This window comes from Cervus canadensis, chromosome 33 (genome assembly GCF_019320065.1).
Source record: "Cervus canadensis isolate Bull #8, Minnesota chromosome 33, ASM1932006v1, whole genome shotgun sequence".
Lineage (NCBI taxonomy): Eukaryota > Metazoa > Chordata > Mammalia > Artiodactyla > Cervidae > Cervus > Cervus canadensis.
The window spans coordinates 20,779,812-21,349,622 of NC_057418.1; the positions used below are offsets into that span (position 1 = coordinate 20,779,812).

Sequence of the window (569,811 nt, forward strand, 5' to 3'; positions counted from 1 at the left end):
CCATTTTGGAAGAAGTGGTGACTTCCTTGCCTGGAGGGATGGAAGAGCCCAACGGGCTGTGAGTTGAGCCAATGCAGAAATAGAAGTCGGCATCAGCAAACAGGCCAGAGCCTCTCTCCTCCCCATTCCATCTTCCCTTGTGGTGAGCCGGACAGAAGGGCACCTCCTGTCTGAGGTTCTCCAGCTGCACCGCCTACTGGCTGCCAGGGCAAGCCAGGTTCAGCTCGCCCTTCTGACTCTGCTGCACCCTGGGTCCTCTCAACTACTGCCTCTGTGTGTGTGTCAAATTGGTTAGAACCCAGAAGGAAGAAGGAGCACGGTGAGTCAGCATCCCAGTCCCAGTAATGGCCTCTGTAGAATACACTCTATAGTTTACAATGTGTAAAGTATACGTGTAAGTATGTGTTATTTCTCAGAATTTGAATTGTAAGTAGATGTTTGTCAGTTGCAGAGAGAGGTTTTGATTTCCTTTAGGGCTCCATAATTATACTTCCTAGAATAGCTCAGAAAACAATTTTGCAATTATGCCAAAGCTAACCTATAACTTTAATATAAAATTAAGCCAGATATAAGTTTAGTAAAGTGCCATTCATATATACTCTGAAACCGCCAACCCATGCTCACTTAGTTGAGAACCACAGAGCAAATTTAATACACTTATAGTTGAGTCAAATTTAATACACTTATAATTGAGTTGTTCTTTTAGCTTAGGGGCTGTCTATGGTACCTTTATTCCATCCCTTCCTCACGTTTCAGGGTCTCTGAACCCCATGAGGTACTTCCTGTGCGGAACTGACCAGAAGCATGTCATTGCATTTTGTGATGGAAATTTTATGTGTCAACTTGACTGGATCATGGCATGTGCAGATATATGGCTAAATGTTATTTCTGGGTATGACTGTGTGTCACCAGATGAAATTAGCATTTATATCAGTGGACTTAGTAAGGCATTTGCCTTCCTCAATGTGGGTGGGTATCACCCAGTCTATGAGGGCTTGAGTAGAACAAAGAGGTGGAAGAAGGAGGAATTTGGCCCTTCCTGCCTGGCTGTGTGAGCTGGGACATCCATCCTGTCTTGTCCGTGTTGCTCCTACTCAGGTCTTCAGACCCAGCTGAAATCTATACCATCAGCTTTCCTGGTTCTCAGGCCTTTGGATTCAGATTGAATTACTTCACTGACTTTCCTGGGTCTCCAGCTAGAGACGGCAGATTGTGGGGGCTTTTCAACCTCCATAGTTCCGTGAGCTAATTCCTTATTTTAAGTCTCTTCATATATGTACCTATATATCTCCTACTGGTTCTGTTTCTCTGGAGTACCCTGACCAACACACATTCCAAGTCCCAAATGGAGTCTGTTCTTTTCAAAGAAAGGTGTCTGAGACAGAGCCATGGCCAAACTGCCAGAGATTCAGACAGGAAAGAGGGATAAGAAGAGAAAGGGGAAATACTCAGAATTAAAGAAACAAAATAGGGATACCAGGCTTCTCCTATGACCCAGGCATCAGTGTGGATAGATGGGAGATGCTCTGAAAGCTGACCACATATGATTCTAAGCACATGTGAAACTCGTGGGGAATCTCCAAGTAAAGCTTTGCATAGCTGGGGACCCACATTAGCATGTAGACATTTGTTCTGTAAAGCAAAATTATACCAGAAGCTGTACAACCTGAAAATAAGAACATAAGTCCTAGTAGAAAAAGTAGAGATGAGAGAGAGACGGGGTGGGGGTTTGTGGGTGGGAAGAGTGAGAAATCATCAAGGGGTAATTGACACTTGCAATCTCAAAACACACTTTATTGCAGAGCCTGGCAGGATATTTGCCCATTCATGTAATTTAGAGTGTTCTATTCAACTCTGATTTTCTAGGTTGGGCAGAGGTAAGGTAGGACATTGATATTCATTGCTGCACAAGATCTTCTGAAATGGTGGGAATTAATTTCTGTTCATCCCCTCTGAAGAGATCCTATTTTCCTAGAAGATCCCTAAATTCATCCCAGGCTTGCATCTTAGATAAGACTGAGGTGTATGTGCTTGGAATAGACTAAGAATGGGAGCTACAGCATTAAAAGGAATTGTTGTTTGGTCTTACTTTTTTTCCTGCCGAAAATAAAGTGATATAAAAACTCCAATTACCCTTAGCACTAGTTTCATTCATCTTAAGCATTACTCAGTTGTGTATAAATAAATCATATTACTTTTACAGAAAGTGATTTAAGGCCCTTAACTATCATTATGATACGTGCATGTTCAGTCGTGTCTGACTCTTTGTGACCCCAAGGACTATAGCCCTCCAGACTCCTCTATCCATGGAATTTTCCAGGCAAGAACACTGAAGTGAATTGCCATTTCCTTCTCCAGGGGATCTTCCTGACCCAGGAATCAAATCTGCGTCTTCTGCATTGGCAGGTGAATTTCTTACCAGCTGAGCCGCTGAGAACAGATTTGGTCGTATTTACCTATGATTCTTGCTATAGTGAAGACCCCTTCCTGTACTGAGTCACTTCAGTGGTGTCTGACTTTTTCCGACCCCATGAACTGTAGTCCACCAGGCTCGTCTGTCCATGGGATTCTGTAGGCAAGAATACTGGAGTGAGTTGCCATTTCCTTCTCCAGGGGATCTTCCCGACCCAGAGATGGAACCCCCATCTCTTAACTTCTCCTGCATTAGCAGGCAGGTTCTTTACCACTAGCGCCACCTGGGAAGCCCATTGTGAAGACCCCCTGTAGTGCTTGCATTGGAGGGAACCTGGAGATCTTTTGATTAAAAAGGATTGTCCTAAAAATGAATAATGTATTCTATAGCTAGCATATATTATGAAAAATACATTTTCTTAATTTTTTTCTGAAATTTTACTTAGAGATTGAGGGCGCAGAATTTAACTTCATGCTATCAGCCTAATATTTTTATCTTGGGGTTTCTTAGAGTAAATGTCTTTCCTTCTTAATTATTAGAGAAAGCTAGATCCCAGGTGGATATTGTGGAATCCGGTTGTTGAAAGCTAGTCAAAATGCTGAGGATAATTTCTCATTTTCATTTATTTATTTATTTATTTTTTAACTCCCTCTTCTTCCAATATCATCCCCTTTCCCTTTTAACTTTGGCTCTTATTCTCCTTTCTTTACTTCTTTTCCCATTCTTCCACCTTATTTTTGGCTGATCTAAATAGGCCAGCTTAAAATGTAGTGAAATCACAAGCTTTAAAAAAGGTCTGACCAAACTTTCAGGAAAGCTATTTCATAATACTGTCAAAAGCTTCATGAAAACTCAGTCTTCGAACTAGCAGTTCTGCCTCTATAGATTTACCTTAAGGAAATAATCAGATATTATCAAAATAATAGTATTCATTCATTCATTTAATCTTTACAACAGCCTATGATATTTCATCTCTATTTTGTACATGAGGAAACTGAAGAACAGAGAGATTGTGGTTGCCAGGACCTAGGGGATTGGAGGAAATAGGGAGATTTTGAGGAAAGGGCACAAACTCCCAGGTGCAAGATGAATACGTTTTGGGGATCTCATGGACAGCATGGTGACTAAACTAAAAATGCTTTATTATTTACTTGAAAGTTGCTAAGAGAATAGATCTTAAATGTTCTCTATACACACATGGTAATTATGTGAGGTATTAAATGACCGTCTGTGGTAATCACTTTGCAATGCATATCTGTATCAAATCATCACAGTGTACACCTTAAACTTTCTTACAATGTTATATGTTGATTATTGTTGTTTAGTCACTGAGGCATGTCAGACTCTTGTGACCCCATGGACTGTAGCCTACTAGGCTCCTCTATCCATGGGATTTCCCAGACAAGAATACTGGAGTGAAAAAAAAAAAAAGAATACTGGAGTGGGTTGCCATTTCCCCCTCCAGGATATGTCAATTATACCTCAGTAAGGCTGGGAGATTTTTTTTTTTTTAATTGAAAAGGCCCATCAAGAGCCTACCCACATGGTTGGAAATGGATTCACATCATCGTGACATTTCAAAACACTGAAGACAGAGAGAGGATCCTAAAGTTTCCAGATGGATCATGTCATACATAAATCATCTGAAATCAGAAAGACTTTGTAATCTTTAAAATAGCATCACTGGAAACTAGAAAGTAGTGGATCAATGCCTTCAAAATTCTGAAAAAAAAAAAAGAGAGATAATTTCAGAACTAGACCTCTGCACTCAGTTGTTATTAGCTGAATTGTGCCCCCTCGATTCCAATATGACTTGTCTTTGTAAGACTTACCTTTATAAGACTTGTCTTTATAAGAACGGGAGCTGAGGAAACACTCAGAGATGGAAAACAGTGTGAAGATGGAGAGAGAAGTTGGCTATCTACAGCCAAGGAGAGTGGTCTTAAAGGAAACCAACCCACCTGAAACCTTGATCTAGGACTTCCAGCTTCACCATGAGAAATTTCTGTTAAGAACCAGAAGTGCGGCACAGTGAAGTCTAGTTACTTGCCCAAGATCACACAACTGGTAAAAGGCAGATCTGAGACTCAGACAGTGACTCCAGCATCCATTCACTTAACCTCTGCACTAGTGTGTCAACAGATATAAACAACGAGTCCTTCCAAAATGAACTCCCAAAGACGTTACCAAACCAGGAGCCATCTTTTTCTCTCTAAAAGCACATGTCAAAGAGAACGGTTGACCTCCAGCAATCCTTTGTAGTTTCACATTTATACATTTTTAATTGTGTGTAACTATTATGTATACTTGATGCTGAAGCTGAAACTCCAATACTTTGGCCACCTCATGCGAAGAGCTGACTCATTGGAAAAGACCCTGATGCTGGGAGGGATTGGGGGCAGGAGGAGAAGGGGACTACAGAGGATGAGATGACTGGATGGCATCACCGACTCGATGGGCATGAGTTTGAGTAAACTCTGGGAGTTTGTGATGGACAGGGAGGCCTGGCGTGCTGCGGTTCATGGGGTCGCAAAGAGAAGGACACGACTGAGTGACTGAACTGAACTGAACTGATTATGTATGTTAATTGTTATGTATAACTAAGTATTTTAAGTATTTCTTTCAGTGTCCTTAAAATTTATGAGGTAATGCTACTTCAAGTAAAATAGCTGCAACCAGGAATGTCAGCAGAGTATGCTATAACAAAATAAAACTGGCAATGTCATTCAAAGAATATTCAAATGTGTTTTGTCGTTGCACAGATGGTCTCTTTCCCTGGCAACACAGAAAAGAGTTTCCTTTCCATCCTGTTGATGAACTCCTTCAATAAGAAAGTGAGAATAGAAAGAAAAGATCAAGGTTTTTCCATTTCTTTTTAAGAGAGGGGTTAAATGTTATGTTTTGTTGATTTTTTTTTTTTTTTTTGAAACTGTTAACAATTGGCTCTGGGTCCTTTCCCATCCAGCCACAGTGCTCTCAGCTTCTGGTTGTATAGGGGTATCTAAACATTCATTACTGAATCCCTAATGTTTTGAAGTTCAAAAAATGACACAACCTGGACATTTTTAACAAAAAAATTGACCACATTTATAAGAGAATTCCTACCCAAACAGTTTCAAAGCATGTTTCACAGCCTCTGGTTAATCTGAATATTGATGATGATTTGATTTTACGAGCATGTGCTGTGGTCAATTGCTTCAGCTGTAGCTGACTCTTTGCAATCCCATGGTTCAAAACCCCATGGAGCCTGCCAGGCTCCTCTGTCCATGGAATTTTCCAAGCAAGAGTACTGGAGTGGGTTGCCATTTCCTCCTCCAGGGGATCTTCCCAACCCAGGGATCAAACCTGTCTCCTGCCCTTCTGCATTGCCAGCAGAATCTTTACTGCTGAGTCACCTGGGAAGTCCACAAAGCAAATTCACTCAAAAGGAAAATGGTGATTCTTGCCATTTAGAGAATTTCATAAAGTCACTGAAATGAACGCTAAAGAATGGCTCTTCTCACTCACAAAGTCACTGGCAAAGAGGTTTCTGCAGAGTTAGAAGACTTGACAACTGAAGAGGAGACGTTTGACGAGGGATGATGATTCTTTGAAAAGGAATGACTTGCATATCAAAGGAGTAAGAAAAGATCTTGTAAAATACAGGAAATTCTTGAATGTATTTGCCTCAAAAATAATGACTGCCTTTCTAGTTTGCAGTGAAAGTCAAATGTGAAGAACATCAAACTGTGCTGTTAGACAACCCTTCAGGGAAAAAAAAGTACCCCCTAACAAAGCAAGCCATACTTAATTCTTCCTTTATCCTAAGAATTATCACATACATGCAATGATAGCCTAACGTTTGGGCTTCCCTAGTGGCTCAGATGGTAAAGAATCCGCCTGCAATGCAGGAGACCCAAGTTTGATACCTGGGTTGGGAAGATGCCCTGGAGGAAGGCATGGCAACCCACTCCAGTATTCTTGCCTGGAGAAACCCCATGAACAGAGGAGCCTGGCGGGCTATACAGTCCATGGGGTCGCAAAGAGTCGGATACGAATGAGCAACTAAGCACAAAAATTTTTAAGGTAATATAAAACTAATTTCAATCATTTTAGCTTCATTTTCAGGATAAGAGCCTAATTAAGGTTTCTTTTCTATTTTCTGTTTACTATTAAGTGTTGGTTCCCATTTTGTGCAGATTTACTGTTAAATGGCTCTTTTCTGGTGCCAATTATTCTCAGATAATGAGGACTTTCTGTACTTTATGCTGACAGAGCAGAGGCTAAATGGGGTTAGTGAGACTAGATGGCCTGCTCATCTTCAACTTCACTTCAATAAAAAAATTTTTCTAAGGACCCACAGTGTCTGCAATGCAATGAATGGAATCACTTTTTTTCTTTCACCTTTCTTCACAAACAAGGTTTATCTCCTCATGGCTAGGTTGGATGAAGTCTTTGTAGCCCTGCAGAAACAGGTCCATGCTGACAGTCCCAGGTTTAGCAGAGACTCAGTTAAGACCCAGGTTTCCTTGGCAGCTCAGACAGTAAAGAATCTGCCTGCAATGCCAGAGACCTGGGTTTGATCCCTGGGTCAGAATGATCCCCTGAAGAAGGGAACGGCTACCCACTCCAGTATTCTTGCCTGGAGAATTCCACGGACAAAGGAGTCTGGCGGGCTACAGTCCATGGGACTTGCAAAGAGTTACACAGCTGAGTGACTAACACTTTAGTGAAGACCTAGCTGTCCAGAGTAAACCTGGCTGCCCAAAGTCAGGGGTCCTCGGTTAGAAAGACCTTTACCTCAGAAAATGCTGACTAGAGTTCACTTGGCCATGAACAGAGAAGTATTCATTAAGCTAGCGCTTGCAAAAACCTCTTTTTATTTGCCCCAGCAATTCACCTTTAAGTTCTTACATATTGTGGATATTGCTGAAAGGGTAGATGAAGTGATTTTTTGACATGAATCAATTTATTCACTTATGGATTCATCATGGTGTTAGTTTTGCAAATAATTGAATAACAATTATTTTTTAAAAAATCTCTCTCAGAAATGATTACAAACACATTCAGCACTAAGAACTCTTGTCTCTCTCTCAAAAACTAAATCTTCCTCTAAATTCTGTAACCATTTTTCTCCTGTACAGTAATCTCAAGATGATGAGTAAGTATAGGGAAAGCGACCGTTGCTAAAGATTAATCTTCAATTGAATAAAACTTGGGGAGATGCCTCCAATGAGCAAATGTCTCCAATAAAGAATAAAAAGTATATTTAGATATTTAGCATACTAACATGAAAGTGGCAGTCTTTCGTATGGGCATGGCAGCTTGCTTCTGTTTTTAAATTTCTATTTATTTATTTAACTTTGGCTGTGCTGGGTCTCCTTTGCTGTGCCAGGGCTTTCTCTAGTTGCAGCGAGTAGGGTTACTGTCTAGTTGCAGCATGCTGGCCTCTCGGTGTCCTGGCATCTCTGGTTGCAGAGTACCAGCTCTGGAACCCAGGCTCAGTAGTTGCAGCACGTGAGTTTAGTTGCCCTGCAGGCATGTGGCCTGTTCCTGGACCAGGGATTGAACCCGTGCCCCTTGCACCGCAGGCAGATTCTTTACCACTGGACCACCAGGGAAGTCTTGCGGCTTGCTTCCTAGTTTGTTTCCCCTCTTGGCTGCTAAAGTGAAATGTGACTAGTATATCCGTAGCACCTTTCCTAAGGGTTAAAACAAAAATATAGTCTTTGTTTTTGTTAAGCAGGAACTGTTTCAGTTTGTTGATGACAAGCCATGCTATGTTTACCTCTATTCAAAAGAGCCCAATTGCCATTCTTCTTTATTCCATGTTAAAGAAAAGTTATATTAGAGGGCTTTGTGCCAATAGTACTTAAAATAACAACAACTTTAACAGATCTTTAATTCAGAAAAAATATTTAAAAAGAAAACTATTTGGAGATTGACCTATGGCTAAATTCTCACTAGTCCCTATTGGAATACAAATAATTCTAGCATTAATATCTTAATGTTAACTTTCTGTTAGTAATTTAGATGTTGGTTTGCTAATGGGTCGATTGTCTGTTGCTAGTCTGTTTCACTCTTGACTTCCCTCCTTTCTAAACACGTAGTTCTAGAAGGAAGATAGAGTAAGAGCTAAAACTTGCATTCATTAATTTCAAGTGTTGTTTGGAACCCTAATTCAAAGAGCTGATTTTAAGAAGTTAATAGATTGGGGACTGTGTTTTATGCACTTCAATTATTTGTTCCATTCCTGATGGATTTTCTTCTTGCATGACAGATGTCTACCTTCCTGTGCCAAGTGTTAAGACGTGAAATATATCATTCATTTTATTTTTTCAAAAATCAAATGAAATCTAAGTCTCAGAGGAAGGTTAATAGCAATTGTTATTCAGGCTTGATTCTCAGTTTCCCACCTTAACCCTCTTCCAGCCAGGACTTTGTGAGGCCTTCTGAGATCTTACAGCAAAGCAGAACGTTTGGGAAACTCCACTGCTCGGTGGCCTATAAGTTCTTGATGTTACAGTTGTCTGTGACTTCATAGACCTTGGAAATTGCTCCCGTTTGAGTGCCACCCTTGGAAAGGGGACTCAGTGCCGAGGAACCAGCTGCCAGAGGTAAATCCTCACTCATGGTCCTCTGAGGTTCTTTACCTTCCTCAATCCTAAAAGTTAAAGTCTAGTTGCTCTTCCTTTCTTATATTAATCTTTCTCTTGTGCTTTATCTCCTCCCTCAGTCCCAAAGTGGATACCTGTCTCTCTTTCCTCTATCAAAATCTCTTAATTTTTTAATTTTCAAAAACAAAAGCCAGAAAGATTGCCTTCAGGAAACTTTCACCTGACTTTGAAACATGAACTTCTCTGGGAAGGAAAATCCCAAAGTTCATCTCATTTCTTGGGAAAAGATTTAGAAAAATAGTAAACAGGAAGAGCCAAACAGATCTCAATAATTATCATTTATGATGTGGTTTATAATTAGATTTAAAAAATAAGAAACATAAAAATGCAAAGTAAATGCAGGAAGATGATGAATGAAGGGTATAAAATAGACGTGGAAAAGAGTTGTTGGCAATCATTAAAAACTAAATTGTTTCAGTTTAACTTGACCTTGCTAACAAAGGTTGCCTATGTCAACATGACTCCTGGATTTCCCCCCCATTCAAAGAACAATCTCCAGCTTTGATATGTAACTTTTGACTTCAAAACACAATTCCAGCAACATGCAGTGTTCCTCCACGGGTGGGCATGTGAAGCAAACGTCTGTCAGAATCACCAAGTGGGACTCTTGGACCCTCTCCAAGACCACTGCTTCTGCAACTGTTGTTGTTGTTTAGACACTGAGTTGTGTCCAACTCTTTGTGACCCCATGGACCTCAGCCCGCCAGGCTCCTGGAATACTGATGACTTTTCGTGATTAGAGCAGTCCACATGTTCTGGAGCAACACATAAACTAGTCGAAGATGAATACTCTTCCGGTCACTGGCCAGTTAAAAATTTCCACCCCAGGACTTTCATCTGTGACTCAAGACTATCACATGTCCTTCTTTCTGTCTCTCCTAATTTCGAAGCACTTGCTTGGGTCCATCCTTAGGCAGAAGTGGCAAGGGCCATACAAATCTCTTCCCTGGTTAGTCCTGGCTCACTGCAGGTTGCCTTATGTCAGCTCTGGTTATTGCCACAAGCATCTCTCCATCATACTCTTCTCATGGGTAAGTTTTTGTATCTTGGAACACAGTCAAAACAAAAGAGTTGTGAACTTCTTATCTTTAAATATGTAGTCTATTTTTTAAATTGGAGTATAGTTGTCTTACAATGTAGTGTTAGGTTCTCCTGTACAACAAAGTGAAACAGCTATATGTATACATATATCTGCTCCCTCTTGGATACCCTCCCCATCCTCCCCATCTTGGTCACCACAGATTATGCGGTGAGCTCCCTCTGCTATAGTCCCTGTTTGCTTTTTGAATTCACCTTGGGCTTGGTGCTAGGTGACCCTCTTCTCCAGCACCTCACCAGGAGATACCACAGCTCTTCATTTTCAACACTTCTCTTGCTCCTGAGAGATCACCTCTAATCTGCACCCCATTTCTCAATGACTCAGCTCCACATTGATATTTAGGGTTATTTGTTATTCCATGGTGTAAACCTGTATAGCAACTCTTGAGTGGGTTATGACTAGGGTACCCTTGCAAATCCAAACTGGAACCCTGTTGAGAGTGAAAAGGATGCTATCATAGCTCTGGGACCAGAGTCCAGTCCAACCACACAATGATCATCTAAGTGACAGTGGGCACTCTGAGAAGTGCCACAGTGCCAGTTTTTTTTTCCTCTTCCTTTTCTTAATGATTGATTTCAATTTTCTCTTAAGCCTCTAATTCTGCTGACAGTTGAAAACACTTGACTTTGGCATTTAAGAAGAACTTAAGTCCAATTTAAAACTTAACCCAGTCTCTCTAGAGGCAACTGTTCAGGCTCTCAGGGGCTTGCCCATCTCTCCTCCTTTCCTTCTCCTGGGAACATCTGGGTGTTGGGGAAGTTTCCTAAAGACTGTGCATTTAGGCAAGGGGCTATTCTGCAGTCCTTCAGTCCTGGTGGGCTTTGGGTTGAAGAGCAGCTCAACTTTCTAGGTCATTAGGCGTGAGACTCTCTCCTCATTGCATTTGCTACCCAAATGGATGCATGGAGTGCCTCCCAGTTTGTTTTCAACATTCTCAAGGCCTGGAGTCACCTTCCCTGCGATCTTGGTCCCATCATCCTGGCTCCCACATTGCTACAGTCCCTCTGAATTCCGCCTCTATTTAGAATCAGGCCAGCACAAGTGGGTTCACCTCCCAACATTGCTTTCAGGGTCTCTTGATTTCTTCTGGAGCACTTCCAGGCAGATCTACCCTCCCCTCCCAGTTAAGTCTGCATACTTGGCCAGGGCATGGAGGGTGTATGGACCCCTGAGACACCATCTATAGACTCAGGCTAGAAGGGGGCGGGTAGAAGGCGAGTTGCTTCTTCAGTTGTTAAATCCATGATACACTACCTAGTTCACTATTTTAAGGCATTTACCTATTTTTAATTCTTTTCATCTCCTCAGCAAACATCTAGTGTAGGTAGCATTAATACCCTTGGGTTACAGATGAAGAAGCAGGAACAGAGAATAAGTAATTTGCCTGAGGTCACCCAGCAAATAAGGGACAGAGCCAGGATTTGGGTCCAGGCAGCCTGGTACCAGGATCTGTAATCTGAACCATTATGCTGGGAGAAGTTTAGGGATTAGGCTGATAAAATGTGATTATTCAACAAGAAGTTTCCCCTAAATAAATCAGGTGTGTGTGTTAGTCACTCAGTTGTGTCTGACTCTTTGCTACCCCATGGACTGTAGCCAGCCAAGCTTCTCCATCCATGGGATTCTCCAGGCAAGAGCACTTGAGTGGGCCACCATTCCCCTCTCCAAAATAAATTATTTAGGTGTTAAAAATTCTTCTGACATGAACAGGTACTCTGACTCCATATTTTGGAGAAATATTTTGGAGGTCAACTCTTTCACTTCGTTAATTTAGCTCTTCATTAAAAAGCAGCATCTCCTACCATTGGAACTCATAATTAAAATAACTTTATTGACTTGCTCCTTATAAACCCCACAGATATGATAGTTTCATAAATCAATGTTATTTCTTCAGAACTAGGTGTGCTGATCTCATAAGTCTCCTCTTGTATGTGTGGGTGTTAGTTGCTTAGTCGTGTCTGACTCTTTGTGACCCCATGAACTGTAGCCTGCCAGGCTCCTCAGACTGTGGAATTCTCCAGACAAGAATACTGTAGTGGATAGCCATTTCCTTCTCCAGGGGATCTTCCCAACTGAGGGACTGAGTCTCCTCTATTTGCAGGCAGATTCTTTACCATCTGAGCCATCAGGGAAGACCCTCTTAGGACTTTAATTAATTGGATGCCAGTAAATACTGGAATAGTTTTTAGTGCTTTAAGTATTTTTTAAAATGAAACATTTTTTTGAATATTGAGGCTTTTTCTTTTCTTTCCTTAACAAAGCAAATAGTTATTTCAGACACAGAGAAATTACTCTGTCCGAGATGTTCCCTTATCATTACATCTCTAATTTAGTCTTGTACCAATTCCAAAGAACAATTGTGTAATTTCTGGTTCTTCTAAAATATGTCCCATTCATTTCCTGAAGCCTTGGAAACTTTCTGCATAATGTTTTCCTCCCCAAGGCTTTATTCATTTTTAAATTCTTTTTGACCAAAAGTTTACACTTCTCCCAAACCTCTCTATTTTTTAAAAATCTTTGTCCTGTTTTTCAGTTACTGAGTAAATTTCTACTATTTTTCTCTGGCTTATTTTGTTTTGGTGATTCAATTTTTGGGCTTCAGCTGTATAATTGCTACATTTTTACTGCTATCGACCATAAAATTCTGCCCAGTCACTGGGCTGTGAAAAAGTAGAGGCAAAATTGCTCCTATTGCCTGATGCCTGGCTATGCGGTACTGGCTCCAGAGTCCAAGAAAGCATCCTTTTACTCCCTCTAGCTTTTAGATTCCTGGCTTACCTGGTGGCTCAGATGGTAAAGAATCTACCTACAATGCAGCAGACCTGGGCTCAATCTCTGGGTCAGAAAGATCCCATGGAGAAGGGAGTGACGACCCACTCCAGTGTTCTTGTCTGGAGAATCCCATGGACAGAGGAACCTGGCAGGCTTCAGTCCATGGTGTCGCAGAGTCAGACACGACTGAACAACTATCGCTTAACTACCTGTTAGAATCAGGAGCCGGTTCAGTATGCATTATCAATGGGACCAGCCAACTAACTGACTATTGATAACCACCTAGAACCTCTTAGTTGTTTAAATAAAGTTAGTTTCACTTTCATTTTACTTCAGCTTCCACGTAGAGAATGTTATTTATCTTTTGCCATTGGTATTTAAATAATTATTATCCTAATTATTATCCCTACAGGTTCAGTGAAGCAATATTGGCATTGATATTTCAGGTCCATGGAAGTGCTCTCCTTTTGACAAGAAGCAGTGTTGGCTTGCCGAAACTTGGCTGGAATTTGAAGACCTAGAACCTGGGCTGAGGACAGACGCAGCAGTCCATGAAAAATGAAGAGATAAGAGGCAGCATCCTACAGAGGAAAACAAAACAAAAGTCATCCATCTTGTCCAATCGGGTTAACGATCCAAACGAGCTGAGCAGAGAGTCGATTGGGTCAGCATTGGAGTAAAAAGCAGAAAACATTAACAACTAATACATTAATTCATGTTCTCATTTGATTATCAAAGTCTCGCAGCCAGAAGGGGCAGAGCTGGAATCTGACCCATGTGGTGGACCAGAGAGCCTGCACACATCATGTATCAGACATAGGCTTGTCTGCCTTCGGGTTTCCAGTCTTCGAGAGGTCATCGCCTGCCCTAGGTCAACCACTGATACTGGGGATCCAGACTTGTCCCATTCTCTGGCTGACTCCAGAGCCCTCGAATACTCTACTATGATCAGGACAGGGACCCAGAGAACATCCCCTGACCTGGAAAGGAGCTGCTGCAGTTGACTTTTATAGGACATCTGTAGACTGGTTTGTTGGCCCAACTTGTACACATAACCTCAGTGAGGATGATTTGAGGGCATTACTGGTCTTTTGATATATTACCACCCTTTGGTTGGCTTAGTTGCTAAGTCGTGTCCGACTCTTGCAACCCCCCTGCGAGGCTTCTCTGCCCGTGGGATTCTCCAGGCAAGAATACTGGATTGGGTTGCCATTTCCTTCTCCAATTACCATCCTTTAGAACGCTCCTTTTGTTGCCTTGTGGTTATGTTTTTTTCTATTTTGAGTAGATACATTATGTTCTTTATGGCTGCTTATTTTCCTACCATTTTTTGTTTTTGATCCAGTTTACCACAAAATATAGATGTTCCCAGTAACTTTTTTTGTGTATCTTTTTGTGGTTTGGTAGTTTATTTCTTTTTATTGCTAAGTAATTTTGCATTGTATGGATGCACTTCATTTTGTTCACCTATTGAAGGCTATCTTGGTTACTTGAAAGGTTTGGCTATTAAGAATAAAGCTGCTGTAAGCATTCACATACTGATTTTTCATGTGGACATAGGTTTTCAATTCATTCGGGCAAATATCAAGGAGCACAATTGTGAGATCATATGGTAAGAGTACGTTTAGTCTTGTAAGAAGCTATAAACTATCTTCCAAAGTGGATGTACCAGTTTGCACGTACCAACAATGTACCAACATGGACGTACCAACAATGAGTGAGAGTTCATTTCCTGATGTTGCACATTCTCACCAGTATTTGGTGGTGTCCATTTTGTGGATTTTAAACATTGTAATAAGTGTGTAGAAATAGCCCACTCTTGTTTTCATTTGCAGTTCTCTAATGACATATGATGTTGTGCATCTTTTCATATGCTTATTTGCCATCTGTTTGTCTTCTTTGGTAAGGTGTCTGCTCAGATCTTTTGCCCATTTTTTAAATTGAATTTTTTTTTTCTACTGTTAAATTTTAAGAATTCTTTGTTTTGAATGCCAGTGCCTTTTCAGGCACTGTGTTTTATAAATGTTTTCTCCCAGTGTGTGGCTTGTCTTTTCATTCTTTTAACAATGCTTTTCACAGAGTAGAAGTTTTAAACTTTAATGAAATCCAACTTATCAGTTCTTTCTTTCATGGATCATGCTTTTGTTGTTGTATCTAAAAAGACTTTGTCAAACGCAAGATCATCTATGTGTTTTCTCCTATGTTACTTTCTAGAAGTCTTACAGTTTTGCATTTTACATTTATATCTGTGATCTGTTTTGAGTTTATTTTGTGAAAGGAGTAAGGTCTGTGTCTAGATTAATTTTTTGCATGTGGATGTCCAGTTGTTCCAACATCAATTGTTGAAAAGACCATTTTGTTTCCATTGAATTGCCTTTGGTCCTTTGTTAAAGTTCAGTTTACTTTCCTTGTGTGGGTCTATTTCTGGGCACTCTGTTCTGTTTAATTGTTCTACTCATTTATTCTTTTGCCAATACCAACTGTCTTAATTACTATAGCTTTAGAGTAGGTCTTGACGTTGGGTAGTGTAAGTCCTGTGACTATGTTCTTTTCCTTCAATTTTGTGTTGGCTATTCTGGATCTTTTGTCTTTCCATACAAAGTTTAGAACCAGTTTGTCCATATTAAAAAATTAATAATTACTTGCTGAGATTTTAACTGGGAGTGCATTGATAGAGATAAAGTTGGAAGAACTGACATCTTGACAGTATTGAGCCTCATATATTCAAGTAAATGGAATATCTCTCCATTTATCTTCTTTGATTTCTTTTATCAGAGGATTTTCATTGCCTCTTGTAGATCTTATACCTATTTCATGATTTATACCTGAGGATTTGATTTTGGGGTGCTAATGTAAATGACATTGTGTTTTTAATATCATATTCAAATTGTTCGTTGCGGGTAGATGAGCAAGCAATTAACTCTTGTATATTAACCTTGTATCCTGTGATCTTGCTGCAATTTCTTATTAGTTCCAGGAGGTTTTTGCTGTCGTCATTGATTTTTTGGGATTTTCTACATAGACAACCGTGTTATTTGTGAACAAAGACAGTTTTATTTCTTCCTTCCCAATTTGGATACCTTTTATTTCCTTTCCTTGTCTTATTGCATTCATTTGGGACTTTTGGTGTGACGTTGAATGCAAGTGGTGAGAGTGGCTATGCTTGCTTTGTTCCTGATATTGGAAGGAAAGCATCTGCTTTCTCACCATTAAGTGATGTTAGTTGTAGGGTTTTGGTACATGTTCTTTATCAATTTAAGGAAATTCCCCCTCTGTTCCTAACTTGATGAGTTTTTTTAATCGTAAATGGATATTGGATTTTGTCAATAGTGCTTGTTCTACTTATATTGATAAGATCATATGATTTTTCTTCTTGTTGTTATGATAGATTGCATTAATTGATTTTTCAGATGTTGAGCCAGCCTTCCATACTGGAATAAATTCCAGTTGGTCATGGTTTATAAATCATTTTATGTGTGTGCATGTGTTCAGTCGCTCAGTCGTGTCCGACTCTTTGTGACCCCATGGACTGTAGCCCACTTGGCTCCTCTGTCCATGGGATTTTTATACATTGTTGGATTTAATTTGCTAACATTTTGTACAGGATTTGTGCACCTGTGTTCATAAGAAATATTGGTCTGGTTTTCTTTCTTATAATGTAGTTTTCTTTCTTATAGTGTCTTAGTCTGGTTTTGGTGTTAGGGTTATGTTGACCTCATAGAATTACTTAGGAGGTATCTCCTGTTTCTATTTCCTCTTTATCCATGTTTACTTCTAGACTTATTCATAAGCCCCAAAAGAGTCAATAATCCTAAACTCTTATGATCAACATAGGCCTGTCTCATTTCATGTGTTGCATCATATGTAAGAGAACAGGGACAGCTATTAGCTTTTAATCACTATGTTGCCTTAGGCTTCAACATTTAGTAAAACTCCCATTCAAGCCAGAAATATCTTATTATCAACATTAGCATAAAGAAAAAATTTTCTGCAAGTCATCCTTGCCCTGGCAATAGTACCAAGATTAACTGTCAATAAATGCCTGTCTCTTTGTTTGGCCTCATAGTAAATTAAGCAGAATAGCTTTCAGAAAATTTCCCTCCAAAGGGACAATGCTAGACTGAGAGATGTATGCTCAGAAAATAAGCAGCCTTTTGTAAGGAAAATTCCTCTGAATAAAACTGCCTTCAAAATACTTTGCAGCAACAATGAAAAAAGAGCTTCTGCAGGAAAAATAAAAAAGAAAACCCTGACTCTAATTCCAGGGCCAATGACACTACACTGTATATAATATAGTTTTTTTTGTGCAAAAGTAAGAGCGTGAGTACAAAGGGAACATTTATGAGAGCCAGCATGATCAATTTGAAGAAAATAGTGGCCAGAAACTGCAATCCAATTTTTTTTTCCTGTCTAGAAAATCAATGAACCACAAGCATCTAATAAATCGGTCAATTAGACTCAGATGCTAGGCTCTACAAAAGATGTGATATTGGGTTTTGCAAATCATTACTGTCTTACAGAGATTTTATGACAGTAAGTTCCACTGATTAAAATGCCAGTATAAAACATAGCCTTTCATTCCAATAGCTGGTACAGACTCATCCTCTGTAATGATGGAATGCAATAATTAGATAGTGGGCAAAACCCACATGTTAGCAAACAACAACAACAAAACAATCAGACTGTACCAAGAAAATGAAAGAGCTGTTGAGACACAACTGAGGTGGCTTCAGGCTTAGAGCCCCAGTGAAAGCACCCAGAGAAACACCCCCATCTCTCAGATGGCAGCTGCTGGGCATGTTTCCATAACAACTCCAAGGGCTTGGCTGAGGACTTATCACTGGGGGTGCAGAGTTAGATTTCTCTGAAAGGGAAATTTTAAATTATTTTAATTAAAAAAAATTTTTTTTAATTATTCCTAATTTTAAAAATGGAGATCATTTCTAAAGCCTTTGAGTTCTTTCTCAAACCCACTGCCTAGGGTACCATTGCCTGGCATCACAAATTCCGCTTTGTATTCTGTAGCAGACCTTTTAGGATAAACTAGGCCAGAGGCTTCCTGACTTCACAGCAGGGCTGGTTTAGTTGCCATCACCAGCCATAAGGCCCTAAGAAGGACTCTGGGCCTGAGTGAAAATTCTCTTTTGGGTGGAAGGATGCTCCTAGCAATGATGGAACAGGTAAAAATCATTACTTAGGCCTTGCCCTGGCTCTTCCTTTTGTATTCTCTGCTCCTATTTTCCTCAGCCCTGACTACCCAGGAAATGAAAGGGAACTCTGTCTCCGATTTCTTTCGTCTAAGGGAAAGCTCTGCTGAAAATGTACAACATTATTCAATCATGAGAGATGCTGTGTTAAATGCTTGACTCCAGATTGTGAGTGACCCTCTGTCTCAGGTTAGTCTGGACAATGGCTGCTAGGGACTGAATGTTTGCATCCCCCTCAAAGTTCATGTATTGAAGCCCTAATTCCCAGTGTGTCTGTTCCTGGAGATGTGGTCTCTGAGGGAGTAATCACAACCAAATGAGGTCGTAAGGGTGTGGGGCCCTGATTTGATAGGATTACTTTCCTTTGTGGCTCAGCAGTAAAGAATCCACTTGCAGTACAGGAGACAAGTTCTATCCATTGGTAGGGAAGATCCCTGGGAGAAGGAAATGGCAACCCGCTGCAGTATTCTTGCTGGGATAATCCTGAGGACAGAAGAGCCTGGTGAACTACAGTCCATGAGGTCACAAAGAGTCGGACTGGAAGACAGGGACTTTGCTGGTGGCCCAGTGGTTCGGACTTCACCTTCCAATGCAGGAGTGTGGGTTCAATCCCTGGTCAGATCTCTAAGATCCATGTGCCTCCTGGCCAGAAAACCAAAACAGAAGACAGAAACAATATTGTAACAAATACAATAAAGACTTTAAAAACTGTCCAGATCAAAAAAGAAGAAGAAGAAGAAGAAGAAGAGATACAGGGAAACTCTTTCTCTCTCTTCCTCTCACCCTCCCCAACCCACATCTCTTCACACTCATGAGAACAAAGCCAGAAGGCAGATGTCTGAGTGCCAGGAAGAGAACTCTCTCACCAGAAACCAAATCAACTGGAACACTGAACTTCTCATTTCCAGAGCGGTCGGAAAAATGCATTTCTATGGTTTAAGCCACCCAGTCTACGGGGTTTTGTTATGGCAGCCCCAGCAGACTAATATTCCTTGAGAGAGGGAGACAGTCATTACTTGAGATTCTCTCCATCAGACACAGATGGTATCAGCCTTGGCAGTCCTGGAAGCCTGCAATAAAAAACACCATGTCATTGACCTTCACGTTTGGCGTCTTCTCCCATACATGCAAATGTGTCTGGCAATCTTAAGGCAAGACAGCATTTTTCGTGTGACTTCTAGGTAATGACTTCCCTGGTGTCTGCTTAGTTTATGGTATGGAGGCTGCTGAAACCTCACGACCCAACTATCGAACACATTGAGCATTGTCATAATTTCTTACAGATGGACACAGACAGTCCAGAACTTTCACTAAGACTGAGCAACCTGTGAGTGATCAGGAAAGAAACCACGAGGGACTGGAAATTGGACTCAGCCTCTCTGCTTGATCCTTGGGTACCACTCTTGGCAGCACAGTGGAGAATTTGTTTTGACATCTTTATCCCACCGAAGTCTTTGTTTCTCCCTGACACGCCTTGCCACCTCATCTGTTCACTTGCAGCCTGTGCTGAGGTTGTGACTGAATGGCACCTTCTCATTAAGAACAACGCAGGGGGAGAGTGTAGCAGGTTATATGTGGGGAGAGAGGCTTGCTTGCATGGAGCTGGTTGTGATTTGTTCCTTTCTTAATCACTGACATCTTGGTTGATTCATTCTTATGTTCATCGTTACTGTTTACTGCGAATATTCTTTTCTTCCAGTTTTGTCTCCTAACTGTTTTTGTATCCTCCAAATGAACATTCTCAAAGAAATCTTTGACCCTGAATTGATTAATATTTTAGCTTTATCGTTTATGAACTACCGCACATTGAAATCTAATTACTTCTACTGTTTCTAGTTACTCATTTTAAAATAAATTTCCGAGGAGCTTTAGACTCCTCCTCCTCTATGACTTTTCAAATATTAAGTGAATAAATGCAATAGAGATTCTGGTTCAGAATCCAGTAATAGGTTCTGCTTGATGGAAACACTGTGTGCGAAGCCCCTCCGCCAGTTCTGTGGGTGATACCTCTACCTAAAGGGTCAGTGTTTAACAGTTGGTGCTCTGGAGGTCTTTGTGAATACCCGTGAATATAAACACTCCCGAATCACATATTCAGGCTGCCAACATCGTGTCACTAATGTGACGTTCGGAAGAGATCCATACAGTAGTCTTTCAGGCTCCTGCTTGGTATGGGTAGCAGGTCTAATTATGTCATCGAAAGGGAAATTTAAACCTCTGTACCAGCTCTTTGACTAGAGCCCTGCTCTTAGGGGTTCCTTGTGCCTTGAAACCATCCTTTGTTACCTCACCCTGCATCTCCGCTGCACGCACTAGCTCCCCAAACACGATGGAGAAAATATAACAAGGCTTTAAAAATGTAGCAGAATCTGACCATCTTCCTGTACCCTTCCTCCCCAAGGCCACATCCCTCACCTCTCTAGTTCAAAAGCAATATTTCGCCATAAAGAACCACTTCCACTCCATCTATGTGCTGTGTGGTGCTCAGTCGCATCCGACTCTTTGTGATCCCACGGATTGTATCCCACCAGGCTCCTCTGTCCATGGGGATTCTCCAGGCAAGAATGCTGGAGTGGATTGCCATGCCCTCCTCCAGGGGATCTTCCCAACCCAGGGATCGAACCTAGGTCTCCTGCAATGCAGGCAGATTCTTTATAGTCCAAGCCACCAAGGAAGCCCGTGAATACTGGAGTGCACAGTCTATCCCTTCTCCAGAGGATCTTCCTGACTCAGGAATTGAACAGGGGTCTCCTGCATTGCAGGCAGATTCTTTACCAGCTGAGCTACCAGGGAAGTCCCCATTACGTCTACATGATCCTGTTTATTCAATAAGCATTGATAAGTACAGTTTTCTGCTTCCATAAAAGTTACAACGACATTGGTGAGATCATGATACATAGTTAATTTGATTTATACAAAATAAAAATGAGAGCAAGTGAGACTTCTAGTCATCTGCTCATGTCAAAAATAACAAAAATGTTTATTGCACCTGTCCTATGGCGCATCCAGTGGTCAGTGGTGGTGGTGGAGACAGTTGTTTACTCACCAGGGCAGCTCTGTCTTGTGGTTTCAAAAATTATTCCTGGCTCTGCAGCCTCAAACCTACTTCTTCAGCATTCCCCAAAGTTTTGTGGGCTGCCCACTGTCCTTTGAATAAACTGCTTCTCTGCTAAGTTGAACCGAACTGGTTTTGCTTACAACTAAGAAGAGTTTACGCTCTGAAGCTAGAGAGTTTTGGGTCAATTCCCAGATGCCAAACCTACTCGCTTGGGTCCTTAGCATAGTTCTCTATATGACTCAGGTTCCTCAACTGTAAAAGTGGGGTAATACTTCTTCTAGAGTTATTATGAGGCTTGAATGAGTCAATACATATAAAGTTAACCCTTATAGCAGTGCCTGGCACATTGTAAGCCCTCAATAAGTGTTAGTTATTATCATCATGCTGAGTACAGTTTAGCAAAAATTGGTTGACGTCAACCAACTCCAAATACAAAGGAGAAACAAACAGCCATTAAACCATTGCTTTTTATGGCATGTACTTTACATTTTCTCAAACATAAAAGACCGCTTCATAGTATAATAGCTTCGAACTTGATACAGAACAGAGAATATGTATTTAGTTTTTCCGTGGAAATCAGCAGTTTAGAAGTTAATCACTCTTTAAATCCAGCATCTGTTAATGTTTAAAGCAATTCACAGTTTTCCTCAGAGCACATGAGTTTAGACAAAGACAACAACAAACAAAAGTGCCAAAATGGACTCACTAGCTGGTTTGCATAAAATGAAATGATTTGAATAAAATCTCTATATGAACTGTGTACGTGCTTATTCATTTCCGTATGAACAAAGCCTTTTATTATCCTCAAAAATTCCTCTGATACTTGCCTTTTCAAATTCTGGAATGGCTATGCAAATTTTAATGTCACATTCTTGTTTCCTTCTTGGCAAAATTCATTGTTTTGCTTTAGTGTTCTAATTTTTGTTAAATGTTTCCAGTATTTCTAACACATGGGCAACTTTTAAAACTCGGGCCTTTTACTTTTTTTTCCTGTTTGATTCAGAAAAATAGGAAGAAGGGGAACCCCTTGCATTTTCCAAAGTATACTTTACAATGATCAAGTTGGCTACTGGCTTTGCTAGAGACGATTCATTTATTCATTCAACAAATAGACACAGAGTTCCTATCTGGACAGGACTGGGATAGAAGCCAGGGATGTCTTGATGAACAAGGCATAACCCCATTCTCAAAAAGTTTACAGTTTACTAGGAAGAGAGACGGTGAAACTGGCAATTCTAATGATCTTCCCAACCCAGGGATCCAATCCAGGTCTCCTGCACTGCAGGCAGATTCTTTTTTTTTTGTTGTTGTTATTGTGAAAATAGTTTTTTTTTTCATTTATTTTTATTAGTTGGAGGCTAATTACTTTACAATATTGTAGTGGTTTCTGTCATACATTGACATGAATCAGCCATGGATTTACATGTATTCCCCATCCTGATCCCCCCTCCCACCTCCCTCTCTACCTGATCCCTCTGGGTCTTCCAGTGCACCAGCCTTGAGCACTTGTCTCATGCATCCAACCTGGGCTGGTGATCTGTTTCACCATAGATAATATACATGTTTCGATGTTGTTCTCTCGAAACATCCCACCCTCGCCTTCTCCCACAGAGTTCAGAAGTCTGTTCTGTACATCTGTGTCTCTTTTTCTGTTTTGCATATAGGGTTATCATTACCATCTTTCTAAATTCCATATGTATGTGTTAGTATGCTGTAATGGTCTTTATCTTTCTGGCTTACTTCACTCTGTATAATGGGCTCCAGTTTCATCCATCTCATTAGAACTGATTCAAATGTATTCTTTTTAACGGCTGAGTAATATTCCATGGTGCATATGTACCACAGCTTCCTTATCCATTCATCTGCTGATGGGCATCTAGGTTGCTTCCATGTCCTGGCTATTACAAACAGTGCTGCAATGAACATTGGGGTGCACGTGTCTCTTTCAGATCTGATTTCCTCGGTATGTATGCCCAGGAGTGGGATTGCTGGGTCATATGGCAGTTCTAGTTCCAGTTTTTAAAGAAATCTCCACACTGTTCTCCATAGCGGCTGTACTAGTTTGCATTCCCACCAACAGTGTAAGAGGGTTCCCTTTTCTCCACAGCATTTATTGCTTGTAGACTTTTGGATAACAGCCATTCTGACTGGCATGTAATGGTACCTCACTGAGGTTTTGATTTGCATTTCTCTGATAATGAGTGATGTTGAGCATCTTTTCATGTGTTTGTTAGCCATCTTTATGTCTTCTTTGGAGAAATGTCTGTTTAGTTCTTTGGCCCATTTTTTGATTGGGTCATTTATTTTTCTGGAATTGAGCTGCAAGAGCTGCTTGTATATTTTTGAGATTAATCCTTTGTCTGTTGCTTCGTTTGCTATTATTTTCTCCCAATCTGAGGGCTGTCTTTTCACCTTGCTTATAGATTCCTTTGTTGTGCAAAAGCTTTTAAGTTTCATTAGGTCCCATTTGTTTATTTTTGCTTTTATTTCCAATATTCTGGGAGGTGGGTCATAGAGGATCCTGCAGGCAGATTCTTTACCATCTGAGCCACCAAGGAAGCCCAACACCTCTCCACCACAGGTAAATTCATTGCACGATGGGAACACAACAGAGGGGCTACACAGCCGGAACTCAGGGTGTCATTTCCCATAGGAAATGATATTTAGCTGAGACTGGTACAATAAATAAGAATTAGCCTAGTGAAGAATAGTGTTTTTCTTTAATATGCTCATGTAAGGATATATAATTAAATTGTATAATGCTATGAATATCTTCTATGAATCTTTTCTTTTAAAAAAGATGATCACAATTTTTAATGTCCTGTAAACATTTGATTTCTTTTGAAAAGCAAGGTGGAAATATAGCAGTTTCCCAAACTGAGAATTTTACCCCTATTTGCAGCTTAAGTTGGACTCCTGATTTTTCAAATACTTTAGAAACTTGTCTTAGTCAACTTGGGTTGCTGTGGCAAATACCATAGACTGAGTGGCTTAAACCACAAATGTATATTTCTCATATTTGTTCCAGAGGATGAAGGTTCGCGATCAGCATCGTTAGTCCTTGGTGAGGACCCTCTTCCTGGCTTGAAGGGAGCTCCTTCTAGCTGTATCCTCACATGGCAGAGAGGGTGAGCTCTGGCTTCTTCATCCCCTTTCAAAGGCATCAATCTCATCTTTGATTTGATTGCTCATGACTTTGTCTAACCCTAATTCCCTGGTGACTCAGTAGTAAAGAATCTGCCTGCAATGCAGGAGACCCAGGTTCAACCCCTGAATCAGGAAGATCCCTAGGAGAAGGAAATGGCAACCCTCTCCAGTATTACTGGCTAGAGAATTCCATGGACAGAGGAGCCTGGCAGGCTACAGTCCATGGGGTCACAAAGAGTCAGACACAGCCTAGCAACTAAACAACAAGAACAAACCTAGTTACCTCCCAAAGGCCCTATCTCCAAACACCATTACATCAGGGACTAGGGCTTCAGCCTGTCGATTTTTGGAGGACACAAACATTCAATCCATTGCAATACTTTACTTTGTAGTTATTCTTAAATTTTATTTTCCCTGTGCAAGAAAGTTCATTTTCATCACATGTTTCCCTAGGAATAAATCACATTCATTAAGAATCAAACAGTGAATGATTAAGCCCAATAAACATAATAAATTGCAAAACGGTTTCTTTAATTCACATTGAAAATTCATACAAAATTGAAGTAGATAGTTTTATAATGACAAATTAGAAGGAACAAAAATATTTTGGTCAAGACATCAATACTTCTACAATATAGCAGTGGTTATTTTGAAAGAACAACATCCACGGGGACGTATTGCACCCATATCTTGTGTTTGTTTTGAAATGTTATGTTGTCTTTTTCAATTCTAGCATACTAAAATATGCCATATCAAATTGTCAGCTCTCATCAGCCTTGCCTCTCTCTCCTTCCTCTTATTTACAGTATTTCACTGGCTAAGCCCCAACCTTGGTCAATCCACTCACCTGCATATTCTTGAAAGTATCCTTTCCACCAGGTTGATTATCAACACTTTATTCGTAACCACAAACCTCAAGAGGCACTCAGTGCTGCTCCATAACCCCAAGTTTCACCAGCAGGCTTATTATTCCCCTCATGTGAGTTAAGATGTTAGCACATGAATAGTCCTAAGAATATAGGAAATAGAGGCAAGCTGGTTCAAACAACTTTGTATTAATAGAATATTGTTAAATTATAGTGTGACTATACCTTCATAAAGAAGAAGATTTCTTCAAAATCTTTTTATTTTACTCTATTTTTTAATCTTTGCTCCTGTTGCAAACAGGTGTCACCTTCACTTAAAGGGAATGAGGACAGCTACGTAGGATATCAGTCTTTGTCTCTCTGTCTCTCTGAGTCTCACTCTTTAATTCCTTGAAAACCGCTGTGAAGAGAAATTGCAATATTGAGAAAATCAGATTTGGTAGTAATTTGTCAAAATGCAGCCAGGCTTCCCAGGTGGCTCAGTGGTAAAGAATCCCCCTGCCACTGCAGGAGACACAGAGATGAAATTCAATCTCTGGGTCAGGAAGATGCCCTGGAGGAGGGCATGGCAACCCACTCCAGTATTCCTGCCAGGAAAATCCCATGGACAGAGGAGCCTGGTGGGCTACAGTCCATGGAGTCACAAAGAGTTGGATACAACTGAGTCCCTAAGCGTACACACACACATATCAAAATACAACTTATAAGCCCTTTAAATAGGTTTGTGCCTAGAAAACAATGAGAAAAGACATAGGGAAACTTGAAAATATTTTGTACCAACCAAAGTACTCAACACCCTAGCAATCGCTTTTAATTTTCAACCCCCTGCTTATTTCAGTGGGAATTAAATTAGTCTGCTTTTAAATAATTGAAACATCTTTCATCAGAGTGCCAATTTGTAGGATTTAGTTCATACCCAAAGAGAAATTCATTTTATAAGTGATTTGCTTTAAATACTGGATGTGTAATCTGCATTTTGGGGAGCCTAAATCTGGAAAACTTTTTTTGGATCAAGTTTCAAATTTGAAATCACAAAATTAAATTATGTCAAAAACTTCAGAAAACATCTTCTATTTCTTTTAATAGCGTTCTAAATATTTATTTGAAAACAGACTCTCCCAGTATATTCAAACCAGTCACATAATACTATTTAGAGTCATGAGTCTTGGACACATTTGCAACTAGAGTCCAAACTGTGGGCCTGGAAGGTGTAGATTCACATGTTTTCATGAATTCCCAGGCATGTGTAAAGGGCTGTGAGGAGTGGTGCTTTTAGAGAGGTATTGGGATGAAGAACCAAGGCACACAGTGTGTGAAGGGAAAAGAGATCAATGCTAAGTAGAGCAAGTCTTCTGAGACTCCTGGGATTCCTGGGAAGCCAAAGACATCCTTTTATCTTGTATGTAAAATCCTGGGAGGCAGGGCCGGGGCAGGGAAGGCCTCATCCAGAAGAAAGAAATCGTATGGGGGCAGTGTTCAGGGTTGCTGAGGAGGAGGGCATGTTGAGTATGTTTTGATGTGATATCACTGACAGTTCTATTCCTTTGCAGACCAAGCCAGAGTCCTAGATGGACTGTGGGGCGGGGACCTTAACAAAAGCAGCCCACTTTCTCAGTGAAACGGAAGGACAGGGGACGTAAGTGCTTACAGCTTAACAACCATACAACCACGAAGGAAAAAGGGAGCAGGAACATCTGTCTGTTCACGGCTATGGTGAAGACAACAATCAAAGGCAGAAGCAGGTTCCTGACTCGTTTGGAGCATCAGGCACTGCCAGCCATAGCCACCTTGGGAAGTCACGAAGGCAGGTGGGAAGCTGGTGGAAGATAGCAATTTATGAGATACCGATGAGAAGGAATTTGAAAGAACTGGATCCCAGTGAGGCCACCGATGTTCTGGGAAAGATGTAGTAAAATGGAGACAGGTCAGACTGCTTGATCATGAACAATTCTCCACTGATCTTATCATTTTTTAAGCATTTTTATTGGAGTATAGTTGATTTGTGATGTTGTTAGTTTCAGGTATATGGCAAAGTGAATCAGTTTTATATATATATACACACACACACATATCTATTCTTTTTTTTTAGATTATTTTCCCATATAGGCCATTACATAGTGTTGAGTAGACTTTCCTATGCTATACAGTAGGTCTTTATTTGTTGTTTATTTTATATATAGTAGTGGGTATATGTCAATCACAATTTCCCAATTTATCCCTCCCTGCTTATTCCTGGGAACCATAAATTTGTTTTCTATATTTGTGGCTCTACTTCTGTTTTGTAAATAAGTTCATTGGTGCCCTTTTTTAGATTCCACATATGAACAATATCACATATTTGTCTTTCTGAGTCTGACTGACTTCATTCTGTATGACAATCTCTAGGTCTGTCCATGTTGCTGAAAATGGCTGTTTTTGTTCTTTTTTCTGGCAGAGTAATATTCCACTATATATAAATACATATGCACCATCTTTTTTATCCATTTCTCTGTTGAGGGACATGTAGGTTGCTTCCATGCCCTGGCTATTGTAAATAGCTCATTGGTCTTGTCTTGATGTCTAATCTATAACGTTTCTCAGCATGGCCTCTGGACCACCTGTGTTAGAATAACCAAGGACATCTGTTTAAATTGCAAATTCCCAAGTTCTACTCTTTTTTTTTAAAATTTCTCTCTTATTGTGGTAAAATATATAAAACATTTTATTGGTTGGATGGCATCACTGACTCAGTGGACATGAGTTTGAGCAATCTCCGGGAGTTGGTGATGGCCAGGGGAGCCTGGCATGCTGCAGTCCGACTTGCAAAGAGTCGGACATAACTGAGTGACTGAACTGAACTGAACCATATATAACATAAAAGTTATCATTGTAATTATTTTTAAATGTTCAATTCAGTGATATTAAGTACAGTCACAGTGTTGTAAAACCATCACCCTTATTCAATCCAGAACTTTCTCATCATCCCAAAGTGAAATTCTATACCCGTTAAACAACTCCTCAATCCCTTCTCCCTCATACCCCGGTAACTTCTAATCTACTTTCTGTCTCAGTATTTGCTTAGGCCCACTCTTGAGTGGAGAGTGGCAGAACTGATGAGGGAATCTGCATTTAAAAAATATATTTCCCAGGATATTCAGGTGTATTAGACACTTAAAAAAACACCATGTAAACGATCACCTTACAAATTCATTACTCTAGGTTCTGATGATTTTTTTAAAAGTTTGCACCTAAACATTTTTGAGATGAAGACACCATTATTATCAGATAGTGAAATGAGACCTAAGGAAAAGCCAGTTGTGTAGAAGGAAGATTGACTCTATGAATACTGACTGCGCATCCAGCCAGTGGGGTTGTCACACTAGGAGAAAATGCCCACATAGCCAATTCTTCATGATAAAGAATAATAAAGAGAGCAGCTGAGGAGCAGAGGGAAGCTGAACAACACAGACCAACAGGGCTCAGATGAATCATTAAAGCAGATTCAAGCTTGCTCCAGTATTTTCTGAGATCAAAGCTCCCACAACTGTGGCCTCAGAGACTTATTCTGAGCAATCCAGGAAGTCTTCTGACTTCACTCTTTCTCCAGTGCTTCTCCTCTCCAGCTCCAACTTTCCTGGAAAGCTAGACAGCTTTTTCCTTACAGAACACATGTAATACGTATATATGTGTATATATATGTATTAATATATAGGGAAGCAGGCCAAAAAATTTAACCCCAAAATAACTCATGTAGTGAAGAAATAAGATATCTCTATTTGATAGTCTTCCACAGCTCCCAATCACTGGTCGGCAGTAAGAAATGAATAGAATGCCCAATACAGTTTGAAGTTTATTCCTATCCAATATTTTATATTTGTGCCCTATTAAATCTTATAGTTCTGTCTCTCATGGACCTCCCTCCCCTACGATATCATCGGTGTACAAGCAGAGAAGGGGGATTCCGGGTCCTTGAGTAAGCTGTCCTCTGGTCCCTTGAGCAGTGTCCTGTCCCCTTGATTGCTGGGCACCCTGCTGGTCTGCGAGGCTGAGGGCTGCAGTTGTTGAACTCATGATCCATCCTTTTGGAGCAGTCTCTGCTCCCAGCAGCATCGCCCACGCTGACTCAGCTTCACCTTGGCTCCTGCTGACTGCATACTATGAAGCCTTTGCCAGGGTCTCCAGCCAGCCAGCTCTATTGGCTGTTCACTCCCAATCTTTACAGAGGAGTCACCTTGCTCGTGAGTGGCCTGTCAGCTCTCAGCATCTGCCTTGCTCAATCATGCCACAATGTTCCATAATTATTCAAAAGTATACATTCTACAATTTGCAGTTACCCACAAAATTAGCAATTATTTAAATGTATACTTTTATATCAATATCTAGGGCTAGTAATATAGCACTTCCTTATCCTCAAACTCTTAGAGTGCTTTCCCCTTTGTCCCTCTTTTGGTTGACCATCCGCAGCAAGATATCTGGAGAAGACTCTTGAGAGTCCCTTGGACAGCAAGGAGATCAAATCAGTCAATTCTAAAGGAAGTCAACCCTGAATATTCACTGTTAGGAGTGATGCTGAAGCTCCAGTACTTTGGCCACCTGATGCAAAGAGCCAGCTCCTTGGAAAAGACCCTGATACTGGGAAAGATTGAAGATAGAAGGAGAGGGGGCGACAGAGGTTAGATGGCATCATCAACTCAATGGACATGAATTGGAGCAAACTCCAGGAGATAGTGAAGGACAGGGAAGCCTGGCGTGCTGCAGTCAGTGGGGTCGCAAAGAGTCGGACACGATGTAGTGACTGAACAAGAACAACAAGATATCAGGCCTGCTCTGATTTGGGTTACACCAGATCCGAAAGCACCGCACTCTAGCATCCTCAAGCGTTCACCAACCGGAAGCTCTCAGAACCCTGTTGTTTGGGGTTTTTATGGAGGTTTCACTACACGTGACTGAGTCATTGGCCATTGACAATCTGTACATCCTCTAGCCCCTCTCCACTCAGGGGAGGGGAGAAAGGGAGGGGTAGAGAAGAAACTGAAAGTTCCAACCCACCAGTCACAAAACTGGGTCACTTGATAGCCAGCCCCCCCAACCTTAAATGACCTAGGTGCTTCCCCTCCTCAAATCACCTCATTAACATAACAGAAGACACTTGCTTGTTTCCCTCACTTAGGAAATTCCAAAGACTTTAGAACTCAGTGCTCAAACTAGGAGGAATAAACTATGTGTTTCTTATTATAAATTGCAATATCACAACCACAATAAAACTGTTAAAATGGCAAATTTTATGTTATATGTGTAATTTACCACAATAAAAAAATTAAGTACAAAACCAAGATGAACAAAATATTACTATGTGCAACAACACAGGTGATCCTCAAACACCTTCTGACTGAAAGGAACAAGAGAAAAGAGTGCATTCTGTGATTTCATTTGTATGTTTACAAAAGCACAACAGGGCTGGGGTGGGAGCAGCCGTAGTCACATCTGAGGACCACGGAATTGGTCCAAGTCATGATTGTAATGATGGGTTGCAGGACAGTATAAGTTTATTAAATCTGATCAAAACGTCCAACTAAAATAGGTGAATTTTATGCTGTGTGAATTATACTTCAATTACACTGAGAAAAATTCCTCCATTTCCCACCTATTTTATTAACACTGCGAACAGGCATTAAGTCAGTTTTTAAATTCTATGACTTCCTCAAAACAGTTTTTGATTCTAAGCAACATCATTCCCAGAGGATCCCATATTATGAGGAGTTTTGTAAGAATGGAATATATCCATTTTCTGACGGATAATTTCTAGTTAGTATAAGGATGCTTTCTCTTGTATTTGGGCATAAGCTTCAGTTTCTACTATCTAGTGCTTCTACTGGTGCTAATTTGTCTTTTTTTCCAAATAATAGAAGAAATACATGACTTAAATAATGCTTCATCTTACAAGATTGGTTCACATTTTCAGACTGAAAAATTTTCCCTGAAATTCCCAATATAAAAAGTAATTTCACTTCCCAATTAACTAATAGGAGGATATTATAAGGTAAAGGTTTACATTTAGACCTAGCTTAAATGGAAACGTGACTTATTTTCTGCTGTCTTTGATACCCTCTTTCTCCCTCATTGCTCTTGGCTTTTCAGACTGTGCATTAGCATGAAATCCTAACAGCTTGTTTTCTCTCGTACCTTGTTTGCACCCAGACTAGCCTGTGATAAACTGACTTGAGAAACTAAACCAGGTTAATGTGCCTGTTTCAGGTAAAATAGCTATATTTTCCAGATATATGCCTAGGAGTTGGATTCCTGGTGTTTTTAAGGAACCTGCTCTCCATAGTGACTGCACCAATTTGTATTCCCAACAACAGTGTAGGAAGGTTCCCTTTTCTCCACACCCTCTCCAGCATTTATTTTTTGTAGATTTCCTAATGATTCCAGGAAAGATGAAAGCTCTTAATTTGAAAAGTTAAGTGCACCTCAGTGTTCATAGCAGCACTATTTACAACAGCCAGGACATGGAAGCAACCTAAATGTCCATCAGCCTATGAATGGATGTGGTATATATACCCAATGGAAAATTACTCAGCCATAAAAAGGAATGAAATAGTACCATCTGCATCAACATGAGTGGACCTAGAGGTTATCATATTAAGGGAAGTCAGTCAGAAAAAGACAAATATCATATAGTATCATTTATATGTGGAGTTTTAAAAAATGATACAAATGAACTTATTTACAAAACAGAAACAGACTCATAGACTTAGAAAACAAATTTATGTTTACCAAAGGGGAAAGGTGGGGAGGGATAAACTAGGAGTTTGGGATCAAGAAATGAATGCTATTATGTATAAAACAGATAAACAGCAAGGACCTCCTGTGTAGCACATGGAACTATATTCAGTATCTTCTAATAACTTATAATGGAAAAGAATCTGAAAAGGAATATATATATGTATGAATGAATATATATATGAATATATATATGTGAATATATATATGTATGTGTGTGTGTATATATATGTGTGTTTGTGTGTGTGTGTATGTATATATATATATATATATATATACGTAAACATGGGTGCTAAGTCACTTCAGTTGTGTCTGACTCTTTGCAACCCCATGGACTGTAGCCCCCAGACTCCTCTGTCCATGGGATTCTCCAGGCAACAATACTAGAGTGGGTTGCCATTTCCTCCTCCAGGGGATCTTCCCAACCCAGGGACTGAACCCATGTCTCTTATGTCCCATGCATTGGCAGGCAGATTCTTTACATGAGCACTACTTGGGAAGCCCACATAAACATATATGCAAATATATACACACATATATATGTCTGTATGCATGTTTGTACAGCTGAATTGCTTTGCTATATACCTGAATCTACACAACATTGTAAATCAACTATACTTCACTAAAACAAAACAGCCTCCTGGAAGAACTTAAGGGAATAGTCTAGTGAGGAGAGTTTCAAGTAGATCTGTGATGCAGACATTTCTGAAGAGGCTGGTTTTCAGTGGCAGAATGTAAGATGAAGTGGATGTTGGGGACCTTCCAGTAAGGCAGGCCCTGCAAAGGGATTGAGTTATAGCTTTGACATCACCAGCAATAACCACTATATGGGGCTGTTCATCTTTTGAGAAATCTGATTCATCCATGTATTGGATTCTGGCAGGGTTGCAGAGTGTTAGCACAATTTTCTTTTCCCAGGAATTTCTCTTCTCATTTGTGTCCTCCCTGCAGAGGGACCTGCAAGCCCACAGTGAAGCTGAAGCCACGCCTCAAAGGAACTGTTGGCTCAAGTGTGAGCCCCAAACATTCGGATTTAAGCTTTCCCAGTCCATCCTGACCACCCCACTCTCCTCCACTCTTCACCACAACTCCAGGGCAGAAGGGACAGAAGAGTAAGGGACAACTCAGATAGGAGAAGAAGCTGTGGGAGACTGGATTTCTCAGGAAGGAAACTAGTCTTTTAAAATGTCATCATTACCTCTGAGCTCTTCAGTTACGAAGACTGTTTTAAGGCTTTCCCTAGAACTGTGTCTTGCAAGGCCTGGAAGAGACTCTAGCAGCGTTTTCACGTGGTCAGATTATTTTTGTGGTGAAAATAGTCTTGGAGTGACTTTTGGACCATTCTACATATCTTAAAATATAACAAGCAAAATTTCTTTTTTAAAAATTCATTTATTATTATTTTTTTTTAATTCAAGTATTTTTAATTAGAGGATAATTGCTTTACCATATTTGTTGGTTTCTGCCATACATCAACATGAGTCAGCCATGGGTAGACATATGTCCCCTCTTTCTTGAACCTCCTACCTCCCACCCAAAGCAAAAGTTTTAATATTAATAATGCTTAAAAATCAAATGGGAAAATGATGGTCACTTTAAGAGGAAAATAGGCAAAGGACATTAGCTGAGACCTTTGGATAGAATCTGTTAGATATTTAACACAACCAGTTAAGAATGCTGTTTCTTTTACACTTTCTTCCATTCTATCACACTTCCTTGAAGTAAGACAGTGTCAAAGTGGTGGTGGGCAGTTTTAAGACAATTAATGGAAAGTTTCATTAGGACAATCTAAATGGTTTTGTTGGGATAGAAGGTTCATAGTCACCTGTGAGGATAGGCTTGTAGTCACGCTCTGTTATTGTAGCAACAGCTTCAAGATTCCCCCTACTGCCTGCTACACTGTCTCCCCTTGTGTCAAGACATGAAAGTGCAGGGCAAGGCATCAGATTGCTACCTGAACTTTCACTGTGAAAGTGAAAGTTGCTCAGTCTTGTCTGACTCTTTGCAACCCCATGGACTGTACAGTCCAAGGAATTCTCCAGGCCAAGAATGCTGGAGTGGGTAGCTTTTCCCTTCTCCAGGGGATCTTCCCAACCCAGAGATTGAACCCAGATCTCCCACATTGCAGGCAGATTCTTTACCAGCTGAGCCACATGGGAAGCCCAAGAATACTGGAGTGGGTAGTCTATCCCTTCTCCAGCAGATCTTCCAGACCCAGGAATCAAACCGGGGTCTCCTGCATTGCAGGCGGATTCTTTACCAACTGACCTTTTGCTGTAGGTAATGGAAAAGAGTTAAAAACAGTAGGGTGTGGACTTCTCCCTGGTGGTCCAGTGGCTAAGACTCCACAGTCCCAATGCAGGGGGCCTGGGTTCGACCCTGGTCAGAGAACTAGCTCCCACAGACCGCAACTGAGAGTTTGCCTGTTGCAACTAAAGATCCTGCATGCTGCAACTAAGACCCAGCACAGCCAAATAAATAAAAATAAAATTTTTAAAAATGTAGGGGGTGTATGTCAGCCCCGGTCTCCCAGTTTATCCCTTCCCCCTTTAGCCCCCTGGTAATCATTAAGTTTATTTGCTATATCTGTGACTGTATTTCTGTTTTGTGAAAAGTTCATTCATATCATTTTTTCGAATTCCACAAATAAGTGCTGTCATATGATATTTATCTTTGTCTTACTTTAAGGACCTACCGTACAGCACAGGGAATGGTAATGTCTGTAAGGTCTGTAATGACCTATATGGGGAAAGAATCTAAAAAGACAGCGGATGTATGTGTATGTAGGCTTCCCAGGTGGTTCCAATGGTAAAGAATCTGCCTGCCAATGCAGGAGATGCAGAAGATGGAGATTCGATCCCTGGGTCAGGAAGATCCCCTGGAGGAGGAAATGGCAACTCACTACAAGATTCTTGCCTGGGAATTGGGAAATCCCATGGACAGAGGAGCCTGGAGGGCTACAGTCCATGGAGTTGCAAAGAGTTGAACTTGACTGAGCACACATATGTTATGTATATTTGATTCACTTTGCTCTACACTTAAAACCAATACAACACTGTAAATTAACTATACTCCAGTAAAAATTAAACAAGCACATGAGAAGTGTAGTCTTGTAAAACTGTGTAAGTGATGCGTTTAGTTTTCACCAATGCCCAGTGAAAACAGAAGCTCTCCTGTTATGAATATTCTTGATAATGCACATATAAAAATTGTCCTGCAAATTGTTTTCTCTTATGACAGGAACTATGTAAAATAGAATTTATCAAAATTCCTACAGCAGTAGGGCAGAAACCTGTAGCTATACTACATAGAGCAAGTGTATCTGTGTGTGATGTTATATGTTTATATCCTAGATATCAGTAAATAGTTTTCAGTCAACCATGCTAGAGACAGAACTAAATTATCTCTCTGTTTTCTGTATTAAAAAATTATAGCAAAATGGTTCTCACACGAGGAGGTGATCAAAGTTTATATAACTAAAATATGTAAGGATAATAATATGATAGTTATATAATAACTTTCAAGCAGTTAATAAATAAAAATATCCTGTAAATGCTCTGGATTTTGTTATGTTAATGTCATATATCAGTGTGTTAGTCAGGGTTCTCCAGAGGAGCAGCACCAGGAGAATATATGTAGGTATATATATAAGAAGAGATGTATTATAGAAATTGACTCTTGAAGTTATGGAAGCTAATTAAGTCTCATGATCTGTGAAGGCAGGCTATGGGTCCAGGAAAGCTGGTGGTATAATTCAGCCTGAGTCCAAAGATCTAAGAACTGGGAGGGACTGGTGCATATGTCCATACCAGCATCCAGAAGCATGAGAACCAGGATTGCCAGCCTCCACGGCAGGAGACCCATGTCTCAGCTCAGGCGGAGAGAGCATGCGTTCACCCTTCCTCCACGCTTTTGTTCTGTTCAGACTCTCGGTGGGTGGAATGATGCCCACCCACATCGGGAGGGCTGTCTGCTTTACACAGTTCAACAATTCAAATGCTAATCTCTTCTGGAAAGAACCTCCAAGTCACACCCAGAAATAATATTTTACCAGCTATCTGAGATTCCCTTAGCAAGTCAAGTTGGTGAATAAAATTAACCATCACCATCAACTTTATATCTTCATAACTTCTTGTAATTATTCTTGTCATCCTAAACAAATAACTCCTATGCTTAATTCTGTATTTATAATTTTGTATTCTTGTCTTCAAGCAGGCCTTCCAAGCTGTATTAATTTGGGACCACCCCCTCCAAAATCTGCATCATTGGTTTCTTTGATTATTTTTCTTCTCAGTTTAGAACCAGCGTCCAGCCTCCTACTTCTCCTTTGCAAATACTGAAAACCCCTGCTTCCTCTCCATTTGCCTAGTAAAACCCAGCCTAGGTTAAGCACAGCTGAACACCTACTCATCACCTGTACACAAATAATTGAAGTGGGCAACAGGAAAACACAGCACTGGTGCTGACTAGGCTCACTTTAAATTCGGGACCTCCCATTTAAGATGCGCTCAGTACCACTCATCAGTCCTCCTGGACTTCTTCATGTGTTTCTGTGTTTCTCACTCTGAAACAGTCATGCCACAGCACATTCTCTTTCCTCAAACCTGCTACACTCTCTTACTCAAGCGCATTCTCTTGCCCACGTCTTCACACTCAGTTACCTCATATTCTACTGATAAAACAGATGCCACCACCCAAGAATTTCTCTATTTCCATGCCAGTAAATTTCTAACACACATCCTTTGTTTTCAATGGATAAAGTATCTGCTCCTGTTAAAGACCAAACGTTTCACTTAATTCTGGATCCATCCTTCTCCTGCAGATATCACCTGTCTTTCCTAGGTTGTCAGTTCTCTCCTTTCTACCAGATCATCGCTATCACCACACTAGCTCTGATATTTCCTGCCTTTGAAAAAGAGAAAGGGAAAAGAGACAGTGACAGAAAGAGTCAGAGACAGAATGAGACCCCAGAGAGACAGAGGGACTTCTAATCCCCTGTAAACTTTTCAGCTGTTGTTCCAGTTTCCTACTCGCCTTCACAGCAAGCAGATCATCTCAAAGATGCTTCCATACACACTTGATAGCCAATCCCAGCACTCACACATGCTCAAAATCAGACCATTTCTCACCACCTCCAGCGCTGTTATTCAAGTCTAAGCCACCATCATCTCTAGCCTGGATTACTTCAATTAACTCCTACATCCATTTCCTCAAAGAGCAGCAAGATCAGTATTCTAAAACGCCAGAGCTGGTTAAAACCTCTATGATTACTCCAATAACTTCCTATCCTATCTACAATGAAATAAGCTGCTTCCCTGGTAGCTCAGCTGGTAAAGAATCTGCCTGCAATGTGGGAGACCTGGGTTCAGTCCCTGGGTTGGTAAGATGCCCTGGAGAAGGGCATGACAACCCATTCTAGTATTCTTGTCCGGAAAATCCCTGTGGTCAGAGGAGCCTGGCAGGCCACAGTCCATGGGGTTGCAAAGAGTCGGACATGACTGAGCGACTAAGCATATACACACATACCTGAAACTAACACAACACTGTAAATCAGCTATAGTCCAATAAAATTTTTTTTAAAATGCAAACCCTTTGTCCTGGTTTACAAGCACATCCACAATCTGACACTTTTCTTTTTCTCTAGTTTCATCTGTTGCTACTTTCTATCTCATTTACTATGCTCGATAGCACATCAGATTGCTTGCTATTCCTGGAACACGTGAATTCCTGACTAGGCGACTCAGTAGTTTCTGTTTCCTCTGTTTGGTGTACTATTCTTTAAGATTTTCATATAGCTTGTCCCTTAATTCCCATTTGCTTGTTGTTGTTGTTCAGTTGCTAAACGTGTCCGACTCTTTGAAGCCCCATGATGGACTGCAGCACTCCAGGCTTCCCTGTCCTTCAACGTCTCCCAGAATTTGCTCAAACTCATGTTCATAGAGTCAGTGATATTCACCACCTGGTCTTCATATCTATTTATGTTATCTGTTTTTATATTTACCCTTTGTCTCCTCCACTAGAATACAAGTTCCATGAAGGCAAGAGCATTATTTCTTTTGTTTTCTGCTATGTCTCAGGGCCTAGGACAGTGCATCACAGATAGTAAAAACTCAATAAATATTCTGAATGAATGTAAGAGTGAATGAATAGATTAACTCTTTAATTTATCCTATCAGGTTTTAGTCCCAATGATACCTCTGAAATCGTCAAAGTCACCGTGTTGTTCCATGTTGCATTTTCTTGACATGTGGATAGGTTATAGTACAGGCTACAAGTAAGTGCAAATGTTGGTCACTTTTTCATGTCTCACTCTTTGCGACCCCATGGACTGTAGCCCACCAGGCTCCTCTGTCCATGGAATTCTCCAGGCAAGAATACTGGAGTGGGAAGCCATTGCTTTCTCCAGGGGATCTTCCTGACCCAGGGATCAAACCCGGGGCTCCCTCTTTGCTGGCGGACTCCTTATCATCTGAGCCACTAGGGAAGCCGCATGGTATAGGCTACGTTGGTAAAATAGAGACCTCAAAGTAGAGTGATTCTAGAGAAGAGTTAATTTCTTTTAAACGGTGTCCAGAAGGAAGTGGGCAATCTGCAGCAGATGGATAGCTCTTCTCCACAAGAGCATTCAGGGATCCAGGTGCCCTTCCTCAGTTTCCCTGATATTCCAGAGTATTGTCCTCATGTGCGTGATTGAAGCTGGGTCATTTCCATATCTACATTCCAGCTTATGAGAACCAGGAAATGAGGGTCTCTGCTATAACCTCTAAGGAGCATTTGCCACAGTTCTTCATTCTCTTTTTCTGGAAATACTTTTGTTTTTTGGCTTTGGTGACACAGCACTCTTCATTTCCTTCTACCTCTCCGTTGACTCTTTGTCAGTTTATTTTGCTGGCTCTAGTTCTTCTGGTCGACCACGAAGTATTGAACTTCTCCAAAGCAATGTCTTGTGCCATCTTCTAATCTTTCTATTGGTCAAAAAGTTCATATGGGTATGATATTACAGAAAATCCCAAAGGGACTTTTTGGCCAACCCAATATTTGCATGCTTCTCTAGTTAATCTTTGGAGAAGGAAATGCCACCCACTCCAGTATTCTTGCCTAGAGAATCCCATGGACAAAGGAGCCTGGTGGGCTACAGTCCATGGGGTCGCAAAGAGTCAGACATTACTTAGCAACTAAACAACAAGTTAATCTTATGCAATTGTACGGTTTTATATGCATTGAGATAGGAACGACTCTGAGTTTGTGTCTTTTACCTGGACCTCCCACTGGAGCTCTAACATCATATCTCTACCTGCAGACTTAGCAGAGCAGATCTTAACTCCAGATTGCTTGTCTTACCTCCACTCCCCGCTCAAGCCTGCTCCTTCTCCAGCTCTGGTCTGCGGCCCCTCAAGAAATACTGTCAGCGTGAACCAGTTGCTCTGGCCAAACCCTAGGTATGGTCCTTAGGTTTAATTTTTTTTTACCTCCTCACATCCAGTCTGTTGACCAGGCCTATACTCTCAACCTCCAGAAAGCATTCCAGATTTGTTCCCTTTTCTCTGTCTTCATCATTACCATTCCTTTCCTGGACTACTCATATTCTTTTTTTTAAACTCCTGCCCCTCGAAACTCGTTCCCACCCGGCAGCCCGAGTGATCTTTTATAACGTGAATCAGATGTCACTGACCTCGCCTCTCCAGTGTTTCCCGTCTCCTGTGGAATAGAAGCCGCACTCTTCACGCTGCTCTACAAGGCCCTGCAGGGACTGGCATCACCCACCCCTCCAGGCTCGTCTCCTGCCACTTGCCCTCTGGGTGAGCCCGCTGCCGCCACAGCGGCACATACCCAGTTCATTCCCATTTGGAGGTTTTGTAGGAGGTGTTTCCTGTGCATGAAATATTTGGGTCTGAGATCTTCCCCAGTTACTTTTCATCCTCTCTGTTACATCTCAGATACCAACTCCTCAGAGGAATCTTCCTTGTCCATGCGGTGCTTAGGAGACCCTCCTTCCCAACCCATCATTCTTTGTCACATCACCCTGTCTTATACCCAATGTGACATGATTTTGTTTACTGTCCATCTCCCCTAGTGGGGAATATAAATTCCATGAGAGTAGGCTCTGTCTTGGGCCCCATTGTTACTCCGGGGTCCTTGGGAAGGATTTGCTGAATAAATGTCTGAATGTGGCTCAGATTTTGGAATATCCTCAGCATCTAAGGAGTGCTTTAAAATCATGAGAGTCTGAAGAAAGCTTTTTTAAAATTTCCTGTGTCAGTTAAAGACTTTCTATACCACTTTAGTACCATAAAAATCTATCCTTCTCTTCTGACATAAGGACAAAAATGATGTTCTCATTTGGCAAATACACCCAGAAGTATTTAGGGAAGCCCACAGTCTGGAGTACAGGGATTCTTAATCTGGGTCTATGGCCCCCTGGGAGGTCCATGGATATCTGAAATTATATGCAAAAATTATATGCCTTTTTCTGAGAGGTGGATTTAATAGATTTGGCAGATTCTCAGAGGGGTTTGTGGCTCAAATGAAGTTCACTTTATTATAGAAAAAGTGGTCGAGATGGAGTCACAAGATCTGTACTTGTGTTCTGGTGCTGTGGTTACAAATACTGTAACTTTAAGCAGATTATGTAATCCATTTGGATTCTACTTTCCTCATCTCTAAAAATAACCTTTTGTCTTCTCACCTACATGTAACTGGTACTGCAAAAATGTATTTAATTCCATCACTGAATGCTTGATGTTTTACTGCATCTCATGGATAATGACATTGAGGCTCAGAGCACACTTGGGTTACTTGCTCAAGACCATTTTCATCCCCAGGGAGGGTCTAGAGCAAGACTCATGCTTTTTCACCCTCTGAATTGCCTGCTCTTTAGAAAGAATATGTGGGACTTCCCTGGTGGTACAGTAGCTAAGACTCCACACTCCTGATGTAGGGGGCCCGGCTTTGATTTCTGCTCAGGGAGCTAGATCTTACATGTTGCAACTAAGACAAATTTATTACAGCCAAATAAATAAAATAAGCAAATGTTTTTTTAAAAAAATTAAAAGTTTGCACTATCATGCATTCTGCTGTCCAATTTCCCTGGGTAGGATAATTTCTTGGACACTTCACTGCAGGTACCTTAGGAAAGCAGCTCGCTAGTGATGTGCTTCTTCTACAGATAAGTCTCATCCTGAACTAGACAAGAGCTGTGAGCTCAGGAGTATAGACTTTATTATCACTTCCTTACAGAAGTGAAAACTGAGGTGCAAAGAGGTTAAGTAATTGATCTTAGGTCAGAAAACTAGTAATTTGCAAAGCTGGGAGACTATACTTCAATCTCTAATATGTTCTTAAATTTTCTATTAAGATGACCTTGGGCATCTTTATTCAACTAATATTTTTGACTTAAAGAGCTGACTCCTCATCTTCATAGCTCATTTTTTTTTTTTTTTTGGCTGTTCTTCAAAAAGTTATTTGAAGGTACTTTGCAAAGCTTGAGCAATATTTTTCTCTAAGAGAACAGAAAGGTATGTGACGTGCCCACTGAACAAGGACTAATGACATTGTTAAGAAGGGAGAGAAAATAATATCACTTCTATATCGATCTCGGCTCTTACACATTAACATCAGACAACGACCTCTAAAATGAGGAAAGCACCAGCTTAACTTTGCGAGGATCTTGGAAATGAGGAATTAAGGTGGGCTAGAGATGCAACTCTACAGTTACATGACTGGGTAAGAGGCAGCTTCAAATAGCACAAAAGCAACTAATAAGTATTTGGCTTAAACTTTTCCCCATTCACACTGTCTATACCAGTGTCAATGATACTTTGTAAGAAGTAGGGAACAGACTAGGTCAATATTCAACATACCCTTTTGGTGGCCAATGACAGCACATTGGTCAGTCCCAAGAAACAGCTGTGCAGTATGATGTTTGATCTTAAATACATTTGTCCTAAACTGTAAGTTAAAAGCTTAGTCTTTAAAAGTTTGTGTCATTGTATAGGAGCTTAAATGTAAGCAATAGTTTGTTGGTAACTGAGTGTTTGGCTTTTACTGTCCTCTCATCCAATGTACCTCTAAACCAGTAGACTTTCTAGAGAATGTTCAGGAACAGGGCAAGAGCTACAAGCCCCTGACTGTTTTCAGTGCATTTCTGCCCCATATACCTGAGCATCTCTATGATTTTTTTCCTTTTGCTTCCCTTTCCTCTTTTTTTTTTTTTTAATTTTAATGCCTTAGCCTATTGTCCAAATAGTTCACCCATTTTAATCAAAAGATTTGCCTTGAAATAATTTTGACCATCTCTAAAAATCAAACAAGTCTTCAAAGGATGAAAGTAACTTCCCTTCAAGGAACTGCTGATACCAAAGGAAATTTAAAAATAAAAGACTCAAAGGTGCATAATGAAGACGGTATGGTTTGAATTATCTCTCTGAATCATTTTCTTTGTCTTGTAGTTTCTTTCCCTGTAGCTCTCTCATTAATATTGACAAGGAAAGTGTTGTAGCCACGCATTCTGGGAAACAAACTCAGAAGGACAATGAAGATAGTGGAGTGCAGTTTATTACACCAGCGGGCCCAAGGCAGAGTCTCCTCTTAGCCAAGAACCCTGACCAGTTTTTCTGAAAACCTTATATACTCTAAGTGTATGTGCCCAAACCCACCTCCCCAAATTCCCTGAAACTAGTCTGGACAAAGGAAAAGAAAGATACAATCAAAGTTAACCCATGATTCATATGCCTTAAGCCTAGGTAGTTAACAGTGGACAATTATCAATAGGCCTGTGGTCATACCCCAATAAGCATAGTAGAATTTATGATTCTATTCGGTTACACAGATAATTAGGGTATTCTTTTAGATGACAGAGAGTCTAGGTACAAGCCCTGGGGCTCTTCCATCCAGGCATGATTTTCCAGTTGGTATGTCGTTTCCATAGATACTGGGCATATTAGCTCAAAGTCCACAGTCCAGCCCAAGATGGAGTCCTGCTTTCGAGATGGAGCCTGTTCTGTCTGCTTCCTCCTTCATTTCCCCCTCTTAATGTTCTTAACTCATAGTATGAGCATCATTCATAGGGATATATTGCACCCTGACTCTCTGACCTCCAATTTGGGAGAATGACACCAACCTTTGGGTTACAAAGTTCATAATACATTGTAAAATAAAGGGTCCACAAAGCAAAACTATCAAGGCAACTATAATGGTAAATATAGTTTTCCACCAATCACCCTTCACCCAAGATAAGACCGAAGTCCAAAAAGGAAGATTATCATCAGACATAACTTTTACCTGACCTTTCATGTCATCTGGGGTGGCTGATATATAGCCAGATAAATCAGGAATATATACGCAACATTCAACTTTAGAGCACAGGTCCCTCTTTGTGCTGAAACTATGGTTAGTCTCAAGATGATGCCAGCAAGTCCTTGTGGATCATAGAGTGGATCATAGAGTGGACCATAGCAGTGGATCATAGAGCTTCATCTCTTTTCCTTCTTTAAGATGATCTTGGTTTCATGGGGATCAGTGGGGTCATTTTGTGTGGTCCACTCGGCATCTCCCAGGTCTGCATGGTATGCTCTCTTCAACCCATGTGGTGGATCCAGGGGGTGACACCTGCAACTTTAACTACAGTAGGTCTGGTTAGAACAACAGTATATGGACCCTTCCACTGTGGGGCCAAGGAGTTGTGTTTCCAGTCCTTGACCATACCTGATCTCCGGGCACAAATTTGTGAATCTGTTCCCCAAGGGGGAATGCCACCCTTTCTTGTACAAACTTAGTTACCTGATTTATTACCTTACCAAGCTGTTCTGTCTGCTGTGAAATCTCATCTCCCCTTACCTGAGGCAAATTTATTGACACCTGTTTTATTATGAGAGGGGGCCTCCCATACACAATTTCCTACGGCGAATAGCCTTGGGACTGTGGGGTCATCCTGAGTCTGAGCAGAGCCATCGGAAGCAAGTCCACCCAGGAACAGTCAGTCTCTAAGATCCACTTGGAGAGTCTCTTTAAGTGTCTGGTTGGTTCCTTCCACCATCCCAGAACTCTGGGGCCTATATGCTGTATGTAATTTCCACTTGATGTTTCAAGCTTTGCTTACTTGTCATACTAAATCAGCTATGAAAGCCGGGCCATTGTCCGATCCAATGGTGGTGGGAAATCCAAATCTGGGAACTATCTCCCTAAGCTAATTCTGATGCTCTTTCAGTCCGGGTAGGAAAAGCTTCTACCCATCCCGAGAATGTACATACCATGACCAGCAGGTAACAGTAGTGTCGGTGAGGTTTCATTTCAGTGAAGTCCACTTCCAGGTGTTCAAAGGGCAGCGTGCCTTTTACCTGAATCCCCGGACGTTTCTGTCTGTGCCAAAAGGCAGCATTGACCTGTGAGCAGGCAGTGCAGTTCTGAGATTTTGTCCTGCATAGGGAAGAGAGGAGGAGAACCAAGAAATATTTTTGAATTAGCTCTTCCCGTTTATCATGGCCCAGATGGGTCGCTTGGTGTGTTTGGCTTACCAGAGTGGGTGCCAGCTCCTCTGGTACCAATAATTTGCCACCTGGCAATTCCCACCTTCCCTTTAAAAGTCTTGATGGCCCCTTCTGCTTTAGCTAGTTGGTTTTGGGCTTCAGTGTACTTTGGAGAGTCTAACACTAGCTCAGGTAGCTCCACCAATAAGAGAGCTTTAATAGGGGCTTCACTTGTCACCCCCAAGCCCTCGGCATCTTGTTTAGCGGTCTTATCTGCCGGTCTGTTCCCTGAGCCCAGGGGGTATCCTCTTTTTGATGTCCTCAGCAGTGTATGACTGCAGCCCTTTCTGGTTCCCAGGCAGCATCTAATAGGGTCTTAATTTCTTCCTTATTTTTAGTATCTTTTCCACCAGCTGTCAAAGGCCTCTCTCCTTATACAGAGCCCTGTAGTGTGGCAAAAGCATACCTGGAGTCTGTGTGTTTGTCTTCTTACCTTTTGACAGCTGGAGGGCCTGGATTAGAGCATATAGTTCAGCCGGTTGAGCAGACCAGTGTGATGGCAGAGAGCTAGTCTCAGCGATGGTTTCTTCCATGACCACTGCACATCCCGACAGTCATTGTCCTCGTTTCACCAGGCTGGTGCCATTGGTGTACAGGACCAAATCTGGGTTGGCCGGTCTCTCAAGTCAGGTCTGCTGGCATATTTCCGTGCAATCATGTGAGGGCCTGCCTTCTCCCACAAGAGAGTGGCCAGATCCAGGGCCTGACAAGGCTCAGTAGCAACATGGGGGTTCTCACATAACAGTCCCTGGTATTGAGTAATCCGGGATGTTGACAGCCATTTATGGGGGTCCCATCACAGGGGAGTGTTGACCTCATGCGGGATTTTTACGAACAAATCTTGGCCCAAAGTCAGCTTGGTTGCCTCCCGGGCCAGTAAGGCCACTGCAGCAACTGCCCGTAAGCATCCCAGCCACCCATCCCAGCAACATTGTCCAGCTGATTAGAGATAAGTCACTGGTCTGTCCCATGTCCCCATAATCTGGGACAACACTCCTGTAGCCACTTTGTCCTTTTCAGTCACGTAAAGAGTGAATGGCTTAGCAAGGTCTGGCAGGCCCAAGGTGGGTGCTTATGTAATTGTGCTGGGTTTGAGTTCTATTACCAGTGGGATTTGTTTTGCAAGCCTGGGGTTGGGGTAGGGGGTTCTATTCTGCCCAGACCTCAGGGAATTGTTGAGTTAACTCTCTCTCTCTCTCTCTTTTTTTTTTTTTTTTGATGTCTGATCTTATTTATTTGTTACTCTTACAACATCTCATTTTTGACTGGACTCAGACTTAGAAGTAGAAGCTCTCAGAGCGGACAGCCTCCGTCTCTTGGCAATCTGTTCCTGCCATTTTTCTTTGGCCTCCTTCATCTCTTGGCCAAAAGTTTAGCATATTCTGCAGCCTCTTCTTTGTTTTTCTTAGTATGCTGTTTCTTCAGAGCAATACACCGGCGTTTGTGTTGCAGAACTCGTGGAGTCACGAGACGCTGAATCTTGGGTGCTTTAGTCCTAGGTTTCTTACTTTCTTTGTTTAGGGGCTTTCGCACAACATACTGGCGGACATCATCTTCCTTAGAGAGACTGAAAAGTTTGCAGATTCTGCTAGCTCTTTTGGGACCCAGGCGATGAGGCACTGTAGTATCAGTGAGTCCAGGAATATCCTTCTCCCCTTTTTTCACGATGACCAAGTTGAGAAAACTCAGATTGGCATCCACAATGCAACCCCGTACAGATTTGTGCTTTGTCTCTCCAGTCTTCCTTGGTCTGTAACAGGAATGCCCCTTACTCAGTAGCAGGCGAACTCGGCCATGGGTCAAGACACCCTGCTTCATGGGGAAACCCTGCTTATCGTTTCCGCCACTGATTCGGCCCACATAACTCTTCCATTCTTCACCCAGAGCGTCAGCAGCAACTTCTGTGGCCATACGCTTCTTGTAGAAGGTACGAAGTTTTCGTTCATTGACCATTTCAATGAGCTTCTGGCAGCCAGTGGCTGGGAAAGAGATGTTCAGCTTCATTCTGAAGTGGCTGACAGCCTCCGAGGCGCCACGAAAAAGAGCGAGTTAACTCTCTCCTGACTGTTTAGCTCATCCAGTTTCCCTGCCGGGAGACTGTGCAACCTCCATTCATCTTGAGAGGTTACTGAGAGGAAGAGTAAATAGGTGGTTGAGCCCACTTGAACAGAAGGGTCTTTCGTGGGGGGAAAGGTCACTTGTGCCCCCAATTTAGACAGCAAGTCTCTTCCTAACAAAGGTACTGGGCATTCAGGGATGTATAAAAATTCATGAGTCACTTGGTGTCCCCCCATCTGCCATTTCCAGGGTAGGCTAGAGACACAAAGGCTGCATTTATCACCATCTGAGACCCAGCAGCCTCTGGCTGGGTCTATTGGCGTATAAAGTCTATAGGCCTCGCACAGTCTTTCGCAGAACTCAGAGGGTGATTCGCTTTCCCTTTGAATCACTTTGGAGGGTTTTGTGATACTCATAGCTTTTCGGGCCCCCCTCTTGAGACCCTGTAAAATAGTCACCCGATATAACCTTGTCCAAGTAGGAGGGTCTTGAGTTAACCCTAGCCATGAGTCCAGTTTATGGATATTGATCCACGTGTCCTGGCTCTCCTGTGACTACTGTATAGACTGCTTCCACTATTTTTAAGTTCATGGTGTTCTCTGGTGGCCATCCTACTCCCATAGGGGGCCATTCGACCTCACAGAGTATGTGGAGGCAGTTAGGCTTCATCTTCACCCCGTAGTCTCCTCCAAATCCCTTCTTTAAATTTTAAATCATGCACTTCAATACAGTTGCCTTAGCTTCACTTCTCCCCATCTTGCTTACCTTCTCAGACCTTCTTCTACTTTTCCTTTTCTTTCTGTCTACAAAGTTCTTGGTACCCTATGTACTTCTGATATTTCCACTCAATTACGCTTAAATTGCCATTCTGCCTCCTTCCTAATTGCAGTGAGAAGAGCCTTACCTGCCAGATCCCAGAGGGAGAAGGGTGATTGGTGTGTCTTCACCTGCTGGTCAGCACAGCTGAAGCAGAACACCATGTGATCCAAGACTGTTTCTCCCTTAACTTTTAAAGTCCCTTCTGCCTTGGTGGGCTTGATCAGGTGTGGAGGAAAATACAGATGGGTTAAATATCCCACATCAGAGGCTGTCTCTGGAAAAGCCAATTTGTACTCACTTATGTATCCCCCTCCTTCTAGCCTGACATTTCCGAGGGGGTTGAGAATTTCACAGCATATGGGACACCTCCTCGGGGTGGGCAGAATATGAGCACACAAAGACCAGGTTTCTTCTCCTAACAATCCCCTGGCGATCGCTTGGTAATAATTTCCCCCAAGAAGGCGTGGACACCACCTCCTAAATGACCTTCACAAATTTCCTTCCTAAGTCCTAACATGCTTGTCAAGCTGTGTACCAAGCAATCACTGCTGCCTGTCTATCCCAGGCTCCTGTGGGTCCGTGTCCCTTCTAATCCCTCCCAGGGGGGTGATCAGGCCCCCTCTTCCACCCTGCCAGGTGGGCTCCCCCTCACCTCAGCACTCAGTTCCCCTGCTGCCATCCACTACCTGCTAAAGTGAAAGGTCCGGGCATTGAGAAGCAGAATCCTTCCAGAAGGGTGAGGCGCCTTCCCCCCTCTAGAAGTTTTGAGCCGCAAGGCCCTGGAGTAGTCCCAAATGGGACTTGTCTCCTCAAAGTGAGGAGTTTCCCGGCCCATGCACCAAATGTAGCCACGCGTTCCGGGACACAAAGTCACTCAGAAGGACAATGCAGATAGTGCAGTGCAGTTTATTACACTGGCGGGCCCAAGGCAGAGACTTCTCTTAGCCAAGGATCCTGACCAGTTTTTCTGAAAACCTTATATACCCTAAGTGTACGTGCCAAAACCCAGCTCCCTAAATTCCCTGAAACTAGTCTGGACAAAGGAAAAGAAAGATACAATCAAAGTTAACCCATGATTCATATGCCTTAAGCCTAGGTAGTTAACAGTGGACAATTATCAATAGGCCTGTGGTCATACCCCAATAAGCATAATAGAATTTATGATTCTATTTGGTTACACAGACAATTAGGGTATCTTTTTAGACAACAGAGAGTCTAGGTACAAGCCCTGGGGCTCTTCCATCCAGGGGGCCTGGTTTTCCAGTTGGTATGTCGTTTCCATAGATACTGGGCATAGAGCTCAGAGTCCACAGTCCAGCCCAAGACGGAGTCCTGCTTTCGAGATGGAGCCTGTTCTGTCTGCTTCCTCCTTCAAAAGCACTTCAGATTTGTGGGGGCTGGGCAGGAGGATAGAGAACAGAAAGAGAGAGCAAGAAAAGCAAGTCATGAGAAACCTTGGTCTAGCTGTCCCAGTCCAGGGCTAGATCTTGCTCAGGGAAGGGAAAGATGGAAAAATAGATAGTTTAGGGTTGCTACAGACTGAATGTTTCTGTTCTGGAAGCCCTAATCCCCAGTTGATGGCATTTGGTGGCGGAGCCTTTGGAAGATCATTAGGTCAATCCCATGAAGGAGATCAGTGCCCTTATAAGGAGACTAAGGCACTCCCCACCCGCTGCCATGTAAAGACATAATCTAGGTGTTAAAACACCTAGATTTTGGACTTTCCAGCCTCCAGAATGGAGAAATAAATACCTGTGGTGTAAGTCATCGAGTGTAAGGTATTTTGTTAGAGCAACCTGCACTGACTAAGATAGGTGCATTCGCAGAAGGGTAGGGTTTCTTTGTACTTCCTTGGAACAGCTGTGGGATATATAAAGCCTCTTGGAGGATCACTAGGTTAACATAATGCCAACTAGGGGCCTTCCTGGTAGCTCAGCTGTAAAAATCCACCTGCAATGCAGGAGACCCCAGTTCGATCCCTGGGTTGGGAAGATCCCCTGGAGAAGGGATAAGCTATCCATTCCAGTATTCTTGGGCTTCCCTCGTGGCTCAGGCAGTAAAGAATCCGCCTGCATTGTGGGAGACCTGGGTTCAATCCCTGGGTTGGAAAGATCCCCTGGAGGAGGGTATGGCAACCCACTCTAGTATTCTTGCCTGGAGAATCCCCATGGACAGAGGAACCTAGCGGGCTGCAGTCCATGAGGTCTCAAAGAGTCGGACATGACTGAGTGACTAAACACAGCACAGCACAGTGCCAACAGAGGCCAGAAGTTGTTGAGGAAGGATTCTAAGCAGAGGTGACTTGATGGCCCCTCAAGTCTGCCTTGGGCAAGCAGGATGCCCTGGGATCCAAAAAATTTCCTGGGGTGCCTCAAGGTGGGGAAGTGGGTAGAGAAGGGTCAGAGCTGGTGGTCACTTCATGTGGGGTGAGACTCTGCGGCACAGGCTGTTGAGCAGATGACCCTAAACTAGGAGCCACGCTGGTGAGAAGCACTAGGAGTGAGGAGCAGAGGTGTAAACAGCGCGCTGCTGTGGCCATGAGCCCAGCCCCAGGCTGCTCTGTGAAGCACTACTGCAGGAAGCCATCTTGGCCAGGAACAGCAGGAGCCTGTGAGGGAGTTTGCACCTTGAGTTTGACTGAATATTAACCCCAAATGACCATGTATAGTGAGTGTACCCTGAAAGAGGTTGTTTCCAACCAGAAAAGCCTGAGCTAGATCAACTCCTGCCATCCCCAACCCCTAGCCCTTGAGGAAACAGGACCTGAGTAAGATGTGAAATGGCAACCCACTCCAGTGTTCGTGTCTGGGGAATCCCATGAACCGAGGAGTCTGGTGGGCTACAGTCCATTAGGTCGCAATAAAGTCGGACACAACTGAGAGACTAAACAACAACAAGATGTGATCAGTTACAGGAAATTTGTTGTTGCTCTTTGGTCACCAAGTCAAGTCCAACTCTTTGCGACCCCTTGGACTGCAGCACGCCAGGCTTCCCTGTCCTTCACTATCTCCCAGAGTTTGCTCAGAGCCATGTTCATTGAGTTGGTGATGCCATCCAGCTCTCTCGTCCTCGGTCGTCCCCTTCTCCTGCCCTCAGTCTTTCCCAGTGTCAGGGTATTTTCCAATGAGTCAGCACTTCACATCAGGTGGCCAAAGTATTGGAGCTTCAGCTTCATCATCAGTCCTTCCAATGAATATTCAGGGTTGATTTCCTTTGGGATTGACTGGTTTGATTCTCTTTGCAGTCCAAGGGACTGTAAAGAGTTTTCTTTAGCACTGCAATTTGAAAGCATCTATTCTTCAGCACTCAGCCTTCTTTATGGTCCAACTCGAAAGTGTCATATTTTTATATTTAAGCAATTGCACTGAGACTTAAACACATTTCCACACTTTATTTGTGACAACACTCATTTGGATTAATAAATTTTAAAAAATCCCATTACTTTATTTTCATGCCTTTTAAACAACACAGATGAGTCAATCAAATCACTGATCTAACTAATTAAAGGCAAAAATATCTTGTGATAAATGAATATTTTGGAATTCATATCGGTACTCACCTAGCTGCAGGGAAAGCACCAGGCATATTTCATAATAAACTAATAACCTTACTTTACTTAAAGTTCATCTGAAAAAGTCATCCACCTAGCTATTGGAAAGAATGTCTTTGGAGGCCATATGTAATTTCCCACTTTCCCAGGCTTTTCTTGCCCCCTGCAGACTCCTTGATCTTTCTGGCCTGACATCTGACTTCCCCCCCACTGATAATGTGCATCAGATACAGTCAATGTAAAAGTTGCACAAAGAATCAAAACCATGAGTTCAGAGTCACAGCAGTCTTGGACCAAAAATAATCACCAGTTCCATCATCTACTTTATACTTCTTATTTGCTTATAAATAACTCTCAAACCTAAAAATCACTTCTACGCCCAAAGGATCGAGGTTTGTAAGACAATTTTAAAAATCAATGAAAAATTATTCCTTTTGGAAATAAATTGAATATTGGGCTTCTCTAAAAATTTGAATGACTTTGCTATTTACAATGTGTAACAAGCAATTTATCACTTAATTACATGCTGCCTTGCATTATTGTCAAATTTCTTCACTTAACATAATCCTATCTTCCTGGAAAGACTGCAAATTCTTTCAAGGCTGAACAACTGGTCTTACAGTTTTCTGTTTTGCCGTGTGACAATCAGAAGAGTGGTAGGCACAAAATAGTGCCAAATGTATATTTATTGGATGATGAAAACTAATATATTGATTTTACACTATGTTAATATGGTTATACCTGGTCAAGAACTTCTATTAAAAAAATAAGCAAAAAAAAAAAAAAAGAATGAATGTACTTTAGAACCTCTTTTGAACACTGTGAAAAATAAATAGCCAGGCAATCCACTGTAAAGTTAGTGTAATAATTTGAACTGCCAAAATTTAAAAATTTGGTCCAAACAGCAATCTGCACTGATACAGTGATAGAACTTTCACTTTAAGGTAAGACAATCAATACTTGGACCTATTAAGAAGGTTCTGCTTTTTTCATTAATTGTAAACAAATTTAATTTTTTAAGCTTGTTATGTAAACTAAACAAAGATGCAAAGAAAATTCACCATAGAAAGAAAATAGCCTTTGTGGGCCCACCCTTTTCTCAGATTGGGAGCTATCACCAAATTACAACATTTAGGCTTGCACTGTGCTAGGACTAGGAAACAGTGTCTGCACTTAACAGTACATTTTTGGATAAGCGGTTTCTTTCTGCAGACATCTAACCCATGTCTGTTTTTATATACTCAATATACTAATATTGTTTTCTCTGCAGGATCCATTTAATTAAAATAGAATCAAACATTTCTGCTGAACACTTGCCTAAGAGGTAAGAGGTTCCTTTAAAGCACTGTTCCAAAAATGCTATGGGACAGCAAGTTTTGTTGGTCTGATGAACAACAATGAGGGAAACGAATAGGGAAAAGTGACAAGAGGTGAGGTCAGAGAGACAATGGGACCAAAGTGAACAGGGCCTTGAAGGGCACTAGAAGAACTCTGACTTTGACTCTTGAGTGTGTTGAAAGCCACTGGCAAGTTTTGTGCAGAGGAGTTACCTTCTGGCTGCTGTGAAGGGGGTTAAAATAGAGTGAAAGGCTGGGATCAAGAGGAAGAATGGCAGGGACCGCTGTTGCCACTTAGTATTCATCTGTCCTTTCATTCTTTAGTAATAAGACCTGATATTTTGGGGGCAGCAGTGTGCCCAGCTGAAATCTTTATTTTCTAGTCCCTTCTTACAACTGGACATAGTCCTGGGATTATGTTCTGGCCAAAAAACTAAGAGGATGATTCATTGCACTTTTTGAACACTGCTTTAAAAGAACCCACTCCATTTGGAGGAAGAGTTTTTTTTCTTTTTCTTTTTTCTGCTTCCTCCTGTTGCCAGCCTGGAATATAAACATAACGGCTGGTGCTCCAATGGCCATCTTGAATCATAAATTTACCTTTAAAATGAAGCCACATGCTGAGGATGGTGAAAGCTCTGATGGGTCCCTGATGAGGGCGTGGAGATGCCTCACCAACTCTACACTGCCTGTTTCTGGATTTGTTTCACATGAGAGGGAAATACACTTCAATTTTTGTTTAAGCCATTCAGTTCAGTTCAGGTGCTCAGCCGTGTCTGACTCCTTATGACCCCAGGGACTGCAGCATGTTAGGCTTCCCTGTCCATCACCAACTCCTGAAGCTTGCTCAAACTCATGTTCAATGAGTCGGTGACGCCATCCAACCATCTCATCCTCTGTCATCCCCTTCTCCTCCTGCCTTCAATCTTTCCCACATCAGGGTCTTTTCCAATGAGTGAGCTCTTCGAATCAAGTGGCCAAAGCTTCAGCATCAGTCCTTCCAGTGAATATTCAGGACTGATTTCCTTGAGGATTGACTGGTTTGATCTCCTTGCAGCCCAAGGGACTCTCAAGAGTCTTCTCCAACACCATAGTTCGAAAGCATTAATTCTTTGGCATTCAACTTTCTTTACAGTCCAACTCTCACATCCATACATGACTACTGGAAAAACCATAGCCTTGACTAAATGGACCTTTGTCGATAAAGTAATGTCTCTGCTATTATGCCATTGCTATTTGGGGTTTTTAGTTACATAAAGCTCAACTTAAATATAAGGCTTCCCAGGTGGCTCAGTGGTAAAGAACCCGCCTGCCGATAAAGGAGACATGGGTTCAATCTCTGGGTCGAGAAGATCCCCCAAAGAAGGAAATGGCAACCCACTCCAGTATTCTTGCCTGAGAAATACATAGAGAGAGGAGCCTGCTGGGTTACAGTCCATGAGGTCGCAAAAGAGTCAGACATGACTTAGCGACTAAACAACAACAACTAACTTAAACATAACTGATATAGGAGGCCATTGCATTAAACCAGGTGAGAGAAGATGATGACTTGGACCAGAGTGGTGGCAAGGAAGTTGGATGCTGGATATTTTTTTGAAAGTAGGGCCTATAGGAATTGCAGATAGGTTAGATTCAGGGGTGAGAGGAGAAAGACTAAGAAAGACCTCTGGGTTTTGCCCCTGAGTGATTTGATAGTGCTATCATTTACAGACAAAATTAAAAGATGCTTGCTCCCTGGAAGAATAGCTATGACAAACCTAGACAGTGGATTAAAAAGCAGAGACACCACTTTGCTGACAAAGGTCCATATAGTCAAAGCTATGGTTTTTTCCAGTAATCATGTATGAATGTGAGAATGGGACCATAAGGAAGGCTGAGCGCCAAAGAATTGATACTTTCAAACTGTGTGCTAGAGAAGACTCTTGAGAATCCTTTGGACAGCAAGGGGATCAAACCAGTCAATCCTAAGGGAAATCAATCTTGAATATTCATGGGAAAGACTGGTATTGAAGCTGAAGCTCTAATACTTTGGCCACCTCATGTGAAAAGTCGACTTGTTGGAAAAGATCCTGATTCTGGGAAGGACTGATGGCAAGAGAAGGGAGTGACAGAGGATGAGATGGTTGGATGGCATCACAGACTCAATGGATATGAGTTTGAGCAAACTCTGGGAGATAGTGAAGGACAGGGAAGCCTGGAGTGCTGCAGTCCAAGGGGTCGCAAAGAGTTGGACATAACTGAGCGACTGAACAACAACAAATAATTTGCAGAGATGCAGAAGCCTGGGGAGACAGCATGCTTGGGTGTGGGGTTGGGATTGGGTGGATTCAAGAATCTAGGGCAGTGACAGGCTGGCCTTGCTAGAAGCAGAGAGGGGCACAGTAAAACAGAAGGAAGGGTATGGACTTAGATTGGTGGGTCGAGGATCAAACCCAGGTCTCCCCCACTGAAGGCAGATTCTTTACCATCTGAGCCATTAGGGAAGCCCCATCATTAACTGAACAGTTATTACCTGGGAACCTATTCTGGGCTGTTCAGTGTGCTGATTGAAGTAATTCACATTAATGGGCAATGACTGATTGGCTTAATTCGCTCAGGGGCATTCACATTTCTAGAATGTGCATATTAATCCCAATAAATCTCTGATTCATGGAATAAATGTGCAACAAACCATTAACACTCTTTTATGATATTCTGTGACAGAACACAGAGACGTCTCCTTTCCTCCTATCCATGAGAAACTGGGCCAGGAAGACATAAAACTGGGAAGTAGACTCTGTGTGAAACCACTCCCCTCATCCACCATTGTCTCCTGTTTATGATCCATGTGTCTTCTTCACCACTCAAATCGGGAACCATGATACTCATGTCTGGAGGATGGTTATACCATATTATTCTTAAATTGTAAACTCTTGATCTCAGGATCCTATTCCCTTGTTTTCCATAGAAATTTCCTCAGATATCCAACTTATAAAAGTTTTCAAGAAAACAGCCTTAGAATCATAGAGGTCCCTGCCCCGCCCCCCCATTTTTTCTTTAATCGGTGGTCAGTCACCGAAATGTACAGAGAGTATGGGACCAGAGAGGAGAAGCATAAGAAGCCGGAAGTTTTCTTTTCCATTTTCCAAGGTGGTCTGGGCTAAATGTGTTATATCCTATCCCCCAGTCACTGGGCAAATTATTAGGAAAAGCACCCTGGCATGGAGATAGTAAATCGCAGTGGTTATTACCCTGGGCTTGAGTGTCAGACAGATTTGAGTGCCACTCCCAGTCTGACTCCTGGTAGCTCCGTGACCTAGGGCCAGTCACTGAAGCCTCAGGTGGCCCGGCTTCTACGTCTAGCAGTCAATCTTTTTTACCTAACGTGTGGCTGATGAAAGCAGTTCTTTCCGAGCATCACACCCCTGCGCTCCCCACCCCCCATCCCCAGCGGATGTGTATTTGTTGCAGCTTTTCAGCGGGGAAGATGCTCTTTCATGTCCTGAAACCTCCCTTGGAAAACATGGGAAACTGTGAGTCGCTCAGTCGTGTCCGATTCTTTGTGACTGCCATGGACTGTGGCCCGCCAGGCTCCTCTGTCCTTGGGATTCTCCAGGCAAGAGTACTGGAGTGGGTTGCCATGACCTGCTCCAGGGGATCTTCCTGACCCTGGGATCGAACTTGGGCTTCCCGCATTGAAGGCAGATTTTTTTCTTACTGTCTGAGCCACCAGAGAAGCCCATGGGAAGACCTGGGAGGCAGCGATGAAATAGAACAGGGCTCTTTGCCTGAACATCTGCCAGAGGAACCGCTTGAGTCCGCTCTGGAACACTCCCCACCCGCCTTGCCTCTCTGGTCCCTCGGTCGTAGAGGAGCAGCTGCAGCGTGAAGGCGAGACTGCGTCTTCTATTTCCCTTCCTGGAGCTGGGGCGACGAGCCTGGCCCTGTGGGCAGGTTTAATGATAATATCCACCACTTGTTCTTTAACCATCTCAGCAGAGTCTTGAACCCATCTCCGAGTACCTTTTATCCGGCTTTAGTAAACAGATTGGGATACAGAGGGAGAGTCAAGTTTCTTAAATAAGAAAAAAGACGAGGACCAAAAAAAACCACACACACACAAACATATCGTACTAAGAGAAGTCGTGCCTCTTCCAGCCAGAGGGAAGTCAGCGGGGGCCCCCAAGAGGTCGCTGGTGGCGCAAGAACCGAGGCCAGATTGGAGAGAAAGGAGGAAGGGGGAAAAAAAAACACACACACACCCAGAAACTTTCTTCCATGTTGCGAATAATCGCCGCCCCCCCTCCAGGGAGAGGCAGTAACGTGACACCCGAGAGAAACCCGGAGACCCGAGCAGAGGGAGGAAGGGAGGGAGGGAAAGAGGGAGGAGAGAGCGCGGCGGAGAGCCGGAGGGAGAAAGGGGAGGAGAAGGAGGAAAACCCCTGTCAAGGAGGTGGAGCGAGGGGATGGTGTCCGCCTCCGGTTCCTCCCCGCAGTTTTTGTAGAGGAGCCTGAGCCGGGACAAAACACGCCGAGACCGACAGCCACAAAGCCGGGGGCGGGGGGGTCCACGCTGGCGCTGGAGGCGAGCCCCGGCGGCCGCGAGCGAGCCCGAGGCGCTGCGGGGCGCGGGACGCGGGGGCGCTAGCGGGCCGGGCGCGGGCAGCGCCGCCGAGCCGGGGACGGGCACCTCGGCCACTCGGGCCGCGGCGGCGGGGACCATGCCGAGGAAAGTCTCCTGAGCCCGGCAACTTCGGCCCCCTCCCCGCCCCCCACCCGGGCTGCCCTCGGCGCGGCCCTGCCCATGTGCAGCCGGCCGGCCGGGCTTTCCTCCTCGGATGGGCAGGCGGATGGGTGACCTCTTCCTGGCACGGGCAGGCTGTGCGCGGCGGCGGAGCCGGCGATGAAGAAGAAGCAGCAGCAGCCGCAGCATCCCGGCGGCGGCGCGGATCCCTGGCCCCATGGGGCCCCTCTGGGGGGCGCCCCTCCGGGCCTGGGCAGCTGGAAGCGCCGGGTCTCCCTGCTGCCCTTCGTGCGCTTCTCCCTCCGGGACTACGGTTTCTGCATGGCCACCCTGCTGGTCTTCTGCCTGGGCTCTCTCTTCTATCAGCTCGGCGGGGGACCCCCGCGCTTCCTGCTCGACCTGCGGCAGTATTTGGGTAAGGAAGGAAGGCGGGAGCGAGGGCGGCGCGAAGTTGTGCCGGGGCGGGGTGGAGGGGGGAGCCGGGCGCGCCGCGCACTTTGGCGCTGCCCCCGCCGCCGCCTGTCGAGGCTCCCCAGGTGGGACTCCCGCGAGCTTCCGTGCGGCGGCCCTGAGCGCCTGCTGCCTCCAGCGCGTCAGTCTGTCTGTCTGCGCAGAGGCGGGGGGCGGGGGTCGCGCGGCGGGGTTGACTTGCCCGGCAGGTACCCCGGGGCGGGGCGCCGCATATCTTCCCCCCGCGCCCCCCGCCCCCGCCTCGGCCACCCCGTCTGGGGTGGAGAGCTGGCGTGTGAGTTAGTGAGTGTGTACGAGTGTGTATGTGTGTGTAATCAGGCCTGGCAGAGCGGGGAGAGGCGAGGGGCAGCGACGGCCCGTGCATGGCATTGTTAGTGACCACAGTCCCGTCCCGTCCAGCGCTCCGCGTCGCGGGGGTGGGATTAGTTCCTCCCCGGGGACCGTTCTGCGAATTCTGTCCCGCAAGATTTCCTCCTGTCCCCTGGCCTGGGTGACCCAGGGGCAGTTTGCGGGCTCCCACGCTGTCCGTGAGCTGGTTTGTGCTTGGGGCATCCCCTGCCCACCTAGCTGTCCGTAGCAGGGATCGACCTGCTTCGACTGAACGATGCATAGCGCTGCGTGTCTCAAGTCTGAACTTTTGGGGGAGGTTGTGCCTGGTTTAATAGGAGCAAGGCTGCCTATGTTTTTGAAGAGGTGAGGGGAAGGAGCTTGCGAAAAGAGCGGCTCCAGAGAGAGGATGTGACCTGCGGATCGGTGATCAGTGCGCGTGGAGAGGGGGTGTCTGGGCCCAGCGAGCGTACCCCAGGTCCCCGGTGCGCGCCTGGCTAAGGGAGGATGCTCCTCTCTCACAAGTGTGGCTAGAGCAGGTCTCGACGGTGGTGGGTGGGGGTGGAAGAGGAGAGGCTGAGCGGGCCCAGATCATCGCAAACGTCTGAGTGGATAAACTAAAGCCCCCGGGGAACTTCCGGCATCTGCGTGACCCGAGCCAGCGCGCAAAGAGAAGACCCCGGAGCGCTGGAACCATGAGCCAAACGACTCCGGCGGCTGGAGGCTGCCAGCCTCACCCACAAAAATCCCTTCGTCGCCGAAGCCACAGGTTTAGATAGCAGATGGTTTTCGAAGGAAGAAAACCACTTCAGCAAAGTGACAGATGTGTTAGAGCGTTTTGAAATGTACATGCAGATAAAACAATGTTTTGTTTTCCCGCGTAGAGAAGCTCAGGTTTTAAGTTACACTTCTCTTTGGGTAGAAACTTTGGGGAACTACGGTTTTTTTTTAAGATGCTTTAGAGAAAGTTAGAGGAAAACATTGCCCAAGTGGATTTCCAAAGAATAATCCTCAGCATATGGTTTCCTAGGGGATTTGGGGTAATATGTAATTTTGCTAAAGAGTCAACTCTTTTCTCTGGGAGTTCTGTGTTTGGAAGTCTCACAGCCCCATTGGCTCTCAGATTCCTGCTACTACCACACAGGTTGCTATTATTACCAACAGTCGCTGCTATAATAACTGGCATAGGGAGGGAAGTGATTGAGAAGCTTAGGGGTCTTTCTGCATGAACTCTGATAAGGAATTCTTTGTTGAGGTTCTTTTCAAGCAAAATACAGAGGCCAGTGATGTAGGGAAAGCACAGTGGAGAGTGAAGGAAGACACCTGTGATGTCCTTTGGAGCACTTGGCTTTGGGCAGGGCATTTTCCATAGGTAAAATTCCGGCCTGGACCAGACTGCCTGTAACACATCCACCCAGCTCTTAAAATGTCCTCTGATAACCTTCTTGGGGCAGGGAAATCTGGGAGGAGGAAGGATCAAAGGCATGTAGTGAGGCTAAAATCAACCGCAGTATTTAGCCTGTTAACTGCTTGAAAATTCAGTCAGATACCTGCGGTACCCAGAATTTTATGCACTTTCATTATATACTCCAGGAAATGAAGCCTGATAAGTTTGGGGGCTCTGTTGGTGAAAGGGTGAATTCACAAGCATTCACTCAGGGAACGAGAAAGAACTGAAAGATGGAATATTGCTCCTATTACTAACTCATCGTTGAATTTCTGACTGATGTAATGGGTTGAAAATGACGTCCTTGTGAGCTGAAAATAAGATAACCCTTGGCCAAATTTGTTCCCTGTTGTTTTGTTATGTAAACATAATGATTTTCAGGAAAAGTGGGCTTGTGGTCTTTAAGAGGGTCTAAAATATACCCTTAATAATATAAGGCCAAGGTATCTGCAGAATTATGCTCCCCTTGCTTCCTCCATTCTACTATTTTAGTGTCTGTGAAAACAAAATTGTGGTTAGTAAACACATCCTCTCAATTTTCCTAGGTAGCCAATTTTGGAGGCAAGTATTTCTCTTAAATATAAGTTCATATAAAGTCAAAATTTCCCAGATAAAAATATTATTTTTAGCAATATTTTTCATGACAGATTATTATTTTTAATAAACTTCTATAATATATTACATCTGACACATAGTAGCTACTAAATAAACATCTGTGGAAGTGACACTTGTACCTATTGTATCAAATAGGTAGTGTGATATGTAACATACTGAACACTGAATATTCTCACAGGGAAGAAATAGGACCATTTATGACAAAAGCCATTTACTGTGTATGTGCCAGTCAATGCACATATAGGAAGAAATTGTATTAGCACAGAAATATCATAGATTAGGTACAGGTGTTATCCCTAATTTTGATATGGGAGAAGGGAGGGCAAAGAAGTTCACTGACTTGTTGAAGGACACAGAGTAAGTCAGGCAAGACCTGAACCCACGTCTGGTTGAATCAAGTGCCCACTGCATTAACACTACTAGCAGTTTAAGAGAAAAAGGAAATAGAGCCAAGATGTGAGTGGGGTACTAAAGAACCGACTGGTCAAAAAATGATCATTTTTATTTCTGTAATTTCATTTTCCTTTTCTTGATACTTTGAGTATCTTGAGGGGCCAGCAGAGAAGGGAAACCATGCAAGCAGCAGGCCTGCTCTTAACTCCATCTTCCTGTTATTCATCTCCAAGATGCCACCTCCATGAACTAGGCTACTGAACTCTCCCAGAGTCCCACAGTTGGAGGTGAGGTGAATTGGAATCTTAAATTTTTAATTTTTCTCTTTCTTTAGCATTCATTCTCTGTTTAAGCTATGTGTGCATGCTCAGTTGCTAGCTGTGTCCAGCTCTTTGAGGCGCCATGGACTGTTACCCACCAGGCTCCTCTGTCCATGGAATTTTCCATGCAGGAATACTGCAGTGGGCTGCCATTTCCAACTTCAGCGGATCTTCCCGACCAAGGGATTGAATGCATCTCCTGCATTGGCAGGCGGATTCTTTACCACTGTGCCAGCTGAGAAGGCCCTGTCTAGGACAGTAGTTCTCTGTGTGTGGTCCCTGCATCGGCATCACCTGGTCACTTGTTACAAGTACAGATTCTCAGGTCTCATCTCAGACCTACTGAATGAAGCAGTCTGGGCGTGGGACCCCAGAGTCTGTTTTAGTAAGTCTTCCAGGTAATTCCGATGCCAGTCTCAGTTCGTGAACATTGTTCTAGAGTCAAACATTGCTTTTTGGACGTTCCCTATGTATTTGAGAGAAGGAGAAGTGATGAGAGTGAGAGAAGTGATTTATAAAATATTTTAAAAGCGATGGACATGGTTTCATTTTTAAGCTTCAACTTTTAAAAATGCCTCTACTTTGCTGCATGTGCCCCATTGTTTCAAGAGGAAGAGCAGCCAACAGTTGTAGCCCCAGCTGGCTTTTGACTGTCTGAGGTTAGGAGATGCATGGAATGAGGTGAAGGGGAGCAAGCAGAAAGCATAGTGTGGAGGAAAAAAGGGGAGTCGGTAAAGATACTTCTTCTTCTCAAAGGAACTGGGGTCAAACAGCTTCTTTTTTCCTAGGCAGTTTGGGGAAGGGCAAAGTCTGTTCTTTTTAAAGATGCTTTTACTGCAGCAGATTTATAAATAAAAAGGAAAGTGTGTGAGGGGGAGGAAATTTATGCAGAGAGAACTCTTGTCTTGCTTCTTTACCTCCTTGAAATGGATGGAGGAAGGAGAGTATAAACACAGTGGGGGCAGTAGACATGAATAGAGCAAATTGCTGTACTTGGAGACCATGGTCTGTGCAGTTCATTGAAATTATTTCATTTATTTTGAAGTGGCATTCAGACTTTGACTTGCTGTAGAAAACTAACCAAAATCAAATGAAATCTCCCATAGAAATTAGATTATGATGCAGCCTCTGCCAGTTGACTCATTACTTATGAGCTGTGGAAATATCAAAAACTTGGAATAACACTCGTTACATAGATGTAAACTGAATAAGCCAGATGGCTTACTACTGATCCCGTACAACCGGCAAACTCTTGATGATTTATTGTCAAGACTTGGATATGTGATTTAGTCTTTATGGGAACTAAATCTATGGGAACTAAATCTGTTGGATTGATCTCAAGTTGATAGGCTTTCCTTTCCTTTTTTAACTTACACTATTTTAAATGGAGATATACTACTCTAGTTTTCAGAATTGCCAGTCTTGATATGTAGATTACATATGAGCGTGGCAATTTTGAGTCAAAAATGAAAGAAAAAGATGTAACTTTATTGACTTGAAAGTATCTAAGTTTAAATGAATTTAAAGGAAAATGTGAAAATTGAGGTCCAGACTTGTTGCAAACTAGTTTCTCTAAACCTTAAAAGTCAAATTAAGTTTCCTTCTGCACATCATATACAGTTTAAATATAATACCCCAGCCCCCAGACGGTAATCTAGGAAGTGAATGCATAAAATATGATGTTATCAATAGAAACCTTTGACATAAAAAGAAAATAACATTCTTGTTCATAGCTGCAAGTTTATCTTATAGGGTTGGTTGGGGACACAGTAGCACTGTTTTAGAGTAAGATAGAAAATGGAATTCAGCTATGGCAGACTGTTCTGTAAACACACAGCATGAATAGTGAAAAGCATTCTGTCTTGTAAACTATTTTTAATGTAGACTCATCTCAGTATGAGTTGTTTTAAACTACAGATAAATATGTATTATCTGGATACTGTCTTTCTTCAAATTCCCTGTCATTGATCCAAGTTTAAAACACTAGTTGCTTTTGTATTTGAGAAACTAGAATGAAAGTGCTCAAGCTTTTTGAGTCCCCAAAGAAATAGTATCTTTTGCTTCCCTAGAGGGAAACAGCAGGAGCAGAATCTGTAGCTTCCCCTGCAGCTGCACTGAACAGGTCAGGGATGGACAGTGAAAAGGCATCTTATCTGACAAACTGTAGCTACTAGAATGATTAGAAATTGTCACTTGCTGTTTTGTTATTTTTTAGAAAGAAGTTAAGTCTTGACCACAAATAAGTTTTGTCCTACCTATATTTATTTTTATTACAGAAACAACTTTAAGCAAACAGTGATATATATAAACCCTTTATCAGAAAACACTGGAATTTCACCAAATTCTTGTTGCAGAAATCAAAACAATGTAACAACTATTGTGCAAGGAATTTCCAAATGAAGCACACTTCAGTATATGCTGTTGATTTTTAATTCACTCACTTAAAATGTAATAGCTTTCAATTGTTTTTAGAATATTCCTAGATAAGTGAAACCATTGCTAGAGTCACTTCTAGAACATTTGCATCACCAAAAAGAAAATCCTCATTCGCTTTAATTATCACCTCACTATTCCTCCATTTTCCCAAGCCCTTAGGAACTAATCTATTTTTAGTCTTTATAGATTTGCCTCTTCTGGACATTTCATAGAAATGAAATCATTTAATGTGTGGTCTTTTGTGTGTGGCTTCTTTTACTTAGAACATTGCTGTCAAGGTTCATTCATATTGTAGCCTGTATCAGTACTTATTCATTTTTATGACTGAATAATATTCCATTGTATGGACATACCACATTTTGTCTATCCACTCATCTATTTCTCAACATTTCAGTTGTTTCTTTTGGCTATTGTGCTAAGGCTGCTGTGAACTTTTGTATGTAAGTTTTTGTATGAACATCTATTTTCTGTTCTTTTAAGTATATCAGTTCAGTTCATTGCTCAGTTGTGTCCGACTCTCTGTGACCCCATGGACTGTAGCACACCATGCTTCCCTGTCCATCATCAACTCCCAGAGCTTACTCAAATTCATGTCCATTGAGTTGATGATGCCACCCAACCATCTCATCCTCTATCATCCCCTTCTCCTCCCACCTTCAATCTTCCCCAGCATCAGGATCTTTTCTAGTTCTTTGCATCAGATGGCCAAAGTATTAGAGTTTCAGCTTTAGCATCAATCCTTCCAATGAATATTCAGGACTGATTTCCTTTATGATTGACTGGTTTGATCTCTTTGCAGTCCAAGGGACTCTCAAGAGTCTTCTCCAACACCACACTTCAAAAGCATCAGTTCTTCGGCACTCAGCTTTCTTTATAGTCCAACTCTCACATCCATATATGGCTACTAGAAAAACCATAGCTTTGACTAGATGGACCTTTGTTGGCAAAGTCATGTCTCTGCTTTTAAATACGCTGTCTAGGTTGGTCATAGCTTTTCTTCCAAGGAGCAAGCATCTTTTAGTTTCATGGCTGCAGTCACCATCTACAGTGAGTTTGGAGCCCCCCAAAATAAAGTCTCTCACTGTTTCCGTTGTTTCCCCATCTATTTGTTATGAAGTGATGGAATCGGATGCCATGATCTTAGTTTTCTGAATGCTGAGTTTTAAGCCAACTTTTTCACTCTCCTCTTTCATTTTCATCAAGAGGCTCTTTAGTTCTTCACTTTCTGCCATAAGTATACACATCGGAGTGAATTGCTAGGTCATATGATAATTTTATGTTTAATTTATTGAGGAACTGCCAAGTTGTTTTCCACAGTGGCTGCACCATTGTATATCCCCACCCACAGTTTATGAGTTCCAGTTTCTCTACAGCCTCACCAACATTTGTTATTTTCCATTATTTTGATTGTAGACATCCTAATGGGTATGAAGTGGTATCTTATTGTGGCTTTTTTTTTTTTTGGTATCTTCTTAATGATTAGTGATGTTGGACATCTTTTCCTGTGCTTTTTGGCCATATGTATATCTTCCTTGGAAAAATGCCTATTCACACTCTTTGCCCATTTTTTACTTGAGTTGGCTTTTTTGTTTTGAGTTTTAAGTACAGTGTCTGGGTATAGAGTAAAATCTAAATATATTTCTAGTGATGAACACAAAGGCCGCTTTAAAAGAATCTTGGGGGTCTTGTTTTACAGTTATGGATGACTTTGAATAGTAAACACTTTACATTTAGTTCTACTGTATGAAAATTCATAAATAGGTAACAAAACTATTTTACAGGAGTCACAAAGATTATTGTGACTTATATTTGGAGTATGAGTATTATCAATCTTGAAGAGCAGATTATAGTACAGTGGTGTGAGAATTCTTTCTTTGTGCTTTTTCACTAGAATGGAGCCAATGAGTTCAGCAGGGGAAAACATTTGTGTACATTATGTTCCTTATACTATGTACTATGAGGCCACCAAGGAAATCTAGAGCATTCTTACAAAATTAGGATTCATATGCAATTCCTTTTTATTCACATTGTGATATAATATACAGGACAAACATATAGTCCTTTAAATAGTAAAATAAATTAGAAATTTAACTTTTGTAAAATAGGATTTTAGGAAGAAATATTTCCTTCAAAGTGTTAGACATTTTTAGTAGGTTTTAAAATTATATATTATCAAAATAAGAAGCTTTAAAATAAGTACAGTCAATTCCATGCTGCCTGATAAGAGATTCAATTTGAATAGTTTGTAACACTCTTATATCAGGGAGCCAGATAGCAGTGAAGTGCCCAGGGTGTGCTGCACTTCTCAGCCTATCTCAGATTTTATAGCAGTTGTCTGTAATTTCCCAAGGACAGCCACTGGCTCATCTTTCCTGTCTCACCACCCACCTGCTTTGGCTTCTGCTATTGCCCCTTTGCTGATAGCTAAGGAAGCTCAAATTCCAAGGGTGATCTCTGAACTCCTTAGTACTTATTTCATAATCACTTTTGAAGTTTTGACACTCTACTGTGAATTGTCATAATTTGTAGGCAAGCTCCTTGGAAGGAGGAAGCTTGCTCAATACTTTCCATCTCTGCTGTGACACCTCTCCTGGGTGCTCCACATGAACCCATAGGAAGTATCTGTTGATTCAAAATATTTGCTAAGCAGACTGTTCTTTACTTGGGCTTCAATTCTGCTTTGTTTTGTCCCTATTTTCAGTAGAGAATGTGGGGAGGGGTTCCAGGAAAGACTCTAGCCAATGGTTGGTTCTCCAACCCATCTCTTTCTGGCTATTTGAAGCATATGCTCCAAAGATGTTAAAACCACTACCACATACAGTTCTATAAACGTTTTCTTCTGTAATGTTGTCTACCTCTTACCTGTTGGGATTTAGGATTGCATTCATAGAGCTTTCCTTGTAATTAAGAATGCCTGAGGTCAATCTAGAGATTTGAGTGCATACTAGAATGCAGACTTCTTGTTTCTTGTCATTTTCCTGAACCCTAAACCAGTTGTTTTGGGAATTTGCAGAATAGCAGTTTGTCTCTTGCTCTAGGTCAATGTCTTCCTTAAGTAGCAATTTGTATTAAATTAGCTGGTACATTTCAAGCATGGCTGTAAGGAGATGAGACCATAAGATGATGTGGGTTTTGAAATAGTGACTGAATGGATTTTAACTTAGAATGGCAGAATAATAGATTATAAAATTAAAGCTCAGTGCATAAACAGATTGACCTTGTTTACTGAAAGACACAGAAATAACCTTAAGTTATGGCCTTGATTAAGTAATTCTGATTTCATTCATTGATAGATGATTTAAATAACCACTTGCCTTAAACCATAATGCATTTCTGGAAACATCATTGATTTTTTTTTCTAGTTCAGTGAGTGTGACTTTCACAGCCTTATGAAAATAAAATGAAAGTATTCTGAAACATATAAACTTTTTGTTCAGTCATTCAGCAGATAGTCACTGAAAGCTTTCTGTGGGTCAGAAGCATCAGATACTAGAAAAAGTACAAGCTTTAGAGCAGGGATCTGGGTATGAACAACTGTGTTTCCACTTCTTAGCTGGAACGCAGGCAATGCTCTTATCTTCTCAAAACCTGAGGTGTTTTAATCCATGTTGTTTGTTGTTTAGTCACTAAGTTCTATCCAACTCTTTTGTGGCCCCAAGGACTATATAGCCTGCTGGCTTCTCTATCCATGGGATCTTCCAGGCAAGAATATTGGAGCGGATTGTCATTTCCTTCTCCAGGGGATCTTCCCGACCCAGGGATCGAACTTGCATCTCCTGCATTGGAAGGCAAATTCTTTACCACTGCACCACCAGGGAAGCCCCACATGATGGGATTACTCTGGTAACTCAGATGGTAAAGAATCCACCTGCAATGAGGGAGACCTGGGTTGGGAAGATCCCCTGGAGGAGGACATGGCAACCCACTCCAGAATTCTTGTCTGGAGAATCCCCATGGGCAGAGGAGCCTGGCGGGCTACAGTCCATGGGATTGCAGAGTCGGATGTGACTGAATGACTAAGCACAACATTTTATAAAGTACTTGTCTAACTCAAGGCCTTGCATTTGATTTCAACAAATGCCAATTTTCTCGCCTTATTCTTTGCTTCTCTCAGATCCCCTTTTCTTTTGGCACACACACACATACCAGTGAAATATGCAGATTCATTCATGGCTTGCTTCTATTTGAATGAACTATTCTACCCAAGACGTGTGAAATTACTGAAGCAGTATTTTTGTGGCTTATCTTGTCACCCTCACCTTCAAACTGATGAGGACTGGTCAGCAGCTGACATTCTCCAGTCATTTGTCCTGTTAACTATATACACACAAATCTTTCTGCTTCTTAGCCTCTCTTCTGCTTCCTGGAAACCATCTGAAAAAGGCATTCTTTGCCCAGCCTGCTTTTCTCTGTTTTGAATTTATCCACGTTCCTCCCCACCCCAGACACACACACCTTGCATTCACAAAATTAACATAATTGTAAGAGAAGGAGTATGGCACAGCTCCCTCTCTGGGATCGCCAGCTGGTCTAGGACTGGACTGTGATCCACATCAGTCTACCCTTTCAAACGATCACAGAGCCCGGCATACACTGGGGCTGCTGCTAGAGCCTTTCCCCCTCGTGATGGGACTACGGCGCCCAGTAGTCTGGCCACGGATTTGTCTCTGGGTCTCACTTCCCTTCCATTGGAGGTCAGAGCAGGAACAGTGAACCAAAGTAGCGGGTCATATCTTTGTCAAAAGGCTGGTGAACTTGCTTCTGTTTTCCATTCTCTGCTTCTTCAGGTTGCCTTGACCTGTCCAGCCTCTGATGGGTGCTGGGGCAAGCCAGAGCCAACAGGGCCATTAGTCTCTAGGGTGGCTGGTCACCCAGTCCCTTGAGAAGCTGAAAGCAAGTGGGATTTTACATTACTTAATGGTAAGTTAAATTTTGTCAAGGGAAACCATGACCTTGCAACTCTGGCACAGAGCTTCCTTTGACATGTAGACTGTTTGACACAAATGCCTTCTCACTGGGTAAGTGGAACAGTCAGGCAGAGCCCTGTGGGCTGCTGGAAGGGACAGGGGACCTGGGTCTGGAGGGAGTCTCCAAAAAGCTCAGTGGTCAGTACTGTTGAGTCACGTGAATCTCCTGAGCTTACATTTCTTTGCCTCCAAAATGAAGATGTTTAATTAGGTCTGTGATCCTCAGTTGTTTTTCTTTCCTAGGACCCTCGTTAGCAGCAGGGTTTCCATGTGGTCTGGATGGTCTGTCTGGGAATATGTACCAGTGGCCAGGAAAGAAAGAACAGGGATAGTTCTGGAGCTTTCCAGATGTTCTTTTCTCTTTAGAATGACTGAATGAGGTACTCTGTAAGGTCCCACCTGGAGCTTCCCAGTGGCTCAGTGGTCAAGGACTGGCCTGCCATGCAGGGACCGCAGGTAGATGCAGGTTTGATCCCTGGGTCAGGAAGATTCCCCTGGAAAAGGGAATGGCAACTCACTCCAGTATTCTTGCCTGGGAAATGCCATGGACAGAGGAGCCTGGCGGGCTATAGTCTATGAGGTCACATAGAGTTGGACATGACTGAGTGGCTAACATTTTCGCTTTGTGGAGAGGAGTTACTATCAGAAGGGACTCTCTTCTCAACGGTTTTTTTTTGAAATGACTGTGCTACACCCTCCCCTGCCCGTAGTTACAGGCAGGTGAGTGGAGCTGGCGGGAGGGGAGGGGAGGTGCACCCCTCTGGAGCTCTGTCTCAGGTCCCAAATACAAATCTTGCCAAGTTCTTGGTGCCACATTTGTGCTGGACGGTCTGCCCGCTGAGACATCCTTCTCCACACTAAGAAAGAAGCACAGCCAGCAAGCCACTCCCAGGTCACAGCAAATAGCACGTGCCCTACTTCCCTCCACCCCTGAGACTTTGCTGAGTCTGTAAGAAGCGGAGGACAGAAGGAACTAATGCGGTGCTTAGAATGCCTCATCTTCCCTGAAAGTATTTTTGCAATATTCCTGAAAGCAAGGGAACTCACTCATCTGGTTGGAGTTTTCACAGAAACGTGATTGCAGATTTTTTTTTTTTTTGCAACTTCATTCTGCTTTAGTGTCAAAATGCAGCCAGTGATGTGCCAAAAAATGTGTGCTAAATCACACGCAGATTTAGACACTTCAAGAGGAAGTTATTTTTACCACACTGGGGAAGAAAACAGAAAGTGACAATTAGCCGGGAAGCCAAGGCGGGGCTGAGTCGGGAGGGGAAGGCACGCCGGCCTCTCCTGTCTTGCCAGGCTGGCCTGGGGATTGTGGTGTGGTCGCCTCTTAGCAGGTAGGGCAAGGAGTTCCGGTGCGGAAGACCTGCCCAGAGGAGGATGTTGACATAACCTCCACGTGTGATGCCCGTTTGAACTGTGTGGAGTTCACATTGGTCCCTGCTGAAAACGTAGCCCCCTCCATAGAAGCTGCTCTCCGACCAAGAGCTGTGTAGGACCTGGAGGTGGAAATGGAGGACAGCATTCTGGAAAGCTCCATAAATACGAAAACCAAATGGCGCGGTGTCTTTAGCAGATGACAGGATTGAGGTCATATTATTTTCTTTGCTCATGCTTTTCTCAGCTCAGAAGGCTGCTCTTGTTTGCTTGCCCAGCGGAGACCCAGGGCCTTACGGAGTCTGAAATGTTTGTGGTTATGTTCTTCTAGCCCTGCTGTGAGAGGAAGAGGTTCCCAGAAACGAAAGGGAGGGAGGAAGAAATGTTTGTCAGCGTCCACAGCCTCGGTCTTTTTATGGCGCTTTACACCCGGCTGAAGGAGATCTACAGCTACCGTGTAGTGATAAGATTTCAAGTCCCTTGAGTTTGAAGCTTGACGGTGAACTTTTCAAAATGCATTTGGATGAGGCTTTATTCAGGCCTCCTTGTGTCTTGCTCTCCTGTTCCTTTCTGGGAGAGATGTGCAGGTCCCGTGCCAGTGTGTGCTGAAACAGCTACGATGGGGCCACTCTGCTGTGACCTGAGCTCTGGCATTGATGGTGTGGGTGTGGGCACACTGTTAGGTGTGTTCCCTCGCTGGGATGGGGAGGACCTACTGGAGAATATGTTGGCTATTCGGTGGGCTCCTGCTTTTGTGTTTCGCTTCTTTCATGACATTATGAATTTGCTGTTTCCAAAGATAGTTGCCTTTCACCAGATTTTCCCTGGCCACCTGGTCGGAATGATAGGTGAGTTTTGTCAGTTTCAGAGTAAGCCTTCCCCACAGGCTTACGTTTCATGGGAGCTTCATATCCATGAGACTTAAGGGATCAGAAAACATGTGTTTTCCTATTGCTTTCAGATGCCCGCCCTCCTTCCCATGTGGCTTGGCAGCCGTCCTCTGTCATCTCTTCCATCTATTCAAGTTCATTCCTTCAACAAATGTTCATCAAGCCCCAGTCATGCACTGGGTGCTGGAGGTAGTGTGACTCATGACACTCTCCCTGCCCTGGGTGCGGGGAGGGGACTGGATTCTACTGGGAGGGGCAGAGAGGGACTTAGAATAAATGTAAAGTGATAAACAGGGGTCTCCGGGAAGCTAAAGGAGGAGGGTAGAAGCAGGGATTAGATATGCCTGGCTGTGATTCGGTTAATGATCTCCTTGGTTAAGATCCTGTTTATGCCAGGAGCTCAGGGCTTCTCAAATCTGGCTGCATAATAGAATAACCTGGAGAACTTTGGGAAATACTGATTTTCACTCATTTGGTCAGGGGTAGGGCCTCGGCATCTGTATTTGTTTAAAGCTCCCCATGCAATTCTGATGTGCAACCAAACTGGAGAGCCTCTGTAGTTCATAGATGGCCAGGGAGCTTTGGGTGTGCGCGAAGTCCTTTTGTGGTATTATTTGGAGATGTTTCACTTAGCCTAGAGTCTTTATTTTATTTTTTTTTAATTAATTAATTTATTTTTTCAGTGGGTTTTGTCATACATTGACATGAATCAGCAATAGATTTACACGTATTCCCCATCCCGATCCCCCCTCCCACCTCCCTCTCCACCCGATTCCTCTGGGTCTTCCCAGTGCACCAGGCCCGAGCACTTGTCTCATGCATCCCACCTGGGCTGGTGACCTGTTTCACCATAGATAATATACATGCTGTTCTTTTGCAACATCCCACCCTCATCTTCTCCCACAGAGTTCAAAAGTCTGTTCTGTACTTCTGTGTCTCTTTTTCTGTTTTGCATATAGGGTTGTCGTTACCATCTTTCTAAATTCCATATATATGTGTTAGTATGCTGTAATGTTCTTTATCTTTCTGGCTTACTTCACTCTGTATAATGGGCTCCAGTTTCATCCATCTCATTAGAACTGGTTCAAATGAATTCTTTTTAACGGCTGAGTAATATTCCATGGTGTATATGTACCACAGCTTCCTTATCCATTCATCTGCTGATGGGCATCTAGGTTGCTTCCATGTCCTGGCTATTATAAACAGTGCTGCGATGAACATTGGGGTGCACGTGTCTCTTTCAGATCTGGTTTCCTCAGTGTGTATGCCCAGGAGTGGTATTGCTGGGTCATATGGCAGTTCTATTTCCAGTTTTTTAAGAAAGCCTAGCCTAGAGTCTTTTATTTGGCTGTGACTTTTAACATTTTAGCTTTCAACTTCTCTATACAAGCTCTTCTCAACTTAAATGTGCATTCAAATCCCCTAGGAATTTGTTTAACTGTTAGATTCAGGGGTAGTAGGTGGGGGGTGGAGTCTGAGATTCAGCATTCCCCAAAAGCTCACAGTGTCACCAGTGCCCCAGTCAGCGGACCACATTTTGAGTAGTAAGTTTCTATCCTGTAGCATTTTTGGAATGTGATTAATTCTTGTAAACAGACAAATGAGCGAGGGTTCATCCTAGCCAGCAAAGATCTGTACTATTAAATGTCTCATTAATTTCTTTTAATTGAATTCTCATTCACCAGTTTGATTGTTCGAATTTAAGAACATTCTATGGTCTCCACGTGCATGCCTGCGTGCTCAGTCATGTCTCTTTGCCACCTCATGGACTGTAGCCCACCTGGCTTCTCTGTTCATGGAATTTTCCAGGCAAGAATACTAGAGTGGGTTACTGTTTCCTACTTCAAGGGATCTTCCTGACCCAGGGATCAAACTCTAGAGTCTCCTGCATTGGCTGGGGGATTCTTTACATGTGCCACCTGGGAAGCCCCTTAATAACATTAGCTTTTTCTTAAGAATCATACACTTGCCTGACTAAAGTTTGAAAATGTCTGCTTTTATTAATTTCTGTAATCCATAGTATTGAAATACAGGCTGTTTGGAGATTTGTGAACATACAGATGCGACCTGTTGCCAAGTTTATTAATAAGCATAGGAGGTTAAATAATTAGTCTTGGATATAAAATTTCTTCAAATAGCTACTGCAGAGTCTTGCACTGTTTTTAATTGTAATAACGTTGGAATTCATGGCCAAGAGTCCTATTTTCCAAATATTCCAGGTAAAGTTTTCTTTTTTTTTTTTTAATGGTCAGAGCAAATAATGGGATATGAATAAAGCAAATAATTGGAATGACTCAGTGTAATGCTTTGAAAACACAACTTTAATAAATAATCAAAACCCTTACATGCTTATTGTAGAAAACTGGGAAATAGGAAAGCATAAAGAAGAAAGTAAAATGTGTGTTAATTCCTGCATTGAGAAGTACTTTGGTTTGGTTGCATGCTTCCAAGCAGTATCACAAATGTCATTTTGTGTCTTTACATGGTGTTCAATAACATTGGTTTTCATGGTGGCAGAGTTTCTTATGAATGTATAATAATTCCTCTAGCAAGAACTTTTGATATATAGCCTATTTCCAGCTTTTCATGATTCTACATAAAGTTGTGATGAACAGTATTAAATTTTTGCACACTCCTCTACTACCCTGGGAGAAATTCCTAGACTTGAAATTGCTGGGTTAAAGCGTGTACCCATTAAAAAAAAATCACTTTTAGTACAATTGCCATATGCTTTGGTGTCTTTCACCAGCAGTCTGTTTTGGTCATATTTTGCAAGCACTGGATAAAATCTTATAAAACTCCTCACCCATTCAATTGGTGAAAAATGATATTTTAAGCTGTAATTCACATTTGTTTGAATATTAATTAAACTGAATAATTTGACTATCTTTTGGGAATTATGATTTTTTCCCTGCTTTTCCTCTATAGGTGTGTTCCTTCTTTTGCTAATTTTAAGAATTTTTAAGAGATGAGGGGTATTAGCCCTTCACCATACATTCAAATATGTTTTTAAATTGCCCTTTAGTTTTTTTTTCCCATTTATTTTTATTAGTTGGAGGCTAATTACTTTACAATATTGTAGTGGTTTTTGTCATACATTGACATGAATCAGCCATGGATTTACATGTATTCCCCATCCCGATCCCCCCTCCCACCTCCCTCTCCACCTGATTCCTCTGGGTCTTTCCAGTGCACCAGGCCCAAGCACTTGTCTCATGCAACCAGCCCTTTAGTTTTAAAAATCAGTTTCTTTTATTTTTTCTTTATTCTAATGAACTTTTTTCCATTTATTATTTTTCCTTTACTTTAATGCTTAGGAAGGTCTTATATCCTGTATTTTCCCTATATTTTCTTCTAGTTCATTTGTTGTTTCACTTTTTCATTTACTTTTTACACTCTTTTAGCATTTATTTTGGTATGAATTGATCAAATGGTTTTGCAAGTCTAGTTGGAGACAGAGTCATACTTGAGTGATGTCATTCTTTAACATTAAATTAAAATTTCAAACATTGAAATTAATTTCAAGCCTAATTCTCTTTAGAAGATTTGAACCCCGCATTTGCCATTTAATTTCTAAACTTTTGGGGACAAGGTCCCCCAGCTTCCAGCCCATGGCCCTTGTTTCTGGAGAGAACTTTTGTGTGTTAGTAGATTGTAGAGTCTCTGGCAAGTCTAGGCAGATACAACCACTCTCCTTGCCCACTCGGCCTGAGTTGCCTGAGTAAGTGCAGGACTAGGCAAGTTTTTAAGTCTTAGCCTCTTGGATTCCTTTTGAGTCTCTGGAGCAAAAAATAAGCACCCCATCCCCAGACACATGCTTCCTTTTCAGCTGAGCTAGAATCCTTAGAGGGCAGTGATAGATGAGCTCCTCATGGACAGCCTGTCTCAGCCAGCCCTCCGCCCTTTGTAGTTCCTTGTAATGAGGACAGCCCTCTTTTAAACACTGTTTTCTAAGCAGCTAGATGACAATAAGTTGTTTGGCTCCTGTGTGCTGTTATTCTTTTGAATGTTTATAAAATTCAAGGGAGCACAATTTGATGACAGAGACATCTGAAGGCCAACCATATGGTCTAATAGAACTACATCTTCTTTTTTTGGAAATCACATTTCTTCTGTGACTTTGCCCCGAAGAGGATGCTTCCTATCACAGGAGGCAGTGTTGTGTAAAAGAGCAGTGGCTTCAAATCAGAAGTCCTCTGTGTGAGTCCTGGCATTGCTAGCGTGCAGCTGGGTGACCTTGGGCAGTTCACTTAACCTCTCTGAGTTTCCATTGGAACTTTAGAGGGACTCTTTCTGCTCCAGAATAACAACCACTAGATTATGAAGAGAATGCTGTCTGCTACTCTGCTGACTGGAATACTGTGAAAATTTGCATTTTTAATATCTGCTAATGCACACCTTCGTTTTAATTATCCAGGCAGAAGCCTAGCCAGAGCAGGTGGCACTCCAGAGTTTAGGAGCCAGAGAGATGTTACTTACTGTGCGATGTGTGTGTCTTGTGTCAACAAACACACACATCCATCAAAATTCTGTCTCTAGGCATTCACAAGCAGTGCTTCTTGTGTGTATTCCTGCCCTTTCTGAACTCTAGGGTTTTCGTGCAGGAAGAAGACCTCCAGGGACTGTGTAAGTTACATTTTTGTCCAGTAAATGTTTTTATTTGTTGAAAGAATATTCTTGCAAAGAATAGTTTGATGATTGAAAGTTCTAAAACGTTTATCCCTGTGATCACTTGATACGATTTTAATTTTTCAGATTTTTTTTTTTTCAAAATCGAATGTGCCAGAGACGCAAAGATTTTTCTAAAGAGCTGCTAGCCTGGTCATCTCTGATACAGATGTATATATTCATAACTTTCATATATGTATTTATGGTAGTAGAGATTCATTCACGTGCCTTAGGGAGCATGGGGGATGGGGAATAGGGAGAAGGAGAGGGCTTCATGGAAGAAGTGACAAGAGCTGGGTGTTGAAGCATAAATAGGAGTTTGCCCGACAGAGATGTGGCAAAGGACATTCCAGAAAGAAAGAGAAGCCCTGGCAGAGACTAAGGGAGAGAAAGTGAAAGTGTCAGTCGCTCAGTTGTGTCTGACTCTTTTCGACCCCATGGACTGTAGCCCTCTAGGCTCCTCTGTCCATGGATTTCCCAGACAAGAATACTGGAGAGGGTTGCCATTCCCTTTTCTAGGGGATCGTTCCGACCCAGGGATTGAACGTGGGCCTCCTGCATTGCACTCAGATTCTTTATGATCTGAGCCACCAGGGAAGAAAATTGTGGCCCCTTTGAGCCGTCTGAGCAATATGCGTGGCTCCTGGGAGACTGGGACAGGGAGAGAGGAAGTGGGGGTTGCTACAGGGAGGCTTCTAGGGAAAGGGGTAGATTTTAAAGGAGCTTGTACATTACACTAATTGGCACACAGTGGGGAAGCCTCTGAACATTTTCAGACCACCCTGTGATAGCAGATTTGTTATTCCTGAAGTTAGCTCTGGAAACAGAAAGTCACAGCAGAGCCAAAGCAGGTATCTGAAACGGTTCTCAGATTGAAAGTGAAGTCGCTCAGTCGTGTCCGACTCTTTGCGGCCCCATGGACTGTAACCCGCCAGACTTCTCCATCCATGGGATTCTCCAGGCAAGAATACTGGAGTGGGTTGCCATTTCCTTCTCCAGGGGATCTTCCCGACCCAGGGATCAAGCTCGGGACTCCCCCATTGCAGGCAGATTCTTTACTGTCTGGGCCACCAGGGAATCCCTCAGATCGAATGGTGCTTTAAAGATCAAAAAGTTCTTGCACACAGGTTATCAAACGTGCTTCTTTACTGTTTCGAATAGTGGGTGTTAAGCTTGTTGTGCATATGAGGAACCTGAGTCCAGAGATGTTTGAGGTGGGGAGGAATTTTGCATCCAGTTTGAGTCTGCTTGGGCCCCAGGGATCTCTTCCGTTTCACCCTGTGGCATGTGGAGGCATATTTCAACAAAAGTCCTCAGGTACTTTCTGACTCTTTCAGTTTGAACTTTCAAAACAGTTTTAATCTTGATAAAGAAAGCTTGACAGGAAAACCAACTTAACTCTTCTCCTGCAGGTGTTTATTTAGTGTAATATAGTCATGTAGAGTTGCCTCTTTGCTGATGTTTTCCTGTTATGTTAGCGTGCTACAAGCTGATGGTTTATTTTCTCTGATTAGCTGAAATGGGAAGAAAAATCCTCACTGTGTTTTTATTAGGATAGGTTATAACGTATCTTGATTTTACATTTCATTTATTTAGGTTACTGAGATCATGCCATTTTGTCATATACTAAGTTGACATTTAGGCTATAATTTCTTGCTGTTTTAGAAATGACTTTTTGCTGTGTATAGGAGGTTTATTCTCTCTGCTGCTTTATTGGAGACTCTTTATAAGTGACTCCATTTGTGTCTTAACTGAAGTTCCGTATTCTGGGGCTGTCTATCCCGCATTCTGACTGTAGCTTTTTGTAAAACATTTCAGCTCTTCAAACTGCTGTTGGAAGACATCCGCCTTACCTGTGCTGCCACCTGCTCTATGACATTTAAAGCAAAATGGTCTAATTGTTTTGTCTTTGTCTTTAAAAAAAAAAAAAACCAAAAAGCCAGAAACAGGTTTCTAAATCTCTGATTTTGCTAAAACACAATTGGAGGAGAGGCGTTCAGATCACAAACACATTGAATTATGCTAAGATTGTGATGGGTGGGTAGATAGTCCTTGAAATGACTTTTTGATCTCTTGGATTTCAGAACATCTTTTTAGAGAAGAGGTGAAGGGAAAATTGCCCAAAGGGATGCTCCATGCCCTGAGTGACCCTATGTGAACTTGCGCTGGGTCTGGCGCTTACTGAGTGATAATGTTTATTATGGTAACTAGAACATGAACCTGGAATGAGAGTTAAAATGTTAAATTTTGTTATTGTTGTTTAGTCACTCAGTCGTGGCCGACTCTTTTGTGACCCCATGGACTGTAGCTTGCCAGGCTCCTCTGTCCTCTGTCCATGAGATTTCCCAGGCAAGAATACTAGAGTGGGTTGCCATTTCCTTCCCCAGGGGACCTTTCAAACCCAAGGATTGAATCTATATCTCCTGCATTGCAGGGCAATTCTTTACCACTGACTCACCTAAGAAGCCCAGCATTGACTGGATAAACATGAAAAAAAAAAAAAGTAATCTAAATGCTTATCTATAGGGGAAAAATGATATGGACGATTGAGTAACCCATACAGGGAGATACTGTACAGTCAGTTCAGTCACTCAATCACGTCCGACTCTTTGTGAACCCATGGACTGCAGCACGCCAGGCTTCCCTGTCCATCAGCAACTCCTGGAGCTTGCTCGAACTCATGTCCTTCGAGTCGGTGATGTTATCCAACCATCTCATCCTCTGTTGTCCCCTTTTCCTGCCTTTAATCTTTCCGAGCATCAGGGTCTTTTCCAATGAGTCAGTTCTTTGCATCAGGTGGCCAGAGTATTGGACTTTCAGCTTCAGCATCAGTCCTTTCAATGAATATTCAGGACTGATTTCCTTTAGGATGGACTGGTTTGATCTCCTTGCAGGCCAAGGGACTCTCAATAGTCTTTTCAAATACCACAGTTCAAAAGCATCAATTCTTCGGCACTCAGCTCTTTCTTTATAGTCCAACTCTCATATCCATACATGACTACTGGAAAAACCATAGCTTTGATTAGATGAACCTTTGTTGGCAAAGTCATGTCTCTGCTTTTTAATATGCTATCTAGGTTGGTCATAGCTTTTCTTCCAAAGAGAAAGCATCTTTTAATTTCATGGCTGCAGTCACCATCTGCAGTGATTTTGGAGCCCCCCAAAATAAAGTCTCTCACTGTTTCCATTATTTCCCCATCTATTTGTCATGAAGTGATGGGACCAGATGCCATGATCTTAGTTTTCTGAATGTTGAACTTTAAGCCAACTTTTTTACTCTCCTCTTTCATTTTCATCAAGAGGCTCTTTAGTTCTTCTTCACTTTCTGCCATAAAGGTGGTATCATCTGCATATCTGAGGTTATTGATATTTCTCCTGGCAATCTTGATTCCAGCTTGTGCTCCATCCAGCCCAGCATTTCGCATGATGTACTCTGCATAGAAGTTAAATAAGCAGGTGACAATATACAGCCTTGATGTTCTCCTTTCCTGATTTGGAACTAGTCTGTTGTTTCCTGTCCAGTTCTAACTGTTGCTTCTTGACCTACATACAGATTTCTCAGTAGGCAGGTAAAGTGGTCTAGTATTCCCATCTCTTTAAGAATTTTCCACAATTTGTTGTGATCCACATAGTCAAAGGCTTTGGCATAGTCAATTAAAGCAGAAATAGATGTTTTTCTGGAACTGCTGCTTTTTCGATGATCTAGCGGATGTTGGCAATTTGATCTCTGGCTCCTCTGCCTTTTTTAAATCCAACTTGAACATCTGTAAGTTCATGGTTTATGTACTGTTGAAGCCTGGCTTGAAGAATTTTGAGCATTACTTTGCTAGCATGTGAGATGAGTGCAATTGTGCGGTAGTTTGAACATTCTTTGGCATTGCGTTTCTTTGGGACTGGAATGAAAACTGACCTTTTCCAGTCCTGTGGCCACTGCTGAGTTTTCCAAATTTGCTGGCATATTGAGTGCAGCACTTTCACAGCATCATCTTTTAGGGATTTGAATTAGCCCAACTGGAATTCCATCACCTCCACTAGCTTTGTTCGTAGTGATGCTTCCTAAGGCCCACTTAATTTTTCATTCCAGGATGTCTGGCTCTAGGTGAGTGATCACACCATTGTGATTATCTGGGTCTTGAAGATCTTTTTTGTACAGTTCTTCTGTGTATTCTTGCCACCTCTTCTTAATATCTTCTGCTTCTGTTAGGTCCCTACCATTTCTGTCCTTTATTGAGCCCATCTTTGCATGAAATGTTCCCTTGGTATCTCTAATTTTCTTGAAGAGAGCTCTAGTCTTTCCCATTTTATTGTTTTCCTCTATTTCTTTGCACTGATCAGTGAGGAAGGCTTTCTTATCTCTCCTTGCTATTCTTTGGAACTCTGCACTCAAATGGGTATATCTTTCCTTTCCTCCTTTGCCTTTAGCTTTAGTATAGCATTATGGTAGCAAAGTGAAAATGTTAGTCGCTCAGTCCTGTCCAACTCTTTGTGACCCCATGGACAGTAGCCTGCCAGGCTCCTTTCTCCACGGGATTTCCCAGGGAAGAATACTGGAGTGGGCTGCCATTTTCTTCTCCAGGGGATCTTCCCAACCCAAGGATTAAACTTGCATCTCCTGCATTGGCAGGCAGATTCTTTATTGCTGGAAACATTAGATACATGTATCTGAATTTTCTGGACGCCAACACAAAGAGGAATGAAGTGTGTCATGCCGTCATGATCTAATGTAAGAAACATAGGGTGTTCATTGGGAAATGGTGGTCTGTCTTTTCCTACCTTGAACTTATAGGAGAAACTGATTTGATCTTAGAGTATTAGAATAGACAATATCTTCTACAATGTTTTTTATTTTTTTTTCCAGAAAGTAACATGTTCTCCTTGTGACTGTGCCAGACACTAGCCCTTTATAAAGAGTGAAAAGTGAGCTATAAAATCTCTCATCAGCAATGGCTTTGCCCTGGGGAGTGAGCTGTCACAGTTTAGTTGTCTTGCTTTTCAGTGGGTTTAGGTGTTTAGAAAATGGGTATTGAACCTGGCCCTGATTGTTTCTCTCAAGTATCAGTATCTCTGGGCTTCTATTTGGCAGGAAGGGGAGAGCAGTCTGTTGAGTGATGTGCTGAGGCATAGGACTTCAGTGTGGCTATATGAGTCTGCCTGTCTAGATGGTGGGGATTAGACAGCAGGGGCAGTTTTCTGGTTAACTCTCCCTCTCTTGGACTGAGCAGGCTACTGGGGATCTGCTGGGCCCAGTGGAGGCCTGCCGCCTGCCGCCTGCCGCCTGCTGGGAGCCAAGTCTCGAATGGGGACCACCCCCCCACCCCGGATTCCCAGAGTAATTCCTGATTCGCACGAACCAAGCCCTGGCACTGAGATCTGGGCCAGGATCTTTCTCAGCAGGAGAAGTTCTGAATAAACATATTTTGAATGCCTTAATGCCTGATCTCTCAAAGGCCTTAAAAAAAAATACTAGCATACTTCCAATTGTCAATGAGAGAATGGAACTCATTTTACTAGTTTTTCTTCTATAATTTTAATAATAATACTAACTTTTATTGTTATTGAGAATCCCCCTTTTTCCAATTGAGCAAACGTTTATTAGTCTTGCTGTAGTTTAGACCCTCCTGGGTACATAATCTCACAAAGAGGTCTGTGGAATTTTGAAAAAAAAAATCACAGAAAATAAAGGGTATTGGGAAACCAACTATACCGTAGGTTAGAATTTGGGACTTAGATTTCTTTCAATATCTTTTAATTTCATCCAAATTTATATGAATTAGAAAATGGTCATTTTTTTCATGTTGAGGATAAGATGATGTACATATTAGAAGTCTAATTTATTTTTGAAATGTACATGAGGTAAATGCAAACACCAGAAGACTGGCTTACACATACACAGGCACACATTTGTTTGTATACTGGAGAAGCTAAATATTCAAGTCTTTTCCAGCAGGTGATGTTTTGTTTAAACATTTTTTTTTCACTTATTTTTATTAGTTGGAGGCTAATTACTTTACAATATTGTAGTGGTTTTTGCAGGACATTCCCATTTTCTATTTTTGCCTTTTGAAAGGGACAGTATAAAGGACAGCTGTAAGAGGTGATTTGTGAATTTGCAGCAAAGGCCAGGTGTAAGCATCTATGACATCTCAAAATAAGGTTTCCTATGCCTTTGGGCGCCCTGCAGACGAAGACTTTGCAGGAGGTACTGAGCAGGGATTGTCTGAGAGAATCAAATTCTCAGCCGTCAGCTGCCCAATCGTTCTTTTCTAAAACTGATCTCCCTGAGAACCTGACGCCGCCTGTCCCACAAGCTTCCCCTTGATGCCCTCCCCCGCTTTGCGTGAGTGTTGCTGCGCTGGGCGCCAAACTCCACCAAGTGCTAAAGGAAGAGGTCAGAGGCTGGTGTTAAGGAAACGAATGACTAGTGAAATTAAACCATTATCCGAGTCAGAGGGTTTCAGTTCTTTGTTTTCAACCAAAGTGAATGAGTTCAAGTCATCCAGGAATCAAGTTATTCAAGGAATCAGGTCATCTCTTCAAGTAGATGGTCCACAGATCATGATGTGCTTTTGTTGTTTAGATGCTAAGTCACAACCGTCTGTTTTGGGTTTTAGAAAGACGTTAAAGAAGTGAGTGACGTGGCAATAATATTACTCCTCCCTTTCCTATCTACTAATCTATGTGAGCAAGATTTCTCAGTGTTCATTTTTATTACAGTGAAAAATAGAAACAAAAATGAAATAAGTAAAATTCAGTGATGGATATGTCAGGCGAGTGTATGCTCCTCGGTTCTCTGTCTCGTCACAACAAAGATTTGGAGTGACGGACACTGAAGCCCCCTCGGCGGGTCACAGCTCTCGGGTCTTGGACAGACCGTGTTATAGCTCTCATGTCTCGAACAGACGTTGTTATAGCTCTCAAATAAATCAGTGTTATGGCTCCGTGTTGCAGCTCTATTTTATTTAGATAATAGCAGGAAAATCCATTTTTGAGGCGTGAGGGCACATCGATCCAAAGACGCGAAGAGAAGAGCGCCCCATCGCGAGGAGAGAGAGAGAGAAGAGAGCTTTGGCTCCTCTTTTTATATGTTTCTCTGTCCCTGGGTCTGTCCTATGTAAATTGGGCCAGCCAGGAGTGTTGTTTGTTTTACCTGAGGTTCTCACTCCGGTCCTTGGACCTTCCTTTGTTCTATTTTCACGGGCTTTTCCCTCCCAGGTATTTTAGCCACCGCCGTTCTGGACTCCTTTTCCCTATTCTAACTACCTAACAGATATATTAACTAGGTAAACACCATAGCCCTGTTCATCTCAGTAGATGCATTTTCAGTCAAACTTTATTTCTGCTTTTTAGTCATTATTTGTGAAGTTTGTAAGATCTTTGTGTAGTTTTGATCAATTGTGAAACAATGGTAATTTTAACAATTACTCAACTCAGAAGATACTTTTGAAACTCTTAGACATTATGGCCACAGGAAAAATTTTAAAATAGATTCTAGTTTACATATGTACATTTTCATTGTACGAGATAGAATAGAGTGATCAAGAAATATTGTCAAACATAAAAATATATTCTATTAGAACAAAAACTTGTGGGAGAATTGAAATGAAAATACTATGTGTTACCATATACAAAAATAAATTCCAGATGGATTAAAGACTTAAATGTAAAGCTGGACACTGTGAAACTCTAGAGGAAAATGTAGACAGAACACTCTTTGACATAAATCACAGCAAGGTTTTTTTTCATCCATCTCCTAGAGTAATGAAAATAAAAACAAAAATAAACAAATGGGATCTAATTAAACTTAAAAGCTTTTGTACAGCAAAGGAAGTCATAAACAAAAAGACAATCCTCAGAATGAGAGAAAATATTTGCAAATGAAGCAGCGAACAAGGGATTAATCTCCAAAATATACAAACAATTCATGCAGCTCAATATGAAAAAAACAAACCACCCAATCAAAAAATGGGCAGAAGATCTAAGTAAACATTTCTCCAAGGAAGACATACAGATGGTCAAAAAAGCATATGAAAAGATGCTCAACATCACTAGTTATTAGAGAAATGCAAATCGAAACTATAATGAGGTATCACCTGACATCAGTGAGAATGTCCATCATCAAAAAGTCTACAAGCAGTAAATGCCATAGAGGGCGTGGAGAAAAGGGAACCCTCCTACAGTGTTGGTGGGAATGCAAAGTGGTACAGCCACTATGGAGAACAGTATGGAGGTTCCTCAAAAACCTAAAAATAGGGCTACTGGATGACCATGCAGTCCCACTCCTGGGCATGTATCCAGAGAAGAACATGATCTGAAAGGATACATGCGCCCCAGTGCATGGATACATGCATTTCCACTACATGGAAGCAACCTAAATGTCCATCGACAGAGGAATAGATAAAGAAGATGTGGTACATCTGTACAATGGAATATTACTCAGCCATGAAAAAGAATGAAATAATGCCATTTGCAGTAACGTGGGTACTAGAGAGTGTCATACTGAATGAAGTAAGTCGGACAGAGAAGGAGAAATATAGTACGACATCCTTTATATGTAGAATCTGAAAAGAAATGATACAAATGAACTTATAAACCAGAAAAAGACTCACAGACTTAGAAAATGAACATGTGGTTGCCAGGGGGAAGGGATAATCAGGGAATATGGGATGGTCATGTACACACTGCTATATTTAAACTAGATAACCAACAAGAACCTACTATATAGCACATGAAACCTACTCAGTGTTATGTGCCAGCCTGGATGGGAGGGACATTTAGGGGAGAATGGTTACATGTGTGGCTGAGTCTCTTCACCCATGTTCACTTGAAACTATCACAACATTGTTAACTGGCTATACCCAACACAAAATAAAAAGTTTAAAGTTTTTTTTTTAAAGAACAAAATAATACAATTTGCAGCAACATGGCTGGACCTAGAGACTGTCATACTGAGTGAAGTAAGTCGGACACGGAAAGACAAATATGATATCGCTTATATGTGGAATCTAAAAGGGGTACGAATGAACTTATTTACAAAACCGAAGTAGAGTCACAGGTGTAGAAAAGAAACTTATGGTTACCAGGAGATGGGAGTGAGAGGGATGAATGGGGAGATCGCGATAGACACATTTACACACTACTGCATGTAGAACAGATCACCAAGAAGAACCTGGGCTTCCCCCGTGGCTCAGCGGTGAGGAGTCCGCCTGCAATGCAGGAGATGCAGGTTTGATCCCTGGGTCAGGAAGATCCCCTGGAGGAGGGCATGGCAACCCACTCCAGTATTCTTGCCTGGAGAATCCCATGGGCAGAGGAGCCTGGCGGCCTACAGTCCATAAGGTCACGAAGAGTCAGACATAACTGAATCTACGTAGGACACTTGCAGGCGGTGAGAACCTACTGTATAGCACAAGGAACTCTACTCAATGCTCTGGAATGGCCTATATGAGAAAAGAACCCTAAAAAAGAGTGGATACGAGGACATGTACACACTGCTATATTTGGGATGGATAACCAACAGGGACCTACTGTATAGCGTATGGAACTCTGTTCGATGTTGTGTGATGGCCTGAATGTGAGGGAAGTTTGGGGGAGAATGGGGACATGTATGCATATGGCTGGGTTCCTTTGCTCTTCCCCTGAAATTATCACAGCATTGTATGTTAGTCAGTTATACCCCAGTCCAAAATAAAAAGTTTAAAAAAAAGAGTGGATATATATCTATGCTGGTGAACAGCCGACTCATTTGAAAAGACCCTGAGGCTGGGAAAGATTGAAGGCAGAAGGGGAAGAGGGCGACAGAGGATGAAATGGTTGGATGGCATCACTGATGCAATGGATGTGAACTTGGGCAAACTCTGGGAGGTGGTGGGGGACAGAGGGCCCTGGCGTGCTGCAGTCCGTGGGGTCTTGAAGAGTCGGACATGACTTGGTGACTGAACAGCAACAGCTATATATATATACACATACAGCCGTATATACATGTATATATGTATAACTGATTCACTTTGCTCTGCACCTAAAATGAACACAACATTGTAAGTCAACTATACTCCAATAAAAATTGTTTAAAAAAGGAAATACAGCGTGTTAGTGGAGAAAAAGAAATGAATACAGGAAAAGCCTATAAATTCCTCCCTTCTCCCTGTCCTTCCTTCATAATGGACTTACCTCTAACAAGATTTCCCAATACTGAGGATAACTTAACTTTACCTGCATTATCCTCTCATATTCTCTCCTGGTCTCCCAGGAGTCTTGAGCTAACTAGTATTCTCAGCCATCTATTTACTGTTCTCTGCTAGGCTTTGTGGTACTTGAATTACCAAATTTAAGAGCTTTTCTTTAAGAAAAAGAATTAAAAATATGAGTTAAAAATGCCCAACCAGCACAATGTCACCCAATCCAAGATGTATAAGGAACTGGAATTTGGAGAAGAGAGAGTGGTCTTAACCCATTGCAGTTACATAGCTTACTATTGCAGAGTTTATAAATTCACATGACCTAGTGAGTTTATTGCTAATAAGTTTACTTATGCTGGTAAGATAAAGAATCTACCTGCAGTACAGGAGACCTGGATTCGATCCCTGGATTGGGCAGATCCTCTGGAAAAGGGAAAGGCTACCCACACCAGCATTCTGGCCTAGAGAATTCCGTGGACTGTATAGTCCATGGGGTTGCAAAGAGTTGGACACAACTGAGTGACTTTCACTCACTCACTCAAGGGCTTCTGAGGCTTAAGCTTCAGAAATCTCACTGTGAATCTACTTCTGTGTATGAGTGTGCATTCTGTTGGATATACGTACAAAATGATGTAATTGTTGTATTTTAAAATGTTGATATATATCATGCTGGCAGCGCACATCTCTTGCAGCTTTTTCAACATATGATGAAAAATTCTTAATGTTAACTTAAAATGTGCTAAGGCATGTGAGTTTTTCAAAAATTCTTTTGGGGTTATGTGAGCGCAGAAGTTTGAAGACCATCAGGGTAGAGGGTAATCCATGCTGCTCTAATTCTGTCGAGACAGCGCATACCTCCCCACCATGGGTGGAAATGAATCCCATAGTGTATTCGAAGGTTTCTGAATGGAGGAAACACGCCTGGACACCATAAGCTGTTGCAGTCTTGGTACTTGAGAGCTTGGCTGTCCTGTCCTCACATCTGCTTGCCAGGGAGGCACAGAAAACCCCTTTCCTTCATCCATCTTCCCCTTCCTCCCCTCACTGCTTCTCTACTCATCTCTACCTCCCCAAGCCTGTCATTGATGTGAGTTACACCCTGGATTAAGAGCAAAGAAACATTTCTATCTGCAAGGTTGTTAGATCTCATTTGGAGCACTTATCCCCGAGTCTCCCACACTTCATATTTAAAGCTATTATAAAATATTAGTCAGATTCCCTGTGCTGTACAATATATCCTTGTAGTTTATTTTATATCTGGTAGTTTGTACCTTTCTTAATCTCCTACCCCTACCTTGCCCCTCCTCCTTCCTTCCCCCCTCCACTAATTTGTGGTCTGTATCTGTGAGTCTGTTTCTGTTTTGCTATATTCATTCATTCATTTTTTTTTTTTTTTTTAGAGTCCACATATAGATGATAACATACAGTGTTTGTCTTTCTCTGAACAGATCTTATGTTTAAATCCCAGCGTGATGCTCTTCTGGGCCAGGGCAATTGTGACGTTGACTTCAGATCTCCAGTCCTGCTTTCCAGCAGAGATGTGCTCTCTGGTCTTTCAGGCATTTAGTGAATCTTCTTCCAAATTAAAAAAAAAAAAAAAAATCACCATTAGCTTACATTTTCCAATGTGTTCAACCCTTTTCTCAGCAAAAGTGTTTGTGGTGGATTTTTGAGGGTGGGAGTGTGGTCAGTGACTTAATTTCTGGAACTTGGAATTGGAGCTGTTTTGTTGTGATGACCAGTTTTAGCAGAGTCATCTCATTCTTCTCTGCACGTGGTTAGTTGTAAAGTGAAACAAAGTTTAACGAGCCTGAGGAGTTGGAATTGAGCATTTTGCAAAGACATACTTGAAATCAAACGTAGGGCAAAACCTTCCTTATCTGGAATGCCAGGATAGAAGAGGGAACAGTGTTTTCTGAAATGTGATGGTTGGCATCTTGAACCATCACACCACTTCTATTCTTTAACTGTGTTGATGGAAATCTCTCTAAGATATATTACACATTCTTTTCTTCTCACATGGAACTGTTATTCATTGTTTGATTTTTTTTTAATGTCTCACAGTCATTGCTAAGGCCTTGAGTATGGAAAGCAGCTGGGATTCAGCTGTGCTGTCTGGATCTGTCAAGGCGGGTGGGACTGGCTGTCCTTGCCACATCTACCCTTGGTCTGCTTAGCTTTGTGAACTCTTGTAGTTTTCTTGTCTCCTGCCTTGTCAGGCCTTGATGTTTGGCCTTGCTTGCAGGTGGCTGCCAGTAGCAGCTCTTTGCCCACTGTTAACTTGCTGCATCTAATAGGCAGCGGCTTTATACAACAACAGAACTAAGTGGAGTTGTTTGTAAAACAAAGGGGGGCTAGCTCTCAATAGAACTCTAAATACATGCTTGATGTCTTTTTCCCTGCAAGCAGGAACCATGTCTGGTTTTGTCATTTTATCTGCACACAGTGCCCTGGCTCAATTACCAGCACTTATTGAAGACTGTATTTAATGAACAAATGAGGATTATTCATGATCTTTAATCCCCAAGACTTTAGGCCATTAGCTCATCAGAAGCCAACTTTTTGTTTATTTATTTAGCTCCTGCTTTCAGCTGTGTTTTAGATGCCTGAGCCTGACAGATAACTCTGATTAAATAAATAAAATTTGATTGAATTATGTGATTTTGATAGGTTTGGGCTTCCCCAGGTGGCTCAGATGGTAAAAAATCTGCCTGCAATGCAGGAGACCAGGGTTCAGTCCCTGGGTCAGGAAGATCTGCTGGAGAAGAGAATGGCTTTTGTAGCACCCTACTTTTCTTCTTAAATGAAAGTGTAAGTCGCTCAGTCGTGTCTGACTCTTTGCAACTCCATGGACTGTAGCCCACCAGGCTCTTCAGTCCATGGAATTGTCCAGGAAAGAATACTGGAGTGCATAACCGTTCCTTTCTCCAGGGAATCTTCCTGACCTAGGAATGGAACCCATGTCTCCTGAATTGCAGGTGGATGGATTGACTGTGCTTTCATGAAGAAGGATCCACTTGGGACCAATTCTAAAAGGGTGCCAGTCCTCAAGGAGGAAGCAGGTACCATGGCTTGGTGAATGGAACGTGGGCTTTCTTTCAGCCCTGGCCCCTCCTCCCAGACCTCTTTGTCCAGAGTGTGGACTGTGGTCCTGCAAGAATCCCAATTCCATGGTGGGAGTGTTAGGTAGTTAGAATAGGGAAAAAGAGTCCAAAATGGCGGTGGCTAAAAGACCTGGAAGGGAAAGCCTGTGAAAATAGAACAAAGGAAGGTCCGAGGACCAGAGTGAGAACCTCAGGTAAAACAAACAACACTCCTGGCTGGCCCAATTTACATAAGACAGGCCCAGGGACAGAGAAACATATAAAAAGAAGAGCCAAAGCTCTCCTCTCTCTCTCTCTCCCGTGTGATGGGGCGATCTTCTCTTCGCGTTTTTGGATTGACGTGCCCTCATGCCTCGAAGATGGATTTTCCTGCTATTATCTAAATAAATAGAGCTGTAACACTGAGCTGTAACACTGATTTATTTAAGAGCTATAACATGATCTGTCCTCCGAGAGCTGTGACCCGCTGAGGAGGCTTCAATGTCCGTCACTCCAAATTTTTGTTGTGATGAGACAGAGAACCGAGGAGCATATACTCGCGTGACAGGAGCCTAGCAGGAGGATCGTCCTCGGGTCACAGGTCACAGGTCTGAGTCCTGACCAGTCCTTTCCAGGTCCATCCAGCACACCTGTGGTCCACAGGCACACGCGATATCATCACTGATATTGTGTTGTCTGAAGGACCAAAGCCCAGAGGCTTGGGGCAACTTAGGAGGATTAGAAAGCTGATCATGCTGGGGTGTGGCCTCGAGCCAGAGCTCTGGTCCTCTCTGGCTTTGCCCACGGCTTGTCTGCTCCATCCTGTCCAGAATGCACTGGCCGCAGCTTGTCTTCCACTTTGTTCTCTCTGTTCTCTACGTGGTGGGCACAGAAACCCAGCCCCCTCCCCTGTTCTGTGAGGCCTGGCCCCAGCCCCGAGGTCCAGAGTGTGGCCATCCTCACCAGTGCCCACGTGAACCTCCCTCTTTTTCTGCTGAGTGACTCAGCTTTGACTTCACCAAAGAATATTTTTCGTGGAACATTTTTTTTTCCCCTTCAACCAGAAAGTACTACCTAAAACCTCTTGGAAAATTCCTCATTATTTCAGAAACATCATGCTGAAACTTGGACTTCCATTGACTCAGCGTTTCTGTCCTAATTTTCGAGTGTGGGTTTCACACACTCACCATTTCATCGAGGGAATGAAATAGACATGAGGAGAAATATTATGTAATATTCAATTATCATTCCAACTCTTTCAGGCTATACTTTTAGACTTTTCAGGTGTTTTCAAGAAAATCTCCTTAACATTAGTTTCCCCTGTAAGTTCCTCACTGGGTGTTTTGAAGGAAATCTCCAACACTGTAGAGGAGATGATTGAATGACAGGAGAGTAGGTGTAATCCTCACTGGAAATGTAAATATGGCTTTGAGATAAAAGAGGATCTTTGGTTAAATAAGTTTAGGAAACAGTGAATTATTCTCTTTGGAGATTCACAGCGAATTTTAATACATTAAAGGCCTCCCTAAGCCCTACAGGAAAGAGGCCCTATTTCATTCTATTTACCTTTAGTCTTTCTCCAATATTTTTTCCTCCTGTTCTGTCCTTTTAGATTCTGTCACTAGGGCCAGTGGATTAACCTGGCAACAGATTAACAGGCATACAAATCTTAACGTTTTTATGTGCACAGGGGCTTCATCGAAGAGAAGTCAAAACCCCAAAGAGGTGATTAGACTTGGGACTTCTATGCTATTTTAACAAAGAGTGATATATTGAAGAGAAGTGAGCAGACAAAGGAAATGGGGATTTGGGCTTCCAAGGGGGTAAATTGTGGAAAGGTGATTAGAAAATGTAGGGATGATAATAGTTGTTCAGTAAGGTTTGTTATGTAGATTCAGTCATCTCTGGTAGTAAGAGTTGTCTTCAGAGACATTCTCCTCTTCCTGGTACAAGAGATGAGTATACCCTTTAAAGTAAAACTTTGTGTCACCTTTACAAAGGAACATTTGTGCCCTTCTTTTAGACAGAGAGCTGGAGGGCAGAGAGCTCCTCTGATACCTGCTGTTTTTCAGCTGCCTTCAGCTCAAAAAGAATTCTTTTTGCAAAGTGGCATGTTTTGTTATATTCTGATCCCCTTCACTCCCATTTTGTTAGTTACCTCTTTCAACCACTGTTGCATGGAGTTCTTGGAGGGGATATGAACTCTAGCAGGACGACTTTATGATATTTATTTTGGCAACTATATTACTGATTCTCTGGTTTATTTCAGATATGAGAAGTCTCCAGACACTGAGTTATGGATCAGTGAGTTACTGTTATGTTTATGATACACTGTACATATGCAAATACATGTATAGATACACACATGTCTCTTAAGTAGGAGTGTTTTGTTGATATTTTAGCAGTAACATATGTACAATTAGAGCTTCCTAGAGTTCTAGAGCTGACTGTCAGTTCAGTTCAGTTGCTCAGTCATGTCCAACTCTTTGTGACCCCATGGACTGCAACATGCCAGGCCTCCCTGTCCATCATCAACTTCTGGAGTTTACTCAAACTCATGTCCATCGAGTTGGTGATGCCATCCAATCATCTCATCCCCTGTCATCCCCTTCTCCTCCTGCCTTCAATCTTTCCTAGCATCAGTGTCTTTTCCGATGAGTCAGTTCTTCACATCAGGTGGCCAAAGGATTGGAGTTTCAGCTTCAGCATCAGTCCTTCCAATGAATATTCAGGACTGATTTCCTTTAGGATGGACTGGTTGCGTCTCCCTGCTGTCCAAGGGACTCTCAAGAGTCTTCTCCAACACCACAGTTCAAAAGCATCAATTCTTCGGTGCTCAGCTTTCTTTATAGTCCAACTCTCATATCCATACATGACAACTGGAAAAACCATAGCTTTGACTAGATGGACCTTTGTTGGTAAAGTCGTGTCTCTGCTTTTTATTATGCTGTCTAGGTTGGTCATGGGCTTCCCTTGTGGCTCAGCTGGTTTTTTTGTTTTTTTTTTTTTAAAGCTATAGCTTTGACTAGATGGAAAGACCATAGCTTTGACTAGACAGACCTTTGCTGGCAAAGTAATGTCTCTGCTTTTTAATATGCTGTCTAGTTTGGTCATGGGCTTCCCTTGTGGCTCAGTTGGTTTAAAAAAAGAAAAAAAGAAAAGCTATGGTTTTTCCAGTTTTCATGTATGTATGTGAGAGGTGAACTGTAAAGAAAGCTGAGCGCCGAAGACTTTGGCTACCTGGTGCAAAGAACTGACTCATTTGAAAAGACCTTGATGCTGAGAAAGATTGAAGGCAGGAGGAGAAGGGGACAATAGAGAATGAGATGGTTGGATGGTATCACCGACTCAATGGACATGAGTGTGAGTAAACTCCAGGAGTTGGTGATGGACGGGGAGGCCTGGCGCTGCAGTCCACGGGGTCACAGAGTCAGACATGACTGAGCGACTGAACTGAACTGAACTGAACTGAGGTTGGTCATAGCTTTTCTTCCAAGGAGCAAATGTCTTTTACTTTCATGGCTACAGTGCACACTCCTACTATCTACAGTGATTTTGAACCCCCCAAAATAAAGTCTGTCACTGTTTCCACTGAGGCCTTAGTGATTGTCTTGTCCTGTGACTCTCAACTCCCAAGCATGTTCTATCATGACAAAGAGCATGTTCTTGGGAGTGGAAGCTTGGAGAACTTTGAAAAAGCCCACATTTCTTTTTAACCTTCCAGTTACTACTCTGCCATCACTGTAGCAATGAAGACTCACCCTGCCCAACGGGAGCCTATTATACGCGTCGGGGACTGGGGACAGAAACATTGCATTACAGATCCATTTCAACCTCACATTTATCGATGAAGGTGATGAGGCTGCCAGGTTCAATAACTAGTTCAGAGGCACACAACTTGGCCTAGAACTTGACTATTGTTGATCAACCCTCTGCTTCCCCCAACCCCACCTCCCACCATGAGTTTTTCCCAAATGTCAGCAAATTTTGAGCTACTTTTATAATTCATGGGACATCAAGTACCCCCACCCACCATCAAAGACTGACTTCTATATGTAAATAATTTGTAAAAGAAACTTTATCTCACATTCTATGTGGAAATATAACAACCAGTTCCACTTGCTGTGAAAAAAAAAAGTAACACTAAAAATAATGCAATGAAAAGATTCTAATTTTAACTAGATACACTTAGTTACCTGTTCAAGGTTCTGAGCCTGAACCTGTCTTTCTGCTAAAAAGGAGACTACCTGGTAGAGATGTTACTTATTCTAGCCTCAACAATGCCTTTCTTGTGCAATCAGAAAAGTTGAAAGAGAATTGTGAAAAAATAACACCCTCCCTATTTAAAGTCTAGGTAATGTTTGCCCACTCATATATCATATTTATATACCATATAAAATCCTCTCAGATTCCACCAGTAAGTGATCTGTGTCCCATATTAGGTGCTGACTTCCAAAATGCAGAGCCATGTCTAGCAAATCCTAGCTTAGTTTGTATCCAGACTAGTCAGAAGATCATAGACTTAGTTGCAATCAGAATATGCCTTTGGAAAGAAGAGCAAGTGAGAGATTGTATAAATATTGGCTGTTTGTGTTGTGTGTATAGCCACTGAACCACTGGAAAAACTCAAAACACAGTGCTTGCTATAGAGTAGAAGCCCAGTAAATATATGTTGAATGAATGAATGGAAAGTGATAGTGCATCAAGTCAGGTAGAATCAACAGACTGTGGTACTAGCAAGTTGTGTTTTATCCAAAGTCACCTTAAAATATCTTGGCAGTGGACATGCAGTACATGGCCTTGCACTATTTAACTGTGAAGAGTATGCATACATTCAGGCATTAAGGAGACTTGGGCTTCCCAGGTGGCTCAGTGGTAAAGAATCTGCCTGCCAATGCAGGAGATACAGGTTTGATCCCTGGGTTGATAAGATCCCCTAGAGGAGGAAATGGCAACCCATTCCAGTATTCTTGCCTGAAAAATCCCTTGGACAGAGGAACCAGGCAGGCTACAGTCTGACCATGGGGTTATTCTGAGTCAGATGTGACTTAGCAACTAAACGACAACATTTAGAAGACTTAGACCTTTATCTTTTATAATCTATGTCACACTTCCCTTTATGTTATCTCAGAGAGGAAGTTCATCTTGAGAAGAGCAGTGAAGATCTAGGTTTGAATCTGATTTTACTACCCACTAGCTAGGTGATTTGAGAACTACATGATCTCTTTATGGGACCCCTTGGATCTAAAAGTGAGGTTATTATAATGCTCACCTGAAGGTTTATTTTGGGGATTTAGTAAAGCAGTGTATATGAAAGTAATTTTTCAAAGATTTAAGTACTATATTCGTTTGTCTTTATTGAAATTATATATCTTTAAAATGACCAATAAGCTTCAATTTATTCAGAAAGGTCAGAGAACATGGAATTCTTATTATTTGAATATTCTGGATAATAGAGGTATTGTAAATATATTTGTAGTTAAAAGAATTACAATAAAATATCCTTAATGTCAAAGTGGTATTGAACATAATCCTTTGGATGAGAATTCAGATATTGCTGTATATCTCATGACCAGCACATAAACACTGGAAAAGGTTGTAGAAAAATACAGTAAGATAACCGACTCTAACTGATGTCCCAAACCATACACTTTTTTAGCAGTAGTTTATAAAACCCTTGTTACTTATTCTCTATCACTGAGTATAAAAAAAATATATGAATTGAGGAACTGATGTGGGATGTAGGAAAGTAGAATTATAGAATTCTCTTTTCATGAGAATTTTTGGGGAATAGAATTCAATAAGAATTATTTTATTTTGCACTATTCAGACAAAAAAAATGCACCAATTTTTTTCCATAATATGTCTAGAACCCAATCTTATGATTTTTTTTTTTTGCTTAGACAAGTTCTGCCATCACAAATCTTGGTAATTTAAGTAGTGATAGTGCTATTAAGAATTATAATCAAAATCGCTAACATTACACAGTAAATCTTTTTGAGTAATTTCTTCTCATTAGGTCATATTTTAATAATTTAACCTTCCTGAGTTTTAGTTAAGTTTTAATAATAGATGTTTAAACTAAAATATACATATATATGTATTTAGTTTTATTAATTAATCAAGACAAATGTCAATGACTATCTAAATAATAGAGATATGAGTCACTTTGAAAAAGAGTTATTATATGAAAAGATAAATACATTGGTGGTGCTGGTTTAGTCGCTAAGTCGTGTCTGTCTCTTGCAACCCCATGGACTGTAGCCTGCCAGGCTCCTCTGTTCATGGGATTCTCCAGGCAAGAATACTGGAGTTGGTTGCCATTTCCTTTTCCAGTGGATCTTCCCGACCCAGTAATTGAACCTAGATCTCCTGCATTGCAGGCAGATTCTTTACTAAATGAGCTACAAGGGAAGCCCAACTAAAATACATTAGGATTTTCTTTTTAAAATGCTGCTATTATGCTATTTTTATTTTCACAAAGTTCTGCTCATGTCCATAAAATTGGACCATTCCCAAAGATCACTCATCATCCTCGTATAATAATTGTCTGATGCATCCAATCTGGAGGACTGTGATAAAAAATGTGATCCAAGATGTTGATTTATAACATGTCTTACGAGCTCTTTAAAAAATGATAAGATTCTTGAATGATGCCAGGCCTTAGAATAAAACCGTCAAGAGAAGCTCAACTCCTTTTGGCCTTAACAGCCTTTGTTTAATTTTAGGACCAACTCTTACTCCTTTTTAAAAAATGTTTCATAACTATCTCATCGACATGAGGTCTGTAAGAAAATGATTTTCGTGCTCGCTTCGGCAGCACATATACTAGAAAATGATTTTCACTTTAAGGGCTAAGCTGTGACATTTGAAGGCAAGAGTTGTGAACGCCAGTTCAGTTCAGGGAGGTGCTATGGTTAAGGGCTAGCCCATTTTCACATGGAGTAAAATTATTCCAGTCTTGTTTTGTGGTATTTATATTGTAAATAATATATTCAAAGTCAGTGTAACTACCTGAGCCCACCAGCAAATGGTGTCAGCCTGCATTGTCTTAGATCCAGTGTTTAAACGTGAGAGGGAATATCTCTGGTTTGCTGAAAGTTTTCATTACAGTTCACTTTGCTGCTAACACAGCAGAATTTAAGCTACTAGATTCTTGGCGCAGTATTGTTTCCACATTCCTTTTTCTTTCTAGGATGCTCAGTTATTTCTTCACCTGAACTTTAATAGTCATTTGAGCTGAATGATCTAGAAACTTGCTCCTCAACATGTAGTCTGCAAATCAGCAGCATGAGCTCACCTATGAGCTTATTAGAAATTCATACTCTCAAGCCCACGCCAAATGCATTGAATTAGAATCTGCATTTAAAAGAATGTACTATTGGACCATACTTTTTTTTTTTTGACAGCACAATATTAACTTTATTGTATTGCATGTTTTCACAGTTTCCCCCTTCTAATGATAACGTGTAGAAAAATATTTTTTTTGGCTCAGTTTGAATATGCATTTTTTTCCCCTTTAGAGTTAGCAGCTTGAAAATTTTAACAAATAATATCCAGGGTGACTATCAATGAAGTGTTATTGAATCTAACAGCTGTGTGTGTGTGTTTTTCCAAAGTGATGTTTCCTAGGAGCATAAACACTACAGTTTTACACTCTTTGGTTATTCCTTTATCAACATTACTACCCAAAATAGCTTATCAGTTTCTGAATAAGAAAGAGATTATATGTTTCCTTTATTGATGGGAGGCACTTAGCATGAGAGACTAGTACGTGGAAATTTTCAGTTGCGTTGGAGTTTCAGTTAGAGCCTCACAGCAAAATTTGGTGATGCACGCACACATATTAGAAAAAATGTCAGCATATTTATGCAGAATTTTAGAGCTCAACCCTGCACCCTGGTGGTTCAGATGGTAAAGAATCTGCCTGCAATGCAAGAGATCCAAGTTCGATCCCTGTGTCAGGAAGATCCCCTAGAGAAGGAAAGGGCAATCCACTCCAGTATTCTTGCCTGGGAAATCCCATGGACAGAGGGACCTGGTGACTATAGTCTATGGGGTCAGACTCTAAAGAGTCAGACACAACTGAGCAACTCACTGTTTTCAGAGCCCAGTACCTTCCCTTCCCTTTTGGACCATACATTTGAGTAGCAAGGATCTAGATCTCTTTTACAGATCATGCACACATGTGTGCTGTTTGAAAAAAAAAATTATGAATTTTTTGATCATTGAATTAATAGAAGATAATGTAACACTGAAAATATTTCAATATGAAAATTCATAGGATAAAGATCACACATGAGAGCTAAATGCCAAACGTTATTTTTTCTTAGTCATCACGATTTCAGGATATTTTTCAATTTTCAGCTCCCATTGTTTTTCTCTGGAGAAGCTGATTCTTTTAGCACGTTTCTTTCTCTGGAAACAATAAGTGCACGTTATTGTCACATTTTTCCTTAAAGTGGTTTCAGACATTAGCTGCTTATAGTGATTTGTTCACTGTTCCTTTGGCTGTAGCCTCTCCGGGCAGATTTGGCAATTGTTTTAGGTCACTTTATCGGTGCTAATCTCACTCGTTGTCCTTCTATACCTTTCTGCTAGAATGACAGTTCCTGGTGAGTAGAGATTATTTTGTTTCCTACTGGGGTTCCCAGGTGGCACAGTGGTAAAGAAACCACCTGCCAATGTAGGAGGTGCAAGAGACGCAGCGGGGATCCCTGGGTTGGGAAGACCTCCTGGAATAGGAAATGGCAACCTGCTCCAGTATTCTTGCCTGGAAAATTCCTTGGACAATGGAGCCTAGCAGGCTACCATCCATGGGGTCACAAAGACTCGAACATGAACGCGATTGAGCGACGAAGCACGCATATACACAGTGTATCTCCAGTACCTAACAATGAGTGGTACAGAGTTATCCGTCACTATCTGACCGACTGCAGTGGTGGAGACCATAGGGTTTGAAAAAGAGCCCAGTGATTTAGATGCACATAGGTCAGCATGCCCATGGGGAACTGGGGTCTCTGGCTCTCTAATCTGATTCTGGGGTCCCTGCTCTTATTCCCCTCCACCTATGTGTTCATACCTGGTGAATCTCCCCCGTGTTTTGGACACTGTAGTGGAGCTGGGGTGTGCCTCCCAGTGTTGCCGCCCCTCAGCGCTGGGGGCTGCTGATGGCTAACAGTCGGGTCCCTCCTTCAGCCTGGCCTTGTGCTAAAGGTAGCCTCCTCGCCCAGGGTTCTGCCTGTCTTCCTGGGGGGCAGCACACATCCAATGCCTTGCTGGCATGGGGGTGTAAAGGCCTGATCCCCGGGCCTCAATTTGGCACAGCTCTGAAAAGCCATCCCAGTTCCGAAGCCCTCCGTGGGGCTGACTCGCTGAGGTCTCTGTTGCAGCTGCATTGGAGTTGATCTTCCTCTGCCCAGTCGTGCTCCCCTTATGTCTCATAGGTTGTGCCTGCAAGCACGTAGATCTCTGCCTCAGAGTCAGCAAAAACAAATGCTTTCACTGAGCCTCTATAACCAGGCTCTACAGTCAGCGAACTGCTGAATCTAGACTGAAGCCTGCCTCAGTCGAATGCTCTTTCAGTTCCAGCGTTCTGACTCACTCCGAGGCAGTGGTTCTCAATGGCAGTGATTTTATTCCCTAGGAGACATTTGGCAATGGCTGGACATGGCGATCCCATGGACTGCAGCATGCCAGGCCTCCCTGTCCATCACCATCTCCCGGAGCTTACCCAAACTCATGTCCATCGAGTCAGTGATGCCATCCAACCATCTCATCCTCTGTCATCCCCTTCTCCTCCCGCCTTCAATCTTTCCCAGCATCAGGGTCTTTTCCAATGAGTCAGTTCTTTGCATCAGGTGACCAAAGGATTGGAGATTCAGCTTCAGCATCAGTCCTTCCAATGAATATTCAGTACTGGTTTCCTTTAGCACTGACTGGTTGGATCTCCTCACAGTCCAAGAGACTCTCAAGAGTCTTCTCCAACACCACAGTTCAAAAGCACCAGTTCTGTGGAGGGTTATAGAAATGCCACTCGAAGTCAATATTTCCGCACCTTTGCTCCCTGCATTTGTGTGTTGGGGGGGGGGGTCAGGGCCTGCTCTGTACCCCCAAGGCTGGCAGCAGTTCTGATCATCAAGCCTGAGGAGAAACACGTTTAAATACAACGCTCCTGTTGTCCTGGGTCTTATGACTACTTGTCCTAGATTTTCTGTTTTTCTTGGGATGGAAATAGTGTATCCTTCCTCTTGCTTGTGTCTTAAGTGATACTAAAAGGAAATATGAACCCAGGAATTCCATATCAAGACCCTGGAGTCTAGGTTTCCTTTTTTTTTTTTCTTGACAGTCTTATGTGTTAGATGGGCACTTGTATTCATTAGCACAAAGCTTGAGAAGATTATTAAGCAAATGAAAAAGTCAACACAAAAGATTCATGTGACAGGATGTATGATGCAGTGGCTAAGCTTATAGGGTACTTCGGATTTTCAAATGGGAACACTTTTGGATTTCCCTTGTGATCCAGTGGTTAAGGCTCCGTACTCACAATTCAGGAGTTTCAAGTTTGATTGATCCCTGGTCAAAGAACTAAGATGCTACATGTGGAGTGGCAAAAAAAAAACAAAACAAATGAGAACACCGTCCTCTAATAGTTAATTTAATGAACTCTGGTGCTGGAAAGCCGCATGCAAGAGGACATAGTTTGCACAGTCCTTCAAGGAAGTGGGTAGATGATGACTGGGAAGAAGGGCAATGGGTGGAAGGGTCACCGGGTGGCTCAAAAGGGAAAATGCAGGCTCTTCTCCTCACCATTCAAATATTGTAAAATTTCAGGACATTGGGATTAATTGCAGAAGATGAACTGGAGAATAATCTGTTTCCTATTAGTGGGATTTAAAAAGTATTTTCTCTGCTTCAGTTACTGCACCTGGGCACTATGCAGACCAAAATAGATTCAAGTTGTATTGAGTTTCTTAAACTGAAAAAAGCCAGAGACTGTCACTCTGTCCAGAGCTGATCCCGTGCTGGCGGTGAGGGTTTGCAGGCCTTCCTGCTAACTCCAGGACCTGGGCTTCTGTGTCCAACAAGACTCAGGAGTCCCCTGGGCCTCGAGTGTGGAAACTGCTTGGTCTCCCAACCGGTTCTGATTGAAGGATCAAGACAGCTTTGGAAAATCCTCCAAAAAAGACCGTGTGAGGCCATCTGGATGTCAACTGCCTGCCGTCTGTCCCTTTTCTGCTGTCAGCCTGTGACTCGGTTACTGTCCGAAACAGGCTGCGCTCATGCTTGAGACTAAGACCCATTCAAATCATGTGTAGCTTGTGTCTTCAATTTTGTGGGAAATTTTATGGCTTAATTTCTTTCTACATTTTTTGAGATCTATTGTTAAAATAGGTGAGGGGGGAAAATCTAGTATTTGAAGCAGCATTGCTTTAACTATCTTTTGCTTTAACTAGCTCTTAATTCAAAAATTAATGTCATCCAAGTAGGAACACTTAAACACAGCTGTTGGGAAAGTAAATTCACAAAACTCCTTCCTGGGGGTAAATTTTTGTATACCCTTTGATCCATATATCCTTTTAGGGAATTTATCTTAAGGAAATAATTGTAGATGTGGTTAAAGATCTAGCTACAGATATGTTTATTATAGTATCAACTGTAATAATGATTAATTACAAACAACCATCAAATGGGTTGTTTGATGCTGTCTTAATGGAAATAATTTCACGTCTATTATGATTGCAACTATACTTTGAATATCAAATAAATGCTCTTCTAGAAAACTCTGAGTCATTGTCTACATCTTTTAGAATCTTCTCTTGACTCTGAATAGCTTTAAGTTTCTTATACATCTTGTGCTTGAAGAACAGGTGACAAAGTTTTTCTTCTAGTAGCTGTATTATTTGAATTGCAAGAGTATCATACTCTTCCATCCCCTTTGACAAAATTTTACTTATAAGGAAGTTGCTTTTTTTTTCTTTTTTAAAATTTATTTGTTTTTAATCAAAGGATAATTGCTTTACAGGATTGTGTTGGTTTCTACCAAACGTCAACTTGAATCAGCCATAGGTTTACCCATGTTCCTTCCCTCTTGAACATCCTTCCCACCTCCCTCCCCATTCCACCCCTCTCGGTTGTTACTGAGCCCCAGGTTGAGTTCACTGAGTCCTACAGCCAAGGAAGTTGCTTTTTTTTCCCTCTTTTTTTGAGTTAAAAAATTCTGGAGTGGTATGGCCAGAGGTACAGAATCCTCTTACAAGTTATTGTCAGTCTTGTATTAGGAGCCAAAGATTTGATGCTTGTATAGATGACACTTTTTCAAAGCCAGTGTTTCCCCACTTCTAAGCAGAAATACTGGTAAACTGCTGGGAGGCCAGCAAGACCCAGTGGCTGAAGATTCAATTCACATAATGCTTGCTCTGGATGCAGAGCCAAAACATTACCCTGCTCTGGCTGGGCTCAGACAGAACTGGCTGCTGCTGTTGTGTTCAGAGCATCTGATGAATTCACAAAAACTTTGTGTGGAAAGGCTTTCTTTTGAGGCCCATGAGTACCTGGAAGAATTAATAAAGCGTGGCAACCACGGGCCCTTATTCTGTCTGTTTTTACCATGTTTTCCACATTGCCATGGGCATCCTTGGTCCTTCATAAACTTCCTTCTGGGCTTGTCCCTGAGTGCTCACATTCACAGTTCTCTTTGCAGGCTGCTTGGTCTTTTCTACACTTTAGGAAAAGCTGTCAGTCTTTCTAAATACTGACTCTTGTATTACAGGGCACTGGTTGTTGATGCAGAGCGTAGTGAATCTGGAGTTTTTTGACATGTTTCTGGTCAAATTGCAGTGAATCATTTCTCTAATATTTTGTAATGCAGAGTATAATACTTTTTTGTAATGGAAAAAAGAAATCTCAAAGTGTTACGAAGGTGTCATAGGTAATATTTGAGTGTCAGGGCTGGCTGGAGGTGTGAGCCAAGTGGGGGAGTGCTAATGATAAAGAGGATGTCGCTGGCTCCTGATATAAATGGTGTACCTTCATTGTGAGCTCACGGACAAGGCAGTGAGACTTCCTTGCTGGTTAACTTTGAAGGGTGACTTTCTTAGGAGAGCACATGGCATGGATGTCCTTCTGATTTGTGACACAAAGTGCCTCTTCATTGGACTTCTTGGTCTCATATGAACATGTTTTCTTAAAGGTTAGGTTTTAGGCTTCAAAACTCTATGGAGAAGGAAATGGTAACCTTGCCTAGAAAATCCCATGGACAGAGGAGCCTGGTGGGCTACAATCCACAGCGTCAAAAAAGCGTAGAACATGACTTAGCAACTAAATATTAACAACAACAACAAAACTCTGTAGTTTGGTTTAAGAAGTTCTTTGCTTTACCATATATGAAAAAGATTCATCACAACACTGCTATATTTTACCCAGATATTAAAAAAATAATTTATCCGTAAGTGGAATAGTTTCTTCAGGTGGGGTTGGGGAATAGTGGGAAGGATCTCAGCAGGTCTGTAGTCTGTACTTGGCTTTGCTCTAAAATATTCCATCTTTGCTCAGATTATGTATTTTTGCATTCTAATGGAGCTATAAAACCATGCCATGGGCTTGATCTGTATAACTGTTATGTCAGGTGGGATAAATGTTTATATAATAATATTGATTCACTCATTCTGCCCATTCATTGTGGGCTGGTTAACGTGATCTGCAGCCATTCACTTTGCTTTACTTTCAGATGTAGTTTATTGTAAGCAAAACAAAAGGCTGGCTCTTAACTACACCTGCATATAGTATCACCAGGAAAATATTTATGGTTCAAATAATCTTGTTTAGGCCTAAAGGAACTGTGGTTTAATCAACAAGCAAGATAGAGCAGCATAGGAAACGATCTCATTAGCCCTAACCCAACCCTAGCCCTAACCCACAGGATATGTGGGCCAGGTGCCCCCCTTGTAACTTTCATGGCCCCAGAAAGGGAAAGGTGATTTTGAATCCTTATTCAGGATGAGGTTTGAGGTAAGGATCCACATGGACTTTGCTGTTTTCTTCAGCACATGCAAAACCACACGTGGAAAAGGGAGGTAGGGTTTTTGCTTTAAAAACACACATTTCTTTTTTTTTTTTTTCCTGAAAATTTTATTGCTTTGGCTCCTTGCCACTTTTATTTATCCTTGTGATTTGACCTGTTATTTTTGTTGTTGTTGAAGTACAGTTGATTTACAATATTATATTAGTTTCAGGTGTACAACATAATGATTCAGTATTTTTATAGATTATACTCCATTTAAAGTTGTTATAAAATATTGGCTGTATATTCTTGTAGTTCATTTATTTTATCCATGGTAGTTTGTATCTCTTAATCCCATACTCTTATCTTACCTCTCTGCCCTCCTCTCTTCCCACTTGTAACCACTAGTCTGTTCCCTGTATGTGAAAATCTATTTTTATTTTGTTATATTAATTCATTTATTTTTTTTGAAAACACAAACATTTCTTGATAATTGTCTATAAGTTGAAGCTTTGTAAATCAAATCAAAATAGTTTAAGAGCAGAAAAGACAGAGTGAGGCATACTTAGGTTAAATCATGTGCTCCTAGGCCTCAAAGTAAAACCCAGGGACACTTCCTTCCAAGGTACATGTTCCTTTAACCACACAGTATTGCTTCTATTATCTGTGATAATTTAAGAGAGGTTAAAACCCGTGAACTTCCAGATGTTCAAGCTGGATTTAGAAAAGGCAGAGGAACCAGAGATCAAATTGCCGATATCCGTTGGATCATCAAAAAAGCAAGAGAGTTCCAGAAAAACATCTACTTCTGTTTTATTGACTATGCCAAAGCCTTTGACTGTGTGGATCACAACAAACTGGAAAATTCTGAAAGAGATGGGAATACCAGACCACCTGACCTGTCTCTTGGGAGATCTGTATGCAGGTCAAGAAGCAACAGTTAGAACTGGACATGGAATAACAGACTGGTTTCAAACTGGGAAAGGAGTATGTGAAGGCTGTATATTGTCACGCTGCTTATTTAACTTATATACAGAGTACATCATTCAAAATGCCAGGCTGGATGAAGCCCGAGCTGGAATCAAAATTGCCAGGAGAAATATCAATAACCTCAGATACGCAGATGTTACCACCCTTATGGCAGAAAGCGAAGAACTAAAGAGCCTCTTGATGAAAGTGAAAGAGGAGAGTGAAAAAGCTGGCATAAAACTCATCATTCAGAAAACTAAGATCATGGCATCTGATTCCATCACTTCATGGCAAAAGATGGAGAAACGATGGAAACAGTGAGAGACTATTTTTGGGGGCTTCAAAATCACTGCAAATGGTGATTGCAGCCATGAAATTAATAGATGCTTGCTCCTTGAAAGAAAAGCTATGACCAACCTAGACAGCATATTAAAAAGAGACATTACTTTGCTGACAAAGGTCCATCTAGTCAAAGCTATGGTTTTTCTAGTACTCGTGTATGGGTGAGAATTGGAATGTAAAGAAAGCTGAGCACCAAAGAATTGATGCTTTTGAACTGTGGTGTTGGAGAAGACTCTTGAGAATCCCTTGGACTGCAAGGAGATCAAACCAGTCAGTCCTAAAAGTAATCAGTCCTGAATATTCATTGGAAGGACTGATGCTGAAGCTGAAACTCCAGTACTTTGGCCACCTGATGTGAAGAACTGACTCATTGGAAAATAACCTGATGCTGGAAAAGACTGAAGATGGGAGGAGAAGGGGATGACAGAGGATGAGATGGTCAAATGGCATCACTGACTCGATGGACATGAGTCTGAGCAAGCTCTGGGAATTGGTGATGGACAGGGAAGCCTGGCTTGCTGGAGTCCATGGGTTTGCAAAGAGTCGGACACAACTGAGTGACTGAACTGAACTGAAAAAGCACTGTCTTATAAATTGCTTTATTTTAGTTCTCACAGATGAATCCAAAAGTTAGTATGTTGAAAAAATAAAGAATCATGTTAAGAAACCTTCCTAATATTTTATTTCATTTATTCAAGAAACTTATATTGAACACCTAGTATGTGCTGGGCCTTTTGACATGCATTGGGAATACAATATCTAAAAAGAATCAACCCCTGCCTCAAAGGGAAGGCAGGGATATAAGTGAGTGCTCAGAGTGCAGGGTGATAAAATATAGGTTGGAAATTGTGCTCGTAGGATGCTGTGGGAACACTGAAGAGCAGTGGGGATTTGTGAAAGGTTAAGCAGTGAGGCCTTCCCAGAAGAGTTGGTACTTACATCGAGTTTTGAAGGATGAGGAGGGGTTGCTCAGATGAAGGAGGGGAGGAAGCCTAGGAAACAGAAGGAATATGCATGTGAAGGCCAATGTGATGATCTTTGAGGATTGTCCATCACTCAGTATGTCCCGAGCTTAGTGGGTAAGGAGATGTGTTAGTGGGGGCAGGAATGGTGGCAAGTGATGAAACTAGGTAGATGAGAAGTACGCAGTTCATAATGGAGCACACCAGTGTACTCCTTTGAGAACTTAGGAGTTTGCCATCATCCTGAAAGGTGGCAAATTATATTATGTAGATGGGCAACAAGGTCAGATTTGAGTTTGGGAGTGTTCACCATGAGCCCAAGGTGGGGAATGGTGTGAAAGAGACTAGGAGCAGATATAGGAGTGATCCAGATGAGAGAAGGAAACAGCCTGAACCCAGGCAGGCTGGCGAAGAATGGAACGGGATATTAGAGAAGTAGAATCTGCAGGCATGGTAGATTGAATGCGGACTGGGGTTATGTCTCTGCTGCACAACCTAGCTTTGAGCTTGTCTCAGAGCCAAGGAGAGAGAGCAGTGGCTATTTTTAGAATGAATGGATTTTGTTTGTTTCTCTATCTTAGCAAGTCAGAAAAACAAGTAGAATCCATTCCTTCTAAAAACTCAAAACCCCGAGAGGAATACCAGAACTTTCTGAACCCCAAAGAAGAAGATCCTTTATAAACTTTTGATTTGGAGGTGGACTTTATGAGTAGAGGTTAATGAAAATTCTGGACTTGGAGGCAGGAAGTCCCAGCAGAGACTCTGCCACTAGTGGCCCTGTGGCCCTGGGCAATTACTGACCCTCACTGAGCCCAGGATCTCTCACCTGTAAATCAGTTCAGAAGCTGGCCTCATAAGGATTTTGTGAGTACTCAGTGACATAATATCTGTAACTTACTGAACACAGTTTCCTGTCTTTCCTGAATCTACTTTTTCACTTCGGCTTTCATCCTCTTCCATCCTTTGCCCTTAATTAGAACAAAACATTGAACATCAGTCAAATAATAATTTTATGCAGAGAAAGAACTCCTTTTCCTCGATTTATTTAAGGATCTGGCTTTGAATGTGATTTGGAAAGAGTCCTTGCCTCATGGTATGAGGCTTGGGCTATTGTCTGTGGCCTGCATTAACAGTAATGAGGAATGATTATGTATTTGTTTTCAACAGATCACTTTGGATTTCTTCAAGGGATATTTGTATCATCTCTGATTCACAATGAGTGATGTTGCCAAATGCAAAAGAGTTGGGTTTTTTTCCTAGTGTAGTTACTGTTTTGGTTGGTAAACAGTGCAACCTCCTTACCCACCCTCTTTTTTGATCATAGCCAATGATTGCATAACATTTGTAGATTAAATCTTCCTTTGGACAGCTGATTAAGATGCATGGCTCTAGAGGAGTCCTCCCAGAAGCCTAAGACTCTAAGGGAATTCAAGAAGACTGTTCTTCCTGCTTTGCTCCAGTGAGGCCTATATTTAAATTAAAGAGATCCGTAAGTCCTTCTATTTTTAAGAAGTAGAAGGCTATGTCCACTTTTTCCTTAACACTCAATTCAAAGAGAAATTGTTTTGAATAACTGAACAGATCTTTTGAATTAATAAAAATAGTAGTGCATGGCTTGCATTTCCATGAATAGCGTGTTTCTAGAGTGAAGCTGTCTTAACAACTCGGTCTTTGGGAAGTCAAATGATAGGAAAAACATTTGGATTTGAAAGCATGAGGATCTAGTTTTGCTGTTTATTGTGTCTACTGATGGGAGTAGTAATGTGTGTCTAGTCATGGGAGATTGCTCCCTGCTTGGATATTTTGTAGTTTTGATTTGTGGGGTCATTTTCAGAGCACTGTATCTGTGGGATTGTGTGGGGTCTGGCTAAGGCTTTTTCTATGTAGAGAAGTATTATGTTTACTAAGGGCGTCTGAGGTGGTGCAGTGGTAAAGAATCCACCTGCCAATGCAGGAGATGTGGGTTTGATCCCTGGGTCAAGAAGAGCCCCTGGAGGAGGAAATGTGCAACTCACTCCAGTATTCTTGCCTGGGAAAGCCCATGGGCAGAGGAGCCTGGCGGGCTACAGTCCATGGGGTCTCAAAGAGTCGGACACAACTGTGTGACTGAGTGTGCAAGCATGTTATATTTACTGCTGACTGGTGCTCCAGGCTATTTCTGACCTGAGACCAATCTCTTATTCCAGGGATTCCTAGACTCACGCTAGTGTGGATTTGGTTTAAAAACCCAAATGAAAATCAGTTCCCAATAATTCTCGGGGAGACGTTTCCTTTTTTCATTCCCCACCTGGAACTCACACTGAAACAACCATCCTTACTTTCTCACTGTGGGTAGACTTTGTTTCTGGTTCATCCTTTCATTGTAGTCTTGTGAAGTTCTCAGCTTCACATGGTGTTCTGTCCTTCTTCCACCTCACTCTGGGCTCCAAGATCAAACTCTGACCCTCTGTGGTCATTAAAATCCAAACTCCTGGGTACGTCCTCATCCCTGTGGGCTGCCTCAGCAGCAGTACATGCTTCCTACTCAGTGTCCTCTTTCCTCCCGGCCTCTGGACAGATCCTGTTCTCTCCCTGAGCTCAACCAAGCTTGTAAAATGTTTATTATGTTTTATCCAACATTTCTAGGTTTTTTATGCTGGGAAAGTTTTCCGGTTGTCAGCTTGAATAAATGGAGGTTGAAGTTTGAAGATTTGGCTTAAATTTCCAGTCCTGCTAATTGATTCTCTAGCTTTGTAGGACTGATTCCACTTCTCTGAATTTCACTTTCCTCCTTGTAAAGGGCGAGGAGCATGATAACCTCACGGGCACTCCACATACAGAGAAACTTCAGAAGAAAGCAAGCTCACATTGGGAAAATGGCCTGTAGTGCATGCCGTGGGTTCCCTGCCCAGGTCCCTCTCGGGGCTGATGTCCCTGGTCCCCAGCTTCTGTGAGTGTAGGCTGCTAAGGGTTGCAGCTGCTGCTTCTCTGGAGGATTGCATTTGAATTCCTATCTCAGACTCTGCTTCTAGGGAACTTAACCTGTCATTGTCATAGTGTGCGTTCTTTTTTAAAAAAGCAATTAAAATTTTTTAGTGTTGAGATAGGGTTTAATCAACTTGTGAATCAAGAATGAGCCACTGTCATATTTTTGAAATTATCTATTTTTTTACCATCTTAATTTTTTCACTTATGAGCATACAGTGTACATATGACTTTATTTGAGGTTTTGGTGGGTCTGGGCATAAAAATATGGGTGCCTGTGTGCGTGCTCCATTGTGTCCGACTCTCTGCGACCCCACGGACTGTAGCCCGCCAGGCTCCTCTGTCCATGGGATTCTCCAGGCAAGAATACTGGAATGGCTTGCCATGCCCTCTTCCAGGGGATCTCCCTGACACAAAGATCAAACCCTTGTCTCCTGCGTCTCCTGCATTGCAGGCAGATTCTTTACCACTGAGCCACCTGGGAAACCCAAAAGTATGGATGTGAAAGATCATCTGGACCAACCCAATTCTAAATTGAGGACTAAGGGCTTTAGAGATCATGTTAATTTCACATTTTAAGACACATATTAATTTCTTTTCTCTCTCTTTCTAACTCTATCTCTGTTATTTACATATTAATGAGAATTTTATAGACACTCTTTTGACTCTGAGCTATGATCAAATTTGAAAGTGTATTGAAGGTCAGGGTGGGAGAGAGTGCTGACGTGTTGTCCCAGATTCATTGCTTGGAAAGTAGCCAGAAATTCCAAGAGATCAAAATCTATTCAGGAGTGAATGGATTTCTCTACTCAAATAAGCAAGAAGAATATTAGAGCTGAAATTGTGAAAGGAAACATCAAGTTCTGAGCAACTTAGTGGACTTGGAAGGAGGTTGTTTCAAACCTTTGCCAGGACAGATTGTGATTCAATATCTCCGCTTCATTCATCTCATCTATTTCTTGCTAATCTTTTTGTAAGGATTAAACACTCCTGTTCCACTGCCTGCTACACGGCTCTCAATAAATGGTAATTCCTTTTTATTATTGATGATCCTGATAGTGTGAAAAGTTTCATTACCATTGTCATTTCTATCATTAGAGCCTGTCTTCACAATAATTTGTACTGTATCATCTGGAGCTCTGATTTTTGAAATCTGCAGAATAAGGGGATGTTGTTGCAATTGCTGGCTTTTCTGATAATAGGATTTTAAGCCAAGGAAGTCTGGTACTTTATAGATTCATGGGCAAGAATAATTCTCCCTTCCATCCCATCCTCTCCCTTCTTAATCCATTTTCCTCCTAGAAAGGGAAGAATGACATCAAATTGAATGCAGAATCCTGGCTCCTAATTCTTATCATTACAGTGATGTTGAGGTACTGTAGTTATTCTTCTCCATATATTGGCCAGAGTTCAGTTCATGTTTGAAAATCATCTCTAACAAAATTTATACACATTCTTGTGGATTTTACATCCTAAATACTTCTGAGAGTGTTATGACTTCTGCCCAACTCTATTACTGACATCATCATATAAACCACAATATTCTTTCCCCCAGGCTGCTGTCTAGTCTTCTAACTATTTTACTATATCCATTCAGATTCCACGCCAAATGTTCTCCACTCTGCTGCCAGAGTTAATTTTTCACAATGTAAATCAGTTAAAGCCTCCCATCCCCCATGGCTTCCCCAGCCTGCCAGTACCCCTCTGTGGCTTCCTAGGACTCTTCGAGGTCCTTCAACACAGAAGGAGGGGCCCTGGCAAGACCAGCTCTGCCTGCCTCTCCTGCTTCTACATCACTCCTTACTTTGATGTCCTGACTCTGGCCAACTGGTCTTCTTGATTTTGCCCTGCTCATCCTCCCACAGAGCTTTTGCAGTTGTGGTACCTAGGGCAGGAAGTTCCCATTACACTACTTAACCCTGCCTTATCCTTCAGATCCCAGGAGAGCCTTCCCTAAATCCTTGTCTGGATCAAGTTACCCTATAAACTGCTTTCCTTGCTCCTCCTCATCTCCCCTACTTTATTAGATGCTCCATAAGGCCAGAGAAGATGTCTGGCTTTGGTCTTCAGTGTATCTTTGGGGCCTACAATGGCTTGGCACATAAGATTTAATAAATATTTGTTGAATGAATAAACTAAAGGAAATGAGGGAAACTCAGAGAATAAGTACCAGGGGAACTGGCCCGCTCTTGGGCACTCCTCCTGCAGCTCTAGAGATGACTTCTGTGAATCTCTGAATCACCCTCACATCAGGAGGGGCAGATGGAGTGCTCATACGGAGTTTTGCAAGTAATCATGCAGAGATGGAGGGACTGGAAGTTCTCCTTCTTCTCATGTGGAGGAAATACAATTTGATTGTGCTTATAAATCCTTCCCTGAAAGATCATCCCTTCTCAGTGTTCCCTCTTGACCACTTAGCTCTGTGTTCAGTACAGTTGAAATGGTATGTGAGTTCATATTATTTTGAAACCTGCGCTCAGGCTCATAAAACAGATATTTGGTAGGAAATATGTGAAACTGAGTTCTTATGTGTTTTTCAGTGTGCTACTTATACATATCCGTGATTCATAAAATGAAACATTTTTTTGAATATCTGTAGAATGAGAATATACTTGCAAATATATGAAATTCTAATTTTTAAATATAGAATTTTTCCAGTGTTGTCTCTGTGTGTGTGTGTCTGTATTCATTTTGGGGAATTCTACATGACTAGAATTCTCCATTAGAGACTAGGTGTAAACATGTGCACAAAATGGCCATCTTATGTAGCCAAGGGCTTCAAATTGTTCTCCTAAATATTTATTTCCTATTTCACTTTTGAAGGACTTTCTTCAATATCCCAAAGTAGTCATGTAATTCGACTGTTTATGTAAATGTCTTCAAGGGATTCTGCAGAAGAGTTATCTCACTGTTATGTTGTTGAGAAATGTTCATAAATCATGTAAATTGGAAAAGAATAGGAAATGAATAATCTGCCTGCAGATTTGATTCCATGATTAGCCATCCAAGGTCAACTGGAAAAAGCCCGAGATACTGGAAAATTAGTGAAGGTTTTTTGTTTTGTTTTTCTTCTAAAAGGTAGGTAGAAAAGACATGAGAAAAGTGGGAGAAATGAGTCTCTTAAAAACCCAGTGTCCTCAAAGTCATTTGTAAGTGAAAGTAACAATAAAACAGTAGGGATTTCTAGAATAAGTTTTCCAGAAAAGGGAGTACATCTCTTTTTCAGGGCTATTCACATTTAGAGAGGACATTGAAAGTTGATGTAATTTTCCAACACCATTCCAGAATTCAGGCTTTATAGTTTCATTTTGTTAAATGTTTCATTTTCTTAAAATCAGTTGACACTTCAGAAATTTTAATTTTACCCTGGTTGTATCCTGAGAAGTAGTGGCTATCCAGAAGACTCCAATTATGAAGGTTGTTAGTACACATGTTTTATATCTTCAAATCATTTTTACATTCTTATCTCTACAAGAAGACTTTATGGAACCAATGAATGGAGATGCAACTGGAGGATTCTCTGTTAGGTCCTCTGAGCAACTATTGTTTTGTTTCTTCTTCTTCTCTTTACAGATGCACTAGAGTTTGTTCAAGTCTATAGGAGCCAGGAACTGTTTTCTAGCTGGCCTACAAACACATTTTGAGAAATCAAAGGGCCAGGGTTTTTCTCTCATCACTGTTGACAGTGCAATTGCTGCTTTGTTTGAAAGCAGTGATACTTCACTGCTTATAATCTGAACCAAGTTTATCCAGATTGAATTTTGAGAAGAATCTTGAATTTGGTTAACCTTTTTGGTATTGTAGGCTCATCCTTCATCAGGCTAATTTTTAAAAATTGAGATATGATTGGCGTGTAACATTAAAATAGTTGTAGGAGTACAACATAATGATTCAATGTTTGTATATATTATGAAAGTCTAGTCAACACCCCTACCATGCATAGTTACAAATATTTTTTTCTTCTGATTTTTTAGTTTTTTTAAGGTCTCCTCTCTTAACAAGGGGACTTCCCAGGTGGCTCAGTAGAAAAGAATCAACCTGCAATGCAGGAGATGGGAGTTCGATCTCTGGTTGGGAAGAGCCCCCAAAGAAGGAAATGACAACCCACTCCAGTATTCTTGCTGGAGAGTCCCATGGACAGAGGAGCCTGGCAGACTGCAGTCCATGGGGTCACGAAGAGTGAGACCAGACTTAGTGACTAAACAACAACAATAACAATAACAACAACTCTTCACTAGGCTCATCTTTAGGCATTTACCCAGTGATTATATAATTTTAAAAGCTATTTCTGTCCAAGCTTGTTCTTAAAATTACAAAGGAAAAGAACTTAATTTCTCAATATCTCTAATTCATTTCTTTTTTCCTTTGTTGATCTCCACATATTGAAAATTGAGCAGTATTAGAGTTTTGAGGGTGGGAAGGAGAGGAGCAATTGGAAGTCTTCCAAAACGAGAAAGAGTTACTTTGGCTAAGTCTGGAAAACTCCTCTCTTGTGGGTCTGGTCAGGACCTTCACCAGCTGCTGAGAGTGGGTGATGGCTAATGTGTGGGTGCCCGTGACTCTGCAGGTGGCTGGAAGAAATGTCGAATGGACGTTTACCTGCGCAGGAAATACTAGCTTCCTTCTCTTTTCTAGAGGTAAGCAGGTCAGGAGTGGGATGACAGGGCTGGACCAGAGAGATGGATCCGTGCCCAGGGGAACTCAGGGTAAGATATTATATGAGATGTTTACAGATGTAGCTGTAGATTTCTTTAGCTTGAGTGTTTGGGTGGGTTGGGCACAAAGAAGCCATATTTTCATATTGAGAAATAGTGATAGGGTGGCCTGAAACCACAATGTGACCTGTGTTGTATGTCTATAAGAGATCACGGGGCACTCTGGATGCTTGTTGTAACAGGAGAAACGCCGGGTGTGGATGTCAATGTCACACTTTTAAAGATGGGAGGCAGGAATGTGATTAGGCCCTCTGAACTCACTTTTCTGGCTGAGAAGAAACCAGCCAGCAAAGAGGAGCAAGATGCTGCTTGAATTCAGAGCACCATGCTACGGGGCCTGGGAGATGAATACTTCCTCGTGAGCAGCAGGAGTTGGTGGGGAAGCCTGGATGGCAGGCTGAGCTGGGCTGGCACGAGGTCCAAGCCATCAAGGCCAGGACGGGGAATTCCAAAGATCAGGCACCTTGTTCTGGAGGGGGCTGGAGTTCCCGCGGATGTTCTAGGGAGATTAGTATAAGTAGCATTCGTGCTTGAATCCCAAGTGCCAGCTCACAGGGTGTTGTGGGCAGGCCTTGAGGGAACCAAGGCTCTGCGAGTGGGCAGGTCTCCTTGGGGACCCTAAGCCTTCTTACCCTTTCACTCACGTGCTTTGGGGAAGTGTGAGCAACAGGGACTCTCCTCTTCCACCCTCGTGGGCCAATGTCGTGCTGTCTTTTCTTTGTTGTCTGTTCTGTTCCCACGCAGGATCCCCAAGGGGAGATGGCTTTTGCTCAGTTCCAGTGAGAGGAGAGACTTTCCACCCCTCCCCTTCCTCCAGGCAGCTCTCCTTACCTGGGATGGTGATGGGAAGGGCAGGAGGGTTTCCTGCCCCTTTCCTGCTGGCAGCCTGCTTTCACCTCCCCTCACAGGAGGGTTGGGTCTGCAGTGTGGGCAGGTTCTTGCCCCTCCACAGCAGCAGATGACTTTTGCTTGTTCCTAGTCAAGGGAAGAACTGACTCATTTGAAAAGACCCTGATACTGGAAAGATTGAGGGCGGGAGGAGAAGGGATCGACAGAGGATGAGATGGTTGGATGGCATCACCAACTCGATGGACATGAGTTTGAGTAAACTCCGGGAGTTGGTGATGGACAGGGAGGCCTGGAGTGCTGCGGTTCATGGGGTCGCAATGAGTCATACACGACTGAGCAACTGAACTGAACTGAACTGAGACAAGGGTTGGGACGCCAACAGATTTTGTGCTTGTGTTATGGATGGAATGTTTGTATCCCTGCATGCCCTCCCCCCCACAGATTCATATGTTGAAGCCCCAACCCCACTAGGATGACACTGAGGTGGGCCCTTTAGGAATTAATCAGGTTTAGATGAGATCATGAGGGTAGAGCCTCCATGATGAGACTAGTGTCCTTTTAAGAAGAAGGGGGACTTCCCTGGGGGCTCAGTGGTAAAGAATCCACCTACCATTGCAGGAGATGTGGGTTCAATCCTTGGGTCATGAAGAGCCCTTGGAGAAGGAAATGACAACCCACTCAAGTATTCTTGCCTGGAGAATTCCATGGACAGAGGAGCTTGGTGGGCTATACAGTCCATGGGGTCGCAAAGAGTCGGACACGACTTAGTGACTGAACCACAACAAAAGACATCAGAGTGCTTTCTTTCTAACCTGTGAGAACACAGCAAGATGGAGACCCGGAAGCAGACCCTCACCAAGAACTGGACCTGCTGGCTCCTTGCTTTTGGACTTTCCAGACTCTGAAAGTGTGAGAAGATTATGTCGGTTGTCTATGCCGCCCCATCTCTGGTATTCTTGAAAGCAGCGCAAGCTGACTGAGATGCAGCCCCTCATGGACAACTGCTCACCACCTTGTATTCATGTCAGGCCCATGGCATTCATGAGCTCCTCCACCTCCCCACTCCCCTTCTCAAAACTCAGCAACTCTGAGCACTAAGGGGGGGCTTCTCAGGTCATGGCTATCTCCCCAGAGTTGCTCATGGGCATTCAGTAGAGGCCTGTGGAAAAAGAGTTAGCAACTGGGGGCCAGACTCCACTTATACCTCTATAAGTCCAGGGGCCCCAAAATATCACCTCACGTACACAGAATTTGTTAAATCTTCGTTGTTTGCCTCTCACCTGCTTTTCTGGCTGCTGCCTCTTTCTCCCAGGTTTTCATCAAACGTGAGGCAGTTGATGTATCCCTTCTCCCCACAGAGGCATTGGCTACCCTTTGGGGCTTAATTCACCTAGTTGCCTTTGACCTCAACATTCTAATGGGCCCCAAGAATGATGCTTTCATGGGCTGTCTTTCTTTTTTCTTATTGTTAGGATGGGAGTGATAGACTCTTTCTTGCCACTGTCTATATCTCAGGTGGACATGGAACTGGGAAACAGTGTTTAGAAAGCAAAAGCTAAGACCTAGGCATGTTGAGGTCTACTGCAATAGCATTATTTCTAGAATGCCTTCCTTTCCTTGACTATCTTAGTCCAATAGAAGTTTCTTTTGCTCCCAAACTGTTTTCCCATTCATGTGGATATTCATTAGTGAGTCTCAGGATTGGGAGAGCCTATAAATGTCACTTTGTCCATCTTGCATTTTATGCTCAAACTCACATTCTGCCTGGAGAAGGAAATGGCACCCTACTCCAGTATTCTGGCCTGGAGAATCCCATGGACAGAGGAGCCTGGTGGGCTACAGTCTAGGGGGTCGCTAAGAGTCGGATACGACTGAGCGACTTCACTTTCACTTTCACTTTCATGCATTGGAGAAGGAAATGGCAACCCACTCCAGTATTCTTACCTGGAGAATCCCAGGGACGGAGGAGCCTGGTGGACTGCCGTCTATGGGGTTGCACAGAGTCGGACACGACTGAAGTGACTTAGCGGGAGCAGCAGCACATTCTGCCCTGTGGCATCTTTTCAATGGTTGTCTTGACCTTTTTTTTTTTTTTTTTTTTTAAATTTTATATTGTTCAGCCCAGTATGTATATATGTCTCCCCGGGTGGCTCAGTGGTAAAGAATCTGCCTGCCAAGGCAGGACACGTGGCTTTGATCCCTGGGTCGGGAAGATCCCCTGGAGGAGAAAATAGCTACCTACTCCAGTATTCTTGCCTGGGAAATGTCACGACAGAGGAACTTGACGAGCTACAGTCTATGGGGCCACAGAGAGCTGGGCATGAATTAGCAACTGGGCAAACACACCCCACACATTGTTCAGTGCAGTGTGTATCTATGTCTAACTTGAGCCCAGCTCTGTTATTATATGTCAGTTAGTGTCCACGACAATACCATGAACAGAAAATGTGCTATCAATTTGATTGGGAAGGAATGTTCTCTGCTGGAGGACAAGGGAGCAGACAGCAGAATGTATGTTTTTACCACACTTTTTAATGCATTGCCAGAGTCAATTTTAGGATGCAATTGAGTTAAATTAGTAGCTTGAAGAGAAAAGTCAGTAGCCAGAAGTAAACTGAACATTAAAACTTTTGAACTTTGACCATAATACTGAACTGACCATATTATTGAACTGACCATCTTGAGGTTAAAAGGTTAGAAAGAAAGCACACCAAATAGCAATGTATTTTTAGTCTGCTTAGAACTATAGCTGCTTTTGGAAATTTTTGGTAAGGTGTCATGTATCAGGATTAGAATAGAGGCCATAAATATGGTTCAAAAAATATCCTCGACATTTCATTATATGGTTTGCCGTTGGCTTTCGTGGAAGTGCATTATCTGAATTGATATAAATAGTGTTTAAGTTTGTCTTTTCATATGAGTAATAAGTATCATATGTAGAAATTTCCGTTTCTATTGCTTAAATAGATTGCCACAGTAGTTTGGTACATAGTTGCCATGCACATAATTACGGCATGGCTATTATTAGGAAAATTGTGTGGGTAAAATCAACCCTGCTATTTGGTTATGTCTGGACCTTACTGCCTATCTACTAAGCAATATGGGGTCAAAATAAATACCAGGCTAGTTCTGATGTTAGCCTTTCTGGCTAACTGGTTCAGCTGGTTCAAAGGTCTAGCCTTTCTGGTTCAACTGTTCTCTCTGCAGTCTTACAATACTACAAAACTACCATATGAGGTGTCCATGGGTTTGCAAAAGCATTGGATACAACTTAGCAACTGAAAAAAGAACAGTATAAGCATTACTGAGCTTTTTCAAGTTGTGTAAATGTACATTAGTTTATCAAAGACATTGCATTGATACAATTGCTGTATCAGTTATCTATTGCCACAATAATACTGTGAAACAAACAACCAGAAAAAGCTCACTGACATATAAAAAGATACATTATGAGTGCTATTGATCAGCTGGGCAGTTTTTCTGGTCTTGTGTTAAAAGACAGGGTGGTGGGTCAGCTGGAAGCTGGTTGGTCTGGGAGCACCTGGGACCACTGGGTTCACTTCTACAAGGACTTTCATCTTCCAGTTGTTCTTTTAGCAGTAGCAGGGTTGAGAATATAGAAGGGCAGAAGGCCATTTGAGGCTTAAGCTTAGAACCGGAGCACTGTTACTTCTGCCGTATTCTGTTGGCCAAAGCAAGCCACAAGTCAAGCCCAGGTTCAAAGCTCGGGAAAGGGACTCCACCTCTTTGTGTCACATAGAAAATACTATGCATGAGGGGATTGGTGAGAATTGGCACCAAACTGACAATTTGTCCTGGTCACTACTGCTGCTGCACATTTTCTAAAACTTTATGATATAAAACGTTATCTGATTCTGCTCACGATTTTGTGGTTCAGGCATTCAGGAAGGGCTTAGCTTGGGAGCTGTTATTTGGGAGTCATTATGGCTGGCTCTGAAGTCATCTAAAGAGATGCATCCTGGATGGCTCCCTCACATGGTGAGTGGTTGATGCTTATACATGGCTTTTCCAACAGGAAAGTAGTCAGAGTTCTCAGGTGACAGTGGCTTCCCTTAGAGTGGTGCTCCAAGTGAACAAGTTGGAAGCTGAATGGCCTTGTGTGATGTAGCCTGGGGAGCCACATGTTTTCACTTTCAGCACTTTCTATCAATAACAACAAGCCACTGATATCAGCCCATTTTCAAGGGGAGATGAAACAGAACCTACCTCTCGATGGAAAAAGTATTGGGGAATTTACAGAGATGTTTAAAAATCTCCACAAATCTATTGCAGTTATTCATGGAGAGAAATCATTTCCTTCATTCTGTGATGTTAAATCATGGTACTATGACCTTTACACCTTTAGCACTCACCATTCCCATTAAATAGTGCACTCATCATTTCTGTATTCCGATTTCTTATTTTGTGTAGTTCTGTATATTATGAAGTAACCCAAGAAATGATTAAGGGTAGTCATTTATTATTCAGGATCACTGTGGATGGTGACTGCAGCCATGAAGTTAGGAGACACTTATTCCTTGGAAGAAAAGTTATCACCAACCTAGACAGCATATTAAAAAGCAGAGACGTGACTTTGCCAATAAAGGTCCATCTAGTCAAGGCTATGGTTTTTCCAGTAGTCATGTATGGATGTGGGAGTTGGACTATGAAGAAGGCTGAGCACCAAAGAATTGGTGCTTTTGAACTGTGGTGTTGGAGAAGACTCTTGAGAGTCCCTTGTACTGCAAGGAGATCCAACCAGTCCATCCTAAAGGAGATCAGTCCTGGGTGTTCATTGGAAGGACTGATGTTGAAGCTGAAACTTCAATACTTTGCCCACCTCATGCGAAGAGCTGACTCATTTGAAAAGACCTTGATGCTAGGAAAGATTGAAGGTGGGAGGAGAAGGGGACGACAGAGGATGAGATGATTGGATGGCATCACTGACTCAATGGGCATGAGTTTGAGTAAACTTCGGGAGTTGGTGATGGACAGGGAGGCCTGGCGTGCTGTAGTCCATGGGATCACAAAGAGTTGGACACAACTGAGCAACTGAACTGAACTGGACTGAGTCATTTATTTCATTCTGAATCCTCAATGATCTTTGAGAAAATGCATACATATGTACTTTCTACATAGTTTTATTTCATAGACAAAAAATGCTTGTAATTTTTATTTTAATTGTCTAGGAATTCATTAAGCTAATACTATCATAATTGGCTTAGCAGTTTCCCAGTTTAGGTAGCTCAGTTATTTACAATTACTCTAAATTGATGGCACTCCACATTTGGACATCTATTGCAATGTAACAAATTGCCCACCCCCCCAAACTCAGCAGCTTGAAACAATAACCATTATTACCTCCTGCAGTTTCTGTGGGTCCAGAACCCAGGAGTGGCTTGGCCCCTCATGAAATCTCTGATGAGGTTGCAGTCAAGCTGTTGTCTAGGGTTGCAGTCTCATCTGAGGACTTCACTGGGGCTGAGATTCTGCTTCCCCCTTCACTTATGTGGTGGCTGTCAGGAGGCTTCCATTTCTGGCCACTTGGCTCTCTTCACAGGTTTGCCCTGGACACAGCAGCTAATTCCCCAAGTGGGTGATGAGAGGGAAAAGGAGAGAGAAAGGGAGCGAGAGGTTCTGACCAAATGAAAGCTGAGGTTTTTTCCTTTATAACCTGATCTAGAACATTATACACCTTCACTTCCATCATACTCTGTTGATCACAAGACCGGTCATGGTTATGTGTGGGAGGGGGACTGCACATAGGTATGAATGTCAGGTGATGGGGACCATTGATGGGGTCATCTTGGAGCCTGTTTACTACACATTGCTATAAACATCTTTGCTCAAGTTGCTGTTTATTGATGGTTGGAAAGGAGACATTTACTTGTCTGGTGTTGAATTATGAGATCATATTGTTGTTCAGTCTCTATGTCGTGTCCAACTCTCTGTGACCCCACGGACTGCAGCAAGCCAGACTCCTCTGTCCACTCTCTCCCGGGATTTGCTCAAACTCCTGTCCATTGAGTCAGTGATGCTATCTAACTGTCTCATCCTCTGCTGACCCCTTCTCCTTTTGCCTTCAATCTTTCCCAGGACCAGGGTCTTTTCCAATGAGTCGGCTCTTCACATCAGGTGGCCAAAATATTGGAACTTCAACTTCAGCAACAGACCTTCCAATGAATATTCAGGGTTTATTTCCTTTAGGGTTGACTGGTTTGAGCTCTTTGCAGTCCAATACCAGATCATAGGGATCAACAATTCAATGGCATCTTTTAAAAAGGTTGTTAACTATTCTTACAAATATTTTTGTGCCATAAGATAATCTTATATTTAATTATATTGCAATGATTCTTATATTTTAAATATCTACACAAAATACTTAAGAGCATTTTACAAAGCATGTAGCTGCTGGTGCCCTCAGTCAGTTTTGGTTTGAGAAAAAGAGAAGCAAGAGAGAAACAGGGAACTGCTGGATCTCCAGAACCTTAAAAAAAAAAAAATTTTAATTCCTGGTTTCCATAAACTAGTCTGTAGTCCTATGGCTGAGACGGTAAAGAATCTGCCTGAAATGCAGGAGCCCTGGGTTCGATCCTTGGGTTGGGAAGATTTCTGGGAAGGGGCTGGCAACCCACTTCAGTATTCTTGCCTGCAGAATCCCATGGATAGAGGAGCCTGGTGGGCTATGGTCCAAGGGGTCATAAAGAGTTGGACACAACTGAGCGACCAACTTTCTTTCACTTTCCATAAACTAGGCCACACTGCCCCCGACCTAATATAAGCCACTGCCATTAATAGTTCCTTTAATGGAAGAAATCTTAATTGGCAAGAAATGTGACCATTACAAAACAGAACACGTTCTTCACCATTTATGCTACGTTACCCTCATGCTCTCTTGACCAGTTTTGAGGCAACATGAAGGAAATGTGCTCCAGACCAGGGTACTGAAAGGGCTGTTCTATGTCAGGTGAGTTTTAAAGCTTTTATTACAATCTGTGAACTAATTTAATATGTTATAAATGAATACTCCTACGTTTTGTGAGTTCACACCCCTCCCTTCACCATTTATAGGAGATAAAATATAACTGATTCATTTTCATGTCTGTAAAAATCTTTCCAGCTTTTGCAGAAATACATCTGGATTCATTTACATGATGCACTTTCAATCATTTCAAAATTTAATAAATTTTACAGCACCTTCCATGTTGTGGGCTCTCAATAAATTGCCACGACCATGTTAAATGATGGGGTAATAAGGACAGGACTCTGGTTGTTTATACTAATGACAAAGTTTGCATTTATAATGAAGTCCGGGCCACCGAGGGGCCAGGCAGAGCACCTGTAAGAGGTGTAGGTGAGGAAGGGCTGCCTTTTAAAGTTTGCCGTGAGGATTATGCTCCGCGAATAAACCGGGCTGTGTGTGGGTGGTCCTCTCTCTGCCCCCTTCTGCTTTTAAAGACTTAGAAGAGCTGCCAAAGTACCTATAGAAGGTGTTTGATTTAAAAGGTTTCAAAGGAAACACTCCAGTTTGCCTTCTTGTAGGGGCTTGTGAGCCAGCAGAGTTTGCAGCTGCATGGAGGGATAAAGAGAAACTCTGAGCATTTAACAGAATTAAAAAAAATCATGCCAGGAGGGCCTTTGACCAAGAAACTCTGATAGATTTATGACACCGGTGCCTGAACTCCATCTGTGACACCGGGGTTATAGTTCTGCAAGCCCTTAACACCGCAGCTGATCTGGTCAGCTTCTGGCTGCACTGGGCCCTGATACAGTTAGCTGCAGTTGTTTGTAGACATCAGGAAAACGAGATGATCATTTGCAGATTTCCAGGATCTCTACTAGATTTTTCATTCTTCCTTTCTCACAAGGAAACCTTCCAGGATACATAGCACACCAGTTTCTGAATGGCAGGGCATTCTGGCATATCTGTTCAGGGATGTTAGGGGCTTCCCCAGAGTGGAGAGGTCAAGGTCAGCCCATGCTATTGCTGCTTTTATGGGTTGGAGACTGCCTGCATATGGAAAGACTAAACTAAACTAAGTTACCCAAATAAGGATGGCTTTATGTATCAGAATGAGCATGTGTGTATATGAATGATAAAATACATGTCAATATTTTATAGTAAAAAAAGATGGAAAACAACATAACCATCCATGAGAAGCACTTATTCTATAAGTTATGGTGGCTCTGCACAGTGGAATACTATGCAACTATAAATAAGATAGACCCATATGGGATGAACTCTAAGATTCATCAAGTATAAATGAAAAGTGAAATTTAGTTGCACAGTTGTGTCTGACTCTTCGAGATTCTGTGGATTGCAGCCTGTCCTGCTTCTCTGTCCATGGAATTCTCCAGGCAAGAGTACTGGAGTGGGTTGCCAGTCCCTTCTCCAGGGCATCTTCCTGACCCCGTGATCAAACCCAGTTCTCCTGCATTGCAGGCAGATTCTTTACCAACTGAGCCACTAGGGAAGCCCTGGCAAGGTGCAATACACAGCATATAAATGATGTATTTATGATATTTAAAGAAAAGGAAAGTGAAAGTGAGGTCACTCAGTCATATCCGACTCTGCCACCCCATGGACTGTAGCCTACTTCTCCGCCCATGGGATTTTCCAGGCAAGTGTACTGGAGTGGGTTGCTATTTCCTTCTCCAGGGGATCTTCCCGACCCGGGGATCAAACCCAGGTCTCCTGCATTGCAGGCAGACGCTTTACTCTCTGAGCCACCAGGGAAGTAGAAAGAAAAGGAAAGGATGAGTATATGCTTGTTTGCTTGAGAAGTATAATGTTCTCTAGAAGGCTATCTATGAAATATTGGTTGCAATATTGGTTGCCTCTTGGGAGGAAACTGAGTAGTTTGAAAACAGAAGTGGGAGGGGTACGTTCATTGTATAGCCTTTTGTGCCTTTTGAATCTTACCTGGTAAATAAGATGAAAAAAATTATTGAAAGAAAACAGTGTTGGAACTTCCCTCCTTTCTCCCTCTCTCCATGTCTGACACTTCGCTGCTCGTGAGTGGTGGGCCTGATGGGCCTCCCAGCTAGAGGTAGACTCTTTAAGGGGACCTGACTATAACCTCTTGAGAGGGCTTGACTGTGACCTACTAGGCGCCATGATTCTGTCGTGCAGGGCACTTTTGGGTGCCTTGGGATAGGCTAACCTGGTTGTAAATGGAGAGGTCGAAATTGCATGTTGTGTTGTTTTCACCCAGAGTCACACACTTGAGTTAAAATTCTTAGAAGATGCCAAGAAAAGTAAGCTAATGACTTGTCATGTTCCACAGTCCCCGATTGGTACCAAACAGTGAATCCCGGTTATGTGATCACTGTGTGGGAAGGATGAATACGACCTGATACCAGCATAACATTTCAGGTGAAATGTGAGTGACATCCAGAGACAATCAGATGGTGCATAAAGGGGGCCCTTGTGCTCACATGAGAGAAGTTTCTTCGTCTGGAAGAAGATAATTAAATTCCAAACTGAGCATGTGCTACTGAAGGAAGAGATAGGGTAAAAAGGAAATATCCTTTGTGACCCCTGCTAGGGGCTTTTGTACAAACTCGAATGTGTAAACGGAATTAATAGAGTTCTATGCAACTGTGCATGTTATATAGCCAATTCCAGTTGAAGGAAAAGTTTTCTTGAGATACCAAAACCAAACCAAAACAAAACAGCAATGCTATCAAGAACATAAACAGGGATGCATGGAAAATGGGTTGTAAAATATTAAGCAGTTAAGATTTATATCAAGTTATTTACATAGAAGAAAACATATGATATTAAATGGCTTTTATATAGGAGAAACAGAGCATGGGATAATGGATCATTTATTTCATTTTTGTTGCATTTTATTTTTTTCATAAACAAACCACAAAATATTACCCATGTGTGGGGTAATAAATGGTCCTTGAGATGAGAGTGAATCTCTTTTGGGTTTAAGGTTTAGGTAATAGAGTTTTCTCTATTATTCTCAAACCATCACCCCCCCAGTAGAAGCAGAATTTTTTAGGCTATCTTACTTTGAAGTAAGAACTTTAAGATGTTACATCTGGTGCTCTAAGAGTTAACCGGGAAGCTTATAAACATGTAGGTTCCTGGGCTGACTCCTGGGGATTCTGATTCAGTAAATTGGGATCGGAGCCCAAGAATATGAATGTTCTTCAAATATGCTAGTAAATTTGGATGCAAGTGGTGTATGGACTATTCTTTTAGAAACCCTGTCCCTGTGTTTCTGTTGTTTTCCTGTTGTTTTTCTTTATAAAGGCTGAGTTTTACTAGACTAAAGCCGTGAGATAGTAAAGCTGGGGTTGGCAACCTACAGCACATGGACCAACTCTAACCTTCTTCCTATTTGTGTAAATATAGTCTTATTGGCACACTGCCATGCCCATTTGTTTATGTATTGTCTGTGACTGCTTTTGAACTACAAGGTCAGAGATGAGTGGTTGCGACAGAGACCAAATGGCTTGCAAAACCTAAGATATTTGCCATCTGGCCCCTTACAGAAAAGTTTGCCAACCACCATGTTAGAGGAAGAATCTGTACCTGATATATTACATACATTTCCTTAAAAACAAATAGACCTTCACCAGGAGACTGTGGTACTTAGTGAGTACATCGGGAGTCTGTTTCCATTAGTCAGGAAACTCAAAAGGACTCAGAACGGAGTCAATTCAAAATAGAAGATGAAAGTGACGAAGAACTTAAAGGAGAAGATATGCCTCAGGCCTCTGAAATAAATGACTTATTTCATCTACCAAAGCGTGGCTTGGGCTGAGGGACATTCCTGGCCCTCTGCTGGGTGTGTGTTTACATGAAACTGTGTTCTAAACTCACTTTTCACTGGAAGTAGACAGGTGCCTCACCTAACCTAGAGAAGGAGGTAGCACAGAGGTCTTCGTTTTTCCATTGACAGAGAACGTTGTCATTAATTCAGTTAGTGGGAAATGGATTTCTTGGCTTTGATAATTAAGCTGGCAAAGCAGATTTGGTTCCAACATTTTAATGAGCGTGTGTGGGTGGCCAACAAATTGCAGGTTCAGACATAAATGTTTCAAACGTGGGTGGCTGGCTTTTAACCCCAGGGCAAATTCTGTGATTGTAAGGACGTTTTAGGCTGGTAGCCAAGTTCAAAGAGTATTTGCCAAATATTAAGAAAAATGTGAACTACTCTAAGGAATATTATATTATTTGAGGACAGGGTTATGTTGTTCGTTGAGCGTGGTTAGGATGCTAAGTTAACATCATTTGCGTCCACGCAAGTTGTATATTTGTGAACATTCATATGTGTGTATTTGTGCCTGCATTTCATACACAGGAGATAATCTCACAGAACAGAGAAATGAGAAAGGAAAGAAGTAGATTCATTACTCCTTTCTTGTCTTCTAGTGCCTTAGTTCAGTTCAGTTCAGTCGCTCAGTTGTGTCCAACTCTTTGCAACCCCATGGACCCCAGCACACCAGGCTTCCCTGTCCATCACCAACTCCCGGAGCTTGCTCAAACTCATGTCCATTGGGTTGGTAATGCCATCCACCCATCTCATCCTCTGTCGTCCCCTTCTCCTTCTGCCTTTAATCTTTCCCAGCATCAGGGTCTTTTCCAGTGAGTCAGCTCTTCGCATCAGGTGGCCAAAGTACTGCAGCTTCAGCCTCAGCTTCAGCATTAGTGTCTACTGCTAGGTATTCAGACCTGTACAGTACTTTATGTCCAATCTTGGTTTTCTATTTGGGGGTGATAAAAATCTGGGCTCTTATGTAATGTAAGATCACTTGGATCATTAAACTCATTACAAAATGAGTTTGGACCCAAGAAAAGAAGGGTTAATACTTTCATTGAATTTTCACTTCCTTAGGGAGGCTGCAGTTGAGGCAAAGTCCAGCTGGGTTCTGTGAAGAAAGAGAGGGCAGATTTGCAAAAGTAAGTAATAGATTTCAATTTAGGTTGCTTTTCAGTCTGAAAAAGAGTCTGCATTCAATCACTGATCCTGTTAGTAGAGATAGTAACGAAATGCAAAGCAAATACAGCTTAAATTTAAAGGATATTGGAAAATATCACTTGGCTTCTTGATTTACTCTCTCCCATTACTCAGTAAAACAAAATATGATTTGACATATTGTTCATTGTGTAGTTACCCTGGGCTCAGAAAACTAAGCTCTCTTACCTCATACTTCTTACATTTGCAAAAGTAATCAAGACTGTGACTTGAATTGGATTGGAAAACCTGATGACTTAGAGATAGAAAGATATTGGAATCTTTTACATGCCTTTCTCATATTTACCTACTGACAGCTTATACAGGCTTTGTACATTTTCTGATCAAAGGATATCCAGATGGATAGTACTGTATTTTATGCTCTTAAAGACATCAAGAATTGGACTTGTGGATTTTGCCTGTTGTTTTTAAAAGTCAGTGTGTTGCGGTTGTTAAAAAGCATTATTTTGTATTTCTGTTGTTATCAAGCTATAGTCCCAGAATCATACCCCTGCCCCATTACTCTTATCTAAGTTTCAGGTGGAAGCTGCAAAGGAAAAAAAAAAAAAGAAAGAAAGAACTGGTTAGAACCAGCTGTGTCCAAGATGGTGCACAATTTGACTTCCAGTAGAGCTTGCACCTCATTATACACTCATGGCAATTCATTAGCATGCTAAATGACACACCCACCAGTGCCTTGACCTTGACAATTGCTATGACAACAACTGGAAAAGCCCAAACAAGGGCTAAAAAGGAGTGTTGCGTCACTCCTGAGTCCAAGAAGCATACTCCTGTTCTCAGATGGTGGTGGTGGTTTAGATAACTCATGAGTATTTCTCCCACGCTTTCCAGTTTCCTCACATTTCCCTCGACTCTCTTAAGTATTTGATGTCTCTGCCCAAAGTGGGTTGAGAAATTGATTTGCAAACTAGGTTCCAGTTCTTCATTCTCTGGCCATTGAATCAAGCTTGTGCTGTTTCAATCTAAGCATTGGTTTTATCATTGACTGTGTGAATACGATTGGGAAAAAATTCTCTGGCTGAGAAAAGGAGTCTCAGCCCAGGCTAGGACGCCGATGTGGGTCCAGTCAACCAATTCAATAATAGTATTGGTAGTAACTTGGGTTTTCCCTGGTGGCTCAGTGGTAAAGAAGCTGCCTGCCAATGCAGGAGATGAGGATTTGATCCCTAGGTCAGGAAGATTCCCTGGAGAAAGAAATGGCAACCCACTCCAGTATTTTTGCCTAGGAAGTCCCATGGACAGAGGAACCTGGAAGGCTGCAGTCCATTGGATTGCAAAGAGTCAGACACGACTTAGTGAATAAACAACAACAAAAATGGCATCTGCCAGATTTCTACATAAAAGTTTAAGAGACAAAAAAAAAAAAAGTTTAAGAGACAAGTCATGTATTTGTGAACTGCTGCTGCTGCTAAGTCACTTCAGTCGTGTCCGACTCTGTGCAACCCCATAGACGGCAGCCCACTAGGCTCCTCTGTTCCTGGGATTCTCCAGGCAAGAACACTGGAGTGGGTTGCCATTTCCTTCTCCAATGCATGAAAGTGAAAGTGAAAGTGAAGTCGCTCACTCGTGCCCGACTCTTAGCGACCCCATGGACTGCAGCCAACCAGGCTCCTCCATCCATGGGATTTTCCAGGCAAGAGTACTGGAGTGGGGTGCCATTGCCTTCTCCGATATTTGTTAACTAATAAGTACTTAATGAATATTTTATGAGGAGACATTGAAAGCTGTGTAAATATTCTGTTTCTCATCAGTTTCTTATGCATTTATTTTTAACATCCATTGATGATTCTCAACAGAATCAGTTATTACTAAATGTATTGAGTTATTACCAGGTTGTTGCCAATGGTAATTTTCTACATTCTCATTTTTTCTACCTTTATTGCTTGACACTCCACTATAAGATAGAATTTTCTCTTCTTATTTATTTATTTAAACATAGATTCATGAAGTCTTACTTGATGCAATGGATTATAACCCTTTTGGGCTTTTTTTTTTTGAAGTTCAAAATTTCCCAGACTTGGCCAACAAGGGCTCCACCAAGTTGTCACCTATATCCTTTGACATATTCCAGTCTTTCGTTAAACACTTCCTTTTTTATGGTCTAATAAGATTTTACAGACTTACCTTGTACTTTCCCTGCCCTGGAATCAGCAATTTCTTCAATATCTGGTTCTTTTTAGTGGAGAATAGTGTTTAGAAACCCTGATCTGGGTGCTAGATACGTACTTTGCTACTGGAAGGTCATTGCTTCTAGGTAGGGCCTGTCAGTGAACAAAGCTAGAAAATGTGTGACTACATGCACACACATTCACATGCCATACCTGTTTCTTTATCTGCCTATTTATTAAAGCCTTGTGCTTACATTGATACTTCAATTCCAGTGTAACACCCTGGGTTTATTCTAGTAGGAAGAATAATGCCTTGTCCATATTTATAACCCTCCCTGTGACTGAGAAGAAACTGACCCCAATTATCTTCAGTATATTCCTTATTTGCTCAAGTCCTGTGAACAACCATGCCTGACTCCTGTGGGCTGCCTCTTCGTTTCTAGCTCCAATGGCCTTGACCCCACATTATAAAAAAATTCCCTTAAGTAGCAAGATCTATGAAACAAGTGATAGAGAAAGAGATTGAGAGACAGAAAGAGAGAATATAGTAATGCGCACAGTCTGTAAAATCAAGCCTGATAGATAGTCTAAAGTCAGACTTTTGATACACAAAGGCTAAGTAGCCATGACCCATGGAACACCTCTGTGGGGGAATGTAAGTAATTTGCTATTAAATGATATGAGCAAAACTGATTTTCCTTCCTTGGGGAGAGGATCTGTAATCTCAGAGGTGAGAAAAAGTATATAAGCCTAAAACATTATGTTTGTATCGAAAGTCAAAATCTTACTGGAAGAACTTTTAAAGTTTTAAGGCAAACTATACTGCGGTTAGTGGAAAACTGTTTTTTTTTTGAAAGCGCAAATAAGATTTTGTTTTCATTAATAAGCTAATTAAATAAGTTCACCGTTAAAAAGAGCTGATGTAATGTATTCGTGGCTCTTATAAGACTCATGGGTATTTGTATTTGTGCATGTGGGGGTGGGGGAGGGAACCTGCACGTGTGTGTACACGCGCAGAGAATGGTGAGTTTCCTCTTATCTTCTCACATCACAAGAGGTGTAGCTAATTTCCTTCAGTTTTAGAAGAGATGGCTGCCAGAAACCATCCTTTTAGTTGAAAAATGTGAAATATGACATGAAATGCTGATTTTTGGAAACTTTTTCTTACATAATTGAATGCTTTTCTGGACTGTGTAAAATATTATGACAAAAACCATAGCATGATTTAGAAAACTTTTTCAAAAAAAAATGCCTAGATATAGCAAACTGAAAAAAGGAAGTTTATCACTGACAGTATAAAATTTACCCTTGGGGAAAAAAGGGTAACCTATAAATTAATCTGCAGTCCTTTGCTCTAAGAATGCCTTTAATATCTCCAGCTAACATCAGGTATTTTTGAAATCAATAGCAATCTAATTGCCCACAGAGAACAGTTGCCCTCCTGTGCTGTAAGCCAAAGAGGAATTGTGTACTTTTGTGATAAACATAATTTAGAGGATTATATATTCTTCCTTAATTTATTAGCTACTGGTGCTGCCTTATCCTGTTACCCATGTTTCCTTTTCATTATTTAATTGATAGTGCAGAAAAAGAAATGTGATATTAAAATTGGCAGCAGTACAACTTAATGTGGAAGGGTGGGAAATGAAGACTTTCTTAACAATTGCCTTCTTAATTAGAAAGATTAACTTGTGTGTTTAGAGTTTAAGTTAACACTGCTCTCTGATAGGTTCTACCTTGTGTACTGTAGACTAGGATGAGACGTATTTTTACAGAATTTTAGATTGAGAAGGGGGTCTTGTAACCAAGATGGTCTCTCCTGCCCCAGCTCTGTCCCACTGCAAAATTCAACAATGAGATGAGTATCCACAAATAAAACCAGCTCTGGGAGAGCTCTGTAGCTCACTTAAGAAACTTTAGCAACACAGTGGAATGAAACACTTGAGAATAGCTGCAGAAAAGGGAAGGAAGAATGGATTCATGTTGCCTGCATCGTTTCATCCCCTAAGCTGGCATTGCTTAGTCTGAAGAGTGAACTCCCTAGTTAGGAGGAGTTTGCTTTGCTGGGAAAGGGTGAGCAACCAGCTCCCTTCATTTTTGGGGGCACCATATGGAGGCCCTGCTTTGGTTACACCCCAATAACCTTTGCAATCTCTGTGGATCACTCTTAATGCACACCAGTGACCACACAGTTATAGATGTTGTGACCACTAGTGGCCTGACGTGATAAGCCACCACGTACCCTTGGGCTTGGAGCCGCCACGCTCCCCCACACTCCATGCCCTGCACCACCATATTCAGGGTCACAGCCTACTCTGGCATATCCCCACCCACAGGTGAAGGTCTTTCCTTACCAAAGTCAGTCCATAAAGTCTGGAAGAGGTGGCCACTTCTTCAGTTGTTCAAACATCTGCATAAGGCTCCAGGGATCATGAAGAATGAGGCAAAACATGACTCCACCCAAGAAGCACAGCAAACCTCCAGTAGCTGACCTAAAGAAATGGACGTATAGAAATTACATGACAAAAAAATTCAAAATAATTATTGGAAAGATGCTCAGAGAACAGGAGTGCTCTGGTGGTCCAGTGGTTAGGACCCTGCACTGCTGTTGCTGTGGCCTGGGGTTCAATCCCTGGATGGAGAACCAAGATCCCACAAGCCATGTGGCACAGCCAAAACTAATTAAATGAATGTAAAATAAATAAAGGTGCTCAGAGAGCTACAATGTGACACAGATAATAAACAGTGCAATGCAATTAGGAAAACAATACAAGTACAAAATAAGAAGCTCAACAAAAAGATTAAGAAAATTAATAAAAGAACCAAACAAATTTTGGAACTGAAAAAATATAGTGACTGAGCAGAACTCAGTAGAGAGCTTCAGCATTAGATTGGACCAAGCACAAGAATGAATCAATGAGCTTGAAGACAAATCATTTGAAACTATTCTGTCAGAGGAACAAAAAGAAAGAAGATTGAAAAGGAAGAAGGGAGAAAGAAACAATCTACAAGAGAAAAGAAACAATCTGTGCATCACTGGAGTCATAGAGGAGAGGAGGGCAGAAAGGGTTAAAAACTTATTTAAAGAAATAATGACTGAGAACGTCCCAAACCCGGGGAGAGATTTGGACATCCAAGTTCAGGAAGCTATTAAGTCACACCAAAATTTTCAGTCCAAAACTATCTTCTCCAAGACACATTGCAATAAAACTGTCTAAAATCAAAGAGAGAAATTTAAAAGCAGTGAGAGAAAACAAAATTTTCCCATACAAAGGCTATAATTAGATTTCTTAGCAGAAACCTTGCAGGCCAGAGCCGGATGATGCATTCAAAATGCTGCAAGGAAAGAACTGCTAATGAGAATATAGTTGACCCTTGAAACAGCACAGGTTTGAACTGCATGGGTCCAGTTATCCACAGCTTTTATTTCTTTATTTATAGCTGTGCTGGGTCCTTGATGCTGCATGGGCTTTTCTCTAGTTGTGGCAAGCGGGGGGACTGCTCCCTAGTTGTGGTGTGTGGACCTCTCATTGCAGTTCTTCTCTTGTTGCAAAGCACGAGGTCTAGGGCATGCAGGCTTCAGCAGTTGCAGCTCCTAAGCCCTAGAAAACAGGCTCAATAGTTGTGGCACATGGGCATTGTTGCTCTGAGGCATGTGGGATTTTCCCGGATCAGGGCCCAGTTCCACGTCTCCTGCGTTGGCAGGCAGATTCTTCACCACTGAGCCACCAGGGAAGTCCCCACAGTTTGTTTCTTTGTTTGCAATAGTAAATACTACAGTGCTCCGTGATTGCAGTTGGTTGGATCTGAGGATGTAAAACCATGAATACGGAGGGCCAGTGGATACAGAGGGTCTATATATACAGAGGGCCAGCTGTAATTTGTACGTGGCTTATTGATGGTGAGTATTGGTACCCCCAGCCCCCGAGTTGTTCAACGGTGACCTTCATTTTATCCAGAAATGATGGTTTTCCCTAAGTAGTAAGAGCTGAGGGAGTTCATTATCATGAAACCCACCTTACAGGAAATGCTGAAAGGAATTCTCCAAACTGAAGTGAAAGAATGATAACTAGTAACGTGGAAACATATAGCACACTGGTAAAGATAAGTATATAGCCAGATTCAGAATCCTCTAATGCTATAATATGGTGGTGTGTTAACCACTTAACTCTAGTATAAACCTTAAAGGACAAAAGTATGAAAAACACCTATAGTTAAAATAATTTGTTAGTGGATGCACAATATAAAAAGATATAAATTGTGGCATCAGAAACAAAATGTGGGGAGAGTAGTAAAAGAGGAGAATTTTTGTATGAAATGGGAGTTTTGTTATTAGCTTAAAATAGACTGTTATATCTATAAGCTATTTCAAGTAAGCCTCAGTAACCGCAAAACAAAAGTACACACAAGATAAACAGAAGGGACTCAAAAATAGAACCTTTCGGGATCATAATCATCAATTTACAAAGGAAGCTAGCAAAGAAGAACAGAGGAACTATAGGACAGCCAGAAAACAATGAACAAGATGACAATAGTAAGAGCTACCTAACAATAATTACTTTAAATGTAAATAGATTAAATTATCCAATCAAACGGCACAGAGTGACTGAATGGATAAAAAAATAAGACCCAGCTATATGCTGCCTATGAGAGGTTCCTTCAGCTTCAAAGGCACACATAGGTTCAAAGTGAAGGTATGGAAAAAGGTATTCCACACAATTGGAAACCAGAAGGAAGCAGGGGGAGCTATATTTATATCAGACAAAATATATGGATGAAAGAAGAAAAACCTGACAAATCGGTGATGATTAGCTTACGTCTGATGTTGTTACTCATCAAGATAGATTTCTAGTCTTTCACCACTTGTCTGTAGCAGTTTTCCTATCACTTATAAATGATCCCCAAAAAGAATTCATATCAGGTTTAAAGAAAGGATTTAGAAGTCTGAGGAATGGTTTTACTGATACAAGGAGATAACAGAAACAAGTTAAAATTCAAGGAGGAAATGAGAATGAAGGACCAATAACATCAGGAAAATCTAAAAATATACTTATTGTTCTGAGTAGTTTTCCACTACAGCTTAAATCCTTGGCCTGTTGGGAGCATCTGAGCTCATTTAGCTTCACGAACTTCAGATCATATTTCTGCAGCCCTAAGTTCAAGTCATGTTGATGAAGTGTGCTCAGATGGTCCAAAGAAGTTAGGTTTTGGGGGCTGAATCACAAGAATGTGTTGCATACATCTGGCTGTTCTCTAGCTCTGGAAAGAAGATGAATTGGGCCGAGGTCTCTGCTTACAGCTACTGGGTGATTGTGCAATCACAGCTATAGTACAAGGCTATTCTTGGCCTCCTGCTTGACAACCCAGGGCCAGCATACTCTACTTGACACAAAACACAAGCCTTCTTTGAAGACTTGTGTTGCGCAATATAATGCTAATAGCTTTAAACTGCTGCTGAGTGGGTGTGGTGGGTACTGTTTGAAAACATACGATCACCATCACAGTATAGAACACTGATACTATGAAGGGGTCGTGGACCACTGAGAGATGGTGTTTTGCGAGAAGGTACTCTTCTCATTTATTTTCACTATCTCTGGGTCAAACCTGATGGGGATTGATAATATTTTCTTAGCACCAGAATCTGGTCAATACGTTGCCTGGGTTACTTGAATCATTGCAGAATGCCATGGGGGATGGGGTGACATGCAATGTCCCCCTTTCTAGACTTAACAGGCAGCTGGGAGACTGAAAGTGGGAGAGACGTGGGTTGGCAGGTTGGTCTGACTAATATGTCTCCCCTAATGGTAGGCCACTATATCCTGCTATCCTAGTTGGAGGCTGAAGTCATCTTATTGGCCAGGCGGTCTTGAAATCACTTGTTTGGCTTCAGTCATGGCACATGACATGGGGCCACATATCTAATGTGCATCCCTTTTAGATGAACACATTGTTAATTAAGCAGCGGGTGCTTACTTATCCCCAGTAGAGCTGAAATTAAATCCAAAACATTTTTCTCTAACCTAGGACTTGAGCCATTCAGGCACTTAAGGCAGAAGATTATAGCCCTGACATGACTGGTAAAATCTTTATCATTTATTCTCTTCACTTTCCTGAGTCTCACGCACCTCTTGGAGCTCAGAAGCCATCTTAAATTGTCCCGAAACGGGTTTCAGTCATGTATTATGGGACCATCCATCTTTCCACTGACCTGCTAGTATCCAAATTCACTGATATGCAAGAGGGCAAGGCTTTGGCATAACACTGCCCTGAGCTTAGCAGAAGCTGACTCAGTCAACCTTTATGCCCCAGAGAGGAGTCCTCCACCTAAGAGATGCTGAGGAGAGTAACCAACTTTTTCCTGTTTCTCCTTGAAAAGAGGAGGGTTCTATAGAGTAAACCAACATCTGGGAAGAGAGAAAAAGCAGGGAAACACAGGCTCAGGATTACCATAAGGGGAAAATATCGCTTTAATTTGAGTTGTGAGAAGCAGAGTTGTAGGTAGGATGTTATAGGAATCAGATTGGGACGAGGGCAAATAAAGCTCTTAAGAGGTGTCACCAAGACGCTGGGAATTGCTCGGATGTCCTGAGAGACACCATTCATGGAACAAATCAAGACTGAACCTGGGAATGAGACACAGGAGTACTGGCTGTGGGGAAATAAGTTGAGTTCTATCCTAGAGCACTTATTATGAATTAATCCAGTTTTTAAATGAATTACCTACAGAGACTGTAGCAGTGTTTGCTTCACTGTGGATAGTAAAAAGGATGAAAAAAAAGGCTTTTTTATTGGATTTACTACAATTTCACTCTTTTTTGAACTGTATGAAATTGTTGGCCACGGACTTAATTTTCAACTTTAGGTACCTGTGTTCATTTTCTATGTCCGTGTAACAAATTATATCATAAGTTTTATAACACAAGTTTCTGGTCTTAGCAATCCTGGAGCTCAGAAGTTCAGTGAGGGTCTTGTGTTCATGCTCAGTCACTAAGACATGACCCCATGGACTGCAGCCAGCCAGGCTCCTCTGTTCATGGAATTTCCCAGGCAAGAGTACTGGAGTGGGTTGCCATTTCCTCCTTCAGAGGATCTTCCCCACCCAGGGATCAAACCCATATCTTCTGCATTGGTAGGCAGATTCTTTACCCCTGAGCTACCAGGGAAGCCCCAGTGAAGGTCTCACTGGAGTGAAATTGCAGAATCAGCCATCTTGGATGCCTCTCTGAAAGCTCTGGGGAGAATCCTACTTCCTTGGTTTTTCCAGCTTCCAGGGACCACCTGTGCTCTTGGGCTTTTGCTTGCATCCCCCTTCCTCCAGCTTCCAGCCAGCAATGTCAGGTTGTGTTCTTCTCATATTGTATCCCTCTGACCTTGCTGTGGAAGCCACAGCTCCTTCTTTGACCTTCTCTTCTACTTCTGTGATTACATCAGGATGGCCTAGATAGTCCAGTATAATCTCTCCGCCTCGAGGTCTTCAACTTAATCACATCTGCAAAGTCCCTTTTGCCATGTGAGGTAACACGTTCATGGGTTCTGGGGATTAGGACATGGATAGCATTGAGAGTGTTAGTCCAACTACCAGAAAATACCAGAAAATAAGGGTATTGCTGATGGCTAAATGCAGATAAGTACGGTTTTTCTACAGTGTGAGCAATTTATAGGACATATGCACAAGCCAGAATCAAGATTGTGGAAAGAAATATCAATAACCTCAGATATGCAGATGACACCACCCTTATGGGAGAAAGTGAAGAGCCTTGATCAAAAGAGCCTCTTGATGAAGGTGAAAGAGGAGAGTGAAAAAGCTGGCTTAAAACTCAACATTCAAAAAACTAAGATCATGGGATCTGGTGCCATCACTTCATGGCAAAAATGGGGGAACAATGGAAACAGTGACAGATTTTATTTCCTTGGGCTCAAAAATCACTGTAGATGGTGACTGCAGCCATGAAATTAAAAGATGCTTGTTCCTTGTAAGAAAAGCTGTGACAAACCTACACAGCATATTAAAAAGCAGACATTACTTTGCCAGCAAAGGTCTGTCTAGTCAAAGCTACGGTTTTTCCAGTGGTCATGTATGGATGTGAGAGTTGAACCATAAAGAAGGCTGAGCGCCAAAGAATTGATGCTTTTGAACTGTGATGTTGGAGACGACTCTTGAGAGTTCCTTGGACTGCAAGAGGATCAAACGAGTCAATCTTAAAGGAAATCAATCCTGAATATTCACTGGAAATACTGATGCTGAAACTGAAGCTCCAATACTTTGGTCACCCAATGCCAAGAACTGACTCATTAGAGAAGACCCTGATGCTGGAAAAGATTGAAGTCAGGAGAAGGGGGCAACAGAGGACTAGTTTTTTGGGTGGTATCACCGACTTGATGGACATGAGTTTGAGTAAGCTCTGGGAGTTGCTGAAGGACAGGGAAGCTTGGTGTGCTGCAGTCCACGGGGTCACAAAAAATTGGACACAGCTGAGCAACTGAACAACAATAAGAACTGGCAAATGGTTTATTGGCAAATGGATTTTTGGACATTCCAATTGTCATCAAAATAGACCCAACTTATATTCTACATATACAGTGGAACAAGATTCTGAATAAGAATAATTACAGTAAGATTTGTTCTTCAATTCTGAGAGAGTAATTCTTGGACTCCTATTGGGGAAAAAAAATGTCTATACTTCAAATGAGATAATCTCAGGATTATTCATCATGATTCTAGTCATCTTGCCATGTTCTCAATTTTTAAATTATTCTAGTTTGTCAAAACAAATGTCATTGTTAATTAAAGAGCTTGCTCTCTACACATTGAAATAGTAATATTTCAGTGATATTTAGAAGAACATATTGTGGTTTTCTAAAACATACAATAGGAAAATTTTACCCTCAAGTATATATTTTTTAAAGTGTTTAAAATCTTTTTTGAAAAGATTGGATTAAGGAGAGTGGGAAAGTCTATAACAGTCCATTTTCATTTGTTATTTTGAAAGACAAAATTTTTTTTTCATAGAGGCTGTCAGTTATTTCCATGCATTTACAAATGAGTTTGAGCTATTCACTTTCTGGATTTGGGGTAACCCTACAGGGGTTTGAATTCTGTTAAATTATCTGTTTAACTTGGGTGTGACAGGTTGATGTTCTCAAATACTTTGTTAATCTATATATATTTTTTAAACTAAGTAAACTGCATTTGTTTAGAACTCTGATTCATATTTTGCTACTAGATTTGAAGTCAAGAATTATACTAAAAAAGAGCTCAGAAAGAGCAATATCATATGCTAATAATGCCATTATATTGTTGGAGAAACTAATTTTCCAGAGTTATTGGAATATAATATTTGATAATACATCTAAATGATCATATACTCCTTAAAATAAAAAAAGATCATTTCCTTAAGAGGGGCAGGATAATGTGATATTAAAAGCACAGACTCTAGAACCAGTCCATCTGGATTGGAATCCTTGGCTTTGCCACTTGCTAGATATGTATCCTTGGGCAGGTCACTTTACATCACTTGGCTTCATTTTGCTCATCTGTAAAATGGAGGAGAAAACTAAACAAATTTATGTACATAAAGCACTTGGAGAAATGCCTGATTCACAGTTGGTAAATCCAAGTATTTGCTATGAGATGATGATGGTAGTGATAATGATGATTATTATACATAAATTTTACAGCCAAAATATGCATTAAGTAATCATTATTAAGCACTTTTCAAGGCTTAAAAAACTCCTTAAACTAATCAGATCGACAGTAGAAACAATTTAATGTTACAATGACATTTCATAACCAGTAGTACATTTGCGGTTAATTTTTTATTAGTACTCCATTTGAATAGGCCAACTAAAACCAGATTTTCCTCTTTCTTAAGAATTAAAAAGCAGATGCTATTTATTTGCAAGGGAATAAGCAGAAATTACTGAAAATATATATTATCTACTGTAAACGTGATGCCACCAATTCTTTGAAATAAGAAGTGGAAAATTCATTTAAGACGTATGTCCCTGATCTATTGGAGGGTGCCCAGGGACAAAGTGACTATTTCAAGTTAGACTCCAGGATTTTTTTTTTTTTAGTTATTAAATTTAAGACCACACATGTTTAAGAGTGGTAGGGAAAATAGATGCCTACTTAGGCTTTTATATGGGCTTCCTACCTGGTGCTAGTGGTAAAGAACCTGCTGCAGGAGACATAAGAGATGTGGGTTCGATCCCTGGGTTAGGAAGATCCCCTAGAGGAGTGCATGGCAATTCACTTCATGATTGTTGCCTTGAGAATCCCGTGGACAGAGGAGCCTGGTGGGCTACAGTCCATAGTCCATAGGCCTTTATATGTATATGTAGCCTCTGCTCCCAAATTCCTTTTAACCCATGAATGCAGGTTGCCTGGTTCTGCCCCTTCCACCCAACTGTCGGAAAAGGGCACTGTGCTCTAATGATCATCTCCATTCCCAGTTCCCAACCTGGAAAATGTGGAAATCGTCAGCCCCATCCTGGCATCATAGTGAAGCTGGTTGGACACATGGAATAACAGTGAACTATGTGAAAGGCTGGGGCTTCCCGGGTGGCACTGATGTTAAAGAACCCGCCTGCCAATGCAGGAGATGCAGCGGACATGGGCTCAATCCCTGCATTGGGCAGATCCTCTGGAGGAGGAAGTGGCAACCTACTCCTGCGTACTTGCCTGGAGGATTACAGAGGAGCCTGGCGGGCTATATCCATGGGGTCGCATAGGGTCAAACACAACTGAATGTGCACGCAGTGAACATATGAAAGAAAAATGCAAGTATTATTAAATATACTCTGTTCAGTTCACTTCTAGGATTCATCTTGAGTCTTTCCTTTTCTCTCCATCTCCACCTGCCCTGGTTCTGTCCATCATTTCTTCTCTGGGCTCTGCACCAGCCTTTCCCTCACAGTCTCTTGTGTTCTCTCTTGTCTTCACTAGTTATTTTCACCCCATTCCCCAATAATTTTAAATTTGAGGGGACTGATTTTTTATAAATTCAAAAAAACATGTTTTAAGACATTTTCTTCTTCTTCTCTGTATTCCTCTTCTTTCTAATAGTTACTAGGAACTTCAGTTCCAAAAACGAAGTGATTTTACCACACCCATCATTATGTATGTCTCTACTTACTTTAGTATGACCTAAAGAATATTATTTTGGAAGCATTATTTTAGAAGGTGTTATTTTAATTTTTAGTCATTTTTCAGCTTGTGACTAAAAGTGCAAGGACATCCTAGAGTTAGTAGCATGGGTCAAGACTTGCCTATCATCTCCAAAACATTAAAAAACCACTGGGTACTACACTTAGAATATGTGTGATTAACCACTGTATACAGGTCTGCAAGTTTCTAAAGCACCCTGTCTGTGAGTCTGGGTAGTGACTCAAGAAGTGTGAGTGTAAAACAAGAAGACTTGAGATCTATAATTATAAATCTACAACTTGATAATTTATAAAATCTATAATTTTAATAATTATTAAAATATCTATAATATTTTAGGAAGGAACAAATGTCTCCTTAAAATACTTCCCTTAATAAAGTGACTTGCTGAATTGTTGAGGGTCAGACATGGGGAGGTGCCTTGTAGAATTAGTTGGAAGCTGGACCAAACCATCAATCTCTTCCCAGCTTGTGGCAAATAGGCCAGGTTTTGTTGGCAACATGAGGTATATGTTTAAAAATAGTATTTTCCATCACCCCTCATTTTTATATTTATAACATAACTAGTTTGGAGCATGAAAGAAAGACGGCAATTAATAAGGGAAGTGATGTACCCAATGTAAGTTCAGTCCAATTCTGCCCCCTGCAGAGGCCACTGAGCAACAGTCGCAGGGTCCTGGCGCATTATTTCAGGCTTATCGAGCATTCATCGTAACGTGCAAGGTACTGAAAATGTGACTACTACCACTGATTGTAGAACTGTGGAATATTTGTGCAAGATGAGAAGTTGAAGATTTTTTAGTCCTGTGGTCCCCAGGCTTTTGGATGAGGACCTGGTAAGAACGTTACTTGGAGACTGCCAAGTAAGAACATTTAAAAAAATGTCTGACCTTGAAGATGTTATGTTAGTGAAATAACCCAAACACAAAAGGACAAATATTACATGATATCACTTAGTTGAGGTATCTAGAGCCGTCAAATTCATCGAGACAGAAAGTTTGGGATGGTGAAAAAGGTCTAGATATAGATGGTAGATGGTTACACAACACCATGAATGTACTTAATGCCACTGAACTGCACAAGTCAAATGGATGATTTTTATGTTATAGATACATAAAATTAAATGTTATTACAATTAAAATAATTTGCCACCTGTTTTCATCATTCTTGAATAAGAGAAAGGATTGTTGCTGTTTAGTCAGTAAGTCGTGACTGACTCTTTGCAACCCGGTGGACTGTAGCCTACCAGGCTCCTCTGTCCATGGGATTTCCCAGGCAAGAATACTGGAGTGGACTGCCATATCTTACTCCAGGGGACCTTCCTGACCTAGGAATGGAACCTGTATTTCCTGCACTGGTGGGTAGATTCTTTACCACTGAGCCACCCGGGAAGTCCAAAAGAAAGAATGTTTTCATATACACAAGAAAGGAAGAAAGAAAAAGAGAAGAATTAAAGAATGAAAGGGAGGGAGGAAGGGAAGGGGAGGAATGATCTTAGATTAAAGAATATTCTTTTAAAATGATTAAGTGTAACTTTATGGAAAAAATTGATTCATTGTCCTTTGGTTTCTCCTTTTGTTACAGATGGTCAGCACTGATTGATTCACAGCACATACACATACAACATTTAGAAATTAACACTGTATAATTCTCTCATTTGCAGATTAAAACTTCAGATTCAGAGAGAGGAAGTGTCTTATCCAAATATGACAGGGACAGTCATTTTAGTCCCTTAATTTTCATTTTCAGTCTCTTAATGTGTTTTAAAGAGATCATTTAAACATAGGCATTTAAATTATTTTTAAAAATGACTCATGAAGAGTGTTCTTTCTATTATGCAATGCCTGTTACTATAGGAAATTGGCTTTATAGTTTTAGTGTTGTTTTATTAAGGCTGTCCTGCTATTAGTTTCAGATTTGGTTCATTTATTGAATTCCTTCTAGTGCTAGGCATTGTAAGTGAATATTTCTATTTTTATTTAGCAGACATTTATATAGTGTTTATTAAGAGCAAGGCATTGTTCTAACTGCCTTACAAATAATAACTCTTATAACTCTTACAATAATGCTGAGATAGGTATAATTATTGTCCTCATTTAAAAAATAAGGACACTAAGGCCCAGACTGCTTAAGTACTTGCTGTAAGTCATAGAGCTAGTAAGTGGTGGACTGTAGTTCCACCTTGATTCATTACAATTAAACTCAATTAGGGCTTCCCTGGTGCCTTAGATGGTAAAGAATCTGCCTGCCATGTGGGAGACCTGGGTTCAATCTTTGGGTCAGGAAGATCCCCTGGAGGAGGGCATGGCAACCCACTCCAGTGTTCCTACCTGGAGAATCCCATGGACAGAGGAGCCTGGCAGGCTACAGACCATCAGGTTGCAAAGAGTCAGATGCAACCGAGCAACTGAGCACACACATGCACACAGACATCATAAAATGCATTGTTTTTTTAAAACTCAAGAATGTGTCTGTGTAAGGATGCTGCTAGATCTCTATTGAACTCAGCTATAATTAGATGCCATTATTTGGTGTGTCTTTTACTTAGCTTGGCCTACATAACAAAATACCATGGATGGGGTAGCTTCAACAACAGATGTTTATTTCTCATAGTTCTGGAGGCTGGGAAGTCCAAGGTCCAGATGCCGGCAGATTCAGTGCCTGTGAGGACCTACTTCCTGGCTTGTAACAGCTGTTTTCTTGCTGTGTGCTTATATGGCCATTTCTCAGTGTGTGTTCCTGAAGAGAATGAGATTTCTCTGCCTCCTCTTCTTAAAGGGGAACTCCTCCTATCGAAGGGGGCAACAGAGGATGAGATGGTTGGATGGCATCACTGACTCAATGGACATGAACTTGAGCAAACTCTGGGAGATGGTGAAGGATAGGGAAGCCTGGCGTGCTGCTGTCCATGGGGTCGAAAAGAGTTGGACACAACTGAGTGACTGAACAAAACAACAAAATCCTATGGCAAAGGTTCCACCATGACCCAATCTAACCTAAGCATCTCCTAAAGACCCCACTTCCATATACCATTACTTTGGAGGTTAGGGCTTCAACTTATTTGGAGGAATATAAGCATTCAGCTCACAACAACAGTGTGCTTATTAATTTTCTTTAGTCTGTAAGAAATGTATTAACTGAGCACATTGCTATGGATGTAATTTGCATATCTTAGGATAAGGTCCTTAGGATTCTCAGTTCAGTTCAATTCCTCTGTCGTGTCCAGCTCTTTGCGACCCCATGGATTGCAGAACACCAGGCTTCCCTGTCCATCATCAACTCAAACTCATGTCCATCGAGTCGGTGATGTCATCCAACCGTCTCATCCTCTGTCATCCCTTTCTCTTCCTGCCCTCAATCTTTCCCAGCATCAGTGTCTTTAATGAATTAACTCTTTGCATCAGGTGGCCAAAGTTTAGCATCAGTCCTTCCAATGAACATTCAGGACTGATTTCCTTTTGGATTGACTGGTTGATCTCCTTGCAGGCCAAGGGACTCTCAAGAGTCATCTCCAACATCACAGTACAAAAGCATCAATTCTTTGGTGCTCAGCCTTCTTTATGGTCCAGCTCTCACAACTACACATGACTACTAGAAAAACCATAGCTTTGACTATACAGACCTTTGTTGGCAAAGTAATGTCTCTGCTTTTTACTACGCTGTCTGGGTTTGTCATAGCTTTCCTTCCAAGGAGCAAGCATCTTTTAATTTCATGACTGCAGTCACCATCTGCAATGATTTTGGAGCCCAAGAAAATAGTACAGTGCAAATTAATTTAAAGTTATAGCTGAGAGAGGCCTAACAACTAATCAGCATCTCACAGAGGGAAGGACAACATATAGCATCTCCTCAGGTCTGCATTGCCCTGTTACAGTAATGTGGTGAAAGGGAGAGGAAGGTGAGACTATTGCATGTTGAATTAGTGATAATCTTTATGGTGATTTAGTGGTTTTGAGGAGCATTTTCAGGAAGAAAGTCAAGGTAATCTTCTACAGGAAAGCGAATCAGAAAACCCAAATCCAATTACATCAGCAGAACTCTATATAAGTACCTTCTTAGAGTTGAGATACCTAGTGGAGAAGTGTAGTCAGTTTACATTGGGACCCTTGGCAGATAAATTTTATTTGATGTGTAAGCAAGAATTCAAAACTTCTGAACCATTTATATTCCTTGATTTTTAAAAACTTGCTTCTCTATAACTAGCAAGCAGTGTCAAGTCAATATTGTATTTCTGCCTTTTCGTTGTCATAACTGTCAGAACAAATAGTCGGTAGAAAAGGATGAGAAAAAACTTTCATCTTGACATGTTAATAAGAAAAAAAGAAGGTTTCAGAACTCCCTTCTCCAGCATCATTTGATGGAATCATTCTTGACCCTTTTGTCCTCCAAAAGCACCAGCCTATTGGAGATCTTCTCACACTGCTACATTTAGTTCTGGGAAGACATTATTGGTAGGGGAATACAAAACAATGATTTACAATGAAAAGAAAACATCACCGATATGTTTTTTAAAATTGTGGAGCCTAGGGGCTTCTCTGATGACTCAGTGGTAAAGATTCTGCCTGTCAATGCAGGGGACGTGGGTTCGATCCCTGGTCTGGGAATTTCCCATGTGCTGCTGAGCAACTAAGCCTGTGAGCCACAATTATTGAGCCTGTGCTCTAGAGAGCTGGAGCCAGGACTGCTGAAGCCCATGCTCCGCAACAAGGGAAACCACCGCAATGAGAAGCCCGCAAAACTAGAGAGCAGCCCCCGCTCGGCAACCGGAGAAAGAAACCCTCAAAGCAATGACGACCCAGCACAGCCAAAAATAAATAAATAAATAAGGTTTTAAAATTATCTTTAAAAAATTTTTGGAGCATATGGAAAGGGGAAAAAACAACAACAACACTGGTCTTGTGAAATAAGAACCAGAAAGTTCCCAGTGGAAAGAGTGTGTGTCCAAGATGAAAAGGATACCTTGTGGTCCAGGAAATTTAAGGGAAAGACAAATAGGTTATAGATGCTCTAACATTGCTGGAAATATTGTCACCTTTCCAGCGAGCCACCCACCTATAAACTCATAGAGTCTACTGTATAGACCTCCAGCTCTTGAGAAGTGGAGTGATTGAAATTCAACATGCACACACCTGAATATTAATTTTTAAAAACATACCTTTGAAACCAGCAATTTCATCAAAAAGGTTAAAGAAAAAAACATTTTTCCAGATTTAAGTACAGTCTTAAGGGTCTGCATAAATCTTGATGGTTAAAGAGCAAAGCCTTTTTCTTATCAATGTAAGTGTTCTGTGAAATGACTGATTTTGAGAGAGGCACTAGCCATCCTAGGCTTTTCCTCATTTTATTTTTTTGATCAGAAATTGGTGCTGTTATTGAAACAATATGGGTGAGCATGTCTCTCAAATGTAATTTTTTCCACCTATTGTCTCCATGGTTTTACATTGTTTCACAGGTTTTAAAGGGACTTCAAAAGAATAGCACTGTTATGCACAAGAGAAAAAATATCACATAGAGTTATAAGATTCATTTCATTTTAATCTTGCATACATTTAAGCAAAAGAAGAAATGTCCAATATCAAAATAAAATACTTCTTTGACTAACTTTAAAAAAGCTTATTATCATTTAGTTACTTCTTGCAGGAAAACCTTTTTAGTAGGGAGCCTTTAGATTTTCTAAGTGAAAGTAAACCATTTTTGGAAAGCATTATTTTTGCTGAAGCAGCATTATTTCCAATAAATAAGCCATTCATTCATTTAGTTCTTATTTATTAAACAGCTACTGAGGGAGTACTCTGAGCTAGGGGCTGTGCTCTGTATGGGGATAAATAAAACACAGATCCTGCTATCATGGAATTCACACTGTTTAAAGGTAAATTTCATCTGAAGATTGCCAGTAGAAAATAGCTGTTTAACAAGACATTGTTGTTTAATTGCTCAGTCGTGTCCGGCTCTTTTGTAACTCCGCAAACTGTAGCCTGACAGGCACCTCTGACTATGCAATTTCCCAGGCAAGAATATCGGAGTGGGTTGCCATTTCCTTCTCCAGGGGATCTTCCCAACCCAGGGATCGAACTTTTGTCTCCTGCGTTGGCAAGTGGATTCTTTACCACTGAGCCACCAGGAAAGCCCAAGACCTATCAATAAATGTAATAAATAATGTAAATAAATGTAATAAATACCCAAAGTAAACAGAATAATAGTCAATCTTTAAGATAGTATGTTGCTATAATTCTGAGTTCCATTCCAGGAAACTCAAAAGATTTTTATTGACTTGAAAACAAAACATTTTAAGATCCCTGTGTAATATAAAGGAAAGTGGTTAGTGGTCTGTTTTTCAGCTGGAAGAATGGTAATAAGGTTTCTCGAAGAGATTCTGTCTTAATCAAGCCTGACGCTGGTCCCTGGTTAGCTATCCTCAGGACTTAACCGATTTATTGACGAAGGGTCCTTTCATGAAGGGCTCAAGGACCATCATTTTCTGAGTCTCTAGTCTATTTTTTGACTTGTTGTGAAACAGGTCCCGCATGCCCTGAGTGTGACCGCTCACTGGTCACAGAGCGCTAGTTTAGTCGGGAGCCTTTAGGGTTTTCCAAGATGACGCCTAGTTGATTCATTTCTGAATCTTGAGCATTGACATTTGTGTAAAAATATGGGAGTGAGTAGGGCAGGAAGTTCAGTGCAATCAGCTTTTCTTGGAAAATATTTTTCCTTTTCAATTTCATGGCTATTTTTAAAAAGGGATGTTAGGAACTTGAGTTAAAGATGAGTATGTGTTTTCCTTTCATGATGACACATAATTATTTTCAGTAAAGACTAAAAGAAACCATCTTTTTCTGTTGTCTAGCCAATAACTGACTTAAATGGGCAGAGCTGATTTACAGGTCTGGGTTGTGGTGGCTGAGAGCAGAGCTTTGGGGAGTTTCATTTTTTTTCTTTGATTTGAGCTATCCGAGTTCACGGTCTGTGGAGAAGGAGAAGCAGTCCCAGGCACACACAGGCACTCATCAGCCTGATAGCCTTCTACATCCCAGCAGTTCCATGTGCTCAAATACGTTCTTGCCAAAAGCCAATGCTAATTTAATGTGTATGGAAATTATGTATTCTGAGTCATGAGTTACTTTTCTTAACTATAGTTGTTACTGGTGCTGTAATAACTTGGCAACATTTCATCATTTTTTTTTCTTTATGTCTGGCTCATGTTAGCTTGTGTTAACTCCATCTCACAAAAACCCAAACAAACATAAATTTCATAGGACCCACTTGGCATCTGGCAGTGTTTCACGTAACTACCTAATTTATTTATTGAAATTCATAGTAAAGATGGCTCATCATGAATTGACAGAGTGTTCAGTCCTTACCACCCTCTGGCTGAGTCACCTTGGGTGAACCACTTAACTTCTCTGAGCACTGGAGTCTTGATACTGGGATAGGATTAGAAAATCTCTTAATTCTATCTAGTTCTGAAGGAATTTAGAGATTTGGGATTTGTGTGTATAATTGCTCCTAGGGTGAACTTGCAGCTCTCGGAGACCCGTCACCATTTTTGGATATCATTGGAAACATTGAGAGGCCCTGCGAAAAGATGGACACTGGATCTACCAACTATCCAGGATGAGAGGTTAGGCAGTCTGGAGGGTGAACAACTGGCCCCCCTGGGGAGCAAGAAGTTTCCCCCAAGGTGGATGAGAAAGTAGGACACTTCCCAGGAGAAACAGCTTAGCTCTACAGACCTAAACTTTCCCTAGACACTTGGATCTTGGAGACTGGATTACTATGCCGTGAAGAAGAGATTAACAGTTCTCTTCAGAAGTAATAGGAAACCACTTGAGTCAGAGTCATTTTTTCAGCTGATGACTCATGAATACATAAGTTGGAGGAGAAAACAGAATTGTAGGTGGTTTCATGGGTATTTGAGTAAAATATTTAGTTCTCGAAAATTACCCATTTACATTGATAGGAATTATCAGTGTACCTGGCATGAGTTGTAATATGTGTTAGGATTTAAGGTGGGTGAGGAAATAACACTGCTTTATTCCTCTTCTGAATTTTGGACCAATTCTCAACCATTGGAAACTGGCAATTCAAGATCAAAATGGCTTTAGATTTGCATCCCATGGGCTTGCTAGAGCTCCTCTAAATTGAAGATATCCTCCTGTCCATGTGCTACATTTGTTCCCTCGCTGGGACAAAGCCCACGCCATTAAGAGAATGGAGTGGCAGAGGCAATCATAATTTGGGAGACAGGCTGGTTCCAAAAGCCAGAAATATTCAGTTACTTTCTCCAAAATTCATCCATCAAACAAGTCACAAAAAATGGTGGGAGCGGTCAGACCAGGAATGTTCTCTGGCTGAAGCGCCTGCACTTGGATCCCAAAACATGGAGAAAGACACTCTTAAGAGTTAGCATCAAGCTCATTATTGTACTGGGAACTGTGTTTGAAAGATATGAGAGAAGTATATATTCAACAGGTATTTACTAACAAGTAGCAAGCACTTTTCTAGGCTCTGAGATATAGCAGAGAACATGACATCCAAGGCGCTTCTTCTTTAGGGAAATTAGATTCTTGGGGGAGAATAATAATAAACATATAAGTGATTTCAAATATTCATAAGAAATTAAAACAGGATAATATGACGCAGCACTATTAAGAATAGGGTAAAGGAAAGGGGACTTATGACAGAGTGGACAAGCAAGGCCACTCTCAGGAGGTGACAGATGACCTGAGGGCCTGGGGATGAGGGTTCAAGGGAACAACCTGTTCTAAGACACTGAGGCAGCATTGGGCTTGACAAGTTCAAGGAGCAGAAGGAAGGCCAAGGAGAAGAAGGAAGTGTATATGAGCACAGTGAGCTCAGCTGACAGTGCTGGGATGCCAAGCTAGAAAGGAAGACGGGCCAGATGGTCTGGGAGTCTGAGATTCTGCCAAGTGTAACAGAGAGCCACTGGAGTGTTCTAGAAGATGCATATGAATCACCTGGGGAGCTGGTTAAACTGAAGACTTTGGATCATTAGGCCTGGGATGGAACCTGAGAGTCTGCATGTCTAACAGCGTCCAGGGGATGCTGTTGCTGGTGGTCCATGGCCCAAGTTTGAGTACTAAGATTCTCATTCATATTTGAAGTGATCACTTGGCCCTGTGGAGGGCTAAGAGTAGAAGCAGGGAAATCAGTGTGAAGCTATTGCAGTCCATACAAGAGCACAGACTCTCAGGATTGTGTGACTGAGGTCTGATATTTAAGAATAGAGGTTCCCATAGGTTCCACTCAAGGGTGCTGCACAGGGATGTAACACAATATACAGCAGGCCAATATTCAATTTCAATAAGTATGAATCACTTTTCAATAAGGCTAATAATATTCACCTCCTGTTGTTGTTCAGTTGCTAAGTTATGAACGACTCTTTGCGACCCCATGGACTGCAGCACACCAGGCTTCCCTGTCCTCCACTATCTGCCAGAGTTTGCTCAAGTTCACATCCACTGAGTCAATGACACCATCTAACCATCTCATCCTCTGCCACCCACTTCTCCTTTAGCTTTCAGTCTTCCCCAGCATAAAGGTCTTTTTCAATGAGTCAATTCTTCACTTCAGGTGGCCAAAGTATTGGAGCTTCAGCTTCAGCATCACTTCTTCCAATGAATATTCAGGATTGATTTCCTTTAGGATTGATTGGTTTGATCTCCTTGCAGTCCAGGGGACTCTCAAGAGTCTTCTCCAGCACCACAATTTGAAAGCATCAATTCTTCCGTGCTATCACTGTTCATTGAGTACCTGCTGCATTACAGATCAGTGTTCCTCAAGCTGTAACATACATAGGAATCATTTGGGGATCTTGTAAATTATGGATTCTGGTTTAATAGGTCTGAGGTGAGGCCCAATAGTCTGCTTTTTTCTTAATTTATTTATTTTTAATTGAAGGATAATTTTTTTTACAATATTATATTGGTTTCTGCCATACATTAACAAGAATCAGCCATAGGTATACACATAGGAGTCTGCTTTTTTAACAGGTAGCATTGATAATGCTAGTCTGCAGAGCATACTCAGCTCTATCCCAGTGCTATGACAGTCAGTCACCTGGGAAATTTTAAAACTACCCGTGTTTAGATCACACTTGAGATGAATTTTCAAACTCTCTGGGGAAGGAGCCCAGATGTATTTTTTTTAAAAGATGTCTCTCAGGGGAGGCTATTGTGTTGTTAGGGCTGAGACCCTCAGAGCTAGAGGTGTTCACCCAATTTCCCTGGAGAGGTGGCTAATACTCTAGTTCCCATGGTACAGAGGAGGTAAATAGGGGCTAATGAACTTGCCCAAGGTCACATTAATTGCCCAAGGTCTGGTTAAATGCTAGAACGGAGATTTTGATTTAGTTCTTCTAACTCCAAATGTCATGCTTTTTCCATAATACCATACTAATTCCCTACTTCCTATTTTAGGCAAAACTCCCTGTGCCAGGTATTGAGGGGAACATGGTAGAAGGCAGCGTCCAATGAGGAAACAGAAATTCAGGTATTTCAGAAAGGGAATCTAATACAGGAGATTGGTTACAATGGCACTGAGAGGGCTAGAGGGGAAGAAGGAAGGGACAGTTGCAGAAGGAACAGATTGGAAGAAATAATTGTTGCAGAAGGCAAAAAGGAATTGTAGAGGAGACCAAAGGAAGTGCTGTGTGCTAAGTCTCTTCGATCATGTCTGACTCTGTGCAACCCTATGGACCATAGCCCGTCAGGCTCCTCTGTCCATGGGATTCTCCAAGCAAGAATACTGGAGTGGGTTGCCGTGTCCTCCTCCAGAGGATCTTCCCCACCCAGGGATCGCACCCACATATCCTACGTTTCCTGAATTGTCAGTGATGTTCTTTACCACCAGCGCCACCTCGGAAGCCCCTGACATAAGGAAGGGATGTTCACAAAGATCAGGAAACTGCTGTGGTCTTGGGCTGGAAACCATGAACTGGCATCTGGCACTCTGTTTTCAGAGATGCTGCTGTCGGTGGTCACGCTGCAGTCACGGGATCCATGCTTCCCCCAAACCCTAACCCTGCCTGAATCTAAGCCCTGTTTACTGTCTATGGGAAAATGGGCCTTGACTTATGCATTCTGCTTGCAGGCTGTGTTTGCTAGAATCCTCCTCTTCTATATGCAAAAGACTATGATAGAAGCGCTGAACACTGAAACTTTTAGCTACTGGTCATGTCTTAGTGGTCACCATCAAGAGGAAGCAGATGCCATTGTTTAGTATTTGGAGCTTGACTCTCTTCTGTTTTGAGCCCTCCCCCCTGTGAAGCATTCCTACTTGCTGAGTCCTGGTGAGTCCTGAGTCCCTGCTCACCTGTGCTCACCATCTCATCCCCTTGGTTGGTCTTATTCTCTCTATGCTATGCAGCTAAGACAACAAAAAAGTTGTCCTTGCTGGTGTTCATTAGTGAAAACTCACCCTTGTGCTTGACTTCTGAAGCTTGACTGAGCTTCTTCAATGACCAAGAAACTTTTGCAAAGAAAAAAAAAAACAAACAAGTAAAATTATAGTGGGTTTTCTGGATATTTTGATAGATTTTTAAAAATAAAAACAAGTTAAGGTTTAAAAATAGAATAAAATATCTTTCTCATAACTTACAAAAAATGTTTTTAAAAAGCAGAGAAAGATCACCTCTTATTAAGTGGTACATTAAAGAGTAAAGTTAGAATATTTCTTACGGTATCAGCAGTTAATTTGTATCCATAAAACAAATGCCCATATCTGCATTTATTTACATAATTTCCTCCCTTATAATTAATGTAATACTTACAAAGAGAAAAAATTATTAAAAATTTTTTTTTCAGCCAGAATTGCACCCTGTCCCAATTTCCATCTGTAAGAAAGAGTTTTGTATCTTTGGAACTAGGAAGAGAGAAAATTTTGATAAATTAATAGATTTTTTTGTTGTTGTTATTTTCTATTCCACTTTGACTGAGTTTGTCATCGTTATTTAGTTTCTAAGTTGAGTCCAACTCTTCTGTGACACCATGGAATGTAGCCCCCCAGTCTCCTCTGTCCATGGGATTTCCCAGGCCAGAAAACTGGAGTGGGTTGCCATTCCCTTCTCCAGGGGACCTTCCAAATCCAGGGATCAAACCTGAGTCTCCTGCATTGGCAGGTGGATTCTTTACCACTGAGCCACCAGGGAAGCCTCTTGACTGAACCACTATTTGGTAATTGAAAGTGAAAGTCGGTCAGTTGTGTCTGACTGTTTGCAACCCCACAGACTATACAGTCCATGGAATTCTCCAGGCCAGAATACTGCAGTGGGTTGCCTTTTCCTTCTCCAGGGGATCTTCCCAACCCAGGGATCGAACCCAGGTCTCCCGCATTGTAAGCGGATTCTTTACCAGCTGAGCCAGCAGGGAAGCCACTAGGGAAGTAATTTGGTAATTACTGTGTGGTCATTTCAAATGAGAAGACCCAGAAAGAGGTATACATTCTGATCACTAGGGCTTGTGGAGGCCATTGGCTTAATTTGTTAAGGAGAGTGTTGTGCAGCCTTTCAGGAGGGGAGTAAGAGGTGTCTCGTTCCCCCAAAGGTCTAAGTGGCCTGAAAAAAGTTATGGGGATTTGCTTCGCATATGCACATCCATCCCTTCTTCTGTGGTTATCCTAACAAAGTGAGAATATTATTTAAACCAGGTACTTTATTTTGCTGGATTATCTGATATGTTTAAAAAGTGTAAGACCATTTCCTTAGTAGGCATATGCTTGCACTTAGCCTTAATTCATACCCTCCGAGGCAGCAAATACAGCGGGGCCCTATTCTGTGTATTTTAAGAGGTTTCTTATAACAGGCCTGGTCTGTTGGCGATACTGCTGAGTAGCACTTAGAGGGTTTACAAACCACTCACTGGTGGTGATGACATACCCAGTGTGGTTCTGGAAGCTAAATAAAACACAGGAAAGAGATATTCAATAAAATAAAGAACACATCTATGTAATTATCGCCAGAAATGAAATGTTGAAACCCTAAATTTGAATGTGGTTTAGGCACCTGAAGATTCTGTAGATAAACATAATTTCCCAGATTAAAATTTCAGGAAAGAATGTCTCTCTCAAGTGTCTTATTTAGATCAAATATTTTGAAAACGTTTTGACTGATCCTAGGAGAAACAGGGAGCAGATTGTTGAGTGTGACAGGTGCCCGCAAAAGAAACATTCCCTCCTTAGGCACTGCATTTACTGTTAAGTCAGCCAGCAGAGCACCCCATCCAGGCCAAGATCACTTATTTTCCACTAGGAGATTTTTGGCTAGCTCATAAGCTATAGGCCATTACTGTGGAATTGTTTTGTGATTAAAAATGCAGAGCTAAAACCAGGTTTTTCTTTTAGTAGGAATTCTTTTAGTAATTTTTTAATGACAGTGGTCCAATTAATACTATCACCATTTGAGGTTAAGAGACTCCCTTCTAAAAAAAAAAAAAAAGAGACTCCCTTTTCCTGTGGATAAATTCTAGTCCAAGTCTTTGGATTTCTTGGTAGCCTTTCTCATGGGGAGTCAGACAATGTCTTTCAAACCTCAGCTATACTAAATACTCCATTGTCCTAGACGTTTTCACTCAGGCTCTCTCATTTACTCTCCAAGATAACTTCTTGGGTATTTGTGCAAGTTAAAAAAAAAAAAAAACAGAAAACAAAAAACTGAGACTCTAAGAGGTGAGATCATTTGCCAAAGGGCCGCAGAGTAGGTAGATGTCCAATTCCAGATTCCAACCCCAGCTCATCTGCCTCAAACCTTATTCATGATTTTCATGAATATTTCATGTCATATTCATGACAGTCATGATTCAAAGCAACACAGACTTGACAGGGTCAAATACATTGGTAATGTGTCTGAGTTTTCCTTTTAACTGAAGTTAATCATACTTCCAGTATAATCCAGGTATTTATGGTTTATTTCTGTTTTATTATTTCTCCCATTTATAGTACCTAGCATGATGTGCTCTATATAGCACATAATTAGTGAATACTTGCTGAACCAAGTATTTCTTGCTTAATCCATTTTCTTGGATCTTGAGCCCCATGAAAAAGCTGCTTCACTTACAGAGGTCAGAGCAATCTTGGTTAGAAAACGTATTAGAAATGGATTATCTCCATCCTTTTATCCACCTGGTAAAATCCTATATCAAAGGCTAGTTCATATTATCATCTCATTTATATAGCTTTCTCTGACCCATTTTGTTGCTGAGGCAGAATTACTTCCTCTTCCATGTGTGACGTAGGACTTCGTGTATAATTTCATGTAGTTTTTGTTTTTTTCTTTAAGAAAAAGAATGATCATGGTAATTTCTGTTTATTGTGCACGATGGGCTTCGCATGTGGTTCTAGTGGTAAAGAACCCTCCTGCCAATGCAAGAGACATAGGAGACGTAAGTATGGAGGGTCCCCTGGGAGAGGGCATGGCAACCCACTCCAATATTCTTGCCTGGTAAGTTTCATGGACAAAGGAGTCTGGTGGGCTACAGTCCATGGGGTCACAAAGAGTTGGATATGACTGAAGGGACTTAGCACTCACATTGTGTGCAATGCCAGGCATTAAGCTAAATACTCCACAAATGTCTCTTTTTAATCTTCAGAGCAATCCTGGGCGATGACAAACCTTAGGCATCATTATTCTATACTTGTTGTTGTGTAATCACTAAGTCATGTCCAACTCTGCGATCCCACAGACTACAGCCTGCCAGGCTTCTCTGTCCATGGGATTTCCCAAGAATACTAGAGTGGGTTACCATTTCCTTCTCCAAGGGATCTTCCCAACCCAGGGATTGAACCTAGGTCTCCTGCGTTGGCAGGTGGATTCTTTACCACTGAGCCACCAGGAAAGCCCATATCCTATATTACAGGTGAGGAAACTGAATCTCAGAGGGCTTGAATCACGTACCCCCCAGGCACAGCCAGTGCATTTCAGAGATGCAGTAGGAATCCAGATCTAACCAATTCCTAAAGCCTGTGCTTTCAATCTATTCTTTTATTTTTAATTGAGGCAAAATTTACAGACAGTGAAGTACACATAACTGAAGTGTACAGTGTGGTGATTTTGATAAGTGTACACATCTGTGTAACTGTCTACCCATCGAAATACAAGACATTTTCACTGCCAGGAAAATTCTTTCATTCCCCTTCTCTGTCAGTTTCTGCCACTCAGGATTAAGGCTGCTTGAATGTCACAGAAATTAAGAGAGTGAGTGTGTATTTTTTTTGGCCTGTCACTGTTTTCACCCAATATAATATTTTTGAGAGTCATCCATGTTGTAACAGGTAATTATATCCACCATATCAATGATTCCCTCCTTTTAATTGCTGAATAGTAGTCCATATTATGAATATACCACAATCTGTTGATCCATTCTCCTATTGTCGGCATTGAATCTTTCCAGGTTTTGGCTATTGTGAATAAAAGCTACTGTAAACACTCTCGTAAATGAAAACATATGTTTTCACGCCTCTTGGGTTAACACCTAAGTGTGGAATTGCTGAGTCATAAAGTGGAAGCATGGTTAACTTGATGAGGAATTACCAGTTTTCCATAGTGGCTGTACTGTTTTATTTTACACTCCCATCAGCAATGTCTAAGAGTTCTAGTTCTCCATTTCTTCTCCAACATTTGGTGCTGTTGATCTTTTTACATTTTTCACTGCCTTTAAAAATGCCCTCTTTCCTCCTTAACTGCAGGCCTTTCAAGGTCAGAAAATAGGTGCCATTTATTTCTGCATCCAAGTTTAACTCAGTGTCTGGCACAGATCTGATGCATGTGAAACTAATTTTGAGGATCACAAAAATGGTTGTCAAGGTCCTTTCTACCAAGGAAAATCTGTAATTCTAACCTGATGCCATGTGGTTGGCAGATAGGCTTAAATTGAAAGGGCTTTGGACAGTTCTCTTCAGGGTGGCACCGTTTTCAAAGGGAGGTAGAGACTGGTGATCCCTACTGAGAAAGTGAGTAACCAGCCAGACGTCTGTTGTCCTGAGTGAGGTGGCCTATAAGTCTGTGCTTCTGCCCTAGGCACGTGTGACATGGGAAGTCCCTTGGACGTCACTGAAAGCATGAGTGTTGACTTCTGATCTGCAGTCTTTTAGGACTACAGTTGCATAATAATATGAGAACAAACTTAAAATAGCTTAAAACAGGATTCTGTGGATCAGGCGTCTGCTCATGGCTTACCTGCATCTGCTGCTTCGAGGCTGCAATCAAGGTATGGGCTGGGGCTTTGCTTCCAGGCTCACTTGGTCTCTGACGGGATTCAGGTCCATATGGGTTGATGGACTGAGGGCTTCTTGCTAGTTTTTGACTGCTAGCCACCCATAATTCCTTGCTACGTGGGCTTCGCCAACATGGCCACTGGCTTCATCAAAGCTAGCAAGGGAGCAACTCCTAGGAAGATGGAAGTTTGCATTTTATGCAATATAATTATGAAAATGACATTCTGTCCCCTTGGCAACATTCTGTTGGTAAAAAGCAAGTCACGGATCCTGCCCACATACAAGGAAAGAGGATCACACAAGGACATGAATATTGAGAGGTGAGGCTCATGGGAGGCCATCTTAGTGTCTGCCTACCACAGAAGGTCAATTAAATTCTTTTTAAAAAGTGAATAATAGAGATTGTGTGAAGAATATAGCTGTTTTGACCCAAAGAGGAGATTAATTTTTTTTTTTTTTTTTTTTACTGTTCTAATGAATAGTTTCAAAGGCTCCAACATTGCCCCAACACAGAGACCCTGTTCTGGATAAATTATCTGCAGTTAATGTCCACTGATACATTGATTGATAGGAAAGCATGAAGTGCTTTATGGATAAATATTTCTGAGTGCGTTCATTCAGGGTAGATGAATTGAGTCTTTTCTATGACCTGCTACTGGACAGAGCTTCTGCACTGAAATTTGTCATGGATTAAAGAAATAGAGAGATTGGCAGAGAGACGCCTGTAACCCGCATGTGGGAAGCCAAACTTTTTGCCAGTGAGTTTGCAATGACTGACCAAGACCAAACACAGAAAACAACTAAATTGTCCATACTCTGAGGTAGAGTATTTTTAATTAAAAATGTAAGTCACACATATAAAGAGCAGTGAAAACAAAATACTTTACTTGTTAGAAGATACCTGGCAGGTGTTCAGGCTTTCACCCTTAGCTTTGGAGAGTGTAGACAGTCAAGGAAGACAGGAGAGCCTTGTCCAGCCTTGACCATGTGGTATTTATTCTGTCTATCCTTGATCGCTAAGGATTTTGAATGCCCTAAATGTTTTTTCTAAATTTAAATCAAGCACAAAGGTTCATTTCCAGACTTTCGGGAAACATTATTCTAGTCCTTCCATTTTTCAGAAAACTTTGGAGAACGAAGGGCCACATAGCTGGACTTGAAAAAAAAAAGTGTGTTTCAAAGTTCATCTCCTCCATAAACTGCATAAACTCCTTCCTCAAGTATAGCAATTAATCATTTCAACAAAATGAAAAGCAGTGTATTTATCTGTGCTAGTTTAAAAAGAGAGACAATGTTAGTAGACATTTAGAAACTCCTTTTGGCACATTCTAGACATTTTACATTGAAAGCCAAAAAAAAAAAAAGTCTCTTTCGATGGATACATATTGAAAGAGCAATTTTATTTTAGTTAAAAAATAATAATAATGGTGACAGATATATAGAGCTTATTATGTGCTAGGTACAGTTCTACTCAGGATAGATTATATAGTATATACACACATATACACTATATATCTATGTTAAAAAATATATATATATGTATATTTACTGATTTAATTCTTCATAGCCACCTGTTAAAAAAAAATCTAAAATATATGTGTACTGCCCCTACCAGTATCGCTGTGGTTTTCTCAGTGGTCATGTGTGGATGTGAGAGTTGGACAGTGAAGAAAGCTGAGCGCTGAAAAATTGATGCTTTTGAACTGTGGTGTTGGAGAAGACTCTTGAGCATCCCTTGGACTGCAAGGAGATCCAACCAGTCCATCCTAAAGGAGATCAGTCCTGGGTGTTCATTGGAAGGACTGATGCTGACGCTGAAACTCCAATACTTTGGCCACCTCATGCGAAGAGTTGACTCATTGGAAAAACCCTGATGCTGGGAGGGATTGGGGGCAGGAGGAGAAGGGGACAACAGAGGATGAGATGGCTGGATGGCATCACCGACTCGATGGACATGAGTTTGAGTAAACTCTGGGAGTTAGTGATGGACAGGGAGGCCTGGCGTGCTGCGATTCATGGGGTCACAAAGAGTCAGACACGACTGAGCGACTGAGCTGACTGACTGACCCTACCTATTCTCTTTTACATCTGTGCTCTTATCCTGCTGGTTCCCTTGGTAATGAGTGAAATAAAAATTTGATTCATGCCCACTTTATATTTACTTGAGAATGGTATTTTAACTTTTTCAAAATTGTTGTTGTTTAGTCGCTAGGCCATGTCTGACTACGCTTTGGTAAATCCTATAATGTGAGTACTATTATTGTTCCCATTGGAGGAAGCACAGGCTGAAATCAAGATTGCCAGGAGAAATATCAATAACCTCAGATATGCAGATGACACCACCCTTATGGCAGAAAGTGAAGAAAAACTAAAGAGCCTCTTGATGAAGGTGAAAGAGGAGAGTGAAAAAGTTGGCTTAAAGCTCAGCATTCAGAAACCTAAGATCATGGCATCCGGTCCCATCACTTCATGGCAAATAGATGGGGAAACAGTGGAAGCAGTGTCAGACTTTATTTTTCTGGGCTCCAAAATCACTGCAGATGGTGATTGCAGCCATGAAATGAAAAGACACTTACTCCTTGGAAGGAAAGTTATGACCAACCTGGACAGCATATTGAAAAGCAGAGACATTACTTTGTCAACAAAGCTCCATCTAGTCAAGGCTATGGTTTTTCCAGTGGTCGTGTATGGATGTGAGAGTGGACTATAAAGAAAGCTGAGCGCCGAAGAATTGATGCTTTTGAACTGTGGTATTGGAGAAAACTCTTGAGAGTCCCTTGGACTGCAAGGAGATCCAACCAGTTCATCCTAAAGGAGATCAGTCCTGAATATTCTTTGGAAGGACTGATGCTGAAGCTGAAACTCCAATCCTTTGGCCACCTGATGTGAAGAGCTGACTCATTTGAAAAGACCCTGATGCTGGGAAAGATTGAGAGCAGGAGGAGAAGGGGACGACAGAGGATGAGATGGTTGGATGGCATCACCGACTCAATGGACATGAGTTTGGGTGGACTTCTGGGAGTTGGTGATGTACAGGGAGGCCTGGCGTGCTGCGGTTCATGGGGTCGTAAAGAGTCGGACACGACTGAGCGACTGAACTGAACTGAACTGTACAAGTAAGGCAAAAGAGGCACAAGGAAGTTGGGCAGCTGGCCTTGGGCTTCACCGCCCATCCACGGTGGAACCAGCCCTCAGACCCCAGCAGCCTGAACTAGACAGAGTCTCTGCTCTTAACGGCCTCTCTGTCCCCAGGGTTGAGGAATTTGTTTTCACACCTAGGTCATGACCACCCTTACCAACAGTGAAGAAGGAGAATCAAAAAAAGAGTTCAAGACAAACTTGTGCATTCCAGCTTAAGAAAAACAAACCAAAAAGGCACACTCCCTCCGAGCTTCTGGTTTAGGACAAGCAGTCCGAGAAAAAAACCCACACTTCACTATTTAAAAAAATAAACACCTGACGAGAATGGTCTAATTGTGATTTTGAAGGGCAACATAAAATGCTTCCCAAAAGGATTAAAAAACCAACTCCCAAAGTTGCGGGAATAGTTGGAACTCTCTGAAAAGTCTCAGTGGGCATCTGGAAGCGTGGTCTCCAGGTGAACATAAGGATTACAGAACAGCCAAAGTGAGCGAACTCCAGGAGATAGTGAAGGACAGGGAAACCTGGTGTGCTGCAGTTCATGAGGTCACAAAGAGTCAGACATGACTTAGCAACTGAACAACAACAGTAAATAAATGTGTTATTATACATATAAATAAATATATAAACATGGGTATACTTATGTACATATTTATGGTTTTATAAATATATAATATATGTGCAAAACCATATAGTTTTTGTATGTACATATTTATAGGTTTTACTGACAGTAAACTACATAAACAATTCAAACATCACAGAAGTTTGAGACGAAAATAGGCCAAAACCTCCTTAAGTCCAGTCATTCACAGGAATTGCTTTATTTACTAGAACATGAACACCAACATTTTAAATACCCTTTCATGCAACTCTCTATGCATATCTAGCTATGTAATACTCATACAGTTGGATGAAAATTTATCCATCCTAAGAAGGCCGTGGTTAAGTGTTTCTACTGAGAAGGTCTGTGGAGGTCTTTCATGGTCAATATATGGTGGAGTTTTTTGTTTGCTTGTTTTTTTGTTTTGTTTTTTTTTCCTGTGGCCACGTCATGCTCCTGATCTTAGTTCCCCGACCAGGGATCGAACCCGGGCCCACAGCAGTGGAAGTACTAAGTCCTAACCACTGCAGAAAATTCCCATGGTCAATATATGGTTTGCTGATCCAAACCATCAATATAGTCAATAGAAATTAGAGGAATGTTGTAAGTAGGTTTTCTTAAGGTGAAGAGACAACTGGGAATAGAATCATCAGAATTGGTCATGTGCAGATTTTCTTAAGTCTTTGAAAACTTCATGGAGACATGGGATGAGAAAGTATGAGGAAGGGCCTGAGTGAACATGGAGGAGCCCTCCAACTCGCTGGCTGTTCGCTTGGGGCCCATCAGGGAAGAGACAGAGGGGTTGATGTTCGCGAGCATTCCATTCCCTGTGCTGTTGACCCTGGAGCTGACTCTGACAAGGTCACAAGAGTGAGGCACAAGCTGTGTGGGGCTGGGAAACATTTCAAATGATGACTTTTTAACTCTTGTTGCTACAAGATGCAAGGAATCCTAGGTCGATGGCTGGTGCCGCTTTAAATAGCAGCAAAAAAAAATCAAGCACACCAACTAGTAGATTCTTTCATCTCTCTCCAGAAAGGATGTTTTTACCTGTATTCATGTTTTGAAACTGTGCTAAATGCCAGGGCTATAATTAAGAAAAGACCTAAGGCAGAGCAGAGGAAGGGCCATTGTGTTCAAAATGTTTAGAAACAAATGGGGACAAAGACCACTGATTTTTCCTTTGGGAAAAAGTGACAGTCCGCGTACATAGATAAATTACACTGAATCTACTAAAAACACATGTTATGTTTGGTTAAATGCTAATCTCTTGTTTACCCTCCTGCTCTCAAGGCCTGTGGTGCTCGTCCTGGATCTGAATGTATGTTTGAGCTATTGCAGCACAGGAAAAGAGTCACCGTGTTTATGTTCCACTGGGGCTCCTAGACTCAAATTTATTGATTTTCAACCCGGGGAGTCTACTGCAATAGACATTACTGTGTGTCCCTATGTAAACCAAATCCATTTTTTTCTTCATCCATTTGTATGAAGAAATATCATATTCAAGGACTTTGGAAGCATAAGAAATTGCTTCCAGGGCGTGTAAGGTGGGGGTTGCCCACAGAACTCTGTTCTCTCTGTCGGAGGGCTCCTCCATGTTCACTCATGCCCTTCCTCATACTTCCTCATCCCATGTCTCCATGAAGTTTTCAAAGATTTAAGAAAATCTGCACATGACCAATTCTGATGATTCTATTCCCAGCTGTCTCTTCACCTTAAGAAAACCTAGTTACAACATTCCTCTAATTTCTATTGACTATATTGATGGTTTGGATCAGCAAACCATATATTGACCATGGGAATTTTCTGCAGTGGTTAGGACTTGGTACTTTCACTGCTGTGGGCCCTTGCTTCTCTCTCACCAACCAGTCTTGATATCTTACCTTTTATTTACCTTTCTCATTGGATTACAGATAGCATTTTCCCAGAAAGCTTTCACTGAGCCCTCCAAACCTGAGTTGGTTATTTCTCCTCTGTATTCCTCCATTCTTCCACCTCTCACACCTGGTTATGGCTGCCTGCAACCTCTTCTCCGCTCCTCACCTTTGAATGGTCAGGTCGGAAACACATCACCTGAGATGGTACCTGCCCAAAGATTTTAGTAAGGCTCTATTTCATGAATGAGGATGCCTGTCTTCTCAAAGGCTTTTGTCCTTTAGTGAGGGGACTGCTGTATACCACTAATCCTTCCTACGCCCAGGGCCACCTCATCATCCCCTGCATTTCTGAAACCTTGGTGTGCAACTTTCATATCAAATAACAAACTCCTTTCTTTATTCCCTAACAATATCATACATGATTGAATCTGATAAGTCCTGGCAGGTAACTGACCAAAAAAGAATAAAAAAATTCTTAGACAAAAGTGAACCTCAGGATCCTGTGGTCCTTGAGACCAGATAGCTTTGACTAAATTACAGAACTAGGACTTGGAAACATTGCAGTGAGCATTCTAAGCACAGTCCCTCTACCACCTTTGGGTCTGGAGCCTGGTCCCAGCTCCAAGTGATTGTAAATGTGTGACTGGGGAGGAACACACCCAGTCTATTTTGAGACCATTCTATTTCCTTCAAAAGCTCTTGCCCACGCTTTCTCATCTCCTCTTGCAGAACTGAGAATTAAAATTTGTCTAAATGTGCTTTTCTTCATAGTCACACTCTCAGCACCATGCTATATCATCTAACATGTTAGTAAGGAGACTGGTTTTGTCCCGGGATTTCATTTCAGGAAAAGATTATTCACTGACGACCCAATCTTTGTATATCACCATGCTTGAAGAGCCTTTTCCTACTGTTCATGGGATTCAACCCTGAAAATTCATTGGAAGGGCATGCTGAAGCTGAAGCTCCAATCCTTTGTCCACCTGATGTGAAGAACCAACTCATTGGAAAAGACCCTGATGCTGTGAAAGATTGAGGGCAGGAGGAGAAGGGGGCAACAGAGGATGGGATGGTTGGATGGCATCACCGAATCAATGGACATGAGTTTGAGCAAGCTCCAGGAGATAGTGAATGACAGGGAAGCCTGGTGTGCTGCAGTTCATGGGGTCGAAAAGAGTCAGACACAACTTAGCAACTGAACAACAACAAATGCTTGGGGAGTAGTCAGTGTAATACAGTTTTAGGCAGATACCGCATAGAATAGCAATATTAGGAAGGACAAGGAGTGAGGGTGGGATAGAAAGGTTCTATCTCCTGATTAATGAGGTTAATATTATGGGTGGTATAGATCACAGTGTAATGGGCAACACTCGGGTGGAGAGCGTAAACTTTAAAAGTAGAAAAATATTTCAGCGGCCTCTGCTGTTGAAACATTTGATGTTGTGGTTGACATCAGTTATTCAGTGATGAACTTCCAGTTTTTTCCATTGTGCTGAGAGGAGTCTGTCCCTTACAGCCTACACCATGAAGTTGATTCCCATCTTCTCTCACTGCTCCAACAATTCTCTTGGGGTCCCAGACTCAAAAATTCATGCCCAGAAAGCAGCAAAACACCATCCTAACCAGAAAGGTACCACTGCTTGTGAAGGCTCCCTGGGGAAAGCCTCTGGGGACAGGCAGGAGAGAAGGAACGTGTCACCTTCTGAGAGTGTCTCTGCTCACATGCAGGGACTCTGTCTGGAGTCTGAGAGCCAGGTAACTAAGGGAAATTGGCAGTTCCATCCAGAGGGAAGAGGAATCTGAGGCAGGTAGGAACGTGTTTCTGGAAACAGTTTTGGCAGAGGACAGTTTCCTCTTTTAGTGCACATGCACGTAGGTAGGAATCGGTATTTTTTTTTCCCACCTCAGTTTTGCTCACTAGGGAGCCTATTACTACAGGAGAAAAGATGAGTTGTCGGGACAGTGAGATTCGCTGGAAAGCTGAGCGGGGTGTGTGCTCCTGGGGAGTATCCATAGGCACACAGCAGATGTTGGGCAATCCAAGTTGTGTGGTGTGAATTGTGCGAGCTTGAACTGGCAGCAGCCAGGGCAGCACTTGGACTTGACAAAAATCAATTGACAGATGAGACACTTCTTCTTTTGTATTTAGGGAGAAAACTCCAAAATTCCTTTGTATTTAGGGAAAAAATATACCCCCGAATATTGTTTGATTAATATCCTTTAAGGTAGTATGGTAAACATTCACAGAAGTGATTCATGCTAAGAAAATAAACAAAACCAAAATCAGACCCCTTAGCATAACATTGTGCAATCAAGTTATGTATAAACTAAGTGCTATTCATAGGAAGCAGATAACAGCTGAGATGTACATGCAGGGGTGCCATCTATAGAAAGGTCCTTCACAGTTGTTTTTTTCCTTTAATCATATAAACACCAGAGACTAAGGCACAGATAGCTACCTCCTTAAGAGATGGGATGAGAGTCGGGGTGTGGGCTTCCCTGGTTAATCTCTTGTATAATGTCAGAGATGATCTGGTCCAGTATACTGCGTAAATCAAGTGTTTATGCACAAGCTGCTTGACTTGGTCAGGAGTGCTGCCCCGGAGCTGATTGAAGGAATGACGTGTGTAAACTTGCGCTAAGTTACATGTCAGGTTGGTCTTCATGCCAGACTGACTGAGGACTGGGATCTAAACTGTGTTATTGCGGTCAGATCCCTGACTTTCTCTTTTTCCTCCTTTCTTGACCTCCAGAGATAACATTTTATAATGAATAATTTTTTTACAATTGGATTATTAGAGAAACACTGGCAATGAGAACTTTGTGCTGCATACATAAGTATGTGTATATATAAGCTTTTTTATATTTGAAGGTGGGGATGGAGGTGCAGTGGTATGTCGTGTTAAGTTTAGGGGGTTCTTGGATCATTTTGGGGTCTTCCCTGGTGGCTCAGATGGTGAAGAATCTGCCTGCACTGCAGGAGACCCGGGTTTAGTCCCTGGGTTGGGAAGGGAATGGCAACCCACTCCAGTATTCTTGTCTGGAGGATTCCATGGACAGAGGAGCCTGGTATCTACAATTCATGGGGTCGCAAAGAGTCAGACATGACTGAGCGACTGACAAAGGTCTTTTAAAGATCCTGGATCATTTTTATGAGGAGCTCAGTTAAGAGCATCTTGAAAGTGGCGAACACATTCAGTGAACAGAACTTGGCTTCAAGTGTAAATTTTCACCTACAATGTCCATGACAAATTGTAAAAATGATCAAAGAAGAGCTGCAAGAATTATCATGTTCATCTTTCTTTTACAGTTTTATCTCCCTCCGTGTTCTCATTGTCCCCTCAGCACACACACGAGCCAAGCTGACCTGCCCATCCTTATGATCCCTTCTGCTGTTCCCCTGGGGTACATACCCTTGCTTTCATCACACCTGAGTTGAATCATGTCCACAGTTTCAGGCACAGCTCAAGTATTACTTCCACTTTAAGGTCTGCCAACATAGACCTCTAGTCCTTCCTCTCAACTTGCAGTCGGTCACTCCATTATCACAGCTTGATAAGCATAATTAGAGGGCTGTGGGCAGGTGCTGAAGTCCAAAGCTTATAGCACAGAATATTCACATCATGACTTTAGATGCTCATATATATTCACCTTAACCCCAGTTTTACCTGAGGCAAGTGAGACTCAGTGAAGTCAAGCAACCTGACTGATATTATGAAAATGAAATGAAATGAAAGTTGCTCAGTCGTGTCCAATTCTTTGCAAACCCCATGGACTGTCACCTGCCAGGCTCCTCCATCCATGGGATTCTCCAGGCAAGAGTACTAGAGTGGGTTGCCATTCCCTTCTCCAGGGGATCTTCCTGACCTAGGGATTGAACCTGGGTCTCCTGCATTGCAGGCATATTCTTTACCGTTTGAGCTACTGAAGAACCCGACTGATATTTTACACGCTGTTAACAGTGAAGCCAGGATCCAGATTCCAGGTGTACTTGAAGAGGCCCTTGCTGCTGCTGCTGCTGCTGCTAAGTTGCTTCAGTCGTGTCTGACTCTGTGCGACCCCATAGACGGCAGCCCACCAGGCTCCCCCGTCCTTGGAATTCTCCAGGCAAGAATACTGGAGTGGGTTGCCATTTCCTCCTCCAATGCATGAAAGTGAAAAGGGAAAGTGAAGTCGCTCAGTCTTATCCGACTCATAGCAACCCCATGAACTGCAGGCCATGAGGCTCCTCCGCCCATGGGATTTTCCAGGCAAGAGTACTGGAGTGGGTTGCCATTGCCTTCTCTGAAGATGCCCTTACCTCTTGTAAAATCTCCCAGATGTTTTAAGAGGAAGAAGCATCACAAACCTTCTCCACTTTTGTTTGTTTTTTCTGTCTGATCCAGGCCTGGCTGGCGAGTGGTTGAGAAACCACAGCTAGTTTCTTCTGTCAGTGGACAAGGATGCTCAGCAGACAAGAATCCTGAACCTAGATAAAGACAGGAAAATCTGAGTGTATTTTGATTGCAAAGAGCAGTGTTTATTTACTTGTGGCAGAATTATGGAAGGATCCTTGTGTAAAACAGACTCACTCTCTGATTTCTAAGACCATAAAAACACTATAAGAATTGGACGGGAGTGTTATGTATTGATGTAAGAATTAGGCCTTATCCTTATCTGTTTCTAAAAATGTTATGATCAGTAGTCATATTGAAGGAAAGAACTGTCACTTGAGAAAACAGGATACCCTAGAGCCCAGTTTACTGGACAGTGAAATAGATCAGGAGTCTTCCCTCAAGTTCCTCCTGCTTTTCCTTCAGCACACAGTGCTTCTCCATGCAAAGCCAAGAGGTTCCAAAAGGCTGATGGTATTTCGTCATTAAGTGTTAATAAAAACTTATAAATTTGGTTTGTGTTATGTATGTAGTTTTATTCATAAAAGATTTGAAATCTAGGTAAGCTAAATCAAAAATGCTACTTTGCATTCTGCAGTATTTAGGCCTAGAAGTTGTCATGACTGTGAATATTATATTGGCTTTCAAACCTTTAAAAATTAATGTGACGTCCACTGCAAACATCATTTGGATGTCTTGATAAAGTATAGGTGGTACACATATAAAGTACTTCAATGATTCTGTGTGGTGTGACTCATACAAGGATGATTGCTGTTAAAGGAATTTGGCTGCAAATACAGGGCTCTCTGCTGGTACTTAGGTGATTTTTCTAACCCAAGTGATTGATCCCTGGAGTGGAACAAAAGGGACCCACTTGTGAAATTGCCTTTTAAGTGCCCTTAAGGGCATGGGGTCATGGTATTTAAAGCTTTGGAATGATTCCCCGTCAATATGAATCAAGCATTGAATTTTCAGTGTGGTGTTTAATTCTCTGATTAGAGGTACAGCAGGGAAATGTTGGTTATGTTTTAAAATTCCTTGGCTTTTTAGGGAAAGTCACTTACTTTTTATTTATTTTTAGTATGGAAATGTAAAAAGAAAAAACACTTGGTTTTGGGACCAGCTGATTCCATGCCAAAGTGAAGTGAAACATGCAGCAGTCAAATTTGATTACTCACCAGTCCTTGTAAAGACCCTTCTCTCCTTGCTGGAGGGAGAAGGTGTGTGTGTGTGTGTGTGTGTGTGTGTGTGTGTGTGTGTGTGTGTGTGTGTGTGTGTGTGTGTGTGTGTGTGTGTGTGTGTGTGTGTGTGTGTGTGTGTATCCCTACCCCCACCCCAGTAATGAAAATTCAGAGAAGAGACAAATGAGTGTAGCTGAAGTCTATTTTAAAAAAATAGACAATGAAAAAAGTTACGTGGGGCTTGAGTGGCTAAAATTTGGATGGATAATAAGTGGTGATAAAACAATTTCCACTATTGGGGTGGGAGTAGGAGGACAAAGGATGAGCTGGTTGGATGGCACCACCCACTCCATGGATGTGAGGTGGAGCAAGCTCTGGGAGTTGGTGATGGACCAGGAAGACTGGTGCTGCAGTCCACGGGGCCACAAAGAGCAGGGCGGGATTTAGCGACTAAACTACTGCCACCACCTCCATGCAGGCAGAAGAGCCAGGAGTGTGTGCTGGGTCTGAGTGGAAAGAGAAGTCTTCAGAGGGCTGTAGAAGTGGATGGGTCTAGCTCCACGCTGGCCCCACGTTGTTTAACTGCCCCCTCTCCGGAAGGTTTTTTGACCTCTCTGAGGGTTTGTTTCCTCATCTACAAGATGAGAAAACAGTATCTACCTGCAGATGGAAGGACAGAGCTATATGTAATGATTTTCCTGATGCACAATCCTTGATTGGCACGTAATAAATATTCATACCTTTCCCTACCTTTCTGTACCTCAGGAAAGGATCAATTCTCTGCTACCTAAAAATCCATTTTCCAATGCTTTATATTTCTATTAAGCTAGTATCATCTAACTCTCTATTTCTAACCTTTATCGTCAGGCTTTCATTAACATATTCAATTTTTCCTGTTATTTATAACCCTACCTTATTATTCTTATAATCCTCACAAAGTTATTTTTGCTCTGGTGCCTCTTTGCACTGTCAAGAAATATATTTTCTCCATTGCTGAGTGATTTCTTCAATTATTCTCAGTTATGTGTAAAGCATTCACATACCTTCTTATGATTTATCTTTTTATGGCCCCCACAGAGCATTAATTGTTTTTTAGGTTTGTAATGGCTTTGCTCACTGAGTCTGAAGTGTTCAAGGCCTCTAGACCAACCACAGCCTGGTTCTTATTGTTGCCTGGACTAGGGCTTCACTTGTAAAACCTTAGCTCCAAAATCCCAACAGGAACCCTTCAGTTCTCCTGTGTGCTGTGCTTAGTCACTCGGTCGTGTCTGACTCTTTGCAACCCCATGGACTGTAGCCCGCCAGGCTTCTCTGTCCATGGGATTCTCCAGGTAAGAATACTGGAGTGGGTTGCCATGCCCTCCTCTAGGGGATCTTCCAACGAGGGATTGAACCCAGGTCTTCTACATTGCAGGTGGATTCTTTACCATCTGAGCCACCAGGGAAGCCCAAGAATACTGGAGTTCATAGCCTATCCCTTCTCCAGGGGACCTTCTCAACTCAGGAATTGAACCAGGGTCTCCTACATTGCAGGTGGATTCTTTACCAGCTGAGCTACCAGAGAAACTCTTAATTCTCCTATACAGAACTCTAATTTCAATCTTTTGTCTTGAAACTAAACTATCTCATCCTTTTATAGCCCAGTTCCTACCATCTCAGTGGGCTTGAATCAGGACATGTGTGCCTAGCATTCACAACAGAGAAAAATCCATGATGCTTATGTCATTCGCTTGGCATAAAGTGACTCTGAAAAGAAAAACACATTTTGCATTAAACAGCTTTCCCCATTCCTACCTTTCTTTCAGGCAGGGTTGAAGTTATACATGCATTTAAAAAAAAAAAAACCATTTCATGTATCGAATTCTGTGCTTTCTGGAAAGAGTTGTGTCCATGTTAAAATGTCGTCCTGATGTCATCAATATATCTGTTCTTAATATTATTCACACTTACTCAAATGATTGAAATCTACATGATAAAGAAAATGATTTTTGAACCATGAGCAGTTTCATTTGCTCATTGTGTGAGGGGTCTTCAAGGGCTTACGAGGGGGTTCAGTGGTAAAGAATCCTCCAGCCAATGCTGGAGATATCAGAGATGCATATTTGATGCCTGGGTCCAAAAGATACCCTGGAGGAGGGCATGGCAACCCACTCAAGTATTCTTGCCTAGAGAATCCCATGAACAGAGGAGCCTGGCGGGCTACAGTCCATGGGGTCACAAAGAGTTGGACCCGACTGTGACTGAGCAGGCATCCACATAAGTGATCTTCAGGGAATCTGAGAGTTGGAAGGAGATTGAGAGGTCACCATGCATCTCCCTCCACCCAGCAAAGGCATCTTGCCCAGCAGGGCTTCAGCCCTGCCTCTGGGAAGATGCTACCCTGAGGCCCCATTCCACTTCCGACAACCCCTTAGACTAGAAGTTCTGTCTTGATCAGCTGAGTCTCCCTTTGCACCATGACAATTAAGTTACTTTGGGTGGGCTTGGATTCATTTGATTGATGTTTTGTGCTGTTGGGGAAAACTTTTTTATTAAGAAGTGTTCTCCAATAAGCAAACTGATATTAAGAAGGCTTGTGTATATTTTGAATTCATGAGCATGAAAACCAGGAAACTAGGTGTTTATTTTGCTATAAAGATGAGCTCCAATTTTCATCCAGCAGAACTCATGCTGGTCTTTGCTCCCAAGTTCTGCATCAGCCTCAACCTTCAGACTCAATCCTTCAGTGGTTCAGAAAAGCAAGTGACTCACTGTAATTTTGAAAGACTATTCATATTTCCAGATTTATGATGAATTCAAGGCAAACAGGCTTTTTAAGAAAGACTCCTCTTTCTGGGTATAAGAAAGTACTCTTCCCCAACTCATTTTGTTGAAAGACAGGATTAACTTTATTAGAAAAGAAACCGATCTACTATGTGCTAGAGAGTATTTATGACCTCCAAAACACTCTATCTTTCAGAATAATAATACAAGCATACGAATAGCCAAATTCTGCCAGGGTTTTAAAAATTACATTTTGTTCATGCCCAGGTATAACCTCCCATCATAAATCCTGGGAATTGTGGAGGAAGACAGCGACAGGCCATCCCAGTGCATAATGAGAGATGTGTATTTCAGTGCTGGACTGATGTCTATGTATGTGATTACCTGCATACGTAACGGTTTTGTTTAATGCATCACATCTTGAAATTGGCTCTGTTTTAAATATAATCATGGTGCTACTCTTTGTTGTGTGCATGCCAGGCAGTTTATACATGTAACTCTGATCCCCCTAGTCCTATGAGATGAGGTTTATTCTTTCTGCTTTTCCTGTGGGGAAAGTAAAACCCAGAAACTTCAAGTCCTAGTTCAAGGTCACATTCAGGAAGTAGATTGCCACCTTGGATTGATGTGCTTCAAAAACCCACATTCTTTCTCCTGTATTTTGTACTTTGGCTCATCTTTGGCAAAGAATATCTGATTTTTAGGCACTTATTTGTTTTTGTGGGGAGGGGTGTTTATCTGGGCCTACAGAGTAACATATAGAGGTATGCGAATCCTTTTTTATCTTCCAACATTATGGTCCCATGAACCACAAAATCTTGTCTAAATCCTATTAAATCTGATACAAAATAGAACTAGAGAGATGATAGAAAAGGGAGCGATGCTGAATTTATTGAAACTCACCCTTTTTAAATAGAGACCGCCAGGCCCATGCGTTTGATTGCTAGGTAATTTTGTGAGGATTACTGCTCTGAATGACTTCAGTGGTTCCTGCTGCTCTATTAAAAATCCTCTTTTACATTTGAAGACCTAATAAACAGGAAACTATGATCTCTTCCTTGTGTTACTCGAAAGTTGATATGAAAGTATAATCCCAGATGGGATAGTTCAGTCTGCACTACAGCATCTGTGTAAGACCGACGTCCCCATGAAAACCATTTCATCCACATGCTTTCTAAATCAGCATCAGCATTTACGAGCACTCTTCGACTCTCTCATTTGTGTGCATATCATTGAGGTGCAGTTTATTTGAAACACCCTGTCGAGTGCTCTTTCATACTCTTTTCCCTACAGCATGAAAAGAATTGGCAAGTGACGAGTAATTCTCTGTCAAACATATGACTGTTTCATTTAGAATATAGAGGACACAGATGCTCATTTACCAGTGGCCTCAGGCTATGGCCCAGGAGCCCATCAAGCAGAAGACAGAACTAGCAATGAATTTTTTTTATCCATTTAAAATATGTATGTGTTGATACCAACCTCTAACAAAGTAGTGGTTCATCACTCAGCAAAAGTTATCTGTAGGACATCACCAAGGCCCACTGATGACTTTCCCATGGTGGTTCCCTACCTCATCTTCACAGAGTTCTTCCATCTCGATTCTGGGTTCCACCTTCCTCCAGGCTCACAGCGGTGTTATTTTTGCACACACAGCAGTCGCAGAAAACTCTTCCATCTGTCCACTGTCCCACTGCATGGAGCCCTAAGGTAGTATGGACTGGAATTCCTTCAAGCTTGAACCCAAGTTCAAGTCCAGCTCTGCCACCTCTACACACATGACCTTGGGCTCAGGTCTTCTCTGTGGAAAGGGACCCTCACTGTCCTGCTGATCTCTCAGGGTTGATGGAGGTGGGAGCTGCTGAAAAAGCAGGTCTTTTCAGGTGTGCCCCAAAGCCCTTGGAATCTTTGCACAAAGTTCCTTTTGCTTCTTAAATGAGACTTTATCTTTCTGATCTTTATTTCAAGGTCATAGAATATCCTTAACTTGGACTCATCGCCCTCTTTGACTGCACTCCTCTTCCTTGAGTTAAGGAAACTCTGTTATTCCTTCTCATTCTGCCCTGTACTTCACTCCTTACAAGAGTCATCACAAACAACTGAAGATTTCTTTTGTAATCATTTGTTTAATGTCTGTCATTCATTTTTATTGCAGACTTCAGAGAGCCAGTGCCATGGATTGTTTATATCCTCCTATACATATTGAAACCCTATACATTTATATACTCCTATACATATTGTATACGAATTGAAGCCCTGTGCCTAATTTGATGGCATTTGGAGATGGGGATTTCATGTGGTAATCAGGTTTAGATGAGGTCATGAAGATGGGACCCCCATGATGGGAGTAGTGCCCTAATTTGAAGAGGAAAAGACCAGAACCCTGTCTCTCCACCACGTGAGGCCACAGCAGGAAACACAGCCATCTGCAAGTCAGGAGGAACCCTAGACCACGATGGACCCTGATCTTAAACTTCTAGCCTCCAGAACTGTCAGAGATAAATGTTTGTTGTTTAAGCCATCCAGTCTGTAGTAATTTACTATAGCAGGCCTGAACTAAGACAGGCAGGGTTCATATCTTTTTACTCAGGCCTGCACCACTATGCATAGTGCCTGGCATGAAGCAAGCACTTGATAAATGTTTGATGGATGAATCTGTGAGTGTCCTGGTGCATGTTGCTCAGAAACATGAGCAACTCCGTCATCTCCAGTCCACGCCATCCCTGAGAAGCCCAAGACTGATCAGCCTGAGATCCCCTGAGAGCTAACAGGCCAGTATTTCACAGTACCTGTGTCTCCCAGACTGGAATCTCTGAGCCAGGTAGGGAGGGTGTGGTGAGCAAAAGAGCTTCAGAATCAGACAGCTGGACTCAGACCCAGGACCTCCTGCTGATGAGCTGTTCGAGGTGATGCAGGTCACTTCACCTCCTCCATCTGCGTTCTCTGCTGTAAAATGGGGATGACAGTAGTTCTTGCCTCAGAGGTTGTCATAGGAACAAAGTGGGATGAGGTCTTTCGAGTGTTTAGCACAGACCCCAGGTCAGCATTGATGTGAACCATCAATGATGATATGAAAGGTACAGATTGTTTTGGCCTTATTCTGTTTCTCCCAGGGTAGTTGTCTTTGTCCTGCTCATCTTCCACTACATTCTTTAGGGGCTCTTTATGCAGTAAGTGAATGATGGAAAGTGTCCATCCTCATGGTGGCTAGGTCCTGGAAGAAGATTATCTGACTCTCATTAGAACCTTGGAGTGTGCAGGGCTGGGCTGCTTTCCCAGTGGGTGTGTTATAGTCACAGAGGTGGGAGCAGCTGACTGTAGTCATTACTTTGGGAGGAAAATCTAATGGAATGAAACAGAAACCTAAATGATTCCATCTCTCTTTTATACTTTATTACTGCCTGCATAATACAATTATGATGAATCCCTGAGCTAATTCAGCAATAATTCATATTTATATTTAGGTAGTTATCATCACAATACTACACTGATCATTTGATTCCAAAAGTAATTTCCTTCTACAAAGGTACCTTTGACATCCTATAATGTATATTAAGATTTAATGGGGGGATAAACAAGGCAGTAGACTTGATGTATTAAAAAACAAGGCAGTGATTTTGAGCCTGAAATACACAGAGAAAAGCATTCATTTGCTTTTAAAATTAATTAGAAATGAAAGCCACTTTCTAAATCATAACTGATAACAATTTGTATTTTTTTTCAGGGTCTGGAATGCTCATTTTTATCATTTAAGCTTAAGGTATTTGTAGGGTTTTTTTTTTTTTTTTTTGCTTAACTGGTTGGGGTGAACATTCAGGATTTTTTTAAAGGTATTTAATATTTTTGTAAATGTATTTAAGTATTTTTAGTTCATAAAGCCATTTGTTTTAATTTAGTGGAAAATAATTTTATTAGAGCTTAAATAAAGTTGTGCAAGCAACGCTCCTCCATTACAGGGTCTTTGGGACTGTGTTAATTATAAGAAATGGAGCTATTGGAGACTATTACCGAGCACACAAACTCCTCATTGTTAAGCACGGCTGGTGCGTGCTGACAGCTGCCTCTTAGGGAAATGTAACCCATGGTTAACGGTGGAAAGTGTGGCATTAGCATAATTTTTTGGCAAGGAATGAGCTGGGGCTGCAGCACTGCCTTCCACCCCGACTCTTTCATTACTGTATCTTATCAGAGGCCCAGACTCTAGGGGGGAGATGAAGCCATGTGATTGTGCTGTAGGTAACCAAAATCCTGTGTGAAATGCCCATGTTTAAATAAAAAAAGAAAGGATTTCAATTGCTTAGGATAATGATTTTAAAAGGGTCCCTGGAAGAAAGACTCTGAAAAGAATTGCTGGTGTTTGAACAAAATTGACACCATGTAGAGGCGGCTTTTTTTTTTGACATTGACATGAATGCATGTTATGGTTTCTATAAGAGGAATTAGAATTTAAACAGTTTTATTCTGCAGGGACCAATTCAGACAAAAATAGATCTGCTAATGCAAGACTTAGAGTCAAGAATAAATTACATCCCCTGAAGGTTCTCTAAGTTCATTTGCACATTACTAAAGGTACTTCAAACAGTTGGGAATGGATTTTTGTATATTTCAGAGAACATATCAAGCCAGTGTTGAAAAGGAATAGGAAATATCAAATAGTAACTAGTGGGAAAAAAGCTGCTTGCCAATTCGGGAGGTGCAAGAGACACAGGTTCGATCCCTGGGTTGGGAAGATCACCTGGAGGAGGAAAACGGCAACCCGCTCCAGTATTCTTGCCTGAAAAATTCTATGGACAAGAGGAGCCTGGCGGGCTATAGTTGGAGTCAAAAGAGCCAGACACAACTGAGCACACGTTTTATAATAATGTTCGTTCTTGATAGGAATAAACTACTCCCTTGGCCGAGGATTCTTTTTGCTTTTGTCAATAATAAGTAATATTATAAGCTTGAATATGAATGATACAATTGGTTGATATAAGATAAGGAAGTGGCTTCCATTCACTGAGCACTTACTATGTGCCAGGCAGGTGCTATGCTTAATGCTTTATACACATCTTGTTTCTCTATCATAAAAACCCTATTACTTAGGTGCTATTCTGTCCTTAGTTGCAAATAGGGACATTAATCCTCAGGGGAATTGAGTGTTATTTCCAAGGTAACTCTGTCAGTAAGGGGTAAGACTTGCCATTTGAACCCAGGTCTCTTTGTTCTGGCGCCTGCAGGACTTCCTCGGCCATCCCTGGGCTTCCGTTCCTGTTACCAGTGACAGTCGCTTCTATGAGCAGTGTCTTCCTGAATGTATTAAACAATTCCCCTGGGGCTCCTTTCCATTCTCCCTCTTACATAGGAGCGACTGTTGCTATTTAAAGCAGAGGGCACAGTGACAATTCTGTTCAATAGTCCTTCAGTGTTGGTGCTTCTGGCAGTTTCTCTGTCTGGCTGTGTTGGTCTCTTTTGGGTTCACGTGGATGTGGCAGGGAGCTCTTCTGTGTCAGCCAGGTCCCCTCACCTCCGCTCCAACTCCAGGACCCCAGCCTGGAAAGACAGGTAGCCTCAATGGGATGAGTGTCTTTGCTTCAGATTTTCCAGAGGCATTTTCCTTCCAGATCTTTGTGGGCCCTTAAAGCCTGTGTACGGATCAAGCATCAGTATCTCTAGGACTGATGGAACGGCCCCTGTTGGTTTAAGTCAAGTGCAGTCTGGGGTTGCTCTGGGCAGAAGGAGGATTATGCCTTTATCTCCCTTTCTACTGTGAAATAGGAGGGTCAGCAGAATGATACAGGTGAATAGGAACATATCTGTGCAGGAACAAATATGTTCTGAAAGTATAAGCTCAGAAGATTATTCTTCAGAAGATTTGTGGAGTCCCAGAAAGGTCTGGGGGCAACCCATGTGGTTTAAAGGGTAATCTCTGTGCCCAGAGGTGCCATGTGCCAGCCGACTTCCAGGCAGCCCATGAGCCCACCTGGCCCCTTGGAGCTGGTGCTAACTGGAACTCCCTGGTCAGCCCTCCTGTGATCATCTGCCTTCCCTCTGGGTTCTCCTTTGGCATGAAATTCATGTTGTGTGGGGCTTCCCAGGTGGTTCAGTGGTAAAGAATCCACCTGCCAATGCAGGAGACTCAGGTTCAATCCCTGGGTCAGAAAGATCCCCTGAAGAAGGAAATGCCAAGCCACTCCACTGTTCTTACTGGGAGAATTCCATGGATAGTGAAGCCTGGTGGGCTACAGTCCATGGGGTCGCAAAGAGTCGGACACAACTGAGCGACTGAGCATGCGTGCATGTTGTAGAATCTCTCCCCAGAAATGATAGAGGGGACTCATGATTAAGATCTCCCTGAATAAGATCATCGATCTTTTATTTCTGAAAATGAGATTCAGCCTGAATGAGGAACTCTCATCTCTGTTTTGTAGCTCAGTGATTCTCAATCCTAGCCCAGATATTAGAATTATCTGGAGAACTTGAAAATACCAATTGCCAAATGACTTGTCCCCAAATAATTAAATTGGAATAGTTGAGGATGGTGCCTGGCATCAATATTCCTTAAAAATTATTGCAGTGGAATGTGCGCTGGGGGTTGAAGACTACTAAGTGGGAGGATGGAGAGGCAGCGAGGTGTCTTGCACTGGTGCTGGTACTCAGTACAGCTTGTATTGCTGCAGCTTACTAGGTGCTTAGTATGTACAAGTTTTGTTCTAGGCATTTTCATAGAATGAGACTACCCTCATGTACTCCTTACAGTGAACTGTAAGCTTGTTTTGTTTCTATAGATGCGTATATGGAAAACTTTGAGGAGGTAAAGCAGTTTATTCAGAGTGGAATGGCACTTTTTGGAGATATTCTCTATTATGAAAGTGTGACTTAACCTGCTCATCTAGGTGCACTCTATCTGGTTTTTCATAGCATTGTTCTAGTAAGTGCACAATCAGTAACTCCTTGGTATTTGGAGTTAACACCTTTGCACATAACACACATGGTCTTTCATTTATATTAACAATATCAACAATCTTGCTGGGACGTCTCCACCAGGAAAAGCTAGGTACTCGGGGTGAGGTGTAGAATGTGTTCTCACTTGACTGGTCCAAAAGTCTGAGATCACTTGTTCTAGTGAGGGCATTTCTAAAACCGTGAAACCACCAGTAGTTTGTTGTCAGTGGTTTTGATATATAGCTCAATCAGTTTTAAGAGCCACAAACCCACTACCAACATCAAGATTGTTGTTGTTCAGTTGCTAAGTCGCGTCCGACTCTTTGCGACCCCATGGACTGCAGCATGCCAGGCTTCCCTGTCCTTCACTGAATATCTCCTGAATTTGCTCAAATTCATGTCCATTGGGTCAGCGATGCTATCTAACCATCTCATCCTCTGCCACCTCCTTCTCCTTTTACCTTTAGTCTTTCCCAGCAACAGGGTCTTTTCCAACGAGTCGGCTCTTCACATCAAGCAGCCAGAGTATTGGAGTTTCAGCTTCAACATCAGTCCTTCCAACGAATATTCAGGGTTGACTTCCTTTAGGATTGACTGGTTTGACCTCCTTACTATCCAAGGGATTCTCAAGAGTCTTCTCCAACACCACAGTTCAAAAGCATCAATTCTTCAGCACTCAGCCATTTTTATGGACCTAGACCAGCAAATAGAGTTCAGAGGGCTGAAGTGTTGCTTCTTCTCAGTAGCCACCTGCTTCCTCCACCGACCTGAGCAGACTCCACAATCTTGACTTTCTGTAAGAAGTTTATCCATATGCCAGCCCGAGCATGTGACTTCTTGGCAGTTAGGAGATAGGTCCTTCTGAAAGTTTGACTGATGGTAGGAGTGGAAACATGTGGGGTATATACCTTTCTTTCTTTCCCTAACTTGACCACATACTGTAATCTTTGATCCCCAAAGGAAGGCCTTGAAACCCAAAAAGGAGGCTGAAATCAGAGCTCTGAAAGTGTGGGTTAAGTTCTGGAAAGAAATGAAATGATACACCCCTACAGGACTCCAAAGATTACTTGGATTGGAGACTGGGATATTGACAGTGGGCGTTTACAGGGCAGTGGAGGTGGGTGACAGGTAAGCATTTGTCCTCTGTCCTGGCCCCAGACCCTCATCTGCCTTCCTCACCATTTCTTTTCTATTTGTGTTGTGAGCTCTAAGCTCAGAGGCCCCAGGGCTGGCGTCTGCCCTACCTCTTCCACCACTTGACACCCTCCATAGAACCCTCTCTAAGACAGAGCAGCAAGAAGCCTCTTTGATGCCAGGGAGCCTGTTTAGGGAAGCGCGTTTTGGTAACAGCACTCATCCTTTGATCTCCACAGCCTACAAGTTACCAACTTCAGGTTTGAAAATTCTGACAATCTTGTTTATTTTGCACTCTGAAAGCATAAGATCCTAGGATGAAAAGCTCTACCTTAAACACAAAAAAATAATAATACTTATACCCTAGGAGGATAAAAACTTGCTGTCTCCAGCTAAAGAGATATTTTTTATTCATGTAGCTTTTCATTTCCTTTTCCATACCTCTGTTACAAGTACATGGCCCTTGGAACCTCTGTGTTCTAATAAAGCACAGGAACGTAGGTGTAGATGGAAGCTCGGGGGGCCGCTGGCAGTGGGAACAATGAGGTCCATGGATCAGTGCCAGCCCTGGTCAGCCTTGGTCCTTTCTTTATGCAGAAGAAGTGATGTCTTATGATGAGGGAGGGAGGGAGGGAAGGATGGAGGAAGAGAGAGAGGGAAAAAAGATGAGCTGACAAAACAGGGACATTTGACCTGAGCCTGAGCAAAGGGGGTGGACAAGAGCTTTTTCTGGTAGAGGAAGGAGACAGTTCAAAAGGTCCCTAGCTGTCAACAGATTCCTGCATCCTGGAGCAGGGAAAAGGCTTTGTGCTGGTGGCAAGTGTGGCAGGAGACAGGGCCTGAGTCATGTAGGGTTAGAGACCATAGTACGGAATTGATTATTTTGTTCTTAGAGAAATAGATTTTAAGCAGAGGGCTAACATGGCCAGATTAATAAGGTTAGAAGATCCCTCTGGTTGCTGAGTGGTAGGGGAGAAAATTGACATTCAGTGAAGAGAAGGCCCGTCCCTCTCTGGTGGCCCAGAGGGGTTGGTGAGAAGTGGTCTGACTTTAATAACATTTTGAAAGCGGAGCCAACAGGGCTTGAAAATGGGTTGGTATGGATGGGAGAAGGGAAAGAGATGGATCAAAGCTGACAAAGGCTTTGAAGCCTGTTTTGGAAGGAATGTGTTGTGTAGCCAGGTATAGAAGACAGGAGAAATAGCGATTTGGGGGACATAATAGAAGCAAGTAAAGAGTTCTGTTGGGACTTGCCTGGTGATTCAGTGGTTAAGAATCCACCTTGCAATGCAGGGACTTGGGTTTTAACCCTGATCAGGGTTCTCACATGCAGGCGAGTGTCTAAGCCCAAGCGCTGCAACTACTGAGCCCCTGTGCCGCTGCTAGAGAGCCTGTGCCCCGCAACAAAAGATCCCACACGATGCAAGGGAGTCTGCGAACCACAACTGAGACCTGACCCAGCCAAATAAACAAATGATTAATTAACTTAATTAATTAGTAAAAAGTTTTGTTTGGACGGTGAGGTGTGAAATGCCTATAGACATCCAGGCTGAGGTGCTAAAGAGTCGGTGGAGAATGTATGGCAAAAACCACTACAATATTGTAAAATAATTAGCCTCCAACTAATAAAAATAAATAAAAAAAAATAAAAACTGGAAAAAAAAGAAAAAATAAATAAAATAAAAAAAAAGAGTCTGTGGATATGCATGTCTGGAATCCAAGGTAGCAGTCAGGCATTGAGATCATTCATTTCAGGCGTTCCTGGGCACTTTGGTTTTTATGGAGACTTTCCATATTTTAGAAGCGTTTGGCAGTTGGGCTCCCTTTGATTCCTGGGATGAACACCTGGAGAAGATGCTGGAACGTGTTGGGATTCCTCACATTCCCCCTGGGGAAAACACGTTTACATGATGAGCAGGCAAGACCCTCTGTGACTGTCCTGACCACTTATGGTGGAGTCCCTCTGAGTATGTTGCTAGACTGAGGCAACCATTTTTCTGTATTCTTTTCTGCACGTCTTCTTTCCTAAGTCAGGTGTGTATATATAGATCAACTTCCTATTCAAGTATGTTCCCCATGGAGTGTTGCACAATAATTAAGATCTAGCAAATTATGAATCCTGTTCACATTTCAAAGTTTCCTGAAAGTAACCCAGTCACAAGCATTCCAGGTGTTTGTGTGTGAGTATCATATACATGAAAATTTGACCCCACTGTCCTTCTGCCTTATACAAACAGCCAGTTAGATTACAGTCATTGTACACATCACATAGATGGTAAATCAGAAGACTGAGAAGAAACAGGAGTTGGATAATGCCTCAGAAAGGGGGCGGAAAATCTATAAGCCAAACACCACTTATTTATTACGTTTAGATAAATTTCCCCACTTGAACTGTCCCTAGCTTAAACTCTGCTTCCCCTTATTATTCCTACTTTTTAAGTTCCTTTTGCCATCTCCTGAAAAAAAGCACCTTTTATTGACCTTATTCCGTAATCTACTGTCGTCTTTAAGTCTTCTGGAATTTTGAATGTTTCCTATGTTTTGCTCTGTTAGAAAGTCTGGTCAACTTCACTTTGCTTCTAAACTCACCACATCACCAGCTCCCTACACAATCAAGCAAGGTGCCAGCTGGTAACACTGGTGGTGCCCAGGCTGTGCAAAAGCAGGGGACAGCAACACTCCAGGTGGGCTTTTCAGATGAGCAGATGCCGAGCACCTTCTGGAAAAACCAGTCTCCCTTCCTCTCTGCAGCTTAACAGCTGTGGGACTGTGAGCAAGTTATTGGATTTCTCCAGGCCTCTGTTCTCTTCTCAATAAATGGGGATCATTCTAACCCTCCTGTGATATTTGAATGAAGTGAATGAGTACCTATAAAACACTTAGTGGAGTACCTGCTACCCAGAAGGAACTCATTAAGCTTTAGTTCTTATCAGAACCCCCCTGAGTCTTTATCTCTCAGGAAACAATAACCACACACTCTGAAAACACACACATACCACTAAGTGACTATTAGTGAAGACAAATCAAGCTTCAGAAGCAAGCTAGACTGAAAAGATGAAGGGAAGTTGATAATCAAGACAAAGTAGAGAAACAATGCAGTGGTTCTCCAAGTGTGGTTTCCGGACCCGCAGCATCACTTGGGAGCTTGGTAGAAATGTAGATTCTCAGAGCTACTGCAGCGCTAGTGGTAAAGAACCCACCTGCTAATGCAGGAGACAAGAGAGACGTGGGTTTGATCCCTCGGTTGGGAAGATTGCCTGGAGGAGGGCATGGCAACCCGCTCCTGGAGAAATCCCGTGGACAGAGGAGCCTGGCAGGCTACAACCCATAGGGTCACAAAGAGTTGGACACGACTAAAGCGAGTTAGCATAGGCACTGAATCAGAACTCTGAGGGTGGGGTCGGGCAGTCTCAGTGTTAGCAGCCTCTGCAGGTAATTCTGATGCGTGTTGAAGCTGGAGAACCACTGGTCTAAAGTAAACCTAGCAGATATTGGGTGGGGAATAATGGTCCATGTCTGTGTACATACACACCATGGTTGGTAGAATGTTTGTAGCTGCTGAAGCTATTAACCAAGCCTGGTAGTATCAGCAAAATCTCACCAAATTGGAGATTAATTACCCATTTTCCTTTGGTACTGTTGTCTGAATAGAAATGTAACTAAAGTACTTATTTTCCATGACTTTGCACTCAATTCATTTGGGATTGAAAACTACTAAGTCATCAACTTTTTGTTCTTTTTTTTTTCTAGGAAATTCCACTTACTTGGATGACCATGGACCACCTCCTAGTAAGGTAAGATCTTTGCTTATGCTATAAATCACCTTTTCCTTCTCTCAGTACCTACAGCCTCCAACAACCCCAACCACATCCCTCCTGGCCCAGAATTGTTCGATAGTAGGTATGGGCGTCAAGTTCATCTTTGATTAACAATGAGTAGAAAAAGGAAGCATGCAAAGAATATAAAAATGGGTAAAAATAATGTTGGTATGTTAACATCTTTTCACCCATGTTTCTTACTTCTAGCAGGATGGAAATGAATCCCAGAATTGATGAGGCCAGGGTTCCAGATAAAGGTCCCTTGAGTGTCCCCTGAGGGAGCAGGTGGCAATGTTTATTTCGTCAGTAGCTGTAGCTATCCCAGGCAGGGGAACCTCAGGACCGAGTTCAGACTTCTGGCTGCTTCTCCTGGTTGCTGCCTCCTTTGCCTCTGTATTCTTGCTGGCCCATGATGTGGTGTCCACAACCCAGCCCCCTCGTGCCTTTAGGCCTTGGACCAGACTCATGTCTGCCCCATCCTCCATGGCCTGCCTTTCCCGGGCTACTCCGCTCAGGGTTCAGTCCCCTGGAACCAGCCTTCTCCGCCAGTGTCCTTTCAAGGCTGGCCTGGCCTGGCTGGCACAACCACGTCTGCTCTTAGAAGCAATATTGGTATGATGTCTAAGGGTCAGGACTATCCAGTGACGTGTAGTTCCCCACAACTATCTACTTTCTTAACCTCAATGAAAACCAAATATCAATCTACCGAAAAAGGAGAAAAATATAGATTCTCTTTGACCACTTAAGGTGATGTCACCAAAGTGCAGTTGTAAGTACATAGTGAGAAAATAATCAAGCACTCACCTTAGAGGAGGGAAATGCACCATAAAACTGGTCTTTGAATTTATGGGATCTGAAGAAGAACTCTACCATGTTTAAGACCACGAGCTTTGGAATAAGGTATTTCTGGGTTCATCTTGAGTTTTACTGCTATCAGCATATGACATTGAACAGATAACTTGATATGTCAAGCCTCAATTTTTTTGATGTGCAAAGTGGGTTAAAAATATGACCCACAGTAAGGGCATCTAAAAGGATTGAACAAGTTGATATACGACAAGCCCTCAGCACCTAGCATGTGATAAGCGTTAAATAAACGGTAGCTAATGTTAATTAGACTGGAATAGCATTAAGATTGTTGATGAATGGTACAGTGATGTTTATCACAGTGGTGAATGGCTTATCACTTGGTCCACTGCATATATACTGAATGCCTGTGATGCTGCAGGCACTAGAAATACAGATATGAAACAAAACAAGAACAACGACAAGGCAGTTCCTACCCTAGAGAAACAAAGGAATGTAGAGGATTAGACACCATTTGAGAAAAAGGACTGCATCTAGCTCATCTCAGTATCCTCACATCCTTGCGTTTAGCCTCGATGCACAGAGAGGCGCATCCTGACTATTCATTAATTTTCACTGAACTGGACCACGGGATCCAGAGCTGGAATCTGAATTAGGTCTCCTGGCTCCCATCCTAGGTTCTTTCCACTCGGCCAGGATTCTCAAACTTTAGCTTGCATCAGGATTTCCTGGAGGCTTGTTAAAACACGGATTGCCAGGCCCAGACCCCTAAGTGTCTGATGCAGTAGGTTGAGGGTGGGACGTGAGAATTTGCATCTTTAACTAGCTCCTGAGCGATGGTGAATACTGCACGTCTGGGGACAAAATTTGAGATCCATTGCTCTAAAACCATGAATATCAAGAAAGTCGGTTCCCTGGACACTTTCTATTTTGTTTTTACTGCCAATAGCCTAGAGAGAGTGGCATGGCTTCTTGCATAAAGGCTATTAATTAATAATGATGACTCACCATTGTAACCTTTCTTGTGGTGAAAACATATTTTCTTTGGTCCATAACCTGCCCCAGAGGGAAAAGAAGTGGGAGTGGGGAAGGACGGTGTGGACAGCCTGCTAGGTTTCTTTACCCCTTAACTGTGTTTCTCTCCTAAGTTGGGCCAAGTGAGCCCTCCCCACCCTCAACTCCCTCCGCTCTGCAGGAAAGGGGGCTAGGTGACTCAGCATGTGGGGTCTATTAGCTGTGAGTGGCATGTCAGGCCATTACTTTGGGCTCCAGGTCTGATAAACAGGATTTTACTTGGTCAGAAGACTCAGGCCCACTTCCCATAAGCTTGCCTTCTGGAGCCCAGTCCTTGGTGACTCACCTGGAACTACTCCTTGAGCCTGTCTGGGGGCCTTGCTCTTGCCAAGCTGGCCATCTTGCCTACTTCTTTGCTAGTCTGGTGGTGCCTGGATTCTGTATTTGCTGGGCTCTCGCCCCTTGATCCCATAGGGCTTTCTCTGGCTCTGCATTCTCCGCTTCCTACAACCTAATCTTCACCCCTCTCTCTTCTGCCACTCCCAACCAAGACTTAACCAAGATGTGCAGGTCATATAAGGCCATTTTAGGTCATTTTCAGAATAAATCCAGTTTTATAAACTCCACTCAAGTTTTAAAATTGTGAGTATGATCTCTTTCAGCTAGCAGAGATTATAGGTAATACAGCAGAGATTATATAATACAGATTCTTTCACTATAAGTTTATTTTCATTATCTAGGAATGGAGTAGCAAAAACCCTCTTCACTTTCTAACCAGTAGCTGAAATAAGAAAAATGAGTAAAAATAATATTGGTACATTAACATCTTTTCATCCGTGCTTATTACTTCTGGCAGGGTGGAAGTGAACCCCGGAAGTGATGAGGTCAGAGTTCAGATAAGGGTCCCTTGATTGTCCCCCGAGGTGAGGCCTCGATTATTTAAGTCTGCAGACCACTGGTGTATTCAGGGACATGGTGGTATCAGGGAATAAGGACTCACACATGTGTGGCCTCTGGAGTGAACCCCCCAGCCTGGCAGTAGGAAGCACGACTGAGTCCAGATCCACAGTTTTCATATTTGTTTAGCACTCAGAAATAACTTTTTGATGCCAAGACTGAAAGAGCTGTGATCTAGATAAAATAGGATTTTGAAACCCTGAAAATGGACTGAGGTTTACAGGCGAGTTCTCATTTTATTGCAAGTTCAGTTCCACAAGTTTCGCATTCCACAAGTAATTACCATTTAGGAATTGGGGTGTGTGCCACACAGATCATCCAGGGCCCAAAGCTTCATTCTCTCCAGTTTTTTCATAAAAAAGAACCAAATGCCTCTGACTTTTACTTGTTTTTCAAGTCCACTTTAACCTCCCAGTTTTTGATCTGTGTCATTATTCAAAGGCAGATGTTAATGTTTTCTTTTGTCGACTGCTTTTTACGACCGCTTTGTGTGTACACAGAATTTAGTGGTTTAAGGTTAGAGCCCTACTGAGACTGAACATGGAGGTTTCTGTTGAATGAACTAGGAAGATACTTTTGAGTACAAAAACAGGTGTGACACAACAGTGTAGTGTGATCCCACATCTTAAAACATGTATGCATACGTCTGTGTGTACACAGAGAGAAGCCTGGGAGGATAAAGATGTTTAGTCCGGATGGTGAGATTTTTAGGAGGTTTTTAAACTCATTTCCTTATTTTTTGTATAAATTTGAGTTCATTGAAGTGATGCTTGCTCAGTCTAAAAATTGCTTGGGGCTGGGGGAATGCCACCACCTCCACCCCACCAACCCCACCAAAGGTGGTGTGAGCTGCTGGCACTGGCAATGATAAATTCTGGAGGAGGCATATAGGATACAGATATTATTTCACATATGTTGGGTTCCCAAATCGGATAGATAAGGAGAGCTGATCTAAGCAACTCAAGAAAAATAAAATCTCTATCCATCACTGATGTCTATCATTTCTTATGTGCCAAGCACTCTGCTAGGCACTTTGCATGGAAGTTTAGTCTCTGTAAAATTTATAGGCTTCTCTGGTGGCTCCGTGGTAAAGACTCCACCTGCCAATGCAGGAGATGCAGGTTTGATCTCTGGGTTGGGAAGATCCCACATGCTGTGGAGCAACTAAAGCTGTGTGCTACAACTATTGAGTCTGTGCTCTGGAGCCCGGAACCACAACTCCTGAGCCCACGTGCCACAACTACCATAGCCTGTGTGTCCTAGAGTCCATGCTCTGCAACAAGCGAAACCATGGCAATGAGAAGCCCTCATACTGCACCTAGAGAGTAGCGTCCACTTGCCACAACTAGAAAACGCCCTTACAGCAACAGAGACTCAGCACAACCAAGAATAAATAAATAAATAAAATATTAAAAATTAGAAAGAAATCTATAGAAGGGACTTCCCTGGTGGTCCAGTGGTTAAGACTTCGCCTTCCAATGCAGGGGTTGCGGGTTTGATCCCTGATTGGGAGCTAAGATTCCACAAGCCTTGTGGCCACAAAACCAAAGCATAAAACAGAACCAATATTGTAACAAATTCAAGAAAAAACTTAAATAGTCCACATTAGAAAAAAAATCTTTAAAAAGCTCTGAAGAAGAGTAGTTCTTTAATCCTTATTTTGCAGATGAGGGAACTGGATCTTAGGGAGGCTGAAAAACTTGCCAGAGGGAAGCACTAAGGATTGAACTTGTGATTCCGGCCCAGAACTGTGTCTGTAGCTCCAGGGTTCACACTTTTAACCATTCCAAGATGAGTAATTTAATATAAAGACTAATTTTTTTACCTTATTTCTGGAGGTTTACCCTTTTATTATATATAAGTTCTCTGGCTTTTTAACTAATATGATAAACAAGCTTTAACTCTCAGTATAACAGAAAAATAAATAGTCATCACCATTTACTATCGAGTCCAATGGAACTTTTAAAAATATCAATCCACTGAATATTTCTCTTCTTTTTCCTTCCAGTCACCTTTGTATACATGCTCACCATCAGCATTTGTTCATTTACATACTGTATATAGAGTAAATTTTGGTATACAGACATTATAAAAGGTGAAAAAAGACTGTCCCATTTTCATTTAGCAAAATGGGATGGTCTAGGTTTTTTTAAGCCTTTTCTTTTGTATTGGGGTATAGTTGATTAACAATGTTGTGGTAATTTCAGGTGAATAGCAAGGGGACTCCGCCGTACATATACTTGTATCCATTCTCCCCCAAGCTCCCCTCAGGATGGTCCAGGTTCTTATTGCAAAATATCGCTTATGTGTGTTAGTTGCTCAGTCATGTCTGACTCTTTGCAACCCCATGGGCTGTAGCCGCCAGGCTCTTCTGTCCATGGAATTCTCCAGGCAAGAGTAGTAGAGTGGGTTGCTATTCCCTTCTCCAAGGGATCTTCCCGACCCAGGCATCAAACCTGGGCCTCCAGCATTGCAGGCAGATTCTTTACCATCTGAGCCACCAGGAAAGCCCAAATACTGTTTGATGAAGTCCTTACCCTTGATGACCAAGTGCGTGGGAATACCATATTTTCTTTTTGTCCTTAGAAATATGTTGTTCCCGCATAGACATTTTGCCTTGAAAGAATTAATGTAGGATATCATCATCTGAAGACTCATGGTCTGAGGGTTCACTTTCATGATCAGGTGAATTTCATCAGCATCTTCAGGGTCTTGTGTGCTGAGCTCTGACTCTGAGCATTCTTTTCTGATTTTTCTAATGCCTGGGAAACCTCTCCAACCATCGATTTTCTTCTCTTTGTCATCAGAGGCGAGAATGAAGCATTCCGAATTCTCCACTCTATTCAATGAATATTAAAAACAAACCACAAAGATGGTGTTTCCAGTCTTCTGCTAGACCTTTTGTAAAGATGATGCAACACTTTGGGCTGCACAATAAAATAAGAAGAGTGGTGCAGTAGTGACAAGTTATTTTCTTTAATGAATCGTTCTAAGCCTGCACTGTTCAGTACAGGAGCCCCTAGGTTCATATAGCAATTTAAATTAATTAAAATTCAAAATAAACATTCATTTCTTCAGTTGCCTTAGTCACATATCACATTCTTTGTAGCTATGTGCAGTTAGTGCTACTGTAGTGAACAACACAGAATAAAACATTTCAATCATCACTGAACAGTTCTAAGCTAAGTGCATTTCTAAGCTATTCCATCATCTTCCATTTTTTTCTATTACTTTAGTCTTTTTAAAGCATACTTGGGAATAATTGATGCATAATTGGTCGGTAATTGTTTTAGGATGATGAACTAGCAAAATGTTTCAAGATATAGGGAGAGAAATCATTTGAGACCCCATAATGGGTCTTAAATTTTTAAAAGAGGCCAGCAGATCCTATTATATGGTAATTACATTATATTACATACTATATATTATTATTATCTAATTATAATTACATTATATGGACCTATTATATGATAATTGCAAGGTAGAGTGAGTTTTATTCTCTTTATTTTTTTAAGAACAAGTATATTTTCTTTGGAACATCTCTAAGAAAGAATTACAGTCAAGAAATATTAATCCATACAAGTAGTTAGAACTGCTCAAAAAAAAAAAAAAATCCCCAAACCTAAAACACTAAAATGGATTCCAGGGAATCCTGATGGTTTATTGAGACTTAAGATATATTACTGACACCTGCATTTGTATACAAAAGTATTCTGACATATAATGCATATATGTTTTTTTTGTATGTAAAGTAATACGCTAGCTAGTTTAGTATTTGAGATTCTATTTTTAAATGGCTTTGTTAGAAAAGTGTTTATAATTTGTTATGCTGTAAAATCTCCAAATGAATGAAAAGTGGTAGTATTAATTGAGGTGACATTTATATGCACTTAGCAGTATCTGGCGATGAACAATTGCTCAATGAAGGTTAGTTCTTCTTACCCACCCCCCCAGAAGCGAATTTCCCTTCGTGTGCCCAGTCACTCAGTCATGTCCAACTCTTTGTGACCCTATGGACTGTACCTCACCAGGCTCCTCTGTCCATGGAATCTTCCAGGCAAGAGTACTGGAGTGGGTTGCCACTTCCTACTCTGGGGGATCTTCCTGACCCAGGGATCAAACCCACATCTCTTGCATCTCCTGCATTGGCAGGCAGATTCTTTACCACTCATGCCACCTGGGAAGCCCTAATTTCCCCTTTATTGTTGTTGTTCAGTTGTGCAGTCATGTCTGACTCTTTGTGACCTCATGGACTGCAACACACCAGGCTTCCTTGTCCTTCACGATCTTCTGGAGTTTGTGCAAACCCATGTCCATTGAGTCAGTGATGCCATCCAACCATCTCATCCTCTGTCACCCCCTTCACCTCCTGCCTTCAATCTTTCCCAGCATCAGGGTTTCCCTTTAGTATCAATTAATTAATGAGTGACTACTTTGTGCTGGGAATCAGGAAGATGTGATAAAAACGGAAGATAATCCCCTGCTATATTATATGTTATTAACATAATCTAGTTGTGTCTTAAGATTTCAAGGAACTGAAGATGATGAGAGAACATGCTTCTGTGGGATGTATCCGTCAGTCTAAATGATCCTGTGCAGACAACCATTCATTCATTCAGGCGTGTACTGTGCACCAGATTTGTGCTGGACTCTGTGCTAGGTACTGAGGCCATCAGGCATAGTCCCTGACCTCAAGGAGTTTAGACTCAAGTGGGAAAGACAGGCTAGCACACAGACCCAATCTAATACATTAAGTAGGTGGCTAGGTGCTATGATAAGGATGAATCCAGGAGGTTCTGCCTGACCTGCCCTCCAAGTGGGAGCCCTGAAAATGGAGTAGGAAGAACAAACCAAGTCAAAGAGTCTGGTACGGACAGGGTGAGGGGGAACGGGCCTCGCAACTGGGATTTGAGGAGTGGTGTGTGGAAAATTGAGTTATGAATTGCTTTGAGGAGCTTGGCTTTGACAAGAAGGAGTAAAAGAATGACAACCAAGGAGATGGAGACCACATTGGCACAACTGTATTGTAGAAAAAAGTTATCTAGTAGGAAAAGAGGGAAGAATGACAGATTCAGTTCTGAATGGTATTACGAATTGACCTGTGTCCCTCAAAAGACATGGTGTAGTCCAAACCACAGGAATCTGGGAATTCAGTCTTTTTTGGAAATAGTCTCTTTGCAGATGCCATAACATTAAGATGAGATCATACTGGGCCTAAAAGCTATGACAAACCTAGACAGTGTATTTAAAAGCTGAGACATCACTTTGTTGACAAAGGCCATATAGCTAAGGTTATAGTTTTTCCAGTAATCATGTATGGATATGAGAGTTGGACCATAAAGAAAGCTGAGAGTCAAAGAACTGATGCTGTGGTGCTGTGAACTGTGAACTGTGGTGCTGGAGAAGACTCTTGAACAGCAAGGAGATCAAACCAGTCAATCCTAAAGGAAATCAACCCTGAATATTCATTGGAGGAACTGATGCTGAAGCTGAAACTCCAATCTTTTGGCCACCTGATGTGAAGAGCCAACTCATTGGAAAAGACCCTGATGCTGGGAAAGATTGAGGGCAGGAGGAGAAGGGGGTGACAGAAGATGAGATGGTTGGGGATGACATCCTTGACCCAATGGACATGAGTTTGAGCAAAGTCCAGGAGACAGTGAAGGATAGGAAGCCTGGTGGGCTGCTGTCCATGGGGTTGCATAGAGTTGGACATGACTGAGTGAATGAACAACAAATCCCATGTGCCTGATGTCCTTATGAGAAGAAGGAAATTGTACACAGAGACAGAGACCAACAGGAAGAAGGCCATGTGATGATGGAGGCAAAGATTGGAGTCAAGTAGCACCAAAGATTGCTGGCAACCACCAGAATCCAGGAGAGAGACACGGAACACATTCCCCTCTGAGCCCTCAAAAAGAAGTTAGCCCTGCTGACACCTTGATTTCCAACTTCTGGCCTCTGAACTGTGAGAGAATAAATTTCTTTTGCATTAAGCTACCCAATTTGTGATACTCTGTTATGGCAGTCCTAGAAAGTAATTCAAATGGACTGAGTTTTATACCTTCAATTACCAGGATAGCATTGTGTTATATACCCTGTTAGCCATTATTTGGTTTGGGTTAATAAGCATTGAAACTATCCTTAGAAATCTATCATTGGGATAATTTAAGTGCACTTTCCAATTTTTTTCAACATTCACTTTTTCCCTAACTATCTGGCTTCACTTTTCTTGGTAATTTCTTTTTCTTTATAATTCTTCTGTCTTTTGCTATTTTATTATCCCCAATATTCTTCACAGTTTCTTTCATTTGAAATTTATATCTATTGTTCAAATTGTGTTTTTTAATACTCAAAAATCATTTTATACTTTTTATACATTTTATATTTTTCTCTGAAAAGGACATCAGCAACAATCCAATTAGGAAGATAGACTGCATATTTGTTTCGGTTTGGTTTTTCCTTTTCAATATCTCCTTTAAAATTAGAGATGTATATGCTGAAAGAAGGTGTTTTAATGTTCTCTAGTGAAGACCATGTTTTCCATTCCTTGCTTGGAGCCTCTGAAGGAAAGTCCATATCTAGTAATCATAGTAGATGAGTGATTTCCGGAAGATACTGAGAATACAGTTACTTGCAGGTGTCTTGGCCACGCATCCATCAACGTAGAGAGGGTTTCTGCATCCAAAACTCCCCTTTTCCCTGAGGGCAGGATTGCTGACCTTGATGTTCATGTACATTTGGTCACAGTCAATTTTTACTTGAAAGAGTAGAGCTAAGATTCAAGAGGAAAAGCAACTTCTTGTTTCTTTCTCTAAAACCTCAAAACTGTTTTTTTCAGGATATAGGCAGGGCCATCCACCTTGTTTTCCTCTGTCTGTGAAGTCTGCAGGAAGCACACACCTCTGGCACAAACCGGGCTGTGTGCGGGGCCTGCCTCGTACGCCTGCTTCCATGTCCGTGGTTCCTGAAGCTACGACTATTGAGAAGAGACCCCCATTTTATCCTGCTGTGGTGTCAGATGTGGTCAAAGACCCACATTATCTGGATTTCTTTCAGGGAAAAGTTGGCATCCTCTCAGAAGCTTATATCTTTTTATTATTATCTAAGGCAGAAACAATGAAGTATCTAGAGAGTCATTCTTATATGATAAAATATTCCAAACAAACACAAAAAATTAGACAAATAATACATCCGTGCCCAATATACCCAATGTACCCACCCCATATGTTCAAAACACATTACTATTTCAACTTGCCAGTTCTCATTCTGACTTTCATATTCACTCTTGGTGACTAGGAGGAGGAACATGGATTTTGCCATCGGACCTCGGTTCAAATTCTGGCTGTGTAACTAGTTATCCTACAAGAAGTACTTTACCTCTTTAAACTTCCGTTTTCTATTTCTAAAAGAAAATAGTCGTAATATATAGCCACCTCTTTGAACTGTGAGGCTTAAATGTGACAAATGGAAAGCAGTCAGCATGATGCCAGACACAGGAAAGCTGCCAGGATTGGTCTTTCCTTCATACAGCCTTTCACAAATTCTGGTAGCTCACTTTGATGTAATGTAGAGTAAGCCTCACTCCCAACCCCCAACCCTATTTTCTTTGGATTTTTGAAAGCAGTTAATTAAATGTCAGTTGGCATACCAAATGCCATCTCCTAACTTAAAAAAATTTCAGGTCCTGTCATCCCTTCTTTTATTCCCTGGGCTAGTTCAGCACTCTAAGCAAGGCCTTCCACCATCCCCTAGCCATTTAGCTTTTCTTACAGCCCATATCGTTCTCTGTGTTCACACCTGACTTTACCCAATGTCCTTTTAAAAAAAACGACAAAAGTGAAGCTGCTTTTCATTTTATGGAAGAACCAATTGCACTGGGTAATAGGTTTGTGTTTAATGATTCATGATAAATATATTAGGTTTAGCGAAAGAGAGAACTAGCAGGACAGAATGAGGCAGGGAGTTAGGAATCAGTTTCACTCTGATGAGCATGACCTTGAAGGTGTCCCTTCTATCCTCTCATTTCGTTGATTGCTGCAAACGATAGGAAAATTAATGACTTGAATATTTTTGAATAAGTCTGGGTGTCTGAGCTCAGTGTGAGCTATAAAGAACTTTATGCTTTGGTATTTGGTTTGAGATGAGTAATCAATAGCTTAGAAGGTTAAGAAAATCAGCCTTACATAATCTTAGCCTGAAGTCACCTGTATTCTGGCTTCACTCTTCCTTTGGACTCATCCCAGCTCTCAACCATCAACGCATCGACGTGGAAGTTTTGGCACAGCTAGTGGCCTCTTGGGATTTCTACCTTCCACAGAGATCTGTATACAAGTTCAGAGATAGTATTTCTAAATTTATCAATTTTATGAGCATGTAATGTATACTGTCTTTCCCAAGAAGAACATAATGAATCCATTTCTTCTTCAACAAATGTTTAGCACTATTAAACACATCTTCCACTTTTTTTTTAGTTAAAATTTTTTTTGTAAAACCACGGGTTTAAAAATATGTGATTTATGTAATTGTTCTTTTAGCATCTGCCCCACCCCACTCTCCAAGCCCCAAGGGCTAGTTATCACTGATAAGATGTTCTCCAAACTTTATCCAAAGCAGCACCAGTTATGATCATAGACTTAACACACTGTTGGGTTTGGGCTGCCTTTAACAAAAAACATGAAGCATGAAATTTTAAAATTGCATTGTTGTTGGAAATCATATTTAATCTAGAAATTGCTTTAGTAAATTAAGAAAACCCATGCCACCATTCTTTGGCAGGGTTAACAACTGGCCTGGAGGTTTTCAAAGTTGTAGTAACTTAATCATCTTAACAGTTCCCAATATAGGTTACCTATTTCTTTCTGCTTGTTTATTTCCTCCTTGACCATCTGATCAGTTTATTTTGTTGTTGTTTTAAAAATTATACGTGCTTCTATTTTGTTTTGATTTGGGAAGTACAGAAAATTATAGAGTAGCAGGAAAACATAATCACCCATAGTGACACCACTCAGAGGCAAACCGTAATGAAGAGTTTTTCACAGTTCTGTCCAGTTTTTATATTATATTAAGAATATTAAAGTCTTATGTACCTTTTGTTGCCAATAGTTTGCCAGTCCTTGTGACTTTATGCACATACATAATGCAGAGTTTGAAGCACCAAATACCTCGTTAGCTTGTTGTGAAAAAGTGAACCCTGACTACACCCTTCCCCATTATTTTCTGCTCTTGAGAACAAGTACTTTAGACTCCTTTGAATCTTTAGTGCTAGTTTTCATATTTCTGAATAATTTGCTTGTGTCACTTCTTGCTTTTCCCTGGCTTTAGGCATTGCCATTGACATCCTTCTGTGAACTGAAGGATTTAGCTCTATTCACCAAAGCCCACCTGCCACCACCACACAACACCCTTCTCATCCCCTGTCCTCTGAACTGGGTGTATTTTATTTGGGCTAAAGCAGTACCCATTGCTTTTATTGCTGACACTAGGAAATAATAAAACGGCCACTAAGACATGACGATAAGGTTTCCATTACTGTTCATCTTTGTGTTTTCTTTATAACAAGTAATTGTCTTGTTTTGTACATTCATTTTCATGCTTTCCTATGATCCCCAATTTATCCTCAAACTCTTCTCTAGTTGTATAAATATCATCTCAGTGCGTCCAGACACATTAGATTTTTGTCACTGTCGAGTTGCGGAAGTCTCTCCTGGGCCTACTCACCTGTTCCCACTGGGCTGGTTACACTCAGCCTCCTGCTTGGATATGCCTCGGGAGTCCCTTCACTCTCCTGTTTGCTCCCATTTTCTGCATCCTGTGTTGTTTTAGTTTCCCTTTGCTGCAATGACAACTTGACTACAATCTTAGTGGCTTAAATGTATTACCTTAGAGTTCTGGAGGTCGGAAGTCTGAAATGAGTCTCACTGAGCTAAAACCAAGGAGCTGCCATGGCTCTTCTGAAATCCATTTCCTTGCCTTTCCAGCTTTTAGAGATCACCTGCATTCTTTGGCTTGTGGCTTCTTTCTCTATCTTGAGAGCCAGCATTATAACATCTTCAGATCATCTGTCTCTCCTCCCTTCCTCTTCCACTCATGAGGACCCTCGTGATTAAACTGGGTCCATTTGATTAACCCAGGATAATCTTCCCATCACAAGTTCTCCTTTGTGTGTGTGTGTGATATAACAAACCATATTCATAGATTCTGGAGGTTGGGACTTGGACATCCTCAGCAGAGGTGGGGGACATTATTCTGCTCTCCATGTGTATCTTTCTCTTTCCTCAGCCTACTGAGAAAAGGTGCATGGGATGGAAATTTTCTGAAATACTGCGTTTCTGAAAATGTCTTTATTCTATCCTTGATTAATTGTTTGATGGAGTAAAATTCCTGATTGGGAATCTGCATTAACCAGGACAGGCTAGGGTGATGCAAAATCTCAGTTGGTACACACATAAGTTTATAAGACCCTTTGTGAGTCCAGTGGGCCCACTGGTTCTCAGGGAAGCTCATTTCAAGGGCTCACTCCATCTTATGGCCATCCAGCCAGCTCATACCATCTCAACCTGGACCTTCATGTCACTCTGGCAGAGGAGAGAGGAGCTGGGAATATGTGAAGACTTCTCAGGCCTTCATCCTGGAAATGACTCGTGTTACTTCTGTGAGTCGTCAGCTGGCCAGAACTGCTCAGCTGCAAGGGGACTGGGAGCATCAAAATCATTTCCACTCTGAATGCTAATGGTCCTTTCCCACCTTGTTCTAGCTTCTGGTATTACTGTTGAGAAGACTTACTCTTCACCTGTCATATGAAAATCTCATCTGTCTGTACAGAAACTTCTCATTCCTAGGATTCTAAAATTTTCTGATTTTGTGCCCAGTATGTGTCAGTTTTCAGGTACTATTGTCAATACTCAGTGGACCTTTTGATCAGGAAACTGATTCCTTTCTGGGATCTTTGCTTGACTTTTTTTCACTGATGATTTTTCCTCTGCATTCTCTCTTTTTGTCTTTCTGGATCTCCTCTTATTTGGATGTTGAACCTCCAGGACTAACTGGTTATATTTCTTATCTTTGTTCTTTCTATTTTTATTTTCTTTGTGTTTTTGTTCTATGATCTCGAAGAGTTTCTCAACTGGGACTTCCAACTTTTCAACTTCCTCCTCATTGTTCTCATATTTTTTCTGGGCAAGAACTTTGTTGGTGCTGTTATTCTTTTCTGAATGTTCTTAATTATAACATTCCTCAGTTTCATAAAAAGCTTTTGCATTTCTTACAAAAGATTATTCCAAGAAATTTTACCTTTTTATTGGTTGTTATTTTGAATGGAATATTTTTTTTACTGTATTTTAAATTAACTATGTAATACTGAAAAATTATTGATTTTGTGCATTATATATACTCACATATCTGAACTTTTTATTTTAATAGTTTTTCCATTCTTTTTCTTAATAAAGATTCACCTAACAGAGGAACAATATTCATTTTGTCTCTTCCTTTCTAATTCTGTTTCGGGTTTTATAACATTATCCAGAATAATATTAAATAATAGAGTCCATGGTGGGACACTGGGTATTAATTATCATCATGTCACCCACATTTATAACATCTACCTGGCATATTTTGTTGTTGTTGTTGTTCAGTCGCTCAGTTATGTCTGACTCTTTGTGACCCATGGACTGCAGCACACCAGGCTTCCCTGTCCTTCACTATCTCCTCAAACTCATGCCCATCGAGTCATTGATGCCATCCAACCATCTCATCTTCTGTCGTCCCCTCCTCCTCCTGCCCTCAATCTTTCCCAGCATCAGAGTCTTTTCCAGTGAGTTGGCTCTTTGCATTAGGTGGCCAAACTATAGAGGCTTCAGCTTCAGGAACAGTCCTTCCAAAGAATACTCAGGATTGATTTCGTTTAGGGTTGACTGGTTTGATCTCCTTGCAGTTCAAGTGACTCAAGAGTCTTCTCCAGCACCGCAGTTTGAAAGCATCAGTTCTTCCATGCTCAGCCTTCTTTATCATCCAACTCTCATATCTGTACATGCCTGCTGGAAAAACCATAGCTTTGACTAGACAGACCTTTGTCGGCAAATTCCTGGCACATAGTAGCACTCAATATTTGTCAAATCAATGAATAGTGGTTATAAAAGCATCTTTTGTATTGTTTGAAATTTTAATGATAATGCTACAAATGTCTTATTAGTAAGTATAATTTTAGTTGACATTTCATTGAAGATAGATATTCTTTATCATGTTAATGAAATATTTTTAATTTCCTGGTTATTTATGACAATCATGTTCCCTTAGTGACTTGGTATTTTGCACTTAGAAACATGTGTTGGACTGAATTAATTCACTTTTACTTTAACGGAGGAGGGAGAGAGAGAGAGATTTGCATGTATAAACAGGCACTTTTTATCAATATTTGATTTGTCTTATCTTTACTGGTAACCTGGAAGAAGAAATGCTAAGAAAAGTCTCTGCGTTTGCAGGTAACTCTAGTCTTTTGGGAGGGTGAGTGTAGAGGGCTAGCACTAAACCACAGGAGTACCTACGAGGCCCCGTGTCCTGTCAGCTGCCACCTAGCATAGTACTGCATCCCGAAGAGGCTATCAAAATGTTGGCAATCCTCCAACAGAGATCGTAGCTATGCCATGTGCAAGCTATGATTTATCTATACCTGGAAGATTATATGCAGTTTTAGTCAGCAAAGAGCGAAAGAAGCATAATTGAGCTGGAGAACATCCAGAGAGTAACAACTAGAATGATCTTGGAAGATGGAAGAAAAGACTAAACAGATTACAATTCTTTTCTGCAAAGACATCAGCACAGGAAAATGATCAAAATCTATCAAACAAGAGGGAATATGTTTGAGGTGAACACATAACTGTTCACCAAGGCCTCAAACACATCTCTGATCTGAAATAAATAGACACAGTGTCCTGCAAATCTTACATAAAAGTACAAAAACTGAAGGAAAATTCTGCTTCTTATGGAAGATAATGAACCCCCTGGATTTCATTTGCCCAATTGACAGTGCAGGCCAAAAGTATAAATCAGTCCTCATAAAAGTTTATATAATTCATGGATGGCAAATCCATAATGGATTAGGACAAGAGCAAGGTTGCTTAAAGGGACAGCCTAATGTTTCAGAGTCCACGTTCTTGAATCCAGGAAGAGCAGTCTTATTTTATATATAATAGAAAATGAACATTCTTCTTTCCCCAATCAGAACATGATTTAGTAATTGTTGACTCTCATTGAGAGTTGAGTCATTATTGGTGCTTATCTTTAAATCATTCTCTGGATTGCTGCTGTTTAGACTACCCGTATTGCAGGGCTCTACTTAAATCCTGCACCTTCAGTGGCTGCCCTAGCTGGAGACTCTATTGTGTGACTACTTTAGAACAAGGAGTTTGAAGGTCCCAATAGAAGCCCAGGCCCCAGTTCTTACTAGTTCTTAGAACTGACAAAAGCCAACTATTCTTTCCGAGTTTTATTTTTCTCACTTATTAGATGGGAGTAATGATTTCCCTGTATTCTTAACCTTCACATTTTTGTGAAAGGAAATACTGTTTGTGAAAGTGCTTTGGAAGCTGTAAGGCGCTGGCTGTGTCACTGATCGGTAGAGATGGGGATGGCCTGTTTCTCGAAGCTGTAAGTCCTCAGGGAACTGCCACTGTCTTCCCAGATTCCTGAGAGGATCCCCCTCAACAAGTGAACCCCAGTGTGGCCTGCTGCTCTGGTGAGCTGGCTGGACCCTGTGGAGCTGCAGGGTTTTGTTTTTGCTCCTGAAGCCTAAAGCCTAGTGAAGGGCAGAATGAGGGCCTGACAGCTCTCTTCTGGGTTCACACTCTCATCCTGACCTTGAGCTTTTACCACCTGAAGGTGACCTTTTAGCATGTCCCTTATCTGACGGTGATAAGACATAGAAAGGGAATGATAGCCATTTTCTCAAGACCGGGAGTAGAGCAGAACCAGCTGGATTCTTCCCCATAGCCTTTCCCTGAAGCCATAGACAGGCTCCCTCTTGGCCTTTTTTTCCCCTCAATAAGGGAAATTGGGAACCATTTACTTATTGCATTAGCTATATGGAACGTTGGAGAAAAAGAGCAACGTGAAGCAGGCCAACAACAGGAAGAGGCCAAGATAGACAGCCAAGTGGAAAATGGCTTTAAAAACCTTTATACAGTACCTTGAGAGGTTTATTCCTTGCCACCATGCCTTAATTTTGTCCTTGAGAAGTGCGTGACCTTAAGGATTCCTCCTCCTCCATGATGGTAGCCTTGAGCTCCTGTTAGAGACCAGAGTGTACAAAACTATAAACCACCACAATGTTAATTATGGTCTTATAATACTGTCCTATTACAGTGGATAGGATATACCATGATAACCATTATTATGCACTGTAACTCTCACCTGTGTGTATATGTTTTTATCTCCCCAACTATATAGCAATTCCTTATGGGCATGGAACATGTTTTATACATCCTCTTTGGCTTAAAGGATATGTACTGATTATGCATAGCTAGAGGAATCCTTTCATCTGGCCATTTTAGAGGTATGCAGCAGGCCTGCCAGTGATGTAAGCTGAATCCAGCTTGATTCCATGAAGCAGTGCTGGCTTAGTATGGTGCTATAGAGCATTCATAATCAGAGGTGGGCTGGAAAGGGGGACCCTTCTTGTGTGGACTCATTTCTTTCTCCAACTTTTATTCTCATGCCTTTCCCATTTTTTTCTTTCTTCTTCAAAACCAGATGTTCCCCTTGCCTTGGGCAAAAAGAATATACCGTTGGAAATATATGTCTGGGCATTAAGGGAAATAGGCAGAATGTAGTTGTATGAGGATTTCAGGTTCCTGGATTTATAATTTAATTCTGTGCTAAAATTTAACTGCATCCTGGGTAAAAATATCAGAAGAGGAAAAAAAATAAATAAACTGATCTGGGTTTGTCATTTGTCTACTTAGCAGACAAGTTATAAGGATTTCCAGTGCATGCAGGCTAAGTTGCTTCAGCCATATCCAACTCTTTGTGTCCATATGGACTATAGCCTTCCAGGCTTCTCTGTCCATGTGCTTCTCCAGGCAAGGATACTGGAATGGGGTTCCATGCCCTCCTCAGAGGATCTCTCTGACCTCGGGATCAAACTCCCATGTCTTACATCTCCTGCATTTGCAGGCCGGGTTTTACCACTAGCGCCATCTGGGAAGCCCTGGATTATCCAGTAGATGTTTCTAAACTTTCAAAATTTTTTGAGATAACAGATAATCACTGAGGAATGATATTGCTAGTGTGATTGCCATTGTAACACAGTGAATGAGAGATCAACTTGTAGAGCTTAGTAAGCCTGCCTGCAAATTCAGACTCTGCCTCTTACTGTGTCATTTGGGTCAGATTTCTGAATGTCTATTATTCTCAGTTTCCTCATCTATATAATAGAGACAGAAGTCTCTATTTGATAGAGTTGTTAAAAGGATTGATTGAAAGAAATCATATAAAATGCTTAGCACAGTCCTAGTACAAATTGCATTATCTAAGTTATATTCCCTAATGCCACTAATTGATGAATTGTGCTTTATCGGATCCTGATCTGAATTGCTAAATATTTATAAATAATTATAAATAAGAACTGTCCATTTGTAATACCTGTTGAAACCTTCCAGGATAAATGTTTTAAATGAACTTGATTATATATGTTTTGTGGCATTTGATTCAAGCAAGAGCAATTTGTTTTAGCCAGGTATTTTTTTTTTCCCCTAATAAAAGTGCTTTTTGTTACTGAGCATTTTTAATAGGTTTACATACTGTGTTCTTAATCAATGATATAGTGGGATACTTTTTTTTTTTTTTTTTTAGTGGGATACTTTTATAGATTATGATTTTATCCAAACAGAAAGGTAAAGGGCTATTTAATTATTGGTGTTTACTGACATACAATTAGTACTTTCGTGAAATGTCTCAGAGAAGAATAATTTCATTTCAATATCCTGGACTTTTGAGGGTGTATTTTTTATCTTGGTATGTTTGAAAGTCACCCATTGTTATCCAAAATAATAAAAGCTACTATTTTGCTTATTGAATTTGATTGTTTTACTTGTCTTTCAATATTTTGAGTGTATATTCACAGATTTCTAATTTTATATTTTAATTATAAATTTCAAGTTTCCATTGACTATATGAACAGTAATTTGAATGAGTTATACAGACAATAGATTTTCAGTCACATTTGATTAAAAATACAAATGAAAGATGAATTTTCTCTTATTTTAATTACAAAATCATTTTGTAATAATTTGTAAAATAATATTTGAAAAGAAAATTTTTTTATAGCATCACAAAAAGGCTACTGATGGAAATGCTGAATCATCCCTTTATACAGTGTCTAAGAACTTAGATTATTTCATCGGTTCACATGAATTTCATTCATTAACTTTAGCAAAACTATTTTCAATAGCTTACTCTTAATCTAATTATTTACAACTGATGTTATGGTAGTATGATCACTGAATACTTGAGTTATGGCTCAAAGCCACAATTCCTTCAAAGTTAAGGATTCTAAGGATGTTTATTCATACATTTTTTGACATATTCTATATTTCACTATTTTAAAAGTAGAATTATCTTTTTGTCATATGCTCTTTAAATGTTATGTAAATATAGTGTTTCTAATATTATTTTATTGGAAATTATCTTATAATGTTCTTTTTGAGAGTAAATATATTTTAGTGAAACTTGTTCTCAATTTATTTTGTCAGAAACTCAGATGTCATGGGAAGTAATTCAACTTTTCCATATTTAAGAAGCTCTGATTATAATGAATGCTAATATATGTAAACGAATAGTGTCCTGTCCTTTTGGCCTTCAGTAGTCTCAACAACAGTGTTCCAAACAATCCTCCAACAGCATAGATTAAAACGCTCTTCCTGCTTCTCAGAAGTCACCCTGTAAAGCATAGAGAACGAAATGATTTCCTGCTAATTGTGCTAGTGGCACTAAAAATAGATGGTCGGTTTTTAAATGTATGATTTAACATTCTTCCATATATATGTATATATAAAAAGACTGAAAAATTCCATCTCACTCTAAGAAAGATTCTACTGGTATTTCATTCCGGGTGTCTTAAGGAGCTTTGGGCAAGCGGTTTCTGTCGTTTTGTTTTTGTCTTTGTGGTGGGGCCTGTGGGTAGGTACCTAGAACTGAGACGATCTCAGAGCCTGCATTATTGACGCAGTGCTGTTCAGCACGGCCACCCTCGGGACGCACATCAGCAGAGGGGACAGGGACGCATGCTGGCAGCCCTCCATTCTCACTTAGGAAATTGCCAGCCTCTGCTCCTGCCTTCTAAAGTGATTACTTTGCTATGGTCCAAGTACCTGGCAAGAAGATAAATTTTTCGCTAGACAGAAATTCCTCAAGTACTTTTCCCCCATCAAACATGATGGCAGATGTGTTGGTTTGGGATGTCCAAACAGGCAAGTTCCATTTTCACAGAATCAATAGTGCATCCCATTTTAAGAATTATTGTCTTCATTATGCAAATGTAGAAAGGACTAACAAACCTTCGTGGGGAAAAGCAACAGGCAGCTGTTCTGCTTTATTTAGGGGGAGGGATGTTATCTTCTATTTATTTAATGATTTAGAAGTTTGTTTTCTGTAAATGGAGCTTAGAGCTAATTTGATTTTGTTAGAGAAATACAGATGAGTTTCATAATCAAAATATTGGTTGGCCAAAAAAGTTCATTCGGGTTTTTCTCTAAGATGTGATGGAAAAATGTGAATGAACTTTTTGGCCAGTCCAAAAGATTCTTTAAATATCTTAGGCAATTGAGGACAAGTGTGCGTGCATGCTCAGTCACTCAGTCGTGTGTTACTCTTTGCAACCCCCATGGACTGAGCCTGCCAGGCTCCTCTGTCCATGGGATTATTTTTTTTTCATTTCTTTTAATTTATTTTTTCATTTATTTATATTAGTTGGAGGCTAATTACTTTGCAATATTGTAGTGGTTTTTGCCATACATTGATATGAATCAGCCATGGATTTACATGTGTTCCCCATCCTGAACCCCCCTCCCACCTCCTTCCCCATCTCATCCCTCTGGGACATCCCAGTGCATCCTGAGCACTTGTCTCATGCATCAAACCTGGGCTGGCGATCTGTTTCACACTTGATAATGTACATATTTCGATGCTGTTCTCTCAGATCATCCCACCCTCACCTTCTCCCACAGAGTCCAAAAGTCTGTTGTATACATGTGTGACTCTTTTTCTGTCTTGCATACAGGGTTATCGTTACTATCTTTCTAAATTCCATATATATGCGTTAGTATACTGTATTGGTGTTTTTCTTTCTTGCTTAGTTCACTCTGTATAATGGGCTCCAGTTTCATCCACCTCATTAGAACTGATTCAAATGTCTTCTTTTTAATGGCTGAGTAACATTCCATTCCATTGTGTATATGTACCACTGCTTTCTTATCCATTCGTCTGCTGATGGACATCTAGGTTGCTTCCATGTCCTGGCTATTGTAAACAGTGCTGCAATGAACATTGGGGTGCACGTGTCTCTTTCGGTTCTGGTTTCCTCGGTGTGTATGCCCAGGAGTGGGATTGCTGGGTCATATGGCAGTTCTATTTCCAGTTTTTTAAGGAATCTCCACACTGTTCTCCATAGTGGTTGTACTAGTTTGCATTCCCACCAACAGTGTAAGAGGGTTCCCTTTTCTCCACACCCTCTCCAGCATTTATTGCTTGTAGACTTTTGGATAGCAGCCATTCTGACTGGCATGAGACGGTACCTCATTGTGGTTTTGATTTGCATTTCTCTGATAATGAGTGATGTTGAGCATCTTTTCATGTGTTTGTTAGTCATCTGTATGTCTTCTTTGGAGAAATGTCTGTTGAGTTCTTTGGCCCATTTTTTGATTGGGTCGTTTATTTTTCTGGAATTGAGCTGCAGGAGTTGCTTGTGCATGTCCATGGGATTAAATCTTCTAAGGTAACCCTGAATGCTTTTTGGATTCTCCTTCTTCCCTAGTCGCCTTCTCCTTCCAGAACTCTATTCCAGGTGTGAAGGAAAATCCATTTCCCTCCTCAGTCTAACTCTGTTGTTGTTTAGTCGCTAAGTCATGTCTGACTCTTTTGTGACCCCAAGGACTGTAGCCTGCCAAACTCCTCTGTCCATGGGATTTTCCAGGCAAGGATACTGAAGTGGGTTGCCATCCATTCTCCAGGGGATCTTCCCAGCCCAGGGATTGAACCCACATCTCCTGCTTTGGCAGGCAAGTTCTTTATCATTGAGCCATTAGGAAAGCCTCTTCAGTCTTACTACAGCCCATCTATTCTTTAAGCCACAACCACAGGCTCATAACCGTAAAGAAAGTTAATGAAATTAACTCAGAACTCTTAGATGGGCCCCTTTCTCCCACTCCCTCCATCATCAGAGTTAGTTCAGCTTTCTAGTAAATGTAGGTATGTATATCTGTATACTATACATACTTGTAAAAGGCATGAGGCAGGGTGTGCACAAACGTAACATTTCCTCTTCTCTTTCCTTTCCTCCCTTCTCCTTGTGGCCGGTCAGGTTCCCTGAGGTTTTCTGTGGCCTCAGGGCAGTAGCACCTTGCCCTGATGGTGTTTTCTCTTTGGGGTCATCCCAAGTCATCTTTGTTGCTTCTCCATCTGAGTCAGATGACCCTGGCTCACCAGAGCCTCTGATCAACAAGCCCATGCGTGCTACATCCTCCTTGTCCTGACCCCAGGCCCCTCTGGCCCTGTTTCATGGCTTCAGAAAAGCCCCAGAAGACTTCTCATAGTGACCCGCCCTCAGGACCATGTATCTGAGTAGCTCCCTCAGTCATTACCCCCCTTAAATATCAAGTTTTGGTCAGGAGTGAGGCCTGTTGATACAGCCTAGAGCCTCCAAAGACACATCTGTGAGGCCAGTCCCTTGCCCTCTGGGACTCCCGCAAATGATCTGTGATTTCTATCAACTTGACTCTCCCCAAACCACTTGGTCAGGGCCCAGAGCTTTTCCTAGGGACCCAGACAGCCTCTAAGAACCTAGTCCTGACCCTCTTCATCCTTATCTCAGTGGACAACTAAACCTTTATTGCCTTTTGGGAGGTAACTAGCTCTTGCTGTGTTCTTTCACCAGTCTTTGATTTTGTTGATAAACTTGATGTCTTCTACCTTCAGCCTTTGCCTTTTAGATCTCTGAATCACTCTTGTCTCAATCACTTAGGGTTGAAAAAATTTGGCTTTCAAAGCAAATAGCTTTCTTAGTAAGTCACAACTGAAACCTTAGAAGTTCAAAAGAGAAACGTAAAATAAAAAGAAATTCTCAGGAAAAATAATCAGGTCTGACACTGAAATTGACTTCTTTTTCTATATTGTCTCCTTTCCTTTTTAAGAAAAAAATGTGTTGTTTTTTGTTCTTGTGTTAGTTGCTTTATTGATTCTGTGCTATGGGTGGGGGGCGGTTAAGAAGATAGAGGTCAACAGTCTCAAAAAATTTTTAGCAGCAAAGAGATGATAATTTAAAACTAGACTTCAAATGCCCCATCTATGGGTCTTTTTTGTAGCAACTTGTGTGCGTTTCTTGGTTTCATTTAATTCACTGGAAAATATATCAGTGAAAATTTCAGTTCATGAGTTGTTTCTTTTTATTTCAAGATTGCTTATCAGATGACATATAACAACATGTAATCATAACAGAAGAAAAGGACAGAGAGAGAGCAGGCTGATATCACTGCATCGGTCCTGAGCCGTTTTATTAAATTCTGTACTTCGGCGAATTTCAGGCCTTGCTGTTGTTCGTCAGTAACTCTAACCCTGTGGTGTATAATTTAAGAGAAAACAGGATCAAGGAGAAGCAACTCTTATCTCCCTTGCCTGTGCTTGTAATGGCTGCCATCATTTATCCACAGGGAGAAACGAGCAATTGGAAACATTCCTCTTTGGCCGGTCAGAACCTGTTCATAGTTTGTTTGGCAAGAAATGAAGATAAAGAGTTATCAGGTGTGGTAGATTATCCCTGAGAGCCTGTGTTTTATTTTTATCTCTCCATGAATCACCCTCCAATAAGCACAGGGGACGGCACTTAGAAAAGAAAATCTCTTTGGAGAAACAGGAATTTAATTCTGCTGCAGAATGCCAACGAGATGCTCATTTCACAATGAACTGTTCACTGCACATTATGACAGAGCAGATGGGAGCATCTAGGTAGTTTTCTGAAAGATCGGTTATCAACTGATACTTTAATCTAGGGGAATTTTGTTAAAGTGCAGAAGATCCAGAGTAGGACCCAAGACTTTGCATTTTCTGACAAGTTCCTGGGTTACATTACTGTTACTGGTGCCTGGGTCTCACTTTACACAGCAAAGTCTTAACTTAGGTGTTTCAAATAGTCTCGTGCAGAAATTTCATATTGAATTGGTGGAGCTAGTAAGGACTTGCAATGCCACTGTTTTTTACGGGTCCCTTAGCTTGCCATCATTAAAGAAATTGTCCAACAGGAAACCAAGAGTTTAAGCAAGGATCATCTGTCAGTGCTCCACTCTGGCCAGATCAGCACCTCTGCAAATGTCCGTCTTGAATTTGCTCTGAGGTTCTGACCCACCTGTTGGAAGGGTTGCTTGAAGAATGCCTTTATTCTAGACTCCCTCCACCTGCAGGACTCACTACCAGAACTCCCTACCAGAACTATAATACATAAAACCCAGTGTTTACATGAGCAAGCATTTCTGCAGCTGTGCAATCTTACAGGGATCAAAAAACTTCTGTGAGTATTGAGGTGACCCAAGAAGCCAACTAGAAAAGATTTGATGTAATTATGCTAATTCATCAAAAGATAATTTCATTTTCAGTGATGAATGGCCCTAAAGTTTTGGACCTTGATAAGATTTTCAGAGGAAAACAATGAGCAGTGAGTAGTTGATTCTTCTCCTGGGATTTTGATTTCTTAACATGAAATCCTTGTTCCAATGCTTTGACTTTCTTACACAGTTCAAATAAGCTTCTGATTCTATTAACTCTTGTTTCTATGGAGAAGAATCTGCCATATTGGAAGAAAGTTGTTTCAGTCCTCATATCCCAGCCACACCAATTACCAGCACACAGGAGCCTGTGGACTGAATGTTTGTGTCCCCTCAAAATTCATACATGAAACCCTAATCCCCAGTGTGGTGGTATTTGGAGGTGGGGCCTTTACGAGGTAATTAGGTAATAAGGGTGGAATGCTCAGAAATGAGATTAGTGCCCCATAGAAAGAAGAGACATGAGAGAAAGGACATCTCTCTCTGCTGTGTGAGGATATAGCAAGGAGGCAGCCATCTGCTAAGCAGGAAGAGCATTCTCACAAGGAACCCAGTCAGACTGTGCCTTGGTCTTGGACTTCTCAGCTTCCATAACTATGAGAAATAAATTTCTGTTATTTAAGCCACCCCGTCTATGGTATGTTTGTTATGCAGCCCAAACTGACTAAGACACATGGTCTAGTCATGTCCAACTCTTTGCAACCTAATGGACTATAGCCTGCCAGGCTTCTCTGTCCATGGGATTCTCCAGGCAAGAATACTGGAATGGATAGCCATTCCCTTCTCCAGGGGATCTTTCTGACCCAGGGATCAAATCTGCACCTCTTACATCTCATGCATTGACTGTAGGTTCTTTACTACCAGCGCCACCCGGGAAGCCCCATTTTATTTCATATATATGCTCAAATCCTATACCTCATCCTTGGACTGTTGTGTATCAATCTCACATATCATGTCCTTTCATCTGTAAATATATCAGTATGTATTCCTACAAATATGTATACAAGAACTTTAAAAATATAATTGCAATGCTATTATTTCAGCTTTTAAAATTAACAGTAATACTTTAAGATCATCAGAAATCTGTATGGAATTTGTGTTTCCCTGATAGCCTCAAAATGTTTTCAGTTGGGTTTGTTCAAGTCAGTTTCCAAGGATGTTTCTACATACATTGTATTTGTTGATATGTCTCAAATCTCTTTTAATGTGTCCATTCTTTTTCTTCTCCCCTACCACACTCCCAAGCACACTTTGAAATTTATTTTGAAGAAACTGAGCCATTTGTCTGGCCAGAGTTTCCTACATTACAGATTTTGATGACTGCATTCCTGTGGTATTGTAGAACATATTACTCTGCTTTCTGTATTTCCTGTAAATTGGTGATTAGATGCAGAGGCTTACTCAGATTCCGCAGTGTTTTGGTAAGAATACATCATAGGTGATGCTGAATGCTTCTTGTTGCATCTCATTAGGAGATACACTGGTTTTCTCTCTTTTTTTGCAGTATTGTTAAACATGGTCTTATCTTTCATATAAGAGTTCAGAAATCTGGATCAAAGCTGATGGCATCTTTTATAAATGAAATATAGTATATAGGACTAAATATATAATTATATGTATAATATGCATAATATAAAATATTTGAGGTTAAGTTTGGCTACATATAATAAAGAAGACAAAGAGTGCCTTATTCAAAATAGAAGTTGATTTTTCTTGTTTATAAAATAAGCCCAAAGATAGACAATACTAGACTGGCATCACATCATAGTCATCATAGAGTCATATTTTTGTTCATGATTTCTATACTTAAAATGGCCTCATGGTCCAAAATGACCACTGAAGCTCCAGACATCATATGTGTCCCTCAGGCTGGTAGCAGGGATAGAGGTGAGGGGGTTGAAAAAAAGTCTAATCTCCCAGCTAAGTCAACCTACTTTAAGAAGCTGTCCCAGAACCCTAACCAAGGTATTCTGGATATTTCTAAATAGTCTCCCGTAACTTCAAAGGAAGCAAGAAAATCTTTTATACTGTGGAAATCTGTCATAATATTGATTAAGTGTTCAAAAGATTTCAGGTGGCCACATATAATAAATGCCCATGACATGAAAGCCTGGCTGAAGTGGGAACTGAAGTAAAATTTGTCCGAGGAAAGAAAAGATACTTCCAGTTTGAAGGGTGAAGTGAAGGATGGTTTCCTGGAATGAGTACAAGAGGGTAGGTGTGGAGGGAATGGGTACTTAAGCCAGGTGTGGGGATGTAGGTGTTATTTGGAGATGCCCATTGATGCAGTGCAACGCAACTAGCTTCTCCAGGAACCATATCTGACAGATTGTCACTCCTCTAAACAGGATGCACCTTTAAAAATGTGCCTCTTATAGAAATAAAAGCAAAAGGAAACAAATGGAATCTAATCAATCTTACAAGCTTTTGCACAGCAAAGAAAATCTAACAAAACAAAAAGATAATCTATGGAGACTAGGAGTCTGGGAGAAAATATTTGTAAACTATATGGCTGACAAGGGCTCAATTTCCAAAATATACAGACAGCACATACAACTCAATATTAAAAATCTAATAACCCAATCGAAAATAGCCAGAATACCTAAACAGACATTTCTCCAAAGAACACATACAGATGGCCAATAGTCACATGAAAAGATGTTCAACATAGCTAATTATTAGAGATGCAAAACAAAACTACAGTATGGTATCACCTCACACCAGTTAGAATGGCCATCATGAAAAAAATCTATAAACAATAAATGGTGGAGAAGGTGTGGAGAAAAGGGAACCAACCGTCTTACACTGTTGGTGGGAATGTAAATTGGTGCAGTCACTATGGAGAATGGTAGGGAGGTTCCTTATAAAACTAAAAATGGAGTTACCATGCAATAACAATCCCACTCCCGGGCTTGTTCTCTTTTCTCCCACTCTGGAGAAAATTCTAATTTGAAATGATATACACACCTTGATGTTCATAGCAGCACTATTTACAATAGCTAAGATATGGGAGCAACCTCATGTCCATTGACTTACGACAGACAAGTGGACCAAGGAGATGTGGTACATACATACAACGGAATGAAAGTGAAAGTGTTAGTCGCTCAATTGTGTCTTTGCGATCCCATGGACTGTAGCCCGCCAGGCTCCTCTGTCCATGGAATTCTCCAGGCACAAATACTGGAGTGGGTTGCCATTTCCTACCCCAGGGGATCTTCCCGACTCAGGGATCGAACTCGGGTCTCCTACACTGTGGGCAGTTTCTTTACCATCTGAGCCAGCATGGAAGCCTATGTGATGGAATACTACTCAGATATTTAAAAAAAAAAAAAAAGAAAAGAAATAATACCATTGGCAACAACATGGATGGACCTAAAGATTATCATACCAAGTAAAGTAAGTCAGACAGAGAAACACAAATGTCATATGATTTCACTTATATGTGGAATCTAAAATATGATACAGAGGGAATTTCCTGGCAGTCCAATGGTTAGGACTTGAAGCTTTCACTACTAGGGCCTGAGTTTGATCCCTGGTAAAAGAACTAAGATCCCTCAAGCCAAGCAGCATGACCAATAAATAAATAAAATATGATACAAATGAATTTATTCACAAAACTGACTCAGAGACATAGAAAACAAACTTATGGTTACCAAAAAGGAAGGCAGGGGAAGGATAAATTAGGAGTTGAGATTAGCAAATACAAATTACTATATAAAAAGTAAACAGTAAGGTCCACTTTACAGCACAAGGAACTATGTTCAATATCTTATAATAAACTATAATGAAAAGATAAAATAATAAAAAGGATGTGCCCAGAATGCTCCGTGATGTCCTGTGATTTTGTGTTCAGTCCTATCCAACTCTTTGTGACCCTTTGGACTGTAGCCCCCTAGGTTCCTCTGTTCATGGGATTTCCCACTCAAGACTACTGGAGTAGGTTGCCATTTACTCCTCCAGGGGATCTTCTCAACCCAGGGATCAAACCCATGTCTCCTCCATCACAGGCAGATGCTTTACCGCTGAGCCACCAGGGAAACCTCACCCAGAAAGTTCATGCACTTATATTTTCCAAGTAAATGATCTATCCAGCTATTTTGTTTTCTTAGGAACTTTTGAAATGGAAAGAATAATAGCTAAGGTGTTTTGGGTGTTTACCGTGTGCTCACTGTTTGGGGGTAGTTGATGTTTAAACCTCATAGCCGATGAAATTGGTTCTATTATCGACCCATTTTACAAATGGAGGAAGTGAGACACAAAAAGGTTAAGTGCTTTGCCTAATGTCACATTGCTGGTAAGAGATAGGCTGGGATTTGAACCCTGGCACCATGGAAATCAGTCCTGAATATTCATTGGAAGGACTGATGCTGAAGCTGAAACTCCAATACTTTGGCCACCCAATGCAAAGAACTGACTCATTGGAAAAGACCCCGATGCTGGGAAAGATTGAAGGCAGGAGGAGAAGGGGACGACGGAGGATGAGATGGTTGCATGGCATTACCAACTCTATGGACATGAGTTTGAGCAAGCTCCAGGAGTTGGTGATGGACAGGGAAGCCTGGCATGCTGCAGTTATGGGGTTGTAGAATCAGACAGGACTGAGCGACTGAACTGAACTGACTGTGCTATATGGGCTTCCCTGGTGGCTCAGATGGTAAAGAATCTGCCTGTGATGCGGGAGACGTAGGTTTGATCCCCTGGAGAAAGGAATGGTTGCCTACTTCAGTATTCTTGCCTGGAGAATCCCATGGACAGAGGAGCCTGGTGGGCTACAGTCCATGGGGTTGCAAAGAGTCAGACATGACTGAGCAACTAACACTTTCACCATGTTGTCTTGTAATAGGTCAGTGAGGGACAAGGAAGCCTGGCATGCTGCCTTCCATGGGGTTGCAAAGAATCGGACACGACTGGGCCACTGAACAACAACAATAACAATACATGTTTGCCTTGAGTATTTTTTAGTGAATTGCTAGAGGAAGCAAAATGAGGGATATGGAGGTTGGTATTAACTGTTTCTTCATAAGCAGTGACACGGATGAAAGATGGTCTGCGTTTTACAGTTGAGTACCAACATGGTTCTGGGTCTGGGATATCCCATCTCCCACGCTGGGAGGAGGGCATGCACTGGCAGCTCTCAGGCAGGACATTAATAGGAGCTCTTGGACCCCAGAACTTGGGTCATCCCCCTGAGCCACCTCCCTCCCTTCTTCCTTTCCTCCACCTCTGGGGAGGGTTTTGAAAGGGGTGCTGTGGCCCTTCCCTGAGGCTGACCTCACACACATCCCAAGCACCTTGTACCAGAGTGCAGCACTTGTTAGATTTTGCAGGCCTCAGATGTTCAGTACAATGTTATTATTTGTATTTGGCCTATGGTTTGCCATAGGCCATTTGCCATAAAACTTCCAGATAAATAATCCTAATTTAGCTATTTAGCAGCACACAATCTTGGCAGAAGATACAGACTGGAGCAGAGGAAATGGTTTCCTGCCTTGCTCATCATGAACAGTTGGGGTCAGTCCCTCAAGTCCTCCCTCCTCTCCTCCCTCCCCAACTCCCCCAACATCCTGGTTCCTTTGCTCCTCTGATCTGTCCCAGGAACCTGGTCCAGCCTCACATATAGCATGTGGAGGACAGAGGGGATGGGGGGTGCTGGCGAGGAGCAGAGGGGTCCTGGGGGGGCTCTCAGCCAGCATGTGTCACCCTGTGGGCTGCAGATTGGAGAACTGGCTTTTGGAGGAAGGCTGGCTTATGACTCGAGGCCAGCAGCCCGCCATGGGCTCTGCTGTCCCAGCCTTTGGCTCAGTTTTCTGGCAAATCTGCTTCTCTCTCCTCTGCCAACCTGTGTGCCCTCCTGTGAGAGTTGCGACTGTCTTATTCACCTCAATACCTGCATTCACCCCAATGCTAGGCCACGAGGGGGCTTCACTGGTGGCTCCGTGGTAAAGAATCCACCTGCAATGCAGGAGACACAGGTTCGATCCCTGAGTCGGAAGATCCCTGCAGGAGAAAACAGCAACCCACTCCAGTGGGTTAGGAGCCTAGTGGGCTACAGTCCATGGGGTAGCAAAAGAGTCTGATGTGACTTAGCAACTGAACAACAACAAGTCCGCAGAGGCCTACACACGTCAGACACTCAGTAAATATTTAATGAATAAAATCCACTATTTATTATCATAGCCCTTGAACTTGTAAAGCTGAAGTCACGTAGTGTCTGGATATAAACACACTGAATGATATAAAAACCCATGCTTTGCTTAGGATGTCCCACAGCAGCAGTGCTGAGATATCAGTGGATTTAACAGGTATCTGGGAGTTTGTAAAAAATAGAGGTTCTCAGGCTCCATCTGAGAGAGCCTGGCTCAGGGACAGGCAGAGTGGAGCTTGGGGGTCTGAATTTGTAACGTGATTCTAAAGCAGGGAGACCGTGGAACTTGCCTTGAGATACAGCCTCAACAGCATTTCTCTCTCTTTCTGATAACTGGTGCCCACTCTATACATCGATAACTGTGACTTCCTGGTGGCCACAAGTCACACAGTGCATATACTAGAGGGGACCCCTTTGTGTCTGAGGCCCCACATCCTTAGGAGTGGAATCTGAGTCCTTATGCGGCAGAAAGAGAAGAAGAACTAAAGAGCCTCTTGATGAAAGTGAAAGAGGAGAGTGAAAAATTTGCCTTAAAACTCAACATTCAGAAAACTAAGATCATGGCATCCGGTCCCATCACTTCATGGCAAATAGATGGGGAAACAATGAAAACAGTGACAGACTTCATTTTCTTGGGCTCCGAAATCACTGCAGATGGTAACTGCAGCCATGAAATTAAATGACGCTTGCTCCTTGGAAGAAAAGCTATGACAAACCTAGATAGCGTATTAAAAAGCAGAGAAATGACTTTGCCAACAAAGGTCCATCTAGTCAAGGCTATGGTTTTTCCAGTAGTCATGTATAGATGTGAGAGTTGGACTATAAAGAAAGCTGAGCACCAAAAAATTGATGCTTTTGAACTGTGGTGTTGGAGAAGACTCTTGAGAGTCTCTTGGACTGCAAGGAGATCCAACCAGTCCATCCTAAGGGAAATCAGCCCTGAATATTCATTGGAAAGACTGATGCTGAAGCTGAAACTCCAATACTTTGGCCACCTGATGCAAAGAACTGACTCGTTGGAAAAGACCCTGATGCTAGGAAAGATTGAAGGTGGGAGGAGAAGGGGATGACAGAGTATGAGATGTTTGGATGGCATCACTGACTCGATGGACATGAGTTTGAGTAAGCTCTGGGAGTTGGTGATGGACAGGGAAGGCTGGTGTGCTGCATAGGGTCGCAGAGTCGGACACGACTGAGTGACTGAACTGAACTGAACTAATGCGGTTAAAATTCCCGAAGAGCTTATTGCATGCTTTCTAAGTTGCTTCAGTTGTGTCCAAGTCTTGTGACCCCCTGGACCGTAGCCCACCAGACTCCTCTGTCCATGGGATTCTCCAGGCAAGAATACTGGAGTGGGTTGCTGTGCCCTCCTCCAGGGGATCTTCCCAGCCCAGGGACGGAACCGTCATCTTCTTCATTGGCAGGTGGGTTCTTTACCAAGAGTGCCACCTGGGAAGCCCTAGAAAAGCTTAGAGTTTGCTCAGAATAACCTGAAGGAGGAAAAAAAAAAAAAGCTCTGTTATTGAATAATAACCTGGAACTACTCCAAAATCAATGTAACTTTGATTTCCTATTCGGAATCTCCACTGAATGCCCTTAAGTGAGTTTTAAGATACCATTTCCATGTAAGAAGTATATAAAGACTTGTTTTTTTAAGAGTGTGCTTGGAAGAGAAGCATTTTTATATGTATTACATATGTTATCGGAACTAATAGGTTTTTTCCTACCTTTCTCTGCTACTTTCAGCTATTGAATAGCCATTTGATTTAATATAGCGTCTCATGACACCCCATTCTTCAGTGGTTCTTAATCAACCAGCACCTGAATTTGTCTGCTGAATGCTTTTTAAAAATTGGCCTATACAGTGCTTTTGATATAAATTTTATAGGGCCATCTTCTTCAGATTTTTCTTTGTCAAACAAATTACTTTCTTTTTTTTTTATTATTCTTACTTGCTTTCTTATGATGATTAAAGTATCACAGGAAATGTGTGACTGAGTTCATATTTCCTAACTGTATTTTATGATTAGGCTCAGACAGATGGTTCCTGTCACATCTAATAGAATACTAGAAATCAATCAATAGACTCTTTATGGTGCACATTTTAGATGTAATTCCTAGTACCACATTAGATCCTAAGCCTTGCACTCTTTTTCTTTAATTTGTTTTCCCTGCTGCTGCTGCTAAGTCGCTTCAGTCATGTCCGACTCTGTGCGACCCCATAGATGGCAGCCCATCAGGCTCCTCTGTCCACAGGATTCTCTAGGCAGGAATACTGGAGTGGGCTGCCATTTCCTTCTCCATTGTTTTCCCTATTAATTTAAAAATATTTAGTCCTATTTTTAACCTGTGCTTCATCACTGTGTGGAAGATATCTTTATGAGCTACCTACCCCGTATCCTTTCTGGAATAAACTAAGATGTGTGTAAGTGAATATCCTTAATAAGTAAGAATGGAATCTTAGTCACCCAACCTTTGGTTCATTTTGATTCACAGCATTATTTTTGCATGGACATTGCTATAGATCTGTGGGCCCTCCAAAGCGCTCTAATATCGCCTAGAAAAATTAACTCGAGCCCCCTTACAAACATCACAGATATCCCCTGCATACAAACAAATGCTTCCCTCCACCCAGTCGGCATGTGTCTTTCTTCTCCCAGCACCACAGGGCGCCCCGTCTCCCTGTCTGGGATCCACCGCCTCCTGACAGCAGCTGGGTATCTTCCAATATGACTGCCCCTGCCAGCGATCTTGCCAGCTCATCACTGCACTGGTTCTTGCTGCCCTAGACCTGCTCCAGCCCAGCTAGGGAGAGCCTCTCTTTCTCTCCACAGTGTTCTCTGTGTAGGAGTGGAGTGTGTGTGTGTGTGTGTGTTTAAGGACACTTCTGGTGGTAGAGGCTGCAGATAGATGACAATGAATACCTGCTTCTGTTACCATGGTGAGCTCGCAATCTAATAGGGAAGAAGGTTTATATAAGGTCTTGCTGTATATGAAAGAATATTATCCCACAAGTATTGTGGTGGTATGGCAACATACAGGACCAATACATTTTCAAAATAGTTTGTTTTCTGAGGACAGTTACTCAGTGCCAATTTTTTCTTGGGGTTTTTCTTTTAAACATTCCATCATCATTGATAGAAGCAAGTAATCATCATAATGGCCATTATTTTTTACACGTATCTCAGTTTTTATGACTTTGATGTCAGTTAAGCCTTTCAGACTTTCTAGAGTGTCCCTAGGTGGTATCTGACTAGCGCTGTCCATGGAAATGGTTTAGATTGAGTCTAAGGTCTAGAGTCAGGCAGACAGGAGTTTACAGACCAGCAATGTGAATCTGGTAACTTACTGACCTCTCCAGGGCTTCCTCACCCGTAAATTGAGGGTGACAGTAGCCCCGTCTCATAGGGCTGGTGTGAGGAGTAAGTGAGGTCAGGCCCATGGGCACAGAGTGCAGCCTGGCCATGTGCCCAGCGAAAGGCCATCGAGGCCTTGTACCCATCCTGAGAGACCCTGCAGAGACTACTCCCCGAAGAGCTTCTGACCACCTCACACATCATCTTGGGGGAAGCTTTCTTTTTTTTTTAATTGGAGCATAATTGCTTTGGGCTTCCCTGGTGGCTCAGTGGTAAAGAATTTGCCTTCCAATGCAGGAGACACTGGTTTGATCCCTGGGTGGGGAAGATCCTCTGGAGAAGGAAATGGCTACCCGCTCCTGTATTCTTACCTGGGAAAATCCCATAGACAGAGAAGCCTGGCAGGCTACAATCCAAGGGGTTGCAAAGGGTTGGACATGACTGAGCGGCTGAATAACAGCAGCATTGTTGCTTTACAACGCTGTGTTAGTTTCTGCCGTACCACAAATTGAATCAGCTATATACGTACATATATCTCCTCTCTCTTTAGCTGCCCTCCCCCAACACCCCCATCCCATTCATCTAGGTCATCACAGAGCAGGAAGTTTTATCTCACACACTGAAGAGAAAGCAATGCCAGGTGCTTAAAGAGAAGTGCTTAAATATAGGTAGACTTTGTTTCATTTTTAGGGTTTTCATGCTCTACCTTGATTTTAGAGGACATGTTAGTACTATTTTGAGAGAGAGCTCACACCCCTTGGCTGAAGCTCTCCTCCCCTCCAGTCTTTTCCTCCATCCTCTGGGCAGTGTGGTCCCTCTGGGCCCAGCTGTGTGGCCCTCTGCCACAGCCTCTTCTGACCACCCCCTGGACAAACCTGAAGACTGGAGTGGGGATATGTAGGGCCTGGGCCTCCCTCTCCCTTTCCTCTCTCTCCACTCTGGGGAGGTTTTGGGTCTGTTTGCTTTTATTTTTAATAGTACACTCTGATTTCCTGCCTGCTCTTTTTTTAAAAAGTGGGACTGCGAATATTTAAGAGACGGTGATTGGAGACTTGTCTGGGTTATTTTTATCAAGTCTCCGTTTGTACCTTGGCCGTGTTCCTATCAGGTGTGTCAAATGGACAAATGGCAGCCGCCGCGTGATCCCATGCCGGGGAGGGATGGGGGGCTACATACCAGTTGGGAAGCTTTCCTCATTAGGCATTTCTGGCACCTAAAATAGATGACTTGAGAGTTAATAAATAGAGCTAATTAGATGCAGTTCCTTGCAGAAATCTCAGATGCATTTTCTTGATCGTACACAAGACAAGTCTATTAATTATTTCTAATGAGGAAGGTTTAAATAACATCAGGTAATGGCCAATTGCTGGTGGCAACCAGCAGGCAGAGTGAGGTGCCCCAGGGTGAGCATCACTCTCTTCCCTGAGAGGGGAAAAGATCTATGAAGACAGAGCTACTGACTCTGGGAGCCTGCAACCTGCTGGGGAAGACTAAATACAAGTAGATGAGGGATGGAACAACTCAGTGCCTGCCTCTGTCTTGTGATTGTCAGGACAGTGGGTGAACAGGAAGTCCCCAAGAGCTGCAGAAGATGTGAGTGTTGGGTCCAGCACAAATCTTTGGTTGCTTTTCCTAGTGATTTCACGGTGTGTAGTACAGACAGTGTTTCATACTTACAGTGTTTCATACAGGCAGTGTTTTATGGGTCTCTTGTGAAAAAGCACTCACCTTGATGGTGTATCTAGGCTGGGATCCCACTCGAAAAGTTTCTCCCTCTCCAGGGGCCTTTGGTACCTGGTGCTTGTCCGTGAACAAGGTATTATGCTAGAGTGAAGCACTGTTCTCTTTCGGGTCCTCTTTGGGAACTGCACACCTCTGGGAGGAGGGGCCTTGCCAAGCCTTCAGCACTCTGGGCTAGACTCTTAGATCAGAAGTTTCTTGGGCAGGATGGACTGAAGCAGCTTGTAGCTGATGGAAACTCGGAAGGGAAAGAAGACCTCCAGCATCGAGGCCAGTCACAGAGCCCCTTCTTCCCACACTGTGGTCTGGAGCCCCGATTCCCTCTACCTTTCTGTCCCTACCATCCCCACCCAAGCCCCACTCTCTACTCTCCAGACATGTGGGGTTAATTATGCTTCTTAGGGCTGCTGCGACCCCTGCCCAGAGCATGGCCCCAGTGCTATGCCTTCTCCTCCTACGCGTAGGTGATCAGAGCCCAGGCCAGTAGCTTGAAACCTGACAACCTCAGATTACTGAAGGCATGAACGGGAGAGGGAAGAGTGGGCTGGAAGGCCTCGTGGTATAGGGGTGGTAGAGAGAAAATAGACAATATTTTTTTAAATTGAGATATTATTATTTACCATAAAATTCTCCATTTTAGAGTGTATAGTTTGACTCAGTGGTAAAGAATTTGCTTGCCAATGCAGGAGCCACAGGAGATGTGGGTACGATCCCTGGGTGGTGAAGATCCCCTGGAGAAGGAAATGGCAACCCACTCCAGTATTCTTGCCTGGAGAATCCCATGGAGAAAGGAGCCTGGTAGGCTACGGTCCATCGCATCACAAAGCGTCGGACACGACTGAACGACTGAGCACAGCCACACAAAGTTATGCAACCATTACTACTATCCAATTTCAGAACATTTCCATCGCCCCCCAAAAGAAGCTCTTTACCTTCTCCAAGGAAGACCTGCAGATGCTCGGAAAGCCCATGAAAAGGTGCTTGACATCACTAATTATCAGAGAAATGCAAATCAAAACTACACTGAGGTATCATGTCAGACAAGTCAGAATGACCATCATCCAGAAAGACAAACAATAGATTCTGGAGAGGATGTGGAGTAGAGGGGTCTCTCCCACACTGTTGATGGGAATGTACGTTGGTACAACCACCATGGAAAACAGTATGCCTGCTGTGTGCTCGGGCACTTCAGTTGTGTCCGACTGTTTTGACCTATGGACTGTAGCCTGCCAGCCCCTCTGTCCATGGGATTCTCCAGGCAAGAATACTGGAGTGGGTTGCCATGCCTTCCTCCAGGGGATCCTCCCAACCCAGGAGTCAAACCCATATCTCCAGCAACTCCTGCATTGCAGGCAGGTTCTTTATCCACTGAGCCCCCTGGGGAGCCCTGGAAAACAGTATGGAATAGCCTTAAAAAACTAAGAACTTACCATATGATCCAGCAATTCCATTCCTGGGCTTATATGCAGAGAAAATCATATTTTGAAAACATGCACCCCAATGTTCATAGCAGCACTAGTTATAATAACCAGGACATGGAAGGAACCTAAATGTCCATCAACAGATGATTGGATAAGAAAGATGTGGTACGATATTACTCAGCTATAAAAAGAATGAAATAATGCCATTTGCAGCAACATGGATGGACCTAGTGATTATCATACTAAGTGAAGTCAGAGAAAGACAAATATCATATGTTACCATTCATATGTGGAATCTAATTGTTTTTAAATGAGATATATATATATATATATATATATATATATATATATATATATATATAAATGAACTTATTTACAAAACAGAAACAGGCTCACAGACTTTGAAAACAAACATGGTTAACCAAAGGGGAAATGTGGGGAGGAGGGATAAATTAGGAGCTTGCAATTAACATATACACACTTCTATATATAAAATAGATAACCAACAAGGGTCTACTGTCAAGTTCAGGGAATTCTACTCAATATTCTCTAATAATTCCTATGGGAAAAGAATCTGAAGAAAAATAGATTTATGGATATGTATAACTGAATCACTTTGCTCTATACCCGAAGCTAACACAACATTATGAATCAACTATATGCCAATAAAATTTTTAGGGAAAAAAAGCTCTTTTTCCAGCATCAGTTACTTCCCAATTTTCCCCCATCCCCAGCCTCTGGCAGCTGCTAGTCTGCTTTTTGTTTCTATGGCTTTTCCTATTCTGGACATTTCATATAATAGAATTGTACCATATGCAGGCTCTTATATCTGACTTCACCTACTTAGTATATATTTTCCAGGTATCTTTATCCATGTATCAGTACTTCAGTCCTTTACAGAGCAGAGTACTATTGACTGTGTTGTGTACCATGTTTGGTTTACATGATCATCATTTCATGGACATTCGTGTTGTTTCCACTTTTCCGGTGTTTTGAACAGGGTGGCTATACACAGTCATGTACCACATTTTATGGGACATACCTTGGATATATACCTAGGAGTGGATTTTGGGGGCCACTGAGCAACTCAGCTTAACTTTTTTTGAGGAAAGGCCAAACTGCTCTCCAAAGCGGCCATACCATTTTACAATCCACCAGCAATGTAGGAGTGTTCCAGTTTCTTCATACCCGTGCCAATATTTGTGATTGTCCATCTTTTTGATTGTAGCCATCTTCAGTTCAGGCGCTCAGTTGTTTCCAACTCTTTGTGGCCCCATGGACTGCAGCACGCCAGGCTTCCCTGTCCATCACCAGCTCCCCGAGCTAGTTCAAACTCAAGTCCATTGAGTCAGTGATGCCATCCAACCATCTCATCCTGTCGTCCCCTTCTCCTCCTGCCGTCAATCTTTCCCAGCATCAGGGGCTTTTCCAGTGAGTCAGTTCTTTGCATCAGGTGGCCAAAGTACTGGAGCTTCAGCTTTAGCATCAGTCCTTCCAATGAATATTCAGGACTGATTTCCTTTAAGATTGACTGGTTTGATCTCCTTGCCATCCAAGGGCCTCTCAAGAGTCTTCTCCAACACCATCAATTCTTTGGCACTCAGCTTTCTTTATAGTCCAACTCTCACATCTATATATGACTACTGGAAAAACCTTAGCTTTGACTAGATGGACCTTTGTTGGAAAAGGTAGCCATCCTAGTGGATGTATAGTGGTATCTCATGCTTACACAATATTTTTAAATCCTTATTTAAAGTATTAGCATGTTGTATAGTGCAGGGATCTAGGAAAAGCCTTAGGCTTCCTTCTTAATTTTTCCTAGTTATGGTTCTAAAAATGATAGTTTTTGGACCATTTAGAAACAGGTACACCCGCACTCCTCAGTCCCAGTAGCACAACCTTATATATGCACAATTTAGTGAGTAAGTGACACCTCTGTGTAAAGACATGGTCTTCTTCCCCTTCCTCAGGCTGGACACAGCTCCTCATCCAGACTAAAGGTTTGGCTAGTAGGGAGTGGGCTGCATTTCAGCCCCTCGTCCCTGCTATGTGGGTGCCTTTATCCAGGGCATGACCGACTAAGTATATATACATGGCCTACACTTGGCTGCTTTGAAGCCAGGTAGACCTGGGTTCCAATCTCAGATGAACCCCAGGGGTGTGACTTTGGGCAAATGATTTAAGGTCCCAGGGGCCTGTTTCCTCATCGGTGAACAATAACAATAGTATTACCCTCTTATAGTATCATGATGCTTAAATGGAAGGAACTTCATAAAGCAACTGGTCCAGAACCTGACAAATCAAACTGCTTTGTCATCAGTTAATTTTGTGTCTCGTCGCTGCCGTTTGCAGCATTTTAGGTTTTGTCCTTCGGGATTCAGTGCAGCATCGCTTCTTCTGGAAAACTAGAAATCACCACGGCCCAGGGGCCAAGTCAGCCTTACATTATACTTCCCACTGGCCAAGAGCGGTTATTATATTTTTAAGACAAAGAAGAAAATGCAGCATAGGAAATACATCCTCTATGGCCTGAAATATTTCCTCCAATCATTGCTATCTGGCCCCTTACAGTAGAAGTTTGCCAGCCGCTGCTCTGGACCTTTTCCGGACAGCCCCTTCCCCCGAGCCCACCCCCCCCCGCCCACTCCGGGGCCAGATGTTCAGGCTCACGGCCCCGGTCACCTTGGACCTGACTCCATCATAGTCTCTCACACAGAATGCCCGGTGAGACCGCCAGCGCCTTCTTCATCCCTGCATCTCTGGGCACGGACTAGGAAGTTGATAGACATTAGTTCAGGGAAAGAAAGTGGAGGGGCAGGGCAGACACCAAAGAGCAGTTTTGCCAGCTTCGTAAGTTTGCGAAGTCCTGATGTCAAGACACTGGCCCTTTAAGCTGGCTGTCCTCCTAGGCATTGCATTGTAGCTGAGCAACACCTTTGGCCCAAGTATGAGGGAAACCATCCAGTAGTTTAGTTGGAAAGACATCCTGAATTCCCCCCGCGGCTAATGTGCATGGGGTGGACTTCCCAGGAACACATTTCTCTGTGATTCACAGCTCCCCTCCTGAAAAGAAGGTTGGCCTATATGGAATGGGCCTTGGTCCAACAGTCCTGTGGCCACTCCCAGGGAGAAGGGACCGTGGCTTTCTTTCAGCGAGGCTGCATGAATACAGGATTTGCACCCTCTTGGACAAGCCTGGACTGAAAGAAGGTGTGAGAGTGTTTTTGAGAGTCTAAATGAGAGAAGCAGGCATGACTCTGCCTGCTTGACTCTATTACTCTGGGGCATTTTTAAAACAATTCTTTAAGCTTCTACTTATTTTTCTAATATTCACACTTATGCTGAACTCCTCTTGCAGAAAAAGATGCTTCACGTTTGCCCTAGAGCTTTCACTACAGTTTTATGGAATCAGCCATTCTAACTATGTTGACATGACATGCCTGCATTGTTTGGTATCTTACATTCTAAACATGATTTTTTTGGAGATTTATTTTTAAGAACTTGAGCTTTGTGTGTATAAGAGAGAGAGAAAGGGAAAGAGATTGATTTGTGCCCTGACCACTTGTCCCCTGAAGAAAGTCCAGAGGGTCTGAGATGAAAAGACCTCAGATATGAGCAGGATAGCACATGTTCAAGGAGCAGATATTCAAGGTGCTTTCAGGAATCTGAGTTGAACAGTTTATAACTTCTGGCAAAAATGAGCGTTGACATTTACGATGGATATGGAAAAAAATTTTTAAAGGGAAGTGACAAACTCACGTGAAGGATTTACAACTTATAATGATTTATTAATTTTCTACCTAAAAAGAAAAGATAATAACAGCAAATAAAAGAAATCATTAGAGTTGATAGCAGATTTTCTCCTACTATTTCCAACATATAGGTTGTTTGCAAACGTATTGACCAGTGGATGGTGTAGGGAAAGATTTTCAAGCCATAATTCTAAATAGTTTATGTCTAAGCTTACCAAATATTGATATTATTCCCCTGAAACTTCAAAGGAAGTGTTTATAAATTCTTGAAAAATAAAACTGCATTTTTGTCCTTGGAGGCAAGTGATCCTCTGGGTGAGAACATTCTCTGTGACGGATTTGAGAACATGGTTTGGCCTTGAGAACAACTCACAGAAGTAGGTCAAAAGTTGTTTATTGGCCACAGAAGTTTCCAGGTGCAGAGTGTATACTGAATGCTCTTACACTGAAGTTGCAGAGAGGAGATGTTAGTTAGGGCTGAAGGACTCTAGCTATGTTTCTGAGCAAATACAGAGAGAGAGAGAGAGTGTGTGTGTGGTAAGTAAACCTTATACATCTTCAGGAGGGAGTCTTTACCATAATGGATTAAAAACACTCCAGTGAGTTACATTTGACAGGCTCCTGGTGCAGATGCATGCTGGGAACAAACAGGCCTCCTCATTCAGCTACCTTTGCCTTCCAACCATAAATATTTTATAAACTACCAAGGAAAGAGAGCACCCTGGTATGTGAAGGGCTTATAAAGTTAAAACGCTTGAAGAAAGAAAGCAGGCATTCTTTGTGAGAACCTTTCAGGGGACATATTTTGATCATAGATGTAAAATCTTTAAGTTGATCGTTCTGCTACTGCAGTATCAGTGCATTGCAGGCTCAGAAGCTGTGGCTAAACCTGGAGATCTTTTCACCATGATTACTCTTGATTGTCTCAGAAGATAGCCAGACCTGGGGTTTTTTATTATAAAATTCATAAAATCATCCAAAAATTAAAAAGGGAAAGGTCTGTATCAGTTAGAAATGCATTTGGCCAAAAAACCTAACTACAGTGGCCTAAACAAGCAAAGCTTATTTATTTTATGCAATAAGCCATCTAGGGCTGGTACAATAGCGCAGTGATGTCACTGGGGACCTATCTTTTCTTCTTCCACTGTCCTTACTAGTCTACAGATCTTAGCTTTGGGGTTATCCTTATGCTTGTTTCCTCGTTATCACAAGATGGCTGCTGCCCGTCAGGAGGCATTGTGTCTATGTTTCAGGAAGGAAGAAGGAATTGAAAGTCAAGGCAAAGGACTGAAGAAGGATGCTAGATAAGTCTGCCCATTATTAAAAGATTTCTCAAAATGCCAATTGTTGATAAACATTTGTATCTCATTCATTTGTTGAATGAATGACCAGAATTCAATAACTCAGTCACTCTCCAGGTTCAAATGAATCTAAGAAGGTGAATATTTTTAGCTGGCTATATCGTTACCTATAACGAAGCCATGATTCTATTAAAATGAGAGGAAGAATAGATATTAGGCAGGCAACAGGCAGAATCTGTCATAGGGCTGGGAGTCATTTCAAAGTATTTTATGTAGTTGATAATAGGTTTGAAAAAGCTAATTGTCCATATTAAAGGTGAGCAGACTGTGAGGATAAGAGAAATCAACTAACAACACAAAAATAGTGTAACATTTTTACAGAAAATATTCACTGACAGCATTAATGCTGGAGCACATTGATAATTGACCAATCAGTAGTTATTGTATTCCTGTTTTGTACTGGGCTAAGTGTTATGGGAAAAGAAGGAGAGAGAGAGAAGAAAAGAGAAGGGAAGGGAAGGGAACGAGGGAAGGGGAAGAAAAATCATAGCAATATCTTGAGGTCTCAGCCTTCCCAAAACCTTACAGGCTACTGAGTAGATGAGGCTGGCATTATTGACTGATCACAAGACTGATTAGAGAGTTATATAAATCTTCATGTGCTTAACTAAAGGATGAGTAATTCTGTCTAGACTCAATGTAAATCTTAGTTCAGAGTTGAGGAGGAGATCAGTGTGGCCCAGAAGAGTTAGAGAGGGCTTCATGGAAGAAGTTGACTTTCTTACAAACTTGTTCACCAGTATCTCAGAATACTACTCAGATCTCCAGGTTCTAACTTATAAAAACCCAACTGAAGCTGTATAAACAAACACAATACTGTCAGTGTGTGTATGTATATGTATATATGCCCATATGTGGGGCTATCTTTCAGAAGAGAAGTAATATATTTACTCATATAACTAAAGTATCTCAATCAGGTATGGCTTGATCCAGAGACTCAATCTGTACCATTGGCTCTGGTCTATTCTTACCTCCCAGGCTTCCCTGGTGGCTCAGATGATAAAGCATCTGCCTGCAATGTGGGAGACCCGGGTTCAATCCCTGGGTCAGGAAGATCCCCCGGAGAAGGAAATGGCAACCCATTCCAGTACTCTTGCCTGTAAAATCCCATGGATGGAGGAGCCTGGTAGGCTATAGTCCATGGGGTCTCAAAGAGTCGGACATGACTGAGCAACTTCACTTTCATTCTTACCTCCCAGTTGAGCAGCCTAACTCTTGGATATATTCTCTGTTTTGGTAGTAAAGCAGATGCAAGCAGACCCAGGCCTGCACCTAACTCACAAATTACAGAAGGAAAAAGAGCTTGACTTTCAACAGACCTACAAAATCCTGAGCTCGAGTCTCACTGAACACATGTGGATCAGGTGCCCATCTCTTAACTGGTTTCTTTGTTCAGTGGATGGATGTGCTGGTTGAACATGCTTGATTCAAACACCCTCCCCCGAAGCAGGAGTTGGCAGCCCTCCAAAATCCCATGGACTGCAAGGGAGGGAGTGATGCTCCAGATGAAAATGGAGATATTGTTGCTACAGGATGGAGGAGCAACTAAAATGGTTAATTTTAATAAACTACGGTGAACTGACTCAGGTTTGCAGTTAGTCTATCATGAGATTATGGATATGACTGTAGGCAAAGAAAGATAAATCATAAACTGATGTTTTAACAGTCAACAAAATAATGCAAATGCATTTTGTTTGTTTACTGGTGGATTTATTTAATTCTTTGTTCATCCTTCAAATAATTTGAGATATATAGAAAATGTAAAACAATGATAAAATATAAGCAAAAACATATCAAGGACGTGGTAAATATAATTTGAAATTAAAACTGTCTGGAGACTATAAATTCCAAAAAATTGCTGTAATTGAACAACCGTTACTCTGAATTTCCTAGTAGCTACAGGAAAAATGAGGCTGTAAGTAGTAACATAGTTCTTAATATCTGTGCAGCAGAAATATACTAATTTTTCAGATAACGTAGTAGAGTAGAGAGCATGAATTTGGGGTTGAATACCAAAGCTCTGTATTTGACCTTGGGCAAATGTTAATCCTTCTAATTATTGTTTCTCTCATCTTTTATATGGGAGTATTTGTATTCATAGTTTTGGGTTGTTTCATAAGAAGATAATTACATACACAGTCAGTTCAGTCGTTCAGTCATGTCTGACACTTTGCAACCCCATGGACTGCAGCACACCAGGCCTCCCTGTCCATCACCAACTCCCGGAGCTTGCTCAAACTCATGTCCATATGAGGTACCAACAAACAAGACCCTTGAGATGAGAAAAAAATGTGAAAATTAAGAGACACTGTGGTTGATTACATCCCAGTCACTAACACAGAAGTGAATTGTGTGGTGCTGTATCTTATGGTGTCCCTCAATGACCACAAAGGACATGATGACAAAATAGTATTTGATTGAAGAAGCTCATAATAAGAAATTATGTTCCAAAAGATAGCCTTGTGATGTCCTAACTTGGTCCAAGACTAAAAATCCAGAGTGTCCAGAGAAATTAGGATTCTGCCCTTCAAACAATATCCTAATGTATTGTGTCCATCAGCCAACCTTTTGATAGACAAACAGAAAGCCACTCAAATACAGAGTCCCTGAAGGGGGCCTGGAGTGGAGGTATTAGTGAATGATGGACCCCTGTGTGTCACTGATGTAGGTTGGACATCAGGCCTCGCTAAGACTCTGGTCCAGGATAAAGCTCCTTCTGTTGGCAAGCACTGGATTTTACCCCACTGCTCCAGGGAAACGCCAGTCAGAGACCCAGCAATGGACCCTTAAAACCCATGTCTTTTCCCTTCTGTTCATTCTTCAGCTTCCTTTATTTTACCACATTTGTCTGTCTTCACATAAACTCCCCTAACAAGGATTTTCTTATTGCTTATTCAGATCAACTCCTTGACAGTTACAGGGAAAACCAGGAATTTTATACCTGATGGGGACTCTCTAGCTGTTAAGACAGTTGTTGCTCTGTAAATTGTCTTCCTTTTTTTTCTTCCTGTCAGACAGTAAAGGCTTGAGGGATGGCAAATAAAAAATATTTTGGAGAATAATGATTCTTTTACTTAACAGTGTTTGATAGTCTGAATGTAATAATAGCTCCCTTCCTCTGTGACTCAAGAGTAAAGAATCCACCTGTAATGCAGGAGATGCAGGTTTGATCCCTGGGTTGGAAAGATCCCCTGGAGGAGGACATGGCAACCACTCCAGTATTCTTGCCTGGAGAGTCGCATGTATGAGAGGAGCCTGGTGGGCTACAGTCCACAGGGTCGCAAAGAGTCAGACACGACTGAAGGGACTGAGCACGCATGCATGCATAGTAAATGGGATGCTTCATCTATCTTGGTGGAAATTTCTGAAAAAATCTGTTTACGCAGCACCAAGTAACAAATGAAGAAAAGAACCAACCTACAGATACTATGGAAATGCACTCTCCATGGTCAGATCCGTGCTGATGGATTGGGTCTATATTACATCCCACTCTTGTTCAAAATTAATTCATTTATGAAAAAGTCATACTTGTAAAAAGCCTCCAACATGTAGGCAGCATGACATTTGTTCATCTGAGAGCAATTTTTTTTTATCTTATTACCATCTCTAGCTAAAAATACCTTATGAATCCTAGATTCTTATGTGGAGTTAATCTTCCAGCTCAAGTTCACCTTGTTGCTAATTCTCCATCTCATTTCAGTGCGTGGGGGTTGATGTCATTTCATGTAGAAGGGGAATGTATTTCATCTGTCCGCTTCTCCAGCTGTCAACAAACGTGTGCCTGGGAGAAAGCTGCAGGGGTATATTTGGGCCACAACCAGCAAATAGAGCCTTGTCATTGTTTAGAAATGGTCTCTGTGTCTGCCACTCTAACTCCCTCTTCTGCAGCTGAGGAATGGGGTTTCATGAATGGGTGTTTGAAGAATCAAGAACAATGGGGCCTTTGAGTACTTGGGTATAGTAAGCCTTATTTGTTGCTTACCCCGCTCTCATCTCCCCAAAATCTCCTCTTCTTTAGCAGAAATCTGATTTTACTCAAATTTTACTCTGTGGGGAAGGTAATCCCATCCCTACATCAAAGATGAATCATGAGTAATTTAAGCCTATAGTGGTTGTCTCATTTAGTTTGCTAATTGTTAGTTGAGATGTGGGCTGGTGGCTTAGATCTGACTAAGGAAACATGAGGCAAAATTTTCTTAAGACCTTCTAAGTAACACTTTCATATCTCATAGGAAGCACTTGAGAAAGATAATTTCTTCTTCCTCTGGAGTTTGATGTTCTTCATGTGATGGCTGGAATTGCAGCAGCCATCATGCAATATGAGGAGAGCTAATATCAGGACAATACTGACATACTAGGAGAGCAGAGAAAAATGGAACAAAAATATGGAATGAATTCTACAGTCTCCATGCCCAAGGGCATCTGTTTTGAAAGAGAATATGTTTTCATTTTATTTATATATTTCTAAGAGAATACAGGGATATTGCAGGTTTCGTTTCAGACCACTGCAATAAAGTGAGCGAAGTAATAAAGTGAATCACATTAACTTTTTGGTTTCCCAGTGAGTATCAAAGTTATGTTTACCATATGGAGTATAGTACATGCTCAATAGCTGTGCCTTTAAAAACAAAATCCAGTTCAGTTCAGTTCAGTCACTCAGTCATGTCCAACTCTTTGCGACCCCATGGACTGCAGCACACCAGGCCTCCCTGTCCGTCGCCAACTCCCAGAGCTTACTCAAACTCATGTCCATTGAGTCAGTGATGCCATCTAATCATCTCATCCTTTGTTGTCCCCTTCTTCTCCTGCCTTCAATCTTTCCCAGCATCAGAGTCTTTTCCAATGAGAGTCAGTTCTTCGAATCAGGTGGCCAAAGTATTGGAGTTTCAGCTTCAGCATCAGTCCTTCCAATGAATATTAGGACTGATTTCTTTTAGGATGGACTATTTGGGTCTCCTTATAGTCCAAGGGACTCTCAAGAGTCTTCTCCACCACCACAGTTCAAAAGCATCAATTAATTCTTCAGTGTTCAGCTTTCTTTGTAGTCCAGTTCTCACATCCATACATGACTACTGGAAAAATGGTAGCTTTGACTAGACAGATCTTTGTTGGCAAAGTAATGTCTCTGCTTTTTAATATGCTATCAGGTTGCTCATAACTTCTCTTCCAAGGAGCAAGCGTCTTTTAATTTCATGGCTGCAGTCACCATCTGCAGTGATTTCGGATACTTTATTGTTTAAAAATGCTATCATCTGTCTGAGTGTTCAGCGAGTTGTAGTAGTAACATCAAAGATCGCAGATCACCATAAAAATAGAATAATAATGAAAAAGTTTGAAATATTGCGAGAATTACCAAACTTTGACACAGAGACACAAAGTGAACAAATGCTGTGGGAAAATGGCACCAATAGACTTGCTGGGTACAGAGTTGCCACAAACCTCCAATTTGTGAAGAAAAAAGGCAGTGTCTATGAAGCACAATAAAGTAAAACACAACAAAATGAGGTGTGCCTCTTTATTTTTCTTACTGTTTGAATTGGGTTGGGTTTTCTGTTACCTGCCAGCGAAAGTGTCCTTATTGATATATGGAGATGTGACATAAAGCAATCCTGAAAATTCTTTAGTCATGTTCAACCCAGTTGTTGTTAAAGGCTGCAGCTCCTCAGTTTTCCTGCTTTGTCTTTTTAAGCCCAGTGGGCATGAGGGGGCAACATTAACAGTTGATGAATTTTGCATGATGCGTTCTCCTTACGTATCACCCGGGCAATGCACATGTACTCATGAAGGTGAAAAATGCCCAAGAAGCCAACTCTGTGTAGACAAATCAAGCTGAGAGAGCTAGAAAGTTCTTTATTGGTAGCTACCAACAAGAATTTGGTAGGATATTTTGACAAAGGGAAAATGACTGAATCAAGACTATACAGTTTCTAGAGATATCAAAGCATAGATTCCCAGCTGGCTCAGCATTAAAGAATATGCCTGCAGTGCTGGAGACACAGGAGATGCAGGTTCTATCCTTGTGTCGGAAAGAGCCCCTGGAGAAGGAAATGGCAACCCACTCCAGTATTCCTGCCTGGAGAATCCTGTGGACAGAGGAGCCTATAGTCCACAGGGTCATGAAGAGTCAAACGTGACTCAAGTGGCTGAACATGCACGCACCAAGGCATAGCTTAAATGTCATGCTCTCTGTGAAACCTTCCCTGAGTCCCCAAGGCCAAGTCCATCACTCCTTCTGCCTGTACCATATCCTTAACAGGGTTCTTGCCACACGTTATCAAAGCATGTGGTGCCCATGGTTGGTTTGCTTGGCTAGACTGTGAGTTCATACAGGGCAGGGGACTTGTAACCTTTGTTGTATTCGCCCATTTGACAGCGATTTACTCTTTATCTACTATGTGTCAGACATTGAGTTGTACTGAAGATACAGTAGTAAGGAAAAGCAGAGGTGCTCCTACAGCCATGGAATTTAGACTCTAGTCCAAGACAGACCAGCAGATCATCACAATAATCAATTAACTTCTTGCCAATAAGCAAATGATTGGCACTCAGGAATTATCTGTTGAATTCAGTCACAAAATTTTCAATATTCCACAGGGTCTCTTATCTTCCTGGAGGCTTTCCTAGGGTCATATTATGAGGGAAAGTCTCCCAACGACTAGCAAGATTCAGCCACAGTGTGCAAGCTCTTTTCAAGCCTCTACTTGCATATGCTTGCTAATGTCTCATTGACAGAAGCAAGCTGCATGGCCAGGCCCAAGGTCTCTGTGGGAGGATGTTATACTCTTCATGGATATAGGCTGGTGGGATTGGTTAGGGGCAGTTACTGTCCAAATCTGCCACACTATTTTTCAAGTGTTGGTTTTGTTATGAAAACCTTAAACAATGATCATTTGAATCTAAGGATAAGGTTCTTGCTATAAATTCATACTCCCAAATTTCATTCAGACATTTTAAACAGAAAAAGTAATGGTGTGATTCACAATGAACAGTGGATCTAAGGCTTTGATCTTAAAGTTTTTACATGGTGCTTTGATGAGAGAGGAGTATTGGCAACCAAGTGTGTCTGGTCACCTAGTCTTTGTACTATTTACAATGAGGGTAGTCTTCCCTTATGAAGACTGTAATGAAGATATTTGACTCTTCTCCCCACCAGTAATCAGAGAAAACCATTCTAAACTGAATGGTTGGCCCATACCATCAATACCTGCTATAAATTACGAAATGTATAGTGTGCCAATACTTCTCCTCTATTGCATTATAACAAATGAATTTTTAAATTAGGTTCAGAATCTAAATTCCTAACTAAAAATAACATAGGACAGAAATAAAGCTTAACTTGAAGGAGACTTTCAAATCTTAAAAGTCGATATAAAGTGTCTGCATATTTTATCTGAAGAAGCCTGTGATTAAGAGGAAATGTGTTATAGATCTGAAAAGAAAGTGAAAGTCACTTAGTCATGTCCAACTCTTTGTGACTCCATGGACGAACGGTGAGTTAAACTCTGTATGTGGGTCTAGTGGAAAAATTATCTACCCCAAGGCATCTATGAAATTACATATTCTGGTTCAAAAGTTAATGTATAAAGTCACCTGAATTGATTAATAATTGCAATGGAACAACTCCAGATCTAGAACTAATTTGAGGACCCTGAGTTCCTCTCTGCTCTTAACTGGAAAATCCACAACTCTGATATCCAGGGTTTTGTTTAATAAAGACTTTTGGATCACTGAATACGTAGCATAGAAGGATGTGCCAGAAATGGCTAGAATTGGTCCAAATTTACTACTGCAGTACCACTTACAGTGCGTTTGAGTGCAACAAAACATACGAGGCATATCCACACGCATGTACACACACACAGGAAGATGAGAGTCAAATAAGATTGACATAACCATATTGGGTTTCTCTATTTCATTTTGATAATAAAAGCCATGGACAAGGTTTAAGGGACTCTTAGAAGAGTGGTCAGAGGTTTCAAACACAAGTGCAGTAGGCCTACCATATATATGTGGAAGCAAACGATTTGAAATAATCCTTCAGGATGGTTTATCTTCTAAAACTTTTTTATCCTCCCCATGGCATGTAAACTTCATCTCATTTCTGCCAAACATATGAGTATTCCATACTCATGAGCTAGACTGAGGGTTGAAGTTTAAAATTTGTAAATTACATGCATTACATACCATATAGTGAGATACCCAGATTATGGACATGTATTCTGTGATTTGCATACTGACCAGAGAAAGAAACATAAAGAAAGTCACAGAATTAGAACTGAATGTGCCTTTTCCTAATATGTATATTTTCTTCAGTTCAGCTCAGTTGCTCAGTCATGTCTGACTCTTGTGACTGCATGGACTGCAGCACACCAGGCCTCCCTGCCCATCACCAACTCCTGGAGTTTACTCAAACTCGTGTCCATTGAGTTGGTGATGCCATCCAACCATCTCATCCTCTGTCGTCCCCTTCTCCTCCTGCCCTCAATCTTTCCCAGCATCAGGGTCTTTTCCAATGAGTCAGTTCTTCGAATCAGGTGGCCAAAGTATTGGAGTTTTAGCTTCAGCATTAGTCCTTCCAATGAATATTAGGACTGATTTCCTTTAGGGTAGACTGGTTGGATCTCCTTGCTGTCCAAGGAACTCTCAAGAGTCTTCTTCAACACCATAGTTCAAAAGCATCAATTCTTCGGCACTTAGCTTTCTTTGTAGTCCATCTCCCACATCCATACATGACTACTGGAAAAACCATAGCTTTGACTAGACGGACCTTTGTTGGCAAAGTCATGTCTCTGCTTTTTAATATGCTGTCTAAGTTGGTCATAACTTTTCTTCCAAGGAGCAAGCATCTTTTAATTTCATGGCTGCAGTCACCATCTGCAGTGATTTTGGAGCCCAAAAAAATAAAGTATATTTTCTTAGCATTTGTCAGTTTGAAATTTGAAAATGTTCATAGGTTCATGGTATTGATAACATTCGCCCAAGGTCACCTGAAATTTGAATTTTTAGTCAAACTGGAAGTAATTTTTTTCTGAAGCATACTTCAAAGTTCAGCTATGATGGTTTAATCATCACTTCCAAAAATTAATTCTGGCTCCTTGGGGGAAATTGCTTCTTTGTATGGTATGTCATTACAGTGTGCAGGGTATTACATTCCTAGAAATAGTGTAATGATGTTATACATGATGGAGATGAGGACACTAGATAGACCAGAGTGGAATATTTGGGGCACAGGATGCCATTTAAATAACCTTCTGAGCATCTGTAGGTACTGTATATCCCTGCCTTAACATCATGGGAAGTGAACAGAAGGGACCTTGAAATTACTGGTTTCAGTACCTCCAGTTTATCCATGAGGAGAATTTGGCCTAGAGATGTTGATCAAGGTCCCATGTTCAGAGTCACTCAACTAGTTTGGCCAACAGGAAAATCAGTTTCCTGACTTTCAGTCAGGTGGCCAAAGTTCTGGAGTTTCAGCTTCAGCATCAGTCCTTCCAATGAATATCCAGGGTTAGGGCTGGATTTTAACCCAGTAAATGATACTCTCTTCTGAAGTTACTAAATTATTCATTTCAATCCATATTATTATCAAGATATCACTTGGAAATGCCTTAGAAATTAACACAAGATTTTAATATTTTTCCTTGTCAAATATGTGGTTTCCCAGGTGATGCCAGTGGTGATAAAGAACCTGCCTGCCAATGCAGGAGGTGAAAAAGACATGGGTTCGATCCTTGGATCAGGAAGATCTCCTAGAGGAGGACATAGCAACTCACTTCAGTATTCTTGCCTGGAGAATCCCCTGGACAGAGGAGCCTGGAGGGCTACAGTCCATAGGGTTGCAAAGAGTTGGACATGACTGAGTGACTGAGCATAGCACAGCAGCAGTTTATCATATATATTCATCAAAGAAATAGGAAAAAAAGTTCCAGTAATTTGTGCTGCCCATGGATTCCAGCTCTATGGGCACTCACAGTTGTCTTTTGGAACCTCTGGCATTTCTGTATATGTCCCATTCTTATTTGGGCTTGTCATGTAATAAATCTTCCTTTATGCTCTTCTTATGTTTTTTTCTCCCTTCTACAGTTTTAACCATTTCAAGTTCTCTGTTGTTTTTTGTTTTTTAAGACCATCACCAAACACCAAAGTCTGTACGGGGCTCAGCCTTCCAGTAGTGCTGTCCGGGACTCAGCAGTGATTCTCACTGGCTTTTGCCCATCAAGTCATTCTAGGTCTTTTAACAGATGCATCTGTTTCCTAATCACCATCGACTCTCCGATCCCTGGACCCTCCATTCTAGAGGAGGAAACATACAGGACCCGTCAAAGAACTCTCTTTTCCCTCACTCTACCTTTTGCATGGAAAACTCTTTCTACCCCTAATTCTCAAATCACATCTTTGTATCATCTAATTATTTATAACCCATCTTCATCCAGAAACCTTGCCAGATCGGAACCTTATGCTTTCTCCTTTCCCCCTGCTCCTACTTGAGATAGTTCCATGTCTAATGCTATCTACAGAAAGACAAATATAGCTGTACAAATCCACCTGTTTTATTCCTCTAATAGGCTGGATCTACCTGGTTTGTGCATGTGGATAACATGTTTGTGCATGTGGATTAAATACACAAACTGTTGGGATGAAAACACTGTAAAATGTTGTTTTAGAACCAATATTGTCATTTTTAAAAAGAGGGAGACAGAGGGTGAGATGGTGGGATGGCATCACTGACTCAATGGACCTGAGTTTGAACAAGCTCCAGGAAATAGTGAAGGACAGGGAAGCCTGGCGTGCTGCTGTCCGTGGGGTTGCAAAGAGGCAGACACGATTGAGCGACTGAACAACAAGGACAGCACCCCCTCTTACAGATGAGGACACTGAGGCTCCAAGATGCAAGGGGACCAGTTCCTGGCACTGCGGTGTCCTAGGGAATTTCCAGGTGGAGATTCACAGAATGGATTTAAACTGCTCAAATCCTGTGGACAGTGAGCACCTCACCTGTCCTGAGTTCTAGCCTCAGGAAACCATGGCTGTGGCCTCATCGGTGTGAGGACCATGGAGTGGAGGTGCTGAAAAATCACAAAATGACTTTTATTCCTCAAAGAACATCACTTCATCTTTAGGGTAATATGGATACTAAGGGTCTAATGCTTTGATGGTGTATAGTATGAATTTCAGTCAACCTACACATTCAGTTGGGCTTCCCTGGTAGCTTAGTGGTAAAGAATCTACCTGCAATGCAGGAGACCCAGGTTCGATCCCTGGGTCAGCATGATCCCCTGGAGAAAGAAATGGCAACCCACTCCAGTATTCTTGCCTGGGAAATGCTGTGGACAGAGGAACCTGGCGGGCTACTGCCCATGGTGTCACAAGGAGTCAGACATGACTTAACGACTGAGCACCTATGCACGCACATTTAGTTAACCAGCATGTGCATGCTTGCATTAAGTCACTAAAATCATATCTGACTCTGCAACACTATGGACTATAGCCTGCCAGGCTCCTCTGCCCATGGGATTCTCCAAACAAGAATACTGGAGTGGGTTGCTATTTCCTTCTCCTGGGGATCTTCCCAATCCAGGGATCGAACATCTCTTAAGTCTCCTCCATTGGCAGGCAAACTCTTTATCTCCAGGACCACTTGGGAAGCCTGTTAACCAGCATATTTGTTCTCTAATCATTCTAGGGGATGGGACCTTACTCTAGTGTGAGCATATCTGTCAGGTTAATCATGACTTTGAACTGTGGGTAAGAGGCCAGCAGCACTCTGGAGAGTCCATGACAGTGCCTTTCACCCAGACTCTTCTCCAGTATCATGCAGGCAACCTTCTCCCCCACCATAATCCCTCATAATGCTGTTTGGAAGCAGCCAACAGCTTAACATGGAAGGCTAGGAGTCTACTACAATAGTGATTCTTCTAAACGGACCTAGCGGTAGCAGGGTCCCAGAGAACCCTTCAGAGCCAGCCTCCTGACCCTCATTATCCTAGACTTTCTGTTTCAGTTAGTCTCTGAGTGGGGTCCAGAAATCCGGAGTTTTAGGAGTTTCATAGGTAATTCAAATATATAGCCATTCAGGAACTACAGCTTGTAACATACTATATTAAATATCGTTTTGCAAAGACTTGAAAGCAGGATTGATGTTCATTCTTCCGACAAGACCAGTCCCCAGAGAGACCTATAATCATGGACTATGAAAAATCTAGGTCCAGACCAAGTTTGCTTTTTACCTAGAAAGGCTTCCTTCTCCGCCCCATTTCAAACTTGGGGGAAGCTATTGAATTGTGGATGTCATCTGGTGGTAGTTACTGTTGTGCTCAGGATTTTGGAAAGACTTCTGTTTATTTGGCACGCTCCACACAAGCCTGTCAGGCTCTGGGGATTTGTGGCATTTGCAGAACTTACAAGGCAGGCAACATAAAAATATATAATTCACTGAGTGAAATATTTGGGAGCTCCCTTCACTTTTACAAATTGGCCATAAAATAGAAACCACAGACATAACATTCATATAACCATAGTTGCCAAGAATGAAGAATCACTTGGGGTGCGGGTGGGAGGGGGAGGGTTTTTGTTGTGTGCGTCTTTGTAGGATACACAAAGAAAGAGTAAGTATTGAAAATTTGTGTGCAAATGATAATAGGGACATTAAAGTTGAAATGCCTAACAATTGGCAAATATCTGTTGAAGAAAAAATCGGGATTTTGATGTAAAGAGGGCTTTAGACATCTTTTCACAGTCATTAAGTTTACCATTGGAGGGTATTTGCTTGTCTTGATAGACATTTTAAGTGCATTAGGATTTTATATACATTTTTACTATGACGTATTGCTTCCTGTTTTTTTCCTTTCTTAGTGAAGTGGGTCACAATATCTGAGGCAGCTGGGACTGCTTACAATAGGTTAGGGGAAGGAATAAAGGGAATACTATATCCTTCTCCTCTTCCCATCCCGTTATCTGCTCTGGCACTCCAGACTTACATTAGCTTATAAAATGCATCCTGAGGAAGGACCAAGAGAGGCCAGTCGGCTCCTGTCAGTCCCAGCTGAGCATCTGGGGACATAGTAATGGATGAGTAATGCCCGATGATTCTGGTTGTGAGAGCAGACTGTTGAACAATAGCATTTAATGAGATTGGACACATTCAAGACATGACAAAAAGAAAGAGCATCTCTGTTGCAGAAGCCAAACTAAAGGTCATTTTCACCTTTTGATGTTTTATTATATTAAATAGAGTGTCATTTGGGGGTCAGGTTAGCTGTGAGCTGGGTTTTAGTTGTTACATCGTACTTTTTTTAGCTTTGTGACCTTGAACATACCAAATGATCTCTCTGGCCTTGGTCACTCATCTAAAAATAGTCTTAATATCCATCTCACAGGGTACTTGAGGAGATGAAAAGACAACATAAAGCTCTAGTCAAGTCAAACACAGATTGGGCTGTGGGTGGGGATGAAAGAGACTAGTGGTACAGGGTGGGAAGGGAGTTGGAAGGGGATGGATTAATCCACATTGTCTCTAGACCTCAAACTCTGTCATTCTGTGAATCTGTGATCTGTGGGAAAGAGGAGGGCACACAGGAGAGTCACTTAGGTACTATTAATGATGCTTCCATTATTTGAAAATTTAAATTCCTAGAGAAATGTACACTAGCGTGAAGACAGTTATGCTATTTGATTCACTATTGTTAACAAAGATTTAAAAAATTTACATGGCACAGAGCCTGCACAGGGAGGTCAGGGTCAGCCCTCCATAAAAATCTGTCCTGTTTTTTACCATCATTTCAGAAAGTATGCATTACAGAAAAGATGACAAAGTTGGTAAAACAGACTTCAGGAGCAGATTTATAGTTCTACTAAAAACAAGGATGAGCAGCAACTCATTGCCATTGTTAATTTTAACACCTATCCCAAACCCCCAAATCAACTCATTGATCTGGCCTGACTAAATGTGCCAATTTCCAGTGAATTCCATAGGTTTTTAGAAAGGATTTAAAAGCCCCACCCTAAATTTGAGAAAGGTTATTATTTGTGATGGTGTATTGTATGCTGTGGCTCAGACGGTAAATGATCTGCCTGTAATGCAGGATACCCAGGTTTGTTCAATCCCTAGGAGGGGAAGATCCTCTGGAGGAGGGCATGCCATTCCACTCCAATATTCATGCCTGGAGAATTCCGTGGACAGAGGAGCCTGGCAGGCTATGGTTCATAGGGTTGCAAAGATTCGGACACAACTGAAGTGACTTAGCACACACTTCCTGTGTTGATTAACCACGAAATTCAGGAGAAATTATTTCCACCTCAGGTTTCTAAGTGCCTCTGTTCTTCATCTAAATCTTCTAAGATACATTTTGCACTCTTAGAATAAAGTACTTTATATGTTGTAACACACCTTCTAGGTCACCAATTTAGTTATAACAAATTTTGACTAAATTGCTGTTTTATGCTATGCTAGGAGACAAGGAAAAATGTATTCATCCAATTCTTGAACAGTTTCATTCCTCAAAGAAATTACAAGTTGTGTTTATTTTGGCAGCTTTGTCACAACCACAGTCTATCTCCCAGCCTGGTTATTACAGAAAATCCAACTCACAAACACTAGTAATGCAATTCCACTAAATGTGAAGCCCAGTTCAACCTCCCTGGGTCATAACCTCATGAATAAGAACTAAATGATTCATCCGAATATCTGAACTTCTACAACTGTTTCCAGAGAACAGACTTTTGAGGTACTCACTGATTGAACTGTAAATGAAAGGACCTATTATATTGATGGTCTTTTTTACCCTGGTGACTTTTATTAGCATTTGGTCAGAAAGATCAGCTGTATTGGAGGATTATCCTGGTCTCACAGTTTAGTGGAATCATTGTGTTAGTGTTAAACAGTACATTAAGCCCCTCAGAGCTGCCAAGAACTAATCGATGTCTATTGAGACCCTATGTATCCAAGGCATTTTCTAGGCACCATGAGGACACATAGTAGAAGATATTATGACTGACCCTAAGGAAACAAAGTATTGCTCATTTAAAAAATATGTATGTGAAGAATTATATCAAAATGGTATATGACTGGTTGCTAAGTAAGTGATATTAGTACTATATTTTACTCCAGTGACAATTAGCCTTGAAGCTCCAAATTTACAAAATGCTGCTCTGCCTATAAAACATTTTAAGAAAATTAAACCTATAATTACAAAGGCAAAAATTCAAATTGCATACCATAGCCAAGTTTGGGATATATCTAGATATGTTGTACTATACTCTTTAACTTTGGGCCTTTTATGGCCTTCAGTTATGGATATGTGCTGAATGATGGAATCTTTTGATTATTTTATTTGTCAATTACTGTTGAATGCCAAGCATTCAATATGGAAATAATGTCTTTATTGGGGATTTAAATATTTAATCAGATACTTTTTATAATTGCTTCTTAGTCTATCAAAATTATTATAACTTGGCAATTAGAAGAGAAAAAGAAATAAAAGGCATCCATACTGCAAGGGAAGAAGTAAAACTATCTCTGTTTGCAGATGACATGATCAAATATATTGAAAATCCTAAAGAATCCACACAAAGAAACTATTAAAGCTAATAAAATGAGTTCAGCAGGGTTGGAGGATACAAGATCAATATACAAAAATCAGTTGGATTTCTACCAGTGAGCAGCCAATCCAAAAATTAAATTAAAAAACAGTTCCATTTATAATGGTGGTTTAGTCACTAAGTTGTGTCCAACTCTTATGATCCCATGGATTATGGCCTGCCAGGCTCCTCTGTCCATGGGATTCTTCAGGAAAGAATACTGGAGTGGCCTTGCTAAAAACTAACAAGGGGGCACTCTTTCTGTCCCCTTCTGATGTCGTTGTCAGAAGCTTTCTCTATTTCTTTTATAAAACTTTATTACACACACACACACACACACACACACACACACACACACACACACAAAGAATACTGGAGTGGGTTGCCATTTCCTTCTCCAGGGAATCTTTCTGACCCAGGGATCAGATTTAGATCTCCTGCACTTCAGGCAGATTATTTACCACTAAGCTATCAGGGAAGACCATTTAAAATAGCATCAAAAAATAAATAAAAGAATTATAGGGCTTATACACTGAAAATTGAAAAACATCAATGAAACAAATTAAAGGAAAATCCAGTACGTGGAAAGACTTCTATGTTCATGGGTTGGAAGACTTAATATTATTAAAGTGGCAGTAGTCCCTATATTAATCTATTAGTTAAACACAGTCCCTGTCAAATCTCGACGGCCTTTTTTGCAGAAATTGACAAGCTGATCCTAAAATTCATAAGGAAATGCAAGGGGCCCAGAATAGCCAAAACAATCTTGGTAAAGAAGAACACAGTTGCACGGATTCACCCTTCCTGATTTCAAAATTTAGAACAAAGAAATAGTAAGCTAGATTCTGTGGTACTGGCATAAGATAAACATACAGATCAATGGAATAGGACTGACAGTCCAGAAATAAAACTGTAGTTTTATGGTTAGTGGGTTTTCAGTAAGGGTGTCAAACAATTAAATAGAAGGGGGGGGGGGTCTTTTAAAAAAAAATGCTGCTGAGGCAGATGGATATTCACATGCAATGGAATGAAGTTAGATCACTAGCTCACACCATACACACAATTAACTCAAAATGAATCAAAGACCTGAATATTAGTACTAAAACTATGAAACTTCTAAGAGAAAATACAGCTGTATATCTTTGTGACTTTGGATTAGGCAATGGTTTCTTAGATACGATACCGAAAGCGCAAGCAACCAAAGAAAAACTAGATAAATTGGATTCCATGAAGACTACAATCTTATGCTTTGACATTTCAAGAAAGTGAAAAGACAATCCATAGAATGGGAGAATATATTTGCAAATTCAGAAAAAATATAGAACTCTAAAAACTCAATGGATAGTGAACAGGATCCTACTTACTGCACAGGGAACTCTTGCTCAGTGTTACGTGGCAGCCTGGATAGGAAAAGGAGTTTGGGGGAGAATGGATACATGCATAGGTATGGCTGAGTCCCTGTGATGTCCGCCTGAAACTACCACAACATTGTTAACAGGTTATACTCCAATGTAAAATAAAACATTAAAAAAAAATGAAATCTGAAAAAAAAACAACAGTGAAAAGACAAGTAACCAATTTTAAAATGGGCAGTGTTTGAATAGACATTTGTCCAAAGAAAATATACAAATGGCCAGTAAATACATGAAATATGCTCAACATCATTAGTCATCAGGGAAATACAAATCAAAACCACAGTGAGATACCACTTCACACCCATTAGGATGGCTATAATAATAATAATAATAAAAACAGGCAATAACAAGTGTTGGCAAGGATGTGGAGAAATTGAAACTCTCATGCATTGCTGGTGGGAATATAAAATGGTGCAGCTGTATTAAAAACAGTTTGGCAGTTCTTCAAAAAATTAAACATAGAGTTACTGTATGATCCAGCATTTCTACTCTAAGGATTTACCGAAGGGGAATCAAAAACATATGTATACACAAAGACATATAGACAAATGTTCACAGCATCATTACTCATAGTAGGCAAAAGGTGGAAACAATCCAGTGTCCATCAACTGATAAATATATAAACAAAATATGGTCAATCCATACAAGGTAATATTATTTGGCCATATAAAGAGATGAAATACCAGTTCATACTACAACACTGATGAACCTTAAAAACATTATGCTCAGTGAAAGAAGCCAGACACAAAAGGCCACATGTCCTATCATTCCATTTATATGAGATTTTCGGAAAGCTATAGGGAAAACCATAGAGACAGAGAGTAGATAGTTTCAGTGAATCAAGATAATGAGGTAAATGGAAGTGATTGCTAATGGGTATGGAGTTTCTTTGGGGAGTTTCTTTTCCAGTGCTCTGGAATGAAGTAGTGGTACTGGTTCATAACTCTGTGAATATACTGAAATTCATTGAATTGTACATGTTAAAGGGTGAATTTTATTGCTTTTAAATTATGTCTCGATTTTTGAAATTACTATTATTTCTCCCAAGCACTCTACATATTGTTCTAATAAAATATAACTTGCAAAAGAATATTTTCATTAAAGCACATATTTACATATTTTGTTCTGAAGAAAAAGACAACAGTGACTTCACAATCAATATTCTAGAGGGCATGAAATTTTACCAGCTTTAAGTATCAGCGTAGATGGAGGAGTCCAACGTTTCTCTCACGTTATACTGTGAAGAAGAATCCCAGTTCATCGTTTCCATTCTCGTTAGCTTCGTATGGGCCCTTCTCCTTTGTTGTTTTTCTTCAGTTGCTAAGCCGTGTCTGACTCTTTGCGAGTTTGATCAAATGTTTATTATTCTGAAATTGAGGGAAGAACCCTAAGTATTTTAATCCCAAAGCCTCTCATCTGCTCTCTCGTTCTTTCCCAGGTGCTACCTTTCCCGAGCCAGGTGGTATACAACAGAGTGGGCAAGTGTGGGAGTCGGACCGTCGTCTTGCTTCTGAGAATCTTGTCAGAGAAGCATGGATTCAATTTGGTCACGTCAGACATTCACAACAAAACCAGGCTTACTAAGAACGAGCAAGTAAGTTGTCTTTGCTTCATTTGCACAATTAATGGGTGCCTTCCGGAGCACCCTTTTACCCCTAACTAATGAATACCAGAGTTACAATATCATACTGTATTTTTGCCAGAGTGTGGAAGGAAATTTAAGTTGAGGGTTCTGACAGAAGTCTGTAAAACAGGAAGTTTCCCTGAAGGGATACTTTTATTAAGACCAATGAACGACAGAGTACATGGTCATTGTCTGTTTAGCTAAAACTAGCAATGCTTAAATCTCACATAGTTACACCACTGAGCTATAGGTAACGCTGACATCTTGGGAGCAAAAATAAGAAAACTTGATTTTAATATTCCTTTGCATTTTCTCACAAATGTCCTAAGTTTTTATGGTTATAATAAAGAGAAAACCCTCGGTGGGCCAGGAATCTGGTTGATGGGGGCACGAGCTTTCTATTATGGTAATTTCAGGGGATCTTGAGGCACCAAAACAGCTCTTGGCCTATTCAGTGACAGCACAAGAATTACCCCCACTCCTGGGAACAAATCTGCCCTAAGACGGCTGACAGGGACATGCTGGTGGCAGAGCAGGAGTGCTGGGTTCTGCCAGGAGGCTGGGAAGACAGATTCCACTTGGTAAGCTGACACAAGAATAGGGTTGAGAGTCTCCGTTGATGCTTTGCCAGTGTAGACAAGTTAGGCCTAGTGCTCTCATGGTCATTTTACAGGGTCAGGTTTGTTAGCCTGGTCTTGAAAAGTTGCTTTGGTCCTCTTAGGTATTTAGAATGAGTGAATAGCCACCAGTATAAGTCAGGGCAGGCTTTCCTGGTGGCTCAATGGTAAAGAATCTGCCTGCAATGCAGGAGACCTGGGTTCGATCCCTGGAGAATCTCCCTGGACAGAGGTGCCTGGTGGGCTGCAGTCCATTGGGTCCCACAGAGTCGGACACGACTGAAGTGACTAAACAGCAGCAGCGATAAATCAGGGCTCTTCAGAGAACAGTACCAGTGGGATGGAGATGTATCTATCGAAAGATAGACAGATATCCATGGATAGAGGGACAGACAGACCGGAAAGATGTACTATGAGGAACTGGCATATGCAATTACTGAGGCTGAGAAGTCCCACGCTCTGCCGTCTGCAAGCTGAAGGCCCAGCAGAGCCATTGGTAAGACTGAGCTCGAGCCCGAGTGTGAAGGCCTGAGAAGCAGGTGAGCCCATGATGTAAATCCCATGATGTAAGGGCAGGAGAATATAATGTGAGATGTCTCAGCTTAGTCAATGAAGCAGGGGAAAAAAATCACTTCCTCCTTCTTCTCATTTTGTTCTACTCAGGCCTTCAAGGGATTGGATGAGGCCCACCCACACTGGGGAGGGAAATCTACTGAGTCCACTGATTCAAATGCTTATCTCATCCAGAAATACCCTCACAGACACACCAGGAAATGTTGCTTAATCTGGGCATCCATTGGCCAGTCAAATTGACACATGAAATTTAACCATCACACCACTCAGTGACTAGGTAAATTTGAGGAATAAACAAGGTGCATGGTTTACAAGGGTGAGACCCTAATACCATGTCTACTTTCTTACACGATCTTCACCTTCCAGGCATTCAAAACCTCACACACACACAGGGAATATGCAATAGGCTTCCTGTCTCTCGTCACAGGGGATGGTAGGACTGTTTTGAGAGTGTAATGCTGCCAGCAGTATTTTCTATAATGTCTGTATGTTTACTGTCTTCCACAGTATAGAGATCAAAATGCCCATTTCTTTGAAAACTTCCATCAAAGGGTCTCTGAGTAACAAGTCTAAATAATAAGCAATAAACAAAAAAAAGTGTTGAGATTAGATAGCTCAGTTGGTAAAGAATCTGCCTGCAATGCAGGAGACCCCAGTTTGATTCCTGGGTCGGGAAGATCTGCTGGAGAAGGGATAAGCTAGCCACTCCAGTATTCTTGGGCTTCCCTTGTGACTCAGCTGGTAAAGAATCCGCCTGCAATGTGGGCAACCTGGGTTCGATCCCTAGGTTGGGAAGATCTCCTGGAGGAAGGAACGGCTACCCACTCCAGTATCCTAGCCTGGAGAATCCCATGTGCTATACATTTCATGGGGTCACAAAGAGTCAGACATGACTGAGTAACTTTCACTTTCACTTTTTCACTTACAAGTTCTGTAGTAGGTGCTCAATAGAAAAATTATATTTAGTGACGTTTTAAGATATCACATTTTATCAGTAATTTTCATGGGTGTAGGTTCTCTGATTTCCTTATCTGATTGAAGAACAAATATAATTAGGGCTGGTTATGCCCTTTTTACTCCCTGAAAGAGAGCAACTATAATAAATAGCCTATTCTATTGCAATGTTATTATAAATATAAAATTTGGTTTTCTTTTGAGTCTTTCAGTCAGCTATCAGATTAGACTTAAACGTTCCTATGTATGGAAATTATGCTCAGTTCTTAAAGCCTAACAAAGTATAGTATCTGGACTTTAGTTTCCACTGCAGAAAAGTGTAAAAACCCAGAGGGAGCAAAGTAATGAGAATATTAGACACTAAGATGTTCAGGAAGGCCCTAGAAAAACAAGCACAAAATAAGATATTTGAATACACTCTGGAATTTAAAAAAAAAAAAAATCAGCCTATTTTGTTTTCTATGATGAACTGTAAAGGGAAGGACTTAGATGAAAAATGAAGATTACTTTACTAATGGTACACAAATTGTTAAGTCTTTTAGAAAGGGTTAAAGCCAAAGTCATCCTTTCTTCTAAAACAGAGGTTAGTTCTCATCTGTTTGGAATGATTGGCTTGTCTGGAAGCCAGAGAATAGACAATCTTTTAAGGTTCTTTCCAGCCCTGTGATTCTGTGATATATTTATACAACTTCTGCCATGATCTGTGTATGATTAGTTGAAACATTTCTGATTCCTGTGGTCAGTGTGACCTAGAATATACTTCATTACTTAGTTATTGCAGATTCCTATTAAATTATAAGGCAAGTTTAAAAAAAAAACAGAAGGGAAAGGTATAGATACGGTAGAAAAAGCAAACAAACAATTTTGATGTAAAAACAAGCATAAGGATAGTGACAGCTGCTTCTCTGTAGCTAGCTGACTGGGCTGTGGCATACAAGGAGAGCCAGGAAACGCCAGGACAAGAAACCAAGTTTGAAGTAGTTCAAAGAAGACTTGAAATCAAGTCTCAAGAATGTTTAAAGAAACTCTTTTTCTTTGTTACATACATCCTTTTTCTAAAGATTCAAAGTGCATGAAACAAGTAGAGAAAAAAATTTTATTTTAACCTAATATATTCAAGAAATAATCCGTGGTGTGAATAGCTAATAGCTCCCTTTTCTTGGTAATTTATTAAAGGAAAGGGGGGTATGTGATTTAGGAGATGAGTTAAAATTTTATAGTCAGTGGTTCTTAACATGAAAGAGTAGAACTCTGAAAATGTAGTTCCCATGGCAACATTGTTCTCTGGAGTTAATGACAAGTCTGCTTTGGTACAGTACGAGTTAAATGGACTCTTGTGGGCTGGCCCGGGACTCTCTCCACCATGTCGAACATTTCTTTTATGAGAAAATGTGTTCCAAGTTCCAAACTACTGACTTACAAATGAACTTTGGAAAAGTAATCACTTATGAGACTGGAGACTGGAATCATCTGTATCATTGCATCCATACACAATGGCATCTCTCTGGGCTAGAGTCAAATTCACGCATACATTTCTCCCTGGAGGGTAGCTGTCATCTCACACACGCACACATGCACACACATGTACATACACAAACCCACTGAGTACTAGATTTTAAAAAATCTATTTCATGGAATAAGACACTGAAGGGATTATTAAAAAGGAAAGAGAACATGGAAACAGCAAATGTTACAACATCAATAAAAATCCCATTACATCTGCCCTTATAAGAAATAGAAATGCCTTTGAAGTTAATATTTTAGAAAACTCTGCCTCCACAGAAGAACATGGACAGCTGGTGCTGGCCAAATGTTGGACCTTTTGCAGGGCATATAATGGGAACTCAGGATGACATCATTTGATTTATGCTCTAAAACCAGATTTAAATCGCTTGGGCTAGTTTAGATACTTTTTTGGAAAATGGAGATCATGTACAACCTAAAAGATAAAGAACCATTTTCCAGAAGGCAGGAGGTGTGATTTTCAAAAGGCTCATACCCATCTTTGTTAATGGTCTAACCCTATCTTTCAGAATGCTGCTCTGAGGATAATAAAAGCAAATATGTCAGAGGCATATCACAGACATAAGAATTCAAAATGATTTCATTCCTGTTGGGGAAGGGCAAAAACTGTTGGCATATGAACCTAAAAGATGGAGAAAGCAAATACATTTCCTATTTTTATTTATACTGAAGCTGTGTGTATGTTCAATCACTTTAGTCATGTCTGACTCTTTGCCACCCCATGGACTGTAGCCCCCAGTCTCCTCTGTCCATGGGATTCTCCAGGTAAGAATACTGGAGAGGGTGGCCATTTCCTCCTCCAGGGGATCTTCCTGACCCAGGGAATGAACCTATGTCTCCCACGTCTCCTGCTTTGCAGGTGGATTCTTTACCACTGAGCCACTAGGGAAGTCCGTGCTGAAGCTATGGAGGATTCCAAACTGAAATAGCGGCACCTGCTCTGTGCTAATTGTTTTACTTTATTATTTCATTTAACTCATTTGGACCTAAAACTAGACCAGTGAGTGGGTACGATTTCCTATTTTATGGATGAGAAAACTAAGACAACCAGATAAAGTCACTTCCCAAATATAATAGTGACTGTCCGTGGCACTTGGGCTTGGACTTGGACCCTCCTGAACTCAGGAGCCACCCTCCTAATGCAGTGGCTATCTGCTCTGGCTGCACAGAAGGATCTTTTTAAAACAAACAAACAAAAATGTTTATTTTTTGTATATATTTTTGTCTGTGCTGGGTCTTCCTTGCTGAGGACTTTTCTTTAGTTTTGGCGAGCAAGGGCTGCTCTCTAGCTGTGGTGTGTGAGTTTCTCTTTGTGGCAGCTTCTCTTGTTGCGGCTCCCAGGCTCTAGAATACAGACTCAGTAGTTGTGATGCATGGGTTTAGTTGCTCCGCGGCTTGTGGGATCTTCCTGGGTCAGGGATCGAACCCGTGTCTCCTGCATGGGCAGGCAGATTCTTTACCACTGAGTCACCAGGGAATCCCCAGCACAGCCTTTTGAGTATGTAGTTGCTGTGGCCCTTCTCCTGGAGATTCTGGGGTAGAGTCCAGAAAAGTTTTTATTTTTATTTTTGATCAAGCGCCACAGGAGTTTCAGAGTTAAGGTGGTTGTTTAGTTGCTAAGCCATGTCTGACTGTTTTGTGACCCCGTGGATTGTAGCTGCCAGACTCCTTTGTCCGTGGAATTCTCCAGGCAAGAATACTGGAGTGGGTTGCCGTTTCCTCCTCCAGGGGGTCTTCCCGATCCAGGGATTGAACTTGTGTTTCCTGAATTGGCAAGTAGATTCTTTACCACTGAGCTATCAGGGTTAAGGATCCTTGTCGAAACCATCATATCAGCATTTCCTTAAATGCGTTCCTGAGAAATTAAGTCTCCTAAGACATTGGGAAAAAAATGAAAATATCATGATTTTTAAAATTTGGGAAATGCTGTCTCCTTGTCCCCCTCTAGGAAAGTCACAACAATATTCACATTTTAAAGACTGCTGCTGCTGCTGCTAAATCACTTCAGTCGTGTCCGACTCTGTGCGACCCCATAGATGGCAGCCCATCAGGCTCCTCCATCCCTGGGATTCTCCAGGCAAGAACACTGGAGTGGGTTGCCATTTCCCTCTCCAATGCGTGAAAGTGAAAAGTGAAAGTGAAGTCACAGTCGTGTCCGACTCTTAGCGACCCCGTGGACTGCAGCCTACCAGGCTTCTCCGTCCACGGGATTTTCCAGGCAAGAGTACTGAGAATTCTTTTAATTAAAAACAAGACAAAAATGCCTGTTTAATCGGCTTTCACCTAGAGTGTCCCAGTCTGAGTTGGCCAGGGGACTCTTTATGAGCATTTGAGGCTCTCAATTGCATCCCACAGACTCTGAGTCACAGTTTAGAGCTGGCGGACCAGCCTACACACTCCCATCCGTCATACTAGTAAAGGCTACTCTTTCACTATAAACTCCACATCTGCAGTGACTCTATTCACTAGCCATTCAAATGACTAAAATCTTGAAAAGTATTCAAAGAACAGTAGATACAGCCCCTATGTCAGTGTGTTCTAGAGTGCTGTACCCTCTTTGTCAGAAACGGAATTTCTTTATGGTGTTTTAACTTCCCTTCCCCACTGTTCTCACCCACTGCACAGTTCATGTCTGACTGTGACTACAAAGCATTGCAACTCTAGAGGAGAAAACCCACCTAAAGAAATCACATTAGACTTGGAAACTGTCTCCGGGCCACTGGGATTCCTCCCAGACTTCCCTAAGGCAGAGTCAACTGGCCTCTGTTAAAAGGCAAAGGTTGACTCATTCATTTTTGAGGCCGGTCCCACCACTGTTTATTTGTTGTGATGAATATTCATTGAGGACCTACGGTTATTGCTGTATACTGAGCATCAGACAGCATGCTAGATGTTTGTGCATCTTATTTTTATCCTTTAAGCAACATTATTAGGAAAGTATTATCACCCCCTTAAAAAGGAAAAAAACCAAATGCTCAAGAAGATGTGGGAGAATAAGAATTGAAAATGAACTGGGGTCAAATCCCAAAGAACCTTGAATGCTAGGCTAAGGAGATAGAATATTATTCATGGGCAATGGGAGGTCAGTAAAAAATGGTTCTTAACCATCATGGGCATCAGAATATTCTCAGGAGCTTTTCACACACATGTTTCTAGGTCCTACTATGAAATACTGAGTTATACTCTTAATGGTGGTGCCCAGGTATTTGTATCTTGTAGGGGAGCAGGAAACTCCCTAGGAGATGCTCAGGCACAATTCTAGTGAAGAATCATTGCGTGAAAGGCTCTAATTATTAGAAAATTTTCCTTTAATTAAAGGGAATACTCCACTAAACAAGAAAAATTCCTCTTTCACCTGCTGCTGCTGCTAAGTCGTTTCAGTCGTGTCCGACTCTGTGCGACCCCATAGACGGCAGCCCACCAGGCTTCCCTGTCCCTGGGATTCTCCAGGCAAGAATACTGGAGTGGGTTGCCATTTCCTTCTCCAGTGCGTGAAAGTGAAAAGTGAAAGTGAAGTCACAGTCATGTCCAACTCCTAGCGACCCCATGGACTGCAGCCTACCAGGCTCCTCCGTCCATGGGATTTTCCAGGCAAGAGTACTGGAGTGGGGTGCCATTGCTTTCTCCACTCTTTCACCTGAGAATCCCTCAAATCTCTGAAGACATAGTGTCAGAAGCCTGCACATTTATCCCAGAAGCCTAACTGTTGCTTGAGATGTTTTAGAAAAGTCTCCTTAGAATGACCCTCAGAGTTCCCTGGCCTTAGAGTAGGAGGGATGTGTCCACAGGCATCAGAGCTGCTCCAACCAGACTTTGGAGTCAAACCAAAAAGATTAGCTGAGTCCATCTCCATGTCACAGGGCTAAGTTCACCCAGTTCTGCAATAAGGTCTTATCTTGGAGTCCTACAGACAAAAATCTGAGTCTGCTAATGAAAACTCAGTGCAGAGAAAAGAGGGGGAAAGGAAGAAGCCACGAACTCTGAAAATTTAAAATGTTTTCTCCTCTGGTTCTAGTTGTAGCCACAAGATTGATTTTCTCCGTTCAGATGCAGCCTCCTTGCCTTGTTCACATCCTTGTTCCCCCTGGTGGTCGTCTTCTTTATTGCAGACGTGTGTTGTACCGACTCCTTAGCAAGGAGCTGAAGGTGGGAGGACCATCCTACCTCCTTCAAGAGGGGCTTTCTTCATGCAGGAGGAAGAGGGAAAGGTAACCAGGTCCCACAGTCATCCTTCTGCCCTCTGAGGTTAAAGGACCAAGGAATTCTCCTCTGAGCTACTCCTTATTTGGCTTTGATGTGTAAAAGCATATGTCTTTTCTTTCATTTAAGATGTTGTGCAAAATTATGGGACATCTAGTTGTTTACAAGTGACACAAGAACTCAGATCAGAGTAGGGTCAATGCTCTGTTAGTTACTGCTGACAAGCATCTCCCAAGGAAGTCTTGTACGAACTAGCTGTGTTTATAGAATTGCAGGTAAGGGTTTTCTGCTCTGTCATCTCAGCCAGTTAGGTTGAAAGCAAAAGATTAAAAGCTACTGCCTGGCACATCCTCTGCATTATAAATTCTGTTTGATTCTTGCCTCTTTTTCTAAACTTCAGTTCTATCTCATTCTCAGATGTGCTGTGATTCAATTTCTTCTTTTAGATCCATTCCATTACGGAGTTATTTTTCATTCTTTTTATTTGTAGTATTTTAAATTCATTCTTGGCTTGTTACACTATTTCCCCACTGAGAACTTTAAAAAATATTCTCTCTGATATTTTGATGCTTTTATTTTTATTACTTTTAATGCTTTTCCATCTGTTAGAACTTTCTTTTGATTTTTCAACCCATCACATAAAAGACAGAAAATTCGTATCTTCATAAACCTTCTTTAGTCTCCAGAGTTATTTTGCTAACCGACCCCTTCCTCCCATTTTAACAGGTTATATACATATCAAAAAGCAGTGGGAATGGTGAGGAGATGGCAGCATAGTGATAAGCAGCAGGATTTTTGGTGTCAGGTAGACTTGGGTTTAAATCCTGGCTCCACCTTCTTGTAGTGGTGAGATCATAAGCAATCTCTGCAGCTTTTCTGTGCCTCAGTTTCTTAACCCGTAAACCCCGAATGATATTTAACTCATGGAGTCATTTGAAGATGAAATGACAGTATGTACATAAAGAACATCTTGATTCAGTGATAGCCTGGAAAACACTCAGAAAACGATAGTTTGTTTTTTGTGTTACATCCTAGATGGTGAAATAGTAAAACGGTTAGCTCCACGTGACATCACGGTAATGAATGCACAAATTGTCCCAGAAAGGCTAAATTCACTGCCTCAATGATAATTCTGTCTTCAGTGAACTGTATATATCTTAACTCCAAAAATGTTTTTCTAACGGGGGTCTGTGCATGCATGCTAAGTCACTTCTGTTGTGTCCCACTCTTTGCAACCCTGTGGACTGTAGCCCACCAGGCTCCTCTGTCCATGGGATTCTCTAGACAAGAATCCTGGAATAAGGTGCCATGCCCTCCTCCGAGGGATCTTCCCCACCCAGAGACTGAACCCACATCTCTTGCATCTCCTGCATTGGAAGGTGGGTTCTTTACCACTAACGCCACTCGGGAAGCCCCCAAAGGGAGTACTTTGTTGAGTAAACAGTTACGGGTATGTGTTCTATGTAGGCACCTGGGCTTGGCTTTCTGGGGGATAAATAAAACCTGACCACCACTCTCAAGGAGCTTTCAATCTGGTTCAAAGCCAGGACACAAACCCAGCTATAATGTAATGTAAATGGAGCATGTCCTGGGAAATTCTCGGAGTGCTGCAGGAAGATAAAGGCAATGTCATCTCTAGCCAATGATGTTCAAAACCAAACCCATTTCCCCTCCCTTCTGGAGGCAGATTGCTTCCTCCTGCAGTGGTTCCCATCTCCATGAATGGGTACCACCACATGTTCAGGCCCCAGCCAGGGCTAAGACGGAAGCCCCATTGACCACGCCCTCTCCTTTCTTTCTGTTGCCAGCTGCTGCAAGGCTCAGCACATTCTCCCTCTTTAATGTACCCAAATCTCCATCTGTTTTCACTTCCATGAACTTCATTCCTTGGTTCTGAAACTGTTGAGCTTTAGACTCTCCTGGCATGCTTGTTAAAAACGCAGATTGATGGGCCCTGCCTTCAGAGTTTCTTCTAATTCCATAGGTGTGAAATGAGGCCCGAGGATTTGCATTCTTATCAAACACATGTCCTGGGCTTGCATGGTGTCTCGGTGGTAAGAATCTCCTTACCAATGCAGAAGACACGAGTTCAATCCCTGGGTCAGGAAGATTCTCTGGGGAATGCATGACAACCCACTCCAGTATTCTTGCCTGGGAAAGCACATGGACAGAGGAGCCTGGCGTACTATAGTCCATGCGGTAGCAAAGGAGTCAGACGTGACTTAGTAGGGACTAAACAACATAAACAGGCGTCCAGGTGATGCTGACGTGGCTGGTGTGGGAACCACGCTGAGAAGTGATGAGTCCATGACCTCATCATTTCTTGTTGAGATTGCTGTCTTCCTCACTAAACTTTCTGCTTCTAATCCTTACTCTCTTCTTCACATCCTCTACCTGACCTTAGATCTGAGAGAAGAAAAAAAAATCCTTTCTGGCTGTGGATTGCCCAGAGGATAAATGTCGAAATCCTTCATGAGACCTGCAAGACCCTCAGTTACCCAGTTCCTACCTTCTTCTATAGTCTTGTCTACTGCCTTGCTGATTCCGTGCCTGACTGCTTGGCAGTTTTAATAGCCAAGTCATTTTTGTGTTTTGTCCTTTGCATCTGCTGTTCACTCTTTCTGCCATGCTGTGAGTCCCTTTCTTCTCTTATTGACTCCTGTGTATCCTTGGAAACCACTGAGAAGCACCTCCTTACAGAAGCATTACCTGTCCATCTGCAGGTTGGGACAGGCATCTCACCTCCATGCTTTCTACCCCATGATCATTATCACATGATGATATACCCACCTGCTCATCCACTTCTTCCACAAGTCTCTGAGCTTCCTGAAGAGCAAGAACCAAATATTTTATCTTTAAAGCCACAATCCAGAGTGGCACACAGCCTGACATAGTTGAAAATCAAAGATTGTTGAACGAAAGGAGAACTTCAGAAAGGCTACCTGGAGGCGGCAAGCATTTTAGCTAGTTGTAAAGAGTGATTAGAATGTGGACATGCAGAGAGAAGAGGAAGAACATTCTAGAAGAAGAATCTTGAGCCTGAGTTTGGACATGGTCAGTCTTGGACATGGTGTATGGAAGGAATATGGAGGAGTCTAGTTTGACTGGCTATAGGATATGGGATCTTGAGAGTTAATTGAGGGAGATAGTAAAGATAAAATTAACTTGACTCAGCAAGGGATTGAATATGGGAGTCCAGGAAAGACCCAAATCAAATGTGAGGATATGGAGAGAACCATTAACTGGAAAGGAGTAAAGATGGACGAGGATCAAGAGTGTGGTTTTGGCCAGCGTAGATTTAGGGACACCATTAGGACATATTCCACTGTCTTGTCTTTCTGTGTCCTCCCATTGATTTCATTCAGGTTTTGATCTCCAGGGCTTGGTAAGCACCCAATAAATGCTGAATGAATGAATGAATTCAGTGGAATCAAAATAAAGGCTAGCAGTGGTCCCGCACAAGCCAAGGCAAAGGAAAGTTAGTGTCTGTGATCATTTTAAGTAGTGTCTTTGCCACTCATGCAGATAAGACCCAGGTGAGAGAAAGGTAGGCTGCTGGCAGCAATGGGGGAACTCAGGTGATGGGCAGCAGGGGCTCAGAAGACAGTTCCTTGTCACTCGAAATGGGGAAGGTTAGCATTTATGAGGGCTTCCCAGGTGGCACTAGTGGTAAAGAACCCGCCGGTCAGTGCAGGAGATCTAAGAGACGTGAGTTTGATCCCTGGGTCGGGAGGATCTCCTGGAGGAGGGCGTGGCAACCCACCACAGTATTTTTGCCTGGAGAATCCCGTGGACAGAGGAGCCTAGTGAGCTACAGTCCATAGGGTCGCAAAGAGTCAGACACGACTGAAGCAATTTAGCACACACAGCGTTTGTGAAGATGGTCAAATGACACTGTCTTCACAAACCGTGAACATGATGCCGTGGACCGAAGATTGTGGTACTTCATGTGGGTTTTTCTATTTCATGTGCAGGACAAAATTCATGAAAGCTGAGATGTACAGTCTGACTACCCTGTACTAATGCGATAAAGGCAAGCATTAGTAACTTTTATTCTCTATCTAAAGAGATGTCTAGAAAGAGTTATGCATTGTCATCACTAATCCATTTTTCCTCATGAAATAGACAGCTTTATGACTATTATGACACTGCTCTCAAAATCTAACCTCTACTGTTCTTCCCTTAAATTTAACACACTGACATGTGTTTAGAGAATGTAATATAATGTTGAATATGTGAAGGAAACAGGTTTTCTTCTGACCCATTTTTCCAGTCTTGTGTAATCCTAGGGGGCTTTCTCATATTACTCTTATGTGTACAGAGAAATAGCTGAAGAAAAATAATCTAAAGATTAAGGCATTGAATGGTCACTATTTTAAACATACACACAGTTATGCTTCTAAGCAGACAACCTCAGCGATCAGTTACCTTCAGCTGTGCTCCCAATCAGTAATTCCGCTGGTAGATCTATCAAAAATCAAAATTCATAATGTGAAGGTAGCTGGAAGTTTTATTAACCAAAAACAAGCACTGGGGCATGCAGGGGGCTTGTAAAGAATAAACAGAAGATAAAGAAGCAGGATTCAATTTCCTTTTACACGCAAGCTTGGGGACAGGCAGACCATTATTCACCCATACCTGCCACTGACGAACAGAAGCCCTGGGTTATGAACTGCAAGTCATTTGCTTTTAAAATTCAACTTCATTTCTTCAGACAGTCGTTGTGAGCACGAATATCTAATGAAAGGGTTTAGGCCACGACGTCCTAGTGTAACCATCTGTAAGTCGTGGACTCGTTGGAATTAATTCATTTAACAAATATTTATGGAGCATTTCCGTGTGTCAGCTCCAAGCTAGACAGGAGGGAACAAGGCAGGCCAGGTTTCCGTCACGCTTGAGACAAACCTAGAGTTCCAGACTCCGATTTTATTGTTGTTGCTACTATAGTTAACACATGAATGACCGTTTTTGTTTCCAGTTTTCAACTTGAGCTAGTTCATAAAATATGAAGTGCTGCCCTTCTGATGTCTGTCCAAAGCAGCAATTTTCAATGTGCTTCTTAAAAATTCCAGAGTGTCAGCTTTGATGGGGCAAATAAGAAAATCTAAGGAAAGTGGAATTCAGGAAGTCAGGGAGTCGTAAGAATGCTTGGAATTTCTAACAGATTTTACTAAACATTTTCTGTATCATGACATGTTCCAGAAGACTGTAAATGTTAGTTTATACAAATTAAAACTACTTTTTGCCTTGCTGATAACTGCAAATAAATAATTCAGATGACCACCCACCAAAACCTGAGAACATTTTTGGGGGGAGTGGGGGGGGATGTTATGTATTCCCTCTGAAATACTTGCTTTGTAAATTTTATAATCAAAGGGAAAAATAATGAGATAGTGCCTCATTTTATTTCTACTTTTCGATTCTGCAGAACTAGTTTCAAATGCCTCTGTTTTTCCCAGTAAGAGCATTATAGAAATGTAAACTAATAATTAACCTTTGTCTTTATTTGACTTTAAAGGAGAGGATTAAAGGCATTTTCTTACTTGCATTTCAGGACAGCAACACACTGACTTCTCCAGTTAAAATTACTTAAACTGTCACTTTGTTTTCATGATGGCAGTTAGCTAAATTCAGGACTACACATTGTGAGAGCTTCTTTATTTTATTTAGTAAGGAGCCTTATGTAAAGTTCATAAATGTTGCACAAAACACAGCTGTTTAGCCCTGGTTCAAGACGTAGTAAGTAAGGAAAAAAAGAGTTGGGGAGATAACCTTTAGCTTAATATAGCTTGGTAAATTAAATCCTATATATGCTAATTGTGTACTTTTTTTTTAATAGATGGAACTGATTAAAAATATTAGTACTGCCGAACAGCCCTATTTATTCACCCGACATGTTCATTTCCTCAACTTCTCAAGGTAAGATATTTTCCAGTTTAATGGTTCTTTCATTTCTTTTGGGTACTTAGTCTCCTTCTAACAAACAATTACTTTAAAATCTACCTTCTTTTCCAAGGTAGTGTAATTGCCCTTCAAAAGACATTTTTAATCCATTTATTTTTGCAGTAGAGGGATCAAAATTTGAAATATTTGGTCAAAAGCTTCATTTCTTTCTAAAAATACTACTCTTAAGTCTTGTGAAGACTTGAAATTATTTTTAATGAGAAGTCACTTGACCTTATAATTCTCTAAAAAAAATGTTTTGTATTGGAACAAAACAGACAAGAGATGGATATTTAGCAGATATATTTCACTGCACATTTTTATACAACCTGCACACACACAGGACTCTGAATAATTTAAAGGTGGAATTATGTGTATTTTGTGTGTGCCGCACGTATGTTTAGTCGCTGTCAGGCGAGTGTATTCTCCTTGGTTCTGTCTCGTCACAACAAAGATTTAGAGTGACGGACATTAAAGCCCTCGGCGTGTCACAGCTCTCGGGTCTTGGGCAGACTATGTTATAGCTCTCAGGTCTCGAACAGACTGTGTTACAGCTCTTAGACAAATCAGTGTTACAGCTCCATGTTATAGCTCTATTTTATTTAGATAATAGCAGGAAAATCCATCCTCAAGGCGTGAGGGCATGTCGACCCAAAGACGCGAAGAGGAGAGCACCCCATCGTGCAGGAGAGAGAGAGCGTGCACTTTGGCTCCTCTTTTAAATGTTTTTCCTCCCCCTGGGCCTGCCCATATAAATTGGGCTAGCCAGGAGTGCTGTTTGTTCTACCTGAGGTCCTCACTCCGGCCCTCGGACCTTCCTCTGACCTTCCTTTGTTCTATTTTCGCGGGCTTTTCCCTTCCTTGTCTTTTAGCCACCGCCATTCTGGACTCCTGTTTCCTATTCTAGCTACCTAACAGTCGCTAAGTCCTGTCTGACTCTTTACGACCCCAGGGACTGTAGCCTGCCAGGCTCCTCTGTCCATGGGATTTTTCAGGCAAGCATACTAGGTTGCCATTTCCTCCTCCAAGGGATCTTCCTGACTTCAGGATTGAGCCCATGTCTCCTGCATCTCCTGCATTGCAGGCAAATTCTTTACCCAATGAGCCATCACGAAGCTAGGACCAGCCTCTTTCTCTACCTTTTTAACACTCCATTTCATTTCCTAAACCTTGCATGGTTGATGTTCGTGGGTATTTTAGAAATCTGTGCTTTTTTCCCTTTCACCTACAAAGACCTTTTGATAATAATGCAAACCTCAAATTTATGTGTTTAGATCCTCTGTTCAATTGCTAACTGCACATTCTGGGCATTCTCTTCCCCAGGGATCCCTTAGCACAGGTCATCTTGTCACTGTACTTTACTGTAGCTCTCAGATTCCTCCTCTAAGGCGGGCCCGTCTGAGCTCACAGTTGGGGTTGACAGAGCTCTAAGTCCCGGGGCCAATCTGCTGACTAGCCCCAGACCCTGGGCCTCCCCCATCAGCCATCTGACCAGCTCTTTGCTCACTGCTTTTCCCATGGGGATAACAGGACCTCACAGGCTCACAGGAGAATGCTGTCTGTGCTGACCTCGTGGCCCCGAGGGCCAGCAACCAGGGAGGCCTGGGTTTGCATCCTAGGAAGCCTAACAGTCTGCAGGGCTGGGAGAGGAGTGTAGCCTTCAAAGCACTTTCCTGCTGTGCAGTGGGCCTCTTGCAAATGAAGTGTAAAGAGACTGATATTCAGCGAAGCAAGTTACTAAGCAGCAAAGAGGAATTGCTGCCTTATCTTTGAAAGCAAGTCTCCCCTGAAGTTCCCTAGCCTCTCTGCTAGCCAGAGTTCTCTGGGCTGGTGAACAGGTGAGGAGGAGGACACCTGCGGATTATCCTGGATTATCCTCAGTGGCTGGAATGGGGGGTGGCGGGGTGTGTACCGCGTCTACAAGAGCTGTGTCTCCAACCACATTTCTAAAGTGGCTTGTCACTGCACTGTCCGGGATATGTGCCTATCTCCCACTTCCCCGGGGCCAAGAACATATAATTAGACATAATTAGATAAGGAGGACTGGGTAGCTATTTTGGGCCATGTGTTTTACGACTTGTAGACAGCAGAGCCTGGCCCCTCTGACCCCTCCATTCTCTCATGCACTTCCTTCCTTCCTTCTCTCTGCTTCTCACCCCTGACGTCCTCAAACCTCATTCATTATTCTTTCTTCCTCTTTTTAAAATTTTTAGTGGACTATAGTTGATTTACAGTGCTGTGTTAATTTCTGCTGGACGGCAAAGTGCATCAGTTTATACGTATACCCACTCTTTTTAGATTCTTTTCCCATGTAGGCCATGACAGAGTATTGAGTAGAATTTCCTGTGCTCTGAGTCCTTATTAGTTAGGTCCTTATTAGTTATCTATTTTATATATAGTAGTGTGAATACGTCAATCCCAGTCACACAGTTTATCCCCCCCCATACTCTGTTAACCATAGGTTTGTCAAACCTCATTCATTTACTCCTCTTGCTTCTAGGGAAAATTTTTACAACCAAAACAAACTGCAATGCAACAGATTTTCATAGTTAACTCAGGATATTATAGCACTCTAATTAATATGCAAACGCCAATACCTTAATTGGATCAGCAGAGCTGGGCACAGTATGGTTCACCATATTTTATCTTGGCCTCCACTATGAAGTATAAGCCCAAGAGCTTATTCTTGATTGATTGAGTTCTGAAAGAAAAAAGAAAAATAATAAACATCTTTCAGAGGACACCACATTCCAGGGAAAGTGTCAGCCTGGATTTCAGGATCTCTGGGTGTCAGACCTTCCCGCTGACCTTAATCTCTCTGGTGGGAAGGGGGAATCTCCATGTTCCCATCTACAGGGTAGGGACAGTTCCCACCCACCCCTGGTTTGTTGGGATGTTCAAAACCCGTGACGGAAAGCCCTTCAAGTTCTTGGAGAGAAGGGTATCATGTGTATTCAAAGTGACATTTAAAAACATTTCTGTAGAAGCCTCAGTCTGAACCCCCAGTTTGGCTCCTATCCAGATGCAGCCTCTTGCTCAGTTGTGTCCAACTCTTTGCGACACCATAGACTGTAGCCCACCAGACTCCTCTGTCCATGGGATTCTCTAGGCAAGAATAGAATGGGATGCCATTTCCTGCTCCAGGGGATCTTCCTGACCCAGAGATCGAACCCATATCTCTTGTGTCTTCTTGCACTGGCAGGTGGAGTCTTTATCACTGCACCACCTGGAGGCAGCCTCACCGTGTCTCTAATGTAACACTTTCAGGTCAGGGCCCTGCTCTGGCTGATTTCTCCTCCCTCTATCCCACTGTGTTCAATTAAATACATACATATTGAGGACCTGCACTAAGACAGGGGCTTCTACAGGGAACAAGAAATGCTCTTGGGACTTCCCTGACAGTCCAGTGGCTGAGACGCCACGCTCCCAATGCGGGAAGCCAGGGTTCGATCCCTGGTCAGGGAACACAATCCCAAATGCTGCAACTAAGAGTTCCCCTGGTGGTGGTTTAGTCGTAGGCCATGTCCAACTCTGCAACCCCATGGATTATAGCTAGCCAGGCTCCTCTGTCCATGGAATTCTCCAGGCAAGAATACTGGAGTGGGTTGCCATTTCCTTCTCCAGGGGATCTTCCTGACCCAGGGATTGAACTTGTGTCTCCTGCATTGGCAGGTGAATTCCTTACTGCTGAGTGACTAGGGAAGCCCCAAGAGTTCGCATGCAGCAACTAAGACCCAGCACAACCAAACAGATAAATAAATATTAAAAACATAGAAAAGAAAAGAAATGTTGTCCTTGCATTCAGGGAACTGAAAGTTTCTTCCATTAAGGAAGGAGAGGCATGCAGTATGATGAGTTTTAGGAGAAAGAGTCACTGGATGTTCCCAGGGGAAGTGGGAGGCAAGACCCTCCCTCCTGGAGCAGGAGCCACTACCAATGGGCCAGCTATAGACAAACAAAGGGAAGGGGCGTTGGCAGCCCAGGGACCAGCAAAAGCTAAAACTGGACAAAGAGAAGGATGGAAAGCAACCCCGTAAATTGGGGTCTCAAGTGTGGGCATAGCAGAAATGGAACGGCAGTGATGAGGTATAAGCAGGAAAAATCAGAGACCAGTCTGATCAGCTGGTATAAACTCATGCTGACTGTGGGCTCAATCTCACCGTCTCTTCCCACCCCACATGCACGAGGCCCATGGCCTCAGCTACAAGACCTCCATAAATATACAGGGAAGGACAAATTGAACTTGAATACATTACAGGACTGTTCAGTTCAGTTCAGTTCAGTTCAGTCACTCAGTCGTGTCCAACTCTTTGCGACCCCATGAACCGCAGCACGCCAGGCCTCCCTGTCCATCACCAACCCGCGGAGTCCACCCAAACCCACATCCATCGAGTTGGTGATACCATCCAACCATCTCATCCTCTGTTGTCCCCTTCTCCTCCTGCCCTCAATCTTTCCCAGCATCAGGGTCTTTTCCAATGAGTCAGCTCTTCGCATCAGGTGGCCAAAGTATTGGAGTTTCAGCTTCACATCAGTCCTTCCAATGAACACCCAGGACTGATCTCTTTTAGGATGGACTAGTTGGATCTCCTTGCAGTCCAAGGGACTCTCAAGTACAGGACTGTTACTTTCACTAAACATAGGAATTTAAAGCATCAGCCTTTCTTTTTCAAGGGAACAGTTTTATTTCAGGAAAATTTCTTGGGTATAAACAGTGAACCGTGGGCATGTAAGGAAAGTCCCCAATTACACAATTAACAGAGAAAACATCTGTGTTGGGACTCATTAAGAAAGCTTTCATATGCTTTTAAAACTGAGTTCTATATTTTGAATTATAAGGCATAGAGACAATTAAGCTGCTCTTAAGACATCTACCTTGATTGCTGCTGACAGGCATTGTTTCAAGAGAAACATTGTTTTAAGAGGTTATTAAGAGAAGAATTGATGCTGCAACCTAATATTCTTACTTGATGTTTTATTTCTAATCTTCCTTACAGTGTTGACATGCAGCAAAACACTTGTGGGGGAGCAGAATGTAAGAATGAAAGTCTAACCTTGTTCCCAACACTTTCTTTTGTACACTTATGGTCTGAACTCATGAAGTGTATGGCATTATACTGAAATGAATCTCTCCTTATTTCTTCTTTTCCAGTAAATGTGGTATTCTTATCTTGGAATTTAGATACTCCGAGTAATGTAAAATGCTATCCTGTGAGTTTCTGGCAATTCAATAAATTTCATTTATTCATCATCTAGGCATCTTGTCCTGTTTGTTCCATCTTTTCCTCCCTTTTTCAGACCTAAAATAAAGGTAAAGGTGCATGCTCTGTCGTGTCCAACTCTTTGCGACACCTTGGACTGTAGCCTACCAGGCTCCTCTGTCCATGGGATTTCCCAAGCAAGAATACTGGAGTGGGTTGCCATTTCCTTCCCCAGGGGATCTTCCCAGCTCAGGGACTGAATTTGAGTCTCTGGTGTCTCCTGCATTGGCAGGTGGATTCTGTACCGCTGAGCCTCCTGGGACCTAGATGGAACAGTTTCACCATATCCATTTTTATCAATTCAAGCGTGGAAAACAATACTATCAGACCAAACTGGTATTTTTGTAGTTGCCTCAGGGAAGACTTCCTGCCAGAGGAGATAAACACTACAATGTCAGCAGAAACCTCAAATCAGTTTGTATTCCCTGAAGATGTGCACCACTCTTTCAGTTTTTGAGCCACCTGAAAGTTCAGGCCAGACAAATGTTTTTCACCCGGCCTACCTAGAGAACCGAATCAAAATTACTTTGACCAAAAGATGCTATTTTGTTGTGATGTTTTAAGTACATCACTTAATATTTGTGTACTCTGGTTTCATGAACCTGTTTGCAGTTGTCAAAGTCAACTAAAGAATTAAAATTTTTGAAAAAGTTCAACTTCCCAAGACCATCTCTTCAAGTATGTCTTAGATCATCAAGACTGTGACAGACAATTCATCTTCCCTGCTCCCGCCCCCACATTTCCTTTGTTTTCTAAGTTTTTTTTTTTTTTTGGTGGGGGAAGTAATTCTTTTTCCAATCTACAGTTTCCCTTGACCCTCAACTTGGGTCTTACAGGGAAAACACTGTGAAGGCTTGTGTCAGAGTGCAGTGCTATGAAAATAGTCCAAGTGAATGGTGAGATTATCTGACCTCAAACTACCATTTCTCTTAACTTTGTTTTTTGTCTCTTCCTTTCTCACCCATGACCCCCTCACCCATCTTTGCATCCGTTTCTCTTTCCTCGTTTGTCTTTGAAGGTGGCTCCAATGCCAGCACTAACCTGAGAAAGCAAAACATTTAAAAATCAATCGATCGCTAGAGAAGCAGGCAGGTTGCGTCCAAGGACACCATGTGAGTTTTGGACATGGTTCTTCCCTTGAAGGGAGGTCCTGGTTACCAGTGTGAACAAGGTCTGTTTCCTGATGGCATCATTTAACAAAACAAATCTGATCTTGCTAATTCCATAATTCAAATGGGTTTCCACGTTTTATTTCTAAATGCTGACTTTGTTTTCACTCTCATTAGCAAAGTCATCCATTTTAATTGTGTCCTGCAACTCTTTTGTAATGGTGACAGATGCCTCCATCTTTGAAGAGGGCATCAAACAGAACCCATGTTAGCACTTACTGAATGCGGTCTTTACCCACTTAAACATAGCCTGAAAGTTCAATTTTCAAAATGAGAGTGTCCTGTGAGTTTATCCTGTGTAGACAAGGCCAGGCTCATCTTCTGAAAATGGCACTGTCTCCCTTTTCTCTTTTCCCTCCACAGTGAGTGGACTTTCTGTGGGCCCCATGAGCCCACACACCTGGCCGGCCCATTATACCTGGGATCCGTATAATCTGGACTTGCCCTGAACCCACCTCACTGCCCTCCTCGAAGGACCTCCCCCCTCGTCATCTCCTTGCTTCCTGTCTCCTCAGGTCGTCTTTCCTTTCCCAGCAGGAAGCTGACCTCAGGTGCCCCACCCTCACCCACTTGTCTCCACCCCCCGACGGCTTGCCGGAAGTTCCCGCCTCTCTTACCGCAGGGATCGCTGAGGGGCTCAGCCTCTGCTTGCATTGTATGATGGCAGGTTATGTCATGGGCGCCAAGGACCACAGTGTCCACTGAATGAAGTTGTGAGGATGGAGGGAGACCCTTCCACTTGTTCTGGCAAAGGGCCATTAACTAACCACCTCCCCCTCCTCCTCCCGCAGGCGGCCCCTCACCCTGCCCCCCAAACAATCACAACCTTTTCCATGATGGCCTTTCTCTCATTTCAAAGCGTCTCCTTCCTCACTCACCGACAGGGATCAAAGCCTGGCCCATTAGCCTCGGATACTCTTCATTTTTTGATGAAGTTAGCAGAGCAGGAATAACCTCTACTTTTTTTTTTTGGCTGTGCTGGGTCTTCAGCACATGGGCTTTCGCTAGTTGCAGAGTTTAGGTTCAGTTACCCTGTGGCGTGTGGGATCTTAGTTCCCTGAGCAGGGATTGAACTCACATCCCCTGCATTGGAAGGTGATTCTTAACCATTGGACAACTAGGGAAGCCCCACGGACTAACCTCTGCTTTTAGGTCAGGGATGAAAAAGAAGATATACCTTCAGTGGAATGGAACTTGCCAGGAGTGAGGAGGAAGCAGGCAGGGCACAGAATTTCAGTTTGGGCAGATGAGAAAGCTCTGGAGATGGGAGATGGCTTCTGGGGATGGTTGCTCTACAGTGTAAATGTACTTAATGCCACTGTAATGCACCCTTACAAGTAGTGGAAAAGGTAAATTTTGCCTGTGTATTTTACCACAACTAAAATATATATATATATATATGTATGTATACTTCCAAAAGCTGTTTGCAATCATAAAACTACTGTAGTAGGAGGACCTGCATGGGTGCTAAGCCACTTCAGTCTGTCTGACTCTTTGTGACCCTACTGACCGTTGGTGGATGGCCCTGCATGGATTTGTAGGACCCTGCTTTTATGCTATTAAGCATAAATAGTCATTCTTTACAAGACCAAAGAAGCACAGTTGAGGTTTTTAAAAGCACGTTGCAGTTTGAGGGTTGAGTTGCATTCACCATCTGTGTGCTTTGTCCTTCTAATCCCTAACCCTACTTACTTTGGTTGCTGTTTGTCATGGATATGAAACCCAGTTTAATTAAAAAGAGGCAGATACATCCAGGGTGCTTGTGGTTATCCGTGGTTGGCACAGCTGACTTCTGGAACTAGTTAGTTGTTCACTCAGCTGTGTGAATGTCACCTTGTGTACGTCTGGAAGCTGACAAGAGTCGTGTTGGCCTGGCTAACCCTGCTCTTGAACAGTGTGTTTTCCAGTGTGATGTATTCAAGGGTCTGGAATGGCATTCACACGCCTGGTGCCTGAAATCACACCATCAGAGTCATAGCTTCGTCTGACTTTGGATTCTTCTCTCGGAAGATTTTCTTTAAAAATGCAAACACACACACACACAAAATTAATAAATTAATACACAAAATAAATAGGATCTGTGACTCATTATGTCTACTTTCCTTTACATACATGTGCGTGTGTGTGCATGTGCTAAGTCTCTTTAGTCATGTCCAACTTTGCAACCCCGTGGACAGTAGCCCACCAGGCTGTTCTGTCCATGGGATTCTCTAGGCAAGAATACTGGAGTGGGTTGCCATGCCCTCCTCTGGGGGATCTTCCTGACCCAGGGATTGAACCAGCATCTCTTATGTCTCCTGCATTGGTAGACGAGTTCTTTACCACCAACACCACTTGGATGCTGTAATAGTGGCTGAAATTTATGAACTGAGATGCACCCCCCCTGGCTTTCATGTCTTAATTGGTTGAGCACCTACTGCGTACCACGCTGTGTCTAAGAACATTGTTCTGGCTTCTGGAGTCACAAGTCTGATGGGAGAGGCAGACCCGGACACACAGTGCTGGAAAGAACTCTTGGAGCCAGAGGAGGAAGGGACCGACACGAGGACGGGAGTTCACTGGGGAAGGATGTGGTGGTGATTCTGGGCTGTGTTTTGAAAGGTGAAGAGTCTGCCGGCTGGAAAGGTGGGAGCAGGGTCACGTCAGTTTGTTTTCTCTGAGCTCTTTCTGACCCCTGACAGAATGTCTGGGTGTCCTCATCAGAAGGTCATGGGGTGAGAGAAGCCTGTGGGCCCTCAGGAGGTTCCCAGAGCAAGACCTCTGCTCGGAGCTCCCCGAGTGTTCTCCCAGGCTCTTCAGGGTCATTGCTTCCAGACAGTTCAAAGAGAAGGGGGAGGAATCTTTAAGACAAATTTAGCCAACTTGATCCTTATGCCTGGGGAAGGCCTCGCTCTTAGACCAGCTTTCAGCGCATTTGTCTAATCCCTTTGTGGAAGGAATTAAAATGCAACAGCTAGACATTGGCTCTATTTTTATCTGAAACCCCTTCACCATCATTTGAGGACAATTATATTGTTTTCTGTTGTGTTCACGTTATTGTTTACATTGTAACTTGCCTCAGCTCTGGAATCTTCTTTCCATGGTTCAGAGCACAGATTCTGGAGCCAGACTGCCTGGGTTCATATCCTGGCTCAGCCACAAGTTAAGCGCTCCTTGCCTCTGTTTCCCCAGTATAAATGGGGATACTTACAATTTCTACTCCACTGAGGTTTTATGAGGGCTTCCCAGGTGTCGCTAGTGGTAAAAAACCAGCCTACCAATGCAGGAGACTTAAGAGACGCGATCCCTGGGTCAGGTCAGGAAGATCCCCTTGGAGGAGGGCACAGCAACCCACTCCAGTATTCTTGCCTGGAGAACCGCATGGACAGAAGAGCCTGGTGGGCTACAGTCCATAAGGTCATAAAGAGCTGGACACAACTGAAGTGACTTAGCACGCACACACAAGGGGTCATGAGGCTTCAGTGAGTTGTTTACAAAATATTTACAGCAAGGTGAACAGGGAGCATTTAATACATCTTGGCTGTTATTCTCCACTTCCTGCAGAGCCCCTAACCTGAGACTGTTCTAATTAGAATGTAGAATAAGTACCATATCCTCCAGTGAGGCATTCAGAATTTACCAGGCAGTCAAAACATTCCATGAGGGTCAGTGGGTCTGTTCCAGACCCTGGTAATGGATACAAAACCCAGTTCAGTGTGGCCCCTCCCTGGAGACCTCCAGCCTTGTGAGAAAACGAGACCGTATCTATACGTTCACGGTGACGATTCCTGCATTTTGCGCAGTGCTGACTCCCAGTCTTCACAGCCTCTCAGTAGGTTCCTGAAATATCCTGCAGGATAGTAAGTGTTACCACCAGGAAACACTGCCTGCTGGTTTGATTGTTCACTGGTACCTGTGCAGTGGCTTCCCTGGTAAAGAATCCGCCTGCCAGTGCAGGAGATGCTGGTTCGATCCCTGGGTCAGGAAGATCCCCTGGAGGAGGAAATGGCAATCCACTCCAGTATTCTTGGACAGAGGAGCCTGGTGGGCTGCAGTTCATGGGGTTGCAAAGAGCTGGACACGACTTAGTGACTGAGCAGACAGGGTCCTCTGGTGATGATGTGCTTACCTAGAGGGGAACCAGTGTGTACGTGGGCTTGATTTTCCTCCAGAAAGGATGGTTTGTGACCAGCTTCATGTTTGTGTGCATCTTAGGTTTGGAGGAGACCAGCCTGTCTACATCAACATCATCAGAGATCCTGTCAACCGGTTTTTATCCAATTATTTTTTCCGTCGCTTTGGAGACTGGCGAGGAGAACAGAATCACATGATTCGCACCCCCAGCATGAGGCAGGAGGAGCGCTACCTGGTGAGTCCTGTTGCCTCAAATATGTGGTCCCCCCCGCCTCGGGGTCATCTGGTCCTTGAGCTCCATGTGATGAGGGCACTGCTTCAGGAAGCAGGTTTTTGCCAGTGAAAAATTAATTTTCCAGTTCATTCAGATCCAAACATTTTCTCAAATGACTTTCTAATCATGTTTTCCTCAGTTTTTCTTTAGTGTTGATTTCAGGTCCTGGAGAAGAAACAGTCTTTCCCAGGGAATCCTGACCAGCACTATTGTTTTGGTGCATTTGGGAATTTCTTTTAAAAGGTCACAGAGTACTTACTCACACCTGATCCCATGACAACTCCATGAGGGAGGGGTACTTTGAGATGAGGACCCTAAGATTCCAAAAGAATGTGAACACAACCATGACTGACTATTTCCAGGTCCTCTTACTCCAAGTCCAAGGTTCTTTCCACCACAGTGCAAGAGAATCAGGCATCTCAGTGAAATTTGTTGGCTTTTCTGGACCTTATTTTGGGACCCTTGATGTCACAGGGATGTTGATTTTGATCGCAAGAGTTGCTTCCACAGCTTGGAGTTGGTAACAGATGAAAGTAGTGCATCTTATCGTCAGCTCCAGAATAAAAGATGTGTTTCCCACTACTTTGTACCTAGATTGACAAATGCTTGCTGAGGGCTTAGAGCCTATTGTTAAAGAGGCTGAAACCCTGGCCTCTGTGTCTGCAGGAGCCTGTTGGGTTCACCCGGACCATCCTGGGCTCTCAGGCCCAGAAAAGAGAGAAGAATGTGTGGATGGCTCAGTGCAAATCTGCCTCCACTGCTGGCCTGCAACACAGAGGCCATGCCCACCACTGGTGTGTACACAGAAGCATCCTCGAGCTAAAGAAGAGTAGTGTTAGTTACAGTTCCAGCACAAGTTCTCTTTCCTCATTTGATTTTAAAAAGCATAAGGACAGTATGTGTTTGGAGGATGGAGCATTTTTCAACAATATCACTTTCAAGTCTTAAAATCCGCAGTTAGAATTGAGAAAACTGAGATGCACAGAAGTATCTTATCGAATGCTACACAGCTAGTTAGAGATGGGCGGAGACTAGAAACAAGGGCTTTTTACTGGCCATTCAGCATTTTTTCAACTACCTAATGCTTCAGGAAAGTATTCTGATGATATATTTTTAAAGTGGCTTTTACTTTTTTTCTCTTTCCATTATGATGGCAAAAACTCTTCTTATCTTTTCCTTTATATGTTATGAATATGGCTCTATATTTTTTATTATGACAAGCACATATTTTTTATAATGATGAGTACATATTCAGAATATAGAACCACTTAACTAGAGGAATAATGTCTTTATTGTTTGTATTGGACCCGATTAGCCTGTTATGTTTTTTGAAAACATAGAGCATATTCCATGTAATCCAAATATCTTGCAAAGTTTCTGGTTCAAGCCAATACTAGTGAGAACCAAGTTACAGCAGAGGATGCCAAAAAACCAAAGATTTGAAAACAAGTTTTATGAATCCTACTCTTCAAATATTAACGTAGGTAATAAGTAAATTCATAGTCTACCAGAAGGTGAAAAGTGATCAGGGAAAGTGAAGGGGCAGTCCCAGGGATCCGTCATGTGGGCAGTGGGTGGTGGCAGGCAGGGAACCGGCTGCGATGTTAATAAGCAGATCAGGGGAGGCATTGGATCTGACATATCAGCGATGATTAGGATGAGAGATAGAGTTGACCCTGCAGTTGGCTGGGAGAACACCACCCCAAGTAGAGAGGGGAACTGGAGCGAAGGCCTGGAGTGGGCACTTGTGTGTGTCATTCAGAAACCAGCAGGAAAAAGGGGGGCGGCTAGTATAGAGTGAGGGGTGGGGGCAGGGAGGTGGCAGGAGGTGAATTTGGAGAGGTAAGTCTTAGAGACCACGCACCATATAAGGCCCTGTGAGTCGCTGTTATAACTTTGAATTGAGAAGTAAAATGAATAGCTCCAAATCATGCCCACCTTTTTTTTTTTTTGAAGTATAGTTGATTTACAATGTTGTGTTAATTTCTGCTGTATAGCAAAGTGATTCATTACACACACATATATATACATTCTTTTTTTGATATTCTTTTCCCCTGTGGTTTATCATTGGATACTGAATATAGTTCTCTGTACTATACAGTAGGACCTTGTTGTTTATCCTCTCTATATATAATAGCTTACATCCGCTAACCTCCCATTCCATTCCTCCCCCACCTCCTTCCCTTTTGGCAACTACAAATTTGTTCTCTATGTCTGTGAGTCTGTTTCTCTTTCACAGATAGGTTCATTTGTGTCAAATTTTAAATAACACATAAGTGGTTATCATATGATATTTGTCTTTCTCTTTCTGACTTACTTCACTTAGTTTGATAATCTCTAGTTCTGGCCATGTTGCAGCAAATGGCATTATTTCATTCTTCTCATGGCTGAGTAGTATTCTATTGTATACATATATCACATCTTCTTTATCTATTTCTCTGTCGATGGACATTCAGGTTGTATCCATGTTTTGGCTATTGTGAATAGTGCTGCTATGAACATAGGCGTGCATGTATCTTTTTGGATTAGAGTTTTGTCTGGATATATGCTCAGGAGTGGGATTGCTGAATCATATGATAATGCTATTTTTAGTTTTCTGAGGAACCCCATGGTGTTTTCCATTGTAGATGCACCAACTTACCAACCAACATTCCCACCAACTCTAGAACGGTTCCCTTTTCTCCACACCCTCTCCAGCATCTGTTATTTGAAGACTTTTTAATGATGGCCATTCTGACTGATGACAATGACTACCTCATTATAGTTTTGATTTGCAATTCTCTAATAATTAGCAATTCCCTGGTGGCTCAGTCAGTAAAGAATCCACCTGCAATGCAGGAGACCTGGGTCTGATCCCTGGGTTGGGAAGATCTCTTGGAGAAGGAAATGACAACCCACTCCAGTGTTCTTTCCTGGGAAATCCCATGGACAGAGGAGCCTTGTGGGCTATAGTCCATGGGATCACAAAGAATTGGACTCAACTTAGCAACTAAACCACCACCCCCAATAATTATTAATATTGTGCATCTTTTCATGTGCCTATTGGCCTTTTGTATTTCTTCTGTGGAGAAATGTCTGTTTAGGTCTTCTGCTCATTTTTCTATTTGGTTGTTTGTTTTTCTGTTGTTGAGTTGTATGAAATGTTTGTATATTTTGGAGATTAAGCCCTGTCACAAACTATACACATCTTAATCAGTGATTCTTTCTCCTGAATCTCCTCTAGAAAGCTGAACCTGCCTCCCAGCAGGGGTTGCATCATCTCACAAGCCCACAAACACCCTCAGCAATTCTCTCCCTTTTTTCTGGGAGTCAGGACTCCTCCCTTCTAGTTGAACTCTAGACTTATATCTGTCTGAAGCCTCAGTTCTTGTTCTGAAGTCTCACAAGCATCCTCACACTCAAAGTTTCCAGGGGATTTGATTGAAAATAGGGTCTGTGGGAGAGAGACCTTACAGTTGTGCAGTGCACAACCTACACAACTGTACATGGATGTTCTAATATTCTTCAGTGCTCCCACCAACTGCTGGTTATGTCATTTCTCTGGGTGATATAATATCTTCACATTTGTCCTCTGCTCCCAACAGCCAGTAAGATCTTTGAGAATAAGATAAGATCAGAGTTCCATCTCTGTCCCTGGTATTCAGAAGAGTGGCTGAATTAGTTGTTGTTCAGTGGCTAAGTTGAGTCTGACTCTTTGTGACCCCATGGACTGCAGCACACCAGGCTTCCCCGACCTTCACTATCTCCCGGAGTTTGCTCGAACTTATGTCCATTGAGTCAATGATGCCATCCAACCGTGTCATTCCCTGTTGCCCCCTTCTCCCCCTGCCTTCAATGTTTCCCAGCATCAGAATGTTTTCCAATGAGTCAGCTCTTTACATCAGGTGGCCAAAGTATTGGAGCGTCAGCTTTTTTTTTAAGCCCATAAAATGTTGAAAGCTGGTAATGGAGATAAGTTGCATTTTTGAAGAGCCTTTATGATATGAGAGATTCTGGGGAAATTCCCTGCCTGGAATTCTACCTTCAGAGATTTGCAGGGACCCCCATTCCACACGTAAATCACCGTGTCCTGAGAAGGGCCCATGTCAGATGAGCTCGGCTCATTCCTTGGCTGGGCCCCAGCAGGAGAGCCCTGGGCTCCCCCAAAACAGCAGAGGGAGAATCGGGGAGCAGAGAGCGGGGAGGGCCCAGGACACGTGACTCCTTCATGATCCAGCTCCAGTCTGACCCCATTAGGAGGCCGTTCTCTTGTTCAAAGGATGGTTTGTTTATTTGGAAGAAGCCAGTGTATTGCCTTTTTTTTTTTTAATAGCTGAAACTTTTTATTCCCTCTTCTCTATCCCATTAGACCCTTGGAATAAAACTGCCCCCTTTCAGAGCCTGTCCTCATTTTGGCAAGCCTGGGTGGTCAGTTGTTTCATTCAAAAGAGAGTGTTGTTTGTGTCTCGCTGGGGTGCAGGGCAGCTGTGAGGAGGCCGGGTCCCCTCAGCGAGGCCCTGCCTGGGGGTGAGGGCCCGAGAGGGGAGGCCGGCGAGCCCAAGTGGGCAGGCAGGGCAGCCACCCCCTCGGGGACTAAGCGGCAAGGCCTTTCGCTGCTCACACATGGAGTTATGGGCGCTGGCCCGAGACGGGGCCACTGGTGTCCCCACTTGATTCCAGACCCCAGTGCTTGCTCCAAAGCCCTTTGCTTTATCCAGTTGCCAAAAATAAGGCAGTTCTGCTCCTGGCTGTGGGCCTTGCAGAGCTGCTTAGCATACAGCTGAGAGAGGGTGGGGGCTTGGGGGCTGAAATATTATCTGTGATGCCAGCTGGTTGGGAAGAAAATGGAAATAGGCACAGGGATTGTAGGGTTCCTGAAGGTCCGTCGTGAGGAGCCTCTCTTCTCTTGGATGCAGAACGGGGCCTGGGTCTAGTGATGGGCTAGGTGTCCAGCCCAGCGTAGAAGCCAGGCCTCCTGACTCCATACCTGTCTTGTTGGATCACTTGGACCTTATGTTTTACTTCCTGGATGATAAAAGGGAGAAGACGAGTGGGCCAGGTCCCACGGTTTTTGAGAAAAATCATTTCATCTGACACATCTTCACAAAGACATAGCTGTTATAACAATTTTTTTTCAAATACTCAAGCATCTTAGAGCTATTTTCCATATTTTCTGAAAACAGGTTTTCTAAGAGTGTCTACTTCTCTCCGAAAAATCTTCACTTATTTATCAGAAAATGATTTTACCATAAATTATTGCTAGAATGGGTACAGATTCAGGGTCCAGCAGCCATGCTATGAAAAGACGGTTCTCTGCGGCTCATTTCCCTCTGTCCAGAGCCAGGCACTTGGCTCCCCATTGCAGCGGTGGCTGCGTCCTTTCTTGGTTTTAGGCTCGGGAGGTGGGGCGGATCTGAGTGCAGGCACACGTGGACATGTGCCAGGGCTTGAGACTTTTGTCCAGCCGGAGTCCAGGCTGCTTTACTTCCAGGGCAAGGAAATACCTGGCACCCAGAATGCAGTTAAGGAGAATGAATGTCTGCTGATGAAGAGCAACTGTTGTGATTTACAAGCGAGGGAGAGCGTCTTGTTCCCTGGAAGCCACTCCCTTCTCCAGTCCCCAAATTTCCCTGAAAACAGCTGCCATTTCCGCTCTGTCAGTTATACTTGTGTGATTTTATTTTATTTTATTTTTGCTTGTTGTTTGCCTAAAACCTGGCCTGAGAAAGGTTCATGGTGAACACTTCTGCAGAGATACCACTTGGCATTTTCAGACAACAACAAAAATGTCCAGTTGAACTCTTTACCCAAATTTCCTGCAACTTCACCAGATGACCCTTCCCTAGGTGATCCACCATTTGTAGAGCAGAAAGAGAGGGAAAGGCATTTTCCCAGGGAGAGAACTGCCTCTGTGATGCTGTTTATTCGTCTTGGCTGTAAAGCGTGGAAAGTAATGCATGTTTAAAAGAAAAGATGTGTAATTTACAGCTTCTTAATTCATAAAGAATTCAGTGAATCATGTTGGATTCTGGAGAAGCCTGAACATGGGCCAGCATCAGCAAAGGTTTTCAGAAAGCTATGCGTTTTAATCTGCTTGAAAGCTTTGGGCTCTGAGCACCCCTAGCTTTGGAAGTGTATCTATGAAATACTCGTTTCTGGAAATTTCCACTCAGTCCTGACTGGCTGAGTCTGTCCTGGGAATGAAACCTCAGGCTGTCCCTTCATCCCTCAAGCATCATTCTTCTTAAAGGAAGAAAACGAATAAGTGATTTGGATCATCTGCTTTTTACGTATTTCGGTAAATATCTGTATTTTCCAAAGCTTCGAAGGTAAGAAAGTCATGCTCTTTGTCTCCATCTAGTTTAGATTTGGCCTGTGACTGCGGGCTGAGCAAGCAGCCCAGGACATGGTGTACTTAGCTTCTGTTCTCTGCTGCCCCAGCTGGGTGACTCAAGCCAATGGATTTAGCCTCCGTGAACCTTACTCTTCTCATCTGTACAATGGGAACATGTTACCTTGTCTGTTTCACAGCCTTCTCAAAGAAAATAAACTGAACATTCTACAGAGAAGTGCCCTGAGAGCTAAAACTTTCCAAAACACATTTTGGAATTAATGCTTTCACACCCCTGGCTCTGTCAGTGGCTTCCAGAGACCACTCATTTCCTATAAAACAGGGCAAGTGGGGGTGTTTTTCTCCTCTGGGGAGCCAGCAGCTGCTGTTGCTCTCCTGCGGTTCAGACTACCCTGGGCTGTGTCCTGAACCATCAGGTCCGCTTCTGCTGAGCTCTCAGATGGCCCCACTAGACCCCTTCTCCTGGGAATCCGTTTCTAAGGAAACCGCTTCTCTGTGTTCCCAACAGCTGGAGACAACGTTTTGATCCCAGCCTGCTGGCACCCATTTGTCCTATGTTTATTTACTTGGAAATCTAAGCTGGTGTAGGCAAGTGCTTGTAAAGTCCCCAAAGTGGTGCGTTCTTACCCCGGAGGGTGGGGAGGAGAGGTGTGCGGGGCGACAGGCTCTGACACGCTGAGCCACACAGAGGATGAAGGTGCTGCCCTGGAGAGAGATGTCTCTGACATCCATTCCTCCAGAGGTGTGTCGAAAGCAGGGGTCGCAGGTGTTTAGAGAACCAAAGATGAGCTCTGTGGTTTAGCAATACCTGGAGTATCCCTGAGACTCAATCCACCACCGGTTTCTTGGAAGATGAAAGAAGAGGACCACGGTTTAAGGAGCAAAGATGCCTTTAGAAAATGAGAATAGCACACATCTGACCAGCAGCAAGACAGTGTGATCTCAGTCTGTATCCAAAGGACATGGATTCTCTCAACCACCCAAATGAACAAGGAAATGAGTCTTCCACTCAAGCTTCCAAAAAGGAATCAGCTTCGGCAACAGCTTGAGTTTAGCCCAGTGGGACCTGTGTCCAGACTTCTGACCTACAGAACTGGAAGATCAGAAATGCTGGTTCACATTTCTCCCCCTTCTTTTCTTATCTCATTTCTCTAACCCACCTGAGAAGGGTTCTCCATTTTTAAGGACTTTTGTGAATCCATTGGGCTCATCCAGACAGTCTAGAATCATCTCCCCATCTCAAGGACTGTAACCTTAATCACATCTGCAGAACCATTTTTTTTCTGTATAAGGTGCCAAATTCACAGGTCCCAGGGATTAAGGTGTGGACATCTTTGGGGTCTATTATTCTGCCCACCACAGTGTCGCTGTGACTGTGGGAACTGAGGGAACTATAGAGGGGTTGTGAGCATGACAGGCATTCTGAAACTTGGCTTGTCCCAGCCACCGGTGAGACATCTGCTCTCCACTGTGGCATGCGGCCATGCAGTGACGCCAAGCTAGGGCTTCCCTGTCTCTGGTCTGCAGAACCAAGGGGCCAGTCATACATTTTATTTTTACTTCTACTAGTGACTCATCCATCCATCCATCCACTCATTCATCATTCATTCATTTATTAATGATTTAGTGCTTTCTGTGTGACGAGCATAATAATCAGAACTGGAAATAAAATGCTGAGCAAAAATAGACCCTATGTCTGTCCTCATAGAGCTCAGAGTCCTCCAAGGGAGGCAGGTATTAATTCCCAAACCACATAAATTCATGTGAAATGTAACTGGCTCACATTTTACAACACAGAGAAATGTGCCACTCTCTGGACATAGTTGGCAAGTCTAGAGGTCAGAGGAGTGATGGTTGAACTAAGATGTGAAGGGAAAGAGAAGGAGGAATATCTGGGCATCAGGAACAGCACATGCAAAGGGCCTGTGGCAGAGGGGAACAAAGTGAACACAGGGGAAGTACCAGGGAGGCTAGAGCAGGGGGAACTGAGGGAGAAAGGAAAGAGCTGAATCCTGCAGGGTGGGCAGGCAGAGGTTGGACCCCACAGAACTTCCCAGGGCCTGTTCAAGAGGACTGGGGAGACTCTAAAGGGTTTAAAGCAGGCCTTAAGTGGGGGAGCATGTTTACATGGGATCCTAAGATTTACATTTTGGAAAAAAAATGGCTTTAACTTCAACATAGAGTGTACAGAAGGGCTCCAGTTAATCTGAGGCTGCTGCAGTGATCAAGTGGGAGATAAACAGTCAAGGAGCAAGTATTTACAGAGCGAGAACCATGCATAAGGAGCAGCTCTAGGTGGGGGCAGGGATGGAGATAGGGGAGCATTTACGGTGGGGAACGCCTCACTGTCCTTCCATTTGCTGACTGCCTGGTTGGCAACAGAAGACCCAAACTTGAGGAACTGTCATTGGCTGGGGCATGATTAATTAGCAAAAGAATGCTGCAGACACTTCAGCCTGAGAATTCAGGAGAGGAAAGAAATCAGTGAGAGCTGGGCTCACTGGGGGAAGCTTCCTAGACAAGGTGGGAGCTCAGATTTGGGGACAGATTCAGATTCAGGCAGGGGTAAGGTCAGGAGGACTGCAGGGGCAGGGCGTTTGTGCCAAAGCCCAAGAGCCTGAGGCTTGCGCTATGGTCAGCCGCCCAGCTTGGCTGCAGCAGCGGGTTTCGAGTTTAGGGTTTAGGATTTAGCTTTGGGACTGAGAAACGATTCACCAGATGTCCCCGAGGAGGCTGCCAAATCAAGTTTGCCTGACCTGCTTGCTCAATGGAAGCTCCCATCAGGAGCACCAAACCCGAGCTACCAGAGCATAGCCAGGTGCATCCCACTGGCCACCTGTCAGCTGAGCTCATCTGCTCCAGACCCCCGCCCCTCACTGTGAGTCAGCCACCAGCTGCAGCTGCCCCCTCACTGGGGGCTCAGGCCTGCACCCCTGCTGGGACGGGTGGCTTAGATTTATGAAGGTGGTGGCTCTCAGCCTGATCGCTCACTGGAATCATCTGGGAGGCTTTTAAAACTCCTGTTGCCTGGGTCCCACACCCAAAGATTCTGGTTTAATCGGTCAAGGGTGCAGTCTGGGCTCTGGGATTTTTTAAAAGCCCCAAAAGTGATGCAACATGTAGCTAAGGCTGAAAAATAATTACTGAGAAATAACAGCATATCCATTCTTGGCTGTATTAGCAGAAGTTAGTTTTACTGACAGATGCATCTCCTGAATATCTTCTAGAAGCTTACTTTCTGTATCCATTGCGTATTTTAAAAAAGCTCTATTTACCTTCCTCTCAGGAATTTTTTTTATTTGTTGGACTTTTAATTGGTACGTGTAAACATATGATGCTAAAGGAGTTTGATGGCATAGTATTAGATATGTTGTATTTATGTATACTCTGTATGTAAAAGCTTTCTTTTAAACTGAAGTAAGTAACATTTATTATATAGAAACCAAAGAGTATATTATACTGTACATTTAAGATCTCACTTCAGGAAGCATGCTTTAGGCAATAAAACAGAGAATAAGTACTTTGATGAACAAAATATTTTAACATGAGAACATCTTTTCGTTTGGTCAGTGGAGTCATTTGAAATCCATTACCATTTTTCTAAAGAGATATGTGTCACTCTTCTTCAAATGCAGGCCAGTTTGTACAAATACATATACATGTTAAATTTAAAGATGTGAGTGAATAGGGCTACACTTTAAATGCAGTTGGGAAATGTTCTTTAAAATGCAGCCAGGGAGCTTGCTACTCAAAAAAGTTATGGGGTGAAGGTTTATATAAAGTGAAAAACTAATGACAGTTTATCAGTGTTAGAATTTTGAATTTCACAGCCTAATACTTGTTTTTCAGAACCTGGCACACCTTTGTAGTTGTCCTCAATTTGCTTTGCCAAATTGTAATATTTTTTCCTACCAAACTGTTTTACATACACAGCATAAATTCCCCAAAGGCAGAATGACCTCTAAATGTGTTCTCAAAAATATTTTGCAAAATCTGAAAACAGGAAAAGTAAGTGTAAAACATCTAAGAGATTTATTGGAATCTCAGCTTGAATTCTAATTGCAAGTACTTATGAAAATGTCAATATTAACATGAAATAGCTGGCAGTTTTTCTAAAAAATGTAAATTGAATTAGATAGTGTGTAATTGGAGAAACGCTTGCTTCACTCAGTCTCTCTCAAAACAAGTCTTAAAATCTGTTAGCTGCAGCAGCCTTGCCCTCTAATGGCTGGAAATTGAAGGACAAGGCTAAATGTCTCTGACTACAAGGAGGATAGAAACTAAGCAGAGAGAATGACAGTCTATATGGCACCGTGTCGGAAGACTCTTCCCAAAGCGAGGGAGACAATGTAGATGTCAGGACCAGCATAGTCTTAAAAAGAAACAACGGAATGGGTGCTGAGGGAAGGGAAGACCAAAGCATGCTAAGTGCCTTGGAGCTTCTGGGCCATCTTCAATAGAAATGGTACTATAGATGCCCGATGTCCTGAAACGCAACTGAGAGGTCAAACTCACCTCATAATATTAAAACACTGAGAAGCCTGGAAAAGTTATAGAATAGTCAAGCCTGGAAATTGTGATGGTCTTGGCTTAATAAGTTCTACAGAGCACACTGAACAATCCACTATGGTTCCCTTTTATGATTGACTAATCAGTGTCTCAGGCAGGGGAGAAATGACATCAGTATGTGTGGTTTGTCAGGAATATAATAGGAAGTTTGATTTTATCCCAGGTGACATTTCCATTATCTAGGAAGACAGCCAGGAATGTATGAGCCAGGTGGGGGGATCCACTGGCTATAATGTCATGCAACCTCTAGGCACAGACCACTTTTTCTCTGACCCTAAATCCATGCAGATATTCCTGAATAAATGAAAGAATTTTAACCAAATCCTGCCTGATTTCAAGACAAAGCTTTTTAAAAAGTGGCTCCAACTCCGTTTTTCACATTACAAGGAAAAGATACAATGGAATTGTATCAACATTCAGCTAGATGTTTCTATACTCATTTTTTTTTTTTTTTGCACTGAAGAAGAAGGTTATACGAGTATGACTTTTCAATCATACTGCTTACCTTCACCACTCTGCAGAGTTTTAAACACTCACTGCTAGTTTTTAAAACAAACTGGCCTCTTGGATGAGACTTGCTAAGAAAACCAGCAGATGTATAAAAGAAATTATCAAGTTCAATAAGAGGTGGTGGAAACTTTGTTGACAATGAAATCTCACTATGGTTATGGCATTCCATATATGACCCACTACTAATGAGTAAAAACCTGTGAGATTAAGAAAAGTGATCTAAACAGAAATAATAGGGAGTTTCCTGGTGGCCTCGTGGTTAGAATGTCTGGACTTGCACTACCGTGACACAGGTTCAGACCCTGGTTGGGAAACCGAGATCCCTAAAGCCACCTGGTGTGGCCCCCAAAAAAGCCAAAACAAAACATAAGATTAGCCTCAGTCAACCCTGATTACTGCTAATCTTTATTTCTCCAGGAAATTATTACTCGGTGTAAATTATATGTATTTTTTACTTACTAATATAAATAGTGTATTTTACTTGCTAATATATATCACTTCTAAAGCCTTCAAATTGTTTCACTTTTGTATATATCTTATATGTTTAACTAAAATGTAATTCTCATAGATGGTATGACATGATCTCCTCTTTTAATCTCAGCAGCAACCTGGCAGACATCCAGCCCAACTTTCGGTATACACTTAATAACAGATCCAAATGTGGACAGAGCACCAATGTTTATCTCTTCTCTCCACTTGCATGTGCATCTTAAATATATCTTGAACACCTACAAGGTATCAGACCCTGTGATGGGAATAGCTGTGGCAAGATGAACATCCACTCCTACTTTCTGCCTCTACCACATACAAAGAAACCCATCTCCTCTTATATTCTCTTATTAGTGAGTGATACCTCTCTCTGGGTTCAAGAAACTCAGGAGTCATCCCTGCCTGCTTTCCCTCCCCAAACCCCTCAACCCATATGCAATTAGCCAGCAACTTAACCTGGAATCCTCCTGAATGCAGAGCCTGAGACAAGGGTTTGGGTGAAGGTTGTTAGAATTCAGACAGGGATCCCAGCAAATTCCGGGAGACAGTGGAAGACTGAGTCTAAGTCTTAGCAGAGTCTAAGTTTGCTAAGCAGAGTCTGAGTCTGCTAAGACTGTCAGTTCTTCCTCCTTGACTGTGCTCAGATCATTCCCCATCATTAACAAAGTCCTCCTCATGTTCGACCCAAATATCTACAATGGCCTCATAGCTGGGCAGCCTGGCTCCCAGTCATCTGCCAACCCACAGTCATAATGTCTACTATGTATATCTGACGTCAAGCTTCGCCTGCTTAAAACGCTTTTGTGTCTTTCTTCTCCCTAGGCATAATGTTAGTCATTGATTTTGTTATATTATCATAATTATTTAGTCAAAAAGCGTCATGATGACTACTTGTGAATCTACAATTATCTCAATAAAAAAACTTCAATGAAAAAAAGCATCACAAACCAAGAGACAAAGGATAGGTTAACCAATGAATAACATAGGAAAAATGGAAGTGAGAATGAGCCAGTTTTGGAAACAGGATGTGAGAAGCATGGTTTGATTACCATTTGTTTCATTTGGGAAACCAATAAGACTGGAAGGATAGGGTCAAATTATTCAAAGTTTTGAAAGCTGCAGAAAGGACTTGAGAATTAATCATAGAAGGCAGGACTCACCAAGCTTCTTGAGCCAGGAATTAAATGACATGATGCAAAATGCTGCTTCTAAGTTGTGTTAAACTTAGAAAGATCTTCTTCTCTTTGAAGCTATTAAAACAATTCTCCATGGTGTCTTCCAGGGTTTTGGTTGTAATTCTTACTGTTTAATTTAAAATCTTTGGCCCATCCCAAATTTATTCTGCTATCAAGTATAACATATCAGTTCAAAATCTCTTTTTCCCCAGATGGTTAACAGATTATCTCAACGACATTTATATAATAATTTGTTTCTTCACACTAGCCTAAAGTGACATGTTTACGATATAATAAATTTTTATTTTAGGTGAGATCAATATTTTGACTTTTTATTTTGTTCCATTGGTCTCTGTCTTTAAGTATAGTAACACACAATTACATACTGTATGTGTGTATATGTGTTTGTGAGTAAACTAGCATGTAATTATGTAACATGCATCTTATTATATAATATACAATAATATGACTAATATAATTAATGTTATATACAATAACTATTATATGATAAATATTTTATTATTTGATAACATCTAATCGCTTTTCATTAACCTTTTCCCCAAATGTCCTAGCTCTTTTGTCTTTGTTGATTTGTCTATAGAAACTTTAAAATCAGCTTGTTCAGCTCCCTTCTCCCCACATACATCCTCAGAAAACCTTACCATCATTTATCAGGTTTACATTAAGTTTTAGACTAACACAGGGAGAATTCACATCTTTATGTTGAGTCTTATTATGTGAGAATGTATTTTGCCTTTTCCGTTTGTCCAAACATCTGTTATATCCCGTGAGAGTGCTTTAAAACTCTCTTCATTTAAATCTCGCACAGTTCTTAAGTTTGTTTCTTGGTATTTTATCTTTTTTGTTGTTGTTGCTACTGTTGCATATTATCATGACTGTTATTAAAGTCTGTGTATTATTTTAAACTCCACCAACTTGCTCAGTTCTCCTACTGTTGGTAGATAAATTTTCAGGCAATTCTTTCCAGTTTACCAGCTAACATCATATCCCCAGCTAACGATGATCATGTTTTCTTTCTTTTTCTCAATTTTATAAATCTTATCCAATTGTTTTTGTTAGTGTCTCTAGAGTACTGTTAAATATAATGGTGATAAGAATCAGTTTCTTATGGGAACCAAATAAGTGAAGTAAAATTAAATCATTAATTGTCTACTTTTATTTATTTTTGTGTTTTTTCTACTTAGGCCATAATTTTTTTTTGCTTTTAATTAATTTATTTTTTCCATTTATTTTTATTAGTTGGAGGCTAATTACTTTACAATATTGTAGTGGTTTTTGCCATACATTGACATGAATCAGCCATGGATTTTCATGTGTTCCCCCTCCTGATCCCCCCTCCCACCTCCCTACCCACCCCATCCCTCTGGGTCTTCCCAGTGCACCAGCCCTGAGCACTTGTCTCATGCATCCAACCTGGGCTGGTGATCTGTTTCACCCTTGACAGTATACTTGTTTCAATGCTATTCTCTCAGAACATCCCACCCTCGCCTTCTCCCACAGAGTCCCAAAGTCTGTTCTGTACATCTGTGTCTCTTTTTCTGTTTTGCATATAGGGTTATCATTATCTTTCTAAATTCCATATATATGCATTAGTATACTGTATTGGTGTTTATCTCTCTGGCTTACTTCACTCTGTATAATGGGCTCCAGTTTCATCCATCTCATTAGAACTGATTCAAATGAATTCTTTTTAATGGCTGAGTAATATTCCATAGTGTATATGTACCACAGCTTCCTTATCCATTCGTCTGCTGATGGGCATCTAGGTTGCTTCCATGTCCTGGCTATTATAAACAGTGCTGCAATGAACATTGGGGTGCATGTGTCTCTTTCAGATCTGGTTTCCTCGGTGTGTATGCCCAGAAGTGGGATTGCTGGGTCATATGGCAGTTCTATTTCCAGTTTTTAAAGAAATCTCCACACTGTTTTTCATAGTGGCTGTACTAGTTTGCATTCCCACCAACAGTGTAAGAGGGTTCCCTTTTCTCCACACCCTCTCCAGCATTTATTGCTTGTAGACTTTTGGATAGCAGCCATCCTGACTGGCGTGTAATGGTACCTCATTGTGGTTTTGATTTTCATTTCTCTGATAATGAGTGATGTTGAGCATCTTTTCATGTGTTTGTTAGCCATCTGTATGTCTTCTTTGGAGAAATGTCTGTTTAGTTCTTTGGCCCATTTTTTGATTGGGTCATTTATTTTTCTGGAATTGAGCTGCAGGAGTTGCTTGTATATTTTTGAGATTAATTCTTTGTCTGTTTCTTCATTTGCTATTATTTTCTCCCATTCTGAAGGTTGTCTTTTCACCTTGCTTAAAGTTTCCTTTATTGTGCAAAAGCTTTTAAGTTTAATTAGGTCCCATTTGTTTATTTTTGCTTTTATTTCCAATATTCTGGGAGGTGGGTCATAGAGGATCCTGATGTGATATATGTCGGAGAGTGTTTTGCCTATGTTCTCCTCTAGGAGTTTTATAGTTTCTGGTCTTACATTTAGATCTTTAATACATTTTGAGTTTATTTTTGTGTATGGTGTTAGAGTGTGTTCTAGTTTCATTCTTTTACAAGTGATTGACCAGTTTTCCCAGCACCACTTGTTAAAGAGGTTGTCTTTTTTCCATTGTATATTCTTGCCTCCTTTGTCGAAGATAAGGTGTCCATAGGTATGTGGATTTATCTCTGGGCTTTCTATTTTGTTCTATTGATCTATATTTCTGTCTTTGTGCCAGTACCATACTGTCTTGATGACTGTGGCTTTGTAGTAGAGACTGAAGTCAGGCAGGTTGATTCCTCCAGTTCCATTCTTCTTTCTCAAGATTGCTTTGGCTATTTGAGGTTTTTTGGTATTTCCATACAAATTGTGAAATTATTTGTTCTCGTTCTATGAAGAATACCATTGGTAGCTTAATAGGGATTGCATTGAATCTATAGATTGCTTTGGGTAGTATAGTCATTTTCACAATATTGATTCTTCCAATCCATGAACATGGTATATTTCTCCATCTATTTGTGTCCTCTTTGATTTCTCTCATCAGTGTTTTATAGTTTTCTCTGTATAGATCTTTTGTTTCTTTAGGTAGATATACTCCTAAGTATTTGTTGTTGTTGTTGTTGCAATGGTGAATGGTATTGTTTCCGTAATTTCTCTTTCTGTTTTCTCTTTGTTAGTGTATAGGAATGCAAGGGATTTCTGTGTGTTAATTTTATATCCTGCAACTTTACTATATTCATTGATTAGCTCTAGTAATTTTCTGGTAGAGTCTTTAGGATTTTCTATGTAGAGGATCATGTCATCTGCAAACAGTGAGAGTTTCACTTCTTCTTTTCCTATCTGGATTCCTTTTATTTCTTTTTCTGCTCTGATTGTTGTGTAGGCCATAATTTTTAAAATCCAGACTTTGGGGGATTTCATTTCAGGCAGAATATAAGCAGCAGAAATCTCAATGTCTAAGGACAAAAAACTCAAGGAAAAAAGACAGAATATTTCCTTAACTCTCCACCATCGCCTGCATGTAACTTAGATCCCACTATTAACTTACCAACCCCTGAGTGACTGCCTTCTCAACAGCCTGTTTCACCCAGATTTGTGAAAGAAAGCCTCATACTTGTGGTAAATTTAGTGTTGGAGTCCTTTCTGGAGGTCTCTGGGCTGGATATGATCTTGTTTCTTTCCCAACGGGTGTGGTTTTCCTGGCAGTCAGCTTCTCCGTGACCACATTTAATAAATTATAATAAATACAGAAAGAATTCATCCTTCACAAGTTTGCAATACAAAAGAATGATGAAAAACAAGTAGAGGCTGAAGGTAGTACTAGGTTCACATTTTACTTTGCTTTAAGATATGAATAAATGTGAAACTGAATGTTGCCAGGTTAAGATTGGCTTTGGCTGAGTCTGGCCCATATCTGTCCACAAGGCCGCATGTCAATCAGTCTTTTTTGACTTCCTGTGGGAATGCTACTAGAGGACCAGAAAGGCTTTTGAAAGGCCCCTGACCACACCTGATGGTAGGAAGGTGAGGCGTCTTTGACTGGGATTCTGTACTTTGAGCAGTTTCCAATTCATTCATTTAAATATAAATATGGAAACAAATAAGCCAGGATCCTTGAGAAGAGCCTTGACTGTGGACACTGGGATGGATGATGCTTCTTGTTGAAGTTTTGAACCTGAGAAGCACTGTGGGGAACTTGAGTGACACTGTATCTCCTGCCGTGCTCACTCTTATCCTTGTGTGATCAGCAGGTTTGCTGATTAATTGTTGTGTCTCTTTCACTTTGGGAAATTAAGTTGAAGTCAGCAAATAAACCCCTCACTTAATTGCTTTGACTTAAATATGCATGTGAGACTTTTAACTTTGTCATTTCCAGCTGCCCGCCTCGTTAAATTTGGATCACTAATATCACACATTGAAAGTGAAAGGTATTAGTGGCTCAGTCGGGTCCAACTCCTCATGACCCCATGGACTGTAGCCCGCCAGGCTCCTCTATCCTAGGAATTCTCCAGGCAAGAATACTGCAGTGGGTTACCATTCCCTTCTCCAGGGGATCTTCTTGACCCAGGAATCAAACCCAGATCTCCTGCACTGCAGGCATATTCTTTACCTTCTGAGCCACCAAAGAAGCTCTAATATCATACATGAGGATATGCCTTGTATCTTTGTGTGCAAACCCCAGATGTGACAACCTGAGTAACAAGTCTTTTGTCACTCTCTACTTATTTCCTCTGTCCTTTCCAAGCCTGACTGTCAGGTATCCTGGCTCCTGATGGGCACATATCATCTTCCCTGCCTTGTATACTTTCCACTTTTTGCTTCCCTGGAGTATATCATGTAGGAAGGATTTAATCAAATTTACTGCATATGGGCAGGAACTTAGCTATCTTCTCACCAACATTTCTTCAGCACCTAAAAAGACAGTTTCTCTTTGATTAAAAAGAACAGGGTCTGGCACATAGTAACTGCTCAAAGATTATTTGTTGAATAAATGACTAAGTGAATATCTGATTGATTCACAGTTTGATAAATATATGATCATGTCAGTGTATTGGTTTTCCCAGGTGGCACTAGTGGTAAAGAATCTGCCTGTCAGTGCAAGAGATGCAAGAGACGTGGATTCGATCCCTGGGTAGGGAAAATCCCCTGGAGTAGAAAATGGCAACCCATTTCTTCTCAAGTTTTTCCTTCATATAAATGTGCACATCTGTATTTTATGTACAACCCCTCAGTTGCCTCCAGGCCACAACTGATGATTACCTTGGGTTTTTTTCCTAGATAAAATGGATGCTTAGTTGTTATCAACTGAGTCATTGTCTCCGCGGACCTAAGGGCAATTCCCAGGGCACAGCAGATCATGGAGTTCACCTCTCTATTATAGCTGATGAAATTAAGTTACACCAGTTTAATTAGACTAATATTTTACTATCAGCTGCAAAAAGAAACACTTCTGCTAGGTTTAGCTGCTTTAACAAATAGTTCTTTTAAACTTGAGGTATATAGCACTTGCTTATTGATAAGTAAATAAAAATATTATCAATAATCCAGCAAAATTTAATTTTCAGAAATGTTTCTTCCTCGTGAGAAAGCTCTTCTAAACTGGAGAAAGGCATTATTTGTTTCATACTCTATGCCTGAAGACTACTTTGGTTTTCACTTTTCATCCGGTGTCAGTTTTAATATTTCAGCTAAGATACCTCAAACAATTCTCTCTAAATGTTATTCGTGGAAGTCAGGCTTCTGCCAGAGCAAAATCTGTATTTATTTACAAAACCACATTTTGCATGGAGAATTTTAAAATCCAATCAAAGTGAATGATTTTACATCAAGGGCTGAATTAACACCAAGTTGTCAAAAGGCTTTTCTTTGGAGAAATTCAAAGCTTCTCATTAAGTCTTTAGTCTTCCAAAACTGTGCCATTTTCTAAGCTAGCCTTATTAGTCTCATTTTGCAAATGCCAAGATTGTGCAAAGAAGTGATTAAATATCTTCCAGGGTACTTGACTTAGGAACAAACCATCACTGGTAAATTAGAAGAAGAGGCTACAAACAAAGCAAAAAGAAAACACTTAGCAAGGTGGAAACTAAACGTAAGAACAGGATTTGTCCTCAGGGCCCTTTAACATGGGGTTCCAGGGAGTTGAGAAAAGGTGGGGGGCGGGGGAACAGACTTTAATTAATCATTGCACTTTTCAAGGCAGAAAAGAAGGCTATCTCATCTCATCCACTCATTTACATAGTTAGGACTGGAGCGTTAAGGTTGGAAGCACCACATGGAGTTGTCATTATGATGCTGTGAAAGGCTAAGCCATATTGGATATTTATCAGAGAAAGTTAATTTAGAAAATAGAATGTCATGAATGGGCTTTCCAGGTGGCTCAGTGATAAAGAATCCTCCTGCCGATGCAGGAGATGAGAATTTGATCCCTGGGTCAGGAAGATCCCCTGAAGAAGAAAAAGGCAACCCACTCCAATATTCTTGCCTGGGAAACCCCACGGACAGAGGAGCCTGGAAGGCTATAGTCCATGGGGTTGCAAAAAAGTTGGAAACCACTTAGCGACTAAATAACATAAATAACAACAACAATCATGAACAATGCAATACAGGAGAGTCTGGAAAGTAGCACAATGCAGTGCTAACTGACTTCAGTTGTGTCAGATTCTTTGCGACCCTATGGACTGTAGCCCACCAAGCTCCTCTGTCCACGGGGGTTTTTCAGGCAAGAATTCTGGAGTGGGTTTCCATTTCCTTCTCCAGAGGATCTTCCTGACAGAGGAATTGAACCCACATCTCTTATGTCTCCTGCATTGGCAGGTGGGTTATTTACCACTAGCACCACCTGGGAAGTAAGGGTGTACATTAAGTTCTGGAACAAAATTAGAAAGCCTGGAAATGATGGTCATCTCCTAAACTTTTCCAATCCATTGCTCACCAGGCTACTTATTATGACATCCTAGTTCAATTTCATGCTTGTCCAGAAAGGGAGGACACACACGAATGATCTCATGTAATCTTTCCAGCATCCCTCTAAGACTATTATTATGCCCATTTCACAGATGAGATGCGAAAGACCACAGAAGTTAAGTAGCTTGCTTAAGTTTACACAACTAGTAAGAGGCAGAGCCTGGGTTTCAACCAGTGGTGTGCTGAAGCTGGCTTGGCCTGGCTCTGAGCAACTCTTAAATTTTCAGGAAATTTTCAACTAATTACTATTTCAGTTGACATCAAGATGGTGGCTTGAATTTGGCTGTGGTAGGAATATCCACATCTTGGAAATCTGCAGATGCTATAAATTAGGTCTTTGTTTTTTGGGAAAGGGTAGTTGTTATGAATTTACTGACATATCACTGATTTTAATCCAGGTCATCTGACTCCAGAGTTGCCCCTCAAACTTCTATGCTACATCAAGGCACATAATGATTTTCTGATGCATTTCTGACTGCAAAAATTCCTTAAACCACCTTGTTTCTGCTGAATGCCTATACAAGGGTTGGCATGCCCTATGTTTTATCCCTTTCTGCATTCCGCCATCACCACTGTGTCCTGCTCCTTTCCTACACAGAAAGTTTCTCCAGGATAAGAAGATAAAATGTCTTATACTTGCTTGTATTCCAGCCCCTGCACACCACCCCACTGTTAAGTAATATTTACTGTGGAAGGTAACACTGATATATGTACTCACCTCTATTGATGATTAGGGATTAGTAGCATCTATGGAATAATGTAGAAAGGTGTTCCATATAGTTCTGTCTGTCACCACTCCTATGAATTCCTGCATCTTTCATTTATAAAGGTAGATACTACTGCAAAGTGTGTTTCAACCTCAGGATGACCTTTGAAGAGAACTGTAACATCCATTACAGTGATGTGGTTCATGTGCTTCCTGCCTACTCCCACCCGCAGACCAGGGGATATATTAATTACGTGCCTGCCTGGCCACTGGCAGCTTATTGTGAAACTGTGTATCCTCCCAGCTCTGCTCTCTCCAGCTTGGGAAATAAAATATGCCTGCTGCAATGGAAGCAGGGAGGTACATACCAGCTTTCTTCTCTCCTTGTATCATGCGCTCCAGAACCTGAGAGTGCAGCGTATGTAGAGACCAACCCAAGAAAGGTTAAGATGCAAAGAAGCCCAGGAACTCTGGCCACTGTAGAAAGTGATGTGCCCTACATGGCCCTCAGATGTCAGAAGACTTGGGTTTCAGGGTCACTTCAAACTGCTTAATATGTGAGCTACTAAAAATATTTCTAGTGCACATGAACCAGCTAAGGAAGCTGATGCTATGAAATCTGTTTCCAAGTGAAAAAGCGGGTCTCTCATGAGAGCAACCTTTATCCTCAAGAAAAGACCTTGGAAATCTTTTGACATTGCAAAAAAAATCTGTAAATCACCACTTCTGCACCACTTCCAAAAATGTTTCTTCCTTATTAATTTATTTAAAAATGCTTTATTATTATTATTATTTTGAAGTGCCTGTTATGAGATGGATCCTTTTCTCAGCACTCGGGAACCATCGGGGAATAGAACAAAAATTGCTATTGTTGTGGAGCTCACATTCAATTTTATTCGTTGCTTCATTGGGGAGGTGTGTTCATTTATCAATCATGTCTCATTCAGCCAAACAGGCACCACTCTGAGCCATGTGTAATGGTGGGAGCAAGAACCAATGGAGAAACAGCATAGACTGTGCTGTCAGGAATACAGTCTAAGGGCAGAGGCAGGCACATGGCCCTTGGGTTCTAGCACCTACGAACATTAGTGGACCTCTCTGGAAGTCATGTGCCTGAGGCTTCCTGGAGGAGGTGACACTTGAGTCTTACTGGATAAGTAGAAGGCAGCCAGGCAGAGAGGGCATAACTTGAAGCAGCTTGAGTCTTACTGGATAAGTAGAAGGCAGCCAGGCAGAGAGGGCATAACTTGAAGCAGCTTGCAGCACAGGAGGAACTGAGGGTCATGAAGGTTGCTGGGGCCAAAAGGATGAGGCGGGAACTGGAACTCAAGATTGGACAGATAGGCAGAGCCTGCATCATCATGTTTCATTAATTTCATTTATTTAAAAGACAGTTCCCTCAGGTTCATTTCTGCTGGTGTTCTCCTTTGAAAGACAGGCAGGAAGACAGAGGAGACCGTTTCCTTGGTCTCTAACCTGCAGGTGTAGACCTGCAAAGTGATCACACTGTCCCACGCCCCCTGCCTCCTCCCAGCCACACTCCAGTCCACTTCACCATTACATCTCTTCAAAGAAGACTTCTGTCCGTCCCCAAGGATGCAGCTAGTTCCTTCCTCTTCCACATTGTCCTGCTTCTGGGTAATTCACTGGTAGTTCACCAGCCCGTCAGATAGCCACTTAGAGGCTGCACTGTCCCACCCACATTCTAACATCTCTTTACCACCAGGGAGTGAACCAAGAGTGAGCTTTACAGTCACCTCTGTGCCTCTGGAAAGGCCTTTCTGGAAATGTGGGACCCTCATCAGTCTTCCATCAGCCAATAAAAATGGGATGATAGATGTCCAGAGTCTTTGAAAATGCAAGAAATACGTAATTCACAGTGCTCTTTTTATTATTTGACGCCTGTAGACTTCTAAAGAAGCAGTAAATGGCTTTGTGGGCTTTTCACGAAGGTGAGGTTCTTTGGCCTCACTGAATGCTCCCAAATAAAATCCTTGGTTAAAAAGTTAAAAGGGCTTAAAAGGATTTAGGACAGTGAAGGGAGGGAAAAATTGAGGCGGAATACTGAAGCCAGAAATTTCAGTCCTTCCCTCTTTGAAGGAGTAGCTAAGCCACAGCAAAGGTCACCTGGGTCTCTGTTACTTTTTACTAACTTCATTAGCATTTTACGACATAGCCTGATTTGATAGAAGGCTAGGGCTTCCCTGATAGCTCAGTTAGTAAAGAATCTGCCTGCAATGCAGGAGACCCTTGTTCAATTCCTGGGTCAGGAAGATCCGCTGGAGAAGAGATAGGCTACCCACTCCAGTATTCTTGGATTTCCCTTGTGGCTCAGCTGGTAAAGAATCCACCTGCAATGTGGGAGACCTGGATTCAATCCCTGGGTTGGAAAGATCCGCTGGAGAAGGGAAAGGCTACCCACTCCAGTGTTCTGGCCTGGAGAATTCCATGAACTGTATAGTCCATGGGTTCACAAAGAGTCGGACACAACTGAACAACTTTCACTTTCACTTAGGGCATTCAGGGGCCTCCCAGGTGGCTCAGACATTGCAGTCCCCCTGCAATATGGGGGACCCCAGTTCGATCCCTGGGTCAGGAAGATCCCCTAGAGAAGGGAATGACTGCCAGTCCAGTATTCTTGTCTGGAGAATCCCCATAGACAGAGGAGCCTGGCAGGCTACAGTCCATGGGGTTGCAAAGAGTCAGACATGACTGAGCAACTAACACTTTCATTTTCAGGGCATTAAGCAGGGGAAAAAGTAACCTATAAGACTCTTACTAAAATAATGGAAGACAAAAGTGATTGGCCTTTATACTTGTTCAGATAAACTGAAAACAACTTGGATTGCATTAATAGAAGCATCAGTTGTACTGAGAGCAAATGCACAAAAGGAGATAACATATCACGTGCCTTTCCAGATGAACAGATAACTTATTAGATCAAGGCAGCCACATTCACTGTTCCAAAAAGGGAACGCGTAAAACTGAAACATCAAAGCCTGTCCAGGGCCATTAACCATTCTCATTTGAGAGGGGATGTCTCTGTCTAATCTTTTAATCTTCCTCAAATGTAAGAGTTAATAAGAAGTTGCCAGTTCATATGGTAAATAACAACCTTTCCTGAGCTCTTGATAGTCGATGAGTTTTTACTTTATTCATTCTCACTGCCGTATAGTCACTAAATCATGTCCGACTCTTGCGACCCTGTGGACTGTTCATTCGAGTCATTTCCGTGTGTAATTTAGATGGAGGTACATTTAAGTCAATGAAAATCCAGCTAAAGAAACAATGACCCCTATACGAAGAAATTTAACATTAAAAAAAAATTAGTGTATGGGGGTAGGAAAGTTCAAAGACTTTTGCCTCCTTTGTTCTTTTTAATATTTTATTTGGAGTTTGGCACTAGAGTCAGGACAACCCATGGTAACAAAAAAAGACTTTCATATAAAAAAACAAAAAAGTGCTATATACCAAAATATTTTTCTTTCTAATCTATTATATTTTAATTCCTTCTATCTTTTATTTAAAATATTTATATCTGTGTGGCAGATTTATGATTATATTTTCATTTTTTGCCTAACCATATATTCTACAATAAGCACAGGTTAACTTTGTAATAAAAATATTGGAGGAGTAAGACTAAGGTTTGACACCAAGGAGATCTTTCTTGCTTTTGAATTCAAATAGTTAAGCAAATTAGTGTTGTAAGATTGAGAAGCCAAAGAAAACATTCAGGCACAAGTTAACTAGATGCTAGTTCTCCATTTAGCCATTTTCCTTGTTCATATTGACGCCAGGGTGTTCTCATGGATAAAATTATAATCCCAGATATTCAAACTTTCAGATTCATATTTTCCGTCTCAACCCACAGAAGCTTCATGTGGGGGATTTTGCAGAAAGTTTTCCTTGTGTTTCAGTCATTTGCCTTTTCTCTGTGACAGCCAGTAGGGAACAGTAGTAGAGGCTGATCATCCCCAGGCCCTTGGGAAACAGTGCTAGGAGGCTCTGTATTCATTGATTGAGAAGCTCTGTTAAAGCACCAGCTTCTTTCTAAAACAATTGGGATCAAACAATAAGACTAGTTGCAAACCACAATATTTATAAGAGGTGTAAATTTGAAATCTGCAGTGATGTACTTTTAGGAGTCTAAAATAAAAAATGGAAAGAGGAGAGAGGGTGCCAAGTTGACTCAGTTGGGTATAGAAGCTGATGGTACTTCCTCACTCATTCGAGAAATACTGGCAAAACATCTGCCCTCAGCCAGGCACCTTCTAAGCCCTGGGACTTCTGTGAACAAGACACAGTCCTGCCTCTCTTGGAGCAGATACCTTAATGAGACAAAACAGATAGTAAACAGACAGACAAATAATAGTCAAACATTTGCTCCTTGGAAGAAAAGCTATGACAAACCTAGACAGTGTAGTAAACAGCAGAGATAACACTTTGCCAACAAGGATCTGTACAGTCAAAGCTGTGGTTTTTCCACTAGTTATGTATGGATGTAAGAATTGGATCATAAAGAAGGCTGAGCACCAAAGAACTGATGCTTTCAAACTGTGGTGCTGGAGAAGACTCTTGAGAGTCGCTTGGACTGCAAGGAGATCAAACCAGTCAACCTTAAAGGAAATCAACCCTGAATATTCCCTGGAAGACTGTTGCTGAAGCTAAAGCTCCAATACTTTGGCCGCCTGATGTGAAGAACCAACTCACTGGAAAAGCTCCTGATGCTGGGAAAGATTGAGGGCAGGAGGAGAAGGGGGCAACAGAGAATGAGATGGTTAGATAGCTTCACCGGACTCAATCGACATGAGTTTGAGCAAATTCCAGGGGATAGTGAAGGGTGGGAAGCCTGGCATGCTGCAATCCATGAGGCCTCAAAGAGTCAGACTCGACTTAGCAACTGAACAACAACAGTGGTAAAGAATTCACCTGCCAATGCAGGAGATGCCAGAGACTCGGGTTCAGTTCCTGGGTAGGGAAGATCCCCTGGAGTAGGAAACGACAACCCATTCCAGTATTCTTGCCTGGAAAATTCCATGGACAGAGGAGCCTGACGGGCTACAGTCCATAAGGTCACAAAGAGTCACAACTGAGCAACTGAGCACTCAGCATTACACCCACTAAATAGCTAACATTAGGTATTAGAGAAATCTTATTATTTAACACTTTAAACAAGCACATATGTTACCATGAGGTTTTAGTATTTTAATAAATAGTTCAATGTATTTGGTTTCCTTCCTACTCTTATGTGTTTTATTTTATACATTTAAGCACATTGATCTGAGAAGTGGGTTCTTAGACTCCAGCAGACTGCTAGAGGTCAACAGGAGGGCTTTATGCTCACTTCCCCTATCTCTTCACAGAGTTTAAAGGGCTGAAATTTACTGCAATGAGTAGTTTCCACTGCTCCTTCAAAGACCTTCTTAAGTTAAAAAAAAATTCTTTTGAAGTGTGTGCAGGTGAAGAGTACCGTGATGTCCAGTCAAGTCTGGTCCACTATCTTGATTCATGCTAATGAGCCAACCACTTTTCACCAAGTTTTGCACATCAGGGCAAATGTTGGCACCAGCAAAAAGATAACACATTAGTAAGATTCTGAAGATAGTTTTGATTTTGGTATCCCTGAAAGGATCTCAAGTCCCACCAGCAATCTGTGGACTTCACTTTGAGAACCACCAGGCTAGATTAAGTGTCAAGTACAGAAATTCTTTTAAGCACTTAAAACCACCCCAGGGACCCTATTTGCATAAAAATGTTCTTGGTGGTTGTTGTAGTTTTCTATCCAACTCTTTGAAATAGAAGTTTTACCCAAGTTTGCAAGGGAGAATTTTTTTCAATCTCAGTCAAAAATAATCTGCTGTTGACATTTTTGGGTGGGCCAGTGCTGAAATACAAGTCAGGAAATATCTCTTACAACAGAGACAGATGGCCCCGTCAGTATCCGGTACAGAGGGGTCTTCACCTCCTTTGTGTCATAAACCCCTTTAGCAGTCCAGTGAAGCCTACAGACCTCTTCTCAGAATAATGTTTTTAAATGCATAAAATAAAATACTTAGACTACAAAGAAAACAAATCATATTGAAACACAGTTATAGCCAGAGACCACTTTGCAAGGGTGGGGGCATCTCTGTATTCCAAGCTAATAACCATCTCCTTCCCTCAGTCTTTACTGACAAGGAGAAACAGCTAGGGATGACATTTGTTTTTTTTTTTACTGCACTCGTTTCCATGTTAGTTAACATCTTTAAATCTCCAAATTCTAACTCTCAGTGAGATAGATTTAGACCTAAGGAGTCCAAAGCAAGAAAAGAAGCAGTTTCTCCTCCACCTTCTATAAGACTGAGCAGTACATGACTCCTGCTAAATACAGACTCTTTTTATATATATATTTTATTTTTTAATTGGAGGGTAATTGCTTTACAGTGTTGTGTTAGTTTCTGCTGTACTGCAAAGTGAATCAGCTATGAATATACATATTTCCTCTCACTTTGGATCCTCCTTCCCATCCCCACATCCCCGAGAATGGTCCTGAGCCGTAGGTAGGAAGATCTCGGGTACTGCCTCCCTAGTAGTCTAGGACTATCAAAAATTCTCTGCTAGAACTCTCTAAAATTTTAATTAGTTAGTCTTAGTCGCTCAGGCATGTCCAACTTTTTGCACCCCATGGACTGGTCTCCACCAGGCTCTTCTGTCCATGGAATTCTCCAGGCAAGAATACTGGAGTGGGTAGCCATTCCCTTCTCCAGGGGAGAACCAGGATGTCTGACCCAGGGCTCGAACCAGCATCTCCTGCTTGCAGGCAGATTCTTTAATGTCTGAGCCACCAGGGGAACCTCTTTTTCAAAAAAACAATTGTTTCACACCAATAAGTCCCTTCTTTTTCTCTGCTTCTTAAATCAAAGCAACATCCATAGGCTTACTGTATTTTGAGAAACTACCTAACCCTTAGTGCTAAAAGTGAAGAAGCAAAGAATTTACAGTATAGTTACCTTAAGAGTTTAATCAACCATAACCCCATGGTGAAATTTTCCACTCTTCTGGTGAAAGGTTTGTGAATTATTAAAAATAATCCATTTATCCCCCTCTATAGAAGAGAATGTTGGTGCTGATAATTGAAAACAGCTGATAATCTAGAAATCCATTATATTTAATTTTAGAATTAATAACAGTATTCTTGCATTGTGGTCTCCTCTGATTGTGTTTTTCTTGGGCTAATGTTGAAATGAATTCTCAGTCTTTGACTTAAGGGTGGAGAGGTAAGTTGGTGGTTTGAAAATATCCCAAGAGTAGGAAGCCAGCCTGCGATTTTAAATTTGCCACAAATAATCCACCTGGTGGATAATCACTGCTTCTTTAGTCAAGGGTTTCATTGTGGTCCTAGTAAGTTTTTTTCATGAAGGAAATCATGCAGCCTGTAACCACAGCTCCCCTTCTGGGCCCCACCACTGAGCTCTTTCAGTTTTCACCCCACTTTCCTTACATTTCTCACTGCATAGTTTTCCTGTTAGGAGTGAGCAGAACCATCGAGTCTTCTATTTCTGCAACTGCTTTATCCAATGTTGCTGAATCCTCGAGAGTCCTTAATCAATGTATTCAAATCTCAAGCCACCTGTTCACTCTTGGGTTCTCTCTGTAGCTTACAAAGCATTTTCAGATGCACTTTCTTTAATCCCCACAGCTGTCCTGTGAAAGAGGTGCTACTGTCCTTTGGACTTGTGGGCCTAGTAGTTGCAGTGCATGGGCTTAGTTGGGCCATGGCCTGTAGGCTCTTAGTTCCTGGACCAGGGGTCAAACCCATGTCCCCTGCATTGGAAGGGAGATTCTTAATCACTGGACCACCAGGGAAGTCCCACTATGCTTATTTTATAGATGAGGAAACTGATGCTCACAAAGGTGAAGCATCTTGCCCACTGTGATCCAACTAGTAAATAAGAGACCAAGACTCAAACTTAGAGCATCTGACGACAAATCCAGTTTTCCTTCTCTGTCTCACAGCTCTGTCACATAACTGGTCTAGTATCATTAAAATCCAGCTGTCCTTTATCTACCAACATTATTCTTGTCAGAAACGTAGGATAGCAAACCATAGGTCCTATATTTTTTCAGGGAGTACTCAAATTTGAAACGGTAATGGCTAAGCCAATGGGACATAAACTGGTTAACTGTGAGTCCTATTGACCTGCAGACATGATTGCTTCACTCACAATTTTTGTTTCCTGAGTGAAATTAGGAGATTTTACACAAAAATTCAAATGTCTTGCTCTGCTTGGAAAATCAGATGATGGGGCGATCCCTGGCACAAAATCCATGTGGCAGTGACAGGCCTGAGCAGAGTAGCACCTGCCCCCTCAAGACAGTAGGTATGTTTTCCCAGTTTGCTCTAGGCTTTTCCACTCAGACAACGTGGACGGGCACAGGGCCCCATTCGTGCATCCGTGTGATCTGACAGCACTAGTGGGCAGTGGGGTTTGCCACCCCTGCTCTAGAACATTCCTTCCTGGGGAGCAGGAATGCACTGTCCATAACACAGGGCCCAGTATATATTGGAAGCCCAGTAAGGACAGTGTTGAATGAGGGCTATGAACCTTGTAACAGTAATTAAACCATACACCTTGAGAGCTGAAAATGTTTATCCTGGTCATTACAAAGAATTGGTTCTGACCACCTAAGTCATTACAGTTGATTGTGCCTTCATCAGTTGTTCATGGTGAGAGAGGAAGAGAGAAATAACCCTTCCTTCCAAATATGTTTAATCAGTTTTTCACGAAGAAGACTCTGCCTTTCTTCCTACACATTCTTCCATGTGTGTGTCTAAATGATAAACATACTTAAACGCTTAGTCTGTGGAAGTCATCTCTGCATCTTTGGTGTGACTCATATGGTTTAAGTTGAGGCGATAAAATATTTGCTTTTCTTTGCCTTTGGTTCTCAGTTCTAGAGACTTGGAGGAAAAAGTATCTGGGAAACTTTGATACTTCAAAACTTTAATAGTCCGTCATTTCAATAAATGTTTTACTTATGTGGGTAGATAAGTATACCCACTTATAGTACAGTGATTTGAAATTTTTCATTCTTTATAGAGCATTAGTCTATCCAGGGACAGATAATACATTGAAAAAGAGGAAGAATATCAATAGTTGAAAGGAAAAGGTAGTAAAAGAAAAACTATCATAACATAACCCTTAAAAAAATAAGAATTGGAGTTTACATTGGTTTGTTAAATGTCATCTCTTAGACGCAGCTGCACATAATAAAAATATGAGAGAACTTTTTACAAGGAAGCTGTGAGAGACATCCCAATAACCAGGGACATCCCAATAACCCTCAATAAAAGGGGGACTTATCTTGTAGCTTTTTTTTTTAATTCTATGGAGTTACATTTCATTCTGGAGCAGAAATAATCCAGGGAGCAGGGGCACTGATAGGATCAGAAATGAGGTCTCTAGACAAACTTGGATGGAACATTACAAAGGTATAAGTCGGAAGATTCATAAAGGTCTCTTACCCACCAGGAAATAGTCCAAGAGTCCTTAAAGTCATAAGAAAAAGAATGTGAATGAATGAATGAACGAACGAACTACAAAAAAATAAAGCTCAGGGCAAAATAAGGCAGTAGGAAAAAAAAAAGGCATTCGACTGAGGGTGGAACTATTCTTAAAGTATTTTTTCTGGATTTTTTGTTTGTTTGTTTACTTTTCACTACACATTAGGGAAAACTTCAAATATTCATATCAAAGAGAATAGTCCAGTGATCCTCCATCACCCAGTCAATTCTTAGTCACTCATGATTACAGGGTCTCAAGGAACTGAAATTTCCAGTGCATCTAAAATAATCATTCTGACTATTTAGTTTCAATTTCTCTTTTTTAAATCTATTGTGGATTCTTTATGACCTTCTGAGTTGGGACTATGGGGCCACAGAAGGGAGAAGCTGGAAGCCTTAAAAAAAAAAAAGAAAAAATCCACAAACATGTTGTTTATGCCCTGGATAACCAGAAGTTGAAAGTGTGACTTTTGTGGTTTGTTTTGGCCTCATAGGCCAAAACTATTAGACTATTGGATGTGAAAGAAAGGAAAGAGAATGCTGAACCTCTTCAGCTGGGAAGGCAAAATCATCAAAATTCTATGAGGTTAAGACAGTTGCTGTGGCTTTTAGAAACTTGTATGGCCCAAAGGAGTCATAAATCATTTGTATGGTATAAAACCCTTGAAGAACATACTTGGTTTCCCAGGAATGCCTGCCATTCTTACACTCACAAAAGGCTCATGTCCCTCAAGAAGCTTGGTTGGAACCTCATTGGTCTGCTTAGCATTGCCTCCGGGAAATACTGAACTGTGTAGGGACTTAGCCCTTCTCTGAGGCTTCTTTTAACAGGTGAAATGAATAGATATGAGCTGCATGATGCATTTCTTTCCAGTTCATAATTCAACTTTAAAGTAAAATCTGCAGTGGCCCTTCTGGTCCCTGACCTAAGTTTTAATAGCATTTTTTCCTTCTGGGGTTACAAGGAAAGCAGTCAAGAGTTAAAATGTATTTCTATGATCTTGTTAAGATCCAGAGTGGGAAAGCTATAGATCCTTAAGATCCCCTGGCCATCCACTCAAATGATACCGTACTACCACCCCTACAGAAAGCCCACAGAATTGTGACCTGTCTGTTTCCTATGTGACTCGGTAGGAGAGAGGGGGGTTGACCTCTCCATAAACCCAACTTCCTGCTTATTTTGTGTGTTTGATCCACATCTCAACATTAGTCATATTAGAAGATCAGAGAGTCCCACTGACTGTGTGCTTCCAAATAGAATCAACATAGCCCCTTTCTGCAGGGACTGCTGCCATCCCTATGCAGGGCTGAATGCTCAGGGATCAGGGGTCTGTTTAACCACGGCAGCACTTTCAGAGCTTACGGCAGAGCTGCCGGTGGCAGAGGTCCACCACGTGGATCTTTCTGGACCTTGGAGACTAGAATCACAAAATCCCAAAGTCATTATTCCTCCAAGTGGAGTGCACATCTGGAAAGTACCTTTTCTAGGAGGGAGTAGAATAGAGGTCATTTAATGACATTTTGGTCTTCCAGATGTCTCCTAAAAAAAGTATCCATAACAATATATCAATGTCCACAATATCATTTAAAGACTTTTTGATTAAAACGCAACAGTGCTTGCTTTCTGGGTTTCACTTTGCTGCTGAATTTTTTATGATGTTGTTTATTGAAAAGCAGCACTGTGTTCTGAAAGCTTTTACCAGATTCCCATGGTGATTTGCTAGGCATAGCACAATTCAAATTAAAATTTCATCATCTTCAAAGGCTACTTTTATGAGCTATAAAAGAGCACCTGCCTGGCCCTGCATGGGTGCCATAATACAGAGAAGAGGCACGAAGCTTTTCTTCCAAAAGTTTAGAGCCTGTATCATCCTAATAAAGAAAATGTAGAGCGAAAATTATACCATTTTCATGTTTGTGGTTTACTTCAAATATTGGAACTTTTGGCAACATTTGAAGCAATTAAAAGACTCAAAGCAATGCCATTATAATAGAGTCATTGCTATGATATATTAATGTCTTGCAGGGTCTGTAAGAAGAATCCTCAGAACTCACACTGTTTGAGGTCTGGCTTAAACTGTGCTCTGGCCCAGTTCCTCTGACATCCTTATGAAGCAGAAATGATCACATTTCAATAAACATGTGACCTTGCTCTGGCATGGCCTTGACATTTTACCAAGCTTCTTTCCTCTGACTCGGCAAGATGCACTCCCTATATCCATCCCCCACACTTCTGCACTCAGGATTCCTTCCAGTAGAACTTCCTGCAGGAAAAAAAAAAAAAAGCATGAACAGCCCATGCAGGACCCCAAGCAAGATGGTATACTGATTTCATGTTCCCTTGACCCCCAAACACATAACAATGATAGAATATTTAAACAGGAAATACAAAGAGTGTCCCCAAGGCTGGAACAATGCCAGAGGAATGAGCAGCAGTGGAATCACAGGCCAGCTGATCTCTGGTCCAGAATCAGGTGGTGGCAGCCACGCACTGGGCTCCCTGTCAAGATGGAGGCCAGCACCAGGCTGCATGCCACAGGCTGAGGTGGACGGCCACCCTTCCTTCACTCTCAAGCAAAGAAAGCCAGACAAAATGGCCACTGCCCTGTCCCTGGAACTATGGCTTTTAAAGGGTAAACCTAGGGAGGGAGTAAAACAAAGTCACGGCCTCATAAGTAGGAAGTGAACCAAATTCTTCCTTCTTGGTAACCAGATCTGTTATTCCCGTTGTTCCCAGCAGAGAACTAATAGCCCTCTCTGCCTCTTTTTCCTGAGTCTTCCTTCAACTAGTCGCTGAATTCAGTTTTCATGATTTATGATTCTATAAAAATTTATGCCTGAAAAAATTTTCAAAATGGACTTTCATTCCCTATGAGAATATTCCCATTATTCTCATAGGATGGGAAGTTCAAATGAGATCTGGTTCTGGTCTAGTGCCAGGAGCCCTGATAGGAGTAACTGCAAAACCACCAGGGAAGGACAGGGACTGGCAGGAAGAGAGATAGAGAGAATGAAAATGAAAATGAATTTCCTGCTCAAAATGAGCCTACAGGCCAAATAATTTAAGCAAGCGCATGAAAAAAACCCTAATACCGAGAAAAGCAACGAAATCTACTGTTGAGACAGAAATTCATTCCAGTTATCATTACAGAACAATCTGGCAAAGACTTTAAAATAAGTATGCCTAGGATGTTGAAAAGATAAAAGTGTGAATAACTTCCATTAAGAGCAGAAAATTATATGACAAATACTTGAAACAGAACATTATAATATTAATAAATAACAAATCTTGAAAATGAAAAATATGGTAATTGAAATAAAAACTTAATGGTCATGGAAATAAAAGCTTAAGAAATGGAATAAACTTTGAACTGAGTAGAGTGAAAGAGGAACTTTATGAATTAGAAAGTAGGCATGAAGAATTGATCAAAACTTCAATTCAGAAATGTCAAGAGAGCGAGAGAAAGAAATAGACAGAAGGAGCAGTTAAAAGATGTGGGAAAGGTGGTAAATTTCCAACAGTCAGTCAATAGGAGTTTCAAAAAAAGAGAATGGTGAAATGGTAGGGAAGCAGTATTTGAAGCTATTGAAAGATAAAATAGTCTAAAATAGAAGGTGTGATTCTTCAGACTGAAAGCATACATAAGAACTGAACAGAATAAACAAAGTTAAATTTACGCTCAAATATTTTGAAATAAAGCTGCAGGATACCAAGGAAAAGGAAGAAAAGCAGATGATTAGTGAAAGAAGCATAATTAGGCTGATATCAGATTTCCCATCAGCAGCAGTAGATACCAGATAACAGCAGAGTAATATCTTCCGAGTGCTGAGGAAAATAACTGTCAACCTAGGATTTTATAGGGGCTTCCCAGGTGGTGCTGATGGTAAAGAACCCACCTGTCAATGCAAGAGACAAAGAAACAAGGGTTCTATCCCTGGTCGGGAAGATCCCCTGAAGTAGGAAATGGCAACCCTGGAGAATCCCATGGACAGAGGAGCCTGAAGGGCTACGGTCCATAGGGTCGCCAAAAGTCAGACACAACTGAAGCAATTTAGTGCGCACACACACAAAATCGGATTGCTTTAGACTGTATCAGGGCATCATAGATGCAAACTTTATAAGAAAATTCTGGCCGAAAGTTTAAAATCAGAATCCTAGGTAAAGTTTATCTTATGTTTCATTTCTAACAGCTTCAAAGAATCAACAGCCCTCTCTACCTCTTTAGGGGCTTCCCTGCTGGCTCAGACAGTAAAGCGTCTGCCTGCAATGCGGGTGACCTGGGTTCAATCCCTGGCTTGGGAAGATCCCCTGGAGAAGGAAATGGCGACCCACTCCAGTACTCTTGCCTGGAAAATTCCATGGACAGGGGAGCCTAGTAGGCTACAGTTCATGGGGTTGCAAAGAGTCGGACATGACTGAGCGACTTCACTTCATTTCTACCTCTTTTTCCTGAGTCTTCCTCCCACTAGTCACTGAATTCAGTTCTCACGATTTGTTATTCTATAAAAATTTGTGCCTGAAAAATTTTTCAAGATGGACTTTCATAAAATGTCCCACTTGTATAAAATTTAAGGTATCCAAAGATTTTGTAAATCCACTGGGGCTAACCTCTGCTTAAAGACATTTTGGTGCAGATATTCCAGATGTTATATGTAGAAGGAAGGGAAACGATTATTAGCCCAAAAAATTGTAATTATGAAAAGGAGTGACTGATAATGAATTCCACTTTTACTTTTGAAAATGTTTGTACAAAACTGGGTTGGGCCCAGTGTTTTTACATTAGAATCTGTAGACATTTATTTGCCTAATAAAATAACCACCCAGCCTGGCAAAACTGCATACTTGGCAGTCCCTTCTGCCCAGGAGCCTGGAACAGCATTGGCCCAGCAGGTGTGGCTTTCAAAAGGTTCAGAGAGCTGAATCCGGGAAGTCTGCCCAGCGTTCCACCTGAGTGCAGTGTGCCTTCCCGAAGGCCAGGTTCATTTCCAGCTTTTCTTAGGTTCAAAAGACCTCTATTCATTCACAATTGATAATGAAAACTAAAATAACCAAGGGATTGACACTATACACCAAAATTATAACATTTCTTTTCAATAAAAGAGGCCATGTATTTTTAAAATTAATTTATTTATTTTAATAGGAGGCTAATTACTTTACAGTATTGTGGTGGTTTTTGCCATACATTGACATGAATCAGCCATGGGTGTACATGTGTTCCCCATCCTGAACCCCCCTCCCGCCTCCCTCAGGGTCATCCCAGTGCACCAGCCCTGAGCATCCTTTCTCATGCTTTGAACCTGGACTGGTGATCTGTTTCACAAATGGTAATATACATGTTTCAATGCTATTTTCTCAAATCATCCCACCCTCGCCTTCTCTCCACAGAGTCCAAAAGTCTGTTCTTTACATCTGTGTCTCTTTTGCTGCCTTGCATTTAGGGTCATTGTTACCACCTATTTTTGACCTGTAGAATATAGATACTCTATAGCATTTAACACTATTGTATTCATATGAAACCTACTCTTCTGCTTGCTGGCATGGGCTTGGTAGCCCTCTTTCCTTAAAGGGTGAGGTGGTGGTGGTGGTTTAGTCACTAAGTCGTATCCGACACTTGGGACCCCATGGACTGTAGCCCGCCGGGCTTCTCTGTCCACGAGATTCTCCAGGCAAGAATACTGGAGTCGGTTGCCATTTCCTTCTCCACAGGAATCTTCCCGACCCAGGAATCAAACCTAGGTCTCCTGCATTGCAGGCAGGTTCTTTCCCAACTGAGCTATAAGAGAAGCTCGAAGGGTGAGGTAGGGGGAAGAACAGAACTCTCAACATCTTGGGCCTTGGGAAGGAAATGAAGAAGAAAAAATGTTTTCCTAGACTGGTGATTTTTTTCACAAGGTGCTCTTTGATCATAGGACCCAGTCATGACCCAGCTAATAAGATCTGACTTCCTGGGCCCTAGGATCAGAATCACTTGCTTCTGTAGGGCAGTGGGAGGAGTGGGGTGTTGGGGGGGGCAGTTTTGTTAGCTGTTCCAATATCTTGAGCCTCTGTGTGCTGGCCTGAAATAATGATTTTCAGATTTAGAACCTTTTTATCAACTGAAATCTTATAAAAAGCCCAATACATAAACCCAGGCACAGCACAGCTCTTCCAGTTTGGATAGGGCTGGGGGACCTGGAGTCCTGTCCATCTGGGCACACCTCCCCCACCATGGACTCTGTGTATCTCAACTTTTCTTTTTTCTGAAACTTCTTAGATCCTTCCTTTCTGGGCCCAGGATTAGCCATAGGATGGGAGAGGGCTTGATGACGAAAGATCATGGAATGAATGAGAAACGTTCTAGAGACTCCACTTATTTTGTCTTACTAAATGAGCCAAGTCCCAGGACCACTGTCAAACTGGTAAGAGGGGGGGAGATTTTTTTGACTGGGGACCAAGGATGCTGAGAATGCTGCAAACCACACTATGTAAGCTGCATGTGCTTTGTCTACTCAGAGAGTTCACCAGGAGTTACCTTGAAACTGCTGTCAGGCCCTGAATTGTTCCCCAGCTTCTGGAGTCTTTCTTTCTCTACAAGTGGGCTGGAGGATGCTAACGCTCATTCTGCCTGGAATGCCGCCAAAACCTGGGCCTCTTATGGGACCAGGGGAGAAGGAAATTTCAGGCAAGGGAGACGGATGAACCAGGCATGGAATTCCCTACTGGCACAAGGTTGCTGCTCATGAACAGCAACCAGCTTTTCAAAATCACCCAGAGGTTCTTCTTTAAAGTGGAGATTTCTAGCCTGGTCCCCAGAGAACATATTTACATCAAGCACTCTGGAAGGCCTGTCTGGGAATTAACATTTTTAACAGGTGCCCTGCCTGATTGTTATTCCCACTGCATTGTCAATAAGAATTCTTCAAAGTTTTTGAACAGGGGGCTGATGTGGATGAATTTGTATTTCAGCTGAGTTAGTGCAGCAACTCTGTACAGGGTGCATTTGGGCAGAAGAAATGGAAGGGATATTATCTAGCAGCAGATGAGTTGAGCGGGGATTGAGGTGTGGAACGGGTGGGAGAACGAAGATTAAGAAACCTTTCATCCATGGCTGATTCATGTCAATGTATGACAAAAACCACTACAATATTGTAAAGTAATTAGCCTCCAACTAATAAAAATAAATGGGAAAAAAAAAAAAAAGAAACCTTTCAGGGGTCAAGTTGCAGGGTGGGGCCGCTGAGTGACGTGGAGAGAACGGTGAGAGAGGAATCAGGGAGGACCCTCAGGGACCCCGCGGTAGTGACTCGGGTTTCCACTGGGTGCTGTGGGGCCTTGGGTACTTAGTGTTGGTCATCACAGTCCAGCCAGTGGAAATGTTACAGGAGCAAACCAACAGAAGATGATTTTGCTAAAAGATCAAAGTGAAGGAAGATGAACCCACAAAGAAAACCTAGAGGGTGTAAGTGTACACTTTAAATAATAACATAGTTTAGAATAAATTTCAACCAAAACTGGTCCCTTTTATTATAGTTTTGGCAGTTAAGTGGACTCAGTTATCTGGAAAGTGTGTTTATGCAAAATATCTCATTTCCCTAATAAATTGAGAATATGGTCAGAGTGTGAGGTCTTATGTTTAAACCCAATCTTAAAAGTGAGCTAGATGGGCAGGAGTGTTTTGTGGGTTGCCGAGGTAGATACCAAGATCCAGGGACCAGATGAGAAAATCGTAGATCAAGCACTGGCAAGGGGTCCAGTTTGGCTCAAGTCATCACCATGATGATGACCTTAGAGCAGATTTTAAAATATATATTAAGGTTTTCATTTAAAGCAACCTTACCCTAGAAGCACTGCATGGGAAGAAAAAAGTGAAATTGCATAATCGTTTTAAGCTATATGTGTACGAAGAGAACAAAGGTGATTGTAAAACAACAGAAGATAGTAAAGCCTAACACCAAAGATAAAATGCTTAACTCTGGGGGAAAACCAAATGGCCCCAGGCGGGGCTGGACAATGCCATCAGAGCAGGCTACTGGAGGAACAGCCGTGCTGACACTTGTCACAGTTGGTGGCCGAGGACACTGAAAGGTCACTCACTGAAGATCTGGGTTACAGTAAGAGTGGACTGTGTGAGTGGCCAAGACCAGCCTCCTGAGGCCACAAGTCCTTGAGCTGCCGGGAAGCAACCCCACTGGGCGCTGTGGCTAAGCCGCAGGCAGCTAAGTGCGTGGGTCTTCACAGCTCGTTTCTGGCTTCCGCTTGGCCTTACACCTGAGTCATCTTTTATTTATGCCCTCCTATAGCATTTCCATAAGCTAGTTGTGGTCAACACCATTCATCAACCTAATGGGCTCAAATGGAACTCTTTGAAATCTCCCAGGACATGTCTTGCTCTAAGAAAGAAAGGTTAACAGCGATTCTTGAACTCAGAATTTATGTCTTCCCATAAATTGACCTCGGGAGGTTATTTGTGGATTCCAATAGAGGAAAGTCCTTCCGAGGTCCCTGCAGTCCTTGGCCCTCCCGGCCCCCACCAGCTGATGTCCTCTGCCGGCTCCTGCGAGCTCCTGCGCCAGGATCTCTGGGGACAGCATAGCGGTTGTATGTCTTGGCTTATTCCCTCTGCCATTTGTCCATTCATTCGCTGAGTATTTATTGCAGCCCTGCTTTTTCCAGGCAGGGTGCTAAGCGCTGGAGACGCAGCGAACAGACATCTGTGCTCTCCTGGACTCACCACCTAAACAAACAATTACACAAGTTCTTATTAAAAGGCAACTAGAAAGTGAACTCGGAGGAGCGCAGGTGCTATGGAAGTTTCTGTGGGACTCTGTTGCCCCACCCCTCATGTTAATGCAGGTCTCTGGGGGGCTGACGGTGTATGGGCAGGATCTCTGGACACCCCCTAAATCACCATCGCATTACTCAGCCGTTGCTGTGAAATCTCAACCTCAGAGGACAGACCCTCTGTCTCTGACGATGACAGCCCTGGCTGGAGTGTACTCTGCCCTGCTTCTCACCCAGCTCCAGGCTCCCTCCCTGTGACCCCAGCCCAGTTACTGGGCGCTCTGACCTGAGGCTTAGGTCCCTGGGGGACGCCAGCTGCCAGAGGATACCTGGAGGGTGAGCATCCTCAGAGCAAAGCCCAGTCACCTGCCTACACAAGTCTTAGTTTGTTTTCCAAAGTGTTTGTTGTTTAGTTGCTAAGTTGTGTCTGATTTCTTTGCGATCCCATGTAGTGTAGCTCACCAGGTTTCTCTGTCCATGGGATTTCTCAGGCAGGAATACCAGAGTGGGTTGCCATTTCCTCCTCCAGAAAATCTTCCCAACCCAGGGATCACACCCAAGTATCTTAGGTCTCCTGCATTGGCAGGCAGATTCTTTACCACTAAGCAACCAGGGAAGCCCTTTTCAATGTGTAGCTCTCAAACTTTTCTGATGATAAAACTAAAATACATACATTACAATAAAAGCTAACATCTCAAAAATGAATCAAAGTAAAAGTTGAATATATTGCCACCTTCCATTACATCTACCTTCATAAATAACTTCTTTGAACAGTTTGGTGTTTATCCTTCCAGATACTTGTGTCCTTTTGTAAACACGTAAGTTTATTTTTATGTTGTCCTACATGTTCATATTGCCCTATAACCGACTCTGTTTCATCTGCAAACATCCTGAACAGGTTTCAGGACAGTGCGTGTAGATCCTCCTCCTTTCTGGGTGCCCTGTGTGTGTTTCCTGGTAGGAATACACCAGAAGTGAATCAATCCCCCATTAATGAACTGTGAGCTCGGCCATATTTTGTTGTCATAAATCTTATAGCAATGAATAGTCTTATACATACATCTCTCTGTGTCAAATTCTTCCTAGAAAGCTATTTTGGGTCTAACATCCTGCATTTTTAATGGGCTTTCATTCACAATGAGGTGCTCTTAGCCACCCTTCACGTCACGCGTGGCTGGATGTGCTGGCGTTCCCTGTTCCGTTTGCTCCTAGTGTATTCCTCTCCGGGAACTACACATCTCTGCTTCCCACGATAGGCCCAAGTGTTTAACTACAGTCTGTTTTTTGCTGAATCTCTTTATTCCAGTTGGATTGTGTACTTTATTTAATTGTTATATAAACCAAAGAAGCATGAAGGAGAAAAGAAAAGCTTGTCCTAAAAAAAAAATGATTAAGTTATGTTTTTCTAACCACCAACTTGAACTAAAAAAAATTTTTTAAATAACTAACCATTTACACAAATCACATCAGATTCAGTGGCTTCAACTGACTTGTAAACTCCACTGACCGTGGGACCATGTTTGCTGAATCTCTTTCTTCCAGTTGAATTCGTTATTGTAATTGTGTAATTTATTTAATTATTACATAAACTAAAGAAGCATGAGGGGGGAAAGGTTGTTCTAAAAAAAAAGAAAAAAAGACATTTAAGTTATGTTTTTCCAACTACAAACTTGAACTAAAAAAATTTTTTTTAATAACTAACCACTTACACAAATCATATCAGATTCAGTGGCTTCAACTGACTTATTATAAACTCCTTTGGCCATGGGACCACTCTTAATCCACCTTGTCAGTAATGTTTCTGAAAAGCATCCCACAGCTGTTTGGTTTGTTTGTAAATTGGGTTATCTTTTCTCCTTAGAAATACCTAAGAACCAGACATGTCTTATCTGGGGTATCCAATGTAATCTGCGTTAATGAAAGTGGATTTTTATCCCTCTTTTTCATCCCCCATCAAGCCACTGTAAGCTCCAGTAATGCTGACTAAGACCCCACGTTCAGCCTCATAGAAAAGAAATTTTCTGTCCGGAAATTATAAATTTGCTATCTGGAAATCACAACTGTTGCCTTTGAAAGTGAGAGAATGTCTGTAGGCAAACATCCGGCCACTTTCTAACCTAATATAACATTAGAAATGGTTTTACAGCCCCTCCAAAATTTACAAACCCTTTATGTGACTATGTTCAATACTTCAGTATTTGTTATGAGCTTCCCATGTGGCTCAGTGGTAAAGAATCCGCTTACCAAGCAGGAGATGTAGATTCAGTCCCTGGGTGGGGAAGATCCCCCAGAGAAGGAAATAGCAACCCACTCCAGTATTCTTGCCTGGGAAATTCCATGGACAGAGGAGCCTGGTGGGCTACAGTCCAAGGGATCAGGGGTTGCAAAGAGTCGGACACAACTTAGCAAGTGAATAACAACAAGTATTTTTGGACATGTGGATATACAGGGAAATGCTTTTCTACAGGCTGTATAGGGATCTCTGATGAAGTCTGGATGAACTAAAAATTAAGTCATACTGAATCCATTCAACAAATACTTGTTAAATGCCCACTATATACTTCCCAGTTTCTCATAACTGCTGGGGCCACAGCTAGCCACAGTCAGCAGGACTGCTCCAAGATGCTTGTGATCCAGGCAGAGACTTCAGGCCATGGGGAAACACAAAAATTCAGTTAACTCAACAGAACAAACACTCTCTGAAATACTCGGACCGTGTGTGCACCTGCCCAGTGGAACAGGCTGGTGCGAGGCAAAAAAAAAATCTTCTCATGAAATCCATCAGTTTTCTACATCTTCTCAAAGCTTCCCCATGTATCAATTTTACTTACCCTCTTGATGCTTGGCAGAGCCCTGCAGAGACCACCAGCCATCTCACTGCCGTGTTTTCTCTTCTAGGACATCAATGAGTGTATTCTTGAAAACTACCCCGAGTGTTCCAACCCCAGGTTATTTTACATCATTCCGTATTTCTGTGGACAGCACCCCAGATGCAGGTAAAGACTGAAACAGGCTCATGGCATGCTACGTGGACCACGATGGTGGGAAACCCACCAGCTGGCGCTACTCAGGCACCTTCTGTGTCCCCAGTCTCCCTGCCTTCTGGAATTCAGTTCATATTTATTGCTAATCTCTCAAGATCACATTTGAGAGTCTGAATGTCTCATAAATAAGGAAATTAAGAAAGCAAGGTCTGGAGAGGACCTTGGGGACCACCCCTAAAGCTGTGTAACTGAAATGCCAATCAAACTCTTCTTCCTTCTTAACATACATCTGTCACTACCCAGCTTGTGAGATAGTAAAACCCATGGGGGTGCATCCAGCCTGCTCCTCTGCAGTGACAGCTTCATTGATGGGTGTCCTTGTAAGTGTGGTATGTCTAACTGGGTCGAAACAGGGATGCTCACTTGGAAAATTCCAGAGTGTCTCTCTCCTGAGACACTTAGACAGAGAAGAAGAAAATACTTTTAGTGATCACTCCTCAGCCTTATTTGGATGCCAGACCCTTCTCTATAAGGTGACTTATTCAGACACTTTATGTGGTCTACCCACCTGCATCCCTGGGGAACTTCTTGGGAATCCCCACCTAATCCCAGTCTCTGAGTTGGGGTCCAGGCTACTATGACCCCCTCTCTCCAGCTGGTTCTGATCCAGCTACACTGGAAACTCACTGTACTCTAGATGTGTGTCGCCTCCAGAAGAAATGGTGGTAGTGGTGAATATTATCTTTGCTTGGTGGAAAATGAACCCAGATGCCAGAAGTGACATTTCCCTCCAAAGGAGAGGTAATTAGAAGGTCATTGATTTGAAGGTCTAAAGAGACTGGGGGTTGGGAGCAGGGAACATACAGCTGTATCAAGTTGCAGTTTATTTATTCATTGTACTTTTTGCTGACACTGTGATTGCTACTTAGTTATTACTGACGTTTTGCTGAATTTACCACTTTGTTTATGGTCAGAATTCTGGGGCTAGACATGTCAGCTTCATCATAAACTCCTGACTTCAGGAGGCCTCCCTCACCTACCCTCCCCTCTGTAATACATGCCTTCTGCTTCAGGGTCACGGCTTCAGATCCTGGGAAGATTTGGGGCCCAATATCTCCCTTTCTGACACAATGAACATATTTATTCAGAGAAACATGATTGTAACTCCTTAAAGTACTTTTTAAACTGTATATTTCCCAGTCTTGGGGTGAGGACTTAGGCTTTATCTGGGTCCATGCGTGATGATTGTCAGAACACTTTCAAAATGTCACCTTCTCCCACCTTGACAATAATTATTTGAGCTAAATAAGGATTATTTAAAAATTTTCAAAAAATAATCCTGGCTTCCCAAGTTCCCCCAGATGGTAAAAACCAGTTAGGCCTGGAGCCTAGTTCCTGAGATCTGCAGGCTGGGCTCCTTACAGGGTTGTCGGCTCAGAGATTTGCCTTACAAATACAAATTAGGCTGTTTCCCTTCTGTAATAATAATTTTAAAAGTTGTCTTTAAATTTCTCAAAAGAGTAAGATGATTAGCAGTCATGACCCGACACCTATTTTGATTTCTACAGAAATCAATATCAGTAAGTTTCCCATGTCTAAACTTCTCACTTTATGGATTCGGTTTGATCCTTCTATTAAAAAGTCATTCCAGGGACTTCCCCAGTGGTTCAGTGGTTAAGACTCTGTGCTTCCAATGCAGGAGGCATGGGTTCAATCCCTGGTGAGGGAACTAAGATCCCACATGCTGTGCAGTGTGGCCAATAAATAAATAAGCCATTCTAGTCAGTGTTTCTTGATGTCTAGCTGCCTGGGCCCATATAATAAACATTTATTTGGGGCTCACTAAGCTCAAGAGCCCCAGGCCTGTCACTCTGCAGGGGCCCATGATGCTGGAGGAGAGGTGGTAGGACAGGGGCCAGGTGGACCACGGCTGGAGATGCTGCATCTGGGCTGGTCCCTGAAGGAAGTAGGATTTGGATTTTTGTGAATGGGGGCAGGTAGAAGAAGGGAGAAACTTTCAACATGTTGCTGCATTTGAAAACCAACCTTTGATTTAAACATCATTTTTCTATCTATAAAGGGAGCCTGGTGAGTGGGCCCTTGAAAGAGCAAAACTGAACGTGAATGAAAACTTCCTGCTTGTGGGGATTCTCGAAGAGTTGGAAGATGTGCTGCTTTTACTGGAAAGATTTTTACCTCATTACTTCAAGGGTGTACTCAGTATCTACAAAGACCCAGGTAACTCCATCTGTAAGCATTTCTTCTCTGTTCGGAGGGTTACTCACCTTGAAAAGAAAACTCGGGAAATAAAGACGTGGAATCACCTCCTCTGTTAGTGAAAGGAGGTTCCCCTGGCTTCAAAGCAAGGTCAGAACCACGAGATCCCAAAGCCTTGAGCGTCAGGGCCAAACGTAAACTCAACGTTTTAAAGGCCTGATGCTTCCATTTCTCCCTCTGGAAAATGAAATTGGCAACATTCCTGTCAACGTTGTCCTGAACGTGTTGCTGGGGCTTCCGTGGATGGAAAGGTGGGCAAATGGGAGGGAACCATCGTGTGATGCGCTGTCTCTGGCTCTATGTCTGTTTTAAAAAAGCGAATCCTGACACAGAGAACAGATAAAGCGGCACACTGAGAATACAGTCATGATTTTCCTCCAACAAATGCAGTGGTTTCCAAATAGAAGCGAGAAGCAGGATGCAGCAGAGCGATTAAAAGATGTCGCTATGAATGTGATTACTTTGAGAAACCCATTGTGTATTTCTCCTATTATAATTTTATCCCGAGAGAATGACAAACAGCATTGATTCTGCCCTGTTCCTATTAATCTATTGCTGCCACAACACTGCCTAGTCACTAATGTGTTTATTGTTTGGTTGTTCTGAAATGGGAGGTGTTATTCTGCCTTGTGGAAATAAGGCCCAGGGGAAGGGCTCCCCCAGTGCAGCCTCTGCCCCACACGCCAGACAGCCAGGCAGAGACCACGAACTACCTCATGAGCAGGTACTGACGCTGGGTGAACTGGGCTTGTCTACAGGGGCCCTGACTTCTGTTTCATGGTAGGTAGGTGGTAGGCGGCCCTACCGTCACCAAGGGCTGGTTGGGGGAAGGTGACTGCCTTGGTCTCCCCACTCTCTTGTTCAGAGAACAACTCCCACGTACTTACATGACCAAGGACCTCAAGGCGTGCTCCGCACGTGTGTCTTCGAAGCAGGAAGTACAGTTGGAAGAGCTAGACGTGTAACAAGCTCTGAATGGTCAGTTTTTTAATAGGGCCTTCCTTTGCCCTTTCAACACTTGCCCTGGGTTTTGTGTTCTCTCGGGCACCTTCTGTGAGGCTTATCTATGGTAACACTGAAGGCCAATCAGCTCCACAACTTCCTTGTCCTGAAGAGTGACCGCGTCCCAGGAGGCAGAGGACAGGAGACGAGCATCCACGCCCTCCAGCTTCTCGTATATTTTAGCCTCTCCAAGTACGAAACCCCTGTATTGTTTTCTCATGGCCATAAATCAGCGAGCTGGTGTCAGATAGGTTAGCGGAGGTCACTTGATCATTCACACCAGAACCAGTTCACCTGGGCCTTTTCAGTCTAAACTCACACATGGTGACACACTAAAATCACTGCTCTTGCCCTTTACACAAGAATTTTATAAGTGAGTAGACTAGAGGATAGAGAACAGAAACACTGAAGTCTGAGACCCTTAAAACTCTGTAGATTAAACTGACCATGAAGTTGGATTAAGATGCCAACACTCCACTGGCCATTTTTCTTTGGTGCTTGTCTTATTTTATTTAAAAATTCAGATATGTATAGACTTTTTGTAATCCCCTTCCAGCAAAATGAAGAATATTTAGGCCAGTCTCACTGCTGAAGAAAAAGCACTAATAACAATAATTGAGGAGCTGGTAAAAATAATGTCTGCTAGTCAAATGAGCCATCACTTATTCTAGATTGGAAGGATAGTCATTAATTCTTTCCAGTCAGTACTAAGGGTTCCAATCACCCACCATTTAGAGAAATTAAGAACTTCCCTAGATAATATCTCAACTGTTAGTGCACCCCACCCATTCATTTCCTCTAAGAAGTTATGCTGATGAGTAAATTTGTCCCCTACCAAAAATATTTGAGAAATTTAGTCTTCATAAAGTTTTTAAGAATGTATCTGATATTAATGTTTGCGTTCTGTGGAGACCCAGTTAAGCGTATCTCAGAACTTGATGATAATAAGTACTCAAGATGGAATAAAAATGAAGGTTTTCACCTGATGGATAAGCAAGAGAACATGCTCAGGTATTTCTCAGGTATTTTGTGAGGCGGAGGCAGTACCTTGGAGCAAGGACTCAGTAAACTCTGTCCAACCTGGGTGTGAATTTGAATTGGGGGAACCGAAGCCAAAACAGTTACTGGGTAAGAGCAACTTCCTGTGATTAACTTAAACAGTCTCATTTTTTATTGATCAATTTCAATCACATTTGCTCATTCATTACCTTTCAAAACTGAGAGGCTTGGAGCCAGCTCAAAGAATTGAAGAGACTGAGATTCATGGTCATCCACCAAAATGTGAGCAGAAGGGCCACAGTTTATGCTTCCTGAGGCACAAGGGTTAACTGCTCATGAATGCTTTCCCTCTTAGCTCTTAAAAATGGACATACTGTGAGGTATCAATATTTTACTTAGTCATAGTTCCTTTAGGAGTAAAATCACAGTAGTGTTAAAGGCCAAAGTAAATAAGTAAAATAATTAAAGACAGGAAATAAGTGAATATCTGTGATAAGAACAGTGCTTTTATTAGCATCCCTCATAGATGTCCTTGAGCTGGTCAGTAATCCAGCTGTTCCACTTCAGTAGCCCGGTCTAGCATCCAGACATGAAACTGTAGGACCTGACTTTAACTCACAACCTTCCTCCTCCCTGAGGACTCGAAAGCTCAGGTGTCCAATCCTTTTCTCTTGTATTTTAAATACTTTCCTTTACTAGCATTACATTAGTATTCATCTTCAACTTGTTTCCATTATGAATGTAAACATTGGAGCCACAGTAGAGAATTCCTAGATTTTTGTGGACTGTCCTTGTGAAACTGGCCACCAACTACTACAAAGGAAAATATGTGTGATTCCAAACAAATGGCTTCCTTACTAACTTTGAGGGTTTAAGTTCATTCATAAATCAAGTGCTTTGTCTTGTTCCTAAAAAAAAAAATATTTAAACTTGAATAGTTTTATAAACGATGATGATGTGCTGTGCTGAGTCGCTTCAGTCATATCTGACTGTTTGTGACCACATGGACTGTAGCCCTTCAGACTTCTCTGTCCTTGGGATTCTCCAGGCAAGAATACTGGAGTGGTTGCCATGCGCTCCTCCAGGGGATCTTCCTGACCCAGGGACTGAACCCACATCTCATGTCTCCTGCATTGGCAGATGGGTTCTTTTACCACTAGCACCACCTGGGAAGCCCAATGATGATGATAAATAGAAGTACAGATTTAAATATTTTTTAACTAGGTGTGAATGATAGACTCCCATTAAGAGTATCGCAATGTAAGGTTGAAGTTTATTGGCTTTGCAGTATTCAAATCTGAGGGTATTTACATACAAAATTAAAACTGGCCAGTTTTAAAAAACAGTTATTCTTTAAGGAAAGAACACTGAGTTGGGAGTTCTCTTTATGTGGTGGTTCTGCGCTTGCAGTGGGCTTCCCTTGTGGCTCAGCTGGTAAAGAATCCACCTGCAATGTGGGAGACCTGGGTTTGATCCCTGGGTTGGGAAGATCCCCTGGAGAAGGGAAAGGCTACCCACTCCAGTATTCTGGCCTGGAGAGTTCCACAGTCTGTATAATCCCTGGGGTTGCAAAGAGTCGGACATGACTGAGAGACTTTCACTTCACTTTTGCCCATAGGACCCAGAGCAAATGCAACTTTGGGTAGTAGATCACTAGGATCTATTGGATCTGTTATTATGATACTAAAGTATTACATAGAATGTTTTAAGGCACCTCTTTCTACCTTCTGTTGGTTAACACAATTATAGAGTGAAAGTGAAAGTCACTCAGTCGTGTCTGACTCTTTGCGACCCCATGGACTATGCAGTCTGTGGAACTCTCCAGGCCAGAATACTGGAGTGGGTAGCCTTTCCCTTCTCCAGGGGATCTTCCCAACCCAAGGATTGAACCCGGGTCTCCCACATTGCAGGTGGATTCTTTACCAGCTAAGCCATAAGGGAAGTCCAAGAATACTGGAGTGGATGGCCTATCCCTTCTCCAGAAGATCTTCCTGACCCAGGAATCTAACTGGGGTCTCCTGCATTGCAGGTGGATTCTTTACCAACTGAGCTTTTCCCCTTAAAAACAAAAACAAAAAAACCCCACCATCCTAGGCAGTCTCACTGCCTCCTCAATTCCCAGTTATGGAGGCTGTCGCCATCTAGAGGACATGGCGAGCCTAGGCTTCAGTGTTCATTCAGAATCCGTCCTTGGCTAAGACAGGGATCCCAGCTCACTCTCTGGTCATGCTGTCCACCCCTCTCTCTCACACCGTATGCATTTCTGTCAGGGAGACAGGCTATCACAGTGATTAGACCACAGGCTCTAGAGTAGACAGCCTGGGCGTTAAAGGCCATCCTCCACCTAACCGGACAACCAGAGGTAAGGTGTAACTCCTCTGCCCCTCAGTTTCCCCATCTAGTTAAGACACGTAAACAATACTGTCTGCGTCAGAAGGCTGTGGTGAGGTGTACCTCATCAAATCCATGTAAAGCCCTCAGCCCAGAGCTTAACATATGATAGTGTTAGTCCTCAGTTGGGACCAACTCTTTGCGATACCATGGACTGTAGCCCACCAGGCTCCTCTGTCCATGTAATTCTCCAGGCAAGAATACTGGAGTGGGTTGCCATTCCCTTCTCCAGGCAATCTTTCCAATCCAGGGATTGAACCTGGGTCTCCCGCATTGCAGGCAGATTCTTTGCCATCTGAACCACCAGGGAAATCCCAACATAGGATAAGTGTTCAAAACTTAACTATTAGCCTGCCAACCACATTACAGGGGAGAGACAGGGCCTGTGTCCGGGAGGAACTAGGGCTTCCACTCTCTTTCTGTAACTTCAGTGTGAAAGAAAGAAATAGAAGAGAGAAGGAGGGAGGAAGGAAGAAAAAACCATGATGACTCTTCATTTATTTCATCAGTGACAGTTGACCTTTAACTATAAAATCACATGCCTTTAGGAACTGAGTATTTCTGACTCAGAAGGAGAGGAACAGTTATATTCTGGCCAGTACCTTATCCTTAAATAATCATAAGGGAATAAGTTTAATAGAAATATTACTACAGAGACATGCTTGGGTACTGAAAAGCATATACCATTCAAATCACTAGGGATTTTTAAAAAATAATCTACTTTTTATGCCTGAACTCTTATCAGAAATATCAGGACATTAAAATTTCAACTTTAAATGAAACCCACTATTGAGATGTGACCAGAGCCAATTACCATTAACTTGAGCTGAATGTTGAATCTTTCAGACTGTTCTGTATCATGTTATTTACTAGATATAAGATAGATATTCAATGATTTAATTGTGAATGGTGTTTTCATTCTTGAAAAACCTTTATTTTCCATATACAGGATTACATAATCAGAACACTATGACAAACTTTGTCCAGCAGATGGCAGGGTCTCTCCATTTTTTTTCAAGGAAGTGCCTGAGGTTTCCTAAGTTTCCATCTGCAGAGAGGCTTTTACAGAATGTTTGGAGGCAGATGTACAATAATGCCCAATTTGGGGCCTAAAAATGGGATCACATCAAAAGGATTCCAAGTACAATTGATTGCAGTAGTCCAAAGTGCATTATGCGACAGTTGATGGGCTCAGAAGTAGGAGGTGGTTTACAGTCAAATAAGTTTGTGTAGGTTAAAAACATGTATCATTTGTTGTTCGACTCGAAGTCCTGTCTGATTCTTTGTGACTCCATGGACTGCAGCACGCCAGGCTTCCCTGGCCTCCATTATCTCTTGGAATTTGCTCAGATTCATGTCCATTGAGTCAGTGATGCTATCTAACTATCTCATCCTCTGCCGCCCTCTTCTTTTGCCTTTGGTCTTTCCTAGCATCAGGGTCTTTTCCAGTGAGTCAGCTCTTCGCATCAGGTGGCCAAAGTATTGGAACTTTAGCTTTAGTGCCAGTTCTTCCAGGGTTGATTTCGTTTAGGACTGACTGTCAACTCTGGCTTATAAAAGTCATCCATCATTCTACAATAATTGGATTAAACATGCTGTTTTTCATCTTTTATTTCCTACTTTTTATTTCTTTTGTTGTTGTTGTTGTTGTCCAGTTGTTCAGTCATTTCTGACTCTTTTGCAACCCCAGGGACTGTAGCCCGTCAGACTCCTCTGTCCATGGGCTTTCCCAGGAAAGAATATTGGAGTGGGTTGCCATTTCCTTTCTTTGGGGGATCCTCCCGACCCAGTAGATGAAACCGAAACTTCCTGCACTGCAGGTGGACTTTTTATCACTGAACCATATTCCATTTACTCTACAACAAAACCCCAAAACATTCCGGAACCTCACAGATGGTTGAGAGAAATTCCAACCATCTACAGACACCAATGAAGTTGTTTTAAAAACTCAATTATTGTTCATAAAAATAAGACCCTACTCTGTTATTGGTTCATCTACCATCAATGTTCTCCATAAAGATCTGTTTTTCACCAGTCATGTGCGAGGCTCATATTCTAATCATGTTGGTACTGCATTGTATGTGTGTTTGCGTGTGTACATCCATTCGTGTTCAAACTGCTAAACCACTTATTAAGCAGCAGTGGTATTTGAGTGACTAATCTTGCATCAAAACATCAGCAACAGTTCCTAAACAATAGTAATTTGCATATCAATTTGCCATTTATAAAGTGCTTCCATATAGATGATCTCACTCGATTCTTACACGAATCTTCTGAAGTTGAGAAAGACAGTCTTTGTTTCATTTTCTAAACAAGGAAGCTGACAGTGGAAGAGTAGAATAGCTTGCTCACAGTTATCAAGTCCCGAGTGACCACAGACTTTCAAGCTTCTGTCCCCAGAACCACCACTAACTCCATGAACCTATGGCCCTCCAAAGATGCTTCATATCCGATCACTAATGCAGAGCATTAAGCACCCTTACGTAGTAAGCATAATACAAGGTATTAAGTACCGTCATCCTCGAGGAGGGCCTGGAATCCCACTCCAGTATTCTTGTCTGGAGAATCCCATGGACAGAGGAGCCTGGAGGGCTGCAGTCCATGGGGTCACACAGAGTTGGACACGACTAAAGCAACTTAGTATGCACGTGTGCAAGCCCCCTTATGTATTGCACTTGAAGGTAAAAGCTTGATAATAAAATCTATAGATTATCTCTATTCAACATATGGTTTGATTTTATAGTAATTTAACTTTCCCCCAATATTCCTCTTCTGTGAAGGATAACATTTAAATATCAGGTATAATCTGATATTTTGTTGAAAAATTCAACAAACACTTTCAGCAAATGTTTACGTGTCTGTAATGCACTCCAGTCCTGGGGAACAGATGTGTAAAGATAAAGAAAACCACATCTGGACTGAGCATCATTACAGACAGGGCTGGAAGGACACCTCCTGTTGAAGATATTTGTGCCCGGCTTTGAAGGGTGCATAGCGGACGTTCACCTGGCGGACGTGGAAGGAGGCAGGTTACGAAGAAAAAATATGAGTGCAGAAAAAAATGTGAGTGCAGGTGTGAAGGCATAGGAGTCCCGAGTGCGGGAGGCTCGAGGGGCGTTCCAGCCCACCTAGGCCCTTGCCTACTGACCTTACCTCTTGGATCTGAGTCCTCCATCCTCCACAGCTCAGTCACCCTGCTGCTAAGTCAGTCCTGCCCAAGGGAGGAACAGTGCCCGAGGCCTTAGACCTCGGTGCAGCGCAACCTGGAGCTGAGTCACTCACGCCAATCCCAGAACCAGTGGCCGAGCCATAGTTGCCAGAGGGCCATGTGTGACGCCCACCCCCAGCCCCCCAGTTTCCATGCCCTCTGCCACGTCTGACCACCTCCCAAGGATCCCTCACTTTCCAACAGGATACTGCTCTAACAGGACCAGGTTCCTGGGTCCCCAGGGCTGGGTTATTCCTCTTGGCTTTATTTCCGGTTTCCATACCCAAGACCTAGCCACTGTCTAGGCCTAGGGTACCCATTGCCTCCAGTCGGCCCTGCACTGTTCCACGGCGGGGGGGTGGGTCCCACAAACTCTGCAGACACAACCTACTGTCCTCTCTGACACCTAAGTTCCCCTCTGCCCATCAGCATGGACTCCCCTTCTGTAGGCAGCCACTCTCTAACTCAAGGGTGAGCTGGCTGTGTCCCCTCACGATGGCCTTCCTCACTGGGAGCTCTTGGGATCATCCCTTCAGAATTTTCCCCTAGTCCCCACCTCCCATCCCATGCACCCTGGGAAACCAATCCCTTCTAGGTCCCAACCTCATCCTCTGGAGAGCCCCAGGTGCCCCCCACAGTGTGGCCAGGCATGGGGTGTGCAGTTTGTGCAGTTTTCTCTCTTCTGATTCATTTCCCCGGACGAAAAGCTGGCTAATAATATCTGAGTGTGTGGTGGAGGTATCAGCATTCCTCTGCGTTTAGAGGTGAATTTCTTCTTCTTGCGAATTTAATCATTTCTACTTTGAGCAGTTTTGAGTTGAACTTGACAGTAATATGCTTTGCATTGAGTAAGAATGCTACTGAGGGTGGAATTAGTCACCACAAATTTCAACTTTTGGACTTTCCTGGTAACTCAGCAAAGCTGAGATCCTCCTAGAGCCTGGGCCAAGAAGATTAGAGACCTGACCCCAACTTTTAAAAAAAGTTGATCTTTTTTTAAAAGACCCTTTGAGCTTCCTGTGCTTTTGTGCCCAAACTTCCAAGATCCATACGTGTCCTGGTGCCTAACCTGGTGATGTGGAAAGAGACTTCCAGAACTGTCTTTGTGCCCTGAGTCATGATCTTGCCTTGATGACAGTCTTTGCTTATAATATGTACCCCCCCAAGACTGAGCGAAGTTCAATCCTTACCCATTTAGCATGACTCAATACTTTACAATGGCAACTGCTATTTTTGTTCAACTAATCTTGTTCAAATAAAAATATCATTTCCTGATCTGCTTTATTTTTTTTAACATCTCAGACATTTTTTATCAACGTGTAACATCCTAACTTTTCACATCTTGTAAATGGTGTTGGACTTTGAAAAGAACACAGTGAAAAACTGCACGTATACCTGTGTGCAGAACCCGGAAGTTTTTAGTGGTTTCTTATGAATATCAAGCATATTCATTTCAGTGTCCACAAACCCACAGAGGAATCTAGTCTAATTTCCCACTAATGAGAGTAGGGACATTTTGCTTGCTGAGTAGGAGCTTCAGATGCTCTGAAGTATTGCCTCTCCAGTTTTGATAGTATGCTTCTAAGTACTTCTCTTGGCTTGTCATAGCCAGACAATACTGGAGCTACTTTTTAAAACATGTTTTCCTAGAATTTTACCTCCTTGTTTTTTAACTATACTTGATATATTAAAGTAGTACGTGCATACTCAGTTGCTTCAGTCACGTCTGCCTCTTTGCAACCCCATGGACTTAGCCTGCCAGGCTCCTTTGTCAATGGGATTCTCCAGACAAGAGTACTAGAGTGGGTTACCATTTCCTCCTCCAGGGGATCTTCCTGATCCACGGATCGAACCCACGTCTCTTATGTCCCCTGCATTGGCAGGCAAGAGTCTTTACCCACTGAGCCACCTGAGAAGCCCCATATTAAAATAGTACATGCATATAATTAAAAATCCAGTAGTACTAAAGGACATATAATGAAAAGCAGTTGTTTCCTATTTCAGCCCTTTCCACTGCAAAGTCTGATTTTGAAGAGGCAAATACATTCAGCACAAGTAGCTGTTCTGATAATCACCACACTAATTATAACTAGTATGCGCAGGCTTGTTTTATTTTTGTTGTTTTATTGTCTTGATTTATTTATTTGTGACATTATTTAGTTCTCTTATTCTACCACCCTTACCTCTACTTCCTCCGCCCATATGTTCATAATATGGCTATATCCATATTTTACATACATATTCCTTGTTTACATGACTATGACTGAATATATTTGTTGGATGCTGATCCAAGTAGTACACAATCAACTCATTTCATTTCTTGCATGACTTATTGTTTTTGCTAGAATTGATTATTGCCTTGGATTTTTTTTATTTGCTTAGATTTATTTATACCTATCAAAATTTTCATGTTTGCCATTAGATCTGCTGTATCAATATTGCTTTTGATTTTTTTCAGTATTATTTCCATTCCATTCCTGCTCCCCCATCCCAGGACCACTCCCCTCTTTCCCACCCAGAGGTCTGACTTTCTGCTTTGATCTGGGCTAATTACTCAGAAGTTTCCTGCACAGGTCTCCTGCAACTTCCCTTTACCATTTTACAGAATGTATTGTATCCCTGGTCTCCTGAATCCCTCAAATTCTATTTCTTGATTTAATAACTCCATTCATTCCAAGATATTCCCAAGTTGGTTCCTGATAAAAGAGGCATGGAGAGTGGTAAATTCTTTGAGTCATCGCATATCTGAAAAGCTCAGTGTTTTACTATCTCATTTGATTGTCAGTTTGGTTTGGTATGGATTCCTTCATACATGCATTCCCTTTCCCATGTTTTTTTCTCACTTTCTCATTCTCTCTGTCTCTCCGGAGTGTTATTTTTATTCCTTTCGTGAAAATTGACAACAGTGTGCCTCAGTGTGCTGAGTAGTCAATAGATACATTTAAGCTTAAAACACGTGTTTTTTCATTTCTGGGAATTTTTCTCATTTTACTTCTGCATTATTTACTGAGTAATTACTGCATAATTTTATCAGCACTATTTTCTGTATTTCAGTTTTGGAATACTGTTGGTCAAATATTGGAACCTCTAGATGCATCCTCTCTATGTGCTTTATTATTTTTTCCTCTTTTAATTTCCATCTCATCAACTTTTTCTCTCTGGATGAGTTCCTCAATTTGTATTCCAGTCATTCTGTTGAATTTTCTCTTTTCCAAGAACTCTTTGTTAATCCTCTTTTCTTCTTTTTGCATACTATCTTGGTCTTGTTTACTGAATACAATGCCACCTTAAATCTCTGAAAATTACAGAAATTTTAAAAAAGTGTTTTCATCTTTTTTCTTACATTATCTCTATTTGCTCCAGACTCCTTTTTACTGTTTTGGTTGGTTGCATGCTTGCTAAGTCACTTCACTCATGCCTGACTATTTGTGACCCTACAGATTGTAGCCCATCAGGCTCCTTTGCCTATGAGATTCTCTAGGCAAGAATATTGGAGTGGTTTGCCATTTCCTCCTCCAGGGGATCTTCCCAGGGATCGAACCCATGTCTCTTATGTCTCCTGCATTGGTAGGTGGGTTCTTTACCAATAGCACCACCTGGGAAGCCCGTGGTTGGTTTGGGCATCTCTTTTTCAGTCCAAGGGTTTCTCTGGTGGCTCAGAGGGTAAAGAGTCTGCCTATAATGTGGGAGACCTAGGTTCGATCCCTGAGTCAGGAAGATCCCTGGAGAAGGAAATGGCAACCCACTCCAGTATTCTTGCCTGGAGAATCCCATGGATGGAGGAGCCTGGTAGGCTACAGTCCACAGGGTCACAAAGAGTCAGACACGACTGAGTGACTTCACTTTCTTTTTTTTTTTTTCTTTTTTTTTTTCTTTCACTTTCTTTCTTTCTTTTCAGTCCAAAGTATTTTCCCTCGTGGTCTTTTTCAGAATTCATATTTGAGGGTGAGACACACGAGCTAATTGAAAGTGAGCTATACAATAGGGGGCTGCTTATCAACTAATGGACCCACTTGGGATGATCAAGCAACCATCAGGTTTTGCTGGGAAACATTTGTTAGTGATTTTAGGTCTTTTTTTCTCTGGAGTTTATTCCGTGTCCCTGCTGCAGTGTTCCCCAAACATCCACTTGGGGGACGGGAGGTGACGTGGGATTAGGAGGGCAGGATGCATGTCTGGTTGTTGGTATGGGAACAGGGGCTGAAGGTCCATGTTCAGGCACCATTCGCTTCAGTGTTCTCATTTTACTCCATGCTTTCCTCTCTCCCCTCTGGCTTAGCAAATCAGTCTGGAGCCTCTCCCCAAATTCTTTGGCGACTACTCCTAAGACTGCCTGTTCACAGGCAATGGAGAATGGGGGAAGACTCACGGTGAGATACCTGACTGCATGTAGGCGTGGAGGGAATTTAGGGCCCAGCTCCTTCATAGGCAGAGTACCTGTCTCATCCTCAGTTTTTCCATCTGGGCTGCCTGGGGCTACCTCTCTGTCTGTCTGGGGTTGTGCAGGGTGAGTTGACCCTCTTGATGTATGCCCCCCCCCACCTCTGCCAACACTCCAGTGCATTTACTCTGCTCTGCTACATCCAATGCATTCCTCCAACCACTGTCCATCTTCCAGAAGTTGGTTGAGGACTGTCTTCTATTGAAACCCTTCTCCAGTTCTTTGTCTTTGTGATCCAGCAATCTTTTTCTAAAATTATCATCCTTTACTGTCACTTGCATGATGATTTTCAGAGGAGAGGCACTGAAGGCCTGTAGTTAGCCTACTGCATTTAGCTGGGCGTGTGCTAATTACCTGAACTTTAAGATTCTATTACCAGTTTTGTGTTTAGAGCTTGTAGGTAGATCTGTTATACCTGTTTTTTTCATGTGACATCTGCTTAGCTGTGATGTGACTCAGGCTGTCATAGCACTGCCTTCATCATCAGCACCCTGGGATTATAATCCTGGCGAAATTCCAAAAACAAAACAAACAAACAAAAATAAGATTCCTTAAAGGTAGCTTACTAGTTAAACCCCCTCTCATTTTTTTTTTTTAACTGAATGATATTTGCTATGATGAGGCTCCAAACTACTATATATTTTTTAAAAATCACCCGGAAGACAGATCAGAGCCATCCATACTGGAGATTTATTTAATAGGAGAGAATGTAAATTATGAGTTGATAAAAAAAGACGCTCTCCTGATCAGAGGCAGTACTCAACCTTCCAAAGATACCAATCCAATGTAAGTTGACAGAAACACAGGCCACCATTTCGTGTGCGGTCATGTGTCATCTCCCTAACCCAAGGCAGGGACCGCAGCAGAGGCGCCGCAAGCCTGGGGAGCCCGGGGCCCTGGCCCGTGAGCGCGGACGGTCAGCCCACGGCCGGGAGAAACGGCGGCCGTGGAGCGGGTTTCTCGGCAGCAGCTGCCTTAGCAGCAGTAGCAGCAGCTCACATAACAAATGTTTCATGACGAATGCAAACAAAAGCCAGCTCTGAAATTCCAGCCACGCCGTGTCCAAGCCAGTTCAACGTCGTATAACCACTCCGTTCGAGTTTTTTCCCCCTCTCTAAATGCATTCCATATGAGCCGTGGTGTAGGGACTGCTGGGATCTCCCTGCATTCACTCAGAGGGCTGTTTTTAAAGCCCAGACTGAAAGGAAAGTAAGTCAGTGGGAAAACAAACTCAAAGAAAACACAGACTCAGGTGTGGGGGGTGTGTTTGTTCTCCCCAGCCAGCCATGACCCCCGGAATGGGGCTAGAGGCTAGGAATCCTTTAAAATCCCCCAACTCCTTGGAGGCCTGGGAGAAGGGCTTTGCTGCAGTGGGGCCCCCAAGTCTTCACTGGCCCTGGGTAAGCACCGCTTCTCGAAGTGTGGTCCAAGGACCCATGCCAGCTCATAAGCTGCTTGCTACTAGTCCATGAGGAGATAAGGCAGGAACTGAAAGTAAGACTTTAGAAACTTTGATGGTAATTTCGCATGGCTCTGATTATTTAGTTTATTTATTTGTTTGTTTTATTTATTTGATTTTTGGCTGTGCTGGGTCTTTGTTGTTGTGTGTGGGCTTTCTCTAGTTGCAACGAGGGGGACTACTCTGTAGTTTCGGGGCACAGGCTTCTCATTGCAGTGGCTTCCCTTGTCGCAGAGCACAGGCTCTAAGATGTGTGGACTCAGTAGCTATGGCACACAGGCTTAGTTGTGGGATCTTCCCAGACCAGGGATAGAATCCTTGTCCACTGCATTGGCAGGTGGATTCTTTACCACTGAATCACCCGGAAAGTCCCTGGTTATTTTTTAAATAACTCATTTTTATTGTAGTTGACAAAAACATCAATCTGAGATGGACAACAGTGGGAAGAATCCAGAGATCTTTTGAGAAGCAAGATTGTGGATTCTCCCACCAGCTTGGACTGCCCAGGTTAGCCAGTTGAAAGGTCATCCAATTGACAAGGCCAGTCTTAAGGCATTTGGGGCTTGTGAGGTCCCATGATTCTTGCATGTGATTTTGCCTTCTTGGCTTCAAAGCTCAAACTGGTGTTCCACAGCAATGACCAAACACCCAAACTCAAAGAAGTGTGATACGTTGAGACTCTGCCTTCCTAAAACTGGTGCCTTGACCTAAAACCTTAAAAAAAAAAAGTCATGATTCACAGTACATGCATGCTCAATCACGTCTGACTCTTTGCCACCCCACAGACTAGCCCGCCAAGGCTCCTCTGTCTGTGGGATTCTCCAGACAAGAATACTGGAGTGGGTTGCCATTTCCTCCTCCAGGGGACCTTCCTGACTCAGGCGTCCAACCTGCCTCTCCTGTGTCTCCTGCATTACAGGCAGATTCTTTACCACTGAGCCACCAGGAAGATCCACACTAGGATAGCAAGCAGAATACTTAGACTTTTGTCAACTCACTTCTTCCTCATAACCTGGTTAGGTTTTCCAGTAAGCAGAATACTTAGACTTTTGTCAACTCACTTCTTCCTCATAACCTGGTTAGGTAGAGTTGTAGGTTGAATTGTATCCCCTGAAAATACCTTAGGTCCTAAACCTGTATATCTGAATGTGACCTCATTTGGGAAATAGAGTCTTTGCAGATATAATCACATTAAGATGAGGTCATATTGGATTAGGATGTACCCTCAATCCATTGACTGGTTTCTTTATAAGGAAAGAAAGATTCAGAGACACAGGGAAGAAGGCCATTTGAAGACAGAGGCAGAGAGTGGAATTTTGTTGCTGCAAGTCATAGAATGCCAAAGATTGTCAGCAAGGATAGTCAGAAATTAGAAGGAGGGAAAATTCTTCCCCAGAATCATCCGAGGATTAGCAGTTTATGGTAACTTTATGACAGTCCCAGGAAACTAATACAAATAGAAATCTCCTTCCCATTTCCAGATGAAGATCTGGAGACTCATTGGTAATAAGATCTGTCCATGTTCAAAGCAACCAGCAAGTAGCAAGATCTGGATTTGAACAAAAACAAGCTACTGAGTGGGCTTCGCAGGTGGCACTAGTGGTAAAGAACCCGCCTTCCAATGCAGGAGACCTAAGAGATGCGGGTTTGATCCCTGGGTTGGGAAGATCTCCTGAAGGAGGAAATAGCAACCCCTGCCAGTATTCTTGCCTGGAGAATCCCATGGACAGAGGACCCTGGAGGGCTACAGTCCGTGGGGTCGCAGAGTCAAACACAATGGAAATGACTTAACACACACAGGCACACATCCAATACACCAGATTGCTTCTCTTGGTTGGGTGAAGGAATTGGGAGAAAAAGAATTATCTGACATTTGGAGAAAGTTAAATAAGTGACTTTACAATAATGCAATGACATATGATGAAGCTATTGGAATTTTATTTTGAATAACTATTCATTCTGAACAATGAGTGAAAAATCAGATGCACTGTTGTGTTTATATTGTACAATATGTGTCTTTAGTACACATGCAGCATGCTTAGAAGAACAAACTAGAAGGAGAACAAAACAAAAAAAATAACAGTTGTTAATTGTGTTTGTGTATTTTTGGTAGTTTTCATTTGTTCCTTTCTTTCCTGTCTTGTCCCCCTTTGCTGTAACACACATGTGTCACAGATGCCGCAGAGTAACACGTCCCAACCCTGCTCTGTGCTCTCCATGTATCTTCCTAATCATCACACAAGGGCAGCAAACTAGATATTATTACCCAAATCCTACAGAGGAGAGAACGCAGCCAGATGGTGTAAGGACCTTACCTGAAGTCTCACAGCTGGGGAGAGGCAGAGCTTGTCTGACTCCAAACCCTGTGTGCTTCTACCATACTTTGTGGCCGCTTCCACGGTCATGATCAGAAGAAGAAGAGGACTGTGGGAAGGGGGATAATGAGCAGAGGTGAAACAGGAAGAAACTATCCAAAAGGGAGAGGATATATGGATATGTATGGCTGATTCGTTCTGCTGTATAGTAGGAACTAACTCAACACTGTAAAGCAACTAAATTCCAATAAAAATTAATAGAAAATTTTTTTAAAAGAAGAAATTATCGTCATGGCCCCTTCAGGCAGGGCTTGCTCATCCTTGGTCATTTGCATTATATTGCATTGTATGAAATAGGGGCATTATCCTTTGGGCATTAACCCTGCAGAGGCTTCTCGAAGACTGGCACATGGCTGCTACCTTTCTGAAGCCCCGCAGCACCGGCTGTAGAATGTTATTCATCACAGGGGGTGCCTGGCTCTCCTCCCACCCTTCTCTCCTTTCTGAAGCCCCCTGTCCCCCTCCCCCGCAGAGTTTTGGGAACACCAGATAAAGCAGATACTGAGTGTTTCTGGGACAAATACCCAGGAGTGTGTAGCCTCGGTGGCCAGATGTTATATTTCTTCAGTCCCCAAACCGGAAGGCTAGTTAGAGCATGAGCAAAATTTTGCCACTGTTCTCTTTTGCATGTAGCCCTGAACCTTTTCCAATTTGACTAATTCAAACATTAAGCTATAAAGAAAAAAAAAAACTTAAGTTGCTTTAAAATTTTATGTATTTCTTTCTGACTGTACTGGGTCTTCGTTGCTGTGTAGGCTTTTCTGTAACTGCAGCAAGCAGGGGCTGCTCCCTAATTGCGGTGCTTGGGCTTCTCATTGGGGTGTCTTCTCTTCCTGTCGAGGATGGGCCCTAGGGCGTGCGGGCTTCAGGAGTTGTGGCTTCCAGGCTCTAGAGCACAGGCTCAATAGCTGTGGCACACGGGCTTAGCTACTCTGAGGCATGTGGGATCTTCCTGGACCAGGGACCGAACCTGTGCATTGGCAGGCAGATTCGGTACCACTGAGCCAGCAGTGAAGCTCTTGAGGTTTTCACACACCACGGTCGGGATGCCACGTCAGTATCCTTCTCTCACACAGCCAGAGGCCAGGTTCCTCTCTCATTCATGTTTCCCTGCGAGAGGACTGGACCCTCTGTGAGCAAAGGACTTTGGTCCCGCATTTTTCTAGACAGATTCTCCTGCTCTGTGCCTGCCTGCAGCCTCCCCTATAGCCATTCTGGTACCCTAATGCCCCCTCCTTGCTAAGAGCCCTTGGCACCTAAACCACGCTCTCTCAAAATTTAGCTGTCTCATGGCCCACTCCCTCAGAGCCCTGATAAATAACTCTAAAAATATGAAGGAATTAACAGCTGACAGTAACAGTTTATGCTGCCCAGGGGAATTTCTAACAATAGTGATAATAATAATAAGCCCTAGAATGCTTTGCACATTGTGGGTAATCAGCAAAAAGTGATTGAACTAATATTCAATTAGTTGAATTGAATTTTATGTGGAATTTCTAATTTAATCCTCAGAACAATTCAATGACATAGGTACTTTCATTATTCCCATTTTACAGACGAGTAAGCTGAAGTTTAAAGAGATATAGGTGATGTCACTGTTTTATTTGGAGATTCCTTAGGAGGGAAAAATCATTTTAAAAATATTTTGTTTTACATTGGAGTATAGTTGATGAACAATGTGTTAGTTTCAGGTATATAGGAAAGGGATTGAGTTATATATAGACATGTTTCTATTCTCTCTCAAATGAAAAAGAATCATTTTAGATACATTTTATTTTTATTTTAAAAATATTTATTTATTTATTTGGCTGTGCTGGGTCTTAGCTTCAGCAGGCAGGATCTATTTCCCTGACCAGGGATAGAACCTGGGCTCCTTGCATTGGGAATGTGGAATCTTAGCCTATGGACAACAAGGGAAGTTCCATAGATACATTTTATTATATATGAACTAGATGTGATTTTTAAGGAGCTCTTTAAGAGGAAAAATGTTGTTTTATTCATCTGAATCTAGTGCACTAAAAATATAGGGAGGGGATGTGAACTTCAGTTGGCCATTAAGCCAATTCATTATTTTCTGTCTTTGGTACTTCCTTCCACTTATCACACCATCATCTAGAACAGAGGGTGAACTTGGTCTCCTTGGGGTATGGTAATATACTCTTCATCGCAACAGGTCATCCTAGGTCCTGTAGCCCAGGATTTGGACGTAGCCACTGCACATCCAGCCTCCTGTGATTTAAGATGCTCTTCCTGAGGTTGCCTGTCTCTTTCAAGAGGAGAATCATTCATGGTAGAAATGCAGACTTGTGCCTTGCTGCTAAGAACAAGAGTTTTCTATAAAGGCATGGATTTTCATTAGCACGAGAAACCCATACCATTTATAGGACAATCTGTTCTGCCCGCAGCCAGTGTTCTTCACCTGAAGCTCCACCACATGGTTTTCAGGGAATCCTTACATTGCCTCATCCCCATCCATTTAGTATGAACATACTTTGAGTGCCTGCTTTTTTTGGGAAGCAAAGCATTTTCAGACTGGCAACAGACATTCCCAACTGCCCGCACAGTAAGAATCACAGTCTGTATGTAAGACCAGCCTTGCAGGCCTTTCACACTGTTTCACACCCTCCCTTTCCAATGGCTGGTCTCTGGGAAGCCCTGCACGCTTGACAACATGCCCATCCAGCTGGACCAGGAGCCCTACCTCAGAAGAGGGAGCCCCATGGCTGTTAGCGCTGACACAGACAGGCCGGATTAATGGAGGACTATTGGACTGGCCTGATGGACTGATGTGGGCCATCTTCTTTGGAGCCAGAATATCAAGCTGACGCTCCAAATGGTGATGAAACCTTGTGTTTGTTCAGGGTAGATTTTTGGCTCGACCACCCTTGCAGACTTCCATGTTATAGCATAGGGTATTGTTTGCCTAAGCAAAATAGGGTATGTGAGTTGGTTCCTGGCATCGACCATGGAAGATTAGCTTGCTTTCACCAACCCAGAGTCAGTCCCCATGGCTATCGAGAAAGACCACACAACTCCCAGAGTGTCTGTAAGTAGATACCAAACCGCATGTGTTATTATTCTTGATCTTAGACCATATTATTATTAACTTTGCTTTGGTTGAAAGTGGCCCCATCAAATAGTTAAAAGAGAGTTTCACAGCCTTTAAGTGACTAGGGTACGTCACTTTTAAAGATGTTTTTCCAGAAGAAAATGTTAAATCCCAAATACATTTTTGGCTGAGTAGTTTGTTTTAATGGTCCAGAGTCAAAAACTGTAACTTAATTCCTTGTAAAACTTAAATCAATTTCTTGAGGGTTCCGCTACACAGTTCCCTCTGTTAAGCCGGAGATTTCTACTAGTCCCTAACTCTTAGTGTTAGCATATTCCTTTAGAATGCCAGTGTTTTTTCCATTTTAAAAAGTTCTATTGTCAGTATCTGACTTCTATGGACATACAGTAGCTTACTTGTGGCCTCAGTTGTGGTATTGTGGTTATAGTTTCCCCTTTTCTCTCATTCCCCTTTTTCCTTAGTATCATTGAGGAAACATGTGGCCAAATATGATCTCCATCTACAGTTTTCTACATCTCTGCATTTTGCTTTCTGAAGGCGACGAGGGTGGATGGGAGTGTTATTCAGAATTCTGCATCTATAGATTGAACTTCCTATTAAGTGTGACTGGTGCCTTCCATGTCTCATTTAACCATGGGGTTTAGTGGTAAGTTGGCATCTGCTCCATGCCTGCGGCCCCAGCTTAATACCACCAGAGACAAGAACACCGGGCCCCGCTCAAAGGCAGTAACGCAGCTGGAGAGCTCCTATGAAAGATCCAAGTGGTTTTCAAGTTTGCCTCCTAATGTGCTCGGTAGTCTGATGTTTTGGACATAAATAGCCGAAACTTCTTCCAGTTACACGTGCTTTGGATATCAGATTAATATGGGGCAGGAAACACTTGCAAAAAGGAATCCACCCAAAAGAAAAGGCCAGTATGCCAGCATCAAAGGCTTAGAGTTTTGTTTTACAAAATGGAAAAGAATACTACCCCATACCGAGCACACGTTGCTGAAATAATCAATGTCCAATCAACAATGTGCCCAATTCTGTCAGTTGATGACTATCATTCTTTATGAGGGGGTAAACTAATCTGGGACTGTTTTCAGATTCAGAGAGATTTAGGGGTCCTGAGGCTGAGTCCCAGGACAAAGTCTTTATCTAAAGTGCTGGTGTGTGGACAGGCTTTTCTGCTTCTTAAAGGCTATTATTATTTACTTAGGGCTCAGAAACCTTTGTATTTGAAGTTCACCTTTTTTTATGAAGTTGGTCTCTCTTGTGGGATACCTTTATGTCACTTATTTTCCCATTGGTTTCCCCTCATTTTTTTTTAGTAAATTTCTTTCTTTTCCTTTTAAAATAAAGATGCAGTGCTATAGAAGGATAAGGAAAAAGGATTTATTTGGTCCACAAATGCAGTTCAGTGTCACAAGCCATGTTTTTGAGCATCTTTCACATGCCTGACCTATCTGGGCTCAGGAAGAACTCTTAGGAAATGGCTTCTTGGTGGGTAAGGGTGCCCAAAGGACTCCTCCCCATGATGGGCATGCTGATTCTCTTGTCCACCCACGGACAAGGTGCCAGGAGGTACCAGCCTGGGAAGTCCCCAGTGATTGCAGGGCAGTGTAGCAGCCTCACACTCTGAGCAGCTCACTCCTGGGGCTGAAAGACTGAACTTGGAGTCAGCCAGACTTTCTGAGAGGAAGCAGCAGTGTCTTCAGGAGCAGGGCAACCCCTTCTGTTTCATGTTTTATTTATTTAAGGAAGACAGATTATCCTACAGCAGCACCGTTTTGCCACCCAAGGCCTTGAAGGTCTCGTTTGGGGCTCCCCAGGTGGTGCTATTGGTAAAGAACCTGCCTGCCAAAGCAGGAAACATAAGAGACACAAGTTCAATCCCTGGATTGGGAAGATCCCCTGGAAGAGGGCATGGCGACCCACACTCCAGGATTCTTGCCTGGAGAATCCCATGGAAAGAGGAGCCTGGTGGGCTACAGTCCATAGGGTCACAAAGAATCAAGTACAGCTGAGTGACTAAGCACGCACACAAGTTTGGAAGTTTAAAGTCATTTCAGTTATAACTAAAGAGAACCATGCCCCAGAAAATCTGCTTGCAAACGTTATGGAAATTTTCCCAGCTCACCAAGGAGAGCACAGATGCCAGATTGCTGGGTGCCAGACATATGTCTCTCAATTGCTATTGTTTCCTGCAGACGACAGTCAAGAAATATTCAATAGAGAATTGGAAGGAGATTTTCCTCTTAAATCCGCATAGAGCTTTAACACACTTAGGATGCGCATGTGCTTGGATTCATCATTTCAACCCTAGCTATGGAGTCTGAAATTTTGCTTGGCGGACAGCATCTGCCAGTGGGCAGCGATGGCTTCAGTCCTACGCTGCAAACTGAACAGAGGAAGGCTCAGAGGCTTTTGGTTGGGTTGTGCAGGCCACTCGCGGCGAGTGTTACAGGTTGAACCCTCAGCCAGTCTACTGACCAGGACTGAAGCCTCCACCACCCCAAAGCAGGCCGAGGGGTTAGCTGAGCCTCTGAGAGCCTGGTTCACTTCATCTTGTCTTCTGCAGTCTGTTAGGAAGCTAACAACTGCTCTTCACAGAAGGCTTCTTTTATGAATATATATACATATAAGTGAAAGTGAAAGTGTTAGGCACCCATGTGAAAGTGAAAGTGTTAGGCGCTCAGTCGTGTCCAACTCTTTCTGACCCTATGGACTGTAGTCCACCAGTCTCCTCTGTCCATTGGATTCTCCAGGCAAGAATCTGGAGTGGGTTGCCATTCCCTTCCTATATATATATATATATATTCCTTATATATATATAAGCTGTGTGGTGTGGCCAATACACCTATTTACATGTATATATTGGAGAGGGAAATGGCAACCCACTCCAGTGTTCTTCCCAGGAAAATCCCATGGACCGAGGAGCCTGATGGTCTATAGTCCATGGGGTTGCAAAGAGTTGATATATGTTTTGGTCATCTGATGCAAACAGCTGACTCATTGGTAAAGTCCCTAATGCCAGGAAAGACTGAGGGCAGAGGAAGAAGGCGTTAGAGGATGAGATGGCTGGATGGCATCACTGATACAATGGACATGAACTTGGGCAAACTTCAGGAGATGGTGAGAGACAGAGAGGCCTGGCGAGCTGCAGTCCATGGGGTCGCAGAGTCAGACATGACTGGACAACTGAACAACAACAATGCATGTTATGTGTGTGTATGTGTGCTAAGTTTCTTCAGTCGTGTCCAACTCTGTGACCTTCTAGACTATAGTCCATCAGGCTCCTGTGTCCATGGGGCTCTCCAGGCAAGAATACTGGAGTGGGTTGCCATGCCCTTCTCCAGGGGATCTTCCTAACCCAGGGACTGAACGCAGGTGTCTTATGTCTCCTGCATTGGCAGGTGGGTTCTTTAACTAGCACCACTTGGAAAGTCCATATGTATATATTTATATAGGCCATGCCACACAGCTTATGGGATCTTTGTCCCCTGGCTAGGGATTGAACCCGGGCCCTCGGCAGTGAAAACGCTGAGTCCTAACCACTGGGCCATTAGAGAACTCCCAAGGTTTCTTCTGTTAGCAAGGTTTTCTTCTCCTTTCCTGAGATGAGAAAGAAGTATAGATACAGGTCACAGTCAACAGCTTTGAGCCAATAGACTTGGGCTTGAAATCAGCTCTGATTCATAGCAGCTGTTTAACCCTGGACAAGTCTCTTAGCCTCTCTGAGCTTCGGTTTCCTCATCTGAAAGAAAAGGATGGTACCCTCACCAAGCTGTTTGGAAGATTAATGGAGACAATATACTCCTGCACAAATGTAGTTTCCAGGGCACTTTTCAAACCATCTCATCTGGTTCCTCACTTTCAGTCTCTCATAGGGCAAGGTTTTCAGCAAGTGCTCACTCTAGCCCAGTCTTTGAGTTTCAAAGGCGAGACCAGCACAATGGTTCCAAAGTCTATTTGTCATAGTGCTGAGTTCCGGTATTTGCTGGCAGGCTCCATGGTGGTGTGTGGCCTGAGTCCTCTGTGGGATTCAGCTTTTCCTGTCATAGTAGAACTGCCCATTTAGTGCCTACTGCTCTGAGCGGCTTGTTTTTAAGGCAGTGTCTCTTGTCGGGAATTAAGGAAGGATTGTTTTCCTTCTGAATGATTTTGAAAATCACCTTTGGAATCAATGGAGTTGTTTTCTTATGCAGCTGTTGAGGGCACATGAAGTTGACCGACCACATCCTGCAGCACATTCCCACTTGTTCTTCTCGTTTATTTGTAATATAAACCAAGAGAAAGTACAAACACACCCCATCTCAGATGCAAATTGAAGCCAGGCTGTGTTTCCACATATCTGTATAATGGAGTAAGTAACCTAGTGGAAAAAAGAATGGTGCTAATAATACTTAGGCACATTTTACTAGTAGTTGCTAATGCCAAATTAACAGTTTTTAAGAAGAGTTAAGAAATTGGTACAGAACAGTACTTTGATTAGAGCCCTTATTTCTTCAATGTGCTAGAATTAGGACTTTATATATACATGCTTCACTAGTCAGAATCAGGGAAACGTGTGTGTGTTAGTCAGTCCTGTCTGACTCTTTGCAACCCCACGGACTGTAGCCCACCAGGCTCCTCTGTCCATGGGATTCTCCAGGCAAGAATACTTGAGTGGGTTTCCATTCCCTTCTCCAGAGGATCTCACCAACCCAGGGATTGAACTCGGGTCTCCCTCTTTGCAGGCAGATTCTTTATCGTCTGAGCCACCAGGGAAGTCCAGAGAAACAGAATTCCATACATTTGTGGAGCGTTTCAAAACATAAAAATTTTCTTCATTTGGTGAAATTTAATCTTTTGTGCTTCTCCACCCCTTGCCATTTATGTGTAGTGTGCTTTACATAAGCTCAGAATTTTTCCTCAATAGTTCTAGCCCTCGAGAGACCCCAGAATTTCTACTTGAAATGTGAGCACCAAATTTTACTTAGGGAACAACCACCACCACAGAAATGTACAACAGGAAGATAATCCATGTTCGTGCCTGAAGATGTAGAATATTGTAAACATGTCATTTTTCTCAAATTAGCATATAATTTCTTCTCTTTCTTGGGGCTTCTGGGATCTTAGTTACCCAACCAGGGATGGAACCCATGCCCCCTGCATTGGAAGGGAGGAATCTTAATCCCTGGACTGTCAGGGAGGTCCCTTAGCACAAAATTGGAAGAAAAAAATTTAAAGTGATTCTCAAGCTTATCTAGAAAAATAAACATGTGAGTTAGTGATTTTTTTTTCAAGAAATGAGAGGAAATTAGCCCTACAAGATTCTGAAATGTTAGAAAGTTCCTGGGTTTAGCGTGATGATGCAAAGGCACAAGGTCAGACAGACAAGTCAATGGAACAGAAACAGATGCTGGTGTAAAAAGTACTGTGGTGTAGTTTAGAGACCATTACAAAGAAAGAGTAAATAAAGGTGTCATATAGTTGGCTAAATTTTCAGAGAAAAAGAATGGAATCTCATGTTATATTGTGGGGCTTAATAAATTCCAGATGGTTCTAAAGAGTAGTTTTTATTTTTTTTTTTAATGGAAACAATAGAAATAGAAGAAAACTAGGTGGCTATTTTTGTGATGATGGAGTATTGTGATGGGTTTACTAAGTATAAAAGCAACAAAACACATACATACATACAAAGAGAATAAAGAATATACGCATTTAATTAAAAGTTTAAAGTGAATATGTCCAACACACTTAGAAAAATTGTTTTTTGCAGCAATGATAAGATTTCATATTGTTAACATCTTATCATTAATATTAATAAAGAATTTTTATAAATCCATAAGGAAAACATCAATAGAAAAAAATGGAAAAAATACAGTGTCCAATAAATATTTTAAGAAATAAGCCCACTCTTACTAATAAGCTAGGAAATGCACGTTAAAAAGGACACCTTGTTTTCTATTAAAACATCTGTTACAGGGACAAACACTGGCAGAATGAGAGAGTCTCTAATGATGAGAATTTTGCAAAGAAATAGCATTTTAGGAGACTGCTAGAGATTAGGACAAATTAGTACCAGCTGGGGTAAAAATAATTTAATAATAAATATTCAGAGTAATTTAATAATACATATTAAAAATCTTCAGAATGTCATAGCTGGAGGAATGATCGAAATAGCCTATATCTTGATTGTGGCAGTGGTTTCACATGTATCTATAGCTATCAAAACTCAGAACTGAGTATTTTCAATGTGTGAGTATGTTAGTCACTCAGTCATGTCTGACTCTGCAACCCCATGGACTATAGCCTGCCAGGTTCCTCTGTTCATGGGGATTCTCCAGGTAAGAATACTGGAGTGGGTAGACATTCTTTTTTCCAGGGAATCTTTCTGACCCAGGGATTGAACCCAGATCTGCATTGCAGGCAGATTTTTTACCGTCTGAGTCAACATGCTCTCAAATACATTTAATGACATAGGTGATTTCCCAAAATATGATTGGACATGAAGTTCGAGAGAAAAAGATGCCAACAGTGTTTAAAATATGGCACCAACTTTATTCAAAAAACTATATAGACTCGGGAGTACAATTAAATTGGAATATCTCAAAGATTTCAAGGTCGTTATTCATATCTCTGGGTGATAGGAATCCTAGTAACTTTTTCCTTTATTTCCCAACTAATACATAGTGAGCATGTAAGTAGAACTTTAATTTCTGGAAAAGGATTATTAACTTTAGGAAAATAATTGAATGGTCACATACAATTTATATGTGAAAGAGGGAAGTAGAAACAATGCCCACTAGATCACCTTGGCATTGCTAGTATTGAGCAGACCTTTCATCCCTTCTCTCTTCCATATTCTTTTCTGCACATGCAGCCACAGGGACCAGGGAGGGACAAATAAGGAGCATCATTTCCTGGGAGGCCGCAAAGATACCTGCAGATGGAATCCAAGGTCCAACCTTTTGTCACTTCACCAGCCTCACTCCTAAAGATGTCCAATCTATCATCAGTAACTCTCCCTTGGAATTCTTTGAATTGCCAATCAAATTCTAGCCAATGAACCCACCTTTGGATACACACACACACACTGACACACACAGCTCTTTCTGAATATTGGAGTTCTGAAAAGGTGTAAAGGTTTCTAACCCTGAAATAGTAAAATTCTCTAACTCTGCACTTAACTTTTCAAATAGCCTCGAGATTTTTATCTTGCTCTATGAACTACAGTGTAAACACCAAAAGGGCAGGAATTAGCTTCTTAGGGCTGAATCCTTGACCTTTTGGGGCAGTCATATAGATATTGAAGTGAAAAGTCGCTCAGTCATGTCCGACTCTTTGCGACCCCATGGACTATAGCCCAGCAGGCTCCTCCATCCATGGAATTTTCTAGGCAAGAGTACTGGAGTGGGTTGCCATTTCCTTCTCCAGGGGATCTTCCCGACCCAGGGATCAAACCCGGGTCTCCCGAATTGCGGGCGGACCCTTTACCATCTGAGCCACCAGGGAATCCCAAACAGATATTAAGATATAGTAGATATCCCATATAGATATTAAGATGGTTTAGTTACAGGAGGTTAGCTCTTAGGTCTTTTCTGTTGCAGCATGACCATCCTTAGTCTGAAAACAAATTGACTTTCCTCTGCAGTAGCTGACTCACTTTCTGCCCCACAAGTCATCATCGTATGAAGTTGAAACGTCAGTATCAGAGTTAGCCAAACCAGATGTGAAATGCGCAATTATTTTCATGTCAGGGAGTGAAGTTTAAATATGCATCCTTCATTTGTTTTTAATTGAGTGATTACAGATGGCACCTAATACAGTCTGCATGCTATGATATCTTGAGGTCATTGATTTATGAGTTTTGCTAGGTGTAGACACTCCAAATTCTGGTCAACCCCCCTGGCATTCCATAGCACGATTCTAAAGGAATGTTAAAATGACATTTGCCTGTTTACTTTTTCTCTTGACTGATGAGGATCCTTTCTGAGAGGTAAACACTAGTGCTATTCAGGAGTGAAGTTTAGACTTTGTTGATAGTTTTCAATCAAGTAGATTTTCAAAACTGCTTCAAAATGAAGTGGCAGAAATTAAAAGCCATGGACTTTTCCTTGGATGCATATTAGCCATAATCATCATATAAATTGATTCTGAGTTTTTATAAAAGTAATGATCAATTGTACAAAAAAAAAAAAAGAACAAGAAACTTGAGGGACTTCCCTGGTGGTCCAGTGGTTAAGACTCTGCCCTTTCACAGCAGGGGGCGAGGGTTCAGTTCCTGATTGGGGAACTAAGATCCTGCATACCTCACGGTGTGGCCAAAATAAAATAAACCATAATCCCACCATTTAAAAAAATAAATGTCAAGAGTCAGGAGATGCAGGGAAATGGAATGTGAAGGTGAACTGTTGTGCGTCTTCTCCCATTTGATTTGCACTACTGAGTGAGCATTTGACTGTTCTTTTTCACTCTGTTTAGTGTCTGTAAAGGCCCATAGGTCAAGGCACCAGAGTCAGGGCAGCACCTGGGCAGGTGGTTCAGCCAAGCTAGGTTGGTGGCTGGGATAGAAGGCACAAGCAACTCAAATGCTGGACACGTCGGGTGGCTGCAGTCTGGAGACAGACCAGGAAGGCAGCCCAAGAAAAGATGACGACAGTGTTGCGGGTGAGTGGTAAAAGTGAAGGCCACAGCCCAACAAAACCCAGAAGACTCAGGGTGGAGTGTGGATGCCATGAGCTGAGACTGAGCCTCCAGAAAACTTGTTTAGTCGTCAGTGAAATCTCAGTTTCACATGGAGCTATAGGTTTTACACAGCCATGTTCATGGGGAAACACCTATGTTCAAAAGCAGAGAACTCCAAAACTGCCCTCAGCAGTCCTTGGTCAGCCCTGTGAAATACAGCTGGTCAGAAAAGACCTAGGGAGTGAGGCAGCCCATTTGTACTTCTTGGGGGCCTCCACCAGGTAGTGGTTATTATTTTCTGGGGGAACTTCCCTTGGTGGTCCAGCGGTTAAGACACTGTACTTTCACGGCAAGGGGTACAGGTTTGAACCCTGCTTGAAGAACGAAGATCCCACATGCCACGTGGTGAATGTGGTCCAAAAAAAAGGGAAAGCCAGCACAGAAAAGGAAAAGCCTTGGGACTAGATCTGATTTTCCTAACACTAATTCATGGATATTATTGGGTCTTCGGGGGCTTCCCTAGTGGCTCAGATAGTAAAGAAACTGCCTGCAATGTGGGAGACCCGGGTTTGATCCCTGGGCTGGGAAAATACCCTGGAGAAGGAAATGGCTACCCACTCTAGTGTTCTTGTCTGGGAAATCCTATGGACAGAGAAGCCTGGTGGCTCCAGTCCATGGGGTTGCAAAGAGCTGGACACGACTGAGTGACTAACACTATGGGTCTTTTGACCAACCGTCTCAAATTGATTCTCTTTGTGTTTTATTGTTTAGTTAAATAGCATGTTATGCTTCAGAAAGCAAGTCTGAATTGGTTTTGATCAAATTACATAGCTCAGGGACTAGGCAGAAGGTTGAATGCAGAGCTGCAAATCTCAGCAGGGCCATGTTCTGTCCATTCTAACTTGAGCATTTTATTGTATTTCCCTAAACTGCCCACTAGTATAATAATGGGTTGGGGAGAGTTTCTTACAAAATATTCCATTTGTTTCTTCTCTGAAAGCATTTCAGATGCTGTAGTCTTGAAATTTTTTTTTTTTTAAGTTTGTTATTTGTCCAGCCCAGGCGAAATGCAGCAGAAGAGAAAAGGGATAGGAAATAGTCCTACCCAAAGGGAACTCTAGAGAGAGAGAAAGACATGAAACATCCAAAATAAATTTTTCACATTTGAAGCATTATATAATCAATTCTAGAGTGTGTGATACTAATTAAGCAAAAGGCATAGAGAAATTTCTAAAACTAGTTAATATGTAGGCAAGAAAAGTCTATCTATAACTGTACATGAATACTCTATGGCAGGAGTCCCCAAGCCCTGGTATCTAATGCCTGATAATCTGAGGTGGAGCTGATATAATAATAATAGAAATATAAAGTGCACAATAAATGTAGTGCACTTGGATCACCCCAAAACCATCCCTCCCCTCAACTCCCAGTCAGTGAGAAAATTGTCTTCCACAAAACTGGTCCTTGGTGCAAAAAAGCCTGCTCTATGAGATACAAATCTTTACTTTCACTGAACCACCAGTTCTTAAAATTTGGAAGGAGCAGGGCTTCTTAAAGTCTTGATGTCCCTAATTGCAGGAAGTATAGTTTACCCACTAAGTTTCAGTTAAATTTAAGCTTAAATTATTTTGTTTCAGTTGCGAAGATAAGCAGTTTTCTGTTTTAGTAGCAGAATACTGCTCCTCCAAGAGAATAAATTTTGAGAAAGATGATAACAATAATACTGAATATCAGTAATTGCTGTTGTTACAGTTAACACTTATTTGGAAACTTATTGTGTCCTATGCACACTTTTTAAGCCCTTTAGATATATCATTTCATTTAATCCTAATAACGTCCCGATGAGATAGATACTATTATTATCTCCATTTTACAGGTCAGTGAGCCAGTCATCAGCAGAACCAGTTTTCAGATTCAGGCCTGGGTTTTCAACACCCTCTGCTCTTGGACATTCTACTGTCTTTCCATGTAATGAGCAAAACTGAAAACATGACCCTCTGGGGGAGATAGGTTAGTTAATAAAAGTTATGATTCTGGGAATTTTTTTTTTTTCTGTTAAATTCTTAGAATCCAGTGTTTCTGGAAAGCTTGGAAATTCTGTTGAGATGATGTTCATTTATATGCTAGATACGTTACTTTGTTCTGTTTTTTTCTGGGAGAAATACATTATTAGTTGAAATAAGCTGGCTGCTTTAATAAAATGCTTGCGAAGCCTCAGTCTGGTGAACAGTAAAGTCATTTGTATCAGTCATGCAGCAATTTTGCTTTTCAGAAGGATTTTAATGAATCGGGGAATGGAATTTAAGAAAGCAAACAATCCAAGGAAAATCGCTTATTTTTCTAAAATAGCAAAGCAAAAATTGGAATCGTTTCCAGTCTAGTTGCTGCAAATGTCTGCTGGAGTCTTAAAAATTCTTAGAGTACATGATTTATCATATAGAGCAGAAAGGTGATTAATGAGCACTTCTTTAAGATCTTTTTTATGATCCTATGATCATTATTCTAGTTGTTTAGATAGGCAAATATTCCATGATGTATTCACTGTTAAAATTATAGCAGGTTGACCTTTAGTAACATTTATTTTTAAAGGTATTTATCAAAATATACAATCTACAGAAATAAATATGATTACTAAGTAGTGAAATCAATTTTTTTAAAGTATAGTTGATTTACAATGTTGTGTTAGTTTCTGGTATACAGCAAAGTGATTCAGTTATATTTATTTATATTTATTATATATCTTTTTCAGACTTTTTCATTATAGGTTGTCACAAGATATTAAATATATCAGTAGTTCCCTGTGTTATACAGTAGAACTTTGTTGTTTTATTTTATATATAATAGTTCATATCTGCTAATCTCAAACTCCTAATTTATCTCCCGGGCCCCTTCCTCTTTGGTCAGGTAAGTTTGTTTTGTTTCTGTTTTGTAAGTAAGTTCATTTGTATCATATTTTATATTCCACATAAAAGTGGTAACATATGATACTTGTCTTTTTCTTTCTGACTTACTTCACTTAGTATAATAATCTCTAGGTCCATCCATATTGCTACAAATGGCATTATTTCATTCTTCTTATGCCTGAGTAGTATTCCATTTTATATATACACCACGTTTTCTTTATCCATCCATCTGTCATATGTCAATGGAAACTTAGGTTGCTTTCATGTCATGGCTATTATAAATAGTGCTGCTATGAGCATTGGAGTGCATGTATCTTTTCTAATTAGAGTTTTCTCTGGATATATGTCCAGGAGTGGGATTGTTGGATCATATGGTAACTTTAGTTTTCTAAGGAACATCTGTCCTGTTTTCCATAGTGGCTGCACCAATCTACATTCCCACCAACAGTGTACAAGGGTTCCCTTTTCTCCACACCCTCTCCAGCATTTATTGTTTATGGATTTTGTTTGTTTGTTTGTTTATGGACTTTTTAATGATGGCCAGTCTGACCCCAGGGTGAAGTGCTGATACCTCTTTGTGGTTTTGAATTGCATTTCTCCAATAACTAACACCGTTAATATTTCTTCATGTGCCTGTTGGCCATCTGTCTTCTTTGGAGAAATGTCTATTTCGGCCTTCTCCCCATTTTTTGATTGGGTTATTGATTTTCTTAGTATTGAGCTGTTTGCATATTTTTTTAAAACTAAACCATTGTTTGTTGCATCATTTGCAAATATTTTCTCCCAGTCTGTAAGTTGTCTTTTCATTTTGTTTAAGGTTTCCTTTGCTGTGCAAAAGTTTATAAGTTTGATTGGGTCCTATTTGTTTATTTCTGCTTCTGTTTCTTTTGCTTTGGGATACTAACCTAAGAAAACATCGCTATGATTTATGTCAGAGAATGTTTTGCCTACGCTCTCTTCTAGGAGTTTTATGGTGTTCCGTCTTATGTTTAAGTCTCTGAGCCATTTAGAATTTATTTTTGTGTATAGTGAGAGGGTGTGTTCTAATTTCATTGATTTACATGCAGCTCTCCAGCTTTCCCAATGCTACTTGCTGAAGAGACTGCCTTTTCTCCATTGTATAGTCTCGCCTACTTTGTTGAAGATTACTTGACCAATAGTATGTAGGTTCACTTCTGGGCTCACTATTCTGTTCTGTTGATCCATATGTCTGTTTCTGTGCCAATACCATGCTGTTTTAAAGACTGGGAGGATTATACCTTCAGCTTTGTTCTTTTCCCTAAGTCAATTTAATGTTAATTTGATTTTGTTAGCCTGTTAAAAAATTATTGGCAGTCAAATATTTTTACAAAGCCCTTTGTTACTTAGGAAGATCACTGGCATGATATGATTAAAGGCTATGAATATCAATTAGCTTGAAACATTGCATGCTAATGTTCAGGGTCATACTTCATTCATTTAAAATTGTGGCATTTTTTTTTTTACTATTTGCTGTGTTCATTTTTACGTCTAAAGACCTATCCCGTATGTGGAGTAGGGATTTCCATGACAGTTATGAAAATGACCTTATTCACTGTCTGCTGCCATAAGGCACAATCTTGAGTGTCAACTGTTTTCAACTATTTGACAGTGTATGTCAGTGTATTTATCATACATTAGGAAAAATCAGTCACTCATATATCTATCTAACCAGGGGATGAGCTAACGGTGTTGTTACTGTTCAGTCAATCAGTCGTGCCCGACTCTTTGCAACCCCATAGACTGCCTCACACCAGGCTTCCCTGTCCTTCACTATCTCCCAGAGTTTGCTCAAACTCATGTCCATTGAGTCAGTGATGCCATCAATGGTGTTATATGAAGCTAGAAACTGATTCCCTCATAAACATTCTAAGTAGATATAAAGAATTATGTGCTCAGTTGCAACCATTAGCGTCTCAAAGAATCAGATCTGAATACCTCAGGGAATGCCCAGAGGTCATGAGGGTCTAAAAGCCTTCAGTGATCCTCAGGGTACTGTCCTTTCAGCCCAAAACTGCTAGAATTGGAGCTTATGTCTAGGGGCAGTTTTGGACCGTCAGGCATGATGACCAGAATCACAGGCGTGAGGATCATTGAGCTGAGCCTGGCCATGATCACTGCTGGGGGCTTGAGAGAGAGAATGGTGGATTGTATGCCACTAACTATCACTCCTGCCAAAGCGCCAGCAAAACTTGGGGGCAGGAGTGACTCCCTGCCCAAATATCACCCCATTCCATCACGCCCAGTGGCTCTCCACCTCCTCCTGCTTTGGACTTGGTGGGATAAGAAGGGGAGAAACAGAAGTTCTTATGGTCCAGAGGGTTCTGTAGCACTCAGAAAAGAAGAGTGAGATTAAATCTACCTGAAGAAGAGCCAAAGCTCTTTCCCTCAACTTCATTTCCAGCAAACAACCCTTCATTTCTTCAGTTCAGTTTAGTTCAGTCACTCAGTGGTGTCCGACTCTTTGCGACTCCATGGACTGCAGCACGCCAGGCTTCCCTGTTCATCACCAACACCCAGAACTTGCTCAAACTCATGTCCATCGAGTCAGTGATACCATCCAACCATCTCATCCTTTGTTGTCCCCTTCTCTTCCTGCCTTCAATCTTTCCCAGCATCAGGGTTTTTTTCAAGGAGTCAGTTCTTCTCATCAGGTGGCCAAAGTATTGGAGTTTCAGCTTCAGCATCAGTCCTTCCAATGAATATTCAAGACTGATTTCCTTTAGGATGGACAGATTGGCTCTCCTTGCAGTCCAAGGGACTCTCAAGAGTCTTCTACAACACCACAGTTCAGAAGCATCAGTTCTTCAGCTTTTCTTCTTCATTTCTTATCTCAAGTAAAACCCAAAAACTGATGATTGAGTTAAGTAGTATTATTAAATTAGAATCCTTTTTTTGGTAGAAATGGTACAGTTTTCATGGAGTACCTGCTAATTCTTGTTAGCGTGTTCTATGACTTTGATCTTCAACCCCATCATCTCCATGAGCTCATAGCTAAAGGAGATTATAGACATACTAGCACTGTCTTTACAGTCTCTTGCAATTCCAGATGCTACTGGGGCCAAAAGTGACCCCAATGCTTAATGGAAAAGCTAATGAATCCATACAGGTCTTATTTTTAAAACCTGCTATTTTAGGTGAATTTTAGTAGATGTATCTAGTAATGTAAAAGGAAGTAAGGCAGTAAAGACAAGGGAAATGTGAATCAGAACCATGGAACTCACAAAGACTTGAAATACTCAGCCTTTTGCTAAGGTACAGAAACTTTGCTTCTTTATAACACTTGATGGGTCAGAAAGTACAGTGATTTTCCTCTCTTCTCCAAAGAGAAAGGTGAAGGAAAGCGGGACATTTTAAAACTGAACCGGGGACTCCTAGTTTCTCTTCATGAGAACCCTCAGCCTCCACAGAAACTCACAAGACATCTTAATGTTTCTTCAGAAACTCGGGACCTTAGACTTTGAGCTGTGAGGGCTGCAAGCAGTGCAGCCAGGAGGTTACCTCAGCTCGGACCAAGTAAATAAATCATTTGGTAAAAGCCGTTAAAGGGAAAGGTTACTGGAAAGTCATAAATGAGCCAGCCTGCCTATGGCTGGTTTTGCTAGAATGTAGAAACCATTTGAAATTTTTTAAATGTTTCTCTGGGTATGATTTAAGAAGAGGACCATGACATAACTAACCAGTTTCTATTATTATATCAAAATGAGGTAAAAAATATATATATATGGTATGGATTCAATGCTAATTCATTAATTCGATTTTATGCCATTAGGTTGTTGTTTTTAGAACATCATGAAACTTCATTTCATGCCCCAATAAAACTAAAATGTAATGGGTTACAGCTTTTCTGTTTGTTGATTTTTCTCCTTCAAACATCTTTGATTTTCCATCCTTTGAAGAGATATTTTTTCCATGTCTTGCATGTCATTCAAATTATTCTTTTTTCCTGTCCCCCACTCCACCTGTCTCTAAGACAGTTTCTAAAGTTAACCAGGACGGACAGAATTTAATGATACCTATGAACACTTTTTGGAAACATTAGCATCCCTTTCTTGGCTGCTTCTAATGCACCAGCATGGTCTCTCTAGCATTGCATGCATGTCTGTTCTATCGTGTCCGACTCTTTGCCACCCCGTGGACTGTAGCCCGCCAGGTTCCTCTGCCCATGGAATTTTCCAGGCAAGAATACTGGAGTGGGTTGTCATTTCCTCCTCCAGGGGATCTTCCCGACCCAGGGATCGAACCTGCATCTCTTACATCTCCTGCGTTCGCAGGCGGGTTCTTTACCAGCTGAGTTACCGGGATTCTTTTTAGTTCTCTCCTTGCCTCCCGTCTTGCCAAAGAGGAAATCTGGAGCTCAACAACACAGTTTCAGGCTTGTGTCACATCAAACCAGCAGCTTGTCCTTTTTCTCCCTTCCACTGAACATCACAGGTTTCTGCAGCTTCTCACAGCCATTAGCCAGGGAAGTTCAGCTGAAGGCATCCCCACTGGCCATCTTCATTTACAAGCCTCTAACTATCAACGCCTGTTATTGTTCCTCCTCTTCTCCTTCATATGTCAGAAGAATGAAAGAACTTAATTTTTCTCATCAGAAGACATTTACATTTCTATTTTACCTCAATAGATATACTCCTCCCCCACTATCTGTTTCTAATAGCAGCTTCTGCCTGAAAGCGATTAATCATTTAACTATCTTCTCTTGGAAACTTGCAGCTACTGTAGCCCACCATCTTTCAAGTCAACTCATTGGAAAAGAGCCTGATGCTGGGAAAGATTGAAGGCAAAAGGAGAAGGGGGTGGCAGAGGATGAGATGGTTAGACAGCATCACCAACGCAATGGGCATAAATTTGAGCAAACTCTGGGAGATGGTGGAGGACAGAGGAGTCTGGCGTGCTGCAGCCCATGAGGTCGCAAAGAGTTAGACAGGACTTAGCAACGGAGAAACACCAGTCATCTTTTATAGGCAAGTTCTAGTTACACAGACAAGTTTCTATCACAATCAAACCTTTCAAAAAGACACTGTGAGAAATGTATTGTTTTCTTCTCAGATTGCATTTGTAAATTTTAATCTCTGTAACATTCTTACAGTATTTAAATGTTCACAGAAAATATTTACCACTGTTCTTCAAAGTAATAGCCATGGTATCCAGGCATTTTCCCTGAAGGTGGTCTTATAGCTACTGGTATTAGCTTGTCAATTTCAGACCTTCCTTAAGTAAATAAATGGATCTCCTCCATACAAATGGACAGTGGCAATTTCATCTGCAAACAATTTAGGCCTTTTAGATATTCATACTGTCTTACCGAGCATGCAGTCAAAAATCTGATCTCAAGAGGAGGAGATAAATCTGTTAATTCACATCCTCCTAAGACCTGGTACTACCAGTGTGCTATCAGTTACCCAGATAAAGTAATTTTAAAGTAACATTGTAAATTCTCTCAGTGGAATTAACGGCATCCTTGGAACTTCACTTCAGGCTTTCCTGACTTGGATATGGTTATTTTGAGTAGCACCTCTTATTAACCTAACTTTTTAGTGCCTGAACAAGAGGTTAAATATCTTGCTTATCGACATGCTTGTCTTCCATGTAACAGCTACTTCATTCAAAGCCCTTCAAGGGTTTATCAAAATCTCACCATGTTTAACATTCCAGAGAGAATATCCGAGTTGCTTGTTCTTAGGACTCACCTTAAGTTCACTCATCAAGACTGATCACTGTGGTAACTATAAGGCTAAAATAACAACAATGAGAATGAATTAGACCATATTGTGCTGAGAAAAATTTATCTAGGATGAATGATAAAGCAAAAGCTAGATTCTGAATATCTAGTTTATAGAATTCAAGAATGAGGAACTGCTCATCATATGGTAAAATTTACTAAGAATTTCTGTGCACTAAACCATAGCACTCCCATATTAAGTGCTATGCTTAAGGACTTTCTATTGTCACAGATACTAGGTACAAGATCTTCAAAAAGTCCTATGCATTTTACGTCTTCAGTTAAGTTAGGTTATAGTTGGGTTGACACTGTGTAAAGTTAAAGAAAATGTCTTAAAATTTAGGAAAACTACATTACACAAATTTCAGGGTCTTTGACAAAAGAAAGTAAACTGTGTCCTAGAGCTGTCAGAATTGAAGACCTTATCAGCTATCAGAAGAAGATTCACTACTCAATATCTAAAGCTACCATTTGTTTTAGGAGACATGCAAAAAGGCACATGATCACTTATGAACATGGATGTTTATGTCATAGTATTCAGTCACAGAAACTGTAAAACAACTCAGTTATATAACAATAGCAAGATACACGTGACCTATAGGGCATCCATAAAATGGAGCACATAAAAACACATTACAGGGAATTCCCTGGAAGTCAGTAGTTAGGACTCAGCGCTTTCACTGCTGAAGGCTCAAGTTCAATCCCTGGTTGGGGAACTAAGATCCTTCAAAGCCATGCAATGCAACCAAAATATATGCATATGTATGTATATATTGAAAAATATGACTTGGAATAATTAATACTGTAAGCGAATGCTTGTCATCAGTTAAGTTTTAAAAGACTGTAAAACTAAATAAACAGTATAGCAGAGATCTATTTTACAACTCATATACATAGATAGGAAAAAGACTAGAAGGATACATATTACTACAATAAATGTGATGATATAAAATCATTTATCTACTTAATCTTTTCCCAAAATCTATATATTTGCATATGTGTGTATGTATATATATGTTAGTATGTATACATATGGCTTGTATATACTATGTACATCATAACCAGAAAAACGAATTTTTAAGCTGTAAAAGACTTTTCCAAAAATTGATATTTAAAGCTAAAGGCTTATGAACTGCACAAGGACTTTATTTTGATCCTATATATAAGCAGATAGGTAGCTTAATCTACATGAAACCCTAGAGAAGAAAATAACAGAGAAATAGAAAAAGGACACAAAAATGTACCCTGTGTGTGTGTCACCATCTGTGGTAGAGCAGAGTAACTGGATGTCAGCAGTTGTCTTTAACACCATTAGAGCTAGACTTAGATGAAGCAATGTGTTTGCAGGGGAGGGCCTCTTCCCTGGCAAATGAGAGGAGTGTGGAGTGTGTGTGTGTGTGTGTGTGTGTATAGAAGACAAGTAGCCTAAGCCTGCTAACAATATACAGACTGTGAGTAAGAGAAAGAAGAAGAATCTTGCATATAAAGTAAAAGCAGAATTTATGAGATTGTCAGATGTCAAGACATTCGGACAGAACTACTGGGTCAGAGTTTCTCTTGATCCTTTTTGTTCAGATAAATTCATTTGATTAAGTTGCTCTCATCAGTCATTGATAAGGGCTTCCACAATATGAATCTAAATAAAGTAGGAAAGGTAACAAAAATGCATTTCTCAATAAAAACTCTATTTCTAACATTTCCTTAATATTGCCACAGTAAGTCTTCCAATAATTTTTTTTTCAGAAATGGGTATTTTCAAACAGAAATGTTCAGTTCAATTGTTGCTGTGAAAATAAATCCTTCTGTTATTGCCATTCTCACGCTCAAGCCAATATTTTAATGGCAAAATGCTATGTTGGGGAAAGCATGTGTGTCTAATTGGGTGGGATATCCTTTCAAAGAAATATAGCAGCTTTTTCATGATCTGGGTCATGAGGCCAAAGTTGGGGAGAAAAGAAACAGGAACAAATGCCCTCCACTCAGTGAACAAGGGCAGCAGGAGAGGCTGGGGAACTGGGCCAGCTGACCCGGTGGGCACCGGGGAGCCCCTCGCCCCCTTTTCTTGGAGCTCAAGAGTGTGTGAACAGGAGATCAGGGATGTCTCTTCCAGCCCTGACACATTTCAGTCTAAGCTTTGGGATCTGAGTGGGGTTGGACAACCACCACATCAGAATCGGCTGGGGTGCTAATTGGAAATAATTGCATTGTCCAGCCAGGTGCTCACTTGTTCGCACAGAAGGACTCAACGCTAACACTCAGCGCCCACCCCTCAGTGGGGTCCCACGTCTCATCTCTCTTCTGATGCTCCCCTCTGACAGAACCCTTCCAGGCCTGAAGCAAAGCAAGGATTCTCAGATCTCTTGGGAAGCTGTTGGGTGAATTATACACTCGTTTCTCTGTTTATTGTTTACTTTTCCTCCTCTAGCTGAGAGCCTGTGGTTTCAGCTTTTAGCGGTTCTTATTTCCTGGACTCATTTTTTGTGCTTAGTAGATACTTAATGCAGAGGCGATGAATGAGCAAACAGAGGCCAGGCAAGAAAATCCCCCACCGCCCACCCCCAGCAACTGAGGGTAAGCGTTGCAGAATTGGCTTCCCCAGACCAAGAAGCTGGGAGCCCCTCCAGTGGGCAGCCCTCACCTCAAGAGTCCATGGGGTTAGGACACTGCCTGAACAATGTCTCTAGAAACGCATGCCTCCTTGCAGGGCTGCCTGCCTGCTGTCCTCTCAATGGGCCCTGGTAACCCACAAGCCAATTGCTTTTGCTTTCAAAATTCAAAGCAAACTGGAGACATTATAACAAGTCTTAGGACTTCCATGCTGGTCCAGTGGTTAAGACTGCAAGCTCCCAATGCAGGGGTCTTGGGTTCCATCCCTAGCTGGGAAACTAAGATCCCACATGCTGCAAGCTGTGACCAGGAAAAAAAAAAAGAATCTTTTTTCTCATCCATCAAGGGAGCCCAGCACTTGCAGCCATTAAAAAGAAAAAGAAGTAAATCATGTAACTTTCACTTGGCTACATAGAATCAAGGTGTTCTTGAAATTCAAAGTGAGCTCAATTTATTTTTTAATTATTGGTATTTCCAGATCTGAAAAGAAGATTGCAAAAAAAAAAAAAGAAAGAAATCCCTCTGTTGATTTTACCAACCCCAGGCTCCTAGTCAGCCATGAAGCGCTTTTTGTTCTTTTCTCCCCTAATTGCCTTACCTCCGAGAAGCTGGTCTTAACATGCCATCCATCATCCCAGTGGCAAATCAAACGTGGCCGTTTCAGCCAACACACTGCTGCGAGCCACAGCGACACACACTCATTTCCGGCAGGCAGCTGCAGGGGAGCCGCCTGTGTTTGAACTGTGTGGCCTCCCTGTGTAATTCAGGAAATGAGTTTACTCTATCTGTGGCGAGCATCGTGTTCACCCGGTTTTGGGAGCAGCCGGCAGGGCGTGGGGCTTGGCAGCACTCCCTCATGCTGGTTAATGCCCCAGCCCCACTCCACCTGGCCTTGACTTTTATCACACCTGCCACCCAAAAAAAGTACACCTCTTCCCTTGGGTGCTGGGAATGTTTGGATGTACTCTAACCTGAGATGCGTAAACCCCAATTCACTTTTTAAAAGAGCAGGGCTTCTTGGTGGATCACCTCTTAGCTCCCCTGAAGCTGAAGAATTGATGCCCGTCTTTCGATGATGCTTTTTTTCCCCCCAGTGGTAAAATGTGGCCCCACGTCTGGTTGTTATTCAGTTTCTGTTCATTGCTTTTGCCCATCATCTCTGCTGGACCAGACTCAGACAAACTCAGATTGTTGAGGCGAGGGGGCTTTAGTAGGTGTGCATTTACTTCGATCGAGGGAGAGATGCCAAAAGCAGCCCAGGATCAGAAAAGATGGCAAGCCCGTGGTGAGGTTTTGTTATTTTGCATATGGTGAACCATCTTGGAGGTCATAAAGCGAGGCCTCTGTCCTCTGGTGCAGCAGCTGGGTTTACACAGTATTTCCAGATTGTTTATTTTGGCCCAGAGCCAGGGCGACATCGTTTTTCCATTATGCTCGTTTGACAGATGAAGAGGGGTGGGGAGGGAGACTTCACGGGGCAGGTCTGTGATTTCCTTGTTATTTACGTTAGAGGGACTTTTAAGAGTTCTGAAGATTATGAACCAGTCCAAATATAATGTCAGTATGGCAAAGCTCGAAAGAGCCACTGCTTTTGCAAAAATCTGCGTCGTGGGCAGTAAAGCAATATCCATGGATGACCTCAGCTTGTGGCCCTATTGGGTGCATAGCTTGTCACTGTTCAATCTTGCATACAGACAGGTTGCTGGTAAGTGATATTTAGCATTACATTTAAAAAGTTAAGGGCTTTCCTAGTGGCTCAGATGGTAAAGAATCCACCTGCCATTGCAGAAGAACTGGATTCAACCTCTGTGCTGGGAAGAGTCCCTGGAAAAGAGAATGGCTACGGTCCATGGGGTCACACAGAGTCAAACATGACTGAGTGACTAACACACAAACATGCAAAAAAGTTAAGTTCTCAGCGTTTGCTCGGCAGTGCCCTGGGAGAACAATGAAGGAACCTAGCCTGCTTGCCTTCGACGGGCAGGCATCCTGTGCAGACAGGAGCACTTCGTGCTGAATGGAGCCTTTCCAAGGTCACTGTGGAAGTTGTCCTTTGCAGTCCTTTCCCTGAGGATACTCCCAATGGGCTGGTCTGAAGTTCTTCCCCCAGAGAGCGTGCAAGACTAGCCAAAGAGCCACAGTTTAAATTATGTTCACAGCAAGCCCTTTGCACTTGGGTCAAGTGCATGTGATCGGAATGAATGTTTTTCTTCTCAAGGAAACATTTTCTTTTGCTTTTGGAGAACTAGCAATTAAAAAGTACCCCAAATGATGACAAATTAAGTAATTGAACAACATTAATATAGAAAAATTAGGTCACAAAGATGTTTTATTGCCCCAACAGTGTTTAGATTTTTTTTAACGAATGACTGTAAATAATACATGTGACATAAACTCATTAGCCACAAGGTCATGGTGTGTATTATATGTTTCTGCATAGGTATTAATGTTTGTAGTAAAAGTCCCTTAGTGCAACATTTCTTATTCAGTCGCTAAGTCATGTTTGACTCTTTCAACCCCATAGACTACAGCACGCCAGGCTTCCCTGTCCTTCACTATCTCCCGGAGTTTGCTCAGATTCATGTCCACTGAGTTGGTGATGCCATCCAATCATCTCATCCTCTGTCATCCCCTTCTCCTGCCTTCAATCTTGAGATGACATCCAACCATCTCATCCTCTGTCATCCTCTTCTCTTCCTGTCTTCAGTCTTTCTTCACATCAGGTGGCCAAAGTATTGGAGCTTCAGCTTCAGCATCAGTCTGTCCAATGATACTCAGGGTTGATTTCCTTTAGGAGTGACTGGTTTGATATCCTTGCTATCCAAGTATCTGAGCAAACTCTGGGAGATAATGAAGGACAGAAAAGCCTGGCGTGCTGCAGTACATGCTGTCACAGAGTTGGACACGACTTAGCAACTGACCACCAACAATGAAATGATCTGTCACCATAACACAGCGTTCTCCAATGGAGTGGCTCAGAAAAGCAAATAATGCTGCCTTTCCTGAAGGACCTGTGAGCCTAACCTCCCCTATCAGCCTACCCTAGAGAAATTTGATTTCTAGACATGGAAAGTTTGCTCAGGCAGGACCTTCCACTAAGGAAAGAATTTAGCAAAAAAAAAAAAAAATATGTACAGTCAACACCAAAAGTTGCCCTTCGCATTAATCCTGTCTTACAGATGGATTTAACATACAGGTTTCAAATCAACAAACCTTTATTGAGGGTCGTTATGTGCCAGGCATGGAGCTGGGCACTGGGGATCTAAAAATGAAAAAGACACAGTCTCTTTCAGTCTGAAAACATTTTTGCTGGCTTGCAGGTTTTTCACCAGATCCTCCCAGACTTACCAAAGCATTCCCCTTGACTTAGAACACTCAAGCCCTTCTTTTCAACCGATGTCCTTAATGCCAGAATACACACAGGGCAAGGAGAAGTGGGTGGTTATAGATTTCCACTCAATTTGGAAATTAACAGCCAGTGATGAAGCAAAAAGGTGCTAGACTGGGAATTAGAATGCTCGATTTCTAGTTTCAGGACAGTCACTTATGCAACCCCAAACCAGTCCTGTGACCTCTCATGTCTTCAGGTTAAATGGATTGTTGTGACGATAGAGTGAAAACATGCTAATCCACAGAGCTCTGTGCAGATGAAGGGGATGCTATTTTGATGGGTTGGGGAAAGAATGCGGGGGAAGGCTGGTTTTTGAGCTGTTTATGCCACTTTTTATAAAGCTTTAATAATGCAGCAAGCTGACACAACTCAGCAGTCTTCCAACCGACCTTATTGTATAGGCTGGGTTTTTTTTGTCTCTGCCGACATTGGATGATCAACTGCAGAATTTTCTGTTATTGGGGGTTGGCAGTGTAGAAAGGGTCCCCATTCAGAGCCACTTCTCAGTGAGAAGCGAGAAACTTGGGAGCCTGGAAGAGTTTGTCCTCACACAGTCCTGACTCTATGGCTGACTTTGGACATGTCTGTAAGGGAAAAAAAACCATCCTTCGTTTGCTATTCAAATAAAGAGATCAGAAGTTGTTTTCTGTTTGCTTGCTTGTTTGCCCTTCTGATCATTTCACACCTCAAAGCCAGTGCCTACTTTGAGGAAATTTTCAGCAATTATTATGATTTAATGGGTCTTCTTTGGCCAATCCCTGAAGGTAAATAAGAAAAGTGAAAAAAAAAATTAAAAGTCAGCTGAAACCACAGCTTTCCTTTGCCAAAATGTATTTATTAATTAAAGGACAGGGGCAAAAAAACATGCCATAGCCAGCACTGTTATTCCCAAAAGGCAACTGAACCACAAAGCTAAGCACTGGAATTTATAGACTCCAGTGGGAGCTGAAAAACCCCAGATGTGAGCGTAGACCCGGCATTCATGGGTCTCTTGAGGATTTTCTAAGAAGCACGCTCAGATACTGCCTTTGTCTCCACTTGGCTGTCTCTGCACCTCACAGACACAGTCAGCCTTCTTCAGGCCGGACTCCATCCTCTTCCTTCTGTTGGTTTCTTTCTTTCACTCCAGGAGCCTGAGTGGAGGGCGCTGTGTTTCCCCAGGTGCGGAGCTATGAAAGTACAAGGACTGAGGGGGTACCAGCCGTCTCCAGACATCCTCAGCGTAACAGGCTCCGTTAGGAGAGCAGCTAGGTGGAACTGGTGGGTGTGTGAAGACAACAAATCCAGGGAAATTTCTCTTTGAAGTTTCAAGGTGGCTCGGGGGCCTCCTAAAAGTTTTCCATCTTTTGGAAACATACACATGTGCGCGCGCAGAGAGATGTACCCTATACGTTCAGGCTGGCGCACATAGCCGATCTACATGATCGAATCCTTATAGTAGTTATGAAAGACCCAACTCAGGGCTTCCCTGGTGGTCCCGTGGTTAAGACTCTGCGATTCCACTGCAGGGGATGAAAGTTTGATCCCTGGCCCGGGAAACTAAGATCCTGCATACTGCATGGCACAGCCAAAACATTTTTAAATAAAAACTTAAAAAACAAAACCAAAGTTACTGCACTTGAAAAAGATTGCTTCTTTAAAAAAAAAAAAGAAGAAGAAGAAGAAGACCCAACTCCATGTGGAGTACTTAAGACAAGCTCACTGGGCTTGGTCCCTCTACTAGGGGGTTCTGACCAAGGTGAGGAAACACTGATGCTATGAAACCAATCAGAGGAACGCCCTGTCTGCCCCCATGGTGAGCAGGCCCACGAGCTTATACTGTGAGCTCCGTCGAACCATAAGAAACATGAAGGGTTAAGAGTTTGGGCTCAGCAGTCAGACTGTCTCAGGCCCAACTTGCAGCTTCTCCACTTACCAGCTGTGTGACCTTGAGCCAAGGTACCAAATTCCAATGTCACATCTGTAAAATGATGATAATAAGAGAGCCTGCCTCACTTTGGAAAGATTAAATGCATGCTAGATAACTTAGCAGTCCTTGCACTGAAAAAGCACTCAGAAATGCCTAAAGATGATAATGATGATAAAGTCACATTCACCACTGGTAACTCCTATGCCTGGTACAGAAAACTCATTCCATAAATGCAGAAAGTAAGGAGCAAGGGTGACATAAATACACAAATGAGGACAGGATACACAAATGAGCTCAAACTAGAGCCTTAATTTGGACACAAAGCACTTGCTTCCTAGGTTTCTGTAACTCAGAATTTCAAAACCTTTTAATTGGAAGCCTAAAATTCAAATTTCTGTAGCAGCCAGGCAGGTAACATAAAAGAATGAACTGGCGTTTAGAGTCTGAGACAAAACGGAGAGCTGTGACCTCCAGCAGTGAGGGGTAGCCCTGCTCAGCTCCAGAAGAATATCGCCTCACTTTGAGAGAAGCCAGAAATCCAGACTTCCTTGTGAAATAGACCAAATCTTAAAACAACTAAGTCGATTTCTTTTAAAAAAAAAAATTACCCTCAGGTCAAATAACACATAGCCCGCCAGTCAGATCTCAGACTGCCCGCTTGCCTCCCCTGCCTTAATGGAAGCTGCTCTGTATTTGAGTCTTCTTTTGAAATGTTCGCCAGGGGACCCATGAGACGTGAGCTCCTCAACGTCATCTCTGGGGTCCTGCTTCTCAAAAGATCCACGTGGAGTTAGTTCTCCACTTCTTGATGGTTATGTTCGACAGTATATACCCACCTAACAAGGGCTGCCTCACTCCCCAAAGGATGCTGATAATAAGTATGGATTTTTAAAGCATGATTGTTTTCTGGCTGAAATAACAACAGTCTCCAAAAATTCCTAACAACTTCCTCTAGTACTGCTATTACGGCAATCTGGAGAGAGGCTGATTCCATAGTTCACGTAGCTTTGTTTTGTTTGGAGGGAAAGTCTGGCATTTTACAAAAATGTAGAACACTTAGCACTGGAATGACTTTTCCATAGCGCTGATTATTGTAGAGCAAGACACTTAACCATATGTCTTCGAAATGTGATTTTAAAAATTCTCTGCTAACCATAAAAGGCAAACTGCCCTCTAGTCTTTCCAAATGAAGGTGATAATTTTCTGCAGGCTCACAAAAGCTGCATGGGTTACAGCCCAGTACTTAGGGGAAACCTCATCACAAATGAGAGACCTGGGCTCCAATTCAGCTCTGTCGCTTACTCACTAGCCATGACCTTGGGCAAGTCATTTAATTTTCAAGAGCTTCTATTTCCCCATCTGCAAGATAGGGGCCATGACACCCCACAGGCTGATTTGGAATATTAAATAAAATCACATACAGATGGGCATAATCCAAATCCATAAGAGATATTTGCCATCAGTGTTGATTGCATCTGAATCTCTGCTTCTCCTGCGACAAAACAGCACTCCTACTTTTTAATTTTTATTTTTTTTAGCACTCCTATTTCTGACCATGAAATAACCCCCTGGCAATGTCATTTACCTTCCAATTATTTGGCAGCTCTGTGGAAAACAAAAGGACTGAGAAGCCATAACTGTTTCATATAAACTTTAGGTTGTGTGTCCACAGTGGTATGAAAACTAGAGGGTGGAAGACGGAATGAAACTGGTCAGAGAGGAAGAAAGGGAGGAGGGAAGAGGCAGGACCGGAGACCTGGGAGCACTAATATGTAAGGGACAGACAGCCCTGGGCCTGGAGCACTGAAGGAGCAATCAGGAGAGCAGGACCACTGGGGAAATGCTCCTGTAGACGCCACAGGAAGGCAGTTCCGAGATGGCGTGCGTGGCCATAGGTGCTGTGAGGTCATGCTAAGAAGTCCCAGAAGGCCTGAAAGATGCCGCTGAGTTATCAACAAGGAAGCAAGAGCAATTTGACTCCACTGGAGCACTGAGGGGGCAAAAATCAGGTTTTGATGAGTCCTGTCACGTGTACATGTTGAAAATCTGGTGATGACAAATTTAGACAACTGACCTTCCCTGGTGGCTCAGCTGGTAAAGAATCTGCCTGCAATGCAGGAGACCTGGGTTCGATCCTTGGGTCAGGAAGATCCCCGGGACATCCATATTTTCAAATGAAAGAAACCAAGATGATTAGAAAGTGGTGAGACAGCCTTTTTCTGTGCTTCCTTCTGAAAGTAACAGGAAATAAAAGATGAAAAGCAGGTAGATGTTGTGCTCAAAAGACTGTATCACTTACAGGTAGCCCTGAATCCTGATCAAGTTCCATCAGTCCACATCTCACAAAGGGGATGTCAGCTAGTTTAGGTGTAGTCGTCTTGTGTTGACAGTAACACCTGGGATACGATGAAATCTTTCCCAGCGTTGCTGGGAAGCCACTCTTCCCTTCTCGTCCTGGTCTGTTGGTTGAGTTTCTTTCCTTGGGAGCCGCCAGGGTCACCAGGTAACTCAGGAGCTCACCTCCATCCTCTCTAAGCTGGCACATCGCAGACTCTGGCTCATGTGCAACCCCGCTTCTTTTCCAGAGCATAGGAAACTCGGAAACATGACCGTGACGGTGAAGAAGACCGTCCCCTCCGCCGAGGCCGTGCAGATCCTCTACCAGCGAATGAGATATGAGTATGAGTTCTACCACTACGTCAAGGAGCAGTTCCACCTGCTGAAGCGCAAGTTCGGACTCAAGTCTCGGGTCAGCCGCCCGCCGCTGAGACCCCAGTTCTTCATTCCGACCCCACTGGAAACCGAGGAGCCCATTGACGACGAGGAACAAGACGACGAGAAGTGGCTCGAAGATATTTATAAGAGGTGATGCCAGTGCTGTGTTGCCTCCAGTGGCTTAATCTCCCTTTCCAGAAAGTTTGTGTGTGTGTGTGTGTGTTGGGGGAAGAAAAAAATCCTTAAGGGACGAAATGAATGCTTCACAGCATTAAAAAGAACAAACGTTCCCACAGGTTGGGGTCATTGGGAGATGCCCGGTTTTGCGGGCTTTATTTGTTTTAATTTTATTCTGTGTTTTTCTGGCTCCTTGGGTCCTTCCCAGGTACACTAGACGACTCCATCACAAGGCATCTTGTCATAAAAAATAGCTTTTCTTCCCCGAGTATAAATGAGAGAGGAGGGAGAAACAGAGCCTACAGCCCAGGAACTCATCATTTGTCACCTGTAAAAGTATTACCTCAGTGGTTGAAAATGTCCAGACTTGTATATTTCAGTAAAAACGCAAAACCACTGCAGAGACCAGGAAGCCTACTCGAGAAGGCTCTAAGAGGAAATGGTAAGACAGATAAGGACATCAGAAAGGGAGGATGTCCCTGGATAAGTGATTTCTACCCACACGGGTAGAATTCTGCCCCTGGTCCATCTCGGGGGACACTTTCACCCAGAGCAGCACATGTATTGTCTCTGAAAGAGCAAGTCGGCTTCTGCCACACCTTCGATCAGTCCAGAGCCTTGAGTACCTCTCAAGGTCAAAGTGCATGGCAGGCTCCATTGAGACATTCTGTTCACAAGCTCCATTCTGCCAGACTTCAAAGTAGCATAGCCGGGAAAAGAATTTGTTGGCTGTGTAAGGAAGAGCACAGGCAAGACATATCGACTCTGAAGGACATGTGGCCTAGGAAAATGGCATGACTATGTCCTTTCCCCCTGTACGAAACATCTCTCATCGGCATTGTTTTACCTGGAAATCCAGGAACTGATTGTAGCTCTGACACTTGATTCCTGTGGCCTAAGGTCTAAGCCTGACCACAGACAGGGCATGATCTACCAGGCACACCCCTGGCCAGCAGGGTCCCAGGTAGCTGGTACCTTTCACCTTCTGGTCCCTTAAGAGGTACGTGTTTTGGGTGGAAAGTGATGCTGAGTTCTGTGCAAGCAGCAGTCAAACTGAAGTCCACTTATTATGGAAGCAGCTCCCTCCTGAGAAACCCTTACTAGGAGGTCAGTAAGAAAAGCAGGAGTTTCTGGGTAAGAGATTGCTTGGCCAGCTTCATGAGTAAGTGTCCGCCCCCAAAGTGATCTGAGTAGAAGCTGGGCAGTCCCATTCCTTTAAAATATCTCCTCTCCAGCCCATTCCCATCACATGCCCCCTCTGCGTGATGCCTTGGTTCAATCATCAGGAATCTATTTCTTTGGATTTTGAAATGTCTTCATCTGTGACCATCCCCTTCCAAAAACACGTATACTTCTGGGCAGATAATACACAGTCGGCCTACAAGCAGCAGTGAAGGTGGTGGTGGCAGGCAGGATCCTAGGGACAAATTTTGTCTCCTTCAGGTTTTTTCCCCTAGAGCCAGCCCTTCAGGAGCATTAGCAAAGTGTGAGTTGGGAATACTTCACAGTAAATAAGACTCAGACTTTACACAAGCTACACATTTTCTACTTTTCAGAAACCAACAAGTCTCTCTAGAATTTTTTCCTCGTTCACTAAAATTGGACGGTAGCCAAGATATAAAGCAAGTCATTTGGAACCTGTCAAGTGTGCACTAAAGCTACTTTATCATGAGATGTATTGAGAAGGCTCCACCCTGCAGGAGTCCAGTGAAGGCTGGGACCACAGAGGCACAGAGTCCAGCATTTGGCCACTTGTGAGCCTCCCTTCTGTCTCAGAGAACTGGGGCAGGAAAGTGATGCAGGGAAATGTGCTTAGAAGAGGAAATATCCTTTGTCCTGCTTAGAGAGACCAGGGCCCTATTGTTAGGCTTACTTTAAAACTCAACCCAGAGAACAGCTGTCATAGTCAACATAGAGTAAGAGCTATTGCCTGGTACGTTGTGAATCACTTCTTTGAAATTGCCTATAGAGAACAATCCTTAGTTTACACACTGTGCAGTCCCACTATCTGAAAATAAGGTCCGCTGAGTGTTCTCTGCTGTTGTCAGAACATCAGGACAATTGGTCATCTTTAAAAAATGCATCCTCTTAATGCAAGTGCATGTGAGCACTTCTACCTGTGTGTTCAAAAGCAATCATTGTCAGCAGTACTCACTGTACCATCAGAGGCCGACTGATTTACTTACCAGGACTTGATGTAATTTTGCCCAACAAACAGCCTCTGGGCCCTAGAAGTCAAGGCACTTCATCAGTTTATTTGGCACACACGACAACATTTCTCTGGCCCTGAGCCCAACACAGTTTGTACTTCATGAAATATATTGTACATTTTACATAGTTTAATTTAAAAAATACATTTTAAGCTGGTTGATCTTTGACTGCCTTATTTATTATAACCTTTCAGCACATTCCAAGGTTTTAGTTACTCAGGAAGGAGTTAATTAAAATGATTTTATTTTGGTCTGATGGATGTTTTTTAAAAGGAAAATTATTATTATGAACCTTCAGTCTACTTTCCTTGAGTGCCCTAAAAGTGCTTGTAAATCGTTTTGTTTTTGTTTTTTTTTTCAAGAAGAAAGAAAAAATGGTGTTTGACATTGATGGAAATTCAAAAGTATATATGGAACTGAAACATTAGCTTAGCTAAAATAAAAGCAATCTGTGTTTGAGATGAAGTGTTCCTTAACTTATTCATTACCCGTGTAAATAAATGAATATAAATAAGTTGATATTTTTTCCCATTCTGTTGATAGCTGGAAATAAAAGTGCCTGCAGATTCTCACTGCCCCCTCAGCCTGCTTAATGGGCCAAAGCTTCTTCCTTAAGATGTGATTTGGGGAAAGATGCATTGTTAAAAATCTGGAAACACTCCTATAATTAGATTGATGCTTTTGTTGTTATGTGCAGTGGTTGGTTGGGTGTCAGGGTGCTTGGTTGGAATCCTCAGCCTTGACAGGAGGGATCTACGCTGCCGGCCTGTGGTCACGTGGGAAGATAAGGCTTCCCATCTCAGGTAGTCTGATGTGTGCTCTGATCTCTTTCCCGAAACATGTAGCACCTCCACAGCTGGGTGACTCTAACCTCCAGAGGTGAGCGGCTTCTGATCCGCAAATGCTCTCTCTGAGAAGTTTCTCTGGGAGTTACAGAGAGACAGGGAATCTCCATGCTTTCTAGACACTGGACACTCCAGTCCGATTCCACGTGACTGGAACCAGAATCTTGGTACTAAATGAAAGCAAAATCTGTTAGGGTAAAATAAAACATGCTTTACTTCAAGTAAGAATCTGAGAGTCGTAAACAGCGAAGTGATAAGTGGTTACCTTTCTTTATCACTTAATTTGTCTGTAACCCGGTCACGGGCTATTTGAGTGCACTTTAAAGGCAAAAGGACTAAACAAAACTAAGATTCTGTCCCACTCTGGAGCTGCTTGTGTGGTCTGAAGTTCTTTATAAATGGGCTGTTACCTGCAGGCCTATCCAATGAGCTATTTGGCCTCAAATGAATTTTATAGGTAATAGCAGTATTTCTTAAAAGGCAAAATGATGATCCATAGCCATTCAGGAAAAAGATTCACGTCAAAATGGTGAAATTCCCTTCAAGTTAAAATAAAGATTTATTTTACTAAAATAACTTACTTCCATCTGGTAACAAAGAAAATGATTTTTTAAAGTATCTTGAATATCCTGCGAAAGAAAAGGCAAGTTTAAGCTAACACCAGGGTTAAGAATCTGTTAAAAAAAAAAAAAAACCCAACACACACACATGGAGCTTCTTTCACAGCTCGGAAAGCTCACTATGGTGTAAACCAGTGTATTCGTTTGCTAGAGCTGTCATAACAGAGTTCCACAGAATGGCTTAAACAACAGAAATGTATTTTCTCACAATTCTAGAGGCTGGAAATCTGAGCTCAAGATGTTGGCGGGATTGGTTTCTTCTGAGGCCTCGCTCCTTGGCTTACACATGGCCATCTATTCCCTGTCTTCCGTTGGTCTTCACTCCATGTGCCTTCATGTCTATATCCAAATATTCTCTTTTTATAAGGATCCCAGTCTTAATTGGATTAAGGCCCACCCTGACAATCTTGATTTTAATTTGATCCCTTCTATAAAGACTCTATGTCCAAATACTAATCACATTCTAAGGTACTGTGAACCAGGGGTCCACATATGATTTTCATGGGGACACCATTCAGCCCATAACACCCAGATTACAGCAGAAAAGTTAGAGCAGATGAGAGAAGCAAGCCTAAAGAGTCACAGACGCCCCCTGCCCCCCGCAACCCGAGAGCTGCAATGGGGTCCAGCAGTCATCGGGTCCCTCATTTCGCAGATGAGGAAACCAAGATCCAGATGGAAGATGTAAACACATCACAGGCTAACTTTTTCCACTCATATTAGTTTGTTTAACTTTTGAGTATCTACCAAACTAAAACTCTAAAATGGTGAGAGAGCCGGAGTCATCTACTGACCTAGCATCAGTAGAAATAAGGCATATTTAGCCCCACTCGGTGCCTCCTGCCCCCTGAACTCAGCAAGCGAGGTGTCCTCTTTGCTTCTATAGGAGCCACTCTATAGGAGTTGGTGCTGTAGGATCCTCTTCTCCAGATGGAGGCCCTGTTGGTTTCCAAACACTTCAGTTCTTAGAGATCGGTATCAAAATAAATATTTGAAATCTTTCTCTGTACTCAAGGGACCTGCTGTGCGTGCTAAGTTAATTCAGTTGCATCATGTCTGACTCTTTACGACCCCATGGACTGTAGCCCGCCAGACTCCTCTGTCCATGGGGTTCTCCAGGCAAGAATACTGGAGTGGGTCACCATGCTCTCCTTCAGGGAATCTTCCCAACTCAGGGATCGAACCCCCAAGTCTCTTACATCTCCTACACTGGCAGGCGGGTCTTCACCACTAGCGCCACCTGGGAAGCCCACTCAGAGGACACCGTGGTTCTTGTTTCTGGATAAACAGAGTTGGACCACATTTGCCCATCTCAAATTATAGTTTTAGTTTTCTTAAGGGCAAAATGAAAAGTCGTGTTCTGCTTCCTGTAAAGTGTTTCGGATGGACCCATCTCAAAAAATAAAGTCAAATGTGGCTCATAAAACAAGTTGAAGCTGAGTGCAGGCATGCCCCTGGAAAACCAGAACTAGAGGACAACGAGGCCCTGATCACTCACAGGCCTCCTCACTCCCTGACTATTGCACTCTCCCAAGAATTCCTTTCTGGCTAGGGCAGGATTGGCTCACAGCTCAGGCACTGCCAATTCCCAGGGAGCACCCAGGCCCACAGATGTTCATGGGTCACAGAATTGCAAACTGACCACTTGTGCATTTTGGATTTCAACTTGTAAACAGGGGGATTCCCTCTTTTAAAAAAGAAAGAAAGAAAGAAAAAGGAAAAAAAGGAAAGGGAAGAAAAGTCACCAAGCAAAGGAAAAGTGTGAGCTAAGTTTTTCCTTTTCCAATCTTGGCGTGTGGGTGTAGCTATCTTCAATCTGACTCTTGCCAGACACTGTATGCTTTGAGCAGGCATGGAGCAATTTGCCTGACGCTGCACTGCCAGAACATTGAGACTTGACCTGTAACATGCCTCTTCTTCCAGTCCTGAGTGGGGACAGCTGGGCGGACGGGCTGCACCAGACGCAGCCCGCTGGCTGCTGGGTACAGCTCAGAGAAGAGGTGGAGAGCAGGAAGCAGAGCGCTGACTGACCAGGGCAAGCAGCAAATCCCCGAGTTCAAGTCCCAGTTGGTCGATTCCACTGGGTGTTTGAGTAAAGCACTTGACTTCCCCAGGCCTGAAGTCACCCCAGCTGGAAAGCATTAAGAAGAAAACAGGACGTCCCTTGACAACCAAGAGCAGCTTCTGGGATGAACCTTGTCCCACCCTCCACCCCCATATGCTAAGAGACTAAGAATCACAGTCCCTCTGGGGCTGACCAAGGTTTTCTGCCCTAAATGCTGTGTCCCCAGCAAAAGAGAATAGAATTACACATAAGTTCAGGTCTACAAATGCCTTCAGTCCCTCATGTCTTAAGTGCCGTTGCCCAGCATACCAGTAAGTCAATGGAAAGCAGCACTTCTGAGATGTGAATGAAGCCAAAAGGAAGATGTCCATTCTACTGGACATGCATCAGTGTTATTATTCAAGGCAAACCACTCTGTGGATTTCCGTTTTTCTCAACACTCTCTCTGGGAATTTATCTAGCTGTGAGTTATAAAATTCCTCTTTAAGTCACAGTTTCTACTAAATACAGGCTTCCTGTAAATCCTTTAGAGTACCCTGTATTTCTGATCCTGTTAATAAGGAGCTTAAAACCATCCTTGTGTATTAGTACAGGTTGTGTATGAGGAAGGGAAAGATATAGCCCTGAATGCAGAGTTCCAGACAATAGCAAGGAGAGATAAGAAGTCCTTCTTCAATGAACAATGCAAAGTAGAGGAAAACAATAGAATGGGAAAGACTAGAGATCATTTCAAGAAAATTGGAGATATCAAGGGAATATTTCATGCAAGGATGGGCATGATAAAGGACAGAGTGGTAAGGACCTAACAGAGGCAGAAGAGATTAAGAAGAGGTGGCAAGAAGACAGAAGAACTGTACTAAAAAGGTCTTAATGATCCGGATAACCATGATGGTGTAGTCACTCACCTAGAGCCAGACATCCTGGAGTGTGAAGTCAAATGGGCCTTAGGAAGCATTACTACAAACAAAGCTAGTGGAGACGATGGAATTCTACCTGACCTATTTCAAATCCCAAAATACGATGCTGTTAAAGTGCTGCACTCAATATGCCTGCAAATTTGGAAAATTCAGCAGTGGCCACAGGACTGGAAAAGGTCAGTTTTCATTCCAGTCCCAAAGAAAAGTTAATGCCAATGAATGTTCCAACTACCAGACAGTTGTGCTTATTTTGGATGTTAGTGAGGTTATGCTCACAGTCCTTCAAGCTAGACTTCAGCAGGACAGAGAACTTCCAAATGGGTTTAGAAAAGGCATGGGAACCAGAGATCAAATTGCCAACATTTGTTGGATCATAGAGAAAGCAAGGGAATTCCAGAAAAACATGTACTTCTGATTCATTGGATATGCTAAAGTCTTTGACTGTGTGGATCACAACAAACTATGGAAAATTCTTAAAGAGATGGGAGAACCAGGCAACCTTACCTGTCTCCTGAGAAACCTGTATGTGGGTCGAGGCAACAGTTAGAACCTTACATGGAATACAGAGCGGTTCAAAATTGGGAAATGAGTATAAGAAGGCTGTATACTGTCACCCTGCTTACTTAACTTCTATGCAGAATATATCATGTGAAATGCCAGACTGGATGAATCCCAAGCTGGAATCAAGATTGCCAGGAGAAATATCAACAACCTCAGATATGCAGATGATACCACCCTAGTGGCAGAAAGCAAAGAGGAACTAAAGAGCCTCTTGATGAGGTTGAAAGAGGAGAGTGAAAAAGCTGGCTTAAAACTCAACATTCAAAAAACTAAGATCATGGCATCCAGTCCCATTACTTCATGGCAAACAGAAGAGGAAAAAGTGGCAGATTTTATTTTCTTGGGCTCCAAGGAAAAGTTTCAATAAAAACTGAAAACCTGAAAGGATGGGGTACTGTACTTTTTAGAGTCTTGTTTCTCTTTCTCAGAAGTGGCATCACTGTTCTGATGTTGTGGGAGGAATCTGGGAATGATCTTGTGGGCTGGTGATGTGTTCAGCATGGCAAATCTTTCTGAGGATCTGCTTTCCACTACAGAACCGCCACGGGTGGAGACTATAATATGTTGTGCTACTAACGTTTCACAGGCAAAGGAGAGCTATGACACTGACCACAGACTTCCTTACAGCCATCCTTTTTGCCACTTGTGTCTAATGTACTGCTTTCTTTCCTCCTGTGGCCCACTCTCCTATTTGTTCTCTGTCTTTGACTGAAAGTTAATGAAATTCTAGTCCAGTGCATGTTCCCAAAGGATAATTCACAAGCCAGGTGTGTGAGATGTACATGGGAGAAAAGCCCTGTGTTAATTTGTTGAAATGCCAAAGTTCGAAGACTTTCGTCACACAGCACAGTGACATTTTCAGAGCATGCCAAGGGCCTAAAGGAATACTGCAGTTAGAAGAATCAGTTTATTTTATCAAATCCTTCATTTCTCAAAACTAGTTGCTGTGAAACTCTTACTGAGTAAGACTCGGTAGCCTGTGGAACTAGTATTCTGGAGATGATGCTCTGAGAAGAAATAAGTTTTAATGTAAGTCATTTTTTCCTCATTGGAAGAGTCTCTTTCTCTGTGTTATGGTTCATTTTTTGGTCTTCCGATGGTCCATGAATATTCTGTGGAAGGAATGAAGCTGAAGCACTAATACTTTAGCCACCTGATGCAAAGAGCTGACTCATTGGAAAAGACCCTGATGCTGGGAAAGATTGAGGCCAGGAGGAGAAGGGGACGACAGAGGATGAGATGGTTGGATGATATCACTGACTCAATGGACATGAGTTTGAGCAAGCTCTCAGAAATAGTGGAGGACAGGGAAGCCTGGCGTGCTGCAGTCCATGGGGTTGCAAAGAGTCAGACACGACTTAGTGACTAAAAAACACAATCATGGTCCATGTGTCCTGCTTGAGGAAAATGTACTTACCGATGATTAACATTTTGACAAATAGAAGATGAAGGCAAATAACATCAAATAATTAACAAAGGGTCATCTTTTAATTTTGCTTATTCTCCCTAATTTCATTTCTCTCCCTCCTGAAAAAATCTTTTTAAATTGTCTGTGCTTTTTAATTTGATTTGGGTCCCTCAAATCAATTCAGTACTTCCATGACAACGGTGCTCAAATCAAATCGTGTGCAAGACATCTGCCCCTCGTCTTCTCTGGTCTGTGGTTTGTTAAACAGTAGGAAGAAAAACAGTGGCAAGAGAGAGATCTCAAGCTGTTCAGATAAGGTTGGTGTTTGAAGATAAGAACACTCAGCTCTTGAACTTGAGCTCAGCTTCTGCACATTGGGGTGACCTGTGTTGCTCAGTACACTAGGGGGAGTCGTATCCATAACGAATCACTCAAGAAATCCCAAGGTCTTTCCAAACCTAATTTTTCTCCCATACCTGCTTATTTTCTTTCAAGGCTTTAGACTAGTATGAGCCAGAAGCAAGTGATGGTTAAGGTATTCAAAACACAGCATACACACTGTCAACTGATCAATAGGCCATTATTTCTCCCAGGCTGTGTAACCTACTTTAGTTTAGTTTTAAAATGACTACAGTCTTTTTCAGTCTTTATCAGACGATCTTTCCTGAGTGTGTTGTATAATTATAACAAGACTGAAAGTCTGATTTGATGATCAAGAAGTGACTCATGTGATGACTCAGTGATCATGATAACCCTCAAGCAATCCCACCACTGCAGCTATAAAGGTAAGTAGAAAGTAATACAAAGAAGAAATCGAGACACAGAAGTAGAGAACAAAGATATGGACACCAAGGAAGAAAAGGGGAGAGGGTTGGATGAATTGGGAAATTGAGATTGACACGTATATGCACTACTGATACTGTGTATAAAACAGATAAACAAGGAGGACCTACTGTATTACACAAGGAACTCTCCTCAATGCTGTGTGATGATCTAACAGATGGGAAGGAAATCCAAAAAAGAGGAGATATACGTATGGCTGATTCACTTTGCGGTTCGGCAGAAAACAGTACAATATTGTAAAGCAACTACATTCCAATAAGAATCTTTTAAAAAGAAAAGAAAGGGAGGGAGGTGGGAGGGGGGATCAGGATGGGGAACACATGTAAATCCATGGCTGATTCATGTCAATGTATGGCAATGTATGGCAAAAACCACTACAATATTGTAAAGTATTTAGCCTCCAACTAATAAAAATAAATGAAAAAATAAAAAGAAAAGAAAGTAATACAGTGACTCAAGGATGTCAGAAGTCAAGAATGCCATATTGCCTCTCATCATGGCAGCCCAAGCTCAAAAATTCAAATAACTCTCAATTCAAATTCTTCTAACATCCAAAAACTCACTGGCACACAGAGGGACTAAATGTGGAGGAGGTGAGAAATCAGTGACAACCTGACTGAAAAAGAAGGTTTCGGCTTTGTGCTACATCTCCGGCCACAGCGGAACTTGCCAAAAATAGCAGAGCAGATCTAAAGCACAGAGATCAGGCTGCCCTTTCAGCAGATCTGCAGGAAAGGTCTTGTACCCTGGGTGTATAATAGAAAATAAAGGTCCCATGATGTTAAATAATGAGCTCGAGGTAGCACAGTAAGTGTCAGGGTCAGGATGCATATCCAAAAAGGCAAGCTAGGACCGAGGCTGACTGCTGAGGATTTTGGAAGAAATTTGCACTTTACTCTAAGGGCAATGAGAAGCTCCCTGGGGCATTTCAGAAAAGGAAAGTCACATGAGGAAATCATTTCTTTCTAAATTAATTAGCAAGTGAGCTGATTGTTCTCCCTGTCCCCTCCTCCCCCGCGATTCACCGCCCTTCTTCACAGACTCCATCTTCTGGGATCCTGATCCCTGTGAATTGAGCTCCCTGGGCTCCCTGCCTGAGCCTCTGTGATAGATTTGGCCGATGGGTGGCGTGCAGGAAATGGGGAACATCTGAATGGAATTCTGCCTCTGACTATATAATAGGGGAAGAAATGCAAGGCAAAACTCTGTTAGTCATCCCACGTGTGCCCGGGGGATGGGTTGGGGTGTTGGCCATGAGAGTGGAGAAGGACAGAAGCCAAAACTTTAAGTTGGTTCCATGACTGATTTCAATCAGTGGAAAACAGTGCTCTGCACAGTAAATATTTGCTGAGTTGAATGCACCAAAAGGAGCTAAGGGAAAATACAGCATTAACTCAAATATTTCCAACTCGGGTAGAGATGTAAGTCATAGAAATGAGATGATGGGCTGAAAGAGCTGACTTAGCGGGTAGAGAGGGCCAGCTGGAATGTGTGGATGTGTTGAGATTAGCCTGCTTGCTGAGGCAGAGTTCCCAGTAGATGCCCTCAGCCCTCCATGTGGGCACAAGCAGTGGGATTGGGCCCCCAATTCCCTCCAGGCAACAGCAGGGTGCTACACAAATTTAACCATGTCTAGATGTGCCATGATGTGAAAAAAAGGTGGGAAACTCAGTTCTCATTTACTCTACCCAAAATACACACAGTTCTTTTGTTTATTTGTTTTCTTAACACAGGTCTTTTCTTTCCAGGTCCTGTGATCTCTTCTCTTTTACACTAATCATTATTTGACCTCCATGTAAGCATGGGTAGACACCAGAGCCCTGATTCACCATCAATAAGGGAACGTGTTTAATTTTTCTAGCAAAGATGATGGATCAGAAACGTGTCCATCTTAGACTGCTTCAGGCCAATTTGAGAACATGGCAACACTAACTGTCATAAAAGCAAATTTCTGATCTCAGCCTCATGAGTACCAGCGTGAACGGACTGGCCATCCATATATCCCAAGAAAAACAGGAATCAGACATTACCATTCTCATTCCGAAAATAATTAACCTGTGCATCTAGAGTCTCCCTCTCACTAAAATGATTACAAGGTAAAAAGTTTCCATAATTATAAATGGTATTTATTAATAGCATTGGCCAGCTAAACTGTGATTAATATCCAGTCTTGATATTCATCTTCAAAGAGGATTTTATGTATATTACTTGGCATTCAAATATATACATGCTAAAATTAAAATCGTTTTAAATTAGTATTTTTGAATTTGCAAATTAAAACTGCAAACAGTGGTTTATTTGACTGGATAGCTTAGGAGTCAGAGGTGAATTTTTATTTCAGTTGAACATACTGTGCCGTACATTTGAATAGTTCCGTATAATGCTAAAAAATGCTTTCATATATGTTATCTTAGCCCTCTGTGTAGATAGCTATATGGATAGGAATATATACAGGAAACCGAAATTCAAAGAGGCAAATTGATTGAGATGAGGTCACAGAGTAGCTGAACGGATTCTAGAAACTTCTGATTTCTTGTCAGTTGCTCCCTTTTCGAAATTATGCCTCCACGGCCAACATATAGGAAATATTCTTTTTTCTCATTCATTAGATAGGCTCACTACATCATAACTGTGGGGTTCCCCTGGGAGTCCATGAGAGTGCAACATTTGAACTCTTGGCCTAAGAGTTTGATTAAACATAGTAAAAACAGCTGCTCCTCATTTAGGGCTTTTTTTTTTTTTTTTTTTTTGAAGCTCTTATTCTGGACACAAGCCTTTCCTGGGGAGATTCTACTGAAATAAGACCTATATTTTACCTGGTTTAAGCTTTACTATGCCCTACCTATTAGTGTAAATTTAGTTTCGAGGAAATAAAGAGAAAAACTGCAGTGTGTTTGGATTAAGACATAAGCTTGCTTGAGTGGAAATCTAAAAATGCCCCCTTTTCCCATTCCTTATACGTTAGTGTCCATGGCTTGGTGGCAGGTCATAAGAATGAGAAAGGTTCATGGCGGGGAGAAGGAAAAGACGTAAGGAATCAGGCTTCACAGCCTCCCCACACTTAACCTCCCTTCCCAAAAAGGCTCCCCGTCATTTCATCCCTGGGTTTCCGGGCACTTAATCTCTGCGATGGTCAGGTGAGATAGGAGAGATTCCTGTTTTAGTTGTAACTTGCACTGGGGCTGTAGTGAGCAAATCCAGGCCTCCAGCTATTTTCCTGACTGTGGTCAGAACACCAGGCTGAAGCCCTGGAGCACCACGAGGACACAGGCAAGTCTCTGCCAGCTTCCTCTTCTACCCAGAGACTCAGATCCAGCCACCACGCTCGAATCTCAGGGCTATGGATATTTGCCCTTTTATTATGCCCTCTTTTCTCAACTTCTCTTTTCTTTCTTTTTAAAAACAGCATAAATTAAAAATACTGTTCAATATCACTTATATGTGGAATCTAAAAAAAAAAATGATATAAATGAACTTATTTACAAAACAGAAATAGACTCAGAGACATAGAAAACAAATTTACGGTTACCAAAGGGGAAGAGGGAGAAGGATAAAGAGGAATTTGGGATTAAGAGATACACACTATATTTAAAATTAGATAAGCAACAAGGATCTATGGTATAGCATAGGAAACTATATTCAGTATCTCATAATAACCCATAATAGAAAATAATCTGAAAAAGAATATATATATATATAACTGAATCTCTTTGCTCTACACCTGAAACTAACACAACTTTGCAAATCAACGGTATTACAATTCTACAAAAATAAATAAACTAAAATGATTTTGCTTTATGACCCCAAATAGGCCTCCATGCTTCAATGAATAGATAAGATTTATGTTATGTGCAAGTAGACTCTGATTTGAGGGTGAGGAAGGACTTTAAAGATAAACTCACAAAGTGGGAGAAATCACAAAGAAAAAAGTATTAGACCCTCTGAGGTAAAAAAAAAAAAGTCATAATTTAAAAGCAAATAACAAATGGGGGAAATATTTGCAGCAGAAATGGCAGTAAAAGATTGAAATTGCTACATAAAGAACTTACATAAATCAATAAAGAAAAGTAAAACATGTGCAAAAAATATGTTAGTTCTCAGAACTTAGTTCTATAAAAAGCTAAAAACATGAAAAATTTTTAATCCTCATAAATAACCAAAGAAATTTGAATTGAATCAATGTGACATCACTGTTGACACTTTCGTGACAAACAAAACATGAAAACATAAGACATAAAAGTGGGCTAATGTCCAGCAGAGAGTATAGTGAAACTTTTACTATGCTGATGAGAATAAAATCGGTGCATTTCTGAAAAGTAATTAAGTAATTCATACAAAAACTCACAATGAAGTAAACACTGAGATTCTAACTAGTTTGGAAGCCTGGTTGAAAATACTGGTTTCATAGCTACAAATCCAGAATCATCTAAAGATATCAGGCAAATGGCTCAAAGTCTTGGTTTAAAATATTGTGATAAGAAATATCTCTCAATCTTCAAGAAATGTGAGCATAGCTTTTACTTACAGTATGCAGGTTATAGTATATTGAATTAAAAAAATTTAAATTGGTCTCATTATCTTAGAGTCAGTCTGGGTATAAACTCTTTCCCCTTGACTGTGCAACCCTAACCAGCCTCCAAAGGTGGAACTGACTCCATCATGGCCTACCTACAACATTATCCTTGCCAGACCATTTCTAAACTCAATAGAAATACACATTTGCCCATGGAAAAAATACAGTTTTCCACACTTTCAGTAGGGATTTGGATAAGATTGAATTTGAAGAAGCTTTTGCTTGGATGAATTATTTTTTAAAAAGTTGTTCTAAAATTTCATAGTGTCAAGTGTTCCTAAGACAATTAAGTCATGTCTCAGTATTTTTTCACTACTTTCATCACAACTAAAGATGTACTGAAAAGGAACTGGCTATTCTATGGAGAGCACAAACTCACATGTAAAGCGATTATTCTTGCAGAGCATCTCTACCAATTTGCTGAGATTTTTCTCTTCAGCAGAGCTCAGATATTTTCAGGTTGCCAAATTAATGCAGGGATTAATTTCTAGCTCATTGAGTTGGAAAATACATTTATCTTTCATTCACTTGTAGATTTGTTATCCCGAGCATCACGCTCATAAATGAGAGAAGAGACTTGTAATTTTTATGGCTATAACCAAGGTTTGAACAATCCTGTTATTGTCTGTTTCTACACAGAGCCAAGAAGACAAGTTCTACCTCCTAAAGGAACAGAACGATCTAAGGACCTGAGCCAATCATGCTGGTTTGTTTCTGATCTTTGAACCTCCTCTTTCCTGCACAGAGCCAGGCACCCTAAGCCAGCCACTTTCTGTGTCAAGAAACATTGTTGATTTCATTTCTTTCACAGCTTGGGTCAAATTTTACTCTTGAGTAGTTATAAATATATAAATATATATATTAATGTATAATATACATTATATATAAAATAATATATAATATAATACATTTAATTTATAATACTTCTGCTAATTGTGTCGACTTGGCTTCAGGTGCCTGAAACCCAGCTCTAACTAGTTCAGACAAAAAGGAAATCTATTGTTACGTGTCAAAGGTATACAAGCAAAGGAAGAATTGAAAAAAACAAAATGCAAGAAGGACTGGGGAGCAGCTGGGCCCCAGGAACTACCGGGTGTCTCTGTCTCTCTCTCTCTCTCTCTCATTTACAGGCCAGCAGGTAATATGGCCCCCTCCCGCTTCAAAACCCCCAGACCTCATTCACAGCTTCTGTCACCACAGAGAAACTGGCTCCTTGCTCGAATTCAGAAAAACCTTGGGGGAAACACACTGATTGGTTTAGCTGAGTCAAGCCCCGCCCCTCCATGAACCAATCAGAAGGTCAGAAGAAGGTTCTCAGGGTACGCTCGCCTAAGGCCCGAGACTCCTAAATACTGTGAATGAAGCAGCCATCTAAAGGAGTGCCCACTAGAATGTCTTTTTAGATTTGCTTCCCTGGTGGCTTAGTAGGTAAATAATCTGTTTACTATGCAAAAGACCCAGGTTCCACCCCTGGATTGGGAAAATCCGCTGAAGAAGGAAATGGCAATCTACTCCAGTATTCTTGCTGGAAGAATTCCTTGGACAGAGGAGCCTGGCGGGCTACAGTCCATGGGGTCGCACAGAGTCGGACACGACTGAAGTGACTCAGCGCATCCAAAAGCTCTGTTCAGTATTTCTATAATGTCACAAGAAACAGTTATTTTTGTGCAAATTAACTAGTGAAAGTATTTCTAAATTGGGAAAACAAAACAAAATGCAGGGAAGAAAATTAAAACCAACCACAATCTCATCATCCAAATATTTACATTTTAGTGCATATCTTCCCAGGCTTTTCTATATACATGTATTCTTTGCTATGTATAGTGTATCACTGAGATGGCACTAAATGTACAAATCTACATTGTGCTGTTCACTTAAATGTAAAAAGATACTCTTAATTAATAACATACTTATAAATCCCTTTAGATAAAGGAATCTATAGTACACCAGAAGATGTGTGAACTTCTTGACATTATATGCAAAACATCATAAGCATATTGGTGTGTATTTCTCTTAAAAATGGGTCCAAATTTTCACCAGACATTCAGAGCGGTCTGTGACCAAGAAAAAGGTGGAAAGCTATGGCATTCAAGTTTTCACAGCACTTCCACATTAATTACAATAGACCCAGAACTGCTGTATATTTAGTTGCAACTAGTCTCAGGTGACATGAGGATTCATGGCATTCGGCAGGCATACTATAACTTGTGAATGAATGAATCTGAATCTCAGATGTTCGAGCCAGACCCTTAGCTTGTGGTGAGCCCAGCTGGTGTCCTGCATCTCAGCTCAGTCAAGCACCCTTATCCTCACATTATGACTAATGCTTATTATGAACGTTACAATAGCTTGTTTCTGTGAGCTGTGAAGGTTAAGCTTTGAAGGAAGCTGGCAGGAGAGCAGTGTGCCATGGAGATAACATTATGAGAGAACACGGGATCTGAGGGGCTTCTGTTTTGGGTGCTGCTAGTAAACTACAGAGGTATGGAGAGACCTGGCTGAACCACCTTAGTTTAAAGCTATTTCACTGCCTTGGAGAAGGAAATGGCAACCCACTCCAGTATTCTTGCCTGGAGAAACCCATGGACAGAGGAGCCTGGTGCGTTACAGTTCATGGGGTCGCAAAGAGTCAGACACGACTGAGTGACTAACACACATACACAGTTTACTGCCTGGACTACTAGGGTTCCTAGGCCCTTACAGAATGTGGAACAGTGACTTCAGGGCAAGATCATTCAGACAATTCAAAGCCAAAGGCAGTGTTTTTGGGCAAGATTATATAAATTTAATAGCCAAGTATTATTGTAGTCTCCCATTCGGGGTGAACTGAACACAGCTTCAGTGGATTTATCCCTCTTTGATTCTGTTCTGGTTAAGCTATTTGATAGCGGAAAATTTTCCTTCTCACCCAGTGCAACATCCTCTTTACTGTATAGAAGTCATATACTGTGTTCCTTTTTGTTGTTCAGTCACTCAGTCATGTCCAACTCTTTGAGACCCCATGGAGTGCAGCATGCCCGGCTTCCCTGTCCTTCACCATTTCCAGGAGCTTGCTCAAACTCATGTTCATTGAGTTGGTGATGCCATCCAACCATCTCATCCTCTGTTATCCCCTTCTCCTCCTGCCTTCAATTTTTTCCAGCATCAGGGTCTTTTCTAATGAGTCGGCTGTTCGAATCAGGTGGTCAAAGTATTGGAGCTTCAACTTCAGCATCAGTCCTTCAACGAATATTCAGGACTGATTTCCTTTAGGATTGACTGGTTTGATCTCCTTGCAGTCCAAGGCACTCTCAAACTCTTCTCCAACACAATTCAAAAGCATCAGTTCTTTGGTGGTCAGCCTTCTTTATGTTCCAACTCTCACATCCATTCATGTCTACTGGAAAAACCATAGTTTTGACTATATAGACATTTGTTGGCAAAGTATTGTCTCTGCTTTTTAATATACTGTCTAGGTTTGTCATTCCTAGGCACACACTTTTATATTAATCTTTGTTTGCCAACTCAAATTGTGGTATTTCACTGGGATGCTCTTCCACTTTCAACTAGAACCACTTACATACTTAAACTCTCCTTGGGTCTCCATTCTCCAAGGGAGCCCATGTCAAGCCTAACAGCTCCAAGCTGCCACTTTGATGGTGTATTCTCAGGTAGATTCAGGTCTCTACCTGCTTTTGTGACATCATGGCTGCTACTTAAAATGCCTCTGTCACCATCAAAAATAAAATAGCCAGTTATTTAACCAGCAAAAGCCAGTTTAGTCAAGAACAGCCAGAAGAATTGCAGTTCAGGATATGCCAGTTATGGCAGAGCATAGGCCAGAGAACAAGGAAGAGGAACTTGTTTTTAATAGGAAAAGAGGGCACTTGGGAAGAGCTGAAATAATCAGAGTCCATTGGAAGAAGCTAAGAATCCAAAGTATGAATGCTTCTTATTGGTTGGACTGTCAGTCTCTGATTGGCTGTCATCTGGCAGACAAAACTTTTCTTCTTCCCCCTGGATAGTGAAGTAAGCAACTCCTTCCTGCAGGAGAGGTAAGGTAGGCATTAATAGCTTCCTTTTTAGAGTAATTGAAGATGCTTGGTTGGGTGGTGAGAGCTCCCTCTACAGGCCCGTTCCAACTCTGATTTTAGCTGAAGTGAAATGAAAGTCGCTCAGTCGTGTCTGACTCTTCGTGACCTCAGTCCATGAGGTTTAATCAATTCCACATCTCTGTTCAGTGTCTCCTTTCATTCAAATCCATTCTCTCATTGCCAAATCCAAATCCATTGCCCGGTTGGTAGGTGTTCATCACAGTTATTTTCCTCAGAAATGTCAGGATCCAGTTCTACTCACAGTCTCTTACTGTTGGATTCCCATTCTGCCCTTGGGAAGCAGAATTTAGAGTTAACCTTGATGCGTGAAAAAAATGTTCTGGTTAAACAGGCTCTTTACTACACGGAAAGCAACTAGACCCAACAACTGACAAAATCCAGCATAGTCAGCTGGGAATTGTAGTCATCATAGTCACTCACTCCCCAGTGCTAGGGGCTCGGCCTTCAGCCTAGGGGAAGCCTTCTGGAAGCCCCACCTGACCCTCGAGAAAGTGCTCCTCCTCCCTGGCACTCACCAGTCTACACTGTAAACGCCCATGTCACCATGACCTTACCCTCTGGGCCACACTCCTCTGAGAGGGCAAGGACCTTGACTGTCTTGTTCACTGCTGGGTCTGTGCCACCCAACAAAGCACTTGGAATGAATGAGTGAACAAATGGCAAGCAATGAATGAGTCAGTGAATGAATGCACTCTTCCTTTTTCTCTGATCAAAGGGAGGTGGGGAAGAGGGCAGTGAGAAAGAGGAAGGTGAAACAAAGAGGAGAGTTGGAGAGAGAAAGCAAGTGACCCTTGTTATCCCTTGGAAACCATCACGAAGGGTCTGACAAGACTAGAATATCCCTGGTCTGCTTCTAAGGGATACTCCATGAGTATTTTATTTAAACATTTAAAACTTATAAAACGAAAAAACATGAAGAGAGAAAATCATTCAGTATGGGACTCTCGCTCTGCAAGTACCAAGCAGGTAGGTCTAATAAATCAAGCTTTTCCTCTGCTCCATGGTGTGTGGAATGATTTAGTACACCCATAAAGCAAACTGAAGGACTTGGAGCTGAGAGACACCCCGGAGGCCTGGAGCTGGGATTGTGCAGACAGGGCTGTGTTTGAAGGCGTGGCTCTGAGGCCTGCAGTTGCCCTGAGTCCATGGGAGGACAGAGTTCAGAAGAGGAGCAGTGTCACCAGCAGCTGTGTCCATGGCTGATCAACATGATGGAAAGTGATGTCAGCAAGGGAGGTGGGGTGCTGATCAGACTGCAGATTTTCTCAGTCGATCCCCAATTTGCTGTGCTCTGTTCACATGTAAGGGGGGCCATCATGCCTAATACAGCCTAATACAGTTTCATGCTGTTTGTAAAAATCATTAGAATGCTTGAAATAGAAAAAAATACACTCAGGTTTTACTACACAAAGAAAATAACTGTGTATAAAACAAAAATAAGCATGGTCTCAGCAAGATATTAATTGATTTGCATGGGCTGTCAATTCAAGAAGCCAGAGAATCTAGGAAGGAAAAAATGGAAATTTTAAAGAAACAAGAGGGCTTCCCATGTGGCTCAAGTGATAAAGGATCTGCCTGTAATGGAGAAGCTGCAGGAGCCACAGGTTCAGTCCCCGGGTCAGGGAGATCCCCTGAAGGAGGAAATGGCAACCCACTCCAGTATTCTTGCCTGGAGGAGAATCCCACGGACAGCGGAGCCTGTCGGGCTACAGTGCATGGGGTCACAAAGAGTTGGACATGACTGAAGTGAATTAGCCCAAAAGAACAAGAGGCTACAGCTTAGAAAAGAGATGCCTTCTCACCAAAATGTCCCTAGGAGTCCTAGCTACAGTTTATCATTAAACTTGAACCAAATGTTCTCTGTCAGCAAATCCTAAATCAAATTTTCCTAGGCTATGAATGTGGCCCTGGGTTCCAGAGCTATGACAGTCTTAAACTACAAAGAGTGACTTCATATAAAGTAGAGGTCCCAGACTTTTGAAATTTATGGAGCAAGAAAAAAAATAACAGAAACATGACCTAAAATAGGATTGTCAGGGGTTTGTTTTGGTGTGGGTATTTTTTGGTCAAGTTAAAACAAAGAGGATGGAGGAAAAAGGGAAGGAGGAGGAGAAAAAAGGGGGGGGGGAGGAGTTGAGAGAAGGAGGATGGGGGAGGGGAAGAGGTAGAGGGAAGTGGAGAGAATGATTATCTCCCATCACCATGATTTTGAGAAAAGAATGAACAGTTACAGGCACACAGAACGCTAAGAACATAGTCTCCAAATTTAAAAGATGTGAATTCTTATTTATGGGAAAAGTCACCCACTTGTATTTTCTCACAGGCAGACACTGGGGAACAAATGATGGAATAGTGTAGAATATGGGCTTTGAAGCCATATAGGTTCAAATCCCGACTCGACCACCTACTAACTAGGGCCGGTTGTTTCAAGCTCCCCAGACAGAGCTCTCTCCTCTGTGAGGCAGGGACTCTCACTCAAGGTCAATTGTGAGAGGGAAATGAATCCAGCTCATTAGGACTTAAGAAATGGTACCTGCTGTTATCATGGGGTGTGTCCCGCTGGCCCTCCTTATCTCTAAGTGTGAGTATAGGTAAGTGTGGGGGTTGGGGCCAAGGGTAGAAAGGAAAGGTCACTCTTTAAAAAAAAAAAAAAAAATATATATATATATATATATATTATTACTATTATTGGCCAAGCCTGGCGGCGTGCAGGATCTTATTTCCCTAACCAGGGATGGAACCTGCCCTCCCTGACATGAAAGCGCAGTCTTAACCACTGGACTGCCAGGGAAGTCCTGGAAAAAGTCGCTCTTAATCCTCCTGCCCCCCAGTGTGAAGCTGTGCCTCTTTCCAACCTCAAACCATTCCCATCCCCCACCCCACCTCCAGCCCTGGAGGCTCTGTGGAGTATAGTTCTCTTCCCTGCTAGGGAATCCAGGTCAACTTATCTCATCTGACTAAAGATGGCACCTGAAGAGACAAGCTAGGTGGGAGAGCCTTCTGGGTCCGGCTTATCCGAGGTCCTCCTGGGCCAGCCCTGGAAGCCCCCTAAGGCTGCTTGGAAACTCATCATTTTGATTTAGAAGAAAATTGATTTGTTTGTTGATCACAGACGGAGTACATGTTGCCAAAAAATAGAGGACTTGGCCGTAACTGGTTCTTACATTCCATAGACCTTTTTAGCTACAAGATTTATCTCGGAGTGGAAGATATGGCTGTAAAACAAATGAGAGTTAAGTGTGATTGCACTCCTCCCTAATTCCCTCCTGCAGACAAATGACAAGCAGATTTTAAAGGAAAGAGCTAAGCCTCTGGATTAGAGATGTTCCGGACAAGATGATTTCACCTCCTCACTGGGGTACTCTGCAGTACTGCTTGAAATGTTGATTTGCTGAGAATTAGAACTGAATGCTGTAGCTACCTTATTTGAGAGGAAACTAGAGCCGTGCGATGAAGCAAGGCCCTTCCCAGGTAACCTTTGAGGTGAGCTGCTGGCCTGGCTGGCTGGATATCTGCCCCAAGCTGAGTCTTTATTGTGCATCTCCTTGAGCCTCAGTTTCCCAGCAGGAATATAAAACATACTGGCCAATTCTCTCTGACAAACCTGGGACAAAAGTCACTGTAAATTTGAAAAAGTTCACAACACTAGGGCAATATGGTATAAAATTGCGATTTTGGTAACTTACCGGCATTTCAGCTCCTTTCTTTCTTGATAGGCCCAAAGTTTAAAATTAAAACATATTAAATAAAATAAAGGGCTTCTCTGGTGGCTCAGACAGTAAAGAATCTGCCTCCAATGCAGAAGACCTGGGTTTGATCACTGGGTCGAGAAGATCCCCTGGAGAAGGAAATGTCAGCCGTGGTGTAACCCAGATGCACTCAAGGGTCTCCTCCTTGAAACCCCAGGCAATAGGAGTTCCGGCACCACAAGTTCCAGCTCTGCAGTCACTAGGGCCTCTGGACCTTCTTAGGGCCCTCGTGTTTTCCAGAGAGCCTTACCTTCTCATGGCCTCTTCTCTCCTGGGTTCCTGCCTCTTTGTGTTGAGGATTTGAGGAGGGTGCACAGGGCAGAGAAAAGCAACAAAGACAGGCTTTACAGCACACAGGACAAAAGCCTTCAAAGGAGCAGGTGGTCCTGCACCTCACCTGCTGCTTTTCTCCTGCCTTCCTCTCAGCCTCTCCATCCATCTCCCACTTCCTTCAGGAGCAAACCCCACAAATTCCTCACTTTGTCTCCTGAGAAGTCACTTCCACTTCCTGATATCTTGGAGCTGGCTGACAGCCAATGGGTCTCACCCCATCCAAGCAGGCTCATCAAGGCATTATTTTCGCGGTAGAGGTTGATCCTTCCTGAAGAGGTCAGATGCCACCTGTTAAAATAACAGCACCTGGGTAAAAGAGTGCTCTCATTAACTGCTGCAAGGACAAACCAGGCCTCCCAAGGTGGTTCTGTCCACCAACCGCATCTGCATCACCCGGCAGCTGGTTAGAAATACAAATGGGGGTGAGGGCTGCAGAACTATTAGGGCAGAAATTCTGAAGGTGCAGCTCCAGGATGTGTTTTAAGAGCCTTTGGGAGAGTGTGAGGACCACAGAATTCTCTGAAGATGCTCAGATCCTCTGTCTCCCTTGCCAGTGATATAGCACCCAGCACGGTGCCTGGTGTACAGGGGAACTTCAGCAAATGCTCATTACATTAATGAGTAGGCAAAGTACTGCATGCCCAGCTCCCTGTTGCCATATGAAGAGGAAGAGGAACCAGAACATAAAGCATAGTTTCTGTCCTTGTGACTTGAAACCAGCAGCAGTGAGAAAGCAGTGCGTGACCATGAAGTCACAGAACAACCGGTCAACTTAGAGATCTGCAGGCCATGTTTCTAACAATGCAGATGAGAAGACAGGGACCACACAAATGGACCGAGCTGTGAGGGAGCAGAGTCAGCCCAGGATCCGGCTGTCCGGGTGTCCTGGCCTCTAGGGCTCTGGGATTTACTGACTGCACAGCCCCTCTGTGGTAAGAGGATGATTAATGGCTGGATTTCATGGTCCAGGCCTTGCGTCTGTAGGGGCGCAAAGGGGAACTCAGTGTGGGCTGGAGAAGTTGGAGACGGACGTGAGGTTGACGGGGAGCTTGACTGGGCTTCTTTTCAGAGCAAGAGAGGTCTGGATGAGCAGAGATTTACGGGGGTTTTCTTTTCCGGTTTTGGTAACATTCCAAAGTGTGAAGAGAAAACATGCAGGGAGATTTTATTCAGCGGACATAAATCGTATTTGCCCAAAGAAGGAACCTAGATCCAGCCAAGCAAAGATGCAGGCCAGGCCCCCAGGCCTAGCAGGAAACCGTGGTCAGGCTCTCAGGCCCTCGAGGGGGCCTGTCTCCTCCAGCCCCAACTCGCCCCTCAAGGTTGTGGGAGCTGAGGTTCGTTCTTTTCTCTCCACCTTGATGCTGCTCTTGGCTTTTTCACTTCCCTCTTCTTGGTCACATCTGGCCCGCTGCTCCATCCCTTCTTGGTAAGTTCGGGGGCAACAACAAAGTCTGAAGATTTCTCTGAATTCAAGGTTCCCCCACCCACATGTCTGTGTCACTGCCAGCGAAAGATCCTCTGAGGAGTGGTGATCTGGGAGGACTTGTGGTATGGATGAAGGTGAGTGGGTGGTGTGACCAAGCTGAGTGAACCCTTGACAGCTTTGCTTCAAGGAAAGTAGGCTAGAGTGCAGGGGTGGTACCAAGAAGAGAATGCTAAATTCACTAATTTTGAAAAGAGTGACTAACTTTCAACCTACCGCATATTGAAAGCATTAGATCCTGTAAGTGACATTTATCACAAAGCCTACAGCAATGATATCTGACACAACATATTCATGAAGGAATGAATGAATGAAAAGAGGAAAGTAAGTAGTTTTTCAAGAACTTGAAGTGTAAAACACCCATGCATGAATTGAAAATTGTCTTTCAAAAGCCTTATGGGTTGGTTAACTCTAGGGAACCCACATAATGGTTAATAAGTTTGAATGGCTTTGTTAGAATCTTTGTCAAGCTAAAGGTAAAAACAGCGTGTTTAGCTCCTGAGATGATAACCTAAACTATTCTGCAAAAGAAAGGCTACCTGAAATTAGGACGAACTACAAATCATCTAGAATCTCAGTTAATCTTATTTGTTAAGAACATCAGCTGCTTCATCACAGGTTTACGTGTTGAGGGAAGTGGTAGATGAGATGAAGAAGTAGCACATGAAGCATAAGATCAATAACTCAGTAACAGAGCTTCAAAGGCCAAAAAAACAAAACAGACAAACAAAAACTTTTCGTGTTATACCACAAAACAAGAGCAAGCAATGGTGCTGGTCATGTAGCAAGGAAATACCTGTGGATTCCAACTGTAGTGAGTAATACATTATCACTGGGGAAAAGCATACTTCTGTAGGTCACCAAGCATTTTATGACTGGAAACCTAGATGTTCTTAATAGTTAAGCAGCAAAGTACTTAGGTGGAAAAGCACTATTTCTTTCATTTAGTTTTTTAAAAATCGACTCAGTTCATCTTTTCGTATACTTTTCGAGTTATGCCTGGAGAGAGGCAACATCTAGGAATGTAACTGCCATGGGGCTGGCGTTCAGACAGGGGGGTCTTGACTCAGGCAATCTGGAACAAACCTCAACATTACCCAGAGTTCAGGAAGCCTAATTACCAATCTGAAAAAATGAATAGAAGCGACACATGTCTCCCCTTTGAGATCTTAGGAACCATGCAGGTTAACACTGGGAGACTGATGTATGTACGCGGCCGTGTGTGAAATAGATAGCTAGTGGGAAGCTGCTATATAGAGCAGGGAGCTCAGCTTGGTCCTCTGTGGTGACCTGGATGAGTGGGGTGAGGGAGAGGTGGGAGGGAGGTCCAGGGGGGCGGGGATATATGTGTACATACAGCCCATCCACTTTGTTGTGCAATATTGTAAAGCAACTGTGTGTGTGTGTGTGCTCAATTGTGTCTGACTCTTTGAGACCCCATGGATTGTAGCCCTCCAGGCTCTTCTGTCCATGGGATTCTCCAGGCAAGAATACTGGAGTGGGTTGCCATTTCCTCCTCCAGGGATCTTCCCAACCCAGGGATCGAACCCTAGTCTCCTCCATCTCCTGCATTGGCAGGCAGATTCTTTATCACTGAGCCACCTGAGAAGCCCTGTAAAGCAATGATACCCCAAGAGAAAATAAATTTAAGGAGAAAGTAGCATCAACACATATACACTACCATGTGTAAAATAGATAGCTGGTGAGAAGCTGCTTTATAACACAGGGAGCCCAGGCTGGGACTCTGTGATGACCTAGAGGGGTAGGATCGGGGAACGGAAAGGAAGCTCAAGACGGAGGTGATTATAAATATGTATAATTATGACTGGTTTGCACTGTTGTATGGCAGAAACCAACACAACACCATAAAGCAATTCTTTCCAGTTAAAAATAAATTTAAAAAAAAAGAAAAATAAAGAAAATTTTTAAATAAATTAAAAAATAAAAGTTCAAAAGAGAGTCTTGGGATTTCTGACCACTGGATACATAGCTATGTGCTGTTTAACTGAGGATCTCAATGATCTGGGAGTCTTTGCCACCTTCAGTGTGAAGAGTTCAAGGATCACAAATAATAAATTAACTCCCATTGAGCCCAAGTGGTTGAAAAAAGCAGCAGACCAGCTCATCATTTCATCAGCTCTGTGACTCTTGCTCTCATGATTCGGGCTCATGTCTGGCTCCTCCAAACATCCTATGAGACCCTGAAGCGTACATTTCCTCATGACTCTATCCAGTGGGGACTCTATGCCTGACATTGAGACATTCAATTGAATGTGTACTAAAATGTGATTTTTAACATTTTTTCCATGCACTGCAACAATGCAATTCATGTTTAAAATTTTCAAAATATTATTTCATCTTTGTATAGTCAAGTTATTCCAAGATATTAAACGTTCTCTGTATAATCATATACTGAAAAGTATTTATTCTATGTCAGTCATTTCTTTTGGGTGCTGGTAAGTTTTTAAAAAGCAGTAAGACTCAAGAGCTCTAAATCTAGTTGTGGTAATAGCTAGCATTTTCTGATCGTAGATTAACATATATATATGGAATCTGGGGGGAAAAAACTGATATGGACAATCTTGTTTACAAAGCAGAATCAGTTCAGTTCAGTCGCTCAGTCGTGTCTGACTCTTTGCGACTCCATGAACCGCAGCACGCCAGGCCTCCCTGTCCATCACCAAAGCCCGGAGTTCACCCAAACCCATGTCCATCGAGTCGGTGATGCCATCCAACCATTTCATCCTCTGTCATCCCCCTTCTCCTCCTCCCCTCAGTTTTTCCCAGCATCAAGGTCTTTTCCAGTGAGTGAACTCTTTGCATCAGGTGGCCAAAGTATTGGAGTTTCAGCTTCAGCATCAGTCCTTCCAATGAATATTCAGGACTGATTTCCTTTAGGATGGACTAGTTGGATCTCCTTGCAGTCCAAGGGACTCTCAGGGGTCTTCTCCAACTCCACAGCTCAAAAGCATCAATTCTTCGGCACTCAGCTTTCTTCACAGTCCAACTCTCACATCCATACATGACTCCTGGAAAAACCATAGCCTTGACTAGACAGACCATTGTTGGTAATGTCTCTGCTTTTCAATATGCTGTCTAGGTTGGTCATAACTTTTCTTCCAAGGAGTAAGCATCTTTAAATTTCATGGCTGCAATCACAAAGCCAAATAGAGACACAAAAATAGAGAACAAATGTACGGACACCTGGGGAAAGGAAGGGAGTATAAATTGGGAGATTGGGATTGACGTATATGCACTGTTGGTACTACGTGTGCCAAGTCGCTTCAGTCGTGTCTGACTCTTTGTGACCCTGTGGAACGGTAGCCCTCCAGGCTCTTCTGTCCCTGGGATTCTCTTGGCAAGAATACTGGAGTGGGTTGTCGTTTCCTCCTCCAGGGGATCTTCCCAACCTAGGGATCAAACCCGCATCTCTTATGTCTCGTGCATTGGCAGGCAGGTTCTTTACTACTAACACCACCTGGGAAGCCCATCCCATTTAACCCATTTTATAGCACAGGAAGCTAGTCAGTACTCTGTGGTGACTTAAGTGGGAAGGAAATCCAAAAAAAAGAGGATATATGTATATATATGGGCTTTCCAGGTGGCGCTAGTGTTAAAGAATACGCCTGCCAACACAGGAGACATAAGAGACGCGGGTTCGATCCCTGGGTTGGGAAGATCCCCTGGAGGAGGGCATGGCAACCCACTCCAGGATTCTTGCCTGGAGAACCCCATGGACAGAGGAGTCTGGTGGTCTACAGTCCATGGGGTCGCCAAGAGTCAGACACAACTAAAGCGACCTAACGTGCACATGTGTCCATGTAGCTGACTCACTTTGCTGTATCGTAAAAACCAACACAACATTGTAAAGCAGCTATACTCCAATAAAAATGGAAAAACAAGCAAACAAACCACAAATGTAGGCTCTAAAGGGCTCAAAAAACAAAAACAAAGAAACAAACCAAAACACCACGCTGTGGAAGCTGCTTTCTAACAATCAGTCCCACACAGGTTCGCGTCCACTTGCTGCTTCACCCCCTCCTCTCCAGGTTCGCGTCCACTTGCTGCTTCACCCCCTCCTCTCCTGGTCTCTCCTCTTCCCACCCCTCCTCTCCTCCCCTCTCCCAGACCCTCCTCCATCTACACAATCTTCCACACATCAGCAGACCACGGAAGGGGAATTTTGTATCTCACTGCAACAGTTACTTATATTCCCGAGAAACGGAAGTTTTCTAGTGAAAGCAACACTGAAACTCACTCATTTTCAAATATCATCAGAGAATTTGCAATGATTTTTTAAAAAACTGTATTAGTGACCTGAACATACACTTGAGAAAGTGACTTTATTTCATTTTCTAAGACGGAATTGAATTGGGGCAGCATTCTTGATGTTGGTCCCCTTTTGTCAACCAAGCTACAGAGGTTGGTGGAGGGAAGGCAAGACTGGGCTTGCGGCTTGAGGCTGTCTGGACCCTCACCCCGGAGGACACATTCTTGAGCTTCTCCTTCCACCCAGGAATGCTCTTCTTGACTGTGAGTTAAACTTCTCTGACTGTATCTGCCTGGTCCTGAAAGATTTGGAACTCTGTTACTTGAAAGGAAATGCTTATTAATATTATTACTGTTCTCAGATTGGTCCCCACGGAAGAGAAATAATGGTTCCTGAGCCAAATGTTTATTCAACTGAGAGGGAGAAAATTCAAGTGGCAGAAGGGAGAGACCTTGTTCTTGCCAAGGGTATGGGTGGTGGCTACGAAGAATAAGATGTTACAATGCTTACATCACAGATTAAAGTATAATCCTTTCCTTTAATTTCTCAAACTCCACTCTGAGCTGCCATTAGTATAATCTTAGCTAATCTATCCAATGGATCTTGTTCTGCATTTTATACCTTTGGCAGTAAATTTGTGGTTAAGTGAACGTCAAAGACATGCTCATCCCCAGCAGCCATGATACTTAGAGAAGAGGTGGGATGCATACACACAGGGTTATCTCTAGTTCTCTTTGACAAAAAGGTTATTTGAAAGACAGCTCAATACAGGCCCAGGTAGTTTCATGCCTGACACCTAAAAGTCCATTCTACATGGGAAATAGGAGACACAGGAAAATTAAAAATCCACTGCTCTGTGCTCCCAAGAAACTAACGAATAGGTTGGGAAGGCAAGATCTGAACAGGAGAAAAGTCAGATAGCAATATAATCGGGCAGACCATGAGAAAGCCAGCAAAGTGAAAAATTACCCAGAGCCATAAGTTCAGAAATGGGAGAAAAGACCATAACATTTAAAAAAAATCAAAATTATGACAATATTAGCAGTTTTAAGATCTGTGACTGTAGTCCTCCAGGCTCCTCCATCCATAGGATTTCCCAGGAAAGAATACTGGAGTGAGTTACCATTTCCTTCTCCACGGGATCTTGCCAACCCAGAATCAAAGCTACGTCTCCCGCATTTTAGGCAGACTCTTTACCATCTGAGCCACCAGGGAATCCCCCAGTCATGTAGCTCTCCCCTGTTTAAAAAGAACACAGGATTATGATAAAGGGCCATAACGACTGAGTGTACTGTTGGTCTGGTTGTGAGACCCAAGCTTTAACATTAGTCCACTGCGCTGTTCTAGATTTTGGGGACCCAATATATTGCTTTACTGCTGCTACTGATCATGGAAACAACTAAATTCACTACCTGATCCATCTTAATTCCAAGCCAATATCACAGTAAGACAAGAGACAATTGTTTTTTTTTTTTTCATTTGAGCACATTCCTTGTTTCTATGTCATTAAAAAAAGAAGAAGAAGAAGAAAAAATTTGCCCTGTGTCTTGTTTTAGTGACAGAAGGTAAAATAGGCAGTTTCCATGTGTTGGTTCAAGGTCACAGCACCTTATGGTTCCTGTGAGGGCAGGTTATGCCCCAGTGCTGGCATTGGAGGAGAGGGGCATTCATTCTAACAGCGGTGATGGTATCAACTCTGCCAGCTGCTGCCAGGATTAGAACTCAGGCTTCAAATGCGGCAGGTTCCTGCCCTACTCTCCTCACCCAGACCATCCCCTGAGTCTCCTGTGGTTTAGAGATAATGAATGAATGTGTTTACTTTTAAGACTAGGACATCAAACCTGAAACATGACTGGTTGCCCTTATGAAGCAGAAGGGGGCTTCCCAGGTGGTACTACTGGTAAACAAACATGCCTGCCAATGCAGGAGACAAAAGAGACACAGGTTCAATCCCTGGGTCTGGAAGATCCCCCGGAGGAGGGCAACCCACTCCAGTATCCTTGCCGGGAAAATGCTATGGATGAAGGAGCCTGACTGTCTACAGTCCATAGGGTTGTACAGAGTCAGACACGACTGAAGCGACTTAGTACGCATACATACATGCATAAAGCAGAAATCTGGCCTAAACCGGGCCTATCCAGAGATAAATGCGCGAGTTACAATAGCTGAAAAACATATATAGTTGGTGATGAATGATAACATATTAGGATGTTTTCAAATAACTTAAAGACCTTTCACTGGTGGAAGACTGACTACCTTAGCTATTTATTGGATCCAATTGAAAGTAGAAACTACTCTTGAAAAAAAGAAAAAAAGCATCTGTCTCTTGTCCAAAACCATGGAAACCAGCTCCTTCTCCAAACAATGAGCCTGCTTCCAGCCAAGGCAGCGAGAGATTCTCATTTCTCATGATTTTCTTCCAAATCCCAAACAGCAAATGCCTTTGAAATGCACAAAAGAGCAAGAAGCCTACTGAATTGGCAATTATTCCCGTTCCTCTTTAGTAAAGGAAGGGAAAGATCTGTGGAAAGACAAGAGGGCCTTAGGACAAGTTAACCCTCCCCATACAGCACTGCTCAGAGCTTCAGAGGGAGAGTGTTTTTGCATTTTCGAGGCCAAGGTATGTTTTCTTTTCAGCAGAGGCTTTGTTCCAGGGGGAAAGCGAAATGTACTCATTCCAAAATGAACCCCATAGAAACCACACTGCTTTTCAGCCTGGTTATAGTCAGCACATAGTTTGCCAGTTATAAACCACCCTCCCCCCCATTCTCCAGCCCAGAGAGTCCTCAGTCTCCTTCCCAAACACGTTCTTGCAGCAAATAGCGATAGCTCATATAAGCTGGAATTTTAGATATGCACCAAAATGCAGGTCATGTTATCAGAGTCATCTTACGAGGCCGCATCTGTTCACCCAGTGGCGGACCCAAACAAAACTATGAGACAGTTGAGGCCTGACGCTGGTGGAGTCTGACCACCTCTCTACCTCCTCATGCCTGTGCCCGCAGACTCAGTGCAACATCCTCTTTGATCAGGACTCTTTGTCTGTGTAGGACAGCTGGCTGACACACATCTGTTCAGGGTGTTAGCAGCCCAGACCGGTTTGTCTCCCCCGAAGAAATTCTCTGCTCCATGGGTTAGGTTGCCCCCTGATTCCCAAAAGATCCTGCACTTCTGCTGTCTTGGCACCCTCCCCCTTCCCCAGCCCGTGTCATCCACAAGACTGGGAGTTCTGCTCCACCGACGGCTGGGTCCCCAGTCCCAGTAAACATTTCCCAAATACTGTTGGAAAACTGATGCTCACAGAGACCCATGCTAACTCTTCAGCCATTCAAAATGAATGTCTACCTGTGAGATTTCAGTGAAAGAAGTTATCTCAATGAGAGGTGTTTTGAGCAGAGACATCTTGCAAAAACTCATCAAATAAGATACTATTTACTTATCAGGCATTCCCCATGCAAAATCTGTAACCTTTGTAGTATCCTGGAGTGCTTTGAGAATATGATTAAATCTATATACCCTCTAGGGCATATCTGGTGGTCCTTTGGTTAAGATAAAGTATCCACCTGCCAATGCAGGAGACACAGGTTCTATCCCTGGTCCAGGAAGTTCCCCTGGAGGAGGAAATGGCAACCCACTCCAGTATTCTTGCCAGGAGAATCCCATGGACAGAGGAGCCTGGTAGGCTACAGTCCATGCGGTCGCAAAGAGTCAGACATGACTTAGCAACTGGACAACAACAACAACAAAAATATACCCTCTAGCCAGAAAAAAATTGTGTGAGAGCACACACACACAGAGATATATGCAGTCTTGTCTGCAATGTCAGGAGATTAAAGGATCCACTGAAATACATTCCCGTATCCCAAACGAAGGACCTCTGCTCCATCTTAATTGGGTACTTCTCTCCCTTTCTACATTAGACTCCTCCTCCCTAAGGGCAGGAGGAAGTCGTGGCTGGCCCTGTGTCTGCCTTGCCCTTAGTGGAAGCTCAGTAAGTGGTCAGTGATAAAATGCACGTGTGCTAAAGAAGGGTGACCCCCTGACCTACAGTTCCTGTGCTTTCTTCCCACCTGTCCAGACCCACCCCCAAAGAAATGGAGCATTGCTGAAAACTAGTACAGTCACTATGGAGAACAGTGTGGACATTCCTTAAAAAACTGGAAATAGAACTGCCATATGACCCAGCAATCCCACTGCTGGGCATACACACTGAGGAAACCAGAATTGAAAGAGACACGTGCACCCCAATGTTCATCACAGCACTGTTTATAATAGCCAGGGCATGGAAGCAACCTAGATGCCCATCAGCAGACGAATGGATAAGGAAGCTGTGGTACATATACACCATGGAATATTACTCAGCCATTAAAAAGAATACATTTGAATCAGTTCTAATGAGGTGGATGAAACTGGAACCTATTATGCAGAGTGAAGTAAGCCAGAAAGAAAAATACCAATAAAGTATACTAACGCATATATATGGAATTTAGAAAGATGGTAACGATAACCCTGTATGTGAGACAGAATAGAGATATAGATGTACTGAACAGTCTTTTGGACTCTGTGGGAGAGGGCGAGGGTGGGATGACATGGGAGAATGGCATTGAAACATGTAAATTATCATATGTGAAATGAATTGCCAGTCTGGGTTCGATGCATGATACAGGATGCTCGGGGCTGGTGCACTGGGATGACCCAGAGGGATGAGATGGGGAGGGAGGTGGGAGGGGGATTCAGGATGGGGAACACATGTATACCCATGGCGATTCAAGTCAATGTATGGCAAAACCAATACAATGTTGTAAAGTAAAATAAATAAATAATTTTTAAAAAATAATTAAAAAAAAAAAAGAAATGGAGCATTGCTGCAACTTGCAGAGTGGGGAGTCAGGGTCCTGCTGACCTTTATGCAGAGTCAGTGACGCAGGGCCCCAGCCCCAGGCCAGTTTGACCTCTGTGCTCTGCTGTCCTCCATGGTGAGGTGGGAGGTGACAAAACTACTTCAGGGGATGATTTTAAAACTTACGGGCAAAGGGAACTTCCCTGATGGTCCAGTGGTTAAGAATCGGTCCTGAAATGCAGGGAAAGCCCGTTAAACCCCTGGTCAAGGAACTAAGATCTCACATGCGTGGAACAACTAAGCCTGTGTGCCACAACTAGAGGGTCCATGTGCCATAACAAAAATATCTCACAAGACACACCAAAGATCCCACGCACCGCAACTAAGACCTTCTGCAGCCAAGTAAACAAACAAATAAACACGACCCCAAGGACCATGGCCCACCAGGCTCCTCTGCCCATGGGATTCTCCAGGTAAGAATACTGGACACTGCATCCCCCTTCTCCAGGGGATCTTCCCAACCGAGGGACTGAACGCATGTCTCTTGTGTCTCTTGCAGTAGCAGGCAGATTCTTTACCAGCCAAGCCAGTGAGAAAGCCAAAAACAGGTTTATTTCTTTTTTTTTTAATGTAGGAGGGTGCTTTTTGGTTGCCACAAGTATTAGAGATGTCAATCAGTGTTTATTGGGAAGGACTCCAGACATTTTGCAATGTGCAATCCTATATAGTAAGAATTGTTCAAAGTCCCCCATGACCTCCTCGTGTGCCATCAGATACTCATGTAGGTGGAAACAGGGTTTGTTTCTTTTTATAATTTTTAAAATTCTATGATCTTCAATGTCAGCTCTGGGTTACATACTGCAAAGTAATCTTTCACATCATTTGAATGCACACTGAATTTTCCAAGAATGAGGCTACCATGTAAGTCAATGTAAGATTGCACATTGTTTGGTTTGCGGCTTCACCAAGCTCATTCATCTTTCTGAAAAATCTCAATAGCAGTATCTACACCTCGGATGAGATTTGAATCACCAGTATAGCACACCGGGATGCATGTGAGACCTATCTCATTCATGGCAATTCTACACAGACCTACAAGCTCTACCTCAACATATCTGCGAGCATAGCTGTGCCCAAGCATTTACACGTTTAAATGCATCTTCTTGTCTTAAATTATTTGATATTTATTCTTTACATTATAGTAATGGCATATATTGATTTTTTTTAAAAATATGTTTATAGTAAGTTTTATTATCTAGATATTTAATTCCAAGAGAGAGAAAGGAATATAATAAAAAAGGGGATAACTGAGAGAGAACTATGGCATTGTCATTTATGTTGAACTTCTTTAAGGATGCCCAAATGCAGGTAACAGTTGTGTGCTAAATTTGGCTTAAAAAAATAACACAAAAACAATTTTTTCACATAAGAAGAAGCCCATAGACAGGTAGTTCCAATGCCGGTTTAGTGACTGAAGAAAATGGAAAACAACCCAGCTGATGTCTGCTACTTTCGGTGTGTGGACATTTGTCCTTGGGCTTGTCCCGTCAAGGATGCAAGAGGACTGAGGCCACTCAGGTTGTTTCCAAAAACAAGAAGCACTAGTTTTTCCTTGAATGGCTTTTTTTTATCAAAGAGGAAGATATTTACAGGAAACTCTGGGTAAGACCTCCCTTCTGACTGACTTCACCAAGATTTAATTAGAGGCCCCTGCGGATTCACTTAGATCATCCAATTATAATTAATTAATTAATTGGAAAAAAGAATATATGCAATTACACAAAACTCATTGCATATGTAGGATATTTTTTATCTAACAGCATCAATCCCAAAGAATTAAGCAGCTTCACTGTAAGTTTATATTAAAGCAAATTTCACATCTAGTGGTGATCTGAAATGGAAAAAAATCTGCATAATTGAATTGAAATTTTGTAATGTAACTTTCAAATTCAGTCTAGAGACCTAACAGGCTATATTACTTGAATACTGAGAATGGCCTTTTTGAAAAAATGCAGAGCTAGAGCAAAAAAGAATCATTATAGACTAAAGATTCAGTAAGATAACAAGAAAACAATCTGTCCTGTTTCAATCCCATTGATGAGAGTCTGATCTAGTACACAGCCAGGCACTAGAGTCACAAACAGAGAAAGGGGGATGCTGTTATCTCCAACTGCTACCTAGTAAGTATTTAAATGCTCTTCTGGGATGTTCATCATCATTAACTATTAGGAAAATGCTAATCAAAACCCAATGGGATATCATCTCATGCCTGTTTGATTGGCTATAATCAAAAAGCCAAGAAATCACAAGAATATGGACCAAGGGAACCTTCATACACTGTTGATGGGAATGTAAATTGGTGCAACCATTATGGGAAACAGTATGGGGATTCCTAAAAAAATTAAGAATAGAAATGATCGTACGCTTCAGCTATCCCATTTCTGGGTGTTTATCGAAAGACTAAAAAAACACTAGTTTGAAAAGATATTAATATATGCACTCCTAATTTCATCACAGTGATATGTATAGTAGCAAAGATTTGGGAACAACCTAGGGCTTCCCTGGTGGCTCAGTGGTAAAGAATCTGCCTGCAGTGCAGGAGATCTGGGTTCAATCCCTGGGTACGGAAGATCCCCTGGAGGAGGGAACGGCAACCCACTCCAGTACTTTTGCCTAGAGAATCCAAAGGACAGAGGAGCCTGGTCGGCTGCAGTCCGTAGGGTCAGCCTACCAGACTCTTCAGTCCAGAGTCAGACACGACTGAAGCGACTAAGCAGCAGCAGGGAACAACATATGTGCCCACAGTGGCTGAATGGTTAAAGAAGATGTGTACACACACACACACACACACACACACACACACACACAGAGGAACGCTACCTAGCCACGAAAAGGCGAAATCTTGTCATTTGTGACAATGTAGATAGATCTTGAGGGTATCATGCAACGTGAAGTAAGTCAGATGGGGAAAGACAAATACCATATGATTTAACTCATATGTGTAATATAATATTTGCAGGGCAGCAGTGGAGATGCAGACGCAGAGAACAGACTTGTGGACAGAGTGTGGGAAGGAGAAGGTGGGGCAAATTGAGTGAGCAGCGTGGAAGCATGCACGTTACCATATGTAAAACAGATAGTCCGTGGAAATTGGCTGTGTGACACCGGGAACTCATCCCAGTGTTCTGGACAACCTAGAGGTGGGATGGGGTGGGAGATGGGAAGGAGGTTCAGGACAGAGGGGACATGTGGATACCTGTGGCTGATTCATGACGATGTATGGCAAAAACCATCACAGTATTGTAAAGCAATTCTCCTCCAATAAAAAAATTTTTTTAAAAAACTTAATAAGCAAATAAAAAGCAAAATAAATGAACACACCAAGCCAAACAAAAATAAACACATAGATACAAAAAAACACAGTGATGATTACCAGAGACGAAGGGGTAGGGTCGAAAGGAAGCAAAATGGGGATCAACTGTAGACTGATGGATGGAAACTAAATTTTTGGTGGTGAACACACTGTAGAGTATATAGGAGTAGAAACACAGTGCTATACACATGAAACTTAACATAAGATTATAGATAAACGTTACCACAATAAAAATAAATTTTTAAAAATATAAAATAAATGCACTTTTGGTGCTGTGCAATGCAGCCAAAGTTCAACCAGTGGTGATCATGTGTCTGGACTTTTCATTCTCAAAGATGTCCTGGTTTGGGTGACAAATGATAAATGGTCACCTTACTAACTGATTTAAAATTTCTAGATTATAAACATGCACTCATTCTAAATCCCTAGTTTTAGGGCTGGTGAAGGACAAGCTAAGAGAAGGAGAAAGTTGTAGGATTGGGTAGTTGGAGCAGAAGAGGGTTGGGCAAGAAAAAAAAAAAGAGTAGACAATTTAAAAAACAAATCTCTCAATAGAAAAAAAAAAAAATCCAGAAGCCATTCCTCCAGGTATTCTCCTCCATGGCTGGGAGGGCTGGTGCGGAAGAAAAATCTCACAAGGGCCCAATGAATGGATGGTTTGTCTCCCTTCAAAGAGACTTAAGCTGGTCACAAGTAGCCCGAATAGCAGTCCTGTTTCTCAGGCAGCCTTTCAGGGCCGCCGAGTGTTACAAGCCCTTCATAGAGCGATGGATTTTAAAGGTGAGTTGAAACTATTTTAAGATCCCTCTAGGGCAGCAGATGGACAGAATGACAGATGGCTACTATGGTGTAGCTGTTTTCATTCCTGGCCCAACTATGCACATAGAAATGTGGGTTCGTAGCTAGTGTGGTCTGTGCTCTCTGCAAGCAAAATGCATTCTATGAAATATGCAAAGAAGGGAGGGTGGGAGCCAGTCTAAATAAAATAGTTCTTCTAAATAAAATACAGAAATATTCACTAGGCCATAATGAGACTAGGCCAGCTGATGTGGAACTCTGAGATCCAACTGAGAGAGAGGAGAGTGATAGATAGTGGAACTGTCCTTTCAGGAGTTTCATTCAACATATCAAAACTGAGACTTCTTTGGATTGGATCAATGTCACTGATTCTTTGGTCTAAATAATAATAAATGTTAATGTAGGTCAATAGTTAAGCGTTCCAGTTCTGGATCAGATTGCCTAAGTCCAAACTCCAGCTTCACCAATTACCAGTAACTTGAGGCATGCTTCTTGGCCTCTTTGCATCTCAGTCTCCACATCTATTAAACAGATAATTATATTATCAACCTCATAAGGTTGTTGAGAAGAGTTGATGAGTGAAATGCTTAGAATAGTGCCTGGCACATAGTGGTGCTTATTAATCTCAGTTGTGGCCTATGGACATCATTAAAAAGTATAATTGCAAGGTTTCATTGTAAACTCTTAAATGTACAACTTGCTATGCTCAGCTTGATGAGCCAGGGCAAATTGTGTGGTTTTTTTTTTTTTTTTTTTCAGAGATAATATCAGAGTGATATTTTGATAAATGTCCTAGCTTCCTTCCAGGCTGGGAAGAGAAGCTTTGTGAACCAACAAAACTGTTACAAAACATCATTACAGGGTGATACAGCTCTATGGGGCTTCTATGCTGCCCTCATTACAAAACACCAGGAGAAGAAAGTCATGAGAAATTGACAGAAATTAGAGAGAGTTTTTCCAAAAGCTGGGGAGTTAGGACTGGACGGTTTTCATTCCACAAATGTCATCCAAGCATTTACCTGAGTGCAGCATAGAACTCTTCAGTGCTACAAACACGTATATAATGCTGAAAGAGTTCACCATTCACTCATTTATTCCACAAATTTGTGGTTGTTAATGTTATGGTGGGCTTCCTGGTGGCTCTGACAGTAAAGAATCTGCCTACAATGCAAGAGACCCGGGTTCGATCTCTGGGCAGGAAAATCCCATGAGGGAGGCCATGGCAACCCACTCCAATACTCTTGCCTGGAGAATCCCATGGACAGAGGAGCCCAGTGGGCTACAGTCCATAAGGTTGCACAGAGTCAGATATGACTGAAATGACACATGCACGCACACACATATATTAATATTATACACCAAAAACTGTTCTAGGGGCTGGGGGTAGAATGACAAATACAACAGGGTCCTAAGCTCAGAATATGGGGACGCTGACCAATAACAATCCTCTGATGTGGGTTAGACAAGCGATAGCAGGGGGGAGCTTGGGGAGCCCAGAGAAAGGGTGCCAAACTCAGCCTCTTGACACTTGAGAAGTCAATCTTGGGCACAGACAGGGACCGCATGTGGAAGAGTTTCAAAGTGGGTAATTCCTGACTTTATATCAGATTGGGACCAATAGGAAAAGCTCAGTCAATTTAAGATGAGCAGTCAGGGGAGAAGGGGTCTTGGGCAAGCAGGTCAGATGTAGAATATACCAGCTCTATGCTCAAAATCCAGTGATGTTGGAGTTACTGCTGTCTTTTGACAGATGAGGAGCTCTTAGTGGTCGAGTTGGGCGAAGTAGGCGGGAGTGGCTCCAACCCTTGACTTTTCCACTGCCCAAGTGGGGCTCAGTTTCAGAAAGACTAATGGAACTCAGCCAGGACGCTGTGGAAGAAAACCAAGAGCATATGGTTACATTCAGAGCGGTAGTCATCTGCTTCAAATTAGATTGCATTAGGAAGCTGACATTGCTAGGTGTCCTTAGGTATGATCAAGCTGGATGAGGATTCAGGCAAATCAATTCATGGCCTGATAAACTCATAGATAAGTGTTCGTTCACTCTGGGGGATAGAACTGCCCAGTCACTCAGACTACTTGTGACCTTTCTGAACCTGAACTGCCCATATGGCCCCAGGACTTAAGCAAATGAGCTTTGAATGTTCTTAAAAATCTGTCTTCCCTAATGCAGACCATCCTAGTTCCTTCTCTCCCAATCCAAGTCTCCTCTCTTTCATCTCTCTAGGTTCCTTGATTGCTTTTGCTCTCCCATTTCTAGGACCTCCATCCTGGGTCAGTTAGAGTTTACGTTCAACTCCAAGGAACAGCAGACTTGACTGATCAATGCTTCACCAAATCAGAAGGTTTCATTTTTCTTACTGCCAGCTGCCAGAGCCGGTGGAGAGGTTAAGGATTGGGGGGGGAAGGCTGAGATGGCTGCCAAGTGTTGCTGTAACCTTGTTATCATAACCATATTCTGAGCAGAAAGAGCAAGGCACCAACGAGGAATGGGCAAGATCTGTGTCTGAAAAGCAAAACTTGTCTAGACATCTCCAACAGACTTCTCCTAGGTCTCACTGGTCAAAGCTGAGTTTCAGCCCACCCCAGCCAAGAAGGAGGCTGGAAAATGCAGTTTTTTTTAACTGAACACATGGTCACCTCACACAAATCAGTAAGGAAGACCTTCATGGACAAGAACATCACGCCAAGACAGCTACACAAAGACCCCTAACAAGATCACAAGTGAGTGCCATCTTGTGAGAGTACAAGCTGCCTCATAGAATACTGGAGTTTCCCTTCCACTTACTGGTCATGTCGCGATTGTCTTCCATATGCCAGGTGCTGTGCAAGACTCAGGGCAGAAGTGATGAGGAACTTATGGTCTGGCCTTGGGGAGATGCACACAAACACGTGAAATGACGATCTGCCTGGGGTCTGATTTACAGTGTGATGGTTTGGGACTCCATAGATGTGTTCAGTCCCTCATCTGAGACGGTTCCACGATGACACAGAGCAACTAAGTCCATGTGCCACAACTGGAGAGCCTGTGATCTAGAGCCCGAGAGCCGCAACACCTGAAGCCCCAGCACCCTGGAGCCCACGCTCTACAATGGGAGAAGCCACTGCAATGAGAAATCCATGCACTGCAATTAGAGAGTAGCCCTCACTCACCATAGCTACAGAAAGCCGGAGAGAAAAACACGAAGACTCAGCATAGCCATACATAAATAAATAGAATTTTTAAAAAATAAGTTAACAAAGAGCTTGCAGTATGTTTTAGGAAGTTGAAAAATGTCAGTGGTCCCCTCGATTACCATGTCATCAAGAATGGAAAACAAAGCATTTATGGAAAATATGCAGATGGTGGAATATTTATAAAACAAAGGGTCAGAACTCACAGTGTCTGAGCACATCATGGATCATCCTTCAACCACTAGCTGTGGGTCTCCATCCCTGGAATGTTTGTAGAGAAGGTCCAGTGCTTTTCCAAACTCCGCACTTTCACCTTGGTGGCAGGCTTTCATGGGGTGAACCATGTTACGTGGTCTGTGCCATGACCTCTTTGCCTTTTTCAGAGCAACTGAAAACTGTTACTCATTCCAGTCGGGATGGTTTTTCACTGCTTCTTCGTCTGGGAGCCCCTGTGTAATGTTCATTGGCATTTTCTGGTAATACATTTACTCAGAAGTGGAAAAACTTTCAAGAAAGTTGTACTCACATGAACAGACCCAGACTTCTGACATGGCCAGTGACATTGTCACCAGAGGCCCTGGAAGTGGGTCCAGGCTGGGAGGTTGCCCTGCCGTGCTGACAAGAGTTTCTCCCTCTCCCTCCAAGGCTTCTTGGTCAACCTACACCTGGCAACCAGTAAGATACCATCAAGCCTTCACCAGGTAATTTAAATGGTATGGCCCTTAAATGTTTGTGTGTGTGTGTGTGTGTACCTATGTGTGTCTATTTGAAGTTTTTACTTTTAAAATATTTTATTCTGAAGAGGAAGCTTGTTCGCCTACCTGCTAAATCACTTCAGCCCTGTCTGACTCTTTGCAACCCTCTGGACAAGAGCCCGCCAAGCTCTTCTATCCATGGGATTCTCCATGGAGTGGGTTGCCATGCCCTCCTCCAGGGTATCTTCTCCACCCAGGGACTGAACCCTTGTCTCCTGCATTGCAAGCAGATTCTTTACTGCTGAGCCACCAAGGAAGCCGGAGAAGGAAGCATAGGGTATGATATTTCCATAGGGATAAACAGTGCATAGGAACCCAAAGGAGGGACATTCAGTTTGAGGGAGTCAAATTAGGTTCCTTAGAGAACATGACATCCCAGCTGACACTTGAGGGATTTTGAAATCCTTGACTTGGACCCCTGCACAAACCTATCTCTGCAGCCCCATCCTAGACACTGCAGCTGAGCCTTCTTGATGGAGAAGGTTCTTCCTGGGAGAATGCCAACATCACAGGTCACAAACCTTCTCTCAGAACAGGTTTATTCCACTTTGTGTTGATTGCTTCAGCATAAAATTCAGAAGGTGACTTCCAGCGCTTTCCAATAGCCGGGGTTTCCTGTGCAGACAGGAATAATGAGACACTCCATGTCTCCACCCAACATGCTAGGATTTTTTTCCTTCGATATGGGAACGGCCCAACTCATTATCAAGATTTCCAAGACAGCCTTTAAATATCATATTTGTGAGTTTTAATCCAAAACATTTGAGCACAGTTTTCTGTTTGGCTTATCAACCATGGTTTAAAAGTGGAGTTTGGTGTTTTTATTGTTTTCGACTGTGTTAACTTTGGAAGGACTCGGGGTTGGTTTCTTGGTATATTATCCTGAGTATGTCAAAAGGCTTTCATATAGACCTGAGCTACATTCTAAAAAGTGACTGAAAAGCAAACACAGTCCTGGTGCCAACACTCAAACTACCACTCTAGCCAGAAACTAAGGCCCTGACATGGCCTTGCCCCAGCCCAGGAATAGAAGAGGGATGTTAAGATAGGAGGGGTTCTGAGAAGGTCCCCTGGAAGCATTAGCAGAACCAGAAGGCTAGGCTGTGACCACAGCAAGCAGGCTGTGGGGTTCCACCACGTGTTCAGAATTGCAAAGAGTAAAAGAATTCTTCGAGCATCTCCTAAGCCCCCATTTCACATCCTTGCTAATGGATTCCCTTGCTAACGAATCCCTCCCCTCAGCCTCTCCATGTTTGCAACCAGCAGCCCCAGTCCTGGGCCCATTGTCTAGCCAGGTGTCTTCCTAAGAAGATAATGAAAAGAGATGATTATGGTCATCACCAAAAAGCCTTGGGTCCCCTGGTGTCCTTTCTTATTGATGTGTTGGTGTGGTCCTATGACTCACTGGTTATGTTCTAGTTTAAAATTTCTTACTTTGATGTTTAACCTGAAAGATTGAAAAATTACAGTACTATCCAAATGTTAGGCTATTCCATCCTAAAGGAAATCAGTCCTGAATATTCATTGGAAGGACTGATGCTGAAGCTGAAATTCCAATACTTTGGCCACCTGATGCAAAGAACTGACTCATTGGAAAAGACCCTGATGCTGGGAAAGATCGAAGGTGGGAGGAGAAGGGGATGACAGAGGATGAGATGGTTGGATGGCATCACTGACTCAATGGACATGAGTTTGGGTGGACTCCGGGAGTTGGTGATGGACAGGGAGGCCTGGCGTGCTGCAGTCCATGGGGTCACAAAGAGTCGGACACGGCTAAACTGAACTGAACTGAGGCTACTCAAATGATCGTTTTCAAGGAGCTAGAAGGATTTTGAACTGAAAATGTTGACCCCATCAAGAAACAAATTGCTTCCTTGAAAGGGAGGGTGCTTAATGTGCCCTGGGTCTCTAGATAAATATCCTTCTCCTAGAGGGCGCCATTAGTTTCGTGACAGCTGCTGACTCTCGCTGGTCACCCTCCCAGCCTCTGGATTTAGGCTGTTTCTGGACTAGTCTGGGGTCTCCCTGGAAGCAGTCCCACTTGCCAGTGGCTCAGGAGGTGAGTTCTGAGTCGGTTCGGAGCTGCCCTTTGTTTAAAGGAGCTTGAGTAAAGCCCTAACACCTTTCTTGGTCTGCCTTCTCCTCACTCCCTAGGTTCTGCCAAGAACACAAGCAAACTGTGATGTGGGAAAGTGAAAGTCAAAGGCACTCAGTCGTGTCCGAGTCTTTGTGACCCCATGAACTATACAGTTCTCTAGGCCAGAATACTGGAGTGGGTAGCCTTTTCCTTCTCCAGGGGATCTTCCCAACCCAGGGATCAAACCCAGGATTCCCGCATTGCAGGCGGATTCTTTACCAACTGAGCTATGAGGGAAGTGACATTATTGCAAACCCATGATGTGGCAAGCTCTTTGCAAAGCATTCTAGACACCGTTTCTCTTCAAAGCCTCAGAAAAGCCTAGGAAACAGACCCTATTATAATTCCCATTTGGGAGATGAGGAAACAGGTTCAGAAAAGGTAACAAGTTATGTGACTTGGAGAGGTCAGTCTGGTTCCAAAACCTTTAATCTTTCCAGTCACATCTGAGTCCTGAAAGTTCCAAATTGTCCTAAATTCCTGTGATACTCCCATTGTGGGTGAGCAGGGGTGGAGAGGGGGAGACAGAAAAGTCGCCATATTCTAGGGCTCCTGAGGTAAGCCCAGGACACCAGGGTCTGCGCTACTGAAAGGAATTTTCCTGAGGCCTGTTATTGGCCCAGACAAGGACCACTAGTGGTTACACAACAGTTATGGTCCTTCCAGGTTAGTAGCCATACGACAATAGTGAGGGAATCCCTGAGCTACTTTAGATATTCGATAAGAACTGAGAGAAATCATATCTTGGTCTGCACTAAGGTCAGATACGGTGAGAATGCTGAGCTACTTTGCTCCTGGCAGAAATCACAGCGACTCCAGGTGTCTGCACAATTGTCTCTTCCTCATCAGAATGGTCACTGGTAGTTCTCTCTCTTTCTCTCTGTCTCTCTCCCTGTTTCTCTCTTTTCCCAAATGACTTCTATTTAATCACTGGAAGCAAATGAAATGGAGCATTCACAACAGACAAAAGAACACATCATTGCCTTTAGCAAAGGGCCCTGGGGCAGAGAGGGTCTTCAGTCTGTCCCCTAACTGATCCCCTACAAGCAAAGATGCCCACAGTGGCTCTCGTGGTCTGTCTCAAGAAAGCGGAGCTGGAATCTGCCCGTCCTGTGGGCTTGGTTCTCCAGGTCCTCACTTACTCCAGACCAGCATTAGAAGGCCCCCCGTGACCTCTCTGGTCATGACCTGGGGTAATGTCACCAACCTGCAGAACAGGACTGCTGTGTCCACAGCGGTCTTTCTCACTTCTCAACCAATGGCTACCAAATTGTGTCATGGCCTCCGGGGCAGCTGTCCCACCAGATCTCACAGTTGTCCTGGGGAGGTTGGCCCTAAGGGAGGTATGCAGGGGGCTATCTCTACTACACCTGTTTACAAAAATGATGCGACATGGGTTGCTGTAGAGAAGGAGAAGACAAAACAGAAGGGAAGACTGAGGGCATTAAGCCTTTGAAAAGGAGGGTCGATGGAATCTAAGCTCTTCCAACACGTTTGTTTTTTTTTGGTGGGGGGAGTTTGTGCTGGGTGTTCATTGCTGCCCATGGGCTTGCGGCAAGCTCTTGTTGGGGCTCAGTCTTCATTGCTGTGAACAGGCTGCTCATTACAGTGACTTCTCTTATTGCAGAGCATGGGCTGTAGGGCTCGAGGGCTTCAGTGGTTGAGGCTTCTGGGCTCTAGAGCACGGCCTCAATAGTTGTGGCACATGGGCTGCTTGGCAGCATGTGGGATCTTCCCAGATCAGGGATCAAATCCATGTTGCCTGCTTTGGCAGATGGATTCTTTACCACTGACCCACCAGGGAAGACCTCCAACAGTTTGGGGGGGGTGGGTTCCAAGACTTACCAAAGTTGTTTCGGCCCAGTTTCAAACCAGGGACCTTTTGCATGTTAGGTGAGCATGATGAGGGCTTCCCTGGTGGCTCAGATGGTAAAGAATCTGCCTGCGATGCAGGAGACCCAGGTTTGATCCCTGGGTCAGGAAGATCCCCTGGAGAAGGGAATGCCTACCCACTCCAGTATTCTTGCCTGAAGAATTCTGTGGACAAAGGCAGGCTACAGTCCATAGGGTCACAAAGAGTCAAACACGACTGAGCAACTAACATATATGGGCATATTTTCACAATCGATTTTACTTTCAAATAAAATTTATGATATAACTCACTATGACAAAGATATGTGACATCCCTAACTGAGGTCCACTGAACCACTAAAAATAACTACTAAAAATAACCTAACAAAAGAAAAAAGGTAACCTATACCTACTTATAAAAATTTAATTTAATAAGTGGTTTTGATATGACCCAGCAATCCTCCTCCTAGGTTTATATACCCAAGAGCCATTCACACATAGATCTGCCAAAAAGGCATATACAAGGATGTTCTAAGCAGCTTTATTCATAACAACTCCAAACTGGAAACAACCCACATGTCCAGAGAATGGATAAGTAAACTGTGCTATATCCAGTCTCTCTCCTGCTCCCCCTGACCCCTCAGCCAATATGAGAAAACAGCCATCTGCAGCCCTGAAGACAGTAACAGTCCACATTGGAATCCACATGGGAAACAGCCAGGCTGGCACCCTGATCTCTGACTTCTGGCCTCCAGAACTCAGCCCTGTTTTGTGAATATGACGCACAGGAGCCCAAGACCAAATGCTGAGGCGGCAGAATGGTACAGCTAGAAAGGAACAAGAGTTGGTCTCTAAGCTCTTCCTTCTGAGGAGAGGGTGGCTGGAACAGATGAGATCTTATAACTTGCAGGCCTATCAGCTGGGCCCCCTCTGACCTGATGCCCAAGGTGAATGGATTCCTATGTGCTCTTCCCCACTTAGGGTCTCTGCTCCCTGTACCAGCAGTGAATTCCCTCTAGCCTTCCCTTGGAAGCCTTCCCCAAGGCCAAAAAAGAACAGAGGTAACCTCAGCACTTTCTACATTTTCTTTAGTTAAAATACCTATGATCCTGTATGATAACCATTTATCCCTTAATCATTGCTCTTATGTATACTATAAACACACTAAAGAAAATAAATGTTTCTTACAAAAAGAAAAAGATTGTGCTATATCCATATAATGGGATATAATTCAGCAAGAAAGGCTACAAACCATTCCCAACAACACAGATGAATTTCACAGACATTATGCTGAACAACAGACACAAAAGAGTGTGTATTGTATGATTTGACTGTATAACATTCAAGGACAGGTGTCCAGAATGGTTTCTCCAGGTGGAGAACCAAAGGTTGACTGGAAGAAGGACAAGGAACTTTCCAGATGCTTGTCCTAGACACATGCTATGTCTTGATCTGAGTGGTGGTGACAAAGGTGTACACATATTTAAACATGGAGCAGCACACTTCAGATTGGTACATTTTATGCTCTTCACTGTTTGTATGTTATATCTCAATAAAAAAGAAAAGTAGATTTTACATCCATTTAGTGCCTAGGAAAATTCCCCTAGTGACCTAAGTTTCCCTTACGTTAAAAAAAGAGAAGTTGTACCAGGCAAGGCCAGGACCCCCTGGGAGAGAAGCAGAGATTGAACATCATGTCAGGGTCAGCTGGGAAAGCCACTGGGCAAAATCAACAAATGCTTCCTCTTTGGACCTGGCCCCTCCTGAAGTCTCAACAAGGGACTCAGTCCACCCTTTCTGCTTTCCACTTTCACATTTTCCTCTCTGCAGCTTGTGACAGAATGAATTGTATCTCCAAAATTCATACATCGTAACCCTTGTTCCCCAATATGAATGGATTTGGAGATAGTCTTTAAAGAGACAGTCAAGGTTAAATGAGGTTACTGAGGTAGGCTTTGATTTAACTTGACTGGTGTTCTCCCTCCCCTCTCTCCCCAACTGCACTGAGAGGCAATCTTAATCCCCTGACCTGGGATTGAACCCGTGCCCCCTGCACTGGAAGTGAGGAGGCTTAACCACTGGACCACCAGGGAAGTCCCCTAACTGATATTCTTATAAGAGGAAATTAGGACACAGATACACAAGACAGAGCGCATGAAGACTCAGGGAGAAGACGGCCAGTGTAAGCCAAGGAGAGAGAGAGACCTTAGAAGAAATTAACCTTGCCAACACCTTGATCTCAGCCATCTAGTCTACAGACTGTAAAAAAATGAAATTTCTGTTACTTAAGGTACCAAATCAGTGGTGCTTTGTTCTGGCACCCAAGCAAACAACTAGACATTCTTCCCCTGGTTGAGACAACTCACATTCCTCCTCTTAACTTCCTGCTGGCTATGGTGGCTTCACCTCAGCAGCCTTAACTGTATTCCTAACCTGTGTCCAGACCTCAGTGCCAGAGGGTGCTTGGCATTCTGGACCCAGGACACACTCCAAGGACACACCATGGTCGACAAACCCTGGAAGCCCAAGCCCCAATTTCTGAGAGAGGAAGAAAGAAAATGTAGAGAGAGGGATGGAGTCTAACAGCTCACAGTAACTCATGCAACATCTCAGTCTTCTTAGCTTCAAGCTTTTCCCCAAAGGAAGTGACTGCTTTGTCCAATTTGGACATTTTTTCTTTAAATAGAGAAGTGGGAGACGGAGCAGATGAGGTCCAGAGCATCAAGGAGCTGTGTTTCTAAAATCTTTTAATGTTTAAAATTTTATTGTATTTAAGTCTCAAAAAGCCATGTGGCTTTTTAATTTATTTTGGTTGTTTGTTTTGTTTTATGTCAGCATTGTTAAAACCATGAGAGACAAATGTGTACTTCCAGGAAGATAGGGTAGATACAATCTATTCCTTTTGTTAATACAACTAGAAAGCCTGGATGTCTCATATAAAAACCATGAAAGATGGAAAGAAGAGGATGGATCAGCTCAAGACCTGGGGATATAAAGAATGATACAGTGGTGAGTTCCTGGGTTTTTTTTTTTTTTTTTGCTTCATATATCCCAGACGTGAGCTGAACAAGCAGGCAACTGGGACATACCAAGGGGCACAGATAAGAGAAAGTCCCAAGTGAAGGCAGTCTTCTCCATGCCCTCTCTATTATCCCTCTATGCCTTTTCCATGCCCTCTCTATAACCTCTGTATGCCCTCTGTAATCGCTCATGTCCTCTCTATCTTCTCTGACCCCTCTATACCCTTTCTCCGACCTCTCTATGCCCTTTCATGCCCTCTCTATGATCTCTCATGCCCTCTCTAGGTCCTGTATATGTCCTCTCTATCTTCTATGACCTCTCTATGCCCCTTCTACGGCCTCTCTATGCCTTTTCATGCGCTCTCTATGATCTCTCTTGCCCTCTCTATGGCCTCTATATGTCCTCTCTATCTTCTACAACCTCTCTATGCCCACTCCATGCCCTCTCTACGCCCTCTCTGGCCAACAAAACTAGGACAGAACCTCTTGGAATGGCAAGTTATTTTAGATAATAGCTGTTCTACTCCAGTCAAACACCACAGAAAAAAACTGTGGCCCTCCTCATGCCAGAAAAAGCCACGTAAGGAACCTAGACTTTCATCTTTACAGTCTTTAAAGAGGTACCCCTCCCCTATGTACTCCTCCATCCTGCATGGGGGTGATGTCAGAGAAACTGAGTCTGGAGCAGGGACTTCACCCCACTGGTGGTAGTAACACCTCAACAAGAGTAGAACACACACTTACACATGTGCCTACAGAACAGGTATAATGGACCATATTGGAGCCATGGTGGAATTAAATTAGAAACCATCAACACAAAATTTCTTCCCTGTGGCTCAGCTGGTAAAGAATCCGCCTGAAAATCTCCAAACACTTGGAAATTAAATAGTGGATTACTATGTTTTCTCAGGGGATTGGCCTTTTAACGATTATATAATCCCTTTTGTCTGTCTCTGGTAATTTTCCTTGCTTTGAAATCTCCTTTATCTGATATTAATATAACCACTCCTACTTTCCTTTGAGTAATGTTTGCATGATATATCTTTTTTCCATCTTTCTGCTTCCAACCTACTTATATGGTTACCTCTGAAGTGGATTTCTTATAGATAGCGTATATTTGGATCATATTTTTCAGTTTACTCTGCCAATCTCTGTCTTTTAATTGGTGTATTTAGACCATTACAAGCACTGAATATTTTTCACATATGACTGGGAACAGGGCAAGAATGTCCACACCCACTACTCTAATTCAACATAGTGCTATGAGTTCTAGCTGGCAGTAGGCAAGATTTTTAAGGAAATGGGAGAAACAAAACTGTCCCATTTTGTAGATGGTATGATTTTCTACACAGAAAATCCCAAGTACATACCTCAAAGCCCCTAGAATTAGTGATCTAGGTAGATCACAGGATATAAAATAAGCATACAGAAACCAATTGACACTGAAGTTAAAAATATGCTACCATTGATACTTGCTTAAAAAATGAAATGCTTGAGTGTAAATCTAGCAAACTGAGAGCTGTATGCTGAAAACATAATGCTGATGAGAGACATCTTATGGGTAAGAAGACTCAAATAGCAAAGATATCAATTCTTCCCAAATTGATATACAGGTTTAATACAATTGATATTAAAATCCCAGCAAGAGTTTTTGTAGGTACAGCCAAAATATTATTCCAAAATGTATATGAAGTAGGATAGTTTTAAAAAATTTAAGAAGAGTAAAGTGAAAAAAATGTCTGTCTATATGATTCTAAGACTTATTATGAAATATATAGTACTACATAATAAGTAATCAAAACTGGATTGTGTTGGCAGAGGAAAAGATACATACATCAATGGGATAGAATAGAGAACCCAGAAATAGACTTACAGAAATATGCTCAGCTGACTTTTGACGATGATGCAAAAACAATTCAGTGGAATAAAGGTAGCCATCTTTAACAAATGTGCTAAAGCACATCCATCCATAGGCAAAAAAAAAAAAAAAAATTGTATCTAAACCTTGGCCTCACACCTTATACAAAGAATAACTCAAAATTGACCACAGACTCAAATGTAAAAATATAAAACTTTTAGGAAAAAAATAAGAGAAAATATTTGCAATTTAGAGCTAGGCAAAGATTTCTTAGATGACATCAAAAGCACAATCTATAAAAGAAAAATGGATGAATTTGGACTTTGTCAAAATTTAAAACTTTTGCATTACAAAAGACTATGTTAAGAGAATGAAAAGACAAGACACAGACAGTGAGAAAATATTTGAAAATCATATATCCAACCAAGGACTAGTATCTAGAATATATAAAGTACTCTCAAAATTCAACAGTTTTAAAAAAATTGATTAGAAAATGAGCAAAAGACATGAAGAGATATTTCACAAAGAGATATAAAAATGACAGATAAGCACATAAGAAGATGTTCCACATCTTTAGCCACTGGGCAAATAAAAATTAAAACCACCATGAGATATCACATCTATCAGGATACCAAGGATGCAGATATATTGATGAGAATACTGTTGGGAATATAAAACAGTACAGCCATTTTGAAAAACAGTTTGTCAGTTTCTTTAAAAAAATAAACCTGTAGCTACCATATGACTCAGCAACTGCACTCCTGGGCATTTGTCCCAGAGAAATGAAACTTATGTTCACATAAAAAACCTGGCCACAAACTTTTATAGCAGCTTTATTCATAATAGCCACAAACTGGAAACAACCTAGATGTCCCTTAGTGAGCAAATTGTTGAACCAACTCTGGTACCTTCTTGCCATGGACTACTTCTCAGTAATAAAAAAAGAACTAACCTTAATATACACAGCAACCTAGATGAATCATTAAATAATTAAGCTGAGTGAAAAAAAGACAAACCTATATTTCATATATATATAACATTGGGGCTTCCTAAGTGGCGCTAGTGGTAAAGAACTTGCCTGCCAACCCAGGAGACATAGAGTTGTGGGTTTGATCCTTGGGTCAGGAGGATCTCCTGGTAGAGGGCGTGGCAACCCATTCCAACATGGACAGAGGAGCCTGGTAGGCTACAGTCCATGGAGTCGCAAAGATTCAGACATGACTGAAGCGACTTAGCATGCACTCATATATAACATAACTGAAATGACAAAAGTGTAGAATGGAAAACAGAGTAATGGTTTGCAATGGCTCAGGAGGGAGGGTAGTGAATTCAGATATGAAACATCAACCCAAGGGATTCTTGTGATGATGGAACTACTCTATACCTTGGCTGTGCCAATATCAATGTCCTGGTTGTGATACTCTTACTATAGTTTCATAGAGTGTTACCACTGGGGGAAACTGGGTGCAAGGTACACTGGATCTCTCTGTATTGTTTCTTTCTCTCTTTTCTTTTTGGCCACACTGTGCTAGGGGATGGGGAGGCATGTGGGATTGGTCTTAGTTTCCTGACCAGGGATCAATCCTTGCACTGGGAGCCTGGAGTCTTAATCACTAGACCACCAGGGAAGGCCCTCTACATGTGATTCTACAGTTAATGCAAAACAAAAAAATTTAATTTAAAAAAATGAGAAAGAAAAAAGTCAGTACAAGGAAAATAATTCTCAATATAGACTCTGGTTCAGCTTACTATTTATGATCCTGCTGTATTTTATGACCATGGCCTTTCTAAGAGTTTAGTTTGTACTGATTCAATATGGAAAGGAAAGGGATAAAACATCAACATAAGGAATAAGACATCAGCAGAGGGAATCTGTTTGGCTAATGTAAACTTGCTGCTCACCAGCAGCTGACCCTTCAATGAGAAATGGAGTGTAACTCTTGGTGGTACTCAAAGTCTATCCAGATGAGGTCCTCCCAGCTGTGTTGGCTTCTTTTTGTAAACATTCAGTGAAGGAGAAGCTGACAAGGGTCCTGTCTTTGTGAGCCCTGTGCTTCTGATTCCCAGAAAGAAGGGGAGTGTGGCATGAACAGATTTCAAGATTTGAAAAGACTGTCCTTTAGTCAAACATCAGGTCCACCTTTGCTTCTTTTCTTATTTCGTCTTTGCTTCTTTAAACGATGGAAGAAGATCATCTTTGATTTCTGCCTAGCTTCATGGCACTATCAGTCCACAGATGGGGTGGAGATGAGCACACATGCAGAATGGCTCCTTCTTTCTGCCCAGAGGTGGAGGAAGTGCAGCCCACCTAGCCTGGGGCATCAGAGGGACATGACACTGGGAAGGATACAGGGGGTGACTGGCAAGTGACAGTCCACAGCCCCTACTTCTGTGATGCTGGTTCCAATTATGGAGATGCTCCCTTCTCACTCTGCAAGGCTGGGCAGGACCTCCCTTTTTCCCGTTCCTACCTTTCACACTGCCAAGAGGGAAGAAGGTGGACCAGAAAGTGAAAGTGTTAGTTGTTCAGTCGTGTCCAACTCTTTTGTGACCCCATGGACTATAGCCCACCAGGCTCCTCTGTTCTTGGGGATTCTCCAGGCAAGCATACTGGAGTGGATTGCCATTCCTTTCTCCAAAATGGCAGAGATTCTGCTATCAATACCCAGCATCTGACCCCTGACCTCTAGCTTCAGTGCAGGATCCCTGAAAGCAGGCATGGATAAGTCACACATAATGCCTCTTACATGTTTCCCCAAACTGCATGCCCCAGAAATGGAGGAGGGGAAATACAAACCCCTAGGGGATCCTAGGCTGCAGCCTGAGACAATCCACCACACACTAAAAATTTTCTTGAGGTTTCATGTTTGCATAAAACTCCATACATACCATACCTGTTTTTATCATTGTAAAAAAATGATGTGTTGAATTACTCACCATCCAACAACCTGAACTTTCAGAGACATGGTCATACTCAACTCTCAGCTTTGGATGTAGATGTCGTGTTGTGCTGGAGCTGAGGGTCTGCACTCAGGAACCAGACTGCCTGGAGGCAAGTCCAGCCTCCGCCTCTGGCAAACCAGATGACCTTGGGCAAGTCCCTCATCTTTCTGTGTCTCAGTTCCCTTATTTATATTATGGGAATTATAGCAATACCTACTTCACGGCTTGTTGAGAAGATTAAGAGTTAATATGCATTGGGACCTCCCTGGGTGTCTAGTGGTTAAGTCTCCATGCTTCCAATGCAGAGGGCATGAGTTCATTCCATCCCTGGCTGGGGAACGAAGATCTCACACTCCACATGGCAAAAAAAAAAAAAAAAAGAGAGAAAAAATTAATAAGCTAATTAAAACATCTAGAAAGAAAAGAGTCAATGTGCATCAAACACTTGGGGGGTGTGTGTGTGTGTGCTGGTTGCTCAGTTGTGTTTGCAACCCCATGGAACTAGCCTGCCAGGCTCCTCTGTCCATGGAATTCTCCAGGCAAGAATACTGGAGTGGGTTGCCATTCCCTTCTCCAGGGGATCTTCCCAGCCCAGGGATCAAACTCAAGTCTCCTGTATTGCAGGCAGATTCTTAAGCATCTGAGCCACCACGGAAGCTTGGTACACATGCTCAATAAACATTAGATGGTTATCCTTACGAGTTACTCTCTGGCATTTCACATCAGCTCACAGATCCCACTTAAAAAGCAGTTTATAGCACAGCAGAGATAAAAGGTAAAAAACTACAAGGTAAAAACTTGCAAGGTAAAAAATCTGAAAAATTATTCCTACTTCAGGATAGTGAATTTAGACACAAAGCAATATGTTTTCATGGTGTTGGCAGGGACGTCTGGGCATAGACTGGTCCTATGGTCACTTTAAAGTGAGGGTTCTGAATCCATTCAGTAATCAAACCTGCCTCCCTCTTTTCACCGAGCTGCCCAAGGCTCTGTGCTCCGTGAAACACTGAATAGTATAAATGAGACCAGTCAGAGCTCTGGCCCTGCAGTTCTGCGTGTCAACACGCGGCATACTCCCCTTTCTAATAAATGGGTGAATTCTACATTTCAACAACGGTGACACTATCCATGTCCTCCACGGCGGCTACTTAGTTGGCTGTGCTCAGGAAGTCTGGAAGGCTGTGGAGAACGTTAACAGGCCTCAAGTGAGGCCTTTAGAGGCAGCTCCTAGTCAGATGTGGGGCAGTGAGAAGCTTCTGAAGCTGGCCCAAGCTAAACACAGGATTTGTCACACGCATGGCAACGACATAAAACTGGTGTGTGACGGTGCCCCTGGTTTTCCTGAAATGCGAGACTCCAGTCCAACCCTGCGTCCTGGGGGCGGTTGCTCTGGCTGGTTACCTTTTCATCAAAGATCCTTAGAAGCCAGAATCCTTTGTGCTGCGCGAGGAACCAGCTGTTTTCTGTTTCCACCGAGGGCGGGACAGGAGGAAATAAAATGGATCAAACAGTACAGACAGGATTTAGCTTAGACACAAGAGAAAACATCCTGACTGGGGAGAACCCCTGAACAGTCAGGGAGAGTTATAAGGGAAGCATAGCGTCCTCTTCTCTGAATATCCTTTTTAAAAAACCGCAACGTGGACTGGGGGGGAGAAGACACTCTCTGAATCAGTGACCAGCAGCCAACGTTCCTAAAAGCGGAGGATAATTTTTTAGCAGCTCCTCATTTTCTGAAATATTGATGGAGAATGAAAGGCCCTCTGGACTAAATGGTACACAAAACACTCCTGTGATTGCGGTTGATGCCCTTCTATCTTACCACCAGGCGCCTCTGTCCTTGAGATTCTCCAGGCAAGAATACTGGAGTGGGTTGCCATTCCCTTCTCCAGGGGAATCTTCCTGACCTGGGGAATCAAACCAGGGTCTTCTGCATTGCAGGCAGATTTTTTTTTTAACCATCTGAGCTACCAGGAACCATGCTGTGGATTCCTAGTGTGAGAACTAGAAGATGGTCAAGATTCCCTCCACACTTAATCATTCTCCGATCCTGGGATGCCTTTATGTCCCCAAAAGTCACACACTCTGTCTTCAAGAGAAGCTCAGAGAGTCCTCAAGGTGAGGCGTCATGACATGGTTAAGCTTGTAATGAAGTCACTGAGGGATATAAGCATTGAAACACCAGGCGGGTTGAACAGTTACTAGGAACATAAACAGAGCATATATAATTTCAAAACAATAGCTAAAATTTATGGAGAATTTCTCTCATTCGATCATCACAACAATGCTTCAATATCCCCATTCTAGGAAGCCATGTGCAGAAACCGTTTCGGCACTTGGGATCTTACTTACACCAAGAACCTAGGAATCCTCACACCTCCCACCTGGTAAGGGGAGCAAATGCAACCCCTGGGGCTGTGTTTTTTTTCTTGAATCACCCCTCCCTTGGTTCTCTTGTGGCTTATCTCTTGCACTGAGCTTGTGGCGTGAGCCAGTTTAACAGTCATGACTGGGAGGTACCAAAGGAGCCCCAGGGATGAGAGGAAGGAGGGAGAGGCTTAGATCAGCTCAGTTCTGAAAACTGGGAGAGAAGGCAGTTGAAAGAGTAAGATCCCAAGGGCCAAAACTCTTGCTGCCTCTCCGGTTCCCACACCCACCCCGGACCACCACCCTCTTGCTGATTCAGGAAAAAACCTTTCCGTTTTTGTCAACACAGTGCTCTAGGTAGTGGGACCGGAACTGGCAGTGAGCATGAAATCTTTTCGCTCTACCTACCTGACACAGAGCTGGTTTTCTTTTAAAACATCTCAAAACCACTTATACCTCAGACATAACATTTATCATAGCAGAACCACGCAACTGGTAAATTAAAATGACAATAGCAAAGGCGTGACCAGCTGATCACACACGAACCTGCTGAACCACCCACCACTTCCTTCGGACTTGGTGCAACCCTTGATAATACTACGAAGCATTCTTCTAAATGCACCCCTTTTGCTACCTGGCCAATTCATTATAGAGGTAGAAGTAAACACCTGTGAAAAGAGAAGAGGGTGCTGGAGAGGGCCCCAGGGGTCTTGGTCTCAAGCTGGGAGTACTGGGTGCTACTCCCAACCCAGGCTGGGAAGGGAGTGGAGCCTCTGAGTGGAGCCTTCACTCCTGGCTCGCAAACCAGCCAGAGGGAGAATGTCTGGGATGCCACTCCAGGGGTCTATCCCAGCTTTTCAGACACGGTGTCCACTTTTTCAATTAAAGCACCTTCAGCCCCAGTGAGACCACACTTCAGCCACCGAAGTCTGAAGAACCAAAGAAAGCCTACCCACAGGAAATATCTGCATATCAAAAGCACTTGAAATTGGTTTGCAGAATGAGTTTGCAGAAGTAACTGAGAAGTAATTCTAGACATTGAAGAGGAAATGTTTCTGAAGAATGAAGACTCTAGAGGGAGAGGATGCAGAAGACAAAAAAGGGGCTTGGTCACAGGACCTTTGGTCACAGCAGATGGGACAGGAGTCTCTCTTTAACTGACCTGGATGTTAATACCATTTCTTAGGGGGACAAAGCAGGACCGTTGTGCTCATTGTTTGCCTTTTAACTATTTCCCCTCAAGGAAAGAAGTTCATAAAGCAATTGTGAGTAGGTTTGAGTTTTTGTCTCTTTTGAAGTGGCCAGTGAGCTATACTTGCTCCATGTAGGGATTTAATTCCAAGTTCACCTTCTCAGATGAAATCTACAATGAAATCTACAATTTTTCTACAATGTAGAAAAATCTACAGCTTTTCAGGAAAAGAAACATTTTTCACCCTGAGGATATGTTTAAAGAGATCTGCAGAAAAAGATGATGTGAGAAGAGAAGAGCTGCCATGACTGTGACAAAATCCTAAAAATGAGGGGGATAAAGAGAGACTTGAGAAAGAAAGAGGTGCAAGAACCCACAAAAAGGCTAAGAAAGATCATGAAGGAAGAAGGAAAATGAACAAAATCTTGGAGAATGCCCGAACATCAGGACCCACCATCTGTTTATTCCATCTTTTATCTCTCCCACGTGGCAAGGCTGAATCTAAGAGAATTCAGGTAATAAAATGGTCAAACACTCTTGCTTCACTACACATCATCATCATCATTGTCTTCTATATTCAAGTGCCAACTTGCTAATATGGGCCACACTTTCTGCCATGATAACATTGAGAGATGAGAAAAGGAAAAATCCCCAGAGAAATGACAGGAGATGCTGCTGGGCTAGTTCTTGCCTGACTCTGTTGAAAGTCAGTGATGGTGAAACTGAGTCTCCCTAAAAACGAGCTCCCTTGCTGAGTTCATGACTAACCACTTTATTAAAAACTGTAGTTTCCATTCTTGTCTTGCCCCTGTTCCCCTCAGGATTGCAGAGTCCACACACACACAAAAAAAAGACAGGGGTTGGGGGTTGGTGGTGGTGGTATAAAACTGAACAGGACCCTGTGGGGCCCTCCCAGGTACAAAAGACCCTCCATGTCCCCTTGTTTTGTTTTTGTGTTGTTTGGGGTTTTTTTTTGTAGAAAAAGGTTATAATCTTCTATGCCCTCCTTGAGTTCCAAAGAGCAGACTTAAGCAGTTACTATTTAGGGAAGTGAGAGAATGAAGAAACAAGGAAAAGCAGTCAAGCAAGAAAAGTAATGACAGTTTAACCAATGGCTCAGCGATAAAACAAGAGCCTTAGTTCTTCCTCAATAAATGTACATAACAATCTGATGCATATCTCTGAGTTATTCTGAACAAACTAAGATCCCCGCCTCCAACCCAGGTGGAAAATGGTTGCTATTACCTGCTGCCCACAAGCATATATAGACCCCAGACTGGCTGGAACCAAAAGCTTGATGATTAAGATTTCCAAGATATCATGCTGTTACCTTACAACCAACCAATCAGAAGAAAAAGTCCAAGAGCTGTAACCCTCACCCAAAGCATTGCCTTTAAAAACCCTTCCCTGAAATCCATTAGGGAGTTTGGACCTTTTGAGCATGAGCTGCCCATTCCCCTTGTTTGGCACCCTGCAATAAATGCTGTACTTTCCTTCACCACCGCCCAGTGTCAGTAGATTGGCTTTGCTGCTCAGCAGGCAAGCTGACCCAAGTTTGGCTCAGTAACAGTTTAATGGAGAACTACCTAGAGTTTAGGGAGAGACTCAAAGATAGCTCCAAATCTCAAGAGAAAAACACCTTTTGTTTACCATCTCTGTGACTTGTAAGTTTCTATTTTGAAGCACTGGATTTTCAGATAAGTAAAATGTTACTTGCAAAAGTAGTCTGACCATCCATCAAGCAACTTTCGTGGGTTCAGTAGGAGTTCATTAAGAGACGAAAGCCAGTAAAGGGGGTCTTGGCATGGTCTGGGGACTCCAAGAATGTAAAAAGATCTATATTCTAAGTAATGCTTGGCTCCTGAGTGAAAGAAGGAACAGTCTGAGGGTTCTGGGGAAAAGAGGGAACACTGACAGACAATAAACCTGAGTTTCTGACGTTTACACAGGAGGCTTTTACATCCTTCATGTATACAAAGATTCTGAAGAAAGATGTTGAGTTTTCCACTGTTAATTTCTTACCCTATCTATAATAAATAATTAATGAGAAAGAAAACCTGCATAAGCAAAATTTCTTTTAAATTAGCCCGTTAAAGAGAGAACTGTACATTTAATTGCTGCACACTAACAAAATAATATACATTAAAGGGAAAGATAAGAAAAAATCCTCCAAAAAAAGGAGGGAGAGGGAAAGATTCTAGATAAAGAGCCGTGTTTCCTACCAAAAGAAGTGTGCAAACAAAATAGACTGGGCAAAAGACACTAAAGGAAAAGAGAAGGAAGCTAAACAATGACTTTATTGATTTAAGACATGTGGATTTCATTAGAAAAGCTGAATGCATAAAAATGGGTTGTGATATCTGAACCCAGGCAAGGAGCAAAATTAGGTCACAGAGCTCCTCGGACAAAAGGAATGATGAATCTTTATTAGGTAATTGGACTCAGAGGTAGGAGGAAAAAAATAACTCTTTTCCTCCCTAACCCCGCTTTGGATAGTTTTTAAGCTTTCAAAGGTAAATCTACATGTTGAACTAAAACAGCAAATCCCACAGCCCCACTTTCTGATACAGCATCTGCACTGCCAAGGAATCCCTGAGCCAGAAACTGGAGATTCCTGGGGAAAAACACTCATGCTGATATGGAAATAAATAATGTAGAGATCAAAGTAACACTTGTAAGATGCCCCAGTGGCCCCAATGCAAAGCTTCAGCTGAATTTGAAAGTAATAAAGTAGCAATAATAATATTTTTTCACTTGGATAGACATTTTCCTCTGAAGAGCTCATAACCCATGGTAGCTTGTATAAAGTTGATATGGTATTCATATGGGAGCCTCATTGTAATAATAATGGAGAAGAAGCAACAAACACCAAATGGTTTAAATAAGAAATTGTGTACTTCAATAAATATTTACATAGAGAGTACAATGGGAATCTTTTTTTTTTTTTATAAACCTCTTAATTTAGTTTTGACCCTTTGACTTGGCAGGCCAAGCCAAGGCAAAAGTTTTAATTATGAGAAATTGTCTTTTTAAACTCTTATAACTTTCTTTCTGTTCTCTTCCTTCTGTACATTCTTTTTACTAATGTCTCACTTTTATCTTGTGACCTTGCTGCCTCTTCCTGCTTCCCACCAAGAAGCAGGATTCCATAAGTTGGCCTTCCCTGGAACCCTTGTATATCTGATCTCTCCAGGATCTTGTTCCCTTGGGACCAGCCGCAAGGAAGGGCTCCTCCCATCAACCCACACAGGAAGGAGCTATTGGCCAAGTGTCTGATCCCTATCACATAATGTGCTGTGCTATCCTGTGCTGGGTTACTTCAGCATGTACAATTCTTAGCCAACCCACGGACTGTAGCTGACCAGGCTCCTCTTTCCATGGAATTCTCCAGGAAAGAATATTCGAGTTGGTAGTCATTCCCTTCTCCCATGGATCTTTCCAACCCAGAGCTCAAAGCCAGGTCTCCTGTATTGCAGGTAGATTTTTTACCATCTGAGCCACCAGAGGATCAGAAAATACTTACACTTAAATAATTGTCTTAGATGCATTTCAATATACAATGTTATAAGTTGAACTAAATAACTATGGATGAATTTATTGTCTGAAAAAAATTTAATATCCTCTTATATTCTAGAGGAGTAAATGGGTGTTTAGAGCACCTGATCCTGCCAAATTCTTTGAAACAACACCTACAAATTCAGCATGTAACCAGCCTGTTCCCAAGGATTCAAGACTTACTGAGACAAGTGTAACTTGCATTGCGAGGCTGCTGTGTGGTGTGAGGAGGGACACAGACCCCTGGAGCTGGAAGGATTCCTCCCTGTGTAGGGACCTGAGGGCAGACGCACAGAATAGTGCCTTTGACTGTGTTCCGAAGAAGGGTCAGATTTCAGTAGGTGGGTTGGGAAGGATAAAGGCACACAAAAAAGTTTGAGCAAAGCTAAGAAGAGTCCTAACAGGAGCTTGTTCCTCAGACAGCCCTCAGGGTTGTATCAGCGCTATAGGCCTGGATGGTGTAGGCAAGGAATGGGGAGTCCCAGCATCAGGTCATGCCCACCCCCACCCCCCCACCCCTCACAGCCTCCCTGCTGGCTAGCGTGGTCCAGGCTGTCACCCAAAGGATTCCTGAGAGAGGACTGGGAAAAGAAAGGCCTGGAAAAGCATGTTGGGATGCCCATGTGACAGAGCCCAGATGCCAAGCCAAAGAGTTTGGACTTAATTCCAGGGATATTAGGGAGCCTCAGAAGCACAGTAAATAAACTTATCAGACTCACCTGTGTAAATGTGTGTGACTGTGTGGGGATACATCTGTGCCTAGGTATGAGTGTGAACATGTGTATATATGTGGGTCTCTGTGTGTGTCTGTGGATGTGCATGGGTGTGTGTGAATATGTCTACCTGTGTCTGTGTGTGTGTGTGCATATGCCTAGATGTGTGGGCGTGTGTAAGTGCAATATGTCTGGATGTAGGTGTAAATGTGTGAGTATAAATGTTGTGTGGATATGTGTAGGAGTGTGTGAAGGGGGTCGGGGAGAACTGTGACCCTGATGGGCTGCTCAGAGTGGAGGGAGTGCTGAGCTTCACGCAGGAGGCACTTGCTGGGCTCTGATATGAACCGATCACTCCCCCTGATGCTGGACAGAGCCCAGCTTTGGGAATGAGGGCTGCCAGCCCCAGGGGCCTCTGCTGCCTTGGTCAGGAGCTAAGCCCTGGCACGATCCTCTGTGACGTCACCAGACCATCAGTGAGGGATGGTGGTCAGTAAAGGATCAGAGCCCTCCCGCTGCATGCTTCATCCCCTAGTGGAATGCATGTCTTCCCTTCCTCATCCTTTCTCTTCTTCATGCCCTATATTTTTTTTTATTTCATATGTGTGTGTGTGTGCACATATATAACTTTAAAAACATAGATTTCGAGGAAGAGATGTGTTGTAGAGTTTTATTTGGATCCTCTTCTTCAAGCTGTCGCTCATTAACAATGTGATCTTGAACAAATGACATCACTCATTCCTTCATTCTACAAATGTTTTCCTAATATATACCTGGCACTGTGCGTCTTTACTAAAGTGACTTTTACAAACAAAACAAGGGTGGGGCTTCTGTCTAGCAGGGGAGCTAGACGTTAAAAAAAAATCATACAAATCGGTAACTATACACTGAGAAAAATGTGGAATAAAACGTATAGAATGCTATGACAGGGTGTATTGGGGGCCTTATTTTCCTCCGGAGAAATAGAAGCATGCTTCCTAATGTTAATCGAAGGTATTGGCACTGAGCCGGTGGGGTTGCTGTGAAGATTAGACAGGTTTGTGCGTGTACCACAGTGCCAGATACAACAGTGCTTCTTATTATATTGGGTTGGCCAAAATGTTCGTTTGGGTTTTCTGTAGGATCTTACAGAAAAACCCAAACAAACTTTCTGACGAACCCAATATTATTGCGGTGGAGGCAGAACATTCAAGAAGTGTCCTCTTGGCTCAGGTTATAGACAGAGGGGGAAGGACATTGCCTGCCAGTGGCTTATCCCCTGAACAGAAGGAAGCCTGACCCCAGCAGGGCTGGCCAAGGTAGCTGAGCTGTGACACACACAGGGCCACAGAACCATCGCTCAAAAGGAGAGCCGATCCTGGGGAGAGCCTCAAGGGCAAACCATTTACGGGCCCCCAGTGCTGGGAAGGAGCTGTCATCACGCAGTCTTCTGGTTTCCAGGCCAGACCCTGCTCCAATCTCCCTTTCCCACCAATAGGCAGCACCATCTTGAAGCACGGAGGTGAAATGCGTGTGACCAAATCTGATGTAGGCAAACTGTTCCAAATCAGAAGTATTTCTCAGGTCAGTCCTCAACTTCTGACCTGTTCAAAGAAATTGAACCCAACTTTCCCATCAGTAACCAACTAGTAACAAGTGGATACTCTGTATTCAAGAAATCACAAAGAGATTACTATTAAAGAGAGTCCTAGTAAGGTTTTGTTATTGTTGTCTTGATGTTTTTTAATTGTGGTAAAATATACATAACATAAAATTGAATATTTGAACCCATTTTTGGAGTACAGTTCAATGCCATTAAGTGCATTTACACTGTTGAGCAACCACGGCTACCCTCTGTCACGAGAACTCCTTTCACCTTGCAGAACTGATGCTTTGCCCCCATTAAACAACATCACTAACTCAATGAACATGAGTTTGAGCAAGCTCCAGGAGTTGGTGGTGGACAGGGAAGCCTGGCATGCTGCAGTCCCTGGGGTGATGTTGAAGCTGAAACTCCAATATTTTGGCCACCTGATGTGAAGAGCTGACTCATTTGAAAAGACCCTGATGTTGGGAAAGATTGAAGGCAGGAGGAGGGGACGCGCGACAGAGGATGAGATGGTTGGATGGCATCACCAACTCAATGGACATGGGTTTGGGTGGACTCCGGGAGCTGGTGATGGACAGGGAGGCCTGGTGTGCTGCGGTTCATGGGGTCGCAAAGAGTCGGACATGAATGAGCGACTGAACTGAACTGAACCTAGTTCTTAGCTCCCCTCTCCACCCCCATCTAATTTCTGCGTTTTGAACTTGATCCTCTAGGCACCTCATGTAACTGGAATCAGGCAGTCTTACTTGACTTAACATAAGGTCTTCGTGGTTTTTAGCAGCTTCCACAGGTCTCTGAGCCTAGGAAACAGGTTAAATTGGAAGTACATCTGGCCAGAGAGGTATCACAGCCGAGTGTGATGAGAGTGGGCAACCGAGGCAGACTGCCTGGTGTGAAGCCTGGATCCAACATTACGAAGCTGTGTGATTTGAGGGTGAGTCATTTATACTCTGTGTCCCCTGGGTTTCCTTAAATATAAAATGGAAATAATGACAGTGCACATTCATGGGGCTATTGTGAGGATCAAATAAGCTAATGAATGTAAAGCACAGCAATGCCTGGCATAGAGTCTGCTCTTGACAAATGTTAATACAGCCTAAAATAAAGGACATACATGTACATATGTCTAAATGTAGAATTATAAAGTTTATATTCTCATGAAACATATAATTTGAACTAATTACTACAAAGCAAGTAAAAAAAAAGTCTACCCTCGAAAAGAATGCCTTATATTCATTCGGATATTAAACATGAATTTTCTATTTGAGACACAGAGAAATTTGTTAAATATAGCAGCCCCCAGTCATAAGAAAAAAATGAGATCTAAAAGGATATTGGAAAGGTTTATAAAAGATATGCCCCAAACCACAACCTGACAGACACCACAACCAAAAGGGTGAACATTCAAGAAGTAGAAAGTAAAACTTAAAACACTAAGTGATAAAGCAAAATAACCCACTATTGCTAATGTTTAGAGGTTGAGTGAACTCTCAAAGGGAGGGGGAGAAAAACATTATTGTTGCATATATTTATGAAAGAAATTACCCCTTTATTGAGTGAAGAAGTGGCTGTTTAATCTTTGAAAAGCTCATTTTATAGATTCTAAAAAACCAAAAGCTCTCTTTGAGTGTAGATATTGCAAAAGGAATTTCTTAACTTTCTCAACCCAGTTTTTGTTTTCTCATCAGAGGTCATCCCTGTGGCTTGTGGCTTCAAGATGCAAACACACCTTCTAGAGTCTGGTCATCTGCTCTCCTAGGACTTTTGAAGGGGAGCCAAGCTGCCCCCTTGGTAGGACGGTGGCTTGCTGATATCATAACTGGTGAGGTTTGCATCATCTCCTCAAATGCTCACAGATTGGCTTTTCCTCCCCCATCCCTTTTATTCATTTGGCACGCAATGAACCTTGGGTAGACCAAAAAACCTACTGTGGTTTACTGTGGAAACATGGAGAGAACCATTTGAGTCAGGTCATGGGTTTAAACATGGGATAGCCAGAGGTCAGGTCCATCCCAGGTCTAAAATCAAGTGGCTCTTTACTTACAGCAGGACTATAAGGACAAAGAATTAAATTGCTTTGACCCTATAGTGCCTGTTTCAGAAATATGGCTTTCTTTTAGGAGATGATACTTAAAATTCTCTTAAGTTTTTGTTTGGTTCTTTTTTTCTGCTGTGCTGGCCCAGTTAGAGTCTTAGAGGGTTTTTCTGAAATGTTTCCTCAGGAAACACTTGGAATACACTCTGACAAGGAAGCCCATATTCCCACTATTTATTGAGGTCTTCATTTGCACCTATCAAGTATCTCAGGCCTTTACACAAATACTTTATCTGCCAATGAAGACTCAAGGCTTCAGACTCAAGGAAAGGAAAGTGGAACCAGTGGAAATTGGTGGAATCCCTGTAAAAGGGAAGACATTTAATTAATTTTATTTTTAAAAGCAGGTTTTCCTGGAAATAGAACTGCCATATGACCCAGTAATCCCACTTCTGGGCATACACACTGAGGAAACCAGATCTGAAAGAGACACGTGCACCCCAATGTTCATCGCAGCACTGTTTATAATAGCCAAGACATGGAAGCAACCTAGATGCCCATCAGCAGATGAATGGATAAGAAGCTGTGGTACATATACACCATGGAATATTACTCAGCCGTTAAAAAGAATTCATTTGAATCAGTTCTAATGAGATGGATGAAACTGGAGCCCATTATACAGAGTGAAGTAAGCCAGAAAGATAAACACTAACACAGTATACTAATGCATACATATGGAATTTAGAAAGATGGTAATGATAACCCTATATGGAAGACAGAAAAAGAGACACAGATGTACAGAACAGACTTTTGGACTCTGTGGGAGAAGGCGAAGGAGGGATGATCTGAGAGAACAGCATTGAAACATGTATATTATGAAGTGTGAAGCAGATCACCAGTCCAGGTTGGATGCATGAGACAAGGGCTGGTGCCCTGGGATGACCCAGAGGGATGGGATGGGGAGGGAGGTGGGAGGGGGGTTCAGGATGGGGAACACATGTAAATCCATGGCTGATTCATGTCAATGTATGGCAAGAACCACTACAATATTGTAAAGTAATTAGCCTCCAACTAATAAAAATAAGTGGAAAAAATAAATAAATAAAAGCAGGTTTTCAAGGACCCTAAAAAATTCCCCTAGAGTTGTTTCAATAGAAAGAAAACACAGTACGTGTCAGGGTATGAAAACAGGAAAGGGGTGTGAGAGTAGCCGCTGTTTGATCATCTCAATCAAGGGGAAATTTGTCTGAGGTAAACAGTTCTCAGAAATAGCAATCATTTCACGAACTTGATTTTTAAAATGGTTGTGGTATCCTCTCAGTCAGGCCTAGACTGAAAGTCCACACTGTTTAGAGGCATGAAAGCCAGTGTAAATCAGCAGATCATCTTAGGACTGGAAAGAATTAACTTGGGACCCAACGTGGTGATGATTTTACTACTTAGAGATAATAAGGTCTAATTTGTGGAGATCAGAAAATAAAAACAAAACAGAATTAAATATCTGACAATACTAGCATGGAAATTGAGAGGTTTTTATCGGTAAGACATCTGGACACACTTGGATTATTCAAAAGGATAAAATTTTAACATTAGAGTCGTTTAGAAATTCGTGACAAAATTTCTTGTAGAGCCACTGAAAGACTAGAAATAGAGGGGATAATTTCCAAACTAGTAAAGGGAAGGAAAGTAATACACAGAAGGAAACTTATCTCATAAACTAGTATAACCACTATATTGCTTACAGTAATTACTGAATTAAGCACTTAAGAAGTTAACTATGAGAAACACAGCACAATCCATCCAAAGAGAGTAGGGAAAAGGAAATAATAAAGATAAGAGCAGAAATTCATAAAACAGGAAAAATAAAAATAGAGTAGATCAAGATGCCAGAAACTGGATCTTTAAAAACACAAATAAAAACACTTCCAGCAAAACAGATCAAAGAAAAAGGTAGATGGTATTAAGACTAAAAAAAGAAAAGGACTAAACCAAGAATCTGCCTGCAGTGCAGGAGACCTGAATTCAATCCCTGAGTCAGGAAGATCCCCTGGAGAAGGGAATGGTTACCCTCTCCAGTATTCTTGCCTGGAGAATTCCATGGGCAGAGGAGCCTGGAGGGCTATAGTCCACGGTGTCTCAAAAAGTGGGACACAACTGAGCTACAAAAATTTTTCAAACCACTGATATAGTAGAGATTACACAGATAAAGGAGAATATTATAAACAAGTTTGTAAAAATAAATTGAACACTTGGGTGAAATGGACAAATTCCCAGAAAAATATAAATGACCAAAAATGAATGAAACGATAATGGAGAATCTGAATGGTTTGATAACTACAAGATTAAATCAGTAGTTTAAAATCTCCCCACAATAAAACTCCAAGCCTAGATGGTTTTACAGGTGAGTTCTCCCGAAATTCAAGAACAGATACTTTCAATCCTACCAAGCTCTTTCAAAAAGCAGAAAAAGAGGAAATGCTACCTCAACTTACTTTATATGTTTAGCATAATTCTTTAAAAAAGAGAAAAAGCTGACACATGAAAACAGAGGCAAAAATTCTAATATATTAAAAAAAACAAAATGGTAAACTAAATCCAATATATTTTACAATATAATCAAGTAAGGTTTATTTTAGGAATGCAAGATTAGTTCAGATTCAGAAAATCTATCAATATATAATTGACATAACAGATTAAAGGAAGGAGGGTATGTGATCATAGATTACATAGATTTTTCCTAATAGATTCAGAAAAAGCATTCAGTGAAATTCACTATGCAGCAGACTAAGAATAAAAAAAGAATGTCCTTAATTCAAACAAAAGTACCCATAGAAAATTCCAGTAACTTTTTTTCTAATATTGAGGTATTAAAGACTAATTCCTTTGAAATCAAGAATAATTCAAGGACATCCATTCTCACTTCTCTTCAGTGTTGTTCTACCAGTTATAGTCATCCTAGATAATAAAAAAAAGAAAGATATAAAAATTGGAAAGTAAGAAACAAAATTATTACTATACATATATCATATGATTATCTACATAGAAAACAAACAAACAAAAATTTACAAATCATTAATATTTCAGCAAGGTTACTAGACATAATCCCAATCTGTGTTTTCTATACCAATGACAAACAGAGCTTTAAATTTTAAAAAGATACCATTTATAATATCAAGAATATATATATATAAATATCAATTAGTCATAAAAAATGCATGCAAATCTTTCTAAAAGCAAAGGTCTATACATGTGTATTAAAAAAGACAATTTAAAATATCTAAATAAGTGGAGGTACATTACTAACTTCATAGAGCAAAAGGCTCAGTTTTGCAAGGATATCAGCTCTCACAAAACTGATTTATAGATTTAATTAAACTGAAATCAAGATTCCCATATGATTTTTCTTGGAAGTTGACAAACTAATTCTAATATTTATATGAAAGGTCAAAGAGCTTATGGTAGTCAAGAAGATAAAGAAGGCAGGGGAATTTTCTCAACCTGACAGCAAGGCTCACTACAACACTATAGAAGTTAACATAGTGTGGTCAATCTTAATAGAATGGACAAACAGACCAATGAGATAATCTAACCAGCCCAGAGCCATGCATATGTAAAAATTTGGTATTTGTTGGAAGTGTCATTACAGAGGAAAGCCTGGACTCTTCTCATATAGGGTGGGACTATCAGCTAACTCTATAAAAAGTCATATTTTTTATCTCTACCTCATAACTTACTCAAAAATTAATTTCTGGGGGATCAAGGATTTAAGTGCGAAATGAAAAATTTTAAAACTTTTAAAAGACTATGCCTATTTTTAAGAAATATACACTGAAGTATTTATGGGGAAGGGATCATGATTTATTTATCCTGTCTTTAAATGTATCAGGAGAGGAAGAGAGGAAAAAAGTGAGGTGAGAGGGGAACGCGAAAGAAAATGGAGGCAAAAATGTTAACAATATGTGAATCTGGGTATAAAGTATACTACTGTCCTTTGCATATTTTTATCCTTTCATCTTATCTGTAAGCTTGAAACTACTTCAAAAATAAAGTTTTGTTTTTCCAAAACTCTTTTGGAAGAAAATATAGGAGAATATCTTTATCACCTGGCTTCGAGCCAAGTCATTCTTAAATGCAACTCAAAGTATGAAACTCATAAAGAAAATATTGACAAAATGAGTTAGATTAAAATAATTTCTGTTCATTGAAAGATACCATGTAGAGAATGAAAACTACATGCCATCAACTGGGAGAAGACATTTGCCACATACAAACCTGAGAAAGGGATTAGGTTCATAAATATATAAAGAATTTATATGATGTAAGAGTATAGTTGTTTCTATATTCAAAACACATGTATATTTATGTATCTTTCTATGTGCTAAGCTCTATCAAAAATATTAACTGAATGGAAAAATAGGCAAAATATGAACACATAGAACACGTAATGGGGGGAAACTGAATAGTAACAAGCATTTGAAGGTGCTCAATTCATTGTACTCAAAAATGCAAATTAAAACCCTAATAAGACATAATTTCAGACCCCTATGATAGGCAAATTTTCAAAATCTTGCCAATATCAAGTGTTCATAAAGACATTTAGCAAGAGAATTCCTTACATGCTGCAGCACAGTAGAAACCAGAACATCGCCTATTAAAACTGACCCATCAGATCCGTTTCTACATACTCATGCATGGATGCATGCTAAGTCGCTTCAGCTGTGTCTGACTCTATGCGACCTATGGACAGCAACCAACCAGGCTCCTCTATCCACGGGATTCTCCAGGCAAGAATACTGGAGTGAGTTGCCATTTCCTTCTCCCCTACATACTCATAGACACTAGCAAATTTCTTGCGCAAACACACCAGGAGATGAGTATACAATTATTTATAACAGCATTATTTGTAATAAATAGAAAGACTAAAAACAACATGAAATTTCCACCGACAGTGAAATGAATAAATAAAATGTAATATAGCCATTGAATGGACTACCAAATAGCTGCGGACAGCAGCATAAATAAGTCTCAGAATGTTTGGGGCTGGGATGGGGGGGATTAAGTCCCTGAAAAATTTATTCAAGCAGTCAGGAAAAGATGCAATTTCAAAAACAGAGGAGTAAGTCAGACAAAGAGAAGAAAGGGCATTGTAGTCATAGAGGCAAGGAACAGCGAGACCTATTTAGGAACTGCTGATGCATAATGCCTCCCTAGTTCAGACTTCTGGTATACTTGAATTCACCACTGAATACCTTTTTTTGAACCATGAAGACTTCTGTAAGTGAATTAATTGCTTGTTGGGAATTGTTGCAGAAAAGTGAAGTTGGAAAACCAATGAAAGAGATAATGCCATTAGAAAAGGAATAGAGACATTTACAATTAATTCCTCTCCAGGAAACCAGATGGGGGAAATTAAATCTTGTGGACATGGATGGACCCAGAGAATGTCATACAGATTGAAGTAGCTCAGAAAGAGAAAAACAAATATCGTATATTAAGGCATATATGTGGAATCTAGAAAAATGGTATAGATGATCATATTTGCAAAGCAGAAAGAGAGACACAGACATAGAGGACAAAAGTATAGATACCAAGGGGAAAGAGGTGGAGTGGGATGAATTGGGAGACTGGGATTGACCTATATACACTAATGATACTATGTATAAAATAAATGACTAATGAGAATCTTCTATATAGTAGAGGAACGGAACTCTGCTCAGTGCTCTGTGGTGACCTAAATGGGAAGGAAATCCAAAAAAAGAGGGGATATATGTCAACACACAGCTGATTCACTTTGCTGTACTGTAGAAACTAATGCAGCATTGTAAAGCAACTATGTGTGTATGCAAAAGCAACTATACTCCAATAAGAATTAATTAAATACAAAAAAAATCTTGTGTTTCTGTCTGCTCTCCAGTGGCATCCCCAAGGAGGAAAGGAGCAAAGGTCAGTATCAGTCATGCTTTGGGGTCAAGATCGTCAAGATTGAAGGAAGCTACGCTAACCTGGAGTTTGGAGAGGGATTTTAAAAGTCGGAGACAGCTCACTTAAGATTTTCTCTGAGCATTTTCCGCCTCAAGCACTTAAGTTACTGTACCTCTGAAATCACAATGGGAATGATCAATGGATTTTTTACAACTTTTAAAAGAGAATTTTTGTATCCAGAAGGAAAAGTTTACTGTAGCAGAATTTAAAATTAGTACTGAATTTATTAAATCTATAAATCAAGAATCTAAATTTTTATGAATGTTTAAATTCAGCTTGTGAACTTTTTTATTTTTTTTAGAAAAATAAAAGTTGTCCCAAAATAAGAAAAGTTATTTTTATGTTTCTTAATATTTAAATTAACTCAAAAATTAAAGGATTAATTTCTCCTCTCTTAAATTACTAATGAAATTTCCTTAGACATTTCACACTACAGTTATATATTTAGCACATCTATTAGTGTAACTGTCAAATGCCTATCATGTAAATTTAACAAATTTAATAAGTACATTTTTTCCTAACATCAAATCAACTATTGTGACTCAAACCTTAAAATATAGGAAACCATTAACTCTAATTCATATATCTTAAAATCAGATAAAATATATTCAAAGTAGCATAGTAGTGACAATACATTATGTATCTTACATATCAACATCAATATTACATGAATCCCTTTATCCTGGATTTATGAACTTATTCAGTGAAGACCTGCATTAGCACCTCTGGCTGGTGGCAACAATGTGCCATTGAGCTCTGAGGGAACAACACATTGAGTCACAGGCCAACACAAGGACTCTTGGTTTAACCTTAGGCTATGTCAGTTTACTCAATCATTTACTGCAATACTTTCATAATATCTTTCTGCTTACCCACACTCCCCTCCAATTCCCTGCCCCACCCAGATTGCAGCACTTTTTTTTTTTTAAACCCAACAGGAGGTTTTTCTCAGATCAGTTTATAAAGAACTTCCTTCATCTTTTTAATATTGTATTGGTTTTCATTGCATAAATAAATGTACCACAATTTAGTTAAGTACTCCTCTACTAATAAATACTGATTCAATATATTATGCAGCAGGGGAAAAAGAGGGTGGGACACACTGAGAGAATAGCATTGACGTATATACACTACCATGTGTTAAATCAATAGCTAGTGGGAAGCTGCTGATTAACACAGGGAGCTCAGCTCCGTGCTCTGGGATGACCTAGAAGGGTGGGATGGGGGAGTGGGAGGAAGGATCAAGAGGGAAGGGATATATGTATACTTACAACTGATTCACACTGTTGTCCAGCAGAAACTAACAACATTGTAAAGCAATTATCCTCCAATTTATAACTTTTTAAAAAATATATACTGTGTTCATTCTTTTATTAATATAATCAATGGTTATGTTATGTATAATACAAAACTCTATACATATGCACCTTTTTTTTGTTTGGTTTTGTTTTTTGACTATACTAAGGTGTGATTAAAACTCATAATTTAATGAGTTTTAATTATGATGAATTATAATTTAACTCTAATTAATAATGAGTTATAATTAAAACTCAAAAATGAGGTTTAAAACCCAGCGTTCAGAAAACTAAGATCATGGCATCTGGTCTCATCACTTCATGGCAGGTAGATGGGGAAACAGTGGAAACAGTGAGAGACTTATTTTCTTGGGCTCCAAAATCAATGCAGATGGTGACTGCAGCCATGAAATTAAAAGACGTTTGCTCCTTGGAAGAAAAGCTATGACCAACCTAGACAGCATATTAAAAAGCAGAGACATTACTTTACCAACAAAGGTCCATCTAGTCAGAGCTATGGTTTTTCCAGTAGTCATGTATGGATGTGAGAGTTGGACTACAAAGAAAGCTGAGCACTGAAGAACTGATGCTTTTGAGTTGTGGTGTTGGAGAAGACTCTTGAGAGTCCCTTGAACTGCAAGGAGATCAAACCAGTCAGTCCTAAAGGAAATCAGTCCTGAATATTCATTGGAAGGACTGATGCTGAAGCTGAAACTCCAATCCTTTGGCCACCTAATGTGAAGAACTGACTCATTGGAAAAGACCCTGATGCTGGGAAAGATTGAAGATGGGAGGAGGAGACGACAGAGGATGAGACGGTTGAAAGGCATCACCGACTCGATGGACATGAGTTTGAGTAAGCTCCGGGAGTTGGTGGTGGACAGGGAAGCTTGGCGTGCTGTGGTCCATGGGGGCGCAAAGAGTCAGACACGACTGAGCAACTGAACTGAACTGAACTGAGGTATGATTGACAAATAAAAATTGTATATATTTAAGTTATATAATATGATGTTTTGGTATACATATATATTGTGAAATGATTACCACAATCTAGCTAATTACCAGATCCATTACCCCACAAGTTACATTTTGTTTGTGTGGGAGTGGGAGAACATTTGAGATTTTCTTTCTTAGTAGATTTCAAGTATACACTATATCACTAATTACATTCACCATGCTATACATTAGATCTCCAGAACATATTATCTTACAACTGAAAGTTTGTACTCTTCAGCTAACATCAGATTGCAACATTTTTATGTCTTTTCATTTATGAAATTCTGTATATTCTTAATAGTTCTCTTGTCATATGTTTCATCATTTCTATAATTATTAATTTACACAAGGCAAACCCAGAGGGGGGAAATGAATGCTCTAAATTGTGAATTCAGAAAGGCATTGGACACTCTGTTAGAAAATGAACCAAAAGTTATTCTTAGACTATGACATATCTACAATAAATAAAAAACTTTACAAACCTCTTGAAACTATGGGGTAAGGGAATTTCCTAATTTTTTCTGACAAGCAGGGGTTGATAAATAAAATTACTTCAGTGCCAATGTCCTAGTTTGGGCTGCTATAACAAGGTGACATAGACTAGGGGGTTTAAACAACAGAATTTTATTCCTCACAGTTCTGGGATGGGAAGTCTTAGATGAAGGTATCACCAGGGCTGGTGTTTGGTGAAGGCGGGCTTCCTGGCTTGTAGACAGTCACCTTCTTACTGTGGCCTCCCTGACCAAGACAGCCATCATCTCTCTTGTGTCTCTTATAGGGCATTTAACTCTAGCATGAGGACTCCATCCCCATGACCTAACTACCTCCCAGAGCCCCCACCTTCAGACACCATCACACTGGGGATTAGGCTTCAACATCTGAATCTTAGGGGACATATTCAGTTGATAACAGATTGTTATAATTAGCCTAAGATGTGCTGTTATCTCTCTCCTGTGTTAACCTCACTGGATGGACTCAGATACTGTTCCAATAACAGCAGTAATCTAAATGTAATCAGTTATTGCCCCTACCTGCTAATGTAAGACCTTGCGTGTGCATGCTAAGTCGTTTCAGTCATGTCTGACTCTTTGCAACACTATGGTTGCCCACCAGGCTCCTCTGTCCATGGAATTCTCCAGGCAAGAATACTGGAGTGGGTTGCCATGCCCTCCTCCAGGAGATCTTCCCGACCCAGGGATCGAACCTGCATTGGCAGGTGAGTTCTTCACCACTAGCTCCACTTGAGAAGCCCAATGTAAGACTTTGGGTGCCCCTAAATTCCACCCTAATGTTTTTGGTAGCCCCCACAAATATCTGATCTATTTTCATAAATAAGTTTGCTCATGCAGCTGAGACATCATTAGTTTCAGTATAAGTATTTTTAAATGAATGGCTGGCTCAACACCCCAAAGCTATAGTGCTCAGCTGTGTTGCACACGCATGCAGACAGTCGTGGGTGACATCCTGCAAGAAGACTCCGGCAAGGCACAGCTGGAATTCCTCTTGGCGTAGAGTTTGGAGAAATAGTGCAATGGTTCTTTCAGCTTTTCTAAGAGGCTTTCCCAAGAAACCAGATCTAAGACACGACAGTAATTAAAAATTTTGAAGAAGACAGAGAAGAAGCAGCAGCTTCTCCTTGTATCCTTGCCCGGTCCCTGAACAATCACATCAAACTCTCTTCACTCATACTTTGCAATTCCAAAATAGAAGCAAAACCCAAAATCAACCAAAGACATACCAGTCTCTATAGAGCCTTGTCTTAGGTCCAGTATACACATTATCCTGGTAGAGGGGATGGGGGGAAGAGGGGACTGACAACAGTCAAAAATGTGTAAGTGTGGCTCAGCTGCCTATACCCAGGTTCACAGTCTTCAATTCACAGAGGTCTTCTCAGGAAGAAATGTGAATAAAAGAGAACCTGGCTCTTATGATTTCAACCATGAACTATGTAAGAAGTATTTTTCAATCTCCTACTGGGTTAAAACTCACACCAACCCAGACAATATCCAGCTTATTACAACTCTGTTCCTGCTGGGGTAGCAGAAACAGCTAATATTATTGTTTTAAATATATCGAAGCCAAGTTTGGGGGGTTATTTTTTGTTAGCACAAGCCAATAAGACAGACTAGCTCCTTTTTTATTCTCCAGAACATTGGGAGGTATTTGGGGTTTTTTGGATTTTTTGTTGTTGTTGTTTTAAATCTCAACTGACTCATTTGGTAGAAATAAATTTAAGTGTCAGCATGTGTTCTGACCAATATTGACTTATCCATAGAAGATAATCCATAACATTTTCAAATTAAGGTTTATCCAGCAGTTATACACTCGTGCTTTAATTTTTCCTTATTCCCCAATGCTGTTGGGAAATGGTGTTGATAGACTTGCTCGAGGTAAGGTTGCCACAAATGTTCAATTTGTAAAAAACACGATACCTGATATGAGCAATAAAGCAAAAGCAGTAAAACCAAGTGCTGCAGTTTAGTCGCTCAGTCATGTCCGACTCTTTGCAACCCCATGGACGGCAGCACACCAGGCCTCCCTGTCCATCACCATCTCCTGGAGCTTGCTCAGACTCATGTCCATTCAGTCAGTGATGCCATCCAACCATCTCATCCTCTGTCATCCCCTTCTCCTCTTGCCTTCAACCTTTCCCAGAATCAGGGTCTTTTCTAGTGAATCGGCTCTTCACAGCAGGTGGCTGAAGTATTGGGCTTTCAGTTCAGCATCAGTCCTTCTAATGAATATTCAGGACTGATTTCCTTTAGGATGGACTGGTTGGATCTCCTTGCAGTCCAAGGGACTCTCAAGAGTCTTCTCCAACACCACAGTTCAAAAGCATCAATTCTTCAGCGTTCAGCCTTCTTTATTTGGTCCAACTCTCACATCCATACATGACTAATGAAAAAACCACAGCTTTGACTATACAGACATTTGCTGGCAAAATAATGGTATGGCTGTACATATTCTAGTGGCTTTGCTGCCTGAAATCTCTGATAAGTTACTTCAGCTCTCTACCTTGCAACTTGCATGCAGTGGCAAGTCTCTGCAGTTGTGTTCGACTCTATGCAGCCCCATGGGGTGTAGCCTGCCGGTCTCCTCTGCCCACGGAGCTTCTCCAGGGTCCATACTGCAGTGGGTTGCCATGCCCTCCTCCTGGGCCTTTTCCCGACCTAGGGATCGAACCCGTGGCTCCTACACTGAAGGAGGATTCTTTACCACTGAGCCACTGGGGAAGTCCATCTTACAACAGTGGGTTCAATAAAATGAATACTAAAGGGGGAAAGAAAGGGAAAAAACTGCTAGTGAACTACCATGAAACAAGACCAGAGTTTGCTTTTATTTTCAGTTTATCTTTTGTTCTTTTGGAAATGATTCAAGAAACCAGCAGTTTCCATGGAACTGCCCTCTGACAGTAGCTGTTTATTTTCTTTCACTTCACTAATGACCTGCAAAGACCCCAACCTAACTTTTGTGATCACCAATAGTCAATTGTGCATTTCTGCTCCGTATAAGGAGGCTGGTAGGGTTTGTGAAAATGGTCACTCCCATCTCTTTTTTTTTTAAGCAAATGTTAAGTTTGTTATTAGAGTGTTGACAAGCATGGCAGAGACTAAAAATATAGTTCCTTTTTGAAACAAAATATTCAGCATTTTGACAGGCTGAGGATTTATTTGGCAATAATTTCTTGGTTAAAATTTCCTGAGGTTTGTTTATATGGCTATTTTGGTTCTTTATTTTAAGTATATCAGCATTTTCCCTCAGCTTCAACCTATTCTCATCTCAGCATGTAGGAAGTTAACAGGTAGCCCAGAAGCTCATTATTTTAATTCCAGTAAAAACACAGCTGGCTAAAGAAGCATGGGTGCTAGTGCTATTCTTTCTGGTATTCTGAAAGACCAAGGAAGATGACCACAACTCAGCCTCATCAGAGCAATCGGGACCACTGGTCCAGCTGATGAGAAAGAGGACTCGGCCGTGGTCCAAATAATCTACAGGCACTGTCTGTAGATATGAAATAAAAATCATTCGGAAAAAAAAAAAGAATCATTTGGACTTTGGTTTTTCTAATGTGACAAAACTTCAAAAGATCTTTTGAAGAAACATAACAGGGATATATTTTTATTTAAGATGGTTGCCCACCTAGATTTTACACTTATTCCAGTGGTACCACCGTTCTTCAAAACATCTATGAAATTCCTATTTGGAGCAGTTCTCAGATATATTTTATGGAATGCATTGGAAAATCAGTCTGGTTAGTTTCTAATCACATATGAATGAGATTAAAAAGTTAAATTACTAAACTTACTTACCAGACTGGGCTCCAGATGCATTTTGCATTTTCTGAATAGCAGATCTTCTCACAAAACCAAAGTTTGCCACCAATAAATCCTTCAAAAACCACATGCCTTGGTCTAAGGCAGGAATTCCAATAAGAGAATTCCAAAAGGGATTAGAATAATGGCAGAATCACTGGAATAAGTGTACAGCCTTCCAACCTAACAACTCTGAACCTGGCATTTGGATCTGTAAGATCAGGTACACTTCAATTAAAAAAGAACAAAACCCTAGCCTTCTTTCATTCAACTAGTGGACAGTGAGTGCCAGGCATTATTCCAGGGCATGCAGTAGCAAACACATCAGATTTAGCCTTTGTTTTGTGCCTATAGAAATCTTGAGAGAACCAATTTTAAGTGATCTAAAATGATATTATAGAGTTATGTTAATCTGAGCTATTTTTTAAAAGCTGTGCATAGAATAGGGTGCCTGGAAAGTAGGAAAGAAGTGAACTGTTGAAGTCCTTTCTTCTGTTTTTGCTCTTTGGCTTTTCTTTTCATTGTTTGTTTGTTTGTTTTTGTATAGGTCTTTGAAGCCGGGAAGGGAAGTACCTTTGCATCCAGCTGGATTTAATTTGAATGCCTAGATAGCCTCTAAGAATTTGGGAGGCTACCCAATCTGGAATACGCCACTGAAACTACCTCCCTGATTCACAGTGGCTACTGCGAGATAAAGGACTAAAATCTTAAAAAGGTTCTTTAGATGCTACGTAGCAGCTGTCTGCTTTGGCACTCCTGGCCTCCTCCTCCCTCTGCCTCCAAATCTCTTTGATGAGCAAGCACCAGAATTGTGGGTCCTGAATCTCAGACTAAGGAAAATTATTCATCCAACCCAGGGATTCTGTCTTTGTTAGAAAGTATTAATCAATCAACCCCAACTCTGAAAATATTAAACAGTTATACCCAGCTGTCTAAAAATCCATTCCTAAAATCTCACTAATTCAAATTAGTTTCTCCTAACTACCTTGAAAAATGAAGTTTTCCACCCTCTGGAAGTATAAGTTCTTTTCAACACACAAGCCTGTGAATATGTTAGTATGTATAAATTACATACAAATTCTCCATTTTAGTTACCATTATATAGATGAGTAATGAGTGTGACTGAAATTTAGGGATATATTTGACACTGTCTGTTCTGTTTATTAAATTAATTTGATATAAGAAATATACATATAGTAGAATTAAATTACTAAGATTAATGGTTCAAGGTGGGTAAAAATTCAAATAATTTCTTCTCATATAGGGACGTTTTGTGAACAAAAAGTGAAAATTGAAACTGACCCAAGCCACTGGCTTTTTCTATGATCTTATTAATGTCCCAAAGAGCTTTAGGAATATATTTTTAAGTCATGCAAATTTGTACTGTCTTTGACATTCCAGTCACCTCAGTGGCCAGAAATTTAGAAAATAAATGATTGAAATGGAAATTGCCTTCAATTTTTGTTCAAATCTAAAGATGGTGATTTAAATTCTTTTCATCATCTAGCAAACAGTCTTCTGCTGTATCTTGTCTGTTAACATTCTATTACACATCTTCTTTGAATCTATGCATAGTGAAAGCTATATTTACTTTTTCAAAGTATCTTGTAACTGCATGATCAGAATATAGGTAGACTTCAGTCTTTGGTTTGTACGTTCATTCTTTAGACATTATATAGTGACTAATATATGCCAGGACTAATAAATGCACTGGATTTTGAAAATATGTGAATATACAGCCTCAGAGAACTTAAAGTCTATCTGGGAAGACAGATGAATAGATTATTAACTATGACAGAATGTGATGAAAACTTTAATGAAAACATGAACAAAGTGCTTTGGAGGCTGAAAGGAGGCAGTGAATCATTTATTCTTTAAAAATTCAGGATTAATCAAAGTTACTTCTGCCACCTTTGGACTAGGTTGAAAGAGCAGTTGTAAAGTGGATGAATCATGAAGACACACTCTCACACACATATACTCACGTAAAAGTACAATTTCACATTTCAGCATGAAGTTGTATCATGTACCTATTTCACAGTTGAGGCAATGGACACATGCACTTTTCTGGATTCTCGGTCCATTTCAGGGCTGCCGGACTGACCCTGGCATTGTCTGGCACGTTTATTGGTTTTCTCTCCTTTGTTTGCTAGAGAATATTGTGCAACAGCGGACCTTCGTGATTTCCAAGCATTCAGAAAAATGTTGTTTGACCACTGAACAAATTCTTCTTGATTGCTTTGGATTAAGAATTGCTACTCTGCTGAAATTAAGCCAAAGCAGCATTCAGGAAGCAAGGTATTTTGTTTGAATGGAACACAAATCAGAGCTGGACCTGGGGGCTGCTTGTGCTCCCTATTCTGAAGCCCTCTCGAGTCTGGGAATCCCATTGCCGAATCTTTGCTTCCAGACCTCAGGAGCATGGTTTCACAGATCTGCCTGTTCCAAACTCACACTTCCCATTGCTTTCATTCTGTGGCTTCTAGGCCTGTTTCAAGAACGCAATTCAAAATCATAATTTCATGGAATATTGTGCAATTTTTTCTAATGGAAGGCCACTTAAATTATCAAATTTCATTGATTATCAAGCCATGCAGATGACTGACCAATGGTTACAATTTGAATGGTCCATGAAAGGAAAAATAAATGGAATGATTCCAAAGAAAATATGGGCTCTATCAAGGCCCTTGTTGTGATTTTTCCTCTTGGGACAGAGACGCAAAGAACAGAATGATGAATGAGGGATGCGAACCACTACCTTTGGGCTGTGTCTCTCGGATGAACACACCCCCTACCCCCAGAGATGACAATGGTCAATTAGGCCTTAAGGCTGTGCTTACTCACTGTGCTAATTATTAACTGTTACTGTTATCTCCAATATTTTTATTTTATTAAAAGATACAGAAAGGTTGAAAAGAATGTGATGAAAAAGAATGTAACACAGACCAAATAAAGATGCAATAAGTTTTAATATTTATATATAATGAACTAATCAAATAGTAATAATAGAGAAAACAATTTAAAGTAAAAGAAATCACAAGGTATATTTCTTGGGCAAAGATGGATTATTTAAAAAGGGTGCTATCTCATGACACAGAGAATACTAAAGTGGGAGGACTACTTCACCAATCTCACTAAATCTAAATCTCGTTAAAAATATAAATGTGAAAATAAAGGTATAAAGTTAATAGAAAAAAGTATGGAGGATTTTTGAAAAAGTCCCCAAAAGCATAAACCATAAAAAAGGAAAAATTATTGGATTTGATGTTATTAAAAGTAAAGATTTCAAGTTTCAAATGTGTGTAGCTTACATGAAAGGACATGCAAGAAAGTGCTGCAAAGTGGCAGGAGAACAAAAAGGACAACCTGTACAGAAGTGGGCAAAGGATGCGTGTGTGCTAAGTCTTCTTAGTCGTGTCCAGCTCTACGACCCCATGGATTATAGCCCACTTGGCTCCTCTGTCCATGGGATTCTCCCGGCAAGAATACTGAAGTGGGTTGCCATGCCCTCATCCAGGGGATCTTACCAACCCAGGGGTTGAACCTGTGTCTCTTATGTCTCCTTCATTGGTAGGTTCTTTACCACTAGTGCCACCTGGGAAACACGGGCAAAGGATATACATAGACAATTCACAGAAGAAAAAGCCCAAGTAGCGAGCTAGCCTGGGAACAAACATCCAGCCTAACTGGTAATTTTAAAAAATGCATATCCTTCAAAACATTGGCTTCAATGGCCTTGCACCAGGACCTCCCCTCTTGTCTGCTGAAGAAGTCATGAATGAGTGAATGAATATACCTTAAACAGGAAGAACACTAAAGAGTTTCCATGGTGGCTCAGATGGTAAAGAATCTGCCTGCAATGCTGGAGACCCTGGTTCAGTCCCTGGATTGGGAAAATCCCCTGGAGAAGGAAATGGCAACCCATTCCAGTATTCTTACCTGGAGAATCCCATGGATAGAGGAGCCTGGTGGGCGACAGTCCAAGGGGATGCAAAGAGTCAGACACAACTGAATGACTTTTATTTCACAGGAAGAGCACTGTCTCCCTGTGCCCATCTTCCAGTCTCAAGCAAGAGGCATTGCTGGATCTCAGGCCCCACTTTGTACCTGATTACCTCCCACCATAACATCTACAGTTGGATGTGATTCTGTTTTCCTCTGACCTCCCTAACTTATCTGCTTGTAACCTTTCCCCTGCACTAGCCATGTGCTGTCTTCCATTGCAGTTCTTCGTGAATTTATCCTACAACTTACCTGCCATGCGCAGGAACTCTAAGTCATCTAGAATCCTCTACAGCATGAGCACAATATTTTGTATATTACAGGAGTCCAATAAGTATTTACCTATCTGAATTAGGCGGAAATGCGGTATGTCAAACTCCCAACTAGCAGTCAGGAAAACATGCAAACTTTGAAAATGAATGAAAACAAGGGGGGAAAAGGACAAAGTTAAACTAGATCAGCAATTTCCAAATGCTTCAGGGAACACAAATCTTATAAAATACTACCCGAAGAAAGGACCCTGGGTCAAACAATTTTGGAGAGTACCACATGATAGACACCCACCCAGTTCCTTTGGGGATCACAAGCAGTGATGTGCTGGGGCCAGTTTGTTCCCACTTGCAAAAGTCAATTGCTGAACTTTCAGGAATTTTGTGAGCCAAATGTTACACATGGTTATTATTAAAAATTAAATGATATAATTTAAAATAAATGAATTGTATTAAAAACCAAGGTAATAATTACTCAAAGCAATGCTTCCTAATTATTTACTGCATCTTGTTTTCATTATGCTCTTGAGGTTGTACACATCTGTTGCATGTTTCATAGAGTATGTGATACACATACTACTGTGTGCATCTCTCTCCAGCTTCACATTCATTGATGTTGTGTTGGTGGCTGGAACTGGACCTTGGTGGGAATATTTACACCACAGAAATCAAACACAGAAATCACCTGCAAAGTAGAGATTTATCTCTGTAGAATTGGTTGTTAAACATTTAACATGTGATCACCTGATCACAAACATATCAGTCTGTTAAAATCCTGATAGCCTCGGTAAATACATCTGCTTAATATCACTGTTTTGGATTTTATTTGCTCATGAAATTCTTTTATTTTATTTTTTATGAAATTCTTTTAACACATTATGTCTATTAACATCCTAAGACACGTCCTTTGGGAAAAACTGGACTAGATGATGGCTAAGGCTTTTTCTCTTATAGTAAATCTTCACATAAAAGCTTACTGTATTCACTTCTTAGCTTTTCAATTTATTGATGGAGAGGGTGGATTAAGTTAATCAATGCTGTCTTTAAAAGTAAGATCTAAATAATTTAAAAGGAATCCTACTTCCCACTTATAATTCCTCAATTCAAAGCAATTTGGTTAAGGGCAGAGTATCATATAGACAAATTCTATTTCTAGTGCGTCTGTGAACAAGGAACTTTAATGCCTCTAAATCTCATTTTGTTCATCTGTAAAATGGGGTACTTCATGGGACTTTTGAGACAGGAGAGAAGGTTACATACAAAGATTACATGGAAAGCTATGCAGTTATTATACATGAAAAGAAGTATGAGTTGAGTGTTTCCTTCTGAAGGTAGTGAGATGAATGTAGTTCATGAACCATCTTTAGCTGAGTTTGTCAGATCTCAGAAGCCTTCTCACAAACACCCATAGCAAAGGGGTGAGATCCTTGGCTCAAACTCCAGAGTAACCTTTCCTGCTCCAAGCAACAGCTCAAATGTGACCAAGATGCCTCCTGGCTTCATGGTTGAGCTCACAGAAAACTGGAGCTATGTTTTCAAAAGATCTAATCGAAGCCAATAGTATCCTGGCCGGTAGTAAACGTGAAGGGGCCGGGTGGTCTCGGCACAGATGGAATTTGTGGTGAGGGGCTTTTAAGAAGTTGCCTTATGATGAATCGTGAGCAGTTACAGTTCAGAGAGGTCACATGAGATTAGACTTCAGCCCAGAGAAAGGTGATTTTATCTCTCAGGTCAGTCTAGTGTAGCACAGATCTGCTTTGGAACAATATTTTCATAAGTATGGGCATTTTCATTTTTTCCTTAGGGTCTAAAATGTTAACTTATCCCTAGGAGGTTGCTTTCAAAAGTGAACATGAGGAGAGGAGAGGAGAGAAAGGAAGGAGCAGCAGCTAGCTCTCTTTATCTCTTTGATCCAAGCAGGTAAAAGGATGGCAAAATGCCCAGCGCATGTTTCCACCTTGACCGGCACCCTACCCAAGGATAAGGACTCTTCATCTGAGACGCCACGGGGCAGCTCTTCTTCCGCTTCTGCCTGCAGAGGTGACCTGCTAGATGGCTAGCAACCAGAGCAGCCTGGGCACAGACTGGCTGGAATGGACACCAGCTGTGGTGCTGTGAGCCTCATCCTGGAGGCCCAACCTGTGTGCTTGGGGTGATGGGAGCCATCCGTGGTAGGAAGAAGGCCCGAGGAAGAGACTTGGCACCCACCCAAGTAGATGTAGTTCCTATTTGAACAACTGTGAATATACCAGAGCATGCTGGCTGAATGTCAACCCTGCCTGCCTATACCTCTCCTCAGAAGTAAGACTTTTGTACCAACACATTTTCCCGTTTCTTGGCTCTACCCATGAGCAGCTACAGAATCACCGGTGTATAAGTAGTAGTACAATGACCAGATATGTCTTTTTAAAAAAGATTTATTTGGCTATACCTGGTCTTGGTTGCAATGTGTGGGGTCTTTATTTGCAACATGCTAACTCTTAGTTGTTACATGTGGGATCTAGTTCCCTAACCAGGGATTGAACCCAGACCCCCTGCATTGGGAACCCAGAGTCTTAGCCACTGGACCGCCAGGGAAGTCCCTAGCTATGCCTTGCTTAAGTATAAAAGAGAGGCTCTACCACTTTTTCACATACTTCTTCAGAGTGTTCAGGGCTTACATTTCATGATTATCATCTTATTTTATCCTCAGAACAGCTCTATTGGATAAATACTATCACCTTTATTTTATAGATGAACCCTTAGATCATAGATGGTCAAATTATAGCAAAGTCACACAACTAATGATTTGATAGAGTTAAATTTACGTGCAGGTCTGTCTTTGTCCCACAAAGGGACTCTTCTACTGTACTAGACAATAAAGTGGTTGAAAGGGGACCCTGGATCAGTTGGTTTGTACTTGAAATGTGCACTTGTGGGTGAGTGGTTGACTGTCTCTAGAACTGACCAGCCCTGGGAGAGTCAGGCCTTCGAGAGTCAGCAAGGCCCCAACGTCAAAGCATCAGAAGTCAGAAAACAAGAGACCTGGTTAGTGTGGGGCACGGGTGGTAGACAGAGGGAAGAGCGCAGAGGCGGAGGAAGACGAGCCAGCCTCCCTAGAAACACCTGTGCAGGCGCACTCAGCCTGACGACCTTTCTCCCCTCCCTCATCACCGCCACCTCCGTGGGGCTCGAGCACTTCCTACTTCCGTTCAGTTCAGTTTAGTTCAGTCGCTCAGTCGTATCCTACTCTTTTCGACCCCATGGACTGCAGCACACCAGGCCTCCCTGTCCATCACCAGCTCCCGGAGTTTACTCAAACTCATGTCCATCGAGTCGGTGATGCCATCCAGCCATCTCATCTTCTGTCATCCCCTCTCCTCCTGCCTTCAATCTTTCCCAACATCAGGGTCTTTTCAAATGAGTCCGCTCTTCACATCAGGTGGCCAAAGTATTGGAGTTTCAGCTTCAGCATCAGTCCTTCCAATGAATATTCAGGACTGATTTCCCTTAGCATGGACTGGTTGGAGCCCCTTGCAGTCCAAGGGACTCTCATGAGTCTTCGCCAGCACCACTTAGCCAACTTCCTACTTAGCCAGCCTTTTCCTCCCCCCACCCCCCGATCTGTATCGTGCTGTTCCTGCCCACCTCGTCCCATCCTCCTCCACAAACACCTGGTTGTCCAGGCTCCCCTGGCTGGCCCTTGGAAAGCCTGGCTTCTCCATCCTTGCTTCACCGAGGGCAGCAACTCTGTCACACTTCAGTCCTTTCAATTAACGTATACAAACCGGCCTTTTACTGGATACCCATGGGCGGCAAAGACACACACAGACTCTCAATGCAGTGCATTCATCAGTCAAATATGAACTTCTGGGTCTGGGCTTACATTTCAATGGCCTTTGTGAAACACGGTCTGTGCCCTCTTAGAGGGGCAGGGCCAGGGCAGAGCTGGCCAGGCTCAGCATTTGGGCAAATAGCTTAAATGCCTCCTGGGTAGAGTTGAAGCCCCCTGATTCATCCCTGTGTGTGCCAGGGGGCAGAAGAACCAAGAGATACTAGGGAGGCACCTCAGAGGTGCTCTTTGTATTCCTCGCTTCGTGATGCTGACAAACTCAACGTGAATCATTAACAAAGTCAGTTGGGAGAAGGACAGTGATTTAGGGTCAGGATGGCCAGCAGTTTCCATGGGTTCTGGGGCCATCCTGAGGTCTGCCTGTTCGAAGCCAGCTTAACTTGGAAGAGAAACAGGCAGCCAAGCTTCCTTCCCTCCAGCTGAGCTTTTGTAAACTGACCCAAAGCCCTAGATCTAGAACCATCATGATTTCTATCCCTTTGTTAAACTTCTCATTTTGTGTGTGTATTGTATTCCTGATTTTTTAACATTGTTTTTCTGTGTTTTCTTGTAGCCCACAGAGCTGAAGTGTAAGAATTGCACTTGTAAAAATTTGAATATATCTTAATCCAAAAAGATCAGTATAGTTGATTAAAAATAAAATTATTCTTAATGTTTAAAGTATTTTCTTCTAAAATATTCAAAAATTTCTATTAAATTTAATAGGCAGCATGGTCATTGTAATTGAGAAAATTAAATTTTTAATAAAATTATTTGTATGAAGTAAAAAATAAATAAAATAAAACCATCAGTTTTCCTAACCTATGGTAAGATTCTGATGTTCTGCCTTAGGGTTGAGGAGGTTCCCTCAGTTAGAAGCTTTAGTTCTAATAAATTAAAGTGCACAGAGGTGAGGCCAACGTGAGTTTAATTGCATAACTGTTTTCTCACTGAGAAACCTTTCCATGTGAGATATTTCAAACCAATTTGGACAAAGCAACATTTCAGTCTATAATTTAAAAAAAAAGATCTGACACAAAAAAACCTATCACAGAAAGTGTATAAGCATTGGCCTTTTAAATTCTGGGGTTTTTTTTGTTATAGTTTATATCTCAGAATGGCTAAATATAATATTCTAAATAAAGTTTTACAATAAAACGTGTTTAAACTCTTCTGCAGTAAATAAGCCCAGATGGTCAGTAGTTATTACAAAATCTAGGCTTTGTGGAAAAGATTTCCTTTTCTCCTGTTTTTCTCAGCATATTTGTAAAATTTGCAAAACATGAAGTTCAAATGCCTGAACTTTTCCCAGCATCTCTACACAGTTTCTGCTTCTCCTGATCGTATCTTTCAATCTCCCCTCTTCGCCCTCTGCCCACTTCACTCTGCCCACATGGAAAAAGCCCCATCCTTTCATCTGAGAACCACTTATTTATGCCTGTGGTCAAGTTCTTCTTCTTTTCTGGCCATGGTTCCGTCTTTCCAATGCAGAACAATGGCAACTGATAGAAAACCTTGAAATTGTTCACCCATTGCTCTCTTGTAGATGGTTAAACACTGTATGCTAAGTCACTCAACTGTGTCTGACTCTTTTCAACTCCATGGACTGTAGCCGATCAGGCTCCCCTGTCCATGGGATTCTCCAGGAAGGAATACTGGAGTGGGTAGCCATCCCCTTCTCCAGGGGATCTTCCTGACCCAGGGGTCAATCTTGGGTCTCCTGCATTGCAGGCGGATTCTTCACCATCTGAGCAACCAGGGAAGTCCGGTCACACACTTTAATGTTGTTTAACTTTTCCCTGAGTTACAACACATCTTGCCTCCCCACCTGGACTGTAAGTCCCCAGAGGGCCAGTACTTCTAGCTCTTGCATCCCTAAGAGAGCCCAGCAGAGCAGTCCTAGGAGGTGCTTTAACTGCTGTGAGGGCTTATTTTTGCCATTTAACCCCTTCCTGACTGTGTTCTGTGATTCCACTTAAACATTTATGACATTCCATGTGTTTTACTTCTTTCTGGTAATCTGAAACTTTTAGTTCTGTTTGTTTTGGAACCTGGAACACATGCAAACTGTTCTGTGAAGAATTTTCTTTCAAATGGGAAGATTAGAAGAATTGAATAAATACGTTCTTTCCCATCAATGACTTTTAAAGATTTATAGACCAATATAAGTTATAGCCTACTCAATGTTACTTCATAAGTATGCCTAACTTATATTTCCGGATTCTGTCGTAATCAAGCTTTCTCGTGCAGCAAGACAAGCCAAAACCTTTCCAGAGCTGTGATTAAATGAAGGCAAGCAAGATGCCAGTGAGCTGGTGAGGCTGAGTTACCCCTATTTACTTCATCCCCAGAACTATCAGAGGGTTCAGCTAACTGCGCTGAACCAGGGAGGCCCAATCTATGAAATGGTGAGAAAGATTTTGTTTTTATTGCCAGACTTGAAACCAGACCTGAGTGGTACTTAAAATCTCAATTACATGAGCAAAGGGGCTTCTTTACACTTGAGGAGGGGAGCTCACATCTCCAAGTTGGAATAGGTTCAACAAACGGGGCCTATGAGCCATATGTTGGCTGCCTCTACGCATCATGAAATAGAGTGCCTGCTTCAGCAGCTTAAAAAACAAAAGAAGGGACTCCCCTGGCAGCCCACGCTAACACTCCACGCTTCTCCCTCAAGGGGCGCAGGTTGGATCTCCGGTTGGGTCAGGCTTGGGGTGTTGACTCAGTGAGTTCATCCTCCCTGATCCTGTGGTTGTGTATGCACACTTGTGCATGTGTGTTTGTGTCGCATTTTAGTAGGAGATGGTGGTCTAACCCTTTGGTTAGACCTAAGGTTGGGGAACTAAGATCCCACATGCCGTGCAGTGCAGCCAAATGCACAAACAATGATACATCCACAGACCTGGCTCTCACGCTTAGGGACAGAGCCACACTGAGTGTCCTGTATCCGTTAGTCCTTTTCCTCCATAGACGCAGGATTCCTGCCATGCCAGAGGCATGAGCACTTGCCCCAGCACAGGCATGCCAAGTAAAGTTATCAGTGTTGCCTGTAAGGGTGCTGAGAACCCTGAGTCATTTAGTCTCTAACCTGGTGGGAGCCAGGAGAACCAGAGACAACCTCAGCACTGTGTTTTGAGAAGCCTTGGGGTGTCTCAGTGGCCTACAGCCAAGCTTTGGATACCACCATTGCAGAGGGTTAGACCACCATCTCCTACCAAAATGCGACACAAATACAAACACACATACACACATGTGTATACACAACTGCAGGACCAGGGAAGATGAACACACGGAGTCAGCACCCCAGGCCTGACTCTCACAAGGTCTGACCCTCACCAGGCCTGCCCTGGAGACTGCGTCACTCAGAATCACTCCACAAGGCCAATGTCTCAGCCAGTTCAGGCTGCCGTAACAAAATACCATAGATGGGACAGCCTAAACAACAGACATGTATTTCTCACAGTTCTGGAGTCTGAGAAGTCCAAGATCAAGGTTCTGGCAGATTTGGTTCCTAGTTAGAGCCCTCCTCCTGCCTCGCAGACAGCCACCCTCTCGCTGTATCCTCACATGGCAGAGAGTAGGAGAGAGAGAGTGAGGGAGCGCATTCCGGTGTCTCTTCCTCTTCTTATAAGGGCAGTAATCCCATAATGGGGGCCCCACCTTCCTGATCTCATCTAAACCTAAGTATAGGCAGACCTCAGAGATACTGTAGATTCAGTTCCAGACCACTGCGATAAAGCTGATATTGCAATACAACAGGTCATGCGAATTTTTTGGTTTCCTGGTGCATATAAAATTTATGTTATACTATATGATTCTATCAAGTGTGTAATATGTCTTTAAGAAAACACTGTACATAATTAACGAATACTTTATTGCTAAAAAATACTAACCAATGTCTGATGCTTCAGTGAGTCACAGTAATAACATCAAAGACCACTGACTGCAGATGATCATATCAAGTGTAATAATCATGAAAAAGTTTGAAACACTCTGAAGGCAAGAATGCTCAGTCATGTCTGGCTCTTTGCAACCCCATAGACCGTAGCCCACCAGGTTCCTCTGTCCATGGAATTTTCCAGGAAAAAACACTGGAATGGGCTGTCATTTCCTTCTCCAAAGGATCTTCCCGACCCAGGGATCATACCTGCATCTCCTACATTGGCAGGGAGATCCTTTCCCACTGCGCCACCTCGGGAAGCCCCTTTGAAATACTGTAAGATTTACCAAAATGCGACACACAGATAAGAAGTGAGAAAATGCAATTGGAAAACTGGCACTGATAGACTTGCTTGACACAGGGTTGCCTCAAACCTTCAATTTGCAAAAGCACAATGTCTGCCCTAAAGTGAAGCACAATAAAAACGAGGAATGTCTGTAAGGCCCCACCTCCAAATGCCATCACATTCAGGGTTGGGACTTCAACACAGACATTTCAGGGGACACAAACGCATAGTCTGAAACAGCATGAGAACTGAGAAACATGATATGAATGCATCAGTTCATGGTGTACCATGTAGCTGAAAGGTCATGAAGCAAATTCAGGCCTGGAAAAGCCAAGTCAGACACAAGCTGCATTTAGGGTGGGAAGCAAAATCAATGAGCAGAGACTGGAAACCACTCTTGTCATGAGAAAGGAAAAAAGCAACGCTGGAGTCCAGCTGAAGTATTCTAATTGTGGAGCACAAGAATGCATTTCCATGCCTCAGGGCCTCCCAAAATCAAGAATCTCCTTCTAGCTCCAGGAACAGTCCTATAGACTCTTGTTCCAGGGTGTTATCTATGACTCCTGTTTATTGTTTCAGTCAGTTCAGTTCAGTCGCTCAGTCGTGTCTGACTCTTTGCGACCCCATGAATCGCAGCATGCCAGGCCTCCCTGTCCATCACCAACTCCCGGAGTTTACTCAAAGTCATGCCCGTTGAGTCGGTGATGCCATCCAGCCATCTCATCCTCTGTCATCCCCTTCTCCTCCTGCCCCCAATCCCTCCCAGCATCAGGATCTTTTCCAATGAGTCAACTCTTCACACGAGGTGGCCAAAGTATTGGAGTTTCAGCTTCAGCATTAGTCAGTAAACCTGAGTTAGTCTGAATCAAGATTGACTGGAGCAGCCACTGGGATCAAGTACTGTCTCAAAGGCTGAGTGAACTGAGAGCTAACCCATGTGGAAAGATGGCTGCCATGGGTTTAATTGTGTCCCCAAAAAAGATATGCTGAAGTCCTAATCCTGGGAGCCTAAGAATATGAATTTACCTTGGCAGATATAATCAAAATGTATCTTAAGATGAAGTCATACTGGAAAAGGGTGGGCTTTTAATTCAATGTGTTAAGAAAAGGCGAAAAAAGACACAGACACCCACGCCGGATGCCCTGTGAAGACTGAGGCAGAGACTGGAGTCCTGCCCCCAAAGAACACCAAGGATTGCCAGCATCACCAGAGAGTGGGAGAAAGGAATGGAACAGACTCTTCATGCCCTCATTCAGAGAGAGCACGGCCTTGCTGACACCTTGGTTTCAGACTTCTAGCCTGAAAGCATGAATTCCTGTTGTATTCAGCCAGGTTTTGTACTTTGTCACATTTTTGTTGCTGTTGTTCAGTTGCTACGTCATGTCAGAGTCTTTGTGACCCGGTGGACTGCAGCCCGCCAGGCTCCCCTCTCCTCCAATTTGTTTCACAAGTCCTAGGAAATCAAAGGAAATTAACACAGGTGCCCTTAGGGAGTTCAGAAAAGTCCCAGAGTCCTGAGTTTGCCCAAAAAGGGCAGGGGTGAACAGGTGATAGACCAGGAGACTTTGCATGGAGGGGTATTATAAAGATGCTGCCTGGGACTTCTCTGGTGGTCCAGTGAATAAAACTCCATGCTCCCAGTGCAGGGGACATGGGTTCCATCCCTGGTCAGGGAATTATGGTCCAGTAGTTGCACAGCACAGCTAAATAAAACTTAAATTTTTTTTTAAAGATGTTGCCTGCCTGCCTGAGGTGGGGCAAGGAAAAGAGGAGAGGAGATGGAGGAGGCAAAGTGGGGTCCATATGACATTGCTGCCACTCACATTCCAAATTCTCATGGAAAACATCAGTGTCCAATGAGTAAACACTGGCTACAAGCAAAAAGGGAGGAGGAGGGGGAGATTAGGGAGGAAAAGGAGGAAAAGAAGAAAAGAATGAGAGGGAGGGAGAGGAAGAGGGGAGGGAGGAGAGAAAGGGGAGGGAAGGAGGAAGGAAAGGAAGGAAGTAGACCTTTGCCATCTCAGGTAGCATAAGCACAGGTCTCTGGGATGAGAACTTGGTATCTTTGGGGAGCTATTATCCAGTCTACCACTGGGTCTTTAGGTCAGTGCATGCTTACACAGATAAAAAAACATGCCTTTCCCTACTACAACTCAGAAAACAATTGATTAGCTGAACTGCCTCTCAATTGGAGAGATCATAAAATAGAACTTTCCACATTGATTCTAATCTACCCTTTTCCCTTTAACCTCCTATACAGTACCTTGGAAGAAGAAACCTGGTAACCTCCATGGTAGAAACAACTTTCATCACCAACTTTAGGAAATGTTTTCTGAGCCAGCATCATGGTCTAGCAGATTCTCTTTGCTTCATTTTCCACACAGGGAACTGCAGAATTCTGTAGTCAGTACAACAGTCCACGTTACCTTAAGCTGGCAGTTTGCACCACAGTGTTGGGTCACAAAACAAAAGGTCAATTCAAAAGAGAAAAAAAATCAGTCACATTGGTTGTTTGGCTTTCACGTAGGCAAAACAACCATTTGATTGATGGACTCTTTCGTTTTTCATAGTTATTTTAGCACCTTATAACTACAAGCTAACAGTGTCATTTATATAACGGTACAGTAGTCTATTTACGAGGTTATCAAATGTTTTAATTCATCTATGAAACCAACATTAACCACTCCCAACACTTATATTTGCCTACGGCGTACCCAACCCTCACCAACCCCCTCTCACCACCTCCATTTTCCCCTTGAACCCAAAGCAGAGTTTTCCATTCAATCGGGTCACTAATTCTTTTAATATTTTACTCAACAAATATTCCCTGAATGTCTGTTATGTGCCAGGCACTGAGTTGGATCCAAAGGCAAAAATTGTAGCAGAGGTCACATCATGCAGACTGAACATTCTTTAGCAAGAGACTCTGACAGTCTCCTTCCGGTGTGCGTAAATTCAATTTGTGGAGGCTTTCTGGAGTTCAGGGATGAGTCATTGGCATGATCTGCTTTTAGTATTCTTAGTTAGGCCAACTTAAGGTGAAGTGAAAGAAGTGAAAGTGTTAGTAGTTCAGTAGTTCAGTCATGTCCATCTCTTTGCAACCCCGTGGACTGTAGCCTGCCGGGTGTCTCTGTTTATGGGATTTTCCAGGCAGGAATAGTGGAGTAGGTTGCTATTCCCTTCTCCAGGGGATCTTCCTGATTCAGGAATTGAACCCAAGTATCCTACATTTCAGGCAGATTCTTTACCATCTGAGCTACCTAGATCTTACTACGGTTTGATCAAATGGCACCTCACAGTTTGCAAACGGGTAAATTTACAAAAGTGTCCCGAGTGTCCACAGGGTAGAAAGTGTGGCACTACAACCTCTGAAGTTCCAGATCCATGAACTAGTTCTTGCCGTAGTGTTTTCAAACTTGGAAAGGGGGCTGTGCTCAGACGCTAAGTCGTGTCCAACTCTCTGTGACCCCAAGGACTGTAGCGCACAAGGCCCCTTTATCCATGAGATTTCCCAGGCAAGAATACTGGAGTGGGTTGCCATTTCCTCTTACAGGGGATCTTCCCAACCCCGGGATCGAACCCATGTCTCCTGCATTGGCAAGCACATTCTTTACCACTGAGCCACCTGGAAAAGATACAGCTCTGAGATAAAACAGGAAACTCTAGATAAAATAGGAAACACAGTCTGAGAAAAAAGCCCAAAGCACCAATCAGAAATAAGATTCTATTGTACATAAAGATACATGAATATGTACTAGGAGACAAAAATCCAATCAGAACTTTCAATCTGCCCTCCTAACATGACTGCAGTGGTTTGAACCTAACTCATGGAATCGACTGTCCTAAAGGAATTCATTCATCTCAGTGATATTCGAAAGACAATAAGTTACTGTATCAGCATGGCCCACACAAACATATATATGTGACAATTTTGTATGTCATTACCCCTTCTCTTTCGTAAAAGATGTTGTTTGATCTTTAAGATAATGTTAAAATTTGGTATATGTATGAATGTCACTTTAATATTCAGCTACCATCCAGTGCTTTTGTCAAAGACAACAAAGCAGGACATATAAAAGAATGGCTCTACAATTCCAAGAAACCCATGACCTTCTTTGATTGTCCTTCAGGCAAACAAAGTACCAGATAAAGCTTTCTTTGGTTACTTCATGATATTACTAAAGTAGTATATTCAGTTCAGTTCAGTTCAGTCACTCAGTCGTGTCCGACTCTTTTGTTCCCCATGGACTGCAGCACACCAGGTCTCCCTGTCCATCACCAACTCCCGGAGTTTACTCAAACTCATGTCCATTGAGGCAGTGATGCCATCCAGGTATCTCACCCTCTGTCATCCCCTTCTCCTCCCACCTTCAATCTTCCCCAGCATCAGGGTCTTTTCAAATGAGTTAGTTCTTCACATCAGGTGGCCAAAGTATTGGAGTTTCAGCTTCAACATCAGTCCTTCCAATGAATATTCAAGATGATTTCCTTTAGGATGGACTGGTTGGAGCCCCTTGCAGTCCAAAGGACTCTCAAGAGTCTTCAACACCACAGTTCAAAAACATCAATTCTTCAGCACTCAGCTTTCTTTGTAGTCCAACTCTCACATCCATACACGACTACTAGAAAAACCATAGCTTTGACAAGATGGACCTTTGTTGGCAAAGTCAAGTCTCTGCTTTTTAACATGCTGTCTAGATTGGTCATAACTTTTCTTCCAGGGAGCAAGTGTCTTTTAGTTTCATGGCTGCAGTTACCATCTGCAGTGATTTTGGAGACCCCCAAAATAAAATGTATCACTGTTTCCATTGTTTCCCCATCTATTTGCCATGAAGTGATGGGACCATATGCCATGATCTTAGTTTTCTGAATGTTGAGTTGCAAGCCAACTTTTTCACTTTCCTCTTTCACTTTCATCAAGAGGCTCTTTAGTTCTTCTTCACTTTCTGCCGTAGGGTTATGTCATCTGCTTATCTGAGGTTATTGATATTTCTCCCAGCAGTCTTGATTCAGCTTGTGCTTCCTCCAGCCCAGCGTTTCTTGTGATATACTCTGCATGTAAGTTAAATAAGTAGGGTGAAAATATACAGCATTGATGTACTCCTTTCCTGACTTGGAACCAGTCTGTTGTTCCATGTCCAGTTCTAACTGTTGCTTCTTGACCTGCATACAAATTTCTCAGGAGGCAGGTCAGGTGGTCTGGTATTTCCATCTCTTTAAGAATTTTCCACAGTTTGTCATGATCCACACAGTCAAAGGCTTTGGCATAGTCAATAAAGCAGAAGTAGATATTTTTCTGGAACTCTCTTATTTTTTTGATGATCCAACAGATGTTGCCAATTTGATCTCTGGTTCCTCTGCCTTTTCTAAATCTAGCTTGAACATCCGGATGTTCAAGGTTTGTGTACTATTGAAGCTTAGCTTGGAGAATTTTGAGCATTACTTTGCAAGTGTGTGACATGAATGCAATTGTGTGGTACTTTGAGCACTCCTTGGCATTGCCTTTCTTAGGGATTGGAATGAAAACTGACCTTTTCCAGTCCTGTGGCCACTGCTGAGTTTTCCAAATTTGCTGGCATATTGACTGCAGCACTTTCACAGCATCATCTTTTAGGATTTGAAATAGCTCAGCTGGAATTCCATCACCTCCACTAGCTTTGTTCCTAGTGATACTTCCTAAGGCCCTCTTGACTTCGCATTCCAGGGTGAACATTAACATTTTATGAATCAGTGAACTAAAATGGACTGGAATGGGTGAATTTAACTCAGATGACCATTATATCTACTACTGTGGGCAAGAATCCCTTAGAAGTCATAGTCAACAAAAGAGTCTGAAATGCAGTATTTGGATGCAGTCTCAAAAATGACAGAATTATCTGTTTGTTTCCTAAACAACTTGCCTTGCAAGCCATTCAATATCACAGTAATCCAAGTCTATGCCTCGACCAATAATGCTCAAGAAGCTGAAGTTGAATGGTCCTGTGAAGACCTACAAGACTTTTCAGAACTAGCACCCAGAAAAGATGTCCTTCTCATTATAGAGGACTGGAATGCAAAAGTGGGAAGTCAAGAAATACCTGGAGTAACAGGCAAATTTAGCCTTGGAGTACAGATTGAAGCAGGGCAAAGGCTAATAGAGTTTTGCCAAGAGAACGCACTGGTCATAGCAACACCCTCTTCCAACAACACAAAAGAAGACTCTACACACGGACATCACCAGATGGTCAATACCAAAATCAGACTAATTATATTCTTTGCAGCCAAAGATGGAGAAGCTCCATACAGTCAGCAAAAACAAGACCAGGAGCTAACAGTGGCTCAGATCATGAACTCCTTATTGCCAAATTCAGACTTAAATTGAAGAAAGGAGGGAAAACCACTAGACCATTCAGGTACGACCTAAAGCAAATTCATTATGATTATACAGTGGAAGTGACAAATAGATTCAAGGGATTAGATCTGATAGAGTGCCTGAAGAACTATGGATGGAGGTTCATTACATTGTACAGGAGGCGGTGATCAAGACCATCCCTAAGAAAAAGAAACACAAAAAAGCAAAATGGCTATCTGAGGAGGCCTTACAAATAGCCGTGAAAAGAAGAGAAGCAAAAGGCAAAGGAGAAAAGGAAAGATATGCCCATTTGGATGCAGTTCCAAAGAATAGCAAGGGTAGATAAGAAAGCCTTCCTCAGTGATCAATACAAGCAATAGAATGGGAAAGACTAGAGATCTCTTCAAGAAAATTAGAGATACGAAGGAAAACATTTCATGCAAAGATGAGGACAGAAAGGGTATGGACCTAACAGAAGCAGAAGATATTTATAAGAGGTGGCAAGAATACACAGCAGAACTATACAAAAAGACCTTCACGGCCCAGATAATCACAATGGTATGATCACTCACCTAGAGCCAGACATCCTGGAAAGCAAAGTCAAAGTAGTGTATTAGTGCTTTGCTTAGACGGGAGATTTCCGGTCCCAGATCTCTTATTGACCTACTGCTCTATTTGGAATCCTTGCTTTAACTTCTTTCTGCTTCCTTCTTCTCTAAAATAAAGGGTTTAGACTGACTGCTTGTAAGTTCACAGATTTTGTGGCTCTCTTCACTACCAAGTAAACAGCCTTTCTGAGGTTCCATTTTATGGAGAAGTGATCTAATAAGTTGGAAGCCTCTCACTGTTGTTGTTGTTCAGTGGTCCAGTCATGTCTGAATTTTCATGCCCCACGGACGGCAGCAAGTCAGGCTTCCCTGTCCCTCACCATCTCCCAGAGTTTGCCCAAGTTCATGTTCATCGCATCAGTGATGCCATTCAGCCATCTCATCCTCTGACGCCCTCTTCTCCTTCTATCATCAGTCTTTTCCAGCATCAGAGTCTTTTCTATTGAGCCAGCTATTAGCATCGGGTGACCAAAACATTGGAGTTTCAGCTGCAGCATCAGTCCTTCCAGTGAGTATTCAGGGTTGATTTTCTTTAGGATTGACCAGTTTGATTTCCTTGGTGTCCAAGGGACTCTCAAGAGTCTTCTCCAGAACCATAGTTCGAAGGCGTGAATTCTTTGGTGCTAAGCTGAGGTCAATTCGCAGGAGAGAAGCCCCTAAGGCTCCAAAGGGGACACCCCCAGGGAGAAATGGGGAGTTTGGACTGATAACCCAGGCTCAACTCCAGCACTGGGTAGATGGGGAAAGGACAGTGGAGGGGACAGAGATGACAGAGGCTGCAAACCCCTCCAGACACAGCCCTTCTTGCACAGATCTTCTTGCACAGAGATCTTCTTGCACAGAAATCTCTGGGGTCATTTGGTTGAGCATGTCAGTGTAAACTTAAAAAAAAAAAAATGGTACCTTCAAAACGGAGCAGATCTAGCTGGGAAGGGGCATACTTGAATCACTGGACAAGGACATGTTCGAATAGTCAGGTCCATTTTCAGCAATGAAGCCACTGGAGGGCTGGAAATGAATCATGGCAACCAAAAACTAGGACCTATAAGCAGACTAAACAGATATTTCAGTTCTTTACCTATTGACCCTTTGAACTGAACAAGTTCCCAGATACTTAAGGAATTGTGGGAGTTGGGGTAGGTGAGCTCAAGAGCAAGAAATATCAACTTCCTGCAACAGAAGGGAAGCAGTGGCTCCAGAGCATCACTGGAGAAATTAAGTGAAAGCCAGGTGGCTCTGTTTGTTATCTCAAGATCGTGGTGAGGGTAATGCATTTCTGGTTGTGAATATCCAAAGCTGAGTGATGAATTCGGACAATGGTCGAGATGACTGCTAGTGCTCCAGAATGTCTCCAGGCCAGGAAAGAGAGTGCCCTGTGTAGGAAGGAGATCAGAGAGGAGGAGGGGAGACCTGCGGAGGATGGGCAGGGGAGATGAAGCTGGAGACAGCAGGGCCACAGCAGAAACATGTTCTAGGTTCCAGATTAGCAGGGTCCTCTCTTTCATGCCATAAAGAAGGCCTGAAAGTGCTGCTGGGCCAGAGCTATGAATTATACCCAGTATCTGTTAATGCAGCTGGTCTCTCGTGTGTGATTTGCCCTTCTACAGATCTCCAGATAGACTGATCGTTGTCTCAAATTCCCTATACTAGAAAAGTCCCCCAAGGGCTTTTCCTTTTGATCCTCAATTTACTAAAGAACTGCAATATCAAATTTCTTTTGTTTAAAACTCCAGCAGCTCAATCAGCTAAAGGTCAGCTAAAGTAAACTCCTTTAAAATGGAGACCAAAATTTCACACTACATAGAAAAACTGCTTGATGGAAACTTACTCTTGAATAATAAAACTAAAACTTATGAAAAATTATTTTATGCTTAACAAAATTTATACTAAATTGCATTTATGCCTTACTTTTTTTTTAAAAGATAAACTGCATGAGGTTTTTCTTGAGGGTGAGATTATCATTTTTCAAACAAATTGCATGATAAATGTAGTTCACTTGATATTTATATTTGGCTTTTTCAGTATGGCAATAAAGAAAGCTATTTTAAAAAATATCTAGGCCATCATTAATTTTCCCATGCTTTTCTCTTAATCCTTTGATAATCAAATCAGTTTCTGCCTGAGGATATATCCTGGCCTTACTTGTATTAGATTTCCCTCCTTCAAGTGTTCATTAACCCCGTCAAACTCCCATTGTTTAAAATTGTGAGATTCCAGCAATTTTCTCCCTGGTTGCTCAGACTATAAAGAATCTGCCTGCAGTGCAAGAAACCTGGGTTCAGTACCTTGGTCAGGAAGATCCCCTGGAGAAGAGAATGGCTACCCACTCCAGTATTCTTGCCTAGAGAATTCCAAAGACAGAGGAACTTGGCGAACTACAGTCTATGGGGTCTCAAAGAAATAGACATGACTGAGCAACTAATAATTTTCATCTTTTTTTTTTTTACTTGCATTGGATTTTGCTCCTTCAATTATTCATTGACTGTGTCAAAGTCTCATTGTTTAAAATTTTGAGTGTGATTCCAGCAATTTACCATCGTTACCGTATGAGTTCCTGAATCTATTGAATATGTGTTTTACTGTTGTTATGTTAATATTTGACCATCAACAAGAGACAGGCCATGAAAGGCCTTGACATAGGAGAGAAATACTCTAGTGTTAACCTGAGACAGTCGTTTGCCTGAGGACCAATTTCCTAAGCCCTCAGAACACTAATGACACTTTCAGGCCTTGATAGGTTTTGCTTGCCCTGACTTGGCTCCCTTATGCACCCTTATAACTGTAGAGATTCTTCTAACGAATAAGAGGATAACAAGGACCTCCCTATAGTTTGAAATTCATATCATCTCAGGCACTAAACTCCTCATCCAACACCAAAGCCAATGTAGCCCCTAACATATGCAGATTGGAGTAGAATAATCTGGCCACAACTGTACTCAGCTTCATTGTGAATGATTTTTTATAAAAAATCTCCCAGTCCTGCTACTCTTACTGCTCCCACATGCCTTGAGGGAACACTTCAATAACTCTCCTGTATGCAGATCTGTCTTCTGCTCTGATTCCCAGGTAACCTGACCTACAGCAATCAGTAAATGTGAAGGGACTCACCTGCATCTGGTATGATCTCTCTGAGTTCAAGTGAAAAATAACTATACCTACAATCACTAGATTTCTTGATTACCATAAATAACCAGTGATACAATATAATGAAAATAATCCCAATCACAATAGCAAAAAATACACAGAGAAAATAACTAGGAATCATCATAACAAGACAAGCATAAGACATATATTAATAAAACTCTATCAGAAGTCATTCCCTGGTGGCTCAGATGGTAAAGAATCCACCTGCAATGTGGGAGACCTGTGTTTGATCCCTAGGTTGGGAAGATCTCTTGGAGGAGGGCATGGCAACCCACTCCAGTATTCTTGCGTGGGGAATCCCACGGACAGAGGAACTTAGTGGACTACAGTCCTTGGGGTCGCAAAGAATCAGACACGACTGAGCAACTAAGCATATAAGTCATTTTAAAAGATGTGAACAAATGAACAAAAGTATATTGTTCATAAAACTCAGTCCTGATACAGTGATTCTCTGTAAATCAATCTATAAATTCAATGCAGTCCAAATTTGAAAGTTGATTAAAAAATAATAGAAAATTCATAGAAGAATAATCATAGAAAAATAAGGGGGAAAAGTTTAAAGAACAGGAGTGGGGGAACCAGAGACAGGGTGAGCCTTAGGCTGTCAAATATTACAATATAAAGCCACACTCATTTTCACCAGGATTCTTTCTCCTTCGCAGGACCCCAGCCAGAAGCAGAATGCAACCTCTGCTATGCATCTCCATGCCCCCCTCTTCCAACTGTATAGCAATTGCCTGTTTATCTTGTCTCTCCTGTTCTGCTATAATCTCTCAAGGAAGCAATCTGTGCTTTTCCAGACTTGTCTTCAGCACCCAACCCAGTGCCTGCACAGTGACGAACAAGTGAGTAAATGACGACATAAAGAGACAATAAAGCAAGCACAAAACTGGCTACAGCGGGGCTTAGTTCATTACTTCTAGAGATATCTAGGAGCCACTGTCATTATAATCTAAGCTAATCTTCATGCTATTAAGAAGTATACACTTATTTCCTGTGGATATGCCCAATTTCCTCTGCATCTAAATTTACATGTAAAATAATGCATGCAGGGACTTCCTTGACTGTCCAGTGGTTAAGACTCCATCTTTCCAATGCAGGGGCCATGGTTTCCATTCCTGGTCATGGAACGAAGATCCCACATGCCACAAGGAGGCTAATTTTTTCTTAAATGCGTACATCACAAGGAATATAGCCAATATTTTATAATAACTATAAATGGAGTGTAGTCTATAAAATTGTGAATCACTATGTTGTGTACCTGAAGCTAATATAAAATTGTAAAGCAACTATACTTCGGGGAGGAGAGGGTGAGACATATGGAGAGAGTAAAAAAGAAACTTACATTATCATATGTAAAATAGATAGCCAACGGGAATTTGCTGCATGTCTCAGGAAACTCAAACAGGGGCTCTGTATCAAGCTAGAGGTGTGGGATGGGGAGGGAGGTTTAGATGGGAGGGGATATATGTATACCTGTGACTGATTCATATTGAGGTTTGACAGAAAACAACAAAATTCTGTAAAGCAATTATCCTTCAATAAAAAAATAAATTAAAAAGAAAAAAATTAAAATTTAATTAATTAAACATTTTAACTTAGAAACTAAATAAATGGTGACTCAGTGGTAAGGAATCCACCTGCCAGTGCAGGAGACACGAGTTCGATCCCTGATCTGGGAAGATCCAACATGCAGTGGAGCAACTAAATCAGTGAGCCACAGCTAATGAAGCCTGGGCTCCCTAGAGCCCATGCTCCACAAGGAGAAGCCACCACAGTGAGAAGCCGGCACCAAAACAAAATAGCCCCCGCTATGTATGCTTGGTGTTGGAGAAGACTCTTGAGAGTCCCTTGGACAGCAAGGAGATCAAACCAGTCAATCCTAAAGGAAATCAGTCTTGAATGTTCATTGGAAGGACTGATGCTGAAACTGAAGCTCCAATACTTTGGCTACCTGATGTGAAGAACTGACTCATTGGAAAAGACCCTGATGCTGGGAAAGATTGAAGGTGAGAGGAGAAGGGGTCGACAGAGGATGAGATGGTTGAATGGCATCACTGACTCAATGGACATGAGTTTGAGCAAGCTCCGGGAATTGGTGATGGACAAAGGAGCCTGACGTGCTGCATCCATGGGGTCGCAAAGAGCTGGACACGACTGAGCGACTGAACTGAACTGAACTGATGCATGCTTAGTCGCTCAGTCATGTCCGACTCTTTGCAACCCCATGGATTGTAGCCTGTCAGGCTCCTCTGTCCATGGGATTCTCCAGGCAAGAATAGTGTAGTGGGTTGCCATTTCCTCCTCCAGGGGATCTTCCCGACACAGGGATTGAACCCATGTCTCCTGCAGCTCTTCATTGCAAGGGATTCTTTACCACTGAACCACCAAGGAAGCCTAGCTCCGGCTATACACAACTAGAAAAAAGCCCACACATAGCAACAAAGACACATAGAGCCAAAAATAAATAAATAAACTTTTTTAAAAATTAAATAAAATAATGCTTGCCTTTGTAAACATCTTCATGTTAGAACAATTAAGCTGCATATCAGATTATGTTCCTAAGACTGCCTGATGATGCACACTTTAAAGGCCAATATCTTACCACCTTTATGAGAGAAGATGCTTTAGATGTTGAGAAATATAAGCCAATGTCCTGAGATCTGTTTTTCCCTTGGGAAAGTCAAGGAAGGACACAGTGTTTACACCAGGACATGCTGACAATGCTTAACTATGCATGCTTGGTGTTGGAGAAGACTCTTGAGAGTCCCTTGGACAGCAAGGAGATCAAACCAGTCAATCCTAAAGGAAATCAGTCTTGAATGTTCATTGGAAGGACTGATGCTGAAACTGAAGCTCCAATACTTTGGCAAATTTTATCTACACAAGCAGTAAATTCCCTCACCCATTGGGCTGGTAAGGGGGCAGGCTTGCTCCACCACTATTGCCAGCCAAGTTTTTAGTTCTTCCACTACCTAACAGACTTCATTTCAGGATAGAGGTGATAACGTGCCCAAATAGTACATTCCAAGTCCCAAGGAATTTTAACAACAATGACTACCTTTGCAAAGCAGGAGAACAAATAGGATGTCCCACTGTTAACTTCCTGTAGATCCCAGTCATCTGACTACCTGTGTCCATACCTGTTACCATGGGGCAGGATTCACCCAGGTAATGAAAGCTTGAAACTGGACTTAAGGTTACACACACCCCAAAATGCATTTCATTTTGAGTTGTGCAATGCAACTCCAGTCTACCAACAGTTGACTGAGTAGTTTTTAAATTTCAGCTTTTATCAACACATTGCTGAGAACTGCAGAATTTCCAACTAGGTAATTGATTTAATGAAAGCAGAAAGAATATGCAAGCTCTAATATGACTAATCTGATGAAAGAAAATTTAGTTTAAACAATTTGTTAAACAATTTGTACTTTAGAGTGTCACTGAAAACATAATAAAAGCTCTTCCCAAGTTAGAGCCTTGCCCTTTTGGGTCTTTCACTCTGTAGCCGTCATATCTGTACAACTTTAGGGTGGGCAGGCGGGCACCTCCCCTACAGGTGATCCAGGCCACAGACTTGATCTGAATGCTGTAATGAGGGTTCAGACCATGGTCCTAGAACTTAGAACTAGACTCCCTGAAGTCTGAATCTTCTAAGGAAAACAGCCTTGTTGATGTTCAATTATTTCCTTTGTTGCTTTTGGCCCCAATTATCTCATAACAGGACCTGAAAAACAAAACATGCATGAAAAACATGCATAACATGCATAAAAGACCTTAAAAAGCATGCATATGGAAGAACATGTTTAGAATTTACATGAGGCTGATCCCTTTTTTATCTTCATAGCACCTCTAAGGTAGGAACTGTTATCATGAGGAATTGTTATAATAAGCCCCAAGATTCAAAAAAAGGATACTTGGGGAAAGGGGATTGCTGACTTACTCTAGAGAAGGAAAAGTTTAAAGTTTTCTGATTTCCCTGGAAAGGGAGAAATATGTCTCCTTTCCCAGAAATCTCTTTGTGTCAGAGATGCCTGGAAATAGCTGTTTCTGGGGAAAGCAATAGGCCAAATCAAAAGTAACACACTAGTCCTAAATCCTGGCAATTACATGTTGAGAGCTTGCCTAGATATTCTAGGTGCCACTGTGTCGCTGACAGCTCCATGCCTATCAGGGAAAAGACACACTCTCAGTGGGCACATCTTATAGCCACATTATCCAACTGAAGTGTGATCCTGGAGTACAGTCAGCCTACCCCACTGAGGCAAGTCTCCACAGAACACCAGGCCAGCCTGGATGGACCTGACCAGCCAGAGCATGAAGGATGAGGGAAGCAGGAAAGTTATAATACTTGTCCGGTGAGTTTTAAAGCATCACTAACACTAAAATGACCCATGGAGTTCCAGCATCTCATGGCATCCAGTGGAAACAAAGGCAGTCACCTGACTCAGGAGAGCTGACAGTGATCTGAATTGAGGCTCATTTTAAGAAGAAGCCATGTGGGCTTCAATGCCACAGAATTAAATCATGAATGTAGAATGACCCTGGCTAACAGGAAGTCATCAACCCACAGACAGTGTTCACAACCCCAGAATGACAGCAACAAATATTCATAGCATGTCTATTCCTCTCAGCCCCAGACAAGACACACGACAAATTCCAATGTCGTCCTAATCTGGAAGGAGGATGTCCAGCTACAGAAGCAAGAGTAACACTCACCAAATCAGAAGAAGTATGTTTAAATTGGCTAGCCCAAATGGTAAGTGATGTACCAGTTCTGAGGACACAGAGATCCTTAAGGGTGACCTGGACACCCAAGGGTGTCTGCAGAAGGGAATGGCAACCCACTCCAGTATTCTTGCCTAGAGAGCCCCATGGACAGAGGAGCCTGGAGGGCTACAGTCCATGGGGTTGCAAAAAATCAGACACAGCTGAGAACTGGACCCCCAAGGGTGTGAGATTTTCATTGGTAGGGAGGCAGGCATCCCACAGAGAGGAAGCCACGTAAGCAGGGACATGTAAGAAGAAACGAAAGGGTTGGACATGGAAAATACTAGGAAAATCAAACTGCGTGGTAAAGACTGGACCCCCAAACAAAAGATACACTACTGATGATTGCTAGCAGTCATTGAGCACGCACGCACACAACAGTCCCTTAGGGGAGGTTGACCATCCCCTCGCTTTCACATTGAGAAGTAGTGCCGGGGTAGTACATTGAAAAGTTACTTCTTTAATTTTCCCATCAATTGCACTTATGGATGTCTTTCTAGATCCCTTTCCTTAAAGGTCTCTCAGCTGTTTATAACTGATAACTGCACAGTTTTAAGGACTATTTGTGATTCAAAGATGGCTACACCCAAAAGGAGGAGCCACAATTTCCAGTCTATGCTGTCATTGGTGATTGGACCCTAGGTCTCCAGTCTGACCGATCAATATATAAACATGGACAGAGATAAGTTGGTACCTTCTGCCTGTGTCAATCCTTCTATTTCAAACTCTGTTACTCTAACTTGTTCAACCACTAGCATTATTTTCTTGGAAACTGCTGATGAATCAAAATACAGTGCTTCGTGGAGCCTTTGTTGAGTGCTGATATCAGCCCAGGTGAAGCTGAGGAAACCCTGAGAAGTGCCCTCCCCATCTACCAACAAAGGGAGAAGCTGTTAAACATCAAATGGCACCTTACTGTTGTTCAGTCGCTGAGTCATGTCCAGCTCTTTGCCACCCCACGGACTGCAGCAGGTCAGGCTTTCCTGTCCTTCACTATCTTCTGGAGTTTGTTCAAATTCATGTCCATTGAGTCAGTGATGCCATCCACTCAGCTCATCCTCTGTCACCCCCTCTTCTTCTTGCCCTCAATCTTTCCCAGCATCAGGGTCTTTTCCTATGAGTCGGCTCTTTGCATCAGGTGGCCAAAGTATTGGAGCTTCAGCTTCAGCATCTTGGAATCTCCTTTTTTTATCAAGTCATTTAAAGTTCATCAGTGAAGTAGATTATAGGGTTACATTAAAAATCCCACAGTTTCCAAATTCATTTAAATGGATTTCTGCTTATTAGCAATACCTAACTTTAGGGAGTTACTTATTTATTCTTATTAATGAGGAAAAATGGACTAAAATGAGTGCTGAATCATTCTGAATTTAGTGGAGAGTTTTTAGAGTTCATGTTTCTGTTTTAATCAAACTTTATTCCAAGAGATGCAGATAAGGACCTGGTTCAAACGATTCCCCCAAAAATGCACTTGGTTACTGTTGTTGTCAGGGCTGCTAAGCAAAGAAGCTCCAAGGGAATGAAATTTCCTCCTTCCCACTGATCTGTTGTCTTTCAAAACAGCAGAACTGCCAAGATCAGCAGTTGGAAAGTCTCCTTTGAGGTGTTCCTCATGCCTCTTTCACTGGCTCGAGCAAAACAAGCATCTGAACTGTGTTCAGTCCCCAAGGGGACACCCAGGAGATGACACAACCAGAACAGCATAAAGGACAGCACACAGTGAAGGCAGGGCAGCCGCGGGCTGCCAGGGGTCAGATCCTGGAACTCAGAAACGCAAGCTTAAGTCACTATAAATACCTTTGAAAAAGTGACCGGGGTGGGAGAGAGCAGGAACAGGTGGTCAGGGGCCCCCGTAGGCACATTACCAGCCTAGAACAATCACTCTGGGGACATGAGCCCTGTGTTCAGTATTCCAAGTCCACATTTACCCAAAGACAGGATAACTTGATGCACCTCTCCCTCACACTAAGCTTTGGTTTATATCTTTGCAAAATCTTGCATGATTTTTTTATACTATATAATGTGGGCGCTTGTGTTAGTTGCTCACTCGTGTCCAGCTCTTTGTGACCACATGGACTGTAGCCTTCTAAACTCCTCTGTCCATGGGATTCTCCAGGCAAGAATACTGGAGTGGGTTGCCATTCCCTTCTCCAGGGAATCTTCCCAACCCAGGGATCAAACCCACAATTTACAATCCTGAAGGGGGAGGGGAACCCTATCTCGACCCCAAATATGACAGAAAATCTTTCTGGGCACAATTAGGGAAGAAAAGAATTTCTCAAGTCTTCTAAGGAATATATAAAAAGATAGTGGAGAAATAAAAGAAGACCAACCAAGGGAGAACAAGCAAAAGCTATGTATTCAGAGCTACTGTAACAAGGGAGTCAGCCAAAGTCATTTACGTTTCAACAGACAAAGGCAGTGGCTCAGAAAAACTTCCCTAGCGGCTCAGATGGTAAAGAATCTGCCTGCAATGCAGGAGACCTGGGTTCGATCCCTGAGTCGGTAAGATCTCCTGGAGAAGGAAATGGCAATCCACTCCAGTATTCTTGCCTGGAGAATCCCACGGACAAAGGGGTCTGGCAGGTTATAGTTCATGGGGTTGCAAAGAGTCAGACATGACTGAGTGACTAACGTGCGCACAAAGGCAGGCAGAGTAGTGGGAATTTTTTAGTGGAAAAAGAGAGGGCTTCAGATATGCCCTCATTGAAGCCTGTTGACCAGGAAAGCTGTGGGTGAGCTAACTGAAAGTGGGGTTTGGCTTTCCCTGGCTGATCCTAAGTTTGAAGCAACAACGAAAATTACAGAAGGCGGAAGCTATTAATCAATTCCTGGTGACTTGGGGCCAATTGTCATAGAAGTTACTCTTTAGCTTTCTGGATTGTTACTAGAGATAGCAATCCACAAACCTGACTCACAGCAGGCTGCCTGCCTGGATTGTTTATTGTAGATAAAGGGCTTGGTTTCCTGGGCATGTTGTAGATCTATTTTTATATAGGTTCTGGCCATTGTCCATTTGCATATACAGTCTCTGGATTTTCCGAAACAAGGAGATCATCAGGTAGGAAGAGCAGCTTATGAGTCGAGCCATGTCATCTCCCTATGAAAGAAACCATAACTGGGATTTCATGAGGCTGGGTTAAGGTCAAGATGTGGTTGCTTTTTTTTTTTCCCCTGTATTTTATAACTCTTCCAAGTATTTGGTTTACTTGATCATGTGGCAGAAGCCAATGGTCCAAGTTCTCCCATTGCTTCATGAAGGAGGGCAGCATTCTGCTGAGTCAGGAGGGTGGGGAGGAGGCTGTTTCTTTATCCTCCCCCAGAATTTGGGCTCCAGACATTCTTTCCTTGAAGACAAAGCAACCTTGATTTGGTAGAAATGGGGAAACTGCATTCTTAAAAAATAATCTTTACTTCAATTAAAATAACCCTTAGCATCCATATATAGAATGAGAGTTTGATGCTGGATGTTGCCTTAGTCTGCTCGGGCTATCATAAAAAATTATTATCACAGACTGGGGCCATAAACAACAAGCATTTATTTTATCCCAGTTTTGGAGGCTAGAAGTCCAAGATTGAGCTGCCGGCTGGTTTGATTTCGTACTAAGGCCTCTCCTCTTGGCTTGCAGGCAGCTGTGATCTCACTGTGTGTTCATGTAGCCTTTCTTCCGTGTGAGCACTGAGAGAGGGGCAAGCTCCCTGATGTCACTTCTTGTAAGGACACAAATCCTATCGGCTCAGGACCTCACCCTACGGCCTCATCTAACTTTAATTACTTCCACAAAGGCCCTATCTCCAAACACAGTCATGCTGGGGTTAGAACTTCAGCATATGAATTTGGAGGGGACACAAGCATTCAGTCCATAATAGCTGTGGAAGGTGGACACCTCTCTCTGCAAGTGGGATCCTATTTGCCTGTAGGTGTACTGTAAGAACCAGTGAGAGGACTCTCAACTCTTCTTAGCTGAATAACAACACCAAGCTCCCTACAAAGGAGGATACAGAAAGTTCAAGTTTGGGAATTCCCTAGTGGTCTAGTGGTTAGGACTCTGTGCTTCCATTGCTGGGGGCCCAGGTTCAGTCCCTGAGCAGAAACTAAGACCCCACAAGCTGTGCGGTATAGCCAAAAAGTTCAAATTGTAAAGTTTTGTTCTGTTTTTAGACTGAATATGTTTTTAATTATGAGACAAAAATTTCCATCTAAAGTCAAATGTGGATTGATAGAATAATCACAATCTGACTATGTCACAATGACTTTTTAAGTATGATTGGGTTTAAGACATACTCCTTTTTTTCTAAGATAAGATATTGAGATAAAAATACCTAAACATAAATATGGCATTTAGGGAACCATGAGTCCCGAAAAGTTAAAGAAAGTGTAGTCACTCAGTCATGTCTGACTCTTTGTGACCCTATGGACTGTAGCCCACCAGGCTCCTCCATCCATGGGATTCTCCAGGCAAGAATACTGGAGTGGGCTGCCATCCCCTTCTCCAGGGGATCTTCCCAACCCAGGGATTGAACCTAGGTCTCCCTCATTGCAGGCAGATTCTTTACAATCTGAGCCACTGAGGTCAGTTTTCATTAAACACCACCTCTCCCATATTACTCTTCTGCTACCAAACTCTCCTTTGTTTTCCACTCCTTACAGATTAATGTCTAATCCATTTAACCCCAGGCTATTTTTCTGAAATTCTCTCCTACTTTTTTTCTTCACCAATAACAGTAATAACAACGGTTATTGCTTGTTGTGTGCTAAGCCCTCTGCTAAATGCTTTATATGCATTGTTGTTAATTGTTAGTGCTACATGCTAAGTCTCTTCAGTCGTGTCTGACTCTGCAACTGTAGCCTGCCAGGGTCCCCTGTCTTTGGGATTCTCCAGGCAAGAATACTGGAGTGGGTTGCCATGCCCTCCTCCAGGGAATCTTCCTGACCCAGAGATCAAACCTGTGTCTCTTAACATCTCCTGCACTGGCCAGCAGGTTCTTTACCACTGAGCCACCAGGGAAGCCTCCCTTACCCATAGACTGGCTGGTTTTTCTACAAATATGCCTTTGCAGCTCTTGTTCTCTCAAAGACTGGTATGTCTCACATTATAGACCCCCAAAGAATATGCTACTAAAATGTTGAACCAAGTTCAGAAAAAATACTTCTTGAAGTGGGCAGAATTCCCTAAACAAGAAATTCATAAAGGAAAGGAAAGACATATTTGCTTATATAAACTTTTTAAAAACTGTTTATGTCTTTTTTCATCCAAAAGACATATAGTAGACTGAAAAAAATATTTGCTATACATATGGTAGGCATAGGATTATATCGCTAACATGCAGAAAAGTGTCTACAAGTTGACAAGAAAAAGAACAAACAGGCCTTTAGAAAAATGGGCAGAGGATATAAACAGGAAATTCACAGATGAGGATATAATGGCTAATAAATCTATGATAAACAGTTTCATTAGGATCCAGGGACATTAAAATTAAAGCAACATTCTTATCTATTTTCATTCATCAAATTGGCAAAATTTGAAAGCAGAAACAAACCCAGTGCTAATACAGATGCCGTGAAATAAGCACGTTTATATATAGCTACTGAGAATTGGGACTACTGTATTTTTTGAAAAACTGTCAATATCTTTTGAAATTTAAATTCATATATATTTTTACCAAGTAATATGGCATTTGGGACTCTAACCTAAAAGAAATAAAAACACCAGTACATAGAATACATGAAAAGAAATGTTTATTGCAGTATTGCTGTATCGGGAAAAATAAGAAACAGCAACTATCATTCACTTGGGGAATGGTTGGATGAGTATAGTACATACACACTATGAAATGTCATGCAAACATTAAAAATAATGAGTTAGCTATAGCTCTGACTTGGAAGGAAGAGCAAAGATGTTGGCCCTGTTACAACTCTGCCTCAATCAAAACTGTGTCACACATGGCCACTCTCAACTGCAAAAAAGGCCGAGGAAACAAATATTTAGTTTTTCCAGTATTCGAAGTGGAGGCAGATGAGGGAAAAGGGATTGAGAATGGGTTACGGATCAGCCAATCAAGTGCCTACGTAGGACCCATGTCGTGTATTTGTTGGTCATTCTCGCTATACTTTAGCAAAGGGCAGCACATAAGGTAAGCATCCTGCACATTTTTATTGAGTGAATGATAAAGGAAGCTTTGGAGCAAAAGGTGAGGCACCTTGAGCATCTTGTGATGGAAGGTTATGAAAAAGTACCATAGGGAAACTGAGTCTGGAGCTCCAGTCTCAGGAGAAACAGTATCAGTTAGGGAGAATCTTAATTCAAAGTCTCAGGATTCCATCCACTAGAGCCCAGGTGACTGCCCCTGACATTTACACTGGGCAGCGGGGAGAACCAGGAACCCTGCCAGGAGGGATGTTACTTCTCCAGGAAGCTGAGTTACTGTGCTCTGGCAGGTACCATGAGCTGTGAGATAGCTGTGAGAACATGTAGGATCACACTGTTGGGACCTGAGTCTCAGCTCTTCCAGGAACTAGAACATGACCTTGGCGTCACCTACATACTGCAGAAGCCAGATAATAATTCCCATTCCTATGGAACACACAGTATCATAAAGACCACAACTTTCCAGGGAAGTCAGCAAATTTAGCCAACTTAACCCTTAAAAACAGTAGCTTTTTTTTTTTTTTCTATCACCAGACCCAATCCATTGATGTATAAAGCCAGAAAAAATGAGCAAGTATGTGCAGAACCCTCTGGGATTGCAATATAAAAATAATCCTTGTTAAGAGGATTCTTAAGACCAGGTCACCCCTTTCTCTTTCCCCCATACTCAAAAAAAAAAAAAAAGATGTAGGTTCTCAAAGAGTGTTTCCCCTGGAAATCACTTTACTACCGTGGAGGTGGAGAAAAATAATTTAAAGCTGCTAAAAGGTTAGATCTGGATAGCTTTTTTCTTTTCTTTTAGATCTTAAAAATCATACCCTATAATACCATGAATCCATATAAGAACATCTTTCAAAATAATGGTTTTATATTTTCTAAATCTTTAGTATTAGTAATTTTTAGGGAATATCATGTGTCAGAAGGCTGCTTTTATTTTTTTCCCATCAGACAAGAATACCCTAAGCAATTACTAAATAGCTGATTCAGTGCTCATGATAAGAACATACGGGAGTTCTAGAAGCTGTGTGGTTCCGTGGTCCCTTTAAACTTGGGGGGTCTGTAGGCACATAACTAGTAATTTTTCTCAGAGCTAGTGGTCAGTCAGTCATGTCTCAGGCTGTTGGTACCACATGGGGTTTGTACATATTGTCGCTGCTTTTTAAGAACTCTGAGAAATTTTAGAAGCATGGAATTTGATTCAGCCAGAGGAGCAGAACATATTATCCAAAACTGGTTTTTTATAAGAGACATTAAATAACACTGTTCTCAAAAGCATTAACCACATATTAATCATCTAAACATTAAGGAGAGGCATAGCAGTTCTTTTTCTAGATAAGATAGATATTTTCATAACTAAGTTCCAGCATCCTAATTATTTTTACAAGCTATATCAATCAGTAAACTAAAATTCAAACCTTTGAATTTCCATCGAGTATTGTTGTTGTTCAGTCACTAACTCCTGTCTGACTCTTTGTGACCCCAAGGACTGTAGCCTGCCAGGCTGCTCTGTTCATGGGATTTCCCAGGCAAGAATACTGGAGTGGGTTACCATTTCCTTCTCCAGGGGATCTTCCCAACCCAGGAACTGAACACATGCCTCCTACATTGCAGGCAGATTCTTTACCACTGAGCCACCAAGGAAGCTCCAAAATGGGATATGGGCAAGTATGCTCAGTCACTTCAGTCATGCCCAACTCTTTAAGACCTTATGGACTGTAGCCTGCCACAGGCTCCTCAGTCCATGGGATTCTCCAGGCAAGAGTACTAGAATGGGTTGCCATGCCCTCCTGCAGGGTAAATGGGATATGGTGATTTCTTTCATGTAAAACCTTGTTTTGTATTTGATATGCCCTGTATTCACTGTATGTGTAATTAGAAGACCTCATCCCTGGACAGGAGCAAGTGAGGATGAACATCTTGAGCATCTTGGCCCATGCTGGGCAGAGTGTTCTGCTTTAGGATAGCAGACTTGCTCTCATTCATGGAATTCCATTGAAATGACAGAGTAGCATGAAGCCCTAAGAGTCCTGGGTACGATGGACCAGGTATTTTGACATATTTTTGAAAACCAAGAAGTACATGAGATTGTACTGATATAAAGTCATTGCTGAGAAAGTTGTAGCCCAGCATACCTGTGGAAGAAATGTGAGCACTCTTCTCAGAAGAACCCTGTGCCTATCTGTAACAATGTATCCCGAAGTTAGATACTTAGATCAATACAAAATTATTCTCTCAGACTTCTGGAATTGTCAAGTCTGAAATACAGGCGTTGGCAGGGGTGGTTCCCTTGGAGGGTTGTGTGGGAGAATCCATTCCATGCCTCTCCCCTAGCTTCTGTGACAACCAGTGGTCCTGGGTGTTGTCTGCCTCCTGGATGCCTCACTCTGATCTCTGCCTCTGTCATTCCATGGCACTCTGCCTGTGTGTCTCTGTGTCATTCATCTTCTTATAAGTACATCAGTCATATTAGGTGAAGGCCCACCCTACCCCGGTATGACCGCACCTTAACCTAACTAATTGCATCATCAATGATTCTATTTCCAAATAAGTTCCCCTTCTGCGGTACTGGGGCTTAGAACTTCAACATGCCTTTTTAGGGTTAGAGGTAGGGTTCAATTCAACCCATTATACCTCATCTGTTTGCTCTCAGATTCTCTTCCTACTCTTTCTGTCTCTCAGGTTACAGACCCCTCCAATCTACATTTTCCTGACTCCCTTGACAAACTGGTTTCTGGCCAGTTTCAACTGATGGGAGGCATTGGTGAGGGTTGCGCAGTAGGAAGAGGGAAGAAATGTGGGTGTTTCTTCCCCTTCTTTCTTGGCGTTGAGCAAAGCCTCCATCAGCAGCTCCATCTACTCCACGGTCCCAGTTCCTACCTGGAGACCTGACTCCAGCTCTGTGACCTACACTGGAGTTCCAGCGCCCAGCAAGGGGAATGAACTCTCATCCCCCAAACCATGTCTGCTTCCTGATTCTGAGCTGCTGCATCCTCCTGTTTGCTCTGTCAGCTCTTCCAAAGCCTTTATAATTAATCCCACTAATTAAATTCTTTCTATTGAACTATCTGGCACGAGTCCTGTTTTCCTGATGAGACCCTGGATTGACCCAAGTTTCAAGAAATGCCAGACTCTGAGTCAACTAGCACAGAACAGGAGTGAACCAGGGGGCAGACACCAGGGTAACTGCTGAAAGGACTGCCAATGAGACAGATGGGCAGAGACCAGCTTTCTCTCCTCCCTCCTCAGAAAATACAGTACAATTGTCAGGAGGAGGGCGCATGGGAATTAATAGTCATAAGTATGAAAAATCCTTCCTCTTTCTTAGATACTAATCAAAGTTGAGAAATTAAGAAAAAGAGATATAAGCATATTTTTTGTTGCTGTTTAGTCATTAAGTCATGTCCAACTCTTTTGCAACCCCCATGGACTGTAGCCCTCCAGGCTCCTCTGTTCATGGAATTTCCCAGGCAAGAATACTGGAGTGGGATGCCATTTCCTTCTCAGAGGGGATCTTCCTGACCTAGGGGTCAGACCTGAGTCTCCTGCATTGAAGGCAGGTTCTTGAGCAACTGGGGAAGCCTTAAGCATATTTCTAGCAGCTCCCAAAATAATTTAGACATTAATAAATAAAAACAGTTATCTTTCAGTCTTAGACTCCAGACTGGGGAGGAAGAGGCTTATTTTTTATCTCCTCCATGCTGTTTGCATTTTGTAATGCTTATGCCTCTCTTACTTCTTAATTTTATAGGTAATAATTTCAACATTTGACTAGGTCTTTTTTAAAAGTTTCATTTTATTTACTTATTTTGGGAGGAACTTAGTTCCCCAACCAGGGATTGAACCCGCACTCCTTGCACTGGAAATGTGGAGTCTTAACCACTAGACAGCTAGGGAAGTCCCCTGACTGCATCTTAGAATAGCTAATGACCAAATGATGGTTTCTTTCAGTCCAAATTCTTATTTTCTGAATGGAGCAGGGGAAGGTAAAGAGTGAAAAAAGTAAGAAAATTTGAAAGTAGGCACATGAAAAAAGAAGCTAATGACACTACTCATTAATTAAATGAGTGAATTGCTTTAAACTGCTTTACATATCACAATGTGGATGAGGGAAATACAAGAAAGTATGTTTCAAGTTGGGAAAAATACCTCTTTCTTAATACTGATGATACTGAGAATTACTATTTGTTCTTGGGAGATGTGTTCAGTATACTTAATTTTGTTTGTTTGTTGGTTTGTTTTTTAATCCACACTCCTACTTTTGCTGTCCAAAATCAGGAAAAATGAGAGGTAGAGACCATGGAAAGTACCAGAGCTGAAGGGGCTCAAGCCTACTCTGGACTTTTACAGTGAGCCCCAGAGTGGTTGCATAGGGTAGATAAATAGTACTGAATGATTAGAAATTTTCCTCCAAGATAGCACACTATGGTTTAAAAAAAAAAAAAAGAAGGAGAAGACATAAGCTTTGGACAGAGGCAGGCTTGCATTTTAATCTCAGGGTTACCCTCTATGACCTTGGGCAATTTGCTTGGATTCTCTGAACTTCAATTTCCATTTCTGGCAAATGGAGAAACAACATTTAGTCCATATGGTTGTCATAAAAATAATGAGATAATGTATGCAAGGAGTTTTACAGAATGCCTTGCACATAGGAGGACCTCAGTAAAATACACCCACTGCTGATGAGGAAAGAGGTCAAATAAGACTCTGCATCTGTGTTGTACACGTACAAAAACTCCATTGAGTGGGATTCTTAGATATTAGTGGGTTTTTCAAAGCACCAGCTTGTTATTAATCCCAGTAAAATGTATTTACTGACTGCTGTACCAAGGGTTTTGAGTAAGATGACAACAACAGGAACGATCCCAAGCAGGCCAGCCTTTTCAGGCCAACTTGTATCTAGCTGTGGTTCCAGGAATCAGATTCAGATGAGGCATTTCCTGGTGGCTCAGATGGTAAAAAATCTGCCTGCAATATAGGAGACCTGGGTTCAATCCCTGGGTCCGGAAGATCCCCTGGAGAAAGGAATGGCTACCTACTCCAGTATTCTTGGCTGGAGAATTCTATGGACAGAGGAGCCCAGCGGGCTACAGTCCATGGGGTCACAAAGAGGTGGACATGACTCAGTGACTAAACAACAACATCAACAATTATAGGTATAGTGAGAAACACATCATAGCCCTGTAAATACTGCTAGATGCTATGGAAAACTGGTGAGGTGGACCCAATAGAAGTTTCTTGTGTAATATTTACTCTAGGGGTTAAGCAAATTAGACAAGCTTGACTTGGTGATTGAAGGGGAAGGTGACTCTGACTATACAGTACTGTGTTCAGTTCAGTTCAGTTCAGTCGCTCAGTCGTGTCCGACTCTTTGCGACCCCGTGAACTGCAGCACGCCAGGCCTCCCTGTCCATCACCAACTCCCGGAGTCCACCCAAACCCACATCCATCGAGCCGGTGATGCCATCCAACCATCTCATCTTCTGTCGTCCCCTTCTCCTCCTGCCCCCAATCTTTCCCAGCATCAGGGTCTTTTCAAATGAGTCAGCTCAGCTCTGTGTACTCATAAGAATTATCAACTGCCTATGCCCCCAAATAACAGAAATGATGCCCAACTACAGATGGTCCCTCAGATGTATGGAGCACGGCACCATCCACGGTTAGCAGGAAAGAACACTTGGCAGAGAGGGTGATACCCTATGGAGGAGCCTGGCACAGGAGAGAAGATGGAACATGCCATTTGATAGCTAGAGATAACTCAACTTGTTCAACAGGAGCTATCCTCTAGGGACCCCCTCCCTGCCCCCCAAGGAACACTTGCAGAGATTTTCACAGGCTCTGTAACAGAGGGCAGCCAAAAGAGACAGTGAAACATGGGAGGTTAGTCTGATCCCAGCCACAGCTTACTCATGGGTTAGTGTGGCTTAGGGAGATTCCAGCACACTAGTAAATTTTACAGAAAGAGTCATTTTTTGACTGCCACTACGCTGTCACCTTAAAGGAAAACAACCTTGGTTTCCTGTCAGAAGCCTATTATTGCAGCTTATGGTCCACAATAAGAACTCAACGTAAAGCCCTCTGGAAATTTCTACAGATATGTAGACTATGATCTTAAAGTCAAGGCAGAGCTTTGCAGACAGCTCTGAGATGGGAAAACCCTGCTGTCTCATTTCAATATCTGCGATCTCTGGGGACTTGTAGAAGATCTTGTCTTTCCTGATAAAGTGCTATTAATTGATTTGTGTATTTTAGTGAGGTTAGGCATTGCTACAATAATAGGAAAACCCAGAAAACTCAATGGCTTAACACAACAAAAGTTTATTTCTTGATCACATAATGCCTGATATGGATTGGGCAGCCCTCTTCCATCTTCAGTGCATGCCAACCAGAACACATGGCCTCCTTGGTCATCATAGAGGTGGGAAAAGAGCCAGAGACTCCTGTGGGGTGGTTTTAAGTGCCAGGCCTAGCAATTGCTGAGATCATGCCTGTCCATGACCCTGTTGGCCAGTTAGTCCATGACGCCTTGTGGTCCATGTGAGCCGGGAAAGACAGAGCAGCCTTGCGACCCTCAGGTGAACACTAAGCATCTCACCACAGCATTTCTTTAAACCATTCGTTTATCAAGTTAATCAGCTCGTTTAAATTGCCTTTATTAACTAAGTTTATCTGTGTCTCTTTCAGGACCCAAATTAGGCAAGAAAGGAGAAATTTATCAAATCATCACTCTAAATACATTACAATTTTATTTGTCAGTTCTACTTCGATAAAGCAGAGAAAAAGAACATAAAGTAAGGACAGAATTAAACACTGGTACTGATGCCTCTTCTGAGCCATCGCAGTGTGATTTATCTAGTAATGAGTTAAACGCCTGCCGTATATTTACCACAGAGAAAGACAGAAGAGCCTTTATAGCCTCACAACAGCTCAGAAAGCTGCCAACATTAGAACCTATTTGTTTTATTGAGAAGAGGGATTGTTGGCTTGAGCACAAGGGCTCCCCATTATTCTTTCTGGAAAAAGCAATGGGAACTTTTAACTTTCCTCTGGACGGCGACCAACATCTATCAGGAGAAACACGAGTTTAACATCTCTTTCTGAAGAGCGACACTCAGAATTCCTAACAGGCCTCCCCAGCCTCTACCGATGTCAGCAATGGCTCAAGGTCCCAAATTCAAGCTCTTTTGTATTTAATGAAACGCAAAAGCAAATCAACTCGGCAAACCTCGAACAGCCAACTGGCCTGACCTAGAATGCTCAATGAAACTGAAGTCTGATGGAACCGGCTAAGCAGCCAGGGCCAAGGCTACCCTCACAGGATCAATTCTGAGTTCTGACAGATACTTGTTCCATGACCCGGGGTAGAAGAGTTCATGACTCGGTTAACTAGAGTTCCAACTGAGTCTCTTGGGCAGAGAGGTTTTTCCTTGAAGGCCAATCCTAAGGGTCAGGATAAGATTGAAATGAATCGTATAGTCTTCTGTTTTCTCAAAGCTGACTTTTACAAACTGCCTGTCTCTCAAATTGGCCCCTGATCTTCATCTTCCACGTCGTTGCCCTCAGCTTCAAGACATCATCTGCCTGTTCCCAGTTCATGGGGGAAACAGCAACATGGGGGAGAAACTTCTCAATCCTCTGTCCACACTGCCCACAGATTTTTAGCTGAGTATTTTCCACTCCCGAACCCCATCCTAAGTATTTGTCCCACCACTCTTTTTCTTTTTATTTTTTCATTTTCGACAGCATCACAATGTGTCTGGTTACCCCCTAGTCAGCCCAGATTTCCCCCATTCCATTGTGTGCACTCAATCATGTCTGACTCTTTGTGACCCCATGAACTGTAGCCTGCCAGGCTCCTCAGTCCTTGGGATTTTCCAGGCAAGAATACTGGAGTGGGTTACCATTCCCTTCTCCAGCAGATCTTCCCAACCCAGGGATCGAACCCAAGTCTCCTGCATTGCAGGAGAGTCTCCAGGGAAGCCTGCCTCCACCCACTGTGATCAACCCCGTCCTAAGCGTTTGTCCTTCTACCCGCCACCACCTGACATTCACACCTTCACCACCACCTCTGGCTGATGCTACTGCCAAAGCCCTGATCCAGTGGACACTTGTCAGGCCTCATCTCCTTTGGCCTTACCTTGGCTTCCAGTATAGCTTTTGACATTCCTTCACTTATTTTTTTTTTAAACATTTATTTGTTTATCTGTGTCGAGTCTCAGCTGCGGCACATGGGATCTTTGTTGCATCATGCGAGATCTTCAGTTACGGTGTATGGTCTCTCTAGTTGTGGCGAGGGCTCAGTAGTTGCTATGTGCAGACTTAGTTGCTCTGCAGCACGTGGGATCATAATTCCCCAACCCAGGGATCGAAGCTGAGTCCTCTTAAGTGCAAGGCAGATTCTTAACCACTAGACCACCAGGAAAGTCCCCATTCCTTCACTTTCTACTGTGTTGGTTTTCTGGATCCTCTGGTTTCTGGTTTTCCTGCCACCTACCAAGGCTCCTTAACATCTACCTCTAAAATGCTTCCTGGGGGCTCAGCTGGTAAAGAATCACCTGCAATGCAGGAGACCTGGGTTTGATCCCTGGGTTGGGGAGATCCCCTGGAGAAGGGAATGGCTACCCACTCCAGTATTCTGGCCTGGAGAATTCCATGGACTGAATAGTTCATGGGATCGCAAAGAGTCAGACACAACTGAGCGACTTTTACTTTCACTAAAATGTTGACATTCCCCCAGATTCTGCCTTTGCCTCTCTGTAGTCCATTCAACAAGACTTCCTTGAGTAAGGAAACACATCATGGAAAAACCAAAGCAAATCAGCTCCTCAGACTGAAAAGGGACACTGAGGTTGGCCCTGGAAACAAAGGATCAGATCAGATCTACCCCGCTGTCAAGGATCTATAGTCTGGATCTCATTTAATGGCTCTGACATCTACCCAGGCCCCCAGGTTACACAACTGACTCAGTGAGGACTCCTCACTCTCACAGCCAAAAGTCCCCCAAGTACAGTTGAATCTACCTTTTGAAAATCTTTTGAATCTGCCTCCTCCTCTTCTAGAGAGTTGCTGGCTGAATTTCAGTTTTCATTATCTCTCACCTGGACTGCTGCAAATAAATCTTCATTGTTCACCCTGAATCCAGTCTCACTCCCCTCCTGTCTCCCATGCATGACGCTTTCAGAGTTATCTTTGAAAAATTCAGTGTGGTCACATCATTCTCCTTCCAAATCTCTTCGAGATTTCCCATTGTCTGCTTCCAGGGCCTTCTGTGAACTGACTCCTGCCTTCTTCTCCTTTACGTCTCCTACTCCTCTCCTGCACAAGTCTTAGCTCCCAGTATCAGTAATCACCTTGGATGTTCACTCCTTATCACACTTCCAGAACAATAGCCTTAAGAAATCCTTCCTCATCTTCTGATTATGGTATTCTGTATGCTATGTGAGAGTTGGACCTTGGACTGCAAGAGATCAAATCGGTCAATTTTAGGAGAAATCAACCCTGAATGTTCATTGGAGGAACTGATGCTGGAGCTGAAGCTCTAGTACTTTAGCCATCTGATGCAAAGAGCTGACTCATTGGTAAAGAACCCTGATGCTGGGAAAGACTGACAGCAAAAGGAGAAGAGGGCGACAGAGGATGAGATGGTTGTATAGCATCACCAACTCAACAGACAGGAACTTGAGCAAATTCTGGGAGACAGTGGAGAACAGGGAAGCCTGGCATGCTGCAGCCCATGGGATCCAAAGAATCTGACATGACTTAGTGACTGAACAACAACATGTATGTAGTTCACCTTGCATACCATGGGCCTTGCACATAAAAATATATTGACTTAAACGCCCAACAGGCATCTCAGTCTTAACCTGTCCAAAACAGAATTTCATGTGAGACCTGCTTTTTCCCAGTCTTCTCTATGTCCTTTGCTTAGGCCAAAAACCTAGGAGGGAAACATGATTCCTCTCCCTTTCCAACATGTCGAAGTGATCTGTCAACTCCATACACCAAATATATGCCCAAGCAATCCAGTTTCTTCCACGTCACTCAGCTCCAGATTACTGTAAACCGTACTCAGCAGGCTTCCTGTACCCAGTCGTGCTCACTCAGAATTCATTCTCCACAGTGCAACCAGCGTGAACTTTTAAGAACATCAATCAGATCATATCACTCCCCTGTTTAAAACCCTCCAATGGCTTCCTTGAAATTCACAGTGAAATTCAAACCCTTTCAAAGCCCCATGTGAATCAGACACGTCGCTGCTTCCAACCTCCTGTGTACCCTTGCCTCCCCCTCACCTCTGTGCTCCAGCCACATGTTAGTTGCTCAGTCGTGTCCAACTTTTTGTGACCCTATGGACTCTCGCCCACCAGGCTCCTCTGTTCATGTGATTCTCCAGGCAAGAATACTTGAGTGGATTAGCATTCCCTTCTCCAGTGCTCCAGCCACAGTGGGCTTCTTTTCATTCTCCAAACACACCAGCCTCATCCCAGTCCTTCTCTCAGAGCCTGGCTCCTTTCTGATGCTAGTCCCAGTTTTTCAGAAATGCCTTCCCCAATCACCATGTCTAAAGTCACCTCCACTGCACCATCCTGGTTTTTTATTACTTCTGCTGTTTTTTATCCAAGTTTGCATTTCATCTCTATTGACATTCATTCAATACAAAATTAAATATCTTAATACCATAATCTAAGTACAAGACGAAAATCAGGAAAGATGTCAACCCCATAGCATCTCTCTGTTTGATTTGCTTTATGGCTCTTTCTGCAGTGTAACTTCTTTATTAGTTGATTTTCTTTGCCCCAGTGGACTCTCTCTTCTCATGAAGATATAAGTTCCACAAGGGCAATAAATTATTTCTGTATTCAGTGGTACTATTCAAATTATTTAAAACAGGTAGAGCGTAGACTCCAACACATCAGAAAGGACATGGATCTCAATGCACTGGCTGAATATCAGCCTTCTTATTCATATTCCCAGCATCCCAACTGAGGCTTGCTCTAAACAGTTGTCTGCCAGAGGCATGAATGAATAAATCAAAAATGTTCCTGGTCAATTTTATTGCTCCATTATAAGTATGGGTCTATATTAATTTGCTGACTCTTTGTGACCCCATGGACTATAGCCCACCAAGTTCCTCTGTCCAGAGAATTTTCCAGGCAAGAATACTGGAGCAAATTGCCATGTCCGACTCCAGGGGATCTCCCTGACCCAGGAATCAAGCCCACATCTCTTGTGTCTCCTGCATCGGCAGGCAGATTCTTTACAACTGTGCCACCTGGGAAGCCCCGTGGGTCTATATTTACAAAGAAGGGTTTGGTGGCTTAGTAGGTAAAGAATCTGCCTTAGTAGGTAAAGAATCAGGAGACTCAGATTCAATCCCTGGGCTGGGGAGATTCTCTGGAGAAGGAAATGGCTACCCACTCCAGAATTCTTGCTTGGGACATCACATGGATAGAGGAACCTGATAGCCTGCAGTCCATGGAGTCGCAAGAGTTGGACATGACTTAGTGACTAAACCACCGCCACATCAGATGCCCATCATATGTCCAGGCCTGATTTGTTCCCCTTATGAGGCCCTTGGCTTTCCTCCACTGGTTTACTCTTTTCAAGGGCTGATACCACTGCTTTTCTGTTATTTTGACTAGTACCTCTGGTGTTTGGGTAAAATCTGTTGTCTTCAGAAGACATACAGCATACACTGTATACACTCTGAAGGACCCCACAATTGAAAAATAGTAAGAGGGGCAGTGAGACTGATTTTAGAAGACTGAATTCAAATTCCAACAGTATCAAATATGTGTTGAGAGTTGTCAAGGAAATTACCTTCTTGACTCTGCTTCTCCCTCTGTAAAATGGGCTCACAATAATACCTGCTTCCTAGGAAGACTGAGTTCATGTCAAAGTACCCAGGCAATCACACCAATAACATCCAAGGTCTGTGCACTTTAGTTTTAATTCTGCTTAACCCTTCCTTTTAGAGTTTTTATGAAGATTAAATGAGATAAGGCATATATAAGCAATCTTAAAATCATATATATTGTTCAGAGTATTGATATTGCATCAATAATAGCTTCCCTATTTTTATACATCTTGTTCTCTATTGTATTTTTCCAATCTTATTGAGGTATAATCAGCATATAACATTGTTTAAGGTATACAAAGTAATGATTTAATATACATCACAGGCTGTGAATTGATCACTACAATAAGTTTAGTTAACAACCATCACCTCACATACATTTTTTCTAGTGGTTAAAGCTTTTAAGATCTACCCTCTTACCAAGTTTCAAATATACAATGCAGGACGATTAACTATGGGGTCTTCCCTAGTGGCTCAGTGGTAAAGAATCCACCTGCCAAAGCAAGAGACTCTGGTTGATCACTGGGTCAGGAAGATCCCCTGGAAGAGCAAATGGTAACCCACTCCAGTATTTTTGCCTGGGAAATCCCATGGACAGAGGGGCCTGGTGGGCTGCAGTCTACAGGGTTGCAAAGAGTCAGACACCCCTTAGCTACTAAAACAACAATGACATTATTAACTATAACATCATTAACCATCAGACTGTACATCACATCCCCAGGACTTCTTTATCTTATAACTGGAAGTTTGTACCTTTTGACTTCCTTCACCCATTTCCCCCACCCACCCACAGCCCACACCCCAGTCTCTGGCAACCTCCAGTCTGTTCTCTATTTCTCTGAGTTCAGTTTTTAGATTCTACCTATGAGTGAGATTGTACAGTTATTTGTCTTTTTCTGTGTGACTTCTTTCAGTTAGCATAATGCTTTCAAGGTCAATTCATGTTGTTGCAAATGACAGGATTTCCTAATAAATTATCCCTGATTCAAGAACTCAGTTGTCTTTCCAGGAGTCATAAAGGAACTGGAAAGGAGCTCTGGCCCTGAAGCGGCTGAGCACCGCTCCAACAGAGGAGGCCTGGGCTTTGCTGAGCTGAGCAGCTCTCCCGGGAGACAACATTGTTCCAGGGAAATCTGTTTACATGTCACTAGATGCTGGAAAGTGACTTGCCGGTTCCTCTAGAGAAAAAGGCTCTCTGCTGGGTTCAAGCATTTCCCCCAAAGTGAACACTGTCTCCTTTGTCTCTCCTCCCACCGAAATATTTGAAAGAAATCTCACCTCGGCTCTGACCTTCAGTGACATGGGCAGAAGTTTCCGTTTTGTTTCTCCGACTCAACCAAGTTTTTCTTAGCCTTTGAAACCCTGTCTCTTTTCGCCCTCGCCTAACCCTTGGGACCACCTCACACAGCGATGCAGACATGCCCTGCACAACCCCACAAGGCCGCATACCCCTCACTGTCACGCAGTAGCATATGACCTTCCCAACCAACTCACACACCTCTAAGCAAGCATGCCCTCCCACCAAGAGCCCCAGCAATGTCTATATAGCAAGCTATCCTGGTCCAAAGAAATTAGGGTGCCCAGGAGAACACTTAAAGCAGCTCTTAAACCAACAATGTAATTTGTGATGTGGCTCACAGCAGGTTTCCTTACCAACCATCTCTACGTAAAAGCTTCTTCCCATTTTAACTACGCTTGCTAACGATGTGCTAAGCTTTTAAACTCATTATCTAAGTCTTTTGTGCCCTCTAAATTTACTGCCTTGGCGCAAATCCCTGGTTGCATGGCTCTGGTTACCCTCTTGGTCTAGCCTTCTAGGGGGAGCAGGGAAGAGTGGGCTGCAAAGTCAATGACCCCAACCAAAGCCCATCTGTCACTTAGCAGCTGTGTGACCTTGAGCAAATCACTGAACTTCTCTGAGCCTTGGTTTCCTCATAGATAAAACTGATGATGATGACAATGAGACCTATTTCACAGAGTTTTTGCAGGAATAGTTAAGAAAATGCCTACAAGGTGCTCAGCACAGAGCCTGACACATACACAGTAAATGGATAATAAATATTATTTTTAGTATTAGTATCACTGCTTATTTAACCCAGGGATAAAGAAACTAATGCCAAATCCAACCACACACATTTACATCTTGTCCATGCATACTTCTATGTATACTTTCACTACAGTAGCAGAATGGAGTAATTGCAACAGAGATAATATGGCTGCAGAGCCTAAAATATTTGCTATCTGACCCTTGACAGTTCACCAAGGTTTAGCCCATGGCACCACTCCCTGCATGATGAGATTAATGTAAAAACTATAGGTGGCGGAAGCTGCTCCTTGCCTCCTTCTCCTAGAGTAATAGAATCCATTTTTAGCCTGCACATGATTGTCTGGAATAAAAACTGCATTTTCCACACTCTCTTCTACCAGATGGAGCCATGTGACTAAGTCCTGGCCAATGGGGTATAATGTGAAGTGCTTTATGCCACGGGTCCCCGGTTTCCGGGATCTAATGCCTAATGGTCTGAGGTGGAGCTGATGTAATAATAATAGAAATAAAGTGGATGATAAATGTCATGCACTTGAATCATCCTGAAACCATCCCCCAACCCGTCTCTGGAAAAACTGTCTTCCACAAAACCAGTCCCTGGTGCCAAAAAGGTTGGGGACCGCTGCTTTATGCAATTTCTAGAAAGAACCCTTATAGGCCTTCCCTCTCCTCCCTCCTGGTCCCTAAGAATGAGATATGAGGGCCAAAGCCACAGCTGGAAGGATGGCCTTACACCATGACGTAACCTTAAGAGTGGAGGCCACTCATGACAGAGCCACCGAAAAAGCAGCCCACGTCCCTGTCACTGCAGACCTACATCCTAACCCAGTAGCCTTCCCAGATCCCTATTTCGAATTGTCTGCACTCAGCCATGAGCCTAATCCTAATAAACAAACTAGCCGAACCCACCTGGAAGAACAGAAAGCTTATCATTAGTTCTCAAGGGCTCCTATTTCACATATGACCTAAAAAAATTCTTTGTAGTAAATTTGGTACTTGAATAAATTGGTTCTTGGCCACAGAGACCACTTCTCGCAGAATGCCAAAAGAACATTGCATGTGTTTTATACTTATTCAGGAAAAAAGATTAATGCTCATTCGGGAGAAAAAAGATTTATTAAAACGTTTATGCAGGAAAGAAAGATTAATTTGGAATCAAGGTTTAGAAGGACATTTAAAGAGAGGGAGAGTGACAGCATTCAAATCCCATGCCTACAGCAGTTCAAGCTGGGTCTCTGGTCCTCTTAGCCGAAGAGGCTAAAACAGGCCCTAGCTCCCAGCAGGCGCTTTCTCTTTAGAAGCAAGGGCTCTGAGCTGACAGGGTGGAAAATAAAGATAAAAAGACCCTGCTTTCATTGTCTTACAGATAAGAAGTCTGAGGCTCAGAGAAACCAACTCATCAGGTGTCACACAGCTGGTGAAAAGTGAACCCCACCTTTCTGCCTCCAGGGCATCCCCCTTCACCCCACTCTCCTGGGCTAGGAGGACCTGAGACTGAGCTTGCTTCTCCAGAGCAAGCGAACCAAGAACATAGGAACAGCCAATGATTCTGGGAAAAGAGTTTTTTGTGATCTTGAGTCCTCGGTCAGCTGAGCTTCGGTGGCGAGGCCTGGGAAATCTACTAATGAGCACAGAAGGGAACTCTCAGACTTTGTAAAATGTCATTAAAATCCCTGACTGCAAAGAAAAGAGACTGCTGGTATACTGCCAGCATAAACCAGATTTGGGAAAGCAAGAGCTGTGTCCAGGAAACTCATGAACTCTCTTTTTGTTCACTCATCTTTTCTCTATAAACTTTCTTTTATTGTCACTTGCTCAGTTACTCATTACAATAGTCTCTGGGGAGGGTTTGGAGAGGAGGGGCTGTCAGGGACAATCAGATGGATAAAGAGGCCTACCAACCCATGTCTCGGAACTCAAGCCCAGAGAGTCCAGAAGCCCCATAGTTAGAAAAATCTCTGTCTAGATGAGGGAGGGCCACCATTTGCCATAGTTGTGCCAAATCTATTTCTGAAATTAACTCTTGTTTTCCTAGATGTTTCATATTCTGGCCTCTCTCTATCTGTGTGTGTGTGTGTTGCTAACATCTATTAAGCACTTACCATGTGCAAGGCACTGAGTCGGGCACATAAGAATTCAGTGCCACACTTTAGACCCGATAACTTTTGGTGCTACTGTCCCATTTTACAGATAAGGTAAACACTAAGATCTGCTCAAATTACACAGCTAGAGAAGTGGCTCTGCTGAGATTTCAACCAAGTTTCTGTTCATTTAAAACCTGCTTTTTTAATTGCAATTCTTTTTTTAACTGAAGAGCTATAAAAGGTTTTAGGACTAATTAAGGGAAGGGCAGACTGTTACTGCTACTTTTATGTTGCCTTTATTTTCAATCAGCGACCTGATTCACCCATGAAACCTCAGGCTTTTACATGCTATCCTAGAAACAGTTCACCCTTGCTTCAAAGAAGCTCCTCCCCATCTCCTGGGCCCCAAGTTCTTCTGTGACTTTGGATAGTTTTATTTCTAATGGATCTGAGAACTCCAGAGAACATTACCATAACCTGTAGAAGAGCACTTATCAAATTTTTTTTTAAAATCTCAGGACTCCTTTTCACTTTTAAAAATTACTGAGGACCTCAAAGAGTTTTTGTTGATGTGGGTTCCGTGTGTGCTAAGTCACTTCAGTAGTGTCCGACTCTGTACGATCTTATGGACCAAAGCTCACCAGACTCCTTTGTCCATGGGATTCTCCAGGCAAGAATACTGGAATGGGTTGCCATGCCCTCCTCCAGGGGATCTTCCCAGTCCAGGGACTGAACTCACGTCTCTGATGCCTCCTGCATTGACAGGTGGGTTCTTTACCACTAGTGCCACTGGGAAACATTATGTGGGTTATATCTATTGATACTTCACCATTTTAGAATCTTCAACTGGGAAAATTTTAAGCTATTGATTGATTCATTTAAAAATCATAACACCATTGCATGTTTATATAAGCAACATTTTCATAAAAGTAACCATGATCTGAAGAAATTAGCATGAGATGTGTATTTTTGCAATCTCTTTAATGACTGTCCAGGTTCTTATATCTTCTACATCGTTGTGATATATTGCTTTCATTGAAAGAAAATTCAGCTCTATACAGATGTGTGTTTGAAAAAGGGAGGACTATTTTCATAACCTTTTCAGATAACCGTGGATATTCCTCTTTGATGCCATACCAAAACTCAAGAAGTGGGAGTTTCTCTTCAAAAGGTTAGCTGCACGTGGAATCTGAATCCATTATCAGTGAAATTTTCTCACTCTGTTATTGGACTGTATTTCCCTATGAACCCATGTGTGATTTTGTAACATCCTGCTTGGGTCATTTGGAAACTCAGCGAGTTATTCAAGTCTTCCAAATGTTGATGCATTTCATCATATATTATCCTTTTAAAAATTGTATGGTCAAAAAAAAATTGTATGGTCAAAATGACTACAAATCTCATTAGAAAAATACTGGAGTTGGGGGGAAATTATCAAACCCACAGTGGAAAGCACAGGTGTTTTAAACATCTAATCTTCACTTAAAAACTTGAATTTTATCATTAGCAACAAGTACTGTGGGTTATTTTCCTTGAAATGACAGTTTGCTTAATTCATTTTCAAGACTACAACTGCCAGGGTATTCCCTGGTGGTCCAGTGGTTAGGACTCCATATGTCCACTGCCAAGGGCCCAGGTTCAATCCCTGGTCAGGGAACTAAGATCCCACAAGCCACATGGTGTGGCAAAGGGGAAAAAAAAAGAATATATCTGCCATATATTCAAGTCAGAATAACCATGGTTTGCCTGTCAATCATTCTTTCAAGAAAAAGCAGTATCCCATGAAAAAAGCAACTAGTTAAGCTCAGGACTCAAGAAAAAGTACCACAGTGATGGTACTTTTGGATGCAGCAAAATGCTTTTTTAAAATTTATTTATTTTTAATTGGAGGATAATTGCTTTACGATGTTGTATTGGTTTCTGCCATATAGCAACATGAGTCAGTCATAGGTATACGTATGTTTCCTCCCTTTTGAACCTTCCTCCCACCACCCCATCCCACCCCTCTAGGTTGTCACAGAGCGCCGGGTTGAGCTCCCTGCATCCTACAGCAATTTCTCACTAGCTATCTATTTTACATATTGTAATGTGCATGCTTCAAATCTACATGGCAAACTGCTTTATGTGTACTTCCCATTTTGTCAAAATATTAGAAAAGACCTGTAACTGAGAATCAAGATGAATGCAGTTAGTACTTTCAACTGCTTATAAGGGCACTCTTAAGTGGAATTAACATACTTCACAAGCAAGTGCAGGACAGTGAGGTTTGCAGTAAACTGCTGGGACAGGCTGATATCACCAGCTTGACTCTGGGTTTACCCACCATTGCTATTGCATCATCAATGCCAAAGCCAACCTGTGAAAAAGGTAAACAAATTCTCAGTGGTTTGACCTCATAAATCTCCTATATAGGGCTTGGGGATCCCCAGGGATCCACAGATCACACTTGAAGAAAGACCCACGGCCACCCTGAACCTGGGGAGAACCCTCAGGGGCCAGATGCTGTCTGTCCCTGCCACTCCCATTCCCCCCCCCCCCGCCCCGATAATGAAACAATTAATATACTCTCTAATTGCAGCATTCAACCAACCAGGTAAAAGTTTATTTATTCTAGGTAGGAGGGAGTAAAAAATTTCTTTATAAAGTTTAGGTAGAATAGGTCTGGAGAAGGAAATGGCAACCCACTCAAGTATTCTTGCCTGGAGAATTCCATGGACTGTATAATCCATGGCATCGCAAAGAGTCAGACATGGTTGAGTGACTAACACACACAGAATAGGTTCTGCTGGGTAACCAATCCTGGGATAAAAGCAGAAATGATTTCCTGATTAGTTGAGTCCAAGTCTGACGTTCAGAAATGCTAGGATTCCAACTTCTGATTTCCACTTCCGCTACCAAACTTGGGAACATTACTCACCCCCTCTTAACTACAAGAATATATGTAACAGTTACTCCCTTTGAAAATAAGAAACTCATGGATGATTGAAAGTATTATCTGTACTTTTCTTGCTGATGCCCAGCCACACAGGCAGCTGTATAATACTGCCTCTCTCTCTTTCTCTCTCTCTCTGTCTCTCTCTCTCACACACACATACATCTCAGATTCTGTACAGTTAGAAAAGCTATTTTGTTGGAATCATTTTTCCTAAGTAATCTATATCCCACCTGTTAGGAATTACTGATTAGTAAGCAAAGTTAACAGGAAAATCAACAGTAGTATAAATTCATCTTCCTGTTAGATAGTAACCACTACCTTCCTTCTATTCATTATTTTCTCCACCTATCTCATTTTCTGAACCAAGATCAAGTCTAAAAAGAACAATTTTTCTTTTTTGCAGTGTAACAATGATCATGCAACGAATGCAATGAAACAAACTCAAAAAACTATCTTACTAATGTCAAAAGGAACATTTCATCACCAAAGGCTTTGGGATAAGGATGTGGAACTTTATCGGCTCCGTCTTAGTGCAAACAACAGAGCTATTCTGTGTTCTTCCTGTGACGCTGGGTTCTCAGAACTTTCTGATCTATCAACGAGGACAACAACACAGATGATCTCTTCCTGCACCTCCTTTCCTTTGTTTTGGCTTGCAGAATTGGTGCAACTGGAGAGAAATTAAAACAGCTCATCTCTAGGACTCATCCAACTCTGACATGTAATCATTCTAGAACCCTCATTAGTTTCCAAATTGGAGCCTGTGTTGCTTGCTGTTCATTGTCCTGCCATTCCACAAAGAATGGTCCAGATTCTTTGCCCCATCCCAATCCACTGGAAAATGCTTTCAATTTGTAATGCAAACTTTGTGGTTGTTCAGTCGCTCAGTCATGTCTGACTTTTCGACCCCATGGACTGCAGCACACCAGGCTTCCCTGTCCTTCACTGTCTCTCAGAGCTTGCTCAAGCTCACATGCACTGAGTCGGTGATGCCATCCAACCATTTCATCCTCTATTGTACCCTTCTCCTCCAATGCAAGCTTACATGGTTATAAATGACAATTCTCTCAACTCAAATCTCCATCATCCAGGTTTTCTGTGGCTTCGGTGACCAAATGCCTGCTTTGGAGTGATTGACTCTATTGTTCTAGAGAGTTCTTTTGTTGTTTCAGCTGCTTAGGTTAAAAAAAAAGAAAAAGTTACCCCCTCTGATTATTTGAGAATTTGATTTAGTGATGTTTTAGATGAATGCTTTCCATTTTTTTTAACACTTCATTCAATTTCCTATATACCATACCTAGTTTAAACCTTCCAGCCCATACTTTAAAGGCATCAGTAGCTGAGACTGTATGCAAATATGCCTTCAATCTGACTGAGACTACACATCTCCCTCATTAGGAAAAAAAAACAAAACTGGAGGGACTGTCATAAATAATTTTACTTAAGTGAATGCTGAAATTAGGCACCACATTTCCTGGCTCCTAGTAACCTATTTGCAGCCAGATATGTCGAGTACCCACTAGCCAAAGCCTCGCCTTTTCAGAAATGAGGAGCAGGAAAAACAATACGATCATCTTTTAAAGTGGCATGTTGGACCCATCCCCAAAGTTAAATATACCTAGACAGTCCTCAGTGGGGGAACTACAGCTGACCTTGGAAGAAAATGATGGTTATAGCGGCCCATGAGCTGGGAAAGGTGATAATGAACGAGATGTAGTCATGTATTTCTGGCACACGCTTTGCATACTACAAGGAGCTAATTGCATTTAAGTATTATCTTACAATATGGTGACCCAATCATTTTGGAAGATAACCAAAGTCTCCCCTTTTGGAAGAGATGCTCTATTTTTAGCAAACATGCATTCATGTTGCACTCTGAAACTCCAAAAACTCCTTCCTGGATCAGGTCAAATCGCTTGGATTTTTTCCCATAAATCTTCCTATCTGTACTGTCAAATGCTGACATGTGCGTCAGTGGTTCCCGAGCTGAACTCCGAAATGATGGATCCTGTTTTCCTTCTGCTCCTGGTAATCCTTGGTTTCGTGTAACTTGCAGCACCACTTACTGGGGTTCTCACTCAGATTAAATGAAGGGAACATTCGTCCTGCTGGCCTGGCGCCCGTGCAGGGAAGCGTGCCAGCCCTCAGTGCCACAGAGGGGAGGGGAAAGTGAATGTCTCAAAGAACAAAAGAGCTACAGGAAGAAACTAGTCCTTTAAATGGCAGGGGAAGAGTATTCTTTGCTTTGCCTTTTTAAATCATAGACAGATTGATACACAGATTAATGCTGCCCTACAAACCTTTATGGAGGAGTTGAGCAGATTCTTGAAAAGTAGAATGAGACCTGACCAAAGAATTAAGGCATTTTCTCCTACATACGTGCTTTTTTAGAAGGTGTCAAGTGTAATTGATAGCGTACAAGGCTCTTGGGCCATTTTTCATTTCTATTTAGATACAGGATGTTGGGATTAATTGTCTCTTTCTGGAATTTGTATCTTGGTCAAGCGCCTATGATTTCTATTAAGACTTTTTTTAAGCTAGTATTTTTCAGTTAAAGTGTATTTATAACCTCAGTGTGCTAGGCATGTTAAAGCCAAACAGAAAACAACAAATGGACTCTCTGCTTTCAGGTCTGTACATGCTACATGACAGAAATGGAGAATTTGTAATTTTTTGTAAAAAGAAGCAACAGGGACACGAATCTCTTGAAAAATCAGAAGTAACAACAGGAGGAGTTGTTTCTAGGCCTTCAACATCCATCCAGGTTTTAAAGATTTACCATCATGAAATCCAAATGTACATCAGAAAACTCAGAGGGGCAAGAATATGGATCTGTTAATGAAAAGAGAAAGTGGAACTCAATGGCTCAGGGAAAGTTTTAGAATTTTCCAGATGCCAAATGTAGCCCACAGGTTTTTTTTTGATATGACCCAGGGGACACCAGGCAGAGCCGAAGACGAGATAAACATCTTCTTGCAGTTTTGGGCAGGATCAGAGCTGGGCCACAAGGTAGCTGGGTGCTTCTGTTAGGACTTCTCTCCTCTCATGGATGGATCACTCTGTTAGAAGAGTAACGGGGGGAATTCCCTGGTGGTACAATGGATAACAGTCCACCTGCCAGCGAAAGGGACATGGGTTTGATCCCTGGTCCAGGAAGATCCCGCATGCCTCGGAGCAATTAAAGCCCAGGCACCACAACTACTAAGTCAGTGCTCTAGGGCCCAGGAGCCGTAACTCCTGAGTCCGCCTGCCACAGCTACTGAAGCCCAAGCTCCTAGAGACTGTGCTCTGGAACAAGAAAAGCCACCGAGATGAGAAGCCCGTGCGCTGCAACAAAGCGTAGACCCCGCTCGCCGCAACGAGAGAAAGTCCAAGAGCAGCAACAAAGACCCAGTGCAGCCAAAAACAAATAAATGAATAAAAACTATATTTAAAAAAAAAAAGAAGAGTAATGGGAATTTTATTTGTCCCAAAGCTAGGGACAATTTTAAACTGAAGGGCCTTCCTTACCATCCCTCACAGAGTCAACTTTATCCCCCATTACAGTCACCAGGCAGTCAGCAAAAAGAGGACTTTCTCTCTGTTGGAGCCTGTGAATGAACAAGTATGTGTTGGTGTTAGGTCGTCCCAGTGTTTAAGAATTGGGAGAAAATAGAGTGTAGCATTTCAAGCATTCCCAAAACAAGCAGAATTTGAGAAGCAGAATATTAACAGCTAAGAAGCCAAGATCAAAGCATTAGAAGTTCAAGGAGATAAGCAAGGAAAATAAGCAGACACCCAGCCCAGGGTGGCTGCTGAAGTGAAAAGGACTCAAGTCCTGCTGACGCTGCTCCCCTCAGACCCTCCAAAGGCAGAACTGGGTGGGAGGGGGAGTCTTTTTGGGGGGGTCACGCAAACAAAGTACAAAAGTCCTTGACGAAAGCACGGAAGAGCAGCCACCAGGAGCAGATAGGCTTCTAGTTAGGTCAGGCAGAGACACAGGAAGAATGCCCCGAGTTCTAGAAATGCAAGTTAGCAACTATTGCTGGTACAGCAGGGGACCTGACTTTAGAGTCAGCCTCATGTCTGCCCTTGACACGAGAACCCAGGAAACACCTCCAGTTAAGGCAGGGCTGTGGCTGAGGGTGAATCCAAAAGAAGGACGTGAAGGGAGATGTGAGGACCCATATCTGCTTCCATTCTTTAGTGACTCCAAAGAATATGATCCTATCAGCCACTGGCTACGTGTGTGTGTGTGCCTATGTGTGTTTGTATGCACACCGACGCTCGTGCACAAGCATGTGTCCACGCATGCAGAGGCACCCTACCTGACACCTGTAGACCTTTTCAGCCCCTGGATCTGCATCCAGACCCCACTACCTCAGATCCCTGCCCTGTAATTTCTTACCACCTCATGGTGGCTTGGAAGTAAAGAACCTCCCTGCAGTGCAGGAGACCCAGGTTTGATTCCTAGGTAGGGAAGCCCCCCTAACAGAGGGAATGGCAGCCCATTCCACTATTCTTGCCTGGAGAATTCCATGGACAGAGTAGCCTGGAGGGGTTCCGTTCATGGGGCCGCAAAGAGTCGGAAAAGACTGAGCGACTAACAGATTCACATTCATGCACTTACTTAAGATAATTTGCTAATTTAGAAAAATAGATATTTGCTCACTTTCCCTGGAAACACTTTCTTGATGGAGCCTCCTCTGGAACAAGCCAGAAAGTAGAGATAGATGGAGAGAGGCAGATCTCTGACCCTTCAGTCCCCCACACTGGGCTATGTCTTTTCACTCATCACTGCCTATATAAGACAGTAAGAGTGAAAGCAAACCTAAGGCCTTTGAGTTTTCTGAATACTGATGTGCTTTTATCTCATGAGATTTATATTAGTTACTGTGCTCAATGAGGCCACTGTTGAGGAAAAAAAAAGGCCAGTTAGATAATGTATGCACTCAAACCCAAATTTACAAATTGTACAAGTTCATAAAGTAATTAGAGCTCAAAAGTGATGAATGAATGAAAGAATGGATGGATGAAGGGGGTGTTTATTCAGTTTTTAAAAGAATCCTTTGCTTCTCAAATAGATTTATTTCAAAATCCCTGTGGAGAACTCCAGATTCAACAGAAAGTGCTAAGCACTCCCCTCCACCAAAACCCAAGCAAAATAGTGTACACATTGCTTTTCACATATATATATATGGATATATATATTATATAAAAAGAATATATATATTACAGAAAGTAAGGCTTACTTTTTGTAAACAAAGTTTAATATTAGAATTGCAAAGGGTTTTATTCTGCCATGTTATCCAAATTAAGAGAATTTAGAAATGATAAACAAATTCTTCAACCTTTTCCTGTACATGACTAAATATTATGTCCAGGGGCACTATCTTAAAACGACACTCTTTTCTTGGCTCCAGTAAACTTGCATCATCCTATCCACAATGTTAATTGTCTGCTTTGTACTGAAAATATGAAAGATGAGTGAAAGCTTGCTTGCGAAAAGGCTAGCTCCTCAGCGTCCCAACCATCAGCGTGTATGAGAGACTTAAAAAACTTGATATGGGCTCAAAGAGAAAGAGAGTCATGTTACCACCAACAAGCAGACAGGGCAGATTCCCGTGATGCCAGGCTTCTGCTGGAGCGGGGGGCGGGGGGGGGGAGGCACTTCAGGGCATTCCTTCAAGGGATTGGTTTCCTAGGTGATGTCACTGGGGGTGAGGCCAGGTTGCGACTTGCCCTCCACTCCCATGAAGCTACAGCTGCCCTGGAGCATGTCACCCATGGGTCTTTACTGGACCTTGACTACAATATGGGCCATATAGACCTTCCTTCCTAAAAGTTGAGAAGAGCTGCTATCATGCTAATATGTACTGAATGAAACAGATGAAATGGTTTTTTAATGTGAGATTGCTTTAAAGTAATCAATGGGTATAAAAGAGGATGTCTTGATAGTTAGTATTAATATCAGAGCATGGACCCTTGAGGGTTCATTATACTACTGTCCTTCTATTTTGTGTATGGCTGAATCTCTTCCTAATAAAATGTTTTGCTTTTTTTAAAATCTGCTAACATAGTTGGGGCAGGAAGCAAGCACAGCTGTAGAGAGGGAACAGATAGAATGTCTACACGAACTTTATTTCTCAGAATGAAGAAAGCAAATCAGTACCTGTTGTTGGGTGAAATACTCCCACAGTTAAGCACTGTCCTATTCAATCAACATTGGTAAAGCCATTCAGCCCAGCCCCAATTCCAATCAAACAGCTGCAAAAATAGAGGCTGCTCCAACCCTGAAACCTAGGGAAAATAATAATTTAAATGTTTTTAATCTCTGAAATGAATCCATTTCCTCCGCATTTACAATAACAACTTTCCACTTGAATTATGCATCACCGTGACCATTTCAATTACTAATGTATGAATTATTCATTATCTGTAACGTGACTGAATGTTTGGGGACCGCACGTCGAGAGCCAGTTCTGAGCTTGCCCAGGATCTCGCTGGGCCAAGGGAGAGTGGCATCCAGGGACTCTGGGATGGGATCCAGGGACTTCTGGCCCTTCAGAATCCTAGGCCACTGGGGTGGAAGAATGGAAGGGCCCCTTATACTGTATGCACTCATCAACTTTGACCTCCTCGTACCATAAAACGTCCCCACTGTCTCCTGGCTGCCCAGCCTGTAACAGCTGCTACCCACTGGCACCACCTACATTTTAAACCAGCTGGAGACAGAGTTCTACGTGATAAGCCTGTTATATTTGCAGAGTAAGCAGGAACACCTAATGGCTTGTCCCCCTAATGATTCCAGGCCCGGCCTCTGACAGTCCACAGCAGTGCGTGCTGGCAAAGCAGAGGAAAAAATAATTAAAAGAGCCTTTGTCAAAGCTCTCTCTAAATCAACCTTTTAAACTGGCTCAGTTTAAGAGTCCCAAAGTGCCGATTCCATCACACTGACCCCTAAGAACCACAGAAACCCCCAGGATAGCCATGACCAATTAGTTAACAAGAGGGAGTGTGAGTGTGTGTGTGCATTCAGAGAATCAACACAGATGCTGAAAGAGCCCCCTGGAAAGAGGGCAGAGTAACCCCCAGAGAGAACTGAACTGTTCCTTTTCTGTTTGAGAGGTTGAAACAAAGGGGAAAGAACAATTAGAAAGATGGCAGTAAAGACTATCTCTGGTAATAAAATATAGGAGGAAAGTTAGCACACAGGGGACTTTTAAAGGAGTGAACCTAAAACTAGTATTTTTTTTAACTTTTTATTTTATATTGGATTCTATCTAATTAATAATGTTGTGATAGTTTCAGATGGAAAGCAAAGGGACTTAGCCATACATATATATGTAACCCTTCTCCCCCAAACTCCCCTCCCATCCAGACTGCCACATGCTTTGCTCATATTTCTAAGGAAACCTAGTATTCTTAACATAATGCACAAAGAAGGCAAACCAGCCAGCCATCCACAACTGGAGTGGATGAGGCAGGGGAGCAGGAGAGACAGATAAAAGAGGGAAACACAAGAGATGCCAAAACCAAGAGGGAAGAAAAAAAAAAAATACATGGTGTCAGAAACCAAACCCAAGAGCCAGGATGAAATTGACAACGATGCAGAGTAAAACACTGAACTGCACGGTGCTTTTGCTAACAAAGAAAACGTGCGCTTTTGTGGACAGCCCAGTAAACATGAAGAAAGGCTTGCATATATTTTTTTAAAGGGGAGGTGGCAACAATGGGCAGCCTTCACCACTACCTTGGCACTCGGTTTTTCCTCCTGAGAACAGCAGACCCACCCCGTCTGCTGGAGGCAGGGCTCTGGTACCCAGAGGTGTTGTCTGGTTGCTGGGGATGCCGAGAGTCACATCAATGCTGCATGGGCATCGTTCCAAGGGGGAAACTGGAGCCTGCACCCTCAGCTGTACACAGAAGGGAGGCCTGGCAATGGGTGGCTACCCAGAGGGGCAGCAGTCTGGGACTCAGTGGGTGTTGTGGACAATCAGCCCTACCATCTCCTGCCCCACTGGCTTAGTAAGACTCTGGTCTAAAGCCTTGCAAGTTCTGATCTTCAGTATCTTGTTGGCATTGTTGGGGGCCTCAAATGTCAGCCTCGACTCCAGCAGAGCCCTGGCCGGTTAAGTTTTCAAACCATTGCTGTTGTGTTCGTTTATTTGTTCTTTTACTTGTCATGTTATCATTTGGACCCAAGTTTCAATTCCCTTGATTCTAATTGCAGTTTTCTCAGAACATTGGTTAGTTTCAAGTTCTGGAAATGTGTTTGAGCACCTCTCCCAGAAGTGGGTAAGAAGTTAAAATAACGGAAAGGCTTGGCTCCAAGTTCAGTGGAATGTCAAAAAGCCCATGTTTGGCTGAATGGACTTTGTGTAATGAAATCCCAGCTTCCCTCTCTGCTCTTCCAGGCCAAATATAGTAGATGAAACTGATGAAATTCAGCAAAGCAAGAGGCTTTGGAGTATTAATTGCAGTATTCTACTGACGAGGAATATTTACTGCAATAGGCTATCGACAAGTAGCAGTGGATATCTCTTCTATTTCATCCTGCCTGAACATGGGCAATCATTTACTAATTCACTGGCTCATGTATTTGATGACTGAGCCCCTCTCAGATGCTAGCCATGACAGGGAGAGTGATGAACCCCTTTATCAGGGTTGACCTTGCCTCCCCTCCTTCTCAGAAGTGCCAACTGGTGGAAAACCCCAAATTTCTGCAAGCCTGAGAGGTTGTGCTATTCTTCCCAGACCTGAAGGGCCAGCTGTTTCTCAGTTTCCTTCTCCCTGATGAGTTGTTCTACAAAAGGGACTAATAATAAATTGGTCTCTGGTGCAACCTAGATCAGTAATGTGTTGTGTGTGCTGAGTCACTCAGTCATGTCCAACTCTTTGCAACCCCATGGACTATAACCTGCCATGCTCCTCTGTCCATGGAATTTTCCAGGCAAGAATACTGGAGTGGGTTGCCATTTCCTCCCCTAGGGGATCTTCTCAACCCAGGGATCCAACCCATGTTCCCTGCATCTCCTGCATTGGCAGGTGGGTTCTTTACCACTGTACCACCTGGAGAGCCCAGATGGCAGAAGTCCAATCACTACCAGATCAATAATACTTTGTCCCTAAGTCAAGCGCATGGAGCAAGGAATAGAGTTTAAAAATAAATGTATCAAGTTCTCTAGCTAGGGATCAGAGCCAAGCTCATTGATCCATGCAATGGCCAACTCCATTTCCTTGATGATAAGCTAATGGATGACTCAAGCTAGCCATAGTCCACAGAGCACGAAGAAATCTGTAAACTGAATCGGCTGGGCCATCTCACCAGCCCACAAACAAGCTGGCTTTGATGGAAACCTCTTTGCCCTACAAGACCGTAAGGAAGAGCTGTGCCATGAACTGGAAGGTCTATTTTCGTCCTAGGAATTTGACCCCACTTTTGACACCCTGGCATTCACAATAAAGGTTAGGTAATTATATTAAGTGTTTTTCTACGGTCAGGTTGGTATTCTGGCAGCTTAGGGGAACTGAAAACAGACCACTTAGCTCCTTGGAGCTTTTTGTGTATTCACAGTCTGTGGTTTTGCTGCAGGAGAGGGAGGGGCTGTGGAATAGAAACCAGGCCAGCTCACCAACTGGGCATGCCGGCCCACTTCTGACTCGGGCTCACAGCAGAAAGGCCTCCAGCAAGAAAGAGCAGATAGGTCTCTCTGCCTTCAGTACAGTTCTATTCTAATGCGAGGCTGCCACGCTGGGCTCAGACCCTGACCTTAGAGATCAGTTCTTGTACTTCTGAACTTTGACATCAGTATTTGGAGAACATTAGGAAAGAGAGATGAAATGTACACAATGATTCTCTTTTATCACATATGCGAAAAGGACAGTGGAGACAATGATGAACAACCATAGGCTCTGCGAACTTGAAGAGTCAGTGCTTTAATACCAGAGACTTTATTCTCTGTTCCACAGAAAAAGCTGGAAAAAGTATGAGAAAACAGACATGTATCTGTGGCTATATATTGATGCGCTTAGATGTTTAACTGCATTCTGTAAATCACATGTATCCAGGGAGTTAAAGCTTGTTTACCCACGTTTGGTGGTGTTTTCTTCTGATTTTTCTACAAATTAAATTTTAAACCTGATTTGGGGATTATATTCAAAATAAGTTTACTATGCTTTAAATATATTTTCTATATAATATTGATAATCTGAGAAAAAACAATCATCTGCTTGTAAGTAATAAATAAATGAATTTTCCTTCTCTTGAAAGAAAAATTTAACTAAGCTTGGTTAAAACTCTTGCATTAAAATCAAGCATGATTAAAATCAAAGCATTTTTTTTAAATGAGTGTGGAATTCTCTTTCGAAAAGTTGACAATCAAGAAGAACTCTAGAGTATGTCTCTAGACCTTGATAGAGATGCTCAGCATCTGAGAATATAGGAGGCATTTACATTTGATGAAGTGTCACAATCTTGGAAAAACCAAGAAATAAGGAGTGAATAGCTGGCTTTTACATGGTGTCCAAGAGAAGAGTTTAGGTTTCTTGAGCAGAGCCCATTGCACTGAGCAATGAGTGGGCAAAGGACAGCTAACCTGTCTACAAATGCTAGGAAGAATGTCAGCAAGAAACTTGCTGATCCAACCAGGAGGACCAAAAATGGAAGTTTGAGGGAAAAAAACTGCCCAAACAGAACTGTGAGCTTTATAGGAGAAGGAACAAGAAGTGTTCCAGAGAGCAAGAGAAGAAGGGTGGCTGAGGATGGGGCCCATTAAAGATGATCCAAGGAAGTCAAGCAGACCACTGGCCAAATATTGCCCACTGGTCTTCACCTAACCCTGAGCTAACCCACTGTTTTCTTCTATGTATTGGGGTTTTCCTTGAGGTTTTGTTTGGAGAACCTGGTGAAATTATGAAAAAGAAGATAGAAAATCAACCTCCTTGTTTCAGAGAAGCCCCCCCTACCCTCTACATGTATACACCACATAATGGTGTTTTCAGCCAGACATCCCACCATGCCATTCATCACTCTCTTAAGGACGAGCAAGATGGGAAAATATAGTATAGTGAGGTTGGATCCTCAGGAAGCAATACCCTGTGACCAGACTATTAATGAATTGATTTCCACCTACGGGGAGGTCTCCAGTGCTTTACCACTGAACTGAGAAGCACTTCCCCCAGTGATCTGAAGGAAACATCAAAGACAGGTTTACCAAATGAGTAGGTGATAAAAAGATGTGGGAACTATTAATATTAGAAAGTGTCAAAAAAATTTAATGACATTGGCATAAGAATAGAGCAAAACCAAAAGACACAACATTTAACAAAAATAAATGTGAGATCTCATTTTCAAGTTTTCAAAATCAATTGCAAATATACAAAATGGGAGACCTGACGCCAGCAGTTCTTATGAAAAAGCCTGGAGGTTTATTATTAATAATAACCTCAGCCTTTTAAATGCCTGCTATGTGACACTCAATCCGAGTCAAGTGTTACATAAAAACTAATAAAATCTCCTGCAAGTTCTGTTTGCAATCATATAAATAGAGTATGGAGGTTAAGGAAGGAAAAGTCTCACCATAAACTGAACTGGTCCAAGTACCAGGTGGTGATCATAGTCTCAATCCAAGATGGACCTTGATAATGGGTTGTATGCCGAATAAAACGGTGAAGGCTCCATAAACCATGGAGGAAGTGTTTAAGGAAATGAGGATGTTCAATTGAGAAAGAGAAATCTAGGAGGGACATGATGAATGTCTTTAAAACTTTCAGAGGTCACACATCCGAATGGGACTCAGATGTACTTCATGTAACAGCAGAGACCAGAACTAGGATCAGGACTAGCATCCTAGGATCCCAGGACCCAGGATCAGGAAGTTCTAGAACTAGGATCAGGACTAGTTCTAGGATCTAGTCCTAGAAGGAACAAGAAGTGTGCTAGAGAGCGAGAGGAGAAGGATGGTTGAGGATGGGGACCATTAAAAGTGACCCAAGAAAGCCAAGCAAACCACTGACCAAATATTGTCCACCCATCTTCACTTAACCCTGAGCTAACCCACTGTTATCTTCTACATATGGGGATTTTGCTTAAGGTTTTGTTTGGAGAACCTGGTGAAATTATTAAAAAGAAGATAGAAAATCAACCTCCTTGTTTCAGAGATGCTCCTCTACCCTCTACATGTATACACCTCATATGGTGTTTTCAACCAGACACCCCACCGTGGACCAGAACTAGGAGCAGGATGGTAGTCTGAGCAGCAGATGATGTCAGTTGGCATTCTGAGCAACCAAAATCACCCACCATGAATAGAGGAGTTCACCAGGCACTGGAAAAACTGAGAAACCAGACTTGGGGCCAACAAGAAAGAGATGACTCTAAAAGATCTTGACATCAGGACCCTCTTAACAGTTCTTCCTGGCACTGCCTCCAGACTAAAAGAATTCCCACCATTTCCTTGGTGTTTGTATCTCTTCCCATTAAGCCCCAGAAGCATGAGTTTCACTAGACATGCTTAGGTCACGTGCCTGCCCCTCGACTGTGCCAGGGAAATAACAGAAAGAGTTTGGCAGAAGGAATTACCAGAGAACTCTTTGATTTCACAGCAGCACAGCAGGAAGACATCGAGAGTTGGTTGTTCAAAGAAGGTTGCTCCAATGCAAGGCAGGTTATGCTCCCAAAGAAAATCATGGTGCTCTTAGAAAGTGGGGAATGGATTTGAGGCATCTAAAAATTGAAAAATGACCACTAGATAGAGTCCAAGATGAGGAAATAGTTTCTAATGTTAAAATGATCATTCAAGATGTGGCATATATATAAATGGAATATTACCCAACCATAAAAAAAATGCATTTGCAGCAACATAGATGGACCTCAAGGTTGTCATACTGAATGAAGTGAGCCAGACAGAAAAAGATAAGTATCATATGATAGAGCTTATATGTGGAACAAAAAAAAAGTACAAATGAACTTACCTGCAAAACAGAGTTACAGATGTAGAAAACAAACTAATGCTTACCAGGGGATACGGGAGGGAGGGATAAATTGGGAGATTAGGAGTGATGTGTACACAGCACTATTAACACATGCAAAACAGATAACTAATAAGGATCTACTGCATAACACAGGCGGGACTTCGAAGGTGGTGCTGGTGGTAAAGAACTTGCCTGCCAACGCAGGACATGTGAGAGATACAGGTTTGATCCTTGGGTTGGGAAGATCCCCTGGAGAAGGAACTGGCAGACCAGTATTCTTGCCTGGAGAATCGCATGGATAGAGGAGCCTGGTGAGCTACAGCCCATGTCTGATCACAAAGAGTCAGACATGACTGAAGTAACTTAGCACATGTGCATGCATGTATAGCACAGGGAACTCTACTCAATATTGTGTGCTGGCCTATGTATGGGAAAAGAATCTAAAAAAGAGTGGGATATGTATATGTATAAACGGTACATTTTGCTGTACAACAGAAACTAACACAACATTGCAAATCAACTCTACTTTAACAAAAAAAAATTTTTTAATAAATAAAATAAATGGTCATTCAGGTTATTGAAGCTAGATCATGGGATCCAACAGGGGAATTCAGATCTGAAGTAGGAGGCACTGTTGGCTAAACTCAGAGATCCCTTGAACTCTAAGATTCAGCAACTATGGAGTGTTCAACCTGGGAACATGTCAGAATCATGAGAGGAGGTTTTCACATATTCCTGAACCTGGCTCTCCTCCCTGTCCCCAAAGGTTCTAATGCCCCCTGCCCATCCTTCATCTCCTATCTCTAGTTGAGAACCAAGAACCACATCACCTCTGAGGTCTGTATTGCTCTGTCAATACCTGGTGCTGGTGAAATAGCCTGAAAAAGGAGACAGGGCGCTAATCAAATGGCAAAATTCTTTTTTTATTTAAAAATTTTTTTAAGCACTTGGAATGTCTAACTTGCAGAGTTCAGCAGTCTAAGAAATATCTGTGAAAAATAAAAAGGGACTTGGTTGAGGAAAATTAATAGTTAGAGTTATCTAACAATGCTGCAAATGTTGGCTTCCTTCTGCTACTGCTATTTTGTTTGGAATGGGTCCAGTTTTCCCCTTGCATAAAAGGAGACAAAATCTGTTTGAAGCCATTAACAGCACCAATAGGAGGGACATTTGAATTAATAACCAGGGGGCCAGTCAGCCAGGAGCAATTTTGAACATAATCTTTTCCTTTGACTTTTTTTGTAAGACTGACGTTTTGAGTATTATACTTGGTCCAACGTGCCACTGCTGAGCCAAATAATTTATCTTTCTGACCCTCTTTACTTTTTAAATTGACCTAAGTAAAATATTTTAATTTATTTGTATGGAGGTCCCTTCTGTGGATTGTGTTAGGCACTATGAAGCATTATTCTTGAGTGTAAAGAATTCTTTGGAATTTAGCAAGAAATAGCAATACATCTAAGGGCATGAGCAGATACTCTTGAAATAATGTTAACAGCATAAGGTAAAAAACCATGCATGATCTTCAATTTGTTTCTTTGAAAGTAAATTTTTAAAATTTTTATTTTATATTGGAGTATAAGCGATTAACATTGTGCTAATTTCAGGTGTACCACCAAGTGATTCAGTTATACATATACATTTATACAAAAAAAAATTCTTACTCTATTTTACTCACCCCTACTTACACACTCCTGGAAAAGGGAAAGACTACCCACTCCAGTATTCTTGCCTGGAGAACTCCATAGACTGTATAGTCCATGGGATCGCAAAGAGTCGAACACTACTGAGCAACTTTCACTTCACTTCACTTACACACTAGCATTCTTTGCAAAGTTTTCTTATAATGTGTTTCTGGAGGCCTTGGGGGACTGTCATACGCTCTCAAGAGCTGGTCCCCAAAGATGCCAAGTGGTCCTCTTTGCCATTTTCTTCTCCAGCTCCAGCCTCCTTCCACCAAGAAGCGCTGCGTCTGCCCTGCATGCCTCTTGCTTCTCCAGAGACAGACGGTCCCCCAGGCAGCACCTTCGCAGGGCCACCACGCACATCTCTGACACAATGGAACTACCAATGTGCCAAATCTGGGCCAGGTTCTGTGCTGGGGTGGGAAAGCCTTCCCCCACCTCTCCTTGGGCTACTCACTGTTACCTCCTCCCACAGTCTGTACAACGCCCCAGGCTGATCTTCCTGAAATTCACATTGGAATCCAGGTCTCTCTGCTTACAAAGCCTTCAGTGGTTTCCAAAGACCTGCATCATGAAACTAAAACCCTTAGCTTCACTATACTACAGCCTCTCAGAGTCTGGCAGGGGCTCTTTCCTAGAACTCACCTTCTCCTCTTGGGAACACCTAAGGGCATCCCACGTGACAGCCAGTCCCCTGACATGATCCTAATTCCCCAGGATTCGAGCTGTCCTTCTGCTTCCGATGTCACCCCACATCAAACCCACTCGCCTGACAAATGCCCACTTCTTTAATACTCAGATCAGACATGTCCTCCCTGTGAAGCTTTCCTGGACCTTCTTACCCTGGGGACTATGTACACCCCACTCGGTAACCCCACGGTGCCTGGCTCTCTTCTTCCCTCTACTTCTCTTATCCTTTGACCAGGTTTCTATTTGCACATACCGACATCTGCTTGTCTACATCCTTCACTAATTAGGAGCTTCCTCATCACTGCTGTGTCCCCAACACCAAGGACAGTGCCTGACACAGGTCACACGTCCAAGGCCCAGCAAGAAAGAACCTAAATAAATAACAAGCAGCTCTACTTCAGCTCTACTGAAACCTCGGAATTTCCAGCACCCCCTCATGTCCCTGAAATCCATGTTTCTTTCCTCTTATCTCTGAGGGCCTTTCTGCACTCCTTCTCTCCACCCAAAAGGGGAGTCATAAGACATGCTGGCTTTCTGGCCCGTGCTCCTCCAGGATGCCACACCTGGGAGCAGGTGCAGAAGGGATAGTGAACGGACTAGGTTCAACTCACCGATGAAGGCTGACACTACATGACCTAACCTGGTTCGACTGACCGCTTTAGACTGATGCTACGTGATCTGGTCTGGTGACCCAGTGCTGAGCATGGGGTCAATGCCCATCACTTGGGCCCTGGCCACGCAGGGTGACTCCCCCTTCAAGGGCTATACACAGTCCACGGTGCTACCCAACAGTTCCCACCCAACCCTGTGAATAAGAGTAATTCTCCCTCACACACACCGGAAACAAAACCATGGTTACCGAAGGAGAAAGGGAAGCAGGGGAGAGAGAAATTAAGAGCATGAGATTAGGTTGTTTATATACGTGGAGCTACATGAGCTTTTTGTTTATTTCGGAGATGAATCCCTTGTCGAGTGCTTCATTTGCAAATATTTTCTCCCTTTCTGAGGATTGTCTTTTCGTCTACTGTGACATAAGTGGGAAGGAAATTAAAAAAAGAGGGATCTATATGTAAACATATAGCTGATTCACTTTACTGTACAGCAGAAACTAACATCTTGTAAAGTAACTATATTTCAATAAAAATCAATTTTAAAAGTATGAGATTAACAGATACACACTGCTATGCATAAAACATAGAGGCAACAAGGATTTACCGTATAGCACAGGGAACTATTTTCAATATCTTATACTAACCCATAATGGAAGATAATCTGAAATATATGTATAACTGAATCGCTTTGCTATCCACCTGAAACTAATACAATATTATAATAGGTCACCTATGCTTCATTTAAAAAAAAGAGCCATTCCCCTGTGAGAAGAGGATCTGAAAGACACAAACCTGCACAGTCTGGAAGCTTCCTCTGTCTTTGCACTTCATGTAGGCTTTGTGAACACAGCCGCGTTTCCTGTTCAAAGGAAGCCTCTTGACTTACCCACGGAGGCATTCACATTTTAGATGATACAGCCAAGACTTGCCTTCCTTTACTTCTTTAACATGCATGTTCAAAACCACCTCACTTCACAGGGCGAGGGCTGACGGAATAGCTAATCTTAGCAGTAAAACTTGAATTTATCATATTCGGATGACCAGTTTAGGAGAGAAGACAGCAGCGGTGGAAATATCTCCGGGACCTCTGCAAGGGATTAACTCAACTGACTGTGGAATGCCGGTGCCTCACCAACTGATACCCAGCTCTGAGCGTGTTTTTCTGTCTGAAATGCAAGTGACCCTTAGAAAGGGATCATGGCAGATATATCATACACGCCGGGCACTTGTGTTCCCAGTAAGCCTGGCAGGTCTGACTGTTATCGACAGAGATGTCATAGGATCACTCAGTAGACAAGCCCAAACTCACGCTGGACCTAGCCTTGTGGTCACCGTTCCTTTAAACCTTGCCCAAGGTTGTCATGGCCAGGGCTTACTTGGATTATGTAGTCAGGTCACCTGAGCTGGCAGGCGAGCCAGGAAGCAAGGGCTAAGCCGGGTTTGATGGGCAGGCCCGGCTCCAGCTATAAAATCACCGTCAAAACAATGTCATGGGCAAGCCTAGAATTTGGGGTGATCAAACAAGGTGCTCGAAGCATGCTAAGGCCTTTCTGCAATCCTAGGCTTTTGATTAGAAAGGCATATGTAAATGTTTTGACATGGTGTTAGGACATTTCAGTTAAATTTAGTGAGCTCTAGGTACTGGCAAGAAAAATCAGACTGTATTTTACTCAAGCAGCTTCTACAGAATTCTTTTTTGTTGCTGTTAAAGTATAACTGATGTGCAATATTATGTAAGCTACCAGTGTACAATGTAGTGATTCACAATTTTTAAAGATTGTACTCCATTTACAGTTATTATAAAATATTGACTATATTCCCTGTGTTGTACTATGTATCCCTGAAGCTTATTTTGTACATAATAGTTTGTACCTCTTACTCTGCTACCCCATGTTGTCCCTGGTAACCACTAGTTTATTCTCTGCATCTGTGAGCCTGCTTTTTTTTCATTATATTGACTAGTTTGTTGTATAACAAACTAATTATACACATATAAATAATATCATACAAATCCACATATAAATGATATCATACAGATATTTGCCTTTCTCTGACTTATTTCTTTTGGCATAATGCCCTCCAAGTCCCTCCAGGTTGCCATATACTTGCTATGTTGATTCAGTCATGTAAAATTCTTTGCAACACTATGGACTATATCCTACCAGGCTCCTTTCTCCATGAAATTCTCCAGGCAAGAAAACTGGAGTGGGTTGCCATGCCCTTCTCCAGGGGATCTTCCTGACCCAGGGATCAAACCCGAGTCTCCTAAGTCTCATGCATTGGCAGGTGGGTTCTTTACCATTAGCACCACTACAAATGGCAAAATTGTTATTCTTTTTTGTGTCCGAGTAGTATTCCATTTTACAGGTTTCTTTATTTTGTTCTCTTCTTATGTTAACAAGGGGTAGATTTTCTATGGGAGTGGGTACTCAGTTACTCCCTAGGACTTAGAATCAAAGTGTGAGTGTTTGTCTGATGAAGACTTGTTGGGCACCTATCATGTACCAGGCACTGAACAAATCACCCGGGACACAATGCCGAACACGACAGAGACACCGCCTGTCCTCACAGGGTGACGTTCTGCTGGAGAGTGTGTCCTGGAGGTGACCCCAGCCTACCGTCAGGCTTTTCTGCACAGGGTCAAAGTGGCCTATTCAGATCCTCAGCCCAGGAAGGGTTGCAGCCCCCAGATGGTAAAAGGGCCCCTGTGACCACAACCAGCCCAGCTACAGGCATCTCTAGGGTGAAAGTGATGGGAAGTAGAAGGAGTGACAGGTCTGAAATGGACACGCTGATCTTGCTTACCGCTGTGCCTAAGTTCCTGGCTGTGCTTTCACTATTATTATTAATTTCAATTACACTTTATTGAAGATTCTCTAGGGGCCCCTCCCTTGGCTAAGAGCTGTACTGTTACAGACTCTTTCCTCTGTCCTACAGGGCTCTTCCTGCTGAGCTCAGGAGGAGGAGAAGAAGAATCTGAGAATTCTTCTTACTGTCCCTTTTGCCAGAAAAGTCATCCAGCTTACTACCTCCTGCTGTGGTAGCTGGATTTCTCCAGGCTATGAAACAGTGGGGGACACTCCCTGCATCCCCAGGGAGAAGGGAGACAGTCAGTTCCTCTCTGCTGGAACCCTATCTTCTCTCAAAGGACATGGGCGCTCAGTGAGAGTTCTGGAGTCCCAGTGTAAATAAGGTCAGGTGGGTCATAAGGTTTTGTAAACTGTAAAGTGCTATAAAACTCTCTTTTAGTTTTATAAAAACTGTATTTTTAGAACTATATTTTATAAAAACAGTTTTTTTTAAACTATTTTTAAATATACATTAAATAGCATATCACTATTACTGTTATTAAAGGAGAGTGATAACATCACAATTAGGCTTGCTGACTAGAGAAATTCAAATCAAGAACCATCACAACCTTATTTTTCTACTCTTCTCATTATCTTTTTATTCTTTCTTTATTCTGGTGTATTTGGTATGCAATACAATGAACAGATTTTAAGTGTAATATGCATCAAGTTTTGCTCATTACTTTTGGACTAAAAAAGTCAAGCAGTTATGTTTTAACATAAAGTACAAACTGGTTATGTTTTAATTAATACAAATATTTAGAGCTACACACTTAGTTACAATACAAGTTATAGACTAAATGTTTGTGGCCTCTCCCCCAAAATTCATTTACTGAAGTCCCATCTCCCACTGTGGATGCATTTGGAGATAAGGTTTATGAGACAGTGGTAAAGGTTAATGAGGTCATATGGGTAGGGGCCTAGTCCCATAGAGTAGGAGCCCTTATCAGGAGAGGAAGAACCACTAGGGCTGTCTCCTGGCTACACAAAGAAGCGATTATGTGAGGACTCAGCAAGATGGCAGCCACCCTCAAAGACAGACAAGAGGCTTCAGAATGAAACCTCTTGTGTCAATACCTTGATTATGGAATTCTAGCCCCAGAACTGTGAGAGAATACATTTCTACTGGTTAAGCCATCCAACCTATAGTATTTTGTTATGGCAACTGGAGCAGACTAAAATAATATATTTTGGCCTAAGTTTAATACGTACAGTTAATCATACATGTAGGCAATCACTTTTCCATTTTTTCATTCTCAAAGAGTGATTTTTTTTGTTTTCAAACGATGACTTGTTGCCTAAATTCTCTTAATCAATAAGATGTTGGTTCTGTGTACTATAAATAATTTTGATGTTTTTAAATTGCCATTTTAAGTAATTATACTTGCTATATTTGTTCTGTCAGACACCAAACCAATAAATGTCTGAAAAGCTTGAATGTCTACAAAGGTATGTTAGTTGGAACACACAAATTAATTCTGTTCACAAGCCACTGATTCAACACTATGGTTAAAGAAGAGAATGCAAATGAGATAAATTGGAAAGGAAGGCCAGGCAGACTGCAATCTTCTTCAAGAGAACACACGAGACTCCAGACAAATATTACCAGAAATGAATTTCACACTCTGCTATCTGGAGTGATTTACAAATAAAATTGTGATTTCTATCATGATTCAAGCCACAGATTTAGACTTTGATCGCATCCCCACATAGCCATCACGTCAGACTTCAGGATGGCTTCCCTGAACAGATAAGTACAAATAAGATGCAGGAAGAATTAGGAACAAGCAAACATGACCCGAAGCTGACCCTGCCTTCTCTCTCCACTGCTCGGAAGGGCAGCTCTCGGAGGCCCCGAGGTCTTCCTGGGGTACCACATCCTCTGCTGCCTTCCCCAGCCTCCTGACCTTTCCTTAATCACCCTCCCCACCAAAGCTTATCTGCTTTCTGCCGTCAACCTCCACTCTCTGTTAGGAAACAGATAAACTGATCTCTATGTAATCGCCAAGTTGCTGCTCAATCCATCCCTTTTCCGGCCAGTTAAATGAAGCTGCATTCAAACAACCTTCTTTCAGAGATCATGCTTAAACTTGTACAATCATTTTGAGGATGCCAACTCTAGTCTTTGGTCTCTGGTGGTACTGGTTTTACAGACCCAATATTCATCTTTATTAAGTTTGGCTAATTCTTTTTCTTCATAGAAATACAATATCACAAGAGTCACTTAGGGTTTGAGATGACTCAAATATTACCCTTGTCTCATTAATGCTAGTGCCAACTACAAGTAATTTTAAAACATACATCAAAACCAATTAGCACTTTGAAATCTAAATGAGTCTGTTTTTTTCTATTTATTGTGTGGTCTTCTTGTCAGTTTGGGCTGCCATAACAAAATGCCATAGACTGTGTTGCTTAAACAGTAAACATTTATTTCTCAGGTTCTGGAAGTGGGGAAATCCAAGATCAAGGTGCCTGCCGATTCATGTCTGATGAGAACCCCTTTCTGGCTTGCTGTGTCCTTACATAGTAGTGGTAGGGGCACTCTAGTCTCTTCCTCTTTGTGTTAGAATACTAATCCCATCATGGGGGCTCTACTGTAATGACCTCACCCAAACTTAATTATTTCCCAAAGGCCCCACCTTCCATACCTCCCCACCTTGGGATTTAGGACTTCAACATAGGAATTTCGGAGGGACACAAGCATTCAGTCTGTAGCAGTTAGAGTGTGTTAACAAAAGGTGCATAAAGTTGTCCTTGAGTAAAATAAGAAATGCATTTCTCCCAGTGAAATGTAAATGAAGATTTAATAACTAGTTCACAATGCCCCAAAGAAGACATTTCCTCCAGGACTGAGCTGCCAACAAAATCGGAGTGTCCTGGAAGGTATGGTTTAAAAGAATTTCTGATCTGAAACAAGCCATGCTTTTCTTGGGGAGCATTAACTCTTCTCTTCTGACAGTCCTCTGTGAACCCCAAAGCAGTTTCTCATTCTGGACTGTTTTGTGGCAGAGAAAGAGATCGGACATAAGGGTGGCAGAGAAAGGGATCTAACATAAGGATGGCCTTTCTCCTCTCCAGGGAACTGTTAGACTTGTCCCCAAGTGGCCATTGAATCCTTGGACAGTGCTCGCTTCGGCAGCACATATACTAAAATTGAATCCTTGGACAAACCACCCAAGGATGGCAAGGCTGGTCAAGTCTCTTCTTCATGGGAATAACCAGCTATAGACCCTGGGAAACCAGCGCTTTCATCACTTTGTTATACACTAGAGTTCCTAGAAATTAGACTCTGAGTCTGAAATTCCAATAGGATCTCCCCATGTGCCTGAGATCTAAAGAGAAGAAACCCACTCTGCCTGCTGTGAGTCTCAGCATCTGAAACAGTTCCTTGCTGATTCATAATGTAAACACAGGAGTTAATTCCCTCCTTTGAGAAACCTTCTTGTGTACACCCAAAATTATTATTATCTGTGTTCAACCATGCGAGCATGTCGAGCTGAGTGGTTGCCAGCATGGCCCTCTGCCTACCCCGATTTAAATAAATAGACCTGGCTCTGGGCAGGCTTTTCAGACTGACATGTACTCTATACATGAATGTTATTGTGTTAAGATATATAGTGATGTTAAAATATTTGTATAATCAATATATCTTTTTCAGCCTTAAAATCTAGGACAGCGTTTTCAAGTAATCTCGCTTTCACAGATCGAGTTGACTAGTCAGAAGCAATGATGAATGTTGGGGGAGACATGTTGTTTATTTATAACAGATTGATATTATATCTAGTTTCTGTGTACTAGCAAAGAGAGAGCATTTCGTGCAAACCCTCCCCTGCCCCCATAGCCTAAAAAACAAGAGACACTTCATCTGAGCCCTTTTACCATATCATGTAATATTTTATCTTCAAATGGAATAGGGATGGTATGCATTTGCACCTTACGGACTTAATTCAAACTTTTGGCTTGGCCAAAAGGATTTCATGACTGACTAAAGGGATATTTGAAATGAGTCTCTTCCTAACAAGGTCCCTTTTAAGTAGCCTATCTTTCCTAACTGTTTTCACTTCAGTACCCCATCAAAGTGGAGGAGTTGATGAAAAGAAATGAAACTGACACGTTGGACCTGGATCAAGGTGACTGAAAGTTCTTCATTTAAGGAGTTGGTTCCTTTTCTCTCGTTATATTGTGGAATCTGAAAACACCCCTTGAGATTCTGGTCACTGTCATTATTACACCCCAAGAAAAGCCACCTCCATGCTTCTTCCCTCCTAAAGGTTCCCATCCCAGTTCAGTTCAGTTCAGATCAGTCGCTCAGTCGTGTCCGACTCTTTGCGACCCCATGTATTATAGCACACCAGGCTTCCCTGTCCATCACCAACTCCCAGAGCTTGCTCAAACTCATGTCCATCGAGTCAGTGATGCCATCCAACCACCTCATCCTCTTTTATCCCTGTCTCCTCCTGCCTTCAACCTTTTCCAACACCAGGGTCTTTTCCAGTGAGTCAGTTCTTCGCAACAGGTGGCCAAAGTATTGGAATTTCAGCTTCACCATCAGTCCTTCCAATGAATATTCAGGATGATTTCCTTTAGGATGGACTGGTTTGATCTCCTTGCAGTCCAAGGGACTCTCAAGAGTCTTCTCCAACACCACAGTTCAAAAGCATCAATTCTTCTGTGCTCAGCTTTCTTTATAGTCCAACTCTCACATACATACATGACTACAGGAAAAGCCATAGCTTTGACTAGACAGACCTTTGTTGGCAGAGTAATGTCTCTGCTTTTTAATATGCTGTCTAAGTTGGTCATAACTTTTCTTCCAAGGAGCAAGTGTGTTTTAATTTCATGGCTACAGTCACCATCTGCAGTGATTTTGGAACCCCAAAAAATAAAGTCTGTCACTGTTTCCATTGTTTCCCCATCTATTTGCCATGAAATGATGGGACCAGATGCCATGATCTTAGTTTTCTGAATGTTGAGTTTTAAGCCAACTTTTTCACTCTCTTCTTTCACTTTCATCAAGAGGCTGTTTAGCTCTTCTTCGCTTTCTGACATAAGGTGGTATTATCTGCATATCTGAGGTTATTGACATTTTTCCCAGCAATCTTGATTCCAGCTTGTGCTTCATCCAGCCTGGCATTTTGCATGATGTACTCTGCAAATGAGTTAAATAAGCAGGGTGACAATACACAGCCTTGACCTACTCCTTTCCCAATTTGGAACCAGTGTGTTGTTCCATGTCCAGTTCTAACTGTTGCTTCCTGACCGGCATACAGATTTCTCAGGAGGCAGGTCAGGTGGTCTGATATTCCCATCCTTTTAAGAATTTTCCACAGTTTGTTGTGATCCACACAGTCAAAAGCTTTGGCGTTCTCCCATCCCACTTGTAAAAAATAGTCAGGCTCGGACTCTCCTAGTGGGCAACTGAAAAACACACCAAACAAAGTAAATAGACACCAAGAAGCAAGAAACACAAAATTCAACTTGGAACATGACTGTCCAGAGATATGTTAGATGACTTGCACTTATAATAGGTAAGTGGTAACAGGTGTATCGACATGCACACAGCGCTGTGGGTCCCTGAAGTGTTTGGAAGCAGCCTAAATAAAGGTCTGTGGGATAGGTTTATCCGTCCGCTATTGCTTCCATCCCTTCATTATCAATTTAGCCTCTACTCTGTGCTGGGAGCTGTGCTGAATGCTGGCCTCTCAGAGATGAAGGAATCTTGAGTCCTGCCCTCTAATTACTCATAGTCCAAGAGTAAAGGGTAAGAGTGGACAATTTACTAGAGAGAATCATGGGACAAACTGTACCCAGGACACCGGGCAGGCTGCTGTGGGAACAAGAAGAAAGAGTGAAAAAGCTGTGTCCTAGAGAGACGTGATGACCAGAATGACTCTGGAGAGATGAGTGGAGATTAAGACAAGCAATGTCTGTAACAATACACGGCAGATGCTGCTCTAAGCCTCTTTTAATGTGCTAATATTGTGGGTATTAGTCACTCAGTCATGTCTGACTCTTCGTGATCCCATGGACAGTAGCCCTCCAGGCTCCTCTGTCCATGGGATTCTCCAGGCAAGAATACTGGAGTGGGTTGCCATTTCTTTCTCCAGAGGATCTTCCCAACCCAGGGATCAAACCCAGCTCTGCCACATTGCAGACAGACTCTTTACCAACTGAGCCACCAGGGAAACCCAATGTATTAATATTAACTGTATTAATATTAACTTGTTTCATTCTCATAAGACTCTGAGTGAAGAACCAGTACGACCTCTATTTCATGAAGTACAGAGAGATCAACCAACGTGCCAACTCAAGCAGCTCCCACAGGACAGAGCTGGGGGTTCAACTCCGACCTCCAGCTGCAGGAGCCACACTCTTCACCAAGATACTAAGAGTTTGTCAGGCAGGCATGAAGCGACATTTTTTGGAAGAGGGTCAAGGGCACAGATTTTGTCAAGTGGCAGAGGGAGAGCATGACATTGTTGAAGATCCAGCATTTGGCAAGTGGGTGGTGCTCTAGATGGAGTTGGCCTTTGACTTCCCACACTGCACTAAGTGCATTCTTGGGTGCATGCAGTCGTGACCAAAGGACCCACAGCCGTTGGATCAGCATGGTGTGTTCTTTAATTCTCCCAAAGATTCACGAGAAAGAGAGAGCTTTGGTGCTTTTATCTCACAGCCCATCACTTTAAAATATAGTTTTATGTTATTAATAGGATGTGAAATCACAAGGACACTTTTCCTTGTTTCTTCTTCCTTTTGCCATCTGATTCAAATTGTTCTCTTAATGTATTTAAAAAGTCAGATTTTCATAGAAATAATTCATACTTATTTAGCTCATACTTATTCAACATACTTATAAAAGAGCCCATGGTCACATAAATTATTTCTCTCTTCCTAACACTCTTTCCTGGTGGCTCAGACGGTAAAGAATCCACCTGCAGTGTGGGAGACCTGGATTCGATCCCTGGGTCAGGAAGATCCCCTGGAGAAAGGAATGGCAACCCACTGCAGTATTCTTGCCTGGAAAATCTCACGGACAGAGGAGCCTGGAGGGCTACAGTCCATGGGGTCACAAAGAGCTGGACATGACTTTTAGCCTTCCTTTCCTGGGGTAATACTTCTATCCCTGCTTGTACGACGCGATAATAACACACATGCACAAAATCAAGGTGTTTTGTTGTTTCTTTAGATGAATTTGGAAGCAGTGCCCCTTTACTGCACAGGGTGCTATGCCCCTGGACCACTGTCTAGAATAGCATCCCCATCAGTGTTTCATCCGCTCCCCTGCTGGATGGCTTCCTGCATCGTATCTCTCCAGCGATGCTGAAACAAATGTCTCTGTATATCCACCCCTCCTTCTTGTGCTTTTCAAGTTTAAAAAAATTCACAGTGGCCACTAGACCTTTTATCAAAAAATGTACTCCTACCTCACAGGGAAATGGCTGCCTAAAATTTGGTCCTAAAAGCAAATGGCTAGTCCCAGCCTCAAAATTTAATCATGTTCAATAGTCTACTTCTTATAGAACACAGTTTCCCTGGTATGTTTTGGGAAACAATTTCCAACAAATGTGAACTCCCATGTAAGATGATTTCCTCAATCTGTGTGCCTAACTTCCACAAAGCTTTTTATAAAAACCTACTTGGAAGTGTTTCTGTTTTCTGCTTGACAGCACCTTTTCCCTCTATCTTTATTTTATTTGTTTCTAGTTTTTGGCTGCACCATGCAGCATGTGGGATCTTGGTTCCTAAGGAGTCAAACCTATGCCCCCTGCAGTGGAAACAAGGTGTCTTAACCATGAAACCTCCAGGGAAGTCCTGATAACAACTTTTTAAAATAAAAATTGAAATGTCAGAGAAATCCCAAGGTCAAAGCAGGCGCTCCTGGACAGACCATGTGACAAGGCCGGTTTGACAAGGGAAGGAAGGCCAGGAAGCCAGGAGCCAGAGGGCTCAGGGCAAGGCCTTGCTCTTCTCTGCAAGATCTAATGTGCTTTCGATTTCTCTCTCCAATACTTACGGTGTTTCCATCTCAACTTTATTCTTAATGGCCCAAAAGACTAAAATGAAACAGAAAGGGCACAAGTTCTGCTTTCTCTAAGTTCTTTGCTCTGCTGTCCATGCCCCACAGTCATGGCCAACTTTCGGTTCCTTACCCCACTCAGCAGGAGCCCCCCTCTACTCCTCTGCCCTCTCACCCCCCTCCTCGTCTCAGTTTAAATGTCTCTTCCTCAGATAAGCACCCCCCTCTCCCCGACACCCCCTGCCACAGCCAGTCACTCTCATGATAGCCTGTGCCGCTCCCTCATGAACGGAAGCTCCAGGAGGCTGGGGATTGCATCTGCCTGGTTCAGATGGCACCACATCCCTGGTGCCTTTAAGGACACAGGTGGCCTCGGGCACTCGTAGACGCCTCCCCACATGGGCCAGCCACTGTTCCAAGTGTTTAATACACAGTATTTTGTGTAATTCTCTAAACAACCCTATGGGTTAGGTACTGAGCAGTGCCAAGTTGCTTCAGTTATGTCCGACTCTTTGCGACCCCATCTGCCAGGCTCCTCTTGTCCACGGGGATTCTCCAGGCAAGAATACTGGAGTGGATTGCCATGCCCTCCTCCAGGGGCTCTTCCTGACCCAGAGATTGAACCCGCGTCACTTATATCTCCTGCTTTGGCAGGTGGGTTCCTTACCACTGGTGCCACGTGGGGTAGATGCTACTGGTGAAAGACAGGAGCCCATGCTCTTAACCACTGGGCTTTCTTGTCACCCAAACACTTACCATGAGCTTCTGACTTAATATGACTCTCAAGGCTTCAGCCTCTGTCGCAGGCTTCAGCTCTTTTGTGTGTTTGGCATTTCTGATACTATCCTTGTGTTTGCCATATCCCTTCTATCTTGACTATATGCTTCTCTTCCCAGTTTTTGCACCTGCCCCATTAGACATAAAGTTCAGTAGACAGCTCCTAGAGCCGCTGCTCTGTTTGGAATACAAGGGAGCTGCCTCTTATTTTTGATAATATCAAGGGTCATGACACAACCTGAGTCCCAGGTATGAGCTCATTAGGTCTTCTTGAGCCTCCCCCTCTTCCAAACTCCTGAGCCATGGAATCATATCCATCTTTCCCCTGAATTTTAAGCAATCATCATTCCATCAATTTAGAGTTAATAAAAACTGTATGCGTCTGAATTTCCCTCACCAGCTATCTCAGATTTTCTCCCAAGGTGCCCATAAGTAGCACTGCATGAACTGGAATGCTGCCTTGTTCATTAAAATTTATCGAAGGGAGTGGTTTCCCCAGTTCCTCCTGTTCCCTCTGGGAAATGAAATGATCAACAAGCTAAGTCAGGAATGTTTCTGGAGCTCTGCTACAAAAGGAATGAGATGGCCAGGGGACTGTCCCCTCACTGCTCCTCCTTGTCTCCTGACCTGAATCTGGGGGCATCGACCACGTTTTTCTGTCTTACTTATCCCACGAGCAGTTCTATCCCCACTCTCAGTCACAATTGATTCTATTCATTTTCTGTCATAGGACACAAGCCAACTCTCTCCCTGATCCTTACCCATCCTCCCAGACACACACACACACACACACACACACACACACACACACACACACACACACACACACGCCAAATTACACAGAAGAGAAAGCTAGGTGGGCACAGCCATACTTGGAGGTTCCTTCCAATATTTTCTTTAATTTTCTCTTTTCTACTTTAAACTTTACTATGCTATAGCCTCTTCTCTCTACCCCCTGCTCCCCTAGACACACATACACATATATGTACATACACATATACACACGCACAAGTGAACACACACACATATATACACACACATATACACATGCACATGTGCACACACTCACACACAGGCGGTTACTTTTCTAGCACAATTCCCACTCACATCTCCCCAGAGCTTAGCACAGTGCCTGGGGCTTGTTCATAGCACTGAGCAGAGAGAACTCTGCTCCTGACAGTTCAGGGTCACCTCCTGGCTTATTTCCCATATTCCTCTTGTCAGAAGTGGACCTTCCAAAACAGCCTACCAGGACCTACAACCCTGGGACTCACCCTAATGGACAACTCGAGCCAAAGGCTTCTCTCTCTCCTTCACTCTTTGCTCCCACGTTCACTTCAGGTCCTCACTCTCGGGTTTTTACTTTCTCATGAGCAGATGTACGTCTCCTTCACTCCTGTCTTACCTCATTTCCTTATGGTCAGCTATTACCTACTGAGTGTTTCAGGCCATCACTTGCCACTAGTTTTACAAACCAATTCAAGAGATAGATAATCGACTAATAATAGGAACAAAAGCCCAAGTCTTATATTTGAAATATTAACTACCAAGCTATTTGATGACAGAAAAGAGGGCAATTATTTCTACTTGACCTGTGGTGGAAGGCTACAGAGAAGAGCTATGTGCAGATTGGGTCTTGAAGGATGAGTAGCAGTTCTTGGGCAAATGATAAGAAGGGTGGGAGAAGGGCTTAGCAATAGGATAACTAGAGGCTACCATATGGGAAGCATGGGAAGGGGGTGGTTTTTTACTTTGTTTTTGTTTTTTTTTTTTAACCAGTGTATACAGATCCTGAAATAGTACCCAGTAGGCCCTCGTTAAATATTCATTAGAGATTTTTAATGAAGTAGGGTAAAGCCTGATTTTAAAGAGAACTTTATGTCATTCAGGAAGTCTACAAACAAAATTTAGCTTGTAGATGGTGAATATTCAACAAACTTTTACATGTTATATGTATGCAGCATGGCAATTATTTATGGAGTGTTCTCTGCTTCAGACTTGATTATACCACCCACGGTTGCCATTGTAGACTCTCAGCTGTCTATATTTGCTAGTGGTTTTATTTTATAGGTAAGTATTCTAACTTTTTTTTTTTTTTGGCCACACAGCTATAGTTCCCTGACAAGTGATCAAACCCAGGCCACAGCAGTGAAAGCTTAGAGTCCTAACCACTGGACTGCCAGGGAGCTCTTCAACAGACTTTTTAAATCAAGGAAATGTCTTCATTACATCTGGGTTTTTTCTTTTTAAAGGAATAACTCAAGATTGTATATAAAATAGATTTCAAAGGGGAGATTTAGGGGGGAAATACAGCATTATGCTAAGAAACTATTTTTAATGGGTATGTTGATTTTGATTAGGTTTATCCTTTCATTTGCTGTATTTGCTCCAAATCTTATTGATTATTTAGAAATCACATTTACCACCCCATATTTTAAATTCACTTTGGACTGATGTTAGTCTGTTGCCATAGAGGCCTCTGAAGTTCTCAACTTTGTTTCTGCCTCTCCAAATACTTTTCTCCAAAAATCTCACACGCTACTTGCTATCTTCCACCAGCTTTCACCAGCTTTTCAAGAATTTATACTCTCTTTCTCCATCTCCGCTGAATATCCCCCTGGATGCACAGCTCTCTGCATTAACTCACATGTCAGTTCCTACCTTAGTTAATTTCTGTGTTGCCTTTGACTCACTTCTAAGAGATTCAATGCCTTAATTACTTCTATAAATGACTATCAAGGTGAATACCTTCAGCTCCTTGTCAGACCATCATAGAAAATATTTTGAGGCTAATGGATCACTTCACATTGGTCAGTTCTTATCACATCACAAGATTCCTATTTCTGCTTGGTTTGGTTCCAGCCCTGCCCCCATCCAACCCCTCCTCTCTGTAAGTCTTTGGGTGCACCTGGATTGCAGGTGTCTGATGAGGTGAAAAGGTGAGTGTCACCCCATATGACCCAGCATAGGAGCCTCACTGGGACAAATTTAGGGAAAATAAGTCGTATCTTTAGCTCTTCAAGCTAGATTTCTGGATCCAATAATTTTTCCTTCCAGTTTCTTTGAAAATTACTTCCCATGCCAGGCCATGAACCATGGCAGTTCCACGCAAGTTCACAGGATGAATCCTATGAACTTGAACTTGGGAGGTTGTTTCTTTCTGAGAACATCCTCAGTCCTGGGACCAGTACGTCAGTCACCACATAAGACGGGAGCAAGGCTTCCTCACGTTAACACAAGGTCTCCCCACACTAACACATGCTCTTGAATTCCTGAGCCAATCTCATTTATAAAAAGTTAAGCACCCATGGCGTAACTTGTGACTGAGCCAAAAAGACTTTCACTGTACTTTGTCAAGACATGTACCGTATTCAAAATTCTAGAAATATTATGAAGCTCAGTCTCTAGAGAACATTGTTTTACTCTACTAATTTTAAATTTTATGGAATTATATCAATTCTTAACTAGCAAACAAGAAATGGATTAATATACAAGAACCATTGGATGGAACTCCATTTTCTGTCCTTGTTTTGTTTTCTTTTTTTACCAATGAAGACTCAAGAAATATTTTATACTTTAGGATATTTTTTTGGAAATCATTCCTATTAAGTTTCTTAGACACATCTAGGATAACCAGATACTCAAGCTACTGACCTAGAAGGAAGCAGGCAGCAAACCTCAAGAGAGAAGATATTTTTAAGGCTCCTTAGATTGGGGCCTGAGAGCCCTGTAACTGGAACATTGTGGTTGGTGGTTTGGGGTCCTAATTCTTTACCCTCCCCCATACCAATCCTGTCTTGCTTTGAAATGTTATTAGCTTGTTCATGATGGATTTTTTTGCATTAATTTTGATTTTTAAATGTTTCATTGAAATATAATCGATCTTAATTAAATACCTTGGTTCCCCTCAACCTTTTTACTGAAGACAAATACTCACTTACCTCCCCCTACTCTTAACCCTGCCCACAGCCTCTGCCTTGTGATTTTGAAGTTCCTCCAGTAGCCAGAGTATATTTCTCCTCTGCTTTAACTTTAGCCATGTGACTCACTTAGGCCAATAAAATGAGGCAGAAGTGATGGCGTGTTCCTTCCAAACCAAAGGCGTATGAAACCTTGCACGCTGTCACATGTCCTCTCTCACGCCTACTGTTACCATGAGAAAAAATGTGCTTGTGGTCCCGGAGGAGAAGCTGCATGGAGCAGAGATAGAGAGATAAATGAGCAGAGGCAACCCAGCCAAGTCATATCAGTAAGGCCCATCCTAGATCAGATGATTTCCAGCTAACACATAGACATATGAGCTAAATAAATGCTTATTGTTGAGGTTTTGTGGTTACTTGTTACACAGAAATGTAGTACACATATTAAAAATTATTTCACCCTGGATGGTTAATGTGAGTTAATCCTAATAACCCTTGTCAGTAATTGGCTTCAGAGTGGAAATGATTAGGCTTATTGCAGCCAACAAAATATAAGAGCAGTTTGGGGAAGTCTTCATGAGAAATTATTCCTTTCTTTTGTAAGACATGCCAAGGCTTCTCTCTTGTTCTCTTCCTTACTTCTCCGTGAACAAGAAAGTATTATAGCTCTGATGGCCAATAGCTGCTATCCGAAGACCCTTAGGGGAACAGTCTGAAAATATAATCAGTAATAAAGGAGTACAGAGCTATGGCAACAGCAGAAAAATAAAATAAAAGGCTTGATCAAACCATGCCTGAAGTCTAGCTTACCTCTGGATTTTCATGATTCAGTACACATCCTTATTGTTTAAATCAGTCTGAATTGGACTTCTTGCAACCGAAAGCATTCTTACTAGCTAAATTCAGGCTGGATGACTATTTCTGATGTCACATTAGGACTCTCTTTCCACATTATTTCAGGTGTAATAGGTGAAGTCTCTGAGCGATGTGAAACGAAGTCCAGGTGTAAAGTTCATAGTCATTATTCATAGTGTGGGAAGGAGAAGGTGGGACGAATTGAAGAGTAGCATTGAAATATATACATCACCATGTGTAAAATAGATAACTAATGGGAAGTTGCTATATAGTGAAGGGAGCTCAGCCTGGTACTCTGTGACTACCTGAAGGGGTGGAATGGGGTGGAAGGGGAGGTTCAAGTGGGAGGGGATGTATGTATATTTATGGCTTATTCATGTTGATGTATGGCAGGAACCAACACAACATTGTAAAGCACTTATCTTCCAATTAAAATAAATATGTTTATAAAATTCATAGTCATTATTGAAAGTTCCACACTCCTTCCCTCAGACTTTCTCCATAGAGACCTTCATATGGCTTAACTGCCTTCTTTGCAAGTGGTGTCTTTCCCTCCCTCAATGTGGTCATAATTATCAAATGACTTCTCACCTTTCCTCATGCCTTCTGTTTAAAATGGAAAACAGAAGGAACTGATAATACACTTCAGTATATTCATGTGATAGAATATTACATATTTTAATATCCATTAAAATAACTTGTTTGTTAATTCAGCAAAAACACCTAGGGAAAGTGCTAGGTAAAAATACTTAATGATGGGGGAAATGTTAAATACAGAAAAAAAATCAAGGTATAAAATGTACTTTCCCTATTGATCTTCAATACTTGAAAAAAGAGTGTAGATACATGGAAAATTAGACTGGAAAGAGAGTCTTAAAATATTAATAAGGTTTATCTCCAAATATTGGGATGTGCATGCTAAGTAACTTCAGTCATGTCCAGCTCTTTGCGACCCCATGGACTTTGGCCCACTAGGCTTCACTGTCCTTGGGATTCTCCAAGCAAGAATACTGGAGTAGGTTGCCATGCACTGCTCCAGGGGATCTTCCCGACCCAGGGAATAGTGAACAATTTATTTCTTCTTTGTGCTTTTCCATGTTTATCATATTTTCTATGATTAATTCCTATTACTTCTGTAAACAGAAAAAAAAAAAAAAAACCAAGAAAGGAAATTATGCTTGTGTCCTAGATAAGCTTAATAAATCCTGAAGTGTTTATTATCTAGATTCACTAGTATTTCTTCTTTCAACAAGCCTCGATGTTCAATTATATTTACACAAGTTCACTTTTTGTGTGAACTACAAACAACACAGGAAAGGGATGTTTTTAAGTAGTCAAAAAGTCATATAGACATTTTAGAACTGCCTCTCTTTTCACATCCGATTTTAAACTCAGAAAGAGGAAGAAGAGGCAGACAGCTACTGCTGACCACACTTATTGCTCAGGCCTCAAAAGCCTGGGGACGCTTCCAAGGGGTCAGGAAAAAGGAGAAACTGAGAAAGCATCATGAGACTCAGGAAGCTGGGGGTGAAGGGCGAGTGAGACTCACTGCTTCCATCCCGGCTTGCAGGAAGCAGCTGACTACCTTTAACTCTGACCGAATGGCATGGGGAGAACCCACATCTGCTGAGACGCTTCCAGGGGTTGGCAGGTTACTATTTAAAAGAAAGCAATTTTCAAAAAGAAAGAAACAGAAAGGAGATGAAGCACATTTATGACTTAAATGATAATACAATCATTCATCTTAAAACAGAATCCAGTAACTCCATCTCAAAATGATGGTGCAACAATTCTAAAGGAATTAGAATAAAGGAAAAGAAATTGGCATTGTTAAGGCTGGACTATTCTTCTCGCCTATAGAATTTAATATGAAAAACTCTATTCAAAAACTGTGTTGTATTATTATAAACTACATTTTTCTGTTCCTACGCTTTTGCATAAATTCTTTCACATATGCCATTGCACTGGATTCTCACAACCTCCATAGGTGGGACCTATGAGAAATATTCTCCCCATTCATAATAGGCTCCCTGTTAAGGAGACCCATCAAGACAGAGCCAGGATGTAAGCCCAAGTCTTATATGATCAGGGTTGTCTTCTATTAAATAACTGAAGTTATTCTGCAGGTAAGATCTAGCAAATACCTCATGTTTAACTAGAAATATGTTTAAACTACGTTTAAACTATAAACATAAATATGTTTAACTAGAAAGATTGATTACAGTGGATACAACTTTCCACACACTGGGAAGCACCCAGTACAGTCTCTATATTCAGTGGATGTTCCAAAAATATAAGATGACTGACGTGCACTTGATCTTAATCACTAACAGACTTCTTTAGAAAATTATAGCCTTTATATTAGATTTTTCATTACTCTTTCCTCTACTTGAAACTTGCCTACATGCTACTGAAAGATTGCATCCTGGGGGATAAAAAAAGAGTCTCAAATATCAAAAGACTTGAGGCGAGAGTCTCTTAAGGTAGTAATTTCTTGCTCTCTCTTTTTTAATCAACTCAGGAGAAATTAATTTGGACCATATTTTTAAAGGAAACCAATCTGGATCGTGAAGAGTTCATGTGTAAAATAAAAAAGAGTAAAGTTAAAAACCACATAACCATCCCCAAATTTTCCTGCCACAGTCAAAATGGTTTGCTGCTAAAAGACAAGTTGGTTTGGTTTTGGTAAAGATGGACTCCTCCTCTCAAGAGACCGAGTGACTGAGAGATTTATGTTTGCCCAGTAAACAGTAAACACATCCACGGAGAGGGAAAACTTCAATAAAACCTTTAGATGGTTTCAAATCCTCAGAATATTTAGGCTTATAAGGACCAATCTCAGGAAACACGAGAATTTTTCACATTTCCATCTGATAAAACTTTCAAAATGTGTCCTTCTCTCTGGAAACCTGGGGGCATGGTATTCTGTACCCACCTGATCATCATAAACTTTGTATGTGGATGGGAAGAAAACTTCCTAAAGTCTAGGAATCTGTTTCTTTAAAATAGCTCTGCTCATTCCCCAGAGATCCCACAGTGAATGGACAGGATGCAGCTGAAGGAGCTTCCAGCCTTCCAGAAGCTTCCAGGCTGGAGCAGTCAGCGTTCATGAACCTCCTGCCTCAGAGTCACTTGTCTAGAATGCGGATCCTGGAGTTTCACCCAGACCTTCAGAGTGAGAATCACTGGGGTCAGCACCTTGGAACCTGCATTTTAATGAGTGCTCCCTGGTAGTTCCCCTGAAGTTTGAACACCTGTGACCTCAGAGTTACTGCAGGAGAAGATAAATACCGAGAGGACCAGCGATGGTGAGTGCAAATGATGGAATGATGACAGGGATTGGATTTGTCCGGCGAACCACCTAAACAAATGCCAGAGAGAGCGCGTTCAAATAGTAGTGAGTAACAAAGAAGCAACATTTCATCCACGTGAGAGAAAGCTTAGCTCCCCGTCCAGCCCATGACAGCAGCTAGGGAGGTCTGGACAGCATCGGGAGAACTGCCAGATGGTCCTGATGCAAAGTGAAACTTGCTCCGTCTCCAGCGACAGGGCTGGGGATCCCACAGGTGCAGTGTTGCCATGAAGCGCTGCTGGGTGTGTAGGCTGAAGGCAGTGAGTCTCTACCCCGGGGGTGTTAATGGCGAGTGTTTAATAGTCCAGGAAAAATAAAACCCAGTCTTGTAGCATTTGCCAATTTCCATGGTGTAAATGCTCCCACCATGGCTAATTTTGAGCCATTTAACATGAGATGTCATTGCATGCGGACTTAGGGAAACAGACACCTAATGGTTCACATAAGCTAACATGAGCCAGCTCTACCACACCACTGCCTCAGCACACCCACACACTTCTCACATAAAGACATTCTTCATCTTGATATTATGTTTTCTTTCTCATACTCCTCTGTCTAAAAGAAGAAAAGTGGCCCTTAACTATTCTTTGCTAATAATGTATTTATTAAGATGGCATGTATTTTTATGCAAAAGATGATTTTCCTTAATTAAAAAGTTTGAATCCAAAAAATGTGAATCACAACTAAATTATCTATTTTTGATTGGACTAAGTACCATGTACTAATGTGAATCAGTTCAGTTCAGTTCAGTTCAGTCGCTCAGTCATGTCCAACTCTCTGTGACCCCATCAATCGTAGCAGGCCAGGCCTCCCTGTCTATCATCATCTCCCAGAGTTTACCCAAACTCATGTCCATCGAGTCGGTGATGCCATCCAGCCATCTGTCTTCCCCTTCTCCTCCTGCCCCCAATCCCTCCCAGCATCAGGGTCTTTTCCAGTGAATCAACTCTTTGCATGAGGTGGCCAAAGTATTGGAGTTTCAGCTTCAGCATCCATCCTTCCAACAAATACCCAGGACTGATCTCCTTTAGGGGATCTCCTTGCAGTCCAAGGGATTCTCAAGAGTCTTCTCCAACACCACAGTTCAAAAGCATCAATTCTTCGGCACTCAGCTTTCTTCACAGTCCAACTCTCACATCCATACATGACCACTGGAAAAACCATAGCCTTGACTAAACAGACCTTTGTTGACAAAGTAATGTCTCTGTTTTTTAATATGCTATCTAGGTTGGTCATAACTTTCCTTCCAAGGAATAAGCGTCTTTTAATTTCAAGGCTGTAATCACCATCTGCAGTGATTTTGGAGCCCAAAAAAATAAAGTCTGACACTGTTTCCACTATTTCCCCATCTATTTCCCATGAAGTGATGGGACCAGATGTCATGATCTTAGTTTTCTGAATGTTGAGCTTTAAGCCAACTTTTTCACTCTCCTCTTTCACTTTCATCAAGAGGCTTTTTAGTTCCTCTTCACTTTCTGCCATAAGGGTGGTGTCATCTGAATAATGGCACATAAAAGGCAGAATAATGCCTGCCCCCAAGATGTCCTCTGGCTACCTGATGTGAAGAGCTGACCTATTGGAAAAGACTCTGGTGCTGGGAAAGACTGAGGGCAGGAGGATAAGGAGATGGCAGAAGATGAGATGGTTGGATGGCATCCCCAGCTCAATGGACATTAGTTTGAGCAAACTCTGGGAGATGGGGAAGAACAGGGAAGCCTGGCATGCTACAGTCCATGGGGTCTCAGAGTTGGACATGACCGAATGACTGAACAACCAAGATAAACACACCCGAATCCCTAGAGCCTGTATGTTAAGTTACATGGCAAAGGGGAATTAAAGTGGAAGATGGAATTGAGTTTGCAAATTATCTGATTTTAAGATACATAATCTTATTTATTCAGATGAGCCCAGTGTTATCACAAAAGCCCTTATAAAAAGAAAAAAAGTCTTAAATGTAGAAGGGAGGCAAGAGTCAGAATCAGAGAGATGTGATACAAGAAAGATTGCTGGTTTTGAAGATGGAGGAAGAGGCCATGAGCCAAGGAACGTGGGCCCATCTAGACACTGGGAAAGGCAAGAAAATGAATTCTCCCCTAGAGCTTTCAGAGAAAAACATGTGGCTGCCCACACCATGAGTTTAGCCCAGAGGCCCATTTTTGGACTTCTGACCTCCAGAATTTATTATTGAAGATAATAAATCTCTGTTGTTTTAAGCCACTAAGTTTGTGGTAATTTTTGGCAGTCATACTAGGAAACTAATAGAGCCTGTTTTTCAGGAAAGAAGCAAAACAAAGCAAGAAAAATGTATAACTGGAAAGCCATAAATGGTCCTGGAAGTGCCGACCCCATTTGCCTGTAGAACAGACAGAGCGCTGTCCACAGCACTCCGCCCCCCCCCACACACACACACGTCATTTGGATACCCTAAAACAAGATCCTCAGCCTGAAGTTAACACCTGTACAGCCCTGAGGACCTGGCACTGGGTGCCACCCTCCTGGGCCAAAGGCAGGACGTTCAGAAATCTCCAGAGGGATCAGGTAACCTGTCCTGCAGATGCTTATTCATGCAAGAGCGGGGGGCGGGCGGGGGGGGAACCTTGAGGGGTAAAAGACACACTCTCTCCAAGTCTCTAAAAATTCTCCACAGTGCTAAGAGGCTCATTAGTCAAAGGTTCATGTTTTGCAGAGGAGGAATAAGAGTGATGTAGGGAGGGGCTCTAAGTTACCCATTAAATTCAGAACCAAGCATCAGAACCAAGACCACAGTATTCCCCTCCCCTCCCCAGGCCTCAGTTTCCCCACTGCAGCCATGACTTGGATTCCGTGAAATTCCAGGGGCTTTATTCTATACTCAAGAGTCAAAGAGTATCGATTCGTGTTCTGCAAAATAAATAAATCATATAGAATTACAGAAGATAGGGTGGAACTCCCAGCCCGCTACCCCTTTACTTTGGCCTCCTTATCTACCCTGTTCCTCAATCTTACTCCAAGGAGAGGCAATATTAAAGGTAAGCTGTTAGTCACTCCATCGTGTCCAACTCTTTGCAAACCCATGGACTGTATAGCCTGTCAGGGTCCTCTATCGATGGAATTCTCCAAGCAAGAGTAGGAGTGGGTTGCCATTCCTTTCTCCAGGGGATCTTCCTGACTCAGGGATCGAACCTGCATCTCCCACACTGCAGGCATATTCTTTACCATCTGAGCCACCACAGAAGCCCAGGAAATATTCAAGTGGCTTTCAGATGCAAACCTTGACCAGACCACATTTGTCCTGAGAAGGAAATCACTGGATTTTAAAATATCATACATGTTTACTGCTGTATTTTCCAAATGAAGGGAAAAGGAAGTAGCCTAGGACCCCTCTCTTCACTGAGACAGACCCCAGCCTCACTCGCCTTTGCCTGGGCTTTCAAGTCATGGTAGCACGTGGCCAGCCGGGTGAGTCCACGATGTGAGTCTGGCATGGAGGAGATGGTTGGATGGCATCCATCCATCCAACGGTGAGAAGGAGGCCTGACTCACTGTGAGCTAGTTCAGCCACATCAGAGCTCTGCCTTGGGGCAGGAAAGTAGGGTAAATAAATACTCTATAGGTTGCTCGCTTGGCTAATTGTGGAGTAATGCTGACTTTTGTTATTTTCTTAATATTGATTTGGCTGTGCCAGGTCTTAGAAGCAACACGAGCATTTTCAATCTTCAACGCAGTATGTGGGATCTAGTTCCCTGACGAGGGTTCCAACCTGGACTCCCTGCATTGGGAGCATGGAGTCTTAGCCACTGGACCACCAGGAAGTCCCAGTGCTTGACTTTTGAATAAACTATTGTTACACGCACGCACGCACGCGTGCACACACACACACACACACAAATCATCCCCCAAGACCTTACGCTGACTTGAAGAAGCCAGACACAAAAGAGCGTTTTCTTCATACCTGAAGATCAAGAACAGACAAGACTAATCCATGGTGATTGATATCGGAATAGCAGTGACCAGGGAAGAGGGTGAAGGAGTGGGGTGGTATTGACTAGGAAGCGACATAGGGAGCCTCCTGGAGCGCTGAAAGTGTGCTCTACCTTGATCCGAGCAGTAGTTACACAGGTGTACACACATGAAAGACATTTATGGACCTGCGGTTAAGAGTTGTGAACTTTACAATGTGTATGTTATTCCTCATTTAAAACAAAATCCTTGTTTGCCACATAAAATGTATAATTTCCAGATAGTTCCATAAATGAAGGTATATTTCTATTTTTAGAGCTTTGAAATCCTAAAGATTAGAAACTTACAAGCTATATTTACTCTTGATTAGGTTGAAAAAGATTTAAGTCATGTTTGATTATAATTCTTAACTTAAATTTTTTTCTAATTAGAAACATCAATGGAAAGGCCCTATCTCATCCACTCTCTCCAAAAGGGCCCCTTTTTTGTTTGAAGAAAAGCAAGGCAAAAATCAGATATTTTAAAAGTTACCACATTTTGGCTCTTCCACATTTTTATCTATAGAAAGCCAAAATCTTCGCCAGCATTTGAGATTTTTCACAGTGTTCTCTTTACTGCACAAATTTTTGTCATACATCTCTTCTATATAAAAGGACATGAAAAGATATATAAAGTAGTTTCAGAGAGGCAACTATTTTGGTTTTCCAAAAAAAATTATCTTATTGAAGAGTTTCAAGGAGATGCTATAAAATATGCATTTGCTGGTACTGGAACAAATGACAACATAATATTTTAATTTTTAAAGATGAAAAAAGCTATTTTAAAAAGCATGTGTTTTTCATAGCATACTTTACTTTATACCAATGATTCTAAGGTTTCTATTAAACAGAAAAACAAATTACAAGTCTGGCAACCACAAAGATGAAAGGGAGGAGAAGTCTCCATAAGTGAAAGGGATTATAACCAATAGCAAAGTGATGACAAAATAGCATGGTGTATCGACAGCATTGTTAGAGCTCTAAATTATATTTAATGATAGCTAACTGATGTCTGGGGAGAATGAGAGCCCAGGGATGTCTGACTGTTGACGAAAAAAGGAAAAAGAGAAACAAGGAGTCATGCCGCCTCCAAAGAACTCCAAAGTTAAACTGCCCCAGCTGAGATACAATGGTTTCCAGGGTAAAATAATTTCTACTCTAGTCAACTGCATGGTCGAGCCCGCCACTCCATAGCAGACACAGCCCAGGCTACTCTGTCAGTCCACTGGGAATAAATTTAGTACCAGCACAGTAGTCCTGGATCCAAATTCCAAAGACACTAGTTCAGGTCAGGACTCTTGTCTCTAAGCAGGTGGAACTTTGATGGTCAAAGGCAATTTAAATGTGATACTGAGTATCAGTTGAAGTTCAGTGAAATCCCTGTTCCTTGAAGAAATGTAATATTTACCAGGAAAGTGTTAGCTAAGGGAACCAGGTTGGGCAGAAACATGTGAATGTTTAAGGGTGTCTAAGCTTTTAACAGGGAAATTTGATCAATGCAAAAGCAAGAAGATTATTAGACTCTATAACTGAAGGCCACCTTCATATGCCGAGCATGAAATCCAGCCGTTACAAGGGCTGCTTTTCTAGGTAAAAATTTCAAATGCTAAGACTTGTCACCTGGCAAAGTAAATTTCGGAGCTAATGGGGGAAACTTGAGAGGACTATGTTCCTTGGCTGAATAAAAATCCTAGCCATTTTGGGGAAAATGACAGGACATCACGAAGCAGCAAATCCACATCACTATCCATCATTTTCAACATCAACCATTAGCTTCCATCATGAATCTATCCCATATATAAAAATTAAGTCCAGAGGGAAAAAACTGAATTTCATACTCAAGACTTACTATTCTCTTAACCCTTTTTAAAAGTTAAATATTCTTTTGTGAAAGAAAAACTCAGTGGATCAAATCTGAGTTCTGCATTTTCCTCCAGGATTCAAAGCACAAATGTTGCGAGGTTTTGATAATAATATCTAATTTTCAGAGCTGTTCAAATAGTGTTGTTTATTCATTAAACGGAATCATGTTATAGCTGTTACAGAAAAAAAAAAAAACAGATGTGGTTGATTAGAAATAGTTATCTATATCAAAACAGATTTTTTAACCTAAACTTAACAAATTACTATCCAGACACAGAAACCTCAATTTAATTTGGCTACTTACTATGCACAAAACATTATGTTAACTTGTGGGAGCCAAGGTTCACCAGTCACCACCCCGGAGGAATTTATAGTATGAAGGCTGAGTGCAGGCAGTGAGTTCAGGAGGAACTGGGTCAAGGGAGAAGTGCCATTTTAACCAAACCAAAGGACTGGCTAGGATCGAGTATCAACCTATGGAGATTGACTAAATATTCCAAGCAAATGGCATGAGCAGTTGCCCCTAAATGGTGAAAAATAGTTCCTCCTCTGCCCTGAAAACACAGAGTAACTTAATAGGCTTCCTCACTTCCACAACCCCAGGCATACAATTTCCCTAAAAGGAGTTGCTAACGGCTCTTATGGGACCGTCGGCCAGCGGTGCTCAGACCCAGGAGCTGTCCCAAGCGTTCCGGCGTGGACACGCCCCGCACAACGGAGCCATCTCTGCGGGCTGTTTGGTAGGCAGTCAGTTCTGGGGCACCAACCAGATCTCTTCTTGACTTTGGAAACTGGGGAATCTGGCAGGGTCATTTTCTTCGTTCTGTGGCATAGTCCCAGTCTGCCTCTTGCCAGCTTCAAGGGAGGATCAAGTGAATGTTTTTCAGTGTGTGCTGAAGGCGATACCTTTTCTGTATGCCCTCGTGGAAATTCAGAAATGCGAAGGCAGGCGTTGTGGGCTGGGTGGGCCCGAGGGCTCAGTGGGACCGGCAGGTAGTGCCTGCTGTGAGTCTCCTGCCGGAGGAAGAGAGTCAAGGGCCACCCCTTAGCCTCCTTGGCCAGGCCTGGAACCTGGGTAATCCCCTGGCCTCACAGTGAGGCTGGAAGGGAAGCATCCAAGCTTGGTGCAGGAATTCTTGGTGACCATCGGTGGGAGGCACAATCTCTACTGTGAAGAAGCAGTCTCTACAGATGAAGAAGCATCTGCCCATTCCCCCCCCCCCCCAGAAATGTGTGCCAGGGTCCCCAACAGAGGGGTTTTGTAAAAATAAAAACCAAGTTGGATGAGACTTCTAACATTAGGGGCTAATAACAAGTGACTAACATTCATGATTAATAGAAGGAGGAAGCCCGTCCCCATCAGGGGTCTCATAGAGATCTGTAACACTGGTTGGGGAGAGTTTCTTACCCCACACAGTACAGTAACCAGTAAAGAAGCAGAGCAGGAAAGCAAGGAATGACAGGAACATCGGTGACCCTGCAGAGATGATGACAGGAGTGATGTTTGCAGGGCAACCACATCCCATGACCCAGCAAGGTGAGCAGCTTCAGAGAGCTGCAGAGCCCACGAGAAGTGGCCCCAGATGAACAGCATTGGCCTTGGAGAAGAACTTCATGATGTAGGGGGAGAAACTTTTCCCTTTTTTCCTTCTTGGTTCTTTGGCTGGTCTGATCATTAAACAGGCGTAAAGGCAGATTAACAGGAGAAAAACAAATTTAATTTCAGATGTTGAGGACCTCACAAAAAGTAATGAGACTCAAAGAAGTGACCAAAGCAAGCAGCTTATCAAAGCTTTCAGACAAAAAAAAACGGTATGTTTTTGAAGAATTGACAACACAAGGAAGTCTGGGCTTGGGATAGTAAGTTAGTGAAGAAATAACATGTCTAGACAGTCTTCTTGGCCCTAAATTTCCCATCTCTGGTGATAAGGATGTCTCTCTACCTCCTGGAACAAGAAGAATACCTTTCCCATGGGAGATTTATTTTCTGCTTTTGAGAGAGAGAAGGGGGATCAGGGTGTCCTTTTTGCAGCAGCTGTTCCTTAACTAACTTTAAATCAAAATAATCAATATGGCAGAGTGAGTGGCAAGCTTTGGGGTGACATTTTCTGCTGTCCTTTAAGGAGAAAGAGAATTTGTGAGCCCCTGCAGGAAGCTGGGGATGTGGCCACATGTCCAGTGACTGCTGGGATAGAGGAAGTGTCAGAAAGCCCAAATGGTTATACCTTGTTGGTTTTACCCAAACATTTTGCACCAGTACAACGAGGAATGGCTTGGGAATTTAGGAGGTACTTATCTTTAAAACTGTATCCTTTCTAAATCTGATATAGACAAAGTGCATTGGGAGCTGTAGAAAGAGAGTGGAAGAGACAATTTTTACTCATTTGAAATGATGCTGGAAAATGCATTTTAATGACAAGGGTTCAGAATGCTTTTTTTCAAACACAGCAGTTTCCAAGGTTGACAATTTTGTGGGTGTCTAATGGCCAAGACCCTGCAAAGCAAGTCCCAGCTTTGCCAGCATTCTCTTTTCGAATGCTCTTGGAATTGGGTTGAGGTTAAGGATGTTTCCATAACGTAAGTCTACACCTTAGCTGTTTTCCAACATCTGAACATCACTGTTCATGGGACGGCTTCTCTTTTATTTTGCTGTGGCCTTTCTTGGCTTCCCACAATTGGGACCGTATTTCATATCCACAGGAATGGAAATAATAGCCAATAGCTCACTTTCCTCTTCTGTGGTTTATGTTTGTGTTTTTACTCCTGCTTCCTTGAGCTTCCTCAGCCCCTCTCCCCCCCAGCCACTTATCCCATCAAGCACTGCTCCACTCAGCATCTTTACCGAAAGGAAAGTTTTATGAAGAATAAGATAAAGGAATATAACAAGGGCTCATGCCCAGAGGCTGGTGGTCTACAGAGCAGTGAACTTGGAGTCATAGGCTTTAACCTTTCAAACCTCACACAAGAGTCAAGTGTTCCCTAATGTCTATGTAAGCTTCAACTCCTTAGCCTGGAATTTGGAGATTTCCACAATCTAACACTGACCCGCATCGGTCTCCTGCCACAATGTCCACATAAATTCTCTTCTCCAGCCAACTGGGAAGTCACTCCTGAACAGGGCATGTTCATCCCTGCTCTCTGTGTTTTGCTCTGGGCTTCGCTGGATGACGATGCTGGCCACGTCCTCCCCTAAACTGATTCTATTGACCTGAAGACCATTCATGAGTGTTACAATGTGTTACCACACTCAAACTCAGTTAAAAGTGGGATGTATTAAAAGTTTGTGAGTGAATGAACAGGCATACAGTCTGTCATAAGCAAGCATTAGCAATGCATGATATAGAAGAAATGTTTGCATCAAATTTTTTTAATCAAAAAAAAGTGGGATGTGTTAAGTGATATTAGCTTTCAGCAAAAGTCACCTTAAAAGATCTTTGAGACATGAAAACATAACACTCTTAAATGAGATCATGGGCAAAACATTCTCTGACATAAATCATACCAATGTTTTCTTGGGTCAGTCTCCTAAGACAATAGAAATAAAAGAAACAATAAACAAATAGGACCTAATCAAACTTACCAGCTTTTTTACAGAAAAGAAAACCATAAACAAAATGAACTGGGAGAAAATATTTGCAAACGATGCAACTGACAGGGGCTTAATTTCCAAGATATGCAAACAGCTCGTACAACTCAACAACAAAAAACAAACAACCCAATGGAAAAATGAGCAAAAGACCTAAATAGACATTTCTCCAAAGATAACATACACATGGCCAACAGGCACATGAAAAGATGCTCAACATCACTAATTGTTAGAGAAATGCAAATCAAAACTACAGTAAGATACCATCTCATATAGATCAGAATGGCCATCATTTACAAGTCTACAAATAACAAATGCTAAAGACAGTGTGGAGAAAGGGAACCCTCCTTCACTGATGGTGGGAGTGTAAATTGGTGCAGACACTACAGTATGGAGGTTCCTCAAAAAACTAAAAACAGACTTGCCATATGATCCGACCATCCCACTCCTGGGCAATATATCCAAAGAAAATTATAATTTGAAAAAATACGTGTACCCCAATGTTCATTGACACACTATTTACAATAGCCAAGACATGGAAGCAACTTAAATGTGCACTGACAAATGAATGGATCAAGAAGATGTGGTGTATATATATACTCTATTGTGTGGTATATACTACAGAGGAAAATATTATTCAACCGCAAAAAAGAAAAGAAAAAATGGCCATTTGTAAAAATATGGATGCACCTATAGATGATCATACTATGAAGTAAGTCAGAGACAAGTATCATATAATATCATTTATATGTGGAATCTAAAATATGACACGAACTTATTTACAAAACAGAAACAGACTCACAGACATAGAGAACAGTCTTGTGGTTGTCAAGGGGTAGATGGGGTTGGGGAGGGATGGACTGGGAGTTTGGGTTAGCAGATGCAAACTATTATATATGAATGGATAAACAAGGTCCTACTGTATAGCATAGGGAACTTTGTTCAGTATCTTGTGATAAGCCATATGGGGAAGAATATATATATATATGTGTGTGTGTGTGAATATATATATATGTGTGTGTTAATATATATATATATATAAGAATATATATATACACACACATATGTGTAACTGACTCACTGTGCTATATACAGCAAAAATTAATACAACATTGTAAATCAACTATGCTTCAATAAAATAAATTCTTTTAAAAGATCTTTTAAAAAAAATCTTTAAGTCAAAGGAATAAATGGAACTGAAAACATCATCTGGTGTTAACTGAATGTAAAAGAAAGCAGTAGTCAAATTCACATGCAGGAAGGATGTGTGAATGAGAAAAAAAGGTTGTCTGTATGAAATCTAGGAAAGGGGAGCCCAAAACTGCCCAAGGAGTCACAGATTGCTGGTGTGTCTATGTCAGGGAAAAAGGCATCCTCACTGGTTAACGTGATCGTTCTCATCCACTGGGCAGACTGTCTCTTAGTAGAGATGAATATGCTACAATATAATAATCTGGTCACCTCGAGCCGCTGAGACCACCCCCTCCGTTTCTGCTCAGGTTTCATGCTGACCAAGGAAGCTTTGATCACATGTGCCCATGTAGGTTTCCTTCAGGAAGAGAAGAGTGAACTGGAGAGCATGAATATCCCAAACCCACATCATCTAACAAACGGTCATCCGACTTGCACTCCACACCTTCAGGACGTTTTGCAGGCACCCATCCATGAGAGCCTGACCAACTCGAGGCACACTGACCAAACTGGGTTTGTGACCTTCACAAGCTAAAAGTCAGAGCACCAATGTGTTAACTCTCAGAGACAGTGCCTCCTGAAAGTCCTGTGAGGGAGTGGGGGCCAGGCTGAACCCCTGGGACACCACCCTACTGTCCCTCTAATTGCTACACAACCTCCTCTGGTACCAGTCAGCGTCTGGTTAAGAATGGGCACCCACACCAGTTATTTAACAGAAAGAAATTAGTATAAAGAACTGGGCAGTGGGTATCACAGAAACAAAAATGCAAAAAGGGAACATCAATGCTTTGTGGATATAAAAACTGCAAGAAGTTCCCCCTTCTAGGAAGAAGGCACCTACCTTCTGCTCATGCTGATGTTTCTGAAGGAAATGGATGAGCCTGGCTCTGCAGGACAAACAGGAAAGAGTGTGCATATCCTTCTTACTCTTCCTGTAGTCCAAGTTCTCTCTGCGCTCCCTATTGGTAGAATCTAACTGCAGGAAAAGCAGAGAAGTGCTTTCCAAAGCAGAGGAAGGATATGTATGCTAAGAAGGCTTCCCAGGTGGCTGTAAAAAGAATCTGCCTGCCAATGGAAAAAAAAAAAAAAGGCAGGAGACTCAGGTTCTATCCCTGGGTCAAGAAGATCCCCTGGTGGAGGATATGGCAATCCACTCCAATATTCCTGCCTGGGAAAACCCATGGACAGAGGAGTCTGGTGGGCTACAGAAAAGTGTCCTAGCCCCAGCACCATAGAGTGGAGGGAAGATGGTGTGGAACTAAGAGAGTAACCTAATAATTGACGTTATATTGTGTATACAGATCCATTCATTGTCTCTCTCCTCCACTTGAATATAAGCTCCAACAGGGTAGGGATTTTGTTTTGTTCATGGTTATACCACCAATGTCTAGAATAGTCTGAAAAATGGTGAGAACTCAATAAATATATGTAAAATGATTACATGAATTAGTATCATCATCCAACACAAAAGGTGAAAATTAAAGGCTATGGAGAAATAAATTCTCCAAAAGAATATCATAATCCATGTATTAGTTAGACTTAGGTTAACTTTAACTACCAGGAAAATAAAAATGGTAGTGACTTGAACAAAAAAGCAGTCCCCAAAAAAAAAAAAAAAAAAAAAGCAGTCCCAAAAGAGGCTGTGATTGATGAATCACTATTCACCCAAAACTATCACAACATCGTTAACTGGCTATATGCCAATACAAAATAAAAAGCTCAAAAAAAACAAAAACAAAAGATTATTAGTCCAGGTCTGATGCAGCCCTCCATGGCATTAAGGACCCAGGTTACTTCCTTGTCATCATCGTTCTACTGTCTTAGTTCCATGTCATGGTTCAAGATGGCTGCTCCAGCTCCAGCCATCATGTCAGCATTCCAGATGAGAAAAAAAGGAAAAACAAGAAGTACTCAGAAGGTGCTCACTCTGCTTTCTTTTACATTTAGTCATGTGGCCCACATATAGCTGGGCAAAATGACATTCTGGACGGTCATGAGCCCACCTGAAAATAATGGCTACTGTTTACAAAACAAGAGAGTAAGAATGAATATTAGAGATAACTAGCATTCTCTGCCACAGGGAGCACTGCGAAATTATCTCTGTCACAGATATAAAAGGTGGAAAGTAAATATGACTTGCAGAGCAATGGTTCTGCAGGCATTATTTGAGAATGCTACACTTATTCCAGTTGCTCCCAGGATTTGTCCAATGCAGGACTGTGGAAGTCATCACAAGAATCACCCTCCTACTTCTTTAAACAGGTGTTCTTTGATTCTGTCTTGATCTCCCTCTAAAAATGTTGGTTAAAATGGTAGGTATTTGCATAACATGGGATCAAATGCATGAACTCTGGGGTCAGAAAGCCTGGATTCAATACTAGGCCCCAACACTTGCTAACTATGTAACCTTGAGCAAGTAACTTCACAACTCTGTTTCCTCTCTTGTAAAGTAGGGCTAATAATGATGGTGTCTGCTCCACAGGCTATGATGGAGACTGAAAAGCACCAGCTAAATGCTCAATAAATATTTCCTATTGTTATAATTACTCACTGACAGCTTTAATCCCTGAATATTTCTCAGACCTCCTCCCTTCTCTTCATTCACAAAGGCACATCTTCCATGTAGGCCCTTATCAATTCTCAGCTGGATCAATACTCACAGGTCTTTCATACTGATCTTCTTGCCTTTGCCCTTATTCTCTTACATCTACCCTTCAGGTTATAGCCAGAGAGACCTTTATAATTGACATGTCTGATTGTGCCCTGCAGTTCCTTAAAATTCTGCATGACACCCCCTCAGGACCTGACTTCTCTGGGTTTATCAGTTATCACTGCCCCACAAAGCTCACTACAGTGCTCACAGGACACTCGGGTTTTGGACAAGCTGTTCCCTCTGCCTGGGATACACCTGAATCTCTATTAAGTGACTCTTCACCTTTCCTGATTCAACTCAAATGTCCCTTCCTCCAGGTAGCCTTCTTTGACCTCCTCAGTTGCCAATGAATTAATATATAATGCACTTGGAATAGTGCATGACACGGTAACTTCTCAATGGTTGTAAATTTTTATTACTGCCATTTTACCTCTGGGTTTGCAGAGTCCCTTATATTTTATTAAAATTCTATTAAATTCTTGTAATTGTTCTCAAGTGTCTCTTTTTCCCCACCAGGCCTTTCTTTCTACCACGTACTGGAAACTTTTTTTTATCCAAAGCACCTAGTACAATTCCTGGTACACAGTAACCACTGAACTGGTACACGGATGATAAGGACGGAAGGGAGGCAGACAGGGAGAGAAGAAAAATGAAGGAAGGAGGACGATGACTGAACTCTAAGTGGGCACAACAAGAATTTAAGAAGAGGAATGAGAAAAGAAGTGGGAAAAACATGTCCTGTGATGTTTTATCACCGAACAGGGCTTCATTCAGGGTGAGTTTAAAGGCACTGAGCAAAGTGCCTGCCACCCTATATGAATAAACAGATAGATGCGTCAGTGATGTTTATCTAATGCTGTGGGAACTTCGAGTGACACTTCTTGCTCTCTACTTTGTATATCTCCCCATCATTTGCCTTATTTATTGTAAGCATGTGGTTTTTCTTCGTTAGGAGATCCTAAAAATAAATATGGCACATGGTTCATTCTGCGTGGTAGAAATATGGATGATTCTTAATCTCTGTTGTACATTTCATGGCTCTTAAATTCCTTCTCCCACCCCCCAGATTTTTGTTTAATGAGTCTACGAATTTTGCCTCTTCATTCTTTGACTCACTTCTGTCCCTTCAGCTAGTACTGGTTAAGGTAGCAGACTCTGGAGCCTGACTGTCTGGATTCAAATTCTGTCTGTATTATTCACTAGCTGTGGTTCCTTCGTCAAGTTATTTCACCTCTCAAAATCCTCAGCGTCCTCATAAATAAAACAGATTTGTCCTTCCACGTAGAATTGTTATGGTCAGTATCTGGCACAGAGTGAGGCTGTTATTATTATTCCCTAGCATATGATACTTGGAATCTTGAACTGAGCTGAGATTTTTTTTTTTTTTTCAGAGTACATTTTTCATGGTACTTGCTCCAGGCCTCCTCCAAACTCAGACGTGGTTTTGCTTTATCTCCATGAAGACTGGAAAACTCCCCCACCGGAAGCACATTGGCTGCCACTAGCTGCAGAGACTCTCCCTGTCTGAAGGCCAGAGGGGAAGTTCTAGTGTGGGAAGAGGAGGAAAGTGTTCCTACCGCCATCCCTGAAAAAAAAGAATTTGCTGGAGCTCTTTTGAAGGTAGAGAGGACAAGCTACCACAGTGATTGCAAAAACAAATCTTCTCTCCTGCATTAAAATAAAATATATGTGTCTGTGACTTCTTGTATCTGGTTATCCCTGATTTCCGATTTCTTTATAATGAGCGTGTAATGCATGTGTAATAAAAACTTTAAAAACACACACACACAGTACAGTAGTTGTTTCCAATTCTCATGGTTACAGAATGAGTCAATCTTTTTAATGTCAAACTTTTTTTTCAGAGAGTGACCTAGTAGACGGAGCATGAGTCTGGGAGCTAGAAACTTCCAATTCCTTATCAAATCACTGAGAGTCCCTTGCTGTTTAGCTTTCGCAATTCCTTTAGCTTCTCTGAATCTTAGGTTCCTTGGGCAATAAATAAGGATACTTAGGACATTGGAAAGTTCAATTGGTTAATTAATGTTCACTAGGGCTATTAAAACATAATGTGTTATTTTTATTTAAGATAAGTCAAGAATGGACTCAGAGGCTTAACATCTAAGTAAAAACTGCTTTCATTAGCCTTTGTGATGTGAAAAAATGGTGCCTCCTTTGAGGATATTGTAAACGTAAGAGTTTCAGTAGACTGAAGTCTCACAATTTGGGACTTGCTTTGGTTGACATGGAGGGAGACAATCAGGATATTCTTGGTTTACTTTACTCATTTGCCAGACTATAAAAACAAGTCATTTGTGGTAAAGGTACTGTCCATTGTGCCTTTATCTCCAGGAGACAGCAGAGGACAGAAGAGCCTGGGGTACTACAGTCTATGACATTGCAAAGAGCTGGACACCACTTAGCAACTGAACAACCATGACAGCCAGCCTTCGCCTCTCCCGCACACCGTTATAAATAACCTATGCCCATAGCCCTGGTTATTCTCCATAACGTAACCTCTCTGGCTGCATCTGCTTGCACTAAACCGAAGAGCTAGCCCATGAGTTGCTGAGCTGGCCAGGGTCTGTCTCCTTTGAACTGAGATTGAGTGAGGGATCACTTGGAACTTGGGGCTGGCTGCCATGTTGGGCCACGAATAAGTAAAGAACCCAGGATGCAGCCAGGGCCGAGGAGTCTGTATGGACCGAGCAGCAGAGAGCAGAGACCTTGTAACCAAGGCAAGAGAAGTGAGGGCGTGGGAGGGGAGAAAGCTGCCTGGGGCTTCCTTGTTTCCACAGATTAGGAAGAGCTCTTGCATCTGGGCTCTCCTAGAGTCCTCTCTATCTCCTCATAAACTCCTTTCCTGATATGAGTTGAGTAGGTTTTAATTGCCGCACAATCCCTGATCCAATCTATAGAGCCTGGCCTTTTAAGGCAGTGAATCCTAGGCTGAGGTTACATACACCAGGAAGATGTCCAACCAAAAATCTGAGATTCCAGTCAAAAGTGGCCAACTTCTTATTCTGTGAAATAAAAACCAAAAAATGTTACACTGTATTATCAGTGGCATAGTGCTACAAGTTATAATGCATGTGTAATATATAACATTTTAAAACTGAGTAGTTTTATTAAAAACTTACTACAAATGGTTTTTTTCCATTTTTGAGTTGAAGTATAATTTACATACAGTAAAGTTCAGAGTTTTCAGTGCATGGTTCTTCAAGTTTTGACAAACGGATAGAGTTGTACGACCCCATCACAATGGAACAGTTAAATAGAAGAGCTCCTTTCCCCTAAAAAACTCCTCTGCACCCCTTTGCAATCTACTCCTATCACCTCCTCTAGCCCCCTGGCAACCATTCATGTTTTCTTTCACCTGATCTGTAGTTTGGTCTTCAAAAGATTATCAGAGGAAATCACACAGCATGTAGACTTTTAAGTCTGACTTCTTCACTTAGTACAATGTATTTGAGATTTGGCCACGTTGTTACATGTATCAGTAATTCATTCCTTTTAAGCTAAGTAGTAGTCCATTGCATGAATGTATCATATTATGTTTATGTGTTACTCCATTGAGAGGCATTTGATTTGTTTCCAGTTTTTGGTGATTATGAATAAAGCCACTATCAACAGTCACACACAAGTTTTTGTGTGAACATAGGTATTCATTTCACTTGGTTAAATACAAGTGAAGACAAACTGCTGGCTCATGCGAGAAGTGTATATTTAACTTTACAAGAAACTGCCAGCCAAACTGTTTTCCAAAGTGGCTGTGCCATCTTGCATTACACCCACAGCAGATGGGAGTGTCAATGGCTCCTATCCTAGACAGTGCTTGATAACGTCAATTTTTGATTAATTATTCTAATAGGTGTTTGATGGTATCTGTGGTTTTCATTTGCATTTCCCTAATGATTGGTGATGTTAACACCTTCTTATGTGCTTGTTTGCCTTCTATTTATCTTCTTTAAAGAAATGTCAGTTTATTTCCTTTGGCTTTTTTAAATTGGTTTGTTTGATTTTCTTATTATTGACTTTTGAGAATTCTTTATATATTCTGGAAACAATTTCTTTATTAGACATATGCTTTGCAAATATCTCCAAGTCTGTGACTTTTCTTTTCAGTCTGTTAGCTATTGCATTATTCTTATTTTTTCATTTTGACTTGGAAGGTTGAAGACATTGTCAAGAATATCATTAGCATGACAGTGTTTGGGAATTCCTACTATGTGGAACACAGAAAATGGACAAAGATGTGAATAATTCTGCCAGTGAGTTAGTATATACTGTATACAACTTAAGCTTACTTAAGGATGGGTAGGCAGCTCTACCCCATGGGATCATCCAGGAACCCGGGTTCTTTCTATTTTGTGGCTCAGATATCCTCTGGCACATTGTCATCATCTGCTTGGTTGAAGCTATTTCACCATCATTTTATCTGCATTCCTACCCTAAGGAAAAGAAGAAGTAGAGGGCAAGCCACTTCCTTTTTAGGAAATGACCCAGAAGTTACTAACATCCTCTTGGCCAGATCATAGTCACTTACCTATAACTAGCTCCTAGGAAGGCTTCAAAATAAACTCATTAGCTGGGCAGCCAAGTGGTTTCTTTAAAACTCTGTTACTATGGAAGAGGATATACTGGGGGACAGTAGAGTCCACCAGAGATAGGAAATGAAGCTAAACCTAAAATCAGATGTTCTTACTCACATTCATGGACAACAAGGAAGCAGAAGTAACCAAAGGTTTTGCTTAAAGCCACTACTGAGGTTAATAGAAAGTGGGCTGTGATTTTCCTTTTGCTTTGGGCTTAGCAAAGAGTTGGGAAAGGCTGAGTACCAAAGAGAACCAAGGTCAACTGTGTCAGACACCCCCACAAAACCAATGCCACACACTGCCAGCCCCACCCTCAACCTCCCAAAGACTGAGTTGGTAGAGAGGTAAGAAGAAGTTGTTGAGTAATTGCCTTGCAGGAAATGTAACTTTCTGCAAGAATTTTCAGACAATTCCTTCCTCATCCTGAGAGAAGGGGAAAGGACATGTTCCTTCTCAAAGTTAAGTGAGCCAAGTTCAAGAGAACTACTCCTAAAAATCAGAGCAGTGTTTCTCATCCAGGGGCAATTTTGCACACCCCTGCCCCCAGGTAGGATGACCCACACCCTGGGTTGGGTTGGGACAGAGGAGTTTCTGGATGTTTTCATTTTGTATTCATTTTGTATTGCTGCTATAACAAATAAGTGTGAATTTAGTGGTTTAAATGATGCAAATTTATTACCTTACAGTTTTGGAGTCAGAAGTCTCCCCAGGTTAAAATCAAGGTGTTAGGATCACGTGGCTTTCACAGGTTCTCAGGGAGATTCTATTTCTTGCCTTTTTCAGCTTCTAGAAGCTGACTGCATTCCCTGGCTCATGGCTCCCTTCCATCTTCAAAGTCAGTAATTGCACCACTCTGATCTCAGCATCTTCACATCTCTTTCTCTGACTCTAGCACGCCTGCCTCCCTCTTATAAGGACCCTGATGATTGCATATGTTGTTGCTGCCGTTTCATTACTAAGTCATGTCCGACTGTTTCTGACTCCATGAACGATAGCCCACCAGGCTTCTCTGCCCGTGGGATTTCCCAAGCAAGAATACCGAGTGGGTTGCCATTTCCTTTTCCAGGGGATCTTCCAGACACAGAAATCAAACCCACATCTCTTGCATTGACAGGCACGTTCTTTACCCCTGGACCACCAGGCAAACCCTGTGATTACAGTGAAAGTGAAATCACTCAGCCGTGTCTGACTCTTTGCTACCCCATGAACTATAGCCAGCAGGCTCCTCCATCCATGGGATTTTCCAGGCAAGAGTACTGGAGTGGGCTGCCATTTCCTTCTCCAGGGGATCTTCCAAACCCAGGGATCGAACCTGGCTCTCCTGCATTGCAGACAGACGCTTCACCATCTGGGCCACCAGGAAAGCCTAAGAGTGGGTGATTACAGTGGGCCCACTCAAATCATCCAGGATAACCATTCCATCTCAAGACGTGGAACTAAGCATGTATAAGCACATCTGCAAAGTCCCTTTGCCATGGAAGGTAATATATTCACAGGTTTGGGGAGATTTGCATGTGGACTGCTTTGAGGGGCAGTATTCTGTGTACCATACCAGGATACAATTTTTTCATATCCAGGATAAGATTTTCAGACTTACCACCAGGAAAGTTGATCACACTATCACTGGGAGACATTTGGCAATATTTGGGGACATCTATGACAGTCACCACCGTCATCTAGTGGGTAGAGATCTTAGAGAGGAGGTGGCCGTAAGCAGCATGAGTTCTGCTGTTGGCCTAGAATAGACAATTGAGTTTCCTGGGGTTTAGATCCTGCGGAAGAGATACTTGAGTGGCTCTCGTGGGCGGGTGCTGAGAGGCATCTGCCCTGAAGTGCACACTCTGAAGATCTGTCTACCAAGTGAGCGGTCTCTACCAGCAAGGGCAGGCTGCCAGGGCCATGCTGAAGGAGGTTGGACAAGGTTGGGCCAAGGCCAGACCACGAAAAGGGATTTGTGCAGTAGGAAGGTTCTTGCGGTGACGTATATATTCCATGAGCGAATCAGCCTTTGGAGGCCTGACACAAAGAGAGTATTCACAGCCCATTCATTTAGCAAGAGAACCAGCAACAATCAACATGAGGAGGTGGTCGTTGTGCCTACCCCTCCTTTCATCCCTGATTCCTCCAAATGAAATGGAGAAAGGGAACAGAAAGGCAGACCACACCGCTTTCTTGCTCAAAGCCCTTTAAGTCAAAAGTCTGACCTGTGATGGGGAGAGGGAAGGTTTTGAATAACATATGTGATTAGAGCTGAGACTGGATGGATTTCAATAAATTGGAAGTGACTGGAAAGAAAAAGGATCGATCCCAGGTGTCTTAAAAATCTGCTACCTAATAGAACAAAAAGAGCAGAAGGCAATTGCAAGTAGTGACTGGAGAAGATGAAACTTTCCACTTGCACCTCCCCAAGTTAAATCTCCTTTAATCATCTAGTTTTATGTCTTAAAGCTGCAAGATTTCCATTGGCCAGTATCATTGTTGGAAACATGATAGGAACTCAGATCAAAACTTAAAAGCATGATGGAATCCTGCATCCAGGGTCCAGAACCAGCAGTTTTTATGTGACACAAATAGCAGTGCATTAGAATTGCTATAGCTGGGCGATCCTGCCTTCAGTCATCCAAAACTCTCATGAGACCAGTGACCCAGTTAAGGGATCCCATTGCAATGTGAGTGTATGTGACTTGAGCATTTTGCTCTTAAACTGTACAACCTCGAAGTACAATAAATAGTGTGTCTTCACTCTCATGACTCAAATTGAAAGCACTTTATTACCTTGGTTTTTCAAACCCACCATTACTTACTTATGGCAGAAATGGATTGAAATAGTATCTTGTCTTTATTCTCTGCCTCCCACCATTTCAAGCAGGTAGCCAGATATTCTCGCACCCTATAATCATGGGGCTGTCTAAGAAGTTGGCCTGGAAAGATAATTCCTTTTCTCGCTTTTGAAAAAGCTTTAGTCCTTTAAAGAAGCTCCACTTATTGTCCTGGAGGGAAAGGACCTTTGAGAAGTATAAAGAAAGTGGAGATTTGGGCTTGCATTGGAAAAGGGAAGGAAGTTGGGGTTTCAGAGAACTTGAGGACCAGGGCAAAGGTTATGGATGACCCCGGGAGGTGCCAGGTCAGTGGCTACGCATACCCAGAGCCAGAGCCTCTCCTCCAATGAGTACCACTCCCTTACGTGTGGTACACATTGTGGAGCCTTAGGACCCTGTGGGCTCCCACTGCAGCTGGTTCAGCAGCAACCAGGATGGAAAGAGAATCTGCCCAAGTGCCAAGACCCCTGGACCTTTGGATAGCCCAGAAGAATGGGGCCCCAAGCCTGTTTCCTTTACTCCAAGAGGATAAACTCTCAGAGTTATATGTTAGTTGATTTAAGGGGAAACAAAGAGCTTGCATTGTGGACTGATATTTATCTTCAGGGGCTTCACTGGTGGCTCGGCTGTAAAGCATCCCCTTGCCAATGCAGAGATGTGGGTTCGATCCCTGGGCCGGGAAGATCCCCCGGAGAAGGAAATGGCAACCCTCTCTAGTATTCTTGCTGGGAAATCCCATGGACAGAGGAGCCTGGCAGGCTACAGTCCATGGGGGTCACAAAAGAGTCAAACAGGACTTAGCAACTAAACAACATCATCTATACCCTGTGCGTGCCTACTCACTCAGTCATGTCTGACTTTTTGCGATTCCATGGACTGTAGCCCACTGGGCTCCTCTGTCGATGGAATTTTCCAGGCACGAATATTGCAGTGGATTGCCGTGCCCTCCTCCAGGGGAACCACCCAACCCCATACATCTCCCCAGTTGTCAATGGACGCCTACAATGGAAGGCTACCAAATGCAGCCTTCTCTTCCTCCTGTTCCTCCTCTGATCCTCAGCTCCAGGATTTACCCTCCTCTCCCACCTCCTCCTACTCAGGGTCCAAGGAAACATTGTCAGGATTTCTTCCCCCAGAACCCTTTGTCTCACACATCCCCTTGCTCCCAGTATTCTTCTATTCCCCACTCTGATTCTCTCCTAGATGAACATGAGTGAGTTCCCAGCCCCTCCAGCTTCCAGTTTGGCCATAGCTATGGTCCAATCCATGTCCTAAAGCAAGAAATATATCTGCACTCATGGGGACACCAGAGGCTGATGCATAGCTTCTGTCTCATTCCCTTTCCCAATTCCCCATCCCTGAGCTTCCCTCCTATTTCTTCCTCTAATAAATCTGCGCTTCATATCAAAAAAAGAAAAAAAACTGAAAGAAGCCTACACTCTGAGGTTGCATAATTAAAGTGATCATTTCCTATCTTAAAAATCTTACCCTTGAGGATGTTAAAATGATCTGTGTGATAGCAGATTAGAGTTAGAGACAGCAGTATGATTGTTAATCAGTTTATATGTTTGTAAGTTCTGTTGGGAGCCAAAGAAAATGTTATATAATGTGAGATATTAAGAGTGGCAGATGATTGAGGTGGCACTCAGTAATTCTGAGAAACATTTATTGTCTTTAATAGGAATTTTATGGTTAAAAATGTTCAAATGATTTGAAATTTTCCATCTTTGATCTCCCTACTTCCTCCAAAGTATTTTCTTGATGTTCAATAAATCAATCACACACTTTTGTTTTTTAGATAAAAAGACGAAAACCCAACAATGCACTGTTTAATAAAAACTTGGCTTCAGAAGCTGCTGTGTAGCTCAGGGAGGCCAGTCTGTGCTCCGTGATGACTTGGAGGGATGGGATCGGGGGAAAAGGGTGTCAATCACACACTTTTTTAAATTCTACCCTCAGCTTTTAAACATTTGAAAAGCAATTCAATCTCACTTATAATGAGATAAACAACTCAAAACTGAGATTGCATTTTTATCACATACTGGACACAAAAATCCAAAAGTACCCTATGCTGGCAAAGCTGTGGGGAAATAGTCACCTTCATACAATGCTAATGGGAATGTAAGGTGATAAAACCCCGGTGGAGAAGAATTCAGCAATATCAAAGTTACAATTGATTATCCCTTCAATCCAGCAACTTCATTTCTAGGAATTTATCATACAGATACACCCACACATTTGCAGATAACATTAATACAGGTGGATTCATTGCAGCACTGTATGCAATTGCAAAAAAATTGAAAGGTCAATGAATTAAAGGTCTGTTTAAATAAAGATGCACACCTACAATGGAATACCATAGAATTTTTTTCAAGAATAAGCAAGTTCTTTAAATATTGGTATAGAAAATCTTCAAAATATACTGTTAAGTTAAAATAACAAGATGCAGAGCAGGGGATGTATCATTAACATATTAACATACATAAGGAGATAGAAATTGGCTTGTAAATGCATTTTTTAAATCCTTGGAGAGATAAACCAAATATTAATAGCAGTGATTATCTAGTTGGGGATAAACAGTGGGGGTGGGTGTAGGAAATGGATGAATGGGAGGCAGAGGTAGGAGGTTTTCACTGAATACATTTTTGTACCTTTTGATGTAAGAACTACATAGATATACTACATATACAAAAATGTAAATGTTTTAAAACTCTACCTGATAAGAAAAAGGAGGCTTCTGTTTCTGATACAGAATTCTTACTCAGATAGCAGAGGATCTAAATGCACTTACCACACAGAATTCAAGTTAATTCTTACATTTTCTGTTTCCTTTGAACGACTCACAACAGAAACATCAAAATTAATACCTGATATTCACAATTTTAGTATTTGCTATCATTTTACTTGAAAACAACCTAAAGGTAGCTTTATAGACATGACTTATGGTACATTTAGTACTAATTATAGCACTCTTTGAAAATATCTTAACAATATAAAATTAAATGATAACAAATGGAAGTATAGATCTATACAGAGGAATGAAGAGAACTAGAAATGGTAACTGCTTGGGAAGATACATAAAGCCTTTTCTATAATTATTTAAATCCCCTTTTAAATGAAAATAATGTAGCCTGGAAGTATATGAAAAGTTGTATTAAGACATATAACAGTAATAGGACATAAAGAGGGGGGAATGGAAATGAAAGCAGACTCTCATAAAACTCTTGTAATAATTTGAAGTGATGGATAGACTATGATGAGTCAAAGATGTATAAACCTGAATCACAATAAACCTGAATCATCCACCAAAGTAATAAAGCAGAGTGCTATAACTAGTTAGTCAACAAAGAAGATTAAATGGAATCATAAAAATACTTGATTAATTCAGAAGAAGGCAGAAAAAGAAAAATAGGAAGGAATAAAGCACAGATGGATTAAACACAACAAATAGCAAGATGACCAGATGAAACCTAAATTTATCATTAAAATCATATTAATACAAGTGGAGTCTAAATGCTAAAAGTAAAAGGCAAGACAACTATGTATTTCCTAACACTTTATATAAAGACACATACTTTATATATAAAGACACAAGAGGATTAAAAGTAAAAGGATGAAATAATATACCATGCCAACACTAATCAAAAGAAGGCCAGAGTGCCTATATTAATATTTGGCAAAATTGATTGCAAAACAAAAAATTTTACCAAAGACTTTTTAAAGTCATTTATTAATGATAAAGGTGTCAATTAATCAAGAGAACATAATAATCCTAAATGTTTATGTGCCTTATAACAAAGCTTCAAAATCAGCAAAGCCAAAACTGATAGAACTGCAAGGAGAAATAGACAAATTCATAATTATAGTGGAAGAATTCAAAAATCCCTGTCAATAATTGATAGAACAAATAGAAAATCAATAAGAATATAGACTCAAACAGAATTATCCATTACCTTGGCTTGATTTACAGGGATAAAACATCTCCCTTCCCCTCTGTCATCAATGAAATAGACATCCTTTTAAAGTGCACATGGAACATTTACTAAATTAGATTGTAATCTGAGTCACAAAACAAATTCACAGAATGTTAAAGGGTTTAAATCATATTCTCTGACTATAAAGGAATTAAATTAGAAATTAAGGGAAGGGAATGAGAAATCATTGAGATTATGAAGAGTGTGATTTAAAATGTTACTCCCTTAATTTCAGATAGTATTTTAGAGCAAAAGTCAGAATAAATGTGAATTCAGCAGGAATTCTCATTGGATTTCCACAATGAAATCCAAGACTGTGACTGAGTCACGTGAATTAGTCACAAACTGAAGGAGCTCTGCTTGCCACCAATCTTTGGGGAAGTAGTTCTTATTATGTACAGGCAAAAGAAAATATTGCCTGTACCAAAAAAAAAAAAGAAAAAAAAAAGCCCTTCCCACCCACCTCAGACCATAATACATCACAGAAAAGCTTTCTTGACTGCTGGTTCATAATAAATTGCAACTGATTGGGACAGCTTAGGGGATTTTGAGGCAGGGGATTAAAAAAATAAAAGAAGAAAAAACTTTAAGGATTTTATTTCCTACCTTAATAAACAAAAGATTGACTTTTGTCACTGTTTTGTCACTCTCGAAAGAGTAAGCTCACAGGTATTTAATAAGTTAAACATCTCTCCAGTTAGTAGACTTGGGTAGTTCTATTGTGGGAGGCTCCTTGGCTGGAACCTCCTAGGAGCAACCCTCTCCTCTCCCACTCCGCTGTTTGCACCACGAGGTTCTAAGCGGGTGCAGATACTAGAAGCCAAGGACTTCAGGTCAAGACTTATATAAATAGATTGGTAACTGACAAAGGAAATAAAAAACTGATATAAGTATGATGAAAATATGGGAAAAGGGGAGAGGGTACGTTCATCTTTCTATAACATAACAGGAAGTTATTGATAATACCTAGCATTAACAAATCACAAATTAGGGGCAGAAGAGGATACTTTGGAGGTGAGAAATAACTTCAAGAAGAAATAACTCAAAGAGAAATGATGGCTTTTGCGCAACAAGATGAGAGTTGAATGAAGGAGGGCAGGGCACTGCTTTGCAATAGTTTATAACTATGTGAGTGTATCTTTGATTTTAAAAAAACCTTTTCAAAGTATCAGTCAGTTCAGTCGCTCAGGCATGTCTGACTTTTTGTGACCCCATGGACTGCAGCATGCCAGGCTACCCTGTCCATCACCAACTCCCAGAGTTTGCTCAAACTCATGTCCACATCGAGTCAGTCATGCCATCCAACCATCTCATCCTCTGTTGTCCCTTTTTCCTCCTGCCTTCAGTCTTTCCCAGCATCAGGGTCTTTTCCAACAAGTCAGTTCTTCACATCAGGTGGCCAAACTATTGGAATTTCAGCTTCAGCATCAGTCCTTCCAATGAATATTCAGGATTGAGTCCCTCTAGGATGGACTGGTTGGATCTCCTTGCAGTCCAAGGGACTCTCAAGAGTCTTCTCCAACACCACAGTTCAAAAACATCATTTCTTCAGTGCTCAGCTTTCTTTATGGTCCAACTCTCACATCCATATATGACTACTGGAAAAAACATAGATTTGACTAGACAGACCTTTGTCGGCATAGTAATGTCTCTGCTTTTTAATATGCTGTCTAGGTTGGTCATAGCTTTTCTTCCAAGGAACAAGCATCTTTTAATTTCATAGCTGCAGTCACCATCTGCAGTGATTTTGGAGCCCCAAAAAATAAAAGCTCTCACTGTTTCCATTGTTTCCCCATCTATTTTCCATGAAGTGATGGGACTGGATGCCAGGATCTTAGTTTTTTGAATCTTGAATCTTGAGTTTTAAGCCAGCTTTTTCACTCTCCCCTTTTACCTTCATCAAGAGGTTCTTTAATTCTTATTCACTTTCTGTCATTAGGGTGGTGTCATCTGCATATACGAGGTTATTGATATTTCTCCTGGCAATCTTGATTCCAGCTTGTGCTTCATCCAGCCTGGCACTGTGCATGATGCACTCTGCATATAAGTTAAATAAGCAGGGTGACAGTATACAACCTTGTACTCCTTTCCTAATTTGGAGCCAGTCCACTGTTGCATGTCCAGTTCTAATTGTTGCTTCTTAACCTGCATACAGATTTCTCAGGAGGTAGGTCAGGTGGTCTAGTATTCCCATCTTTTTTTAGAATTTTCCACATTCGTTGTGATTCACACAGTCAAAGGCTTTGGCACAGTCAATAAAGCCAGAAGTAGATGTTTTTCTGGAACTCTCTTGCTTTTTCTATGATCCAACGGATGTTGGCAATTTGATCTCTGGTTACTCTGCCTTTTCTAAATCTAACTTGAATATCTGAATGTTTTCGGTTCACATACTGTTGAAGACTTGCTTGGAGAATTTTGGGCATTACTTTGCTAGCTTGTGAGATGAGTGCAATTGTGTAGTAGTTTGAACATTCTTTGGCATTGCCTTTCTTTAGGATTAGAATGAAAACTAACCTTTTCCAGTCCTGTGACCACTGCTGAGTTTTCCAAATTTGCTGGCATATTGAGGGCAGCACTTTCACAGCTTCATCTCTTAGGATTTGAAATAGCTCAGCTGCAATTCCATCACCTCCACCAGTTTTATTTGTAATGATGCTTCCTAAGGCCCACTTGACTTCACATTCCAGGATGTCTGGCTCTAGGTAAGTGACCACACCATTGTGGTTATATGGGTCATGAAGATCTTTTTTGTATAGTTCTTCTGTGTATTCTTACCACCTCTTCTTAATGTCCTCTGCTTCTATGAGGTCCATACCATTTCTGTCCTTTATTGTGCCCATCTTTGCATGAAATGTTCCCTTGGTATCTATAACTTTCTTGAAGAGATCTCTAGTCTTTCCCATTCTGTTGTTTTCCTCTATTTCTTTGCACTGATCACTGAGAAAGGCTTTCTTATCTCTCCTTGCTCTTCTTTGGAACTCTGCCTTCAGATGGGTATATCTTTCCTTTTCTCCTTTACCTTTCACTTCTCATCTTTTCTCAGCTATTTGTAAGGCATCCTCAGACAACCATTTTGCCTTTTTGCATTTCTTTTTCTTGGGGATGGTCTTGATTCTTGCCTCCTGTACAATGTCATGAACATCCATCCATAGTTCTTCAGGCACTCTGTCTATCAGATCTAAACCCTTGAATCTATTTTCAAACTATAACAAAAACCATTAATAATAGTAGGGTGAATAGTTCAGAATACAAATAATGGCAATCTTGTAGAAGTGTACTAGGATCTGATCACCAGTGATTAATTTCAACATCTGTCTCACTCGATTTCTTCAAACTTCACACTTGTTTGCCAGCTCATACACTTAAAATGCAAGTTGGCCTTTGACATTTCTCTTCATAGAACATTAATAGCTTCCCCCTTGCTACATCCCCACTAGCTTCACAACACCAAAATGCTTCATCTCCCTATGTACCCCGCCTAAGTGCCTCTCGCCTGGCTCTGCACTCTTAACTTGTATCCATTCTCCAAGAACAAGCAACACCTCGCTTCCAGGAACCCTCCTCTGACTTCCCTCAGACTGAGTCAGGCGCCCCTCCTCTTTCCCACCATTCTTGTTCTTGGTGAACATCTCCATCACTGTTACAACAAAGGTATACAATGTTATAGCTTTAGTTTCCCTACCAGGTCATTTTTTTGAAGTCAGTCTTTATATCCCAATGCCTATTACTGAGTTTCAGCAAATGCTCAGCAAGTGTTCTTTTAGTTTTGAGAATGCTAATCTCACAAAGACTAAGATAAGGGAGCGTCTAACAAAGATTAGAGCAAATTTTCACTCTGGGTTCATCTGTGTCTTCCATACAATGATTTCCTTCACACACACACACACACACAGACGCACATACACACATTCCCAAAGCACATAAGTAGTCTGTCCTTATTTCTAGGCAGAATAGGCAGTTGCCTGAAGGGCATATTTGAAAAGTTACTAGAAAGTTCCTCTGAATCCATTCCAAAATCCACCTAATCCATTAGCTTCTATACTGTCAGAGAGGCCACTCACACAGTTAACATCTAAAGAACTGCCTCTTGAAGCTTTCTTCCTTTAGGCACAAACAATGCTTGAGAGAGTTTACCCTGAATTCTGCTATCTCCTTGGAGTTATTTCCCCATGCCCACCACCCCCACAGAGCCAGGAGCATCAAAGATCACAATCAAGAAGAGTAGAGTTGGCTAAAGGCAGGGGGGAAGGCAGTTCTGCTGCCTGGGGCGCTGCCTACAGACATCCCATCTGGGCCACAACTGCTCGGAGACAGTTGCTGGAATCAGGCAAGTCTGGTTTGACTTGCCTCTTATACCTCTGTGATCCTGGCCAGGTTATCTTACCTTTCTGAGTCTCAGTTACTTTTAAGAGGCCACATTTTGCTGGTATGGTTGTAGGATTAAATGATCCAATACCCACGGAGATCTTCAAGAGGGCGTAGAACAGGTGCTCAGTAAGTATCAATAATGTTAGTTTTCACTCAGAGTCCCATAAGTGGGTAGACAGAAAGCAGGGACCTGGGGCAGAGAAAGCCAAAAGGTACTAAAGACAACTCCCAAATATTTTTACAATTTTGCCTGGAGCCTTAGCGTCTTGTATGTTTCCTGGAATCTCTTTACAAAGGAATGGCTTTCCACATCTCCCAAGGGTAGTGTTAATACTAAGCCTGTCTTAAACAGTGAACAACCTCCTCCTCTTAACTTTCTCTCCATTTCCACCTATCATCCCTGTAAACTCTAGGAGCAACAAAGAATCCTTCCTTCTTATAAAGTAAGAAGTAGGGGGTAAGTTCCAAGATGTGTATTTTAATATACTTATATACCCTCTTCATCAATACAGTCCTATGGGCTGATTAAGCACGGTCAGTGACTTCCCCAATACTTGTAGATAAACAAAACTTGGAAGGCAGAAATGTCCTTCCGTATGTCTAACCGGTTGCTATCTTGCCTCAGGTGGTGGTAGTCAAGGAGGTGGACAAACTGATTTTCTTTTAAATCCTCAATCAGGAAGAGACTGGGGCGCGGGGGGCTCGTCTGATTAAGGGGCCCTGAACCAGGGAGCGGCGGAGTCTGAGAAGCCAGCAGCTCGGGGCTCGGCGGCAGCGGCCTCCTCGGCCGAAGTTGGGGGTGGTGGGGCGCCGAGCGCGCGGGGTCGGGGGGCGTCCTGGTCTTTGGCTCCTCGACTCGGTCCTGTTTCGACAGCGAACATGTCTCGGCCTGTCAGAAATAGGAAGGTCGTTGATTATTCACCATTTCAGGAATCCGATGATGCTGATGAAGATTATGGAAGAGATTCAGGCCCTCCAGCTAAGAAAATTCGATCATCTCCCCGAGAAGCTAAAAATAAGAGGCGATCTGGAAAGAATTCACAGGAAGATAGTGAGGACTCAGAAGAAAAAGATGTGAAGACTAAGAAGGATGATTCTCATTCAGCAGAGGACAGTGAAGATGAAAAAAAAGATCATAAAAATGTGCGCCAGCAACGGCAAGCAGCCTCTAAAGCAGCCTCTAAACAGAGGGAGATGCTCATGGAAGATGTGGGCAGTGAAGAAGAGCAAGAAGAGGAGGACAAGACGCCATTCCAAGGGAATTCCGGCAGTGATGAGGATTTCCTAGTGGAAGACGATGATGATAGTGACTATGGCAGTTCAAAAAAGAAAAACAAAAAGATGGTTAAGAAGTCGAAGCCTGAGAGAAAAGAAAAGAAAATGCCGAAGCCCAGGCTAAAGGCCACAGTGACGCCAAGTCCTGTGAAAGGCAAGGGGAAAGTGGGTCGCCCCACAGCTTCAAAGGCATCGAAGGAAAAGACTTCTTCTCCCAAAGAAGAAGATGAGGAACCAGAAAGCCCTCTGGAGAAGAAAACGTCTTCAAGTCCCCCGCCTGAGAAATCCGGGTATGAAGGGCCTGAAGAGGAAGCCCAGTCTGGGGAAGATTAAAAGTGATGATGGTCTGGGGAGAGATTTTATTTAAAAAGAAAAAAAAAAAAAGAGAGAGAGAGAGAAAAGGAAAAAAGAAAAAAAAGAAAAGCTACTTAAGATAGATTATGGTTTTGGCTATGGCTTGACTCATGGGCTTTCAATGCTTTTTTTCCCTTTTGTTGAAAATAACGTTTTCTTCTTTTCTTCTTCTTCTTCTTTTTTTTTTTTTTAAGAAAAGCACTGTATGTTTAATTTACCTTTTTTTTCTATTGGTCTCTTCGTCATGACCCCCTCTTTCCGCCCCCCTCCCCTTTTCCCAATGAAAGCCATGTTAAATTAATCACTGGATTGACTGCTTCATCTTTTTATTTTCAATGGAGGGTATGCCACAGTTGTAAAGCAATAAGATTTGAGGTAAACACTATGAAAATTTTGCTTTTTGCTAAATGGTAGCAAGTTGAACAATAATCAAAAAATGTAGAAGGTTTTAGTTAAAAGTTATTGCTTCTTTCTCTACCTGAATTTAAAAAAAAAATCAGTTGTCATCTAATACAAGTTTATATTCTATATACAAAAATACGGATGTCTAAAAAAGCATGATGTTAAACTTCCACTGATGGGGCAGGTAGGAGAGAAAGATGAATTCTGAACTGCTACTAAAGGTATTCATGTTTTTTACTGTGGGGCAAGGCAGGGAATTGAGGTTTCCTGACCCTGTTTGAGGATATAGATTTGCTTGTTTTTAGTCTCATCACTTGTTATCTCTAGGAGACTCAGAGCCAGTGATCCTTTTATTCAGCTACAGTCTTTAAAGAACTTAAAAAAAGCAAGGGCCGCCAAAACTTAAATCTTTCTGATTTCCTATTTCATTCTCTAATGGTTCATGTTTTTAAATATATATATGTATCTATTCTGTTTCTTGGATAAAAAATTTTACCAAGGATCAAAAGAAAAAAACCCTAAGATTAAAATGGGGAGATCTATATATCACAATGGATTTCTTCTGAAACTGACAATGTTTAGGTTTTAAGCAAACTAAAGTGCCAGTTAATGTGAAACTCAAAATAATAAATAAATAAATAAATTCTCAATCAGTGGTTCTCAGTCGTGGGGATGCACCAGAAGCATCAGGAGGTCTTGTTAAAACACATCGCTAGGAGTGTCCAATTATCAGGCCTTAGAGTCTGAGAATTTGAATTTCTTACAAATGCACCTGCTGTTAGCCTGGAGACTACTTTGAGAACCGGTGCTATAAATAATACTGTATACAGTTTAAAACAGCTAAAATGCTAGTTTCCCTTTCAGAGAAAGAAAGTCACTGAAAATATACTTCACAAATTCTTCTAGCATTCTTTTAAAATAATTGGTTCATTTTAAAAAATGAGGTATATATTACTTTTTAAAACTCTTTTTAATAACCTGGCAGTTGCAATCCAGTTTATAAAACTTAGTTACATACTGCTACTTAATTTTTCCCAAAGCTCTGGTCTTAAGTCTTAGGGTATAGAATAATTCCAGCTGCTGTCAGTGAGTTTTCATACCTGACATATGCACAAAACATGAAAAAACCATTTTCAAATATTATGATATGATGCATGTGTGCTACGCGCTTAGTCACTCAGTCATGTCTGACTCTCTGGGACTCTTTGGACTGTAGCCCACCAGGCTCCTCTGTCAATGGGATTTTCCAGGCAAGAGCACGCAAGAGGGCTGCCATTTCCTCCTTCAGGGGATCTTCCCAACCCAGGGATCGAACCTGTATCTCCTGTGTCTCCTGCATTGCAGGCAGATCCTTTACCCACTGAGCCACCAGGGAATCCCAAATTATTGATCAAGGTGTACAGAAATAATTTGTAAGAAGTGTGTAAGATATCATGCACGCTTCTTACAAATTATTTCCGTACATGTAGGTCAATGATTTCCCTTTATGGCTGTTTTCAGTTTTCCAGGTTATTATCAATACTTGATGCTACTTTACTTTGTGTTTTCAAAAAGGATAAAAATAGCATTAAAAAAAAAACCCTCTAAAAAGTAAAAAAAGAAAATAATGTTTCTAAAAGATAAATGTTTGAAAGCGCATGGTGGTTTGAAGTCCCATAGAGGGCAAACTGGTTGAATCTTTCTGGAAAGGACTTTCCATACATATCTGAACCCCTAGAAGTTTTCACATTTTTTGACCCATTCATTTCTCTTTCAGAAACCAATCTCGAGGCAATAACCTGACAAAAGCTTTATACACAAAAATGTTCACCACTGCATTATTTACTATAGCAAAACTTTGAGACCCAACTATCATAACAGGGAACTAATTCAGTAGACTATGATACATCTGTACATGGCTTTATTTGGCAGCCCTTAAAAATGAAGAATTTTTAGTAGCATAGGAAAATATTTATGATAAAATGTAAAGGGAAAAGGCAGGTTAAAAAATTGTATATATCACATAACTTCACCTTTGTAACCATAAAAAGAATGTATTTTTTTAAGTCTGAAAGCAAAACTGAAATGTTGACAGAAATTATCTTCAGATGAAAGGATTAAAGGTGATTTTCTTTTCTTTCTCATGTTTTCCTACATTATGCATGTATCAATTTATAAATAGAAAACAAAAACATTGTTTTAGAAACAAGTATTAAAAACAGTAGAAGCCCCTGAAATGTGTAAATTTATGCCCAAGTTGGAAATGTTCCCAGAAATATTAAATGGATAGAAAAAATAAGCTTCCTGTACACATGAGTGACAAGGGAGGACTATTAACAAGCAAACTTTGTTTTCTGGGCATTTTTTCTTTTAAGGTTAGTAGTACATTTTGACTTTTTCCAAAGGAAAATGAAATCTGCTTTTTAAAAGTTGTTATAAAGGTATTTCTTTTGATTCAAACTGCTCATGTGTATACCAACTTCTTACCCAGCCCACCAAGCACTGGGCCTGTTACTGAGTTTGTTTTCAATGTAATACTGTGTCTGGTTTATATATGTGAGTGTGTGTGCATGTGTTTGTGTGTGTTGAAATAAAGACATTGTGCCCACTTAAACTGCCAGATAGCACTATCCGCTGTGGAGAGAAACTCAGGAAAAAGCAAGTTTGTACTGAGCACTTTCTAAAGTGGATTAGTAACTAAAAGTCCTGAGAAGGTAGGCACTGGACATAATCTTTACAAAGAGGTCTTCAGCCTTAATCTCAGTCAAATAAAACTCCACAGAATTTAACTTCTCACTAAATAATATCTGGAGCTTTGATGCTCTCCTAAAAATGTGTAGCATGTTTAAATTCAATCACCAAATTACTGTCAAGTCAAAGAATAAAATTATGATTATAATGAATGAGTTAAATGCTTAAAACTATAGAGTGAGTGAGAGTGTTAGTCGCTCAATCGTATCTGATTCTTTGCGACCCCATGGACTGAAACCTGCCAGGCTCCTCTGTTCACACGATTCTCCAGGCAAGAATACTGGAGTGGGTAGCCATTCCCTTCTCCAGGGGGTCATCCTGAACCAGGAATCAAATCCCAGTTACCTGCATTGAGGCAGATTCTTTACCACCTGAGCCACCAGGGAAGACCCTTAAAAATACAAGAAATGAACAAATAGCATGATGACAGTAATTATTTTAAAGTCGTTACTAAGTTCCTGCTGCTGTGCAAAGCACTTTAGGTGGATTATCTCACTCATCCCAAAGAAGTGCCCATAGAAGGTGGGCACTGTTCTCTCCAGACGAGGAACCCGAGGTGCCAAGATCCTAATACCGTGGTCCCGGTGTCATTTCCCTCTCACACCCACCTCCGCTCAGCAGAGTGGATGTTTTTCTGATTCCCTCTTCCTTTACTCTCACCTCTCTTTGAACCAACGGGGGGGATAGACTGTTACAAAGTCACAGAGATTAGTTGTACCATAAGGCAAAGTGAAAGTGAAGTCGCTCAGTTGCTCTTTGGGACCCCATGGACTGTAGCCGACCATGCTCCTCCATCTGTGGGATTTTCCAGGCAAGAGTACTGGAGTGGGTTGTCACTTCATTCTCCAGAGAATCTCCCCAACCCAGGGATCGAACCCAGCTCTCCCGCATTGTAGGCAGACGCTTTACCGTCTGAGCCACCAGGGAAGTCTACCTTAAGGCAAAGCCTTAAGCGAATGCAAGCCGCCCCCAAGGCTGCATCACTGCCCTACCAGCTCCTTTCCTCTAGTCCTACTCATCTCTTGGGTCCCCAAGACATGAATGATGAGGGAGAGGGACATGCCACTGTCAGCGGAGAAAGAAAAGGGTCTTCTCTTCCTCCAGCAAACTGTCTCCAACCCATACCATTGCAGAAAAAGAGTTAATAAACTACTGAAAACCTTGATTTCAGCATACTTTTAGAATAACGCAGTTGTACTATGCACGAAGTAACTCATAATATACTTGGTTTATTAGGATCAAGCAATATTTGATAGTGGAACTTAGACGATATCGGATAAAAGTGGTTTTTAGTTTTGGGTTTTTTTTTTTTTTTGCCACACCCTGTAGCTTATGGGATCTTAGTTCTGCAACCAGGGATCAAACTCATGCCATCTGCAATGTAAGTGCGGAGTCTTCACCACTGGATCACTGGGAAAGTCCCCTGATAAGAGCGTCTTGGATTCATGGCAGTTCTTTGTGAAACTGCACACAAGTGGTTTAAGTCAATGATTTCCCTACTTCTGTACTTGCACTCCAACACAGGAATCAAGGGAATTCTTTTTAAATGATAAATCATGTCTTTCCTGTGCTCAGATCCATCCAATGACCTCTACCTCACTCAAATAAAAGTCAGAGAGGGAAATTTAAGTCTTTACCCATAGATGAATGGATAAAGAAAATGTATACATACACATAATTCAACTATAAAAAGGGAAATCTTGCCATTTATAAAAAAACGGATGGACCTTGAGACCATAATGCTAAGTGAAATAAGTCAGACGGAGAAAGACAAGTACTACATGATCTCACTCATAGGATCTGAAAAAAAACTGAACTCAGAAACAGACCAGATGAGTTGTTGCCAGAGGCAGGGGTTGAGGGGGAATGGATGAAGGTGGTCAAAAAATAGAAACTTCCAATTACAAGTAAGTCTTAGAGATATAATGGTTATTATGGTTAACAATACTGTATTGTCTACTGGAAAGTTGTTGAGAGAGTCATCTGAAAAATTCTCATTACAAGAAAAACTAATTTATAACTATGTAAGGTGATGGATGTTAACTTGACTTACCATAGTGATCATTTTACAATATATACTTATATCGAATCATGAGGCTGTATACCGAAAACTAATACAGTGTTGTATGTCAATTACATCTCAATAAAACTGGAAAAATGTTAAAATAAAAGCAAGACCCCAAGTTCTCGTCATGGCCTTCAGTGGATCAGTTGAAGAGCTTTGAAACCCACGGTTTCGTATATACACTACTATGTGTAAAGTAGATAGCTAGTGCGAAGCTGCTGTATCGCTCAGTGCTCTGTGATGACCTAGAGGAGTGGGAACCTTGCAGAGGCAGGGGCAGCCGGTGGCAGGGAAGCTCGAGCGGGAGGGTATGTGTGTATACATATAGCTGATTCACTTTGGTGCATAGCAGAAATTAACACAACATTGTAAGGCAATTACAAGTTGGATCTTAAAGAAGGCTGAGCACTGAAGCATCGATGCTTTCAAACTGTGGTGCTGGAGGAGACTCTTGAGAGTCCTTTGAACTACAAAGAGATCAAACCAGTCAATCTTAAAGGAAGTCAACCCTGAATATTCATTGGAAGGACTGATCCTGAAGCTGAAGCTCCAATACTTGGGCCACCTGATGCGAAGAGCTGAGCCATTGGAAAAGACCCTGAGGCTGGGAAAGATTGAGGGCAGGAGGAGAAGGGGACAACAGAGGATGAGATGGTTGGATGGCATACCAACTCAACAGATGTGAATTTGAGTAAACTCTGGGAGATAGTGGAGAACAGAGGAGCTTGGCATGCTACAGTCCATGGCGTCACAAAGAGACACAACTTAGTGACTGAACAGCAATAACAAAAGAACGTTTTAAAGTTAATATAAAAATTTTTTAATGAAACCCATAGTGTCTGGTTTGGGGCCTGAGTCCTTCCAGCTCCACAGGTGATTCGCATACGCAGGCAGTGTGGAGAACCAGTTCTGCAGAATCCAACCTCGTTTTCCACCACCCTCCTGCTCTAGGCCACTGGGTTGCTCGCTGGTGCCTGTGCCTGGTTTTTGCAGGTTCACCCATGGCTCAGCCATCTCTCTTTGTTCAAATAAAAGGTACTTACCGAACCACCTTCTGTGTCCTCTCCCCTCATCCTCTCTCTTCTCTATCTTCCCTCCTTGCTTTATTTGCATCTATAGCAATTGTCACTATCCCATATATTTACTAGTTTTTCATTGTATTTCCTGCCCTAATCCTCTCCACTAGAATGTAAACACCATCACGGCAGGAATACTTGCCTGTTTTGCTTTCTTATACGTTCCATGGACCTAAAAGAGCATATGACACTTAGTAGGTGCTAAATAAATAGCTGTTGAATGAAGGAATGATTTACAATTCCCTCACCTTCTTGATAATTTACCAGATAAACCCCATTCTTGTAGCTAAAAACAAATATGCTTTAGTCTGAACTTTGTTTGACAATTTATCACAAAATCTAAAATAATAGGATATGAATTAAAGTAGACAGTTTCTACTTGGGCGGGGGACAGGGGGGTGGGGCGGAGCTGTTCCATTTTGTTAAAATCAAACACAGTCCCTGAACTCCTGCTGTATGCAGAACACCACGTAATTAACTCCTATTTCTTCAGAATGAGTGGGGAATTGGTGTTTTGTGAACTGAAAGTGATAGTGTACATTGACCATTCAGGGATTGTCAAATTTCAAAAAAATTAAGAGTCCAGAATGAAGCTCAGTTTAAACTTCCTTTGATTAATCAGAAACAACTGCAGAATTTTACTGTGACTGGATGTCATCATTAAGAATATTATTTGAGTTTTCTAGGAATGCATGAATACATGCTATCTCAGGACTGCTGCTAATCATACGAGCAATAGAAGACAGTGCCTGCCTTAAGAGTTTACAGTCTAACTATGAAGACGCATCATAAAAACTAAATCATTAGAAAACAAGTGATGAGGCAATATATCAATGAATGGTCATTTAAATGACACAAATTAGGAACATAAATGAGGAACATAAATGTAACCTTAGTAGCCTTCCAGGAGGAAATGATTGACAACTGGATTTTGCAGAATTTAAAAGAGAGAACAGCAAGCAGGTTAACTCACTTAACAGAAGTACAGTGCTTTGATTTTTAGCACTTCACTCTGTAAAGAGTAAATTTTGAGTAAATTTTTGACAACCTGGGCTGATGAAGCTCATTTCCCTGTGCCTTGATTCACAAAGATTGAACTCCATCTGCATTGGCATCAGAAAACTTGTTTCTTAATCAGGAGTCCATAAGCACTGAACAAGTCCAGATAAAAAGCACAGTTTTAGACTGAGTGATTGATACAATTAAAGTTATTAGTAAGTAAGGGCTTAGCTATAAATACAGAGCTGCAAGTTCAAACAATGAGACTATGCCTGGTAGCATTTCTACAACTTTTGGCTTACTTTAAAAAAAGAGCATAAAATTAACTAAATGGACTTCTTTAAGTAGAAGAAGAACTAATCATTAACTTTATTTTTGAAAGAACTAAAGTCTGTTATTAGCAAAGCTCCCATAGGTAAATTAAGAAGCATAAAATGTGTATATTAAGAAATCCAACATATTTCAAACTTGGAACAAAAGCACCCCTGAAGTTTCTATAAATCAATATACCTTAATTAAGCAACAATGAGCTTATTCAAAAGTTAAGGTTATTTCATAGTTAATCATATGACCTATTTCCTTGACAATCTTAATTAAATTCCTTTGTTTTTCTTTAATAAAAATGTATAACTCAACCTAATTATGAAAGTTTTCATTGTTACTCAATATATGAGGATGGAATTAAAATTTTTTGACTAGATGAATAAATTGATTTTTCCAGGCATGTATCTTTATTAGTTTCCCTCATTGAAAGCTGACAAGTTGGAAGTTTTCAACTGAGTTTTCCTTCCCAGTGAAAACAGCCCTGGGAACTCCAGAAACTGCTTTCTTGGGCCAGGCTTTGTGCCCACAAGCCTCCAGTTAGGGAACTTACTAATTACAAAAAGACAGTAGAAAACTTTTGAACTGTCTCTCTTCTTCTTTATTTAGAATTAGGGACAGGGAATGGGGGGATGGAGAGAGGAGAAATTTGTAATGAAGTGCAAATGGAATTATTTTATTTTGAAAATCACTTAGTGTAAAATGTTCTGAAATATTTTCTAATATTAATGTAGAATCAATTTGTTTTATATAACCCACCATCTTATTCACCTAATCCACCTCATTTAATTCTAGAGAGAAATCTGGGAATGACTATTGAGACTTTTTTGGTTGTTATATTCTCCAGTAAGCTGTCATTAATTCACTTCTTATGTGTGTTGCTGTTGTTTATTTGCATGGGTTTTCTGGTTTCAAAACAAGACTGGTCTCAGATGCAGCTGTCCTGGCTTGTTGTTTGAATCTTTGCACATTCCAGTAGCGTCTTCCACTGGAATGTTGAATTTAATGAATGAAAGACCAGATGCTCCAGGTACGTCAGCCTGGGTGAGAACTGCATATGTGACAGGGCCCCCGTGTCTTTTAAAAAGTGTTAATAAATTACAAATCATTTCAACTCTTCAAAATTACCATACTCTAAATATAAGCTTAACATGATCTGTTAAGGAGAAATTTATGATATCTTTCAAAACGCTAGTAAGACCACTTCACAGACAATACAACTTCATTTACATGACCTGATAATATTAGATGAATCATCATAAAAGTGCTTATTCTGCTGTGACAATTTAATTGATGAAAAACCTCAGTAATTCAATACAATGTTTTAAAAGCAATCATTTCAATGGTAAAAAGGCAGAGACTAGAGAATGTCAGACACTCAATAAGAGAAAGTTTTTAAAGCTACAGATAAATGAATAGCTAAAACTATCACTGTACAAATCCAGCATCACTTTTGCTCAACAGTCATGGCATGTATGCATGTATGTCACCAGTTGTGTTAGTTTGCAAGGGCTGTAACAGTTTGCTAGGCTGTAACAGACTACAACAGACTGGGGTAGCTAAGACAATAGAAATTCTTTTTCCCTCAGTTCTGGAGGCTGTCTGTAGGACTGATTCTTCCTTGAGGGCATGAGAGAAGGATGTATTCCACCTGTCTCCCCTTGGCTTATAGATGGTCATCTTCTTATGTCTTCACATAGTCTTCCCTCTGTACCCATATGCACCCAAATTTCCTTTTCTCATAAGTCACAGTTGATTAGGGCCCACCCTAATGACCTCGTTCTAATTTTATCTCTTTAAAGTTCCTTTCTCCAAATCCAGGTTTCCCAGGTAGCTCAGTGGTAAAGAATCTGCCTGCCAATGGAGCAGACATGGGTTCGATCCCTGGGTCAGGAAGATCCCCTGGAGGGGGAAATGGCAACCCACTCCAATATTCTTGCCTAGAAAATTCCATGGACAGAGGAGCCTGGTGGGGTAGCAAAAGACTAGGACACGACTAGCAACTAAACAACAAAAAACTCCAAGCACAAACATATAAATTAGTAGGTGGAGGGCTGGAGTGCACAATCAAACTATAACATTAGCTCTATCAATGGTTTCTAACATAATTTTACCACCTGCAGGTTTGATAAGCCAAGACACTCAGCTAAAGCAGCTGCATTGATTGTATTATAGCTTCTTTCTCCTACCTAATGCCAAGGTCACATATCCATTGGTATTGCTTTTTAACAAATAGTACCACATATGATATAAATTATGTTCCCAAATAAATAAATTGTTACTGCAATGTATGCCATAGTAAAAATACTTGTTAACTGGAAAGACTCTTGAAGAGTCAGTAGACCTGGGTTCTAGTGCCTCTTCTAACTGCCCAGCTCTGTGACCTGAGCTCTCTGAAGCTGAGCTTCCTCACAGAATTGTGATGATCAAATACAACCATTATGTAAGAGCACACTGAAAGCCATAAAGTGCTATGCAAACATAAGTAATTTTTTAAACATTTTTAAAGTGAAATATAATTCACATATAGAAAAGCACATAATCATACCATTTAAACTGCAGCTTTGTTTCCTTTCCAGACATTATACTTTTGTTTTTCCTTCTCATCTTACTATACCTCCAAAGCTCCCAGTACAATGTTGACTAGTTTTCATCATGAATGGATGTTACAGTGGACTCTTAATACAGACTCAAAATTCTCTGGAAGAATTTGTGGAGCCTTTACTCAACCCAATTATCTCTCCTTTGAAGACAATATGTCTTTCTCTTCTCTGATTGCTTTTAAGACTTTGTTTTTGTCACCAGTTTTGTTCGGCTTCATTAAGATGAGTTTAAGTGAGGGTTTTGGCTTGTTTATTTTTGTGACTTACCTCACTTGAGAATTTATAATGTGTAGATTAGTATCTTTCATTGGTTCTGGAAAATTCTCAAGCACATGTCTTCAAACATTACTCTGTCCTATTGTCTCTCTCCTCTCCTTCTGGAACTTCAATTAAACATGCTAGATTTTCTCTCAATAGCTCTGTGTTTTCTAACTCTCTCCTTATTTCTCCACTCTCAGGATAATTTCTTCTGACCTATTATATAGTTCACAGATTCTATTTTTAGCTGCCTTTGATCTTGGGCTAAAACCACCTACTAAACTAAATTATTTCACATATGTGTTCATCTATGTCTGGTTTTTATATTTGATGGCTTCAAATCCAGCACAATCTCCCTTCTCAGTTGTCTTTCTGCCTGGTTATCTTTAACCATGCACTGCATATTTGTAAAAGGAATAATTTCTAGGAATAATACTGTAAGCAGGCTTACACTAAAGGCACTTTCCTCTAAAGATGATTGGTGTTTACTTCTGCCAAATCTTGCATTACCAACCCCAGACCACCTTACACTAAATTCAAGGTTTGACCTTCCCAAAGATCTGAAGGAAGTCAAACTGACTAGGAGATTTGAGTGGAGCTCAATATCTCTGAAAATATGTGTGATATTCCTTGTGAATGCAGTTTTGTTGGAGAAATATACATAGTTTTAAAGTCAAAAGACATCATTTTAAATCAAGACTGTATCACTTTCTACATGAATAACCTCGAAGCAGCCATTTAACCTCTTTGAAATTCATATTTGTCATCTATGAATTGAAGAGTATAGTATTTACTCTTCAAGATATTCTAAGGAAGAATTCAAATATGGAAGACATTTTACAAAGCCTAGGACACACACAGAGAAACATTATTTGTCTTTATTTCAAGGCAAATCCCATAAAATGATGTTATAGTCTCTCACTTGATAGAACCTGTTTGAGAATTTTGCAGATAATCTCAGCTAAAAGGATTAACTCCATAACTAGCCAAGTACATTCTTTCTACTCAGTTGTTTTTGAATTAAAAATGTACACCTAGTCCCATTATTACTATTAATCATAGCTTTTCATTGGGGATTTATTTAAAGAATATTTTCATGCTAAATAAATAAAGAGATTTAATTTTTTTCCTTGACTGGACAGCTAATTCTGAAATTTTTTGTATATTTTGAATACAACAGAAAATGAAAAATGTTACTGTGGAAGAGAAAAACTATATTAAGAATCTGTCTAATTTTAGTGGAAATATTCATCTGTGAATATAGCATCAGCTTGAAATATTTAATATTTATAGTCAAGAGACTATAGGGAACTTCCCTGGTGGTCCGGAGGTTAAGACTTCATTTTCCAATGTAGGGGGTGTAAGTTCAATCCCTGATCAGGGAGCTAAGAAAACCAAAACAAGAAACAGACACAATATTGAAACAAATTCAATAATGATTTTTAAAGTGGTCCACATGGAAAAAAAAAAATCTTTTAAAGAAAAAGAGACTATAGTAATTGCGTTAGTGTCTACTGTCAGCTGCTGTTGTAAATTGCAACAGAAAGTTAACGGTACAATACAAGTAGGGGTAAAATTTGCTTTTCTTACACCCAGGATTTTGCTAGATAATAATGAAGCTAAATAAACTAGATGATATTTTTACTAGAAAAAGAGAACGCTTCTGGATGAAGACAGAGGGGTTTTTTTCTTTCTATTGTTATCAAACAATGTTGGTCTCAAAGTATTAACAATACAGGAACATTCACTTATATAGGACTAGAAAGAAGGTAAACTGAGGATAGACCCGGCAACCCTGATCGTTTGTGAGTGAATCCATGTAAAGGGATTCATAGGTATAAATATGGCTGATTCACTTCGCTATTCAGCAGAAAATAATGCAACATTGTAAAGCAACTGTACTCTAATTAAAAAAGCTTTTCTTTAAAGTCTATTCATTGTTAAGTTACTCTGATTAAATTTTAAGCCCCTATTGGTATATTTGGCGCGAGATCTCAACTGTCTTATGTCCTTCACATAAAAGGGAAATCAGACAGAATGATTTTGATCAACATGACATGTTTGCTGAATTGTGGATTTAAAATCAACTGGAGTCAAATAATCTTATTCTAGAACTGATTCTGCCAATAACTCTGATCTTGGGCAAACATTTCCTTTCTACACAGGTCAAGTAAAGTTGCATAAAATGGTCTTTAAAATCCCTTCCAGTTGTGAAGTTCTGTGGGTTATTTTGAAATTCAGTGTAAGACTGAAAGTGACTCTTTAGAATCATTCTCTTTCCTTCAAACTTTTCCTGGTTGAACATTAGTCCTAGAGAACAGAGTAGTGTTATGCCACAGAACTTTATGTCAGTCATGTCTAAAACTGTCTCTTCCACCCCTCACCTCACCCCATTCTACCGGCCCCCACACACACGCACACATACTCCACTGCGGTTAAAAGACAGACCCAATGTCAAACTGAGGGAAGGACCAGGGGTTTCAGCAAGAAATTAAGGAGTCAAAGATAGGGAGAGTTGGGCTGAAGGTTTAGAGAAGTTGGGGGAGTCTATCCCAGTGAGCCTTAGCTTCAAGGCCTAAGTCACTGGCGTGGAATATTCTGGACTCTGTATCTGGCTACAAGGAAAGGGAGGAGCCTGACTCAGTTACCCAAGTTCATAGGATGCACCTCGGCTAAAATGAACGCACCCTGTAGACTGAAACACTGTATCAGGTACTCTGCCATTCAGGGCTTAGGGATTTTTGCTAAGAGATAACTGGGGTAGAGACTGAGTGATGACTGGAAGCTACGTTCCCTCTCAGCCTTGGAATCATCATGGACTGGGATAATAGGCAGAGGTCCACAGTGGGGTTGGTCATCATGGACTGGGATAATAGGCAGAGGTCCACAGTGGGGTTGGTCAGATTTCCCCAGATACATCTCTGTGGGACCTTGGGGGCTCTTGACACGGTGGTCAGCAACCATATAACATCACCAGTGACATCAAGAGCAGATCTCTGGCGTGTGAGGCAACCAGCACCAGACGGCATGGCAAGGAGCCAATAGCTACAGAGTTTAGCCCCAAGGGACATTCGAGTTCTCTCTCCTCTAATGGATATTAACAGATGAATTACAATAACCCTGAAAAAAACCTGGAAATCCTGCTAATCAAACTACAGAATCTCGGGGGTCATTGTAATGTGGAGTAGTAAGGTAACAGCTGAGGTTGTTGAAGCCAGCAATATACAGATTATCTTTTCAACCATTAAAATTTCTTAAAATGAAGTCCAGTGGAGAGTCAATACAAGGATGGAATGGTGATTTCTGCATATTATATTTAAACATTCATCAAGAAAATATTGTTAGGAGTAACAAGAAGCCATGTTTATAAATCCTAACTCTATGAGTGCCACTTCATTTTAAAATTTATTTTTGTTTATTTGTTTGATCCATGTGACAGTTATTTTGTGTCATAGAGCTATAGTACCTTCATCTATTGTTTCCATGTAATATTTCGTCTTCAGGCTTGTGTGTAGTGACTGAGAAGAGTGCTATATATTCAAAAAATGCTTGTCAGAAAATACTATACTGAACATGTCAACATCCTTTAAAATCTTATTTTTATGATTCCAAAATAAATCACTTTTATAAAGCTATGAACTCAGTAGTCACTGAGCCACCATTTTCCAGGACAGAATGAAACTTACAGGATTAAGGCATATTTACTCATTACATTCTTACTTTATTTGATACAAACCTGTTATGCCATTTGTAAAACAGTTTTGACAAAGAGGTATAAAATCAAATCTACTTTCAAATTCAAGAAAGAAATCACTTTGGCATATATAAAGTCTTAAAAGTCCTGCACGTTGAAATAAATCCGCTTCTATGGACTTCCAGCCTGTTCTGTTTCATATAGTCATTCAAAAATATGCCCAAGAAAGGCTCAGGAACAGATCCCACCATGCTTACAAATGCTAGAAAACTATGACGGTATATGTGTGTGCATATTTTTTGTGTATATTTACACTTTATACACATAAATATGCATGTGTTTTATTTATGTGTGCATGTTTATATATAAATAAATTAGAATTACTACTAAGTCTTGTGTTCAGTTCATTTTCCAGTTTTTCTAAAGTGGCCAACGTATTACGTGTGAAAAAGAAGTATTTATCAGAACACTATAGGTGAATAGTTTATGATTTCGAAAGACGTTCAGAATCAAAGGTAGCTATTTAGCAGCTGAGTTCCAACTTCAAAGAATCTAATTCACCAAGGGCTTCTGAGACTGTGCTCTTTGAAATCCGTCCACAGCCTTGGGCCAAGGCCACGCCCCCCACGGCAGCTCCCGACCAATGGGCGCCTGACAGGGTTAGGAAGGCGGGCCTCTTCCGGTGGCCTTGGGACTCCTCTGATGGCGATGCTTACGCCAGGACTCCCCCAGAGGCTTGCTGAACTTTCCCTGGAGGACAGGACAGTGCAGACTGCCACCGCTCCACCTGCTGTCCCACCGCTCAGCACCACTCACCCTGCTGTTCCTCTCCCCTTCGTTTGGGGTCAGACCTAGGCCGCAGGCCGACGCCCCTCCAGCTTCCCCGAGCTCCCTCCCCGTTTTCTCTCACTCGTGCTTTCCTAAGGAAATTCACGTCCATTTGGTCCTATCTTGGAATCAGCTTCTTAGGGAACCTGAAATAACACAGGCTACAGAGCAATATAGCATATAATTATACTTTGTTTTTTAGCCATGAAGTCGTGTCCGACGCTTTATGACCCCATGGACTGTAGCCCTCCAGGCCCCTCTGTCCATGGGATTTTCCAGGCAAGAATACTGGAGTGGTTTGCCATTTCCTTCTCCAATTATTTCCTTCTCTTAATTATTATATTTTGGTTAGAGAGAAGAATATACCTGTGCAAGTCTTTATGTGTGTGCACATATGTATATTTACATTGTATATACACATATATCTGTTTACAAATTTTAAAAAAGCATAGAAGAATGGTTCTCTCTAGATGGAAAGAATATAGGTAGCTTTTGGTTTATCTGTATTTTCTTAAATTTCTAAATTAAGTATGTGTTGTTTTTAATCACTAAGTCATGTCCGATTGTTTGCGATCCTGTGGACTGTAGCCCACCAGGCTCCTCTGTCCATGGGATTCTCTAGGCAAGAATGCTGGGAGTGGGTTGCCATTTCTTTCTCCAGGGGATCTTCCCAACCCTGGATCAAGGGTCAAACCCACATCGCCTTTTGCACTGGCAGGCAGATTCTTTACCACTGAGACACCATGTAAGCCCTAAGTATGTGTTACTGTGTAATAAATTAAAAGCAAATTTCTATGTTATTAATTTAATTTGATCTGTGACAGATATATTTATGCCTAATTTTACATTTTACCAGATTGGTGGAAGATACATCTATTCATTCGTTTCTTCACAGAAACATGTATTATGCCTGTTACATGCTAAGAACCCTGACAGAAGCAAAGGTAAAGATGAATCAAGACATCAGGGAAGCTGGAATCTGAGTGGAGGTGAGTGGCCGTGAGAAGTGCCTTGAGAGGCACAAAGTGCTGTGAAAGCCCAGAAGTTGCAAAGAGGCCGGGGTCTCACTTTTCAGCTAGACTCAGGAGGAATAGGTAATTTTAAAATATTTTTGAATTTTATTGATACTACCTCAGCACTTTGGATCCCAGTTTAAAAGGGGTTCAGGTTTGAGAAGGTATGTTTATACTTTCTCATGCGTCCCAGTGCAAGTAACATTACTGCTGGCCCTTTGCACTTCCCATGGCCATTTTCCTGTCCACCAGCTTTCTCCTTCTGGGGATCTCCCCGCCAGCCCCGTCCTGAACCTGAATTAAGGAGTCATTATCGAGGATCACAGTACTCTTAGTTTTCTAGCCAACTAATACAGTTTCCTCAAATTCTTCTCTCAAGCAGAAACAGAGACACAGACACAGAGAACAGATGTATGGACATGAAGAGGGAAGTAGGGGTGGGATGAACTGGGAGACTGGGATTGACATATATACACTGCCATGTATAAAATAGGTTACTAATGAGAACCTACAAAAAATTCTTCTCTCAGTTTAAAGGAGTTCTCATTAATTCAAAAGATGCTCTTGGTTTTCATACTGATCTCACCTTCATTTGTAATGATGGGCACAGTGGGTTTTGCCAGGCAGCTCAGTATCCTGCTGACTCCTCCTCCTCCTTCAGTAACAGAAGTCTGGGAGTTCAGTCTTCAAGTGTCTGTTTTAGTTGGATGAGCTCTCTTTTGGGAGCTTCAGAAGTTGGGTATGTCCCTCACCAGAGACAGACATGTTATAAAACAGGTCACCCTTTGATGAGTAGAGATGGAAAAAATGACAGGTGCAACAGCAAGAGGTTAGGTCCCAATGCTCTACTTTCAGTTCACAAAGCAATTGATTTTACAAATTGATAACACGTACCTGGTTTATCTATGGAAAACAGCACAGGTAAGCCACGACTTGCATCTCCCAGGATCTCCCATCATTTCATCTTTAGGACTAGACTCACTTGTTTAAAAGGGGTTTACTGCTGCAGTCTTTCCAAATGTGGGAGCCATTGCTTGGAAAATGTTGAAAATTATTTTGTCACAATTAGAACATCTTTCTTCTCATTCAAATATCTTACTGAAATGTCAAGTATTAATATAAGTGGGGTAGAGTTGGAGTGGGAGTGTGCATTATTAAGATAATCTAAAATCAAATTCTGCCACATGAGCCCGTCTTGTTATTAATACTTGACTCACCACAAGCTTGAAATT

The 569,811-nt window shown here is 41.9% G+C and overlaps 3 protein-coding genes and 1 long non-coding RNA gene across 5 annotated transcripts; 2 read left to right on the top strand and 2 right to left on the bottom strand.

The window, feature by feature from the left end:
* Nucleotides 1-45,767: 45,767 nt before the first annotated feature.
* On the bottom strand, nt 45,768-46,508 carry LOC122434130 (40S ribosomal protein S6-like). Its single transcript, XM_043457322.1, has one exon. The coding sequence runs from the start codon at nt 46,506-46,508 to the stop codon at nt 45,858-45,860; it is 651 nt and encodes a 216-aa protein (XP_043313257.1). The 3' UTR covers nt 45,768-45,857.
* A 10,333-nt stretch (nt 46,509-56,841) lies between these two features.
* On the top strand, nt 56,842-359,964 carry UST (uronyl 2-sulfotransferase). Its single transcript, XM_043457263.1, has 8 exons — nt 56,842-57,406; nt 180,206-180,249; nt 241,059-241,214; nt 254,952-255,031; nt 265,680-265,833; nt 307,828-307,925; nt 309,994-310,151; nt 356,929-359,964. Exons 1-8 carry the CDS (start codon nt 57,151-57,153, stop codon nt 357,210-357,212), a joined length of 1,230 nt encoding a protein of 409 aa, XP_043313198.1. The 5' UTR covers nt 56,842-57,150; the 3' UTR covers nt 357,213-359,964.
* LOC122434100 lies at nt 325,663-349,786 on the bottom strand. Of its 2 annotated transcripts, XR_006267245.1 has the most exons (4): nt 349,642-349,786; nt 346,405-346,448; nt 326,006-326,114; nt 325,663-325,741 (listed from the first exon to the last, which is right to left on the bottom strand). It is a non-coding gene; the product is annotated as an uncharacterized LOC122434100 (long non-coding RNA). The 2 variants fall into 2 exon arrangements; XR_006267244.1 differs by lacking the exon at nt 346,405-346,448.
* Nucleotides 359,965-551,646: 191,682 nt separating the features above from the next.
* On the top strand, nt 551,647-552,624 carry LOC122434183 (nuclear ubiquitous casein and cyclin-dependent kinase substrate 1-like). Its single transcript, XM_043457403.1, has one exon. The coding sequence runs from the start codon at nt 551,841-551,843 to the stop codon at nt 552,567-552,569; it is 729 nt and encodes a 242-aa protein (XP_043313338.1). The 5' UTR covers nt 551,647-551,840; the 3' UTR covers nt 552,570-552,624.
* Nucleotides 552,625-569,811: the final 17,187 nt, after the last annotated feature.

What these genes read in the sequence shown, in the direction of transcription:
- LOC122434130 (XM_043457322.1), bottom strand. Translation starts at nt 46,508, where the DNA reads ATGAAGCTGAACATCTCTTTCCCAGCCACTGGCTGCCAGAAGCTCATT.
- UST (XM_043457263.1), top strand. Translation starts at nt 57,151, where the DNA reads ATGAAGAAGAAGCAGCAGCAGCCGCAGCATCCCGGCGGCGGCGCGGAT. An exon ending in CATTTCCTCAACTTCTCAAG is followed by an intron (nt 255,032 to 265,679) that starts GTAAGATATTTT and finishes TGTGCATCTTAG; the next exon opens with GTTTGGAGGAGACCAGCCTG. An exon ending in GGCAGGAGGAGCGCTACCTG is followed by an intron (nt 265,834 to 307,827) that starts GTGAGTCCTGTT and finishes TTTCTCTTCTAG; the next exon opens with GACATCAATGAGTGTATTCT.
- LOC122434183 (XM_043457403.1), top strand. Translation starts at nt 551,841, where the DNA reads ATGTCTCGGCCTGTCAGAAATAGGAAGGTCGTTGATTATTCACCATTT.